Source organism: Urocitellus parryii, chromosome 6 (assembly GCF_045843805.1).
Source record: "Urocitellus parryii isolate mUroPar1 chromosome 6, mUroPar1.hap1, whole genome shotgun sequence".
Taxonomy (NCBI): Eukaryota; Metazoa; Chordata; class Mammalia; order Rodentia; family Sciuridae; genus Urocitellus; species Urocitellus parryii.
Window position 1 is genome coordinate 156,003,041 of NC_135536.1, and position 576,716 is coordinate 156,579,756.

The 576,716-nt window shown below is 41.0% G+C and overlaps 1 protein-coding gene and 1 non-coding gene across 2 annotated transcripts; both read right to left on the reverse strand.

Annotated features, from left to right (window-relative positions):
* Nucleotides 1-26,260: 26,260 nt before the first annotated feature.
* On the reverse strand, nt 26,261-474,401 carry Slc24a3 (solute carrier family 24 member 3). The gene is made up of 16 exons (XM_026400702.2): nt 474,284-474,401; nt 244,925-245,001; nt 172,589-172,663; nt 166,683-166,767; nt 166,218-166,321; nt 92,498-92,572; nt 81,525-81,550; nt 74,800-74,853; nt 65,849-65,982; nt 63,530-63,690; nt 62,602-62,872; nt 53,813-53,979; nt 50,275-50,389; nt 48,303-48,415; nt 30,139-30,204; nt 26,261-26,473 (listed from the first exon to the last, which is right to left on the reverse strand). The coding sequence occupies exons 1-16, from the start codon at nt 474,399-474,401 to the stop codon at nt 26,324-26,326; spliced, it is 1,791 nt and encodes a 596-aa protein (XP_026256487.2). The 3' UTR covers nt 26,261-26,323.
* Nucleotides 458,520-458,591, reverse strand: Trnaa-agc (transfer RNA alanine (anticodon AGC)). The gene has a single exon. It is a non-coding gene; the product is annotated as a tRNA-Ala (tRNA).
* Nucleotides 474,402-576,716: the final 102,315 nt, after the last annotated feature.

Genomic DNA, 576,716 nt, shown 5'->3' on the forward strand with positions numbered 1-576,716 from the left:
TTGGGGTTTTATAAAACCCTTCCATTTCCTAAGTTCTTCTATGTCTTATGGTTAAACTGAGTGTACTTTATTTCTTTATATATTCTCCAGTTGTTTGAAAAGCATACTTCTTATTTGAACATTCTTTTTTTTAAAAAAAATATTTTTTAGGTGTAGATGGACACAATATCTTTATTTTAATTGTTTTTATTATTATGTGGTGCTGGGGATCAAACCCAGTGCCTCACACATGCTAGGCAAGAGCTCTACCACTGAGCCACAACCCTGGCCCCTGAATATTCCCTTTCTTCAACATACAACTTTTGACTATCCACTGGTGCCAGTACTGTTCTATCTTGTAGCATGATATGATGAAACATAAAATCTTTCCGTTTAGTTGCTTATAATCTAAAACAAGGACAGACAATAAACACATGAAAAATTAAGTATGAAAATACATGGGGCATGGTGCATATCATGAAAAAAAATTAAGCAGGATGTTTTGAAGCAGAGTGTCTGAGGGTTTACTTTGGACAGAGAAAATTCCCTGAGAAGGTTGCTTAAGCTGTATGAATCAGAAGGACCCAGACAGATTAATTATCTGGAGAGGAACATTCCAGTCTAGATAGAAGGAACCGTTAGAGTCCCCACCCTAAGGTAAGCATGCAGGAGCAGGAAGAAGACCACTGTGGCTGGAGCTAAGGGGCTTAGGGAGAATTGTGGAAGGTTTCCAGCAGGAAAATGCCTCAATCTGATTTGCATTTTTTGAAACAAATGTGCAGTGCTGGGTATCAACCCAGGGCCTTGGGTCTGCTAGGCAAATGCTCAACCACTGAACTATACTCCTGGCTCTTGATTTGCATTTTGAAATGATCACTATGAGGCCAAGGGAGAAAGAATGGCTGGGTGGAGATTAACAAGGAATGGAAAAAGGAAACAAGTGAGGCAGGCTTGGGGTCACCAGGGAGGGGGGATGGATTAGGCAGACTGTTAGAGATGGAGGCGGGAAGATTAAAGGCATACTCTGAAGTTTTGACCCCCCGGGGCAAGCATCCTTAATCATCTTCCTGGAGTGCATTTGGATGCCATTTAGATCACACTTCAGCTGAAATTAGCCATCAATGAATTTGTTAAGCTTGGAGGGTGACTTAAATTAGCAAATATTTGCTTCCATTATCTGAAAAATATATTGTCTCTTTTGCAATCTTGAGAAAACCAGAAGTTATAAAGAGACAGGTGGCATGTAAAACTCTGTGTGTGTTTATATGTGTGTTTGTGTGTGTGTATGTGTGTGTGTGTACCCCAGACCTTTTCAGAGGACCAGTTGTCAGGGGACACTGGCGAAGTCCTGCAGAGGAGAGGAAAAGAGAAATGACACATACAACTGAGGTTTTTCCTTGAGCACCTGGGTGAATGGTGGCGTCATTTACTGAGATGGAAGAAATTTGGAGGGGAGGAAAAAATAAAGAGTTCTTGTTATCTTTAATTATTTGAAACTGCCTATCATGACTACCAAAATAAAGAAATAGGTGGGTCTGCCCATATACACAGCATGGAATTTATCTTGCTTTCCAACTCTCTTCTCACACCCCAGGAACTGCTTCCTCAGTCTATCTAGTCTTTGTTTATATTTGCTGAACTTTCAGACAGATAGTCGTGTTAGTGGATCATTATTTTTAGAGTACATGACTCATCTTTAAGGAATTATTTTTGTTTGTCTTCACATTTCAACTCAGGCCTAATTATTGTATTTATACAACTAGCTTTCATTATCTTTTCTTTATCATGCACAATGATCTACCATTTCATCAGCTAGATTATCACATCAAATAGTTATTTATTTTATTTTATTATTATTGGGAATGATGTAGGACCTCAGTTTTCTGAACATATGTGCTTCTGAGAAAAATCTTCTTTCTTCACATGCAAATGAGTGTGGCATTCTCATTTTCTGGGGTAGATTATCTGCAGAGATGGCCCTTGACAGTTTCTCCCATCCCGGTGTGTGCATATCTGTCACTTTTCACATAAGAGGCTGGTCCTTCTTCCCTCTCCATGAATCTAGTTTTGTCCTCTGACTTGTTTTGGCCAAATGAATGTGGCCAGAAAGTGATGTTTGTGTGACTTTTGTCTTAGGACTTTAAAGGTCTGGCAGCTCCCATTCTTTTTTATAAACATTTTTTTTTTTTTTTAGTTGTAGATGGACACAATAACTTTATTTGATTGATTTGTTTGTATGTGGTGCTGAGGATGGAACCCAGTGCCTCACATGTACTAGGTAACCACTGAGCCACAACCCCAGGCTCCCATTCTTGCTTTATTCTATTCAATGCCATGAATAGAATCCTGGGATAGGCTACTGAATGGTGGGGCACCATGTGGAGAGAGAGATGGTGATGGTGGGGGTGGGGTGAAGGGGGAGAGAGAGAGAGAGAGAGAGAGAGAGAGAGAGAGAGAGAGAGAGAGAGAGTGAGTTAGTTCTGGACAGCTTCCAGCCATCCAGTTACCCTGGCCAATGACTTGACCATCTTGGATTATCAAGCCCTAGCAGAGCTTCTAACCAACTGCAGCCTCCTCAGTGACTTCAGCTGCCAAAGCATGGTGCAGAAGAACCCCCAGCCAAGTCTAGCCATACTACAAAATGATACAAATAAATAATTATTATGTGAAGCCACTAAATTTCAGAGCTGTTACAAAGCAATAGATAACTGAGACCATTTATTTTCAAAACTCTAAGGACGTTGATTCATTGCTCACATGGGGAGTGTGTCCCCCAGGGGTTCTTTGGTTGGAGGCTCCATCTTCAGTGTAGCAATATGAGGAGGCGATAAAACCTTTAGGAAGTGGGACATGGTAAAAGTTCCTTAGGTTATTGGGGGTGTCTCTTCAAAGGAGATTGTAGGATTCTGGTTCTTTCCTCTTTCCTTAAGTTTCCTGGTCATGTGGCGAGAGGTTCCGCTTCTCTCCCACCATGATGTGCTATATTGCCATAGTCCCAAAGAAAATGAACCTCTCCTTCCCTTCTTGAAATGGAGCATCTAGAACTATGAGCTGAAATAAACTTTCTTGTTTATAATTAATTATCTCAGGTATTTTGTTATAGTGGAAGAAAGCTAATGCACACCACGTGATTGTTCCCTCTCACCAGCACTCCTATCATGGTGCCATCTGCTGTCATGTTGTATAGACAAGAGTGCCCTTGGAGGTCCAAGCAGATATCAGCATATATTTTTGGACACCCCAAATTATGAGCTAAATAAGTCTCTTTTTTCTCTATAATTACCCAGTCTTGTGTACTTTGTTATAATACTGAGAATGGACTAATACAACTACTTTCTAATATTTAATTTCAGTGATAAGTCTAGGTTCAGCCTGATTTGCTTTTCCTCATCACTATTCATATGGCTTTTAAGTTCTTTAAGAATTTTTATTCCTTTTCCTAATTTAAGTGATTCCTCAGGATAGGTTAAAGTATGGGTTTCTTTCCATTTATCTGGTGATCAACACAATAAAACTATTTGGTCTCTAAGTCTTTTTCAGTTCTAAAAAGTTTCCTTTAGTGATATCTTTGATTATTGCTTCTGTTTTAGTTGTCTTGATTCCTTCATCTAGACAAGGGTTAGTAACTACTTGACAAAAGTGGCCCTCTACCTATTTTTGCAAATAAATTTAGTAAATAAATTTTATTGGAACCTAGCCATGTCCACTTATTTACATAATAATGGTGGTACAGTTTCTTTCATGTTTCAACAATAGTTTTAAATAGTTGCAATGAGACCATCTGTATTAAGCATGTCTTATTATTATGTATTATGTCTGATGCTTTGACACCCGGGGACTGATTGGCAGTGGACTTACTAGCCTTCCTAGAGTAGGCTAATATCAAACAGCAAATGATTCTTTCCAGCTGCTTTTCAAATGCAAACCATGCAATTTGAAGCCCATACTTCAGCCATCCTTTGTGGTCTCTCACACTTGGGACACTGTCCACTGTGGGCCCAGACACCAGAAGACTAAGGATGGTAGCTATGCCCCAGAACTCACTGAAATTATTTAAACTAGCCAATCCTCTATCCTCAGCCTGCTTACCCTGCCTTGCCTATCCTTAGAAAACCACAATAAAGGCTCCTGCCCACAGCTTCCCCTCATTGTTTCCACCTCCCAACCAACTGGCACTTCCTGAGTGTAGCTCTCCATGACATGATGTCTCTTGGACTATAACAAAGTATCTTTTCAATGGTAATCATCTCATTTAATGACAATCATCTATTGGTTTCACCGTACACGACTAATAACAAAACTTACTTTAAAAAGTCATCTGACTCTCAAAGGGTCAGATACTACAATGTGGCCCTTTGTGAAAAGTTTGCTGACCCATGTCCTAGGACTTCCATAATCCTTAGGTCATGTAACTTCATTTTCTTTATTTGTCTTGGCTTCACTACCAGGCATTGTTCTTGAGCCTGCTCCAATCTGTCCTCATCTCTATACAGAAATAGCATTTGTGGAAGTCAGTATTGACCTGTATGTTAAACAGCTTTTTGTCACCATGACCAAAATACGTGACAAAACCAATTTAGGGAGCTGGGGATTTGGCTCAAGCGGTAACACGCTCTCCTGGCATGCTCGGGGCGCTGGGTTTGATCCTCAGAACCACATAAAAATAAAATAAAGATGTTGTGTCCACTGAAAAAACTAAAAAATAAATATAAAATAATTCTCTGTCTCATAAAAAAAAACAACTTAGGGAGGAAAGATTCATTTTGGCTCACAGTTTCAGAGATTTCCATCCATGGTTGGAGGGCTCCATTGCTTTGGGGCCGAGGTGAGGCCGAGCATCACGTGGAAGGATGTGGTGGAGGAAAGCTGCTCAGCTCACGGCAGTCAGAAAGCAGAGAGAAACCAAGAGGAAAGGGCCAGGGACAAGACATACTCCTCAGAAACACAACTCTGCCATTCTCCACCTGCATAAAATTTCCACCACCTCCCACTAATCCATTCAAATCCATCAAATGGATGACCCACTGATGAGTTTAGGACCCTCAGGATCCAGTCACTTCCCCCAAAGCCACCTCTGGACATTGCTGTAGTGGAGAGCATGTCTTCAACACTTGAGTTTTGGGGATCATTCTAAATTCAAAAGATAATACTGTTGTGGGGCAGGTCACTCAGAAAACACACCAAGTCCTAGTTTTGTCCAAATTGAAGAGTTTGTATTTAGCCAGCCAGTCAGTGGCTGCTGCCCGCAGGACCCATAACTGTCTCTGCAAGGAACAGCCCCAAGCCTGAGCATTTTAGGATACTTATAAAGGCAAAAACTACATCTGGGTTGATGCAGCTGTAAGCAAGCAGGTAGAGAAGCTGGACTGGGCAGTTAGCGAGACAACGCAGCGGGTACCTTGGTATTTCCCACAGGACTTTCCAGGTTGGCAGAGCAGCAAGCAAGCAGAAGGGAAGTTGGTCAAAATGACCCTAGTTCAGTACACCTTAGAGAATGGTTACTAATGTCTAGACATTCAATCTCTGACAATGTACATCGCCCAAGAAAAATGGAAACCAAAGAGAACGATTCTAAGTGGTATAAGAATTGATATGTTGTGCTGCCAAGTATGCTGTGCTCGGTAACTACTAATGGGTACAGAGGTGGAGCTTTCCCACGGGAGAGGCATTTCTTACATGATGTGGAGTCTCAGGGTAAAATGGATTCTGTTTGGACATTGCCCATAGAGCCTGGCCCATGACAATACCCAGATGTAGCTAGTTCCGAGAATGCTTACTTCCCTATCTTCATTATTTCTCCAGTGTTGCTAAGTGCTGTTTTCTCTTGGCTTCCATGCCCCTGTCATGCTCTATGGATCTGTCCCTACTTCTTGCAATGCTCTTTATTTTGCTTTCCTGGCTCTACCTGTGCCACCAGATTCCAGTTGGCTTCTCCTGTTTTCTTTCCTCCCTGCCTCCATTCACTCCAGTCCTTTCTGCACATTTTCCTTCTCTCTGGGTAATTCATTCTTCCTTTCGCTTTAACCACTACCTCTGCAAATGTTTACGAATCTCTGATGCTGGCCCTGACGTTACGCCCGATCTCCCAACTTCCACACCTACCTTCTTATATATCTTCTATGCATCAAGACATCACAGTTGTTTTCAGTATTATCATGTCAGAATTAGACTCAGGAGTTTTAAATCTCCAAATGGTTTTTCTTCTTTATCTTACCATTATCCTTGATTTTCTGCTTTTTATTTACTCCATACTACCAACACTGCAATCAAATCTCCCTGCTCTCCCCACAAGAGGCAGCCTGAAATTTTCCTTTTTCCCTCCCTCACTCCCAATGCCATCAATTTGGGTCAAGCCATCCCTTCTCAAGTGAACCCCTGCAATAGCTTTCTGGTTGGGATATTGCAGCTACTCCTGCCCCCTACTGGCCATTCTGCACGCATTGGGCAGAATGATGTACTTCAAAGAGAAATTGGCTCCCTTCACCCAAATCTGCTCAAACCTAGGGGTTCTCATTGTTCCGAGAAGAAATCCACAGTGTCTCTCATGGCTCACAGAGTCCTCATGTCTCTGAACCATGCCTGCTTTTAAGTTCCATCACTTGCCACTCTCTCCCAGCCACTTTGCTCTTGGCTTTTCTTTGTGTCCTTGAACACACTGTATTTGATTCTACATCAGTGCTTTTGAGCCAGACATTTTCTCTGCCTGGAACACCCTCTTCATGGCTTTATGCATATATACATCTTCCACAGGGCACAATTCTGAAGACCTTTGTTTTAGTTAGGTTTTTTTTTTTTTTGGTGTGTGTGTGTGTGTGTGTGTGTGTGTGTGCATGCGTGTGTTTGTCTTTTGTGACCCAAAGGCCTGAATAGAACAACATAGAGGAGGGAAAGTTTAGATGGGGCTCACGGCTTCAGAGGCCTCAGTCCATCGATGGCTCACTCCATAGCTTTCGTACCAAGGTGAGGCAAAACATCATGGAAGAAGGGTATGGCAGAGGAAAACAGTTCAGAACATGGCCACCTGGAAGCAGAGAGAGCCCTATTCACCAGGGACAAGATACAGTCCCCAGTGACCTACTTCTTCTAACCACACCCTAATTGCCAAAGGTTATGGTCCAGTTAATTCATATCAGTGGATCAGTCCACTGGCTGGGTTATGCCTCTATTAATCTTGCATTGTCTCACACATGAGCTTTGGGGGACACCACATATTCAAACCACAACAACCTTATATAGCTGAAGATTATTTTTATGTCCTCACAGTTCAGTGATAGTTTGGCCATTTACAAAGTCCTAGATGCGAAGTTGCCATTCTTTATGCCTTGAAAGCATTATTCTGTTGTCTTCTTGGGTTGCATGGTGCTGTTCAAGAAGCCTGAAGTCATTTTAATTCTGGCTGTATTGCAGGTGAGCTTGTGTTTTGGAAAAGACTCAAAGACATGTACAGGAGTTAGGAAGTTTTATAGCACCCAAAATGGAAGGCCTCGGTGTTCCCTGACGGGAGGTTGCTGGCCTAGAGAAGCTGTTGGTGAGCTAACAGGAAGTGGGGCATCCTTTGTGATTGGCTAGGGGTGCATATTTTATTTTCCCTAGTCAGTCCCCAGTTGGAAATGGGGACAAAATTGTGGAAGCTGTCAGTTATTCTTCAAACCCTGGTAGTTTGGGACTAATGGTTATAAAGGTTATTTTTTAGACATGGTGATCTCACTTATTGGACTGACTTACGAGTCCCAGGCTGGCTTCCTGGGCTGGCTCCTGTAGATAATGGCTTGGTTTTCGGAGATGGTTGCTAGAAAACCAAAGGTTGTCGGTTAGAGTTCTATTTTTGCATATGGTCTGGCCACTGCTCATTTGGATGTCCAGCCTTTCAGCTCCCAGAGATCATCTGCTGTTCCCTACCAGGTGGCCCTCTCCATAGCCAGCTCACCATGTGGCGCTTCCCTTCTTCTGGTCAGTAGAACAGCATGGCTCACTCTGAGGCATTTTGGAAAGGATTACACCAGGGCTTACCTTTAGGACACAGATCAAGGGACATTTTTTCCCACTACCCAGGATTCTGCCTATTCCAAAAGGAGAAAGGATGGGCCCCCTAAGGGAAGTCCCAAGCCCTGGAGGACAGCTGTTGGCCACTGCAATTTATTGGCTTTCCACCAGACAACGCCTTTGCTTGGGGTTTCATCTTTAAACCTCTAGAAGGAACTCTGGAAGAAAGACGTTCCCATAGTCACTCTGTGTGCCTGGTGGCCTGGTAGAAAGAACAGCACAGTGTTGCTCGTCCCTGGAGGCCTCTTTCCAACATTCCTCATGGCAAAAGCCTTTTGTGATGTCCTCATATTCTCTCTCTAACACCTGTGGCTGGGCAGTGGCGGTTGATTTCTGAGGGAAAGAGGTCAGCCAACAAGTGTCACAGGGTAACCAGATTGAAAAGCTAGAGAAGAAATGACAAGCTTTCTTACAAACTGTTCTCTGGATGCCAGATCTGGTCCATTCTGTTTCGTGAACACTAATTATCCCCAATTCACTCCCTGGCTCTCTCTGGCTTTCTATTGCTAACGTAAGTGAAAAAAGCTGGTCCTCAATAATCAGCTAGGCCTGCCCGGCCTTCCTTGTCTTTTCTATTGTCTTCAAGTGAGGAGTCCTGCAACTCCTAGCCCAGAGTTTCCCCATGAGAGTACAATCACCAAATCCTGATGCCCGGGCAACACCCCAGACCTTTTAAATTAAAGTCTTGAAACCGGGACACAGGCATAACAAGTTTTATCACTACCCAGGTGATTCTAATATCTATATTTATACGACTCATTATCCTAGAAGCAAATTTTACATCAGTTCCCCGTCTTGGTTGAACATTGGAATCCTTTGAAAAGTTTAACACACACACACACACACACACACACACACACACACAAACACATACACACACACTCTAGAGACTTGATGTCTTTAGTCTGGGCTCTAGCTTGGGCATCAGAAGTTTTTAAAGCTCTCCAAGGATGATAACCACCAACTTCACATCCAGGTAGTGAGATGCTCATGAAAAGTAGACCTCAGTCCTCTGCTCTGTTCAGTAAGGAAAGGGGCAGCTGTCCAATTTTAAATATTATTCAGAGAAGAGGCAGTCAGAACACCAGGATCTGTGCTGCTTTTGTTCTTCAAGTTGAAATCATCAAGAATATTAATTCAAGGATAGATCAGATTCCCCACTTTTAGGAAAATTTTTTTCCAAGCAAGCAAGTTGAAACTTTCCTTTGATACCACATTTTTGCATGTGTTTGCTTTTATAAGCAGCATTAAGAGAATGTTATTCATATCCTCCATCTGGGAAGTCAGTTTGAGTTTGCAGAGCAGTTCCCAAACATCCCTTTGGTTTCAGCAGTGAGATCACTGTGCCCTGGGGTTGCCAAAGAAATCTGCATGGAGAAGCTGACACGTGGGCTGGAGTCTGACGGGTAGGTCTCACTGGGCTGGAAGAAGAGGCTGAGGCTCCAAGAGGGCACAGAGGGCTAATGGTGTGAAGGTAGGGTTGTGCATGGAGTTCTGCACAACAGACAGTGCAACTCAAAGGGTATGAGGGGGTAGGGTTAGTTTTCCAACTACCTCAGTGATAAAGTTTTTTCTCATTCTTTTTTTTTTCCAGAGGTTCTTGGCCAAATGGTTATTTTTAAATTTTTTAAAAATTGATTTAAAAAAAAATGACAGCAGAATGCATTACAATTCTTATTACATATATACAGCGCAATTTTTCTTATCTCTGGTTGTATATAAAGTATATTCACACCAATTTGTGTCTTCATACATGTACTTTGGATAATGATGTCCATCACATTCCACCATCCTTGCTAATCCTCTGTCCCCTCCCTTCCCCTCCTACACCTCTGCCCTATCTAGCCCTCCATGCTCCCCCCCTTACCCCACTATGAGTCAGCCTCCTTATATCAGAGAAAACATTTGGCATTTGTTTTTTTGGGGAGATTGGCTAACTTCATTTATCATTATCTTCTCTAACTCCATCCATTTACCTGCAAATGCCACGATTTTATACTCTTCTATTGCCGAGTAATATTCCATTGTGCATAAATGCCACATTTTAATTTTATCCATTCATCTACTGAAGGGCATCTAGGTTGGTTCCACAGTTTAGCTATTGTGAATTGTGCTGCGATAAACATCGATGTGGCTGTGTCCCTGTAGTATGCTGTTTTTAAGTCCTAGAGTATAGACGGAGGAGAGGGAGAGCTGGGTCAAATGGTATTTCCATTCCCATTTTTCCAAGGAATCTCCATACTGCTTTCCATATTGACTGCACCAACTTGCAGTCCCACCAGCAGTGTATGAGTGTACCTTTTTCCCCACATCCTCACCAACACTTATTGTTGTTTGTCTTCATAATAGCTGCCATTCTGACTGGAGTGAGATGATATCTTAGAGTAGTTTTGATTTGCATTTATCTAATTGCTAGAGAAGATGAACATTTTTTTCATATATTTGTTGGTTGATTGTATATCCTCTTCTGAGAAGTGTCTGTTCAGGTCCTTGGCCCATTTGTTGATTGGTTATTTATTTTTTCGATACTTAGCTTTTTGAGTTCTTTATATACCCTAGAGATGAATGCTTTATCCGAAGGTGCATGTGGTAAAAATTTTCTATCTGTAGACTCTCTCCTCACGTTATTGTTTCCTTTGCTGAGAAGAAGATTTTTAATTTGAATCCATCCTATTTATTGATTCTTGATTTTACTTCTTGTGCTTTAGGAATCTTGGTGAAGATTTGGGTCTATCTTTTCTTCCATTAGCCACAGGGTCTGTTCTAGTGCCTAACTTTTTGATCCACTTTGAGTTGATTCTTGTGCATGGTGAGAGATAGAGGTTTGATTTCATTTTGCTACATATGGATTTCCAGGTTTGCCAGCACCATATGTTGAATAGGCTATCTTTTCTCCAGTGAATGTTTTTGGCACCCTGTCTAGTATAAGATAATTGGTTAGTCTCTGTGTCCTCTATTCTGTACCATTGGTCTACAAGTCTATTTTGGTGCTAATACCATGCTGTTTTTGTTACTATAGCTCTGTTGTATAGTTTAAATTTTCTAATAAGTCTTACACAAACCTTTAATTGAACTCAACTTCTTCAGGTACTTTCTTTGTATATTAGAGGGAAGAACAGCCCCAGAAGACTGGAGGACTTGGAGATCCTTGACTTACATGGTGGGGAACTGTGGCTTCCACAGTATTCACTAGTGGCCTAAGGAAGTGACATCAGAGTGATTTTCATGGGCTCTGCCTTTAAGCCATCTGGAACATCACTTTTCTAGTTGAATGGAAAAAGACTGATCGTATTCCACCATCTTCTGGAGTGTTTCCATAAGTCCTGTGTTTATGGCATGTCAAGTGGAGGGTGGAAATAAGAAGAGCAGCTCACTGTACAAGCTCTGAGTGTTCAGTGGTGTACCTGACCCTGGAGAATGAACACATTTTGCAATTCTTATATTCCAATTCAAGTCTTAGTCCATGCATGAATTGTATCCTCTACTGGAAAATGATGTTATTTATTCAAGTATGAAATAATTTTAAAAAGTCACCTTATATGGGTTTGACCAGATATTACAAGCCCTCAGGAAACTGAAATACCCCTTACCTTGTGCACCCCATCCCCACTAGACAGTGTTCCTAGCACTCCCAGTTCTCAGCCCCATCCCACCAAGCCCATCCTCTGGTATAATCATAGAGGGATCTATTTCCACATCTCGTGTGTGTGTGTGTGTGTGTGTGTGTGTGTGTATGTAGATGACGGGTGGTGCCATTGTATCCCTGGCATCTCCAAGTACTACTTGTAGTGAATTTCTCACCAAAGAACTTTCAGAGGTGGCAAAATTTGACTCCCAAATCATTATCAAAATAAGTCTCAAAATAATTACAATAGTAAAATGTGATCAATCTTGTTATTCCTTGAGTAACAGCAAGCCTGTAAAATTTTTCCAGGTTTTACTAACAGTCATAACGTTTTCAAATACAGAAAGACTGACTTATAAATACTTAGAATACTGGGAAAATTACTTCTCTCACCTCTTTTTAAACCCCTAAAAGGTACATTCAGGAGAAAAAAATGATAAAGGCAAGTAGTGTTACAACAAATGGCAAAACAAATGTAGAAAAATCATATTCATATTTGTGCAAATATGAAAAAATTAGTTTATCTCTTCTAAAAAGATAACTAAATTTTCTTGCTACATCTCCTTTTAAGGTAAAAAAAAACTTATTATGAAGAAAATGATATTTGAGAATGAACTTCTACCTTCATAATTCTTTTAATTTCTTTCTTTTAAGATAGTCCCCTAAAACAGAAGTTAAAAGTATACCATGTAATTTTTCCCCAATTTTATACTTTCATGTACATATGACACTTTGGGAAACATCATGAAATTTTAATTCTGAAAAATGAAGCAGCAAAGCTTTAATTCAAACCAGCACAATATCTCTGCTTCATTCTGACCTCTGAACAAACTCTGCTTAGTTTTCTGTGCCTTCTTTTTCTTCCTTCCTTCCTTCCTTCCTTCCTTCCTTCCTTCCTTCCTTCCTTCCTTCCTTCCTTCCTTCCTTCCTTTCTTTCTTTCTTTCTTTCTTTCTTTCTTTCTTTCTTTCTTTCTTTCTTTCTTTCTTTCTGCAGTTTTGAATAAAATATAGGTACCATGGAGAAGAAGAAAAAAAAGAGCATTTTTTTTACAGGTGAAAAGAAATCAAAGTGCTTGCATTGTGCTCGTTTGAATTAATATCTTAACTATATTTAGGGGAACATTTCAGAAAGAGAAAAGGCTTTTCATGACATTTCCAGGAAACTAGAACAATTTTAGGCTTGGCACAAACCCTTGTGAATACACAGGTGTAAGGAATGATTTTAATTGAAAAACTATAAGGAGTTTCACATGATTATCCAAAACTTGGAAATAAGGCCCAGAAATGGTTAGGACTGGGACTAAGGGAAACTGCTTAGCAGACTCACCCAAGGATTAGTGTGTGAATGAGGGGAACATACCTGTCACTCACTATTTGTTGTTAAAGGTCTAGACATCACGAAGTTACATTAATTTGTGGGTTAATTAAAGTTAATTTGTGGGTCTTATTGGAGAGGGGCAATTGATTTCTACCAGGCAATAAAGATGATAATATCCTGTGAGTTTGGATACACGGGATCTCATTTATCAGTCTCATATCTAGCATTCTTTTGTTGACAGTCTTTGAGGATACCTATAAATCCCCAGATCTTCAGATTGCTTTTGAAACCACTTTTACCATCTACCTGGCTCCCGCATTAATGAATTCATAAATCTTAAACCTACACATATTCTATTTTTGTGCAAGAGTCATTTTGGAAAGATTTGGAATACTATACTTGAAACAATTTTGGAGTTTTAAATTTGTCTTCTTGTTCTGGTGGTGGACTAAAAGAGGTTGTTTAGAAAAGCACCAAGAATGTATTTTCTTGTGCCAGGACCTTGTTAATCCTGAGAAGAGACCACACACCAAAACTCCTTACTGCTTTGGTATTCTATGTGAGTCGTAGGAAATAAAAGTGCCAGAATAATATACCTCATTTGTTTTCATCTTGTAATTTTTGCAAATGTAATTCTGTAATGACAGACCCAGCAGAAGTGAAAGAGGCATTGAATACCACTACCCACTTGTTTTGCTTTATATTTTAATTGGGGGTGCAAAACAGGGAAGGGAGAGTTGGGGTGCAGTAAGGACAGCAGGAAGTCCCTAGGAAAGGAAAACTCAATCTAGAGGAAAATTCAGAGACTGCCTGGGTTTAAGATTCAGAATGGAGCATGCAGAGAGCTGTGATTAAATTCAATTCACAAGCTGCCGAGAACGGATTTCCATTCTCACTCACATGATTGCACTTGGTGATGCCCACACAGCAGATGACAATTACTACTCCCCTGAGCATAGAAATTACCCAGTTGCTGTGCCTGTGGGTCAAGTCATCTGCTCCTCTATTTCCTGACTGTGTTTGTTTCTGGCTTTGAGAGTTGCTTGCTATTCAGCTGGGTCCCAATTATCATATCAAAATTAATAGCCTAAATGTCCTTTGGTGGGACCTGTCCTCAAACATCTTCCAAAAATTGTTGTTACATAAAATCATTCTGTTTCTTGCTCCATTTTCTGCCCATTTTTGTTAAATATGTTAACTTTCCGGGTAAATTTTTTTTTTCAGAGTCTCAAAGGAGAAATCTCTTTTCTTTCAAGTGAGGCAAAGCCTTGCTGAACTTCAGAAAGAAAAACATAGCATCGGTCCCCAAGTCCTCATGGAAACGGGTCAGGCCCATTGTGCTTATGAGTACAACTCAGGGATTTCTAACATTAGCAGGATATCTGACCCCCTATCTGATGTGCGTCCAGGTCTTAAGAAGTGAGTGGGGTGAATTTGAAAATCAGGTGAGATCCACCTTGAGTTAGATCTTGGCCTTTCAGTTGAATTGTATACATCTCCTCCTTTGTCTCTATCAAAATGAAAGCTTACTGGAACTGAAATGTGACTCTTTTGCCTTTTGCATTTCACCGATCCATTCCCAGTTCCAAATGTGCTGCTGTCTATAACTGCGGGTCCACTTTGGCAATTCTGGCAACCTGCTCTGATACTGGACAATGCAGAGAGACCCCATGGAAAAAGACTCTGCTCATGGCTATTTGTGTTCTGTAAAGCAGAATAGACAGCTACTGGCAGCACTTCTGAGACTTGAAATGTTTGTGCAAAACACTGGGGGGGTCTTGTTAAAGTGCAGGTTCTGAGGCAGAAGGACCAGGTGGGACCTACAATATTATGTTTCTAACTAGTTCTCAAGAGTCACTGCAGCCATTGCTGCCCGGGACCACCCTTTGAGAACCAATACTCTTGGGCAGTCCTTCTATTTCAGGGCAGCCTCATAACCTTGGTCTAAGGCAGAAGTGGTAGCTTCTCCACACTCTGGAAGAATCTGTGATCTTTATTGGCCAAATGGGCCCCTTGAAATACTGTCTACTTGCTCTGCCCAATGTTGTAGTCACTAATCAGCTGTGGTTCTTTACATGCAAATTTAAATTAATTAGTGAGAAACAAGATCAACACTTTATTTCATTTGCACGAGCCACATTTCCAGTACTTGACAGTCCCGTGTGCCTAATAACTACTGTATTAGACAGCACAGATATAGAACATTCCATTCCTGCTGGACAACGCAGGAAGTCCTACTGGACAATGATGAACGATAGCAATTCCAAAAATTCTCTCTCTCTATCCACCCACCACCCTACATCAAAGCTGAAGGTCAAGGCCTTCCCATACTGTGTCACAGAGGTGCAGGACTCATGGCCATCCTTTTGGAATCTGGGCAAAGAAAAATATTCCAAGTGATCTGATTATGCTTCCTGAAGTCAGTGGTTCTGAACCAAGGATAGGTGTTAGAAATACCTGGGGGTGGAGGGCTTAAATAAAATCCAAGGTCCTGGTATATCAAGCAACTGAATAATCGGAATCAGAATTGTTGGTTGGTAGGGTAGTTGGACATTATTGTTCCTAAATGCACTCTAGGTGATTCTAACTTGGGACTGAAGTGAAGAATCACTGCTTTAGGTCTGAATGAAGTACCCTGATTTACCTTGACCCATAGAGCAGAGAGGGTTAGGAAATTGTTTTCTGTTCTCATCAAAACAGACTACTCTATTATCTGTGTTTTTTTTTTTTCTGAAGTTGAATTGGGGGGTCTCATAAATGCTAGGCAAGAGCTCCACCCGCCAGCTACATCCCAGCTAAGTGAATTTGGCACACACACTAGGCACACACACACGTCTCTATCGTTCCTCCCTCTACTCTTCCTAGTCTTTACTGATCACTATTTTACTCCTTTTTTTTTCTATGACCTAAAAGTTCCCAGCACAGAGAAATGATAAATATTTGAGGAACTTGAAATGCATTACACATTGGATACATGTATTGAATTATTGTGCTGTATACCATAAATATCTACAAATAGTCTGTGTTGATTAAAAATAAAAAAGGAAAAGAAATATACAACCCTCCAGGGAACTCCATGAACAGCCAGCAGAAGGCTGCTTTAGTCTCCTCATAGTTTTTTTTTTTTCCAGATGAAGAATCTGAGAGTCAAGACCAAAAGCTTTAAATATTTTAAATATTTTAATATTCTGGCAGGGACTAAATAACTGACATCCACTGCAGGTCGGAAAATTAAAATGTTTTTATATCAACACATTTCTTACACCCATTAGTACCGCTGTTATCTTTAGTCGTATTATTCTTACCCACTGGTGACTACCTGGATGTGGGGGAAGCATTCGAGTCTGTCGTGGGATTTTGAATTCTGTATGCTACATGCATGCATTAAGAAAATATGTTTTATAAAAACAGAAAAAACAAAGTTTCCTGACTTCTACCTTACACTTGCAAAACTACATACAGAGAAATGGGGAGGGAATATAGAAAGAACTGTTTAGAAACAAAACTACTGTGGTTTACTACCTGAACTTATGCTGGAGTTTAAATCCCACAAGTCATAATGGTATTAAGAGGGCAGAAACTTTATCTAGGTCTGGTATATAGAGGTGGGGCATTGGCAAGTGATTAGGATTAGATAAGGTCTTTGGGTGGAGCCCCAATAATTGAATCCTGGTGGCTTCATCAGAAGAGGGAGAGAGACCAGACAAAGAGACAGATATATGCATACTCCCTATCTCTCACTGTGTGATCTCTTGTTTTGGGACTCTGCTAGCAAGAATGCCATAACCAAATGGAAGTCCTTAAACTTGCATCTCTGGTACCATCAGGCAAAATTAATGTCTCTCTATATCTCCCTGTAAAGTTAGCCTGCCTCTGGTGTTTTGTTATAGTCATGAAATATGAACTAATACAAACACTAATTACAACAAAGAAAACTTAAGTATTTCTGCTGAATTAGCATTTGTGCAGCATTGACATCATTCAAATGATGGATGATGTAAACATGAGTATCTGAGCAGAATCACAAGTCCATGAATACCTGATACACTCTGAAAAGGCTTCTATTTTGTTTGGAATCACTATGTCCTTTTTTGGGAGCAGTTGGCCATCTGCTACCATAGACATTTTTCTCCTGGCAGGATGGAAACACACTGGGAACTTGGTCCATTTAATGTTATATCTTTTATAAGTTAATATCAATTAAAAATGAAGCCTAAGAAATGCCAAGGGATCCTTGGTCATGATGATTTCCACACATGATATTTGTGGTTAGTTCAATGAATCTCTCACTGCTGTTTGCCAGGCCATCTCGAACATGTTTGATGGTCTATGTTGAGCTAAGGGTGAATTGGGAAACTACCACGTGATCATTTACTAATATACTGTGCAGATTTTACCATCTATGACTCTGATTTTTCTTTGGGGGAAAATTCTCCATTAAGTAAGAGTTGAACAAAACACTGTCATTTTATCCCCAAGGCTGACATTGGCTAGAAAGAAAGGATGCTATGGGTGAATCAATAACTAGCTACTCCCCCAATCTCAAGACCACCACTGTTATTAAAAATTATATTTACAACATCAGCCATTTTTTGGCCTGTTATGGTAACTGACTTTATCATTGTGTTACATCAGATAGTGACTCTGAAGCATAAACAAAGGAAAGCCACACAGACCTTCTGGTGACCATAAGACACACAGAGGATGATTAGAAAGTAAGTAACCTGTAACCCAGAGGATTGCATTGTTTTGCCTACTGTACGTATTATAACTATTAAAAAATGCTCCTGGTCCCTAAACTGACTTCCATGCTTCCCTTCATACTCAAGGGAAGTCAACCACACGAGGTGTTCTTGAACTTCTGTATGTGTTAGAGTGGCTTGTGAAGCTCGTGATGGTGCGTGGCTTCTTCTCCAAGCCATGAGTCTACTGGAAACTTTGGAAGCACGTTGTTGGCTGAGAGCCGCCCATCTTTGGCTTGTCTCCTGTGGATTCTTTTAGCTGCAGAAGTCTCTGCCTCTTCTAGAGCTTCCCATCACCCATAAGATGGCACCCTTTGGAGACTTCACTTTTTTCAGAGGTCCAGAACACACACGTATGATATTAGAAAGGATAAACTTATCCATAGCTGTTGCCAGGCAACAAGCATATAACTTACATCTCCTTTAGAATAAGTGTATTTAGTCCTTAGAAAAATCTGAAAATTCTGCCTGATAATGACACGGGAATGGGACCAAACTTTTTTTTTTTCCTTACAAATGATGTCCAAAATGATGTCTATTAAAAAAAAACCCAATAAAAATAAAGATGAATTTCAGATGAAGCTGAAGGGAAATATACAGAGTAACTTGTGAGCTATCGTATCAAAATTCATACAAGTCTCACTATCTTTACAACATTCTTAACTTCTGGAGGGAAATCACCTTTTCTCTTCTCTTGTTTAAATTGATAGGATGTTTGAGCTTGCAGAGGGACCTCATTGATCATGTGATCTGATGCATTCACATGGAGAATGAGAGGACAGTTCAGGATTCCCATCCCTGACTCCAGAGCCTGCTGACTCCTCTGAATTATTATTTGCTTAAGAAGAAGGTCAATATTATGGCTATTGCAATTTTATTGAGAGTTTGAAAGTTGGAGTAGGAATGTCCCCCTCCCCCCCCCTTTTTTATTCCATGCATTATAGAACCTGAGTGAGCCAAAATAAATCCAGCCCTCCCTGTTGTGGGGTCTCTTGATAGTGTGAGTCCTCTTCATGACAACTCTTGAAAACCTCCCCTCTGTCAGTTCCGAGCCAGCAGAAGGGAGAAGTCAAGTCACACTGTCTGTGACATATGAAAGGTGCCATGTAGGAATTGTCAGGGCAGCGACTAGTGTGAAGCAATGAGAAACAGGAGGAACCCAGCAGCATTAGGGACCTCGTGGCTTCCTGGACCAGGGCTCACAAGCAGTAACTCTCAGAAAAAAAAAAAAAAAGATACATGATTTGGATTTCCCTCATGAAGGCCAGGGGAATGCTTACCACTCACCCTCAAAGGCTGTCTTAGTTCAGACTTTACATATATAAATTATAAAATTTTCTGCATAGCCAGTCAACTCATGTTAAAATACTAAGGGGACGTTATTCCTTTCCTAAGCAAATAAGCAGAGTTGAAATTTGGAATTCTATTAGGTTCCCTTTGAAAATAGCATAAATAGATCTGTTACCATATTCATCCAAGGCACATTAGGGTCCAATCTCTCTGAGTAATTGATTGGCTTCATTTAAAACATATGAGTGTATTTCTTGGCATGTGTTATGGCTTAGGTATGAGGTGTCCCCCAGAAGCTCACGTGTAAGACAGTGCAAGAATTTTCAGAAGTGGAATGATTATATTACAAAAGGTATAACCTAATAAGCAGATTAATATACTAAAATGGATTAACTGGGTGGTAACTGTAGGCAGGTAGGGTGTGGCTGGAGAAAGCAAGTTGCTAAGGGTGTGCCTTTGGGGTTGGTATTTTAACCCTGTGAGCAGAGCTCTACTTCTGCTTCCTGGCCGTCATGTCCTGAGTTGCTTTACACTGCCATATCCTTCCAACCATAATGTTTGGCCTCACCTTGGGTCCAGAGCCATGTGGTCCACGATGGACTGAATCTTGGAAACTCCCCAAATAAACGTTTCCTCCTCTAATTGTTCTTTTCAGTTCTTTTGTTCCCAGTGAAGCCAAGTTTGCCAAAACAGCATGGATCTCAGCATTCTGTGTTTCCCCAAACTTCCCGATTTCTCTGCCAAGAAGTGTTATTAGTGAAAAATTAGTTGACAGATTAACTTTTGGCCTAGAAGTGTAAAGAGGGCCTTAGAAATAGGAAGGAGTGCCTTGAAACCATTGTGTGGTGACATGAGTGGGTCTCAAATGAACAATGCTACCATGGGACGCATCTCTTGATTGGAGATGCCACATTTAGGAAGGTAGGTTCCTTAGACCACCAAGGTATTTAGAGTGATATAGTGCTCATCCTTGCCCAAGCATCAAATGTTCTATTTTAGGAGTGGAAGGCTCCAATCTTCCTCCTTGTCCATTCTGGGTTATGTGTACCAACATTCAAGCCCACTTCCTGGACTCAGACCAAAATATTTAGTGGGCTTGATAAAATTTATCAGGTCATTCTGGAGTGCATTGTATCCTGAGTTTTTGTGGGTTAGTCAAGAGCTCATGCGTGAGTTACAGTCTGGCCATAGGTAAGGACTTGCATGTTTGTGTCTCTCCCCTGAGAGTTTCAATCATTTTACACTTGGGGGCTGACCTTTGGCCATGGTTTGTGCATGATGATTTCTGAACCCCAGGAAGATGTGTGGTTGGGTGTGCTCTTCTAGTTTCTTAGGTAATATCACAATGGGGCACATGTGATTATCTAAAGTATTTGGAGGCCCATTCTGGTGCAAAGCATTTATTTATTTCCCAAGCCATGACATATTGTTGGATTGATTGGCATCAAAATAACACATTTAGATTAGGAAGTCAGAGATCCATGATTATGACGTGCAAATATAGGCTCATTTGCAAAAAAAATTTCTATATTCACTATTAGTTTCTCTTGTCATTTACATTAACTCCTTTTTAACTTGAATTAATTTGGTGGTTTCCTGGCCCCATGTCTGTGTAATGAAGGCTTCACTCAGAGTTTTGGCTTTCTTGCAGGTTCATCTTAAACCATGTTCTTTGATCTGTTTGATTTAAATTTGGAAGTTTATTCTATTTGGAAGCAGAAAGGCTGCAGGATGATAGAAAATGTAAATTATGAAGAAATGGATATATTTATTTTTCTGCTTTTGGCTGTTCATAGATCTTTGTGGAGACAGAAGAAAAAAATAATTTTGAAAGAATGAAATTGTACATTGGGCTAGGGGTGTGGCTCAGGGTAAAGTACTTGCTTAGCAATGCATGAGGCCCTGGGTTTAGTCTCCACACCACCAGAAAAACAAAACAAAAACAAAAATACCCAATAAATTATACGTTTGAGTGTGTGTGTGTGTGTGTGTGTGTGTGTGTGTATGTGTGTTTCACAATCTGTGAACCAATATTGGTGGGGGTTAATGTAGGAAAAACGTGGCTTAGTGGGCAAAATTATTTATATCAGTAATTCTCAAAGATCCAGAATTATTAGTATCTTTGAGTTGGTAAGAAATACAAATATTTTGTGCTCATCCTTCAATCTTTTCTGAGTCAGCAACTCAGGGGAAGGACCCAGAAATCTGAATCTTAAGAAGCCTCTAGGGAATTCTGAAGCCTACAAAAGGTTGAAAATGCAGATTTAGACAAGAAGATAGATAAATACAGGCAAACAGATTTGTTTTCATAGATGAAATTGAGTAGAATATTTAAGCAGCTGAACAATTCCACCTGCTATGATAACAAAATTTTAGATGGTGGAATTGATATATCAGAAATCTATAATCAAAGACATTCTCCTAAGAACAAAGCAGTAGACATGTTGGTGCAACCCATTGGTGGTTAGAGAGATGATTGAAGAGTACAGGTTTAGTATGTTGCTGGAAAAAAAAAAAAAGGATCATCCTCAATCATGGAAAAGAGATGAAATAGCCAACATCTCAAAGAGAAAGATACGAAACAGAATGGAGTTCATCTTTTTTTTCCTGAACTAAAAGAAATATTAGTTTTATACTGAACTGAAATCACCTTCATACGCAAATGCATCTGTTTTTAGCAATGACCCATAAGCATGCTCTGAAGTGGCCAAAAAGCAACCAAAAGGATTCATCACATTTCATTCCAAGTTTTGTGTGCAGTTTTCTGGAATCAGTTATTGAATTTATTATAATAACCAACCAAAAATACATCACCAAATTCAGCTTTTGATAAGTAGGGTAAGTTGGAAGCTATGTAAAGAATAAATTTAAGCAATAGGTACATATGCCTATGCAAATTAATTCAAGTAAAAAAAATTCCTTAAATGACATACATGCCCAAAATTGCAATCTTAAATCTTCCCTTCTTTCCTACCTGTTACAAAAACAAAGACCCAAACTAAAGGAGCATTAACTATGAATAATCACTGTGTCTAAAAATCTCTACAACTTGGCAAGAATGTTTATTAAGTGGAGGCTTAGTAAGAACTTCTTAAATTAATGAGACTACTGGGTGCAATTTATTACAGAAATAAATACCTCAAGTGCAACAGTGGCTTGTTTAAAAAATGTTGGTGGAGTTTTATTACTCTGCCCTGTGTGCCGAAACTAAGCAAAAAGTTCCACGTGGGATCAGTCTTGGGGCATGGCACAATTTATCTTCTACTTACTACAGAACTCCCGTTTTCAGTCCTCAGCTCTTGACTCTCAGAATCTCAGAAGTGCCTACATCTCTGGATGATGAAACCATGAATAAATTTTATTTATTAGAAAATAATTGTTGAATCCATTCCATTCCTGCAGTTGTTTGATAACAGACAGATTTGGGAAATTTTTAAGTGTCCACTGGACTGTTTTCATATAGTTTTGGTATCAGAGAGATGGTATGTGTTTGTTGTACATTGAGAAACCACAGCAGAGATCACCAATAAGACACTAATTAATATGAGTCTTACACCAAAATCCAATATGGAAATGTCCCATCTATTTAAAAATAGTTGGCTGAAATGGGTCAGAATCACGAAATGAGTATTCTATGATAATGGAATAATTATCCCATTTTGAAAAGGGAAGATAAATCTTGAGGGAAATAAATTCATTATGACCAATTTCCCACTTTTACTTTTTTTTGCCAACAATCTGAACATTTGCATGAATAATAAGGTAAAGTTCCAAGGCCATATTTGACTAGAGTTGTAACTGGACGTTGTTCCCGACTTTACAGCACAACTGAAAATTCTCTGAACTTTACGTTGCTATCACTTCCCATTCCCCTTTAAACCTTTATTTAGGCTTTTCCTTGAAGTCTGAGTGTTTAAAATGAATTCAAATTTACTGTTTAGTATACATCTAGCTCCAAATCCAATTTATGGCTTTAAACTTTGAAGCAAAAGGTGTAGGGAAACCTAACAACACCCTCACCCCTGACTAAAGGGGGTCTCTTTAGGGACATTATCAAATTGTGGATATGGAAAAAAGTTCTTTCATTAAACACATCTCAACTCTTCTCAGCTTCCAGCAGAAGCAAGGGATACGGTAACACCAGCAATTCCATATTAATGGGCTGTCAGCACCCTGAAAACCACGTTCTCAATTGATAATTCAAGGTGTTTTTTGTGCATGGTTGGGATCTTGACAGACACAGGCTAAGTTCTCACTTCAGAAAGGAAACACTCATAGTTCCTAGACCAGCAGTTCTTGTGGATGAAGATAAGCACACTGTCTCATTCCATGATTTTCACTTTGGAGAACTGAATAACAACTTCTAAAAATTTCATAGAAAATGTATTTTTTTAACATAAAGCTTCTGATCAAAGTCTTTGCTTAAGATATAGCAAAATATTTACCCATGAAATTATCTAATGCTTTGTAAGCACCGATCAGTGTAATGATACAGAACAGAGAAGTTTATTTTACACTATCCTGAGTTAGGGTTAGGGTATTTGTAAAATATGCAAATATTGTAGTAAAACTTTCTAAGATGTAAATACTCAAGACAAAGGCAAGGACCTTCAATTACCTCTCAGCCAGGAAAAAATATTTTTAAACAGTTAAATAAAGTTGGCGTTGTGAATTAGTAGCTATTTTACTTCTGATTCCTCCAAATAAATTGTGTCAATTTCAGGTGAAAATGTGGCTTGTGTACCAATTTTGGATCTTAGTAATTACTCTTTTTAGAGTCTTAATGTCTTAAGTCTGGCCCAGTGGTGCATGCCTGTAATCCTAGCAACTTGGAAGGTTGAGGGCAGGAGGATCACAAGTTTGAGGCCAGCCTCAGCAATTTAGTGAGGTCCTCAGCTACTTAGTGTGACCTGATCTCAAAATAAAAACAAAAATTAAAAGAAGGGCCCAGGGCAGGGCCTTTTTAAAATTAAAAGAAGACCTCAGTGCTAGAGCACTCCTGGGTTTAATCCCCAGTAACCCTCCCCTCAAAAGTGGCTTATTAGAACTATGTACTAGTGTCTCTCTTGAGGAAGCATCTTTGGAGGATGTCTTACTTTTCATGATTAAAAGCTTATCAAGTCAGAGAGGGTGGGGAACTTGACCACAGCCAAGCACCAACTTCAGGACTGTGATGCTCTTCTTCTCCTGTCCACCTGAAGGAGGAATTCCTAACATAATGTCACATGGATTCTGTGACAGGTGGAGTTCCAGAATTTGATGACAGGACCACAGGTCCAAACTTCCTTCAGTATTTAGAGAGGATGCATGACTTGCCACTTTATTCTTGCAATCGGACAGACAGATAGCCGCCTTCTAAACCCAGAATATACCAACTCAGGATCAGCAGAAGTGCAAACCCCTGGCCATTGCAATGATTGCAGTCATTTTGCTTTCCGTGCGGTGCGTTCTCCTCATCAGAAAAGGGACAACATTCCAGAGGAGAAAGGAATGCGCTTTGCTTGAGGAAGGATACAGAACAGAGAAGTTTATTTTACACTATCCGTCCAAGAAAACAATCGCCATAAACCAGTGCAAAATGTGCAACAGAATCAATAAGTGTGTCTTAGCTCTGAGAGCCCAAATGAGTGATTTCCCCTCCTGTTCCTCGGTTGGGCAGGTGCGCCCGCAGCTAGGGCTGCCCTGGGTTTGCACCGCAGACAGAAAACAATCAACCAATTTGTAGCAGGTTATTTTTTTACAATTCATACCAGAATGTGTACAAGGAACTGGGAAAACCATACCGAATGAATGGATAAGTGATCAGTGCTTAAAGTAAATACAAGGGACAGCACGGGCAAGAATCCACAGTTTCAATAAATACTAGTGTAACAAGCATGGGTGTGTCTCAACTTGGTGGAATTGGTCTGCATAATAATTCAGCATCATACAAAATCTAGCAGGGCTGTTGAGCAGTGTGATTGGCAAAGAAACGTTCACAATAACTTATGCCCTTGAGGGAGTCTGCGTTTAACACATTCTGTGGTTTCCAAGGTGTCAGGTCTCTCTGCTTTCTCCTTCCCTGGCCATCCCTCCAGGACGGGAGGAGTGGAGCCAGGCCAACTTGGCGGTGGCATTCCGTGAGAAAGGACGTTTGCCCAAGAGCCAGCCGTCAGGGTCCAGTGTACTCGATACCAAGTGGCAAATTGGGACTTAATTGACGAGGTCTGTGCAAAATGCGCTTCTCTCCATTTTTTCCAAGAAACCAGTGTCTGTAACTCCTGCATGGAAAGCAGTGGTGGCCTCTGTGTCATTCCCTGTCACCCCAAATAACCCAGCAACAAGAGCACATCTCAAGGACTCACATGTTGGGGACGCTTCTGTCGTTGACTGCCTGGTGCCTGGCGGATGGACAGTGTAACCAGGGCCCCTGTGTCAAAGGCCTCAGGCAGGCTAGAACTATTGCTTGTAAAACTAGAAAGAACCTAGTGAGAAATAGATGGTCTTAGTGAACAGGTGGGAAGCAGTTTTCTTCCTCCAACACCTTGCACCCCCCAGCCCCCAAGTGAAGCCCACAGGACTGAGCGAAGCATCCTTGGGCAGAAAATGTCATACATCTGTTCTCTGTGGCCTTACCCAGCCGTTCCTCGACTAAGCACTAAATCCATGCAGACTTCATTGTGCCTGGGATTCACTCCCAGAAGACACAGCAGTACAACCTGTGGATCATCGACTATCCAGGCCCAGTGAAAGAAGACGCAAGGGATGTCCTCCATCTCTGGAAGAAAAGTAATCAAAGGGGGAGCCACCCCCCCAAAATAAAACAACCCCTCAAGCCCAGTAACCTAGGAATTACCTCCAAACAAAACACCATCCCAGACATTCCTCGTCATCAATGGACCCTCACCTCTATTTCTTCAACAGTCTTAGGTCATAAATTAGGGTAGTCTTCCATCAAATAACTTAAAAAAGGAAGAGGGATTGTAAATAAGTTGTGCCTGGCTTGGGCCAGTTAGCAGCCAGTTTTGTTCTAGAATCTCAGTCACGGTTCAAACATGGAGCTTGAAAATTCACGTGGATGGTAGATGTCTTCAGATGGAAGAGGCAGGGAGGGGCCAGTTGGCAGGTGAGAGGGGGGCCAGGTGGGACGAGGGAGCAAGGAGGTGGGGGAGTGAAGGAGGTGGCGGGGAGAGCCTGGGCCACCAGGACAGGAATGGAGGCCTGTGGACAGCACAGGAGAGACGGACGCCGCGGCCCTTGAGGGCCCGCATGACTCGGGGGTTGCTGCGGCCAGGTCTCGTATTGCACAGAAAAGAAGGATCTGGGCCTCTGTAGGTGGCCAGAGGATCAGTGGTCCCCGCACATGGGTAAGTTCACGAAGGTGAACACGTTGAACTCCGTCATGATGGAGAAGCACAGGAACACGCCATACAGGAAGAGACAGCCGCACCCCAGCTTCTTGTCCAGCTGCCACTTGTTCAGGTGAACCCCAAACACCTGCAACAGAGAGAATGGGTCAGAGGGCACTGGGAAGGGTTATGGGTGGTGGGCCTTGGATAGGGCGCTGAGTCTCTCTGAGCCTGCAAAGTCTATCCCTTTAGATGGTGGGAGATAGGAATGTCAGAATCGAGAAAAGAAGAAATACAGACCAGTTGGGGCAGTGGGGAAAGTAATTTAAAAAGGAAAAATGAGCTGGGCATGGTGGTGCACACCTGTAATCCCAGCTACTCAGGAGGTTAAGGCAGGAAGATCACAAGTTTGAGGCCAGCCTGGGCAACTTAGCCAGACTCTGTCTTGAAACGAAAAGGGCTGGGGACGTTGCTCAGTGGTCAAGTTCTCTTGGGTTCAATCCTCAGTACCCACTCCCCACCCCCCACACAGAATAAAGAAGGAAAACAAACAAACAAACAAAAAGAGCTACTGATAGGGATACAGCTTGGCTGTAGGGCACTTGTGTAGCATCTCCTGTGTGGCCCTCCACTGTCCTGCCCAAACAGGCCTTGGCTTGCGCTAGGGAACACCACTCCTGCAGGCCTCTCAGGGTGGCATTGCCCAGCAGTTCCTCTGATGAGCACAGATCTCCTCTCATTGCTACTCCTGGAGGTGAGGACATAGTCACTGTGGCCTTTATTGCTGCTTCCAAACCATTTTCCTCCTCTCCTCCCTCAAAACACTAAGCTTGGAATCTCAAGTCTTTGGTGACTCCCTGTCCCTCCTTGGTTGCAGTCGACCATGCAACCCTAGGCACTCCATTTGTAGGAGTTTTATGTCTCAGCTCATGGTCACACAACCATTTTTCTCTGTTTTGGCCTTTCTCTCAAGTCTTTGACCTCTGTCTCGCATCAGCCAGTCACCACCTCCACACCCATTTAAAATTAAGTGAAATGAGATAAAAATGCAAACTCCTCAGTTGGGTCAAGTGCTCAATATTCACATAGAATCAGAAACTACTATCCAGAACAGGTTCAGGCCATTTCATTTGAGAAAGTTCTACTGTACAAGGCTGTGGCCTCGACCTTGCTATATTTATCGAGAACAGAAACATCTGTGTTATATTGACTGCGATTTCCTTTCCAGGTTGTTTCCATGTGGTACCCCGACTCCCACAACTCTGCAAGCCTCCCACGACCTATTGTTACCATCATAATTTCACTGGGCTTTGCCTATCTTGATCCTTCCCTCCTCTCCTTACCCTCCTTTTATTCTACTGGCAATTGCTAGAATCACTTCAGAGCACCCATCTGGATTCCTGGCCTCTCTGTGCTGGCTTAGCTAAGCCAAAGCCCTTTGGGGTTCAAGCCATGTTTTCATCTAAGCCATGCTCCATCCACACAGCTGACCACCAGGGCTGGGGGACAATTTTGAATGGCCTCACTTTAAATTTGAGAACACTAACCTTAGGTGGTTCATTAATGTTTCAAAGCAAGCATCCTGTCCTTCCCTACTCCCTCGTTGATTTCTTTTTTCACCTTTGCTCTCTCCTGAAGCCTCCAATGCTCCCTTTTCACCCTCATTTCCATTTCATAGACTCTCATCACTCACAGGCCTCCCCACCTCTCTCCCATTAGTGGAGACTCACTGTCCATGGCCAACTCCATGTGGGCACCAGATCCCTCTCTCATACTACTTAAGAATGTGGTTTCAACAACTCCCCTCTCTTTTATCTACATTTCCATATCTCATCCCCGGATTATGCCAATTGGCATACAAAGATGCTGTTCTCTCTCTCATATTAAAAAGCACCACTTAAAAGATTCCCTTTCCTCTGTACTTTACAATTTATCTCACAGATTATCTGAAAGAGCTGCAAATACCAGCTGTCTCCGACTTCTTCTCCCATTTTCTGTTAGCTTATTCCACTAACCCTCTGCCCATCATGCCAAAAAAACACCCTCATCAAGAACATCCATGGCTTTGCCATTCTAACACTAATGGCTGTACTCAGGGCTCACTGGACACAGTTGATCACTCCCCCCACTTTGAAACTCCTTATCCATTTGGCTTCCAGGATGACACATTCTGCTGGTTTTCTTCCAACCTCTACAACTGCTCCTTCTTTGTTTCTTTACATGTCTCATCTTCATCTTTTTGACCTTGAAGCGTTGCAGAACACCAAGACTTAGATCTTGGGCCTCTTTTCTGTCTACACTCACTCTCTTAGGGAGCTTATCAAATAGCAGGGCTTCGATCTACAGCTACATCTACATTCTGGTATCTCCAGCTTGGATATTTTTGCTGAACTCAGACTCATATTTCCAGTAGTTTTCTTGACCTTTCTTCTTGGAGGTCAAAATAGGCATTTGAAAATTGTTCTTTCTTCTCAAACCCATTTCTTCTTTCAATAACCTAATTTTGACCACACAGGTGGTTGCTAGCTCAGGATCCTGTAGCATGTACAACTATAGCACATCCTAAAGAGAAGCACAGGGTCTACAAACATGCACTCAAACATCAGCTGGCATGCTCCACAATTCACTCAGTGTCAGTAAAGACAAGTCAATTAACTTCTTAGGCCTCAGCCAAAAAATCTGTATAATGGGGCTGATATTAGTGACTACTTCATGGGAGCTCCAAATGGGAAAGTATATGCAAAGCATTAAGCACAGTGTATGGTTATTTTAAATATCAGAACTCCAAGTCATACTAGATCTGAGGAACCTTCTAAACTGTGAAAAGATCAATTATGTAAACTTTCATTTTTGACATAATAGTAAGGCAGTATTTGCTTTGGTAATATTTTTTTTTAAAGAGAGAAAGAGAGAGAGAGAGAGAGAGAGAGAGAGAGAGAGAGAGAGAGAGAGAATTTTAATATTTATTTTTTAGTTCTTGGCGGACACAACATCTTTGTTGGTATGTGGTGCTGAGGATCGAACCCGGGCCTCACGCATGCCAGGCAAGTGCACTACTGCTTGAGCCACATCCCCAGCCCCTGCTTTGGTAATATTTTACCATTAGATTCACGTCCTGAGTTACCTTTCTTACTTCCTGCCTACCCTTATGAATTCCCACTCTCCGGCATATGTCCATTAACAACATGCCAAGTGAAAATCAGTCAATATTTTTTTTGAAACATTAAGGGAAAAAACTTATTGCATTTCAGTGTCTGTAAAAGTGAAAATTCAACAGTATACATGTATGCTAATGGATAGTTCATGTGGGTCAGTTCATGTGTTGGCGTCAATTTGTTCCTACCAAACATGTTAGTAGATTTGGAAATATTCAAGTACACAGAAGACTGTAATGGCCAAGATAGTGGAAAAATATAAAAGCACATTGTCAATAAAACATATTCTTAGTTCCTGAGTTTTAGTCAAACCCATGGATTTATGGAATAGTTTTGTAACCCAGAACAATAAATTAATTGCAATCTACCCTTTGATGACAATCTTATAGAAAAACTGGGAACTCCTCTTTGCTTTTGGTAAAATATTTTGGGCAGGGCCATTCTTCTGAGAGGAAGGCTGGCTCCTTTCAGAAAAAAAAAAAAGAGTCATTCTAGTGGATTGCTAGAATCTACTTCCAGAAGAAATAGCCAGGGGACAGAACATCTGGAGGTCTACTGTTCCCATATACCAAGAGGCCAAGTCCATCTGGTCTCCAAAGAACCTGGAAGAAGGGAAGAATATATGAACTTAAGAATGGAAAGAGATTTGCAAACCTACCGTAACAAAGACGGAAGCCAGGAGCAAACCCACAGAGTAGATCAGCCCCCTGCTATTCAGTCGAATCTGTAAGAAAGGATTAAATTGAGTTAGGCTCCTGAAAAAGGCATCACCTAACCATGAATCCAAATCTTTCCCCTCAAGAACGGCAAAGCAATGTCAGTCATGGCAACCATGCCCTGCACTTGAGATGTGCGCTTTGGTAGAAATGTAGGTTTATCCTTCTCTTGTCCACTCTCAGCATGGTCCTGTCCTTACCTTCAAGAGTGGCACCCCGGCTGGATAACCCCATGACTATTCAAATGACCACTCAAATTCTCCATCTTGTGTTGTATGATTTTTGTTGTCCACAAGACCGTTCTGTCAACCCAATCTCTACAGAGCTATTGCTTTCTCCAACTCATACTACTTTTAGGGTAAATTTTATCACATGATGAAAAATGGGTGATAGGAGAATGTAAATAGGTTTTTTTTTTATCTTTTCTGCATATATTTGTTTGTGTTCTTTTCTTAACTTGATGGAAAGAGGTGAATGAGATGCTATAGTGAGCAACATATAAGAGAAAAAAGTTAGAATAGAGAAGCAGTTTTTTGAATTGTTACAGAATAATGTTGTTTAGTAGAACTTTCCACAATGATGGGAATGTACAGTATCTGTGCTTCCAGTGTGGTAGCCATTAGGCACATGTAGTTGGTCAGTAAAAGAACAAAATGTTTAATCCTAAATTTTTTAAAGAATTAATTTAAATTTCATTTAAAGAGTGTGTGGTTAGTTGCTACAGAATTTGGCAGAGAAAGATAATATTCCAGAAGCAAGGAGAAAGTAGAGTATTGAGGGGCCCTCTTGACCCACAAAGATCATAGAATTACTTCCAAAGTCTTCTGTCCCGAGTCTGCCCTGAAATAGAAGGGGTGCCTGAGAGCAGCGGTTCTCAAAGGCTGGTCCTGGGATAGCAGAAGCATCTCTTGGAAATTTGTTCAAACGCATGATCTCAGTCCTACCCAGGCTTCCTGAGTCAGAAGTTCTGGTGGGAGGGTGGGGCTCGGCCTTCTGTGTTTTAACAGTCCTTCAAAGTGATTCTGATGCCTGGGAAAGCTTAAGAACCACTGATTTGTGGAAAGTAGAAAACCTAAATCCACTTCTTTTGATCTCTGAAGGATTCTTGGGGATGGAACTTTGACATTCACTTTTACAAGTGCTTTTAGAATCTCTTCCATATCTTCAGGTTTGAAGGCTACAGCCCCCTCATCAATGCATATGGTCCTGAAGGAGTGAAAAGCTCAACTGGTTCATAAAAAGGGAGACTGAGACTGATTGATTTGTCTCTTGTTTTCTTTAGAGAACTAAGTGGTGAGTAGGAGTAGGATCAGTTTTGGCCTTCTGACAAGGTTCAAGGTCTGTCGTGTCCTGATTTTAACAGTTCACCACCGGGGTATGTGTTTAGGAACATGTATGTGTCCCCAGAGGCAGGAATGTTGGGTTCATCTTTTGGAGATAGGACCGTCAACCCTAAGTAAGCAATGCTGTGTCACAGAGGGAATGCCTCTTTCCACGGCAACTCGACAGTCTCTGTAAGTCCACCACTTGCTTGAAACCCAGCTGGGAAGTGGTTCACAATCACCAAATGCCTTTCTTAAGAATAAAAAAGGAATCAAGTCATATCTCTGTGGCATGAAAGCAACGGGTTGATCTGGTTAACTGAGTGTAGAAAATGAGAGATTGACTTCATCCCAGTCTGGCTGTCAGCTTAACTTCTTATAGACTTCACCCTGGTTGTGGGCATAGTTTCCTCCCTATATCAGGTGGGTTGGTACAGAGAAGTCAATATCCAGGAGTATATCACCAGTGCATTGTGTTGAAAAAGATTCTATTCCCCAAATATACTCTCCACACGGATTCTCTGGTGATCCCACATGTACATGGGCCCTGGCTGATGTGAGAGGGGAGAGGTGGGCCCAATGTTGGAGCATCATGATGTCCCCTAAAAACTCTCCCAAAGCAGAGGCAGGAACTTCCGGCTGGAGCTGCCCTACGCCTTCTGGTCCACGGGTGGTGCATAAACATTCAGAAACTGTGAATAAAGACTCAGAAATCCTTTGAGCTCTTAATTTTCAATACTACTTGGATTCTTCCTAGAACAGGAGAGAGAGTGTATTCCCAGGCCAGCTTGCCCTCTGAGCTCTGGGGTTGATTCCCTTGTCAGCAACAAGAATTGACTAAAGTGATTTCTTGCCCTTAAGAAACCAAGGGCCAGTGAGAGTAATGATTCAAGCAGGAAAATTCTCTCTAGCTAGCTAAGCATTTTCAAAATGAATCATGTTAAATCAAAGCTTTTGAACTTTAGTCTTCTTATACTCACATACAGTGTCAAAGAACTTGTTGTTGAAATTCTAAATCTGGCTCCAGAGAGGAAAGACAATTCTTTGTTGAGGTTTCTGAAAGTTTTCCACATTCTCACTCCCTCCCCCACTCTGTAGTCTTCCTTTGGTAGTAGACTGCTACATGCACCCAGGTGGTATGTATTTTTGTTGTTGTTGTTTTCATTGTTAATTAGCGACCTGACCTCTTAGAGCTTGTATTTATTCCTCAGTGTCTGTTCCCACACTGCCACACAAACTTTGTAGTCAGGAATTAGGGTTCCCCCAGTTACCATTTGGTTTAACTTGAACATCTCTCAGCCACTGGAGGCTATGGGAGGTTTGGGACAGGGTTTGACAAACTATGATCCTTGGACCAAATCTGGCTCACCACTAGTTTTTGTAAATTAAGTTTTATTGGAGGTAACTTGTTCATATATGTGTTGTCTGTGACTGTGTTCATTCTACAGTATTGAAGATGAGTAGTTTCGGAAGACTATTCGGCCAACAAAGCTTAAAATACTTCCTCTCGGGTCCTTTACAGAAAAAAAATGCCAACCCCTGGTTTAGGGCACAGGATTCAGACACAGCTTCCTGGGTTTTGAATCCCTGCTCAGTCACTCATTTGCTATACAATCGAGAGCAGATCACTTAACTTTCCCCAGGCCTTAGATTTCTGGTGTGTAAACCGGGGATAAGACTGTTCTTACTTTATGGATGTTTGTAAGGATTAACTGAATTAATGAACACAGTAAAGCTCTTGAACAGACCATGGAGTCTATCTAACACATCCTCAATAAGTGTGGGCCTGTATCCCCTACCACTTGGCAAGCTGCCTGGGCCCATTTCCCCAGCACTCCTGGCATCTCCTATAAACTCATCACCTATAGCTCCCAGATCAATGTCTTAACTGGAAGCTACAAATGCAGGATTATATCTGGCTCTACCCTCCACAGACCATGTGCTTAATACACAATTGATGAATAAATAATGAATGACCTTGAGGGATCATGTCAATGGCTTACAAGAAGGTTAATTCCAGTGGGGCAGATGGGACTGGTCAGAGAGAGAGATTGGAAGCAGAGATCCTGGGGGACAATTCCTTGATAATATTCCAGAAGCAATATGATCTCTACCCAGAGTCCTGTCTCCCTTCACTTAATTTCTTATGAGCCTGTATAGATTTTTTAAAAATCCAATATATTATTCCAAAAATGTTCAAGCATTCAGAAAAGTTGAAATAATTATATCATGTAATTTTTTAAAAATAAATTTCAAAATAAGCTGCAGACACAAGTACACTTGATCCCTGAACACTCCTGCCTGCTTCTCATTAAGTGGAGTTCATTTATAGTTCGGGTGTGTTTTTATTCTTACATGCAATCTTCATATAGTGAAAATTTACAGATCATCACTACACCACTGAATGGATTCTAAAAATTGCATATATTCATGTAACTAAAACTCCCACTATGACAAAGAGTGTTTCTGACGCCATAAGTTCTCTTGTTGGCCTCTGCCAGTCTCACCCAAAGGCAGTCCCTACTTCTCTACCACAGGTTGGTTGGGTCTATCCTGGAGCTTCTTACACATGGAAACCTAGAGTGTGTGCTGTTTTACATGAGCATTCGGCACAATTTTTAAGATTCCTTCCTGGTTTTCACTGCATCAATAGCTCATTTATTTTTATTCAGTAACAGTGTAAATATACCATGGCTTGTTCAATTATTCTCCTGTTGATGGACATCTGAGCTGCTTCCAGTTTTGTGTTTTAACAGGTGTCGCTTTTATAATGCAAAATCAACATGAAAAGAGGCCTACAGTGGTTCCTTCTCATCAATACCATGGCTATTGGTAAAGATGAAAAAAATGTAGTTAGAGACTCTGCTAAGGACCTCACAGCACTCTCTCCTGTCCTATCACTGTTCTCTGAGGCTGAGTATGGCACTTTACCAAGTGGAGTAATTCACCATTCCCACACTCTTGCCCCCATATGGGAGCTTCAGTCCAGGTAGGTTGCCTACTCCCCTCCTTCCCACTTTTACTTTGCCCATCCTGCCCCAAGTCCATAGGTCACTTTCAAGGTCACTATTGCACATCTGGTGCAGATCTCCTCCTGCCTGTGCTTGGGGCACATTCTTATCTCTCCAGCTGTCCAAATGCCCTGAGAGCAGATGCCCAGATCTGAATTTTTCCTCATCCTAGCATCTAATTTTCCCCAGCTCCTCACACTGTGTGTTTAAATGAACATCTTCCAGTGATACTGAACATGTGTGTGCATGTATATGTTGGGCAGCAATGAGACTGGGGGCAAGGGGCAAGAGTGGAGATTTCAGCGTAGAGGCAGACCATAGTGAGGGTGGGCTTTAAACTGGTCTTTGTAAGAAAGCACCAGATATTTTTAAATTGAAGCCTAACTTGCATACAGTTAAACATACAGATTTCAAGTGTACTTATAATTAAATGAGTTTTGACAAATGCGTGCATTTATGTAACGCATACCTCAACAAAAATATGAAACATTTCCATCCCCCAGGCATGCTTCCTTGGGGACATGGGTAAGCCAGACAACAGCACCAAACCCTTCTCATTTCTGGATTACCTTGGAAAAAAAAGCCTTTGAGCTCTAGTTCTGCACAGTCAAGCTCAATTATTTCCCTGCTCTCTGCCGGATAGATGCAAGGCACAGTAAATGCAAGTGCATAAAAATTTCATGGCAATGCTGATTGAAGAACATGCAAGGCACATCTCAGGATGTTCAGTCCTGACATTTAACATTGTTTTTATGTCTTGCCTTCAGAAATATGCATTTTCATTTTCCAATTCCCTCTGGGCAGTCCTTGCAGAGGAAACAGAACTCCGGCTACTTCCAAAGTCAATAGGAATGTAGCCCACAATGCATGCGTAGTTTTTGGAACAGATGCACACACAGAGACCCATTCACACCGAGAGTCATGCATTCTTGCTGCTCATAAAACAGTTCTTGAACCCTACTGCACTTAGGGAATCCCAAACCCCCAGCCTTAAAAATTCTGATTCCTCTATACAACAACTTAAGATCTTTCTATGGTCTGAGGTCAGCTCCACCCAACCAATGAATTCTTTTGGAAAAAAAAGAAGCCTCTGGATTTTTTCTAATTTATTTATAATTTGGAACACATGTTGCTTTGCATTTTCTTATTTGGTCAGTGTTAACACTTGCTTGGGTACAGTTTCTAAATAGAAGTTGCTAACCTTGGCTTGACATTGTATAGTATCATTGGGTAGGAATCTCTTTCCCTGAACAATAAATGAGGTAAGAAAGTGAACAAGCCCACAGAAAAGAAGCAAATTAGTGATGGCTGGCCTTCTTAAGTCCTTTCCTTTTCAAGGTGTTCTCATAACACAATGTATACTTACTTCTAGGGACAACTCTATGAAGTAAGTAGGATGGTTTGGTTCTCCCCATTTGAGGATGAGACAACTGAGGCTCAGAGAGATTAAAGCACTTAGTCAATGCTACAAAGTTTGTGAAATGTCAAGTCTGTGCTTAGACTTAGAGTGCAGTCTACAAATCACGGACTCTTCATTGTACCACTCTGCCAGGTATGGGAGAAAAGCCAGGTTTCAGCAGTGAAATCTGGACTTTTCCTACATGTTATTTTGTAAGAGTCCTGAATGAATTGTAAGGACTACAGAAGCCACTTCAGCAGATGCAATTGATATCCCATCTGTCTTAGTTCATTTTCTGTTACTATGACAAAATACCTAAGACCAGGTGATTTGTAAAGAATAGAAGTTTATTTGGTTTATGGTTCTAGAGGCTAGAAAGTCAAAGACCATGGTGGTGGCATCTGTTTGGCATCTAGTGAGGGTCTCTTTGCTGCATCTTAATATGGCAGAGGGCATTGCATGAAGAGCTTGAGTCTCTGACTTTTTCTAAAGCTACTCATGCCAGCATGGAGTCTCCACCCTCATGACCTTTTCTAATCCCAATGTGCTCCTCCAAGTCTCACTTTCAAACACCATTAACATACAACTTTGAGGATTAAGTTTCTAACACATAAAATTTGGAGGGATACATTCAAACCCCTGCACCATCCATACCCCCTACTCCCAGTGTTTACTATTAGGCGTGCCAGCAGTCTGCCAACCTCCAGGATCCTCATCTGTGCCTCAGGGCTTTGTCCTAAACCATGGAAGTACCCAGCAATGAATCTTAAAAAATCCTCTCTGCCAAGGACTCTCAGAAGCAGGAATAGATTAGTAAAGATGAACGTGTACCTTTTTGACCCCTCCAGGTGGGATCATTCAGAGACGGGGTGTGTATCATTTCCTAGAGCTTCCTCTGGGGGATTCAGCTCCAGTTGCCCATGGTAATATGCTTGCTATTGGCTGCCACTTTCTCCCATCTCACTTTCCTACGCTCATATTGGAGTTTTCTGTCCTTTCTGAATAAACTCCTCACCCTGAATCCTTGTCTCAGGATTGAACAGTTTCTGGGATTCACAAGACTGAATCACTTTTCAGTCAGCTCTTCCATTGCAGGATCGGTCACAATCCTTCCTTTCCCCACCTGGAACCCAAGAGTTAAGACAAGGGATTGGGTGGTCTTACTGTAGGTCCCAGGAGCTCTCTTAGAACATTCTCAAGAGGTCTCATTCATCAAGATATCACCAAATAATCTCCATTCGTCTTTCTAGGTTCTGCTGGAACAGTCAGTCGCTGGGCCCAGCAGTGACATTCTGTCATTAGGCTATTTTCTGTGGTATGAACACTCCCATCATGGCCAATTTGAAACCATCAACATGCTATCACCAAAGCTGGGTTAGAAAGGGTTCCACATAATTGAGCTTCTGGACTCCAGTGCCTCACTGTCCCTGGGTTGGGACAGGGATTTTCAGGAGAAGGAAAACTGATTCTAGCAGATAGAATCAGGTTCTAAGTATTGAGAACATGACTGGGGAATCTGTGATGAGAAGGTGAGAAGGAAAAACAGGGAAATATCACAAAAGAATTGGTTCACTGATCCATTCCTCAGGGGCTCTCAGCTAGGAAATGGGAGCACTAGTGGAGTGAGACACAGTTCCTGTCCTCAGCTGGAGAGTTAAGGGGAGACACGTCAGAGGGTAGAGCCCCATACTATTATGGGACTATTACGTTTAGCTGGGGATAGACTTTCTACAAGGAGGTGATGGCTTCCCGGCAGAGCTGGCTTTAGAAGAACCTTGGAAAAGGCCTGACCCATTTTCTCCCAGTTCTCCATAGACCCAGTTCCTTCCAAATTTCCACTTTTCTGGTTGATCAATCTTCAGTTTCCTTTGCTGGATGATTTTTTCCCCCTATCCAACATCAGGATATTGCTTTGAGTTCTCTCTCTGCATTTACTTCCTTTATGAGTTTTATCCTTTAAAAATCAAAATATTGCTGTTGACTCTTAAATTCTTACTTGGAAAGGAGACGTCTCAGAACTTCAGACATTTATTCCACTTCCTACTCAACATCTCCACCTGGATGGCATTCAAACATATCAAACATAATTCACCTTAAATGAAATCCCTGATTCTTCTTCTTAAATGCGTTTCCTATCCTCCCTTGACTAATTTCCATCAATGGCGCCACAAGTCACTTAGTTGCTCAATCAAAGAACCAGAAGTTACCTCTGGTTTTTCTCTTATCCCCTTCATGTATTCATTGGGAAATATTATCAATTTTTCCTTTAGAAAATGTGTCTTTTTTTTTTTGTCTCTATTTCTGTTCCTACACCCTTAACCCACATCACCAGCATCTCTTGTCTTCAGTTTCCTTGCTGGTTTCCTCTCTTCCAGTCTTGCTTTCTTCTAATTCCCTTACAAAGAGCTTTGAATATGATCTTAAAATGTAAAGTGAGATAAAATTCTCAATGAAATTTGGAAAGTCCAAACTTTTCACAATAACCAACACAACCCTGAATGACCAGGTCCCTGTCTCACTTGATTCACCTCCTCATTTACAGATGTTTTACCTCCTCATTTTCAGATGTTTCACCTCCTCATTTACAGATGATGTTTAGGGGCTGATGCTAAGTCAATCACCAAACCTCACTTCTTTTTCTGTGCTCTCTTGCTTTGCTTCCACAGTTCTCTTACTTTACTGAGTCAGAGTGACTTACTGATTTCCTTCTCTCTCCTCTGTAGGAGGATGGTATGTTCGTATACATTCTATAGCTTCAAGGTGGGAAGAATTATTCCCTGGTTCTAACTTTGAGATTGGCTTTGTGATATACTGTGGCCAATGGAAGATTAGAAGAAAACCTGATTATGAGCATGTGTTCAAAATATGTTTTTATAGTTTGGCGTGACCTCTTGGGCATCTCCCTTTTATCATGAGAAAAATGTGATCCAGGAAGCACTGGTCTAAAGAGGATGAGAGACACATGGGGCAGACCCATCTGAAGCTTGGAGCCAACCCAGATCAGCCAAATACTTGTCAATCCACAAATGCATAAATGAGAAATATAAACTAATGCATGTATGCTAACAAGTATTGGGAACTCTTGTTACACAGCATTATGATAGCATTATGATAGCAACAGCTAACTGGTAACAACTATCCTCATCCTATCTTGGTCTTCTCTGAGTTGTTATTCTGTTGGGTAAAAGTCCTCTCAATTCTCTTTACCCACTTGCCCTGATAATCTCAGATTCTCAGAAAAAGTATCAATTTCTCATCAGTGTTTCGGTTCGCTTGGCCCCTGGCACACACTGCCACCTCCCGCACAACAAGTCCTGAGAGAGCACACAAAACACTTTGTTTAGAATTGCTTATATCCTTGCTTAGTGCCTTTCACAGATTGTTATTCCTATCATCTTTGCTTATCATAGCTTTTTGGCACAAAACAGTCATGCAATCAATGCTTGATACAAGAAAGAAGGATCTAGGTAGAAAGGGTTGAGTGAGAACATTTTTGGTTACCTCTTCTTTTTACCTCTGGGGATTCAGAAGTCAGGTAGACTCTTGTTCAGAAAGAGAAAGATATTCTCTTCCCTCCTTTCCTTTTCAGGTTTATTTTACATTTCTAAGTCCTAGCTCAGAAATGTTTCTTCCTGGCTTCCTGGAGCCTGCCTGATGACTTTTTTATTCTGTTAAATCTCAGTGTACAGTCATTCATCACCTTAATTGGACAAGAAGTGCTCATTTTCCAAACTTTAACTTTTTTGAAATATTTCTTATTTTGGGCACTTAGGTAACTAGCTGGCTTCTGAGCAGGCCACAGAGTACTAAGAAATGTCAAAATCTGTAAAAGTGCATCCATTCCTCACTGCCAAATGCTTGAACCTAATGTCAGGCACAAAACAGCTGCCTGGATGGTAATTATCCCATAATTATGACTTGGAAATCCCATCTGGACGAGATGGAAAAATTGTTTCAGAATGGTCGGCAGGTCCCTTGGGAGATTGAGAGAGGCCATCAACCCACACAGGCTGCTTGGTTCTGATGTCAGAGACACTGAAAGATGTCTTGGGGTTACCATCAATGCTAAATGGAAGGAGGTCCCCGAGTGTTCTTTTGGAAATGAAGCTTTTCTCTCGGGTGCAGCTGGGGATGGAAATGAGGGCAGACCAAATACTTACAGCAAATAAACCCCGAGTTTGTTTTTCCATGAACCTGAGCCATTTTTCCAAATGACTTCTGCATCTTGGCATGAGACGACACAGTGATGTCCTCAGTGTTGCTAGGCTTGGGGAATTGGACACTTAATGGCACCAAACAAGGTCAGCGAGAGACCAGAGACTTGTTAAAGGACCCAGAGTGGCTCCTTCAATCCTTAGACAGAAACCCATTACAGAAAAATGAGTGACTAGGGGCTGGGCGGTGACTCAGTGGGAGAGCACTTGCCTAGCACATGTGAGGCACTGGGTTTGATTCTCAGCACCACATGTAAACAAATAAAATAAAGGTCCATTGACAACTAAAAAAATATTAACAAAAAAATGAGTGACTACACTGTGACTGTAGGCCCTACAATGTCGGTGGGATGGGAACCTGGGTAGCAGTTCTCTCCCCTTCTGCTTCCTTTCTCTTTTTAGAAGGTCAAGGAGGCCCTTTAGCTTCAATAAGCGGAGCTTGTCTGGTCTTTGAGCAGGGATTCAAACTTAGGGATGGGTTCAGTCTCAGATTTCACCCAGTGACCGCCCTTGTGCTCCTGGGCACAGGCAGCTGCTGTGGCCCCAGGCCTTTTGGCAGTGGTCGGCTGCCCTCTCCCTTTGATCTTCAGTGCTCGGGAGACAGAAAAAAAAAATCTGTCTTCTCTCTGCCTCTTTCTGGATGTGCGCTTTAACCTCTCTGGAACTTTTCTTTCTTTTTTTTTTAAAAAATATTTATTTAATCTAATTTGTTATACACGATGGCAGAATGAAATTCATTTCGTATTTACACATATAGAGCACGATTTTTCAAGTCACTGATTGTACACAAAGTATTTTCACACCATTCATGTCTTCACACGTGTCCTTAGGGTGATGATGTCTAACTCCTTCCACCGTCTTTCCTACCCCCAGACCTCCTTCCTTCCCCCCCCCCTTTGCCCTATCTAAAGATCCTCCATTCCTCCCATGCCACTCCCCACATCGCCATTATGGGTCAGCACCCTCATATCAAAGCAAACATCAGTGGGCATTGTTTTTCTGATGTGCAGAATGGGAGAGAGCTGCATTGTGCTTAGCTTGCAGCCTGAGCCCTGTGCCCAGCTAGGTGGCTGGTGACTCCTGTCCACTTCACCCCCCACACCCACCCGTGCTCCCACTACCTGGCCTTCCTTTTGTTCTTGGATACAGCTTGCCTCCATGTCTTTTAGTCCCCTTTTTCCAGAATGCTCCCCTTTTCTGCACACACCTGACTCTTCCCACTCTTCCCACAACTCTTCCCTCAGTGGTTCACAACTCCCTACCTGATGATTTCAGAATGGAGCGGATCCCCTCCTCTCTATCCCATGGCCTCATCTCATTGACTTCATAAAGCTTTGGCTCTTCCAGTTAGCACACTTGTGTGTTCCTTCACTCCCATACTCTCTGGCCTATCCCATGTACTCTCCACCGTAAGGGGAAGGGAGTCCACCTTGTTTGGTTTTATATGCCAAGTTTCTGACACACGGCAGGTGCATGATAAACACTGGTTGAAGAAATAATCCTTTGCTTATTTAGCCGTTGTGACAATTAGGTGAGACCATGTGTGCACAGTTTCCCCAGAACACCTGGTGAGTCACAGGTGCTGAATGAATCTTATTGCTCTTTCCTCTGGCCCCTGTTCTCTCCTCAGTTAGCTGATTCCTTCATTATGCTCTGCTCACATGTCTTCTATTCTTGGATGCAGCCTGCCTCGGGTGAAGTGACAAGGAATAAAGGGAAAGTTAGGATAAATAGGTGAATGGATGAATTGATCGATTCATTCATCCAACAAATGCTTGTTGACCATGTTCTGGGTGCCAGGCACTGTGCTAGGCACACAGGAAACAACAACTTCATAAGACGGGTACAGTTTCTGCACTTAGTTCTGCTCCCCCTCATTAGGGGAGGCTCAGACAAAAGGGAAAAAGCAAGTTCTTTGGTGGGAGCTGCTGAAAGACACAGGAGTGATACCTGATGCATGTTTGTAAGATCACAGTTGACGTTTAAGCTGTCACTTGTAGGATGACAATGAGAACAAAAGAACAGGAGCCCTTGGGAGCAGTCCCTGTTACCTAGTCTGTGAGGCAGTCTGATCCAAAGATCCATTTTTTGTAATTCCTGGCCTTTAGGCAAATCAAAAGACCCAGTCCAGTTGGACCAAACACTGTGTTACTGTAATTGTGCTATTTTTACTAGTTGAACAGGTGTAGTCTGTTAAAGAAAAACTTCCAGAAAACTCAACTCTTCCTTTCTCCAGCTGCCTGTTTTTGATGAAAACATTTCACTTTGAAATATATTCTACACTTGACGCACATCCTAAAGGGTAGGAGATGCAGTGTAACTTTTGCTTGATGACTCTGGACTACTACCATGAAGGATTTATTTAACAGGGATGAAACGTGGTGGAGTTTGCAGGAGCTGCTGATGTGGGATTGCTTGCTGCCACAACCGAGGAAATGAAATGTGTTCTCTGTTTCAACAAGTAAAATGTCCTGCTTTGTGCAAGATGGCACTTGATGGAGCAACTTTAGTGCCTGAAGCCCTAAACTTGGATTCTAGTAGCAGGGATGGTATGTGATAAATAACTGTGCCCTGAGGTGGAAAAGCAATGGGCAACAGGCATGTGGAGAAGAGATTATGTGGAGTGTGAAGCTGCATTTGGGCAGAACATAGAAGGATTGGGGTACTTGGCATGTGGGCAAGATTTGAGGTGTTCGGTTCATGGGGATTTGGACCTCATTGAATGCTTCTCAAGCAGAGAGCAAAGTCATGGAGGAAGGTAAGTAAAAAGCAGCCTATTAAAACATAAGATCTGAGGTTAGTTTTATAACTGTCACTTCCCTGATTTTACTCACTGAGCTGGTCTGTCCCTGTTTTTTTTTGTGCATTTATGTTCCAGTCCTGACTCAGAAAAAAACTTTCAAATTGTAAGGTTATCATTACTTATGAAATGCCCAGTTGTAGAATTCATAACTTTAACAAAAATACAATCACAGCTTCCTGACTGTTCCTCAGTTATGAATCTTACTGAAAATAAAATAATCAGAACTTTTTCCTTTGAAATTTTAAAGTTCAAGGTGAAATCTCCTTTTTTAAAATGGCACTGGATGCCAGGTGTGGTGACGCATGACTTTAATCCTAGCAACTTGGGAGGCTGAGAGAAGAGGATCGCAAGTTCAAGGTCAACTTAGTAAGATCTTTAGAAAGACCTTGTCTCAAAATAAAAAATGGAAAAGACTAGGGATGTGACTCAGTGGTAAAGCATCTCTGGGTTCAGTCCCCATCACCCACGCATCCCTTCCAAAGTGGTACCAGAAAACTTGGGAATCTACATTCAGAAGAATAAAGTTGTCTCACTGTATACAAAATGAGATCTTGACTCATTTCATGAGCTATTTACTGAGTATATTACTGATTTTCTGCTTTCAAAAGAGAGGTCTTTTTTTGGATGTTTGTGTTTCTGGAATAAAATGAAGATGTCTTCTAGTTATTGAAACAGAGGCATTTACATGAAAAACCCATGTGACACACCTTTCTCTGGAGTCTTCCAAAATGTCCCCCAAGAGCCTCACAGGTGCGTGTGGCTGTTGATCATAGAATGGCCTGATTTTCCTACATTTTCCTTTCTACTCCAAGGATAGAGGAGATCTTCAACTATAAGACTAGACATGATTCTTGTACAACTCCAGCAGAATGACCAAAGTGACCCAATTATGTCATCTTCAATGGAAAACATAATTTTGGGCCAAATATCTAATGAGGCCTGGATTTTTTGTTTTCATGATATTATCCTGTCACTAGATGTTGGGACCTGGAAAGGTTATGTTTTCTTAGCTGTTGGAATTACTGACATGAGAATAATGTTTGATTTTATATTCTTTAAAGAAGTTAGGGAGAACGTCCGGAAGAGAGGGAAGATGGGCAGACCACTAAGGGAATTATTTATGCTAGATAGTGTGCCTAATTGAGTTGGAACGACAGGCCCGATATACATGTTCAGCCAGGAAGATTTCAAAGTTGGTAAGATAATCTGATTTAATTCTGAGATGAATTCTAGTTTTGCTTTTCAAAGTTTCTAATTTTACCTTCCATGGCTAAGCCAGTAACCCAATAACATAAGAATAAACCCAATGGATGCTGAATATGGGCTGAATATAGGCAGTGTCTCCCAAAGTCCATGTGTTAGAAGCTTGGTTCCCAGGTGGCACAGTTGGGAAGTCCTCTAGATCTAGATCTTTAGGAGGCAGGTCTATATGAGAGGTCCTTAGGTCACTGGGAGTATGCCCTTGAAGGGAATTATGGGAACCCAACCCCTTCTTCTCCATTTTCTGCATCCTGGCTCAAGAGCTGTGTGACTTGGTCCGTCTCATATTCCCATCATGATGTGCTATCCTCACCAGTAACCCAAAGCAGTGGGGTCACTCAATCTTGGACAGAAAACTGCAGAACTTTTTAAGTTAGTTGCCTTAGGTATTTCATTATAGTAATGCAAGGCTAATACCATGGATCTTAAGGACCTTGGAAGGATTCTCATTTCCTGCTCGTACCTGTCCATCTGGCAAAATTTTACTATTAAGGGATTGTTTTTTCTGAATTATTTAAAGTATAGTTTCTTTTCTTCTTTTTTGTTCCTTTTTTTTAGCATTTTCTTCTCGTCCTCAACAGAGGAGACCAGAAGTAGTTGAAATTCAGATAGATATGATTTTTACTTCTACACAACTTTAATGAGCTAAGTGAGAAAATGAAGCAAATAGAAGAATAAATCAACAAACCAGGTGGGTTATAGATGAACTTATTACATTCATATATGTAGTACTCAACTGGGTTAAGGGGCATCTTTATTGGTTTCCTTGCCAAGTAAAATCAGGCAATGACAGAGGGTTACTAAATATTTTCCAATAGTAGTTAGGTCACCTTAACTGCAGGGTTTCTGTTTAGAGCAGGGTAAGCAGGTTTGAGGCCAGAGTTGAACTGCTTGATAAGAAGGAAAGACTGAATGATGGAATCAGTAAACTCCTTGTCCTGGGTTGGAAGTGTCTCTCTAATTCATGAAAAGTTAACTGCAAATGCAGTGGAAGATCTCATCATGGCTTCTGTTGTGTTTGACACATATCATGGCTCAAGAATGTTCCTGCCTTGCACTGTGTGCCATAAGAAGACAGACATAGAAAAGCCTCAGCATTCATCTCATAAAGCTTCCTGTGGTCAGAATATGCCGGAACTGTGTAGCTGCCCCCAACCCTCAGAAATAAAATTTGACAAATTAAATTGTAAAGAATATCATTTTGAAAAACAATAGTCTACATACAATTCCAACTCCTGGAAAATTATCTAAAAAAATAACAAAATGTAGATATAGATTTATGTGCAAAATTTTTACAGATCTCTGAAATCTATTGATGTATAAAGATGCCTGAGACATAGTTATTTATAACAGTGAAAATCTTGATGTAACGTAAATGTCTAAGAACTAAGGCATGATTAAGTAAATTTTTGAATATTTATATGCTGGAATAATAGGTCACCTTTGAAAAAGGAGTTTCTAATCACATTTAAAGGAAAACATGTTTGATTTAATAAGTATAAAAAGCAGTGTACACTATGTCATAATATAATCTCAGTCATTAAATACATTTAGAAAGAGAAAATATGCTGAAATAACAATAGTTATCTCCGGATTTTTCTATGGCTACTTTTTATTTAATGTGGAGCTATATAATCTAATAGGTAGCCTTAAGCTACCTGTTACTACATAAACTTAAAGTAATTAAAATTAAGTAAAATTTTAAAATTCAATTCTTCACTTGCAACAACTACATATCATGTGCTTACAAGTCACATGTAGCTGGTGGCTCCTGCATTGCCAGTATATTTACAGAGCATTTCCATAATTATAGAGAGATACTGGGCAGGTGCTGCTCCAGAGTTTCGTATATATCACACGAGCTATTTTTATAATCAGAAAAAAAGAAGAAAATTGTAAAGGTTTACATTAGCTAGTTGTAGATAGCACTGGCAAAACAGAACCAAAGTCACTTGTATTAAGAAATCAATATATGCCAACCTTAATGAGATAGTTTCAATACAACCAATCAATAATATTGTTTGCAGCTTGAGCACAATAAAGATGAAAGAGGGGTGTTTCACGTGTGACCCAGGAAAAGGATCTCAAAGAGCCAGGACTGGTCAATGTGCCCTGCATGTTTGGGAGAGAGGAGACAGCTCAACCTGAGTATTTTGGTTGAGAGTTCTCACAGCAGAGATAAGCCCTCCAATATGGGTGGACACAGCTCTAAATAAAAGGTTATACAGCAGATTCCTCTTGTTTGGATTTCACTCTCAACCACATGAGTCAAACTAGAGAGATTGCTACTGTTCACTGCCATCTGCATATCCTCCTCTTCTGGGGCACACAGCTAAACTAATGACCTGGATCCCTTCTTGCACCTAGCTGGGTACATATGACTTCTCTGGTCCATGGCATGAAGATAGACAGGACATAAACCACTTCTAATGCTCATCAAAAAATGCAGTGTATAATTTTCCATGCCCTTGCTTTCTCTATGCTTTTTTCTGTGTGGCCATAGAAAGACTCCAAGATGGTAGAACCAAATGATAGAATAAAGCTTCATCTCTTAGTTTCTTCTTGGAAGAGTCCATGGAAGCTGCCAGAAGGGGAACACTAGCAATAAAATTGAATAAGAAATAAAACTTTGTTGAGCTATTTTCGTGCAATTTTGGAGTTATCTGTAAAAGAGTAGCTAGCAATAATATTCTTACAAATGAAATAATAATTTGGCTTTTTATGTGGAAGGTGTCAACACAGCAGAATTAGTTACTTAATCCTTATGTGCCTAGGGGGGTGCCTTGGTCAATCCTTGAGAATGTGTCCCTTGGAATGTTGCTGAATGATGATGTTGTTTTGTACATGGAAGCACTGGAGCATGCTGTACCAAGTTGCCAGAATTGTTTAGCAAGCTTGATGATGTATAGCTGGTGTCTGTGTTGGGGCTTGGAGATTCAGTTATCATAGCTATTCTTATAGCAGAAATGTATCTACATGACCAGTCTCAGATTCCACTGGACTTTCTTGGGTGGAGACATCTGACATGTGACCCTGTAGTTCACGATGAGGGAGAACCGTGAGACTCAGGAGGGGAGGAATTGGAAGCTTGCACCTGACTTCTCTGGGCTTATGATACATTACATTTCCCTGTTGCTTTCACCCCATATCCTTCGCTGTAATACATCATAGCCAGGCCTATAACCTGTTACTGATTCCTGTGAGTGTTCCTGGTAAAACTTTGAATATGAGGCTAGTCATGGGTCCCTCAAAATACATTCCACATAAACGTTTTCTTCAGCAATAGAGAACAAATCACCCCAAATTAGCATGCTTTCTGCCTGGTATTTATGTGTCTTACTATCATCTGACATTGTAGCCGATGCATCAAATTCTTCTGAATTTGGTTGACGTGAGTCAGTTCCTAAGAGCCTGACTGACAACAGTTTCAGTCTTTGCCTGCAGGATTTAGGAGTGTCATTTGGAATCCCGTGACCACCCAATGGAGGACACCCTTTCAGTGACCAACCTGAATGACATGTCTTCAATGCTTCCCTTACATGCATCATATAACATGTGATAAGATGAAGTAAATGCAAATAAACAGAGTAGGGGTTGGTGAATTATGAGCCAGGGATCAAATCTGGCCCACCCACTGGTTTTGCATAGCGGCCCATGACTTAAGAATGCTTTCTACATTTTTTAAATAGTTGAAAAAAAATCAAAACAAATATATAACCAAATAAAATAAAAACTTAAATTCTAGTTTTTGTAAATAAAGTTGCACTGAAACAGCCACAGTTTCTATGGATGCTTTCCTGATACATGGGCAGAGTTAGTAGCTATGACAGAGACTGTCTGGTCCACAAACCTAAAATATTTACTATTTGGCTCTTGGCAGAAAAAATTTGCTAACCTCTGCTTTAGAGACCTGAATGTCACCATAAGCCTGAATTTGCGAGGACTTTGACAAGGAGAATTTTTTTCCTCTCAACATTACTATTTCAACATTTTATTTTTCCCTGAGAAAAAAGTGTCTCAGTGTCCAAGACAACTAAAAAGAGAGTCCATGTAGTTTTGCATTTAAGAAAACCATACCGAGGAAAGAAACCACTTACATAAGATCCGTAATCCACAGCCAGCGTTTGCAGAGCCCAGGGAAGACCCAGGCCAATCAGGATGTCAAACACGTTGCTCCCAATGGAGTTGGACACAGCCATGTCCCCCATCCCTGCAAGGACAAGAGGTTGCTCACGTGAGAGAAGAGATCTCAGGCGTTATGGTTTAGATTTGGAATGTCCCCTAAAAGCTCCTGTGTTAAAAGCATGGTCCCCAATGCCACAAAGTTAAGAAGTGGTGCTTTTTAGGCAACAATTGGATAATGAGGCCTCTGACCTCATCATTAATTCAATTGCTGGGGGATTAATCTATTGAAAGCTTAATGAGCCACTGAGAGGTGAGACCTAGTTAGAGAAAGCAGGTCACTGGAGGTGTGCCCTGGAAGGGTTTATCTTGTCTTTAGCTCCTCTCTCTCTCTCCTTCCTGGTTGCCATGAGCTGAGAAACTTTCTCTTCTGCCATGTTGTTCTGCCTCACCTCAGGCCCAGAGTAATGGAGCCAGCAGACCATGAACTGAGTCCTCTGAAAGTATGAGCCAAAATAAGTATTCCTCCTCTATTTTATCCTTGTCTGGTAATTTGGTTACAGCATCAAAAAGCTGGCTAACACACCAGGAGAGGGCAGGGGCCCCCCATGGGACTCTCCCAAGTCTTTGGTGTGACCGAAAGCCAGTAGTTTTGCTGATTCATGTATTTGGTTCTCCTAGGCCATCACTGATATCAAGACCTGTGCAGATTTTAAAACACAGGGACACATATTCTATCAATCTGTTGACCTTCACTTCAAATGTAATCACTGAGTCAATGTAAGTGATGCAAAAAAATCAAATATGTTTCCAAAAATTCTGGAGGTTTTGAGCCATCCTTCTAGAAAGGAATAAACTCAGCAGTCTACAAAGTGGCTCCTGAACTCACCAACTTACATGTTTTAGTATTATCTCTTAGAGTTCTATACTGTGTTCAGTTATTCTGAATAATTAAGCATTATAAAAATAATGAAATTTGTAGAATTTCATGAGCACTTCTGTGCTATGTTTTGTAATTGCACAATGCATTTGTTAAAATAAATTCCTTCAAGCATAAATCAGGAATGTAAATGCGGGTGGGTGCTGGGAAGGCCATGACCATCAGAAATGCTCTTCTGGAGCAGGGATGCAGCTAAGTGGTTGAGCATTTTCATAATGTGCAGGGTCTGAGGTCCAACCCCAAGCACATTGTGGGGTGGCAAGGGAAGAGTGTCCATCTGGGGAGGTGAACTGTGAGCTTAGTTTTGGAAGAAAGGATCTGTCATATGCTGAAAACTGACCTCATATAATTGTCACTTTGAGGAGGGCTGCATGTGGGTAAGCCTTAGATATGGAGGGGTCTGTCCTTTCTAAGCCCACTTTCTTTATTCTTCAAATGGGAGTACAATTGTCCATACCTCATAAAGTTGTTTAAATTAATAAGACAATGCACATAAAATGCCTTCTTTAGTAGAGGTTAAGTGTTTTTGTTTTTTTTTTTAAAGGTACTGGGGATTGAACCCAGGGGTGCTTTACCACTGAGTCATGTCTCTAGTCCTTTTTATTTTGAGATAGGGTCTTGCTAAGTTGCTGAAGGTCTTGCTAAGTTTCTGAGGCTGGCCTCAAACTTGAGATGTGCCTGCCCCAGTCTCCCAAGTCTCTGGAACTACAGGCATGTGCCACCAGCCTGGCTTTTAGTACTATTTTTATAATAAAAGGACAGTAGTGCAACCAGAATGATCTGTGGATGCTACCCAGGAAAACATCTCTGCCTTCCTCAAGGGAGTAGAACCTTCTGGCTCTTTTTCCTGACCTTTTGGTCTCAGGAAGCCTTTAGGCCAACCTGGCATTGAAGTCTCCCATAACTCCTTCCAGGTGGGATTTGCTGCTCTCTTAATTGGCATGCCTACTCCTGCTCTGAGCTTGGGAGGCCTTCCTTCCTATCCCTGCTGCCCTTGGTGGTCCCACCTTGTCTGGCCACGATGAGGCTGGCCATGCAGTCGGGCACACTGGTTCCGGCAGCCAGGAAGGTGATCCCCATGATGACGTCAGGAATCCCCAGAGTGTAGCCGATAATTGTGACCTGGAAGAAGCAGGAAGAAGCCATTAATTAAGGGCCACCATGAGCCCAACTTGTCCCTGGTTCCTCTGAGCAAGACTCGGAAAGCTGTCCAACCTGGGTGGTCTCTTTGGAGGGCAATGCCCGCCCTCTTTATCAACTCAGGGGGCAATGAATATTATGTAGATGAGACCAGAACTTCAGATCATGAGATGGCGCAATTACAGAATCCAGACTTTCCAATGAAAAGTTGGCCTTTCTTTTACTCCTTTCAGGTGACACAAGCAATTTGAGAGGGAAACCCGAATTTCTGGGAAAGACAATGTTGGGATAGGATATTTGAACTCAAGATGGTCCAGGAAAATCCAGAATGAATGGCTTTTGGGCTGTGGGAGAAATTTAAGTATCCACATCAGTAGTCCAGTGGGAATTCGTGAGAGCTGGAAGGGGCTAAATTTCACCCCTTTGTTGGAAAAGCCATAAGCAGCCTTTCCTTTCCTCACTTCCTTGGCACTTGGTCATAAGGGCATTGTCCTTGACAACACCATTAAGTCCTGGGCCAAGCCATGTTCAAGAATTTTAACTTCTTTAACTCTCACAACAACTCAATGGAGTAAATGTTATGTGGTTCCCATTCTTCAGATGAAGAAACTGAGGCCTCAGGAGTCAGTGCAGAGGGGATAGTGCTGCTGGTAAGTGCAAAGGGGATTCTGACCCAGGAGGTTGACTCCTTTGCACGGGCAGCACTCCTGTTCACACAGGAGGGATTTCACCAAAGGGTCAGAATTTGGTTCAAGCCTGAGAGGTTGTTTCCATTATACAAATGAGCATCTTGTCGTCCTCTAATTTCCTGATGGGGAAACTGAGATGAAAGCAGTAGGTAAGAGAGATGATGAAGGAGCCCAGTGGTGACGGACAGGTAAGTGGAAAACGAGACAAGTTCCCTGTCCTAGGGAAACTACTAAAAAGTTTCAGGATGCCACCTGACCTTCCTTACTTTCTATAAAATTGCAAAAAAAAAAAAAAAAGCAAACCACATGTTGCAAGGAGCGCATTCTTCTCTCAATTCCTCCTGGGCCAGCCACTGAAAGAGACACCTATGTAGGAAACCTGACTTCACTTCAAAGGCCACACTTGCTCCTTCCCTGTCAAAAGGTTTGGGAGATATGGGTTAAATCTGTTGAGAGGCTTGGCTGGCCCCTTTCAAACCAGAGAATGCTCCTCATTTCCGTTCAGTCCTGAATTTATCCTGCGGTGGCCTCGAGGCTCTCTGACTTCCAGTCTCCAGGGAGGAAAGGGAGCTGCTGAAACACACATTTCTGTTTTGTGGCTCTGAGAAACCTTTGTCAAATGCAGTTATGAGCATCCTGGCCAAACCTTGTTTTTCCTTACTAACCCTGTGCTGGGTCCCTGTGGGAATGTGGTCTGGCTCAGCTCGGATTGGCCTTCTGTACTTTTGCTGTTGTGATATTTGTGGTTGAATCTGGAGTTTGGGGGAACCGGCTACCCAGAAGGCCCAGCCCAAGTCTCTCGCTTCCCCTTGTTCCTTTTTCTCGCCCTGAGAGGAAAGAGGGCTTATGAGAACCGTCACTAGAGGGGAGGCAGCAAACAGAGGGAGGGTGGTCCCAGATTAGTCCATGGGCTGGTTAGTGGACCCCCTAGAAAACCACCGAGCACTTTGAGATCATGGACAGCAGCCACTGTGCCCCCAAATCCAGTCAGAGGGGGCGTTCGGTGACTATGTCCAGTGGAAATGTTAACAAACATGGGGTAAGTAGAACTCTCTGGTTATAAGATTTTAGTTAAAAGGATTCTTAGTGACTATGAGGTTGAGGCAAGGGATAGATAGGTATAACTTCATTGTGTCAGACTGTTATGGTTTGGCTGTGAGGTGTCCCCCCCCCCATCTCCTGTACTAATGCAGAAATATTCAGAGATAAAATGACTGGAATGTGAGAGCGTAACTGAATCAGTCCATCCTAGCCTGAATGACTGGGTGGTAACTCTAGGCAGGTGGCTGGAGGAGGTGGTTCACCAGGGGTGAGTGCTGGAACGTTACATCTTCCCTGTGTCTTCTCCCTTCCTCTGTTCTGACCTCTTCCTTCCTCTCTCTCTGCTTCCTGACCTTGCCATGAGCTAAGCAGCTTCCCTCCTCTGGGCCCTTCCACCATAATGTGCTGGGTCACCTTAGGCCCAGGGCAATGGTGTCGGCCATCTATGAACTGAGACCTCTGAAACCAGGAGCCCCAAATAACTCTTCCTCTTCTGAGTGGTTCTTTTCAGGCATTTTGGTGATGACTAAAACCCACACTTACAAATTTGCCTTCAAAATGACCTTTTTGAAACTTGTTTTTACTGTTTGGGTTTAATTCGCCTGAATTTATGTAACACTTTTGTCCAATGCTCAAGCAAGGTTAATTTGGATTTACATATATTTGTCATGGCTTTGATTTCTGTGCAACTCCAATTTTGATCAGTTAGGCTTGCTCTCCCATTTAAAAGTGTAGTCAAAAGTGAGCAATATACATTCTGGATGTTTGGGTTTCTGTCTTTTGAAAGCAGGAATTGAACCCAGGGACACTGAGCCACTGAGCAACATCCTCACTCCTTTTTTATATTTTATTTTGAGACAGGGTCTCACTAAGTTGCTTAGAGCCTCGCTAAGTCGCTGAGGCTGCCTTTGAAATTGTGATCCTCCTGCCTCAGCCTCCTGAGCTGCTGTGATTACAGATGTGTACCTATGTCTGGGTTTCTTAAAAGACTTTGAGGCAGAACTCTTTTGAGTCATAGCCTCATAATGCATGCTAATCACTGAGTCATTATTTTAGCCTCAGAATGACCTTACTATCTGGTTGAAGAAATTAAGATTAGGGTTAATGGGGGAAGGATCAGAGTGAGCATCCATTCCCAATTCTTTCATATTTGCTCCATATGCTTTGCCTGTGACTCTGTTGCTTTTCCACCAAAGTAGATGGGGTATATTTTCCCAGCTCCATTGACACTGGGCTTGGCCAATGGAATATTGGTAGACACATGGTAAGGTAAGTCAGTCTCTAGGGAAGATCTTAGGAGGCATCTAGTGTTTCCATATGCCTTCTAGTATTCCAATGACATACCAAGACAGCAACATTCCCCCAAGTAGCCACGGATTCAAAGAAAATCAACAACTACAGGAGGTAGACACAGATTTAAGCTGCTGGATAAATCATAATTCAGTCCCAGCTAAGATTAATCAAATCACTGTCAAGCCGAAGATGTGTTAAGCAGAATGCACGCTTGTGATTCTAAACCACAGGTTTAGGGGTAGTTTGTTACACAGCTCATTATAGCATTAGCTGGTTGATGCAATTATGGGAATGAAAACCCCAATCCTTATTCATCTTCAGACCAATTTACCTTTCTTTCTAAAGAGACCTAGCAATGTCCTGGTGTCCCTTATAGACTCACCATCCACACCATCATGTAGGAGAAGGCTGCAATCCATAACGTGGAAGAAGCAAATGTCACCATAAACCACTTTTCCCAGCGGGGCTTGTTGCAATTGGGGACAGTGAAGTATAAGACGAAACTCAGTGGCCAGGTAAATGCCCATTTCACTGTTTCCAGTTTTCCAGCTGGAAAAACGAAAAAAAAAAAAAAAGGGAAACACAAATGGGTTAGCTTCTTTGTTCTGCAGTCCCAGTTCTGGCTTTCCCCAGTCCTAACCCTCCTTGTATTGCTCTTTACCTAAAACTTTACCCCAATGGCTTCCCATCACCAGCAATGCCTGACACACAAAGCCGAACAGAATTTAAAAATAGTCACCCACTGGCCACCTGCTAGTTAGATTTTGGAAGTGACAGGGTGAGTCCCATCTGAGTGATACCAGGCTGGCAGGATGGCTCCACACATGAGCCAGGTAGGAAAAGATGAGGAAGGTACTCAGGACGCACAAGGGGTGGAGTGTGTGTAGGGGTGTGCAGTGTGGGCTGGGCAGAGACCACCAGTGTGTGTCTGTTCTCCATGTGGTTTGGTAACTCAATTTTTTCAAATTATGAGGTGTCCGCGGAGACAACACCATCTGGTGGAATCTCTCAGCATTTGTATCCCAAGCTGATGAGGGTTTGTAAATGAATAACTGCTTTTCGGTTCAGTAACTACTTGTTGGTAGGGACAGATGATGGATCTCCCAGAGGTGATCTACTTCTGCCATCTCTGTGCTGCCTGAGCGCTTTGAGTATCCGAGACGCCGGGTGTGCTTATTCAGGTGACTGTAATGCCATGAGTTCCTCGTATAATCTCTCCTTTGATGAATTTGATATCGTCTCAATAAATATATCCATATTACATTCCTGCTGACATATGAATTCAACTCTGGAAGAAATATGTATACATCTACATAAATGCAAGAAAGAAATTTATACCTCTACATAACTCTCTACTTCAGTGGAGATATGGAACATTGCTGTCTTCCAGAAAGTTCTCTGTGCCTGTTTCTAATCAATCCTCACCCTTACCACCAAGATTAGTCTTTCCTGTTCTCAAACTTCAAGATGCATCAAATCATCTAATGTGTTTATGTGTTACCTTCTTTTATTCAACATGTTTTTTTTTTGAGATTCTTTCATGTATCACGAAGTCTTTCTTTTACTTGCTGTGTAGTATTCTATCCTGTAAATATATTACAATTTGATCATCCACTCTCCTGTGGATGCGTATTTGGGTTGTTGCCAGTTTTGGGATATTACAACTAAAGTGGCTAGGAACCTCTTTCTATAAGCCTTTTGATGGGTTCAGTTACCTTTCTCTTGGATGAAGACCTAGGGTGGAAATTGCTGAGTTGTGATGTGGGTATTTACTTTTTAAGAAACTTCCAAACAAAAAGTTTTCCAAAATGATTGAACTACTTTATATTCCCACCAGAGTTAAGGAGTTAATTTTTATGATACTATTTGAACAATGATTAAAATTTATTTATTTATTTATTTGAACTGGGAATTGAACCCAGGGCTTTTCTACCATTGAGCTACATCCCTACATCCCCAGTTCTTTTTATTATTTAATTTTCAGACGGGGTCTCAATAAGTTGCCCAGGCTGGCCTCAAACTTCTGCTCTTCCTTCCTCAGCCTCCCCAGTTGGTGGGGTTATAGGCATGTACTGTTGCAGGTGGCAATAAAAGGTTTAATAAAATTTCTCTTCTCTCTTTTAATTTTTTTACAGTGTTGGAGATTGAAGCCAGAGCCTTGTGTATACTAGGCATGTGCTCGATCATCCACATCCCCAGCCCCATTTCATATTTTTAAACCAACATCCAGGCCTATTTCGCAGTATCTCTCACTAGCCTTTGAATAGTTTCTTACAACTGCGTAGAAAGGTGACCTAACAACGTTGCTGGCATCCCTAGCCTCCCTCTGATGGCCGAGGCAGAACGGCCTCTAGGGGTCAGTGTGCCTCCCTCATCGGACAGCACTACCGTGCAGACTCATTTTTTGGCCTTGGAGCTGAGTTATTATTTAAATCCCCTGGTTTTCTGGTCTCTGACATGTGGACACAGTAACGCCGAGCTCACCATGTTGCTGGGAGAATTAAATCATGTGATTGTGGGTCAGGGGCTGAGACAAGAGAATTTTCAAGTTGCTTTCAAATCCTGAGTCATTCTTGATCCTTTCCTTTCTTTTACCCCATGGCCAGCCCTAGCAACCAGCCCAGGGTATTCCACCATCCCCACAAACTTCCCTTGGGCCAGGTGGCTTACCTGTGGCTTGGCTAAACACCTGGCTTCCTAAGGGAACTTCCTAGTCCAATACCTGTCCATTTGTTTGCCACTTGGAGTCAGAGGGAAAGTTCAGAAAGCAAATCGTTCTAGAAATTTCCCCTGGCTTCAATTACCCACACAGTAAATCTATGCCTCCCTACTGAGGAGTATAAGGCTTTGTCTGATTTGGCCTTTGCCAACAGGTTTCCCTACTTATACGCTCCCCCTCTTTGACTTTCTTTCAGTCTTCAGATACTCCAAGCCCTCTTCTGCCTCAGGGCCTTTGCACTTGTGTTTCCCTTTGCCTGGATCTTCTTGTGGCTGAGTATGCTTTGATGTGCAGGTCACCTTACTACTTAAAACCTGTCCCCAGACCCCTTCAGGTAACCCAAAATAAATAAGACTCTCACCATTCCCCTCCTATTTTCTACCACCCACTTGGAGGATCTCCATCATAGTAAATGTTTCCTATAGGAAATTACCAAATTTATTTGTTTCTTCATGCATTTCCAGATTCCCCAAAAGGACAATACAAACTCTATGAGAAAAGAGTCTTCTCTAACTTGTTAATTGGTTTATTTTGAAAGCCATGAACAGTGGAGAGCATATCACAGGCTCAATGAATATTAATAGTAATGATATTGTTATGAACAACCTAATTAGACAGACCCAAGGAAACTATTTGTTTTGGAGAATCTAAGGGTATCTCATTAACGAGAACAGATTAAAGAAAGGAGGAAAAAAAGTTAAGAAGGGAGAGGTTTATTTTCCCATCAACCCATATGTATCTTGTTAGATTTAAATCTTGGAGATAGTCAAGCAGAAGATGAGATCTCTGAGACCAGGTGCACCTGGATTTTACAAAGACAGAAGAAGTTATGAGAGCTGTCTTGTGAGTGGCTTTCAAATGCTGCAGAATCCAGAATAAAACAAGACCTTTGGATCTCAAATGCAATTGGAAGTTCTGCAGTTTCTTAATCCTGCAATGGAGAGCTAAGGCATTAATGCACAGATAGCTCTTAGGATCCTCTTCTTGGCCTCCCATGTGGCTGGTGCCCTTGCAAGAAAAGAACCTTGGTTTGGTTTGAAATGTAAAGCCAATCAAAGATCACAAAGAAACTGATGAGTACGAAGAGAACTGACCTCATTTAGGTTCCTTAATAGTTTTCAGAAAATAATAATAAAAAAAAAGAACAAAGAAATCCGAGCTTGGAAACTGATATTGGAAACTGATATCAATTAGGTAAAATTGCAAGCAGGATGCGTTAGTGCGAGTGAGTTCTTGAGTTTTTTCCCCCTCAGCTGCTTTCAAATATTTTGACCCACACAAAGAGGATGTTGTCTCTGGAACTCACAGTTTACTGAGAGAAAATGATACAGATGCTTTCTTTACAAGGATAGCTTTTTTGCAATGACAACCTTAAAGGTAGAAATTCTGTACTATCTGAGATATGTCTTGAAGCGTATATAACAAATATGACTCCTTGAGCAAACCAGTGGTGTGGAAAGGTGCTTCTTAAATGCTTTTGAGGAGGAGGGAAGGCCAAACAGGATTGTCCACATTTTAGCTCATCTTAATGTCCATTTATGAATAAGGGGGTAAAAATAGTTTCTTCTCCTCTTTGAATCATCAGTATTTCTGAACATTATTTCATCTTTTGTTCCATTACCCTTTGGTCCAAATAGAGCCCCCAAGGAAGAGATTTCTATGTTCACTTGGCAAATATTAATTGAATGCCCTCTATGTCACTTGGTGCCAGGCACTGCTCCAGGCACTGGGGACAAAGCACCAAATTAGGAAAACAAAATTCCCTTCCACAGAGCTGATGTGCTGGTGTTTATGTGATTTCACGAAAGTCAGCCGGCAGCAGGGAGACGAAGCAAGGAAAGTGAATTATAGTGTTCAGTAAAGAACCTGGCTTTAAGGAGTAAAAGGACTTGTTTCTAACATACACACTTATTCTGACTATAACAGACAATAAAAATTGGGTACTAAAATGGAAAATATAGAAAAAAATCTATATACACATTTCTATCTGCCAATGTAAGACTCTCTTCACAAGGTAAGCCCCTTCACTCAGGAAATAAGAATATGTGGATATGTATAAGTATGTACACATACCATATATAGGTGTATCTGATATATATGAATATTATATGCATAAAGCCTATATATACAGTATGTGTATTTATAAACATATGGCACATTAATACCTGTATCTGTTTCATATATATACTATACAATATATTATATGTAAGCAATATACATGTACATGTTCCATGGATATATGTCAATCATATATTGTATTCTCTGTATGCATATATAATCTATTCATATATGCATTCCTATGTACACATGTATGCATATACATTATACGCATGTCATACACGTTTATATTTACATACTCCCAAATAACTACTTGCTTGTTAATTACGCATATTATAGTCAAGTCTTGGAGAGAAGCCAGCACTGTAGCTGGGTGGCCCATGCCACCTAGAAGGATTACCATGGAAGGAAAAATTTCCTCCTGGAGTAGATGGACCTTTTTTAGTCAAAAGAACTAAGCTCAGGAGATTCCCTGGACTGACTCTCCCCTGCATGTTGATGCCTTCTGCTGGCCTGAGGCATGCTCTGGCCTTCTTACCACTGAGCCACTGCCTGCCTGCCTACCCCAGGGAAGAACCCTTGGGCAGCTCCTTTGTCTTAAAATGGAGAACCGATGTCAAAAGGTAAGGCCCTTCGTTTCAGAGACAGATCCTGGCTCTGATTTAGGATATCCTGTCCTAGGAGAGTCATGAAGTTCACTGTGTCACACTAGGTCCCCAGTTTTTTGCTACTCCAAGTGTGGCCCACAGACCAGCAGTACTGCCACCAACTGAGGGACTCCTTAGAAATCCAGATTCTCCGGCATTGCTCCAGAATACCTGAATTAGGGTCTGCAACTTACCAAGGATGCCCACCAGAGAAGAACTGGTGAGAACCTGGATGCCTGGCGTGAGGTTTCTACGCTCCAGTCACAGGACCATTTGGGGAGTGAAAGGGACACCTGCAGTCAGGTCTCCTAACACACAAGGTACCAGAAACAGGTGGCTGAAGGCCTAAGACCTCTATCATCTGCCACATAATCACAAAGATACAAAAGGGCAGTGAACAGGAGGTCCAAGTGCAGTCATGTGTCACATAATGATGTTTTGGCCAACGATGAACTGCTTACATGGTGGTGATCCATAAGATGATATGATCTAATGCTGAGGGCCATTGCCAAGTAGGAATGACGCATCGAAATTTCCTTGCCAGCATACCCCATGTTGCTTAGAGGACATTCGCTGGGACATTGCACGTATGCTTTAGTAAGGTGACCTTGCTCAAGGACCAGGGCCGATCTGGGTTTAGAGCTCATCATGTTTTAGGGAGTATCCAGTCCTTGGGTTTAGGGAAGTTCCAGTTTAAGGTGTACCCTGCGGGGGAATAGAGCGTATCCTGCTGCCTCACCCAGTTCCTGTTGAGTTCTCCTGAGATTCAGAAAGTATTTGGAAAAAAGCCTCGTGGAGTAGGTGAATTGGGCGGCGGCAGAACTTGGATTTCCCCAGAACGTGTGTAGAGGCCGGTGTGAGTTCGGGAATAAAGAATTGCTGTTTGTATCTACAAGGTGTGTGATGGCTTGTGATTCTGTGCCCAGCCAAGACTGCGGCAATCTAATTATGTCATAGCCATCTTAGTTTGCATAAGTACACTCTTTGATGTTTGCACAATAATGAAACCACCCAAAGATATGGTTCCCAGCATGAATCTCTTTTGTTAGGCGATGCATGATTGTACCTTGAAATGCCATAGGTACATCTGGAATAACTCCAGACAGCACAGAAATATGGAAAATATGATGGGAGGGGGCCTTTGTCCCCCCCAAGTAATGAGGCCCAGGCATGGGAGCCTGACTGTCTCACTTCCCATGGGTATCTCTCACTGTCTGCCAGGAGGGCGCATGTCAGGGTTCTGGGCTTCCCCAATGCCAACATAGTGCTTGGCCACTTACAGATTTTTCATTTGGTGCTAATGATTCTTTAATCAGTGAAAAAATTTAGCAAAATAAGCAATTTTTTTTTTTTTTGAGCTTGATTACAGTCAGTTAGTGATGGCCTCTGGACATTGGGATGTGGTAGGCCGAATTTGTGACTCGAGGCCTCAGCTACTGGACCCTCGTCCTCAGAACTTGTGGGTGGATGAACTATGGTCTGATGACAGTGCTGTGTTCATGTGGCACAGCTGACCTTCCGGTAGAGGGACTAGACCGTGGCCTGATCTAATCACACCTGCCCTCAAAAGCAGAAGGGGAAGCCAGAGCGGTTGGAAATGTGAGGACTGCTGCATGCAGTCGAAGATGGAGGGGCTGTGGAAGGGGGACTCACAGGGCCTCTGGAAGCAGTCAGCAGGCCCAACGTGTAGCCACAGGAACAAAATTCTGCCACTAACACGAACCCATGTGCCTGGGAGTGATCCTCTCCAGGGACTCTGAAAACGCAGCCTGTCCACACCTTGACATGGCCTTGTGAGGCTCTGAGATCCCAGCTGTACTTCTGACCTACAGAACCATGAGCTGACCAAGGGGTGTTGTTTTAAGCAGTAATTTGTTATACACCAATAGGAAGCAAAAATTAAGGCATGCAAGGGGGGAATGAAGTGTTTGCTTACTTACTCTTTAAGATGATTCTGGTCTGGTTGGGAAGAAGGTTGCCAAGAAACAGATCCAAAGGTGGCAAATGGACTAAGAGCCAGTGTATTAGCTCCCGTTATCCATAGGGACTGTTCAAGACCCCAGTGGATGCCTGAAACTCTGGGTAGTGCCACCCCAATGTATACTGTTTTTTTCCTATACATTCATACACCTGTGATAAGGCTCAATTTATAAATTAGGCACAGTGATTATAGCAGTACCTAATAATAAAATATAATATTTATAACAATATACTGCAATAAAATTGCCAGCATCACTGCGCTTGCACTTCATGTAAAATAAGAATGACTTGAACGTAAGCACTGTGATACCAAGACAGTCACAGTGGCTATTAAGTGGCTAATGGGAGGGTAGTGTATACAGCATGGATATATTGGACACAGGGATGATCACGTCCCGGGTGAGATAAAGCAAGATGATGTGAAATTTCATCTTGTTACTCAGAATGGTATTAGATTTCAAACTTATGAAACGCTTGTTTCTTTGACTTTCCAATTTAATATTTTTAGTCTGTGGTTAATCATGGTTGACCACAGTTGACATTGGGTAACTGAAACCACAGAAAGGAAAACCACAGATAAGGGGGGAAACTACTGTATACTTTTTTTTTTCTATTAAGATAACCTACTAAACAAGCAGTAATTTAACTTTGGCTGCATGGTTAGGGAATTTGGCTGGAGGACAAGCATCAAGATGGATATTTTCTAATTAGTTTTGGTAGGCTCTTAACAAAGCTGCTATCTTAGGATCCCTTACTAACAGGACTGGTCTGTTTTACTTTCTGTCCCCTGGCTACAGAGGAACATAGAGCATAGCAAGACCTTGCATCTGAAGACAACACAGGATTCTCACACTTGTCACCCATGTTCTGCCACTAAATGGGTTTTTGATTGGATCAATCAGCTCATCTTCAGAAAGCCCTCATGCAAATCAAAACATCCTGGAGAAGTAGCACACATTAAGCCTCAGACACTTGACAGTGAATGTGAATTGGACTAGTACATTCTTTGCTGAAATAGTCAGAAGCTTCTAGAAGGTTTACCAAAGTAGTGGTATGCTTTGAGTTTGGTCTACCAGTTCTGCTAATAGGTGGGGCATGGGAAAAGGTTGCTGGAATGTTCACGTTCAGGAGTCAGAGAAGGACATAGCCTGGTGAGGTCCTGAAAGCATTTATAGGCTTTGTCTCTCCTGTTTCAGGGTCAGAGAGTCTTTGGCCAGCTCACTGAGTAAGGACACGCATACCAGCTTTTTCCCAGGTCTGCAACTCCTATGACTCCCCCTGTGCAGAAATCTGGTCATGGGAGTGGGGGACCTGATTATGGGTAAGGGACAGGAAGTGAGAACAAAGGGAACTGGGTATGCACACAGCTGACCTTGGTAGGACAGTTCCAACCAACTGTAATGGGATGGGTGGAGGGGATCAAAGGGCCTCTGCCCTGAGCACAGGCTGTTTTGCCAACATTGACCATGTGTCTTTACCGTTTAGCACCAACAGGCCTTGCAGAGTAGCAAAGAGAGAACTTCCACCCACCAAATGCACTTAGTCAAAGAACTCAAATTTCAGCCCCTGATTACGTGCCACTATCTCGCCAGTTCTGAACCATCTAAAACAGAGTCCTGCCCACTCTAGAAACTTCAGATAAATATTTTTATGTTCACATAGAGACTTTCCTTTGAATTGCATAGTAAAAAGATCATCCAAGTCAAGGGTATCCACTCAGTGGTCTCAAAAGAGCTCCCCACCCAGCCTAGAAGCAGGACCTCTTACAGGGGGGATCGAAGGGTGTGTAGGGTCCTTCTTCCTCCTCCTCCTCCTCTTCTTCCTCCTCGTCATTCTCGTTGTTTTCGTTGTCCTCATTCTCATTCTCTGTCTCATTGCCAGCCTCGGCGACACTGTCGTCCCTCCGGGTCCCGTTGGCACCCCTGTCGGGGGCACTGCTGGGCCCTGTTCCGTTCTCCACGGTGTGCTTAATCGGGATTTTAATGGCCACCTCAGACTCCCCATTGGCATAAGCTCTGCTGTTTATCAGTCTTTGTCTCTGGAAAGAAAGTGACACATTTTCCATGGTCAGAGGGATTGCAAGTAACTTACACCCAGAACACAACTGATGGGGTGTTCCTCCAGGCCCCAACGAGGAGATGTTTGCAGAAGACTCTGGAGTATTAAGAGATTCCTCAAAATAATAATCGATTCAGACAACCTCCTTCTCAGAGGAAATATTAACACTGTTTGACTCAGTGGAACTCTGTGCACTGTGGTGTTATCTTTCTTCTCTGGGTTGCCGTATTTCCTTGTGAGAAAGCCACACAACTCCGTTTGGACTAGGGTTATCAATAAGGCTGCTACTACAGAGAAAGGAAAATTAGATCAGAGACTTTGGATGACGTAGCATTTATTTTTGTGTGAATTTACATCAAGGGGCTTTACCAGAATGAAGAATAAAAGAAAAAGGTAGGAAGACAGAGACAGGCAAGTGTTTCTATACAACTGGGAGCTAGATGATGTCTTTCAACAGGTGGGGGAAGAGCGAGGACCAGGATACACTGCTGACCAGAGGGCAGAGATGCTGGGGAAGGGCTGAGGGATATTATTGGGGTAGACCTTGGCTTAATCCCTTCTTTCACATTAGGGAACTTTCCTTCCCTCAGTGTCCCACCCCTGTCCAGTGGTATGTGCGCGGTGCTTCCCCAGATACCTCATTGATCAGCATTCGACTAGCCATGGAGAGCCGAGTCTTGGGGGGAAAGTGGCTTGTGATCATGATTCGAAGGCCCGCCTCAGAGAAAGAAAGCTGGTGCGGGTAGGCTGACAGCAACTCATCCACCATGATCACTGACGCTTTGCGGTGGAAATTGGCTAGGGAAACGACAAGATGAAATAGCACCGAGGCCAGGAGCAGGAAAGAGGCATTCATTAATTCTTCATCCCCTTCTCCACGTTCCTTTCTCCCTCACTTGTTTACTTGTTTGCTCCCATCCATCCTTCCATCCATCCATCCACCCACCTACCTTCCATCCATCCACCCACCTACCTTCCATCCATCCATCCACCCACCTACCTTCCATCCATCCATCCATCCACCCACCTACCTTCCATCCATCCATCCATCCACCCACCTACCTTCCATCCATCCACCCACCTACCTTCCATCCATAATCCATCCATCCACCCATTCATGTACCTTCTACCACCCACCTTCCACCTCTTTCTATCCCTCACCCCTTCCTTCCCCCTCCTCCATCTCATGTATCCAGGGAAGTTTGCAGTAAGTCAAATTTGAAGAAGAGTCAAAATCTCCTTTCCATGGGTCTTATTTTTTTTTTTTAATATTTTTGTTGTAGATGGACACAATACCTTTATTTTGTTTGTTTGTTTATTTATTTATTTATTCTTTTATGAGGTGTTGGAGATCAAACCCAGTGCCTCGCGCATGGTAGGCAAGTGCTCTACCCACTGAGCCATGACCCCAGCTCCTCCATGGGCCTTATTAAAAGCTCATTTGAAATGACTTGAAACAAATCAAGTGTCATTCATCACTATGGTAAGAAAAAAATGATAACATCAGAGAATTCCTTCCTGTCCTCAAAGGATTCTTTTCCTACCATTTAGATGTGGGGTACCAGAAACATCCCAATAACCTTTAGTAATCCTGTCTACCCTTCAAGTCACAGTGACATTTATATTGAGGTATTAAGTGCTGAGTACTGACTTTAGGGCCCAGGGAGGTCATGGTGAGGAACTGTACACCTCCTGCAGCCCAGCCCATGAGCAGAGCTGATTGTGGGGAATGGGCTATGGGGGAGCTGTCTACTGCAGGGAACTGATATTCAGAGTGGGGCAGGTATAGGTCCTGTACAGTGATTTGGTGGGAGGCCTGAAAAAAAAAATTCTTCTGCCGAGGCCCAGCCCCTCTGGCTGAATGAACAACAGGTGCACATGGCTCACGGGGGCCTGCCTCAGCCTCTCGGTGCTGGCTGCTGTTTTCCAGGCTACTAAACCATGAGATGATCTCTGGAAACACTGATTCACTTTAGGTAGCTCTCTGCGGTCCCCTAGGATATTCCTTTTATGGATGTAAACTACCCAGAAGAGAAGAAACTAAATAATATCCTTGCATGGAATGGTACTAAATAACACTTAAGCTTTTATTGTTAAACATTAAAAAATATACTGAATATTTTATTTTTAAAACTTCAATAGTTACCCAGAGTCAGAGATATATTTGAAAATAACCTAATATTTTCTAATTTCTTTTTTTTTTTTTTGCTTTTATTCCTGCCAAGCAACCATATGGGACATATTTCAAGGGATTTAAAAAAAAATAAATGAAAAATGAAATACAGTTCAGGAAAATTAATTGACAATTTTCTGTGTTTCTTCATGAAAAAAAATATTATTTATCAAAGTTCAACACATCTTTTCCCTTCGTATATCAACTGCTTTGTGGGAATAGATTGAATATAAGAATTACTCTGAAAAGAAAAGTTATTTTCCTTTGGCAATTTGGAAACTGAGTTAATGTGACCTGAAAGTGAATCTGAATAGATGTAGTAATGTACTAAGAGCATCAGTCATTTATGGAGCCTGGCACTGAACTCATTTATATACTTGGTCAGCTTTCTTCATTACAAAAATAATTTCCATTTCCCAAAGAAAAGAATGAGGTTCAGAGAGATTAAGTAACTCGCTTCATGGTCACATGGCCCAAATAGGATGGAACCAATACCTCGGAACCTTTGGTCTTCTCTCACTGGCCATCTTGTCCTCATTTCCCTGTATCACCTCCACAGAAAATGTATTCCTTAAGGCTCTCCATGGGGCTTGGTGAGTTGGCTCATGGCCAAGTATGAGACAGTCCTGTGATGCCACCAAAGGTCAGGTGGGAGGACTCAAATTGCTGTTTCCTGTCCTCTCTTGGAACAGTGCTCCCTCAAGGACAGCCAGGATGTGCCCCCTGGGTGTGGCTAGGAGAGAGGGCAGAGGGGCTTCTTGGGCACCTGGACCTGCTGCTTACCTTTCTTAAGTAGCACCACAGTTGCGTCGCAATTGCTGCTGTCGTCAATTTCGGCATTGTTGGCCAACCCATTGACCATGTTCCCAGCACCTTTTGTCCTCCTTTCGAAGCACTGATGTATGCAGGCATTATATCTGAGCAAAAGAGTAAATGGAAGCTGTCCATCAGCCTTGACCGCTCCTCCCATTCCCCAGCGTTCCCTAAGTGTCTCTGAGCTCCCGTGTAGATGCTCCCGTCCAATGCCTCTGGTTACGATTGTTCTTATTTCTTCCCTCATTTCCCCTCAGAATATGAAGCTTGTTTCCCGTCTCAGATGAAAGAAGTACTGCAAGGGAAAGTCAAACCGCCATCCTACAGATCAACCATGGCACTCTGCTTCCTTTACCACCTCTTCAAAGTCAATGGTAAGACCTCTGGGATGGAGCTCCCTTACCCGGTGTGTAATGGGAGGACTGTGATAGGCCCAGAGGGCAGTCAGGGTCCACTTCCCTCTGGCCATGTCCCCAGGGCTTTTGCTTTATGGGAGAAGGTGAGGGGTCCTGCCCCTACTGTCACCTAAAGGCTGGTCTATGTTACAGGTTGGATGGCCATCTGGGCGTCTGTGTTTAGTTTCCTGTGGCCACAGGTTTTATCCTGTGACTCTATTACTATTGTGCAATGAGATATTGGCTTTATGAAAAAATTCAGGGCTATACAATTCTCCAGAATGATGGAGTGAAAACATTGTGCAGCGTTTCTCGCATGCTCCAGCAGACCTGTGTTGGAAGGAAAGAGGTTCACATAAGCTCCCAGGAAGCTTTTGGCAGGTAAATGTTCTGGTCCCTCGATCTTGTGTATTAGAGGATTACCATACAGTAATCCTACAAAGTTCATGAAAACTTATGAGCAAAGTGTATAAGCAAAGTTGGGCAGGGTTTCCAGAGATCTTTGAGTCACTACTGCTCTTTCCCTGTCTCAAAGATCTAAAGGCTCCATGGACTATTGGCCCTGGAACAACCCACTGAGGAGTCTCACCTAGCTTGACCTCTGGCCTCACACAGGAACAGCAGCCAAGTGTAGCAACTCTAAATGGCCAGCTGGCAGACCCCTCAACCTGTCTCCCCTCCTATTCACATCCCTTTTGTTGCTACAGACGGACATGAGGTCCTCTGGGTCACTTGTACCTGGTTCTTCAGTCTGTGCCCCTTGGGAGTGGGTTGCCTATGGGAATCTGATAGTCATCAGGGGCCCTCTGTGGCTGGGCCTCCTCTTCCAGGAGCCCATTCCTGCAGTCCCCAGTGGTTGTTCCTACATTGCATGAGAAGGCCAGAAGACTAGTCACAAGTGATGGATGTTGGCTGTGTAAAGGGAAGTGAACAGGCTGATCCTGGAAGAGGTGGGGCCAGAGTTAGAACATCAGTGTTTAACAATCCTTCACTAAGTCACCAATCCAGATAGTGGGCATCACAAACAGAAGCAACACTGATGTGCCTCCTGATGGAGGAACTCCCCACTGACTTGGAACATAATTTGCCCTGAATTGGATCAAACACTGACATACAGGAAACACAGAGGCCAAATGAACAGATTACACTAAACCACAAGATGTAATTATCAATTTCTAAACCATGGCAATCTCTGCAGATCAGATAACCAAACTTTGTCAAAGAAAAAATCACAAGGAAATGTATGCATGCACACACACAAACACACACACACACACACAAGGGAGAGTTTATGTAGATGAAAAGAGATCTAAAACATGGTACAACCAATTATAATGAGTAGAATTCATTTGGATTCTGATTTAAAAAATGTTTATGATATGAGTATGGACACTCCTGCTTGTTTCCGCGGTCCATATGAGTGATATGATTTTTCCCAACCTTTCACCTTCAGTCTATGAATATCTTTTCCTATCAAATGTGTCTCCTGTAGACAGCATATTGTTGGGTCTTGTTTTTGGATCCATTCCACTAGCCTGTGTCTCTTAATTGGTGAGTTTAAGCCATTAACATTTAGGGTTATTATTGAGATATGGTTTGTTCTTCTATCCATATTTGTTTATTGATGTTACTAAACCTGATTTGTTATCCTCTTTCACTACTTTCCCCCCTTTACTGTCCTACCTCCCATTGTTGGTTTTCAATGTTATTTTCCATTTCCTCTTCCTGTAATGTTTTGCCAAGGATTTTTTGAAGAGAAGGTTTTCTAGCTGCGAATTCTTTTAACTTTTGTTTATTGTGGAAGGTTTTAATTTCATCTTCTAACCTGAAGCTTAATTTCGCCGGATACACGATTCTTGGTTGGAGCCCATTGTCTTTCAGTGTTTGAAATATGTTATTCCAGGATCTTCTAGCTTTCAGAGTCTGTGTTGAGAGATCAGCTGTTATCCTGATTGGTTTACCCCTAAATGTAATCTGCTTTCTTTCTCTTGCAGCTTTTAAAATTCTGGCGAATCGGATTCAAATACATATCAAAAAAATTATACATCATGATCAAGTAGGATTCATCCCTGGGATGCAAGGCTGGTTTAATATACGGAAATCAATAAATGTTATTCACCACATCAATAGACTTAAAAATAAGAACCATATGATCATCTCAATAGATGCAGAAAAAGCATTCGACAAAGTACAGCATCCCTTTATGTTCAAAACGCTAGAAAATTTAGGGATAACAGGATCATACCTCAACATTGTAAAAGCAATCTATGATAAGCCACAGGCCAGCATCATTCTGAATGGAGAAAAACTGAAGGCATTCCCTCTAAGATCTGGTACAAGACAGGGATGCCCTCTCTCACCACTTCTGTTCAACATAGTCCTCGAAACACTGGCCAGAGCAATTAGACAGTCAAAAGAAATTAAAGGCATAAAAATAGGAAAAGAAGAACTTAAATTATCACTATTTGCAGATGATATGATTCTATACCTAGCAGACCCAAAAGGGTCTACAAAGAAGCTATTAGAGCTAATAAATGAATTCAGCAAAGTGGCAGGATATAAGATCAACACGCATAAATCGAAGGCATTCCTGTATATCAGCGACAAATCCTCTGAAACGGAAATGAGGACAACTACTCCATTCACAATATCCCCCAAAAAAATAAAATACTTGGGAATCAACCTAACAAAAGAGGTGAAAGATTTATACAATGAAAATTACAGATCCCTAAAGAAAGACATAGAAGAAGACCTTAGAAGATGGAAAAATATACCCTGCTCATGGATAGGCAGAACTAACATCATCAAAATGGCGATATTACCAAAAGTCCTATATAAGTTCAATGCAATGCCAATCAAAATCCCAACAGCATATCTTGTAGAAATCGATAAAAGAATCATGAAATTCATATGGAATAATAAAAGACCCAGAATAGCAAAAACAATACTAAGCAGGAAGTGTGAATCAGGCGGTATAGCGATACCAGACTTCAAACTATACTACAGAGCAATAGTAACAAAAACAGCATGGTACTGGTACCAAAACAGGCGGGTGGACCAATGGTACAGAATAGAGGACACAGTAACCAATCCACAAAACTACAACTATCTTATTTTTGATAAAGGGGCTAAAAGCATGCAATGGAGGAAGGATAGCATCTTCAACAAATGGTGCTGGGAAAACTGGAAATCCATTTGCACCAAAATGAATCTGAATCCCTATCTCTCACCGTGCACAAAAGTTAACTCAAAATGGATCAAGGAGCTTGATATTAAATCAGAGACACGGCATCTGATAGAACAAAAAGTTGGTTATGATCTACACGCTGTGGGATCGGGCTCCAAATTCCTCAATAGGACACCCATAGCGCTAGAGTTAACAAATAAAATCAACAAATGGGACTTACTCAAACTAAAAAGTTTTTTCTCAGCAAAAGAAACAATAAGAGAGATAAATAGGGAGCCTACATCCTGGGAACAAATCTTTACTCCACACACTTCAGATAGAGCCCTAATAACCAGAATATACAAAGAACTCAAAAAATTAGACAATAAGATAACAAATAACCCAATCAATAAATGGGCCAAGGACCTGAACAGACACTTCTCAGAGGAGGATATACAATCAATCAACAAGTACATGAAAAAATGCTCACCATCGCTAGCAGTCAGAGAAATGCAAATCAAAACTACCCTAAGATACCATCTCACTCCAGTAAGACTGGCAGCCATTAGGAAGTCAAACAACAATAAGTGCTGGAGAGGATGCGGGGAAAAGGGCACTCTTGTTCATTGCTGGTGGGACTGCAAATTGGTGCAGCCAATTTGGAAAGCAGTATGGAGATTTCTCGGAAAGCTGGGAATGGAACCACCATTTGACCCAGCTATTCCCCTTCTCGGTCTATTCCCTAAAGCCCTAACAAAAGCATGCTACAGGGACACTGCTACATCGATGTTCATAGCAGCTCAATTCACGATAGCAAGACTGTGGAACCAGCCTAGATGCCCTTCAATAGATGAATGGATAAAAAAAAATGTGGCATTTATACACTATGGAGTATTACTCTGCATTAAAAAATGACAAAATCATAGAATTTGGAGGGAAATGGATGGCATTAGAGCAGATTATGCTAAGTGAAGCTAGTCAATCTTTAAAAAATAAATACCAAATGACTCCTTTGATATAAGGGGTGTAAACAAGGACAGGGTAGGGACGAAGAGCTTGAGAGGAATATTTACAGTAAACGGGGATGAGAGGTGGGAGGGAAAGGGAGTGAGAAGGGAAATTGCATGGAAATGGAAGGCGATCCTCAGGGTTATACAAAATGTCATATAAGAGGAAAGGAGGGGTAAGTCAAGAGAATACAAATGGAAGAAATGATTTACAGTAGAAGGGGTAGAGAGAGAAAAGGGGAGGGGAGGGGAGGGGAGGGGGGATAGTAGACAATAGGACAGACAGCAGAATACATCAGACACTAGAAAGGCAATATGTCAATCAATGGAAGGGTAACTGATGTGATACAGCAATTTGTATACGGGGTAAAAGCGGGAGTTCATAATCCACTTGAATCAAACCGTGTAATATGATGTATTAAGAACTATGTAATGTTATGAACGACCAATAAAAAAAAAAAAAGTGAAAAAAAAAAAATAAAAAATGTTTATGATATTTATGAGACTAAATGAAAACTGTAAATTATGACATTTATGAGACCATTGGAAATTTGAACACTGATTGGATATTTTATGATATTAAGAAATGAGCACTAATTTTAGGTATGATAATAATACTATGGCTATGTTAAAAAATAAGTCCTTCTAGAAAAATATACTAAAAGTGTTTTTGGACCATGGGGTTTCAAAGTGATGTGGGGTGGGGGCGGGAAACACACAGTGTGGGTAGGGGGTTGTTGGGTCAGTGGTGAGCACATGGAATTTGTCTTACTATTCTGTTGACTTTTGTGTACATTCAATCTTCTCTTTACTGAAAAGATTTCCCCACCTTCTGGATTTGACCAGAATGCCCTACAACAGGGAGATTGACAGGGCTTCTGCCATCTTGACTCAGAAATCATTGTCCCCGTATAAATACTGACTTGCATGAGTATTTTAAAGTATAACTGCATATCATGCATTTATCAAGGTTTGGATAACAGAATAGCAAAACCATACAATGAGGGCTTTCTTGAAAGCAGATATTGGGTTAATAACTGAGCTGCCACATTCCATCCTTATTTAAAAAAAAAACCCTGTGAGGTAGGAACTATTATTCCTGTTTTGCAGAAGGGAAAACTGAGATTCAAAATAACAGAATAGCTAATGACTGAAAAGGGTGAGGCCTGCTGCCAGGACTGCATGTGAAGCACTTGTTCTCACCCACCAGAACATTCTGCCTCATTGGGGAACACATCCCAAAGCGGTGTACAATATGTACTGAAACAATCCTTGCCAAGGCCACGTAGGACACATTTCCCCTTCAGGTTTCTACCTATCTGGCCAATCCAAAATTGCTTTTGGACCTTCAAATAGAATGTATAAAGTCATTTTAAAAAGCCATCTACCCAGGAGGCAGCTTTATTTCTTTTATTACAGTTGCTCTGTTTTATATTTTTAATTGAATGTTTTAAATTTTGTGCTTGCACCCTGAAGCTATTTTATTGCGAAGCATGCAATTTTATAAATCAGATTTTATAAAACCCAATGATTAAAGTCTCTGATTGCAGAGGGGGATGGCTAAAGAGCAGAGTTTTCATTTTAGGAACTCGGGACCAGAATTTATGCAGAAAATTCCACGAGCACGGTAGCTTCCATCGGCTCTTTTATTTGTATCCTGCTGGAATGGAACAGCTGGAACGTTGGCAAAGCTGAAGCCTCAGCAGAAACACACCTCGTTAGCTTCCGCATTTGCTATGATTTGGAGGAGAGGAAAGGATGCGTTTGCTTAAAGGTCTGCATGCCCAGGCAACAGCACATGGGCTTTTATAATGGCTCAGAAAAGGGATCCAGTGCCCTTGGAAGTCATTTGAGCAAAAATTGTTAACTTCCCTTCCCTTATTAGAACCACCATGTACTTGAGGCCCACCTCATTCTGGAAAGTCCCTAGTGAATTCATGATGGGACATACTTTCATCAAAATTCAGATTCAAGCCCAAGGTCAATGTTGGGTATCCAGCAGACATCCTATGGATTCTTCCTAAAATAAATGGCAAATTCCCCTTCTCAAAAGGGAAGAAGAGAATACTTGAGTCTTTGAGAACTCAAACTTAGAGCTTCGAAAAGTTTTCTCTTTTTTTTTTTTAAGAAGGTGTAATGATTAAATAGAGAACACTGAAGGAGTCTGTACGTGTGGTTTGAGGCCTCTCCACTGCGCCATCGATGCCCTGCGTGGTTTTGTTACTTGAGGTAAACAGGAGTAAAATGGTGGTTCCCATCTTTAAAGCCTTCTCCTTTGGAGACTAGAAACTCTGGAAAGCCTTTGGGCCAACTCTGGAAGATGTTTCGTTCTATGGTGTGTGACTTTTGGTTTCTTCTTCCGTTGCCTCCTGGTAACTTCACACAAGGATATGTTGGAGGGAGGTCCTACTCTAGAAATCTCATATTCAGTCAGGAAACTCAGATATTGGGTCCACATTGCCCATTAGACAGTCTTTCTGGCAAAAGTTGGACGCCATATTGAGATGGGGAGCAGAGTACTTACAGACTAACCTGAACACCACCCTGGCTAGTTTCTACATTGAGGTTGCTGTGATGTTTGCCAGTGGCCGTACTGGTTTCTCCTAACAGATCCCTGTCACTGGTGGCCAGAATTAACTTTTGCCAGGCCTTACCAGAAAGAAAAACCTAACAAGTCAGACTGCTGCCTGATGTGTCCAAACTGCAAATTTCTGATAGTTCTCTGTTTTCTTGAACCTTGAGAAGGTGGTCAGTTCTGTAGTTACACACGCTGGGGAATCTAGGAGCTAATTTAGAGTAAAAGAAACAAGCTTCCACAGGGGACTGGCAGCTACAGCTCTGCATTATTTATAAGCTCTTCATCTCAGTGACATGAACATGAGCTAGCAGTTTCAAAACCATGGGGCTTACATGTCACTTAGAGTACAGGAGACATCAGCAATATCCTTCTTGGTAAAAACGAAGACGACTCTGATTCCATGAGGGAAAATAACATATAATATGGTGGTTTCAAAATGTATCAACATGAGTCAGCCTCCTTATATCAGAGAAAAACATTCGGCATTTGGTTTTTTGGGATTGGCTAACTTCACTTAGCATTGTTTTCTCCAACGCCATCCATTTACCTGCAAATGCCATGATTTTATTCTCTTTTATTGCTGAGTAAAATTCCATTGTGTATATGTTCCATATTTTTTAATCCAATCATTCACTGAAGGGCATCTAGGGAAGGGGAGCATGGGAGGAATAGATCAATTCTAGATAGGGCGGAGGGGTGGGAGGGAAAGGAAGTGGGCAGGGGATTAGCAAGGATGGTGGAATGTGATAGACATCATTATCCAAAGTACCTGTATATAGACATGAATTGGTGTCAATATACTTTACATACCAGAGAAATGAAAAATCGTGCTGTATACATGTAATAAAAATTGTAATGCATTTTGATATCATTTATTTTAAAAAATAAAAATATATCAACAAATCTTCTAACACGCTTCCTTTCAATGGGTAAATTAGAGCCCTTGAGTTTGGCCTGCACTGAGTGACTTAGTTCTAGTAAAAAGAATATGGCAAAAGTAATGACATGTGACTTCTGAGATGGGATTATAGAAAGAGTTCTCTCTCTTTATCACTGTGGTATTACTCACTCTGAGTGAAGTCACTCAATAGCTCTAAGGAGAAGCTCACGTGGTGAGGAACCAAGCCCTCTAACCAGCAGCCAGCCTCAGCCCACTAGCCATGTGAGTGGGGGTCATCCCCGAGGCAGGTCTGCCATCAAATCAAGTATACGATGGCAGTCCTAGCCAACATCTCACCTGCAATCTCATGGGAGACTCTGAGATAGAACTCTGCAGTTAAGGAAGTTCTGGATTCCAACTCTTAGAAAACACGTTTATGGTTTTTAGCCACTAGGCATTGGTATAGCAGAAATCGATGACGAATACAACAGGAGTAATGGAAGTCTGCAGATATGTGCTTCATGGTTTCAGTCATCTCCCTGTGACCCTTGTCCCTCCATGCACATAGAAAGATGATTTACCTCTTTTCTTATGCAAGAGACAATCCAAAGCAAGACTGCCAAATCCTCAAGGAGCAAAGTTTCTAGAAAAGTTCTTGAGTGAAACACCCAGGCTTTAATTCTGGCATCACATATAGGTTGGAAGAATTTACTGCTATTATCACCAATGAGAAGCACAGAGGTTCTCAATAGGTTGCAGAAGAGCCCAGTGAGTCTGTGAGAGTGGACACTGAAAACCCAATTGGATACCGGCCCTCTCCCCTACTCCTCTTCTCACATTGTGCTAGAGGTAGGAAACAGTTTTGGAAAGGAAATGAAGGAGGTATTTCACTTACTTCATGATAACAATGTAGATCAGGTACATCAGCACGAGGACCAGAGACTCCCACCTGCACACAAAACAAGAACAGTTAAAGAAGGTGGTCATGGGTAGGCAGCCGTGAAGCCCACCAGTCCACACAGAATACATCTGAGTCTGTCTGAATGGCCAGGGGGGCAATGCAGGTGGTCTCTAGTCTATAGACATTTTTCACACTGTAAGTAGTCTTCAATGATCTTTCTCTTTCTTTTCCACCCAAAGGGAAACAATGCTCCTTCCTCTCTTGTTACTAAAGAGCTCCTGGACAGCTGAACACAGGCCTCCGTGTATAAACCTGTCCATGGCCTAATCATCCACTGAGATTATTCAGACGCATTTACAAAGAGCAAACTGAGACTAGAGGAATAAATAGATGGGGAGGTCGAGGGGTAGTTAATTACGTAGGAGCTAGGAAGAAAGGGTAGGGGCCAGAGAGAAATAGGAGAGGGACACAGAGACACACAGAGACAGAGAGACACATAGAGATAGAGACAGAGAGAGGGAGAGAGAGAGAGAGAGCAAGAAAAAAGCAGGGAGGGGGAGAGAGAGAGTGTGTGTGCATGGGTAGAATGAGTGGGAAGGAAAAAAGTTCAGAGAAAGGAAGAAAAAACTAATGAAATGTTTGAGCTTCTTATAATTTGAATATATATCTTTTATTTCCTTTTGTTTTTTAGTAACTTCCCACCAAAACACTGGGATCTTGTGTTCTGAGCTCCCTTTTGGTTGTCAAGATACATTAGCTAATTCAGGGAGTAATTCTGCCTTCAAGAGAAGGTGACTGGAGAAGGTTCTGAGGGGGAAATTCCAGGTTACGGCTATCCTTCTTTTCAAATTTCATGTTTAGGAGCTGATCGTAGATAAATATTTGGCCACATGTATAAAGGACAGACATACATGTTTTAAAAAAAATATGGCATTTCTGAAAGTGAGGAGTTGGAGAGAGGCCAGATCACTGTTAAACAGGGGACTGGGCACATAAATTGTAAGTATGTCCACCCAGTGAGCTACCACACCTCCACACCCCTGCAAAGATGTACTTGTCTACTGCATTTCTATAGTAGTGATCAGGGTTTGGGAGAAGGCATCAAGGTGTCCAATCTCCTCCACCTTCTGCCTGAATCATTGCCCTCTCTTCTCATCAAAGGGTTGGGGCCACTCCATCTCAGTGTCCCCACTGCCAATCCACATGGCAAATATCTCCAAGTGCCTCTCGTCTAACTCTCACACCGTCAATTCCCTGAAACAAATGTACATGTATGTGTAGTGTAAACTTCATGGGAAAGTTCAACTTCTTTCCCAGCATTCAATTAGAAGAAAGATGGATTTTTAAAAGACTCAATTGGAGGTCACTGAAAAATAAACCAGCTTCCATGAAATGTTATGGACAGGTTGAGTTAACGCCAGCAATTTCTAAAAAGGTATATTTATACTCTTTTGAACTCTTTGAGACTTTTAGAGTTTATTTTTGCTCAGAACAAGTCCTTCTGTTGGTATATTCCAACCAGGTTCCCTCTGGCCATTTTTCAGGGAGGCCTGCTTTCTTTGGCTTTTCAAGTTAACTTTGTGGGCCTCTGGAATCAGGGTTCACAGGAGGCCTCCCCTATGTTGAATGAATGTCTTTGTCTCTTTGAGGTCTCTGTGCCATCCCCCCTTGGCTTTTGTGGTCTGATCAAGTGTCTGATCATCAGTGCTCTTTGGGGTTCCTTTCCCATGTGCCATGAGCATCTCTAAGTGAACCCATGATTACATGTCAGCCACCTGCCTCCCCTCTGGCCTGTGGGAGCCTCAGGTCAGTGCTGAGCTTGATTCTAGGTTATGTGTCCAGCTCTGGAACAGCGTGGCACACACCAGGTGCTGAGGAAACAAGTTAGGTGGACTGGATCCATCTCCAGGTCTCTGAAGTCCCATGGGTCTCCTTCCCCTCCTTCCTACTCTTCTTCCCTGGGATGCTGGGCCTCTTCTCCACCTTCCTCTCCTGACCACAGCTCATTGCTGCTCTCTGAGGATCCAGTTCTGGAGTAGGACCTTGGTTTGTTTCTTCCCATTCCCAGAATTCCATTTGGAAACACTTTCAACGGGTGCCTGATTCTCCTGTGAAAGATCGTTCTTTCTTGGACTGGGTTGCTACTCTCTGTGCACATCCGGAGGGCACTGCTCTGACGTCCTAATCACAATAGCTCAGGAAGAGAGTTTCCAGGTCATGGCCCACGGTTTCTCTCCCAAAGTCACAACTTGAGAATCAAAAGAAGACATAAAACATCATCCCGGGGTCTTCAGACTCCCAGAACACACATTCCAGATTCCTTCTGACGTTGTGAACCTGGCTGAGTGACCATCATGGACTCGTGGATCTTGCTCTGCAAGTTGAGAATACACCCCAATAGGTGGGTCTCGGATGCTTTCTATCTTAAGTGTCTTTGGGATAAGTACCTAACATACATTCTCCTGCCTCTTGCCTTAGAATAGAACCCTACCTGGTTTAGGCAGCAAATGATCTCAAGGAAGGTAAATCCCATCTCTAGTCCCAGAGGATGAATAGTTATTGATCTAAAATTGTAAGTTATTGATCTAAAATTGTAAGTCTAACCCTTTACCCAAATCTGGCCATTTGTTGGTTAAGGCAGACCTAGTTGTAACCAAAGAGATATAAGGTGAAAGGGTACTAAGAACAACACCAAAGCCCCTTCTTCCCCCTTCTTATCTTCAATACAGACTTGATAGCTGGAACCACAGCAGCCATCTTGGGACCATCAGAGAAAGGCTAAGAGAAATGCATAGCCACTGCTCCATTTCCATCTGGGATACTTGATATCTAAGAACAATAAATCAGTATGGCTGGGTTTTCTATTCCTTTCTATTGAAAGCCTTCCTGACTAGTTGCTGACCATGAGTTCTTGGCTGAATGTGACATACTGTACTATGAGACAGGAGTGGCCAGGGAATCTAAACTGCAGATGATAAGAAGACCTTGTACACTTGGTCCTCCTTATCTATGGGTTCCACATCCATGGACAGAACCAACCACAGATGGAAAATATCTGAAAAAAAAAAGCTCTGTATTGAACATACATAAACTTTTTTCTTGTTCTGTAAACACCATAGTATAACAGCTATCTGTACAACATAGACATTGTGCTTAGGTATTGTAAGTAATCTAGGGATGATTTAAAGTATATAGGAGAATGTGTGCAGGTTGTGTGCAAATAATGGGCCATTTTATTTTATTTTTAATTTTAATTTAATTTATTTTTTGGTCCCAGGAATTGAGCCTGGGGTACTTGACCACTGAGCCACATCTCCAGGCCTTTTATTTATTTATTTTTTTAAATTTTGAGACAGGGTCTCACTAAGTTCCTTAGAACCTTGCTGAGTTGCTGAGGCTAGCCTTGAACTTGTGATCCTTCTGCCTTAGCCTCCGGAGATGCTGGGATTACAGGTGTGCACCAATGCGCCGGGCTAATCATGGGACATTTTATGTGAGACTTGAGCATCCACAGATTTTGGTATCCTCAGGGGATCCTGGAACCAATCCCGAAGACTGAATTTGTGCTTGGCAAAGCTCATTTCATCCTAAAGAGTACTCTAGTTTCAAAATAAACACAGCTGAGATTACTTTCCTTTTGAAGATGTGGAATGAATTGATTACCTGCTTTGAAATCTCTAGGACAGGCTGGAATATTCTATATGAAGGAATGGAATTCGCTGTTTGAAGTATCACTGAAATGTTCCTGTGCTTCAGTTGCACAGATTTAAAGAGTCTGAGTTTCAAGAGAGAACTCAGCTCACATGCACCCTGTTTCAGCAGGACAAATGCTTACGACTGGCTGGGTAAGAAGGTGAGAGAAGCGAACAGTGACCAATAGTTTCAAGTTCAATCTATATTTTCTTTCCTTCAGTGAGCCGAAATCCCTGGATGTCCCAAAGCAGTTAAAGGCCAGTGGTGCAAACTTTAATTTCCCAGCCTCGCTCATGTGAAAAATGCTCTCCCGTCAGCCCATGCATGTGATAACGATAATTACGCAACAGGCCGGCGCTCTGGGACTGGGGTTATTTTGGTGCAATGAAAGCACCTCCTGGCTCCATTCTTCCCTGGAAGTTAAAGCTGTGGATGGTTTCTGAGTCCAACATCTTCCAGGCTAGGAAAAAGGCAGATCCAGGGAACAGCCACTCAATTGTCTTTGAATCATTTGTGATTGAATCATGAGGGCTCTGAATTCCTTAGTGGCTCATCTACTGTTAACAGATGACCAGGAGGTAGTGGAAACTGCAGGAGGTAGGACCTTGGGGTCATGTCCTTGGGGACTCCTTCTTGTCCTTGCTCCTTCTTCTCTCTCTCTGCTTCCAGGCCACCATCAAGTGAGTAGCTTTGTTCTGCCACACGTCTCCACCAGGATGTTGCAACTCACCACAAGTCCACAGTTTCTACAGAAAACATTTCTGATGGATGGCTGACTACCACTTTCTTGGCTGAACAGGATATACCACTGCTCAATGAGCTTTAGGTTTGGTGAAGGAATCTATAAACTGTGATGACAGGTCCAAGAAACCTCCGAGTCTACAAGCAAAAATAAATCTTTTCTCCTTTAACTTGTTTCCTCAGGCATTTTGTCACAGCAATGAAATGCTGACGAACACAGCTGGGATCCCCTCACATCACGGGGGGGGGTGTCTTTAGAATGAAGCAGAAATGGACTCCCCCTTACTAGCTCCAAAACACCTGAAACACTGTAAAAGAGGTTTTGAGGATAATGAATGAAACTGGCTTATCACAAAACCTGCTCTTATCTTCCCACCCTGGTTTGTATTCAGCAATGTCATGGAGATGGCAGAAAAAGAGCTCCCCTGAGAATGACAGCGACCGCCCTGGATTGGTCTCTTTTGGTGGTTTTCAGCAGTGGAACAGTCATTGACTTCACCTGCGACCTTAGCTTCCTTTGTCTCAGCGTCACACACTAGCAAAGACTAGCAACAATGAGCAACACCCAGTCACCTACTGTTTGCTAAGTCAGAGCAGCAGCTTGGTTGATCGTGCCATCGGTTTGCACAAGTTTACTCCTGGAAGTTTTCTTGCATTTAACCCCCAAGGACATGGGGAGAGGAAACCACCACCCCATTGGGTGGCCACATCCAAGACGGGAACAGGCTCTTCCTTATCTCTGACCTGGGGGCTCCCAAGCTACTTGATCCCTTTGAGGCTGTTGATTATTAGTGCTCAAAAAAGATACCCTTCTTATTTTTTATGAGTCAATATGGAGATTATGTGTCCGAAAGGTCACCCTTGGAGGTGGCCCCCTCCCTCTTGGACAGAGGAGGGAGAGAGAGAGAGAGAGAGAGAGAGAGAGAGAGAGAGAGAGAGAGAGAGATTGATTTGTCAAAAAGCTCTCTTAATAATACCCTGGTATAATACATGACATTTATCATTAACATGATGATAGGTTCCCTGCCGCCTTCAAACTCTGGAAATCACAGAGATGTCCTTTGACACAGAGATGCCCGCTGGAGCAAAGGGTTAGAACAAAGCCTGAGCGTTTCTTTTGCAGAAAGTGAAGCCCGGTGAAGGCTCTACTTCTTTCCAAAGCTCATTCCTGGCTTTAAGTGATGCCATGAAAGTTTTATAGCTACAGAGTCACTCTTATTCCTAAAAAGTTATTTCACACTCTTCTACTTCTAAAGATTAAATATTTGAAAAAAAATATAACAGGGATGCACAGCACGGGCTATTTCTATTTCCATTTCAAATATATTTGACTTGCTCAGAACTCATTTCAAGAATGGGGATTTGGACAGCTGTCCACAATGCAAATATCCTTCCATAGATTTAACCTGGACAAAGTTTTCTATTTAAAAAAAAAATTGCTGGTTTTCAGAGCTCTGAGATTGTTTTCTTTGAATGTTCGGCAGAACTTTAGTGGGTTAAAGGTCACTGAGGTGCCTGGCTCCTGGCTCCTCAGATATAGATGAGATTTGGAATCTTGAACTTGGTTTGGATACTGAAGGAGTTTGGATCTGGAATGTCCCCCAGAGACCTATAAGTCAGGTTCCTGGTCCTCAGTCTGGCATCAGTGGAAAGTGGTGGAACCTTTAAAAGGTAAGGCTTAGTGGAAGATCTCTGGGTCATTGGGGGTTGTCCTTCAAGAGGATAGTGAGATTTAGCCCTTTCCTCTTTCATTTACTTTGTAACTATAACTAGTTTTGTTCTGTCATGCACTCCTGTCATGTCACAGGCCCCAAAGCAAGAGGGCCAACTGATCATAGACGGAAACTTCCAAAATCTTGAGCCCAAACAAATCCTTTGCTCTTTATATGTTGCTTATCTAAGTTATTTTGTTATAGTACCAGAAATCTGACTAACACAGATATAATTTTAAAGGATCAGCCAAATCTCAACCATAGCTTAGCAAATGGTTGACTATAGAAAGACTCAGCAAAGTCACAACATCCAACATGATTCAATAAAGACACATCTAGCTGTGAAGATTCTGAATGGAAGCCCCCACTCCAGTCCAAGAGAAAAAACAATCTCTGCTTGATGAAAGCCCATTGAAATTCTTTGTTGAGATGGACAGAGGGTTCCCAAGAAATCTAGTTGTTCCAAGTTATCATGGCATTTCCCTTTCTTTTCTAAACCCTAACTCTGGCCTTCAATATATTTGGATCTGTAATATAACAAGAGAAAATTGGAAAAGGAAAAAAGGTACTTACCAAGAAACTTTTTCATCATAAATGAACTGTGAAAAAAATAAAAAAGGATAGATTAGACACACACACACACACACACACACACACACACACACACACACGATGTTTTTAGACTGCACACCATCCACCCTGCTGACACGGTGGTAATCTTGTAATTTCTATCTGACATGGAGTGATGGCAAAAGCAACATACATTGTGGGCTTTAGGTCTGGAAAGGCAGGTAAGAGCAGGGCAGGTCCTTCCAAATGCTAGTCCCTTATGTGCCCCCTGTGAGATTTCTACACATCTCTGGGAACCATGTAGCCCCTTCACAGTTTTTTATGCAAGTACTTGAAATTCTACATACTCAATAATTTTTTTTCTTTTAATAGACCTTTTTGTTCGTTTGTTTTTTAAAAAAACATGTTTCCCCCCAAGACAACTTTATACCACAACCAGAAGTGAGAGATCAGCATCCCTTTTCATCACATTTAGAGATTAACCCTGAAAAAAATCAGTATTTACAGATCCTGGGTAGACACTGTTGGTGGCCATAACGGGTCAGGGGCCTGCCTTTCTGTTAAGGAAAAAGGTTATGGAGGGTCAGAAGGAGTGAAAGACACAAGCGCCAAACCAAGTCTCTCCTCATCTGTTGGGACCGAGAGAGAATACACCACAGGGTTTCATTTACTCATATCCCTAGTTCATACACCATCCAAGATCATTTCCCACTTTGTGGCGAGACTGGTTTGATTTATACAGGGAAACCCAGTCGCAGAGAACATGAGACATTTTCAGGGGGTTCCTCGATTTGTTACTGAATTGGTTCTAGATCTTAGCCCTGGTTCTAATTTGAAGTTGCTTTCATGACACATTTATCTGCCCAAATGACTCCTTGGGGAAATCAAATGGGCACATACATTTTGTCCAAGCAGGAAGCTAATGACATGGTTTGTAGCTCTTTCTTTCCAAACTCCCGTAGAATTTGGCTCCTTTGAGTAAGATCATCTCTAAGTGACCCTCCCTTCAGAGGCAGAAACCGACTGGAGACCCCAAGGAAGATGCCTGCAGGACCACTCGGGTATAAAGGGCCACCATGACACCAGGATGGTAAAGGAAGCCAGCAACGTGGGCCTTGCTTCTGTCCCCAGTGATCGGGATCAGCAGCACTTGTGTTGAGTTGCCGACAACACTGTCGACACAGCTCGCAAGACACCCACAGGTCTTTCCAATGAACTTAAAGGTCCAAAGGGAAGGCTGAAGAGGAAGGAGCTGGGCTTGTTTATAGCTCCTTCTGCCTAATAAGCCACTGGAAAAAAACCGTGTCTTCATCTTTTCTGTTATTCTCATCTTCGTCATCAGAATTCAACAAGTTGACATTTGGAGGAGAATGTCAAACCAGAATGGGACGAAAATGAAAGAAACAAAAGGAAATGACCCCATCATCCAGGTTGGGTCGGGTGGCATCTCTTCCCTGCGAGGCATTCACAGCTGTTCTGTAGAATAACCAGCTTTACAAAAAATTGTCGTCAAGAAATAATGAAACAGATCCTGTCATCTAAGACGGAAAACATTGTCTATTAATTAATTAATTCAATTTAGTCTCAGCAATGGGCTGGAACAATCAATTTGTAGCCACTTAAGAGAATTCAAGATACTGGAAAAGAGTTTATTAGACCAGGCCAATTTAATTTTCTTCTATCAGGGAAGGCAGACAATATCATAGGATATGAAGGCAGTCTTTTCTAAGCCCTTATTCTGGGTGATCTTCTCCACGGGTGGAGGCACAGATCCCACAAAAGGATTAGCTGGTGTGAGCTCACCCTGGTATTCAGAAAAGTATTTTTTTTTTTTGTGTTTTTTTTTCCAGGGCCCAGTCATGGGATCAATATGGCTTTAGCTGTTGATTATTTCAATGATCCTATAAAAAAAAAACTTAGAATGAGCTTAATTATACAAAAAACCCCAAACTGAGAATGGAATGTATGGGGAGCCCAATAATAAGAGAAATAGTGGGTAAAGCCAGTGAGATTGGATAAGATACCCAGGTAGGGACAGAACATCAGGAATCGAAGTCAGGAGGAGGGTTGTGGCCTGTGGAGTTGGGATTGGGATGTGGTTCAGGGAGGCAGACAGAGAAATGCAGGTGATGGAATATTACTACCAATAAATGGTAGAGCTCTAGAAACATCCAAGCCATGGAAACAGTTCTCTCTCTGATCTCTGTCTGGCCCAAAGAAGCCCCATCACTCAGGGCGTGTGACCGCTACAGCAAAAGCCCAGAGGACTCAGCTGCCCTGTGGCTGATGAGAAAACATGGTTCAGGTTCATCCCTCTTCTTAAGTGGATTGTGTAGAGAAATGAGGAGACTCAAAAGAACAAGAAAATGGATAACACGGACTAGAAATCAGACCTGGAAGAAAATCTAAATGGAAACAGGCTTGTTTCTTGTGAGAAGGGAAAAGTGAGTTATGAACTTCTCTAAGCATTCACTGGGGTCAGATGGAGGAGGAAGGTGGCTGGACACCACTTCTTCAAAGGACTGAAAATAAGAAAATGGTCTGGGGTGCATGCAGCGCAGTGGCCCAAGCTTAATATGCTTGAACCAACCTGGGTACACCCCCAGCACCAAAAAAAGATAAAAAGAAAAAAAAAAGAAAAAGAAAAAAAGAAAAGAAATTGGCACTGATCACAGAGGTAAGTTTCCTTTAGGTGATGATATTCCTGGAACATCCTGATGGGACGTTACAATCTCTGTGTCTGAAAACTTTTGAAATGTAAAGAACAGGCATTACTTTGGCTTGAGGCTGTTGATGGATCAGGGTGAGGGAGTGATGGATTTGTTATTCTTTAAAGATTTTCTTATTGAAGTCCCTTGACACATTCCTCTGTTTTTATTGCTTTGGCTAGAAAAGAAAACAGAGAAAATAACCCCCTTATAATAATAGCACTATTCCTATTGTATAAGAAAACCTGCCATCATTTATACTCATCTAAAACAAGAAACAGCTCCTCCAGTTCCAAGTGTCACCATTAGGTGGTGCTCATGCTCCAGTTCACTGAACAGGTCTATTCTGCCAAGGTAGAGAAGTTCAAGCCCGTATTCAAAGCTCCCTTAGAGCTTCCTCCAGGAGAGGAAGCACCTCCAGGTGGGCACACCACTGGAGGGCTTTCAACTACGCTATTGCTTTGATAAGGCAAGGTGGCATTGGAGGGACAGTTCCTGTTTAAAGCTCTTTCTTGGGGACAAATTATCTGTGTCAACCTTAGTACTCATGTGAGTTGCAAGGGAGTGACCTCCCATTGTGGTCTTTGAAATTGACCCAGACTTTTTCCAATTAGTTTTGAATGCAAGCCTTGGGTAAGCATCTCATCTTTCTATGCTCTGCTGGTTGTTTGAATCCAGGCACCGGAATAGCACAGAGACCACACATGGGTAATGCCAACCGATAACTGGGCTCCGTATTTGCTGAACATGGGCTAGGCAGGGACCCTGGCCTCTGACCCACATGCGGTTCATCCAGAGCTATCCTGGGCTTCACTCTAAGGTTTCCATGTGTTCTACATCTGCAAAAGCGAACAAACAGGAATGAATTAAAAAAAAAAAAAAAAAAGCCCTTATTTCTTCCAGGCTTCCCAGAAATGGCTGGGTACCATGGAAACAAGCTTGTCAATCCTTGTGTCTGCTTCTTCCAAGCAAGACAGCCAGGTAAATTCCTAGATATCAGAGAGTTCCAGGGAACTGCCAAGGGAATGGCATGTTCAAAATGGAAGAGTGAGAGGGAAAGACAAATCAGGAATGGGCGAGGTATGGCCAGGAGAGGAGAGGCCCAAGGCAGGCATTGTCTCAACATCACCATGTCAGTCCCTGGGGTTTGCTTAGTGTGAGCTGTAACCATCAAACAGGGGCAACCACGTGGCTGAAGCTACGATTTCATAGCCTATCTTATAATCAAGCTCACCGGTAGAATTTTAAGCAGTGAAAATAATAGGAGAAAATCAACACCATCATGTTTTTTTTTTTTTCCTTGAGAGAGACTGAAACCTTGAAAATCTCTCTTTTCTTGCTATAAAATGGAAATAGGCCCCCTACAGAATCATCCCATTCAATGGTGTGGGGACTCCCAGAGCTGATCTGTACTTGGAGTTTTTATTTCTTCTGTCCTGGGAGCAGGGGGTATGGGTGGTTTAGCTGAGGCCAGGGCAATTATATCGAAGGAGAGTAATCTCATGGAGTACATAGAAAAGCTGACTACTCCGTGCATCGGTGTGCATATGCTTTGAGGTTAAATGGTAAGTCTTACTTCAGAACATCTAGAGGTCTGACTGGATAGTGCTAATGATTGCAGGAAGGCAGGAAATAAAGATAAAACCTAGAAGTAGGGATTGAGAAGAGCTGGTCATCTCATACAAAAACATAAGGGCAGGCTACAGGGAAGAAAAAGGGATGTGAAGATAATTTAGGATATAGGGAAGGCTGATAAAGGATTACATTTGCTGGGCATGACAAAAAAACCAAAAACCAAAACCAAAACCAAAAACAAAAAAACACAAAACAACAACAACAATAACAACAACAAAAAAAAAACCCACAAACTAAAATTTCTAAGTCATTTTCCTTGTAAAAGCTGGGAGACTCTCTTTTTGCATGGTACATTCTCCAAGCCAGCTGACCCATGTCCCTGTTCAAGAGCGAATGCAAGGATAATCCCAGCCCCCTCATTTTTCCAGCATTATTCAAAACAGGTCCTTTCTCCTACGCACAGCAGTGACTGAAAAACAGGTCACCTTTGTATGCTCATCATCAGTTTGTTTCAGGACCTTAAAATTCGACCTCAGTCATTCCCTGTGAGACTCTTATAGCCACCACTGTGGTTCCCACCTGGCCAGGAGGACAACTGAAATGTAATAGGGGGATAATAAGCCTGAGAGATTCCAAGTCTCCAAATTGGAAAGTGAAGCAGCTAATTCCCAGTGAATAAGGGGTCAAAGAGAGAGGGGTGGTGGCCGGAGGGCTAAGGCTAGGGCTAGGGCCCTGGTGCCAGCTGGGCAGTGAAGGACAATCATCAGTGTGACCCATAAGATTTCTTTTCTCCCATAGAAAGATAAGACGATTTCTGGAGTATTTAAAATTATTAGTTGTCTTCACACACACACACAAAATAATCCCAGAAGGTGAAACAGTAAGACTACTCTTCTCTCTCTAAAAAAAGATCACAAAATAAAGGAAGCAGACACTCCTTTCTAACAGGAAGATTGTGAGGTGGGGACAAGCAGGCTTTTAAAGACTGTAAGAAGCAAATTTTATTGGAGGAAAATTTCAAGTTCTGTGTTGGAGCAGTCTAGCTAGACCATCTTAGATACCTGCTCTGGGGAGCCTGAGACGTGATAGCTCTCCACCCTCAGGCAAGTCATTTTACCTCTGGAGCCTTGGCTCTGCCATCTGTAATATGGGACTCATTTATGGAATCGCTAGCCTACATAGTCATGAGCATCCACTGATAAATCTTCTACCAATGTGGTGCTCAGTCCCATTGAGTCAGTGCTTATTGGAAACTGTGGGTGCCTGTGAGAGTGTGGGTACATTTTCCATGGGACAGTTTGCTCACTAGAATTGCACCATCCGATATGGGAGCCACTAGCCACATGTGGCGATATAAACGTAACTTAATTAAAATTCAGTGGATTAAAAATCCAGTTCCTTAGTCTCACTGGCTGTATTTCAACGCCCAGTGGCCACATGTGGTAAGTGGCTACCCTAGTGAACGGCACAGAGTTCTAGACCATTTCCATTACTGCAAAAATTCTGTCGGAAGCTGTTGTGGTTTGCATGACTGTCCCGCAAAGATCTGTGTATTAAAAGCTTGGTCCCTCTGATGGCAATATTTGGAGGCTGAGAAACCTTTGAAAGGTGCAGCCTAGTGTGAGGTCCTTAGGTTAGGAGGGTCATGCCTTTGAAAGAAGTTGCAGGACCCCTCTCTCTTCCTGTTCTCTCTCTTGCTTCTTGGTTTATGATGTGAGCAGTTAGCTTCCCTCCTGCCATAATGTGCCAACCTTGCCAGAGGCCCAAAATAATAGGGCCACTTGGAAATGGACTAGAACCTCCAGGATCATGAACTAAATATACCTTTTTTTTCTTAATAATTGCTTTGAGTATTTGGTTATAGTAACTTGAATCTGACTAATACAAAGCACTGACTACCTCTGGCATTATTGAAGCTGGGATCATTGCAATGAGTCCTCTGGAGATGGAAAAGGAAATGTTAGCTTGGATCAGCCTCACTGCTGTGCCTGTGCCTAGGTGCCCTGAGGAACCACCCCAACTGGGGTCTATGGCTTCCTTGGCCCATCATCTGTAGATAGATAGCACTTGTGAACTGGACTTCAGCCCCAGCCCAAGCTATGGGAAACCTGTTCCACAGGTTTCCCTCCTGTCAATGCTCACAGTCCCTGTCCTCAAGCAGAGATGAAGGGTAAAAATAAAGTATTTCTTTTAGGGCAGCTGTTTAGACTGGTGATGTAATGAATCATTTTGCATTTATGTAAATTACATGATTATGTAAATTACAGTAACATTTCAATATAAGAAAACTGACAGGGCTGCTGGAATTTGGAGAAAGGGCAGGACCAGGAGGCCCGAGATGCCCACGGTCCAAATGATCAGAGAGAGGGGCAGAAGAGAAGCAGCAGGAGAGTCTGCGATGGTGTGCAGACATTTGTTGGACCTGTAGGGTAGATGCACACAGGAATGCACTCCAAAGAACCCATATGCTCCCACGGCTTAAGAGGTGACACTTTTCTTGCAGAGACTGAAGTCATCGGTTAAGCTTCCAGGCACATCCAGCTTTTCCATGGTCTGATGCTTCAGTGTCACAAGGGCTAACGGGCATGCTTGACTGAGGTGGGGGAAGGGCCCATGAGAACTATATAATTTAGTTCTTGAAATCATGATTGCTTTAGAAAATGACAGATTCTTAATTTCTTCTGCAGCCTCTTAAAAACAAGCAAACAAACAAGCAAACTAGAAAATAGCACAGAGGGAAGTTTAGGTGAAACCCAAATACCAAAGTGTACTGACTCTGTGCCTCTACGTGAACTGTTCTTGCTCTGTTAATTGCACAATGCATTTACTTTTCTTACTTTTGTGTTTCTGCTTTCCACCCTGTTTGTGTCCCATCTGCATCTGCTTATATTTCTGCTGATTTAGATTTCAGGTATAGCAATGCTATTTGCACTTTCCTCTGGATTCTGAGTGCCCTGCCCCTTCGTTGCCACCAGCATCTCAGGAGAAGCCTTTCTGCCTGCTGTTTGGATCTCCAGGCTCCATGGTTTGTCCTTGAGGCTCCTCTGTGTGTCTTTGAAAGACCCCCTGATGAGTATGTATATAGAAATGGCATCTGGTCTCATTTAATCCTGATTTACCCTGTGGGTGAATGAGCTCTTTATTTTCCAACCTCAGGGGACCAACAGTTATGCCTTCTGAACATTTCAGAACCATATAATGGGAGAAAGTATTAAAAAAAACTCTAATAGTTACATAAATTGTTTGGGAAGGTTAATAATTATTTTGTGGATAGGAGGAAGGTAGTTTTAAATAAAGGAGTTTTAAGTTCCTATGGAAGAATCTTATAAAGAAATCTGTATTACATAAGGAAAACTGGAAGAAAAATGATTTTATTATCTTGATATTTGGGGAGACCTAGAAAGAGAGTAGTAGGAAACCTTGACAAAAGCTAGAGTGTGTGTGAGCTATGGCCTGAGGTTGGGGCATGGAATCTAGATGTGGGGACACTGTGAAAGTTACTTTGCTGAGTGCTGTGCTTCTTGTAGGGAGACTCTGTTTTGCTTCTTAGGTAAGATTTTGAGTCTCACATGCAAATGACCCTGGGGAGCGTGACTACCAGTTAACAAGATTCAAATAATCCACCCAGAAGAATAGAAGTCAGGAATCCAAGCAAAGGAAAGCTACTTAGACTGCCAGCATTTCTTTTCCTTTGGGAATCTTTAAATTGTTTCTAAAAATCATCATTGCTAGGCCTCAAGTGAATACCGGGGGGAAAGTGTTTGCAGCCATAAAGTTGTGTTTCTCAAAATGCAGTGTAGGGCTGCTATCCTCCTGTCCTCTGGAGGTCAGGAAGATGCTGGTTGTAATGCAGCTTCTTGGATCCTCACCCAGAATCTATGGAATGAAATTCCCTGGGTTTTGCATTTCAAATAAGCATGCCCCTGTTTCAATGCCCACAGAAGGTAGAGGAATACCCGTTAAAGGAAATAGAACCAAGTGAGAACCAAGACCTAGCCTTGAAGACTCAAACCTGATATTTTCCATGGCTTCTTGACCATGAAGAAATGTGATTTTTCCTCAAAATCTAGGTTTGATTCAAAACAACTCTAATTTTAAACAACTGGTCTATAAACACATAGTCCAAATCTTCAGGTGATAGCAAAGACTCATTTTATCTTGCAGTTTGTTTCTGTCTGCAAGAAAAGCAGAGCTGCCCTGGCAGCCTGCTCCTTCAGCTACTCAGTCCTGTGATTTATGTACCACACCTTGAGGGCAGATGGTGGCTTGGCCCAAAGACCAGGATTGGGTGACAGTGTCATCTGCGGCCAGAAGCAGCAGAACCTCTTTACTTCTTCACACATCATTAGCAGCCATTACATTTATTTTATCTTGGACAAGTCAAGATACACTGGACAGAAGACAAGTTATTTCACACAGTCCGTGAGGTGTCTATGCTGAGAGCAGGGAAAGACTGTTGGGAGGGGATATCACTAAGTCTGTGCTTCCAGGACATCTCTTTATGAGCATAGTCATCTCTTTCTGGACTTTAGCAACATAGTTGTGTTCACTTACACTATCTTCTAAATGTGTCTCTTGAAAAAATAAGTTTAAAATTTAAAAATCATCCTGAAATACCCTAGAAGGGCAGAAGGGCACTGTGCAGTGAGCAGCATGGGTTGGTCCACGGAAGCACAAATCTTGCTAGAAAGAGTGTTTGGGAAGTCTGGCTGAGGTGAAGAGACCTCTAGGTGACAGATGATCAAACCTTTTCCACAGATAGCAACTGAGAATAAGAACACAACATTCCCGTGTGTCCTTAGGTCTATGAGCCAGGACTTTAAAAGATGAAGGATGTCATCAGTTCCCACAGAGCATTCCAACCCCTTCTGCTCAATCCTCCCAGTTATTCCTTTTTGAACCTGGGAGCTTGGGAGGATAGGGTTTGCAGCATGTATAACCCAATTTTCAGGGCAGACCTTGTGATGATTTGTAAACCCAAGATTTTCAACATCAGGAACTGAAGAACCTGTCTGGCTTCTCGTGAAAAGTCTCTTATCAAACATCATATTTATCTTATTGACACAGAGAGTTGCAATAACACAGTCTATAGGTAAATGCTTTGTGAAACAGGTGTGCAGATCCCTTAGTGCAGCTATTCCCGTCTTGTAGGTAAGAAAACTGAAACCAGAGCAATTGGTTTCTTCAAGGTCATTAGAGCTAGAAAGGAGGTATATTAGGCAGGGTTCCCCAGACACACAGAACAAATAGGAAATTATATGTGTACATATATACACATACACACCTACATGTGTACATTAGATTAATAATGAGGTATTGGCTCACATTATTAAGGAGGCTGAGAAGTAATCTGCCATCTACAAAAACCAACAATGCAGTTCAGTCCAAACCCAAAGGTCTGACAACCAAAGAGCCAATAGAATAAGTGACAGTTCGAGTCAGGAAGCCCAATAACCAGGAGCACTCATGTCCGGGGCAGAGGAAGTCAAATGATCCATTTTAAGCAGAAAGAGAAAATTCACTCTTCCACTGCCTTTTTGTTCTATTTGAGTCCTCAAGGAATTGAATGCTATCCATCCACGTTGGTAAGAGGGATCTTCTTTACTCAGTCCACTAATTCAAATACTATTCTTTTCTGGAAGCACCTTACAGACAACACCCAGGGGGAAAAAAATTTCACCAGCATCCCTTAGCCCAGTCAAGTTGACATGTATAATTAACCATCACATGCAGGGACCAGAATTAGGAGTCAGATCTCTTAATTCCTATGTCACCGTTCTTTCCAATTTGCCACCATCTTCTCCCGGAGGGCTCAGCTTGGCAAGCTAAGGTATTGGAGTTTTTCCCCATAGGAGCCTCTGATGGTTAATCAAGAAATTGGCATTCACAGGTATTCTTGCTAGACATTTGGATGGCTCTTGAGGATTGACTGGTGGGTAGGAGAGGGTGGGCAGTTATGCTATTGTGTTGCAACCTGACCTGCCATGATCTGTAGCACAGATGCTCTCTCAGTTCAGGCCATGGATGCAGAAAGCATGAACCTAAGTGGGAAATGGGAGTGCAGGCTCAGGAGATTTTTATGAGATGGAAATCCACAGGCCAATTCAGCTGAATGGGTGTAATCTGAATTTGGGGAAAGATCAACTTAATATTTTTGGGTTGGATGGCTAGGATAGGAATGGGGAATGAAATATAGGAGAACGCATCAAAAGTTTAGTGAGAGACATGTTGAGTTTGGTACGTAAAGACTCTAGTAGAGAGTTATTTATCCACACCTGGACTTCAGGGAGAGGTCACGGCTAGGAATGCAGGTGTGGAGGTGTTGGCACAAAGGTGGCCATGGTCAGGGGTGCTGGGGCAGGAAAGGGAGTGTTCTGGGAGAGCTTACAGAATGAGAAGGGGAAGAAATAAGTTCCCCAAATGGGGATCCTGGGGAAGGGAGTCACAAAGAGCCATGAGACAGGTGAGAAGGAAAGGAGAGTCACAGCACTCTCATGGACTCAGATGATGTATGTCAAAACTCCTGTCCTGAGCACCCCATGGCCAATCAGGGGTTCTGGGTGATCAAAGTAACTGGAAGAAACAAAGTCCATCTCCATGCATAGACAGACACTGACTCACTCTCCACCAGTGTCCTTGAGACAAAAGGAAGAGCTACCATCGCCCTGGTGCCGAGAAGTGAGAGCAACTTACCACAATGAGCGCGACCACAGACAGCGTGTAGTAGATGGAGTCCCTCAGCAGACACCAGGAGGAGAGAGCCACAACCTAAAGGAGAAGGGACACAAAGAGAACACCCAACAGTGTATCAGACCGTGCAAGTGAAACAGCGTGACTCCTGCAGGCTCTGACCCATGATAAACCAGAGACAATCTCATACCCACGTCTGCTGTCCGGGACCTGATCAGTTTGCCAATCAATGGGAATTTATTGAGGGTCCTTAGGCGTTTCGGTCTAGATCTTCTGAGAGGCAGATAACCAAGACAGAATTCAACTGCAACAATTGGGTTAGGGGGAAATGGCCAGTGACAGACAATTCGAAGGGACCAAGGGAACTGGGAGCATCATCCACCCCACTGTGACCCAGGTCTGACTCCTGCAAAGAAAAGAAGGAAGACTGGGTGTCCTGGCACCAGGCTGAGAAGGGTGCCACAGAGCCCAGAGTAGGTACTCACTGAAGGACTCTCCTGCCCCAAGGAACAGGTCTGCCTAACGTCCTGAACATCAAGGGCTTGAGAGGTGCCGACTTAACTTGTCAGTGACATATAACGTTTGACACAGGTGCTATTCCTGCATGGAAGGAGCACCTGAGCTGGGCTCAGAAAAGCCCCTTGTACAGTCCCCTCAGAGCCCTCTTGCCTCATTTCTGTTATGTGCTTGGCCCTGCTGGCTGGCCTTAACTGATTTGCCTAGTGGTTCTAGAGAAAATTTTAATCTTAATAGTGGGAGCATGTCCCCATAAAAAGATGCTGGCTTTGTTGAGACCAGATCAGTAGGCACACTGCTAGAGGCTAAGGCAGCAAGGGCTGCAGGAGAAGAAGGTCTCTGGGTTTAATAAGGAGGGCAGTGGGGACAGGACTGGGCATCATGGGGATATAGAGGGAGCTGTGGGCACCAGGTTCTGACCCCTGTTCTAGGGGAAAAGTTCAAAGTCTCTTTTTGAGTAGCACTTAGTATTTTTTCTCTGTTCATAGATAGGTTCCTTTTGGAAGACCCTTATGAAAATATCTGGGAATGTCCACAGAGCCATGCCAGAAGCTGGTCTCTGGGCTGTCACTCAGAGCTCCCTGCATCCCTCCTCCCTAGAACAGCATCTGTCACCCCATGGCCAGAGCACATTTGTTGGGCCACTTTTGCCCTTGGCCTACTAAGTGTAAAAGGACACTGCAAAGGTCAGCACTCTCAGGTGGCCCAATGACAGTCACACAGTGCACCAAAGATAATCGGAAATAGGGATCCCAGGTTCAAGACAGGCTTTTCCTCCTCTGCTGTCCCTCGACTTCTGTGCCATCTAGAAAGCCCAGGCAGAGTCAAACCAGAGAGGGCTTTCTAGTTTCAAATAGCATGAAAGATATGACTTAAATAGAACCATAAATGAATAATGAGGCCCATCTTTTCCCATTAAACATATGCTTCCACTTGTTATACTGACACTTAGCTATTTTCTGTTGCTAATTTTTCCTTGTTAGGTTTTGATTTTGCAGCTCTAAGTTACTAATGACAGTATTGTCCAGAAGAGGACTCACACCTCAGAGATCACTTCAGTGCAAATACAAAGTCCTCCTTACTCTTTCATCTCGCTCTGTGTGTATGGTAAACTCAGAATCTGCAGTCATTTCTCACCCTCCATGGAGCAGATTAAATTGGACTAGATTGTTCATTTGCCACAGGTCATAAAAGGTCTTGAATATTTGTGTATCATAATCATGCCAATGGGCTTTGAACATGAGGCAAATATCAATTTTGAATTTCTTTTAACAAATGCCTTGGTGTTTTGGTTAAAGATGGCAAACTGAGCACATATATTACCATCACTCTTTCTTATTACACTCTAACAAGATAATAGAAAAGGGTGTATTTTAAACAAGTTATAAACTCAAAAGCCACAAAGACTAGAAGAGATGAGCAAAGTGGTAGAGTTTTGGAAGCTGAAAAGCAGAATACTTGACCATTCATTCATCTGGTAGTGGGGAAAGTTCTGGAAGTGGTGTTAAAGATTGCACTGAAAGCAAGACAATTGAAAAGGTTCTTCAAGAATTTAATCTTCAAATGTTTTCCTTCATTTCAAGTAGCCCAACTATTGCCTATCACTCTCTTTAATCGAGAACAAGAGATCCAGCCGTTGAAGAGCAGTAGTTCCAGAAAGCAGAGGGAAGTAAATAATTAGATAGTTAAAGAGCAATTTCCAGAAGTTAAAGACGTCTTAATTTTCAGAGTTCAAAAGGCCCACTGAGTGTCTGGCACAGTGGAAAAAAAAATGAATGCAAGATGCTTAATCATGTATTTTCAGAATACTTAGTATAGATCTTAAAAACTACTAAAAAGGAGAGAAAGGAGAGAAGGAGAGGGTACTAGAGATGTAGTTCAGTGGTAGAATGCTTGCTTAGAATGCGAGGCTCTGGGTTCAATCCCCAGCACTGCCAAAGAAAAAAAGAAAAGAAAGGAAAGGAGTGGGGTGGCGGGGAGAGAGAGAAATTTTATTATAAAGAATCAAAACCAAAGTTAAAAAAATAAAAAAATAAAAAAAAACAGAAGCTAGAAGGAAATGGGGGTGTCTTCAGCATTAAGAAAATGGCTTCAACATGGAACTCTATGCCCAAACAACTTATTAATTAAAGATGTGAAAAGAATAAACAAAACTTCAGTTGTCTTAATAATTTTACCTCTGATGCACTCTTTCTGGAAGAAAAACTACTGGAGGACATACTCCATCAAAATAAGGGAATGAGTCCTTTGTTATATAAAATCAGGTTATAATAGAACATAACACTTAGCAACTAGAATCTATAACAATTATTGAAGGAACATTTCAAAATAATGGTGAAATATTATAGAAGAAAGGTAAAAGGAATTTCCAAATGAAACTTTTGCAGCAGTCTTAGAGAGCAGGTTTAGAAGACTACAGAGGATATAATGCCAAAAGGAGAACATTGATGAAATGTCTGATAATTTTGAATCTACAGAGAAGAGGTTAGAGAGTTCTAGGAACAGAACTTAAAAAAACTGAGAAAACAAAAAAAAACAACAAAATAGGCAATTATAAAACTCACGTAAAACAACAACATTGAATCATATATTAATGGCTCAGTTATGAAGAATGGTAATATAGTCATACTAAATTAAACAGACTACTGTCTATTAAAACTCAAAGCTGTTTGGGATTGATAGGATGTTGGGTAGTAGCATTGGGTGGGGCTAAAAGAGACCTATATCCTTCCCTTTGACACTGCAAAGTTAGTGGGAAATGTTTGCAAGTGAAAAACCAAATATCCGACACCTAAGAATGTTAGAGACTAAACACATACCAGGAAAACCTCAGAAGAGAGAGAAATTGGTGCTGGTGAGACCGGAAGATGTTTGTTTTCCATAACAAGCTTCAAGAATTGGTTGCCTTGTTAAGCCCTGAGCATATATAAATTATAAAATATATATTCACAGAATTATATACAATATAAGTATATGTGATATAATATAAATATATAAAATATAAAAATTAATAACAGGAAAATATAACACAGATTATTCTGTGTTATATACTGCTGCAAGAAATATTTCTTGTACTAGGCTTAGATGTCAAATTTGAGTGTACAGTGCTATATTTTCTCTTATTATAAATAGAATCTTATTCAACGTCTGGACTGTCATCAAATCTCTGCCCTAGATTCAAAGCCCACCCTTAGCAAAACCAATTATTTTTCCTTTATATATGTGATGAGCTGGAGCACAATTAAAGCCGAGGACAATTTCTTTCCACATGCTAGGGGGAATTAAAGAAAGGGACACACCCCAAATCATTCACAATTCTGTAAGATTTATCATAAGGGCTGTGATCGTGAACTGGTGTCCACTGATCTTACCTGACACCACAATTTACCACAACAGCAAATATTAATCTGATATTTCCTGCAACCAGGGAATTTTAAAAGGGTTACCTTAATCAATTCTCACAGCAACCTAATAAGTTCTGGCTTATTCTCATTTACCAGTAAATCTGAGCTTATCAAAGTGGATAGACTTGGTAAGATCATACCAGGAGTATTAGAGAAGACCTGGAGTTTGAACCCAGGAAGCCTCGGTTGTAAGTGCTTGCACACATACACTCTGCTACAGTGTCTCTCTGGGAGCCAGGATGAAAGACAGAGGCCCATTTGTGATCTCCTCTCATGGGGGTTTTCTTCTCTCCATTACTTAAGTCATCAGGCCAAGTACATGAGAGAAAATAACTCAAGGGAGAAAGAGAAGAAGGCTGAAAGATAAAAAAGTAGTGGCCACAGGTAAATTTAAAAATCAGCTCTTAAGGAGATTCAGGGCAAGGGATCAAAGCATAAAGGAGTTGCCATATAGACAATGGCTATAGTTGTGGATACAGCCTAGGTATGGATCTGTTCTAGAAGAGAATCATTTAAATAAATACTGAAATTACTTGTCCATTTGCCTAGTTTCCAAAAACGAAATTCATCTCTTTTTTTTTTAAGTGAATGCTTTTCACTTTTCTACAAATATGAATGGGGTCCACATGGCTGCCTTTGCTTCTCAGGGAAAGAATTTTTTTTAAAATCTTGATATGGAGGCCAGCAACTATCTGACTCAGACCCTGAACACATTTCCTGATTCTCTGGCAGAGAGGAACACGACATCTCTGCATTGAAACGGGAGGCTTTTTACATCTGTTGGCAGGTCTCCCCCAACCCTGAGCAGGTTGATGAGAAGACAGCTCATCATCCACAGCACTTTGCAAAATAAATGCAAGGAAGATAGACAAGTCGTTATGGAGAAGAGACCAGAATAGGGGTCCTGGGAGAAAAACCAACAGTTCTACCCTTGACCTCACTGATCAACAATACAGATGGTGCAGATTACAAAAGGCCATCTGCCGGCAAACTCCTCCATAAATTCAGCCAGAGATTGTTTTCCCCCTATAGCTCTAGGAATCCCTCCCAGCTGGAATTTCATCTTGATATTTCTTTTTCTATTTCTGGCATACATTTCACACATTCTCATTCTCTATTGAATATGCAGTTTCAGTTTCCTTCCTATAATTTCATTTAGTTTCAGAGTGGCATAATGCAGGGGAAAAAAAAAAAACCCTCACACTTCCAAAACAGAGGAAAACACAATATCTTGTCTTCTGGAATTCCTGCTCCTCTAAGAAGGTTAAAAGTGATTGTTTATGATAAAACTATATTTTGTGTATAAGGATATGTATTGTAAATATGTATACATACTTAAACACAGTATCAATAGAAATACATAGTGTGTTTGTATATAATATGATGTAATATTTATGACATTTTTTTCTTGATGAATAATGGAATTTGACATTGCAGGCACATTTTAAAAGGCACAAACACCTTAAATTTGTGAGTGCTTTTTTTTTTTTAAATGAAAACCATTGGAACAGACAAAACACCATAATGGTTTATGACATGAGTGTGCTATCATCTCAGAGCAACATTATTTCACACAAATTTTAGGGAAAAAAAGATTTGAAAAATTTTAATATGAATTTTGTTCCAAGCTTTTGACTGGACACAATTTTTAATAGGCAATTCTCATCTAAGAGAATACAGCCACACAAACTGGAGCTAGGACATGGCTGGGGTGTCCCTGGCCAAAATCTAAAGATACCAGTAGCACTGTAGCTCAGGCAGGTGAGGGGAATCTTGGCACTACCATCTGTCCATTATTCAAATATATTTTAAAAAGATTTCTATGCTGGGGAAAATCACTGAAATCCCAAAGACTCAACTTTCTACAAGTTTACTATTGAAAATGGACAGTAATAACTAGGCCGTGGAAAAAGACAATGCCATGCTTTTGCAAAACATTGTAAAACTGCTGCTTATTAATCTTCACAACTGGGCCCATAAAATGAATCCATATTTTCAGTTTTATCTTTTTCCAAAGAAAACTCATTTGGAGCTCTAGTTTTATGTGAGGAAAATAAATAACAAGTCAACAAATTGCTACTAGTGATATATTTAAATAGAACAGAGGCTGCATCAGGACCGTGCAAACATAGGGTAATTTCTTACATACTCTTCATTGAGTATGCTGAACAGTAACCACAGATGTTTGTAATGACCTGGATACAACCAGGGGCTCAGAAGTGTCTTCTCTATCTTCCTCAGCATTATGAATGATAGTTTTCATGTTCAATGAAAGTTATTGCCTGCAAGATCTTCAAAATATGACAGTTTAGAGCATTCACACACGTACATCAGAAATCAAAAGGAACTGGCTTTGCTGTGGGGGAGAAAATGATGGGCTTGGGGCTACAGAGCTGTTGTCTGCTGTGCCCCTGGAGCCCTTTGCCCACTCAGGGACATCTGCATTCACTGCCAGATGCTGATGTGACCGCGCCTAGCACAGCATTTGGCAGTATTAGGTACTTGATATAAGTTTGTTGGATAAATGTAGTGTGTTTAGGGTAATTTCATTTCACCAGATGTGTGAACTTGGATCCACCCAGAAACAGATCCAAATTTGAATGAAAATAGTTTATTTGAGGAGGTGATTCTAGGAAACGTTGTTGGGGAGAGTGGGGAAAGGAAGCAGTTGGCAGAAGGAAAATAATAAGAAATTTATAGCAGTGGGCAAATGGGCTCAATCCCAGCAGAGACCCCCAGGGAGATCATGTAGAATATGTTTTTCCCCTTGATTCAGCCAAGGGGAAAAAGAGGAAGCTGAGGTATTTATCTACCCACTCCTATTAGTCACTGTTGGAGGATTGCAACCCAGGAGTGTTAATGTCCTGGTAGTTTCTTACCCTAAGGGCAGAAAACTGAGGTTTCCCTGGCTAGGAAGAATTCTCAGACAAAGAAATGAAGTTCTGCAGTTGGAAGTCAGGCTGGTGGGAATGAACTGGTAAGGGTGAGGGATCATGGGTGGGCACTGGCAGAGTCTGATCTAATCAAAACCACAATTTACACAATGTCATGGTTTGAATCTAAGGTGTCCCCCAAAGCTTCTATATTAATGCAGGGATATTTAGAGGTGAAGTGATTGGACTGTGAGAGATGGAACCCAATCAGTTTGTCCTAGTTTGAATGGACTGAGGGGTAACTGTAGGCAGGTGGGGGCATGGCTGGTGCAGGGGTCACTGGGAACATCTTCCCTGGGGTCCCTTCCCCTCTTTCTCTTTGCTTCCTAACCCTGCCCCGAGCAGAGCAGCTTTCCTCCACTGGGCCCTTCCTGTATGAGGCGCTGCCTCACCTGGGTCCAGAGTAATGAATTCAGCTATCTACGGACTCAGACCTCTGAAACTGTGAGCCCCCTGATAAACTTCTTCCTCCTCTAAGTCGTCCTTTTCAGGTGTTTTGGTCACAGTTCTGAAAAACCCAATTAAAACACATAATAATCTGATGATCGAAGTAAGTACACACACACACACACACACGTTTTGTAATCTTTACAATACAATCTTATATAGTTTGGATCTTAGGTGTCCCCCAAAGACCCAAGTATTAAAGGCTTAACCTCCATCTTGTACTATTGGGAGTTGTAGAGATTTTGAGAGCTGGGCCTAGAGGGAGGTCACTGGGGGCATGCCCTTAAAGCAGGCGTTGAGACCTCAGCCCCTCCTCTTTTTTTTTTTTTTTTTTTATTGGTTGTTCAAAACATTACAAAGCTCATGACATATCATCTTCCATACATTTGATTCAAGTGGGTTATGAACTCCCCTTTTTTACCCCAAATACAAGTTGCAGAATCACATCGGTTACACATCTCTTGCTTTCTGATCATGAGGTGAGAAAAGCTTTGTTTCACCATGTACTCTCCGCCATGCTGTACTGCCTCACCATAGGTTCAGAGGAAACAGAATCAATTGACTACGGACTGAAGCCTCTGAAACTGTGAGCCAAAATAAACGTTTCCTCTTTTTAAGTTGATTTTCTCAAGTATTTTCTTACAGCAATGGAAAGCTGATGAACATACAACCTGATCCCTCTGATTCAAAAGCAGGCCACCCTAATTCATGCTGTTTCAAGTCAGAAATAGTATTTCCCTGAGCCAGTAGAGTCTGAAAGTGGGGGGGGGGGCAAGGTTATTCTCAGGATGTTGATTCCTGGAAATGCTTAGTATGTGAAATGCCACTGAGCATTTCATTTCATACTTATAATATAGTCATGGGAACTTTTCTGAGTTTAGGTGATTCCTCAATAAAAATGTTAAACAAAATGAAACAAAAATGCAATTATAATTAATATTATATATTAGTTTTTAATTAAATTTATTAAATTTAATTAAAATGCAATTATAGTTAATATTATATATTAGTTTTTAATTTATTTTATTTGGGGCACTGGGGATTGAACTAAGGACCTAGCTCTTTTTATTTTTTGTTTTGAGACAGTATATTGCCAGCCTGGCTTCAATCTGTCAATCCTCCTGCCTCAGCCTTCCAAGAAGCTGGGATTATAGGTGTGTACCACCATGCCTGCTACATATTAGTTTTAATATCAACTCCTCCATCCTAACTTGGAGTTGTTCTATTAATAATGTTGTCAGATAAAATATAGGAGGTCTAGTGAAATTTGAATTTCAGGTGAACACTAAGCAATTTTTAATATATACATATCTTAAATATCCTATGGAATATATAACATAAATATACCCATTGCTTTTCTGAAATTCAAATTTAAATGGGTGTCCTGAATTATTATTTGCTAATAAGTTGCTACTGATTATATTTTGAATGTTGATTAAGATAACTATTTTGTCTTTCCTTGGATAAGAACACAAGTAGAAGTTTAATGATTTTTGGAATAAGTATTCTTATTCCAAACCTTTTCTACATTACCTATTATTTCAAGCTGTGTATCGAATGTTGCTTTATTCTGGTTGTTTGGCCTGATCAGTTTTAGGTCTTCTTTGCTACTTGTTAATTGAAATATCTCTTAACACGTACATTCCAATTTTGAGGGGTAAGGTATGGTATGAAGGTGTTTCACAGCACCAAGACTTTTGGATTCCTTCAGAAAACTTGAAAGACAAGGCAACCCTGTGTCACTGTGGATCTGATTAGAAGACCCTCTTTAGCACCCTCTTTAGATAGAACATGTGCTCTTCAACTTATCATCAGCCCCCAACTCCATGACTAGGTGCTGTTGTTTTCGGTGACTACTTCATTCACTTATTCTGTAAACCTCAGCCTTGGAGAAGAACATATGTGTAAGCCCTGACCTGAAAGAATTATATTGATTAGTACTGATAGTGCTGAATGCAACCAGTTTTCATTTGTTCAGAATTCAACGTGGTGGGGGTTCTTAAATATTTTCTGTGTCAGGCATCCCTGGATACTCCATGGATCTCTTTTCAGAATAGTATTAAAAGGTATACAATAAATAACATAGAGTTACTACAAGACTGATGAATTGAAATCCAGTTATCTGAGCACTGAAAAATGAGTCTATAGTAATATATGCATTTCTTCATTAACAAGAGCTGATAAGTTTTCTTAATATAAGAAGAGATAGTCATTACAAAGTAGGGATGAATGAGGAGAGAGATTGGGGGTATCTGTAGTAACCATAACACAGCATGATAGTACCTTACATTGCAATTGGAGATGATGTCACAGGGATTGCTTATGCAACTATGATTGGCTGTTTCATGGATAATGACAAGAAATGCTAGACATAAGTGGTTAGTAAGAATAAAGATGTAAATTTTTTTCTTATCCAAGTTCACTGACCTCTTAATCTATTTTTTGGCAATAGAACTTCTGAGATTCTACTCCTTCTTAGTTCCTGGCATTGGGTAATTTAATTGTCCTTTCAACAAGGGGGACAGAAGGGAATGTGGCTTGCAGTCCATTCTGGCTATCCTGATAAGAACTCAGGTGGGGTAAGTTGAAACTAATGGCAAAACCACTCTTTTGGGGCTATCTGTAGATTCTGATTTTGTGTGCTGTTTTGCCCATTATCATAGACCGAAACTTGGCTATATTTTTTATAGTTTTCCAGGAAGAATTAAAGTGGCTCACAATATTCATTCTCTTATCTCAGACTGATAAGTGCAGAATTGAAGTCAGCCCTCAGAGGATTGAACAGATACTCTCCCCAGCTGAACAAATGCCTCCTTCTATGTACCCCAAGTCTGATCTGGAACAGCATTATCAGTATCACCTGGGAGCCTGTTAGAAATGCAACTCTCATGCCCAGCTCCAGACTTGCTGCATCACAATCTGTGTCTTAATAACATGCCCAAATGATGTATGTGCACATTACAGTGTTGCAAGTGCTGGCTTAGAGAACAGAGAAATTCCTGAGTCAGAGTCACATCCATGAAATGGAAAAAACAGAATTGGACACTGGTGGGAGGAAGTGCCCACAACTCCCACTTGGAGCAACAGTAGGGTCTGGACATGATACAGTGGGCATGGGAAGCCATCTAGGAGGCAGAAAGTAACTGTGTGGAGGGGTGGGGTGGGGGAAGGACATAGTTGCAAATGAGAAGCTCCATTTGAATGGGGTAGGAATGAGGGCTTCTTACTTCACCTATTTCTAGAGTCAACCCTGCTTAAGAAGCCAGGACAATCCTCCCTTTTTACTATTATAAAACCATGTCAGAAAAATTCTTGTTCTCTTATAAGGCGTCTCCATTGAAAAGAAATTGAAAGAAATAGAAACAAGAGTGGTGCAGAATTTATTTTAAATTCTCAGCTTCGTAGTTTTTAATTTATCAGCCTACTAGCCAGACAAATGTTAAGGGGTAAATATTTCTCCTTTTATCATTCACAAAACCTAAAATGACAATTGCAAGTATGAGAGGTCATTGCAATATCCTGATCTGTAATACATCATCCTAGGAGCTGGTCTCTAAAATAGGGTGGAGCTTCTTGGCATTCCAAGTGTTGATACTAGGGGAAGTTAATATGTGGTTTCAGAAACAGGACAGCAGAGACCATGTATTTGAGACCAGTTTTTGATTTTAACCCTTATGTCCCATCATTACATTTATGGAACTCTTAAAAAACTGAAGCTGAGCAACAAATATACCACGATAATTTGAAATAAGTATGTTTTTAGAGATCTAGTATTTTAGGAAAACTAAGAGGTGAATGATTAGTGATAATATTAATTATTATTCACTAATAATATTAATGGTGATAAATTATAAAGTAAGCTCTATATTTGATCTCCAACCTATTAGTGTACCTGTGTCAATTTCATGGACATATTCATAGAATTGAAAACTTGGGACTTGGGCTGGGGATGTGGCTCAAGTGGTAGCGCGCTCCTCTGGCATGCGTGCCGCCCGGGTTCGATCCTCAGCACCACATACCAACAAAGATGTTGTGTCCGCCGAGAACTAAAAAAAAATAAATATTAAAAATTCTCTCTCTCTCTCTCTCTCTCTCTCTCTCTCTCTCTCTCTCTCCCCTCTCTCTTTAAAAAAAAAAAACAAACTTGGGACTTATAAATGAATTAAGGTTCTGGAAGTAATATCCTCCCTCAATTTTGCATAGATAATTATGTTAGCATTTGTATTTGGTGTCTATAATATTATGAAATCCAGAAACTGATGTTTTCCATGGTGTTGGAGAACCTGTAATGGAATCTTAGGGCCAGGTGCTTCATTTCCCTCTAGTTGCTCTAAAGATTGATAATGCTGAAAAGAAAGGGGACAGGAAAAAAATAGGAGATCCAGCTGTTTTTCAGTCCACAGGCTTGGATATGGATTTAGAAATTTCCATTTCATACCTGGAAAAATCCAACATTCTCTGGTTTCATCAGTTAACCGAGAACTGGAAGTGTTGATTGAATGCTTTTCCAATTAGGATTTCTATGTACTGTTGGACTAAAAAGGAGACTGTTGCAAATCAAGAGCTAATCTGAATTAAAACAAAGTATGTGTTCAAAGAGAAAATGTGAGGACCACCAACTTCAGCCAAAACCCCTCTGGATATTAGGTAGCAGCTCCCAGTTGTAAGGAAACACCTGTCCCTTCTCAGTTGAGGATATAGGCCATGCTCTTCTCTCAGCAGTGAATAGTGATATTTCTATACTCAAAGATATTTATTGCTTTGTCTTTGTGGTTCATCTAGCCCCAGCTGATTTTCAGATTATCTATTTTAAATAATTTCTATGACCCTTATGAAAATCGAACAGAAGAACATTTCATAATGTGTTCATAGAAGATATTTTATCCCTGTGATAAAGAAATTGAGGACTAAAACATGCTAATACATCAATAGCACATCTAGGCTTGATCTGTATCAAACAATAAAGCAGAGAGCCCAGGGAACTGGGTGGCCAAGGCAACCGATAGTTCAATCCAGCCAATTCAAAACTCTTCCCCTCAAAACCTGAATATATATATATATATATATTTTAGCCAAAAACTTGGGAACAGTTGGCATCTAAGTATTGATGTTAATTTTGCAGTTTGCAAATGTAAATGCAGAGAGTACTGAGGACCTTAGCTGTTTACAGGATCAGACATGTAATCAAATGGCAGGGTGCAAAGGACAAAAATAGGAATATGTGCTCATATTGTGCCCAGGAAGCTAAGATGAGAGAGAGCGGGCTCTGGGTGCAGCCTCTGGCCCTCCTCTCATCCTTCCTACTTTTCTGAGTGTTGCAGCTTGGAGGCCTAAGGTTCTTCCCACCTTAACCCTTAAAGTACTATGTGACCAGGAATAGTACCCTGTTATGCCCTTCAGTTTTATTCTTTCATGATAATATTTACCCACACCATATCCCCAATAGTGTGTGAAAATCCATGCAAAAATGTATGAGAAGATCCTCAGATTTTGGAATGAAAGGAATACTGTGCATGTCTGCATTAGGGACCAAGAACATCTGTAAATGGTGGCTTTCACGGTAGCATCCCATCTCATTCCTAGGAAAGAACTTTCTGAATGATTTGGGACCTTTGAGGACCTGGTGTTAGATTGTTTCCCAGGACCTCATGGCCGAATCCCTTTCAATAATAGCCAATATTTTAAAATAGATTCTTATTTGCCAAACACGGTCCAAAGCACTTTACTTGCTGTTATGGTATAGATGTTAAGTGTCCTCCATTAGCTCATGTATGACACAATGCAAGAACATTCACAGGTGAAATGATTGGGCTATGAGAACCTAAAACCAATCAGTGAATTAATCTCATACCTGGAAAAATCCAGCGTTCTCTGGTATCATCAGTTAACAGAGAACTGGAAGTGTTGATTGAATGCTTTTCCAATTAGGATTTCTATGTACTGTTGGACTGAAAGGAGACTGTTGCAAATCAAGAGCTAATCTGAATTAAAACAAAGTATGTGTTCCTAGAGAAAATGTGAGGACCACCAACTTCAGCCAAAACCCCTCTGGGTATTAGATAGCAGCTCCCAGTTGTAAGGAAACACCGTCCCTCCTCAGGTGGGAATTAACTGAGTGGTAACTGAAGGCAGGTAGGGTGTGGTGGAGAAGGTAGGTCATTGAAGGTATGTTATGTATTTGGTGAGTTGAGCTTAGGCTCTCTCTGCTTCCAGATCATCATGTGAGCCACTTTCCTCTGCTACCCTCTTCCACCATGATGTTCTGCCTCATCTCGAGCCCCAAGGAATGGAGCTGGCTTTCTATGGACTGAGACTTCTGAAACCACGAACCCCAAATAAACTCCTTCCTCTAAAATTGTTTTTGACAGGCATTTTTTGTCACAGCATCAAAAGAGCTAAGAAAAATTCCTTTTTTTTTTCTTGCAGTCTTTTATTATTCCTATGCTACATGTGAGTCAATTAATGTTTACTGAGGTTCACGGTTTGAAAGTGATAGAGCTACATTTTGAACCAGGCCTGTATAAATGCACAGTCCTCGTGGTTAGCCATTTGCTGGTTATTACCCACCTCATCTGACCATAGGATCACTTGGGTCTGTGTGATGACCAGATTCCTGGGCCCACTGCAGGCCTTTCTGGGCTCAGACTTGCTCAGGGAGGCCCTGATTCTCTACCTTGGCCTGGTCTCAGAAGTGCTATAGCTTAACCTTAGTCACCAAGCTGGAGAAGTCTATTTCATCACATGGAACTTTTAAATGGGATAGCAGCATTAGCAATAACATTTAAATAAAATACTTCCCTTTAAATAAAACAAAACAAGATCATATTTCCAAGAGCACACTTGGTTGCATAAGTCATGTACCCTTATCCAAATTATCTCCAATCTTGGGAGACAAACGGTTGGTCATAAATTGAGTTTTCATAAATTTCTTCTTATTTCTCTTTGCTTTTAAATGAAAAGTTCACTGAAGTTTGTAGGTTTTTTATAACACAAACTTTAGAACTTATTTCTATTTTAAAGTAATATGAGTGATTATGGTAAAATAAATCAAGTCGAGCATAAAATGAATAAAAACCTTGCACCTACCCCAATCTTGCTCACCAAAGTAACCATTCTTAACATTTCTGCTTTTAGTTATTTTAGGTGTCAAAAATTAACCACAAATAATTTGCTCCTACCTCTGTATCTTGGTTTCTTCTGAATCCTTGTTACTAGGGAAGATGAAGAAATGATATGCTTGTGCCCGCATGAGTAAGACACTATGACAAGGTGGTGAAGAACAAGGACCCATGGCCAGAATCCCTGAGTGCAAAGCAAATTTAGTCTGCAACGGTCACTTGTTATATGACCTCAGGCAAGCTATCATTTTATGTCTCTGCCTTAATTTCCTCATCTGCAAAATGAGACTAATAACATCATCTCTCTCAAAGCCTGTTCTGAGGATCAAATGCATTGATACATGCAATTGTTTTAGAACACTGCCCAGCACATAATACAACCTTTATAACAAGTGACAGCTATTATCATTGCTACTCTCCTCCCTGTTTCCCTCTCCCTCAGTCCTTTGGAAATTTGAAAGTTAGTTCCTCTAGGTGTATCTTAAAGACCTCATTCCTATACTAAAAATTTTTTTATTGACATATTAAAAAATTAAATAGCTCTTAGGGGTCTGTAACTCAAAAGCAACTGTCCCTTGCCTCACCTCTCAGCAGCATACACTTGTAATGATTTTCATTTGGGGGTCTTTTAGTTTTTAGTTTTAATTTATGTAATGCCAAATTAAAAAATCTTAATGACTCCAGATTTACTCACTTTAGATATCATCTATTGAAATATCACCATGAAAATTTGTTCCCAGGATGTAGGCTCTCTATTTACCTCTTTTATTGTTTCTCTTGCTGAGAAAAAACTTTTTAGTTTAAGTAAGTCCCATTTGTTTATTCTTGTTGTTAACTCTTGGGCTATGGGAGTCCTATTAAGGAATTTGGAGCCCGACCCCACAATATGTAGATCGTAGCCAACTTTTTCTTCTATCAAATGCAGTGTCTCTGGTTTGATATCTAGCTCCTTGATCCATTTTGAGTTAACTTTTGTGGCTGGTGAGAGAAAGGGATTCAATTTCATTTTGTTGCATATGGATTTCCAATTTTCCCAGCACCATTTGTTGAAGATGCTATCCTTAACCCCCCACACATCAGATAGAGCCCTAATATCCAGAATGTACAAAGAACTCAAAAAATTAAATAATAAGATAACAAATAATCCAATCAACAAATGGGCCAAGGACCTGAACAGCAATTTCTCAGAGGAGGACATACAATCAATCAACAAGTACATGAAAAAATGCTCACCATCATTAGCAATCAGAGAAATGCAAATCAAAACCACCCTAAGATACCATCTCACTCCAGTAAGATTGGCAGCCATTATGAAGTCAAACAATAATAAGTGTTGGCGAGGATGTGGGGAAAAGGGTACACTTGTACACTGCTGGTGGGACTGCAAAATTGTGAGGCCAATTTGGAAAACAGTATGGAGATTCCTGGGAAAGCTGGGAATGGATCCACCATTTGACCCAGCTATTGCCCTTCTTGGACTATTCCCTGAGGACCTTAAAAGAGCGCACTATAGGGATACGGCCACATCAATGATTATAGCGGCACAATTCACAATAGCTAGACTGTGGAACCAACCTAGATGCCCTTCAATAGATGAATGGATAAAAAAATGTGGCATCTATATACAATGGAGTATTATGCAGCACTAAGAAATGACAAAATCATAGAATTTGCAGGGAAATGGATGGCATTAGAGCAGATTATGCTAAGTGAAGCTAGCCAAGCCCTAAAAAACAAATGCCAAATGTCTCCTTTGATATAAAGAGAGCAACTAAGAACAAAACAGGAAGGAAGAGCATGAGGAAAAGACTAACAGTAAACAAAGATGAATGGGGGGAGAGAAAGGGAGAGAGAAGGGAAAGGATATGCAAATAGTAGGAGACCTTCAATGATACACAAAAGTATAAGAGGTTATGATGGGCAAGGGGGAGGGGGAAAAAAGGGAGAGAATTGAACAACAGCAGAGGAGGCAGAGAGGGAAGGTGGGAGGGGAGGGGAGGGGGGATAGTAGGGGTTAGGAAAGGTAGCAGATTAAGACAGTCACTAATATGCCATTAGGTAAAAATGTGAGTATGTAACAGATGTGATTCTGCTATCTGTATTTGGGGTAGAAATGGGAGTTCAAAACCCAATGGAGTCAAATGTATGAAAGATGATTTATCAAGAGCTCTGTAATGTTTGGAACAATCAATAAAAAAAAGAAATATCACCATGAAAAATAAAGACTTAGCTAATTTGGATCATTCCCTACATCTCCTTCTGCCTCTAATATTTTGAAGGTTGTCATTATTTAGCTAACAAATATTTTAAAAATTTCTCCTTTATTTTGCATTCCATTAGCCTTTAGGAGTATCTCTTGATTCCATCTTAGGTTGAACAAGGATGTTAGGCACCTCCTCTTCCCATCTTCTACTTGGAAACTTCTCTCACAGACAATCTGATTCTTAACATTGTCAACAATTAAGAACTTTTACCTTCTAGTCTATGACCATCCTTAAGTTACCTGTTTTATCTAAGGGTTGATCCTAAATGTGGAAAAAATAAGTAACAATGGTATTATCACCACTAGTAAGTGGCAATTACTCACTGATGTGCTAAGTACTTGTGCTAGGAATGTAATTTTTTTTCTTGTGAGTACATCACAACCCATTTGCTAATCAAAAGATTATATTCTTACATTAAGATAAAAGAGATTCTGTTATCTGAAACATCCTTAAAGACACCTAATCCATATTGTCGTTTATTTACATATTCATAATATATTTCTTACATAGATCTTTGTTTCAGAGTTGAAAGCACATCTTTTTGCTTTGGTGGAAAACTCAAAACATATGTCTTTTTTTTGCCATATTACTAACATCTGAAGATGCAGGTAAAAGAAAATTTGACTTTCAAACACTTCTGTTTCTCTTCCTGGAAATCTTAGAACTCTCTGAGTTTCTTTTCACGTTTGGACCACTTTATTTCCAGGCCTGCTTGCACAGCGGGCTGTTTGAGATTCCTCTTCATTGGACTTCTTTGTTAATGTTGTCAACTTCTTTCTTAGCTTTTTTTTTTTTCTTCTTCTTAGCTTTGACTTTCATTTTGCTGGAGTATATTCTTGAGTATTTTCTAAGAAAAATTAGTTGGGAACTAAAATTCTGAAGCTTTTTTTTGTTTGTTTGTTGGGAAATATTTTAATTTTATCTCTCATTGGATTGTTAATTTAGCTAACCAAGGAATTCTAGGTCTGAATTCATTGTCCTTCTTACGGTCTAAAGTTCCATTGTCTTCTAACAGTCAGTGTTGCTAATTAAATTCTAAAGTTAGTCTAATGCTGTTGCTTTGTCCATGACCTGTTTCCTCTCTGAAAATGTTAAGAACTTCTTTTTAGCTTTGATGTTTTGAAATTGCCTGCAGATGTTCCTAGCTATGGGTTTATTTTCAGTATTTGTGCTTGGCACTCTTTCAATATACTCATGTTTTCCTTCTGTATGGAGGAAATTTCCTACCATTTAACATTTTTTGACTTGCCCTTCTCCATTTTCTACACTCTCTTTTTCTGGAAGTCTAGTTAGGTTTCATTTGGGGGCTCCCAGATTGATCTGCCATATTTCTTAAGTTTTTTCCATCATATTTTCCTTCATGGTTTTTGCTGTTAATGATGAAGGTTACTAGTCTTCTTTATGTCTCTCAGATCTCTGTTCTGGTCATCATAATATCTATTCTTCTGTTTTGGTACTTTTTATGATTGTTCACAGTTTGGAGTCACACTTAATATTTAAAAAAAAACAAATTATTTCTTACTGATTACTCCCCTGACTTCATTAAAATTAGAAGCCTGTTCTGATTTTCTGGCTTCAAAATCCTAGTGAAGCTCTTTGAGGATACTAATGAAATTTAATAAAAAGTTCATTTCTATTATCAGAATGATCTTTGGATGCTTATACATTTTTATCCTAACTTAGGAAAGGCTCCTCTAATGCCTCTAGTTTTAGGAAACATGCTTTTATATATGAGTTAGTGGCTCAGTGAGGTGGCAACTAGCATGAGTTTTTTTTTTTTTTTTTTGTAGGTGTATAAGGCTATTTACCCAAATTCCTCCAAATGGGAGGGCTGATTACTGGTTCTGTAATGGTTCTGAGTGTGTGTAGGTAGATCAATTTCATTTTAAGGTGTGTGGTCAGCACTGTAGGTAGGCAGGTTCAGATCCTCAAAAACCAAAATTAAGAAGGGGTTTGTAGTTCTTTAGTGTATTTTTTTTTCCTGATCAGAGGTCCCTCTACAATATTGAACAGAGATACCTCAGGCTTTTTGTTTCAGTCATGAACCTCTCTATAAACATATTCATTTGCTTTAAAAATGATTTCTTCTTGTTCTTCCCTGGGAAAGCCATTTGTTAGTTGATGACAATAAAAAAAGACCAACTGATTCACCTGCTCCATGGTACGGTGGATTTCAAATATGATTATGAATTCTTTAATTCTTCTCTCATCAACAGTTGGAGAATCTATGTCCTTTGCTCTTGAATATGTATGAGCTTGGGACGTTCGGACCAACAGAGTTTGACAGACATGGTAGTACACAACTTTTGAGGCTGGGTCCTACAAGGACATGCAATACCTATCTACCTTATTTTCTGGAAAACTCACTCTCAGAAGCCCAAGCTGCCATGAAAGTGATCTGAAACTCTAAGGCTGCCATGAGGCATAAAGGTGCGGCCACATGCAGGTGCTCCAGGTAACAGTCCCAGTGGATCCCAGCCTTCAAGTCATGATGAGTAGAAAAATTGTTCAGATGATTCCTGACCCAGCCATTTACCTCCAGCTATTCTAGGACTTCTAGTACAGACCCTAGACATGTGGAACAGAGATAAGTCATCTTCTTCATGCTCTGTAGAAATCCCTGGATCACAGCCTTAAGTGACTTTTGTGCAGAATTAAGTGACTTTTGTTTTACACTATTAAGTTTAGGATGGATAGCTACACAGCCAGAGATACCCAAGGGCACACAGATTGTCCTTTAATTAATTATCCTGATTACTTCTTCTTTACCATGTCCCTTCCTATTCCATGCTTGAAACTCTGAGAGCTCGAAACTCTAGAATTCCTGTCTCTCTATTCCTCTTGACTCTTTCCTGTATGTTATGGATTAAGGGTTTTCTGGTTCTGAATCAATAAACCACATCTTTTCTGTGTCCTCTAGAAATCCATTAAGATCTCCAGATTAGTCTCTGGGCGATGATGAATTCAGCCCCTTTGTGTATTGTGGCTGTTTTAGATAGGAGAGGTAAATGTTCCTTCTGAGAATCAGCTGTGCAGTACTTCAGAGAAAGGAAGAGAGAGATCTCTGCTCAAAATAGAGTATATTTCACAGCCATCATACAAATTAGATATAGGCTGTGTCTGGGAAACAACACATGTATGAAAAACTAAATATATTTTTTCTAATAATGCACCCTATAAAAATGATGAATTTTCTTATATTTTAGTTGAATGATATTTTATTTATCGACTGACTTTTAAGTAAACATTCTGAAGTATAATTTATAGGTAATGAAGTACACCCACAGAAAATGAATAGCTTAATGAGAACATTTACGTATGTCCATGGAACTACCATCCAAATCATGATAAAGAACATTTCTGACATCCAAAAAAGTGACCCCCACCCACCTTCCAGTTAGTTACCCCTTCTATCCCCACCCACTGTCCTGATTTTTGCAACCATAATCTTGTTCCAGGACTTCGTAGGAATGGGTATACCTATAGTATGTATACTGCTTCTTTTACTTAGTATGTTTTACAACTTTATCTCTGTTGTGGTGTATATCAATATTTCGTTCCTACCATTATGGAGCCATATTCCATTTACTTATCCATTTAACTGTCAATGGAGATTTGAGATGTTAGTGGTCTTGACATATTATGATTAAAGCTTCTATGAACATTTTGATACTCATCTTTTGATGGACACGGGAAGGGTGTTTGAGATTTCTCTATATTTAAAGCTCTTTGTTTCCTCCTTAAAGGGACTAGATTGTCCCTGGCAGAATTTCTAGGGCCAGCTGGGCAACTGAAATCCACAATGAGACTCTCTCAGTTTTTCTATGAACGATAAAAATCCTGGCTCCCAGGAGTTAGAGGGAATAAGCTAACCATATCAAAAATGGTCTATGAAAATCAAAGCCAGAATTGCTGGACTGAAAAAGTTGACTCAGGAATGCCTTGATAATAAGCGTTTCAGAAAGATGGGCAGCCTTCCTTTAAATAGCATATCAACACTACCACAAGCAAAAGACTGAAAATGCCTCCCCTTTGACTGGTAATGTCTCAGTATTTAGGAATGGCCATGCCTATAAAAATAAGCGCTGAGTAGGGAACTTGAAAGGAACTGGAAGGCACAGGAAGCTTTTTTTCACCCTTGTAAACATGTGAACTATTTTATAGCAGATATAGAAAGGGGTGGGAGGGTGTGTTGGAAAACTTCCTTTCAAAACAATAGCAGCAGCAGCAGCAGCAGCAGCAGCCACCTTCACATTTTATTGACAATTTATAAATGCCAGGCACTACCCTAAGGATGATTCTCTGCATGCTTCAATTAATTTAATTCTCATGCATTTTTTAAAAGATGAGAACTTGTTATTGCCTGAATTTAGTCCCCCTCAAAGTGTATACATTTGTAGTCTTAACACTGTTACCTCACAATGTAACTGTATTTGGAGATAGAGTCTTGAAAGAGATAATTAAGTTAAATGAGGTGATTAAGAGTGGGCCCTCATCCGCTATGATGGGTTATTTTTATAAAAAAAGGAAATTAAGACTTAGAAATGTACAAAGGGAAGAGAGGTGAAGATATAGGGAGACAATGACCATTTGCAAACCAAAGAGAAAGACCTTGGAAGAAACAAACCTCCCCAACACCTGGATCTCAGACTTTCGGCCTGTAGAACTATGAGAAAATGAATTTCTGTTGCATACGCCACTCCATTTTTGATATTTTGTTATGGCAGCTCTAGTGACTAATGCGGTGCTACCTAATGTAATCTCTATTTTACTGATGTGGACAACCAAGGATCCAAAACTTTTATGCCCAGGAATAGAGGCAGTGTAATGACTCAAAAGCCCATGCTTAGAAGCATCACATAAAAATACCTTTTATTCTCAAGTAATAAACATAAAGTAGAAGGTGGATCTATTTCATGGGAGCTTACAAATCATTGTGGAGATAAACTTTTGCAGGGAGGCAAAGCCTACATGCCCAGTTTTAATCCAAAGAGCACAAGAAAATGCAGGACCAAAGTGAGCATTTTTCAAGGACAGTCTAAGATGGGTACCCAGAGCCTTTCAACATGCCATATCTGTTGTCAGAGATGTCTGACCTACAGCACAGTTGCTCTTTATTCCTGGCACTGAGCTCTGTGCTGATATACATGGGCTGTCTGATCATCTCCTGAGAAAATGGACTGCTTGATGCGGTTGGCTAAGATGTCCATATCCTAATTCTGGAATGTGAGACTATTTTAGTTTACATGGTAAAAGGGACTTTGTATATGTAGTGAAGTTGAGGATCTTGAGATAAGGAGGATAATCCTGAATTATTCTGATATTTCCAATGTAATCAAATGAGAGGGAGGCATAAAGAGCAGAGGAATTGTAAGGGATATTAGATTCTCCCTTGAAGCTTCCAGAAGGAACACAGTCTGATGGACACTTTGATTTTAGATTTCTAACTTTGAGAACTGTAAGAGAGTTGTTTTGGATTATTTTAAGCCACGAAGTTTGTGGTTATTTGTCATAGAGGCAATAGGACACTAGTACACCTGTGCTGCCATAGAACTCTACCAGGCAGCATGTGAAGTTGAATTCTGCCAACTCCAAGTCCAGCAACAAGGGTATGGTTCTTTTTTTGTCTTGATGTCCACAGGTCAAGGGGGATCCCAAAGCATTGAAATTCAAGCTGTGCATATGGTGTGCAGTGTCTTTTTAAAAAATTTTTTTTTAGTTGTTGATGGACCTTATTTTATTCATTTATTTATATGTGATGCTGAGAATCAAACCCAGTGCCTCACACGTGCTAGGCAAGTGCTCTACCACTGAGCCACAACCCCAACCCATGTGTGCAGTGTCTTGAATGAATCCGATATATCTCTGTGTCTTCCATGTGGTTATTCCCATTTTCCAGAGCAGTCAAGTAGGGGCTTAAAACAGCAAAGGTTTTAAGGTCCTATAGTCTATAGAGGCAAAGTGAGATCCAGAGTCACATTAGCCAGAGTCTGAGGTCCACATTTGTTTCAACCTTTTAAAATTAACTTTTAAAAAGTCATTGAAATTCGTTCCATATGGACAACTATCTTAACCATTTCAAGGGTGCAGTTCATTGACAGTAAATACACTAAGCATATCTGCTGCCATGCCTCTCCAGGTTTCTTATCTCAAAACTTACTGCTATGAATATCATTACTATCACCACCATCCATCTCCATCACTTTTTCATCTTCCCAAACTGAAACTCTGTACCCATGAAACAATAAATTTCCATTTTCCCCTTTCCTCCATTTCGTGGAATCAGCATTTTATTTACTGTCTCGGAATTTGACTACTCAGGTATTTCATATAAGTGGAATCAATATAGTACTTTTTTTTTTTTTTTTGCGTCTGGCTTATTTCATTCAGTATGTCTTCAAGATGCATCTATGTTCAAAGTCCATGGTTTTAAACCTCACATCACTGACTGTCAGGGAAGCTTTAGCATGGGTCAGGGTTGTGGTTGTCTGTATCATCTCAGAACCCACAACCCAAATTCATACAATCTCCGGACTCATTCTTGGCCCTCAAGAATACTATAATGTTGAATTCTGAGATAAAAGCAGAGTTGACGCTTCCTGTATTGACCACAGAGAAGCTTAATAATTAAAACAGAATGAAAGGTAATTGCAAAATTCTTTTTTAACCATAATCTTAACATATTCTCCCTTTACACAAATCCTATGAAGTCACACAGAACTTTCCAATATTCATTTCCTCTGCTCTTTCTGATCATCTAAAATATGATGGAAGGAGGAGGATCCGAGATGGTGGGCTAGAGGGAGGTTGTGTTCTGTATCGATCTGTGACCTGGGATTCAAGTAGTGGGAATACTGCTTCTCTGAGAGTTATTAGAGGACCCTGATGGCTGCTGTGCTGTGCAGGTCCCCAGGCCCCAGTGTCAGTATAGGACCCCCATCTGCTTGCCCACCCAGGACCTCTGGCTGTCATGCCTGAGCAGGACCACAGGCATCAGTGCCTGCAGGATCCCCGGCTGCCCACTCCCGCAGGAATCCCAATCCATTACTTCTATGCAGGACCCAGGCTGCTACCCACGTGCAGCACCTACAGCCTTGGTAGATGGGGGTCATTCCCATGTGGACCCCGATCTACCAAGGTGGGGCTCCCCTGGCCACCTCCATCTTGGGACACTGCAAACACTACCATAGTCCCATACATGCAGTAGTCTGCACCTGGGGACACCTAACAGGGTCTGGAGACCATTGCCAGCCACAACACTGCATGCCACAGAGCTGCATCTCCAAACATGCTGCCCAGTGCTTCCACCCAGTGCCACCCGACCCAACACCCCATCTCTGAAGGCAGCCGCCTCCCTCTTGGGACACCTTTGTCACCCACCATCTTTAGTTGGGGCAACTCCCAGCTTGGGACTCTCATGGGGGACTAGAAGCAATATCAAGGTACCTGTAGTCTCCAACTCCCCCCTCCCCCATAGCCACCAACCCAGCTACAGGGCCAGTCCACAGCTCACAAAGCCCGGTTCTGAACTGCCCAATACAAAACAACTCTCAGGTGTGCAGCCCCCAGAGTGCAACCCACAAGACCTCCAGAGAGAAAGGTTCCTGATTGGGAAGTAGAAAGGGAGAGGGTGAGTGAGATACAGTATAGAGACTAAATTAGAGATCAGGAATTGTGAGGTCTACAGGAAATATAAGGAGATAAGACCAGGCACCCACATCACACAAGTGGGCCCCAAAGGAGATCCTTGAGATGCAGTCTCCCATAGGGACTGGCAAGTGTTATACCTCACTGCCAGTAGCTCTGCCCCCAAGACCAATCCTCCCACCACAATAACCATCACCATCCTGAGGGTGGAGATACCAGCAAACAACAGGCAACCCCACCTATTGGATGAGAAGGGAAGCAGGAAAGATACTGAACTCCAACAAAAACAATCCTTGTGTTTTCCTTTGAGACTTTTCTTTCTATTCTCTCTCTCTCTCTCTCTCTCTCTCTCTCTCTCTCTCTCTCTCTCTCTCTCTTTCTCCTCTCCTCTCCAACTCTCACATCCCCAACATTTGTGAAACTAAGTATTTTTCATGGATAGGCTATGGAGGACTGGGATGTCTGAATGGTATATTACATTTGTGTTGTATACTCTTTTATCTCCTATGTTTACATTTTTAATTTTTCTTTATTTTTATGTCTGTTTTTTTTGTGCTCTCTCTTTTGTCGTCCCACTTACTTGTCTCCTCAATATCACTTTCTCTCTTTTCTCCTGCTACTAGCCAACTTCTTTAGATTCCTCTTTCAAGCTTCCTAAAATCTAATAACTCTATATGCTCACCTCCTACCCTCTTAACATCTCATCCTATACTCCACCCCTGGTTCTCTCATTGTCCACCATCAGAAACTATAGACTCTTTTGCAAACCTACTGGTATAAACAGATAGATAATAATTGAATAAGATCTTCAAAGAAGAACTAATAGCAATGCTTCTCAAATTAATCCATGAATTAGACAGAGAGGGAACACTTGCAAACTCATTATATGAGGCCAATATCACTCTGATTACAAAACCAGAAAAAGAAACATCAAAGAAAGAAAATTTCAGACCAAAATCTCTAATGAACATAGATGCAAAAATTATCAACAAAATTCTGGTAAATCAAATACAAAAACATAGTAAAAAGATAGTGTACCATGATCAAGTGGGGTTTATCCCAGGGATGCAAGTTTGGTTCAACATATAGAAATCAATAAATGTAATTCATCACATCGATAGACTTAAAGATAAGAATCATATGTTCATCTCAATAGACACAGAATAAGCATTAAATAAATACAGTACCCCTTCATGTTCAAAACACTGGAAAAAACAGGGATAATAGTAACATTCTTCAATATTGTAAAAGGTATCTACACTAAGCTCCAGGCCAATATCATTCTAAATGGAAAAAAATTTAAAGTATTCCCTCTAAAAACTGAAACAATACAGGGATGTCTTCTTTCACCTCTTATATTTAACATAGTTCTTGAAACTCTAGCCAGAGCAAATTAGACAGTTGAAAGATAGGAAAAGAAAAACTCAAATTACGACTATTTGCTGATGATGTGATTCTATACCTAGATGATCCAAAAAATTCCACCAGAAAATTTCTATAACTAATAAATGTATTCAACAAAGTAGCAGGATATAAAATCAACACCCATAAGTCAAAGGCATTTCTGTACATTGGTGACAAATCTTCTGAAAGAGAAACTCTGAAAACTAACCCATTTACAATAGCCTCAAAAAAATACTTGGGAATCAACTTATGGAAATAGATGAAAATCTTCTGCAATGAAAACTACAGAATGCTAAAGAAAGAAGATCTTAGAAGATGGAAAGATCTACCTTGTTCTTGGACAGGCAGAATTAATATTGTCATTTTGACAATATTACCAAAAGCAAAATACAGATTTAATGCAATTCCAATCAAAATCCCAATGACATTCCTCATAGAAATAGAAAAAGCAATCAGGAAATTCATCTGGAAAAATAAGGGACCCAGAATAGCCAAAGCAATCCTTATCAAGAAGAATTAAGCAGGTGGCATCACTATACCAGTCTTTAAACTATAATACAGAGCAATAGTAACAAAACCAGCATGGTATTGGCACCAAAATAGATTTGTAGATCAATGGTACAGAATAGAGGACACAGAGACTAACCCACAAAATTACAAATATCTTACATTAGTCAAAGGTGGCAAAAACATGCACTGGAGAAAAGATAGCATCTTCAACAAATGGTGCTGGGAAAACTGGAAATCCATATGCAACAAAATGAAATTAAACCCCTATCTCTCACCATGCACAAAACTCAACTCAAAGTGGATCAATGGCCTAGGAATAAAACCAGAGACTCTGCATCTAATAGAAGAAAAAGTAGGCCCTAAATCCATCATGTGGGATTAGGCCCCAACTTCCTTAATAAGACTCCTCCTATAGCGCGATAATTAAAACCAAGAATCAATAAATGGGATGGAATCAAACTAAAAAGTTTTTTCTCAGCAAAAGAAACAGTCTGAGAGGTGAACAGAGAGCCCATGTCCTGGGAGCAAATCTTTACCTCTCACACATCAGATAGAGCACTAATCTCTAGGGTATATAAAGAACTAAAAAAGCTAAGCACCAAAAAAACAAATAACCCAATCAATAAATGGGCCAAGGACCTGAACAGACACTTCTCATAAGAGGATATACAATCAATCAACAAATATATGAAAAAATGTTCATTATCTCTAGCAATTAGAGAAATGCAAATAAAAACTACTCTAAGATTTCATCTCACTCCTGTCAGAATGGCATCTATCAAGAATACAAACAACAATAAGTGTTGGTGAGGATGTGGGGGAAAAGGCACACTCATACATGGTTGGTGGGAATGCAAATTGGTGCAACCAATATAGAAAGCAGTATGGAGATTCCATGGAAAACTGGGAATGGAACCACCATTTGACCTAATTATCCCACTCCTTTACCTAAAGGACTTAAATACAGCATACTATAGTACTGCAGCCACATTAATGTTTATAGCAGTACAGTTCACAATAGCTGCATTGTGGAACCAACCTAGACGTCCTTTAATAAATGAATGATAAAGAAAATGTGGCATATATACACAATGGAATATTACTCAGGATTAAAAGAGAATAAAATCTTGGCATTTGCAGGTAAATGGATGTAGTTGGAGAATATTATGCTAAGTAAGACAATCCCCTAAAAAAACCCAAATGCCCAATATTTTCTCTGATATGAGGATGCTTATCCATAATGGGGATGGGGGGAACATGGGAAGAATGGAAGAAGTGTAGATAGTGCAAAGGGGAGGGAGGGGGCAGAGGTTAGAAAAGATGGTGGAATGAGATGGATATCATTATCCCAAGTATATGTATGAAGACACAAATTGTGTGACTCTACTTTGTATATAACCAGAGAGAGGAAAATTATGCTCTACATGTGTGCTATGAATTGAAGTGCATTCTGTCATGCATATCAAATTAGAATAATAAATAAATTTAAATAAAAATATGATGCAGGGAGAAGAGGTATTAGCACTCTATAAGCTTAAAAAATAAGAAGAGTTGATATATTTTGGCCTTATTTTAAATAGTCCATGAAGTACATATCCTTAGGGGACTTTGTAAAACAGCACCATATTTTTTGACTTATTAGTCATAATATTTTTATAATAAAATGACTGATATCCATATTCCACATGCATATTGACATGGTCATAGTGATTATGTTCCACATAGTCATAGTGGTTGTTAATGTAATTGGTTTTTATTCCTAAGCAGCTAACATATTCCATCTACGCAATTAGCTCCTCAAGGGCCAGCATCTAAAAACCACGAGGCTATTTCAGAGCATCATCCATGAAAACCCATCTCTGCTTGCTATTCTGGTTTGGAACTTGTTTTCACCCTGGGGGATATCTCTTTGGACAGCCCTAGTACATAGTCAGTCCTTCCCCACTCTGGGTGGGACTGCAAATTAATACAACCACTTTGGAAAGCAATGTGGAGATTCCTTAAAAGATTAGGAATAGAGTCATCATATGACCCAGCTATCTCACTCCTTGGTATTTATTCAAAAGAATAAAAATCAGGACACTATAGTGACATATGCATAACAATGTTTACAGCAATCCACAACAGACAAGTTATGGGACCAGCTTAGGTGCCCATTAACAGACAAATGGAAAAAGAAAAAGAAATGTGATACACACACACACACACACACACAATTCTTATCAGCCATAAAGAAGAATGAAAATATATCATTTGCTGGTAAATCATGCTAAGTGAAAACAAGCCAAACCCAGAACGTCAAGAACTGCATGTTTTTTTTTTCTTGTATATGGAATCCAGAGAGAAAAAAGGAATAAAAAAGATCTTGCAAATGTAGCCTTATTAGAAACTTTCAAAATATTTTTTGTTTAGTGGAGTTTGGCTTATGCCATAGTTATGAAAATAAAGTTAAATAAGAAATTGGGGCTATATATTATTGTGTCAAATGGAAAAGGATGACTGCCGTCCTGTTGTAGAAAAGAGCATCTTTCATCTACAGCATACTTGGGGAGTTAAACTTTGCTATTTTCTGGGTTTCTAATCTAGGATTAATGTCTGGATGCTTTTCATTCTCAAGTGGTCTCAGAATTTATTTAAAAAACAAAGTCAGAATTACCTGGCCAGCATCAGTAACAGGAAACCTGAGGATTCTGGAATTGACTTCAAATTTTCAAGTCTTTTAGGTCATTTGAGCCAAACATGGAGGGACATAATGAGTATTTGGGTGGCTTCTTGGTATAAAACTTACTATTATGAATATTATTATAGAATGAAAATATTTGAAGTCACAGCTGTCTTAATCTTATTTTCCAACTTTGTATAAGGCTTTAGCCTTGGACTGCCTCCTTCACTTCCAGATAACTTTACTACACAAAATGGAACCTCGTGAGAGTATAAAGCAAAGTGGTTTTCCACAGCCTCTGAGATTATTTCTCTCTATTGATCAACAACTTGCACTTAGTTTTTATGCTTCAGTCTTCTAAATTATATAAAGAGTTAATTGTGCACCAATATTACAATATTGCAGACTCTATATTTGTCTATGCTGTTCCCTTTACCAGAGACCTTTCTATTTTTGTAGACTTTCCTGTTGCTCTCTAACATGCTTTTGTTTCATTTTGATGGACTCCCTTTGTCTTTTATTCTTGGACAGGTATAATGATGATGAACTCAGCATCTTCTTCTCTTTTTTTTTTCAAGCTGGGAAAATATTGACTTCTTCATCTTTGAAGGACAGTTTTGCTACAAAGTATTCTAGGTTGGCATTTTTATTTATTTTTCTTTGGTCACCTTGAACATCTCATCCCATTTCTTTTAGACTGGCAAGATCTCTGCAGAAATCCATTAATAGCCTCATGGATGACCCCTTGTTTGTGATGAGCAACTCTTATTGCTTTCAAGATTATTTGGTTTCACTTTGACTGTTTGATTATAATGTGTCTTGATGTAGGTTCTTTTGGGTTAATCACATTGAATTTTTGAACTTCTCAAATTTGTAGTGTTGGACGATCTCCTTCAAATTTTGGAAGTTTCGGGCCATTATTTCTTCAAATCAGCCCTCTGCCCTTTCTCTCTTTGTTTATCTTCAATAAACTCACAATGCCATATATCAGTCCTCTTTATGGTGTCCTATAAATCCCTTAGACTCTTTTCATTTGTCCTTATCCTTTTAATCTTTCCCCCCTCTAATTCAATAAAGTCAAACGACCTGTGTTCCAGTTTTTTTAAAAAAATTTTTCTGCTCAGTCCATCTACTGTTCATCCTTTCTAGGGACTGTTTTCCAAATCATTTTTTCCTTCTCCTTTTTCCTTCTTCCTTCTTCTCCTTTCCCTCTTCCTTCTTCATTTTTACCTTTTTGCTGATATTCACCATCATTTTCTTGATTTCATCTAGTTATTTTTCTTTTAGCTCAATGGTTATTTTAAATTTTTTGCCAAGTAATTGATATATCTCCATTTCTCAGGTGTCCATTTCTGAGATTCATTGTATTCCTTGGACTATGTTTTCCTTTATTTTATTTTATTTTTTTTTGTTTATTGTTATATTTTGTTGAGATACAGGAATTTGAAAAAATAGCCACTTTTCCCATTCTTTCTTTTCGGAGACCATTAAATCATTTCTCCCATTGTTTACCAACTGTCTTAGTCCCACTAGAGATTCTACAGGGCTTTCAAACCATCTCTGGTGCTCCATCTTCTCAGAGTTCTCTGTGGGCAAACCTCCCTGCTAAAGAACTTTGTCACTTTCTACTCAGAATCTTCATACGGTGGTGTCCATCTAATTATACCATAACCTCGGGTGCTGTGGCACATCAAGGGGACACCTCTGTTCTCAGTGGCACCCAGGTATCCAAAGGGTGCTATATTCTTTTCCCTTCAGTGCTCTGAGTCAGGCAACATAGAAACCAGTCCCTTGGACAGCACCCCATATAGTCAGACATTGGGTGTGTTCTGCCCTTCTTTTTCCTTCCCAAGAGAAAAAGCCAGGAGGTAGGAGTTTTCTTCCAATTGAAGCTTTCCCTTCTGACAGTGGGATGGACTACGATTTTTAAGTGCAATGGAATTTCTTCCCTCCCTCAATGTGCCCATTGTTGGCCTTGTGCTCACCTTGGGACTTTTTCTTGTCCAAAGTTTTTTCGGTTCTCACAAAGGCAAGATGGTCCATATGTTGTTGTCAAGTCAGTGTCTCCATGGGGAAAGGAGGACTTAGGGGGTCCTATTTCTCTGCCTGGCTGATGTCATTCTAGTGATTTATCCACGCATCAGTTATACAGGCACTTGAACTTTTGCAGATTGAGAGCATTATCCTTAATTGGCAACTGGTTAAATTTTTCTTTAAAGTTACTTCAAATGTTTTTCTACCTGTGCTAATATGCATGTCCTTATGAAATCCTGGTTGCTTATCATCACCCAGTATTTATACTTGTTCAACAAATGTGACAGCTAAATATTTCACAATCACTCAACTGAACGGTAATCCAGGGAAGACATTATGATGTCCTTTCCTCCACTAACTAATGTAGTGGAACAATTAAAACACGTTGGCCAGGAGTGATTTATTCTTTCCTTCTTTGTTTCTTGCAGCTTATTTTCCTTTACCTATTTTATCACAATCCCCCCTGCCTTCAAAGATATTTACTAGGTTCCATTCTGTTCTCCCCCCTCCCCTTCATCCTCCTCACATCTATCAAGTTAACGCAAGGTTCAGGGAGCCTTTCTGTCCATAGGAAGTGTAAGAAGGCTTGAGATTCTTAAAAACAGAATGGTCAGCCTTGAGACTGTTATGTTAAGTGAAATGATACAAACTCCGAAGGTCAAGGGTCATGTGTTTTCTCTTCTATGTGGGTGCTAGAGAGGAAAAGAAAGGTGAAAGTGTGGCATGAAAAGCAAAAGGACATCAGGAGAAAGAGACCAGGAGGTGGGAGAGGTGGGAGGGGGAAGGGAGGGGAAGTGTTATCATATAACATTATATTGTTATATTAGGCATGTAATGACATTTAACAACAAATCCCACCCTTAGGTACAACTACTAGGCACCATTAAAAATGTGGAGAAAGGAAAAAGAGATGCACAGTTTACATGGGAAAACAACAACAACAAACCAGAATGGTCAAGAGTTTTGTGAGGCTAGTGAATGCTGGAACTAATTAAAGGACTTTTCTCTTTCTCCCAAAACCCCCAACTCTTTCAAGTTCAAGCTACTATAATGATAGCAGGAGAACCCAGGAGATAGAGAAGTTATACATAATGGAGTAATAAAATTTATGGTGTTAAAACGGAGAAGCTGGTGACTGGGAAGGGTTGGCTTTTGTGAAATTATATCACATCTTACAACTCAGGCAGATAACTGTATCCTGGCAGTAGGCACATGCTTGAACAGCAGGGGTCCCCAAATGACTGCCTTCCATTGCATTAGACTTTTCCTAAGTGCCCTTGGTTCTCAGATGGCTCACTGACATGGATCACCTCTGCTTTGGAGAACCAAAGGAGTCTAATCTGCTCGAATGGACTCAACCCCTGGTCAACCTGTGGATCTCCAGTAGGTTGGGAAATTTCTACCAGTTTGTATAACCATGAAGAAAAAACCTTCCATTAGAAGTTGAAGGCATATTGGATATCCAATAAGATAAAGTCTTCTCCAATATCTCTCCCAAGACTTAATATGGGATTTTTTATAATTTTGTTTTTGTTCTATACTGAGGAATTGAACCCAGAGTGTTTTATCACTGAGATACATCCCTGCCCATTTTTTTAAATTTTTAGTCCTGGTTTCACTAATTTGTTTAGCACCTCACTTAGATGCTGAGGCTGGCCTTGGACTTTTGATCCTCCTGCCTCAGCCTCCTGAGTTGCTGAGATTACAGGTATGCACCCACTATGCCCAGCTACTATGGATCTTTTTTATGGATCTTTTTTTAATCAATGGTCATCAGATTCTACGTAACAGTCCATATTCATATAAAAAGGAGGGAGGGATGAACATGTAGGCATATTGCTAGTAAGTGAAATATTCAAAGACTTCTCAGTAGAATGAGTGGACTTAGGCTACAAAAATAATTTTCTTTCCTACTGGTAATTCTTATTTCTGGTGCTTGCTGCATAGAATATTCATGGAATATAGCAAGACTACCAGAGTAATTTTATATAAAAATTTTAGGTTGTGATGTAGACAGAGCACTGACATTGAAGAATACAGATTTATGCGGATGCACTGATTATTTAAGCTTAATGTCTCTTATGTTTCCCTAAAATGATCTACTTAGAATCCAGAATGAAAGACTAAGAAATATTTATTTACTCATAAAATAGGCTTCATAGTTACCGTAAAGATGACTTTGATTCTCTTCAATTCAGCATCCATTTTTGGCTCATCTACTATAAAGTATAAAAACAGATGTTTTTGAAAAAAGCATGGGAATTTCTGTTTTTATATGTAACTTACAGCACAGTTTTTCATCAGGAAAAGTGACATGAAAAATATTCTTGCTGTCCTACATTCTTCTAGAACTTATGCAAGTAGCCTTACTATTCTGAGCCATAATTTTCTCAGTTGAAACATGGAGATAATAATAATAATCCATCTTGCTTTGTACTGATATGTACTTAAGCAAGGTGATTTCAAATCTAACTATGGAGATTGGCATATAATTTTTTTTCATCTGAATTCTGATGGATTTTTATTGGACTTGGTAATTATTACATGTTGAAAGTCAATGTTTCACTAATCTAAGTAACATTAAAATATAATAATTGTTCCTAAAAAATTCATAGATACTCAGCAATGCTATGGTCAGCTACACTAAACTGAAAGAAAACAGTGAAGATGAAGAAAGAAACAATTCAAAAGAAATTTGAACCAGAAGAATGGATTAAAAATGCTTGGAGCAAAGACAGAGTTGCATTCAACTTTTGGTAGGATGAAATGGAAAACTGAGACCGTGTGGAAAAGTTGTACATTTTAAGGAATTACTACTTGCATTCACTTGTGGCCAACTGTTCCTCAATAAATATAACCCTGTAAAGAGAAATGACACAATATATGTTCGTAGTCACTTTGGCTCCCATAAAGAATGAAACTATAGGAACTTGGGTTTAAGGTTATTGTTGCAGCTGTTATTGACAGCTGTTACGAGCAGCTGCAACTCCATTCCTTAGAAATGACAAGTGGTATTGACCAAGGATGCACATACATGGGGACTTCCTTAATAAATTCAGACCCAGTGGATTTACTCAGTGAATTGCTGTTATCATTTCTGATTAATAACAACTGAGTGCCATCATAATATATAATGTCAGCATCCTTTTAATATTGTCTCATTAGGTAAGACAGGACATGTAATGATGGGATAATAAGGAATCACTGAAGAGGATTCCTTCTCTGAATACTAACCACACTTTAGTTTTTCACTCCTCAGGTTGCCTCTGTATAGTAAATTCTGGATGAGGACCAGGCCTTATGATGTTATTTCCCAAAGTGGAATATATATCCTACATTCATATAGGATACATAGATGGATATATGCAGGACTCATCCAGTAGATTACAAAAATAACTCAAGATTATTTGAAGTTTGTCTCATCAAACGATGGATTACATTCTCCTCCCTCAAATCTGACATGGTTGGAGCCATAGGGCACATTAAAGGGGGGGGGGTGCTGGTTTCAAGTTTTGGTCTTAAGAGGCCGTAAGTTTTCACTCTCCTCCTGGGAACTTTTTCACTGTCATTTGAATAAGCCTGGGCAAGCTAGATGGAGAAACTGAGGCACGGCCTTCCTGCTTCAGGCATTTAGGTAAACCTAGCCAGGAGCATTTCAGACTAGAAGGACCATCCCACTGAATTTATTTCCAAATTGTTGTCCCACAGAATTATGAACTATTGTATTGTTAGGGCAGAGGATGAATGCTTGTATGGCATGTGCGAGGTCCTAGGTTTGATCCCCAGCAACCCCCACATCCCCACACACAAATGGTTGCAAATGTTTTAAGTCATGGAATCTTGGGATAGTTTGTTGTATAGCATTAGATGAATGAAGCTATCCAGAACTCATCTGCCGATGTCAGAACTCTTTGAGTGTGAACTCACTCTTTCTGTAAGATCTGGATAAGCTGCCTAACGCAGTAAGTCACGCTGGGTTCATTATTAGATACGATTCTTTACTCAACTGTGGACTCACATCACATTCCAGGTTATTTTATAATTCATGGAGAGTACAGAATGCATATTCTAATGCTTTGGTTTAGGAAATGGTTATGTGACTTACTCAGACCTCTGGGATGAGAGCAGTAGCGATGGCTTACAAGCTCTGAGCCTAGCATTAAGAACCCTGGCACATTTCACTTGTCCTTTTGTGTTTCTGCTGTCACCATGAGAAGACCTTCTCCTGATTAGCTGATGCTAATTCAGCCTGGCCCCAGAACAAAAGATATAAGATAAATAAATGCTTATTATTGTGTGCAACTGAGATTTATGAGATTTTTTTTTTTTTTTTTACACAGCGGTAACAGACAGGCACATACCACTTTATTTTGACCTAGCCAACATATATGAACATTCTTCCTAATTAAGTTAGAGTCTTGTATGCTGTTCTAGGTTGGGGTTCTAAGATGGTGGGTTTAAAGATTTTTTTTTTTGTCTACTCAGCAATCACAGTAGGACTTTGGAAAAATAGCTTTCAGAAGCAAAGGCAAGATCAAAACAAGAAAAGAGTTCAATCGAAACATCTGAGTGAAGGGGACTGGGCAGAAGAGTAGGTGGGAAATAAAACTTTCTCACGGAACTTAGAGGTAGCTAAGCAAAGCAAGTAAGTTCTTGAAGAAAAGAACTCATTTCTTGGAAAAATGACCTAAAAAAATTTCTTGAGGCCTTGGCTCTTGAGGGAGGTCTGTGCCCTGTCACTGGACAAGAGAAGTTGTTGCATTAGTGTAGGAAAAAAAAAGGCTTTTGTAGAGAATAAAGCATGCTCTTCAACCCCATTTCTTTTTTCTGAGTCACAAGAATGTGCCTGGCCACAGGTGTTTGTGCAGTGGGTATGTAGCCCAGCCCACCAAGGGGTATATAGGTGTAGTATTTTTTTTTCCTGGGGACACAGAATTGCTCTTGTTCCCTAGATGTTTGGCTCACATCTAGACAGGTCCATTTTCTACCCACTACTGGAAAAATTTTCAAGATAATATGTGTGATTCAGTTCTAGAAGCTGTTCAAAAGAATTTTCTGTGATGGAAAAAAATGGTCTATAACTGTGCTGTCCGGTAGGTAGGACAGTCACTAGCCACACGTGGGTTATTGGGTTCTGCAACTGGTATGACTGAGAAATGGAAATTTAAATTTTATTTAATTTTAATGAATTTAAATGTAAATGTCCACACGGGACCAGTGGCTACCATTCTGAATAGCTCAATTCCAGAGGGCACATTATGAACCTCTAATAAGTACTACCAATTTAAAAATCTAAAGCTATTGAGAAGTTAAGCCTCTGCAAAAATAGCCCAGGATTGATGGTCTCTATTGTGGCTCTTGCTTCAGAGCTAAGTATGCTAGATACGATCAATCAGCACACAGAGTTTCAAAGTGCCAAGACCACTCATTTGGAGGGAGGGTTGATGGCACGAGATTTGCCACCATCCAGATAAACAATAGCAACACAGTCCTTTGGGACTAGTTTTTCAAGCCTCTCGGTCAGGTTATACAAAGTACAGAGTATGTGGAAGGTACCAGTGGGAACCCACTTCTCTTGCTCCATTAAAGACTCTGAATTCAAGTAACTGCATCTGGTAGCTTTTTGTTGTTTGTTTGAAAAAGAAAGAAAGAAAGAAAGAACCCAAAAGGCACTTAACCACTGAACCCATTTGAACTCATCTTCATGTTCCAGGGCTGGAAAATAATCCATCATGGTTGAAGTGTGGAGTTTAATTTCAGAGACTCTTTTCCCTGCTCTAGCCCAAACCATAGTGTGCTTGGAATGACCTTCTCAAAAGTGTACACAGACTACAAGAATGAGCGTGAAAATGTGTTGCACCATGGTCCCTGGTACCGTTTAGACGTGAGGTGTTCCCCCCACCAAGAGCTCACGTGTGAGACAATGCAAGCAAGCTTAGAGGTGAGAGGATGGGGTACCAGAGGATTAACACAATCAGGGTGTTCGTTCACTGATAGGGATTAACTGGGTGGTAACTACAGGCAGGTAGGGTGTGGCTGGAGGAGGGGGGTCACTGAGGGCATTCTTTTGGGGTACATCTTCTGTCCTTGTGGAGTGGAGTGCTCTCTCTGCTTCCTTGTGGGATGTCTGGAGCCGCTGTATTCCACGACACCTTTGGCCATGAGGTTGTGCCTCACTTTAAGCCCCCAGGGATAGAGCTGGCTCTCAATGAACTGAGACCTCTCAAACGCTGACCCCCAAACAAACTTTTTCTCCTTAAAATTGTTCTTGTTAGATCTCTTGGTCACAGAAGCAAAAGAGCTGAAATTCTGAAACAGAATTTTCATCTTCTAGCTCTTTCTGATCAGAAACCCATCCTCCAAGGTGTGAATGTTGGCTGCCAGTTTGTCAACAAACAGAAGTTACCAGCTCACAAAGAGACACTCGGGGCATCACCCAGCCAGATTCCCTCAGTTTCTCTCTTCTCTGTTCCCTTAAATACATATGGACTTTCAGCTCTTAGCAGGTGATCCCTTAATGGCCCTATAGTCACTCCTCTGGTGAGGCTGCGTCCACTCCTGTCACCACATTGCCTCCTTTTTGGCACATCATCTCAGAACCCTAGTAGAGCTTGCCCCAGGATCCTCTGACCGATCCCCTTCTAGTCTCCTCTTGATTTCCTGAAGATTCATAGCACTGGTATGTTGCAACCATGCACTTAAGTTCCTTTCTTCTTGCTTGCAAGTGCCCAAGAACGGCCTGAGTACAGTTTTCCAGAGTCCATCAATTCCCTTCACCTTGTCTGATATTGTCCCAAGGAGGAGCTCACAGTATTTTTAATGTTTGGTGGGCAAAGTCCCTTGAGAGTGACAAGTCTGCATTGGCAAACAAGAGATTTGGTATTTCTCAACATGATAAGGCCTCAAGGTAACCGTCTTCCACCAGTGAAGAGGAATGTCTCTCAAGGAAAGCAGGTGGCCCATGTAGTTACAGGGAATTTAGAAAGAGAGGAAGACTGTGCTGTGAGACAGCCTTGTCCTCAGCTCAGTCGGGGGTACGGCAGCAGCAGCATCACCCAGGAGCTGGTTAGAGATGCAAAATCTCAAGTCCCATCCCAGACCTTCTGAATCAGAGCCTGGATTTATATATATATATATATATATATATATATATATATATATATATATATATAAAAATATATTAGAACTTATCATTCTTCTGGTTGTATATGGTGTAGAATTACATTGGTCATGTAATCATATATGTAAACAGGAAAGTAACGTCTAATTCATTCCACTATATTATTCCAATCCCCCCTCCCTTTCCTTCATTCCCCTTTGTCTAATCCAAAGTGCTTCCAATCTTCTTACCCCTCTCCTTATTGTGACTTAGCATCTGCATAACAGAGAGAACATTCAGTCTTTGGTTCTTAGGGACTGGTTTATTTCACTTAGCATGATAGTCTCTAGTTTCATCCATTTGTTGGCATTCCACAATTTCATTCTTCTTTATGGCTGAATAATATTCCAACGTGTGTATGTACCACGTTTTTGTTATCCATTCATCTGTTGAAGGGAACCTCGGTTGGTTCCAGAGTTTAGCTATTGTGAATTGAGCCACTGTAAACATTTATTGGCTGCATCACTGTTGTTGGCTGATTTTAAGTCTTTTGGGTATAAACAGAGGACTGGGATAATAGGGTCAAATGGTGGTTCCATTCCAAGTTTTCTGAGGAATCTCCATACTGCTTTCCAGAGTGGTTGCAGCAATTTGCAGCCCCACCTGCAATGTATGAGTGTACCTTCCCCCACACATGCTCATTAACATTTATTGTTATTTGTATTCTTGATAATTGCCATTCTGACTGGAGTGAGACGAAATCCCAGTGTAGTTTTAATTTGCATTTCCCTAACGGCAGAGGCTCCATTTTAACCAGATCCCTAGTTGCCCATGTAAACACTGAAATAGGAAAGAGCTGGTATAAACAGGTACACGCAAGGAGTATGAATCCTACTAGAAATAAACAGCTCACTTGAATATGTTTGGGAACGAGATAATATTCCTAAGGGGACCAAATCCAACACACTCTAAGTCTTTACTAGGTGAATAATAATAAGCAACTGAAATTAAAGCAAACAAATCAAAAAACAATCCTTCTACTCATGCACACAGTCTGAGGAAGTTAGATCTAAAGGCTCAGGGGTACTGTGAGGGGCTGAGAGAGGGTAACCATTGAAGTAAGAAATCTAGGGAAAACGAAACTTCTTCAAATCTATTTACTAGTTTAATAGTATCAACCTCTAAAAATCCAATCAGGCAGTTTGCATGGGTTGTTCCCAAAGAGGAAGGCACAAATCAGAAGATGCCAACCAGGAGCAATCCTTAAGGTCAGGAAGTTCAGTGGTTTTATTTCCTGTTTGCTAGAAACTATGTTACCTTCCAATGGCATGAGTGCTGATTCTGAAAATGAACTCTCAATTGGCCATTCAAGGGAGAGACTTCATGTCAAACCCATCCCAGAAAGAAACAGGCGTCTCAGAACATTTTACTTCTCAGGTGAAAAATTTATTCAGAGTCAGTGATATTTTCATTCTGCAGGAAACTAAGAAGGTATCCTTTAAAAAAAATAGCTTAGGCTTTGCCAACATTCAATCTAGCAAATATAATGAGAGCTGGGAAGCCTCACTACTCATTCTTTCTTCCTCTGTCTTTGCAAAGGAGGCTCAAAACGAGGCCAAAGTTACAGCTTCTTCTAACCCCAACAAATACTTGCTGTCCTTTCTGATCTTGCACCCTCCCTAGGACAGATTTTCATGTCCCATTTCTCAGATAAGGAACAAAATGATTTACCCATCCAGTTGTTCTGCAAACATAGGACAGAAGACTTTATAATGTCCAGATAATGTCCTAGCAGGTGGGACCTTATCTGATTTCTCCATTGATGTGATGAACTTCACATCCTAGTGACATCCAAGGACAGCTGGTGTGGATACTCCAGCTGCTTGTTCCCTGATGAACCTTTGCCTTGTCATCAAACTTTAATGTCAAAGTACTGAGGGTCAGACAATGTCATTTCTTATTCTTCCAGTCTCTCTCTCTCTGAATAATGCCTAATCTCTTACTGTTTTAGGGTTTCCCACTGTTTAGCACCGAATTTGAGATGCTCCCGTGTAATGGTGATCTCTACAAGCTTCCCCCACTCCCGAGGAAGATTGATAGCAAGGTGCTTAAGACTCTGTGATCATTTTCTTTATCCGGGAGGGACAAGAATCATCATTTAATCTTTATTTCTAGCAGGCTGGAATCCACTCTGATAAAGAGATCTGCTTTAGTAAAGGTGACGTGGGAAGGATTTGCTGGATTATTACCTTATTGTGCTGGGAGACTCTCAGGCGAGGCTGACTGATGCTGCATTAATACTGGAGATGGTGGAGTGAGTGGACTAAGGAGAAACGTGGTCCAGTTCCTCTGAAAATGCAAAAAACCTTGGGGGTGGGGAGAAGTCTTGTGATCCATTTGATGAATCCCAGGGACTTTTTTTGTTTGCAGAATAAGATATCCTAAACCCCTGGGCATGCTCCCATCCTCCTTTTCCTTCTTGATCAACTCTCCTCTCCAGCAAGATTTTCCCTGGTTGTCATTTAACTTTTTTCTCACACTTCCTTCCTATAACCAGATTGGCTCCTTTAAGATGATCAACTGTCATTGATCAACAAATAAAAGTTCCTTCTGGCAATGTTGATAACATGAACATAACCTATACCATTAAAAGGTTATAGAGCTCATTATTGCAGATGGCCAACTCAATACACCAAAGGGAGGGTATAGAACCACTTCCTTGATTAAAATCCTCCAGAGGCACCCCACAAATTCTGTCCCCAAGTGACTGGATTTTGTCTGTGTTGATGTTTCGGTGGTGTTAGCTAAAACATGCTACTCCAAACTGTAGTGTTATAAAACAACAATTCTTACACTCACAGATCTTATAGATCCATGGGGACAGCTTGTCTTTGCTCTAATTGTCATCAATTGGGATAACTTGAGGACTGGGGACTGAAATCATGTGACGATTGCTTATCTCCTGTCTGGCTGCTGGGCTGGAAGCATTCAGTTGGGATTGAAACATCTGAGGCTTCTCTGAGCATGGTTCTCTGTCTTTGTGAGGGGTCTCCAATATGGCAGCCTTTGAGTAGCCAAGCTTGCTTCAGGGTGGTTCAGGGCCCCAAAGTTCCACGTTCAGAGAAAGTAAGAAGGAAAGAGGGAAAGTCATACTGCTCCGCATAATCCAACCTGAGAGCTGTGCACTGCTACTTCTGCCTCATTTTGTTTACTGGAAGAGAATCATTGAGTCAATGATAATCAAGTAGAAGTAACTCCATTTTCTTGAGGGGAAGGGTGTAAAAGGATTTGCTGTCATGCTTTCAGCCCCTGCAGGTGAGCAGGAATAGGATGGGTAAATGAGTGGATGCTGGTAGCGACGGTGGGGAAGTGGCTGGGAGTTTGGGTCTGCCTTGGCTCTCACATTGCCACGGTTGGTTTATGAGAAGCAGAACCATCAGCCACTCTCAAACAGTGAAAATAACTAACTGGAAATACTTTCCGAATCTGAGGACGAAACTGGGTATGCCTTGGATCACTGGAGTAAAAGGGATATGTCATGAGGATTTGCTTGGTTTTCTTCTGACACAATGACAATTTCTGACAACTGTTCTTACTCATACTTAATTAACACAGCATTAACTCATTGAATCCTTACAATGACTCCATCAAGTAGGTACTATTACTGTGGCCATTTTTCAGATGAGGAGAAAGAAGGACAAGTGGTTTGCTTAATTAAGATCACCTAGTTAGTACATAATTGTTATGAGAAGAATTATTTCACCCTCGGTATTTATGCGTTGAAGTCTTAATCCCCAGTGTTCCTAGATGTGACTGTATTTGAAGATAGGGCCTTGAAAGAGGTAATTAAGGTGAACTGAGGTCATACAGGTGGGTCCCAATCCAATCTAACTTCTGTCCTTATAGAAAGAGATGAGGGCACAGAGACACACAGAGGGAAGACATACAAAGGCTCATCCAGAAGACAGCTATCTACAAACCAAGGAGAGAGGCCTCGAAGAAGCCAACCCTGGTGACATCTTGAGCTCAGACTTCTAGGCTACCTAAGTGCAAGGAGATAGATTCTGTTTTCAAGCATCACAGTCTGTGTTGTACTTGTTACAGCAGCCTGAGCTGACTAATACAGTGGTGAGGTAGAATGTGGTCAGAGGTGGCTTGCCTCTGCTTCATGTTCTTACCAGTTCCACTTCTTTGGCTGGAATGTGGGGTTCCCATTCATGACCCTCTTCCTCAACTTTTCCCACCATGAATAACAAATGGGTTTTGAAATAGGCAGGCACTCCTCCCTGAACATTTCAAGGTAGATTGCTCGTTGGGAATGCTAGGAGAAGGCAACTCAAAGACAGGATGAAAAATAAAACAAAAAAACAAAGCCCAAAGTGAGATCATTTAAAAGAGGATGATGGGAAATTTAAGACTCCCTGGGATCTGACTTGGAAGTTGAAGATCAAAAATAAAAGTCCCAGGGCCCTCAGAGTCATCTGTTCATTAGCTCACAGCTTCGTAACATGCAGCTCCTCCTGAACTGTGGACCAGAGGCCCCCGCTGGGCCATCTCCATTCTTTCCATTAGATCTCTTTTTTTGCAATTATTGCTGTGATTGGCAGAAAGCATATGGAATGGGTGTGGGCTCTGGGAGTGTGTGGGATGTAGGTGGTTCAGAATTAGGACCGTGGGCACCAGACTTCCCCAGGGACAGACCCTGGCTCCAAGCCTCAGAAAGGGAGCCCTGTCTACTCTTCCCAGCCAATCTCACTTTGCAAAAGCAAAGGTTTCATTATCCTTTGCCTTCCCAGATCCGCACTCAAACAAATGTCTTGGACTGTGTCCCATGTGCCTGTGTGAGAAGAGAGCTTTCTATGTAGGCTGACCTCACTGGAAGACTCAAGACTCTGCTGCTTTGAGACCTGGGGTGCCAACTCTGATCTTCTCTGGATAGTGGTGCAAGACAGTGGGAGGAAGGGCCTAGGCACATGCCCAAGGCTATTACAGTTTTATGAGCTTCTTTCCCAACATTTCATAGCTGCTCTACGGGCATGTTGTTCTTTTAACCACTGCCCAGGGATGTATGCATACAAATGCCCTGGCATGGAGTCCATCAGGCATGCTCTCCATCAAGCATGCTCCATGGATCTGCATAGATCCTCAAACCTCATGAAACTCCAGAGTCTAAATGAAGTGAACCCAAAGAAATTGCTTGAGGGCAATGCTGTGGAGTTGGATTCATTTTTAACTTTGTCTCACAGATTGTAAGCTCTGAAGGGTGGGGCCATTGCCATGTGACTTGGTGTACAGTCCTTAGTGTGGTGTCCAGCACATCCAATGCAAACAAAGCCCTGAGGATAGGACCTTCATCTGTTTTATTCACACCAAGTAGGCACTCAATAGAGAATGGATGAAAGAAAGGTGGGGGACTCAAAGAATTCCCAGGGGGTGGTTTGCTCCTTTCCTCCATTCTGTTTCCCAAACAGGCCCCAAAGGGAGTTGTAAGGTGTCCTGCAGCACCTTGGACAGATTCCAGCTCTTGGCTGAAGATGTCTTTAGGTGGAATGAGATGCTGGAGGAGTCCGTAAGGGTAGGGCTCATCACTGCTTGATCAAAACTCTTAAGTGGCACCTAGGCCTTCCAATGCCATCTGAATAATCAGACACTTCCTGAAATTCATTTTTAAAAAATATGTATCTTTTAGTTATAGTTGGACACAATACCTTTGTTTTATTTATTTTTTTTATGCGGTGCTGAGGATAAAACCCAGGGCCTCACAAGTGCTAGGCTAGCGTTCTACCACTGAGCCACACCCCCAGCCCCTGAAATTCATTTTTTAAGGGATGATTTTGACCACAGAAGTTGTTCTTTCATGGTGCAAGTGCCCACTGTTTGGTAGCCTGAGCATCAATGGGCAGACCAAGGTTATTTGTCTCAGCTGGACAGTGGGATTAAGAACTGGAAGGTCACAGTTTTCTTGCTAAAATGCTTCCAATCCTTCATCCCATTGTATCTAACATACTCTCACCTTTATGGGTACCCATGAATGCTCAGAGGTCCTGGATGACTCTGTCCAGAGGTCGCGAAGCACGTGTGGTTGGCATAAAGGTGTGATATTCCAAACCCTTTCCAAGGAAGCACTTGCTCCCCAGCTGCAGAAGTGTGTTCACCAGGTGGCCTCCACCTGTCAGCCCTTCTGGGCTGGGTCTGCCTTGGGTGCTGAGAGTTGCCTAGCCCAGTCACACCCTCCTTGGGAGAATGACGCCTGGAGAGGTAGCGAGTGGTATCAGGTCCTGGAAGATTAGTCCTAACGTAAGTTGTGTTTGCTCCAGATCTTTGCCAGGTTGGCTGGGGCTTGGGTGAGTCTGAATTACAGCCTGACTTCACCTTCCTCCCCATTCCCTTCCCAGACATTGATCTCTAAAAACATTTTGCATCCCAAACTCTGCCTCTGAACCTACTTCCAGAAAACATACAAAACATTCTCATATAATTCATTCATTTAAAATTTCTGAACTCTGCTCTGAGTTCTTCACTAATAGAATTTTTAAAAAAACTTACCAAAAAACCCCTCCCTAAACTAAACCAAATGACAACAAAATCAATAGGAAAAGGAATTAAATCACTTGGTAAGAAAGATCCCTTATCCCGTAGAGGTCTGCTCAAGGATGACACTAAATACCACATAGTTTGTGAAATTAAAGCTTAAAAGATTATGGCTTAAAAAAAGATTATGGCTTGGATGATGAGTAAACAGAAAAGATTTACTAATCACAGCACACACACACACACACACACACACACACACACACACACACATCCCCAGAAAATTTCAATTTGGATTGTTAAACACTAACCCAGTGGATCATTTGATCTTCTTCGAATGCTCCTTCTAATTTGGCTCATTATTCATTTTCAAGCTTAGTGTTCACAGCAGAGTGATCTAGGCCAGAGATCTATCTGGGAACAGAAGCAAGGCCACAGGAGCTGCAAGTTTGGTGGCATTTCAATCTGCATACACACAGCATTCTTAGGGACCTCAAAATCACAGTTTGCACTTCATCCTTCCTAGAGATTGGACTGCAAATTTGATTAATAAGAGCCTGCTGTGCAATAAACAGCACTTGCTCTCCCTGTGCCCACGGTCCAGATGGGTGACCCAGAATAACAGTGGCAAAGTGGGTAATAGAAGAATAGTATAGGAAAACTGCATTGGACAAGAACATAGTAATAGGTCATTTTCACTGGGTACTTTCTAGATATCTGGAGCCATTTTTTTATATGTATTCCTTCATTTGATTACTGCAATGACCCCATAAGGTAAAGCTATCATTAACCCATCTTAGGGATGAGAAAATTGATGCTCAGAGAATTTAAGTAATTTTCTTAATGTCATACAGGTAACAAGTGGCAGAGAAGCGACTCATTTCCAATAGTTGGACTCCAAATACCACTGTCAGTCACGACTTTTCAAGATGCCACTCCATCTAAAAAATGGAGAATCCAATTTTCTGCCTGGCTGCAGACTCTAATGAGGGTTACCAGATTCAGAAGAATACTGTAGACAGATTGGGTTGGGTAGAAGTACCTTAGATATCAATCTAAATTCTAAGTTTTAGTCTAAGTTCTAAGAAAGTCTGGCTGCCAAGAAGACCTCAAGTCAATCACCCATTGAAAGAGTCCTGGGTCTCCCAGAACAACTTTCTGCACCTGTACCATTAAGCCATGGGCTGAAAACAGTCTTTAGGAAATATTGCCCTGACCCAAACAGAGATGGATTTCACAACATAGCAACCAAATGATTAGTCAATTTCCTGAAGTCGGCAATCTGAGAGGTTCATTCTCCTGCTTGCCACATAGGAAAAGGTGGCCAATGGTGGGCAGTTTAGAGCCACCTACTCAGGTTCTGTTCTCATCAGCACTCATATCTATAATTTAGAGACAGATCAATCTTGATTGGATACTCAACAGATGAAAATTGGCTCCACCCTCTTAATGTTGAACCTGCTTATCAGATCTCAGGGCATTCCCAACTGGGAGGCAGAGCTCTCACCGCATGAGAAAATCAAGATTTAAAGGGGTGTCAACAACCTGCACTGAAACAAACAAACATAGTGCAAGAGAGGTGGATGCAAAAAAAAAAAAAAAAGAATCTCATATCTAAACTATAGAACAGGGTGGTGCATGGGAAGAACACCTGCAGATGGGAGCTGCACAAAAATTCCCAAGAGCTGTGTGTAAAAGCCAACTGCTCCATGGACCAATGCAGCTTCAATTGGATGAGAAGGTGATTCATGTGATGGGGAAAAGGTGGGTTTCTCTCTGCACTCAGCATTGGTCATTATATATGGAGAGAACAATATCCTCCAGGCTGGGCTCCATTCTGGAATACAGACCTAGTTCAAGTGTGAGCATCCTAAGGAGTGGACAGATATCATGAAGCCAAGTTCCACAAAACAAAAACAGTTAAGAGAACCAAGAAAGCCAGGGAAAAGTTCCCACTGCAAGTCTATTTTTTTTTTTTTACCCACTGTAAGTCTAAATGAAGACTGGTGGTTGACCTGCAATCTGGCTTCTATTATTGAAACAATAGGGAATAGCTGTATTCTGTTGGAGCAGAAAAGGCAGAAATGGAACCTATTGCTATATATTCAAGGGAGGGAGAATCCAGCACAATACTGTAAAGAACTCTTTAAAAAATTAAAGGCACTCCGTATCACTGGGTGCCAAGTTATTAAGGGTTGATAGACACTTGATCATGATGTTTGTTTATCCAATAGTCAGTCACCAAATAGATCTAAAGCACACTTTAGGCACTGGGGAGGTAGCCAGAAACAAAACTGATAAACCTGCCTGCCCCTATGAAACAACCATTGGAAGAAGGTATATATACATACATAGCCAATTATACTGCATGTTCTATGATGGTAGATATTACAAAAAAAAAAAGGCAGAGAAAAGGGACTGTGGGTTCTGGGAGGAGACGTGCATGAACTTGGGAGGAGGAAAGCCAAGGCAGATAACCCCAAGATGGAGGGGTGAATGTGAAGATGTCTGGGGCAGGGTATTTCTGAGACAGGGAAGAAGAGTTACAAAGGCTAAAGCTTGTGGCGAATTTGGAGAAGAGGAAGGGGGGCAGTGAGGCTGGAGGAGATCCAGTGAAGGGGTAACTGTGGGCATTCCCTTCCCAGAATGTGACCCCAGGCTCCATTTCTGCCTTCTATATCAATACTGAATACATCTATTGTCTGTTTAATCAATGGCAAAAGCAACATCTCAGATCAAACTCCAGACACCAAGAGGGTATTCAGGCATCAGGACCCTAGAAGCCACCATTTGGCTTTTGCTCTGAGTACCATGGGCCCCTGATGGAGGTATAAACAGAATGGTGATACCTTAGACTCTCAGACGTCACTCTGGATGCTTTGTGGGGCACAGAGCACAAAAGGATGTGGAAAGAAACAGGGAGAGCCAAGGACCTGAACAGACACTTCTCAGAAGATGATATACAATCATCAATAAATGTCTGAAATTAGAGAAAGGCAAATCAAAACTACTCTAAGATATCATCTCACTCCAGTCAGAATGGCAGCTATTATGAAGACAAACAACAATAAGTGTTGGCAAGGCTGTGGGGAAAAAGGCGCACTCATACACTGCTGGTGGGACTGCAAGTTGGTGCAGCCAAAATAGAATGCAATATGGAGTTTTCTTGGAAAACTGGGAATGGAACCATCATTTAACCCAGCTATCTCTCTCCTTGGTCTATATCCAAAGGACTTAAAAACAGCATACTGCAGGGACACAGCCACATCAATGTTTTTAGCAGCACAATCCACAGTAGCTAAACTGTGGAACTAACTAATTGCCCTTCAATAGATGAATGGATAAAAAAGTGGCATTTATACACAAAGAAATTGTACTCAGCAATAAAAAAGAATAAAATCATAGCATTTGCAGGTAAGTGGGTAGAGTTAGAGAAGATAATGCTAAGTTAGCCAATCCCCCCAAAACAAATGCTGAATGTTTTCTCTGATATAAAGGGGCTGATTCATTGAGGGGTAGGGAGGGGGAACATGGGAGGAGTAGACAAACTCTAGATAGGGCAGAGGGGTGGGAGGGAAGGGGAGGGGGCATGAGGTTAGAAATGATGGTGGAATGTGATGATCATTATTATCCAAAGTACATGTATGAAGACACGAATTGGTGTGAATAGACTTAGTATACAACCAGAGATATGAAAAATTGTACTCTATATGTGTAATAAGAATTGTAATGCATTCTGCTGTCATGTATAAATAAAAAAAATTAATTAAAAAAAGAAACAGGGAGACAGTGGAGGGGCCACTGCAGTAATCCTTGGGAGAGATGATGGCAGCTTGGCCAGGGTGGTAGCAGAAGTATGAGAAGTGCTGGAATTCTAGGTGTATTTTGAAGGCAGATCCAGGAGGAATTTCAAATAACTCTGACATAGAATATAGGCTATGCAGTCAACCAAAGATGGCTGTAGGGTTTATCTGAGCCCCTAGAAGGACAGAGGCACCACTTACTCAGCAGACTTAGGGGGAACAGATTTTGGAGAAAAGTCGAATGTCCAATTCTGGATATACATGAGGTGTCAAGCAGAGGACTGGAGATAGGATGCTGGGATCGTAAACATATGGATGGTTTCCTTCCTGGGGAAAGGTGTGGTTAGCAAAAGGACAACTGAAGAGGAATCACCTGCTCCAGTTTGTGAAGGTCATCAGGCTTTTGGAGAAGTTTTGACTTTGACCAAAGGTAGTGCCCTGACCAAGTCTGTTTTCTCATTTTGGTCCATCTATCCAGTGGCCTTACTGATAAAAATGGGCTACTGTGCTAGGGATTACTGACTGAGACACTGGACATCCTAGTGGAGATATTAGATTGATTCCTGTTTTCAAAGAATCTCTCAACAGGTCACAGTCAACCCCTTTCCACTCTCTCTCTTAATTATCACACCAATGACAGATGTGAATTTCACTTTAATGACAGAAAGAGGCAGAGAAATGAGGAAACTTGCAGAGTAGAAAGGCTGGATGAGACTCATCTTTTTCCCCCCCTAAATTTGGTCTACCTATTGAATTTGCAGTCGTGGCCTCTTTAATTAATAAGATTTCCCCACAATTTTCTTTAGGGGATGGAGTCACATTTAGATCTATCAGGGTCTTCTAGCTTCCCCTTCCTCTCAATTTTTTTTTTTTTTTTTTTTTTTGGTGCTAAGGATTGAACCCAGGGCCGTGTGCATGCAAGGAAAGCACTCTATCAACTGAGCTATATCCCTCTCATTCTTGAAAGAGGAATTTGGCATGTAGAATGGAATTTGGATCTAGAATGTCTCCCAGAATTGCATGTGTTAAAAGGTTTGGTCCCCAGAGTGGTACTATTGGAAGATGGTAGAACCTTTGAGATGCGGAGTCTATTGGAAGGTTCTTAGGTGATTGGTGCCATGTTGTGGGACCCTGGACCCTTTTTCTTCCTCCCTTTTGCTTCCTTTCCATGAGGTGAGCAGTTTTACTCTGATGCCCTAACCACAATGGGCTGCCTTGTCACAAGCCCAAAAGAAAAGGGGTCAACTGGTCCTGGCCTGGGACCTCCAAAGCTGTGTGTCAAAACAGACCTTTTCTATTGAAAGCATTTTTTTTTTAAATGCTGGGAATTGAATCAAGGGTTTTGCATGTGCTAGGCAGGCACTCTACCATTAATTAACTTATAATTCTGTTTATAAGTTGATTATCTCAAGCATTTTGTTATAGTTATGGGAAGGTGATTAACACAGCTTTGTACATAAAGCTAGTATCTCCCTATCTGAGCAGAGGAGAATGAATGCTGTGCTCTCTACAGAGTGTTTTCATGTTATGGTGGGAAAAAGACAAGGTAAATACCCTGTCTTAGTCTCCTCTGTATCATCCATTCCATTCACATAGGATGGACTGAGCTTCTAGTGCTTGTGAGTTTTCCTGAGCATTCTCTGCAAGCCAGGTCCTTCTCTGCTTTCACATGGAACAGCCTGGATTTGCTGAAGAGTCATACCTTCAGGAGTCAACTGTCTACCAGAGACTAACAGGAATTGGTATATAACTCTCAGAATCCTTATCTCTCAGGGCGTGTCACCTGCTATCTTCCAAAATTCTTCCATGGGACTGAGTCCCAGGTGTCTGGAGCAGTGATCTGCTTGGTAAATCATTAGCTGCCTTCTTTTCCTCCTTTGTCTCTATCTTCCACCCAGTGTTTCCAAGGATCCAATCCAAAATACATTTTAATGTCAAATCTTTGTCTAAGGACCTTCTTCTAGGGATTACAAAATTGGACATGGAAGGAAGGCTCCAAGATCTGGTGTCCAAATATTCTTGTCACTCCTCTCTGACCATCTCTTTCAGAGGCAGAGCGGGTGTCTGCCTAGAAGCTGTGGTCTAGAGCTGTGCATAGGGTGGAGGGCCTGCCCAGGCCTGCCACTCTGTCTTTAGGCCCAAGAGGGGTGAGCCAGGACCATCTCTCAGGCTTATATTAGCATCAGGGTTCAATACCTTGGGGAAAAGAAATTGTAGCCATGCAATTTCCATGTTTCACTTTGTAAGTAAAATACTTCTTGGTAAAAAAAATAATACAAAAAGAAAAAGAAAGGAGAGAGTAAAGAGGAAGTGAAGGAAGGTAATGGGGAGAGGGAAGAAAGGGAGAAGAAGATAAAAGAGTAAAAAGAAAAGGAAAAAAAGCATAAACTTTCAGAAAAAGACTATTTCATTGATATTGAAGTGACTGACTCGAGCTAGCTCATAAAAAAATAAATTAACATTTTTTTTTACCCAAGTTCCCTGGTATGCAGTTCAAGACTAACATATTGACTCAGTCTACTACTTGATGATTTGTGGTTATGACCAAGAGGAGTGAATGCTTGTTTAATTTGATGGCAAATACTGCAAGATTCCAGTTGCTGTTATTGCTTCCACCTGACTCACAGGAGTACAGAGACCCCCAAACCAAACACTTTTGTTCTCAAGTCTTTTTATCCAGAGAAAGAAATGTCTCCCATTATTTAATCATAATAAGCATGAGGGAAGCTAGCAGAGAAAAGACACCTTTATGTAAACTACCTTAAATGGAGGTAAGCTAGCCAAGTAACAAAGGTTGAATTGATATTTTATTCTACTAAATAAAATGCATGAACTTAATGTTTTCTTAAAAATTGAGATTCTGAGAGCATACGGGCCCTGCTTATAATAATGAACAAGGGAGAAATCAGCATTGATTGTTCCTTGATGTCACATCCTTCATAACATAGTTGGAGGGCGTGAGACAACAACTGTCCCCCCCTCAGGCTTCATACTTTATTTTCCCTGAATCATAAAGAGAATTTGGAGGACCCTGTGCAGTGGTTTCATTAAGTTTTCCAAGTCTCCATCCTAGTCCTTTTGCATTCAAATCCTTCTCTTTGGAGGGAGGGAGGGGTGCGTCATCATCCCTATGTTTTCTTCTTCAACTGTGAGATGGTATGTGGAATGTCTGCCATTCTCCAACGCATCCACTTCATGAAATCCCCCGTCTTTGCCAGATTTTCAGCTTTATTGTGCTGTCAGTTAGCATTTTTGTGGAATGTTACAACTTCCAACAAATGGCCATAAACCAGACAAAGAGGCTGATGTCATGGGTGGAAGAGATGCTATTGTTAAAAAGGGAAGGATTTTTGAAGTGGTCAGTTCATTAGTGAGAACTGTGTATGTTAACAACTTTGTGTGCCTGTGCAACCTGCCAATGGCAGTGACTCAGATAATGAACACCGCCCTTAGATCAATAAGGTCCCCTGATCTGACTTCACTACCCATTATACTCTTTTTTTTTTTGATCCACTTAAAAAAAAATATTATTCTTTTTTTAGAGCCTTATTGTGCTATGGTGCTTCTACAGAAACGACAGAAACAGACCTGAAAAATGGAGCAAGTATTGATAATCTGCAAAGAAAAGTTATGATTATTCACTTAATTATGCTTACTCATAAAAAAGCATGTGTTAACAAGTGGTGAGGTCACCAATGGAACAACTTCAACTCATGCTTTGGAATGCATGGGATCTTAAAGTCTGTATAATGCATTTGGCAGTTCATTACTTACTGACCTATATCTTCACACTTCATGTGGCTTTGAATGTGTATTTAAATCTTATGCTGCTAATGAATATTCATATGTTCATGTCTTTTTCTCTCCACCCTTACTCCCAAATCACTATCATCAAAGGAATAAAATACCATAAGGATCAGTTTGTCTGATAAATTTGGCATCTACTAGAGATTATCATCGCAAACATGAATAAAAAAAAATAAACGGAAAGGTTGCTATGGGAGTTTGGATAAAAGATTATGTCTACCTGGTGAGATCAGAGAAGGCTTCTTGCAGGAAGTGACATTGAATACAGCCTTGAAGAACAAAATTTACTTCCTACTTGCACTTTTAAAATTGAGAGACGGTCTACGGGGAACAGAGATGAAAAAGGGCATTCCAGCTGAGGAGGAACTATGCATATACACAGGCACATGCACAGGGACAGGAAAATGATGTCAGATAAAAATGAGCAGTTCATTTCTGCTGTAAATGTGCATAAATGAAAGGTAGCCAGAAGTAAGAGATGAATATTGGGACATGAACATGGAAGGAGGACCTTTCGGGTGAGAGAAAAAGTCAGAGTGAGTGTGAACTTGGACTCCAGGGAGTAAACAGTGGCACAGGAACTCTGGTAGACCAGTTGGCTGAGACAGAAGGTCTCCACTGGATGGTATAAGCACCTTGGAAGGAAGGGACAGACGTGAGAAATGCTGTGATGGAAGAATTGACGAGATTTGACAACAGGCTTGGTATGGAGAGTTTTCCCTGAGACTGAGGCTCACAGAACAAGTCACAGAAACCACAGGTTGGAAAGATCTGATGACCATCTGTAAACTACATCCTGAGGATGGGAGGAAATTCAAGGCTATGGATGAAGAGTGGAGTTCCCAGAGAAAAAGGCTGACATGAGAGTAGATGAGACAATCCTATCTAAGGGCAGAACTGAGTGCAGCTCTTCAGGGAAGGGCTGTCATTCTCTGGGGTGAGAGCAGAGAGATTTTAGGAGGAAGAAAGCATTTTGTAGAGCAGAGCAGGTGGAGAAGATGCCCGATGGGAAAAGCTCACTGGATCTGTGTCTCATAGGAGATCCTCAGGAAGCCTGAAGAACTGACTTTTATTGGCAACCAGGGCAGGAGAAGGAAGCACCATGTGCTACGGATTCTCCAGGAATATCTTTTAATGGACTCGTATTTCTGGTGGCTTTCTTGAGGATAACCATCTGGACCCACTCATCTGTCTTCTCCATGCCTGTGTGTTTCTTCATTCATTCATCAAGGGGCCTGGGGGACTGCAGAGGTGGATGAACATACAGGTACATCAGGTGTGAAGCAGAGCTTGTTCCCACACTGTCCACCTACACGGTGGGATAGCTGAAGGATGCTGGGCATGAAGGAGAACAATGGGGATCATCAAGTCCCCTTCTGACAGCTACAAGCTGTGTGGGCTTGGAAAATCCACTTCCCCTTTCTGAGAAACAGTTCATTCATCTTCAAAATGACAGATAGGACCATGTGGTTTCTAACATCCTTTTAGGCTCATGTCATTCTTTTATGGCCTGTGACCTTTCCTGACTTTCTTCCTTCTACATCCTCCATCCTACATGTCCCTGTGTCCCTCTGACCTCCCTCCTACACACAAGGGACATGCAAATGCTTTCTATTTATATTTATGGACAGAGAAGAGGTTACTTCCTTGGACTCTAAAAGTTCACTCACCAAAGTTGTCAGATGAATACCATTTGTGAAGCAGATTCAGATTTAGTAAGAGGCCACAGAGCTTTATTGGAGGGTGGTATTCCCTATAATAAATGTGTGCTTCTGCATTTTAACCAAAATATTTTAAAACACCCTGAGCTGTGGAAAAACAAAAAAACCAAAATCAACACCAACTGCTGTTTCCTTTAGGGGCACTGCCTGAGCCAATGTCAACCAGAATCATCCTGGCTATAAAAGAAGCTCATTTAAATGATTTAAGACACGACTTTCCTTTATTGAAAGCTTCCAAGCACTCTGCAAACACTTACTAGAACATGACAAGTTCATGCACATTGGATAATCACATGTCCACGTGGAGCCCAAGCAGGCAGGCCCATTCACCTACACCTTGGGAGAACTTTTGGGAGCAGGATCCTATTGATCACGGAGCTTAGAGAATGCTCCCACAGTTCCATTTCATCTAAAGAGAAATAGGGAGGCTGCTTCGTTTGACCGACATTCTTTTGCTTGGTGGTGGTGAGTCATGGCCAAAGAGCAAGTCCATCTGGGGGTTGTCAGGAGGCCTACGCTGAAGATGTTTCCAGGATTTTAGGAGAGAGTTCCCATTCTGGGAACTCAGGGCTGAGTGTCAGAACTGACTCAGAAGCTGGGCACAACTGTTCAGAGCAAGGAGGACACGTGAGGTGCAGACCCTTTCCTTCAAATCCCACCAAATCTCTTGCTACTGCTTCTAGCCACCATTGAGTGGAAGAGCTGGAACCAAAAGCAGTCTGATAGGTATAATGCTTTTTTTTTTTTTTCTTTTCAAAGGCATTAAATTTACTAGTTTTCTTTTGGTTTAGCAAGTTCAATGGATTGATTTGTGGGGAAAAGTGAAGCTTAGAAACTCAGTGGTTGTGACATGCTGGGGAAGATATTGAAAAATCAGGTCACTAAACAGAGGCTCCACAGGTAGAAGTCAGAAAGCGTACATTGTAAAGAATGTATTTTTTAAAAGAAGGTGGCCTGTGCTATGGCTCTGGATGAACAAATCCGGGGATGATTCTTACATCAGGCTTGTGGTATTGACCTTCATCTCTTAATGGCAGTCAATATAAGTTGCAAAGAATCATGAGAATCAATTGAAGTCAGCTTCAAGAACCCACACATTGTTAGTGTACAGTAGCATCAAGGCTACATTTTATTTTTAAAAAGAAGAAAGGAAAATTACTCTGTGGAGAAAGTTAGTACATGTCCTAATTGGAAACAGAATATTTAGGAAGTGGATTTAAATAATTTTTTAAAAATCACAAGAGAAAGAACTAGAAATAAGCACAACATAAAAACCTCTAAACACCAAATAGTTGCAGGTGAACTGGGTGAGTACAAGCTTTAATTAACTCTGATCAATCAAAAATTTTATATAGCTGGTGCAAATCTCCTCTTTGCTTGGTCATACACCACTGGAAACTATCTAGGGGTGGGCCAAATCCAGGACCATTCTGGGATTGAGATAAAGCCAGTGTGGTCTGTTATTTTTTGCTGATATTATTGGCTTGTTAAAAGTCAGATGCCTCAGGAAGCCATGCAGGGCTGTCACTCATTTGTAGGCAACAGATATGTGTCTGATTCCTGCTATCTGTTTACTGGTAAATCCCTTATATCTTGGAGGCTTCATTTTGTCAAATCCTTACTGTATCAGCGATATATTACTATGTAACAAATCACCTCCAAATTTCACTTCCTGGCTCCAGGCCACTGCTCTTCAGCAATGGCTTCTCATTGTTTCTGCCTCAGGGCCTTTGCATCACAGTTCATGCAGCCTAGGTTTTCCTATGGTTCCTCCCTCATACCAGTCAGGTCTTAGATCCAAAATTCTCTCCTGAGAGGCCTCTCTACTTCCCATCTGTGGTGGTCCCCTTCTAGTCCCTCCCTCTTACTGTGCAGCAGTGTTACCCTATATTACTGTTTTCTGAAATTATTTCATTGACTTCTTTACTTGTTGATTGCCTGTCCATCTCCCCTCTATGAGCATACAAGCATCTGTGGCCTGTCCTCTCTTGATCACTCTCATATCCCTGAGCACCAGAAATGTCCTTTAGTAATTACTCACGGATTGAGTTAGGAAGTTGGACTTGGTACTGTCTGGGGATTGTACAATCTTCTGTTCCCCTTCGTGACATGAAAGCATCAGAAACTCAAATTTTCTTTGGAAATCCTTGCACAGACCTGTGAATGATGGGGCTCAGTGCAGACCCAGAAATAACAAAGATGACAGCCCAGCTGTTTTCCTGTGCACAAGGCTCGGGGTGGACCAGGACACCAGAACAGCTGCTGTAGGCACCCCAGGAATTCATAGCCTCTTTTTGGATTATGTGCATACCTGGTTTCAAGGCTGGCAAAAGCACACTTAGTTCTGAAATGAAAAATGGATTTGGGGGAGTGGTGCGGGAAACTGATGGGAAAATATGTACCCAAATTTTGAAAAGCTACAGGAAACCTTTTCTTTCTTCTGAGGGAGAAAAAGACTTCCTGCTTTCAAACAACTGCCGAGTGATTTGACAATAGCCAGCCCACTGGGTGAACAGGCGTTCAGACTCAAGAAGGATTTAGTCACAGATATGAAGTCATTCTGTACAATTTATGAAGTCTATTGATTCCATCTCTGATGGGGCCCACCTGATACTAGAGTACCCTGAACAAGTAAACAAACTCAGCTATGTCCACTATCAACTCCCGCTCCACATTGATCTCTTCTCTTTGGAAAAGGAGAGAAATGATGGTTTGGGGATGCAAATCTTCAGCATATACCCTCATCCCCTGCTAAGCTGCCTGAAACCATTTCTCCATCAGAAAGAAAAAAGAGGCTTCCTGTTGCTTTCAGGGTTTGGGCACATCATGCTCTGCTGAGTTTATCTGTTCAGTGAGCAGATGCAATGGTGTGGCCAGAAGTGCTCAGACCAAGACCACTCAGAATTTCAGCACAGAACTGGGGACTTGGTGAGTCAGGCCCAACGGTGGCCAAATTAGAGCCAGAAACTTAATTATGCCTAAGGATCCTTTTGCTTCTAATTCACTCTTGGGGCTTTGTTGGATAAACTTCAATTCCTTGACTAGTGTCATGCTGTGCGATTACAGAGCTCGAAAAAGGGAGTGACATTTCCAAAGGGACTAGAATCCTGACTTCTTTTACTAGGACCTACTTTCACATTCTCTGGGTACTTGCCAAGCTTCTCCTGAGAAATCTGTCTGGGTGAACCCTGGTGTGCATGTGGGTAGGCCTACCTTGGTTGGCAGATGCTCCCAAGGGTGGCAGAAAGGAGTCTGTCTGTTTGAAGGGCATGCAAGGTGGCCTTTGATTGCCACATACGCATTTGCTGGCCTATTACCATAGGAAGAGCTGGTATCTACTCTTCCTTCAACCAACTGCATTGGATATACCCACTTTACCACAGAGCAAGGAATAGGGATTTTGTATATGGGAAGAGAAAACTCTTTGGGTATTGATGTATGTGAAAAGGGAGTATCAAGTCAAGCTGTGCTTAGCACGGGGGACTGCTTTAGAGTAAATAGTGGAGAGGAGGCTACAGCTCGAATTCTGGAATTGACCAAACCTGGGTCCGAAGCATGAATTGCACTTTCCCTACCCAGGTGGCAATGAAAATCGGGCATAGCTTCAATTTTATAAAGGAGAGCCCTGGGCAGCTTTCTGGGTAGATGAGAAAGTTGAGGGCTTTTCTAGGGTCATTATCTTATTAGCAATGGGGGTTTGTGTGTGGAGTGGGTGGGCAAAAGCTCTCCCAAGCTGCTCCACTGGTACCAACACCATGGATTTATGTCTCTGTTTTCCTGTCTGTAGATCAGGGCAATGATAGTACTTTTTTCAAGGGGTTCTGGAGAAGAGTAAATAAAATATGTGTAAAGAACACAGTGAAACAGCACTCAGGAGCCCTCCAGTCCATGTTAGAAACAATAACTTAATACTATTACTCATCTGACTATCCAGTTTTGATTAATGAGTAGAAAACAAGAATAAAAGTCACCTTCTTGCAACCACATTCTGATAGACTAATTTAAAGTAAACCTTGTTACCTAAAACCTCCATTAACACATCCATCTAGTGGGAATCGGTCTATGAAACAAAACTCTACATGGAATATGGGCAGGAAATCACACCCCTCTTTCCAGGAGAACCCCAGCAGTTCACACACTCTGACTTGCAGAATGCTGGAATCCACAATCCTAACTTGTCCCACAATGAAAGACATCCTGAAATTCCAGGAACCCTTGAGGGAGTCCTGTTTCAGTGGCTCCTCTGAGAAAAAGGCTGCCTTGAGCCTGGGTCCTCTGTGGAATCACCAGGATGGCATTGGCGACATTTTTGGTTTTGCCAACAGGGCAGGGTGAGAAGGGGGAAAGCTGTGGTTTTAGCCCAAGGAGCGACCTTGGTGGGAACAGGAAGGGAAGGTGCAGGCTCTGGATGTGTCGCCGTTTCTTCCCATTTGTGAGTAATGATCCCCAGATGGAGGGAATCCCGGCTCCTTGACCTCTCACTGGCAGAGGTTTAGGTATTTTCAGGACAGAGCATCGGATCGACGGGCACCAAAAGGACAGGGGATGTCTGAAAGGGCAGCTGCAGAGGCTGAAAATAGAGCTAAGGCTTCTAAGAAAGAGGCCCCTTGGAAAAGAGGGCCTGAATTCCCCAGACGGGCTCTCACTCTGGACAGAAAGACCATGTCAAGGTCTGGGGCAATGATGCAGGCAGAGGGTGGGGCTGTGGGGCTGTCTCTGCGGAAAAACAGCAGCAGAAAGTGCCTTGGTGAGCTACACCATGAGGCACGGGAAAAGGGGGGAGCTACAGAGAAGCAGGCAGGAGCACCTCCCCATGGACCAGGGGAGCCTCGGGAAGGACTGATGCCATGTTCATATTCAAGGTCATGTGCTTGGGCTCTGGGGTCGAGCACACCTGGGTATAGAGCCAGGTCAGCTTTCTTACTCTTTGTGGCAGGATCCTGAATAACTCACCTTTGTCTTTGAAACTTTACTTACTCAGTCATCAAGTTGGGAATACAGGTAGCACCCTTCTCCTTGGTGCTGAGCAGCATAAATGACCCCTTAGTGGGTATTACGGACATTTCCCAGGCAGTGGCGATTGTCTAGGTATTCTGCATACATAGACATCTGAAAAGCACAACTACCCTCTTAGGTAGACATTAGTATTATCTTATCACTTAATAGGTAAAAATGAGGAGACTGAGGCACAGTGAGGTTAAGTAACTTCTGCAATCCATACAGTCAGGATGTAGGGAAGGTGGCTGGGGATGTGGCTCAGTGGTAGAGCACTTGTCTCACACGTTTGAGAAACTGGGTTTGATCCCAGCACCACATAAAAATAAATAAATGAAATTAACCTACAGTGTCCATCTATAACTGGGGGGAGAAAAAGGATTTGGGGAGACCAAGATTTGAATTTGGGCAGTCAGCCTTTAGAACCATATAAAAAAAACTTAGTCTAGTGCTGGCACATTTTAATACAAGATGACTAATATTTACAATCACTCTCTCTGCCCTGGGCCAGAATTGGAGCTGTATATCTTAAATATCTGCTTCCATTAAAACTCAAAGAATCACCCCGTATTAAAATCCATTTTCATTTATGGGAGATGACAGATGTGCAAGATTCTTTTATTTTACTGCCATAGAAATTACATTTTAGATTGATATTCTTGTTTTTTTTTTTAATATGAAATTATAGAGTCGCCTTTTTTTTTTTTTTAAATGGCATTGAAAAACAGTCTCCAAGGCCCTCTTGAGTCTTCATTTGAGTGTAAAGATTCCTATTAGGGGTTCTCCTGTGGTTTAACTGCTGGACAGAATTTATCTGGTCTAGGGAGGGCTGGGTCCCTGGAGGGGGTTTATCTAGACTGAGTTGGCAGGCTCTGGAGCCGAATTCCCAGGCAAGGAGAGGGACGGGAGACAGATCTATCCCTATATAAAAGCGATACATTTTCCACCCTGAATTGGTTTTCAACTTTGTACCAAGAACATTAAGTCCTTCCCTCAGAAGGGATTCTCTCTGCTTTCCACACAGCCCCTGGCCTTCACGGGCAGCATGAGCCAAACCATCCAAGGACTCTGAAGCAAATGTACTTCCAAGAGGAAAACAAACATTTCACCAGGGACAGGCCTGAGCTTTGACTGCCTGGGACATTTAGAAATCATCTGACTGCTCCCCTTTCAGTCTTTCCTCCTAGTCCCTGAAACAAAGTTAATTCTTTGAAGAGAAAGGACAGAGGCCACGGGCAGCAGAAGCGGAATGAATCCCCCCTGGGTTGCTGCTGTTAACAGAGGACAGGAGGAAGGTGGGGCCTCTGCTGCTCCATGCAGGAGAAGGTCACTGCACCATAGCACAGCGGTGTTAGGTGTTGGTCTCAGAAATGGCCTCAGAATCCCTTAAGTCAGAATCCCACAGACATTTCAGTCCCTCCTAAATCCCATAAGCAAGGCACATATAAATGCCCCTCGGAAGGGAGTCCCAGTTTCTAAATCCTGTTTTTCGCTTAGAAATGACAACCTGCATAGCCAGTCTCAGCATTTTCAACAAGAGATTCTAAAACAAAAAGGTTGAAGGACACCACGCACATATCATCTTCTAGACCAGCAAGAAGAGCTGCAGGACAATCCAGGACAAGCCCGTCTTCCCTCTGTGAGATGTGTTCTACAATCTTCTACCACGGGAGGCCCCTGCACCCTGTCTTGTTCTTGGCTTACATGTGCTCCACAGAGATTAAGAACACACATTTTGGAACCAGAATGCCTAGCTTCAGATCCAAACTCTGCTGTTCCTGGATGTGTGGCCTGGGGCAAGCTTCTCAATCTCCCTCTCTGGGTTCTGTTTTCTCATCTGTAAATAATGAGGAAAAATAGTACCTACACCATGGGATTGATACTGCATTACATGAGTTAATATATATGTGATTTTGTATTAACTCAACTGAGATCCCAGTAAAAATGAGCTATGAATCCTAAAACCGTTTTTAATTTAAAATAAAAGTAGATAATAACTGACTGGAGTAGAAAAAAGTAGCAATTTTTTTTTAAAGAGAAAAAAGATGTTATGGGGAGGCGGAACACATGTTTTTAGAAGTTTCAGTAATAAAACCTGGGACAAAAGAGTGGGGAGGGGGGAAAGGGTTTATGGTATAATGACCAAGATCTGAAAATGATGGATGCCAGGGGTGTGATGTTGTCTAACAGCTGCACCTAGCCCTGGAGTCTGTCAGATGCTGGCTACCGCATCAATTACTCTAATACTTATTTTCTATGCCCCAAATGCAGTTATGATTTCATCCGGGAGAAAAAAGTCTCAAACAAATAATGCACACGTGGCTGCATTTCTTTCTCATCTCTGGGGAAGTGGTACATCCACTGCAGGGAAGGGAGGGTAGAACTTAGCCTCACGGACACATACGTGCCAGTGGACACTTGGTTAGGAAAAGACAGCCCTAGGCAATCTCTACCCCATCTTACTTTGCCAGTGAAAGCCAGACACTTGGTCCCATGCGCTCTCCCACTGCCCCAAATGGTCTGCACATATCTGGAAAGGATAATGGCATTTGTATTTTTCTCACTTGGAGATTCAGTCCCAGTTTCCATTTAAATGCAGAGCTGTATTTACCCTACAGAGATCAGCAGCTGGTCCAGGAGGGCATATATGTCTTACTTCACTAATGTCATACAAGAATGGCTTGGAATGAGAAGGGTTGGTCTAGAAAAATGTTCGGTCATATTAGAAAAACAAAGAACACACTGCCTCCACAAACTTTCCTTTCGTTGTCCCCTCCATTTCTCTATTTCAAAATTGCAGACAGAGTCCTTATTACATGATGGATTTACAAGCAGAGATATGGATTGTCAGAAGCTCAAGGAACCTAGATTTAAGAAACCCTGATGGCAGTGCAGCCTAGTACGAGCTGATAACATGTCCACCCTCTAGCTGGACAAAGGGTTGGCGGAGAAAGGAAGTGAAAGAAAGGAGATGACAGAGAAGGTAACACGGGAAGCTATATGTAGTAAATGCTGTGTTTTGCAAGGGTTCATTTCCTGCATTCGCCATATGCAAAATCATGACCACCCAGGGTCCATGAAACTTTGCCAATTTGAAATTCAGAAAGACAGGTTAATCTTGAGGTGGGCAGTGTCATCCAGAGCTTAAGAGTTGCTGTATCCCCGGTCCTAGAAGAAGTCAATCAGGTCTTTCACCAGAAGTGCTACCAACAGGAAGCACTGGAGAGAGTTAGGTGGCTGGGGCTGCCACTGTTAACAGCTGTCCAGCAAAGAGGTGGATGAGTCCTAATCAGGGGATCAAGCTTTTAGTTAAAGCTTTGGTTTCTACAATTAAAATTAAATTAAAAGGAATTTTTTAAATTAAAAAAAATCTCACAATTTACATCTGTGAATACTCCAAGGGACCCTGACACACAATGATTGACTTCAGAATAGTTTGAATGATAAGCTTCCTACTCTCTAAAAACAAACTCTCCTGATTTTTCATAGCTAATTTGTGGTCATTGGTAGAATCAACAAATATTCGTTGACCCACTTACATTGCTCAGTACAAAAATCCTAAAGTATTCTATGCTTTATCTCATTCTGTCATCACCATTTAAATTCATCAGCAAATCCTTTTGGTGTCACCTCCAAAAAATATTAAGTCCAGCAAAGTCCACCTCAAAAAAAAAAAAAATGTCAAGCTAGCACTTGTTAAGATCTTTACTGCTGAAAACTTTACTCAGGTCTTACCATAGGCTTTCTCCCTGGTCTCCTTGCCACCATTTTGCCCCATCGAGTCCTTTCTCCACTGGGTAGCTGGAGTGATTTTCCTGGAGTATTAATCTATGGTTTAAACTCTCTAAGGTGGCTTCCCATTGCACTCAAACCTCACCATGACCTCTGGCCAGACATGATCTGCCAACTTCTCTGAGGTCTCTATTAATCATATTTCCTTTTCTTCACCAGCCTTCAAACTAGCTTCGTCTTTGACCTTCGTGCATACTGAGCTTGATTCTGTCTGAATATGCACTTTTCTTTTTACTTTATTCTCCTAGACCTTCATGTGACATTGCCTTGATGATTTGGGGTTCCTTTGAGTCACTTCCCCTGAATTATCATCACTAAACGCACCTCTCCATCTTTCCCACCAGTCACCTCTTGTCCTGTTGCCCAATGTATTTCCCTCAAGAACTTTTTACTTTTACTATAATTTGATCACTTTTTGGTTCACATGCTCTTTTACCATGATCTTCCACTACCTATAAGCTCTGGGAGCATAGGAATATTTTTTATCTTCTTCCAACCTTATGCCCCATGCCTGCACATAATAGGCAGTGGATCAACATCCACATAGAGCAGCTAATTCTGTTTCATGACTATGATTCAAATTTCCCTCAGTTTCTGCTATTTTAATTCATCTTGTCTTTGCTACCCATGTGGTATGTCATGAAATTCAGTTCAGCATCCTTCTAACCACCCAGCCACCCACGAAATAGTTCCTGAACATATGTGTGCCAGATTTCAGGGCACTGTGAACTCTGATAATTTGTCCATTCTCTTCCAGACCTGTGTCGTGAGTCAGTGAGTGCTTTCAATGGTGGACACTACTCTTAGTGCCATGGCTACATTGGGAATCAGGAAAAGATGGGCTGAGCTCTTGAGGGAGCCCACAGCCTAGCACTTTGATTCTCTCCTGGCAGAAAAGAGATTCTTGACACCTCTGTAGCCACATCATGCATTCCTTCACTGCGGGAGATGGAGGTGGTCATTGAGCTTGCATCTTCCTATTGCCCTTGGGGTTGCTGTTTTCTTACTCTAGCTGGTAACCCTCCCAGATCAGCATTTTACAGTGTTTCCAGGGACAGTAGCTGTCTGGCTGCTCAGATGGTATGTTCACACTGCTTAGAGAGTGAGTCATGTTCAAAGCAGCACTTGAATCAGAGTCTACATTTTAAGTGGTGCCCTTTTCATCATAGAGCAGAATGTAGTAGTATTTTGTCCACTGCATTAGACTATCAGCATTTGTAGAAGTATCTTTCCTGGAAACTCTTTATAAGACAATGCCTTATTTCTCATGCATTCACTGTAAAGCTTATTATGCTTTTTTTCCATAACATTGACCTCTAATTGATACATTTCTCCCCTTTTCACTATGCCTCTCTATAAATATTTCACTATCTTTCTTTCCATCCATCTATCCATCGATCCATCGATCCATCAATCTATCCATCCATCTCTCCATCCCTCCTTCTACATACCTATTCACCTATCTACCTAATTACCTACCAATCAACCATCATTGTTGTATATTTAACATCCTGCAGCCCATTTCTAGAATGGATTTTTTTCCACCATGTTCCTCTAGCCTAGAACAGTGCTTGATACGTGGTTGGCATTCAGTAAAGATTTGTTAATCAAGGAATGAACTTAATGCTTAGAGAAAGACTATTATGAATATTTTCCCCCAAGACACAATCAATAGATTATTACTCTGGATTTAAATTTACAGATGATGAAGAGACAAACCACCTTTCATTAACATCACTGTATAAAAAATGAGCCTATAATTTCCATGTTGGGTAGCCACAAACCTCAGGGTCTAGCTGTAGGTCATGCCATAGACACTTTGACGGTAGCTGCTTGGACTTCAAATATAAAATCTGAGATCTGATATGTTTTGTTATAACTCACATAGTGCCCCATGTAAGTGGGGGTGACAAGAGGTAAGACCAGAAAGTGCTCTGGGACCATGGCCTTTACTGTTCTGCTGCATATATGTGTTCACGACTTGCTAATATTTTGTGGTCCCCTTTATCACGGGAAGCTTCCTAGTGACTTTTTCCCTAGGGTGGAGTTACAAGGCCAGGAGAGGAATTCTTCACTTCCCTTTGTTTGGTATGCAGCCTCTACCTTGTACAGAAGGGGCAGGTGTAGAGGGGAGGGATCTCTGTGCCAAGTGCTGGGTGTGGCTAGGTTCATGTGGAAGCTTTCATGGAGTTCAGGAGGAACATTCATGGCCAAGATGGTGCAAGTCCACCAGAAGAAGATTGGCCAGCATCACACACTCCTCTGAGTTGAGGGTGAAGGAGACAAGTGATGGTTCTCTATTCCCTTTCACCCCAGCACAGCCCTCTGTTTTCTTGGGGAGGGGGCTTTAGGGTTATAGGAAGGCTCTGTGCTGTGAAAGAATAGTAAGGATGGTTGCAGTATGGAAGGGAGGCTAAGGGTGTAAGATCTAAGATCTGTGCTCTAAATTAACCCTTTGAGCCACACCTGAGAGAGAACTTACCATCTGCTCAGCTGGCTGTACCCCTGCAGCCTCCAAACCTCCCAACTCTTCGGTTCTGTGACTGACACATTCCTTAACCTCTCTGAGCCCCAGTTTCCTCTTTTATCCTCATCAGAGAGTTATCTGAGGACCAAACAAGTGAACACAGATAAAGGTGCAAGAACAGTGCTTGATACAAAGTATGCCCCAGAGATGCATCTGTGAAAGGGAAGCATAAGAAAAAGGTAAGCATCTGCCAGCCAGACTGGCTTTTTCCCTCATTCCATTCATCTTTCAACTCCTGTTCAGCTGCTTGTATCAGGAGAGGGACTGACTGCATGCAGTATGTGCTGTGTTTGGTGTTGTTTACTTTGTTCTGTGATTTTTGCAAAGTGATGGACTGGTTTTGGTTCACTTGGGCATAAGCAAACATGGCAGATTCCTGCTATGAGCCCCACTTATCTGATTAGGGGGCAGTGGGAGCATCATTATGTTCTGGAAAGAAATGTCTTTGTGCCCAAAAGATGGACATTCCTTTTGGGCAGATGTTTAGCTGCAGTGGTGGTAAGGTGCTGGGCTCCTTATGTATTGATAGTCTATGGCAACACTATGGATCCTCTTTCCAAGGACATAGGCAGTGACCTGCAATTCACTTCTGGAGCAATGTGAGGCTTAACTACATGAAAGGAATGCTCATCTCCAGCTGCCAGAGACTCCCACTTTCCTCCTTACATTTCTGGAACGATTCATGTTAGATCTTCATTACTGCTACATTCAAGCTTGATGGACACAAGGGAGGTGACTCACCTCTTTGCTTCCTTCCACACTATTAAAGAGTGCTATTTCTGAGCACCTCTCTTGGAAGCCCAAATGTAAACAACAAGACTAATGAAACATTTCTATGACCATGCTAAATCATTTCTAATAGCCTTATTCTCTATTGATCTGGAAATAAAAAGAAATTGGACAGAAAGACTCCATGGAGCAATCGAGTGTAAGGATTTAGAGACCCCCTGGACAGGGAGTAAGAAGAGGACAGAATCCCCAATTAACACACAGGTAAAGATTTGTACAGACTTTTCACCAAAGAAGATGGGAAATAGGCACATGAAAAGACGCTTGATGTGGCTGCGTCACTGTAATAGGCTGATTTTGAGTCCTTTGGGTATAAACCGAGGAGTGGGATAGCTGGGTCAAGTGGTGGTTCCATTCCAAGTTTTCTGAGGAATCTCCATAGTGCTTTCCATAATGGTTACACCAATTTGCAGTCCCACCAGCAATGTATGAGTGTACCTTTTCCCCACATCCTTGCCAACATTTATTGTTGCTTATGTTCTTGATAATTTCCATTCTGCCAATCCCAACAAACCAAAGGCTGGATGTTTTCTCTTATATGCAGATGCCAATTCACAATGGGGAGGGGGTGTCTAGAGAAGAATAGAGTTACTTTGGATTAGGTAGAGGGGAGTAAAGAAAGGGGAGGGGTGGGGAGGTAGAAAGGATAGTAGAATGAATCAAACATTATATGACTACACGGTGTGATTCTACATGATGTACAACCAGAAACAAGAATGAGAAATTATACTCCATTTATGTGGGATGTGTCAAAGTGCATTCCACTGTCATGTATAACTAATTAGAACAAATAGCCAAAAAGAAAATAGAAGATTAAGGACCTAGCTTGTTCTAGAAATATATTAAGTATTCTCATACCCTTTTATAAAGTACAAGGTGCATTATGAGTTGTCTACTTATCATGTCTTACCATTTTGCTTTATAGAGCATTTCAATGACTAAATTCTAAAATGAACACTAACATTAAAAATAAAAAGATGCTTGACATCATGATTTGTCAAGGAAATGCAAATTAAGTGTCCAATGAGGTGCTACTCATTTTCACTAGAATGACTAACATGACAACAAAAGAAGAAAGCAAAACAAATAATACCAAGTGCTGGTGGTGATGCAAAGTAACTAGCATCTCACACATTGTTGGTGGGAATACGAAGTGGCTCAGCCACTTTGTAAAGCCGTTTGGTTGTTTCATACCTACCACACAACCCAGTAACCCCTCTTCCAGGTTATTTGCTCCAAAGAAATGAGAGCCTATGTCCACACAAACAGGTCTGGGTGTATTTTACCATCTGTGTGATACTTGCCCAGGGAAAGTAGCCATTGAAGCAGCATGTAATACTGCACAGGCTTTGCTCAATAGTCATTTATCTCTGTGTAATAACCAGGGACACAAAGCTACGAATTTGGGGGTAGAACTGATCAAAGTCTTATCTTTAAGGAGAAGAAATAAATGGGGGGGGGTGGTTCTTGATTAAACATAAGCCAGTTGGACACCTGATTCTTTCACCAGCATGGTTGGTCAGATTTTTTTGTTTGAGGATGCTAAGTGGAGGCGAGGGGGTGTTGTGGGCAAGGAGACATTCTCTTTTTCTCCCTTTGTGGGATATGTGAATATGAGACCTAAGACGGCTACAACCATTTTCTGCTGTGAAAGAAAACTAGTCTGAAGAAAGGGGACAGAAGACATGAGAGGAAAACAGCAATGGGGCAGGAGCCCGACCACATCATACCTGATAACCATTTTCCTCTGTATTTTTCAAAAGACACTAAGAAATCTCCTTCCTTTAAGAAGCCCAGTAGGAGGTTTTGTTTTGTTATTTGTTTTTGGTTACCTGAAACTGAAAGCCTCAGAGCTAATCTAAATGTAGATCTCAGAATGGATATGATTTTAGGAGATATTTCAAAGAAGTAGAACAAGCCAGAAACAAGTTCTATGAGCCAAAGTCAAAGCCAACCCAGAGATGTGGGATGGAGATGTAGAGGCAGAGCCGGGCAGAGCTGGGCGGGTGACCTTAATGGAACTTTGGGCCTGGGAACAACAGTATGTGTTAAGAAGATCAGGTGTGAGGCCCTGCCAAGACCTGGCCTTGGAAGAAGGGGGTGAGGGGCAGCCAGGGAAAAGAGGCTACCAGGAGGCGGTGAGGAAGGCTGCCTCAGGCAGATGGACAGTTAGAGGACTGAGGCATCAAAAGAAAGCCGTTCGTGCCGTGGGACTGCCTGTCCTCTAGGCCAGGGCATTAGTCAGCTTTCCACCCCAGTGACCAAAATACCTGACAAGAACAACTCAGAAGAAGAAAAGTCTATTTTGGTTGATGGTTTCAGAGGTCCAGGCTGTGGATGACCAACTCCATGACTCTGGGCCTGAGGTGAGGCAGGACATCATGGAGAAAGGGTGTGGTGGAGAAAAGCTGTCCAGTTTATGGCAGCCAGGAAGGTGAGAGAAGGGAAGAGAGAGAGGAGAGAGAAGACAGGGACAAAACAGAATTCCCAAAGGCATGCTTCTAGTGACCTCCTTCCTCTAGCCATGCCCATCTGCCTGCAGTTACCACCCAGGAACAAGGTTAAATTATTAATCCATCAAATGGATTAATCCATCAAATGGATTAATCCCCTGGGATGAGGTTACAGCTCCCAGGACCTCACTGTTTCACCTCTGAACATTCCTACATTGCCACATGTACTTTTCATGGGATATTTCATATCCAACCCACAACAGCCAGCATTGTTCTAAGAACTGGAGCAGAGCTGAGCCTGCAGGTGGAGTTCAAGCAGGCTTAGCAGCTCTTGGGATTCAGCTGGTCTGGCACTGCAGCTGGGGATCTGCCTTCTAACAGGGACCTGCCTGTAGCCATAGGCAGTATGTAGAAGACACCTGGAGCAACTCCATTTTCCTAGGGGATAGAACCAATGGCCACTCTGGCTGGACATGACCCTGACCTTGGTTCACTTCTGTACCACACATTTGGCTTTCTTGTCACTCACAGGACCAAAATATCAGAGCATCATGCTTCCTGGGTACCATCAGCCCCTATTTATAGGTTTGTCAGCTAGTGGTGTGAGCGATTCAGCCTCTTTTTCCTCAGTTCCCAGCCTCTTGGGGAATCTGGAAAATTCCCAGAATTAGGATATGATAGGTGATGAGTTGAAAATGATGGCTGTGACTTGAGGCGTGCAGGGTAAACTGGTGTGGGTCTTCTACTGCGTATAGTCTGAATTTTCCATGTATTTGATGGAAGCAAGAGCCTTGCTGTGGGAGATTCCATATGATTATAAGAGAAGCTTCTAGATTCACCTTGGCTGTGCTGAATACTTCTATCATTGATTCTGGGTCTTCATTCTTTGTATTGCCCCCAGATCCTATACCCTAAACTTCTAAAAAAACCCCACAGAATCTCAGGATAATCATAAGACTATCATAATGAATCTAGAGATTTATTAAGTTTAAGTTTCCCTATACTGAAAGAGAAATGATTCTGCCCTCAGCAGATGTGTCAACTTTAGTCTTAACCACCTCATTGGACTCTTGGTATCCATTTATTGGCCTGTCTATAAGAATAAAGTTACTTTAAAATTCAATGGGTGTATTTCTTAAAACATTTGAGTGCCACTCAATGGGTGTATCATGGGGTATTGAGTGTATTATCTTCACATGCATGGAGCTTAACAAATAAATGGTAGTTGTTATTCTTCACATTAGAGAAAATTCTCTAAATGCAAGATGGTCTGGCCCCAGACTCTTAATGGCCTGGTACTAATGCTTGTGTTTCCTCCAGTAGAATTGAAGATAAAATCCAACAGGTATCTTGTTTTAAAGCCATAGTCTTGAGTTTGCAGTAAACAGTTATGGGTCCACTCCTGTCTCCCCAGCTTACCATTTCAGATCTTTGTAACTGCTGAACTCTAGATTTATTTGCTGAGGGATTTCTCTGGGCCCCCAAATCTCCTCTGTCTGTGCTCAGCAGGCTGGAAGGCTGGGAAATTCGTTCATTAAGAGGAATCCTTAACCAATAACTGATGGGAGTTGGTGGATAATACCCAGCTCCTCCACCCCTTACAAGGAGGTCCCTTAAACAGCGGGGTACCACATTCTTTCCTAATTCTCACAGAAGGATCAAATCCTAGTGGCCGCAGTGATAATTTCCTTTCTAACACACTCTCATTGGTTGCCTTTTCTTCCTTGTCTCCCTTACTCCAGGTCTTTCTGGAGTTTCCTGGGATCACCTTTCAGATGAATTACTTGTACTGAAGCCCTTGTTTAGAATCTCCTTTAGGGGATACCCAAATGAAGGCAGATTTTGATTCAGATAGGAAACCTTTGGGTGCGTCTAAGTTTTGTGTAAATGATCCAGCAGAGATAGGGTGTTATTTGAAGAAAAACAAGCCTCACCAAGATTAGATGGACCTCGCCAAAGAACATCAGGCACATTAGGGGGATGCCAGGAGCTGATGTGGGAGCTCTTTATAATAAACTGGAGCCATCTGCCGACCTATAATAACTGGAATATGAAAGTCCTAATCTGGGATGTAGTTAAACTGTTTACTCTCTGTTTGTGGTTATGTATTTAAAGCTTAACATGCTCGGAATGGTGGATTTAAATTCATAAGCACATTGTTTTACAAAATTGGCATGAAGCCCTTTCAATGCAATATGCAAAATACATTAGTAGGTTGCATCCAGAGCTTTGTGTTTTCTCTTTGTCCTTATTATTTTTTGTTTTTATATAAAGAAAACTGGTAGGACCACAGTCCTGCAAAATGCCTTGTGAGGATGCCAAGAACCACTCTCTAAGCCACTTTCTAAGAAGCAATTTCCTTCCTGTCCCATAAAACTCCCCAAAGCACCTTAGGCGAACACTGAAGCATTGGGTATGTTTGCAAACTGCAAATACAGCAGACATTTAATTACACCGAATTCATCAAAACCCTAATTGAGACAGGAGCTCAAACCTTACAGCTTAATTACTTTAATTTCAGATGGGTAACAGACTTCGTCCTGTACTGCCCTTTATGCCGAAATGCTTAAAGAGAGGCCCACGGGCGCTCACTGGTAATTCTCCCAACCAAATGAAAGTGCAGATCAACATAAATAATAATGCTAAGTGAGACCCATGATTGGATTTATTAATCACTTCAATTCCCAGTTTCCGTCCTTTGCTGTAATATTCCGCTGCACCAGTTTTATTGCCTGGGAGGGTTCCTCAATGTGGGGAGGTGGGCAACTTTCATTGCTTACTAATTTTTTCGGTTCCATCCACTGATCAGACAGCACAGAAGGAAGCACCGGTCCTTTGAGATTCTCCTTCTACCAACATCTCTTCATTTGCATTTAGAAGACCTTCTCCTTGACCTTCCCTTTCCTTCTTACCACACATCCTTGGGAAACCCTGGAGGCCTGTTAGAGAATTCCACCAACAGGTGGTTCAATCATCACAGTGACCTACTGTGGAATTTGGCAGCCAGGACCACCTTTATTGGTATTCTGGCTATTGAAAATGGTACCCAACTTGTGTTGGCTTACTGTGTGGGCCAGGTGCTATTAATATTGAACTTGCTAGATTTCAACCTTATGGCAATGTTGGGAAGAAGATGAATTTATACCCACTCTATAGGTAAGAAAATGGAGGCAGATAGAGCTGAAGTCACTTCTTCAAGGTCTCATAGTGAGTAAATGACAGAGTCAGGAACTCCCAGGCCAGTCTGATCACCCCAGGCCATGGTACTTCCAAAAGATCATTTCGCTTCCTCTAAAAAGTGTTTAGGGATTTCACAAAACCCTAAAAGAGAGAACTGGATGGCTTTGAAAATCTCCAAGTGGGCACAGGATGAGGAAATTCAGAAGAAAGGGCTGGCACCCAGAATCATGGTGTGGGCTGCTTTGAACAATGATTCTGGTTACTTCTCCTCACAAGTGTGTGGGGTTATGAATAAACTGGCAAAGACCTCTGGAGGGATAGAGTGACAGATCCCAGCGTTTGCTGACATGCAGGCAGCCACATGCCTTTGACGCAGGTGTTCCAACCAAGCTGGTGATGAACTGAGTTGCTGAAGAATTATGCACCCACGTGAATTCAAGCCATTTCATAAGTGATTAGTGACACTGACTAGACACCGCCCCGTCATTTGTCTCATTTCTTTACATTATCTCTCCCCCTTTGGGCTTGCTTTTGAATTAAGCTCCAGGTACAAATGACTAACGAACAACACCAATAACGGCCAGGCTAATAATCATACTGCTAATGGTGACATTGCTAATTAAGAGAGTGCTAACAGCAACAGACTCTACTGGTGTGACTATTCATCTCTGCAAGGCAATGAGGTCTCCAAGCAGAGGACAGTCAGGGGAGAGTGACTGGCACTGAAGGCAATGATGGAGACTCATTGTTTTTTTTTTTTTTTTGGTGTTAACCACATAGGTATGAGAATTTAAAAACACTGTAAGATGGGTCCAGAAAAATCTAAGACAACAGATTTTTGAGCAAAAGGATGAGAAAACAGAAAACACTGTCTGGTGAGTTGAGCAGAGCTCAATGATCAAGAACAGGAACAGCTGTCCAGGAGTCCCTTGTTAGAAGGAATTTGTCCACTTGGGGGCCCTGGAGCTAATTCCTGATGAGATCAAAGGGTCCCATTTGCCCATCACTCAGGAGTGACTATACACCAGGCATCCGGGACAGATCCATCCATGTAAAGATGGTGGTGGTAAAAGTGGGCCATATAAAAGAGCAACGGTGTGCTGCAGTATACACGAGGTGGAGACACCGGAGTCAGCGTTAGAGATGGGCAGCCTGGGGTGCCCCAGCTGGCTGCTGAAAAATGGAACAGCCTGGTAAAGAGTATATTGAAAGGTTGGAAGGTGCATTCCTTAGCCTCTTAGGATTAACAAGTTTCTCAATTTTATAAGTGGAGCCTCCTCAATGGAATTCTTGAAGTTGCTTTCTTTTTTTTTTTTTTTCCTAGAAGACACTGAGCCTTGGGTGTTTGGGCAGGGAGTTCAGGATTATAGTTCTTCTGAACAAAGTCCCTGTGGAGTCACAAAATCTGCACACCTTTGGTACTGCTCCAACACACTGTGCCCATCGCCACTCAGGAGCCTCACATTTTGGTTAACTTCTAAGAAATTCCCCAAACGGAACCAGTGTACATAAAGGAAACAGATCCTTATGATTCCCTAGTAGTGGGATAATCTCCTTAGCTAAAAGGGAGGTCTGTGAAGCTCCTCAGAACCTCAAAATCTAGCTAAAGCAGACATGGAAATAAAATGCTCCTCTCTGTCCCTATAAAAAGAAAAGCTGGGTCCTAAACTGTTTTTTGGTCGATGATATTCCAGCCCTCTGTCTCTCCCATTTATTTTATTTTCTCTCAAGCAAAACCAGATCTAAAATTGTTTGAAGTCATTCTAGCTCAGATCAGTAACCCATCAAAATGAGTGGGACACATTCAGATTTGTGACTTGCGTCTTTCAGTCTGGTTAATTATTTATGTGGACTCGGGGATTCTGAATCCCATTCTGCTGGAGACATTTCAATAAGGATGGCTTGACAGTGTCTAGTTCCCACAGGTTCAGCCTCCTAAGGTGTGAGGCCCCTCAATCACCACTGGCCAAGTCTGCTGCTGGGCCTCATTGTGAGTTGGGAGCCCAAAAGGACCATCTTGTGCCTCAACTTTGCCTCCTCTTCTCCAGATGCTTTGTTCCTTCATCATGAGGAGCTGTCCGTCTTACCTGCCCTGCGAAGAGCCCACAGACGCCAATGATGCACAGGATATTGAACACGGCTGAGCCCACGATGGTGCCAACTCCTACGTCACCCTTGGTGATGAAGACCCCTGAAATACAGATCCCATGTCAGCCTGCTTGGGGTGGCCCAGTTGAATTCCAAGGTGGACCTGGGGGCTTTCATAACTGCTAGACTGTTCTCAGGATCTGTAGGAAACAGCCAAGGGTCGGAGGGAGCTTCCTAATCTACAGAGTGGAGACTATCCCACGGGAGCATCGGTCTAGGGTCAGGGACACATTCATGCATGGCCAAAGCATCATTTAAATAAAATAGCTGGGACGTTGATATTCGGCTCGGGGCCCTGGACTCTTCTTTCCTTTTACTGGAAAGAAAACCCTGGCCTAGGTCATTTGTCCCCAGTGCCCCCTCTCCCTTTTTGTCTCAGATAGGAAAGAGCTGAAATCACCTACCTATGACTGACGTGAACAGCTCTGGGGCCGAGCTGCCTGCTGCCATAAATGTGGCCCCTGCCACATCTTCGCTGAGGTGCAGGCGCTACAGAGGAGCAAAGACAAAGCACAGGTGAGTTTGGATTCTACCTGAGAACAGAGGTGACGGTGACTCTGAGGTCCCAGGTCCCGAGAAGGCCAGGACTAGGGTCTCAGTGAAACCTGGGGGCTGAGTTCAGTCCTGCTCAGCCTCCTTCCCATCCTCCCAGAGCTGGATCACTCCTGCTGGACCCCTTGGTGGACCCAAACTCCTCTTAGCATCCTCCTCACAGGAGGGCTCCCAAATCCAAGTGCCCCAGGGGCCATGCCGATGACAGGAAGGCGTGGAGTGGGTGGCGTGGGGTCACAGTGGATGACGGGCTCAAGGCATTGAGGGGCATTCACCTCCAACCTGACAGCAGCATTGCCAGTTCCCTCAGTGTTGCCAGATATTTTGATTTTAAAATAGAGGCCAATAATCCAGATTTATATGCAAAATATCCTGATTTTTTTTTTTTTTGCAATGCTTTGATGATCTTGGGAAAAATAAGGTTCATGGCCACCAGTTTGTGAGCTTTCATTCTGAGGCTTAAAGGAGGCTGCTGGTGTGTGTGTGTGTGTGTGTGTGTGTGTGTGTGTGTGTGTGTGTAGGTCACCTTCCTGCAACTCTCTCCCCAACCTTGATGGGGTCCTCAAACCCTGGGTGTTAGAGCAAGAGTGGGGGCTTGAGATGGGGAAAGGTGATGAGGTATCTGCTCTGCTGAGGTCTATACAACACTCTCCAGGTCACCCTGCCTGTTAAACCAAAAGGTGATTTGCAAGAAGACAAGACAAATACACATTAGAGCATGTTTAGCTTTTCTGCCTTCTCTCATGATCCAGAAAGTAAGCTACTGGCTGGCAGAATGTAGCCAGTTCTGTCCTGGAGTTCCAGCAAAGACATGCCAGTCTGGAATGCCATTCCCAGATACACCAGTGGCTGCATTTCCTTGCTCAGCCATAGAGGGGCAGCATGGCCTTGATGGAGGTTGTGGATCCACTGCTTGCTGGATCCGCAACGGACTGAAGCAGGAGTCCTGGTTAAACAATTTTATCTGGCATCCTAGGTCCCTAGGTCCCTTCGCTCTGGACTCAGTAGCTAAACACAGAGTATTGAGGAGACTCCAACATGGAACCTCAGCACTGAAAGCTGTGCCTGGAGGGATACCTGAATACTCCAGTTGCAATGAGGCAGGAGACTAAGGAAGGCAGCCTGACTCAGAGCCTGGGCTCCCTGGGTGGCTTGCCTTGCCCAGACTCACCATGAGCTACAAGCCTTGCAGTGCTGTGGTTCTTTCCAGGGAGACTCCATGATGGCATTAGCTGTAGCCTTCCAAGCTTGGGTTCATAGCCTATTACTCTCTTGCCTTCCTTCAGTCCATTGTTTGTTTCTTCTTCCACATGCTCTTCTATTTCTCACTCTCTCTTCCCTAATTCACTCTAGTACTGGCAACATCTCACTGGACTCTTAGAATTACCACACAAGGGGTCTTCTTGCCTCTGAACTTCCAAATACCACAACCAAGTCATGGAAAGTCTTCCCCGGCTCCCGTGAGCATGGAATAATTTCTAACACCCGAGCCTGAAATACAGGCTCCCTCTGACCTGATTCAAGCCCCTGTTCTCCCTCTCTTGGTTCAGTGGCTCAGACTCTCTCTGACCATATTTTTTTTCTTAAAATGCTTTGCCAACGAGACCTGCCCTCCAAGCGTAAGCTCTTCCTGGTGTTCCAGGCAGAATCCATCTCTCTCCCTTTTCTCTCTGCACTGTCCAATTATCCACAACTTCACCCAACCCTCTGTGTATCCAGGAAGATTGGCTTTAGGAACCCCTGTGGACACTAAAATTCTTAGCTGCCAAGTTCCTTATATAAATCAGTGCAGCATTTGCATATAGCCTACACACATTCTCCAGCCTACGGTAAATCATCTCTGGGTTACTTAGAATTCCCAAAACAATGTAAATGTTATGTAAATAATTGTTATACTGTATTATTTAGGGAATAATGACAAGAAAAAGTGTCTGTACATGTTCAGCACAGATGCAATATTTTTCTTGAATATTTTTGATCTGAATTTGAATACTTGGATATGAAACCTGAAGACACACTGGGCTGACTTTATCATCCTGGAGCCTGTCTGTGTCCTGTAAGCTCTGGGATGGCAAGGCCCATGCTGGAACTCATCAGTTACCTCCGAAGCCTTAGGCATAGAGCTTGGCCTGGGCAGAGCCCAGTTCAGTGTTTGTAATACATGGGATGGACCATGCCCCATGACCCAAGGGCATCACTCAAGGATCAGATGGTCCCTAGAAACCTCAACCTGGCCCTGAGAGCCTTCTCACCCTCCTCATTCAACATTATCTTCTCTCCATAAGCCTCTGCTTGACCCAAGGATGCCATTGCTGGGGTCCTTCACCTCACTGGACTTTTGCTCACTTTAGTTGTCTTTGAAACACCTCTTTTCCTTCTTTACCTCCTCAGTGCAGCTGAGTCTCTACCCTCCATGGACATTGGATCACTCAACACTCTGGACACCTTCATGTGTCCCATGATGAACCTCCTGGATGTCCAAAATCTAAGGACTGCTAATCCACACAGGGGAAAGGCAGGTGATAAGGGTGACATGAAGCAGGAACTTTGCAGACGCCAAGGCCTGACCCACCACTTGCTTGTGAGATCATCATGCGTATCCTTCTTTTCTTTCCTATTCCTTGTCTCCCTCAACCTCCTGGAGATTTAGAATCTACCCCTCAGCTGTGATTTACTGAATAATATGAATTTCTTGCATAAGTCATATTCACAAAAGCTGCAAACAACATCTTTTTGAGTTTCTCTCCCCACCCTCAGTTTTAGTCTATGGGCAACTACTGACTACACACTACCACATTCCTCAAGGCAGAAGAGGGAGAGCCAAGGTAATACACAGAGGCCTGGCCCAGAAAGCCCTCTAGGCCACTGTGCATGGACCAGCACTGTGGTTCCTAATCTGGCAAGAAAATTTAGCTCCAGAGAGAACTGATCACAGTTCTCTGAGAAGATGTAAACATGGGATCTCTGAAAAGCTGTAACTCTGTCCCTAACCCACCACCATTCACAGACATGATGTTTGTTGAACAAGTAAGGTTGTCTAAAGTCCACAGAGCCACACTCTCTCTCAGGGAGACATGTACCCTCTCTTGTTATATTGATCTTGTTATAATAGACTTAGGCAGTGGGAGCAGGGAGAGCTTGGGAAAGGGGTCCCTTTTCTGTGACCATCCCTCCTGGGTGCCTATGGGCCCTGGAGTTGGAGCCAATATTGACCAAACCATGGCCTGATACAAGCTTATCTCTGCAGTTGAGTGGCAACAAGCATGAAGGCTCCAAGGAGCTCAAGCCACCTTGGGTTCAGATCATGACTCTACCCCTAGCTAGCTGTGAGTCCTGGGGAAAGATACTCAATGTCCCTGAGCTCTGACTTCTTTGTTCCTAACTCACCTGGTAGAGTTTGAGGAATGATTAAAGAGACAATGAGCACATTCACACCATACTCACTTAGTAATTGAGCCAGTTTCCAGCCCATCAAGGATTGAAGAGAAATAATAATTTCCCCTCATTAAACATTTTCTTTCTTTTCTTCCCATCTTAACCTTTTCCTTAAAAAACTCACCCCTGTCCTCTTTTTCTGCCATTTGACAGCTCTTTGATTGCTTCTCCCTATAAGGGCATGTGCATTCTTGCTGGCAAGTTCTATGGATTTCTTCAATTAAGTCGAATCCATGATGACAACTGCATATATACTTACAGATCATAACAGCTTTGCTATTAACAGTAAGAAAGTTGCATGGGAACGAGACAGAGTGATTTTTTCTTTGCATAAAAAATAAACCCTAAACATTGGGAGAGTCAACTCTCAAAGAGTCTTGGGTTCCACATCCACAGATTCAACCAACCTCAGATGGAAAATATTCAGGAAAAATATGGCATTAATATTGCAATTATACTAAACACATGCAGACTTTCCCCCTAGTCATTATTCCCCAAAAAATAAAGTTATGACAACTATTTATGTAGCATCTATGTTATATTGGGTATTTAAGTCATCTAGGGTTGACTTAAAGTACATGGGAGGATGTGTGTAGGTTGTATGCAAATATTATGCCATTTTATATTAAGGATTTGAGCATCCAAGGATTTTGGTATCTGTGGAGATCCTAGAACTAAACTCCCATGGATACTGAGGGACAACTGTACTTCAGTCAAGTGACCCTGTCCCTGGGCTGAATCACTGTACCAAGGACTTCCATACCTGTGCACCCTACATCTCAGACACCACTTCACTTTCCTTATCCTACTGCCACTTCACAGAGGAAACCCACTTCTGCAACCTCTGCAGGGTTACTGTGGAATAATTATTTGCTTATTTATGCACACAAAGAACTCACAAACTTCCAGGGTGTTGAAGAAGCTGTTTAAGTTAATGGTTTTCTAAGTGTATTTTCCAGACCAGCAGCCTTGGCATTACCTGAGAACTTAGTAAAAATACAAATCCTGGCCCTCTTCTCCCTCATCCCCCAAGGCCTACTGAATCAGATGCTGTGGGGAGGAGGAAGAAAAGGAAGGGGGCCCCAAGCCTTGAGGACGAGTGGCATAAAGAAACTGGAGTTCCGGATGGGCAGTGTCTGGGCGGGAGCCTTTCTGAAAACTGAGATTCTGAATCTGAAACAAGTAAAATAAATAAATAAAATGCAAAGCTTTCAGATAAAGGAAAACTGTACTTCAGAACAGAAAATGGGATGAAAGAGGCAAGAGAATGAGAGAGTTCTAGATAGGCTGAATATTTTTTTGATGAAAGGCATTTGACTTGCTATTCAGCCTGGTGTTCACTGTGATGATTTCTATCAGAGATATTTCCCTGAGCTCTGTGCCCAATTCTTTCATCTCAGTGCCTTTCAGGCCAATGCTCAGAGCATCTCTGTACATATGTAAGAGAGGGTGATTGACAGGGCAGGTTCTCACCCTGCAAGGACCCCATGCAGGTCCACCAAAGCAGCAGAAGGAAATGAGGGAAAGGAAGGTGGGGGAGGGGATAGAAAGGAAAAGCAGGATTTAAATGAGGAAAAGAAAATGGGGGCAGGTCAGAACACAAGTATAGCTGACCCTCCAGATCCCAGGGTTCTGAATTTATGAACTCTACCAATGATAGATCAAAAATGCTTGAAAGAAACTGTGTCTGTACTGTACATGTACAGATTTTTGTCTTCTAGTTATTCCCTAAATAACACAGTATAACACTTGTCTACATAGCATTTGTGATTTATTGGTATTTTAACTAATCTAGGGATGATTTAAAGTATATGAGAATGTAAATATGCATTGTAAATACTGTACCATTTTACACAAGGGACTTGAGCCTCCACTGATCATGGTATCCTCAGGGAGTCCTGGGATCCACCCCCATGGACACCAAGAGACAACTGTATCTGTTATGGCCAAATGGAGCAGGAAAGCTGGCCATGTGGGTTAAAGTCCAGCCTTCTACTGGTGTCATGAAGCCCTCAGTGGATCGATGAAGGTTTTGTGCTAGGGGCTGGGGCTGTGGCTCAGTGGAAGAGCACTTGCCTAGCATGTGCAAGGTGCTGGGTTCGATCCTCAGCACCACATACAAATAAATAAATAAAATAAAGATATTGTGTTCAACTACAACTAAAAAATATTTAAAAAAAGATTTTGTGCTATTACTGTTCTTTCTCAAACAAGTGGAGGCCTGGCATCTAAGACTCCCAGTGGGCAAGGAGGCGGGGACATACTCAGACACAGAGCCCTTTCCAGGTCTCAGTCAGACACAGTGAGAATGCAAAGCATGTACCTCACAGATCTTTTCCAAGGAGGGGACGAAGAAGTCATCACACACAATGGCCAGTGCGTAGAACATGTACATGGCCTGGAAGAGAAGAGAAAGAGTTCACATTACAGTCAGGCAGAGCCAGTGGTGAGGGTCCGGCTACCTTCTGCTTCAATCATGTTCTCTGTTATCATGATCTTAACTCAGAGTAAGTCTTTACCATGCCCACAAGAACCTGTGCGACTTGGCCCAGCTTCTCTGACCTCACTGCTGCCACTCTCTTCCTGTCTATGTCCTCATTCTCCAAGCTTGCAATGGATGCCCACTGCAGGGCCTTTGCACCTGCTGTTCTCCTCTGCCCAGAACCCTCTTCCCCTATAAAACCCTATTGACTCATTCCATGATGTCCTTCAAGTCCCTGTTCAAATATCAACCTAACTCTCCTCCTACCATTTCTCTTTACCCCATTACCTTGCCTTCTTTTCTTTTTGATATATCATACATTAATTTTTCAGTTGCCGGTTTTTCTGTCCAAAAGAACAGGAAGAATGAACTTTATTCTATTGTTATGGTTTGAATATGAGGTGCCCCCTAAAAACTCATGTATGAGACAATGAGGACTGTTCGAGGGTAAAATGTTTAAATTGTGAGAGATATAACCTAATAAGTGGATTAATCCACTGATATGGATTAATTGAGTGGAAACTGGACAGGTGGGGTGTAGGTGGAGGAGGTGGGTCATTGGGGGTGTGACTTTGGGATTTTCATTTTGTCCCTGGTGAGCACAGCTCCTTATTGCCATGTTCTGAGCTGCTTTCTTTGCCATGCCCTTCCACCATGATGTTTTGCCTCCCTTTGGGCCCAGAGCTATCGAGTCAACTGACTCTGGACTGAACCTCTGAAACCGTGAGCAAAAATAAACTTATCCTCCTCTAAGTTGTTCTCTTCATGACTTTTGGTCACAGAATGCAAGGCTAACTAAAACCCAATTATTGATATATATCCAGAAGTCAGCACAGGTCTGACTAATAGCAGGTGCTCAATAAATATAGGTGGAATGAAGACATAAATAGATAGACACTTCCAATGGAAGAACAGCCTTCACAAATCTTGGTCATCTATGACCAAGAAGGAAGAATTTTACCTTTGGGCAAGAAATTGCTTCTCCACCTTGTCCAACCCCGTGTTTACTCACTAATTAAGGAAATATTATTTGGATTCCAGTATTGGTTGACCACCCAGCATCCATCTCCCACTCTTTCCTGAGGGGAATCCCGTTTTAATCAAATTTTCACAAGGCTCTATGTGGAAGGTGACTCCATCCTTTTATCCAAGGGTAGAAAATGGTTTCCTAATTGCTGTATAATGATGACGATTGTTGTTTCAGAGGTGGTCACATGACCTAAGCAGGCCCCATCCAATGACAGGAAAGTCTATGTTGTACTTTATAGTACTGCGGGCTATGGACAAGAATCTGGGGCCCTAATTGTCATTGGTAGCCATACTGAATGACTTGGAATGTGGTAGATCCTGACTCAGAAATCACTTAAGCCCTTAAGGACATCCTGAGTCATTGATCACATGGTGTGGAGCCTTCCATGCCTCAGGACTTCATAAATACCATAATCATCACTGAGGTCAGTTTGCAGTTTTCCTCTTACTTGCAGCTCAAAGCATTTAATGGATGTGGCTCAAGTTCTAGAATCCTCAGTAGTGATGTGTCTTTCATTACTGACCACCCTTACCACAGGGCATAGGATGTGACCACAGCTAGCCATCAGAACACCCCATTCCCTGTCTCACAGTGGGGGTGTGTAGGAGGTCTGCTTAAAGGGCCACAAAGGGATTATTAGAGAAGTTGGGGGAGAAGGTCTTTCCTCTCATGAGATACAAACACCCTTTGGATCTGAAACTACTAGACCCAGTTGAAATGTAGAGAGAGGTTATCTGAGAAAGTAGCTCACACAGTAAGAAACCAAATCAAGAGGTACACTACACACTCAGTCTGAAACCAAAGTGGACTTTCTCATTTCATGAGCCAGTAATATGCCTTTTATACTTAAGTTGTCTTGAGTTTCTGTCACTCAAAATTGTCTTTCATGAAACGTTCTGTAGCAACCTGTGTGAAATGATGGCAACCTTTTGACTCTCAGTCATACTCTAATCTAGTCCGCTGGACCTCCTTTGGATAAGCTTATTTTCTTTGCACAAGTGTGTATTTTGGTCTTTTCCATCGGATTTTAAAATAAGCCTTAACATTTGATTCTGTGGAACTATCAGACAAATGCAAAAAGACATATTTGTTCCAAAACAACTGGCTATAATAAATTATCAAAACCTAATGAAATTTACCATAATGAGATGGGTTATATAAACTATTATTCCTTATCCAATGAAATACTATTAAAAGGGATTATGTAAATCCACATTAAGAGATAAGGACATGCATTCACAATACACTGCTAAACAGAAAATTTTATAAAACATTATGCAAAATCTCTTTTTCAAATTGTCAAAGTACACATACACACACACATACACGCAAGTATATTTGCGTACAAGTTTGTAAGGCCATCAATCAAAATAACAGCCAGACCCTCACTTAGTGTGAATCTGTCTACATTTTACAATCACTGTCTATACTTTTTAATTTTTCCATGCTGAATTTTTATTTCTTGTGTGATTTTTCTAGGTGGTAGGAGATTTTAGAGGTAAAAGCTCTGTTTTATACTTCTCTAATCTCTGAGGAGCTGGGAGGCTTGGCATATGGAGAAATCTTAAAAATATCTTTTTATTGATTGATATACTCAATCTGTACAAAATTATTTGCCTGTGGGGTGTTTTGAAGATGTCAATTTAAAAATAATTAATGCTGTGTTTTACAGCCTTGGGGATAAGCTAGATAATACATTCCCGAATTACAATGGCCTCAAACCCTCTTTTGCTGTGTGACTTGGCTGATCCAGTGATACACAGGTTTTAACATTATCCTTGAAAGGACATCCAAATTCAGTAATTGAAATACAGAACTGCACATCTGTGGATTAGCCAAGACCTAAATAAGCTGTCTATCGCTGACATATTCAACTCACTAAATAGCCAACCCTGCTTAGAAGTCCATAAACCATCTCAGCAAGAATATGTCCCCATATTAAGTATCAATCTTGTTTCAGGGCAAGAAGCTCTGTCTAACACAGGGTAATATCAATGCTCAGATCGGGACAAGAAATGAATAGATCTGCCAGGCTTTCAGTGCTTTTAAGGATGCCGGCTAAGGGGCATCAAGATGGTTTCCATGCACAGGCAAGGTGAGGAGGGGACACCCACTGTCAATCAGACACTCTGTAACAAAGAACTTCTGGGGAGTCCAAGGGACCTGCAAGGCATAGGGGCTCTCTTGTCAGCTATTGTATTGAGGATACACCTGCCACTGTGGTTATAGAACCTCTTGCTGTAAAAGTTTGCCATGTCCACCTACGACCCCTCAAAAAGAGGTTCCCGCTGGAAAAGCATGCATAAGCAAACTGAACATAGCAACAAAACAAAGGTACAAGGTTCGAATTCAAGATTCAGGGTACCTACAGGAAGTAGGACATTGGTGGTACTATCAGTGCAACAGGCAAAAATATTTTTAAAAGAGTTAGGCAATTTCAGATTCATTTGACCATTCCTACATTTCCAAAGGACCTAATAATATCATTGATGATAATGATATTAATAAATAATATTTGCCACGGCTTGTTGAGCCAGAAATTCCAGGCATGATCCAGGTACTTTACATAAGGTTATACAATACAGTCCTTTATGAGGCCTATCTTATTTAATTCTTTCAGTTTCTGTGGGAGAAAGGGCCCCATTTCTCAGATGACTCAAGAGAGTTTAACAATTTGCCCTAGGACACATGGCCAGCAAATGGCAGTGATTAGATTTGACCACAGGACTCTCTCAAGCCTCCCCTCACAGCTCAGCTATCCAGCTGTCTCTCCCTACAGAGGTCATTTCTTTCATTTCCCCTCCCTCCCCTCCCTTCCTGTCTTCCTCCTTCTCTCCCTCCCTTCCTTCCTTTCTTTCTGCAATACTAGGGATTGAACCCAGGGCCTCATGTTTGCTAGGCCAGTGCTCTACCATGACGTTGCCCCCCTGGACCTTTTAAAAAAACTTTTACTTTGCATCCAAGTTACCCAAGCTGGTCTTGAACTTATGATTCTCCTTCCTCAGCCTCCTGAGTAGCTGGGATGATGGGCATGTGCCACCGTGCCTGGACTACAAGGCCATTTCTGATTCATGACATTTTGTTTTTCAAAATGTTGGTCAGCTGCCTTCTCCAAACACACAGAGGGAGGAGCAGTTTTAGAATCCCAGCCATCCATTTTGGGGCGCTGTTTGTTAGAGCCACTGATGTTCTTTACTAATGTTATTATTTTTACAAGGTGCACCACAGAATACAAGAGAGCTTTGAAGTCTCAAAAAAGTTTGAGCTGTCCCCATATCCTGGGCAGCACAAATGTGTTGGAGTTCACTGTGGAATGTGAGCCCCCAGCCTGGCTGCAGCCACCAGAACAAGTCAGCGAGTGGGACCTGTTCTGGAAATGACGAGTGAAGGATGTCGAGGGAGAGAGAGAGAGAGTGGTTCTTTTGGAACTTTAGCTGAGGTTTAGGACCACAGGGGCTTCTCTTCCATGGAAACTTGTCGAAACCCTCTGTGTGGAAACCTGTACTTTGACCTTGATCATGTGCAGCCTGGAGCATGAGCCATGGATGATATTTGTGTGTCTGGCCTTCCTTCCCTTCAAGGTCAGCAACGGGGTCCTTTGCATGCATACTCACCCTGTCTCAGGATGGGCTGGTACAGAATGATTTATACGGAATGAATAGATCCCAAGGACAGTGGTCATCATGGAGTAGCTGGTGTCCAAAGAAATGTTACATAGCATTGACAGGGCACAGACAGCTGCTCAAAGAGATGTAGCCTGGGGCCTTGCAGGAAGCCCAGGATAGGTGGAGGATTTCACATCAAGTCCTACACTTGACACCTCCAAGCTGTGAAACTTTGAGCAACTCATCTTATCTCATTGAGATTTCAACGTGAGACTCATCAGGTCATGTTCTCCAGTTAGCTTACAAGGCTCTGGTGAGAAGTATTTGGAAACAAATGGGCAGGGAACTCGGACGAAGCGGAGCGCCTCACACACAGTCACTGTTGCAACAGCAACAGTGCCATGGGGATATGCCCAGGCTAGCCTGCTGCAGAAGAGGAGGCATGTGGAAGAGACCAGTCACTCCAGTTGCCCCAGCTGAGGCTGTCAGAGATCAGTTGATGAGTAGCTCACCCTCCAGCAGGAACCCAGCTGAGACTGGCCCAGCCCAGCCCAAGTTCATCAGCTCAGCAAAACCCAAAGAGAGCCAAGCAGTTGTTTGTTGCTGTGTGCCCTTGAGGTTGTGAGGTCATCTGCTGCACAGCACTACTGTGACAATATGTGGATTGTGTCCTTTGAGACACACATAAGAGGGGAAGCCAAAATAGCCAAAAGAGCTACAGTGAAAACAGCCATCATTAGTATCTCCCAAGAGAGTGGACTTGAAAAATCCCTAAGACACAAGATGACAAATTTGAACTTCCAAGGGCAGCCAGGACTTCAGTTGAAATCATGTTTATGTGTTTAAAGTATGCACCATCCACAGGCCATCAAAGAAAAAGATGATCCTTTTCTGAGGAAGACACACCTTAGGATTTGAAGAGTTACTTGTGTATTAATTCCACAATGAAGGGTGGAGCGTCAACTCAAAGCCAGAGGCACAGGTTGGTGGGAATGACTTGAGGTCCAGTTGCGAGGACCCGAGGTAAGTGGCTCCCCTTAACTCAGAGTGTGAAAACCCTAGGACATGGCAGAAACGGCTGGTTACCTCTTCATTAGCCATTCACTCATTTATCTTGCAAACACAACCCTAATGTTGTTCTGAGTAAAAACATCCTCAGTTTTTTTCACCTTCATTGGGACTAACCATGACCATATGGCACAATTTTGTCCAATGAGAATAAGGCACAAATCACACTAAAGTCATCCTTTCTTCCTGCCTTCGATTTTGATAGGAAGTCTGGAATGGTAACAGCCATTGTATGACCAAGAGACAACAAAAATGAGGGTACATACTAACATGCTAAAGGTAGCCAAGACTCAAAGACACCATTCTCCATCTGAACTAAGGTCTCAAACCATCTCCTTCCATACTTCTTATTATGTGAGCAAAGGAACGGGTTATTTCACTCACTATTAGTATGTACTTGCAGCCATGTGCCTCTCTAACCGATATGGGGCGTAAAAGATCTGGCTGGGCCAGCATAGTGTAGATGGTTGGAGAAATCTTCACAGAAGAGGTAGCTATTGAACTGAGATTTTAAAAGATAAATACTATCTCATCAGGCAATTTCAAAGGTTGATTGGGACTAATAAATCTAGAGAAGTTTGGCTACGGTTACCTAGGGTAACTAGAAATCACTGTGGTCTGTGAGTTAATGGGGGTGAACAGGCAGTAGCTGAACTGTCCATATATAAGTGCTTCTGAATGGTGAAGGCAGATGTGTTTGAGTGGCCCTTTAACCCTGCTGTTTTACGTGGCCTCCGCAGTCAGCCGTTTTCACAGATGATTTCTTTTTACGACATCATCTGCACTCCTGCCTCTGTCTTTCATTTCAACGAAGGTAGTGCCGAGGAAACGATTCCTAGGGAAGATCTGTAGAACTCGGGCCTGAGTGGAAATGGTTCTAAATCTCTCAAGGAGCCTGGGTTTGAATAATCAGATAATAGATGTTTCTTTTCCTCCTCTTTTTTTTTTTTTTCATAGCTTCCAGCGATCACATGATTAGGCTTGGAAAAAATAAAAGTGATCTCTTTGAAAAGCATCTTCTCCCATGACAGTCTCTGCATCTCATGGCCCAAGGAGGCCTCAGGGAAAGGGATCATAGGCCTGCTCCTGGGTTCTGCTACCACTATGGATTTTATTCTTTTGGAAACACGCTGACTGCAGAGAGACAAGTGGTGCCTCACAACCCAGAACAAGGTGTCCCAACGAGCCCTGGGGGAAGAGAATGGCAGGCAAGAAGAATGTAGCCGATTGCCATTGGCATCTCCTCTCTGTACCACCACGTTCTTCAGGTCTTATTGAGTTCCACGGACTTTTCAAAGGTCAGAATCTGCCTCAAGTTCTTTGAAGACTTTGGTTTCATCTCGCAGGATAGTCAGTGAATGTTGGGCAGCTAACTCTGTGTCGGGAGCCCACAACCAATGTCTGGTGGAACTGGTGTACCAGTTCCCCAGCTCCCTCTCTCTCTGGGTGGGGTAGCTCTAGGTGGACTCCCAGGGTTTCCCAACTGGACTACACTTCAAGTGTCCAGAGTGTTGTCCAAGAGCTTCTCCCATGAGCATCCTTCCTTCCCTGTCTCACTTTCTACTCCTGTATTTCTGTCTACCTCTCAAGTAACCACATACATTCACATTGTTGTCTCCGGATCTCTTTCTGGTTGAGGCAAAATTAAAATAAGAAGAAGTGAGTTAAGGAGGATTGTGGAGGTGGGTGAAATACGATTTGAAAACAAGATGGGTCACTCCCAGAAACGACTGTCTTCCTAAAGTCTAGGGGACTCTCTACTAGGCCCCACCCTGGGGTCATTTTATCGGTTGGCATTGTGAAAGTCTTGGGGCCACTGCCAACTGAAAAAGTTGATCTTGCAAGCACTCAAAGTTTAAAGGACGGGGTATATGTGAAGGTACCTGCTCCATTAGCACAAATCCTATAATTGTTTTACTTTAAAGGAGTTTCGAGGTGCCTAGGTGTGGGCTGGGGTGTAGTTTGAGTGGTAGAGTGTTTGCCAGGCTTTCAGGAGACTCTGGTTCTATTCTATCCTCAGCACTGCAAAAAAGGAAAAAAAAAATAAAAATTAAAAAGCGATGCTCAGGTGTGGGACAGCGGTTCGGTGTTCTTGGAGGTCTCCGTATTGGGAGTCATTGTTTTGGAGCCTTGGGAATAGCAGACTTTCCCTCTCCAAGGAGATGATTTAGTAGAGGATGAGGATCCAGGTGCCCCCTTGCTTTCTTGTTTCTTCCCCTTCTCTCCTTTTCTGACTCCAAGTGACACTTTCACACTGTCCACTCCCTGAACTATTGGCTCCTAAGTCCTTAAGGAAGTCATTGAGTCTTTCAGGCTGTTTTCCTTTGATACCTCCTGAAGGAGGCTCTGGGAACAAGGTTTGGGCTCCTGGGCTGAGGCTGAGGCTGAGGCTGAGGCCGACGTGGGCCTGCAGGGAGCACCTGTGGGGCAGGTACACGCTCTCTCCATTTACTCTCACAATCTGCAGGAGAAGATGCTGGGTGCCAAATGGAGACAGAGGCACAGGGAAGTCCAGGAACTTGACGTTCACGACATAGCGAGAGGCAGAGGAAGGATTCCAACCCAGGGGACCCACTCTTCAGTGGGCTCTCCCGACCACCAGGCCACAGGGCACGTCTGAGAGAGGACTGTCTTCCTTCTCTTTGAGGGGAATCTGCTCCTCTCACCTCTGCCAGACTTCCAACCCCTTTCTGTGGAGACCTGCTTTAAGATGGGGGCTCTTAAGTTGGATCCGTAAGCTCCAACTCCCAGGGAGCTCTTAGAATTCAGAACGTTGTTGGTTTGGATAAGGATTAATTACACTTTTGTTCTCATTAGCTAATTTTCTATTATTAATTTTTTAAAAATTTTTGATGTTTCTATTTTATTTAGTGATATATGATAGTAGAGTTTATTTTGACGCATTTATACAAACATGGAGTATGTCTTATTCTAGTTAGGATCCCAGTCCTGTGGATATACGTGATGTGGAGATTCACTGTGGTGTATTCGTATATGTACATAGGAAAGTCATGTCAGGTTCATTCCACTGTCTTTCCTATGCCCACCCCCTGTCCCTTCCCTTCATTCCCCTTTGTCTAATCCCTGAACTTCTGCTCCCTCCCTTTGTTGTGTGTTAGCATCCACATATAAGAGAAAACATTCCACCTTTGGTTTTTTTGAAATTGGCTTATTTCACTTAACATGATAGTTTCCAGATCCATCCATTTACCAGCAAATGTCATATGTCATGAAACCATTGTTTTTTTAATGGCTGAGTAAATGTTCCATTATGTATCTTTACCACATTTTCTTTTTTCAGATTTTTTTATTTATTCTTTTTAGTTACACATGACAGTAGAATGTGTTTTGACATATCATACATACATGTAGTATAACTTCCCATTTTTGTGGTTGTAGATGATATGGAATTACACTGGTCATAAATTCATATAAGAACAAAGGAAAGTCATCTCTGATTCATTCTACTGTCTTTCCCACCCCTCCTCCTTTCTCCCCATACCCCCCTGCCCAATATGGTGAACCTACACTCCTACCTCTCTACCCTCTGTCATGAGTCAGCATCTGCATATCAGAGAGGGCATTGGACTTTGGGTTTTAGTGGTTAGCTTATTTCACTTAGCATGATAGTCTCCAGTTCCATCCATTTACTGGAAAATGCCATAATTTTATTCTTTTTTATGGCTGAGTAATATTCCATTGTGTGTGTATGTATGTATGTATATGTATGTGTGTGTGTGTAATATATATATATATATATATATATATATATATATATATATATCACATTTTCTTTATCCATTCATCTGTTGCAGGGCATTTATGTTGGCTCTATAGCTTAGCTACTGTGAATTGAGCTGCTATAAACATTGAAGTGGTGGTGTATGTGTTATGTATGTTGATTTTAAGTCCTTTGGGTATATGCTGAGAAGTGGGATAACTGAGTCAAATGGTGGTTCCATTCCTAAGGTTAAATGGTGGTTCCATTTCTAGTTTTTTGAGGAATCTCCATACTGCTTTCCAAAGTGGTTACACCAATTTGCAGTCCCACCAGCAATGTATGAGTGTGCCTTTCCCCCTACGTCCTCACCAACATTTGTCGTTCCTGTATTCTTGATACTTGCCATTCTGACTGGGGTGAGATGAAATCTCTGTAGTGTTAATTTGCATATCTCAAATTGCCAGTTCTGACTGACAAATTTGTGCATATTTATGAGGTACAATGTGGTGTGTTTTGTTTGCTTGTTTTTTGCAGTGGTGGAGATGGAATGCAGTGCTGTTAGGCAAGCTTTCTGATATTGAGCTGCATCCCCAGGCTCAATGTAATGTTTGATTCATATTCACGGTGGGTAATTATCACCTCAGGATGATACCTATCATCGTAAACATTTATCATTTCTTTAAATATTCAAAATCCTCTCTTCCAGCTATTTTGAGATGTACAAAGCATTATTGTTAGCTATATTCACCCTACTGAGCCATTGTTCTCCCTAACTTCTAATTCAAATTCAGCATTTCCTTCCTCAATGAATATAGGCAATAAGTCATACTAGGTTTGTCAAGTTCTGGGATTAAGTCCTCCATGGAAATCACGGATCTTTCATATCACACCAGTGGTGTTGCCGAGACCTTGAACTATTATCTACACTCACCTCTACTGCAAAAATAGGTAGTTATATGCTAGATAGTAGATGCTAGATCTTCTATCAAATGAATTAACAAGTGATCGCAAATATTACCGTATCACCGTGTACTTTAATATGTACCTGTTATGGTTTGGATATGAGGTGTCCCCAAAAGCTCATGCATGAGACAGTGCAGGAATTTTTAGAGATGAAATGATCAGAATTATGACCTAATTAATGGATTGATCCATTTGATGGATTGATGATTTGAATGGATCAATGTGTGGTGACTGTAGGGAGGTAGGGTGTGGCTGGAGAAGGCGGGGCTCATATTATCCACGGCTCCTTACACCCAGCTCTGTCTGCTTTCTGTCTGTCCTTAACTGGGCAGCTTTCCTCTGCATGCCCTTCTGCTGGGTTGTTCTGCCTCATTTCAGACCCAGAGCTGTGGAGTCGGCCGACCATGGACTGAACTTCTGAAACCATGAGCCAAAGTACACTTTTCCTCCTCGTGGTTGTTCTCGTTGGGTACATTGGCCACAGTGATGTAACCCTGAATAACACAGAGCCAGAGTGATCCATAAAAAATGGGAACTCCCTAGCATCACTGCTAGAGGATCTAAATAGTGGTTCTGGGCTGTGGTAAAGGGGTCTGCATTTCTAACTAGCACCACATGAAGGTTCTGAATCAGGTGGTCCAAGGGAACACACTCAGAGGGAATCCTCAAGTGTTCCCGTCTATAGGGCCCTAGTAGGACAACTTGAGGTGGTCAAATCCAGGATAGTGGGAGAAGGAGGCTGGTTTGTTTGAATGGGGCCTGCAGGAAATGAAGGGCTTTAAATAAGCCCAATTTAACAAAGGGATTATTTGAAGCAGTACAGTCAGAGTCAGGGGAGCCAACAAAGATTGTTGAGGCACCTAGTCCTTGTAAGAGTGGGAAGCTGTGATCTGTTTGATCTGAAGGTGCAAGGTGTGGGAATGGAGTTGCCACAGCCAGGGTGGCGATCGTGGGGAAAGAACTTCTCAGAAGATCTGGAATCCGAGAGGAAGAAGGGAAGCAGCTGTTGCCAGACCCTGGATAACCAGGAGGGAGTTGGGAAGAAATGCCCAACCTCTCTGCTCCTGTCCTGCTTCTCACTGCTTGTACTGGAAGCCAGAGGATTCATCCTTAGTGACTGAGTACAGAGCAGGGCATTGAAGAGCAGAGAATGGGAAGGGGTACAGCAGAGAAGACCACTAGGAAGCATGAGGAAGGAGGGAAAGGAGAAGGGAGGCACAGAGGGGAGAGGAGGGCCTCTGGAGTGGAAGGGTGAGAAAAGGGACCCAAATCCATTTTAGCTGCGACTCCACGATGTACCCATGAATCTGAAGATGTCCACAATGGGAATATACAGAGCAGAAGTTTACGATGGTTTTGTTCACTTCTGTATCCCCAGGCCTAGAAGACAGCTTGACACAGTTTCTGGAATTTTCTTGAATGAATGAATGAATGAATGAATGAATGAATGAATTTTTAAACCACTGTCAATGGACCAGGCCCTGGGCCTGGTGCGTGGCATGCGTCTGCTCATTTTACCTTATAATCATCCACATGCAGAAATTGGGCCTGTAAATTTTCCACTTTGAAGGTGAGAGAGCTGAGGTTTGAAGAGAATAGCAAAAAGTACACAGTATCTACAGAGTCATCGTTCATCCAAATCTAGTGCAGTAAGACTTCAACGTCTATGTGAACTCCAGGTGCTGAGGAAGGAGAATTCTCTATCTTCCCGGCATCTATCCCATCCATATATTTCCATTGACATTTAGTATGAAAAGGGAGTTGGTTTTCTGATGGTATGAGCCACTATCTGATTGCTCAGAAGCAACGTTTTTGGATTTCCCAGATCAGAATCCATATGCCATGGGAGACTAGTAAAGTAGCAAGGAAGACAGGTCAGAAAAGCAGAAGAACCCAAAGAACAGTATGGTGCCAGGTGACACCCCAGCCTGAGCCCAATTCTGCACAGAACTCTGGCATATAGATCACACCAGAGACTCTGTCTTTCCTTGAGGCACAGGAATTAGTCATTGGCTGTAGACCACCTGAGAAAATGCAAATTCCTAGGAACTTTCCACTCTCAATGGATCTTGGTGAAGTGGCCTCAGTAGCTCAATGTAGCTTTTTAAAGGTCACCAGGGTGATCCAGAGCACAAACAAGAGCTGTGTACAGGCACCCAAACTGGTGAGGAAGATTCATATGGATCTGATGGGGTGCCAACATGTCTGCTAAATATGTAACCAGAACACTTGATATTAAAGCTGGGAATAGAGCTATTGAGGGGAAGAGTTTGGTAAGATTATCTGAAGGAGCTGATTCTTACATTTCATCTGAGAAGATGAACAGTCATTATCCAAGCAAAGAATCCAGGACAGAACTAGCAAGGGAGCAGCATCAATAAAAGCAGGGTGTCTTAAATTAATATGGCTTATGCTGAACACCATGAATCATTCACTGTTGTTGGAGTGTAGATTGTGAGTGAAGAAGCAGAGACAGAGCCGGAGGCATAGTGACATTCAGTTTGGGGAGGGTCTTATATGCCATGCTGAACTACTTAGATGATAAATCTGGATTTTCTGTTCTTAAGTAGGAATCACTGTAGGCTCCACCAGATGAACCTCACGATCATGGTTGTGGTACTGATGATCTGATGTGAAGATGATGGTGATGATGCTGGTGGTGATGATGGTGATGACAGTGACTATGATAGGATGATGATGGTGACGGTGACAATGATGATTTGATGATGCGATAATGACAAAGATAAGGATGGTGGTGGTGACAAAAAATGATATTCGTTCGACATCAGCTGTGGGCCTATAACTACTTTAAAACTTGATCCTTTCGAATATATCATGAAGTAGGCACTGTTGCTGCGTTTCCTTTTCAAACAAGAAGATGGATGCAGAGATAATATACACCCAGAGTCACAGAGCCAATACCTGGCAGAAACTGGACTCCAACCCTATGTGTCTGACTCCAGTCCAAGTCAGAGCTTGTGATTCTAATTCTAATTTCATTTTGCTTATGATACCCACTGGCTTATAGATTTCTCATGACCGCTCAAGTTTTCTTGGATTCTTGCTTGCCTTTCTTTCTCTCCCACTTTTCGATGACACCCACATCCTTCCCTCTAAACCCAGGTGGCATAGTCTAGGAGTTATTAAAATTCCGTGCAAAGACTGATTGACTAGCGGCCTTATTTCTAGCATTGAGATCTTCTTCTTCAGGCTCACTTGAGAAAATGAGGATAATGAATTCTACCCAAGGGAAGTATTCTCCTTATTTTAAAAGTTAACTTTTCTGGAGGATTTGAAATCTTAAAAAAAAAAAAAATGCACACTGCAAGATAGTGGAACTCTTCACTTCAAGTCTAAGAGACCTGTTTCTTGCCCAAGTTTTTTACTAGTAATTTGAGCTAAGCCTTTCCAAGGAAAACCACAATAGGCTAGGAATTTTTGTGCCAGGATTAGCACTAAGCTGCTGCACATTTCCTTTGAAAGATACCAACTAGGTTGAAGTTATCAGGAAATTTGCATTCTTGTCTTCCTGTCATTTTCTTGTTATTCTCTCTGCAGTCACCGTTTTGGGAGCTGGTGGGCACCACAGCTGCCAGATAACATCAAACAGCGGAACTGTAAGCGAATCAAGGGCAAGCAACCAAAACCAGAATAGGCCTGAGACATGAGCACCCAGGGCAGGCACGTAATCTGGCGCCTCTTCAAACCCATACTCTTTAAATATTTACTCAACACTTGTTCAGTGGAGGAAGGAGGACAAAACGAATCTTCTATTAACAAAAAAATGTATATAGAAATAAAGATGCTAAGTAATTCGTTTCCATTGGTGCAAACATAGTCAATATGCTGAAAAATATTCTGCAACCCCTCCCGTTTTTCTGGATTGTTATTCTCTTTTAAGTTTCTTTGGTACTTTTTAAAGACAACTTATTTTGGGTGAACTCAAAGTTTTCATATTTAATATTTGGAGAGCAAAACACATCTTATTTAACCTTGGTCAGTATTTTCCGTTTTTCACTCAACAATTTCAGTTGGATGGGATGAGATGAGAATTTAACAGAACACATGAGATACAGGTAGGTGGGTGGGAGAAAAAGTGGGAAGCGGCTTCTTATTTCTATGTTAAGGGGCTGTTTCCTTCAGGGGAAGAGGGTCAATTTATTTGTCTTCAGCTGTGTAAAGACTTGTGTCATGTGGAAATCCAAGTGTCATCAGCTTTCTAGTTTATTATAGTGATGGTTGAGTGCCCCAGAAGGCTGGCATTCTGAATCCAGCATTGGACACAGAGTTGGAAGTCATGACAACCTTCTCCTTAATTGTGTGTCTTTCTATGTCCTATTAGCAGAACCAAACGAGTTCCATAGGGCATGCTCCTGGAGGAGAATCTGATTTTGCATCAGGGGTGCTGAGCTGCATTTCCTCCCAGAAATGTCTAGCCTGATCCTTCTTGTGAGGGTGGTAAAAGGCTAATAAGCTGGATGGCCATGGGTAGGGGTTCCATCTGGGTCTGTGTTTATAAATGAACAAAGTTCAGAGGCTTGAATGGGATGTCAGCTCTGACTTTCCTATTGCTTAAGATCTGGTACAATTAACTAAGCCAGACCAAAGCTTCCTATTTCAGCACTTCCAACTTCACACTTCAGTGACAATCCATTAAAATAATTACCAGATGATTACTGTGGACTTTTAGCTAGGAGATTCAAAACCTCTCTTGTTAGACAATTAGCTTGGCTAGGCACATGGGCTCCTTCTCCTCTGGCTGATGTAGGCTGGCTTGAAATTCAGGAGTCGTACAGAACTGCGGCACCTTAGTACCACTGACTCCTGGTCTAGGCATGTCCTTACAATCTGTTCACCTGATACGTGTCCTTAAAACGCAACCAGGGCTCAAGAGAATGATGCTCTTGGACTATTCTACTAAAAATCTTCTCTGTTGTTTCAGGAACAATGTGAGGTATTGTTATTAATGAATAGGGCTAATTCTTGCTGCAGTTTGTAGATGCTGACACTAATGTTAGAAGTTGCGGCTGTAAGGCAGCAATCTAGAATTTAATTATGCTTTTAGTTACCTCCCTCAAGGCTCTTAAAAAGCAAGAAGCACAGTTGCAAATAAGAATTCAGGAGCTATCCAAAGGCATGTGTGGTAGAACATACAAACTCACAAGAGAAATAAATCCCTTGAGGTTATAAGTGTTATAAAGAGATTGGAAGACAGTGGTATCCTTGAGATTTTGCACTACTTTTCTGCACTTTATGAAATAGGAGTGGAAGAATTTTGCTAGCTGATTACTGCTGCTCCTCTCCATTGTAAATAAGCCAATGGAGGCAGTAAGGATACCTGCTTATGAAGCCAAATCAGAGAGCAAGGGTCCAAATCTTGGTGAGTGATGCAAGGTATTTAAACCTAAGGCTTTGGTGTTCTCATCTGTAAAATGGGAAAAAATAATACCTTCCTCATATCATTCTGAAACTAGATAATATATGCAAGATTGTTAGCACAATAGCTGTTGTGAATATTCAGTAAGTGCCAGATAATATTGTCATTGGGGGATCATTGCTATTTTAATCAATTGGTTAGAAAAGTGGGACCGACTGGATAGAAATGGTCTTAGGGAGGCATTCATACCTTTTCTTTAGAAAAATCACAAGAAAAGATTAGCAGGCTCATTTCTTTAACAATTTCTGGGAGGCCCTTAGTACAGCTGCATGGGGAATGGTTGACCAAGAGCTTGATTTCCTTTTCTTCCTTTGTCTCCTAAGAGTAGTTGCCCATCCAGAGAAACCCAACCTAAGCCTCACATTCCAACAAACACAAGGTTTAGGATTCCCCAGCAGTCAACAGGGATGGCCAACTCAATGGTACAACCCAACTGGATCCAATGTTGATTACAGCTGAGAGGCAGATGGTGTCTGAATCTGGGTCCATCTGTTTCACATCTGTGGGAAGTTTCCCCAGTGGAGAAGACAGAGCCATGGCCAATTTCTTTGTGTTCCAAGAAAGACTGGACTCTTGCATTCAATAAATTATCTTATTTATTTGTCATGATAAGATTTTTCTCTGATCTACGTAACCACAGAAACATGGTTGACATCCAAGCAGAAATTATTTGATCCAATTCTATTAGTCATATTTATGTCACCTATATTTTGAAGAAAACAAAGTCTACTCATTGAAAAGATCACGGATCCTGTAGGAAATTCCATTGTTGTTAGTGATCAAGTAGGGACTTTAAATCCACTTACATCAGCCAATAAGGAAAGCATTACTTAAATCAAAAATCAAGAAAAGGGATAGAATCAAACTAAAAAGCTTCTTCACAGCAAAGGAAACAATCAAATAAGTAAAGAGAGAGCCTACAGAATGGGAGAAAATCTTTGCTACCTGCACCTCAGATAGAGCAATAATCTCCAGGATATATAAAGAGCTCAAAACATTTAACACCTCCCAAAAAAAAGAAAGAAAGAAAAAGAAAAAGAAACCCAATCAATAAATGGGCATAGGAACTGAGCAGACACTTCACAGAAGAGGAAATACAAATGGTCAACAAATGTATGAAAAATGTTCAACATCACTGTGATTAGAGAAATGGAAATTAAAACTATGCTGAGATTCCATCTCACTCCAGTCAGAATGGCAATTATCAAGAACACTAGCAACAATAAATATTGGCAAGGATTTGGGAAAAAAGGGTTCACTCATACTTTGCTGGTGGGATTGAAGATTGGTGCAACCACTCTGGAAAGCAGGATGGAGGTTTCTCAGAAACCTCCATTGATTTACATTACACCCAAAGGACTTAAAATCAGTGTACAGCAGTGACACAGACACATCAATGTTTATAGCGGCTCAATTCACAACAGCTAAATGATGGAACCAACCTAGATGCCCTTCAACAGATAAACGGAAAACAAAAAATGTGGTATATATACACAATGGAATATTACTCAGCCATAAAGAAGAAAAAAATTATGGCATTTGCCAGTAAATGGATGGAAATGGAGACTATCATGCTAAGTGAAATAAGCTCATCCCCAAACACCAAAGGCTGAATGTTCTCTCTGATATGTGGTTGCTATCTCACAATAAGGATGGGAGCAGGTAGGAAGATTAGCAGAATATTTGGGTTAGATAGAGGGGAATGAAAGGAAGAGATGGGAAATGGGAATAGGGAAGATAGAATGAATACACCTATATGCATATATGAATACACCACCAATGTAATTCCACATCATATACCACCAGAAGGATAGGAAGTCATAGTCCATATACGTATAATATTTTAAAATACATTCTACTGTCGTGTATCACTAATAAAAACAAAAACAATAAAATGAAAGCATTGCTTAATGGGGACTGAAGGTGACGCTTTCCAGGTACATCTCCTCCATGAGTTCACGTCAGATGGGGAAGGGTGCCTTTGTGGCTTCAGTGGGAGAGCTGTTGATGGTGGTTTAACACAAGTGTGTGGCAGGCAGAACACGTGTTCCCCTTGGTCTGTTTCTGACAAGGGACAGTTGAAGACGCACTGGCAGCCTCCTACCCAGGACAACTTCCTGTCTCACCTGTGGCTCCTTGCTTTTCTGCCGGAGGCTTTCATCAGTGCCTCTGCCATCTGCAGAGCAGCCTGAAGGGTGTCCATGTCTTACTAACCCAGAGACAAGGATGAAACAAACAGAGACAGGTGTGGGACCGTGGCTCAGCAGCTCAGCCTCCTCAGCCCTTCCTGGAACAGCCACGGGAAGCTGTGGTCTACGCTGCGCCTCTGGGCGTCCTCAGCGGTGTTGAATCCAGTTGTCCACATGTTATCCAGCTTTTCTATACCCTCTTTGTTGGTTTCTTTCCTTTCCTTTTCTCATTTCCCTTATTCCCTCACTTTCTGATTCTTGGGGATCACGGTCAAGACAACTACTTGCACCTGATGGTGGAAGTAGTGCTGGAGCAGGATTGCATCCATTCTTGACAGACAATTATTAATTTTTTAAATAATTTGGCAAGCCAGTTGATTGGTAGCTTAAAATTGGCCGTGTTGTAGTTACACCCTGGAAACGTACAAATGCTGCCAATCAGATCTCAGGAGAGTCGGTTGTTAAGTATTTATCAGCACACGGAGTCCTCACTAGAGTTAGATTAGTTTGCTTTTGGAAATACCCCAAAGTAGGGGTGTGAGTAGCAAGTGCCCCGCTGAAGCCATGAGCATTCATGACAAAAATATCAAAATTATCCTTGGTTATTATGGATGTTTCTTCATGGGACAAAGGATTAATGATTCTTAGTGAGCCTAACTGCTGTGTGCTTAACAACTGCTGTGCGCCTAACTGCTAGAGGAAAATTTGTAGCCAGATTTAAAGTTAAGTGGGTAGATAGATAAACTAAAAGGAAAAAATGCTAGGAGCTATTGCCTTGAAAGTCATTTCAGGAGAAAACACAGGAGAAAATATTTGTGACCTTGGGTTACACAGAGATTTATTAGATAGAACACAGAAAAGGAAAAACCAAGAAAGAAATAATATTGATAAAATAGATCACATCAAACAAAGCAAAACAACTAAGAAAAAAAAAAGACACCTTTGCTTCTTCAAAGGATGTTGCTCAGAAAATGAAAAAGAAAGACCTCAGACTGCAAGAAAATGGTTGCAAAATCTACATCTTATAAAGATAAAGTACATGTATTCAATATATAAAAATATTTGTAAGTCTTTTTTTGTTTGTTTTGTTTTTGGTAAAACTCTGACTCCTTTTCTTTCTTTCTTTTTCTTTCTTTTTTGGTACTGGGGGATTGAACTCGTACCATTTAACCACTAAGTCACATCTCCAGCACTTTTTTATATTCTATTTAGAGACAGGGTCTCACTGAGTTGCTTAGTGCCTTACTAATTTGCTGAGGCTGGCTTTGAACTCGTGATCCTACTGCCTTAGCCTCCCAAACTGCTGGATTACAGGTGTCTTCTCTATATTGTAAGCGGCTTGTAGCTTTGTTAATATTTGATTTGCATTCAGGACATCCTTTCGATGTATCTATTCTCAAACATACACTATGGTGGACCCATGCTGCTAAGGTAGGTTTTAAACAATTCCCTTTGGAGACTGGAGCTGCTGCTTTTATCAGAAGCCCTGGGATACAAGCAGCTACCATTTCCTCTATTGACAATCAAGAGTTTGATGACTTGCTTTTAGCTACAGGAAAAATTGGCCCTTTATTGAGGCCAGATAATCCCTGTGGTACATCTCCACCAAGGTTTCATAAAAATAAATGTCTTCCCATTCTGTTTGAAAAATAAATAATTAAAAATAAAAACACAACTCAAAAAAGAATATAAAAACCCAATCAAAATGGGCAAAAATATTAGATACTTCCTTTAAGAAGATTAATTAGCAAAAAACTCATGAAAAGATATTCAACATCTTTAGTCATTAGGAAAATGCAAATAAAAAGCACAATGAGGTACTTCTATAAACTCACTAGAATAACTAAAATTAAAAAGACTTATAATATCAAGTGTTTTTTAAAATATTTATTTTTTTTTAGTTTTAGGTGGACACAATATCTTTATTTTATTTTTATGTGGTGCTGAGGATCAAACCCAGCGCCCTGTGCATGCCAGGCGAGCACGCTACCACTTGAGCCGCATCCCCAGCCCTCAAGTGTTTTTGAGACTGTGGAGCAACTGGAACTTTCACAAGTTATGGATTAGAATGTGAAAAAGGTATGGTCATCAAATAAATGAGGTCTTACCCTGTTGCAATTACTTTAAGCCATTATTTCACTTTCTCTAACATTATGTAATTGCTTCTCTTTGTAGCGAACAATGTTTAAGGTACAGCCATGTTCCTAAACAATTCATCAGTTTGGTATAAAATTCAACACATACTTACATACCATCCCAGGTATCTAACCAAGAGAAAGAAAATCATTTGTAGACACTTTTGTATATGAATGTCCATAGCAACTTTATGCCTGGTGTCTACCAACTGGTGAATGGTCAAGCAAACTTCAATGAACTTATAATAAAACATGCCCATATTACCCATTCCTGACATGATTCTGAAATTGCACATTACTGTGATACTCCACTGAAAGTATACGACCTTCATTAAATCATGAGAAAACATAAGATAAACACAAACTGGCCTGGACTCTTAAACATTGTTAAAATTCACTGGAAAAAGAAAAAGGACCAAGGACTTGCCATAGATTAGAAGCAACTAAACAGACACAACAACTACATAACAGAAGGGATCCTGGATTGGAGCAGAAAAGGAGATTAGGGATTAGTGGGAAAACTGATGAAATTTGAATAAGGTCTGTAGATGAGTTCAGAGTATTGTACCAATGTCAGTTTTGGTTTTGATCATTGTACCAAGGTTATGCAAGATGTTAACACTTAAGGGAAATCCAGATCAATGTTGCATGGGAAACTCTTTAGTATTTTAAAGCTTTTCTATGAATGCAAAATTATTTTAAAATAAAAATTTTCTAAAAATAATGAATTTTTATATGCAGCTATACCTCTACCTAGCTGATTTTAAAAAATTAGGGTCTAGGTTTATCAAACTGTGATCCAATGAGACTGATGTTCTTCAAAGGAACTAAAATGAGAAGCTTCAACTGTGTTCCTCTTTAATTCACTAGGCATACACACACACACACACACACACACACACACACACATTCATTCTGTGACTTCATTTAAAAGGAGAAATACTATTTCTAATAATTATTCTTAAATTTCCATAAGATTAAGCTGCAAAACATTCTATTTTGGCCTAACTTTCAGATGCCCATCATTAATAAAATGAAAGTAGATGATAAGTGGTTTTGGAGATAACTTCTGAGCCAGAGGAGATGGCATCAATAGGTAGAAGAGGGACAAGCTGTCAGATGTTTAATAACTGATACTTTAGCAGGGTGGGATTCCCTGATTGATAGTATCTGTCAATTTACACAGTATAAATATTGTCATCTTGGCTGATTTTAAGCTATGGCCAACATGGCCAAGTTGGGCAGAGAGGTCCAGATGGGCTCTTGTGAACCCTTCCAAGCCATTTCCAATATTCCACAGGACAGGCATGAGGACTTACCATGGTTTGGGGATGAGCTAAGACCTTGTATATTGATACTTGGGAGACAGGCTCCTACAAATGTTTGGAGGTGAAAAAGACCTCAAAAGCCATAGAAGAGTCAAGATGTCTCCATCATAGAAGTGCCAAAGAACCAGTGCTCTTATAAGAGTGTAAGCTACTCACTTCTGCACGGCCCAGGAACCCCTAGTCCCACATGGAAGGAGCCCCATAGTTCTGTGGCTTTCGATAAGCCTGGAGGGCCTGAGGTAGCTTATTGGTATCATGTTCATAGGCCCAAGGGGCAGTCACACTGTGAGAGGACTCTACCTCTTAGGTCTTAGGCCACCAGGAATGAAGCAATGTCTTTTTTTTTTTAATGGTTTTTGAGAAGTGTGGGGAATATTTAGCTCCCACAAGTCATCTGCAGACCTAATGATTGCCTGGTTTTGTCTTGTAATTAGACTTATGTTTCCATAACTTTGGGTTTTGAGGTCAATAAGGATATGGCACAGTTTTATCTGTGCATTAAAAGAGAAAATACCACCGAGAGGAAGAACTACATGAAACTAATCAGTTGAAAATCTTGAGCCAAGATACGTGTCATAAGCCTATTATAGAAGTGAGTTAAATCTTAGTTGTTTGAAGAGCCAAGTTGAAACTGCCTTTCACCCCACCTCTCCCTCCCCTTCTTCTCTCTCTCTCCCTTCCTCCCTCCCTTCCTTCTTTTCTTCTTTCTATCACATTGGCCAGTACACACACATGTATCTGTCAATTTATACAGTGTAAATATTATCACCTTGGCTGATTTTAAGCTACGGCCATCATGGCCAAGTTGGGCAGAGTGGTGCTCAATACACACACACACACACACACACACACACACACACAGTGGTTATTAAACAGGCATGCTTTACCACTGAGCTACATTCCCAGTCTTTTTTATATTTTATTTTGAGACAGGGTCTCATGAGATGCTGAGGGTTTCATGGAGGGGCAATCTTCCTGCCTCAGCCTCCAAGTCACTGGGGTTAGTCACTGTGCCCAGCTACAGCAATATTTTTATACTCCAGCTGAAAGCTATGCCTCATTCTCAATTTGTGATCATTATTTAGGGTTTGCCAGAAGAAACCATACACTCATTAAAAAATTTAATTCAATGGTAAATCGTTTCAGCTGACTCTGAATTCTCCACTAGTTTGATGGGGAAGGGAAGAGGACAATTTAATAAGACAGACTAGTTATTAGCAGCCATGAACAATTTTCCCACTAGAATGCTTTGTTAGCAAGAAAGGAATTTTATTTTGGATTCTCCTTAAGTCAAGGATAACAAGTAACAGGCATTTTTTCCCCCCAGCACTGGGAGCAAACTCGAGGCCTTGTGCATGCCAGGCAAGCATCCTACCACTGAACTACACCCCAAGTCCCAACAGGAAATGTTTGATTTCTGTTTCCTGAATATTTGTGCCAGTTCAAAATTCATATGCTGAAACCTAATCACCAATGTGATGGTATCAGGAGATGGAACCTTGGAGTAGATCATAAGGAAGGATCCCTCAAGAATGGGATTAGTGTCCTTATTTAAAAAGCCCTGGAGAGCTGCTATGCTTCTCTCACCATGTGAAAAGACATCTGGATGTTGCCATCTGCAAACCAGAAGGCCTTCACCAGACACCAACCTGCTGGTGTCTTGATCTTGAATTCCCTGGACTCCACAATGGGGAGAAATAAATTTGTATTGTTTATAAGCCACCAATCTAAGCCATTTTATTATAGCAGCCTGAACTGACTTAAGGCTTACAGCACATCTTTTTGCACATCTTTGTGACTACTAGCATTAGATCCTTCTGGCTTGTTGAATCCCTTGGTGTGGTGTATTTGTTATGCAGAGGAAAGGTGCCTTTAAAACCCAGCAGTTCACAATCTCTTCCAGTCATTTATGAGATGGCTTTTTGAGCTTCCTTTTCCCTGGGCTTAAAATAAGGGGACTGGTTTCATGATGTCCTGTCTTATGTTAATCATCTTCATTTTATGAATAAGAAACCAAGTTCCCTTGAAGAGGGACTTGATTTTCCTAGGGGAATGATTAGGTTATTGGTCTCCTTAAATCTCCCTAGACAGGGGTTTCCATAAATTCTGCTTAGAGTAAGTTGGAGATTACCTACTGTCCTTGGTTAGTCATGCAACTATCTTTCTTTTCCTATTGTTGAGAGCTATAAATGAAAGAAGAAATGATATTCTTTTTTAAATTGGCTCTTTTTAGTTATACATGACAATAGAATTCATTTTGACATAATTATAAAAGTATGGAATATAATTTGCTCTAATTCAGTTCCCCTTCCCTTCCAATCCTTCCACTCCTTCTCCCTTTCCTCTACTCCACTGATCTTCCTGCTATTTACTTATAGTTTTTTTTAATTAGTATCTTGTGGATGTACATGATGGTGAGATTCACTGTGGTATATTCCTGTATGTACATAGGAAAGTTAGGTTAGATTCATTCCACTGTCTTTCTCTATCCCATGCCTCTTCTCTTTCCTTCTTTCCCCTTTGTCTACTCCACTGAACTTCTATTCTGATTTTATCCACCTCCCACACCACGTACACCACATACACCTTTATTGTGGGTTAGCTTCCACACACATCAGAGAAAACATTTGACCTTTGACTTTTGGGGACTGGCTTATTTCACTTAGCATGATAGTCTCCAGACCCATCCATTTATTAGTAAAGTCCATAAAGAATATGACCATCCTTGAAGTACACATTTGATAGATTGAAACTGGATGATGGAATTTCTCATCATCAGTATTCCTTGGCTTCAGTTTGTTTTATTGAAGAAATGTCAAATTACCTCCAGGGATCTCCAATCACTGAGCCTCACCAACATTTTGGAACATTTCATGAGTATTTTGTGTTCCTTTGGCAGGTGACTTATTTATTTATGAATAGCAAGTAGCAGGCTCTTCCCATGAGTTTCTGAGCTGAACAATAAACATGGGTTTTCCCAGGGATGCTCATTTTAGGGGGGGATGCATTAATGTTGTGGGTTGCTGAGGCAATGGCTAATTCAAAGTCAGTTTTGTAAAACTGCAAAGAATTTGAAAAAAAAAATCACACTCCTTTACCTAATAGGAACAAACGTATCTGTTTAATTTGAGCATAATTGAGAGCAGCTTTTTAGTGAAATAGAACAGTGCACCTCCAAGTCTTCCTGCTTGGTTTTGTCACTGCAGGCTGGCTGCAGTCCTTGCTCAACTCCTGGTGTTTTCTCCACTGGACTTTCTACTCCTCTTTCCACTTACCCCATCTGCTGTCATCCAGGACATTGAGAAAGTTGACACACATATTCGGAGTTTAGTGAAGTTATTTCAGCTGTGTGTCCTACAGCCTCTGGGGATCCCAACATGCTATTCTGAGTGAGGGAAAAGAAAGGAAGAAAAGAACTTCCCTTTGAGCACCTCCTGCTGAATACAAGGTGTTAGAGGCTTTGCATAGTTTCTGGTTTAGGTTTAGCATCCACTCCACGAAATGGATGTCATCAGCAAGCACAACTTTACAAATGGGGAAATGGAAACTTTCTGAGATTATGTAACTTGCCAAGCCATCAAGAGCCAGGAAGTGAACTCTAAACCCAACGTGATTTCTACTACTACAGTATTCTCTGTTGCCTTTCCTCTCCCCAGACTTTGCTGAAAGCATGTCTCGAGCCAGGCCATCAAACAGAAATAAAATAAAATGTGAGTTGCATATGCAATTTTCTCAATTTGGACTTGCCACCTCACAGGGATTCAGAGACACTGTGGCTGGTGCCCACCACAACTGAACACTGGAGAGGGATATCCCATAGTGTGTTTTGGGGTTATTTCTTTTGGATTGCATTGGATATATTCCTCTTCCTATGCATTTAAGGTCTTCGGCTGCCTCTCTGCCTCTTATGAATGAATGTTCTCCTTTTCTTAAACCCTGCCTACTCCCTTGCCCTGTGTCTTCTGCTGTCCTCAGATCATCCACCCCGCCGCAATACATTCTCTACAACTTCAACCAGAGGGCACACGGCTGGTCTGGCTCTTGAATGCTCCTTTTTTTTTGCTCCCAAATATTTTATATTTCCCATGGCTGAAGACACTCGAAAACAATGTCTCAGATGTTGCTTTTCACTTCACAGCGTCCCAAGGTTTGGAGTCACTGTTTCACGGTGGGCTGATGGGGACAGTGTTAGACCACTAAAATGGTTTTACCAAGCATTAGCTTTACATATCTCACCCAGCCACCACACTGTCAAAGGCATTCTGAGGGAGAAGTAAGGATTTTTCCAATCTGGTCTCCTGCCTCTTGAAATTTATACAGCTATGTTAAAGATAGACCAGTTCTACCCGTTTTTCTTGGGTTGGATCTATCCAGTTAGCCATGAAAATTACCTTACTTCCTTGTGGTGCAGTGAGTCACTTTATATAAAAACTGTGACCAACATACCTTCTTCCCAAGGCTTTTGAGTGTCCTGTTAATACCAGGTGCCACTTACATTCCTCCTATGCTCACACACATACAGAGACGGAAACATGGAGGTGCACACAGCAGTGCCTGCACAGGCTGCCTGGAACCCTATAAATGGCTTGTAATTTAGCAGTTAATAATTCTCTAGACAAGAACAATAAAGGAAGGGAGGAGGGAGTGAGGATGGAAGGGAAGGAGGCAAGGAGGAAGGAAGGAAGAGGAAAGAAATAAAAAGACCTAAGGAAAGAAGAGAGGGAAGGAGGGAGGAAGACAGTAAAGAAGGGAAAAAGGAAGGGCTGGGTGCAGAGGTGTGTGCTGTAATCCCCGTGGCTGGCTCTAGAGGCTGAGGCAGGAGGAGCATGGGTTTGAAGCCAGCCTCAGCCAAGAGAGGCCCTCAGCAACTTAGCGAGATACTATCTCTAAATAAAAAATAAAAAATGGCTCAGAGGTTAAGTTGTGCCCCTGGACTAAATCCTCAGGACCAAAAAAAAAAAAAAAAAAAAAAAAAAAAAAAAAAAGGAGGATCCCTTAGAGAATTGTGGCCCTTGGCGTTTGTCCCCCATGCTGCATTCCTACTGGTCATCATCTATGCATCGGGGTAAGGTGTCCCCTTCTTCTAATGAAGCAAGATGACACAGGTTAGGCTGTCACATAATCCTAGCCGTTCTTGCTCATGGAAACTGACCCTGGAGGTAGTTGGGGAGGGAGCCTTTATGTCAGTGAAACCTTCAGGCCGGGGAGAGTGGAGGCAGCCATGAAATGCCAGACAGGGAACTTGAAGAGACAGAAAGAAGACAAAGAGATCTTTGGAAACGTTTAACCTCCAAGTAAAAAGTAAATGGTAGCAGTTCCACTCAGGTGGTATTTCATAATGAAATCAGATTTGAACCCCTCGCTGGAGCCCTGAGACCCAGCTGGTAAACAGTGTGTTTACATGTTTTCCCCTCTGCTGAAGGCAGAGGCTGGGGAGATCCAGCTCACCTTCCTAAATCTGGCTGAAGCCTCAATGGAGTGGTCCTGACTATTTTTAGGGGGAGGGAAATATTCCCGAAATGGACTAACAGTAAGATTCAGAAAGGGGCGGGGGGGATGATTGTCTAAAGGTAGCTCTTGGAGGGAACTAAAATGTAGGTGAGAGGTAACTAAATTGAAACTGGTTCCCAGGAAGTAACAGAGATGAGGGGTTTCTTACAGAGTCAGCAAAAGCCAACTTTCCAGCTTTTGCTTATATTTTTAATTTTTAAAAAAGCATTGGGCTTTGGAGAGATTCTGATATATTCTGAGTCCCAAGAGAGGATCCAGCTGCTGAGATCATCAGCCTTTTCTTGGTGCTCTGGGAGTAAAGGGAGGGAAGATGAAGGTAATGAAGGAGCCTCTTGAAGTCGGTTCTCAGACTCAGAGGAGGGAGGCGGAGTGTGGGCCACAGGGTGGGCAGTGAGCAGGGTCTTCCTCAGGAGTGCATTAGTCCCCAGGAGCAAGAAAAGCCCAGTCCAGGTGGGCGGCCCCGCCGGCACAGGGCAGTCTGTGCTCTCCAGAGGAGGCTGGGAGGAAAGGCACATGAAGCAGTAAGAGAGACTCATGGCAGGCCACCACAACTCCACCAAGGAATTCTTTTTTCTATGCCCATCACAAAGGCAATGAAAGGTCATGTGGATGGGGAGGGGGAGGCAGGAGTGAGAATTCACTTTAAAATGATACCACTTTCTACCTTAATTTTTGGACACTTCAATATACATGGTGGTGGTATTTTCAGTTTCTTGAATTCTCCTCTAAGCCTCTTGTCATTGATTCTACATCAGACCTTCACCTCCACAGTGGACCTTGTTATTATCAATATCTACTTTCCCCCCAGCCCCCCAATCTCGAATTCATTCACTCCCTCCGGATCCCTACAGCCTGATATTCCATCCTAGACTATTCCATCTGATGTCGCAACTTCAAAAACCCTTCCACCCTAAGTAGAGCCTCCACCTTGATATCATGAGAACCAGAGAGAAGGCTTTGCTATGTGGAAAGATGGAAGGGGCTAGGTACCTGAATGAAGTTTCAAAGGCTCTTGAATGGAGTTCCTTAAATTCTTTCCCTTGAGAACAACGGGCACCTCTAAATTTAAGTCATTATTGGTTGAGTTTTCTATTCCTTGAAATCAAATGCGACTCTCGAAGATCAGAGTCTACCTGCTCTGTGCACTATGTCCTCCTGTCTCCTCCCCATTCTCACTTCCTCTCTGACCTAACTGCCCACTTGGCTCTGTTGGACTTCTCCACTCTCACCCTTAGCCCCATCTGCTCTTAATTATTTCCTCCTTTTATTTTTTTTCAATATGGTTCCCTAATTAGTCACAGCTATTGAGGGAGTTCCTCTCTCAACCAGACACAGGGGTTACTTTTCCTCCCAGGTACAATAAAGGGCCTGGCATACCACGGATAGAAGGGCAGGGATTAAATTTTATGCAGAGATAAAAGGAAATCCTGTTGGCCAATATCCTAATTTCATTGTGACATTGTTTGGAAATGTTTAAATTAAATTCAAATAAAAAGTAGAAATGTATTTTCCATTTTCCTTGTATACACACACACCCCAAACCCAACTCACTCTAATTGTGATTTTGTTGCTACACAAAGCAATAATTTTCCTTTCAGTTTCCAGTCGTCCATTGGTGTCATTTCGTGAACCAAGGAATGAGGCAAAGCTATTGTCGGCCACTCTATCAGAGTCTCCCTTGTTCTCTTTTGTGAGAAGTGTCCAGTTCTATAGGAGGTAATGAGATTTAGCTCAAGAATATTGTGTGTATGGTTTGGTGTTCTCATACATGAGTAGAAAAAAAGTGTTTCCCCTACTTTTAAAAATTTGTTGACTTTTAAAGAGCCAAAAAGAAATATATAAAGTAGAAAAACTAAGCGTAGGAGCCAAAAGGAAATTGCTGTTAATTTGTGGATTTCTATATAGAATAGCATGGAGACAGTAACTTTCAGAACATTTTCGAGACCAAATTTAGTAAATGGTGTCTTGGTAATTCAAAGCTTATATTTGTATTTCTCTCAAACCCACTTTTCCTTAACAAGAAAGACTAGCAATGATTAAGTGTGATTTAAATGACATAAGGTATTTTAAAGAAAATATGTAGAACTTTTAGTTTCAAATGAGTGTCACAATTCAAGCTAGTCATCTTGGAAAGTTATATAGTTTTTCTTGTGTTTTTTCAAAACATATATGGAACTCAGATTCCTCTTCCTCTTCTTCCATCTCCTCCTTTTCCTTCTCATTGTTTGTGGTAGTGGGGATAGAATTCTGGGAATATAACACTGATCTACATTCCCAGCCCTTTATACTTTGAGTCAGGGTCTAAGTTGCCTAGGCTGGCCTTGAACTTGTGAGCCTCCTTCCTCACCCTCCTGAGTAGCTGGGATTATAAGTGGGTACCACCTTGCCCAGCTGGAAATCAGAGTTTGAAATAATCTGTCAGTCAGCTCCTCATCAGTTGGAAATAAGTTTTCAAAAGAGTCAAAGGCTTTGAGGTTGAATCTAGTAACTACATTGAGCAAATAAGTTGTGAATTATACATATGTTGATGTCTTTAAAATCATCTCTATCTTTTGGTCAGAATAGAGGTCTTGGTTCTGCTATGTCAGCTTTTAACCTTGGAAGACAGTAAACTTCATTTAGATAGATTTGCTCTGGATTGTCTTCCTAAAATTCAGTTCAGATAGAAGCCTGTTAAGTTCTCCATCAAAATTTGGTGGTCTCTTTATCATGGTGTAAAAGACCTCACTGAGAGTGTCTACCCAGACACATAAAACATCTTCCAGCATCCTTGTAGTTGGGTGCCACCATGTGACTGGGGTCCAGTCAATCAAATATGAACTGACAGTAGTGATGACATCTGTTCTCAGGCTTGGTCCATGAAGACCTTTCATATCATGCACCTTCACGTTTTAGTACTACTGTTGGCCATTTGTGAAGATTCAGAAAGATTTTAGAAGCCAACAGATGAATGGATAAAGAAAATGTGGTACATATACACAATAGAATGTTACTCAGCCATAAAGAAGAATGAAATTATGGCATTTGCTGGTAAATGGATGAAACTGGAGACTATCATGCTAAGTGAAATAAGCCAATCCCCCAAAACCAAAGTTGGATGCTCTCTGTGGTATATGGATGCCAACTCACAACAAGGTGGGGAGAAGGGGAAGAATGGAAGTTAAGTGAGAGCCTCAGGCACCAAAGGCAGGTGGTGGATGGTGGGCAATGGGCAGGTGAAAGGCAGGCAAATGGCATTTGTAGGTAAATGGATGGAGCTGGAGACTATTATGCTAAGCAAAATAAGTCAAACCCCCAAAATCAAAGGCCAACATTTTCTCTGAGAAGCAGATGCTGATCCATAAGGGCTGGTTAGAGAAGAATGAAGGAACTTTGGACTGGGCAGAGGGGAGTAAGAGGAGGGGGTGTGGGGGCAGGAAGGATGGTGGAATGAGATAGACATTATTACCCTATATACATGTATGATTACACGACTGGTGTGTGACTCTGCACCATGTACACCAGAGGAATGAGAAGCTGTGCTCCATTGTGTACAATGTGTCAATGCATTCTACTGTCATATATAATGAATTAGAACAAATTAAAAAAGAAAAAAAAGAATAAATATAAATAATTGGTCTCTCAAAAAAAGAAGTTCAGTGCATTAGGCAAAGGGGAATAAAGGGAAGAGAAGCAGGGTCAGGAATAGGAAAGATAGTAGAGTGACTCTGACATAACTCTCTTATGTACATATATGAATACACCACAGTGAATCTCAACATCATGTAGATCCATAAAGCTGGGATCCTAATTAGAATAAGATATAAGCCATGTTTGTATAAATAGCTTCTGCTGTTATATGTAATAAAAATAACAGATAAGAATTTTTAAAAAAGAAAATGGCAGAGCCTCCATTGAAATGAATTGATCTCATCATCATGATCTACAACCACTTTAGAATATCCACAATAGAATACACTCAGAGAATATTCTGAGTTAATATTCTATTGTGTATATTCTGAGTGCAGAAGAAATAGTCCTTCAATATGTTTGTGTCATGATACATTTAAGGATTTGTGGAAGATGGAATTCTAAGATGGCCTCCTGATGTGCACACATACCTCATCTTTATTCAAACATTAATCTGTGTGCTGCTAAGAATGGGATTATTTTAAGGAGTTTTGGATGGTAAACATAATTGAAATCTCTAGCCAGTTGACTTTAAGATAAAGAGGTTTTAGTGTGTCGAACCCATTCAGGTGAGCCTTCTACAGAGGCTAAGCTCATCCTGGTGAAAGGGATTCAGAGAAACATTTAATGTGAGGATATTCTCCATCTGTAGAGAGGCCACACCTTGATTTTAGCATTGTGAACCTGCACAGAGAACCCAGTTGTACTTTACCTGACGTCTTTGATAATAAGTGGCTGCCTTTTTAAGCTTCTAAGTTTGTGGTAATTTGTGTACAGCAATAGAAAACGAACACAGGGTCTACTTGTTACTACAATTATCCTACCCTATCTAGTTCCGACATTTAGTCAGTCCTCCTGTATTATCTCATTGTTCAATTAAAACATATTCATAAAGAAATTTTCTGATGAATGACACAGATTTCAAAGGTCATTCTATATAGTGTTAAGGTATGTGTATCATAGTTTGGATATGAGGTGTCTCCCCAAAGCTCCTGTGTTAATGCAAGGATACTCAGATGTCAAATAACTGGATTATAAGGGCTGTAACCTAATCAGTCCATCCTGGATTGAATGGACTAGGTATTAACTGCAGGCAGGTGGAGCACGGCTGGAGGAGGTGGGTCACTGGGGTTATGCCCTGGAAGGTTTCGTCTTCTCTGTAGCCCCTTCCCACCCCTCTCTCTGTCTCATGGCTGCTATAAGCAGAGCAGGGCTCCCCCTGCCTTGTCCTTCTACCCTGATATTATGCCTCATCTCGGGTCCAGAGCAATGGAGTTGACCCACCATGGACTGAATCTCTGAAACCATAAACAAAAATAAACCTTTCCTCCTTCAAATTATTCTTGTATACCCAAAGGACTTAAAAACAGCATACTACAGGGACACAGCCACATCAATGTTTATAGCAGCACAATTCTCAATAGCTAAACTGTGGAGCCAATCTAGATGCCCTTTGGTGGATGAATGGATTAAAAAAATGTGGCATATATACACAATGGAATATTACTCAGCAATAAAAGAGAATAAAATCATGGCATTTGCAGGTAAATGGATGCAGTTGGAGAAGATAGTGCTAAGTGAAGTTAGCCAATCCCCCCCCCCAAAAAAAAAACAAATGCTGAATGTTTTCTCTGATATAAGGAGGTTGACTCATAGTAGGGTAGGAAGGGGGAGCATGAGAGGATTAGATGAATTCTATAGATGGAGCACAGGTGTGGGGGGGAAAGGGTGTGGGCAGGGGATTAGCAACGACAGTGGAATATGATGGACGTAATTATCCAAAGTATATGTATGAGGACTCGAATTGGGTGTCAACATACTTTATATACAAACAAAGATGTGAAACATTGTGGTATATATGTGTAATAAGAATTATAATGCAAAAAAGTACATGTATAAAGGCATGAATTGGCATGAACATACTCTATATACAAAGATATGAAAAATCGTATTCTATACATGTAATAAGAATTGTAATGCATTCCACTGTCGTGTATTTAAAAAAAGTAAAATCAATAAAACCGAAAAAATTTATTCTTGTAGAGTATTTTGATCATACCGAGGAAAAGGTGACTAATACAATGTGGAAACAATGGACTAACAGTGGAGGCCAAGATTTATAATTTGTGACAAGTACAGTCTCTATAAACAGAGGGACCTTTCCAAATATGTAATACCAGATAAAGGATGAGCACCCACAAATCAAGACAGATGCTGGCTGGGTCAGAACTGGGAAAGGCTGGGCATCAGCCTTGCTTATGGGACATCACTTCCTGTGCCAGGTTCATGTTAGCCATGCACTGGGCCTAAAGTATTCTGCATGTACATTCAGAGAAGAAAGGAATGAAGATAGAAGAAGAATGAAGGTAGAAGAAGAATTCTAAAACAACAAAACTTGGCTCAAACATTCACTCTTGATGATCTGAGAGAAAAACCCTGGACTGTACCATGGTTCCTAATACTTGATTATTTTGCTAAAGTCTGCAGTGATATCTACAAAGATGTCCTGATTTCTGGGCTATGCCCAGAGGAGACTGCTCTAATTAGAGAAGGGACAGAGCTACAACCAGGGCTGAGGATTATTAGAAATCATGAATCTTTCTCTTGCTCTAACTCTGGGACACCATCAAAGGAACTGCAGTTTCAGCATCTGCAACTGAGCTGGGCTCTGGGCAGGAGGATGGAGGGGGAGGGAGTTGTTTTTGGCCTGGTCATTCACCCAGCTGCGCTGAGCATGCACAAATCTTCACTGGCAGAAAGAGAGAGGGTAATATGACAAAAGCCATGTAGCTGCAGTTACCTGTGAGATCCTGGGCCATTTAATTTCACCTTCGTGCATTGCATTCATTTTCCAAACAGCTTTATTGAGGTATAATTTACATACCATTAAATTCACCCACTGTGACTGAACAGTTGCGATTTTTTAACAAATGCACACAACCAGGCAATCATCACCACAGTCCAGACCTAGAACACGCCCATCAACCCCCAAAGGTCCCCCATGTCCATTTACAGCCAACCTTCACCCTTTCCTCCAACTTCTGGAAACCAATGAACAACTTTCTGTTGATTAGTTTTCCTTTTCTAGAAATTTCCTTCCACTGGAGTCATACATCATCTTTTTCTTTGTACGTATCTTCTTTTACTTGTGCAATGGTTATGGGGCTTCCATGATGTGTCAGAAACAGTTAGGCCCTGGAGATGGAGTGAGGAGAGAAATTGACCTGGTCCCTACCTTCATGGAGATGAAGACCAGTAGGAAGACAGATACTAATTGAACAATCCCACAAAAGGTGTACAACAATACATTGTGACCATAGTTGTCACAGGGAAGATACAGAGTGCTACCAACTCATATATAGACAGGTGTTCTGACCTGGGTAGTCAGAAGTGGTTGCACAGAGATGACCTCTTAGCTGAACTCTTAGGAACGAGCAGTGGTTAGTCTACCAAAAAGAGAGATCAAATGTCTGAGGAAATGGAAGAAGGCAAGAGATGCTGGACCTTAGTGTGGGGTGTGGTGGATAGATGCTAAGGGAAAGGACTGGCAGATGCCACCTTAGCCTGAGTCCAAGGCTGACACTGAAGTGTGAATGCACCAGAGCTGCCCCATCTAGAGGCCTGGTAGTGGTCTAGATAACAATCCATGGGATAAGAGAACGGAAGAAGATGAAACTGAGTGTCCCTTGCTTCTCATATTGTCACATGGTCACTTGGTGTTCTTGCTAAAATGCAGATTCTGATTCTGTTTGGGGTGAGGCCTGAGATTCTGAATTCTATCCAGCACCCAGGTGACACCCATTCTGGTGGTCCAAGGACCACACTCTGAGAAGACCTGTTGATGGATTCCGCATGGCAGGCATAGATGTTATAGATGGCACCCAGGTTTCTGGGCTCTGCTGCAGAAGGGGAAGCTCCGATTTCAGAGGAAGGAGAAGCTTGAAAGGGACCAGGTTTGGGTGGCAAGACTTGGATTAACTCCACTGGGCAGATGACTTGAGTGTTGTGTTACTATGCCATAGAGAATCAGAGAACCAGCCAGGTATGGCGGTGAATGCCTATACTTCCAGCAACTTGGAAGGCTGAGACAGGAGGATCCAAGTTCAAGACCAGCTTCAGTATCTTAGTGAGACCCTCAGCAACTTAGCAAGCCCCTGTCACAATAAAAAATAAAAAGAACTGGGGATGTAGCTCAGTGGTAAAGCACCCTGGGTTCAATTCCCAGCACCCTCCCATCCCCAAACAAAAAGAGAAGATAGAATCAGAGAACCTCCCCGTTGAAAAGGATGTTAAAACCATTAGCTTGGCATTCCAGAAAATGAAGGCAGAGTTTCCAAGTGGACCACCCATTCTCGACATTCTGTGAAGCTGCCTTGAAGGGGTGGAGGTGAGACCAGGGGTGAGCACTGATGGGATTGGGGAGAGTAGATGTCTCTGGTCCTTCCAACCAGCCCTGCAAAGCAGCTCTGTTTTATATTTTGATAAGATTTGATTCATAATCTATTGCTTTAAAAAAAATGAAAGAAAAAATGATGGGAAGAGGCATAGAAACATTTGAAAGCATCTTACTAATCTGTTCAATTTGTATCGGTGGATACAAAATGAAACTTACCCTGTCCTTTGTCTCCTCCGGGAACCTGAAAAGACACGTGCCATCAAACTGGTCCCTGAATTTGCCCTAGCACTGTAGAAACATCAAAAGATATCCTCTTCTGTGGAACGGGGGGGGGGTGGGGGAATATTCCAGGAGGGGGGAGGGGTTGGTACAGCAGAAGGGCCCAGATCTCCCTGTGCCCCAACCCTGTTTCAGGGGGACCTGCTAACATCACTCCCTCTCTGGGGCCTGGGGAGCAGAGCTGACCTAGTTGTTTGATTCCTTTCAACTCCACATGGGAGAAAAGGTCAGAAAAAAAAAAAAAAAGCAACTGTTTTATCTGGTCTTAATTAAACACGATCTGGTAGAGGGGCGTGGTTCTGCACACATGTGGAAATGAGGCAGCCCACTACAGGGACAGAGCCTTTGAAGAGGAGCCCTGTAACACGCCAGGAGCCGAGCATTCAAATATCCACATGGACACCAGGGATCCCTTTTTTATTTTTTTTTTCCTGAGATAACTTGACACAAACCGCCTGCACAACTCACTATCTGCTGTTTCATAGCTCATTTTATGTCAACTGTCAGCATCTTGATTTAAAAGCTGCTTCCTGTATTTCCCATATATATATTTCCCATTTTTCCTTCTGACCACTTGGAGCCCAGTAAGTAGTGAAAGCAAAACAATAGAGTTGTGATATTTTTAAATCCCATGTGATCTCTCTTCCACCAGATTTTGTTTTTAAAATCATGAACGTGCCCGCACAGCTGTCTTCTTCCTTCATGCTTGAATCTGGTGGTAGGAAGAAGCATCCAGGTCTCCTTTTCCCTTGCCTCTAATCCAAGGTCAGAGTTCAAGTACACAGTACTTCCTCCAGATGAGCTGCATTTGTGTCTTTCTAACTCACATAGGTGCTCAGGTCCATCCTGCTGACTGTGCCATCTTGGATCCAGTGAGGAGAGAAAAAAGTAGCATCGGAATCTTGGCCTTGGGCATCTAAACCTAGTTTTATTTTTTTTCAAGGTTTTTCCCAGGTGGTTATCAGATTCATACTTAATATCAATGTTTGCTATTGTTCTTTGCCAAGAAATGTCCCAAACTGGAGGAACAGATACTACATTTGCAAATCTCTCCTCCCACCATCTGTCAGCTTATCAATTTTAGTCTGCTGCAAGAAGGATGTCATTGGGAAGACTTCTCCTCCCACCTCGAACCACAAATGCTGGAATGAAGGATGGTCCTCTTATGCCTATTTTGCTTTTTTTCTTTCATGCTTCCTGTTGATTCTATTGCTGTGTCACACAAATGGATGGCTAGACTCTTGGAACTGAGACAGAGTGAAAATCACCTGTCTCTTTGCTGGTTGGTCTATTTCTTAACTTCAAAGGATTTTTACAGGCCCAAGTACAAATTGTGCATCTCTCAGGGCCCTTGAAGGTTGGTGTAATGTTGTTAATTTCCCTTGGAATTGTTTTTAGAGCCCGCAGCTTATCCTTTTTCTAACAAAACCACCCTTAAAGGGTCGTTTTGACTTGGGGAAGTGGTCCAAAAACCCTCTGGAGGTAAAATGTGTCACTCAAGTGGGTGGTCAGGCTTCATTATCATGTTTTATTGGTTAGAAATGAAGTGTGACTGCTTCAACATAATGAGCACTTCCTGCTGGGACTCAGAAACAGCAAAACTCTTTATGTGTCCAAGAAGAGTTTCCAAACTGTTCAGGATGATGGCAGTATCACAGGAGTAAAGGTGTGACCTCACAGGGTACTATTTGAAGGGAGGCATATCTCATTCCAATGTGTACATTCTGGAATGTATAAGATCAATCTCATTCTTCACAGCCATCAGTGGTTCCAGAGGCAGGACTGCATTAGGATGTTAAAAGTTTTGTTGATCTCTTTGGACATAGCACATACACTACCTTCAGGAAACCTAGTTTATTTATCAATTCAAACAACATTTACTGGAGGTTGGCCACCCACCAAGCACATTGTCTGGTTCATGCTAGGATATAGGATGCTGCACTTCCTCTTAGCACCTAGGTGAAGGCTTCCCATCCACCCAGCTGGGTGGACCACTCCCTCCCTGTGGTCCTGCTGGGGAAACCTGTCATATGACTTCCCGTGTCCATAGCATCTCTTCTCAGTGGTGAAGTTTCATGAATCTGTGCATACCCAACACTAGCATGGCTGGGCACATCATAGGACTTCAATGCATACTCCCTGAATGAATGCTTCATGGCCCAGGTCCCTTCAGAGGCTCCCTAATCTCTTCCATGATGTGCCATTTCAAAATGAAGTTCATACTCTCTGAAAAAGTTGCCAGTATCCAGAGTTCCCTCTCCTTGTCACATGCTACCGCCAGGGGTAGTGATGCCTACCTGAGGATGAAACAGCTATGGAGTCACATCTCATTATTGTCACTCCCTAGATGGATAATCCTCAAGACCATATTTCATTTCAGAGCTTCTGCTTTTTGCCTGTGTGATGGGCACATGCCTAAGTGCCTTAAATACAAACCCTAGCTTGATCCTTTCTTTGACACTCACGGTAGGTGTCCTTAAAACAATTTGACAGATAAGAAAACCGAACCTGCAGAAGATCAGACTGAACCTCACACACACAGACAGCCCAACTGCGGCTGCTGGTCTTCTGAAGGAGGCTCTGTCCTTCTCTCTCATAGGCTTATGGCCTCAGGGACCTTTTTAAACCTTTCCCTCCCTGTTATGGCTTGGATAGAGGTAGTGTTCCCCAAAGATACATACATAAAGTTTTGGTCCCCAGGATGGTGAGAGGTGACATGGACTTTAAGTGTTATGGCCTTGTGGGAGCTCTTTATGTCACCGGGAGTATGTCCAGAAATGGGGGTATGGGACCCTGATTTCTCTCTGCTTTCTGGTTCATGATGTGTTCTCCCACCATTATATGCCAATCTTACCCATGGCCCATAGGCCTAGGACCATTCAGTGTTGGGCTTGAAACTTCACAACTGTGAAAAAAAAATAGATCTCTCTTCACTTCCTGAGTAGCCTGTATCAGGCATTTTGTTATAGTGATGTGAAGCTGACTAATATACTCTCCTTAGTTCCATCCCCACTCAATGAATGTCTATCTCCTTCAGGCACTGCCTGAGTTTATGCTGAACTCTTACACAATTATAGTAGTAAAGACATCCACTAACACCTATAAACTGGAATGTTTTTCTCACTCTCATTTTGGGTGGCAGCCCTCATTTTAAGGTTACTCTCAGCCCCTGTTTAGTCAGCTTTTGCATTGCTGTGACCAAAATACCAGAAAAGAACAACTTAGTGGAGGGAAAATTCATTTGGAGCTGATGGTTTCAGAAGTCTCAGAAAAAGATGGCCAATTCCATTTTTCTGGGCTCAATATGAGATAGCACATTATGGGTAAAAGACCCAGCAACCCAGCAGAGGAAAGATGCTCAGGAAGGAGAGAGAGAGAGAGAGAGAGAGAGAGAGAGAGAGAGAGAGAGAGAGAGAAAGAAGAAGAAGAAGAAGAAGAAGGAGGAGGAGGAGGAGGAGGAGGAGGAGGAGGAGGAGGAGGAGGGAGGATGAAGAGGAAGGAGGAGGAGGGAGAGGAGGAGGAGGAGGAGGAGGGAGAGGAGGAGGAGGAGGAGGAGGAGGAGGAAGAGGGAGGAGGATGAAGAGGAAGGAGGAGGAGGGAGAGGAGGAGGAGGGAGAGGAGGAGAGGGGAGGAGGAGGAGGGGGAGGAGGAGGAGAGAAGAGAGCAGAAGGGATCACAGGGAAGATGTCACTTTCCAGGGCATGTCCCCAGTGATTTTTTTCCTCTAGCCACACTGTACCCACCTAGAGTTACCACCCAGATAGTCCATTCAAACTGGGATGGACTCATTAGGTTAGAGTTCTTGTGATCTAATCATTTCATGTCTAAATATTCTTGCATTAAAAGGAGATTTTGGGGAACATCTCACATACATACTGTAATAGACCCTAAGCCCTGATTTTACCCAAACTCTAAAGTTCATCTAGCAGCCCTAATGAAACTAACACATCAGGAAATAAAGAAACTTTGCACCTTCAAATATAAAACGTTGTGGGGGCTGGGATTGTGGCTCAGCAGTCGTCTAGCACGTGCGAGGCCCTGGATTCGATCCTCAGCACCACAGAAAAATAAATAAATAAAGGTATTGTGTCCAACTACTTCTAAAAACTAAATATTAAAACATTGTGATTTCACCTGGTGCCTGATTTTCAGTCATCATCCCCAATGGAGCAGCTTTGCCTTCTCAAGAGGAAGTCTCCAAACAGGAGGCTAAGTTTTCAAACTGATGATCATCAGTTAATATTGACATAGTGACCACTCTTTTATAGTCACACCCCTTAACCTTTGGGGAGTACATTCCAACTTTTGGGGAGTACATTCCAAGATGCCTGATACCACAGAGTATCAAACCTTACATATAGTACATTTTTTCCTTAAGAGCATTCACCCTTTCACTTAAAAGAAGAATTTTAGGTCTACTCTGTGGTATATCTGAATTATCACTATGCTTGTGCCTTGGGGACATTGTTAGGTAAAATCAGAGTTACTTGGACACAAGCACTGTGATACTGAGACAATCCATCTGATAACCCAGAAAGCTACTAAGTTTCTAATGGGCGGGTAGCATATACAGCATGGATACAGTGGACAAAAAAATGATGCATGTCTGGGATGGGAGGAAGTGGGATGACTCAAAATTTCATCAAGCTAATCAGAACAGCAAGCTCTTTGTAACTTATTATTTATTTCTGGAATTTTCTAAATAATGTTTTCAGGTCATGGTTGACTTTGAGTACTGAAATCTCAGAAAATAAAATTTGATCAGGGGGCCTATTGTATATACTTTCAGCACCTAATAAATGCATGCAGTCTCCCAGATTCACAGTCTCTAACGTTTCTGAATAGACTGAAGGACGATTTTCACTTGAATCTAAATCTTTCATACATGCTCAGGTGTGTTTCCTTTTCTGGGCATGGCCTTTGAACATGACCCTTATCTCTCCCTTTCTGAATGCCCACTTTCCAACTTGCATTTAGAACTGGTGACCTGAAAACCAGGAGAATATGTGGGACAGGGACATAGAGCTGGATCAGCAGCCATACACCTCTCCCATCTCTACAAAGGTCCCAACTGGGAAGACAGACCTGTTCCTCCACTAAAGTTTTTCTAAATCTCAGGTAAGGTTTTTGTATTTTAATGAAGACATTCAGGAAACAACAAATGAGTTTTTTAGAAATGACTTTGATAAGGAATGAGACCGTGTATAATGATATCACCAGAGGTGGTCCAAGGAGGTCCTGGAGAGGGGGACCTGAACAGAGGATGATGGGGTCCTTAGCACACACTGTGGGAAGGAATTTCTAGACGTGTCAGATATTGAGGCACAAAGATTTATTCAGGAAAGCAAGAAATAAACATTCAAGGGAGAATGTGGGCTATTTGAGAGTGAGAGACACTTTTAGGGTTCTCAAGCTCTTCTTTTAAAGGAAACTTGGTGAAGGGTGGTCATGGGAAGGTGTAGATAGACTGTGTTTGTCTGGCCATTTTCAGGATCTTTAGGTTGACACATCCTCCATTATCTTGTCAATAGCTAATATCGGGAAACATCCTATATTATAGGTGTCATGTCTCCCTTTGCTCAATTCATTCAAAAATATCTGCATTATTAATAATAATAATAATTAACAGTGCACAGGGCAATTTTCATAAGTAGAAAAATGTCTAGTAAGTTTGAGATTCAAGTGAAGATTTAGTTTTCCCAGAAATTTGGGAGTGACCAGCTGGGTGAGAGAACTGACTTTGGTAGTAAAGGTCTGAGGAACTTTAACAGGAGGCCTTCAGACTCAAGGCAGAGACCCCTTGTCCTTTCTCTTGTCTTCTTTCTTCCTATTTTTATTTTTTTCTATGCTACGTCATGGAGATCCTTTCTAGTTCTGGGATGTCAGGGTCTGGCATTCATGGGACAGGGAGGCAGGGGTAAGGCACCCACATTACACTATGTCCCCAAGTCCCCTTCCTTCCTCATCCGAGCTGACTCAGGGGTAGCATTTCCTGGTATTGGTGAATGATGAAATGCAGCTAACCCTATGGGCTTGGGAAAGAGGATAGAGAAGTTATTTCTCTTGGGCACAAACTTTTAAAGCTTTAACTTGGCCATAAAATGGAAGTAGAGAATAAGAAAGGAAGGCAGACCACTAGGACTGGGTGGAGCAGGAGCTCAATTTTCCAGAGCACAAAAAGTGAGTTGGGATGAAGGGTTTTAGGGCAGCTCAACCTACTCTTTATTTTTGTATTAGTGCATTATGATTATACATAATAGTGGGGTTCGTTTTTGACATATTGATAAATGTCATAACATAGTTTGCTTCATTTTAATTCCCAGCACTTCCTCTTTCCCTCCCCTTGATCCTCTTCCTCTACTCTATTTCCAACATATTCTTGAGCGGCAGCTTCCTTGGGGCATGATATGAAGGAGGAGGAGGAGGAGGAGGAGGAGGAGGAGGAGGAGGAGGAGGAGGAGGAGGAGGAGGAGGAGGAGGAAGAGAGAAGAAGAAGAAGAAGAAGAAGAAGAAGAAGAAGAAGAAGAAGAAGAAGAAGAAGAAGAAGAAGAAGAAGAAGAAGAAGAAGAATTCTTTCACATAAAACCTTCTCTTCTATCTGAAAGGCTTATGTTATGGGCAGTAGCCTAAAAGGATATATTTTGTTGGAAATGACTTAAGCAAAATGTGTTCCCTATAAGGGGAGAATAGAGGGGGAAAATGGTGTAAAATAAGAACATGTGAATCATTTGTGTGAGGGGTTCTTAAAACAGCCACCTCCCAAGTCTTCACTCTCTCTGGTTCTTACCCCAAATATTTTTTTGCAGGGATATCTCATAAGAAGCAGGTGCAGGGACCTGGCCGAGAATATTCATTTTAATATTGCTTCAAGGTCTATACATTTCAAATACATTTAAAGTGACATTGTTATTAAAACAGATTTTCTTCTCATTTACACTTGTAATGGATCTTTGGTGACTATAATAAATTAGCCAGGGCTGTCCTATAAAGGCACGGAAGATGGGAGATGCTTTGTTTCACCCAACCCCCCATCCTAGCTTCCCTTTTGATTACTGAAAATAATTTTGGGAACTAAACAATTCTAATGTAAGCTTGTCCATTAATGCAGCACTGACTAAAATGTGGATGCAGAATGTCAGGAAATGGACCTCATCCAATGCAATATTAACTCACGTGTAGCACATGTGATATTTATTCCTTGATGTGGCACTAGCTCTGCCCCTCACATACTTTTTGGAATGTAGGATGCTGAAGAGTTGGCATTACTGGCCTCAGAGAACCTTCGGGGTTTATCTTTGTGTAAAGGAACAGCTCTCTCATTTTTGAGGCAGATTGAAGGTTTAGTTTGCATTTTAAATGGAAGCTTAGGCAGTGATGTCCTGGGAGGACTTCCCTTGTGAGTAGCTTGTGAGTGGTCTTTCCAGGGAGGATCCTGGCTGGGAGATTGCTTGTTGAGTTTCCTTATCTCCCCTTCCTGGCCAAAGGGCTGAATCCTTGAGAAGATAAGTTCTGGAGTCCAATTGCAGATCTGGGCTGAACAGGTTCACTGTGTGACTTGGCTAGGTTATCTGTCCTCTTTGAGCCTTAGTTTTTTAATCTATAAAATGGGAAGGTGATAAGAGCAAACATGTCCACGTTTCCTGCTGTATTTCACTGTTAGGAGGACAGATGTTTACCAGGCAGCCAATATCAGGGAGACAGGCTTCAGACTGGACTGACCACCCCCCCGCCTCAGCACATGGCCTTCAGGTTCACAGCAACAGACAGCCTGGAGCTCACAGCCTTGCACCTGACCACGGGAGGATGTGAAGAACCCCCATACCAGGCTGACCTCCAGCACGGCCTTTCACTCCAGGCTACTGCCCAGAGGTGGGGAAGGCAGGGAGCATTCTCTGCCTTGTGTGTCCATGGCTGCTGGGTCTTCAGCAACTCAGGGATTCTGATTTTGTTTCCTTTTTCACTGGAGTAGGAATATATAAGTGGTGAGATTGAATCAATTTCTACCCAATGAATATACCAATGTAATCACTAACCAGATCAAGAGACAACAGAACATCACCCCCATTCACTCACCCCTATCCACTATCCACTAAAGCTCACCACTATCCTGACTGCTGTCATCAGAATCTTGAATATCCTCCAAGAGCCCATATAGTTAAAGCCTTTTACCCCAGGGTGGTGCTATTGGAAGGTGGTGAATCTTTTGTGGAAGTGGGGCCTAGTGGACACTCTTCCAGTCCTGGGGGAAATGCCCTCAAAGGTGATTGTGAGATCCTGGTCTCTTCCTCTTCTTTCTTTTGCATCTTGGCCATAAGGTAAACAGGCTTTGCCCCATGGTGAGCTCCCAACATGATGTTCTACTTCCCATAGGCCCACATGGACCAAATGATCACAGTCTGAAACCTTCAAAATTGTGAGCCCAGATAAACAGTTTTTTTGTAAGTTGATTTGTTTTAGGTACTTGTTACAGTAACAAAAGGGTCACTAACACACTAATTTCTATCACTACTGATTAGTTTTGTCTGTTTCTGTATTTAGAAATAAGTGGACCATACAGGCAATACCCTTTTGTGTGTGAGATTCAACCACATTGTATGTAATTGTTGCTCATTATTATCTCTGTATAGTGTTTGTATGAACACAGCACAGTTAATTTATCTTTTCCATTACAGATGAACACTTGGATAGTTTTCAGCATTTGATAACTATGAACACTGCTGCCTTGAACATTCTAGTACATTTGATGTACATACATGTGCACTTCTATTGGTACATAGAAATAAGACTGCAGACTTACAGACCATGCATATATTCAGTTTTAGTAGGTACTGCCAAACATTTATACAGAATGATCAATTTATGCTTTCAACAGTAGTAGATGATAATGAACAACTAATAATAAAAAATTGTTGCACCGAAGGGGAAAAAAAAAGTAGTAGATGAGAGTTTTAGTTGCTCTACATCCTGTCAACACTTGGTGTTGCCTGTCTTTTGTTTTAGCCACGCTGCTGGGGGTGTGGTGGTGATGACTAACAGAGTGGAACAACTTTTTATATGATTATGATGACTATCTGAATTTCCTCTTCTATGAAGTTTAAGTCTTTCACCTTTGTCCTTTATGAGGTTGTCTGTCTTTTTCTTATTGATTTCTGATTGATTTGTATGTATTCTGGATAAGCAACCTTTCTGAATAACTGTATATCTACGTCTATGGTAATTTCTCTTACTGATCAGCTTACATGATGACTTGTGGCAAAATAAAAATTATCACATGTGATCAATTCACGATATTTCCAAAAGAACTCTGATGTTTCCATACAGGCTGAAGGATCCTGAGATATGTGTCTAAAGGGAGAGAGACAAAGCCGAATCCTAAGCCCAAGATAACCAAGTCCTTTCTAGTACCCTAAATAAACATGTGATCTGGGTCTAACCTCCTTACTATGCAAATACAACTTCAACATCAACCCCATCCCTATATTCCAAACAAATTAACTCCCCCCAAACCCTCTTATACAGAGATTTGGAAACTCCACTTCTCAAGCTCATTTCATCTTGACTTGGGACTCACAGGAGCTGACCTTGTGATTTGCTTTGGCCAAAAGAGTGTGAAGAGGATTTTGAGCCTCTTATAAGCCTAGGCCTCAACATGTTCTGCAGCTTCTGATTAATCTCTTGGGACCTTCTCCTCCTGCCCTTTGGATAAACCTGGGCTGGCATCTAAAGATGACAGAGATCTCACTGTCCAGCTAATAGCCTGTCATCTACCTAAAGCCAAGCTCTCTGGCTTACCAACTGTTGACTACAGGCACATGAGGAAGACAATCAAACTGGAAGAAAAATTCACCTATGCCCACCATAAGTTGCTGACTCACAAAACCATCATCTAGGTAAATTATTATTGGTTTAAGCTACTAAAATTTGGGGCCAAATGTTACTCGGCAAAAACTAACAACACTACTCCTTTTGAGAGTTAAGATGAATTAATAAGCCCTGAGGAGCCTGGCAAGTTGGCATGCCTGTAATCCCAGTGATTTGAGAGGCTCAGGCAGGTTTACAAGTTCAAGGCCAGCCTCAGCAACTCACCAAGGCTTTAAGCAATTTAGTAAGACCCTGACTCAAAATACAAAGGGCTGACAATGTAGCTCAGTAGTAAAGCCCCTGGGTTCAATCACCCAAAAAGCTCGGGGGGGGGTGACTAGTTATCATTACTCTAAGAAGGCTGCTTATTTATAAAATGCTCTTATAAGGGTACTCTGAAAAATACTCTGAAAAAGAATGGTTACTTTTAAAAATTGTGCTACTAAACTTCCTGAATGGAAAGTCGTGGTCCAATTAGAAACCTTAAAATTCGTGAGATACCTTGTAATTAGAAAATAAACAAACAATAGAATTGTTCAGGAAATGCTGATCTAGGTCTATAAATGAGCTTTGGTTTCCAATCTGTGGACCACAATATGCTAAAGAGCCCTAACTTACAATAAGAGGGTAGGAAATCTCTATGCACAAGTGATGGGAATGGCCAAAGCATTTTTTGGGGGGGGGTGGGGGGGGAATGTAAAAAAGGAATCTCCAGACTCCAAGAGAGATTTAAGATCACTGCTCCTGGTTTTGGATTGCTAGTTGCTTCTGGAGTTGTACCTGGTCAAGCCACTAGAAGGGCACAGGTAGTGACCCAATGCCTCCCTTAGAAAGAACTACAATAAGACAAGTACTGGCTCCAGAGAGTGGATGAACTGCTTGGTAGTAACTGCCAAAATTTTTTATTTACAGAAAACCAGCACTTTGTAAATACCAAGCTGTGCTATTTATGTAGCTGTTTCTCATCAATATACATGGGGATTCTGTAATTATCACTAGTGCTATTCAGAGGCGTCCAGAGCCTCAGACAAGTGAGCTTAACAGTCAGATGAGCCCTATAGACATCATGGCCCTGGGCTCCTGCTCTTTATGTTGACTATGACTTCAGATGAGAGCAAGAGACCTGGGCAGAGCCAAGGCTTGAGCTGGGACCCAAGTCTAACTTAGGAGCTTCTTTCCTTGAAGTGAGAGATTTCTTGGGAGGGTACCTGGTCTCTTGCCCCTTTCCCCCAATTCTCCATTTTAGAGCCAGCAAAACCTTTTCAAGACATAAATATGGTTGGATCAATTCCTTCCTTAATTCAGCTCCCTCAATGGCTTTCAATCTTGTTGTTACTCTAAATGGTCTCTGCTTCAGTTCTTCCCATTGCTCATCTTGAGCCCAACACTTTAGCTATGGTGAGAGAGTCTTGTGAATCTACACATGTCCCATGCTTTCTCTCCCCTCTGTCTTTGCATAGACTGTCTCGATGACTGAGACTTCCCCCCTCCTCCTCTCCATCATTGGGTGCCACTTAGATATTAACTCTTTTAAAGTTGTTATGTCAGATTGTTTTCCAAAGACGGACCTAAAAATATCATGTATCCCATGTGCTCCTCTGCAGTATACCTTGTCATTCCTCTTAATTCCAGGCAGGTCCCGGAACTCTCATCCATTAGAATACAGCAGAAGAGATGCTGGACCAGTTTTAGGGGTAGCCCTTTAGCACCTATCTGCAGCCCCTGCTTTCTGCCTCTTGGAGCTCTGAGCAGCTGTGTAAGCCATCCAGGCTCCTCTGTTAGACAGAGAAGCCATGCCTAGCAGTGCTGGGACACACAGCATGTGAATGAGAAGGCCGTCTTGGATATTTGACCCCAGAGCACATTGGTGTGACCCCAGCTTCGGCTGTCATCTGACAGCATCTGCATGAGGGACAAGAAAGAGCCACCCAGCTGAGCCCAGTGGAGTCATAGATCCACAACTGATAATAAATTATTTCAAGTCAGTAAGTACAGGGGTGCATTTTTTTGTACAGCAATAGATACCTGGAAAGGGGCTTTCTCTGTTTCTTAAGACAGGATCAGGCAGTTTTAAAATTTAGCTGGTATATGTTAGTGTAGTCTCGTTGGTTTTTTATGGTTGATATCTGACTTTCTGCATGGAGAGTGTCTTCTCCTTTCAGTTATTAAACATCAGATAATACTCTAGTCAGGGGTTTGCTAGTGGACTCTTATGGCAGCCTGTGTTGATCCTTATTATATAAGTTAATAGCCTACCTTTTGGCTATGTGGCCAAGGACAAGTTTCCCCACCCATCTACTCTTTTCAGGTCCTCATTTTAGGAGTGGGTGCCATGGTACCTATCTCTGAGGACTGAGGGCTGACTGAGGCACAGAAGACCTAGGATTGTTTGGTGTGATGGCTCTGCAGACAGTGCCTTCTTGCTACCCAAATCACTTTCTTAAATTACCTGTCTTTCTCATTGGATATAAGTGCCACATATGTCATCTACTACTGAGCTCCCCCTACCTGGCATACTGCCTGGTGTCTCAAGGCACTCAGGTACTTGTCAAAGGAAGAAAAGAATGAATGCTTATCTTCAATCCCCTGTTCCTTGTCCTTTCCCATAATAAGAACCCAGGTGGTAGGAGGCTACATCACAGTCACCCCAGGAAAGACAGCAGAGACCATCTACATGTGGGGTCCTCAGTATTGCAGAGACCCCATGAAACACAATGGCTGTGGGCATCAGAGGCCAAGATGGCCTCTAAGGATTTAATGGTTTTGTTGCAGAGAGAGTGTGAGGGCAGATATAAGCAGTTGGACCCTGAAGGGTCCAGATGAGAGGGCTGCAGAGCCTGGCCCATGAGTACCAAGTCCACCTCTGTGTTAAGCTTAAGGCCAGTTGACTCTGGCCTGGGAGCAAGCCCGCCTCTACTCCTTAGGCCCCTGGGTCCCTCTGGAAGCTTATAAGAGCCAGATAAAGTTGTTTCTAGATTCATTTCTAGAGTAAAGGCTGAGGAAACTGATCAAACACCTTTCCCACTGCTCAAGCCAGGAATTCTTTCTGAAGCCATTGTCATGGGAAGGGAGCCTCTCTTCCTGCTGACACTCAGAACCCCATGTCTCGGGGCCAAACCCTAGCTTCCCCGCAATGAGTACAGGGCCCTGGGAAAAAGGCTCAAATTTTCTGTGCTTCAGTTTCCTCCCCTGTAAATGGAAGAACAAACAATATCTGCAGTATAGGAAGCAGACTTGATTTAACCTTTCTGAGCCTTAAATATCTAACTGCAAAATGGGGACAGTAACAGCCACATGGCAGGGTAAGGGACATCCACCCCAGTGCTTGGAAAGCTGTTTATGCCTCCCACTGCTGGCAACTGCTTCCCAGCTTCTATCTTGGGAGATACTAGAATCATTGTCAGTAAAGTCCATGTCTTATCAACCCCTTTTGTCCCCACTATTCACCCCTCATTTACAAAGATCTCAATAAACATGATGTAAGCAATTTGTTTCCTTGGACTAGTTACTGCTTTGAGTCTCAGTTTCCTCCTTTATAAAATGGGGAGGATTAGAGACAGTGGGAGGATTTGAATCCATACTCAAGAATGAGTATGGAAGACATGGGCACTCTCCTCATCCCACAGTGGGCCCAGCCAGTACCATTGCCTCTTCCTCTTAGAAGCCTAGGAGTGAAAAAACTGGACAGAATTGTTACACCTTGTCTATTTCCACAAGCCACATTTCTCTTCTATTCTTCCTTGTAAACCTCTTAGTGGGAGAGATGAATTCCTAATTACCTAGATGATTATGAATTTGATTGTTAGCATGTTTTGGAACTTTTGGGAAATACTCTGATAAACTCAGTAGCCACTATTGGGTCCATTTGTAGCTAAAAATGACATGAAGGATAAGTGGCTTGTCATCCTGGGGACTGAGCAGAGGGGACCCTCTGCTCAGCTCCTATCCTCATACTGTGGATAAGTGCAGAACAATATGACTGCATGGCACATTGCTGGGCATCAGCAACTGGAGCTATGCATTGTCTAGTATCTCGCTCCTTGTCTTTGATATTATTTTGGGGGTAGTGGCTCTTATTTGTGACAGGAGTCCTATTCCTCATATGGAGCAGCTGTAGGCCTCTGTTCTGCCCACTGGTCATGTGACCTGATCTAACCCAGGGCCTTGGAGATGGGCTCACTTACAAAGGATCAGAAGAGCCTCCTCAGCAGAGTGCTTCCACTGTCAAGCTCCAAGATGTTGCCTGGGAGTTTTAGTTGGGCGATGAAAAGCCTCTTGGTGTGTTTTCAGGAATTTCAGCCTCTTTAGATGGGTCTGTGTTTTTGGAGAATCCAGCAGGCGTCACCGTTGTCCATGGACGGTGGTTTCACATCACCTAGGAGCCCTTTCCCCTTCTACTGTATAAATAGTAAATGTTGAAATTAGACAAGACCTTGAGAACATCTTCCTCATTTTAAAGATGAAGAAGCCAAGACCTCAGAGGGCAAATACCTTTCTCAAGATCATAGAACTGGACAGTGGTGGGGACACAATGACCTGCCATCATTGAACTGTCATGGAAATCAACAAGTTTAAGATCCGGACCTCCTCACCCAGCCATGCTTTCTCTCTCCTTTGATGAAAGGGCTCACCATCACCTCTGAACTCCAAAGCATGCAGACAGAGACACTGAGAACTCAGGTGATTTGAAGACATTCAAGGCAGCATGTTGATGCCTAGCAAGTACAATTTCTAGACAGCTCACAATGGAAAACAATGGAAGTCTGTACCCACGTCATACAGTGTAGGACACCCCTTTCTTTCCCTCCTCATGCTGTGTATCTGTTTTAGTCAGCTTTTTCACTGCTATGACTCAGACACCTTAGCTCATAGAAGGCCGGCTCCACCCCTTGAGGTTTGAGGTGAGGCAGAACATCATGGAGGAGGAGTGTGGTGGAGGAAAGCAGCTCACATCATGATCAGAAAGGAGAGAGAGACAGAGAGAGAGCGAGAGCGAGAGAGCGAGAGAGAGAGAGAGAGAGAGAGAGAGCGAGGAGAGAGAGAGAGAGACAAGGGTAAATATATACCCCAAAGCCACACCCCTAATTCCCTCCTCCAGCTACCCCCCACCACTTCAGTTACCACTCAGTTCATCCCTATCAGGGGATTAACTCACTGATTGGATTAAGACTCTCACAACCCAGTCATTTCTCCTTCTTGTATTGTCTCACATGTGAGCTTTTGGGGGACACCTCACATCCAAACCATAACAGTATCCATGCCAACACCATCATTAAATCAAGTCAAGTCAACGTGAATATATTCACAGAGGAGTGGTGTCCTTCCTTTCCAACATGTTTTCTTTTTCAAATGAGGGCCAGCTAGTTTTATAAGGAAGGACACAGTAAATCATCTCTTTAGTCATGCTGAACAATTTCTAGTTTGAACAGATTCCTCCCTGAGCTGACTCGTCTATTTACTATAGGAAGGGAGTCAAGAGGATTCACTTTTTGCCATTTTTGGTATAGAAAAAGTCTGATTCCTTTGCCAGCAGAGCAAAGAGTAGGGCAAACATTCAGGCTCCAGGCGATTGGTAAGAGTTCACGTGCAGGCAGGAATTGGGACGTGCGTAATACCCTGCCCAAGACAGCAGTCTTTGGAGTTCAAATGGAATCAAGAAAGTGGTGGTGCCTACATACCTAAGGTGGGACAAACTTGGAATATTTGAAGAACAGGAGGAAAAGTCCAGGGCTAAAGTGTAATGAGTGGGGGTTGGAAACGAACTTGGAGAGGTAGGCAAGGCCAGATCATGCAGTCCTGATTGTCGCACAGCACATGTTTTTAAAGCACCTCTTGGACTTCTACATGGAACACGGGCATGAAAGAGAGAAGATGAGATCAAGACACAGAACTTGCTGATGGGTGGGGTTCGAGCTAGGGAGATCGGGGTTGATTTCTAGGATTCCAGACTGAGCAATCCAATGCATGATGGTTGACAGGTGGTAACAGTTACTGAAATGTCAAGGCTAAGGAATAAACAGGTTGGCAGAGAGAATGAAAACATTCTGACTCCATGGAAAATGAGGAATTGTAGCCTGTGTTGCCAAGGGAGACACACACACACACACACACACACACACACACACACACACCCCTCACACATGTATGTATATATACATTCATTTATTCAGAGCCACATTTAAGTGATTTAAATGTTAAAAATTATTGCCCATTGTGTTTTACAAAAAGATGAGAGACTACTAGAAATGTGTGTGTGTGTGTGTGTGTGTGTGTGTGTGAGAGAGAGAGAGAGAGAGAGAGAGAGAGAGAGAGAGAGAGAGAGATACATTCAGATCTTAGTATGAGGATCAAATTACCCTCCAGGACCTGCCCTCTATAAGGGAGAGTAATGGGTCTTTCCCAAGCTGACTCTGCAAAACCAAAGCAATGAAGCCAAATAAACTGTGGGCCCACATCCAGGGGAGGATGAGAGGGCCCTGCTCCAGCCAAAACTGCTGGTCCTGTCACAGCTTCAGATTCTGAGAAGCGTTATGCTAACTGCCAAAAATACACCTCTGCCTAATCCCTGTGATCCACACAGCACAGAGGAAAATGCAGTTTTAACAAGCTCAAGAAGGCAAAAAAGAATTCCTGGGGCTTCCACCTTCCTGCTTAAAACAACAGCAATCAGAGTGCTAATGAAATAGCTGACAAGACAGATTCCATGATTATGTTTGGAATCTGCTCATGGTGAGCAGCAGGGATTCCTTCAGTATTATGAGGCTATATCATGAGAATCAGTGAAATACATCCAACCAAAGGCCCAAATGTGAGGGCCACATTTGGACCTAATTTGTATGCATGCCTGGAGATTTCTGGGTAGAAAGGCACATCATCAAGGAATATGTTTGCAAAGAGCTCCTAGGATTCCTAGCATAAATGGTGAAGAGAACCTTAGGCTGCACATTTATGAAAGAGAATGTCAGTGATCATAAACAGATGGACAGAGGGATCCCATGTCTGGTCCCCAGCCTAGAGGAGTGCGAGGGTTGCTGGTAGATAGCTTTTTCTAAATGTACTCTGAAACAGTTCCATGAGATCTCATTCCAAATTCCTCAAAGGAAAGAAGTTGTGCAAATTGAAAAGGCAGTAACTTTGGGGGCCCTTGGGATTCCTCAAAGTGCAAGAATAAGAAAACCCACAAAATTTTAAAAATCTGGGAAAATCTTCCAGAGATTTTTGAATAGGTCAAGAAGCAATGGGAAATGGAGGAGCCGTCGAAAGCTTGGCCTCCTGGAGTCCTCACCGGGTAGTCCTGGAGTCGGGGGCAAACAGGACTGCTGACTTTCTAGTGGTTGCATTCCAGGCCAAATGGGCTTAGGAAATCAAAGCCACATTCCCAAACCTCACCTCCGCCCATTCTTAATTGATGACATGTCTGGGCACCTTTCATATGTGGGACACTGAATTTGGTTGCTAAAATAATACCTTAGTAGTTAGAGGCCAGTGCTTCAGGGAAATAATTTAACTCAACAGAAGTTGAAGAACATTGTGATCCTCATTAACAATGATGTTTGTTTAGATGTTATGTCTTTGTGCAAATGTTCAGAAAGGACTCTGAGTCACTGTTGAATTGTGTGAAATAGACACATCTTTGCAGGGGAAGATGTCCACTGTCAATAGGTCTTTGCAATATCCAGGCAATCTTGGCAGCACTGACATCTTGGAAAGAGTCAAGGTATGCCTTTGATACAGGTGACCTGCATGTACTTGCTTAACTTGGTCTTCTGGCCATGTAAGATGGGGTGTTTTCTGTGTTTAATTGAGTACATGTCTCTCAAGATGATCCCTGCAGAAGTCCATCTGGCAAATAACTCTGACTTACCAGCTCAGTGGACAGACCCTGTACTCAATAGCCAAGATATCAAATGCACTTCATTCATTCATTTACTCAGACACTGCACATTCAGTCAGCAGTTTCTCCAGGCAAAGTGTCATGCTGGGCATTATGGGGACATAAGGATGACTAACGCATGGTCCCAGCTCTCTTAACACCGATCTCACAGAGAAGGGGAAAGGTAAGGCATTTTAAAGGAGAGGAACAAAGGAAAGTGGGAGTTTTAGAGTAGTAGAGATGCCTGCTAGTGCAAAGTCCCATTTTTCCTAATGGGAAGTAAGAGAAAGCTTCAAAAGTAGATGGCATCTAGTCAGACCTTGTAGGATGCCAAAAACAAAGTGACAGGGACCTACCCAGGAGAGGAGGGAAAGAAGTCCCTGGGATTTCTTGGTGGTTAAAGAATCTGTTTTTGCTAAACCACAATATATGATGTACAGAAGAGGAAAACAACTGGAATGCAGAGACACTCTGAAATAACAATGGTGACAATGATAAATAATGACTGAGCTGGTGCTAAGTTCCTGACCCTCCTCTAAACACTTGACAAAGATTTGATTCATTTAATCCTCCCATAGTGAGCCCTATGAAGCAGATACCATCACTATACTTATTTTACAGGAAAAAAAGGCACAGAGAAGAAAAGTAACCTGTGCCTTTAGTTTCCGTAGTAATGTACCTAAAAGTGGTGAGCCTGGGATTTGAACAGAGGCAGTCTGATTCCAAAACTCCACCTGCTCCCTGCCATGCTGTGTTGATGCCCCAATGATGGAGAGAGAGGAGGGGGAGATCTGTGAGCAAAGTGTGATGTGGACATTGCTGTCAGAAGTGGATCTGGTGCCATGGAGCTCAATTTCAACTGGAAGAGAACAGGTGGAACCCAGGAAGATCATCTAGATGGCCACCATCTGGACAAGGGACAGCCATGGATTGACTCAGGGTAGAAGCAATGAATGTCATATGAGAGTTCACGTTTTCTCATGCCTGTTATGTGCCCGGCACCAGACTAAGCATTAGTTATAACGCTTTCTCTTATTTATCCTTATGAGGTGGGTACTAGCCTATCCCCATACACAAATGTAGAAAATGATACAGTATTAAAGGTCACACAGGCAATAATACGTGACATAGTCAGGGCTTATATTCTTGACCTTCACACCCATCCTGCAAAATGGTGTAGAATGAATAGGGCTTGTCACGTCCAGAGTCAGACACAGTGCTCTGAAGGGAATATACACTTTGGGATGAGGCAAGACCCTTGCTATTCATAGCTCAAGGACGAGGACAGGAACATGTGAGCTGAATAGAAGAAAAGCTGTGTGGGAGGGGATGACATCACACACCTGAGGAGAGTGTTGGCAGTTTTCCCACACAGAGTGTCAGAACTGGGTAGCCACAGAATTCCCACAGCTCCCTGGATGAGAGGAATGACATCACCACCCCCTCCTGACCTCCAAGTTGGTTCAGACACTGTGGAAAGCCTCAGGGGACTCTACTAAAACAACTTGCCTGAGGAGTTTCCCTAAGAACCTTTGTGGCCTCTGAGGTGCTCACCATGTGCTCCAAGCCTGTGGAACATGAAGATGCGGAGAACACACTAAAGGAGTTGCTGGCCAGGATCTGCAGGCTGAATTCAACTGTGGACCTAGGTGTATGTTTGTCCTAGGTGGGGTGGCCCCACTAAATGAGATCTAGGACGTGTGGTAGTGGGTGCTGTCAGTGCTTGTCCTTAACCCTGGGCACTCACATTCCTGAGTCCTCTAACACTGCCATGACTGTCGACTTCTAGGACGGCCTTGGAGCCATGACTATGGAACCAAAAGGAAAGGTCAGGACCCCCAAACAGCTCTCAGCCAACAACTGACATGAGTGTCCCAGACTCCTGTACCCACATTAGGATAATGAGAGATAGGTGTTCCCCACGGTCTGCTAGTTCCACAGTGAGATGAAGCTGCCCACAGTGGACGCCTGGCTTCATTGTTGGCCTTCCTTCTCTGCCTCGGTCCCCACTTCCTGGAATCACTGGCTCTGAAAGAAGTGCCTGTTGTGGACCCTGAAAGAGTCTGCTTCCATGGGAGCCGGCCCAAGACAAAAGTTTGGCTTCAGAAGCTCATTTGGTACAAATCCTAGAAGAGTTGGAAATGAGCCTTGGGGACACTTATTTTGGAACACAGTGCCTATCTAGGTTCCTTGGGTACAGAAGCTTCTTTGCTATGCGGGTTTAGTTTTTGTTTGTTTTTTAACTTGAAACCCTTTTCTAGCATCTCTATTATTACCAGAGACATAGGGTAGGACGGGGAGCGGGTAGAAGGCTAGCTAGAATATATAATAATAAAGACATAATAAAACAAATACAGGGAGAATCCAAGATGGCGGGCCAGAGGGAGGCTGCATTCTGTGTCACTCAGTGACTTGGGATTCAAGTAGAGGGAATACCGTTCCTCTGTGAGCATTTAGCTGACAGCTGCTCCCTTGTAGGAATCATGGCCACCAAGCCCACGCAGGTCTCCAGGCCTCAGCGTCAGTGCAGGACTACCAGCCACTCATCCATGTGGGACCCCTGGGTGCCCAAGCAGGACCACCAGCATCAGCACCTGAACAGGACTCCTGGCTGACCACCCAGGCAGGAATCCTGGCAGCAGGTCTCATGCAGGAAACCCAGCCACTGCCCACGTGCAGGAACTCTGGCTGCCACCCCTGTGTGGATCCCCATCTACCAAGGTGGGGCTCCATCTTAGGACACTGCAACTGCTGCCATAGTCCCCAGACACGGTCCAGGGTCTGGAGTCAGCCACTAGCCACCACACTGCACCCCACAGAGCTGCATCTCAGAATACAATGCCCACCCTACTGCCTGGCCCTACCCAACCCGACACCCTAGCCACCTCCATCTTGAGACACCTTTGTCACTATCTTTAGTTGTGGCCACCCCCAGTTTAGAAGACCAGCTGGGGCTTAGGAAGTTGCTTAGAATATCAAGGTACATTTCGTCCCCAACTCCTCCTCCTGCCTGGCAGCCGCTAACCTGGCACAGTGCTTGTGGCAACATGGCCAGTCCATAGCTCACATGACTGGTCCTGAACTGCCCAATACAAAACAGCTCTCCATGACAGATGAGCCCCTACAGAGCACAGCCCACAAGACCTCTGCCGAGAGAGGTTCCTGCTTGAGAGGTAAAAAGGGAGGAAGAAAGGGAGATAGTTTAGAGACTAAATTAGAGACCAGGAATTGTGAGGTTTACAGGAAACTTAAGGAGATAAAACCAGGTGCCCACATCACAAGAGTGGGCCCCAAAGGGGATCCTTGGGATGTAGTCTCCTATTGGGGACAGCAAGTTCTATACCCCACCTCCAGGAGCTCTGCCCCCAAGACCAACCCTCCCACCCTAATAACCTTCAGCATCCTGAGGGTGGAGATACCAGCAAACAACAGACAGCCCCACCTATTGGATAAGAAGGGAAGCAGGAAAGATACTGAACTCCAACAAAAGCAATCCTTGTTTCTTGCTTCAAGATTATGATTTCTCTCTCTCTCTGTTCTTCCATCCTCATATCCCCAATATTTGTGAAACCAAGAACTTTCATGAATTAGGTTACTGAGGACTGAGATGTCTATATATTACAGTTGTGTTGTATATTCTTTTATCCTACTATTTTTACAATTTTTATTTTTCTTAATATTTATGTTTGTTTGTTTATGGCACTCTATTGCTATTATCTTCCCGCTTACTTGTCTGTCTCCTCCAAATCACTTTCTCTCTCTTCTCCTCCTACTAACCAACTTCTTTTTATTTATTTATTTATTTTATTAGTTGCTCATGACAATACAATGAAATTGACATATCATACATTTGAATCAATAGGGTATAATTTCTCATTTTTCCAAGTGTATAGGTTGCAGAATCACATTGGTTATATAGACACGTATATACATTCAGCAATATTAGTGTCTATTTTATTATATTCCTTCTTCATGCTTTCTAAGATCTAATAACTCTATATCCTCACCTCCTACCCCCTCAACATCTCATCCTACACCTCACCCCAGGTTCTTCGTCCACCATCAGAAAATGTAGACCCTTTTGCAAACCTACAGTAGATAGTAATTGAACTCACCATTTCTGTATATTGTGACAAAACCACAAATGTCTTATAGCAGCTATTTGCTTTAAGGTTGTATATTGTTTGTATTGGGGACTGTTAATATTGTTCTTCTCCTTAAAGGAGAGATACTGGAACCCAGCAGGAACACTATAAGCCTATAGGATGAGAACTGTAACACCTCAGATCCACCATACTAGAAGGGAAGACACATAAATTACATGAAAAAAAAAACAAGAGATGAAAGTGCCCCAAATAAACCAAGATAATACATTATTAGAATCCATGGCTAGCACAACAGAAGAAATGACAAAGAAGTAGTTCAGGATGTACATAATTAAAATGTTCTGTGAATTAAAGGATGATATAAGAGAACAAATACAGGCAACAAAAGATCATTTCAATAAAGAGCTACATAAGCAAATACAGGAAGCAAAAGATTACTTCAATAAGGAGATAGAGGTTCTGAAAAAATAAAACAAACAGAAATCCTTGAAATGAATGAAACAATAAGCCATATTAAAAACTCAATAGAAAGCACCACCAACAGATTAGATCACTTGGAAGACAGAACCTCAGACAATGAAGACAAAACATATAATCTTGAAAAGAATGTTGACCACACAATGAAGATGGTAAGAAACCATGAGTAGAACATTCAAGAATTACGGGATAACATAAAAAGACCAAATATAAGAATTATTGGAATAGAGGAAAGCATGGAGTTATAAACCAAAGGAATGAACAATCTATTCAAGAAATAATATCAGAAAATTTTCCAAATATGAAGAATGAATTAGAAAATCAAATATAAGAGGCTTATAGGACACCAAATGTACACAATCACAACAGAGCTACACCAAGGCATATTATAATGAAAATGCCTAGCATACAGAACAAGGAGAGAATTTTAAAAGCCACAAGAGAAAGGAATCAGGTTACATAAAGGGGGGAAATCAATTAGGATCTCTGCAGATTTCTCAACCCAGACCCTGAAAGCTTGAAGATCCTGGAATAACATATATCAAGCTCTGAAAGAAAATGGATGCCAACCAAGAATCTTATATCCAGAAAAATTAAGCTTTAGATTTGATGATGAGATAAAAACCTTGCATGAGAAATAAAAGTTAAAAGAATTTAACACTAGAAAGTCTGCACTATAGAACATCTTGGCAAAATATTCCATGAAGAGGAAATGAAAAACAGCAAAGATAATCATCATCAAAGGGAGTTATTACACTAAGGGAAAAACCAATCAAAGGAGAAACCAAGTCAAGTTAAATACCAAAAATAAACAAAAATGACCAGGAAAACAATTCATGTCTCAATAATAACCCTGAATGTTAATGGCCTACAATCACAAATCAAAAGACACAGACTGGCAGATTGAATTGAAAAAAAAAAAAAAGACCCAACAATATGCTGCCTTCAAGAAATTCACCTCACAGGAAAAGACATCCACAGACTGAAGGTGAAAGAAAACAACATACCACTCACATGGACTATGGAAAAAAGCAGGGGTTTCCATCCTCATATCAAATAAAGTAGACTTTAAGCCAAGGTAAATCAAAAGGGATAAAGAAGGACATTTCATACTACTCAAGGGAACCATACACCAACAAGACATAACAATTATAAATATTTATGCCCTAAATAACGGAGCATCTACATTCATCAAACTCTTCTCAAGTTAAAAAGTCAAATAGACCACAACACAATAATTCTGGGTGACTTTTAACACATCTCTTTCGCCACTGGATAGATCTTCCAAATAAAAGCTAAATAAAGAAACTGTAGAACTCAAAAATATAATCAATAACTTAGACTTAACAGACATATATAGAATATTTAATCCAACAACAAGTGAATACACTTTCTTCTAAGAAGCACATGTATCCTTCTCTAAAATAGACTATATATTATGCCACGAAGCAACTCTTAGTATATAGAAAACAGAAGTGATACTACCTTGCATTCTATCAGATCATAATGAAATGAAATTATAAATCAATGATAAAATAAACTCCAACACCTGGAGACTAAATAATATGCTATTGAATGAATAATGGGTTGCAAAAGACATCAAGGAGGATATCAAAAAATTCTTAGACAGAAATGAGAACACTAATAAAACATATCAGAATCTCTGGGAAACTATGGCAGTACTAAGAGGAAAGCTCATTGCAAGAAGTTCGTTTCTTAAAAGAAGAAAAAGACAACAAATAAATGACCTAATATTACATATCAAAGCCCTAGAAAAAGAAGAACAAATCAGCACCAAAAGCAGTAGAAGACAGGAAATGCTTAAAATCAGAGCTGAAATAAATGAAATCAAAACAAAAAGAAACAATTGAAAAAATTGACAAAACAAAAAGTTGGTTCTTTGAAAAAGTAAACAACACTGATAAACCCATAGCCATGCTAATAAAGAGAAGGAGAGAAAACTCAAATTACTAACACCTTTCCGAAAAAGCAAATATCATGACAGACACTACAGAAATACAGAAGATAATTAGAAATTATTTTGAAAATTTGTACTCCAGTAACAGAAAATATTAAAGGTATCAATAAATTTCTAGAGTCATATGACTTGCTCAAACTGAATCAGGATGATATACACAGGTTAAACATCAATTTCAAGCAATGAAACAGAAAACACCATCAGAAGCCTACCAACCAAGAAAAGCCCAGGACCAGATGGGTACACAGTTGAGTTATACAAGAGCTTCAAGGAAGAACTAATACCAATACTCATCAAATTATATCATGAAATAGAAAAAGAGGATACACTTCCAAACTCATTCTATGAGGCCAATATCACCCTGATTCCAAAACTAGACAAAGACACACCAAAGAAAGAAAACTTCAGACCAATATCTCTAATGAATATAGATGCAAACATTCTCAATAATATTCTGGAAAATCAAATACAAAAACATATCAAAAGGACAGTACACCACAATGAAGTGGGGTTCATCCCAGGGATGCAATATACAGAAATCAATAAATATAATTCATCACATCAATAGACTTAAAGATAAGAATCATATGATCATCTTAATAGATGAAGAAACAGCACTGGACAAAATATAGCACCCCTTCATGTTCAAAACATGTAGAAAAATTAGGGATAACAGGAACATATCTCAATATTATAAAGGCTATCTATGCTAAGCTCCAGGCTAACATCATTCTAAATGGAGAAAAATAGAAAGCATTCCCCCTAGAAACTGAAACAAGACAGGGATGCCCTCTTTCACCTCTTCTATTTAACACAGTTCTTGAAATTCTAGCGAGAGCAAATTAGACAGATGAAAGAAATTAAAGGGATATGAATAGGAAAAGAAGAACTCAAACTATCACTACTTGCTAATGATGTGATACTATACTATGTAAATCAATGGAAGTGTAACTGATGTGATTCTGCAAGCTGTATACGGGGTAAAATGGGAGTTCATAACCCACCTGAATCAAAATGTGAAATATGATATATCAAGAACTATGTAATGTTTTGAACAACCAACAATAAAAAAAAGAAGATCCAAAAAATTCTACCAGAAAATTTCTAAAATAAATAGCCTCAAAAAATACTTGGGAATCAACTTACGGAAAGGGATGAAAGACCTCTACAATGAAAACTACAGAATGCTAAAGAAAGAAGTTAAAGAAGACCTTAGAAGATGGAAAGAGCTACCTTGTTCTTAGATAGGCAGAATTAATATTGTCAAAATAACCATACTACCAGAAGCACTATGAAGATTTAATGCAATTTCAACCAAAATCCCAATGGCATTCCTCATAGAAATAGAAAAAGCAATCATGAAATTCATCTGGAAAAATAAAAGACCCAGAATAACCAGAGCAATTCTTAGCAAGAAGAGTGAAGCAGGTGACATCTCTACACCAGTCCTTAAACCATATTACAGAGCAATAGTAACAAAAATGGCATGGTATTGGCACCAAAATAGATATATAGACCAATGGTACAGGACAGAGGACACAGAGACAAACTCACATAAATACAGTTACCTCATACTAGGCAAAGGTGCCAAAAACATTTATTGGAGAAAAGATAGCCTCTTCAACAAATGATGCCGGGAAAACTGGAAACCCATAGGCAGAAAAATGAAGTTAAGCTCCTATCTCTTACCATGAACAGAACTCAACTCAAAGTAGATCAAAGACCTAGGAATTAAACCAGAGACCCTGTGCCTAAAAGAACAAAAAGTGGGCCGAAATCTTCATCATGTTGGATTAGGCCCCAACTTCCTTAAAAAGACACCTAGAGTGCAAGAAATAAAATAAAAAATCTGTAAATGGGATGGATTCAAATTAAAAAGTTCCTTCTAAGCCAAAGAAACAATCAGTGAAGGTGATTAGAGGGTCTACAGAATGGGAGCAAATTTTTACTACACATCAGATACAGTACTAATCTCTAGGATACATAAAGAACTAAAAAAATCAAAACCCCCCAAATAAATAACCCAATCAATAAATGGACCAAGGAACTGAAGAGACACTTCTGAGAAGAAGTTATTCAATCAATCAACATACATATTAAAAAATGTTCAATATCTCTAGCAATTAGAGAAATGCAAATCAAAGCTCACTCCAGTCAGAATGGCAGCTATCGAGAATATAACAATAGGTGTTGGCGAGGATGTGGGGGGAAAGGCACCCTCATACATTGCTGGTGGGACTGCAAATTGATGTAACCAATTTGGAAGGTAGTATGGAGATTTCTTGGAAAACTTGCAGTGGAACCACCATTTGACCCAGCTATCCTACTCCTTGGTTTAATACCAAAGGACTTAAAAACAGCATACTTCAGGGATGCAGCCATATCAATATATATAGCAGCACAATTAACAATTGCTAAACTGTGGAACCAACCTAGATGCCCTTCAGTAGATGAATGGATAACGAAAATGTGGTATATATACAAATGGAATACTACTCAGCATTAAAAGAGAATAAATTCATGGCATTTGCAGGTAAATGGATGGATTTGGAAAATACTATGCTCAGTAAGCAATCACCCAAAACCAAATGCTGAATGTTTTCTCTGATATGTGGATGCTGATCCATAATGGGGATAGAGGGAGCATGAGAGAAACAGAGGAACTATAAATAGAGCAAATGGGAGGGAGAGAAAAGGAGGGGGCATGGGGGTAAGAAAGACAGTGGAAGGAGATGGTCATCATTACCTTAAGTACATGTATAAAGACACAAATGGTGTGACTCTACTTTGTGTACAATCAGAGATGTGAAAAATTGTGCTCTATATGGGTACTATGAAGTGAAATGCATTCTGCTGTCATGTATAACAAATTGGAATAAATAAATAAATTAGAAGAAAATAAGATATATGTAGAACAAATAAAAATGTTTATCATAAAACAAAGAAACATAAGTCTTAATACTGAGGTTTTCCAGAGAACGAAATCAGCGGGAAATTATTTACTGACAAAGAGCAAAAGCCACTGAGCAACATAGGATGATTACTGATAAATTAGAGTATCAATTTGATTATTTTATCCAGAATGATTTGTTGAATATCTTCTAAAGACTAGTTCTTTAAACTATGACATATGATAAACCCAAATAGCAGCTCCTCATTCTTGACTTAGCTTTTGAGCTTATATTTTTCAGCAGGAAAAAAAAATCCTGTAAATTTCAAGGACTCTATAGATAACTATTATATGTCATCTGTGACCATTTTGGCAATGCCATTTCAAAGGATCAGATGAAATTTATTTACTATATAAAAATAAGATTAAATACTGGAGTGGGGAACAGATGGACCAAGTAGTAAGTAGACCAAAAATATGAAAAAGTGTATACAGCAGGCTGTAAGTATGTGGTTTCTATATGTAAATGTGTACTATCCAAGGAATATGCATGTTCTCTCTACTACAGGCAGAAGATGAACTAAAACAAAAAAAAATTATCTCTTTACCATTTGAGGCCTTCATAAAATTAAAATTGAAACTGTCTACTTCAAAGTCCATTCTCCAGTCTGCCTTTTGTCTTGCTTTGGGTTCAGGGCATGAACCAAAGTGATGACAGATCAACTCACTCCAGACTCTTTCCTCTGGATGTCTGGAAGGGGTTGGAGTCTCAGAATTCTGCCTCTCCTGCAGGCTCATGGATTGGGGGAGGGGGATAAGAAGGTAAGAAGGGTAGATAAAGCCTGGTGAGCCAGTGCTCCAGAAGCAGAACTTGATACCAAAATTCAAGTGCACGTTATGGAGGGGCCAAGTTATTCAGGGACCAAAAGGCAGTTAATCAATCTGTGTTGCTAAGAAAGTTCCTGGGATGGACACTAGATCTCACTTCTGCAAGGGGACTGTGGAAGACAAGGTGGCTCATGTGCTTCAGTTAGTGTAACCAAAGCACAAGGGGACTGAGCTATTTATCCACCACCAAATCCCTCTCCGTTTAAGGGCTTTTCCTGGCATTTAGAGGCTATATGCATGCTGGAAGAATGGAATTTGGGGACCCAGAAAATCCCATATTTGCAAGGGTGTACTAGAAGTTGAAAGTTGGGGAGGCACACACAATCAGCAAGTGCTATGTGAGTACAGATGGAGAACATGATCTTTTCAGTGTCAGACACTCTGCCAGGGGCTTCACACCTCTGCTTTCAGGTATCCTACAAAGCAACATGAAAGGTGGGTACTGTATTGGTCTCCAATGACAGATGAGGAAACAGACTTAGCAAAGCAAAACAAGGGCCCATGGCTACAAGCTAGTAAGTAGAAAATCCAGGACTGAAACTCAGGTGGATTTAATTGAAAATGTGTGCTTTAAACCATTATGCTTTCTATCCAGCTTTACATCAACCCACCACCAAGCTGCCTGTGGGGAGCAGAAGGGACCTACTTAAGATCTATCGAAACATAATAACTTACTGTCTTTGTGCTAATCCTCTCTGGACACCACTTTTAGCCTTGTGTTGACACTGACAAATTAAGGACATGCTCAGCACTTTTCCAAGAGTAAACAGCAAATTCCACAAGCTGTTCTAATCATTTTTTCTCTTCCAGGGTGAAATCCCTTAACTAAACACGTCTGCCCACAGAGTGAATTGTTGCTGGGACCTTTCTAACTAGATTCTAACTAGACTATTCAGGTCCCTTAAATTTCAAAAAACTCCCTTGGTTAAATTTACTCCTAAGTATTTGATCGAATGGATTGTTCTCTTAATTTCATTTTCAGATGGTTCACAGTTTCTGTGTAGAAATGCTGCTGTTTTTTTTTTTTTTTTGCAGGTTGATTTTGTAACCTGCAACTCTGTTGAATTCATTTATAGTTCTAAATTATTTTTTTTAAGTAGAGTTTTCAATATATAAGATCATGCCATCAGCAGATAGTTTTACTTCTTCCTTTCTTGGTTTATAGTTAATAATGATGCAGTATACATCTAAAATTGCTGGGAGTGAATTTTTTTTTTGCAGTGTTGGGGATTGAACCCAGGGCCTTGAGCATGCTAGTCAAGGGCTCTTGCTGAGCTATACCCAGGCCCCAAAGAATGGAACTTAAATGTTCTCCACACACCGAAATTATGTGAATGTGAGGTGATAGATATATTAATCAGCTTGATTTGGTTATTCTACAATGTATACATGTATCAGAACATCACACTGTATCCCTGAAATGCATATAATTATCATTCATTAATTAAAAATCCCAGCAGCAGGCAGCACCCTGCTTTCAACCTTGGACTTGATGGAAATGCCAGTTGCAGAGAGGCCTTCATGGTACCCTGTCCTATTGCTCACAAGGATGGCAGCTACATTTGAATGGATCTGGCTCTGGTCCCATGACAAGAGGTGCTTGGAAGCACAGGTAAGCTGCCTTTTGTAGGCTGTGGGGGCCAGAGTGAAGATGAGGACCAGAAAACCTAACATTTATTGGGTATCTACCACATGCTCCACTTTACAGATCGGTAAACTGAGGTCAGAAGAAATTCTGGAACTTGTTCCAAAGCACTGAACTTGTTGCAATATACAAGTTTTCTAACTCCTACTCTTAAGTGTCCTTTCTCCTTCTCCAGCATGTTATACCCTGTCCTTGTTTCAAGTGGCCTGGCACTGCCTTCTATGCATCCTGCTTGTTGGAATGGCCAAGCGTAGGTGATTCATTTAGAGGACTAAGTAAAGGAACAGAAACTTTGCTGGCAAGTTTTCTTACTGGCCATCTCTGGTTGTTGATTTCCAGTGGACACCATAATTTAAATGAGGCAAGGTGCTGGATTAGCATTCATTCCTAGCTCTGTGTGTGTGTGTGTGTGTGTGTGTGTGTGTGTGTGTGTGTGTTGCTGGAGATCAAACCCAGGGTCTTGTGTGTGTTAGACAAGTGCTCTACCTCTAAGCTACCTCCCTGAGTCCCATCCCCAGGCCTTCTAAGAAGAGTAACCCCTAAATCCATGTGGCTATATAAACTTATACTAATTAAAACAAAATAAAACAAAAACCCAGTTCCTCAGTCATACTAGCCATACTTCAAAGGGTCAACAGCCATCTCTGTTCAGTGACTAGTGTATTAGAAAGCACAGATAGAGAACAATTCCATCTTCACAAAAGGTTCTGTTGGATAGTGATATCTGTGTAAGGGGAAATTTGAGTCCCAAAGTCCAAAGACTAAAGGATAGCCTTGGAAAGACAAGAATAACCCCCGGGGATGAGGTGGGATGTGGTTTTTGATATAGGAAGTGCCTGCAGAGGCTGAAGCTGGGGACAGGTCTTCACCACCTCCTACTGGAATCCTGGCCTTTCTGGCCCCTAGAACTAGCTACTACATCAACTAATTCATTTTCTGGCTCTTCACAAAAGCAGTCTGGGCCCAGGGGATCCCCTCTATTGAAACCATATCCTCTAGATATTAAAATTAAATAGGAGAAATAACTGCAAATATCATCTGATTGTTGAGGTCCCCTCCAGAGCAAAGCTCCCCATCTCCACCACCAGGACCAAAAGGGGAAACATTAGTTTGAGTAAAGAAGCCCCTCCAGTCGCCTGGGATATGGGTTCACCCAGCCTCCAGCGTCTTCAAAAATACATCCCAGTTAGTCTCCATTTTTGCTGTGGGTGGGAACGGTTAGACTTTGGAGCTGAGACTCTCCCTTTCAGAACTGCTCCAACCTTCCAAGGCCAATGTGTGATTCAGTCTTCTTGACAAGTTAAGACCTGATTCAGGGGAGGCCAACTCATGTGGGCAGGTGACTAAGGCCAGGCAAACATGAATATGAGCTGGGCCAGTGTAAGACTTCTGTGAAAGAAGAAAGTGAGCATGCAGGGCAGGTGTACAGAAGACCTTACCAGGGACAGTCAAGGCCAGAACAGGAGCAGAACCACTGTGCTTCTTCAGAGAGAACAAAGATGGTGCACAGAAGGGAGGCAGGCCAGCTGAGCCTCCTGTTAAGTAAAACTGAAGGACTAGGGAACAGATCTGTAAACCAGAGGGAGGATACTATTTAAATAGCCTCCCCCATTCCTTCATTCCGGGATCACATTCCATTGCTTTTATCCCAGGGGCTTCCTCCCGTGCCAAAAGGTTTTCTCTGCAGTTCTGGGAAGCAGGAAGGTCATAATGGAATCCCAAGACAGAAATCAGTTAATGCTTAAACTTAAAAGCTAATATGAGAATAAGAGAGAGAATTTAGATGTAAGAACACAAAATGAGTTTCCCCAATTCCCAGACCAGATAAACTCCTTGGGATGGGGAAACAAGAAAGAATCATGGATAGGAGTTGTGGGGAGCCAAGGGAAACCACCAACTTGGGATCAACTCCTGGACATCATGATATGGGGTGGGCTAAAAGGAATTATATCAATGGTCTTCCTTACCATTTTTGGAGGAAAATGGCCAAATTCCTGGCTTTGTGCCCAGTATAGGAATCTTGCCTGGACTTCCAGAATGTTCCACCTTATATGGAGCCTACCTCCTTTATTACATGAAAGCCCCTAATGGGCATTGGACACTGGAGTGGGTGAAGCTGGAGATGTGGGGAGGGGTTCTTTAACACTGAACGTGTTAAGAATGTGTTAAGGCAGAGGGCCAGACAGCAACTACCCAAACAGCTCAGTGGAAGAAAAATTCTGTTCTGCATAAACTCCCAAGTATCCTGTTAGATTTTTTTGGAGCACAGCTAAGCTTTAGAACATAAAGATGCACACAGAACATTCTCATTGATATTTCTTTTCTTTTTCTTTTTCTTTTCTTGGTGGTGCTAAGGGTCAAACCCAGGGCCATGCATACAGTAGGCAAGTGCTCTACCACTCAGTGGCACCCCAAGCCCTCTCATTCATATTTCTTTCCTGGGCACAACCCTTAACATGTATGCATTGCTGCACTAGTTAGCATCCTGTCTCTTAAATAGACTCATTTAACAAGACTTTGTCTAATAAAGTCTAGAAAATCATCTTCAGGTATGTGATCCTTTATACCACTGTACACACAAGTGCATAGAAATACCTGCCTGCCAGAATAGAGGATTTACTTTAAAAGGAGTGGGGGGGGAAGGCTCAGACTCAGGAAGAACAGTTTTAAAAGTCGATAAGGTGCATAGAACATATTTATCCCTGCTGTGGAGTTTGATCTATTAAAGATAGTAAACTGTCCATACTCAACTTGAAAAAGAATTTCAAACATTAATGATCTAAAGCAGCTTTTACTAGAAGGGAAAATGTGTAGCTTGGCCGATAACTTCAAAGATCTAGCTATCATCTGTGATATGGAGGATAATTATAAAAATTTTGCAAGATATCTATAAAATAAAACATAGTTTTAAATAAAAATTATTCAGAGGCTTCTTCCTCTGTTTGGGGAAGGCTCAGTGAGTTTATGAAGGGGGCAGATTTCCTTTTAGACAGGAAGGAAGTCCTACTTTTAATGTCTCAATGTTATGAAAGATGGGATATAAAGCAAATGCTAGGACAAGTGTGTTTTCTTAGGGATCTTCGTTGTTGATAAAATTGTAAAGATCATGGATTTCCCCATTTGTGAGGAATCCATATGTCCATAAATGAAGAACAGTTGGAAGGAAGAAACCTTTTTTCTTTTTTTTTTTTTAAGTGCAATCTCAGGGCTTAGGGATTCTTAAATCCACGAAAGCAGAAAGCTTCAAGAGGAAATAAATTAAAGCTATAGTGTTCAGCAAGTTGAGCCAGAAATGGCTGTTTTTTGAGTTTCATAAATCAGACACAAAGAGAGAATTATTTACATGGAAGGAAAAATGGAAGTGAACTCACACATTTGTGATTTAAAAGACGATTCTGCGGTCCTTCAGAGCCATCTGGTCTCAACTGCAGTTAAAGGACATAGGCCTTACTCGAAAAGCAAACTCTTGGGCCCAAACAGAATGGGGAGTTTGAGTTCTGGTGCAAGTGCTAACTTTGGTCAGGTTTCATAGGAGAACTGGAAAGCACCTAGCACTCTCTTGAGCCCAGTGATTACAGCCAGTTAACCCCATGAAAAGACAGCCCAGTGGCTCTTCTCTGGGGCAGCCTGGGATAATAGGACAAGCCTGTGGGGACCATCTAGCAGAAGGTCATCTCTCTCAAACCTGGATGAAGTAACTTGCTCTACAGGGGCCTAGAGAGCACCGGATGATGTTGAGCCCCCATACTCATTTCTCATCAGACCTGGATATTCCTCAGGGTACGAAGCATCTGGAAACCCCTATCCAAATTGTCCAGTCTTTTCTATGGCTTTTTGCAACTGACAGGGAGGAAGACCACTCTGGTCACCTCTGTATATAGCTGACCTTATTCAATCCTATCCTGAGGCAAGAGGGTATGCCTGAGGACTGGTCAGATCAGGAATCTGCTTCCTAGCACTTCCAATGCAGCAGCTAATTCACCTCGTGGTGTTTCACATGTGAGGTTCCACCATTCTCCACCCTCTTGCTTTCTCGTCCACCATCCACATCCTTGGTTTCTGCTCCCTCTAAGCCCCCTGAAGTCTCAAATCTCTATATCCTCAAAAACAGAATTCCCATTCTCCCTTCTGCCTGGAAACGTCTCTCTTCAGTGTTCTTTGGAATCTGCCTGCTCACCCTTTAAGAATAGTGAGCAGGCAGATCCTGGGTACCTTCTGTAAGCTCCTGCAGTATAGACCATGGCCAGCACTTAGTGCATGGTAGGTCCTGACCATAAGGGGTTTTCTTCAGAAGACACTGGATTCCTAAAGGGTGAGGCTGTGCGGCTGTCTTAGCTATTTAAAAGGGCTCATCCCAGCACTACCATACTGCAGGGGATCAGGAAGCGCTTTGTAGATGTGCATGTTCAGGAAGTCTGTATTTAGCTTCTGGCAGTTTTGACTCATGCATTCATCTGTTTCCTGCTGGCCACTGAAATGCCAACTGTTTGCCCTTGCAGCAATCCTTGTTAACTCCAATGATATTCATGTAACAATTCCTGAGCATCCTAAATAACCAAGGTGGATGAAAGGGATAAAAAGAATCATTCATTCCTGTGACAAACAAATAGTAACTGCAACTTTTGTTGTTCAATGTGACAAATACAGTATAAAGGGGCTTCTCTTGTGAGGCTTATGTCTAGGGTTGGGTGGAGTGGATATCCCCCTAAAGTGGGCTGGATAATGTTAGAGGTGGTCCATCATTTTGGGGATGCATCAGTAGGCCCACCTTAACATTTACCTCTGTCATGTAGAAGAGGAACCCTCTGTTCTGCCCTGCACCTCATACATGTATGTGGAACCCCAGGCAGCAAGTTCAAGGTTGCTTCACTTGGGTCTCTTGCCTTAAATTGGTGGATCTTGGGAGAAGGCCTGCAAAGACCTTGGCAACAAGCTCAGGTTGTCTGGGTAGAGAATTTTAGGGTTTTGTGCACTTGGAATGGGGTTCTGAAGGGATAGGCACCAACACTGGCCCATAGAGTCCTTGAACTGTGGATGCTAAAGTTCAGGGACTGGCATGGGGGCGAATAACATCATTAAACATCAAGGATGACAAAGTCCTTTGCAGGCTGATGTCCACTCTTGTAAGGATGCATCTAAGGGCAATATTACCCACCATTGCACATTTCTGCTTTCATGCCGGTCTAGAAATGCACTCCCCCAAAAGACAGTAAAGGCCTTACTGGGTATCCTGGGCTCATGAAGAGCAAAGGAAAAATTTACCCTTGACCCTTAGTTGGGGAGGTGGAGGTGGAGAAAGGGCACTGCCAGCTGCAGGCCACAGCCCCACTTTGGGCTGAGAATGGAAATCTCATGTCTCAGATGTTGAGGTGGCAGGGTGCTAATGGCTACTGGAAAATTCTGATCCTACTTAGCGCCTGGGCCTTCTCAGGCTCATGACAGGGGAGCCTCTGTGGTGCCAAAGCTGGCATCTGTATTAATTGCTTGATGCACAAGACTCTCTGGAAGGGCAGGGAAGGCTGGGAGGGCTCCAAATTTCTTATTCATTTGGTATTTTTAGAGGACAAACTTGTTAAAAGGAGACATGCCTTCCTCCCTGCTCTAGGTGCAGTGGGGGTGGGGAAAGAGTTGAAGTGTTTATTGCTTCCATCAAGAAAGGATTAGGTTCAGGGTGGCTCATGGATCCAGACCTCTCTTGTCAGAAGTCACACACAAAGCATAGATAGTAGAAGTGGGCTTCGAACCCATGTCTAACCGGACTCCAGAGCCCAGGGTATGCCTACCAACCATCTCCCCATGTGTATTGAAAACTAAGTTCTCTGTCTTCTCCTTTGGGTCATGGTCGTCTGGGAGTGCAATGAGTATGTCAGAAATGATGCCATGTCAGATTTGACTTTCAAAGTCAAATCACAAAAGGCCACAAAGTAACCTCTTCTCTCTGAGCTGCCAGCTGACACATGGAAGTCTGACCCCCAGAGCCTGCCATGCTGGAGAAGTCACATGAAGGAGTTCTGGTGCATGGTCCCAGATGAGCCAGTCCTTTAGCCAGTCCTAGACTAGGCACCAGACATGGCAGCGGAGAAGTCTCTTGGAAGGGAATCCTCTAGAACCAGTGGCTCCAGCCCCATCCAAGGTCCCAGATTACACTGAGCAGCATTCTCCTCATGCCCTTTCAGAATGATTGACACCAAGAACTCATGAGCAAAACAAAATAGTGACTGGATGTGTCACTAAATTGGGGGAATTTATTTCATAGCAGGAATAACCAGAATGGAATTAAGAGCATTGCAAGAGAGACTGAACACCATAGAAATGGAAAACAATCATGTATCTAGACCGGACTTTGTTTGGAGCTTTCTGATTCTGCAGCCACTCCTTAGACAAATCTTCACATGCACGTGTGCGCGCGTGCACACACACACACACACACACACACACACACAAATCCTGCCCAAACTCTCCAAATGAGGACAAGGTAATGAAAGCCGTTAGATCCAATAGGTCTGTTGAGAAAGATGCTGAAATAATGATAAACATACAAATCCAGAAGGGAAAAACAAGTTATTTTTGATCACCTACTATTTTCCAGATGCTGTTCTAGTTATAATCATGTTTAATTCACGAATTTAGCAAATTTTTTATCCCCACTATGTGTCAACAAAATGGATGTGGGAATGAGACCAAGTACAAAACAAAGTCCCTCTTCTCATAGTGCTTATATGTGAGATCAACAGACAAAAAGCAAACAACTATCTAATGGCAGGTCACATGGAGAAAAATAAGGCATGGTAAGCAGAAATACTGAGGTACATTAGACAGGCTGATTAGGAAAGGGCTCCCCAGGAGGATGGTGTGTGAGCAGGGAGAGAATCAAGGTAACATGGGAGAGCAAGTCTGTTTGACTTCAGAGTCCACACTTGGGCACTAACCTGAAGGAATAAATATAGACAGGTGTCTTTCAGCATATAAACCTGGGATCTTTGAAAGATGTTGCATTTAGACATGGCTCAGTACAGGACTCAGAGGCCTCCCACCAGGAGGGAGGGAGACTCCTGTATAGGCACCTCAGCTGCCCACCTACCTCCTGCCCTCCGAACCCTCAGGCAGAGGCAAAAGATGGGTACTTACACAGAGCACATGGAGGACCACCGCTCCTTGTCTTCTGTCCTCGTTAGTGAAGATGTCATTGGGGAATTCATGCAGGGCTAAAGAAGAGAGAGAAAAAACCAGCTCAGTACAGATGCCAACATTTTCAGGGCTGGAGGGTTGGAACATTGTTACCAACTCTGGTTTTAGAGTCCTAGTGTTAATATGGGGTTCATGATCTTGAATGAGAAAAAACCTTGCATCTTTAAGTTTACAAAACTTTATAGAATTTAGTGTTTTCTTCAAATAAGAAGAGGAGTAACAAACCACAGTAGCATTAGAAAAACCAGAGGCCTGAATCCTAGTAGAAATTTTCATATTACCATTGTTCCTTGGTATTCATGAGAACCTCAGGGGGATACCAAAATCTATGTATCCTCAAATCCTTTATATTAAATGGCATAGTATTTGCATAGAACCTGCACACATTCTCTCATATACTAAATCATACCTAATACATTGTAAATGCTATGCAAATAGTTGCCACACTGTGTTGTTTATGGAATAATGACAAGGAACAAAAGTCTGTACATGTTCAATACAACATACAATTTGAAAAATATATTTTCAATGATTGGTTGAATCCATGGATGTAGAACCCATGGATATGGAGGGCCAACTGTATTATTTATTATATCCATGTAGCTCTTGCTCATCATTTCAGTGCTATGGTGGTCTGTAGATTACCGCTTATGACTTAAAGTTTAACAAGGAAGCATGTGAACTACTGTCTTGCAAATTTGTTTTCTAATATTTTGACAATTTCATCTCAACATGATCAGGTTCCATTTGTAACTGTATGTACTTTATTGCATGCAATAAAAAACATTTTTTTTTCTGAGCAGGGCTTGTAGGCTTCACTAAGTGACCAAAGAGGTCTGTGGCATGGGCAGGTTAAAGGTCCTGTTCTAAGTTGTCCATTTTCCTCTGTTCTTCCTCTCCTTGCCATGGCTTAAGACTGTGGGCTGTGACTATTAAAACTCCCAGCCTGCTCTGTCAGTCTGCTCCTCTTTCAGACTTGACTCATATTGACCATGGAACTGGGATATCCATCACAGGGTTGGCCAGGCCCCTCCTTGCTCCCAAACCTCCTGTGCCATGGCATCTAAGCCTGAGTATGTGAATTGGTGGCTCCAAGTGGGTTCTGACCATTTCCAACTGGAGATTTCTTCCCCCCCTTCTCCATGCTTTGCAAGTGTCCATTCATTAACTACTCACTGAGCATTTACTGTGCTTGTTGTTGGAGTTGGGCAATGAGCACTGGGTTGTTCTCATATCTCACCAGATAGGATCATGTGCCATTCCCTGAATATACCTTGTACTTTCTTCTTTCTGTATCTTTATTTGTCTATTGATACACACAAGCATCAGCCCTCACTCCTAACTGTGCTCCCTGTCATAAAATCCAATCAACCTTCATGGCCAAGTTCTCACATCACCACTCCTTTACGAAATTTCCTGTCATCCCTCCAATAGGAAGTCATTGTTCCCTCTTTGGATGATGTGTCAGGCCAGGTGCTGCAAGAAGCAGCACATGCCACACCCTGACTTCAGCTCCACCTTCAGCAAACACCCCCAGCCAATGGAAGGAATCTTTCCTTCAGAGCTCAGTGATGTCCTTGGTCTTTCTCTGGCACTCAAAGAAACCATCACCAGTGTATGGGGAAGATGCATGAGATGACTTTGACTCCACAGTGCATTGTGAATGAAGGAGATGATAAGACCAGGGAGGGAGAAATGTCAAAAGTAGTGGTGCTGAAGGGTGTGTAGATGACTATGGGACCCCAACCCTGCTGGGGACCCCAGAATATTACAGACCACATGCCACAGGATTGTGGCTCATTGGCCAGGGGTTTGTCTGAGACACAAGATATTTGGGGCAGAGTGAACCCCTAGATCAAGATTATCTAATGTACAACAAGGAGGCCGGAGATAAGAATACTGATTTTATACTTGAAATTTGCCAAGAAAGATATATCTTAAATCTTTTCAACACCCTCTCCTCTTTCTCTCTCTTTCACATACACAACAAGTATGTAGAAGTGATGGATATGTTAATTATCTTGGAATATAGTGATCATTTCATAATTTACAGTCCCCAAATTACCATGGTTTATAATTTTTCAGTTTTACAATGGTGCAAAAGCTTTACCTATCCAGTAGAAACCATACTTTGACTTTTGAATTTTGATCTTTTCCCAGACTAGTGATATACAGTACAATGCTCTCTGGTGATGTCTAACTGAGGGTTAATATCAGTATATTTAAGGCAGGCTAGTGTACGCTATGATGCTTGGTATATTAGGTATATAAAGCATAAAGCATAGTTTCAATTAAGAATATTTTCAGGGTTTGATGAGTTTTTGGAATGTAACTCCATTATAAGTTCAAGAGCATTTTGTATATCAAAAGACCATAAACACATATAATTTTCATCATCAATGTTAACTCAATAAGGCCATTTTAACAAAAAGCAAGGCTCACCTGTGTCTAGTTAATCACACGAGCTAGTTTTGTCTGATCTTTGAGATGTTGAAAGGGGGAGGATAAGGAACAAAAGGCATGCTGTGATCACCCCAAGTTTTCCTAAGTGAAAGCTGTTCTAAATATGTGCTGTACAGAATTCTCCAGGTCAATGGATAGGGAAAATGAGAGGAAGCCTGGAGGACTTCACCTTAGCAACCGCACAAAACTACATCTGAAAATGACTACAAGGGGATGAGGGTCCACAGAAAAAGTTGAAGTTCATGTGCAAGGATCCCAGACATTTTATTGCAATGTCCAAGTCGAATCCCTTTTCTCTGCAGGTCTACTGCTCTGGCCCCTTGCCAGGTTGAGCAGAGCTGGAGAAAGCTCTCCAGCCCTCCCTGAGGAGGAAGCCCTCTAGTTCCTAAAACCTCCCTGCTCATGAAAGTGTCCACAAGGGGCTTCTTTGGAGCCTTTTAATCATCTTTCTTTCCCCCGCTTCTTCCTCTCTGTCTACTCACAGAATCTCTTACATTCTTGAGATGCCACTCAAGCTTTATCCTTTAACTTTCACTTTGAACCCCCCTTAGGTAAATGAGTTTTAGCACCAATAACCACCTGGTGGTTCCCACATTTCCTCTCCCTCTCCCAAAAGTCCAGACTGGATCATAAACTATGAGAAATGTTCTTTTATTCCCATTTTTTTCAAAATCAGTAGACTAGAAGAGGAAAAGCCCTTTCAGAGCAGCTATGTTCCACTCCTTTGGGACTGGTGCCTCCCATCCAGACTTTTCCAGTAAGGCGACTGGCTTCCATGCTTCCTGGCTTTGCCTAGAGTTTGCATCCCAATTTTTGGTCCTGAAGAGGTGACACCCAATGTCCACAATTTTGCAGCTTTTTCCTGAGGCTTTTTATATAAATTCTCAGTAATATCGGGAGCCAAGTTTAAGCCTAGGTTGGCTGGTGATGAACCTAACATGTTTGAGAAAATGACCCTGGGCAGGGAAGCCATTGGACTGATATCAAAACTAGGCAAAAATGACAGCAGTGCACATTTATTGAGCACCTGCTCCTGGAAGGCACTGAGTCTTGTACTGTGCCTCCACTATCCGTTTCCACCCCCACAGAATTATGTTATTCCTATTTTTCACATGAGGATTTCAAAAGACAAGAAGATTATGTAGCACACTTGAAGCTCCATAGCTAGAAGCCTGCAGAGAAGGGCCAGAAAATCCAGGGCAGTGACTGCCCCTAACGTAGTCATCCCATCCCCTTGCACCAACTTGTAATCACACTCTACCCAGTGACCTCTTCTTTTTCATGACTTCCTCCAAAAAGAGGATCTGAGCTGATCTAAATTCTGCTGCCACACCACCAGAGAGAAACAGATAGGCTGATTTTTCTTTGCATTTCTCAGTTGTCATTGCCCCAGGATTTTTTCAGCACTGGCTCATTCCAGGATTCAGATGTAACCACTCTTATTGTCTTCCCACCCTGCGAGCTGAAGGTGGATAATAGGATACCAAGTTAATTGATTGATCACAATTGCTATCACATAGATAAAAAGCCAGTTGTCTTCCCTGGGAGAGTGCCAACCCAACAAATAACATATGACAACTGCCTAGGTGAGGTCCCTAATCATTTGGGGAACAGAGAAGGATACAGAGGTGAGGATTGAGGTATGTTTTGTCACAAATATGTGGCAGCCAGCTATTGCTCTACTTCCTGCCTAGTTGGCTTCCCACTTGAGGAGTAAAGTAGCTTTAAGCAATAACAGTCCAAGGGCAGTATATGAAGAGAGCTAAGTCAACACATGAGCATTGACCGATGCTGTGAGACAGGAGGCCGAGGGCATGAGCCTGCAGCCACAGTGTGTCCACACCATCAACAGCTCCACCCTCCCTCCTCACTGCCACCTCATCCATGCAGTAACCCAGGCAGTGTAGTGGTTCTACCCAGAAATCCATGTCAGGAAATAAGAAAGCTGATTTTGAATCCAGGCATTTTGATTTGAAATCCCCTTGATACTCCACAAACAACAAGTGGATTAAATAAAAGTTGACTGAAGACATGGATTCCACTGGCTTTGCCTTTTTGTAGGAGAAGGGATCTCTATGCCCAGCCAACACATGGGTAACCTTGGGACTCTTAGGCAAGACCAGGATGCACCTTGGAGGGGGCAGGACCCAAAGGACCTAATGCTGGCTCTGAAATGTCTACTGAAGAGCCATCCAAGGTCCTGGCCAAGCAGGAGGGAGCTGAGACCATAGAAATGTAATCAGGATCCTCCTTATCTTGATATTCAGGGACCCTCCTTTCTCTCTATTCCAGGAATTAAGCATCTTGGTAGGAACCTGATCTTATTGTGCCTTCCAGATCTTGATCTGATCCATCACTAGGTGAGTGCTACTGGCCCTGGTGAAAGACAACTTCCCCAACAGAAGTGATGGCTGGTCATGAAAAAATGTATAAAAGTTCTCTATGAGGTGATGCCAGCCACTTCCCGGGTGCAGCTCACACCAGAGTCTATTAGTGGAGCAGTTGGCACCATGTGGCTTCCTTGCAAATTTTATGTGGTTGGTCCATGGCTGAGATAAAGGTAGGGAATGTGCAGTGGCGAAAGGCAGAGAAGAGCTAAAGCAATCATCTTGAAGCAATCATTCTGCTTCAAGAATGACAAGAATTCCTATTTGATAGTTAACAACAAGGTAGAAAGAATGACCAGGTTAAATATTCCCCTGGAAAGCTTCACCTGATATAGATCATACATACCCTGACTACTTTTTCATTATAGTCCCCTCTAAGCAAGTATACATCAGGATGATGATGAAATTGTAACAATAGGTTCAAAGTACTTGTGTGCAACTTGCAAAGAATATGGTCCTCTCTCATCCCAGTTTGACTTTTGTGCCCTCAATTGGGAATCTGCAGATGTACAGCTCAATTCTATCACTTCCCACAAGTAGGGCCTTTGGTGACATGTCACTGCATCTCTCTGGGCCTCAAATTATCCACTGACCATATGCTCTCTGGGCCTCAAATTATCCACTGACCATCCTCCTCACTGCTCCAAGTAGTACTACATGGGATGATGTAGTATACACAACAAGCACCTAAAAAGTGTGGGATGAAGAACTCTGAAGATAGCAGTTCCTGAGGTGTAGGGATGGAGTAAGCCAGTTTTGTCCAGCTGGCTCCATGGTTCAGGAAAAAGTTGGTAGCATCAGCTGAGATTGCTTTTAAGAGACCAGGCAAATTCTGGGGTACAGATGACACACTTTGGTACCTTGCACATGCACATGGGAAATGATGTATTTTAATTAGCTGCAGCTATCTGAAAGGCATATATGAAGACAGGGTGGCACACTGGATTGGAAGGCTCTGCCAGTGCTTCTTGAACTTGGTTCCTTTGTCTACAAAACAGGAGGTTAAACAGTGTGGGGCCTCCAGTGCCTCCTGCAGAGCTAATGGCTGGTGTTGATGTCATCCTGCTTAAGTGTGTTTCCTCATCTCTTAGAGCTGGAATAAGAGTGTTCACTGACATTTCCATTGGGTTGTATTTTGCATAAGCACCTGCAGTGGGGAATAAGAGCCCTGTCCAGATGACCCCCAATACTATGCAGAGCCCCATTTCCAACTGTAGATGGGTGTGTCGATGTCATTCTTGTGGAGTTTTTATGAAGTTTGTAGACAAGGTATATGAAATACCTACCATTCATGTTTCCTGGAGTTAGCTGTCATTATTCCTAATTATAACAATAACAAAATCCTGATCTGGCACATTCCTCTCTGGTCTTGGTGTTGAAATCCACCTATTGCCAATTTTTGCCTGGCTTGCATTGGTATCTTTTTCCACAGGATGGTGTTTAGTCCATAGGAGTTGTGTGAATATATGTGCTTCCTATTGGAACCACACAGCCTATGTGGCATGCTGGGAACGGTTACGTATGCAGGGAAAATGGAGCAACCTTGTTCAGCTGAGATTTCCCCCAAATACCTTCAAAGTCTGCAAAGTCTATTTCTGTTCCTCTTTTTCTCCTCCCCAATTTTCCTTCCAGTATATCCTGCCAAACCTGGGGGCCAGCAACAGCATCAGTGCTGTTCCCATGGAAACCGCAAAGCCCTGAATGGAGTGAATCCCCCTTTCCAAGGCAACAGCAATCAGTGTCCCTGCTTCCCTTCTGTCTCCTGGCTGTGTTCATGAGGCCTGAGTTTGCAGAGTCTAAACAGAGGTTTGCAGAGAGATGAAAAGTGTTCATGTCATGTTAGACATATTAATCACATATTGATCAAGGAGCAGCCCAGGGTAGGGATGAACACATCTGAAAGAGACTAGATCCTTCAACATGTCTAAGCAGAAGGGATCTAGGATGCTGTAGCCATCACAACATCAGGCCCTCATCTCAGCATCTTTCTTAGGGGAAAAATACCTAATACAACTTGATGGACTGATCTTCTAAGATTGCTCCCAAAAGTGGGGGTCTTAATGTTGTCCGACTCTTCCCTGCAGCAATGGGTTACTTCACCCTATTGTTTGAGACACTTTCATTTGTCAGTGCTCCTCCCACCCCACCCCTCCTCACCCCTGTAAAACCTGCTGCTCCTACTTTCCCTGGCTGGAACATTCTGAACTCTGCCAGGTATCTTATTTGCCTGGTCTCCCACAGAGCCTTCTGACTCTATTTGTGCCCCTATTGTACTGTGCAAGCACCCATCAAATGATTTCACAATCCCATTGCTTACCCATATGTATTTTAGATCCAGGGACACTATGAGCTCCTGAGGACAGGAACACTGTCATTTCTTTCTCTATTGCCAGCATCTACCAGGCAGGGATCCATGAAAGTGACATAAATGTCAAGCGAATACAAATGTAAATGAACACAGAGGGCCTTTTTTTCAAGAGGTGGTTTTTGTATAAACACAAGACAAAATTAGCTGATAAATGATGCTGGGAGGCTCATTTCAGTAGAACTTCCTATAACTTGATCCCAACTCCAGTGTCCATTAGCATTGCTCACAAATATCCCATTTATTTTTGTTCCAGAGACTTGGAAGAAATACTTTCTACAACTCATCAAAGGTTAGGTGGGACCATGAAGCTAATTTTGTTAGTGAAATGTGACCAAAATGAAATGGATCACATCTGGCTTTGAAAGCTAGTGTCTATATCACCATCTTGTATTTTATTTTCTCAATATTCTTGAAACATAAATCAGGAGGAATCTCCTATCAGCCTGGGACCTTGAGTGACATAGCAGAATCCTCACTCCCTTGATACATTTTATACATGCAGCATGAATAAAATGCATCATTTTATTCTTTGCAGCCACTGAGATTTGGGGGCTGTTTGTTATACAGCATATCCTAGCCTGTACTGTGTAATGGTATAATGTGGTCCTTGGCATCCCTACAGTCTTTGGCACATTAGAACTTACCTTGTACCAAATTTTGGTTGTTTCTGCCTCTCCACTAGACAGAAGGAGGGGGATTAAGGTTATAGGATGTTTATTCTTCCCTGTCTTCCCAGTGCCTAGCAAAATGTGCATTTCAGAAATTAACAGATTTTTCATCACTGAGATCCCTTTAGGAATATTAGCCATAAAAAAAAACTTGAGTAAAAGTATATATAGGTTGAGCAATCCTTATTCAAAATGTTTAGATCAGAAAAGTTTCAGATTTTGGATTATTTTTGGACTTTGGCAAGTTTGCCTCCACATAATGAGATATTTTAGGATTGGGATCCAAGTCTAAACACAAAGTTAATTTATGTTTCATGTGTACCTTAGACACATAGCCTGAATGTAATTTCATCCAGCATTTGAAATAATTTTGTGCATAAAGCAAAGTTACATAGTATGGAGATTTCCACTTGTGGTGTCATGACAGCATTTAGAAAGTTTCAGGTTTAGGAACATTTCTGATTTTGGATTAGGGTTGTTCAACCTGCATATGCACAATTTAATTGGTTAGTTTCTGGAACTGTTTTAGAGATATCCCTGCATATTCTTACACTCAGAGAGGTTAAGCAAGCCTTTGAAATGCAAGAAAGAGAGAATTAGGCAAAGGGAGGATGCTGGGGTTCCAGGGAACTGCTGCTCTGAGATATTTTTGTTTTTGTTTTTCATGTGTGGTTACAGGGATTGAACCCAGGGGGTGTTCGGCTATATCTCTATACTTTTTTATTTTGAAACAGGGTCTCACTAAGTTGCCTAGACTGTTCTCCAATTTATAATCCTCCTGCCTCAGCCTCCTGAGTCACTGGGATTGCAGGCATGTACTACTATATATGACTGAGATCATCTTTTGCATTTGTATCTGGTTCTAAGGATCATGTCTTAATTATTTTTTTAAAAAATATAAATAAATCAATACAGTGCCAAAATTATACATATTTAATCAGTCCTTACCATTGCTGATTACCACACTCAACCTAGTATGGAAAGACAAAGAATGCATAGTCCTTGTCATTGAGGAATTAACAGTTGGAGGAAAGTTAAATTGGGGGCAACTCTGTAAAATCATTCCAGTAATTTCAGTACCCTAAATTTAAGGGCAGAACTAACTTTTATCAAGCATACAACTATATATTTCTCACTTCTTCATTGCTTCAACTTGATAAAAAAAGTACTACCCCCAATTTACAAATAAGTAATCTGAGACCCAAAGAAGTTAAATAACTAACCCAAGTCCACAAAGATGTTAATGGAGGAGATCAAGGTGGGATTTGACTTTTTAGTATATTTATTTCACTATACAAAAAGGTCAAACTGACCATTTTTCTTTGACTTTTAGCATAAGTTCTTCCCTTAAAAAAACAGACAAGTTTCAAATTCAATTGGACTGATGAATGAGTGGAAGCAAGATCATGAAAAGTATCTCTGTGAAGGAGGATCAACCACAGGTACTGGTAGAGAAGAGCCACAACACAGAGTTCTTAAAAAATCAATCAAAAACCTACTGCCAATCCAATTTGTCAAGGAAAGGTGGATCAGTCAGTGCTCATGATGTGACATTTGTTTACTACTGGCCACCAGATTTTTGAAGAGCATAAAGACCTGGATTTGAATTCTTCCTTCACTCCTCTGTGGCATTGAAAAAATACCTTAACTTTTTTGAGTCCTAGTTTCAGAATATGCAAAATGGGAGAATAAAACGATATCAGATTTTATGGTGATTATGAGATTTAATTTTGAAGAAGCTTATGAAATATGCAGAACCTAGAATTGGGTAAGAAATTATCAAATGTTAGCTCTTTCTGACTTTAATAAATATTGGAGAGGGAGAAATATGGACAAGGTGTGTTTCTTGTCTTTCCCACAGTGCTGGGGCCCCACCACTTTCATATTAGGCATCCACCAGCACTTACATTTTTTTTTTTTGCCTAATTTTTTTTTCAAACCTAAGAAAGAATGCATTGCCCAGATATTGCAGTCTGGATATGCTGAAGAGCTCACACCCCTCTTTCCCCCAGAAGAAGGCTTCAATCAAAGTCTGATGGAAGGTGGTTGTACAAATACCCCAGCTCCCTGACTACTTGGATGAGATCACTCCGACATGTGTTCTACACTGTTCCCCACAGAATGAAGTTGCTCACAGTGATAACTGGCTTTATAACATGCTCTGATTGTCTGCCTTCCCTTCCCTGTTTCATGATCTCACTTCTTCATGCCTCTACCTAGGATCATCTCCCAAACTACTTGTACTTGAGTCTGCCTCAGGATCTACTTCTTGAAAACCCATATTGAAACAAAGGGAACTAGGAATTTTTGCATTTCTACACCTTTCCATTTCAACAAAAGTTAATTTTTTCAGCAAAGGATTCATTCATATCCTGGTGAATTTCCCCTCCAAACATAGCATAGTCTCATTGGGCAATTTTCCGTGAATTTACTTCCATGCATTAATATAGAAGAGATTCGTCTTGAAATCTAGATAGCATTATGGAATCTCCTCACTCCTGAATGAGGAATTTGGGAAGCCGCCTTTGCTGCTTTTTTCATGGTGCTGAAGTTGATCCAACACCCATGAGAAGATCCTTGTTTTCTACAATAATGTTCTTTCTTTTGCTCATGTCTCCATTGGCAGGAGATTTTAAACAATCATTCCACGAGCTTTTCTCCTGGAAGGGAACAAGCATTCTTTGGAACTAAAGAAACTTGATCATGAGTTACGTAGACGTTTGGCCTGGCAGAGCACTGACATGTAATTTGATGAACTAGAAACATATTTTTATCAATAATTAAAAAAATAAAAAAACCTCACAGATCAGTGCTGCTAATCTCTCTGAGCCACAGCTACTGTAGAAAATCCTGTGATCTCAGGAGTAAGATACCATTTGCAGGTTACAAACATGGCAGCAGACAGGAAGGCTATTTTCAGCCTACAACTTGGATGTGTTGCTTGTGGAATTATCAAGGCTGTGTCAGTAATGAATCCTCATTAAAGAAAATAAAATATCTATGGTAAATATTCCTACGGTTTTCAGAACTTTACGCCCATTTTGGGCCTCCTTTGTCCCTCAAACTGTCCTTTGGTGGCAGTGTCAGAGAGAATGTTTGAATGGATGACTTTAGGGTCGGATCAGGGTGCTGCATCTTTCATGTTCTTATATCTGCTTATTGATTCAGGGAAATCCGGAGCAACAAGCTGAGGTACATAGGAATGCACTTATTCTTTAAGGGGACATACAATGGTTAAAAAGCCTGCCCATTCCCTCATTACCCTTGGAAAGGATGAGACTGCACAAATAATGTTTCTTTGAAAAAAAAATGTGCTTAAATTAGTTCTTTTTGAATGCAGTCATTCCCTAGAGGAATCTATGTTCAACATTTTTATTTCTTTAAGGCATTTATTTTATAAAAGATGAGGGGACCAAGCTAAATGGCTGTATGTTTCAAAATCAGTGATTTTTTAAAAATGTTAAATCACCGAATCTCAAAATTAAAACTAACCTTTAGTATTCTATTGCTCTATAGATGGGAGGGTAATGATAGAAAGATCTTTCCCTCTACCTCTTTTTAAAACCTGTTATTCTTTCCCCATTTTATTCTTTGATTGTCAATTTGGGGGATGGGAAATAGGTCTTATCTCCTGTGTTCATTAAGCAACTGTAATGACAGTTGACTCTATATTGCAAGAGCATCTTGATCTATTAACAATGTTTGCTATGGTTTATAAGATTAGGAATGGAGATGTATGTTCCTTATTTCTCTGCACTGAAGCTTTGCTGACAAAGTCTACAATGCAGGAATGGCACTCCTTTGTCCTACTACTAGTGATCTCTACCATCATTTTCTTTCAACTCTATTTCAGATAGAATATAATCCACTTAAAAGGAGAAGAAAATATTAGAAGTGTTCCAATACAATCCTCCAAATATACCAAATACATTAAAGCAGATATGTTAGATTACTGTGATAAAATATTAGGTTGGGATCTAGTCTATAAGAATAAAATTACATATTCTAAGAAAAGTCATAGCTAGTTGTAAGAAGACAAAAATTGGTTAATTTAGATGGCAAAATACAAGCTGTGCTATTCCTCAACTTTTAACTTGGCCACACCTAAACCCTTCCTTGAGGGGAAAATACAGATATTACCTGCAATAAATCCTTTGTCTTTTTATGTTACTCTGTATTGGACATCTTTCAATCATTTGCCTATAGTTTTAGATCAAAGCACCAAAGAATCTTCCAATTACACCTGTAATTCTTTTAAGGGTTGAAAATGAACTCAAGACTTTTTTATTATATAACTAATTTCCAAATATCATGAATCCATCTTTTAGAAAAAAATCTGTCACTGCATATAAATAGATATTAAGAGAGAGTCATGATTATTTCAAACAAGAAAGTAATTCCCTTATTTATTTTTCCCACTGATGATGATGACAGATAAGGTGAAATGAATGAAACAGATAAGGTGCCTTTTGCTATGACAATGTACTCTGGTCTCCAACTAGGCTTTTAGGGTATAGAAAAAGAGTATCATCTGATAATAAGGGAGATATCTTAGGTCACTCTGCTATTTTATAGTTATTAGAGAAGAGTGGTCACAGTTTGTAGTAGGCAAGAACCCAGTCAGAGGATTTAGAATCTACTTGATGTGAGTCCAGTAATTTTTGATTATGTAGTTTACCTCATGAATGATGCTTTGAGGAGACTCTGGATTCTGTTGTCTTCCTATGAAGAGTGCTGAATTTTGTTCTAAAAAGAAATTGAATTACTGCAGGGTTGTCTTTTGTGGTGGCTTCAGACTTTACTCTGATAAACTTTTTTTGATTGTGCCTTTAGTCTTGGGAAGTTGTCTTTGTAGAATTTTAATGAAAAGGCTAAACTATTAAATCAGGCCCACTTAACTTTGGGAACTTGAACTCATAACTTTTTTGTCACCTCAGTCATTAAGTCTTTCAACTGTTGTTTTCCATGAGCTGCTTGGAGTCTTCCCCAAGGGTTCCCAGTCCAGAGGTCAGTCAGTATTTGAGGGGAGTTTATAAGTATATTTCAAGGCTTTTCCTCTGTTTCCCTTTCCTTTCTGATATTTCCTCCAATCTTTAATTAATTCAGGAGCTTCAAACTCTAATCTCTGATGCCTTAACTCAGTAAGACTGCTGCTGCTTTTTGTTGAGCTCGATCCTCCACACCCTGCGCACACTGTGGAGTTTCCCAAGGGGAAAAGCCAAAGATGTCCCTCTCCCTCAGTGTGGATTTCCTTCTTTCAGTTAATATTTCCTCTGGTCTTTGCTCATCTTATTCATTTTCCAGAATTTTTAAAATTTTGTCCTGAGTTACAATTGTTCCTGTGGGAATGTTGTTATGGCTTAGATATGTAACATCTCCCCAAAGATTCATGTGTTGAAGATTTTGTCCCCAATATTCAGAGGGGGGATTTGGGGACATGGTTGGATCATGAGGTCTCTGATCTCACCAACTAGTCAACTGATGGGTTCATTATTGGGTAGACTATTGTGAGGTTGTAGATACATAAAAGTTGGGACCTAGTTGAAATAGTTGAAGGGAATAGGCCTTTGGGGGTATGCTTTTGGGGACTATATCTTGTCCCTTTGGTCTTTTTCTTTCTCTGTTTCCTGGCTGTCATGAGGTGAGCAGCTTTGCTCTATCATACCCTCCTTGCCATGATGTTTTGCTTCATCACGAGCCCATAGCAAGAGAGTCAGCTGACCTTGGATTGAAACCATGAGCCAAAAGAAATATTTTCTACTTCAAGTAGAATTTCTCAGGTATTTTTTCATTGCAATAAAAATAGGACTAGCACACATGTTAACCCACTATAATTTACTTCGCCAGAACTGGAAGCCCAAAGTCAGATTATATTCTTCATTGTAACATGCTGTACATAAATTCACAGTACTAAATTCACATAGAGATTCCCCAAACTTGCTATCGGCCACATCACGTCCTCCATAGAACTAATGGAGCCTGGCCAAAACTATATGGCTCAGTGGTAAATAAGGACCTAGGGAAAATACATTTTTGCTGGGATAGGTTGGCAAGATATGATGAAGGCCTCCGAGGTAAACTAATTTCATACTAACTTGTATGAATAAACTAAGGATTAGAGAGAAGGAGCTTTCAGCACAGCAGGAAGTTACAAGAAGAGATCCTACAGCATTTCAAAGCCCTCAGCTATAAATATTTCAAGGTCAAGTCATTCCAAACAAGCATCTGTGGCAGTTCTGATGTCTCTGACAGGTGAAACCCCAAGGCTCAGAGGCCAGAATACACACTCAAAGGCAAAAATGACATTGGAAACCAGTTACAGTCAAGGCAGTGAAATTGTGTTCTTCTTTCTTTTGGAATCTGGAGGATCTCTTACGTGTTTCCCGTATGTGTCAGAGTTTTGACGTCTCACGTAAAGTTGGCAAATTGAAATTCACAGCAATAGAAAGTAGGTGTTTAATATATGATTTTCAAGTCCAGACAGATTTGTGAAGCTTTACAAGAAGGAATTAAAGAAAGGCAGGGAACAACATTTTTGACCAAGTCTGGCCGTTACATAAAGCATATAAAAGTATTAATGCTTAATTTTTTAAAAGCATAAAAGGAAACTTCTGCCTCATTCTTGAGTTAGTTGAGACCAAGATTTAGAAAAAAAAAAAAAAAACACAATTTGTGTTCAAGGGAAGAGAAAAAAAAGTAACATGGAGTAGGAGGAGAAAAATTTCACATTATTCCTAAATCAGAGAATACCTCTCCCCTGGCAAGGAAATGACCTGTGGTCCCCCTAAGAACTCAGGAGTTTGGGTTGTCAGCTATCTTTGTGTCCTATGTAATCACAGTTCATTGTAGAGTTGGCTGTAGTTTAAAACAGACTAAAAGAAACCCTTAAGATTACCAACATAATTATTTTGAGACAAAATAATGCAGAGGCAGTAACAGCAACAAAATCCCTGTGATGTAATGACCTTGATCATGACCTCACCGAGGCCAAATACAGATGTGTATATTGAACCAGGACAGATCTCAGGCCCACTTGAGCAAAAGGCCCATCAAAGAAATAAATCTCTCCGAGCCCTCCCATCCAAGAATGTCCTTAAATAAGTTGGATTAGAGCTCATCACCTGGCCAGCTCTTTCATTTGAGTTCAGATAGTGGGTGGAGTGAAATGACATAGCAGACTTTTAAAGAGAGGGAAAAATTTCATATCATTACTTCCTTTTAATCTTTTCTCATAACCATTAAATTTCAGAGCATTTCATGTAGATCTATGAGAAAGTCTATTTAAATAATTATTTTTAAAAATAATCCTTTTAATGTTTAAGCTACTTTTTAATACAAATGACATTATAGTTGATGAGAGAGCCTAATGTTTAAATTTTCTTGTATAGCTCAAATAAATCTGATCAGACCACCAAACCTAGCTGCATAAAAATCGCTGATCTCCTAGGTAACGCTCAACTGAGGAGAGAGAGGCAAAAGGGCTGCCTTTATCTGATGGGTGGAAGCAGAAATTCCCGTGGATATGTATCCATGACCAAGAAAGCAGGGTCCAGCCTCCAGGATCCATAGATCGGAGGGCTGGTGAGAGCAGCGTTGTCTGTCTTGGAACCTGTGGCACAGGAACAAATCAAGTCGCTCATTCTCTGCAATTTCAGGGAAAGGTCTCTTTCCAAGGATATAGGGTTCCTTTGAGAAAGATTCAAAGATCTGGCTCCTTTATGATCACAATCACATCCTGTAATCAGCTTTTCAGGGACACAGATGTGTACACATTTCCCCATCAATTTAATTCAAGAGTTCAGGATATAGTTGCTACATCTGCCATGTCCTTCTAAATCTGGAAGAGGATAATAAGGGAGCACAGAACACAGTCTTGTCTTCTTGGAGTTTACAGAGTAGTTAGGGAAGCCAGATTCAAGCATACATGCATATATGCACACATGAACATAAATTAAAGTCTATGTCCCAAATCATTCATGCATATATATACACACATGTATATGCGCACATGTATGTACATACATGAGCTGCACACATGATCTTGTGTGTGTTTATACAGGTGTTGCATGTATGCATATCTCTGTGTATGTTCAATGAACTGAATGCTTTTCCCCATGATATGTTGAAATTCCAATCTCCAATTTAATACTATTAGGAGGTGGGGTTGTAAGGAGGTAATATCATGAGTGGTATTAGTGACCTTATGACAGTTACAAAGAGCCTGCTTCCCCTTTCTGCCTTCTACCACCAAGTGAGGATACAAGGAGAAGGTAGAGATCTATAACCCAAAAGATGAGCCTTCACCAAAATGTGAGCATGCTGGCACCCCAACCTTAGCCTTCTAGTCTCCAAAATTGTGAGAAATAAATTTCTGTTGTTTATAAATCACCCAATATGATACTTCATTGTAGCAATTAGTTTGACTAAGAAAGTATGTATGTATATTATGCATATCTATTGCTGCATCATAATCATCTCCAAACAGAGGTTTAAGACAACACTAACATATTATATGTGACACATTTCTGGGGGTTGACTGGATTTCATTAGATGTTCCTTATTCAGCCACTCACATAGTTACAATCATAAAGTGATTGGGTCTGAAAGCATGTGAAGACCCAGACTCTCATTGACTATCTGGTACCTGGCCTGGGGAAACACAAACATTGAGGGCTAGAACCTCTGGGGCTCCTTGGCCTCTCTATCTGTATGTGTTCTTTCCACGTGATCTCTTTAGCACGAGGATTTCCAACACAGTGGCTCAGAATTGCACATCATGTATCAAGACAAAGTCAAGAGGAAGTCCTAAGACTTTGTATGATCTAACCTGGGAAGTCATGCAAAGCATTTCCACCGTCTTCTCTTCATCATAGAAGTTACTAGGTTCTGGATGGTCTTAAAGGGAAGGAGAGTGGACTCAACTTTTAGATTTTGGTTGGGAGGGAAAAGTTTCTGGAAGACTGTGTGGTCCTGGAGTTATTGCTATGGTCTCAATACTTCCATATGAACTGATACCGTCATTTGTAACTTTATTTATAGCAAATCTGTACCTATTAATATTGATCAGACAATGAGTAGGATGTAAGAACAGGAAGAAAGGATGACCAGGAACCAGTGCAGTGCGGAAGGACCTCATGGGGCTAGTCAGGTTTGAGTGGAGCCTTGTGGAAGGGATGGGTTTATACAGCACAAAGGAAGCTGTCTATGGGAAGAAGAAAGCACTGTGGAAGGTTTGGATGCAGGAAGTAGGGCCATCCCGGATTCTAATGTGGCAGGTGCTCTTTAATGTGCTTCTTCTTGAACAATCAAGCTCTTCAGTGCAAACAGAAATATCTATGGATATTCTATCTATGGTCATTGTTCCCATTACATGATCTTTCTTGATTCTCACAGCAACCCCGAGAGCTCTGTGTTTCATAGGGTAGGAAACTGAGACCATGTTCATAATACAGTCTTGGGTTTAGGTCTTCTAATTCAAGTGACCTTTATTCCATACCATAGTAACCTCTTCGAAATTGACATTAGACATGGAGTAGTTCACAACTCTCCCTGGCTCCAAGAAATAAGCATGTACTTATGCAAACTCTAGCTTTGTTTTGTTTTCAAAAAGGAAAAAGACTTCATCTAGAATCTGTTAAAACTTGTGGAAGGGCATTAAATTTCATGGTGCATTAGAACCTAGAATTAGCTCAACCCTAGAATTGGCCAATTCCTTATTAGCCTTTCATCAGACCTTTGGAGTATGTAGAGTCTAGAATTTTGCTTCTTGCTATAGGTTTTATGTTGAATACTTTTTAACTCATCCAAGGGCTTCCTATTCAGATGATATGGTCCTAGTCCCTTCTACCCCAAAAGGGACTGGTTGGGAGTTCTTGTCTTATTTAAGCGCTGACAGTGTCCTCTTGTGGCTTGATATTTGTCTTAGGCTAAGAATGAACGAATAGTTGTCTCAGATTCTCCTGTTCAAACTCCCTGTTCAAAAACATGTGGGCACATGCAATAATCCTGTGTCCTGGGCCCAATGTTATCATTTACACATTCTTGTGGTCACGGGATGCCAGTGCCCTCATATTTGCTTGGGCAAGGCAGAAAAAAGTTTGTATCAGGGCCTGCAAAGATTCCAAATTACAATACAGCAAGGCTTAGCCACTGGAGACCTGGACTGGTGTGTTTATTGCTCCTGAAACTCCCCCTGAATGTTGCTAGAACTGAAAGGAAGCAGAGGAAGTTGATGTTTTATCTCCCTGAAGATGTATTTACCATTTTGCTCACTTCAGGTCCCAACAGCCTGCACCTGGGACTCCCCTGAGTTGAGGATCTCATCTGTGAGGCTCTGCTTAACACTACACCCCCCCCCGACTTCCTACCCTTGGCGGTTCCACGTTCCACTCCCTACCAGCTTTTCCAGGAGAAAAAGCTCCACCTCACTTTCCCATGAACATTTATGTCAGGCTAACTAAGGAACCGCAGAGACATGATTTCTTCTATCCAGGAAATCTGTGCTAAATCACTGCATCCATCCAACCTCATGAGTGCTGGCTGGTGGGCAGGTAGTGAAGAACCAGGTGTCCTCTGCTCTCCTGGGGCATGGGTACAGCATGGCATACTCTTCGTTCAAATGAGAGGACCCCAAATGAGATACACACATGACTCTGCAGGCCCTCAGTTCCTCAGGGTGTCTGTCAATGTGTACTCAGTGGAAGAGCATTCTTTCTGTGGAGCCTCCTGCATGCATGCCTGTGGGTCCTTGCTGCACGGAGATGGGTTGGCTGGTATTTAGAGTAGACTGAAGCTAGATTGGACTTGCTCTGGGAAGTTGTCAGTGAGAATTGGGGAGGGTTGGGGATGAGACAGAGAGTAGAGAAGCCACAGAAACAACCAGCCATGGCCAAAGTTTCCATTCCCTGTGCCAGCTGAGAGGAGCCAGGGCTGTCCCAGAGGAACGTCTGACTTGTCTGAACTGACAGGCGGCTATGGGACCATCTTCACAGTGTTTTCACTGGTCTTGAACATGTTCCAGACATTTCTGTGTTTGCTCATCACATCATTTCTTTTTATCTTGTTTTTTTTTTTTTTTTTTTTTTTTTTTTTTTTTACTGGGAAGCTCAGATCCAAATAGCCCAAAGAGCAAACTTTGTGGTTCTATCTCAATCTGTTTGAAATAGTTATATACTCAGGTGACAAGAGAATGCCCAGCCCCAATCTGGAGCATAACAGAGGATTTATTTAGATATTAGAACCACATGGGATGAAAGAAAATGGCAACTTAAGTTTGGCAATGGAAAAGATTGTAATTTTTGTTGACCATTTCCAAACAACAGAAAGACTCGTGGCAGAGGAAAGGTGGGAAGCCTGCGTGAATAATCAAGGGCAAGACTAGTCACATCCAAAAGAGAAGAGTCGTCAAAATATCTTTCCCACAAAAGGTATGGACCACCCACATTTTGGCCAGCCTTGCCTTTTCTGGGGAAAAATGTCCTGCCATAAAATGAATGGAATCAGTTCTTTTTATGCCCTCCTATTTTAATAAGCTGAGCTGAATAGCTGAGCAGCTACGTCCATGGCTGGCAATACAGGGGAATTACCAACCAAGTTAACTATGTGTACACCCTCCTTCTATCTCTCTATAAAACACGTCTAAGACCTGCTAAGGTATATGGCTAGAAAAGGCGACTACTTTCATAAACAGATGAATGACACTTCCTTGTAAAGTTGGCAAGAACTTGTACAACCAGTCCAATAGAATACATGTAAGACAGTAATATGACCTTCTACCTCTGTAGTAGAATCTCTCAGTGTTGGCGTGGAAGCCAACATTGAATTGATGCCCTCACCACCCAATGCTGTGTTGTCTGCTAAAGGCCCCTAGTGCATTCTTCTCTAGATAAGTGCCCTCACCAATGTGTGCTACCCCAAACAGAAATTTTTGGGAGATTAAGTCCTTGTACTCAGAGCCTGGTGCGTCCAATAAGTGACCGACATAAGGGTGCACAGGTCAGTCCCTACCTCAAAGAGAGGCAGCTCCATGGTGCCTTCCATGCTCCATGGTCTCTGGGTTCACTTGGAACTAGTCTGCAGCTCAGATCACATATTTGCAGGCTCCTCCTACCTGTTTCCATCTCTCATGCCACTTCTCCAGAGAATTCTCTATCAATATATCACTTGCACAAAATCTCTGCCTTAGGGACCCATCCTGAGACACTCTCTTTGATTGGTTCTTGTTCTAAGTCTCTAAGGGAATGGAGCATCTCTTGAAATGAAAAATGCCCATCAGCTTCTGGAATTGAGTTCCTCGGGATAACCATAGCAAGCTTTGCCTCTTTTAATCCCTCCAAGTCACTACAACACAGAGCTGGAAGAGGAGTTCTAGTTCTTTCTCTTCCAAGCGAAACTTCTGGCCTGTGAAAAGCTGCCACACAGGCTGTGCACCTGGAAACTGACAGCAGAAAACCAAATTCAAATTTGGCATCAAGAAACAAATGTGCTCTTTTGTTCCCCATAAACATCCATGGAATAGTTAAAATTGGGTAGGATTTCCATGCTCCCAATCTCCCTTTGAAGTTTGAAGAGAATTTGGTGGGAAGGTTTCAGATTCTAATTATGAGTTTCTTTCCAAGATAATTCCATCACTTCAAAGGTAATGGCTTTGGATGGAACCAGGCATCCTTCTTGAGATGCTCCCAAAGATTTGAGTTCACAAAGCTTTCCTTGGTTGATTTTATACCTCCTGTAGATTGAGGCCTCTTACTGTAGGGGTACTTCTCTGATGAAGGACTCCAAACTTGACTTCCGGAAGGAGATTTTGCTCTCCTTTATTGCAAGAACTAAAAATGTTTAAAAGCTTTTCCATGGGCAGGACTGACTAGGAGTAGGCAGACTACAGATGGGTAACCTTAGGGTGTAAATATTTGCAAAACATAGACGGCATCTCTGCTGGTCACATGCAACCCTGGTGACTGAGGCTGAAACAACACAGAGATGCTCATCAAAAGGAAACTCACCTTTGGCACAGATCTTCATACTTCAGGCCCTAGAGAGCCTGCTAGATTCTACCCAGGAGGGGCATGAGCTATTTTAACTTGGAATGTAGCAAGCTAGGCCAAGGGCGCCAGAGCCAAGAGATACAGTGTACAGCAAGCACACCCTAGAGAGAGCATTTCCTTCCACACTAGGCCTCCAAAGAGCCAAGAGACAGGCAGCAGAGTGGTTTGTCTGCAGCACACACCTAGAAAGTTAGGCTTCTTGTAGTGTTTTCCAGGATGTGATGGGCTAAGCCATTCTCTACCTGGAGAAGGGAGCAGTAGATGAGCTCACAGTTGGCCTGAGAGGTTTGTCCCTGACCTATACTTAACTGTACCCTGAATTCAGATTCCTGGTCCTCCATCTCCAGTGTTCTCATGTTCTTATCTGACCCTTTCCTAAGAAAGTACCCAGATTCTCTTCCTTTACCCCTCTACTCATCCACTAATATTTAACCAGCAGTTCTCATTTACAGATTATTCTATTCACCATCCTCAAACAGGTTCTCAGAGTGCAGAAGATTGTCAGTAAATGCTGATCAAAGGAGAAGATGCCTGATTATTATATAATATGGTTTAGTACTTGATATATTCACTCAATAAAAATTTTGCAGTACCTACTCTTTGCCAGGTGCCATGTTCATCTCTAAGTAAATAAGCAATGCTTATCCTGTTTTCTTTCTATACATAATGCCTTGTATGCATCTTTCAGGGTACGTATGCTAGTCCAGGTTTCCTGGGCTGCAGTTTCCCCCAACAGAGATGTCAGAGGTGGTGATCTGAGATGATGTTCCTCATGTGACCAGCTCAGGAGAATGGGACAGTCATTGAGATGGCCAACAAAGAAATGCCTCACACTTGAAAGGCTTCCCCATTCAGTTGGTCACCTGATCAGATTATGCTGATTCCTGTCACCATGGCAAAGAGGCCAGAGCCAATAATTTAATTCAGAGAGCTACCCCTGCCAGTCCCACAAGCAACCTCATGGTCCAGAAAGAATTCTATGCCCTTAGTCAGACATCACCTGTCAGAAATATAAGACATTATTGGGGGGGGACAGAAATATAATACTTTTTCTTAAGAGCTTCCTACATGATAGAGCTTTTTGGGCTCCAATTCTAATGGTAGAATATGGTTGGAGAGCTTTAAAGAATGGGAATTACAGATGTTTGAAATGCCTCCATGGTCCTCAATGTGTTTCCAGAGTTATGAGAGATGATATTAGGTCATGCAACAACAAACTTTAAAAAAATAATAGTTATATAAAGGTATTTTAATTTTATTATAACAATATTCGTGTTGGTCTATGGAAGAGAGGGAATAAAATCACCTTAAAAATAAACACTACTGGGGCTGGGGATGTGGCTCAAGCAGTAGCGCACTCGCCTGGCATGCATGCAGCCTGGGTTCGATCCTCAGCACCACATACCAACAAGGATGTTGTGTCCGCTGAGAACTAAAAAGTAAATATTAAAATTCTCTCTCTCTCTCTCTCTCTCTCTCTCTCTCTCTCTCTCTCTCTCTTTCTCTTTAAAAAATAAAAATAAACACCACTTTTAAAAGTACATTTAAAAATTATAAAATATATAACTTCCCAGGGTGTATATGAATGTGATGAACATGTAAAAACATGGGATGCAGGAACTAAAGAACAGATTCGGCCTTAGTATTAAAGGCCTGATGGTCTCTAGGGCTGGGATCCTACTATTGTATTAACTTCCCCAAATCCTCTACTTTAACAAAGGGACAGAAAAGTGACCATAAGACCTCTTATACATAAGCATGGACTATATCCTAGGGCCAGGCCATGCATACATTGTCCCAATCAGTCCTTCCAACACCCTGGCAGATAAGTAGAACAGCAGCGCCAAGTCCATGTTTTAACCATTGTACAGATGTGGAAAGATGATACAGAAAAGCAAATAGCTTGCCCAAGGCCACACAACTCCTAATGGGCGAAGCCAGATCACAAACCCACGCTCTTAACCACAATGTTGTCCTGATTACCATAAAGCAGTCATCTGGCCCAGATGGTAAGGAAGGCTATGCTCAACCTTATCAGGACCAAAAGGCTCTTCCTATGTACATTCAAAGTCATCTGCTCTCTCAATTGGCTCTTTCAGATCTGATGCACAGTAGGCAAGATGGGGATCATCCCAGGTTCCTTGTTTTTATCTGCATTCCTTCCCTTCAATGTGCTTCCACCTTCCAAAAGCTGGTACCTGCTCTTCCTCTTTAAAGGACAGCCCTTGGGTACCTCGAGAAGAGTTGGGGCCTTAATGTCACCTGCTCAGGCCCCTACATTAATAACCAGTGGAGGAAGGTATATGTAATCCCACCTCCTTGACTCAGCTTTAGGTTATCTTAGGGGTCAATTTATACTCGAGAGTCCTCAGTAGAGTTGGAACAAAGCTGTCCTGGGCAGAACTTTTACAAAAGGTCATGACTCTGCTTTAGTTCCTCTTTTCCTTCCACTCTCTTACCAGCCTATCCTTAGTAAATGACTTGTACAGAAATCTTCATCCTTAGCCCACTTCTGGACAGCCCATCCATATCCATCATGTGTCCAACATGCGAGTAGGGTGGAGAAGAGGTGTTTAAGTGTGCCCAGAACATAGCAGCAGTCCTTGGGACTGATGGCCTAGAAAGGACAGAGCCAGGATGACAAGAAGCCCAGCTCTCATCAGGCTGCCTTTGTCCATCAACAACAAGGAATGGTCATTTGGGTTCTGAGGTTGTTACTGTGGTAAGGGGCATGGATGACAGATGGCACCTCTGTTCAAACAACTTGGGAAGATGACCAACCATACAAGTATGTGCTCGGGAAGGAAGCAATCAAGGAGACTATCTTTGAATATAGGTTAGTCATGGACTAAAGAACTAACTAATGCACGGGAAAATACAAAGGCCAGAGGAAATCAAAGAAGAAACACACATGCAAAGAGAGGGAAGACTTAAAAGCCTTCTCCTTCCCTGGACGCTTGTTCAATCAGGTAAAGAACTTGTCAAAGTCAATGGGTGCCAGTAACCCTGGAATCCAGATTCAAGGATGGCAAAGACCCTTCCTCACCTAGCAATGGCAGGGCCAAGTTCATACGTTTTAAATGATTATTGCCATAACTAAGTTACTGATGCATGGAAAAGGGGGGAAAGAGCAAAAGTGAGTTTTATTAATGTTTCATGTTTTAAAATATGAATAGACTACTTTCTGCTCTCTGATTTGATAAACACATGATACAGACATGCATTGAAATACCACAATATATTCCATAAGTTTATACAATGATTACCTGTTAATCAAAAACTTTTTAAAAATATTTAAGGAGATGACACATTAATTACCCTGATTTGATCATTACACACTGCATACATGTACACATTTTACAAATTACACAATAATAAATTTATACAATTAAAATAGAAATAGTAATAATTTATAAAACTATTTTAAAAAATTAAAACCTGGAAAATAGAAATTACAGGGGCAAGAAGGAAAAAAAATCATTTGCCCAAAAAGTAAGATCTACAAAGGCATATTTTCAAAATCCTTGAAGAAAGGCAGGGAACAGAGGGAGAGATCAACTCCCAAGTGGAGAGCTCTCTTGCTGTTTTGTGCAAAGAGCACACAGAATCCTGTGACCTTTAGGAAAGCGGGTCTGGGATGGGGAATAACCAAACTGAGGAACAATGTTTATTTTTAACATTGTGTCTTTGGTAAAATCTTCATCCTAACCTACCCAATCTTAATAGGTCCAATTGTATTGATCACCAAGTCATAATTATTATCTTTTAGCAGATGAACAGGTCAGACATTTCCAGGGGTTCAAAAAAATATAGACTTAAAGCTGCTTCTTAAGGTAATTATAACATAATAATATGAGAGTCCTCTGGGCATCTATCTGCCCCCAAAGCCAGCTGATTTGGTAACAAGGAGGCCACAGGACTCCTGGGCTCTTACCTGCCTTCCTCTCAGGCTTTGTAGGTAGAGTACGGGATAGGAGACATTTTTCAAATGCTTGATTTCTCACAGGTCTCAGAGAGTTTCTGTTTGGAGGAATTTAACCAGGACACACCTTCTCAATTCCCAAAGGACCCTGAGCCGTCCATCTAAGAAGTGCTACCCCTAGGCTCAAGATTGGTTTCCATGTTCCTATTGTCCAAAGTGACAGATGGGAGGACAGGTGGTCTTTGGGGTCAGTTTGGGTGAACTGGCAATAATAGTTCATATGGCCAGTCTGGGTTCTAACAATGGGTAGGAAGAAGGGCTTCTGCAGTCTCTGAGAGTATTTGGAACTTTGGGAAGTTTACAAATATGGATATAGGTAAGCAATTCAGGATATCTCTCTGTCTCTGTCTCTCTTTTACTCTCTCTCTCTAGGACATGAAATTTCTCTATTTCGAAGGTCATTATCTCCCCAGACTTCTGTTCCCCCAAAGCCCCCACAATTTAGTGCTGGATTCAGAAAGGAAACAGGGCCACATTCAAGTCTGTTTTTCAGCATGGTAAAGGGAATAGTACATTCCAGAGAGAGGCACTTACCAGATGTTAACATATGAGCCATCAATTAAACATATGGGCCACTCACCATGAAGTATACTCTGTGCTAACCTTTTTCAAAACAATGTGAATTTTCTTCCACATTCCGAAGATAGTTTGAGATCCACCGACCCTCGGGGCCACTACAAAGCTCAATAGCAGTTAAAATTCCACTGATGTGTACTTCAGTGCCTCTGAGTTGTAACTTCTGGCTGACGGTATCCTGAAACAATCCAAAGGCCCTTGGGCTCATTTGAAACAACAAATTTGGAACCAACCATGAGAGAGAAAGAGGGAGAGAAATATGTCAATGTTGAGAATAATATCTACCAAATTGCAGGTGTTTGGAATATGTCAATTATAAATTGAGAACAAAGGATACAAAAGATGTCTGAGACACTACTATGATGCTTATCTAATTTTCTTGAGTCATGTGCTGTTTTATGCAGCCATGGTAATTAAAATAACATAATATTAAATTAAATTAAATACTTCTCGTTAAAATCCGTTGCTTTAATCTAGGATTATAAAATGTGAAAAGGAGAAAGCACTGGGAAAAGGAAAACCTTATCTAGGCAATAGTTTTCCTAGAGGTTGGATCTGAAGTATCCTCTAAAGGCTGATGTTTCAAGGCTCGGTTGCCAATCTGGCACTATTGGGAGGAGTCAGAGCCTTTAGGAGGTGGAGTCTAATGGAAGGAAATGAGGTCATTGGGGTATGTCCTTGAAAAGGATATTGGGACCCTGACCCCTTCCTTTCTCTTTGCCATGAGGTTGAGTATCTTTGCTCCATCATGCACTCCCTGCCATGCTGCTCGGCCTCACCACAGGACCAGAAAACAGTGGAGCTCACCAACCATGGACTGACACTTCTGGAACAATGAGCCAGAATAAACCTTTCCTCCTTTTAAATTGTTTTACTCAGGTATTTTGTCACAGTGACAGAAAGCCAATTAAAACAGGATCAGTCATACGGAGAAGGAGACCTGTGTGCTTAATAGTCCATGTGACTTGGATTGAGTCTAGATTTTCTCTATATTATCATGATGATGCCCTTTTGTCTCAGGAAATTATAGGCAGCAGTTTAGAACATATGGATTGCATTAGGCCATGTACTGTCCCCAGAGATTTTAAGGACAACTTATCCCTTTCTGGAGTACTGTAAAGGAGGAAAAGCAACTAGAAAGTGCCCAGGTTTGTGCTCTTGGATTGACTTCAGTAAGCACAGCTTGAAAAAATTGTTTCTGCCCATTGTAACAAGGCTGACATGCCATTTGATCAATTTCCCAACTGGTCTTCTCCATGGAGAATTCTGAAATGAGAATTCTGGGAAGAGAGCTTTTCCTGGTGGCAACTGTAAAGAATTCCAGGGCATCTCCTCTCCAGAACTAGGCTGGATAGGGCTGAGCTGCCATTCTTATCTTCTCAATTATTCACAGAAGAGGGCAATTCCTTAGATCTTCCTCTTGTCATGAAGGAGGAGAACGGAGTCCTGCACATGGAGTTTCCCAGGGAAGATCATCCTGCTTTTGTTTTAGTTTGCAATATAAAGGATCCCTTCCTAACTTCTCAGCCCAGTCCTTAAGGTGTTCTAGTCGGGAAGGAAGAGTTTCGATCCTCAGAGGTGAGCAGGGAAGTGACAGGAAGCGAAGTCCAAGTTGGTGCTTCAAAGCACCTACCCTCTGGCCTCTGTCTTGCCCAGATGAGCAAAGACCTGAGGTCCCATGATTAGAGCTATGGGACACATGCTAGAGTAAATAATAGGAGTCACATTACTCAGGGTATGCTAATTCTCCTATGGCTTAGCATAAGAAAGTCTCTCTTGAATTTTCTAATTGGCCTTTGGAGATGGCTGTATTTTGTAAGTTATGTTTGGGATGTTGTATCACAAATATGCATAGACAATTATCCTTATTCTGCCGAAATTTGGAAAAGGAAACACCCCACACATTTAGTCCCATCAGGAAAACAAAACAAAACAAAACAAAAAACCGAAGCAAAATTCTACAGGGAATTTGACAAAAAATTTGAAGCACAAGCTACCCACAAAGAATATCATTCTAAGAAGCCTCAGAATAAAGTTTCATGACCTTCAAATGACATCAGTATTTTAGAGATCAGCAAATATTTCAAGAATTGAGTAATTATTGCATACACTGTAAATTCACTGGGCAGGTGGTGTGGTATACAAACCTTTTTCTTCACTTTCTCAATCCATAGCACCTGACTAGGTGTTGGGCTGTATCTGACTCAAAATTGAATTTCTTGATGTGTTCCAATACTAATGCTATTGTGCAACAAATTGGGATTAGTTGTCCAGAGAGCTTTAGCTCTGCTAAATATGTATAAGTTTGGTGACCGTAGGTAAAATATATGTATCCTATGAGCTTTAGTTTCCTCATCTGCCAAACCAGGTAAAACATATATGGCTTTGGAAATTATCAAGTGCTATTGTTGTTGTTGTTGTTATTATTATTATTATTATTCAGAACCACTGATTCTGATTCAAGGAAAGTCAATTAAATATGGTTGACGTGCACTGAGGAAAAGGAGTAATATATATGAAAACAATGAACTATGAAAATAAAAAGAGAGAACAAGTCGGTAGTGAGAAAACAGATATTCATCCTGTGCTCTTAGAAGGAAACAGAGATTCCCCGTGATTCCCCGGGCCATCAGCCTTTGAATACCTCACTATTCCTTGCAGGGCATTAATTCAAGTCAGAAGGAATCTAGCATCACCTATATACAGAGCACTTGGTTTTGCAAGAGATATAAGGGAAGTTTATAGGAAATAATTACAGCTCCATATTTACCTAACATAACCTTTAAACTCTACTAAGAAAAAGATATTTTTATTATCGCTCCCATTTTATAGATTTTAGCATTCAAATAACTTTGTTTAAGGAATTGGACTCACCACTGAAATCTGGGTTTGGGGCATTTTGGATTTGTTTGGTTGTGCAGTGCTGGACCTTGAATCCAGGGCCTCACACATGCTAGGCAAATGCTCTACCACTGAGCCACATTCCCAGATCTTCTCTGGGACCTTTCAAGGGAGGTGTGAAGCCCAGCTTTGAGGGACCTTAGTGTCAGAACCTCTACCCATCATACAAAGTGGCAAAGAGGCAAGATTCTAACATCAAAAAGAACCTGACTATGTAAACACGTGAGTCTCTGTGATGAGAGTGCTGGCGTATTTCAATCTCCAGGCTCCCAATGCAGTGGCACATCTTTATTGGTTCTGCAGGGTCTAGGGTCCCTGACAGACAGTGAAACTCAGGTTTCCTTTTCTACTTCATCCACAACATGAGCTTCACCTCATCTCTGAGATAGTTCTGGGCCCCCTGATGAAGCCACTGGATGGTGCAAGAATAAAAAGGAGATAAGAACAACTTATGTGAAGTGGCTGTCAGTGCAGTTGACGGAGCTACAGGGAGAGGGAGATAAATTAATTGTAAAAATGTGTTCCTGAAGGGGAGCTTGCAGGTGTAGCCTGGGACCACAGCCCCTATGTAAAGGGCTGAGGTCCTGAGCCCAGGCCATTCACATGGTAACAATGTTCTTTCCTGAGTTCATCTGGCCAACAGTCAGATACTTTCTTTTGGAATTTTTAACTGAGTTTTTTAAAAAAACTTACATTCAAAATAAAAATCTACCACTTTTGGTGTATAGTTCTATGAGTTTTAACAAATTCATTCAAACCTCATCATGATCAAGATGAAAAATAGTTCAATCACCCTCCAAATTCTGTCAACTCATACAAGGTAAAGTCTGATCTGTATTTTCTATTCTTATAACTTGGAACCTAAGTTACAGGTTCCTAGCCTAAGATATAGGTTCCTATAAGACATGCTAAGTCCAGTGATGGAGAGAGGGATGGAGGTGAGTGAACCTGGGGCAGCACCTTGAGATGAAGCATCAACTCCTTCTTGCTCTCCACCTCCCACTTCCAACACCCACACCCACTACACTGCAACCCTCCCTCACTAGCCTAACTAGACCCCTTACAGGTAGCAAAGCCCATAGATTTGAGTTTGTTAAGCAAGAGAATGGAAGACAAGGAGTATTTGTCCCAGCTGGAGGGGTGCTCTGTCTCCTGGAAGGGACTCCCTCTACCCTAGAGTGGGGGAGGGGCCCTCTCTCCTAGAGAGATTTTTCTCTTTTGGGGCAGTTGCTTTCTTCCTCTGTCTTTCGAGACTCTAGCAATGTCTGGAAGATAGTTGTGGCAGACATCTCTAGAAGTCGGTGAAGCTTGGTGGTTTGGCTTTCCAGAGCTGTGGCTCAGAAGGCCCTCTGTGTAGCTGAGAGGTTGGGGACTTTCACATGACAATCAACTCCAAAAAAAACTGCATGTGTATTTGGGTAGATACACTAGGTATGCATATTTTATTGAGAATATGTAATGCAGGCTTTTGGAAAGTGATCCTCAAAGGGTTAACGAGGGAATGAAGGCTCCCAGCCGCCCACATACAAGCAGATTACTGGGTCTCCTAAGGGCCCTGGCGTGTGTATCTTCATGCATATCAAGCACTCAGGCCTAAATACAGCCTCCTTTCTCTTTGCACAAATGGAAGCTAATTAAACACAGTGGTCTGCATGCTGCTCCTCTCGCTTGACATATCTTGGAAATCTCCCCACATGGGCTCCTGAATCCAACAGCCTTATCCAAGTGACTGGGTGTAAGAATGACTCACTTAACTACTACCCGAGTGATAGAAATCTAGCCTGCTGGTACTCACTTGCTCTATAGCAGCAGGCTGTGACCAATTCTTTGTGTACCTAGACAAGAATATCTAGAGGACAACTCTCAGCAGTGCAGCTGATGACGCACATTTTTTTTTTTAATTTCATAGAAATAAAGTTGAGTATCCCTTATCCAAAATGCTTAGAGTCAGAAGTGTTTCAGATTTCATTTTTCTTGGATTTTGGAATATTTGCAGATATATATCTTGGAGATGGGGCCCAAAGTCTAAACATTTCTGTTTCATATACACCATATATGTGTGGCCTGAAGGTGATTTTTTACAACATTTTTCATATGACTGAGTTTTGTCTGTGATCTGTCACATGAGAACAGATGTACAATTTTTCCACTCTGGCATGGCCATATAGGTGCTCAAAAAGTTTGGGATTTTAGATTTGGGATTTTTTGAATTAGGGATGTTTCACCTGTGCTACCCCAAGGATTTATCCCAATCTTAGGAATGCATGAGATTATCTGACCCCTAGTTTTTTTTTGCCAACACACACATTGAATCATGTCACTTGATAATCTCTGCCACTGATACAGTGGTGTCCATTGTGGCTTTAATTTCCTCCATCCTTTGTAACTGATGACTCTGAGTACATTTTAGTAATTTTTAGGTTTATTTTTAAAGTTTGTGTTTTTCTTTTTAATTGCAGTATAATACATATAACCTAAATTTTGTCATCTTTTTAAGGGGGGGCAGTTACTGGGGATTGAACTCGTGGATGCTTGACCACTGAGCCACATCCCCAGCCCTATTTTGTATTTTATTTAGAGACAGGGTCTCACTGAGTTGCTTAGCACCTGGCTTTTGCTGAGGCTGGCTTTGAATTTGCAATCCTCCTGTCTCAGCCTCCCGAACCGCTGGGATTACAGGCATGTGCCACCATGCCCAGCCAAATTTTGTCATCTTAATCATCACTTTTTAGTGTATAGTTCAGTAGTGTTAAGTCTATTCATATTCCAGAACTTTTCATTTTGGAAAAGGGAAACTGTACCCATGAAACAATGACTCCCCGTTCTCTTCTTCCCTCAGCCCCTGGCAACCACTTTTCATCTTTGAATTTCAATATAAAAACCTCTACAAGTGGAATTATATAGTATCTATCTTTTTGTAACTGGCTATTTCACTTAGCATAATATCTTCAAGATTCTGACATGCATTGCATATTTCAGAAATTCTCTCCTTTTTCAGGCTAAATAATACTCCTTGGATGGACATACCACATGTTTATCCATTCATCTGTAGAAGGCACTTGGTTTGCTTCCAGCTCTGGACTAGTGTGAGAAAATACTACAATAAACAAGGCAAGCAAATATCTCTTTAAGACCCTGCATTCAATTATTTTGTATCTGTACCCAAAAGTGAAACTGGGGCCATAGGGTAATGTTATCTTGCTTTTTCAGGATGCTTTAGTGCCACTGTATTTTCAGTTAAACCCTAAACACATTTTCAGGAAGCCTCACTCTTGAATACTTAAGTCTATTTTAGAAATTATCCTTGGCTCCCTCAGCTCCCTAAGATAGCAGCCCTACCAGTGTGGACCTCATCTAGCCTCAAAGTTTGGAGAGGCTGGTTTATGAGCAAGGCAGCCTTTTGCTAAGCTCCTAATCCAATAGTTACATAATCTCAGTCCCAGGGGCACTTGGTTGAGCCTTTCCTTCTCACAACTGTAGTGACTCTAGTGTCCACAGCAAAGAAGCCAGTTTGTTTGGGCACTGGGAACATCATTGAACCTCAGGGCAAGAAAAACCACTCTTCGGCTGATAAAAATGCCATCTCCTCTAATGGTCTTGCCAAATACTCTAAATCCTAAATTTAGGTCTCACTAAAACATACACGCAACTACTTCACAGCCCCACAAGCCACTGGAACATGACAGTCCAATTCTGTGTCCAATGTCCTAGGCTGACTGTTGCCAAAATTTATTTTTCAATTGCAAAAGAACTTTTTATTTTTTGGTCTCTTTCCTCACTGTTTTGGAAAGCCAACCTCAGCCAAAAATCTGCCAAGGAGCTATTGTTTGTTAAATGTCAGCCTCTGCGGGGTGGGTAGGAAGAGAATCACCAGTGACAAAGTACAGCTCGTTGCCTTCCAGAGTCCATGGTCAGTGGGAACAATCCGATCAATGAATCAGAACTGATCATGAGCCCTGATTTGCCTGTTTTCAGCAGTAATTAATTGCAAGGAACAATCTAGTCTTTAGTAGGTTATTTGCTGCCGCAGAGCCTACTACATGCCTGTGGTGGAGACAGAAGGTATATTGACACGTGAGCTCAGCCAGAAGCCTGTGCTGGCTACTTGATGGTGCTGGGAGGAAAGACCACAGCCAGACTGTGGTGCACGTCTGGCTCGACACTGTGGCCATCTGCTAAGTTTGTCTTTATATTGAACCATAAACCTCACAATTGAATTTCTAGTACATTGTGGAAGTGTAGGAGTAGTAAATGGCCACCCGAGGGGAGGGTCAGGGCTAGGGGTGGGGCAGGAGGTCTGTTTGAACATGTGGAACTTGAATATCCTGTGGCTTCCCAGAGGAGTTGCTCACTAAGTCGGCTGCCCAAGGGTATGTATAGAGAGCTCAAAGGGGAACCCTGAGGGCAGAAGCCCACAAGGGAGAACCTAGTACCCACTCCAGAAAAGAAGATGAGTGTGAGAAGTTCACCCAGGGGTGTTCACGGGGCAGGAGAGGCTGGCTTACCTTCCCTGAGTTCCCCAGGGAGTGCCCTTGCACACTCCCTCAGCTGTCCCACCAATATCTCACCCCACAGCCAACCTCAGACTCTCCGATCAGGCTTCTGTCCTATTTCCTTTCTATTTTTTTTCCAGTACTAGGGATGGAACCCAAGGGGGATTTACAACTGAGCCACATCCCCTTTTGATTTTTGATTTTGAGACCAGGTCTCACTAAGTTTCTCAGGCTGGTCTCACATTTGCAGTTCTCACTCAGCCTTCCGAATTGCTGGGATTACAGGTGAGTACCACCACACCTTGTTTTTCTATAAAATGGTAGGCTCACCATTTCTCCAGGCACTGAATTTAGAAATCGCCATCCTTCTGGATTTTTCTGATCCTCAATGTCCCATAGCTGAGATCTGGATTTCTCTCCTCTGACTCTTCCTCTCCGTTCCTATAGATTCTCCTCTGACTGATAAGATGGGATTTTAGTTAGGTCTTCAGCCAGGACTCCTGCAGTTCTTCTTTCTGGAAAAGTTTTGTAGCCGGTACATTGACAATGCTCTGCTTCCTAGGGAGACTTGGCACTGATCAGCAAGGCCACTCATTCATCCATTCGGTCAACAAGGGTTGATTGACACCAGAGCCTGGGCTGTGTTTCAGGGATGCAGATGCACTTGAGACAACTTTTGCCTTTAAAATCTCTCGGTTTGCAGTTCTGTGTCATATAGAGTAATCTCCTCTTATGCTTAGAGGATATGTTCCAAAGTCCCCAGTGGATCTTGAAATCATGGGTGGTAATGAACCCTAAATATGTTATGCTTTTCCTATACATATCTACCTGTGGTAAAGTTCAATTTATAAATTAGTCACAGTAGAAATTAATAAGAACTAGTGATAATATCGAATACTTAAAATAATATACTATGATAAAGCTAGAAGATTGGACTCTCTCTCCCTCAAAATACTGTACTTTCACCTTTTCACTTAAAGAAAGTGCTTTTACACGTTTTCTTTGGCATATCTGAATTATCAGCTTTACTATTCTTGTGCTTTCAGATTATTATTAACTAAGAGTTACTTGAACACAAATGCCATGACAATGCAACAGTTGATCTATGATGGCCACTTAGTAACTAACAGGAGGGTAGCGCATACAATATGGATATGCTGGAGAAGTTCATGGTTCATATCCCATTAGGACAGAGTAGAATGGCACAACATTTCATCATAATACTCAAATGTAGTACAGTTTTATTTGAATTATTTTATTTCTGGAATGTACCATTTAACCTGTGGTAACAAAACCATAAAAAGCAAAACCACTGAGATGGGAGACTATTATAATGTTATCACAGGTTTGCATGGACTAGTGAACCTGCAGTTATCTATTGAACACAAAGGACTGTGCATGGTTCTTTTGGAGTATAAAAGCTCTTGGATCTGAGCGGCTTGGGAGGCTGAGTAGGAGGATCACAAGTTCAAGGTGGGCCTCATCAATTTAGTGAGGCCCTAAGTAGCTCAGCAAGACCCAGTCTCTAAGTAAAAATGTATTTAAAAAATGGCTGGAGATGTGGCCCAGAGGTTAAGTGCACCCGACTTCAATCCCAGTACCAAACAAACAAACAAACAAACAAAAACTCTTGGATGGCTTGCTATCTGAATATAGCCATTGTTCGTGGTTCCAGCCTGTGATTGCTAAAAAGTCCACCCTCACCCCAGCCATGAGGGGCATGGTCACCTTTGGGACACACTGTAGCTCTCTGAGCTGGACTAGTTAAGCCTTGACAGATCTAGGGCTGTGATGCTCTCCTTCTCCTTTTAAAAAAGATCTTTGAGGTTAAAATCCAGAAAACACCCCTCTCCGAAAGAAGAGGATGTACTTGAACCCCAAGAATATTCACTACGTCAAAACCCAAAACAATAAAACAACCACCACCACAAAAACTACAGCATAAAGATTCATGCTGAGAACAACAGCAGCAAAACATTTTGTCAGCTGATTTACAGACCCGAATGAGGTCAGAAGGCCACTTCTGAAATAAAAATAGAGCCCTAAAGAGGCATCAGTTGTTCTGGGAAATCGATAAGACCCTGAGCTTGCACTTCATTTCTCTCAGGGGGAAGAGGGAGGGGTGAGCCATTTATCAATTTCAAGAAGGCTGGGAAGGGACCAGAAGCAGGGATACAAGGTCACCCCTCCTCCTCCAGGCTCCTGATTCTGATGGACAATCTCTGCATTCAGATCACTAAATGAAATCCCTAGAAATAATCAAGAAGACAGATGGCAATAAACGCGAATGATGGAGGACTCCTTGCTGGCAGCATGGATGGGATTCCTGAAGGCCTCCCAAGGGGGGGAAATTAATGTCCAGGAACCTGTGCATTCTATTTCTCTATAGGGTTGCCTACCCTCCAGGATAGGTTGTCCCTTGTGAAAATGACAACCAATTCTTTCATTCATTTTCAAAACCTACAAGCCCCCAAAATTACTGCCTCAGATCCTTTTTTTGCATCAATTCTAAGCAGTTTGATACCATACAGATAGGTAATACATAGAGTTGATGCTGATAACCCTTGATTACAGTAGGGTTCCATTGCAATAAACCCATCATAAGTTGAAAATGCATTTAACACACCTTAACTTCCCGACATCAGAGCGTTTCCTTCCTTCCCTGAAGCAACTGTCTCTAAGCATTTACCTTGCTCTCTTCAACAACATACTGTAAATTTCTACATATTTTGAGTGCTAGTTCTTTCTCTATATGCTTTTGCAAAAAAAAAAAAAAAATTCCCCCACTCTGGGGTTTGGGTTTTTTATTCTTAGTGGTGTTTTTTTTTTTTCACAGAGCAAGCTTTCAATTTGAATGGGTTCCAACTTATCAATTTTTTTCTTCATTAATCACATTTCAGTGTTGTAGCTAAGAAGCTATTGTCAAGGTCACTTAGGTTTTCTCCCCTGTCAACTTCTAGGAGCTTTATATTTTCTGTATTTTCACATTTCAGTCTGCATTGTACATTGCTAGGCAGGAAAAAGCAATAAAGTCATTTGCTAAGTAAGATCATCAGGGTTTCTCTTACTCCTGTCTTTAATCAATTAAGTCCTAGATTTGCACCTGAGGCAAGTTCAGACTTATTATGTTTTAATCACCAACATTTTGGATTAATATCAATTGCTCATCAAAATGAACCTCTGGGTGCATTTACATAACCAGCTGTAAGGAAGAGTCTGGGTGTGGATCACTTAGGTCTGACAGCGCCATAGGAGATAAGTGGTGAGGAAATCGAACTTGATTTTCCCCCCAAGTAATTTGTCAATTTTCCTACACACTTTACTAAACAATCCTTCCCTATGCCTTGGTTGAGTTTGTTTCCTTTGTCATAGACTAGGATTGGATTCTAATATCAATTTCAGGCTCTGTATCTCTCTTCTATCTGATTTAGTGCTGTAGTTTTAATAAAATGCAAAACACCTTTCAGTATAGAGTAGGAAAAAATGTTCCTTCTTTGCTCATGAGAATGTGTTTAGGTCTTTAGGTAAATCCAAAAATAAATCTTCTGGATTTTTAAATTAAATCAGGGAAATGATTTAAAAGTAACTTTACATTTTCCACCAGAGAAAATCTATTTATTAAAATATTTTAATGCATTTAGATACATGTTAAAGTTTTCTTTTTGAAGATTGTGCATGGTTAAAGTCAATTTTAGTTATTTTATTCTTCCTTTATTGTTATTATCCAAATAAAAAATTTCTTGTAACTAGTCACTTATAGTATTTGGCAGAGTTATGCTTTCTGCATATTTATCTTCTCTTTGATCATTTAAAGCTTAATTATTATTAATTTTAAGTGATTACCAACAGATTATTACTGTTTTCTAGGTATATAATCATATTATCTACAAATAACAATTATTCTTCTATTTACAATAGCTATGTCTCAGGACTTTTAATATGTTAAAGAAATGAAGATGATAATGATGGCCATTTTGGGTCTCTGATGTGATTTTTATGTGGATAGATGGGAAGTTGTTGGTCCAAGGTTACAAAATTTCAGAAAGACAGGAGAAATGTGTTCAGAAGCTCTATTATATAGCATAGTGACCACAGTTAATAATAAAATGTTGTAATATATACAACATATTAAACAATGTATAATTTTTATATATTCTACTTTCTATAATTAATATAATATGATATATATTTGAAAACTGCCAAGATGATTTGCTGAGAGTAGATTTTAAATGTTCTCACCACAAATACACACCCACAAAACCAAGTATGTGAGGTAATGGATGTGTTAATGAGCTTCATTTAATCATTCCACAATATATACATATTTCAAAGCATCCCAGTGTACCCCATAAACACTGTATATGAAAAAATGAAAAGGTAGGTCAGGTATTGTGGTTCAGTGGTAGAGTGCTTACCTAGCATGTGTGAAGCACTGGGTTTGATCCTCAGCACCACATAAAAATAAATAAGTAAAATAAAGGTATTGTGTCCACCTACAACTAAAAAAAAAATGAAATGGTAAAAATATTTCTAAAGCATTTTTGTTCCTGTAAGTTTTTCTCTAGACACCTGTCTCTATGGTGCATGACAGAGGTAGATATTCTAGTATTAAACAATCTTGTATCATGGGAATAAACTCCTACCTGCTCATGAGAGATGATGATTTTAAGGTATTGATAAATGTATGTAGTTAGTACGTAACAATTTTGACTCTTCAATATCTTCCTTTTTGGGGTGTTCTGTCAGATTAAAACCTGAGCTATGGTGTCTTGCACTGGGAAATGAAAGCTGCCCTCCACCATCCTCTGGATGCCTGTCCCAGGGTCAAGAGACAGCTTCCTGGGGACTTGGGGATCTTCTTGATGACCTGACACTAGGTAACACAGGCATTGTACTGCTTATTGTCCTGCTTCAGACCAGGGACTCTGGAGACCACCCTAGGAATTTTAGAGGCAGCAGATAGCCAAATCTGCCCTGGCTTCAAAAAGCAAAGGTAGACTCAAATCACCGCTGCGGTTGTTGATGAGCTTTACCAAGAGAGCTCCCTCCCGGCCAGTGTTGAGTAAGACAAGTAGAAAATTTCCTCAGACAGTTTAATTAAGTTGAGTGACTTTCTCTGTTCTGGAAAATAAACCAAACCATTTTCTCTATTAGCAAAAATGACAATTCAGCATCCAGACAGATTGCTGAATTAATAAAAGTTCATTAGAAAATCCATCTTTTAATTAGAAGCTGCTGCAGACCAAACCACTGAATTAAAGACTGATCCAATTGTAAAGGACAGGACAAGGTCATTAGAGGGAAGGCCCGCACCAGTGCCTCCTACACCACGTTGGAGGAGCATTTACCAGAGCTCTTTATCAGCACCTGCAAAGGACCCACCAGACCTTCGTGGTAAGTAACAGCACTCCTCTGGGAGTCTGGTTAGAGCCATACACGTAGATCATCCCAAGACTCAGTGAGTAAAAGATGGTATGGAATCCTAACTGCTGGGGTTCAGGTCCCAGCTCCCAAACTCATCAGCTACATGACATGGATGAATGATTTACCCACGTGACCTTGGAAACTAAATGATAATAGTACTGATGCAGGTTATGGGTAGTGTAGGATAAAAGAGAAAGATGGAAAGAACTGAACAGAGATCCAGAAAATATTAAGGGAAAGCCAGAAGTCATTGCTTTTGCTATTACTTATTAGTACTGCTACTAATTATCGTTACTATTGTTACTTACTTTTGGCAGTCAGCATGGTCGATTGTGAATTGAGAATCTAAAGCTCTGACCTTAATAAATGTCATAAGCTCTACCCCCAGTGTTCTTACCTTTTAAGATCTAGTCTGTTCTTCAGGATTCTAAGGAACAAGTGTTTACAAATACTGAAGAGTCACAAAGATATAAGCTCAATGTTTTGCCAAGTGTATAACTATAGCAGTAATCTCTCCTTACTCAAAGTTTCACACTCTGAAGTTTCAGTTACCTTCAGTCAACTGCAGTCAGAAAATAAGTAGAAAATTTCAGAAATAAACAATTCATAAGTTTTAAATGGCACATTGTTTGGAGAAACATGATGATATATTACACCATCCAACTCCATCCTTCCCAAGGACATGGATAATTCTTTGTTCAATGTATCCACGCTGTATATGCTACCTGACCATTAGTCACTTAGTAGTTGTCTTTGTTATCAGATTAACTATTGCAGTACTTCTATTCACAGTTTGGTACTAACCATGGTTTTAGGCATCCACTGGGCATCTCAGAACATATACCCTGCAGTAAGTGAGGGTACTGTTATATGACTAAAACCTTAATCCAACAAATCTCAGGAGCAATATCTTTGTATTTAAAAGTGGCACAGCAAGGTTTCTGGGGATTATAAAAGTGAGGAGAGAGGCTAGGGATATAGCTCAATTGGTAGAGTGCTTGCTTCACATGCACAAGGCCTTGGGTTCAATCCTCAGTGCCACCAAAAAAAAAAAAAAAAAAAAAAAAGGAGGAGAGGAGGCAAGAAGGACTAACTCTAGGACCAGAGGCAGTAGGGGTTCCTGTTTCAGTCTTGACCAGTGTCTCCCAACGCCTATCCTGTGACCACAGTGCACAGTGGCCAGTGGACATTCTGTCCAGTGGGTTAAAGATTGGTTATTCCCTTCTCAGCCTCCCTGTGGGGTTCTTATGAGCAGCTCCCATTGCCACTGGCACCAGTGCTCTACAGACATATGAGGAACTAACAGGTGAACCCAGTTGGGGGTCCAGGAAGTCTGGACAGTACGTGCGCACGGGTCACACACCATGCATTCCCATGGATGTAAAAATGATTGGAAAGGGGTGGTAAGCTGTGTTCATACCCACTCACCATAACTTGCTCTGGTATTTCAGGCAAGAGAAAAGGGAACTTCCAGCCACAATCTCTTTCCTCTAGTAGAAAATTCTATAGCCCTTGGGTGAGCCAGTGTTAGAGGTCTTGGTTTCCCCCAGTTAGTAGAGACCAAGACCAACTTTCTGAGAGCCCCTCAGCATAGCAATTCATATTGTCTTGGAGGATTGTCTCCTACAAACCTGGCGAAGTAAGTTTGTGAAACACCTAAACTCATTAACAGACGCAGGGCAGACTAGCCTTGTGGCTGGAGATGGAGGCCACGCACTTGGGCTTCTGGCTTGGTTTCCTTGCTGTGTGAAGCTGAGGTGGCCTCCCTGTTGCAGATGCTTTTGAGCAAAGTCCATGTTCCCTGCTGTTATGCAGAAGCAAGCCCAATTCCTCTGGAATGTAAAGGTGGGCAGGATACAGACTAAATCTTCACCAACTTTAAATTTGCCTTCAGTTTTAAAGCCTATCATTGGACCCACAGAGCTAACCACCTAATATTTATTATGTGCATAACACAGGGACCCAAGGCAGGTGATATAAGTTTTGAGTCATGGATACAACTAAGAATTTCTACAGGGAAAATTCGTGTGCACTGACCTAAATTGCTAAATAGTCCTCAAACAAGGGCACCTGGCTAGTTTGAGAGACTTTTTGGGGTTTCAGTGGGAGATGCATGTGGGTGGACACCTTCTTAACTCAGACATGGATATTATTTTCCATGGGAATAATGTTAGACTTGAAGAATTGAGGTTAGCAAGGTGACCTCTTGCTCAGATGGGCATGTGACAACATTCATTTTGTTTGTCAATACTCATTAACTCATGGTGTCCTTTATCAATGTAAGCAAACGAAGGCTTGCTAGATTTTTCTCATATTGAAGAGAGACCTAGGGCTAGTGCAGACATGAAAAAATCAGAGGTGACTAGCCTAAGAATGAATTTAGGAAACCAAGTACATGTATTCTCTTGTTGTACAATTTAGCAAATTTAGTAAACTGAGGTAGAGTCACAATCAAGGAGCTGGATGGATCCTCAGGTCCACTGATGTCCCTGGATGAAAGTACCATGCAACATGGATCGGGGGCTCTCAGCAGTGGAGTGCTCCCTGCTCAGCGGTGAGGTTGCTGTAATTTTCCCAACGTCATGAGTTAGCCAGGACAGCTGGAGTCCTCAGTTGGGGACCTGTTATTTGCTAAGAAGCTTCTCAGCACTAAGTAAAACTGGTTCCAAGCCCAAATGTGAGAAAACTTAAGCCATCCAGATAATTTTAATTTCCATCAAAGCTCCCTACAGTTGCTACCAAAACATCTCTCCTCCTTCTTCAAGTTCCAGCTCCTTTGAAGTTCATGCTATTCAGCTCTCTTGAACCCCTTCTCATCCTCCTCACATCCTGCTACCAGGTGCATATTCTTCATCCAGGGGCTCAGTCTCTACATCTTTCTCTCTGCTCTTGTCATAATCATGGTGACATCAACACCCCCGGGGATGACCATCAGGAGCCCTGACTTATTACATCCCATAATCATGTTCTCTGTCCCTCTTAAGCTTTGACTCTTGCTATCATGAATAATGTGACATCCCACATCTGAGTTTGAAGCATCTTGCTGTCTGACCCTCTCCCCATCTGTCCAGGCCATCTGTCATCCTAGAACCTCTAGGTCCTTTTTCACTATCCATCATCCTCTCCCTTTCTTCCCTGCCTATTAGATTCCATTGTCTATCCTTCCAATTACTTCTTTTCAAATACCCTTCCTTCCTTGCCTGGCTCATTTTGTACAATACTCAAGTGGCCAATCCTCAGACTGTGATTAAACCTAACTGTTCCTCTACTCTGGGTCACATCTGGGTAAGGTGTATGACGAGACAAGACCTTACACTTAAGCTAGCGAGACTAAATTTAAACAGAGCATCCATGTGCAAAAACTCACCAGCAGTCTGGATGATTAGATTATGCTTTCTCAATAAGTTTTCTCCCTGATTTTTGGGATGACCATTTCATACTTTCTTCTCTCTCCTCAAATATGTCCTCTCTATCAATTCATTATTTTGCCTTGCATTTTGAGAAAAAAAATAGGGTGATGAATCTTGCTTCTTCCTCTACCAAATCTCTCAGCCCCTTGGAATCTACACCCACATTCTCCCTCACCTGCTGTTAAAATGAAAACATTCCTGCTGTTTTAGAAGTGAACAATGAACTTGAATTCTAGGCTCCCATCTCCTCTTGGATATTTGACCACTTTACTCCTATAGTAGTTCTTTCTTTTCCTGCCACATCTATATCCCTCTTTCTATTCCATGACTTCCTTCAGTAGACAAAAATGCTACAGAATCTCCTTCCAAAATGATCTTATCTCGCAAACAAATCCTTCCCTTGGTTGATATTAGATGTCTGGTTACTGTCCCATTTCTATGCTCAGTTTTCAAACTTGCAAAAGTGTAACTCCACTTTTCCAGTACAGTTACTCTTTGACTCATTTGATCCATTTTCCACTTCAAAGCTTCCCTCTAAAGTTGCTTGTGTCAAGGTCACTATAGGCTCCAGGGTGCCAATCATCCCTGAGAATGTTTCTCTGACCTCACATTGCTGGTAGCCATTGCCTTCTTCTTGAAACTCTCTTACCTTGGTTTCTAGGATGTGCCCCACTTGGCCACTCCATCTTGGTTACCTTTGATGGTTCCTCTGCTCCTGGATTCTAAATGATGAAGGCTCAAAGGATTCATTCTGCAACGGAGCTATCTTTCCAGGTCAGCTCACAGCCTCCCACTCCAGTTATAAGTTTCTGCTTCCAAAGTAAGTATCTCAAAAACTGAACTCCAGCTAGAATTCTGTGCATATCTGCACTTCCATCATTCCATACCTAGATCATTTAGATATATTTCTCCCAAACCTGTCCCTTCTGTCTCTACTCAGGTCTAGTCCCAAGATTGTTGAGACAACCTGAGCTTGCTAGATGGTCCTCAAATAGGGATATGTGGCTACTTTGAAAGCATCTCAAGTCTCAGGAAATGTACAATCCACAGTCTTGGAGTCACACATTCAGGAGTTTTTCTTGTTCTTTTTTCTTTCTGTTATTCTGTCCACATTATTGGCAAGTTCTCTCTTTCACTCACAAAGATGGGTTGCAAATCTGCTCTCATTTCCCCTTCCATCAACACCACCACCTCTTCCCTGGACCACTGAAATGGCCTCTTAATTGATATCCTGGCTTTCACCTTTGTCCCTCTACAATCCATTTTCCCATCTGGCAGCCAGTGTGACCTTTCAAAACACAATCAGCTCACATCACTTGTGTGCTTAAAAACATGTCAAACCATCCTGCTTGTTTCTCTCGCCACAATTATCACAGCCTACAATTACCTCAATTATTTGTTTTCATATCTATTGACTGTCTTTCCCTCAACTAGAATGTAAGCTCAGAGGTCAGGGGCCCTGTCTTCTTCCCCACTGTGCCCAGCACAAGGCCTGACACACAGTGGACAATCCATATTGTATTATTGAATAAATTAATAAATTAACGCTTCTTGAGTAAGAGGTTTTATCACCTGATTTCAGCCTCAGGAAGGGTTCTCATTGTCAGCAGAATATCTGCATGCTCAAAAGACAAGATACGCTTTAAATGGGCACTGGTCCTACCAAAAGCCAGGGCACCAGGAGAACTGCATCTCAGCAGACCTTTTATGGCCCTCAGTAACTGAAAGCCCCTAAATATAGGCCTCCCATTAAAGATTCATGAGCTCCTGCCGTGATTTATCAGAGCCATGGAAATCAGAGACTTCCATCATAGTGGGCACTTTGACATTTGCTCCTAATCAGTGAATGCACATATTTTATTACCTTTTGAGGGAAGTATGGCCAAAAAAATAAACCAGAGAAATAAGAGGCTTCCCTTAGAGCAGAGATTATGCTTTGCTGTCAAATCTGAACACCAAACACCCATGAGGCACTTCTACTGCACAATCAGCTAGAAAAAAAAGAGACGGCTCGGACTCAACCCCTTTTCCAGTGTTGTTTCAGGCAACTTAATTGCTCATTGTTCTTTATTCTTCACTGTATTTTACTTAATCACCACTTAGGGGAAGTCTGTAGCATTCTTTCTTGGGGTGACTGGACTATTTGGTCAAAGGGACTGTCACAGGGAATAAGTAGAAAAGGAATCGACATGAAATAATGACTTCATTTGACATTTTTGCAGAAATTCTCTTCTGATTTATCATTTGGGGCCCTTGTATTTAAGAAAAGCCAAACTTCTGGGCTCTGGAGGGAGCTCAGTGGGTAGAGTGCTTGCCTAGCATGCACAAGGCCCTGGGTTCAATCCCAAGTACCACCAAAAAAAAAAAAAAAAAAAAAGAAAAAGTCAAACATCTATATCTGTACTTTCTCTAATCAACAAGGTAAATTTTAATTAAGGATTATACATAGCCGACTTCTAAAAGAAGCTTCTGAAGCTTACAAGGAAATCACATATGAAATAAGATAGCCAGAGGGATCATGGGGAGAGACCACCTAAAGAGTGATGGTCCACCACAGGGACACAGTAGAAGCTCCTGCATGGCTTTAAAAGATGCCAGTTCTTAGGCTGCACACAGAGACTAATTGTCCTGAGATGGAGCCTGGGCTTCACTGTGTTATTTTTAAAGCTTGCCATTACTATAATGTGCTTCCAGTGGCAGAAGCACCAGACCAGAGGAAGTGGATCTAGATTCTATTACATCCCAGAGATGAACCGCTGAGTACAACTTGGCTGCAACTTTGTACTTTCTACATTTTCTGTCATCTGTGACAAAGGGGAAATATGCTAAGCCACACCAATTTCATTTGTGCTAAGAAGAGACCTCAAGTTGGTCTGCAGAGATAAGATTTCCTGCTTTCCTGGAAGACCCCAGACTGGTGCATGAATTTATCACAGTCAGTAATACAACTGGCACGTCATTGACTCAGGTTTTCACAGGAAGTGTCTTAGCTAAATGTCATTGCTGATTGGCTGGATTGCAGTAAACAAAGGTACATTCTAGCAAGCCATTCGACGACAAAGAACCTAAATAATAATAGTTTCTTGTGTTTCTGTGTTTTACTGGGGAAATGTATTCCCAAGTCCTCAGGGGAGAACTTGTTCCAAATGGGAAGTTTCTCTCAGAGGACTGGGTTTTATGTATGCTGTCACATTCAGAAACTCTCCAATCTTCCAGTTTCCTACTAGGGTGAAATCCTGGGAGAAAAGGAACAGGAGAGACTTGGCTTTCCATTTCCAGGAAATGTGCCCTTGCTCACTCCAATATGGTAGCCACTGGTCACACTTGGCTATCTAAATTTTAAGTGAGCTCAATTTAAGTGAAATTTAAAAATTAGGCCCTCAGTTGCACTAGCCATATTTCAAGTGCTGAACAACCACGGATGGTGAATGCTACCGTATTGGTCATCAAGTTATAGAACATTTTCATCACTACAGAAGTTTCTAGTGGACAGCGCTGCTCAAGACCTGCAGTATTCCATCAAAGAACACTGGAGAAACATTGACAGGGGGCAGTAGAAGTAAAGAAAGATCAAATACCTAGGTATAATCTATGAGTTCCTGAAGGAAGAGGAACATCATGCACTTGTGGGCCTTAGTTTCTTAACCTGCATAATGGCCATATTCCTATTTTTCTTGGCTTTAGTATATTTGAATGTTTGCTAAAAAGAAAGCTTTAAATCCCAGAGACAAATGTACCATGTATATAGAATGCATATGACTTTATTTTATTATTTTATTTTTTATTAGCTACACGTGACAGTACAATGATCTTGACAATTCATACATTGAATCAAATGAGGTATAATTTTATTAATTCAAACAGGATGAAGTACTAACAAATAGCTCCCCCAAACCAGGCCCAAGAGTAAAGATGGCACAGAGGAAATGAGTAAGCACACATAGAGCTCTCCGTTTGATGCTCTCAGTGAGATGGAATTTTGCATGGTCATTCCTTTCCCAGTTGACTTCAATTATTTTTTTGGACCCGTCTTTGTGAGTGCATGCTTGAGTGGCCAGTGGATGTGAGCTTGCATGCACGTTTGCACATGTGTGTTTGCATATGTATACACGTGTATCCTTACATATGCACACGTTAGAGTGTGTGCATGTGTGTGCAGATGTGTATTTGAGCTGGGGGCCTCAGGAGCCCAGGAGAAGGCAAATGAGTCACAAACAAGCCACAGAGCCAGAGCTGTGGGGCAGGAGGGTCAAAGCCAGATGCTAGCTAATCCATCTCTGAGATGACACAGGAAAGCCCACCTCCCTCTGCCAGCCATGGTCAGCCAGGAAACTAAGCAGACCCTGACAGCCCCTGTGATGAAAAACCTTTCATGACAGTTTTTTTTACAGGTTCTATTGACCTTTCTACAGGTCAATAAAAACCATTAACTTCCCAGAGGCCTCTGTGACAGTGCAGCAAGATTTTATTCTCAGTGTTAAGCAAGTCTAGAGTGGGTGTTCAGGGCTGGGGACACTGTGAACATCCTTCTGTTTTCAACAGGGCTTTGAGAGTGGGTAGAAAGGGAGCCAGGGATGCTTCTCTCCCCCTGATGGGGTGTCTCCCAGCAGTCTTGGAGGAGTCGTTGTATAGGTGGCAAGAAAAATATAGTCTGGGCTGTGCTCTCTCCCATAAGACCTCCACGCAACCTTCAGGAGACTTTACACCCCTTCCTCATCCCTTTCTCAGCCCTATTCCCATTTTCTGGCCATCTCTGCAAGGTGAGTTTTCTCCTGAATTTCTCAATCTAAGTGTGTGGCACGGGAGAGGCCTCCTGCTTGCATGTGCTAGCTCTTCAACAAGGTGGTCAGTGTCATTTAGATGGGCTCCCCCCACCCCGTGTGCCTGGCTGAGCCCACCAAGGTGCCCAGCATGATTGATGGTCTACCTTTCCAATTCTACCTGCCCCCCTGCACCCCCCCCGCCCCCGCTGTGACCACTTCATTCATGCTCTGCGTTCACCTGGGGTTGGGGAGCTGTCTTAGAATGGGTCATGGAAAAGACACAAAAAGATCTCTTTTACCTTGATATTTGATAATAGAAAACCACAATGATGAGGAGGGACTCTGGGAGTCTTTCTCCACAAAATTATGTGAATATACACCCGTGACATTATTTTACCGAGATTGAAAGGTTAATTGATAGACGATGGTGGGCACCTGCATCCTGGCAAAGAGGAGAGTTATCCCTGTGCACACTAACTCACCTGAGGAATACTCGCATTGCCAGACCCAGCAAATACACTCCCAAGAATGTGTTTTTGTAAAGAAAAATGGATGTACAGGGAGGCACTTGTGTTTATGATATACAAAACTGGGCTTCACTTAAGCGTCTCAGAAGAGAAGCCTAAGTAGAGATGGAGCATTAAGGTAAATGCCATGTAGTTATTAAAATAAAGGATGTTTTTCTTTATATTAATGAAGAAAGAATGCTAAATGAACAGAGAAACTCAGATATCAGCCCTTGGAAAACCAGAAAGAGGTCCATTGCAGAGAAAGGGCCCATTGTCTTCTCACCATTCAGAAGTGGTAGTATAAGGACTTGAACCAGCAAGTCCCTCAAATTAACATTAGGATGCTTTAAACAGAATCACAACTCTGTTCACTGACATTTTCTTTTTTTTTTTTTCCGTTTACCTTCAAGGCAATGGCCAGAGGTATTTGCTTGAAAATAACAAGAAGAACTTTTTCAGGGAAATGGACACTGCTAAGAGTCTTTGGCCTATAGAATTTTTTTCCACACTGATTTTAGGGAATGCTTGGGTGTCTAGTAGGAATCTAGACACTAGGTAGGGAACAGAAAAGCTCAAAACAGGTAGGAGGTGGACTGGTCTGTGGATTAACTGAGAGGAGCAATCAGCGGGAAGCTGCAGGAATGACAGTGAGGGGGCTGCCTGAGGACTGGTAACTCTGCACTTCACAACCAATGGCTGTCATTCAGAGCAGATGAGGTGGGGCTGCTGTGATTCACAACTACGGAAGCTTAGTGGGTCAGCACAGCACATGTGGATTTCATATTCCTAAAGTGTGCAGGCCTCACATGGGTTGGCAGGAGTGAAGTCCTCACCAAAATCACGTTGGGTGCTTTACATCACGACCCTTCCTTTCACCATTGTCCAGGCAGGAGAGGAGGATGTGCTGCATCAACCATTAGCTCTAAAGCTTCCACGTGGAAAAACAAACCTTGATTTTGCTCACCCTTGGTCAAAAACACATCACATCTGACTGCTAGGGAATGAGAATGTCGTCTTGCCATGTGCCTGGAGGAGGGGGGAACCATCATGAGACCCTGTGAAAGCATTCAGCCAACCACAGAGGCAATGCACTACCGTGGAGAATGAGGCTGCCTGAAAGATATGGTAATTATGAACAGGAGAAAACCACTGGTGAGCTGAGTCAGACTGCAAGGGAGCGTGGGGCACAGGGGCCAGGTGACAGGACAGGGACTGTAGGCAAAAGAACGAAGATAAAACATCTCTCCTTCCATTAGGGCCCTTTGAATGTAGTGATCCTAATGTGTTTGGGGACAGTAAATCACCCACATTAAGAAGTCAAAGAAGCCAGATGAATGCTCTGAGAAGACAAAACATATCCTGGAGCCTCTAATGTACCCTGGGCCTTTGGCTACAGGACACAAAAAGCAAAAAGTGGCCATAGCTCCTCCTATCCCCATAGTCAGGTGTGGGGGCGGTGGGCAGGGTTCATGTCTTCTCTTCCATGCTGGCTTTGCTCCTGTTCTGGCCTCAGCAAAGTTGAGTTATAGATGCTTCAAGTGCATCTATTGAAATTCTAGTTCACTGGGGAAATGGTTATTTCCTGGTCCTCAATCACAATTATCACAGGGGGTCATTCCTTCATCCACGGGTGCTCTAGGCTTGGGTGGGGAGATCAGCTACAGCCAGAGTTCAGGAGAAATTCCTACTAAGCCCTTTGGTTTGGATTTTTTTTTCTTCTTCTCTGGAGCTGCATTACTGCCAGGAAAGCACTGAATAGGAACACTCAAGGAAAGAGACTCAGGAGGAGCTTCCAATTCTGCACAAAATAAGGTAAGTGCCCCTGTTCCCTGGGGGAAGCCAACAAGGGAATTTTGGGCATCTCAGTGGGAACTGCTGGAGGAAAAGAAATTTGAAAATCCCAAGTTGCAATCTTCCTTCCAAAAGTGTACTTTTTCGTCTTCTTTTAAAAAATTATTTAAAAAGTAGAGGGAGAATGGAAACAGAAGTTTTCTGTTTCCAAACAGCTGCCAGTTTTCCAAGTCAATAAACAGCAAACCACAGATAAAACTCTACTTTCTCTCCACTGCCTGCATGCTTTGGAGGGGAGCACCTCATAATGTGACTTCTTGCCCTTGGGAACGTTCTTGGCCCTGTGGAGGAGAGAGCTAGGTCAGACTCCAGACAGGGAAGAGGCAGAGATGGATAAGACACCTTTCCTAAGTCAGAGTCAGACCAGGTAACCAGAAAACAGAATCTCAAATTAGGACCTGAGAAGAAGCAACACATTTGAATTAAATTTCTAAACCTCCAGAGACAGTCAATCCAGCACATACCTTTTCTAAGCAAGGAAATGTTGCCAATGAAGTAGAAAGACTGGCTGGGGGGCTTAGGGTGTCCCCTCCAGGCTGAGATGCTTAATCTGCCCTCACCACTTCCCTAACTCTGGTCTCATTCGTTTCCTGGTAGAATCCTTGACCATATCCAAGACCTTTTTCATTTGGGTGGAAAGAAACCCAAACGCACTGTTCCAGATGAATTTCCAAGTGATAATCAACTCATGGACACCTTGCATCACTTAACATGAGGCCTACATTCAGAGAAATTTGGCATTAGGTGCTTTCATTGTTGTAGGATCATCACACAGAAAAATTATATGGTACAGCCAGCTACACAACTGGGCTATATGGTGCAGCCTATTGCTCCTGGGACCAAGATGAACAAACCAACAAGAGTTTAAATCAAAAACAAGAGAATAATGATGCAGTCTAGAGGTGCATCAGGCTGCTGTCAGCATAGCACTATTGTAGAAAGAATATATTCTAAAATCACAATGAAAATTATACTGTAACAAACATGCAAACCAGTAAGAATGTTGTTTATTATTGTTATTAAATATTATGTGTGGCACACAATTGTATGTACTATAGTTTTATATCACAGTGGGTTTGGGTACACTAGCATCCCCACAAACACACGAGTAACGTATTGTGCTACAACATTTTGACAGCTACGATGTCATTAGATGGCAGGAATTTTTCAGCTCCATTGTCATTTTAAGGACCACCATTGTGTATATAGTCAATCACAGACTGAAATTCTCTGTTATGCATGACTGTCTGTTACCCATGACTGTTGATGGGACTAAGAACAAGTAGGCACCTCTCTGAGGCTTGTCTCAGTGAGGACTTAGGTCTCACAGTGTCCTCTAGGCTCCTCTCCATGACGGGGGCCTCCTCCCAAGTCTAGGCTGTGTTCAGTTCTCAAGGGTCCCTTACTTGAGCATCAGCCCCTAGGAATCTGTGAGAAATGCCCACTCCAGACTCACTGAATCAGAAACTCTTGAGATGGGGGCCCAGAAACCCAAGTTTAACAATGCTTCCAGGGGACTTAGAGGGATTCTCAAGTTTGAGAATGAGTTTCAGTGATTAAGATTCAAAACATTATAGTCAGGATGCCTGAATTAAAATTGTGAGTCATCCATATAATATTTGTTTAACTTAATACTTTACCTAACCTCTTGGGAGTGAATGGAGAAAAATACTGTTACTTTACTCTTCAGGCTGCTGCTAATCATAAATGAGACACAGTAGGCAAAGTACTTACAAATATCTGGAGAGCAGTAAATGATCAATCCATGCATATTATATACATACTATATAGAATACATGTATATGTATGTATATGCTCACCCACAGTTGGCCATCCTTAGAGCCAGGGATTCCACATCCATGGATTCAACAAACTGAACTGAAAATATTCAGGGAAAACCAAACTGAAATTGTACTGAACATGTGCAGACTTCTTTCCTTGTCATTATTCCTAAACAATACTGTATAGCAATGATTACAGAGCATTTATATTCAATTAGGTGTTCTAGTTATCTAAAGATGACTTAAATTACAGAAAGGATGTATACAGATGATAAGCAAATACTACATTATTTCACAGAAGGGTCTTGAGCATTCGTGGATTTGGGTATCCTTAGGGGGCCTGAAGGAAACCAATCAGAGGGATGACTCTGTGTGTGTGTGTGTATGTGTGTGTGTATGTGTGTGTGTGTGTGTGTGTTTTCTTTTGCTGTTATTATTCAAGTTGAGGAAATTAGAGGCAAATCTCTACTGAGACACAGTAATAAAGTAAAAAAAAAAAAGAACTCAAAGTGGAGGATAACTGGCTTATGCAGGACCATTTAGAAAGCACAAAATGAACTCAAGACTTAGCATCCCAAGATCCTCCCTGGAGACTTATTTGGTTTCTTAAGGCAACATACATAGTGAGCTGAAGACGGCATCTGGAAGGGGAAAGATGCTGAGGCAAGCATGTTCACTGGTCTCTTCTCTTCCTCCTTTGGGACCTATGAACCTTAGAAGTCGTCTGAGAAGACATCCCCTATTCCTTCCATAGACTGAGAAATGAACTCTTAACCTTAAAAACAAAATGTAGTCTCTTCCGAGACATATCTACATTGGGAAATTTTATACTCTCCACCCCCCTACACCTGCTGGGACATCCCAGAAAGACTAGGGCTGAAGGAGGCCTGGTCATTTGTGAGCTGACTCCTGCTCCTCCTCTTTTTTCTTTTGGATAATTTAATTTTACTGGATCATTAGAGGCTTGCTGAGAGGAGAGAGAAAGTAGGTGAAGGAACAAGGGGATGCCTACAGTAGGAAACTCTGCAATCTCTCCTTCCACACTGCTGACCTGCTGAAGAGAACATAATTATCTGCAATAAGCACCCTGGAGGGGAAAACATCAAAATAAAACAGGGTGTGCTGAGCACGCTCCAGCAGCCGTGCTTCTGTTGAGCCGCGTGGTTAAGGCACAGCGAGTCAGGGGACTGCTTGGGTTCAAGTCACGGCCCAGTGCTAACTCACTCTGGTATCATGAGAACATCATGCATTGCACACCACAGAGCACTCAGAAGAAAACATGCTAGAAGCACTTGTCTTAAAATACTACACCATCCAGGCAGCTGAAGGGGCCTGACTGTCAGAGAGTCCTGCTCTCATCTGGTGAGGCCACAGGGATCATTCAGATGAACCTGAGTCTCTGTCTACAGATGACTTAGGGAACAGGAAAGAGGCATCTCCCATCATACAGGAAAAGGTTTCTGTTTTATTTGCCTCTAGAGCAACTGAAATCAAACAACAATCCCCAAATTCCCTGGATCAGAATTTTCCATTCAGGTCTAGAAGTAGGGCCAGGTGCATGGGAACAGCTAGGGCACACAATTTAAGGAGGTACCCACTCTTGAACCGTGACTGCCTTGTATCTGGACCACCCAGCGGGGAGAGCCTCCCAAGGACACCTAGGTGACTTCTTTTTGTGCCCTCAATAGTTATTTGTGCCTTGGTCTTACCCTAGTCCTGGAACTACTTATTTTATATTGAGACCTTGGCTTTCCATGGATCAGAAGGACCAGTGCCACCTAGAACCCTGTTAGGTGTGCAGAAGCTCAGGTTCCAGATCTACGGGGTAATCTGAATATTAACAAGACACTCAGGCTATTCATAGCAAAACAAAAGAAAGAAAGAAAGAAAAGAAAAGGATGTTTGAAGTGGTGGAACTGAGGAAGAGGCAGAAATCTCAGGCTCTTCTGGAACTTGGCATCTTAGCTTTGGACATGCAAAGGGGGATAGGTGAGCGATATTCATGAGAGGAAGATACCTCAAGAGTTTCCCCTAGTCTCTCCCCTTGGCCACCTGCAGATCACAAATCTATGTTCAGCTTCCAGAGAGATATCACATTGATGATATTAAAAGAAATATTTATTGACCATTTATTAAATATTTAGCAAAGCACTGTACTTGGACAGAGGAATAGACACCCTCTAAGGCTCCGTCTATTTAATATTGCATTATGTCAATAGAGTCTGTGCAATAAAAATCAATAAACATTTATGTGGTGTCTCATATGCCTCAGAACTTAAAAGAAAAATGTGTCAGGCAGGTGCTCAAGTTCCAACTCCCTTCACAACTGGAAGAGAAAAGAATGGCAATGAGCCAGTTATTAATACAAGGGGCAAGAGACCACAAGAAATCCATATATATTGGATAGCTTTATCTGTAAAGATTTAGATAGAGGTGTGGGGGACTGAGTGGAGACAAGAAGATACTGGTGAGTACAATAAATTTTTTCAAGACATTCATGGATATGCTAAATATCTCTATAAAAGGTCACAAATATATTTTCCATTAAAAGCAACTCAACTCAGTGGTAGAGACTTGTCTAGCATGGGTAAGGACTGGGATCAATCCTCAGCAGCACAATAAAAGAAAAGAAGATCAACTGAATAAATCATGTTAATCATCCAATTCAGGTCTAATACATTGCACACATCAGTCTTGCAGTATCCAATAAGTAGGTGCTAATACCTAAGTCCTCCAGGATTTCAGGACTTTAGAATATGCAAGGCTTCCTCTAGAAGGGAGAAGTGAGTTCTGAAGAAACCTGACTACTACACTCCCATTTGAACAACCCTAATGGGCCAAGGTAAGTGTGTTAACTAGTCCTAAGTTCTCAAGTGTCCAAAAATAACAATTCTTAAATTCACCCAGGTAAGTGACTTGAAGAAGTTCACCCTAGAAAAGTGCACTAAATTTTTGCATTGACCACACAGAATTAAATATCATTTTTATTTCAAATATGAATCATCATAGGATATAAATTAACAACAAAATGAGACTATTCAGTGAGCTGTGAAAAACGGTCTGGAATATGTATATAAAATAGAATATTCTTCAGCCTTAAAAAAGAAAGAAATCCTGTTACACACTGCAGGCTGGATGAATCTGAAGACATTCTTCAAAAGAAATAAGCCAGTCACATAAAGATAAATACCATATGATTTTACTTATCTGAGATACCAAGAGTAAGGAAATGCCCACAGACAGAAAGTAGAATGGTGGTTACCAGGGTCTGAAGAAAGGGGGAATGAAAGAATTAGGGTTTCATGAGTATGGAGTTTAATTTGCAATGATAAAAAAAAAGGTCTGGGGCTGGGGATGTGGCTCAAGCGGTAACACGCTCGCCTAGCACGTGTGGGGCGCTGGGTTCGATCCTCAGCACCACATAAAAATAAAATAAAGATGTTGTAGCCACTGAAAACTGAAAAATAAATATTAAAAAATGTTCTCTCTCTCTCTTCTCTCTTTAAAAAAAAGTTCTGGAGATGGATGGAGGTGATGGTTGCATGACAGTGTGAATGAACTTAATTTCACTGAATTGTAATCTTAAAAATGGTTAAGATGAGCTAGGTGTGGTGCTGCATGCCTACAACCCCAGTGATTGGGGAGGTTGAGGCAGAGGATTGCAAATTTGAGGCTGGCCTCAGCAACCTAGTGAGACTCTGCCTCAAAATAAAAAATGAAAGTGGCTCAATGGTAAAGCATCTCTGTGTTCAATCCCCAGGACTGTCAAAAAAGAAAAGGGTTAGGATGACAAATTTTGTCTGTATTTTTAAACAATTAAAAAAAAAAACCAGGGCTGAGGGTATAGCTTAGTGGAAAAGCACTTGCTTAGCATGTGCGAGGACCTGGGTTTGATCCCCAGCACCACTAAATAAATAGGTAGGTAGGTAGGTAGGTAGGTGGATAGAATGAATAACCAGCTTTACTGAAATTTGAAAAAAAAAATCTAGATGAGTTACCAATCATCAAATATGTCTAGAATTGGATAAAATATTTTAAAAATCTTTCTTCATGTGTGGTATTGGAGATTGAACCAAGGGGTACTTTACAACTCAGCTACATCGCCAACTCTTTTAATTTTTTATTTAGAGACAGGGTCTTGATAAGTTGCTTAAGGCCTTGCTAAATCGCTGAGGCTGAGGCTTGTTCCTAACTTGCAATTCTCCAGCCTCAGCCTCCCCAGTCTCAGGGATTACAGGCCTGTACCACCGTGCCCAATTTAAAAATCACTTGTGCATATCTATCCTTGGACTTGGGGTTGAAAGTTGCCTCTGACTTTATTCAAGTGGAATCTGGGAGAATACGCAAACATGAATACGCATGTGTGCATAATGTGTACATGTGTGTGTGTGTGTGTGTGTGTGTGTGTGTGTGTACCTGTGAGGAAGAAAGAAGGAAGGGAGATGGAGAGAAAGACAAAGGCTTGAAGCCCCCTTTTGCAGGCCATAGGATTAACAAACCCAGATTTGCAAAGCACTGTAGCTCCCTCCACCTAGCCTTGCCAATCCAGGAATGCAGAAGTCGTGGATGGAAAGACGTTATGTAACTGCAGAGTAAGTAGAACCTGGAATTTAGGAGGAAAAATCTGGGGAAACAATGCATCCATGTCCTCCCTGCCTCCATGCTCTTCGATTCACCTGGGGCCACCTAATGCCAAGCCCTTGCCACCTCTGAGCCTTAGAACTGGAGCTGCCACTCTCAATTACCATGGGCTGGAGGTAATTCCTGCAGGAGCCATGCATGGTTCTTCCTCTAGGGACTGCTCAGTTTTGGCAGCTGACTTCCTTGTCCTCCAGATGGGTCACATAGCAGGCCAGAATCTCAGGTCCAGAGGATGGCAGTCGTCAAAAGGGCATTATCTGGAACTATCTGGTTCTATGGAGATGCTCAGGGTTTTCCTGGCTTCACAAGTAGCCCACAGATTCAGTTTTAGGGCAGAACATTAGAGAGCTGCCCCCATTATACCACTTCTCAAATATGCACACTTATTAACACCTCTGCGGCTAAAAAGCAGCACTGTCTTGTCTTTTCCATTGGAGTTCTTCTAGTCAGTAGAATAAACCATCTAAGTTGTAAAAATACATATTCTCTTTCAAAGAATTTAATAAAGCATTTTCATACTGAGTTCTTTAAATAAAGGAAGCCACACATATTTTTTTTTAGTATGAATTTGTACCATGCAAAAAAAAAAAAAAGTTGCTTGAAAACAGCCCAGTCTAATTTCTTCATTTAAAAAATTAAGGCCCAGGGAGGTAAAGTAACTTGCCCTTGGTCACACAGAAAATTAGGCACAGAGCTGAAACCAGAACCCCATCCTCTGCATACTTTCCTCTACCACGACTAGACTCTGGTAATAAAATGTGAGGCTCCACAGTTGATGGGCCTGGGGTTATTGCATTCGGGTTTCCCATTACATCCCAGGCCACATGTTGGTAAGCACTACATTATTCATTTTTTCTTGGTTCAGGCATTTTTCTGGATGCCCTCTGCAGTGTTTCTTTTTATAGCCTCGGAGAGTTCATGGAGGAGTCATATCTGGCACATGTCTCCTCTTATTTTAATCCCAAGAGAATTCTCAGACTTTAAGCTTCCAAGACGTTAACAGGGAGGTTCTGGACAAAGTCACAGTATCGTCTTTTATCTCCACAAACACAACATGCCTGCCAGATTGAGGCCTGGGAGGATTATGTACCCAGGTTATGGCTGGTGTGTTGTCTTAACTCCTGGGTCAAAGCTGCCCCAAGACGTGAACACATCAGCCACAGTCCAAACCAGGTCCCTGCCAGCCTGTCCTGCCCAAGGATCAGAGGTTGAAATTCCTAGGTTGTTACAGGATTTCTGAGCCACTGCTGGCTGCAAAGGACAGTGCTGGAGAGAGTCCATCACTGAAATGCTGGCCATCTCAAGAAATGTGGCAGCATTTGAAGAACAGGATGAATGCCTGCTCCCGGAAGGAATGATTCAAGGCCATTCTCTTTGCCATACTTCAAAGTCTACCTGAGTCCCAAATGACTTTGTCTAAAGGATCTTCCTTTCAAGACCAAGAAAAAGATTTATAGATACAGACAGGGAAAAAGAGAAGAATGCAAGATTCATAGAGGAGATTTCACTGCCTGGCTGCCTAGAGAATTTCCTGGGTAGGGTGTACACACTTTAGCTTGCCCTATAAGCTATAAATCCCTAGCTCACTCACCTATATAAAAACAAACATCAAGTGGAATTCCTTGTACATATGGCTGCCTCATACACACCACTTAAATAACCCATTAGATATTATGGTAGCACTTGTAATTTTAGTAGTTCTAATTATTTAGCCTCTATCATCATGTGGATTCCCCCAGAAGTCAACACTAAGATAAGAAGTGTATTTGGTGGGTCGGGGGGGTGATCACAGGAAACACCTATTAAGAATAGGAGGTGACATGGGAAGGCAGAAAGACAAGGCATATGCATGACTTTGTCACTGTCACTTCATTGGGAAACCAGGGCTTAATCCCTCTGGGAAGTCTCTGAGAAGGATGATGTTGAATCACCTTGGAATTGTTCCATGATGGGGGGAGGAAGCTGATTGCTCCTTGGGCATTAATTCCTGGGTGTTTTCAGGTTGCTGCAGGCACAGGCTGAACTCACTTCCATGGCCAGAGAACACCAGGAAGGACAGAGATGCAACAATCTGTCAGTTATGTGCAATCATGGGAAGTACCTACAAGTGACTTTGGGGGTGGGCTGAGAGGACATGGGCATGACACTGGTAGCACCTGCCACTATCTCTCATCCCATTCTCTATTAGAATTCTGCCCCTACCTAATTATACTCACGAGAAACAAACTTCATAAAATCAGCCAATGCACTGACAACCCCACAGTATTCCAGGACCTATGGAAAATATCACAGAACCAAAGACTCTTACAGTTGCCATGTACCTTCTGTAGCTGATACCTTGGGCTGCCTACCCAACACTCAACTCTCCCTCCGTCCATTCTAACAGGATCCTGATTTTGCATAGGTAATCTGTTCTGCCAACAATGGTGTCTCCACTCTCCCTGCAAATGCTTGACCTGGGAAGAGACACAAAATATCAGGGTAGGTCTTCAAGGAGAAGGGCAAGAGACACGGAGGGAAAGAAGGAGGGAGAGAGCTCTGAAAGTGAAACTTTCAAAGTGATATTCCCTAGATCCTGTTCTTATTGATAAATTAATAATTAATTCCCAATTCTGCAACGGATTGAAAGAAATTGACTCAGGTGCATTAAAACAAGTTGAAAAACACAATCTAGAGCTTATATATCCTTTATCATCATTAAGAATGAAAAAAGAAGGGGCTGAGGTTGCAGTTCAGTGGCAGAGTGCTTTCCTAGCATCTGCGAGGCACTAGGTTCAATCCTTAGCACCACATACAAATAAAAATAAAGGCAGTCTGCCCATCTACAACTACAAAAAAAAAAAAAAAGAGAGAGAGAGAATACAACAGACACTAGTATTGCTGTATGTATAAACGTGGCTGTATAACCAATGTGATCCTGCAATCTGTACATGTGGAAAAATGAGAATTCATAGCCCATTTGAATCAAATGTATGATATGTCAAAATCATTGTATTGTCTCGAGCAACTAATAAAAAATAAAAATTAAAAAAAGAATGAAAATAGATTGTCCTATGAAAATAGATGGTGAACTATTTGTTCTATAAATAGAACACTGGGACAATATAGTATCTTTTACACTTATGAGCCATCCTATAAATAGAACCTTGGGCATAAATGGTATCTGGGATGCCAGGACAAATGGATTGATAGATCTAGAAGAAACAAAAGATAGTGCAATTTATTCAGAGTTCACCCACCATGTGCTTGTGCAGTTGGTTTGGGAAACTTGCACGCGGGGCTTTTCATTAATCCCGTTTAAATTTTCTCCTGTTCATGAAGGCTGTAGAGATGACATAAAATCTCAGTTCTTCATTACACTTCCTGGTTACTCTTACAACCCCTTGGCCTTTTGCAAATGTGATAATTATGCCTTTTATGTCTTCTCTGGGATTTTTACAGCTTGACTTTTCTAATTCTCTATTATTTGTAAAAATGTTGAGCTTGTTGAGGTCAAGCCCAGACATGTTATTATAGAGGTCCCCACACCCAACCCAAGGCCATAAATCACATTTTTGAAGCAGTTTTTAAAGAACTACTAACATACCAACTGCATCCCATCTAGAGCATGGTCATCTGTTTGGCCAGCAATGATCCCATAACAGATCCTGCAAATAGACGCTCAATCTATCCACCTAATTGTTCTGAGTTAACCACCTGAAACCCTATTGCAAAACAGGAAATAAATGATGACCAATGAAAAAGATGCCCTTAATGAACCTTGAGTCCATTATGGACCAGAGAGTTATAGGTTGGGATCACAGTTGTGTCTTCCCCAATACTACTCTGTTCCCAGGTGAATTCCATAGATGGTCAGGAAATGAGCAAGCCCAGCTTCTCAGCCTTTCTCCACAGGGTGCCATAAATATCCAGTTACATGAGACCCACCTCTAAATCACAGGTTTTAAGCATGCTTCTCAACCCCCTGCACTTGGTCTCCTGAACTGAGGTGGTCCCATCCCGGGGCTGGCTGGATGGCTGCAAGAAACAATTCATTAAAATTTGGAGACAGCAGCTTGTAAAATGGAAAAATGGCCCTCTCGGTGGTGTTAGCGATCTGTTACACAGATAAATACTTGTGGTAAATGAAACCTTTGGTTATATATTTACTGTACTTTTTTTTTTTAAAAAGCAAACCTGGAAACACCCTGAGCCCTCAAGAGTCCTCTTCTGCATGTTTATGTCTTGAGGTACCCATTATTCTATCGGTGGGCACTGTGTGCAAATGGCCTGTCAGGGAGCCAGCTCAGATGGGGGTGAGGGCATACAGGAGCCCTGCAAACAGGGAAGTGGGTGGGGCACACGTGGGGCCGAGCATGTGGCAATGGCAATAAAGAAGCCTGGGAGCATTTAGAGCCACCGTGGCAGATATGCCTCTATCATCCCCGAACCCTGACCACCTCTGTCCCTAGGCCCCAGCTCCATCCACAAGCTCCCTACAAGTCTCCTTGGATACTTGGCAGCTTTTTCATTTGGGGCCAGAAGTCAAGGATCTCTAGAACTTGGAGAGGCCCCCAAAGGACTCCAGTGGTTAACAGGATGTTCCTTGTGTCCACCAATATATCCTCCTCTCCCAAGGGCCAGATCAGGGCATGTGGTGAAACAGATCCATCCCTCAGGGATGCTCTGTGGAAGGGCAGAACACAAGGCTCCCCATAGGCTTCTCACAAGAAGATCAACCGCTTTCCTCTGGCTCTTTCCCAACCCCACTCAGCCCCTTGACCTTCCACAGTGAAGTCCCAAAGTTTTCCCTCACTGTTGACATTCTCCCTTGGCTCTAAGATCCTTCTCCTTATCACCCCCACCCCCACCACACACACACACACACACACACACACACACACTCCCTTCAAACCTCTGCACTGGCTACCTACCTACATTCCATTTTTAAAAAAAAAATTCTTCACAGATGAGTCTGATAATTAGGATGGAACTACGGCTGGGAACCTGATGGCTAGATAGTAGGAGATAGTAGGTTTCCATGTGGACATTTGATCAATGGTACCCCCTTCCCCCCACCCCTAGGAAAATCTAACCCTATTCTTTAAAAAGCCTACCACCTCTTCCCCTTGGTTCTCCAATGTTGGTCTGTTGTTCTGAAATAGCACCGGTGAACTTGTAGGATAAGCCTCAAGTGTCCTATCTTTCATAAGCAATGCTTCCCAGGAGTGCAGCTGGGCTTCTTTCGAATTATGTTCTTGTGCTATAATGAGATGTGGTCTGGGCTTCTGAAAATAACCGCAAGAGAGAATTCTGTCTTATAACGTGCGGACAGACTGAAGCATGCCCAGAAAAGCAACTCAGGATGGGGAGCAAGGCGTTTGGTAAACATATTTTGTCTTTCATTTTATTGGGGCCGAAAGACCTTTTGAGTCCTGCTAGGGGGAATAAAACCAGGAACATGGTTGATCGCCCTTTGGGGAACCTGAGATGCCAATGGCGTGACAAGGACCATGTGGTCTACTCCTGAGACGGGAGTATAGGGAAAAAAGGAAAAAGAAAACAGCACCAGAAAAGGATGGAGTCAATAAGAAACCAGTTGAAGGTTATTTATCAGCTGCTAAAAATGTAACCTCCCTGGTGGCCTCGAGAATCTCACAGACGAACATGCTTTTGCAGCCAACATCAAAATGTCTCTACAACGGGGAGCTGCTGGCCAATCTTTCATTTGCTCTTGCAAAAGCAAATTAGTTCAAGTAACAGAACCCTTGAGTTTGCAACAGTCACCTCTCCACTGTGTCACACAACAGAGCTGTCATCAGCAATGGAGGCGATAAAGAGCTGCCTCTGTTCGGATGATGATAGAGGGTCAACAGGACTAAAGAGCAGATCAAGTGGACAATCATGGACTAGATACCTTGCTGGATGCCAAACCCTCTTAAAGAAAGCCACCCTCACCCTGAGACACACTGTGTTCAATGAGGCAAGGGTATCCAAGCATGGTTGTGTAGGATGTGCAATGCTCAAGGGACCCTAAGTGGAGAGGCAGCTGGATGCTAACACCCCATCATAAACTCCTCTTGCCAAACCACATTGGTGAAAGGGGTATGTTTTCAAAGAAATTTTCTTATTCCTTCAACGTTTTTGTAAATTGCATTGAAGTATAACATGCAAACAAGAGAAATACATAAGTCACAAGTCACAGGCTTGATAAATGTTCACTAACTAAACATACCCATGGATTCAGAACTGAGTCAAGAAATGGAACACTAGCAGATCCCCAGAAGTTTCCTTGCAATGGGCAGCTTTCAAAAACTCTGAACCAGGGAGTCAGTCATCTGTCCATGAAGTCAATATTTGCAATGTTGTGATCACTCGAACACTTTTTGAAGTCTGAATAAAAGCATGCTATAGGCCAGTGGTGTCCAGAGAGAGATTTCCACTGTCCTCAAGAACTTAGCATATGGTGAGAGATGACCAACCACATGATGCAGAATATGACCAGAGGGAGGGCCTCCTCTGTCTGAATCCCTGAATCCCTCCCTTCTGCCACCTTCTCCTCAAAGTAAATATCACATCATGTCAGCAACAGAGCTGGAGACATAGGAATAGAAGGAGAACCTCAGTGGCCATGGGGGCAGAAAGAAGCTATAACAAGGGTGAGGGATGCAACCCCATCCTGTCTGAGACTTTCTGAGTTTAAGTGTTGACTGTAGGCTGTTGTCTGAATGTTGGAAGCAAGTTCAGTTTACAGCTTAGTGGAAGGGATTGCCATAATGCTCTCTGAAACTTCTGGAAACTTACTGTCATAATGCCCTCTGAAACTTCTCACCTAATTTCTTATGGGCCTAGAGAAAGGTTCATGCTATGACCACATTAATCTATAGAGACCCAGCTCTTCTGAACCACTATGTTCTCTTTTTTTTCTTTTTTTTTTTAAAGAGAGAGTGAGAGAGGAGAGAGAGAGAGAGAATTTTTAATATTTATTTTTTAGTTCTCGGCGGACACAACATCTTTGTTGGTATGTGGTGCTGAGGATCGAACCCGGGCCGCACGCATGCCAGACGAGCGCGCTACCACCTGAGCCACATTCCCAGCCCCCACTATGTTCTCACCTGACACCTGTGATTGCTACTCCATGTTGGTTCTTTTTAAAGTGACACAACTTCTGCCCCCTTCTCTCTTATAAATTCCTTTAGGTCTGGACCCCACAGCTCTATTCTTTGGGAAGATATTGGAGATTCTCAATAAATACTGAATAAATGAGTGGAAGACAAAAGGTGTTTAATTTCCCCCTTATTATCCATTTAATGTGATTTTTTTTTTCTAAAAAGTTTCAAGATAGCGGTTTTGGAAAGAGTGCTCAACCTAATTGGCAGCCCTTCAAGGGCTGAACAGGGGGAAGGTGGGGATCAATCATATCAGAGCATCTACATTAGTCAGGTATTCCTCCTTGTGCTCCCCACTAACTCTAAGTTGTGCGGTTTAGTACAACATTTGTAAACATAACTGACCAAGAGGAAGTTTTTGTTCATCTCATCTGTCAGGCATGTTCTGGTCACTAGCATGTTCAAGCTCAGGTACAAAGGTGGGAGACTTCAGTGCAAGAGACATGGACCTGGGCCTCCCCCTGGCTGAGCACCACAGCTGGGAAGACCTGAGAACTTTCATTTTTCTGCCCAAAGCCAAGAAATCTTCTCATTTCCCTACTCAAGGCTCCATCTTAGGACATCAGCAGTTTGACCTTTCTGAAATGATATGTGGAACCCTAGAGACTGGAGCAGAGAGGCCCCCAAACCCAGGGGCCTTTATTTCACATATCTCTTGATCAGAGCCCCCTTGCCTATATCTGCAGCAGCTCTCAGCTTGTCTGCCTCTGAGCTTTCTCCAAAGCCTAGCACAGCTGCTCAGTCTCTGAACATACAGAGAGCAGGCCATCAGCCACCGGGGGCTAGGGATGGAGAACTCCCTGCAGCCATCTCTGAAGAGACATAATGCCAGGTGGCATTCTATTCATGCTATTATCATACAGTACCACCTGTCCCAAGCAGTAACACATTCAATATGGCACCTTTGATTGGCATTTCTCCTTTCCTGCCTCACTCTCACTAATCATTCACTTCTTTTTCCTGCCATCACTTTCCTAAGAAACTACTTAAACTCTTGTGTCTTGGACTCTGTTTCAGGGTCCAAATTGGCAGGGTTCCTAAATGTGTCTAACCCAGGGCTGCACTCCCAAGAGGTGCTGAGTAACTATTGCTTAGTTGTACTTTTCCTGCCCAGGAAGTATGGTTTCCCTCCTTATGAGTAGAAGAAGAAAAAAGTGACCAAAAGGCCTGCTCTCTCTCAAATACTAATAATCTACAGAATACTGACTGGGTACTAGGACTATGCTGAATTTCTCTGCACAGTGCTCTGATTTATATGTTCCAAACAAAACTACATGTTGGACTTAATCCCCAATACAACAGTGTTGGAAAGTGGTGCTTTACAGGAGATGTCTAGGTCACATGTGCTCCACCCTCATGAATGGACGAATGTTGATTATTAAAGGACTTGAGGCTGTAATCTCCACCCCCATTATTTTTCTTACCCTCTTGCCCATCTGTCTAAGATGTCTCAAGTGCAGTAGCAGGGCTTTTCTGAGGTTATAGTGGGTGGGGAGCAAATAGACCATCTACCTATGGCTATGGGTTCCCGGAGCAGCTCACCTCCTTCCAAAGTTGTGCTCAATTCCCTCAAAAATACCTCCAGCAAAATTTGCCCAGCACCATCTTAAATACTTCCACTGATGGTAAACCTGACATTCTCTCATCTCCGAATTTTTTAATGGCAAACAATGGTTTTGCTTGTACTGAACAGAATGTTGTCTCCCAGAACTCTACCTGTTCAGGTACTAGATCCACTGCTCAGGGCTCTGAAAACATAGTCTTCTTTCCTTCTAGTATATGGGATGGCTACCTGAAATGCCCATTCTCCAAGCCAAATAGCACCAGACACCCATCCCTCCCTCCAGGACAGGGATTAGACACCAAGCCTGCCCCTATCATTGAGCTCACCTCCTGCCTACATCTTTTAATAAGTGTGACATTGAGAATGACCTTGTTCATTCAAAAGATGTCTATCTAGCAGGGAAGAGAGAAAGACTTAACTAATTTCCTGAATTTAGGAAATCCTTTCTCTAGAAAGATATGAAATCTAGACAAGACTAATGTACATTTGAATTTCATGTGCCCCATATCAACCCTGTGACTTTGATCTCCCTGAGCTTCAGATTATCTATCTGTGAAGTGAGGATGATGAGAATGCTTACCTCAGATGGTAGTTGTAATGATGAAATGAGATAATGAATGCAAATGCACACAAATGCCCAGTACAGAGCCTTTCACATAGAAAGCACTTGGCAAACTTTAACTACCCCTCAATACATTAAATGCAGACTCAAAAAAGCTCATAGTCACTTATAAGTGTGATGCATACATATATGTCACATCTCTATCCTGTTTCTTCCAAAAGAGTTTCCTCAAACCAACAGCCCCAAATTATTTTTATATCCACCAAATCTCATCTTTTAAGATAAACCTCCTTATTACAGGCTTTTGTCAAACTTTTGTGACCCCATTTCTGGTCTCATACAATGAAGGGCGAGTTGGCTATGATTCCACTAAAACCTATGTCCTGTGCGTCTGAGGCACACACCTGACTTATAGTGTTTGGCCATGCAGCCGAGTCCTGGTCAATAACACAGGGGCAGAAATGATAATCACTCCTTTTGGGTTTGATTCCTCCAAATTTCCCATGTGATCCTCCACCCTCCCTCTTTTCCTATCTGCCAGGCAGGAGGGAATGCCTGAGGTCCCAGCAGATGGTAAGCTGGGGATGTAAGGCTTCTGGGTGCCTGAGTCACTGTGTGGATGGGTACCTGATGAATACTGGGTAGGACTTGGCAAGAATGAGAAATAAACTTCTATGGTATTAAGCTACTGAAATTTGGGGTCTTATCATTACATCAGCTAAGTGATTCAACAAGATACTTCCTGCTTGTCCTTCAAGCTTTGTTGGGATGCTTAAGATGGGTCTGTACTCTTTCAGTGCCCTAACACAAGTCATGCAGGAGATGTTGAGAATTACAGAGAACCTGAGGCTTGTCCAAGATGGCATTTACAGGTGGCAGATATGAGTTGAAGCTGACAATGATACAGCAGGTGTATGCAGAGGGATTTTAGCAAAGGTTCTGCTTACTTGTTCACTTGGCTGCCATGTGCAATTTATAGAGCTGCGTGACCTCACCAAAAAGTCACTCTAACCCAGAGAATTCCATGGACTTGTCCAAAGTCCCACAGCAGGCTAGTTGCAAAGCTGAGTTTTCTCTGCTTTTAGCAAATGACTTTTCCCTGTAGTCAGACATTCCAACAGAATGAATCAAGGTCACTTAAAGAACACTCTCCCTTCCTGATGTTTACTGCCCAAATGGCTCATCCTAGTCACCTGAACTCTGCAAATAAGAGTAACTCTCTTTTGCAGAGCAATTTCCAGGAACACTTACTTCCATTGAAACATCCAAAAGACATGTCCCTTGGCAACAGGCTTCAGCCAGTGACTAGATCCAAGATCTGTCTAAATGCAGTTTGTGGACAGAGAATTAACATCTTTTTCCTGATTGCTAGGAAACAGAAATTCAGTAATTATATTATACCTAACGAGAGACCTGGATTTCCAGACTTTTACATGTCTTTTAATCTGTAAATATTAGCTTTCCCATTGAAGCAGCTTGCTTTCAACCTCTTGTACTTTTCAAAGTTTAATTAAAAGGCTCCCAGAACTCATTATATTCTGCCCTCTAAATGTTGGCTCAAAATAAGATTTTTTTTCCATCACAGAGTTTTCCTTCCTGAATAATTTTAAGGGGTTCTGAAGCCACACTCTCTGAAGCTCAGGATCCTAGGCAGGTGAGTCAGAGTCCCAGTGCTGACAAACGTCACTTGTAATTGCTGAACCCTTGGCACCTACACCTGGACAATGGGGATAAAGATAACCACATCCTCCTCACAGGACTCTTGCAAGGATTGAGTAAGATCCCACAGCCTAGAATACAGTGTGTAATCAGCAAGGGTAATGCTCCCCTCTTTTCTTTACATGTACCTACTAAGTGAGTTAAAACTCAGAAGAGGAATTTTTTATAGAAGGTTTCAACAGATGCTGTTGGTGGACTGCCCACATTACCTCACCTTGACCAACCCAGTGCCTGTTGGCTTAATTTCTGCCTGCTGGCACCTGTGGCTCTCTGCCTGAGGGGTCTTTCTGGCTTTAGAACTAACTTTGGCTTCATTCAGAAATAAGAGGGGTTCAATGTACGTGGGCGTTGCCCTTAACCCATGGTTGATGGATGTTGTGGATGAATATACTGCTTCCTCATTTCTCATGTGTGTTTCCTCATTTCTCATGTATGTCTGAGTTCCCAGAAGGATTAAGCAATGACAAGTCCCTCAACAATGTGACTTTCCTCAGCATTCTTTCCTGCCTTGTCTCAGATTCCCACTCCTTGACCTGCACTGCCAAATAAACTATTCACCCTTGAATCCTTAATCTTGGGTCTGTTTCTAGGAGATGTCAAGCAAAGAGAGATACATAAATCCATATCCATGCATTCTGGAATATATATACAATATATATATATATATATATATATATATATATATATAAATTCTGCTTCGACGACTTTTCACTGTAATGACTGCACTCCTTTCTAGTTTCCTGATATTCACAATGTTGATGCAGGAATATTAACAGTTTGGATCTGGACTTTCCTCCAAACGCTCATGTGTCCCCAAACACAGTAATATCCACAAGTAGGGCTCTGGGGGATGTTATTGAATCGTGGAGGGCTCTGATTTCATCAATGGGCTAATTAACTGATAGAGTCATAATTTAATGGTATTCAAATAGAAATAAGAATACCATTTATTAGAAGGAGATGGAAATTGCAGGAGATGGGCCTTGTTGGAGGAAGCAGATCATGGGGGGCATGCCCTGGAATGTCATATTTGTCCCCAGTCCTTTCTTCCCAACTCTGTTTCCTGGATGCCATGAGGTGAGCATCTTTGCTCTGCCGTGCCATTCCACCATGTTGTTTCTGCCTTTGAGCCTATCAACCAACCATGAACTGAGAATATTGAAATTGTAGGCCAGAATCAAAATAAATCTTCCCTCTTAGTTATTTCTCTTGGGTGTTTTGATGGAAAATTGACTAACACAAGGAGTAATCAAGGTGTGACTTAAGTCAGTACAAATAATTGGTCTGGAAAGAAACACACTGCCTTCATGATAGTCTCTGTATCTGGGTAAGAGAGGTGGTGGGCTGTGTGATGAGAACTGGTGATGGCAAGAAGTTGATGTTCATACTAGGTACACTGTTAGACTGGCTTTTATTATAAAGAGACAAAGCAAATTTAACATCATTGACAACACCAATTGTGGCTGATGCTTATACGAGTATGTTAAATTATCTTTGTACTTTCCTATAGTTTAAAAGTGTTTTAAATTAAATAGAAATAAGAATACCATTTATTAAGACTTGTGGATACAACAAAAGCAGTGCTTAGGTATAAATTTACACCACTGAAATGCAGGTATTAAAAAAGAAGAAATCACTAATCTAAGTCTCCATAAATGGAAACTAAAAATATAAAGTAAAAGCAAATTAAATACAAAGTAAGATGAGGAAAAGAAATAATAAATATTAGAGCAAAAATCAACAACATCAAAAATAGAAAAACCATAAAAAAGATTGATGAAACCGACAGGTGTTTTTTAAAAAAGATCAATAAAATTAATAAAACACTTGCCAGTTTAGAAGGAAAATGAGAGAAAACACAAACTTAATTAATCAAAAATAAAAGAGAAGCCATTACTACTGATGTCATGGACATAAAATAGATAATAAAAATATATTACAACAATCCCATGCCCATAAATTTGAAAACCTAGATGAAATGAACCAATTCCTTGAAAGATAATATCTACCAAAACTCAAAGAGAAATATATAATCTGAATAAGCCAATATAATTAAAGAAATTAAATCAGTAAAGAGAAATTAATAACCCTTTAAAAGAGGATCAGGTCCAGATGAATTCATTAGTGAATTATACCAAACATTTGAAGAAGAAATTATATCAATTCTTTATAATCTTTCCCTAAAAATGAATGCAGAGAGAATATTTCTGACTCATTCAATGAGGGTAGCATTATCTTAATATCACAAACAAGTTTCAGGAAAGAAAAATTACAGACTAATAACTTGCATGAACATAGAAGCAAAATATCCTCAACAAAATATTATCACATTAAATTCAATAAAGTATAAAATATTATAAATCCAAGTGGCACTTGTTCTAAGTATTTAAACTCACTCAATATTTGAAATCAATTATTGCAATTCATCACATCAACAGGCTAAAGAAGAAATATCATATGATTATATTAATAGATGCAGAAAACCCACTTGATAAGAATGACAGCCTTTCATGTTAAAAATTCTAAGCAAATTAGAAACTTGATTGAGATGTCTACAAATGCCTACAGCTAATATCATACTCATTAGTGAGAAATAAGATGCTTTATTAACTTGTCAGCACCCTAGCCTTCTCCATATAACAAGATGAACCTGCTCTGTGGCTAAAGAAAGCCCTCGGACAAGGAAGAGTGGATGCCAAAAGAATTTGGGTAGACCACCTACTATTTCTAATCACACTGGGGTCTTAGCAGTGGACATAATGGTGAGAAACTTCATGCTTTTCCCTGAGACTAGAAATACAAAAGGATGTTTCTTCGCACCATCATACTAGTAGTCCTAGCAATGCAATAGAAGAAAAATAAATAAAAGTCATGTAAATTGGAAAGGAAGGGGAAAAAAACCCCCACCATTTTCTCCACAAATCGCATGACTATCTATGTAGAAAATTTCAGGAATCAACAACAATAAAAAATCTCCTATAACTCATGAGTGATTATAGCAAAGTTATTAGACACAAGATTAATATACAAATGTTAATTGTTTTCCTATATACACTGACAATGAACAATTTGAATTTGAAACATTTATATTATCACCAGAAAAAAATAAAAAAATAAATCTAGGTATAAATCTAAGGAACTATGTGTAAGATATATATTTAAAAATGCAAAACTGATGAAAGAAATCAGAGAAGAGTTTAGAAACAAGGAGAGATATTCCATGTTCATGGATTGGAAGACTCAATATTGTTAAGATATCAGTGCTTCCAGATTTAGTCTATGGCTTCAATATAATCCTATTGAAAATCACAGCAAGATAATTTGTATATATAAACAAAATGATTGCATGGTAAGGCAAAAAGGCCCAGAATGTCCAACATAATACTGGACAAGAAAAAAAAGGCATTAAAAAACTGACATTACCTGACTTTAATACTTACTACAAAGCTATAGTAATCACAGAAGTGTGGTACTGATGAAAATAGATTAATGGAACTGAATAGGGACTTATAAATATACTCACACAGATACAGTCAATTCATCTTTGACAAGGTATCAAACACAATTTAATGGAGAAAGGGCAGACTTTACAATAAATGGTTCTGGGAAAAAATAGACTGCCACATTAAAAAAAAAGAACACAGACATTGATATTACACCTTCAAAAATTAACTCTAAATGGATCACAGATTAGCTGTAAAAGTGAAAAAACTATAAATCTCTAAAACATAAGAGAATTTAGGTGACATTGGGTTTGGTGATTACTTTTCAGACACAATATATAAGACAAGGAATTAAAAAATATAAATTGAATATCATTAAAATTAAAATCTGTCCTCTGAAAGACACTTCTCAGAGAAGGAAAAGAAAAACTAAGGACTGGAAGAAAACATTTGCAAATTGCATATATGATAAAGGCCTAGCAAGTGAAATTAAAGAACTCTAAAATCCAAGTGCAAAAACAAACTAATTAAAGTGGTCAAAAGATCTGAAAAGACACCTTAGTAAAGAAGATGCACAGGTGGCATATAAGCATATGAAAAGATGATACATCATGTGTCATTAGGAAAATGCAAATTAAAACAATAATGATAACTACACACCTATTAGAATGGCTCAAATCCAAACCACTGACAGCCCCAAATGCCACTGAGGATGCACAGCAGCAGGATTCCCATGCATTGCTGGTGGGAACGCAAAATAGTACAGCTTTTGCAATTAATTACAAAATAAAACATACACTTAATAGATGGTCCAGCAATTGTGCTCTGTGGTATTTACCCTAATGAGTTGAAAACTTTTATCCACACAAAAACCTACACAAGAATGTTCACAGCAGCTTATTCTTAATTGCCAAAACTTGGGAGCAAACAAGGTGTCCTTCAGTAGATAAGTGGGTAAATGAATCATGTTATACTCAGACAATGAAATATTATTCTGTGATGAAAAGACATAAACTACTAAAAAATGATATGGAGGAAACTAAAGTACATATTACCAAGTGCAAGAAGTCAATCTGAAAAGGCTACAGCCATCCTACTGTATGATTCCAACCATATGACATTCTGGAAAAAAGTAAAACTATGGAGAAAGAAAAAAAGATCAGTGGTTTCCAGGAGTTAGTTTGAGGTGGGGAAAGATAAATAAGCCAAGCACAGAAGATTTTTATGGCAGTGAAATTATTGTGTAGGATATAGTAATGTTGGATACAGGATATTATGCATTTGGCAAAACCCATAGAAGGAATGAAACCTAATGTAAACTATGGAGTTTAGTTAATAATAATATATCATTATTTGTTCATCAGTTGTAATAAATGTACTACAGTAATGTAAGATGTTAATAATAGTGGAAACTGGGATGGGAGGGTGATGGAGTATATGGAAACCTACATTTTCCACTCACTTTTCTATAAACCTAAAACTGCTCTGAAAATAGTTGATTAGTATAAAATGTCTCGTATAAACATTTAATTATGTTTATTAATAAGTGGGTACATGTGAGTGTGCATGTGCACATGAACGCATATGTGTCTTAGCTGCTTTTTGCTCCTTTGTTTTTGGAAGCACAATGTCCCTTAAAGAGTGGGAAATCCAGATCAGGCGGTGCTGGTCTTGGGGTTCCAGCTTGGTGGTTGTGCTTGGTGTTGGGGTTCCAGCAATCATTACTTCTAGCCCTTAGATGGGATGCCAGTGTCCAGGAAGACGAGGTAACTTAACCAAGGTCACAGAGTCTACAGTAATTACAGCTTGAATTAGATACAGACTCCTACTGTGTGAGGAGGTCAATCCATTTCTGGCTTCTTAAGACAGCTAGAAGGCTAAAGGCTTCCAGCTGAGACTTCAAAACCAGCCCTGCCCAGCTGTGATTCCACAGCCTTGCATAAAATGTAGCTGCAGGTATGTGATGTGAATCCCAGTGATTGTGGAATCTCTGCAGCCAGCCTGCTTCCCACTCAGAGAGCAAATAGCTTTTCTCTCAACCCGTCCATCTAAACCCCCATCAGTCAACCATCACAATGAGGAAAGCACAGTCTATTGCATCCAAACGCAGCTTGAGGCTGCCACTGTCCTGGTGCACATTCAACACCCTCCACCAAAGTCTATCTTCCATTCATTCTTGAAGACGCCCACTGGAGCCCTGGACACCACCCCCACTGTCCTCCTTCCTCTGAGGACATTGTATCTTGAGCCGTGAGGGATCTCTTGTTCTTGAAATTCTCCTCATGCTTCAAAGAGTAACTCATTGAGGCCTCTCTTCCAGGAACTATTTCTGGATTTTTCAGAGTAAACAAATCTTTTCTCATTAGAAAATATGGAAATGGCAGTTGTGACTGCCATCTCTCTCTTACCTCATTGTTCAGAAGCCAGATTAATACGGCCAAAGCAGTTCTCCCCTCATGAGGAAACTCAAAGGGGCTGGATTATTATTTTCCCAATAGCTCTGCAGAGTATGTCTTTAAAGACACTAACCAAAGTCAGAGACCTCATATGCCTTGTCCCCCCCGCCCCTCTCTGCCTGCCTTCACAGCTCCTTCTGTGATTACTGACTGGAGCTTTCCTATCTGAACAAACAGCACACAGCCCTAACACTATAACTAGGTGCCCAGCAGACACTGTGGAGATGTACAGCAAAACGGAACTAGCAGGATTACAGAGAGTATGAGGTATGGATTTGCTCTTAAATTTACATTTGGTATCTCTGAGCTTTGAAATAAATTTACCCATTTCTTTGAAGAAAATGTGAACTCTAGAGTGTTTATCAATGCCCAAGAATTCTCAGGTCACTATATATTGGCAAAGACAAATTATCAATTAGGTCTAATTATTTCTATCAGATTTGAAAGAGTGAAATATAATCAGACTGTAGGAGTATGTAGGAAAAAAAAAGTCCCTTGATCCAATCAGAAATCTAGTCACTAACATCCCCCACTCTTCTCAAAACTAGCTAAATGCAAAACAATGATGCTTTTCGATGGTGGCTGAATTCAACCCAGTTCTCCTCTCTGATCTCAGGCAGGATTACCCAGGTCCATGTGGAGAGAGCAGGTCTCTGCCAAATCAAACACTGATTAGAGAGGCATTCCATTCCTATTCATTCAAAGTCTTCCCAATATGTAGATCAAATTCACCAAGCATTCACCAAGCATTCTGACTTTATGTAGACACAATTTATGGAGAAATAAAAAGAAAGAATGTAAGATATTTGGAAGTCCTTGGAAGAAAATAAGTTTGTTTTTGATGAATTCAGGGTATTACTAGTAATCATTTTTGTGGGTCCCTAAGGAGTCACTTATGTATGCCAAAAAATTTGTATAAAACATACACATTTACAAGTGTGTGTCACAAATATATCTCTCGAGTTAGAAGAACCCAACCAAATCCACCTGTTTTTTATTTTGTTGTTTTTTTTTTTTTTTTGCAGGGAGGGGTGCGGAATATTCTTTCAATGTAGAATTTTTGTTTGAGTATGTGCTTTTCTTTTCTTACAGGAGAAAAATAATTTAAACCAGCATAAAATGCAAAGAAAAAATTCGATGCCGTGTTCCTCATATAAGACCTCCAAGGTAAAAGGACATAGATAAGGACCAGTGAAGCTTGATCCTCAGACTCGGGATGGCTGCCTAGTGACATCGCACACTTTGCTCCACAAGAGATGAAGGTTATCAATATGACAGCAGACACTGTGCATGGGGGTGTCAAGCCTGGGTGGGAGGTGGGGGCAGAAACAAGGCAAGTGGAGATGGGCATACAGGTGAATGGGAAAATCTGTGTAGTCAAAGGGTGCCAATTTGGAGACAATAAGACTTATTTTCTGGAAGTCCACTTTGCATTTCAGAAAGTCACAATGAAAGGACATCTTCACCCTAACCATGTACTCCTCTGAGCATGATTTAAAGAGCTTCTGGAAGCCATAAATTGAAGGCTACAAATCACTCTGTGGAGATAGAGGATGCAGAGATCAGTGAATGGCTTTCTGTCTACACTATTTGCCAGGTGGAGATGCAGATATAGAGATCAGTAAATGGCTTGCTGTCTACATTGCCTGCCATGTGGGGATGCAGGGTGCAGAGGTCAATGAGTAGTATGCTGTGTACACTACCCACTATCTCCCAAACAGGCAATGGGTCAGGGGAGCCAAGGTTGAAGATCTCCAAGACCACCTTTTTATAGGACTTAAAAATAGTGTCTGCACAAACTAGGTCTCCCTGAAATAAAGATCTTTTAAAAGTTCAATTTCCTGGAATAGTGAAGAGCCACTATGACATGCTGGAAGGCCAACACCTTCCTTTTGCAGCTAAGTGCAGACTGCCTAGACACTGGGGACTTGTCAAACTCAACTGACCTCTTTCAAGAACACAGGGCCACTGAGTTCAACCTTGAAGCAAGGAGAGCCCTGGGCATGCTGATACTGAAGCTTTCCAAGGAAAACCACTGTGTTCTCCATTAGCTCACTTGGAAGTCAGACTGGTACACAGAATATTGTCCAGAAATATAGCTGGCCCCTGTTTTGGCCTCATTCCCAGGCCTCACCTTTGTGGTAAAGTGACAGTGGGGAAGCTTCTGAAATTGTGCCGTGGGAAGCAAGTGTGGACAACCACGGTGCCTCAAATACCTATGGGAGGAAGGTGGAGGAGAATGGAGACAGGACCAGAAGGCAGAGGTGAAACGCAGTGGCTCACATGGCATCTCTATCAGCCGTTTTAAAAACCACCTCCCCACAGACTTGAGGTTCTGCTAGAGAACAGTCATGCTGTGACGACCCTGCCGCGGACATGAGGGTGAACGTGGCTAAGTGAACTCTCACCTCACATGGGGTGGGAAACCCAGCACCTCACCACCACTCCCTGGGGTTCTTGAGGGCAGTAAGTTGGTCCCGTGGCTTCTCGTTCTTTCTTCTGATGTCCACCGGTTCTTAGGCCCCTGTGTCTTTTGTCTCCATATCTCCTCCCCTCCCCACACTGGCAGAGACCATTTGCTTTAGATCTCTACCTAACACACAAGGCCTCCCTGTTATTCCTCCAATAGTTACTGAGTGCCTACTGATTGCCAGGTAGTGGGTAAGCACTGAAGGTCTACAGGGAACCCAACAGACATAGACCAGTGGGAAGACAGGCAGGGAACAAGTTCATGAACAACTCAACACATGACTAAAACTTATTTATTGTAAATGCTTTAAAGGAAAAGGGGTTCTGTGAACAAGAAGAAGAGATAGGGACCTTGCCTAGATCAGGGCTCAAAAAGGAACTCCCTTTGGAGATAACATTTGCCATGGAATCGGCAGGATGCAAAAGACTGAGTTACCTTACAAAGGAGACATCCTATTTGATGACCCTGTGGTGAAAAGTCTCAGCTTCTACACGCCCCCTGATCACCTGTCACACTTACATACCCTTTAACCCCTCTTCTTCCTTACGTAGGTCTCCAATAGCATATTGCAAAACTTCCTGCTGATGTGGGCAGAACACTAACTACACTCTCAGTTTGCTTCGCTCTGAGGAACGCTATTTTTCTATATCTATGATTCACACAGTTATTCTCCCCACCCATCTATTCATTTGGTCTTTTGGAGCTCCGCCTCACTTAATCCTCTTCAAGCCTTATCAGCCAAATGATGGCTCTACTCCCTGATATGAACTCACTCCCACAGCTGCAGTCAAGGTGGAAAACATGGTCTCTGCTGGACCAAAAATGATCCATTGTGATGGATCCAGGAAAGGGAATATTCCAAGTGCCAAATGCAATCAGTCAGAGACCTTTCTTCGGGTCCTTTTCTCCCTAGAGATGGCTTCCCAGTGATCCATGACAGATGTATTAGGACTAGGTGTAGTGGTGAACATAGTAGACCCAGCTACCTAAGGAAAGTTGTAGGAGAGACTAAGATTCATATGAGGGGAGATGCAGTTGTCGACCTCCCAGGGTCCTTTGCTCTGGTGTTGTCTACCAGCCACACAGCTCTTGGCAGCATCCTCTCAGAAGAGGGGTAGGAGGGTAATTAGGGAGGGGAGACATCCCCAGGAGAGGCTCCTGTAAGTACTGAAGCCTATAAATCTATATGAGCCCACTCGACCTTTATTTTTTTCTTGTGGTACTGGGGATGGAACCCAGACCGTGAACATCTAGACAAGCATTCTGCACTGAGCTGCCTCCCCAGCCCGTCACACTAGAACTTTTAGATGGATAGAGCAGGAGTTCTTTCACAAACCATGTGTGAAGTCCAAGAGACACAAATCAGAGAGTCATACTAAATAGTACCCAGGTCATGAACTGAAATTCTGCTTCGGTTTTTTTGTTTGGCTTTGAGAAAGGAAATCAGGAGACTATTCCCAACCTTTGTAGAATCATATGTCAAACAGAAGATAAACTGGTGGCTCAGTATAGATCCATCTCTGCTGCTTCCTCTCCTCAGCCAAGCACTGGACCTATCATCTGGGCAAATATAAGCACTGGTGTATAAGAAATAGTATTAATAGTCTTAACCTTATGGGTTATTGATGAGTTGATAAACTGTCAAGTTCTGAGAACAATATCTGAATCCTAATAAATGCTCGGTATATATTCACTGTTACTATCTCTATGATTTGTATTTGAACTCAGGAAGATCTCAAACAAGACTCCTTACTAAGCACAAGTCAGTTTTGGAAGGAAACACATGTTAACAGGTCATTTGCTTCAGAGTTTCAAGTGATAAAGCTGCAGACCCAAGATACCAGGAAGTAAATGTTTGAGTCATCATTTCCTTCATTCTTGGAACCAGCAATGAGTGTCTGCTCCAATGTGAAGTTTAGCCAAAACAGCAGGACAAAACTTTTCTTTATAACCATTGACAAAGATAAAGAAAGCTATCATAGACTCTTACTAGACAGAGGAAAAACCACAATCACTTTCAGAATCTGGATCCACATGTCAATGCCTGCCAATGTCTTTACCTGGGGAAATAGCTCAATTTGACCATGAGAACTTTAAGCACTTACTAATTGCCCTGAAACACCCCCAAATGCCTCATACATAACTATAAATACACATTTAGTCAAGTAGATCGTTTTGTATTCCAAACATTTTTTTAGGGGGAAGATGAATTTCTCCTAAAAATATTTCTCCTTGCAACTGCATTTATTACTATAGTATAGACTACTAATAATGATAATAAATGTCTTCTTTATTAAAATGCTTTTGTATGCTGTTTGGTGTAGAAAAGTTTTTTTAAAATACTAAAAATACATGTATAAGATGGTAGATGTTTGCATGAGCGCTACCATTTGCCACCCTAGCACTACGGGTTGGGTGGTATGAGTGCTGTTATTCTCATTTTACTGGGGATGAACCTGGAGTTCTGGAAAGTTCAGTAAGTTTTTCAAATTTGTCCAATTGATAAGTGGCTCACCCAGGACTGACTTGAGCAGGTGTGTTTTCATTGCTTTGACCAAAACACCTGTCAAGAGCAACTTAGAGGAGGAAAGGTTTATTTTGGCTCATGGTTTCAGTTCATGATCAGTCGACTCCATTGTGTTGGGCTTGCTGAGGAAGAATATGATGGCAGAAGTGTGTGGCAGAAGGAAGCTACTTAGCTCATGGAAGCCAGGAAGTAGAATGAAAGAGAGAGTGGAAAGGATCAGGGACAGAATATAGTCCCCAAAGACACATCTCCAGTAATCTACTTCCTCTAACTATACCCCACCTGCCTACATTTTCTACCACCTCCCAGTAATCCATTCATCCATCAATGGATTAATCCACTGGTGGGGTTAGATTCCCCCATAATCCAATCACTTTCCAAAGCCCCACCTCTGATCATTGCTGCAATGGGAACCAAACCTTCAACACACAAGCTTTTGGGGGGCATTCCAGATCTCAAATATAACAGCAAGCCTGACTTCTGTCTCCATTGTAGGCTATCCTCAATTAAAGAGGACAACATTTTGCAATTATTTTGACAAAATACAAAGCTGGAGTTACTGGATAGATTGATTAAAAAATTCCTATTGCAAGATGTGCACAGTACCCTATGTAGCAGGAACACTGTTGCCAAGATAACTCTCGGGAAGCTGAGGATGTGGCTCAGTGGTAGAGTGTTTGCCTAGCATGCACAAGACACTTGGGAGATAAATGAAGGGTAATTCCTGGTTATCAAGTAGGTAACAAAAATAGGAGATGGCATGGCTGTTTGATGCCAGTAAGAAGAAAGGGGGTCTTTCCCTATAGATATGCTGTCAGCATCTTTCTTTTCCTGAATACATAATTTCCTAATTAGTCATTAGATTAGCCCCATTTTTTCCATAGGGAAAAAGAAAAAAAGAATTCTATCTGTAAATGTCTTTTGGTAAAACTGTAAAATCCCTTTAGTCTATAATTAGCCAAGAAATGAATAACCACCCAGAGACACCTGCTTAGCCCATTACAGACATGTGGAAGAAAAGAAAAAATGGTAGATACCATACTATTCTAAGGCATTATGGACAGCTAACTTTTGCCTTTTTTTTTTTTTAGTGAGCTAAAATCTATTTATTTATTTATTTATTTATTTATTTATTGGTGGTACTGAGGATTGAACCCAGTGCCTCACACATGCCAAGCAAGTGCTCTACCACTGAGCCATAACCCCAGCCCACTTTTACCTCTTTTTGAAGTAATGGACAAGTACTCCCCAAAAGGTCATTTGTCATAGTGCTAACAGTAGAGATCAGGGTTCTATAGCATTTGGCATCTTATCCTATAATTAAAACATTATTCCTGCAGTGTAAACTTTCTTGGGCTGAGTCATCTGAAAAATGTTTTCTAATTTTTTTTTCCTACCAATGTTCTTTCTCTCTTGCACCTTGCTCAACTGTCTACTTCATTTTACAAAACTTTCTTCATGGCTCTCACAATGGAATAACTAGAAGTGGCAGATGGACTCCGAGTTCATGGACTTCCACGTGAGAATAAGGTTGTATGATTCCTTGGTTTTACTATCTATAAAAATTTCGCATTTATGGGTGTTTCTGTGAATGCAAGTGTAACCCTGAATCCTTACTCAACTTGTTTGATAAAATTCTGGAGTTTGAGTAGAGGTATATTCTGGAGTTTGGGGAGGTATATTCATCATGACTTTGATTTTGTATATTCTGATCCTTTGACATGCCCCTTCCAGGGTCAGCCAATTTCTAGAGAGCAAAATCTTACCTGAGTATAATTTTCAAATATAATACAACCAATCCAGAGACCACAACCTAACCACCTTCTTTATTGGGCTCTCACACTCCACTCTGGGAGTCCTTGGCATCCCACAGCCAAGTGCCAAAAACCTAGGCACAGTCCCAGAATCCATGAAAATTATCCAAACTAGCCAATCCTAAACCTGCTTACTCTGCCTCACTTGTTCCTTCCGTGGAAACCACAAAAAGGCTCTTTTTTTTAAAAATATTTTTTTAGTTGTAGGTGACACGATACATTTTATTTATTTATTTGTTTGTTTATTTATTTATTTATATGTGGTGCTGAGGATCGAACCAAGGGCCTCACACAAATAGGGGAGTGCTCTACCATGGAGCCACAACCCCAGTCCCCACAATAAAGTCCACTACTTGCCCTCCAACTGGTATCCCTGGTGCCCTCCACAGCATGGCTGCTTCTTTTGGGAACTGTAACGAACTACTTATTCAGTAGCGGTCACCTCCTAATTTGTTCCCTTACCATACCTCAAGTTGTCCTGAGTACCTTATATTTCAAAACAAAATGGGAATCTCTACTGAGTCACTCTCACCAAACTCCTCAGCCTGGCCTCCACAAGGTAGCAGAAAAAGTTTGGACCTTTATCTTCCTTTTCAAAGAGGAAAATCAACCACTGCAATTGAAAAAAGAATCAAAAGAATCAAAGACATGAAGATGCAAGTTTAATAGTCTGCATAATGGAGAAAATTTTACCTAATTTGACCTAAGTTTAGTCACTGCCTGATTCAAATGAAAAAATCTTGGTACATTTCCCCTGTGGAACATTCATTAAAACCATTGCAAGTATGATTTCTGAGGATCTGGATTTTGTAAGCTCATTAGTTTGTAGAACAGCTCTCTGTGATTTGACCCACTTTCAATCCCCAAACTCTGAAAATAAAATATAAATGTTTTATGCACAAGGATCTGGTCATCTATCATTAGTCTACTAATGAAATATGGGCAATATTGTCCTACATAGAGCTTGAAATGTCCTGAATACTGCAATGCAGAGAAAGGGCATATTCCATCGAATCTTAAATTGAGAAAATTTCCTGGAGAGATAGCTATTCATCCTGAATAAAACATCTATATCTCAATTGGAATTACCTGAAGAATGAAACCATACTCTAATGCTACATAAGATGCAAACAATGACAACCACCCCTTCCACGGAGAGTTCCTCTGAAGTGCTAAACATCCACATGGACTTATACTTTTCACAATTTGTTGCACTAGTTTTTTTTTTTTTTAAACCCACTTTGGTAAACACATGCTAAATAATGCATCTGGTTTCTAAGAACTGGCAAAGCATTCCCCTTCCTCGCCAAGGCCACACAACTGAGCCAATCTCTGCAGGGTAACTTTTAGTATGCTTTGTACCCAGTGGAGGGAGAGCCTAATCTCCTGACCAAAGACTCCCTTCCATTGCTTCCCCTCCCCTGAAGTCTACCTCTTTTTGAAATAGGCAAGATGGTGGTAGAGACAGACTTTAACTTGGAATTCTCCATAGGGTCCTCTGCCTCTACTTGAATTAGTGTGGATCAAAGGCCAACTGCAAGAGAATCATAGAAAAAGAGAAACCAACTGGACACTTTCAAAATATTCAGCCACTTTTTTTCTAATCTTTGATGATAGATTGGGCTTTTAAAATTTGAACTCCAGAAATTTCCTTTATTTATTATAAGATTACATGCAAATATCTGTTAGATTTCGTAAAATCAATGAAAGGTGACTACCTACCCTTCTCAGGATTCCTGCCTTGCAGTGTGGTTTTGCTAAATGTTGTGTTTGTATAGACATCTCTGGCATTCCCTTGGCCTCAGTGCACATACCTTCAGTAGCTGCTCTTCTCCTTCCCATGACCTGATCAGTGATTTTTATGGATCTCAACCAGATGCTAGGGAAGGAGTGATCCAGGTAGCTAGGAAAGCTGGGACTGCAAAGTCTGGCCCTTCAGAGTCACTCATCTTAAAAAACAAAACAAACAAACAACAGAAAACGATTCTACAACTCTTTGCAACATTTAGAGCTCCACTCACAAACCTGAGCTAAATGAACCTGATCACAGCTGAACCCTAACATTTCTCAGAGCTGATAACAGCTGTGCCTATATGCTGCCCGGTTGGATGTGGAGAGAAATATGCTTGAATTCAGACAGAGAAAACATCTTGTTAGCAAATGATTGTCTGACTGAATTGACCTTTTATTTTTAGGTAGATCTATTCCTTGAAAGAATTGCTGATTTTCTGTTTCAGCTTAGAATGAAACTGACTGAGGCTACTGCTTCTGACAAGGGCTAAGTGTTCAATCTACCTCCTTCTCTAGTAGCTCAGCAGAAGTTTCGAGGGCAGAAGGGAGGGGAGGCTCTGGCCACTCACTGGGCAGGTGACACACACCTCACCTACTGATCAAAAGGTCACTGGATCCATAGCTCCACGGTCAGAGTACTCCCAGTCAGTGACTTAATATGATGGGAATGCCTAGGGCTCGGTGGTTCCCTGATGGTCTGACTGGACATCTCCAAGATTTCACTGCCCTCCAAAGAGATGCTCCAGACAACATTGCTTCCCTCTGCCTCACCTTCAATCAAGGTCAGATAGCACATGGTCCATTACCTCTCCCAGCCTACCTCAGATCCCCTGCCATCTTTAGAAGCACTTCCCTAAAAATATCTTTCATGTTTCATTCTGTCTTGGCAACTGCTTCTCAGAGAACCCAGACTTGTAACATGGATGACCTTGGATGTCAGATGGGGGCTGGACCAAGGGCACAGCCAAAGTTGTCACCAGACTGCTCAGTGTTCCTTTCCACTGACCCACCAGACTGTCAAAACCTTTACCAGTTTAAGAAAGGCCTCCTTGGGGATCAGATCTGATCCTAAGGCTGGAGGTGCTCTTTTTACCCCCAGCAGAGATACCTGACTGCATCAGGATCCTGAGGACATCTGGAGAGTGGAGGGCATGACCCTATGGAGACTCTGCCACTGATCAGGGTCAAAAACAACCTCAAAGGGCAACACTTGAATCAGAAGGAATGGAGCAGGGTGTGACTGTGCATGTGTGTGTGTATGTGTGTGCGCGCGCGCAGAGTGGCTGGGTGTGTGTGTGCCTCTGACCATGTGCACAGGTCTGGGTGCATATGTCTGCATGTGTATGCATGTTTGTATGTGCACTTGTGTGGGTGTATGATTGCACATGGGTATACATGTATATACATGTTCCTGCCTAGGTGTACACATGCATATGTGTGAATGTGGATGTTCACCTGTATGTTCATCTGTATGTGCATGTGTGTATGTGTGTGTGTGTGCGTGTGTGTGTGTGTGCGTGCACACACGTGTGTGGTCACCACCTGGGGCAGGGGCATCTCAAGGGAAAAGGGCTGCTAACATGAATCAGCTGCATTTTTATGCACTATTTTCCCCATTAATGCTCTCCCTGAAGGCTACAGAAATCCTACAGCATGGGTTCTGGTTTTAATTTCCACACAAATAAATCAGGAAAATGGCCTTTCCCTCCCTCCTTTGCATCCTTCTCTCCTAACTCTCCTTCTTTTCTGTTTTCCTTCTTTGGTATCAGCGTCCTAGGACTGTATGGAGACTGCACCTGGCTGAGCACTGAGCCAAGGGAAAAGTCTTTTTTCATTGTTTACCTTCTCTTCTCTAATCCTCTTTGCTGTCCTCAGTGAGACCCAAATGGAACCATGGTGCTTTTGCCTAGCTCTCTTTTGTCAAACCAGTTTTGGCAGACGTAATGGTTCCAGGGACTCCAACTCCAATTCTGGGCTTTCCCCTGCCAGAGCCGAGTCTTAGCGCAAAGAAAACCACAGGGTTAGTGTGGGGTCAGAGATGGGGAAGAGAGACCAAACAGAACACCTCCCTCCCTGACCCCTCATCCCCCTCTGCATCTACAGAATGCCTCCCTGCCTTCACTCGACTCCATCATAGCCCCAACCCCTACCCCCTTCTCTCAGCTGTGCACACAGGCTTTTCTGCTGAAGCTTGGGATTAAAAATGGGAGATTTATTGTGAGGAATTTCCCCCTGCTTTAGTGTGACATAACTTGAAATCAAATGAGGAGCTTGTAATCAGCCACCCTGAACATGGCTTTTATGGGTCAGTCCGAAATAAAGATTGAATCACTTGGACTGTGCTCACTGAGGAATGAAGATTTATGACCCTCACAGATGAACCCTACATAGAGTCTCAGGTCCAGGGCATTATTTATTTAGCAGATCAGCAGGGCTTCGACGACAGTCCTCTAAGAACCTCATTGTCAAGTAGAGGGAGGGAGCATCATATTAAAATGGCACAGTATATTCAAGTCCAGTTCCCATTCTCTTCTCTTTCCTGGGCTGAACTAGATTCAAGAAAGAATAGTACCTAGTCAATATGGGCAAAATAATAATAGGGATGATGCATGAATTACCTTTGCATCTACTTAAATGGCACTCCACAAGTATCTTTTTTGACTTTTTTTTAAAATTGTTTTTTATAGTTGTACATGGACAGCATGCTGCCACTGAGCCTACAGGCCCAGTCTCTCCACAGGTTTTTTTTTTTTTTTTTTTAGCCTAGAGTTTTTACCATAAAAATGAAAGTCAGCATTGTTCTGGGGGAAAAAAAACTGTTTGGATAATCCATAACCAAGGCCAGCATCATTCTAAATGGAGAAAAATTGAAAGCATTCCCTCTAAAAACTGGCACAAGACAAGGATGTCCTCTTTCACCACTTTTATTCAACATCATCCTTGAAACTCTAGCCAGAGCAATTAAACAAAAGAAAGAAATGAAAGGGACACAAATAGGTAAAGAAGAACTCAAACTATCACTATTTGCTGATGATATAATTCCATACCTACAAGGCCCAAAAAATTCCACCAGAAAACTTCTAGAACTAATATATGAATTCAGCAAAGTAGCAGGATATAAAATCAACACCCATAAATTAAAGGCATTCCTATACATCAGCAATGAATCCACTAAAAGAGAAATTAGGAAAACCACTCCATTCACAATAGTCTCAAAATAAGTAAGTAAGTAAGTAAATAAATAAATAAATAAAATACCTAGGAATCAATCTACCAAAAGAGGTGAAAGACCTATATAATGAAAACTGCAGAACACTAAAGAAAGAAATTGAAGAAAACTTCAGAAGATGGAAAGATCGTCAATGCTCCTGAACAGGCAGAATTAATATTGTCAAAATGGCCATACAACCAAGAGTGTTATACAGATTTAATGCAATTATAGGGATAGAAAAAGAAGTTATGAAATTTATTTGGAAAAATAAGAGACCCAGAATAGCCAAAGCAATCCTTAGCAAGAATAGTGAAGCAGGAGGCATCACAATACCAGATCCTAAACTATACTTCAGAGCTATTATAACAAAAATGGCATGGTATTAGCACCAAAATAGACTTGTAGACCAATGGCACAGAATAGAAGACACAGAGACAAACCCTCATAAATATGGTTATTTCATACTAGAGATAAGAGTGCCAAAAACATTCACTGGAGAAAAGATAGCCTATTCAACAAATGGTGCTGGCCTAACTGGAAATCCATATGTAGTAAAATGAAATTAAACCTCTATCTCTCACCCTGCACAAACATAAACTCAAAGTAGATCAAAGACTTAGGCACTAGAACAGAGACCCTATGCTTAAAATAGGCCCAAATTTTCACCATGTCAACTTAGCATCTGACTTTCTTAACAAGACTCCTAAAGTGTAAGAAGTAAAATCAAGAATCAATAAATGGGATGGATTCAAATTAAAAGCTTCTTCTTAGCAAAAGGAAACAATTAATAATGTAAAGAGAGAGCCTATAGATTGGGAGAAAATCTTCACCACACGCACCTCTGATAGAGCATTAATCTCTAGGATATATAGAGAACTCAAATACTTAACACCAAAAAAAAAAAAAAACAAATAACTCAATCAATAAATTGGCTAAGGAACTGAACACTTCACAGAATAAGAAATACAGTTGATCAACAAATATATGAAAAAGTGCTCAACATCTCTAGCAATTAGAGAAATGCAAATAAAAAAACTATTCTAAGATTTCATCTCACTCTTGTCAGAATGGCAGTCATCAAGAATACAGGCAACAATAAATGATGGAGAGGATGTGGTAAAAAAGGTACACTCATACATTACTGGTGGAACTGCAAATTGGTGCAACCACTCTGAAAAGCAGTATGGAGATTCCTCAGAAAATTGGGAATGGAACCACCATTTGATCCAGCTATCCCACTTCTAGGTTTATACCCAAAGGACTTAAAATAGTGATGCACCCACATCAATGTTTATAGCAGCTCAATTCACAAGTGCATTAATGCATTCTACGGTTCTGTCTAACTTATTAAAACAAATGAAATTATTAAAAAAAGAAATAGCTAAGTCATGTGTACTAGACACAGTGTAAGAAGGCAAGAAAGTATTTTTAAAATATTGCACTAAAATAAATAAAGCCCAAAGAGAACTGTCGTTTTAATGCTGTTGAACTGATGTCTGAATGAACTTTTCAATTATTTGTGTAATTCAAACATAGGGAACATGGCAACACTAGACTGCCGATGAGTTACTGCAGATCAGCTATTTTGTTATGTGTGTAGACAGCAGAATTTTGGGGAAGGCTTTTAAAAATGTAGAATTATCCAATGATATTAAAATCATGCATGAATACACAGGCCCTCACCTTTAGCCAAACATAAACAGCCCTGTGCAAATAAAGACTATCCCCTGATAGAAGATAAAGGGCCTCTTTCCAGGGAAACTTTGTAGGTCCCACAGGAGCACATTAGTGAACTAATTCCCACTGCTTTCGCTTCTTCCCAGCCTCCAGCAAATACTTTAATTTTCTAAGAGAGATCTTTATCCTCCCTGGGTCACTCCAGGACAGGTCTGTAGAAGGACAGGGCCTTTAACCGCACCACAGAATGTGGTCTCTTGAGATTCCCAGGGAAAATCTCACTCCTCATACTGGGGTCAAGGTTGTATCCACCTGCTGCTGAGGGGACACTATAGAATGTGTGGCAATTGCGAGCCTGGAAAATATAAAATCAATTCATTTTTTTAGCAATATTGAGTTGTATTTTTACATGATATTCTCAATATATTTTTCTTTAGCCTCCAGATGCTGCTTCAGATGAAATACCACTACATTTAAAGCAACGAGTGTGCTTGTTCAGCTGAGAAAAGTGAAATGAACACACTGTTTTCCCTGTGTGTCTAGGGTTTGGGGACACTCTGCAGCCTATGTATCGATCTCATCCATGGTTCTGGATTTTACTGCCTTCATGCAAGGGGCTCACTGCTGCCAGCCCCAGCCTGCCTGGTGTTCCAGGCTTCCTGGGCATCATGATTTCCAATCTTCATGTGTTCAGACGAAACTCATTTCAATATATACAGTCCCCCCCACACACATGTGTACACACATGGCACATAGGTTCATGCACACATGTGTAGGCACAGAGGTACACGTGTACACTGAACACATGCAGATGCACACACAAGCACACATGTGTGTACACACAGACATATGCACAGTACATTCCCAAACTCACATGGATACACACACACACACACACACACACACAAACACACATCTTCCTCCACATGTTTCCTTAGTGTGGACCCCAAACTGCCTCCTTACCTTTGCCTAAACACCTGGCCTGTCTTTGCATTCCCTGGTTCTTCTCTTCTTTTTATCTTTGCCCAAACACCTGAGAATCTTTTTATCCCTTTGTCTTTCTATTCTTTTCATCATCTCGCAGCCCACGTCCAGTCCAGGGTCAGATCCCCACCTCCCTTGCCAGTCCTACTGTCACAGTTCTGGTGCTTGGACATCTTCAGTAATCTCCTAACCCATCCTCTTATCTCTGACCTCATTTATTCCTTTCTCCAACAGAACCTATGAAAACTCAAAATGGTACAACCTGTATGGAAGGGAATATGACAACATCTCATAGAATTCCATGTGCAATTGCCCTTCCATGCAGCAATTCCATTCTCAGGAGCTTACCCAGAAGATACATGTGCATACATTGAAATAATTCACCACAGCATGATTGGTAATAGCAAAAAATGAAAACAACCCAAGAACCCTCACTTAGGAGACTAGTTGGGAAAACAATTTTATACAGTATTGACTTTTGAAACCTAAGTATTTTCTGTTTCCAAAAAATCAAAGATGACAAAACAATCCCTAGAGTTGTATACAAACAAGCAAACCTAATTGTACACATCTACAACATAACTACGCATACAAATAATAAATTCAACTATTTTTTTCCCCTTGGCAGTACTGGAGATTAAAACAAGAAGTTCTCTACCACTGAGCAACATCCCAAGCTCTTTTTAATTTTTTATTTTAACATAAGAGTTTTGCTAAATTGCCTGGGCAGACCTTCAATTAGCTATCCTCATGCTTCGGCCTCCCAAATAGCTGGGATTCTATGCATGTGACACCACACCTGGAAAATCCAAATTATTCTTAATACAGTACTCTGAGAGTACACCCATAGTACAGGAAGGAAGATAACTCAAAGACATCTTACATTTTTTTATCTCAGGAGATGCTGTTGTTGGTGTAACTTGTACAGCAACCTGGAAAGACTTTGTGAATACTGTAGAATAGAACTAATATGTTCATGTATTTTGGAACAAATGTGGGGATATGGAATAGGGGGAAATGTGGAGAAGAACCTTGAACTTATTATTGCTATAAGTTGTAAGTTTAAAAAATATATATATATATATATATATATATATATATATATACATTTCTAGCAATTGGCACTCAAAGGAACTAAAATAAGGACATTTCTGCAGCCATAAGGTACAGCTGGCACCCAGATGTTTGTCCCTAGTGATTATTACACATTAAAAGAAATTAGGGACCCTTGGAGAAGGAAAAGTAGTTAACTCCAAGTATGAGGCAGGACAATACAAAGGAAGGCAGAAAGTCTAGTATGCTTAAGGTCAGAAAAGGACCCTTTAGGGACACACAAGATGGCTTGAAGGGGCTCCCACGGACCCAATTTGGGCAATTTGAGCACCAACGTGCATAATGACATTCATGAATTATAATATGATGAATAAAATATGAACTCCATGAGTTTATAATGGTGATTTTTTTAAAAGGGGAGCAGTGGGAGTTTTTCATTAGAGAAGAATGCTAAGCATTATAAATGGAGACTGAAAGAATTATAAACCCACCCTTAATTAGAGAGGATCAAATGTATCTTTACATTTGGAGAGACTGTGATGACACAACCACATGAGCATCTTAGCATGACAATATAAGGACAAGCTGGCATCATGAGTCCCTTGATGTCATACTCTGGGAAGGACGTGGCTGATTCAAGATGGCACTCTACTCATGCCAAAGTGTTTAACCTTAATGTAATTAGGAGGGAATACTTAACACAAATCCATGCTGAGGGACATTCTACCAAGTGAGGGTTTGCACTCTTATCAAGTATTAATGTCAAGAAAGACAAAACAATCAAAAAGTGCATAAAGATATTAAATATAAATTTCTATATTAAAAGAGATGAAAGAGCCAATGTCCTCAAATATCATATATCTTCCTTGATTAGACTAGATTAAAAACAGGAGACCTAGAAAGTTCATTTGGAGTTAGTTCAGGACACTTAAACATAGAATGGATGTCAGATAATAGAGCCAGTATATTATCAAATGTTCAATTCTGTAGGGTGGTGATAATGGCATTGCAGTGACCTGGGATAATGTTCCTTCTCTTGGAGACCAATGCTCAAGTGTTTAGGCTCGAGGACTATAACCTACTTCCACAGATTCTGAAAAAAATATACAGAGAGGGAGAGAAGGCCAATGTGGCACTTGGTGTAACAAGTGGGGAATCCATGAGTCAGATATATAGTTATTTTTTGTAGTATTCTTGCAACTTTTCTGCAGATTCAAAAGTTTCCACATAAAATGTTGAAGTGTGTGGGAGTAAATTTTAGGCTTTTTAACTCAAAAAATGGCTTTAGGTGTTTGGTCTCTGCTCACTTTCTCAGCTCCTCCTCTTCTCCCTCATGCTTCACCCCTTTATACTACAGCCACATCTGTTTGCTGTTTCTTGATCACATTATGGCTTTCTTGCTCTGCCATGGCTCCTCCTTCCTTTTCATACAATAACTTATTTTCTTCTAAATTACTCTCAGACAAGATTTCTTAAGGGGAAATAATTTTTCTGCATATCCCTCCTCTCCCTCCAGGCTTAGATGCCTCCATTATATTGTCAATGGATTGTAGTCTGAAATGGACTGCTGATGTACCTGGCATCCTGCATTAATTAGTAGGCTCCCCAGGTAGCACTGACTTAAAATAGTGATTGTACTATCAGGACCTACCACCCCCAAAAGTTTACAGAACCAACCTACTATAGAAGATAGACAGGCATGTCTCTCGATAGGCTGCCCTCTCTAAACAGCAGGTTTCCTACTTCTCTTAATGCCTGCCTTGGCTCAAGTTCTGGATGATACTGCGTTATTAATAAAAATAAATGGGGTTCTAGAGGACCCAAATCATTCAGTGCCCATACCAAAACAGAAATTGAATCCCTGGAAGCCAAAAAAAAAAACAATCTTGCAAACCCTCCTACTGCTTAGCCCCATTAAGAACACCTCTGGGGACACCTGTTTAGCTCATTTTTTGCATCCTGTGAAGTATGTAAGTGGCCCAGCTACATTTCCTTCCACCCTAATTATCACAAATCTCTTTTAGACCTAGGAGCCCTTTATCACTTGGCATTCATCCTAGCAATTGGGTGGTACTTTTCTGATTGGGTTGAGTATGCTGAGTAGAAAAATCTGGAGAAAGAGAATTCTCACCTCCTGAGTTTGACTCCTTACATATCTCCTTCACGTGGTATATGGCTGCAGGAAAAAAAAAAAGAATATTCCCTGATCTGCTAAAGAAGCTTCTTTGCGGCCCACAAAGAAGCTGTGACCCGTCCAGCTGGATGTGGGACAAAAGATGTGTAGGTGTCTGCCCTGTGGGTGCCAGATATACCTATCATATGAGTTTGCTCAAGCCACACGAATATACCCATTTTTAAAAAAGTGGAAATCGAAGCTTGGGGAGTTAAATAGTTGGTAAGCAGGATTTTATGCCCAGGGGGTGGTAAAGATAAGTAGCTCCAACCCTATCATTCAATCGTAGCTTTAATCTTATCAATCAATCAATGAATCAATAATAAATTACATTTATGTGTCACTGTCATTCTACCAGAAGTCTATAGGCAAAAGGGCTCATTCACATATCCCTCTGTTGGGTCTCATTTTTCCCTCTACTCAGTGGGTGGGGTTTTATAAAGAAGTGTAAAATCCCTTCCTGATTGCTTATATAATTGCCTGCAATAGGGACTTCCTCCTTAAGCTCTTAGAACTTTCTTAGAAGATGTGGCTGCTCATTAGAAAAACCTGGGGACATTTTTTAAGTTCCCTGTGCCAGAACTCAACACAGACCAGCAAACCAATTACTTTTCCTATTCTGGGGAAGGGACATAAACATCAGCATTTTTAAAGTTCCTGAGGGGACCTTAACATGCCCTCAGGGTTCATAACTACTGTCAGCTTTTTCACCAAAGCTGCCACACCCTGGGCAGAATTAGTCCTGTTCAAGAGCTGGATGCAAAAGTTGCTGAATTCCAGATCAGAAGCCAAGTCCCTGCTGGCACACTGAGCACAGAGGCCCCCATTTCCTTTGGAGTGCACAGTCCTGGACACCGAAATGTCTACTCTCTTGATATAATACCTGTGTCACCGCCTGGTCTACCTAGGCAAGTCCAGTCAGGATCAGTCTGTCCTTTCCCTAACTCCCAGATCCGAATTTTATAAAAGATCTCAAATTTTAGTGCAGCAGTTACATGCCCAGCACTGGTTGGCTTGAGTCGGCTCTGAGCTTTAACACTTGCTAGCTCAATGTAAGAGAACTTGACCCACCTGCAGATCACCTGCAGACAGCTTGACCCTGTGTGCATGTGATCTCTGTCTAGAGAGCAGTCGTGACCCTCAACCCACGGGGGCAATAGACTCCTGCTTTCCTGACCCTGAATATGGCATCCTAAGTCTTGTTCCTCAGTCTTCCAGAGGTCCCCGATCAGACGGAGCCCCAGCTGCCCACTGTGGTCACTTCCTTTCTGATCCTGGACACAGGATGTGTTTATTGCCTCTCCAGTCTCATTTCCTCCCTTCTTCACCTTGCTTCTGGGGATCATCTCCTAAACCCAAACCCTGGTTCAGGGTCAGCTATCGGAAGAAATCAAACTAAGTACCCTGAGACCTGCAATCAACTGGCCCTGGGTGGCTTTATCCTCTGTACTGGGAAGTAAAGAGCAGGGAGCTGCCCTGGGAAAAGGCCGGAAAGGTCAGCTGTGGGGAAGTTTCAACCTAGGGGGCTACACCCTCCTTTTCTGACTTCTTCACATCCCTCCACCTGAAGCATCCTGTTGGGCAGAAAATCCTATCTCTCTGATAGATGGACAGCTGGGTTCAACCTCTAACATTCCTTCCGGGCAGAGATTCAAGAACTTTCTCTTGGAGGCACCAAGTCACTCATTAAATGTTAAATTATTTGCCAAAGACTATGCCAGAGCCCTCATCCCTGCACTCCATGTAAACTGAGCCTCAGCATGAAATAGTCTCTTCTCTCTTAAATAGCTAGGAACACAAGCAACTAGCTTTTTATTGCCTCGTTTGTGCCAATAGGAGAAGGAATTTGGCAATAGGACCTCACAGGTGGTGGTGTGTACTTGCATCGGGAGGCACAAAATGTCCACTTGTCCCTCTTTGTGATGTTAGCAACAACCAATGGTCCTGGCCCAGATCCTCTGTTTCACTGGGGGATGCAACATGGCTAAGTTCTCATTTTTTTCATTCCTTCTTTGTTTCTTAACTGAATTTCTCGTATAAAGAGAAACCTCCCATCCACTGTTTGGTTACCTCAGCTACAAGTTTTACAAGGAAGACAAAATAAATGCTTGATTCTTTCGGGTTATTTTCCAGCTTTCAAAATGATGAGTTGGATCCTTAGCATCTTCCAAAGGTGGCCAACGAGTCTTTCTGTTTTGAAGAATCATTACGGACTTGTGGTTTGAAACACATCTGGCGCACTGCAAGTCATTATTCTAAGTGGTGCTGAGATGATCACACCTTTGGCCAGTGGGAATCTCTTCAAATTGGCTCCTGAGTCCCACTGACATGAACCAGACTTTGATGACTGTTTTCTTATTGGGTTTGACATAATGTTCCATCTTGAATACTTCCTGTCCCAGCCCTGCAATCAATCATTTTTCCAAGGATCTCTAGTTCTTTTAAGGGGGAAAGGTATTTAGGTAAGGGTTTTAAGACACTCAACGAACTCTTTCAAAGTAGATAACTCAATATTGGTGAGTTGAAATTTTTCTTGTCTTTTATTCTGTGATGATTTCTTCTCCCTTTTCATTTTCTGTTCTCTGTTTTGTTTCTGTAACTCTGACTTATCTAAGTTGTAGAATTCATCGACCAGTCCTCTAATTTTCTACCGATTCTATTCCATCCAATTGAAGTTTGATTCTACTTTCTGGGAGATTTTGACTTTCTGTTGCTATTATTTTATGGAGCTTTTTGTTTTTGCTACTCTATTTTTTATTTCCAAGAGCTCTATTGTATCCTCTGAATGTTCCTTTTTTATAGCATGCTGTTCCTGTTCCACAGTGCAATAACTTCTTTTATACCCAAGGCTATCGCTTATCGTTTTCTTCGTGTTTTGTACGTGCACCACGCTGCCTATTTCCTTCAAAGGCCTTTTTGTCCTGCTTTTTCACTTTGATTTCTGGCTTTCCTCTTCAAATGTCTAATAATCCTGTTTTGTTCATTTGTATTGGAAGGACCGGCTGAAGTGATGATTGGAAGGTCTGTTTCTGCGGAGAAAGAGACTGTCTTTTAATGGACTTGATTGTAGAGTGATACAACAGCTGTCTAGCAATCTCTCAGAAGACTCTCAATGTCAGTATTATGTAGGTCATTTTTTTTCTGAGAGGATCAGTTTTCCCCCTGAGGCCTCCTCTACTCTTCCAATTTCCTGCCTGGAAAGTATAGGTCTGGCTTCCACTTTGGGATATCACACAGGGGTCTCATCATTGAGTATGGAGATTTTCACTCTCACCTTTGTAGTATGAAACCTCATCCAGCACCCTCACCCTGGCTTCTACAGGAGTCAGAAGGTATCTGCTTCAACTCAGAGCACGCACCTTCAGAATTCTGCTGGATTGGGGTAGCGGCTGGTTTCCTGTTTGTGTGGCACAGCAAGAGAGAATATCTAGAAGTTTATGTAAGGGTTCCTAATTTAAAAATCCATTGATTCTTCTGGTTTTGTCCTTTCTCCAAGTCTGCACCTTTGGGGGTATCTAGAACCTTGATTTCTAAGATTCTCAAGGTTCTTCAGTGTGAATCAGTTTGGATCTAGTTTTTTTTCTCCCCCTTCCTCTCCTGCAGAAGCAGGAATTCCCCATCTGGTTCACTATTCGGGTGTCACACTTCCATTCTGTTGACATTTATGAAACAGATGACCTCTCTCCTCTGATCACTGTTATTCCATTCTCCTTATACTTATGGGTTGTTGTATTTTAATTATATTATTATTATTATTATTATGTTCATGGATTTTGTGAGGAAACAAAGATAATCATATATAATACAATGTATTTAACCCCAAATTGTCTCCAATCTATGTTCTATTTTTATTGCTTCAGGAACTCCTTATAATATGCAAATATAATCATGTTATTTCCTTTAGGCCATCCCTTAGTGTCTTCAGGATAATATACAGATTTTTAATATTTAAAGTCTTTCAAGGATCTAATCCCCCCCCCCATCTATCCCTCCAGTCCAATACACATAAAATGACTTGAAATTCCCCAAACATCATTTCTTTCTGGCCATATTCCTTTGTGTATGCTATCTCTCCAGTCTGTGTCATCTTTCCCATATCTCTGAATTTCTCTAATTCTTGATTATCCTGAAAAATGAAACCTAGCTCTTACTTGCCGCAGAAAGTATTCCAGTATTATGCCTGCTTGTTATAGATTACAGCTGTGTGTTCCCACATTAACCTATGCACACTTTGCTGTAGATCTCACAGAATCTTGTTGTATCTTTATGTGTCCCCATAAACTGGAAGCTCCTTCATAAACCCCTTATGTCCATATTGTAAGCACTTAGCAAAGAGCCCACGAAGTAGCAGATGCTCAATATTAATGAAATGACTTTGCAAGGGAACAAGTGAAGGTTCTTGGTTCCAAACCTAGTGTTTCTACTCCACTCTCCTACTTAAGTTAAAAGTTCTCTTTAGGGTACTGTTACAATTCCATCTTTGCTTTGAATCTCTCTGTACTATTAGTTTGCTCTAACCAAGGAGATATCACAGCACCAAATTAGGAGCACTAATGAAGAATCAGGTAGGATAGGACATGCCCTTAAACGTGTCCTTGAGCTGGTCTATTTTCCTGACCTCAGTTTCCTTATCTGTGAGAGAGAAGGCTCTTATCACTCACAGGTCTTCATTTTAAGCAAAAGAACCTCCTCTGCTTGATCTAAGTAGGATAATTTATTTAAGGAATATTAGGTAACTAACAAAATTGCCACAATGACTGGCAAAGCAGACTTAGAAACACACAAAAGCATATGTAAGTTCAGTATTCAAAACCATAATCAAACTCATACCACTGAACCTGGTAGTAGCCTACTGCCACCCCTACATCAATGTCACCCCTTGCAGAGTGGACATGACTCGCTACCTTCTATAACTGGAGACTGGGAGAAGCTGCGCCAGAACCAGCCCTTCTACTTTTCCCCTGTCCTTACATCAGATTCCAAGTGCAAGTGAGTGTGTCTGTCTGACTGGCCAAGGGCAGGTGTCCCCATCCTTAGGCCCTGAGAGCTTAGCACTGAGCCTTTCACATACTATGGATATATGTGACTATGTCTTCCACCAAAGTGAGAGTAGTAAAACAATACCCAGGCTTATCAAAAATGGCCATATTCAGATGCTGGTAAGCAATACAATAAAAACCTGCTACAGAGTCAGAATTGTTTTTTTTTTTTCCCAAAAGCTAATATAACAAAGCCTTGAGAACTCAAGAAGGGGCTCAGGGGATATAAGATGAGTTCACAGATAACTGGTACTTGCAATGGGATCATATGGGAATCTTAAAGCTTCAAAACAACTGTCAGGGGTTGCTTCTAAGGCAGGGTCACATTGACTAGAGATTCAAGGAAGTCACATTCTAGCCCAGTCTATTTGTGGGAAGAATGAATGAGTTTGTAAATAAAGAGGTTTCAAGTGTCATCTCTTTATATACCTTATATTCATGGTCTATTGGATTTGTTCATTCATTCATTTTCAGCATTTACTGAGTACCTATTACGGGCCCTGCAGTGTTTTGGCCTCAGTTGTCAGGATCTCATGCTAAGAGATGTTCAAGGAAGGTCTCTAAGTACTCAGAGAAGAGTTTCCAACATTTCCAAAATGAATAAGGTAATAATACCTTCTGAAATTCACATCTTCATGCAATTTGAACTTAAAATCAGCATACTACAGTGACACAGCCACATCAATATTTATAGCAGCTCAATTCACAATGCCTAGACTATGGAACCAACCTAGGTGCCCTTCAACAGATGAATGGATAAAGAAAATGTGGTATATACACATAATGGAATATTACCCAGCCTCAAAGAAGAGTGAAATTATGGAATTTGCAGGTAAATGGATGGAGCTGGAGAATATCATGCTAAGTGAAATAAGCCAAACCTCCCCAAATCAAAAGGCCAAATATTTTCTCTGATAAGCAGATGCTGATCCATAATGGAGGGGATGAGAATGAAGGGACTTTGGATTGTACAGAGGGATGGTGGAGAGTGGAGGGGTATGGGAATGGGAAGGACAGCAGAATGAGATGGATATTATTGCCCTATACACATCTATGATTACACTACCAGTGTGACTCTGCACCATATTTGGCCAGGGGTAAAAGTTGAGCTCCATTTGTATACAATGTGTCTGAATGCATTCTACTGTCATGTATAAATAATTAGAACAAATTAAAAATTAAAAAAAAAAACCAGAAAAGAACCCACTAACAAACCGGCTTACATTCCTGGAGCCCAGAAGTAAACAGGTTCATGGTCTTCCTACAGAAGCTGTAAGAGAGAATCCTTTCTCACCTCTCTCAGCTTCCTTCCTTGGCTTGGGGAAGCATCTCTCCACCTCTCCCTTCATTTTCACATGACTTTCTCCTCTGTGTGGTCAGGTACCCCTCCCCCCAGCCTCTTTCCTCTTCTTCTTGTTCTTCTTTTTTATTCTTTTTAGTTATACATGACACCAGAGTCAATCTTGACATATTTATACAAACATGGATTGCTATATAAGGTGAGATTAGGAAGTGCATCTTTGGAAGGACATTTTCCCCAACTGTTTACAAATGTGATAAAGTTCTTATAAATCTCTTTAGAGAAATGCTTAATGGAGATTTTAGCTGAACTTGAGCATTATTCAAGTCACACAGGGTGTCACAACACTTCTTTCCTGGAGGATGACTTCCGCTAATGTCACTTTCTGCAATTGGAGGTGAAGGAGTATCAGTCCCCATACCTGTGCCATTTTACCTAATCCTCAGGGTAAACTTTAGAGGCCTATGTCCCCATAAGGCAGAGTATTTGCTAACAGAGATTTCCTACCATGGAATCTGGGTTCTGCCACTTGAGCAAACAATGTGGTTATTTATGTTGTTGTTGTGTTTTGGTTTTGTGGGTCAATTTTTCACAGGAGTCCACAGAACTCTCTCCTCTGTGGGGTAGAGCTAGATGACATGAGTCAATGTGTATAAAGCACCCATCCCAGCCACTGGCACTTCATAAATATGCATGTTATTGAGTGTATTTACAAAGGGGAAACTGAGGCTCAAAGGGTTTAAATATCACTGCTGAACTGAACAGTTAATATGCAGGAGAGACATAGTTTAAAGCCAATCTGTATGACCTGCCAACCCTTGCTTAGCTACCATAACACACACTCTTTTGCATCTAGAAAGAAAAGTACAGAATATTCAGGCCAACACAACCTTGGCAGGTTTTCATTTTAATTTTAGACATTATTTTGTAAGAAATCAGGCTTATTGTACACTTTAGTTTTTTTTTTCTCCTAGAATTGGAATATGATAGGAAAATTTACTTGATGGAGCAGATTCCCAGAAATGCATGCAGATTTTTAATAACAACTCACCCAGAGAGAAGGCATAAATACCTGAAGAGGGTTCCAGATTGATTAAGGTACAACTGATAAACAAAAGCTTATAGAAATTTAGACATACATTTTGGTAAGCTCAGAGTTAGTTTTGAAAGCTGTTTTATTCCAAGATTTTTTTATTTTTTATTTTTTAGCTTTAGTCAGATGTAATACTTTTATTTATTTATTTTTATAAGGTGCTGAGGATGGAACCAGGGCCTCACATGTGCTGGACGAGCACTCTACCGCTGAGCCACAACCCCAGCCCCAAGATTTTTTTCTTAAGTAGAAATTAGACTACCTGTTTTAATTTTCTTTGGGAAAAATAAATGATATGTCTATGACTGAAGCATTTGTTTCCACATCAACTTTTATGTAGAATTGTGTGAGCCGGGACCTAAGGGATGCAATAAAGTTCTGCCCCACTTTGTAAAGGGAGGCAGAATTCCTTGCTAGGTGGCTTTTGCCATCCCAGCCACATTGTGAACAGCACAGTCAAGGGACATGCATCTACACAGTTCTGAAATAACATGCTAGGCATAAAAGGCTGCAGGCCTAAGGTTCATATTCTACAATGATTAATCAAGGACAAGCAGGGTGTGTCACTATTAAAACGTGCACATGTATGAATATATACACATGCACACACTACACACTCTCAATACCACTAGGCTCCCTATACCACTGATGCTGGACAACACATCAAAACCAAATCTATCTAAACCTTTATCTTACATTTGTCAATATAATGAAGTCAATATCTATATTCAAAATAAAAAGATTTTGAAGTAGTTCCTAACTAGAAGTACATATTATAAGGCTATAAGAATAAATATAAATTAAAACAAGTATACAGAGAGATAAGGCAATTCTCAATCAAAAGGTAAGATAATTATTTATTTTAGTGAAACATTATTTTGGTCTTACGTGTTTAGCAGTCAACGTAGAGAGAGAAAACTGATATGATGTGTTATGTAATTTATGGGTTATTTGTCCATGGATTGAGTGCATGTTGTAAGATAATGCTAAACAACATACCCTGGATGAAGGGTATCTATGGGGGATTATTATTCCTTTTCCACTTTAAGAGAATAATATCCTTTCTGGAAAAATCTGGCTCGGGGAGCACATTTTAAAAGTAAATAGTCATTTCCTATAATCTCATTGCCCTGAGATAACTGATGTGAGGATTTGTAATAGTTTTTCTAATTTCTTTATATTTTAAAAAAGCATAGATGAAATCATACATAGTGGTATTTTCCTTTTATATTATAATTTTTTAAATCTTAAGAGTTTAAAATAATAAATGAAGACATATTTACTGAGCCATTTTCATACTTTGGTACACTTTGGCCCATTGAAATAAACTATATGTCTGCTATGAATGTCCTGATATGCAAATGAGGTCCCACAGCTCTATGACCTTAAGATACATTTCTAGAGATTGAATTCTTGGGTCCAAGGGCATCTGCATATTATAAGTTTCTTGATGCAGATAGGTTGTTTTCTAAAATGTCTGTTCTTCCTAGTGAGCATGACATTTTATTTCATTGCACCCTTTCTTAGACCATAAATTTAGAATCTTTGTTAATTTGATAAGGAGAAATGATAACTGATTTCTATTTAAATTTGCATTTTACTCAAAACCAATGAGTCTAGACTTTCTGTCCCATGTTGATTTGCCATTTGCATTTCCCCTTTAGAGATATGTTTGTCATTTATTTGGGTATCTATTTGGGGTTTTAATGTTTTTCTTATGGATTTCTATGAATTCTTTACATATTAGGAACAGTCTTCTTTTTATTCTGTTCTGTTTGTTTCAAATAGTTTTTGGCTTGATGATTGCCCATTAATTTTGTTCAAAAGGGAAATTTTAAAATGTTATGAAGTCAAACCTATTGATGGCCTCCATTATTCTTTCTTCTGATGCATTTACACCACGCAATTCCAGCACAGAGCTTTACTAGAAGGTTCCTCTTCTATGGAACTCAAGTAGCTCATCATGGAAACTTTTGTTTTTCCTTTTGCTCAATTGCTTCAGAACAGGATGTTGAAAATCAAAATGTAATCATCAGCGCTACAGTTTAGATATTGAGTGTCCCCCAAAAGTCAATGTGCTAATGGCTTGGCCCCTGGGTGGAGGAAGCTTTGAGATGTGGGGCCTATTGGGAGGTTTGTAAGTCATTGTGGGCCTGCCCTTGAAGGGGACTGTGGGACCTCAGCCCCCTCTTTGCTCTCTGATTTCAGTGGGTGTCAATCAGTTATGGACTAGCACCTCCAAAACTGTGAGTTAAGAAAAAAAAAAAACCCTTTTTTCTTTATAAGTTAATTATCTCAGGAATTGGCTATACTTATGGAAAGCTGACCAACTGAGTCTGTACTGCAAAGATGAGGCTGAGGATTAAGTAAAAGGTGATTTCTGGGTGTCTTTGAGAAGAACTAAAACAAGCAACCAGAGGAGCCAATCAATGTAACTAGAACACTCAACTGAGGCATCTTTCCAGATGGGCTCCTTTAAAGAACTGGGAACACTGATGGCAGCTCACAGGGCTCAATGAAACTTAGCAATTGTCTTTATCAAGAGGAGTTGGAATTTTTTTTCTAATTTTTCAGTCTTTTCTCCAATCCCTCTGCTTTTTTCCACTGTTGTAGAGACCAAGAATCCCAATGTCTGGTACCATTTATTTATGTACATAATAAATATTCATTGCATCTTGGTTTGGCCCAAGAAACTACATGAAGCATCATAGACCATAGAATTACCCATGTTCTCATCTTTCCTTTTTTTTTTTTATTTCTGTTTTCAGAAAAAAGTTCTAACATCAACATATGATTTTCTATAAATCCAGGGCAATTGTGGGAGAATCCTAGCCCTGGCCTTAGACTTCTGGGTTTGCCTTTTCTCAACCACTTAGGACAGAAGGCAAAAAGGGCTGAACATTATCTTAGGCATCAACAGATCATGGGAAAATCCCACTGGCCACTAATCAAAGCATTCACACCAAGATGGTGTGGCACCAGAGTCTGAACAATCTTCCCCAATGAAATGGCCATTTCTAGTTCTGATTATCATTATCACATTTATTCTGAAAATATGGCAGTGTGTTCAATAGAGATATATTGAAGAGAAGGAATCCTACAATACAACACCAACTGGGCTAGCTGCTGGAAGTTTAGTGGCTGGAAGCCAATCAGGTAATGATTTGCAAGATGTTCAGTTGTTACTTCACATATGGAGAATAATAGGGAATCCAGATCTTGAGAAAAACAGTCCTTTTCCACCTTAGTTGCAAGATATGAGGTCAAAGTGGCATCCAAACAAAGCATCCTGTACTCTTCTGTGAGAGGTCCTAAAAAAATCCATCAGAACAGGTCATTGGCTTTGGATCTTAGTGCTCCTCTTCCTCTTCTTACTCTTGTGCAATTTGACATTTCACCCATGAGGGAAGCTGAACAGTTGTAGCCTTCACTACTTCCCCATACCTGCTCCATAGGAATGCTGTCTCTAGGAAATTTGGGCTCTTTCTTGCAACCCAATCCAGTTTTTTCCTCTTCCTCATCTGAGTCACTTAGATCACTTCCTCTCCTTGAATAATTTCAGTGAGGCTTCATTTCATTAGCATTGTTTTTAATTCTCTATTTATTCATTTGCTTTATTATTTATTTATTTTTAGTACTGAGGATTGGACCCAGATTCCCACACAGACTGGGCAAGAGCTGTAATGCCCAGCCACATCTCCAGCCCTAGATTTAATTTCATAAGGCTTGAAACAAAAGATGCATTGGATGAACATTGACAAAATGGCATGAGATGAATTCACAGTCAAATGCAATAAATTCCTGGAGTTACTGGGGTTTGAAATTTGCCTTGTGCTATACTCAATAATATTGTAGTTTAATATCTTGAAAAGGTCTCTTTAGTTTGTTACATAAGACATAGCTGACACACTGTAAACGAACACAATATACAGTGAAGAATGCATGCAGGGTGAGGTGGGAGCCACATGGGAGACTCTCCTAAGCTCACACTGTGAACTTCTTCTACCATGACAGGTCCTGAAATGAACACAAAGCTCTCTAAAAATGTAGGAAACAAAACTTGATGAGTTTAAAAGTGGCAAGGCAAATTCAATGTCCCCAGGCCCAAAGCTATAGAGTACAGCTGCTGGAGAATGGCTGCATTGAAGGCTGCTAACATAGAACACTTGGCTTTTTGCTTCTCAAAAGCATAACCCACAATTATTCAAATAGACCAAAAGGTGGCCAAATCTTTGAAGGGAGACGCTCTCTGAGTGATACCCTGTTTCTCTATTTGTTTTCCTTAAATCACTCCCACATCAAGCCTGCTCAACCCACTCATGCATTAAAACAGGACTGTTCTAACTGCCAGAGCCTTCAACCGCCTGAGAAATTCAACTCACTTCTTGCTGCTGTGGCACTTAAAAGATCTGGATCCTAGAATTGGAAGGAAGGGTCATCAATCTCCCTGGCCAAGGATATTTGTAGAAACATCACCCACCTGCACTCCCTTTCTCTATCATATGTGGAACCACTGATTTAGTCAAATTTGATGTGAACTAGTTTCTATTTTAAAGACAATGACTTGCAAGGGAAAATGTTCAACAAATATTTGTAGAAAGAATGAGTGAATTTGTAAATGAAGAGGTTTCCACTGTCACCTCTTGATCCACCTGAAATTCATGATTTATTGGATTTATCCATTCACTTATTTTTATCATTTTCTGAGTATCCATTATGGGCCCAGGCAATGTTCTTGGTATTGGAGCAAAACTGGATACGGTTTAGCCTTCTTGGAATCCAGAGTCCTACCTGATGGAAACACATTTACTTTGCAACCTGCTTGGGATGAAGTGGCATGCTTTCTACAGTGCCATCATTTTATCATTTTTATGATCTGAAACATACTTATCATCAGAGGAAGTTTCTCTTCCTCTGACCATCTTTCTTTCAGTGAAATAGCCTTAGTCTCACTTGGCAGCTGAGAACAGTGTTTCTCCAAATGTGATCTGAAATACACAGCATCATGACCGCTTCCTTTTTTCTCTTATCTTTGGGGGGTGCGTGTCACAAGGACACAGCAGGTCAGTTTCTTCAAGGACACTGTCTAATGCCTTTTTGTCAAGGGGAGAGTCCATTTCTTCTCTTCTGGGTACCACTTCTTGTGCTTCTTTGCAGTTATTTTCCCTAGTCCTCTAGTAAGACATTTGATAAGCTCTCCTGGATTCTTGTAAAGGCTTTGTTACACACTTCATTTCAATGCTTTTCTAACAAATATCCCTAGTCTCGATGCAGTTACTTATTCCATAATTGACTAATGGTACAATAAATTTCATCTTAATTCTGACATTCAAAAAAGTATCTACATATTTTTCAGGTTACAGATGTAATGCATATATCATTAAAAATTTGGAAGAAGAAAAAAGGCAAATAAAATAAAAATTTTAAAATTTTTTTAAAAAATAGAGGAGTCAGGCCTGGGGCTGGAGTTCAGTGGCAGAGCACTTACCTAGCATGAGTGAGGCACTGGGTTCAATCATTAGCACTGCATACAAAAATAAGCAAATAAAATAAAGGCATGCTGTCCATTTACAGCTACAATTTTTTTTTTAAATGGAAGAGTCAGAAAAGTAAAAGAAAAAAATAAATCAAGATAACCAGGATCCTACTACCTAAAGGCATCCACTGTTAATATTTTGGACAACTCTTTCAGAATATTTTATGAGCATATATATGTTTTATATGTGTTACTCTCTATAGTTTGATATTTTTTAAAAAATCAACACAGTGTCATAGCATTTACCTGTCATTCTTTGCAACCACGATTTATTCAATGATGGCATAATATTTTATACTACAGATTTACCATAATAATTTATTGCATCAAATTCCCACTTGTTACTTGGGTTGCTTTCCTTCTCTTGCTATACTTCTGTAAGGAATTTATCTCCCTCTGCCCCTTCTTGAAATGAACATTTGAATTTAACTGTGCTGCAATCTTTCAGACTCACGGGCTCACCCATGAAGGTGCTCTGAACCTTTTCAGTTAATTAGTCTAATCAGACACAGAATGCCCTCTTTGTTCTTAGAGTATGCATCTTGCCCAAAAGCTGTACACTCTCACCCTCGATGAATCAGGTATATCCTGTTTCCAGATCCTTCCAATATCTGTACTCACATCTTTGCTTCCTTAACTCCACTGAGCCTGGACCTGCTAATTTTCTAGATTATTTCTACCTCCCCTGTCCTCAAACAGAAGCCCCTGCCTGGCTTTGCACCTGTTGTACGTCTTCTTAGAAAGGCCTACTCTGCTCCCTAGTCTTTCATAAAGCATATTCTTACCATTCAGGTCCTGACCTGTGGGTCACTTTCTCAGAGAGGTCTACCTGGATGGACAATTCAAAGAAGCCTTAAGGTCCCTTCTCCACCAGTTATTTGTAATATCATCACCCACAATCATTGAGCTCTGTATCTAATACTCCCTGAAAATATGTTGTTGTTGTTGTTGTTGTTTTGTAACATTTCTTGCCTTAGCCAAACCCACTTTCTCACATTCATGTCTGTCTCCAGCCCATTCAGCAGGAGCTCAAAAAATGTTCCCTGAATGAATGAATGTGTGCACAAGCTTTTTATTACCATAATGAAATACATGAACCAGGCCACTGATGAAGAAAAACAGGTTTTCGTAGTTCACAGGTGGGAGTTCAAGGCACAGACTCTGGCTCAGGCAACGAGCCCCTGACCAATGGTGGATGGTGGAGCACATGGAAAACTGGGGAGCTGGGAGACCTGGATGGTTTCAGTCTTGATCCTTTCATAACAACTGTCTCAGTAGACTTCAAGGGGTCACAGGATAACCACACTCCAAGAGAACACCCCCAATGACCATAGGACCTTCCACTACCCCCTACAGCATCTTTCAATACCTATATCCTGGGGACCAAGCTTTTAATCATATAAACCTTTGGGCAGATTCTATTTAACCATATCCAAATCATATATATATATATATAATATGTACATATATGTCTATATATACATATTATGTATATATATGTGTATATACACACACACACACACACGCACACATATATCAGGGACTGAACCCAAGGATACTTAACCACTGAGCCACACCCCCAGCCCTTTTTAGTTTGAGACAGGGTCTCGCTAAATTGCTTAGAGCCTCCCTAAATTGCTGCAGCTGGCTTCTAACCTGCAATCTTCTTGCCTCACCCTCCCAAGCCACTGGGATTACAGGCATGTCGCCCTGCACCCAGCTACCCAGATGATTTCCTAAATCTTGAAAACACTCATAACCCTTTGGCCAGTATTTTGCTTCTAGAAATATCTCCTTATGACATAGATAAAAGTGGATCCATTTTTTATCTATGGATAAATGGTGGATCCATCAATTGGACACAAGGATGATCATCTAAACACCGTATTAAGAATTGAAAGCAACCCTAATAAAGAAAAATATAAAAATTATTACAACATTAACCTCATATAAAAAGCAAAATATAATGCTTTAAAAAACATGATTGTAAAAAAATTTTTAAGGACATGATATTGGTAAGAAATATTCCAAAATTTTAATAGCATATCTGAGTGATAAAATTATTACCTTTTTCTTTATACTTTCAGTGTTATGCAAATTTTCTCCAGTGAGCATACATTTCTTGAACCATTAGACAAAAGAAACTTCTCCAATTTCTGGAGTATTTGTGCTCAATATTTCACTTCTACTTTTTTTTTTTAAGTATTGACATTGGCCTTCTTTTTAATTCTTAGGAGTGGTTTTAAAGCTGTAGGATTTTTTTTAAGTGTTACAGAATGAATGATCAAAGGAAGAATCAGATTTACAGATTTATTCCTATATGTAAACCTGGAACTCTTGGAAGCCTTCATCCTTGATATATTCCAACCCCTACTAAAGTAATAAGTATGATCGTATTTCACTGAGTGTTCTGCCAAGTTTTTGTTGTTGTTGTTGTTTTTTGGGTTTTTTTTTTTTTTTTGTGGCTAGGGTGCAGACACCATGATAGAAACACACCATCGCCATTCGATCTTTGCTAAAGGAAGATTCTGCAATCAATATGGTGAAGAAAGGGGAAATATATAACATGAAACAAGAGGACAAACTGGCACATAGGAATGATAGCTACCATTACGGTTGTTGTTCTTCTTTAGTATTTTTTTTTTTTGTCTTCCTATGCCTGATATTAATCAAAAGTAAAAACCCCTAAAACAGACACTTCTGTGATTCATTTATTCTCCTTGAAGAGCTTTCTCTGCTGCATCTTTCCTGCCGTTCTCTTCTAAAACCGGGGAAACTTTATTGTTATTTTCCCTTCTCGGTTTCTGACATGAAAGGCAGCTCTGCCCTGCCAGGTGGCCTCCCGAGACCTGGACCAGCTGGAGCAGGCGCCATCACAGCACAGCCTGCCCCTTCCTCAACTCCCAGGAGGGAGACAGAAATGAGGACACAGTGTTGGGACACAGAGAAACTAAAAAATGACAAATTCTTTCTATCTGAAGGAGGTTTCCAACTGTCCCCCAATTTCCCATCTCCATTGTTTTAATTGATCATTCCAAAAAAACTTCAGCTATGTCTTTGCCTGGGACCTTCTTAGGGGGCTAATGTACCCCCAGCATGATTACTCCCTCCACCCAAGGAGTCTTTGAAAGGAATGCTGGTCCTTGGGAATTCGTTTTCCCTGGATCAGCACATCCAATGTGCCCCCACTTTCCTATTCGGTTTCCAGAAATAGAACCTCTGGTAATTGTCAATAAGTATCCTCCTCAGGACAAGCTCAAGGGTTGGTAAAAAATGCCTGGTTCACTATCTTGTCAGAGATCAACAGAAAAGAGTACCACAATTGACTAGTGATGTCTGTTTGCAATGGGTCCTGGAGGAGGGCCTGTGAGTACCACATATCTGCCAAATGTCATCGCTTCCTGGATCCATCTCTCTAACTGAGGCTTGTGTTTGCATTTTTGCAACAGTACTTTGTAACAGAGGTGGGAGATTTCCATTGCATACAATAGAGAAAGCAAACAGAAAACCTCACCCATGCATTGGGATACAAGGGTTATGGCCCTGTCTTATTCCAGTCGGGGAGCTGACCTACCACTAAGGGCATGGAGGAAGCCACCCACCCTGCTGCATTCCCAGACCCTCAAATTTCATCATTTCCCCTTCTATGCTACTTTTCCTTCTATGCTACTTTTCCCTCTTTTGGCTACACTCCTGTACCTCATTCCTATTCTTTTCACTGCATTTATGGCCGTATTCTAATGAGACACTGGGTATCTTTATCCTCACTAGACTAGACTATAAATTTCTTGAAGGTAGGAATCACATCCTATATGTTCAAAATCAAATGGCACAGAATGAATTCTCCATACGCATGTTTTGATTGAATTGGACTGAATCTCGGGATGGAGGTTGAACAGTCAATTATTTTAGACTCTGCCTGGATATTAAAGGAAAAAAGAGGCAGAAAGGCTGTAAAATTGAACTGCAAGCCTCTCAAATTCTAAATCAACTTTGTTAATGTAATTTCACAATTGTCCTCACATGTAAGAACAAGGATACTTATGTGAAATTTCAAAGAAAATGGAATTTTCCAGATGGGATATAATTTGTTACCAATGGTCAAATAGGTTCTCTCTCTCTCTCTCTCTCTCTCTCTCTCTCTCTCTTACACACACACACACACACACACACACACACACACACACACAAATAAAATACATTTAAGAACACTAATACTAGACATTCTTCTAAAAATGGAATACTTTGTACTGGGCACCCCAACATTAGTGAACTCAGTTAAGCCTCTTAGACTGAATTGTAAGGACTTTTCAAAGCAATCAAATAAGAAAGGAAGGACAGGCACAAGATTTCAGCAAGTTCCATGAGGCAATTCAAAATCAGACTTTCAGAGGTTCCTTTTTGAAATTCCATTTGCTGACAGAGTATTTATTAATACAATCCTTCAGCACAGGAAATCGTTCACTGAACAAACATGAATTCATTTCCAAATGCATGTGTTAAAACCATTTCATTATTTTACCCAAAGTTCCCTCTACAAAAAGTAATTTAAAAAAAAAAACACCTTCATTTTCTACTTTCCAGTGTGTGCAATCCCATTAGCCTGGGCAGCTAAATCTTTTGATTGTTTTCCTTAGTAGAAATAAAATTAAAATTCTTCAAATATTTCCTCTGGGTTTGTGATTTTGTTTTAAACTGACTGGAAACAAAGCTGGTGCCAGATGTTCTACTGGGAATTAGGTGATTTATCTCAGGATGGTTTTCAATGAAAATGTAGAGGAAACACCAACTGTGAAAGTACATACAGCTGAAACTATGCTTCTATCATGGTGATCAAGTCTCAGTTGCTACTCTGCCTTTTTTAGTTTCGGTGATATTTCCACACACATATCACACAGGGTACTAATAACATTTTGATTATTTTGCCTGTTCCTTGCCTCAAAAAGAACAGGGGTTGGAGGAAACAAGGATGCCACTAATAGAAGAAGGCTTACTAAAATTTTGTTTTCTCAAACATGGATCTTTTTCTCCTAAATATTAAGTTTTACTTTACAGGAGAAATGGGAAGAGGGAATTAAGATTGACTTGCTAGCGGCACTTAAGGTGCCTGGTTTTCTTAGAGTCTATTGGAAGAAGAACTGAAGCAGAAGTCCCAAGGCCTGCACTTAGTTATACCAACAACTAGCACCCGACTCAGGCCACTGTGCAGAGAGGATGCTAGGAATGGTCTCTGCAGAGACATGATAACCAGGGGTGGAGAAATGCACTGGACCTTGGATTTAAGACTTCAGGAAAGCTGGAGGCTGGTAAGGGGGACAAAGTTGATTTCTGACTTTCAGTAAGAGCTCACCTTGTGGGCAGAGGATCCTGGACACACTGAGAGTGGTCACTGAGGAAGGATATCTTTGGGGTATGTCATACTGTCTGCTTTTTCTGTTCTAAATACTCTAAGAAGAGGGAAGAAACTAAGGGAGATTTTAAAAATAAAACCATTTCACCACTAATAGGCTTGGAAGAAACTAGAAGTACAAGACCATCTGTCTTGCATGGGCACCCAATGAAAGATCTGCCATTCAACTGGGGAAGAGCCAGGCTCCTGTGGAAAAGCCCCTTCATTTCTTTGGCCATGTCAAAGTTCTTGAGAGGAGCAGCATGCAGTGCAAGAGGGTAGGCTCAGACTAGGATCAGAACACCCCTGACTGGTCCCCTTGGTCCATGAAATCTTGTGTCAAAGTTTGCATGGAACTGAATTAAAACTCATGCTCAAATCATTGACATATAGGTTCTTATTAACAAAAGCACAAGAAGGAGGTTGATGGAAGGGCAGAGAAAGAACTGGGATAAAATGGGGAAACCCTTGAGGTGACTTCTATCCTGGTAATACCTACCAAAGCTCTGCTTACCAGGAACTTATGTTCAGTGCCATTCACTAACCGTTTACTTTTCTACTCTCACCAACAGGATCATAGCAATGGATAAGGAATTTTTTGCCCACATTGCTGTTATAACCTAAGGATTTTCATAACTAGAGAGGCCATTGGCTTATCCAGCTCAATATTTCATTGTGTGAAAATAAGTTCACAGAAATTGAGCTCCATGAGGGAATATGGCCTGTTTTGTTAACTGATATAGTCCCAGCTCCCAGGGCAGTACTTGACATGTAGAGCAGGTGCTAAAAATATTTGCTGGCAATTCACAATGGCAAGTTATGGAACCAGCCTATGGTGCTTGTCAGATCAATGGATAAAGAAAATGTGCTATATATACGTACCCAGTGGAGTTTTACGTAGCTGTAAAGAATAACAAAGTTATGTCATTTGCAGTTAAGTGGATGGAACTGGAGAACATCATGTTACCTGAAATAAGCCAGTCTCAGAAAGTCAAGGGTCCTATATTTTCTCTCATAAGTGGAAGCTAGAGAGAAAAAAGGGGGAGGAATTTTTCAGAAATTGTAAGGGAGACTAATAAAGGATGGAAATCGGGGAGCAGGGAGAGAAAGGGCAATGAAATGGACCAAATTATGTTACATGCATATCTGAATATATCACAGTGAATCCCACTAATCTGTGTAAGTACAATGCACCAATAAGACAAATATGTGCTGGAAAGAACTGAATTCTCAAAGAGGTGTCAAGGAATCACTAGCAGTGGGTACAGAATTTTTTCGTTGCAGTAAAGCAGAGGTGCCTACAACCATGGTGCCAACTCCCTTTTGCTCTTAGCGAGCTATATGTGACCTCAATAATCAAGTCCCACACTTGCCTTGAGCTTTGTGTTTCTTGCCCATGAAATAGAAAGAGTTGGTTCCAGCAGTGTTTTCTAATAGTGTCCTGTCCAGCCCAGAGCCTAGCAGAGGCACATCTGTGCAGGAGGTCCACAAGAAACCCAAGCTTATCTGCTTTCATCCATTGGATGAGGAGGGGCACCCAAAATATTTTGCTTGACTAAAGGATTCCACTTGCCAATAAGATAAGGTTAGAAAAATCATTGGGGTCTATTATCCCTACTGGAGAGAAGTATAATCCCTTAAATTCATCCCAGCTACACTGGCATTCTTATGGATCCTGGACTATCCCAAAGTCCTTCATTCCCCTGGCCACCACACACAGTTCCCTTGACCTGTTGTGCCCCTTTCTACCCTGTATCTCTGCTAGACTCACTTCTACTCAAAAGTGACTTCCTCAGGAAGGCCACCCTGCCACCTTCAGATGGCTTGGAGCCTTTGTTATTGGTTCCCACAGCCCTTTGCCCTTCTCATTGATAGTGCTTTTTATAGCCATAATTAAATAAATCAATGATGACGTCTGTTCCTTTTATTAAATTATCATCTCCATGAGGATAAGGACACAGACTGTGTCTGTACCACCTGGTTCCCACAGCTGAATTCTTGTTTTATTTGACAATTATTTCCTGTAGGAGGGAAGGAAGGAAGGAAGGAATGACAAATTTACCATAAATTAAGATGTACCTGAGGGCTACGTAAGATGCCTCATCAGAGTTCATAAATATGAGGACATCTCATGTACTTTAACACGTTAAATAAATCTATGGTTCCAGAGGTCATATTTCTCTTTAAAAAGTAGAGAGAAAACCCTGGTCCTTTCCCCAACCTTCTGATTCACTCTCTATCTTATGTGTTATCTCAAGATGGCAGGCCAGTGACAGCTCCATAATAGCTAAAATGACCCTGGGATGCATGTTCCAGACCTGAGTTGTCTAACACAAGCACCTCCAGTCACGTGTGCTAATTATACTACAGTGGTTAAAATTAAATAAAATTAAAAACTTGGTTCTTCAATCTCACTAGTCTCTTTTTGAGTGTGCAAGAGTTGTCTCTAGTAGCTATTGTCCTTGACACTGCAATTTCCACCAGTTCAGAAAGGTCTTCTGGACACTGTTCTGGACCCAGTTAAGCTCCACACATTCTGCATTTCTGTGTTGTCTTGGGCCACATTGTTCCTTATCCGGGTTTTGCCTTTCTTCCTCACAGTGTAACTGCAACTTGCTATGGGACCTAGTATTTACTGCTGATTTTTTTTTTGAGAGAAAAAAACGTGATATCTTAAAAAATTTCATCTGTCAAAAAAAAAATGGAGTAACCGATGTGATTCTGCAATCTGTATTTGGAGTAAAAATGGGAGTTCATAACCCACTTGATTCTAATGTATGAAATATGATATGTCAAGAGCTTTGTAATGTTGTGAACAACCAATAAAAAAATGGATTTCTCTGATCTTTTATTCTGCCCAATAGAGTTTAAATGTCCTGTTTGTTTTCATTATTCTCATGTTCTTTGCAACAACTGCCCTCAAGATGGCCCTGTTAATATTGCCCTTACATAGCTGGACTGTCTTATTTTACTTGTCTTGGAGGATATGTCCTCAATTCCAAGATGTCCTGACTATATGGAGTCCCAGTGAATCTTTGGTTGGTTTCTTGTCACTTCTGCACTTGAGAGATTCTGGTTCATTTGCTTCCAAAGCAAACTTTTGGCTGTTGAACCACAGCTTCAGTGTCTGCATTTGTCTCTCACTAACATTCACATAATGATTGGGGAAATGGCTGAAGAGAGAGAAATCTAAGCAAATCTGCTTTCCTGGATGGAACTCTCTTCATTTGCTGGCTTATTCCTACTGAGATCATCATGGATTTGATTACTTTGTGATCATTTCCCTCAAGGCTTCTCATTTCTAGATTAGAGTTTTAGAGCGGTAATTCTTTCTTTCCTCTCTTAAAACATTACATTAAAATGGGATCTCTGCCCTTTCTAAGGTTTGGAAATTGTCCCCACATAGCCCTGATTATAGTTTGGGTTCTTTCACAAGCCAACAAGAATTAAGCTGAAGAAACACCAGTTCAAGGAAAGGGAATGAGAAAAGTTCAGTGAAGACGGTCAATTAAAAGGTGTGTTATAAAAACCAGCTACCACCCCACACAACTGGAGCTCAGTCCTACTGGGGAATTCAAAGATGTGGTGTAAAGCACGTGCTTCTGAGGCTAGGAAGCTGGGGTATTTATATACCAGTCCCATAGTCACCCAGCACGAGCAACACCTAGACAATGGGTATTATGTCTCCACACTTTCAGACATCTCCTGGACAGGAAAATATGCTTTGCCAGCCAAAGAAAGTCCTTCTATGAAGAAGTACAGCATTATATGCATGGCGATATCACACTGAATTCCATTAATACATGTTATTTGTTTTTGAAGCACAGATACTGAAGCCAGAACTTGGGCAGCCCTGCCCTGGAGTGGTAAGGCTGAGGAGTTCTGGGCAGAATCCTGACAGCAGCTGCCACAGCCCCGAAACAAGGTAATAATCAATCTCTACTATAAGATCTTTTAGGAAAAGTCACTGAACCTTTGTCATCCACCTGGAGAAGGGTCTACAGCAGACGATGCCCAAGATTCTGTAACCTGTGTAGATACTATAAGACTCTGAATTACTTTCCAATAGCTATCTAGGTGGATGCCCCAGATCATCTCCCAGCCTGCCAGCATGCCATCAGATGTGACAAGCATTTTGACCTACCCATGTTTCATGGGTTCCTTGGCCACTTCAGGGCAGTTTTCTATGTAACTTGTTCTTGCTCTCCACAAATATCCCGACAACGGTAGAGGCTGATATCATTCTTGGCAGCACCATCCCACCTCTGTGGATGGGCTCTTCAGTCAACCATCTGACCTCAGGAACGTTCCTGACCTTCCAGGCACTGTCTCACAATTCTTTTGACAATCTCAGGAAGAGCAACTGAAACCACTGTCCCTTTCAGTCCCCGGCTTCCTTCCTGCACTAGGAAGGACACTTACTGTGTACCAGTTTGTTCTAAGCACTTTCCATCAATCAGCTCATACACTCCCACAAAAGCCTTATGACACATGAGGGAAAGTTAAGAAAATCAAGGCACAGAGATTTAAATATGGACTCTAGATTCAGCTTCTGGCCAAGATGGAGTAACAGTCTAGGTTCACCATTCTATCTGAAATAAATAGAAAAATGGGCAAAATATATGAAGCAATAGTTTTCTAGCAATTGATACCAGGAACTGAAGAGCAGTGATCCTCCAAAGATGAGAAATGAAGGACACAGTCCTAGGAATGCCCCAGCCTAATAGGAAACTCTTACCAATTTCTAGGCCACTGCAACAGGGGAAATGCAGAGGGAGGTTGGTGGACTTCTTATGTCAAGAAGATGGAGCTAAGAGACTGAGAAGACCAAGACAGCTAGAATTCTCAGGGTAGGGTACTAAGGAAAGGAGAGCTTGTCGGGGACGGAACTCTGGGGGCTGCAGAGGATCCCACTGAAACACATGGCCAAGTACTGATCAGACCAGTCGTGAGAAAACTACTTGAGCCAGGGAAAGAACAACTTAAAAGGATTAGAGATCACAGTGCCCAGCACCTACACAGGGCTGGGTCTATCTAGTGTCTAAAGGTTCATGGGACAATACACAGAGTACCACTGTCTTGCCTCAGTAGTGGATCTCACCTCAGTGGAGTCTTGTCTTAGTAAGTGGGGAATTATTAGTCCTACTGAGCATTGTGTTTTTTTGCAGCCTAACAAGTAAAATACTCAAGATCCAAAGGATCAAACTGTTTCTAAGTAACTTAACTGAATCCCCCAACAAAACACAAGAATATTTGTAGGAAGACAAAAATATCTAGAATCTAACAAGGTATTCACAATCAAAAATTAGCGATTTGGTACAAAGGAGCAGAAAAATGGGACCCATAATGAGGTGTTTATCAGTCAAAACTAACCAAGAATAGATACAAATAATAGAATGAGAAGATAAGGAAGTTAGAACAATTGTTTAACTGTGTTTCATGAGTTCCAAAAGCTCTACGGAGACAACAAAGATATAAACAGGATTCAAAATGAACTTTTCAAAATAAAAATCACAAGATTTTAGATGGAAATATATTGGATGAGACAATGGCAAGTTAGGCATTTCATAAGAAAAGATTAGTGATCTTGAAGATGCAGTAACAGAAACAATCCAAAAGGTATTTCAACGCCCTTGTCCCAATAATAGATGAAAAGTAAATAGAATATCAACAAGTATAATTAATGTTATCTATCAACTTGACCCCTTTGATATTTATGGAACACTCCATCCAAAAAGAACAGAAAGCATGATCTATTCAAGTACATGTAAAGCCTTTATCAAAACAGACCATATTCTAGACCACAGAACTGGTCTCGGTTAATGTTTTATTTGTTTGTTTGGTTAGTTTTGGTACCAGGGATTGAAATCCAGGGTGCTTAACCACTGAGCCATATCCCAGCCCATTTTTATTTTTTATTTTGAGACAGGGTCTTGCTAAATTGCTTAGGTCCTCACTGAGTTGCTGAGACTGGCTTTGAACTCATAATCCTCCTGCTGGGATTATAGGCATATGCCACTGTGACTGGCTGGTCTCAATTAATTTAATTCCAAGATGGAATTAAATTTGAAATCAATCACTGAAAGACATCAGAAAAATCTCCCCATGTTTAGAAATAAAATAATATATTTCTAAATCATTCATATATCAAAAAAGATAGCTAAAAGGGATTAAGAAGTATTTTGAGTTGAAATGAAATAAAAATACACCATATTGAACTTTGTGGAATATAGACAAGTAATGGGAAGTATGTAGAATTATATATGTTGAAAAGGCAAAAATTTAAAATCTTTGAAACCCAATAACCTCTGCTTCCACCTTATGAAAGAAATAAAAGATCAAAGTAACTCAATAGTAAGTAGAAGATTGAAAATAATAAAGATGGGGTACAGGGAAACAAGTAAATAGAGAACATCAATGAAATCAAAGGCTACATGAGATGGTCAACATACTGATAGCTATCCAGACTGATAAGAAATAAGAGAAGTGACATCAATACATCTCTCTCTCTCTCTCTCTCTCTCTCTCTCTCTCTCTCTCTCTCTCTGTCACACACACACACACACACACACAAGGATTTTATATTTTTTTTCTAAAGGGTACTAAGTAGATATTGAACAAAGTGAAACCAATAAATTTGGCAACTCAGATTAAATGAACAAGTTTCTTAACTAACTGCCAAAGGTCATTTAAGAAGAGAAGACAAAACTTTCAACCTTTGACTTTCTGAGTCTGGCTTATTTCACTTAGCATGATAGTCTCCAGTCTCATTCATTTACCAGCAAAAGCTAGTCCAAAATCAGGGAGGAAGAGTCAGGGGTGATTCTCTTAAACAGAAGAAAGTTCAGTGTACTAGATGAAGGAGATTAAGGGGTAGGGAGAACAGATGGGATAAGGGAAGAACAGTGGAATGAATCTGACCTAACTTTTCTATGTACATACACGAACATACCAGAGTGAACCTTACCATCTTGCCATTATGCATATCCATAAACCCCTAAAAAAAACAAAACAAAACAAAAACCCTAAAAAAGAATAACAGTGAGATCAATAGAGTAGAGGGAAGGAACAAGGGGAGGGCAAAGGGAATTAGAGCAAATTATATCCCAGGCTTTTACAATTATGTGAAAATAAATTCTAATGTCATGTGTAAGGAAAAAGGAAAAGAAGAAAGAAATAATTTGAATAACTATTTTTTAAAATTGAATTTTTAGTCAAAAAATAAGTAAATAAACCCTAGGACCAGATGACTTCATTGATAAATTCTACCAAATACTTAAGAAATTAATAATCCCAATCCCACATAAACTCTTACAGCCCCCATATAATTTATTTTGTGACACCAACATACTTGTCATAATGTATGGAGATATAAATACATTACAAGAAAAGATAATCATATGCAAATTTAAAAGAAAGGCAATTTTAATACCATTATTTCTTTGGAAAATGAAAAAAACTATAATAGGATATATTGAAAATTCAAGAAAAAAATATAGAAGAAATGCATGTATAAACAATAAATGAAGGAATACAAAAAGCTATCTTCTATTTGGAAGAGTTAACATTTTTAAATAAATAAAAAGATATCTTCTTTTAAAAAGCAAAAAAACAGAACAATAAAAAATCCTTCAAGAGTATAGATGTAAAAATTCTAAATAAATTTTAGCAAATTGAATCCAACATTGTATGAAGACTAGGAACATAGTATGACCAAATGAGATCTACCTGACCAAATGAGATCTATCTTAGGAATCCAAGCTGATTTGACATTAAAACTCAGTTGATGTATTTCACCATATTAACAAACTATAAATTAATAAAATTATACAATCATCTTAACAAATTCATATAAGGCTCTTGACAGAACCCAGAATTTAAAAATATATATATAAGTGAATACCAGAAAGATCAGAGGAGTAGAGGGAAGGAGTAGGGAGAGGAAGGAGAACCAGGGACTGAATCAGAACAAATTATATCCCATGCTTTTATAATTATGCTAAAATAAATCCTCTTTTCATGTATAACTAAAAAGAACCAATAAAAAAATCACCACCACACCCAAATTCTTAACATAGGAATGGAGGGTAACTTCTTTATTTGATACAGGGAATATTCAAAAAAATCTCATCAAATTAAATAGTGAATGATTGAGTCCTTTTCTCCAAATAAGGGGTGAGACAAAGGTGTCTACCCTCCCCTGTTCAGTTCAAAACTACAGGCATTCTAATCAGTGCAGTAAGGGAAGAAAAAATAAAATAAAAGACATTCATATTGGAAAGAAAAAATAAAACTGTCTTTATTTTCAGATGGAGTTCTTTGTATAAAACTTAATACAGTAAATACAAAACTATTAGAAGTAGCACATGAAGTTTTCAAGGATGCAGAATACAAAATCAATGCACAAAAATCTTTTTTTATTGTGTTTTAAATGCTATCAGTGAACAAACAAAACTTGAAATTATAACAAAATATCAAACTAAAAAGTGTTTAAAAGCAACACATTTTTAGCATCAAAAATGTGATAAATCTGGCAAAAATGTGCAAGATCTGTACACTGAAAATTATAAGACATCACTGAGGGAAATTAAGCAAATGAAGAGATAATGTTGTGATCATGTGTTAGAAGACTCAGTGTTGTTAAGATGCCAATTCTCTCCAACTCAATTTATATACTCAACACAATTCACATCAAAATTCCAACAGACTTCTTTCTGAAGATGAAAGAGAAGGGGAAAATGTCACGTTGATTTAAATTAAGCAATGAAGACATATCAAGCTTAACCATGAGCCAAAGTAAATGATCACTACTGGAATAAGAGAGAAGGTGCCAATTCTTGATGTAAGTAATAAGCAAAAATTTAAGAAAAAGAACACAAGATAGAAGAAAGATGTTTAGTATACCTGTAATTTAATGTTAGGTAACATTATTCTAAAGTAATGCTTAAAGAAAATGGCATTGATTTTTCTCCATAGATGAAACTCTCCCTTGCTCAGGTTGGAAAAAAAGCAACCAAGTTTCTTACTTCCTGCTCGCATCTCACTCCCTACTGGAAACTCACTTCCTCCTGTTGCTCTAGATCCTCCAAGAGCAAAGCTTATAATGTAATATTCTCTCCTTTTTTTTATTCTCACAAGACTATGTCAAGAATTAACAGCCCTTTCAACATCACAATGATAGTTCCACATTATGTTCTTTCCTGGAAGCTTCCAATTTATATAATAAATGTAAAGGGTCTTCTATTTGGGCCAGATTTTGTCAAACTTGAGAATCTTTACCTTCTTTCCCTTATCTGTTGAATTACCCCTAAAACTAAAACACACACACACACACACACACACACACACACACACACAAATACTGCAGCACAATCTTTCCCTTTATAACCACTTACATTTTGGAAAAGGCTAACCTTTTTAAGACAAAAAGAAAAAAAAAAGAGAGATAAGGAAAAATAAAACCAGCCCTCCTTCCTTCGAAGACAACAAATGTCTGTTGTTGAGTAAGTTGTTTTTAGGATTTGTTTTCCTTCATAGTTTGAAAACACTGTACAAACTCCTGGGCTTGGGTCTTGTGTTCTTTCCAACTGCTATGCCTTCCAAGTATCTTGATTGGAGGGCTGGGCCTTCAAGATACGCCATCTCACAAGATTATTTCATTCCTTTGGCAATAATCTGACTGGTTATGATGAAAACAAATCATTCACATTTTGAGAGAAGAACAACATATGGCTTGCAGAAGAAATTTTGCTAATGAGAAAAAGATAATGTATGATTTGAGAGTTCCAAATCTGTATGTTAAAAATACACAAGGCATAGAATGAGGAAAAATTTAGAAAGTGGATAGGATATATGCTTAAATTGAGACTGAAAGAATTCTATTGAGTTTGGATTGAAACGCACACAGATAGGCAAACGCATTTATCAAAGTCTCTACTTCCTGCTCATGTTTTATGACATACAATATTTAGTGATGTTCATGATCACTTTGTCTTTTACCCTTCTGGCCAAGTTCTCTTCTAAATGCAACCTCACCTATATATTCACACAGGTCCCATGTAGATATCCTAAAGAGGAATTCAGTTCTGTTGAAGGGGAGGAAAATGCAAAAGAACATCCATGTACAAGGTTGGCAAGTGAAAGTGATAAAATCTGCATGCCCCCAACAATTTTTTTGGGTGCTAATTACCATGATTTGACATGATTACATATTTTTAGACACTCTATGATCCTGGTGAAGGAAAAGTGTCAGTGAAAATTATATTCCATCAGCTTAAACCTTTCTAAGTGTCAGGAAAGTAATTCAAGCCACAATGTGAGCAAAGTTAAAAAAGGATGTTTATCCCGATTATTTCTTATTTCAACCAAAGAGTTTGAACAACACACATCTAATTATAATTGTCATTAAACCACTGCAAGTTCTAGACTTGCTTTGTCCAATATAGTAGCCACTGGTGAAATGTGGCTACTGAATTCTCAAAATGTAGGTAGTCTAAATTAAGATGTGTTATAAGTGTAAAATAGACAGTAGATTTTAAAGACTTGGTATAAAAAGATAATTTTAATACCTTATTAATAATTTACCTATGAGTTTCATGTTGGAATGATAGTATTTCAATAATAAAATGGATAAAATGAAACAGATTATTCAAGTAAATTTCATCTCTTTTTTATTTTACTTGAGATAAATACTAAAAATTTTAAAACTACATAATATGTCTTGCAAGGTAGCACTATGAGATAGTGCTATTCTAGATGATAAAGCTGAATAAACTCTGACCTCACCACTTAGTTTATTTTAAAATGCATAGATTAAAAAAGCAACAGGAGGCAGGAGGGGAGGGAAAGAGGAGGAATGAAACTGAACAAATTATGCTGTGCACAAGTATGGATATATCACAATGAATTTCATTTTTATGTATAAATATAATGCACGAATTATGTGCATATATCTATTTGTGTATGTATGTATATATATTCATACATATATGTTTATTATGTGGGGGAGAGGGTTGAGGCAAGAAACTTGGGACTTTAGGTTCCTAGCTACTACCCAGAAAAGTTTTCCTTCCTAACAATCCCCTCAAAGTGGGTTTTCTGTTTGGTTTTAATAATGAGAATGAGAATAGGCTGAAACATGACTCTAAGAGATCAGCAGGAATCAGTTGGCACTGCAGAAATCACACCATAACCCCTGAAGATGAGAATGTACAGCTCTGAAAAAGGAAAATACTAATATCCTGACTCCTAGAGGACTGAACTTCTAACATGTGTGAGAATTGACTCAGTTGTGTGCTCTTTCTCTTGCTTTTTAAAAATATTTTTATTGGTACATTACAAACATTCATGATGGTGGAGTTCATTGTGACATATTCATTTTGCTCATAACATAACTTGCTCCATTTCATTCCTGGTACTTTTCCTTTCCTACCCCTGCTCTTGATCCTCTTCCCTTTCCTTTATTCTACTGGAGGTAATACAAACAAACATACCTACATATATGTATACACACATAAGTGGAGCATTATACTTATCCATATATACAAATTGGGGACTTTAGGTTCCAAGCTTCAGGGGTTATTGTATGCCTTCTGCTGATCTCTTAGAGTCATTTGCAGCCAATATATCATTCTCATTATTAAAAAAAAAACAAACAGAAAACCCACTTCGGGGGATTATTAGGAAGAAGAACTTTTCTGATGGGTAGCAGCTAGGAATGTAAAGTCCCCAATTTGTGTGTGTATCTATACACACAAGGCTCAAGCCTTACTACAACCTATTCCACACCAATGCTTCAAACATCCTTGGACTTCTTCACTTTTCCCCAAGCACACCACAACCTCTCATAGTTCCATGCCTTTATCATGTTCTTTGTCTTTCTAGAATGTTCTGGTGCCCTTTCTCTGCCTGTAAAACTTATACTTTAAAACCCAACTCAGACACATCCTCCTCTGCAAAGTTATCTTCTACTGCAGTTCTCTGACATTTTTAGCCTTTAATAACTAGGTTACAACAAGGGTTCACTATAATTATTAGATTCTATCTGCTCATATAAGCAGAGACCACCTTGTATATTTGTGTCTCTACAACACTGTCAAGCCAACAAAATCAATTTTGACTTGGTAAGTATGTCTGTGTGTATGTGTATTACTACGAGCATCTTTGCAAACACACACATGTAGGAAAGAAAAATCCATAAACCTAATAGTTATACACCAAAACCTTAGTATTGGTCAATTCTGGTGGTGAGATTAGGTAGGTGAATCATGAGTGGTATTTTAAAATTATGGTAAAATGCCCATAACAAAATTTACCAACTTAACCATTTCTAAGAGTCTTATTCAGTAGTATTAAATGTCTGCACATTGTTGTGCAATGCATTCCAGAATTTTCATCTCTCAAAACAGATCAAAAAATAACTATTCATTATCCCTCCCCCTAGTCCTTCACAACCACCAATTCCATCTCTAAGAGTTTAACTACACTAGATTCCTCATACAAGTAAAACCACATACCATTTTTCTTTTAATGACTGACTTATTCCTAGCATTTGTCCATGCAGCATGTGTCAGATGGAGGGATGGGGAGTACTGTGGATTGAACTGATGGGCACTCAATCACTGAGCTACATCCCAGCCCTTTTGGGTATTTTATTTAGAGACAGGTTTCACAGAATTGTGTAGGGCCCAAGTTGCTGAGGTTGGCTTTGAACTCAGGATCTTCCTGCCTCAGCCTCCTGAGCTGCTCGCCTTCCTTCTTAAGGATGCACACTACAACACTGTAGGCACACACCACATCTTGTTTATCTATTCATCCATCATTGGACATTGGGGTTACTTCCACATTTTGGCTACTGTGAAAAATGCTGCTATGAATGTGGGTATACAGATATCCATTTGATATCCCTGCATTCAATTCTTTGGGTATCTATCTAGAAGTGGAATTGTTGGGTCATATGGCAATTCTATTTTCAACAATGGTTACATCATTTTACATCCCCTCCCTAGAACAAATTGGTTCTAGTGTTCTGATTGCTCCGCAGGCTTACCAACACTCTTTACTTTTTTTTAAAATAGCACCATCCTATTGGGTATAAGGAGGTATCTCTTTATGGTGACTTGAATGTTGTTGTTCTTATGTTTTAATTGGGGCATTATAATTATACCTAATAGTGGGGTTTATTATGACATATTCATATATGTATATAAAATGATTTTCTCCAATTCATTATACTTCTTCTTTTGGAGAAATGTCTATTCAAGTCATTTACATATATATATATATATATATATATATATATATATATATATATATATTTAATTAGTTAGTTGTAGGTAGACACAAAGACACAATACCTTTATTTATCTATTTATTTACTTGTGGTGCTAATGATCAAACCCAGTGCCTCACACAGGCTAAGCAAGAGCTCTATCACTTGAGCCACAACCCCTTCCCTCCCTATTTTTAATTTGGGTTACTTTGGTTCATTTGGTTCATTTTTGAGTTGTAGGAGTTCTTTATATATTTTGGATATGGACTACCTATCAGATATATGATTTACTACTTTTTTTCCTGTTCTATTTTCACTCTGATTATAGTGTCCTTTGATTCATGGAGTTTTAAAATTTTGATGTAGTCCAATTTATTTTTATTTTTGTTGCTCTTATTTTTTTTGCCACAATTGATAAATTCCTGCTAAGTCTAGAGTCATGAAGCTTTTCTCTGATATATTCTTCTAATAGGTTTTGCTGCTTTAGATTTTATAACTAGGTTTTTGATTCATTTTGAATTATGTTTTATATATTGTATAAACTATGGGCCCAAGTACCTATCAAGTTTCCCACTGCTGATTGAAAATATTGTCATCTTTCCATTGAATGTACTGGTACTCTTTTTGAAAATCATTTGGCCATATATGAAAGGTTTTATATCTGAACTCTCTGTTTTATTCCATTGATCTATAAGTTTGTCTTTATATCCCTACTACATTGTGGTGGTTGTTTGTTGTTGTTTGTGTGTGTGTGTGTGTGTGTGTGTTTGTGTATGTGTGATTGTTTTCTCACTTTTCTTTCTCTTCCTTTCTTCCTTCCTTCCTTCCTTCCTTCCAGACTGAGCCTCACTAAATTGCTCAGGTTAGCCTCTACCTCATGATTCTCCTGCCTCAGTCTCTGGAGTAGCTGAGGTTACAGGCCTCTCCACATTGCTTTGATCACTGTAGCTTTGATAAAAAGTTTGAAAATCCAGAAAGTGTGAGACCTCCAAGTTTGTTGTTTCTCACAATTATTCATTCTATTTGGAATCCCTTAAAAGTTCATAGGAATTTTAGGGTAGTTTATCTTTCTATTTCTTAAAAAAATTATGATTCTGATACAGATTGCATGAAATCTGTAGCTTGCATTGATTAGTATGGCCACCTTAATTTTAAATTTCAGATTTATGAACACAAGATGTTTTTTCATATGTTTCTGTCTTTTTAAATTTCTCTCAGCAACACTTTGTGGTTTTAAATATACAAGTGTTTTGCTTCCTCAGCCAAACTTATTTCTAAGTATTTCATTCTTTTTGTAATGTTGTAAATGCAATTGTTTTCTTAGTTTCCTTTTCAGATTATTCATTGTTGGTTTATAGAAATTCAATTGTTTTTTCCAAGTTGATTCTACATTTGGCAACTTTGCTGAAATTGTTAGCTCTAACAAATGTTTTGGTGTAATCTTTTGAGTTTTCTATATGTAAGTTTCATTATACATTTCTCATAATTTTCTGCAGGAATCATGAACCATTTTTATAATCAGATGAAACATTGTTTAACAAATAATAATTCATTGGACAGATCATAATTGAACAACTTCAATGAAAAATCTATTCGTATCTTGAATAAAACTAGATGTATAGATAAGAGATAAACAAGTGGGGTATATTTTGCTTCTGGCCAAACAGATGGGTTGGATAGGAAAAGATCTTTCTCCTTTTTTTTATTGGTTGTTCAAAACATTACAAAGCTCTTGACATATCATCTTTCATACATTTGATTCAAGTGGGTTATGAACTCCCATTTTTCCCCCAAATACAAGTTGCAGAATCACATCGGTTACACATCCACATTTTTACATAATGCCATATTAGTGACTGTTGTATTCTGCTACCTTTCCTATCCTCTACTATCCCCCCTCCCCTCCCCTCCCATCTTCCCTCTCTACCCCATCTGCTGTTATTCAATTATCTCCCTTGTTTGTTTTTTTCCCCTTTCCCCTCACAAACTCTTATATGTAATTTTGTGTAACAATGGGGGTCTCCTTCCATTTCCATACAATTTCCCTTCTCTCTCCCTTTCCCTCCCACCACTAGTCTCTGTTTAATGTTAATCTTTTCCTCATGCTCTTCTTCCCTGCTCTGTTCTTAGTTGCTCTCCTTATATCAAAGAAGACATTTGGCATTTGTTTTTTAGGGATTGGCTAGCTTCACTTAGCATAATCTGCTCTAATGCCATCCATTTCCCTGCAAATTCCATGATTTTGTCATTTTTTAGTGCTGTGTAATACTCCATTGTGTATAAATGCCACATTTTTTTATCCATTCATCTATTGAAGGGCATCTAGGTTGATTCCACAGTCTAGCTATTGTGAATTGTGCTGCTATGATCATTGATGTGGCAGTATCCCTATAGTATGCTCTTTTAAGGTCTTTAGGGAATAGTCCGAGAAGGGCAATAGCTGGGTCAAATGGTGGTTCCATTCCCAGCTTTCCCAGGAATCTCCATACTGCTTTCCATATTGGCTGCACCAATTTGCAGTCCCACCAGCAATGTACAAGTGTACCTTTTTCCCCACATCCTCGACAGCACTTATTGTTTGACTTCATAATGGCTGCCAATCTTACTGGAGTGAGATGGTATCTTAGGGTGGTTTTGATTTGATTTTCTCTGACTGCTAGAGATGGTGAGCATTTTTTCATGTACTTATTGATTGATTGTATGTCCTCCTCTGAGAAGTGTCTGTTCAGGTCCTTGGCCCATTTGTTGATTTGATTATTTGTTATCTTATTGTTTAATTTTTTGAGTTCTTTGTATACTCTGGATATTAGGACTCTATCTGAAGTGTGAGGAGTAAAAATTTGTTCCCAGGATGTAGGCTCCCTATTTACCTCTCTTATTGTTTCTCTTGCTGAGAAAAAACTTTTTAGTTTAAGTAAGTCCCATTTGTTTATTCTTGTTATTGTAAGTTCTTCTCTTCTTGACAGGGAGAGTGTACACAATTATTGTCACTGGATCACACGTCATCATGATGATTTTTTTCTTTTGTAAAGACTTAAAAACATGTTTTTGGTAGTATGCCCATTTTGACAATATTAATTCTGCCTGTACAAGAGCATAGGAGATCTTTCCATCTTCTTTTTAAAAAAAAATAAATGACAGCAGAATGCACTACAATTCTTATTTCACTTACACAGCACAGTTTTTCATACCTCTGGTTGTATATAAAGTATGTTGACACCAATTCATGTCTTCATACATGTACTTTGGATGATGATGTCTATCACATTCCACCATCCTTGCTAATTCCCTGGCTCCCTTCCACCCCTCTGCCCTATCTAGGTGAATTCTAGATGTTTCCATCTTCTAAGGTCTTCTTTAATTTCTTTCTTTAGTGTTCTGTAGTTTTCATTGTAGAGGTCTTTTATTATTAGACTTATTCCCATGTTTTTTAGGCTATTTTGAATGGGGTAGTTTTCCTAATTTCTCTTTCAGTAGATTCATCACTGATGTATAGGAATGCATTTGATTTATGGGTGTTGATTTTATATCCTACTGCTTTGCTGAATTCATTTATTTAGAAGTTTTCTGGTAGAATTTTTTTTGGATCTTCTAAACATAGAATCATGTCATTGGCAAATAGTGAAAGTTTGAGTTCTTCTTTTCCTATTTTACTCCTTTAACATCTTTTGTCTGTCTCATTACTCTGGCTAGAGTTTCCAGGACTATGTTGAATACTATCAAAAGCATTATACAGACTTAATGCAATTCCTATTAAAATCCCAATGAGATACTTCATGGAACTAGAAAAAGCAACCATGAAATTCATTCATAAAATTAAGAGACTCAGAACAGCCAAAGCTATCCTTAGCAAGAAGAGTGAAGCAGGAGGCATCACAATACCAGACCTTAAACTATATTACAGAGCCATAGTAACAAAAACAGCATGGTACTTGCACCAAAACAGACATGTAAATCAATGGAACAGAATTGAAGACAGAGCTAAACCCACATAAATACAATTATCTCATACCAGACAAAGGTGCCAAAAATATTCATTGGAGAAAAGATAGCCTCTTCAACAAATGGTGCTGGGAAAACTGGAAACCCATATGTAGCAAAATGAAATTAAACTCCTCTCTCTCACCCTGCACAAAAATCAACTCAAAGTAGATCAAGGACTTAGGAACTGGAACTGAGACCCTGTGCCTAATAAAAGAAAAAGTAGGCCCAAAGCTTCACCATGTTGGCTTAGGAATTATATTCCTTAACAATATTCCTAAAGCACAAGAAGTAAAATCAAGAATCAATAAATAGGATAGAAATCAAACTAAAAAGCATCTTCACAAAAAAGAAAACAATCAATAATATGAAGAGAGAGACTACAAAATGGGAGAAAATCTTTACCACATGCACCTCAGATAAAGCATTAAAAACACTTAACACTGAAAAAAATAACCCAATCAATAAATGGGTTAAGAAACTGAACACATACTTCAAAGAAGAAGAAAACAATTGATCAACAAATATATGAAAAAAGCATTCAAAATCTGTAGCAATCAGAGAAATGCAAAGAAAACTACTCTAGGATTCCATCTCACTCTAGTCAAAATGGCAATTATCAAGAATACAAGCAACAATAAATATTGGCAAGGTATGGGGGGAAAGGTACATTCATACATTGTCGGTGGGACTGCAAACTGGTGCAACCATTGTGGAAAGCAGTATAGAGATTCCTCAGAAAACTAAGAATGGAACCACCATTTGACTCAGCTATCCCACTCTTTGGAATATATCCAAAAGATTTAAAATCAGCATACTACAGTGATGCAGCCACATCAATATTTATAGCAGCTCTTCTCACAATAGTTTTAACTATGGAACTAACCTAGATGCCCTTCATTAGATGAATGGATAAAAAAAAATGGGGTGTATCTGATTTACATAATGGAATACTATTCAGCCTTAAGAAAGAGTGAAATCATGGCATTTGTCAGTAAATGGATAAAGCTGGAGGATATTCATGCTAAGCAAAATAAGCCAATTCCAAAAACCAAAGGCCGAATGCTAATTCACAATAAGGTGGGGTGGCTAGGAAAGAATAGAGGTACTTTGGATCAGGCAGAGAGGAGGGAAAGAAGAGAGGGGGCATGGGGGAAAGAAGAATAGTGGAATCAAGCATTATCACCCTTTGTATGACTACAGGACCTCCATGATTCTACCTCATGTACAACAGAAGAATGAGAAGTGATACTCCATTTATGTATCATGTTTCAAAAATGCATTCTAATGTCATGTCTAACTAATTTGAACAAATAAATAAATAAATGAAAAGATTTGCCCGAGTCACACTCTGGCACACGTGGTAAAGATGTACCCATATCTGTCATTTGAAATGAAGATACGTTACATCTCTGTGTCTGAGGCCCATGGTTGAGACACTTCACTCTTGCTTAAGAGTATCATCCAGCGAGAGTGAAAGGAGGTCCCTTTCCCTGGCAGGCAGAGACGATCAATTTCAAATAACGCACACCACCATCTTCTACAAGATCATGGCCCAGGGTGCCGAGATGACATCTTGATTTTTTTTATTTGACTCTAGTGAGAAAGTGTTCTTGGTCAGCACCATCCCCACCAAAGAGGTAAAAGAGCCCAAAAGAGTTTCATAGTCAAAATGGAAATATCCAGGTAGAGTTCTGGTAATTTTGTTGGAGCATGTCTCATGGATACCAAGTCCTCTCTGAAACTTTGTATACCGAGAGAGTTTCCTACATCCTGTACTCATAAGGAGGAGCGAGAGAAACACGAGTCTCCAGACGCTTTGGGACACTTACAAGAGACCAAGGCATTGGAGGATACTGTGTCCCTTGGTGATCACCCTTCTCTCCACCCATAACCCCAGGCGATTAGAAGGCCCAAAGCAACGCTGTTGACTTTTTATCCCAGAAGAACCACAGCCTGGCATCAGGGAACTAGTACAATAAGGATTTCAATTCCTCTCCTGACCTGTAGATATTAAAAGTCTCCAATATCCTTTCAGTTTTAAACATTTATTTTGCATCTACTATGTGTTGGGGCCAGAGAGAGAGAGAGAAATGATGAAATTCAGCCTTGGACTAATTGAGTTAAATTTCTCAAAGGAAGATGAACCATTAATGAAGAGTGGCTAGTGTCCAGAATATTTGTTGACTTCTGTGCTAGACTTGGCGGTACCACCACAGGCCAGCGGACACACGTTTATGTGGCAGGGACAGAAATTAAGTTCTTGGGGTGTCTCTCCACAGAGGCTCAGACACACGTATCAAGAGGCAAGAGGAGTGATTCTTTTTAGCTAAGGAAGAAACCTCGGCATTTTTTTTTTTTTTTTTTTTTTTTAGAAACGCCTCCAGATATGAAGCCTGCATAAGTTCTCTTACTGGTCAGCTAAGACCTTTTCTAAAAATGGAAGTCAGTTAGTTCCTTCTTGCAGCAAAGCCAGACATTCAGTGCTCTGGGCCCACGGTTCTCCCACTGGAAAGTACCTCAGAACCTCCTGGCGGCTGTTTATAGCACCACTGCAGGGCCCCACCCCAGAGGTTCAGGTTCAGGAAGCTAGGGACACACCCTAGAAATCTGCATTTCCAACAAGTTCCCAAGTGATGCTGTTGCTGTTGGATGGGAACCCCACTTTGAGAAGCAGCAGTTTAGACTTTGTATTTATGCATCTAAGGGAAAAACTGGGCTGCAGAATCCTCTACCTTAGAGATCTAAGAAGCCCCTCCTTCAAAGCAGACACTCCTCTCCATTCCTTGGAGACACAACCTGGACTCATTCACCTGCGGTCACTCAATCCTTTGGTCAGTCACTAAGGAGATCTCCTGGGATGGTAAATCTTGGTTGTCCAGTTGACTGAATTGAGAGACTCCTGTAAAACTGGTAAAGCGCATTTCTGGGTGTGACTGTGAGGGTGTTTCCAGAGAAGATTGGCATGTGGGACAGCGAACTGAGTAGAGGGTATCCCTATCCAGCATACAGGGGGCCCCAGTGGAATGAAAACCAAGAAGGGACAAATTCACACAGGCAGCCTCCCTCGGTCCTTCTTGAGTGCGTTGGGGGTTTTTGTTGTAGGTGTTGGCAGACTCAGACTCTAAACACCGAGATTCTGTGAACACTGGACTTGAGTTTCTTCAGCCTTTGAACGTGGACTTGTACCCGTGTTCTCTAAAGGGCTTCTGGGGCTTCTGTCTTAAATTGGGGCTGTAACATGGGTCGCTCTTGTTCTGAGGTTTCCAGCTCCTGGGACTGAGCAGCTGCTTCCCGGGCTCTCTAGCCACAGATGGCCACTGGAGAACTCTTGAGCTTCTGCTGGTGTGAGTCAATCTAATAAGTTCCCTCACAATCATGCACATTCTATTGGTTCTATTCTTCTGGAGAACCCTGATGAATACACCACAATGACCCGGAGCTTTTTGGGGAGACTTGTGGCACATAAAAAGAACAGAAAATACATTTGGTGTCCCACCTAAGGAGCCCGTGATTTCAGTGGTCAGGTAAAGAGATCATCCCTCTGATCAGTTAAATAACAGGGTCAAAGAGCTTGGAGATATTCACCAGGTAAACAGCAATGATAAGATTCCATAGGCACATCTGGGACTCATCTTGTCCCTCAGGCTTTTGCAAGTCTTATGAGGGTAGATTTTTCTCTCTTGTAAAGAGAGGAGGCCATCCACTGATGTCTAACCTTAGTGATGATGAATGTCCCTTAGTTACAAGACTGAACACAGGGAACGGATACCCTTGGGAATCTCGTTGGCCATCTTCTTCCTCAACTGAAGGAACTCATCAAGCTTTGGAGACTCCTACTTTGCTCACACTCCTCAGCCTAATTTTAAAGATATTTTTCCAACTAACATATGAATGGAGAAACAGGCAATCACAGGGCAAGTGTGGTAACTGACAGTGGTTAGGATCTAGGTGGTGGCAATATGCATGCTAATGATGTGCAATCAATATGACTGGAAATCCTCCATAAAATAGCGAGGAGGGGAGAATAAAAGGCTTTAGTTAAGGAACAGTGTCAGAGGAACTTGGGGACAGGAACACCAATAAGATCTCAGACAGAAAAGAATATCTAAGACAAATCATAGTTAAAGTTAGTATTTTACATTAATTAAAAATTTTTTAAAAGTATTAGAGAGTATATGCTATATTTCAGAGACTGTCTTTGGACAGAAAGTCAGCAATAAACAAAATAAATTCCTAGTTTGTCCTAGAGCCTATGGCAGGGGATGCAGAAAAATTAATAAGTATCTGAGATAAATGAGGGGAGTGACATTAAAAACATAGTAGGATAAAAACTTCTGTCAATCATCTTCTTGCAGAAACTTCAGTTTGAACAATAATCCATGTAAGAAAATAACTTTCACAAGAGCTAAGGAATCCAGGTGAAAGAACAGAGCATCAGGGTGTAGCATAGAAATAAGAAAAGACATGGTGACGAGGGTAAGAAGGACAGGTCCACATCACCCACATGGCCACTCTCCCAAGCCCAGGAAGTGGGGAGAGAGATTTTCAGCATGGGGAAAGAAGAATGTACTGAGCACCTGACTTTGCTGAGGATGCCAGTGTCAGTCCTCAAACCCCAGACTATAGGATGGCCTTGTACACCCCAGGGTCAGACCTGTCCTAGTACCAGGCTACCCCATGACCCGAGGCTTCAAGTCACTCTGGTACCAAACCAACTCCAATTTACAGATCCACCCCACTGCCTGGCTGGCCCCAGGAGCACCAGGTTCCAGGTCTATCCAGTGTAAGACTTTTCCCTACAACGGCAGACCTTAGGCCAGTCTCTTCAGAGCCAGCCTCCAGGCCTCTCCAAATTCCACACAGGACCATGTAGTCCCAGGTACCAGACCAACACTTGCAGGTGCAGCATTCATGCAAGCCCCCACAGACTGTAGGCTCCAGGCCCATCCAGCACAAGGCCAGTCCCTATAACTCCAGTATCCAGGCTGGGCTCCAGGATCTTTTGAAGATCCATGGTCCAGTAAACACAGAATGAAGACATCACCTAGTTACTAGGGAAGCTCTTGCAGACCCAGTCTCTAGGCCTCCCCAGTGCTAGGTCATTTCGTATAGCCCCAAACTCCTGGATACTCCCAGGGACCAAGCTAGCCCCTGTGAAGCCAAGTACCAGGACTCAATAGAAAGCCTGTCCATAGAAGTTACTAGATAGCCTGCCCAGAATCTCTAAACCAGATGACTGATGAAGGCTTTTTCCCTCCCAAAGCCAGTCTATAAAGTCAGGAATAGAAGTAATATACTTCAGCAGCAGAATTAATCAAGCAAAAGAAAAAATAATCAGTGAACTTCAAGACAGATCATTTGAAATACGCAGAAAATAGAAAGAAAACGAGTCCAGAAAGCCTATGCGAATTCTGAGACATTATCAAGTAAACCAATATATTGATTATATAAGTTGTAGAGAGCAGAGAAATATAAAGAGGCAGAAAATTTATTTAAAGAAACAATGACAGGAAACTTCCAAAATCTGGAAAGAGAAATGATCACCTAGATCCATCAATTACAAATAATCCCAATTAGATTAAACATAGAGAGATCTTCATCAAGACACATTATAACCAATCTCTCAAAAGCTGAAGATTAAAGGATAATTTTGAGAGCAAGAGAAAAGTAAATTGCCACAAACAAGGGAGCTTCCAAAAGATTGCCAGCAAATTTCTCAGTAAAGAACCTTGCAGCCCAGGAAAACAGACTAGGATATGTTTACAATCTGTGTCATGGAAAGTCCTTAAAGACAAAAGAACTGTCAACCATGAATACTCTATCTGTTAAGTGTTTCTTCAGAAATGAAGGCAATAAGGACTTTTTCCCCAGACAAGCAAAGTGGGTAGGAATTCATCATTACTAGACCTGCCTTATAAGAAATGCTCAAGGGAATCCTTCGAGTGGAAACAAAAGGACACCAACAACGTGAAAACATAGGAAAGTACAAAACTTAAAGGCAAAGTTAAAAGGCAAAATTAAAACCAAATTTAAGGCAATTTATAGTTGAATTCAGAATATCCAAACATGTAATAACAGTGCCTAGATCAGTTTTAACTCTAGCAGAAAAGTTAAAAGACGACAGTATTGATATAAACTACAGCTACACTAATTTGTAATGACAATATTTTTAGCTAAAAAAGATGTAGACTACAAAATCAGTAATATAAAATGTAGTGGTTTTTGTATGGGGGTAATGGTAAATTATCAGATTGAAGTAGACCGAGGTTATTATAAGATGTTTTATGTATGCCTCATGGAAACCATAAAGCAAAACCTGCATTAGATATACAAAAGAAAAAGGAATCAGAGCCTATCGATACAAATTCAGTGAATCACAAATAAAGACAGCAAGATAGTAAAAACAGATCTAAGGCACCACAAAACAGCAATCTGTTAATGAAATGGTGGTAGTAAATTCTGACCTATTATACTTTAACCGGAAATGTATTGAATTATCCAATCAAATGTCATAAAAAGAATAAAGACATTTTTAAAAATCCAACTATGTGCTGTCTATAAGAAACTAATTTTGGTTTTAAGGACACAAATAAGCTGAATGTGAAGGGATGAAAAAAATATACCTCATGAAAATAGTAATAAAATGTGAGCTGAAGTGGCTATACTTACACCAATTTAAATAGATGTTAAGTCAAAAACTCACAAAAGACAAAGATGGTGTTTATGTAATGACAAAGTGTTGAACTCATCAACAGAATAAACAACTATTATAAAACTATGTGCACCCAACATTGAAGCATCTAAATATATAAAGCAAATATTAATAAAACTAAGGAGACTATTACCACACAGTAATAGCATGGGACTTCAATATTCCACTTTCAACCACGGATAGATCATCAAGACAGAAAATCAATAAGGAAACAGCAGACTTGAACAACACCATAGATCAAATGGACCTAACAGACCTATACAGAACATTCCGCCAACCGAAGCAGAGGACACATTCTTTTCAAGCACACACAGAATGTTCTCAAGGACAGATCATATGTTAGGCCACAAAACAAGTCTTAACAAATTCAAGAAGACTGAACTCATATCAAGTATCTTTTCCAACCACAATGAAACGAGAAATGCAAAACAAGAAAAAATTGGAAAATACACAAAAATGTGGAAATTAAACAACACACTTCTGAACAACCAATGGGTCAAAGAAGAAATCAAAAGGGAAATCCAAAAATATCTTGAGACAAATTAAAATGGAAACATAACATACCAAAAATTATATGGCATGCAGCAAAAGCAGTTCTATGAGAGAAGTCTACTGTGATGAATGCCTACATAAGGAAAAAGAAAGTTCTAAAATAAACGACCTAAATTTACACCTCAAGGAACTAGAAAAAGAAGAACACACTAAGGCCAGCTCCAGCAAAAGAAAGAAATAATAACGATCTCAACAGAAATAATGAAATGGGGACTTAGAAAAGATTAATGAAGAGTTGGTTTTTAGAAAAGATAAACCAAATTGACAGATCTAAGGTAGACTAGGAAAACAGAATTAACAAAATTATAAGTGAGATAGGAGACATTACAATGGATGACTACACAAATAGTAAATATAAGGGATCACTATGAACAATCAGACATCCACACATTGTATAACATAGAAGAAATGGAAAAATTCCTAGAAACATAGAACTTGTGAAGACCAAACCATGAACAAATAGAAAATCTACATAGGCCAACAATAAGTAAGGAGATTGAATCAGTAATTGAAAGAAATCTCCTAACAAACAAACAAAAAAGCCCAGAACCAGATGGTTTCATGCCTGAATGCTAACAAACATGCAAAGAATGAATACCAACCCTTAAACTTAGAAAAAATAGAACTAAAGATAATACTTCAAAACTTTTTTTATTAGTTCTGTATCACCTTGATACCAAAACCAGACAAAAAATCTTCAAGAAAACTAGTCCAATATCTCTGATGAATATAGATGTAATCATCAATAAAATACTAGCAAACTGAAATTGACAAGACTTCAATACATATACAATATATAATCTTATACATCATGACCAAGTGGGATTTATGCTTAGGATGCAAAGTTGGATTAACATGCAACTCAATTAATGTGATATATACCATATTAACAGAATGAATGAAAAAAACCCATGTGATCATCTCTATAGATTCAGAAGAAGCATTTAACAAAATGAAAATCCTCTCATGATAAAAGAATAGAAAGAAATTTCCTCAACCTAATAAGGGCCACTTAACAGAAACCCACTGCTAACATACTAATCAATGGAGAAAAATTCAAAGCTTTTCCTCTGGTACAAGCAACTCTCAACACTTTTATTCATGTAATAATAGAAATCCTAGCCAGAACATTAAGCAAGAAATACAGATGAAAGATATCTAAATTTAAAAGAAAAAAAATTATCTCTGTTTATAGATGACATGATTTTATATGCCAAAACCCTAAATACTCCACCAAAAATTATTAGAATGAATAAGTCAATTCAGTAAAGTTGCAGGATACAAAACCAACACACAAACTATCTGGAAAAATGTCAGGAAAACAATTCATTTGTAATAATATCCAAGGAAATACTCAGGAATAAATTTAGGTTGGGAGGGAGGAAATCTCTATATTGAAAACAACACAACATTGATGAAATTAAGAGACAAGTAGATGGTAAGAGCCCACGTTCATGAATTATATAATTAATTTTGTTGAAACGTTCACACTAGTCAATACAATCAAGGAGTCAAAACAACTCCTATCAGAATGTGAATGAAATTTTTTTTTTAGAGAAACAGGAAGAAAATCCTAAAGTTCATATGGGACCACAAAAGACCCCCCAAACCAATCGTGAACAATAAGAGAAAAACTGGAGGCATCACAATCTCAGATTTTAGGATATACTACACAAGCCAGTAATAAAGAGAATGTGTCATTAGCATAAAAACAGACATAGAGACCATTAGCCCAGAAGAGAGAGCCCAGAAATAAACCCACACATTTACAGTTAATTGATCTTCAACAAAGCTGTCAAGAATACACCATGGAAAAAGGAGAGTCTCTTCAATAAATGGTGCTGGGAAAACCAGATATTCACATGGAATCAGAGTGTTTCTCATGCCTATTGTAAAAATCAACTAACAATGGAGTAAAGTCTTTTAAATACATGTTGTGAAACTGAAAAACTACTAAAAGAAAACATTGAAAAAAACAATTCTTGATATTGGTCTGGGCAGTGATTTTTTTGGATATGGCCCTAAAAGCCCAGGCAACAAAAATAAAAATAAATAAATGAGATTGCATCCACTAAAAATCTTCTGCACAGAAAAGGAATCAATCAACACTGTGAAGAAGCAGCTCACAGAGGAGAAATATTAGCAGATCGTATATCTGGTAAGGGGTTAATACCTAAAATATAGAAGGAACTTAAACAACCAATAGCAAGAAAACCAACAGTGCCCTTGCTCATTTTTAAAGCTAATTTAAAAATGCACAAGGGTCTGCATTAACATTTCTCTAAAGAAGACAAATGACTAACAAGCATATAAAAATGCTCAATCATCACAGAAATTTGAATTAAAATTACAATAAGATATCATCTTATACCTGTTGGAATGACTAATACCAAAAAAAAAGGTAAGTGTCGACAAAGGATGTAGAGAAAAGGGAATCCTTGTATTCCATTGGTGGAAATGCATATTAGTATAGCCATTATGGGAAACAGTATAGAGGTCCCTAAAACAATTAAAAGTAGAAGTACCACATGATCCCAAAATCCTTGTGCCTTGAGCCAACCATTGGAAGTGAGGGAACTCCAGCTATGGATTAGGATAGCATACCAAGCCCAGGGAACCCTTTAGATCTGACCAGTAAGGAAGAAAAATGAAGATGAAGCACTATATAAGTTTAAAGAGCTAAGTTCATAAGAATCAATGACTGATACCTAGAAAGAGCTTTCAGCTCTGAGAAGTGCAAGAAGGTGCTGGATAAAACAAGTCAAAATGTCAACAGTTGGTACTGAAGTTATAGCTCAGCGGTAGAGCACACTGGCAAGTGTGAGGCACTGGGTTCGATCCTCAACACCACATAAAAATAAATAAAATAAATGAAGATATTGTGTCTGTCTTTAAAAAAAATTTCGATAGTTCAGGTTTCTTACAGAGGACTCAACAGGGGTACAGGAAAGTCATGCAAATATTCCAAGTTTCACCCTAACAAAGCCCCTAAACTCAGTAGGTCAAGCAAAACAGGCACATGAAAACCTAAAGCCAAACACTGAGCACCTGCACATGCACAGGAACTGATACATGTGCATGACATGCACAAAGTGAAGCCACTTCACAGGATAAGTGGTCGATTTTTGGCCTAGAGAAAAGGGGAAAAAAAACCCATGTATTGAAAAATGTTAAGGGAAAGCACATGGTTCTCCTATTTTTTTTTCCTGACAACTACTACTTTCAAAAAGCCACATGATTTCTCTTCCTGAAATAGAGGGTTAAATTCAAGACCTGTGATGGAATAGCAGCTGTCTGAGGTGATATCTATGGAAAACGAACTGGATTAGCCAAGCAGCATCCAGAGAATTATGTACATCATCATGATTACCTCCTTTTATAGCCTTGCCCCTTGGGAGGGTGTTGATCAGGGCTGCCAGAGAGGATAAATCAATTCATTGCAATTAGACTTGGTGACTTTAACCACTTGCACTTTGAGAATCAGGCTGGAATCACTTTGAAAAGAGATCATCTCTCTCTTCTCCTCTCTATTTAAACAGAAGCCTCTGTCAGAAACGGATGGAAAATATGTTTTGGCAGCTGAGTCGGTGGCAATTGTACAGAGTTGAATGCTCGTAATTTTGCAGGCTTTGCCATAGAGACGTGGGGCAGCCAGACTCCAGTGAATACATTGGAGCATTTGAGCAGACGGCAGCTCTGTCACCTAGCCTGGCTACAGCCAGCCTTGTGCTTGAATCCTCCTCAGGCCCTGATATGCCATGTTTGTTCCACAAATCAATTTCTAGGTGGGAGAAGAGAAGCAGGCAAGGGAGAGAAGCTGTAATTAAAACTCCACTCCCCTTTCCCATAGAGGCCGTGAGAGAGGGAGAGAGATGCTTGTAACACTTAGGGCTTGAGCAGCTCCCAAATTAGGAAGAATACGTAGATTCTCATCGCAAGTCTTTCCGGCTGCCAGGCCCCCAACACAAAGACAACAGTCTTGCTAGGTTGTTTTCTAAAAAGAAGAGGAAGTTGATGAATTCTAATCATCATGACTCTCACAATTTAAAAAAAAATCCTTTTAAGACAATTTTCTTCTTCCTCCAATGACAATAAATTAGACTAATTCCTATATGACTTCAATTGATTATCAGAAGCCACAGTAATCAAGTCTCTAGACCTTTCCACACCTTCAGGTCACGCCTCGTACAACACTGTCCTGGGGAGGCCTCTGGAGTTTGTGTTTCTATCCACAGGTAAAAAGTGTCATTTTCTCTCCTATTTTCTTCAGACCCTGGAATACTGTTTGATCAGCCAAATTCACGGCACTCATTCACATGGATCGAATCACACAAACTGCTGACATGTTTACCAAGACGTTGACATGATAAAGAACGCTGCCTGGTCCCCCAGCTGAGAACTGACACATGGCAGACATCCACATAAATCTCGAAATGGATGTTGGTGGCAGGAAACACCGTCTATGGAATGCAATGCAGACACTGGCAATGCCACTCGAGCGGCTCACTTTCAGGCAAAGGTGTATTTCCTTTGGTTTCTGACTTCACCATGTCAACCTCCAGTACTTAGTTCTGTGTTCCATGTTTAACAGGCCACCCGCCTCTCCAGTCACCCGGTGGCTAGACAAATACAGATTTTTTTGCCAACCTTGAAAATTATTAGAAAGGAGACACAATAATACTATGATTTACTGATACTCTCAAGACATTACTTGTGGGTACCTTTGCCTACTACAGGAATGGCAGCAGCACTAACCTGCACTGGAGCAGTGAGGGGAGAAGGAGGGGGAATTGGAAACTTGAGGGCAAAGAAAGAAAACTGAAAGGGATGCCAATCCCTCTATCAGAGCTGCTCATCTCCTCCACCTGGAAGAGGGGCCCACCTCTGCTAATAAAGGGTAGGGGCTATTAGAAACAAGAGGTTGTGGGCACTTCCTACCCCAGGGCCTTGTCACCTGCTGTTCCATCTTTGCAGGCATCTGCATAGTTCATTCTCTCTAGTAAGGTCTTGGCTCTATAGCACCTCCTCAGAGAGGATTTCCATTTTCTCCATCGTTTTCCACTCCTTCATCTGCTTTATTTTTCTTTTCGACTCCCATCATCATTTTCCAGACAACACATCTGTTTATTTAGTGTTTATTTACTATCCTTCTCCACCAACCAGAGGGTAAACTCCACAGTGACTTAGTTTTGCTGACTATTATGTCCTCAGCACCGGTAGTGAGGCACGGTATAGTAGGTGTTCAATAAACATTTGTTGAAAGAATGAATTGAAGGAATGAATGAATGGTTTTTGAAAAAGGCCAGAGAGCAATGCAGGAGTTCCTGTTGGTAACAGAGATATTTTGGTTAATAGTAGTCATTGTAATGAGAGCCAACGTTTATGCAGGACACTGTGGTAAGCAGTTCAATACTTTTCACTTTGCCTCTGCCCTAGTCTCTTGATCATCAGGTGTCCATTTATCTTAGCCTGGCTATTTATCATGAGGAGATAGAAATCATTCTCCCATGTCCTATCGTTTAAGACAAACTTCCCAGGAAAACCTTTTCCATTTTATTCTGATGGCAAAAGAAAACCAAGTTTAAAACAGGAACTGGGGCTGGGGATGTGGCTCAAGTGGTAGCGTGCTCTCCTGGCATGCGCGGGGTGCTGGGTTTGATCCTCAGCACCACATAAAAATAAAGAAGTTGTGTCCATCAAAAACTGAAAAATAAATATTAAAAATTCTCTCTCTCTCAAAAAAAAAAAAAAAAAAAAAAACCAGGAACTTAAACTTCATGGCCAAAGTTCTATGGGTAGAATCATTTCAGACATCAGTTTATCTCTGAGCACTATAACTACATCCTTCCAGAACATGTCATTGCACCTCCTTTTAAATATACCCTTTGTCCAGTCCTGCTTAGATACTATCAAAGACTAAATCAGCTCAAAGCCCCAAAACTCAGAGGAAAGGAGGCTGCGGTTGTAGCTTAGTGGTGGAGGCCTCGACTAGTGGGTATGAGGCCCTGGGTTCAGTCCTCAGCACCACATAAAATAAATAAAATAAATAAAGGTACTATGACCATCTACAACTTAAAATTTTTTTCTAATTACAACTAAAAACATAAAAAAGAAGAAAAGAAAAGGACAAGAAACCAGAAGAAAGTCATCACTGGGGGAGTGAGATTTGGCTGTTCAGGTCCATACCAGAGAGATCTTTCCAGAATGCAAATCCACTCTGATTGAAGCTCTGCAGCAGCTTCCTGCTGTTCTTGGAATCAAGGTCAGCCTCCTTAACACAGCCCACAGCACATGCATTACAAGGTCTTTGGCAGTGTTTCCAGCCTTGCCTTGCTGGAGAAAGGAACATTCTCCTACTCTGCATCTTTTTCTTTTTGCTGTTTTTGTTTGTTCGTTTGTTTAAGGTGGTACTGGGGATCAAATCTAGAACCTCCTCCATGCTGAGCGTATGCCCTATCACTGAGCTACACCACTAGCTGCCCCTACAGCCTTCTTTTAATTCTTCTAACATACCCTGCCTCTTTGCACCCCATGACCTTTGCACAGGCTCCCCTAACCTTCACCTGGTCAACAGTCTTCCTGTAGATTCCAGCGCGAGTGTCATTTCCTTCTTTATAAAACCTTTCATGTTCCCCAGACCCACTGTGTAATCTCACAGTCCTACAACTCTTACAACACTCTCCTAAATTTGCAAGTGTATATTTGAACATTATTTCATGCTTGCCTGCTTCCCCTACTAAGCTGCAACTTCTCTGTGGGCAAGAATTGGGTTTGTTTCACTCACTGTTGACTCCCCACCACCAAAGTACAGTACTCGGCATACAGCAATGTGCTCCAGGAAGATGAGTTGAGGGACCAGTGGATGAATGCATGTAGGCACCAACCATGAAGAATACTCCCCAGCCTGAATCTCTGTCTCAGGTTTATTATTAGCCGTTCTGTACGAATACTCACAAAATAAATGCTTTGTAAATATTTTATACAACTATGAAAAATCATATTCTCTCTCAGTCCCAAATCCATCACTGAAGCTATAAGGAAAAAGTCCCACTAAGATGTGTGTGTCCATGTTGTTCCATCGTAAGATGCAAAGACCTGAAGGGAAGAGAAGAGGCCTTTAGAGAGATTTAAATCTTTGACACTATGATTCAGTAGAAAAGTAAGTGGCTTTTTTTGTGTGTGTATGAAGCATCTGACAGTCCCTGACCAACTTTCTACAGACTAAAAGTAATAGGGTGTTTTAGTGTGAGCCCCCTGCTCCTCCACCCCAGGGCCTACCCACATGTCTCCCCCCAACACAAATAACAACACATCTCAGCTCAGATTCGCCACCAAGCTAATGAGCACCCTCTCCTTTCCAAAGAAATTTTTAAAAATGACACTCTACTGATGGTGGGATCAAACACCAAATCCAGTGGAATCATGACTGCCTTATCGCCAATTATTTTCCCACCTGCTCTTCTATCCCAAACAGGCCAACCCACCCCATGTCTAGAGAGAAGGCAGAAACCCATGTTGGTGTGTCATGGGGCAGCACCAGTCCTAATGCAGTGCCAGGTTTGCAAGGGGGCTCTGAACACATGCAATTGACTAAATGGGCCAATGCTAACCCAGGAGCCACAGGACAGAGGATTGGATAAGTCATACTCGCACTCTGGGGAACACACTCCTACCACTCGTGATTCATCGACTTGTTTCTGAAATCCTCTTGGTTAGGCAGTAATTTTCCATTTCTAGCAATTATTCCTCAACTGCTCACAGTCGCTGAACCTGGGGTCATTAAGAAACAGCCTAATATGAAACTGAGGCACTGCCTGGAGTTTTTAAGTCTCTGATGAGGTAGACTCTTGGAGACTATAATTAGCTCTCTGCAATTAATTTCTTTTCTTTTTTTTTCTTTTGGAAAGCAGAAGTCTACTTCTCAGGCTTTAGGTGATACTGATCATGCTTAACTCTTCTCATTAAAAAAAAAAAAGAAAGAAAGAAAAGAAAAGCTATTGATTCCTCTTCCCCAAGAACTAACTCTTTAATTCCACTATGAAATGAGAAAGTATTGGAAGAAAATAAATACTTGCAAAATGAAAAAAGACGGAGTTTGGGGACCTGAGTCTCTCATGACCAAACCCTCCAGAGACTTCCTGCTGGGTCATGAGCATCAGTTTTGGGTGGAAGGTCAAGGAGAGAAGGGAGGTTTAAACCTGATTAAAGAAAATAACAATACAGAGTATCTTCAACTAAATGACTCATTTAGCCCCAAATTCAAACCTAAATTTTTACACTGGCTCAATTTGTTTCCTCATGTACTTAACAAATGTTGCCAAACATGTTGACCAAGTTTAACCAGATCACATTTACTTTTATCACAATGAATTAGCTTAGTTTTATTTTCCATTCAGAGATAATTTACAGCCAACAGCTCAGAGTTTAAGACAGGAGTCTTGCTTTGGCCACTGATAGCTTCCAGGACTGATTTATTTCTCCTCTCTTAACAACAGTGACCCAGAAAACTTAAAAAAAAAAAAAAAAACCCTCCATGCAGGCCAAGCTGTCATCATTGGTTCACGCCACTGCATGCCCAGCAAACTCCACGGGATGCACAACTCAGGCAGACTGTGACCCCACTCAAGGGCCGTCCCTGGCTCTAGAAGTTTCTTCCCAGGCAGCACACTGCACCAGATCTGAAGTGAAGAGTTTCAGAAAGAAATGATTCTTTAGACTGACAGACTTTCTGGAAAAGGGCAGAGAGAAAATCCTTTAGGCTTGTGACCAGTGGGCCTGTGTACCAGCTACTCAGTTGTCATTGTGACGTAAAAGCAGTAAGAGAGACACAGAAATAAATGGGCATGGCTGTGTCCCAATACAATTTTACATACAAAATGTAGTGGTGTTCAGCCCAAGGGCCATAGTTTATTGTGATGATGATGATGATGATGATGATGATGATGATGATTTTACAATGAAAGGCTTTATTGTGTTCCAGGGAAGGCTGCACTACAAACAGGAGATTTATCCTTACCTCTCTTTGAGATGGACTGACCAAGTTCAAAATCAATGTAAAGACAAAGCATTGGAAGGTCTTTTCATATTTCTTTCATTGAGGTACGCTTACAGGCAAGAAAATGCAAAGAATATTTCAAATTGACATTCATCGAAATTTTTAAAATATTTACATCCAAATCATTTTCAGTACAAGAATGAAAAAAAAAAGAAACCATTCCCATTGCCCTATTAAGTTCCCTTTGTGCAACTGCAGATATGACATCTATCATCATAGCTCGTTTAAATTCTTCTAGAACTCACCAAAATGGAATCATGCAGAAAGGATTTGGAGATCTAGCATCTTTCACTTAATTTACTGCATTTGCAATCTAGCCAGGCATTATTGCATCCCATCATGAGTCCATTTCTTTGCTACATGCTGATCCATTCATGCATATGCAATGATTTATTCCTTCCACTCTTTGACAAGGGTCCATTGCCTCTGGCCCATAGAATCAAATTCATTTTGACTCAAAAAGAGAAGAAACACCTCCAGAAGTGCCTACGCTAGCACTCGAGCTTGTCACATTTTCTGTGTGGATCAAAGCTAATCCCCCACCAAACCCATACAAACCAAATGGCCACCTTGGCTGGGAGGAAAAGCAGGGAAATGTGCACATTGCCACTAATAAATAATCCCCGCTTCACCAGAATCCCAAGTAGGCAGCCCTGGCAAGTTCTCTAGAAACCATGAATGTGTCTCTCCCAAGCTTTTCAACTGCCATGTGATGGACAGGCCTGTGGCATTTCCTCTGCTCACACTGGACTGTGAGGCTGGACTGCATAATTAACACCCATGGTTATTTTTCAATGCCTGCACCTGGCACTCTTAATTTAATTATCTCTCCATGTCTACAATTCACTGCACACTGGTGACTGCTCCACCTGGCCATCCTTGCCCTGAATCTCCACTTGCCTGCAGGAGTTTTCATCCAGAAATAATTAGGAACACAGGGTCCTCTGTCTCATGGCCAACTCAGCCGTGAACACTCCTGGACCAAGAGGGAAGTTTTATCTCAAACAAATGAAGTCAGCTCGCAGCAGTGTTAAAGGAGCAGAGTTGACATCCAAGCATTTCTGCTGTGCTGGGAGCTACCAAGAAAAGTGGCAATGACCTTTCAGCAAACTTGGAACACTCTGGTTCTGGGACGATTCTTTCCCTTGGCTTGCTCATGGTTAGAGGGAAATAATGAATTGGAATCAGCCTCCTAGCAAGGCTAAAGCGATAGCCTGCCACAATTATCCATGCTGAGAACACACAGGGAGAGCAGGGCAAAGGGTGATCTGAAGATGACTCTGAAGTCTTATTTTGTAGGATAATTCCAATCAATAATTTTATCCATCCTTCCTATTACTATCATTCACTAGAATGACCGGCATGTGGCAATCCTGAATGCAGGTAGAACTCCCTTTGTCTTCTCACTTTTTGCATTCTTGCTAATATGGCATCTAGCACCTAAAAGGTTATTCCCAAATTAGCAGTTTTGTTAATAATAAATACAATTATAAGCAAAATAAGAAAATTATAGGAAATAGTAGTTGGACTAACCCATGCATTCCCAGAGGGATCCTTATTTTCCTCTTCTACCCTCATTATTTTCTTCTAATGTGTACTCGAACATGCACACACATACACTTGCACACTCACATTCATGCACCTACACTGGTGTACATACTTGCCAATTTGTGCATTCACATGCACACAGTTCTATAGTCACACATACACACTCATAATGAGTCAAAATGATTAGACTTTGATAATCAGTTTTAAATAAGAAAGGCTGTGCTGAACATCTTCTCTTTATCTCAATCTCTTGCCAGACAGACATTCGAGAGTCTTCTAAACAGGTACAGGAATACTAAAGAACTGTCCTCATTTTAAAAGTCCCACCTTTCACTCACAGGGCCAATTTCAGATCACCCATAGGAAGTGAAAAACAAATTTGTCAGGAGATGTTGCTGTGCTTTTCTCAGCTCTTCTGACTTTCAATGGTGTCTAAAGGAGTTGTGGAATCCCACCCTGTGAATGCCTCAGTAATGCCCCTACCACCCGATACATACCCCATTAGCCAGAGGCCCAGATGACGGAGGGCCAGGAAAGCCCAGCTTCCTGGTTTGACAGATGGTTTCATTTGCAAGCCCCAGCATGGAGGTGGCCGCAACACACTTCCCATGATTTACAACATCTGTCATGGAGTTTGATAGGGTGCTTCCTCCCCCTCACATACAATAAGGCCATGTGCACACTAAATGCAGTAACTTCATGAACTCTGTAACCCAACCAGGCCCAATCTGTCTTCCCAGGCCAGAGGCTCTGACACTAGAGTTTTCTCCTGGGTCTCTGCCTGCTGTGTCTCCATTTCAGGCAACTTCTCTTTATGGTTAAGAAACACAGTGCTGATCTGGGAGGTCATCAAGGGAATGCTCATCAAGATGGTAAGTTTTCTTTATGCTCAGAATAAAAGGAAAAAAAGAAAATATATCAAGCTTTACTACACACTGCATCAGAATGTTAAGACAGGTTGCTCTTAACCTCAGAACACAGGTTAAATCCTCCCTGAGAAGCCTGGTGAATCTTTCTACCCAGAAGGAAAAAACCAGGATTTGGTGCCCAAGAATCTAAGCTCTAGATTAGGTTCTCCCAGAACCAGGCTCTGAGACCAGGATTTCAGTATAAGTAATTAATTTGTGAGGTGAAGGGGCACCAGCAGAGGGGTAAGGTGGTCAGATTGGGAAAGGAAGGTATCCAGTAAAGCGTGTGGCCTCTAGTTATTTACCACAGTGGGAAAAAAAAAAGAGCTTAATCCCAGTGGGAACTCTGGGAGATATGGAAAAAGTGCATAGAAAACGTGCCTCAGCATTAGATCTCACCCCAGGATAAGGGAGCTGGGGCATTTATATACCAGCTCTCATCTGCTCTAATATGGGCTGCCCCAGGAAGTGTTCATTCCTCTGACTTTTGGTCTACCACTTAGGTGGTCAGAGAAAGTCCTCAAGCAAAGGAATGCTGGTGCCTTGGTGGCTACAGAAGGAAAAGGGGAAGATCATGGTAGCGCCTGGTTGCTATGTCCAGTGACTGAGTGTGATTTAAGAAAAAACCCTTAACTTCTGTGACCCACACTTAAGCTCCCTATCCAGAAAATGATGCCAACAGACCTATCCCACATTCTTGTGGTAAGAATTAAGTTCTACGATGCTGTGAATGGACTGTGAAAATTGTAAAGCCCTGTAAGTTTATTATTAACTGCCCCAAGCCTACAGGGATGGCTAGGAACCCACCATGGATATAAGCTCTAGGGGAGATGAGAAAGATGCAGGCTTTTTCTCCCATGTCTTATAGCGAAGGGCAGAGGGGAGGTGCATTCAATAGTCAAGATTCCACTTGACTGAGCATGTAGTGTGCAGGTACTCTGCTAATTTTCAGGGGCATGAATTCAGACTGCTTCATCAGCATCCCAGCTCAGAGAAAACATGTGTCACTTTAATAGGGTTATGGTCACTCTTGCATGACCAGAAAGAAAAGGCAACTTGAGCAGCAGAAGGATCAACCTCTCTCTCTCTCTCTCTCTCTCTCTCCCTCCCTCCCTCCCCCCCTCCCTCCATCCCTCCATCCATCCCTCCATACTTTAAGGTGACATTTTAATTCTATCTTGGGGTCAAGTAAGCAGAGACACAGGGGGACGTTTCCCAGTTTTCAGGCATGACATTCCTTGCTGTCCTCTCAGAGTGCAAAATAGATCATTACTCTCTATGCTTTTCCAGTCTGAGGCTCCTTCTTCACCAAGGCTTCAAGCCAAAATGTTTGACATCAAAGCAACCATGCTACTTTACAAAATGATAGTGTGAAAAACTGACGCCAATGGATAGGTGATAACCACATGGATAAGGAAAACCCAAAGAATCTGAGATCGACCCTACCAGGGATCTTGAATTTATGGATAAACATCCTCCTCCCACCCCTCCAACCTTGCAGAGTTTCATAATGTCTTGACTTAAAAATGGGTCACTATCTCAGCAGATACCTCCAAATCCCAAAGCCCACTCACTTCAGCACCTGAACGAACAGGTGCTCAAGTTCTTCTTCCGCCTACTCTCCCCTCTTACTTATATCACTTTGGACAACGTTTTCTTAAACTAGGATCCAGGGACTGGGGTGTATCAAAGTGGGCTTGAATTCCTTCAAATACTGTGCAAAATCTAAATACAAATTTGAAGCCACTATAATCACACATTCCACAGGCTCAGAGTACCTCAAGCATTAGGAACCACCATTCCAGACAAAAACAGCTGGAAAAGGCATGGAGATGGTGAAGATCTGTTCTAAGGAGGATTCAGGTGGCACATGGACTTGGAGAAGGAGGGAAACTAGACAAGGCATGGAGAAAGGGGGCAGATTCTCTTTTGTTCTTCCCAGGTGTCCCTGGCTAGAGCCTGAAAGTGGTTTTATGTAGGTATGAAATTCATTTACTGTTACTATATTTAATATATCTATCTTTAAAATTAAAAAGAATATTTTACACTCCATGAATAATGCATCCATGTTTGTTTTAGCATAGGAAACAATTGTCCTACCCCAACTATTTCCAGTAAAAACTGATAGCCCACAAGTCAGTATGAGTTTGTTGGCTTCATGCCCCCAATGAAGGGTAGGCAGATAATCCTGGAGACCAGAGGTTTGAAAAGTTCTCATGGGATTTCACCTCACTCCAGTCAGAATGGCAATTATCAAGAAATGTTGTTGAGGATGAAGAGCAAAGGGTACACTCACACATTGTTGGTAGGACTGCAAATTCATGGAACCATTCTAGAAAGCAGTATGGAGATTCCTCAGAAAACTAGGAACAGAAACACCACTGGACCCAGCTATCCCACTCCTCAGTATATATCCAAAGGATTTAAATAATGACACAGCCACATCAATGTTTATAGCAGCTCAGTTCACAATGGCTGAGCTAACGGAGCCAACCTAGGTGCCATTCAACAGATAAATAGATCAATAAAACTGTGGTATACATAATGGAATACTGCTCAGCCATTAAGAAGAATGACTTTATGATATCTGCCAGTAAGTGGATGGATTGGAGACCATCATACTAAATGAAATAAGCCAATCCCCCAAACCAAAGGTCAAATGTTTTCACTTTTGTGGATGCTAACGCACAATAAGGGAGGCAGGGGGAATAGAATTTTGGTAGATTAGACAAAGGAAAAGGAAGAGTAGAGAGGGGGAAATAAAAAAAAAAAAAAGGAAAGTTCTCCTGGTATTCAGGGAAATGCAAACATTTAGCATTTGGGGCAGCTAAGTGACCTCTCAAAGCTGGTAGCAGACCCAGTCCATGTCCTCTGTCTAGGCCCTTAGCTTTTGTACTCATTCTCCTGGGCTTTCTTTTCTGGTTTTCAGTTTCGGAGGTCATATTGCAGTTGTTCTTCCAATGATGAAACAAGGTCAAGAAATTTGGAATGATTTTTCAAAGTCATGGGTAGTACTAGACACGAGAATAAGGACAGAGAGTCCCGACCAGGACTATTCCCACTGGGGCCTGTCCCCTTCTTCTCTGAAAAATGGAAGTCTTTCCTTCTTTCCTTCCTTCCTACCTTCCTTCCTTCCGTCCTTCCTTCCTTCCTTCCTTCCTTCCTTCCTTCCCCCCTCCCTCCCTTGCCCACTCCCTCCCTTCCTGTCTCATTACTCTGATTTTCTGAACTTTTGACACCATAAACCAATATGGCACATTGTTCCTTACGGACAACCAGGGCCCCATCCCACTTTCCAAGCAGGTTACAGATGAGTTTGCCCAGCTCCGAGTTCCACCTTTGCAGAGCAGGTGAGACTGGGGCTGATGCCGGCCAGCAGGTCTGCCAAAGGAGAAATTAGGTTGTACAAGTCAGATTCCCTCTGAGGAACTGAACACTAACCACCACCCAAAACCAGACCTGAAAAAGTATCCCTGTGAAAAGACACCATGAGGCAAGGGCAGGAAGCCAACCTCCAGGTCTCCTGAGTAAAGCCACTGCCAGGATCTCCCTTTATCAAAAGAGAAGCAGAATAAATAGGCAAAGCAAAAGGCTCTCTCTCAATCCCAATCTCTCTCTCTCTCTCTCTCTCTCTCTCTCTCTCTCTCTCTCTCTACCACCCCCGCCCTCTTTTTGGTAACCAAGTTACCAAAAAGTGTCCTCCCCCTGTAATTCATTTCCCTTGTGGTCCCATCCAGCCCCAGGCTACCACAGGAAATGGTGAATCAGAAGAACTTTCCGTAGACAGGTCCAAATATTTGCCCTCTGATGCCATCTGATTAAATCTTTAATTCTGTCCTCCACAGAGAAAGACAGAGTTTGCTGGTTGTTCCTGTGCCTTTTGATCCACTGTGCTAAGCAGGTGGAGGGAAAGTCCCACGTTCACTTGAGGTTTTCTGGTTTCTCCCTGGGAATCCTTCCTTCCTGCCTTGTCACTCTCCACAAGTGAGGTGGCCCGTGGGGTTCAGACAAAGCAAAGCGCCCAGGAGGATTCGGTTTTTAGTGAATACACAGGAAGCTACTCTAAGGCTTGGTTCATCTGACTGCTTATGGATGTGTTCTTGTTTTGTTTGATTGTTGGCCCATTGTCAGAAAAAACAATTGAGCCCACCTCCAGATACCACTGATGAGGCAAGCTCAGGGCTTGTAGTCCCTCACAAGCCTTTGTTTTTCTTGTTTTTCAGTTTTCTCTTTGTCCTCTGAGAGCATCCCCCACCCTCAGAAGGTTGACATGACCAAATCAGATGTGGCACTGAGTAAGTGTCGGTGGGTTGTGGACATTGCTGCCCTTCTCCTGGGCCTCGCAACACTTCCCTTGTCTGTAAAGCTTCCTTTCTGTTCTCCTTAGGTTCCCACTCCTGCCTTCTCTCAACTTTTATACCTCCTTCCCATATCCTAGGTAAATACAACTCTAGCCCATGGGGAAGAGACACATGGAGTTTGGACTTTGCTCAACTTTATAAGGCTCAGGGCTCCCACTTTAAGATGGGAGTAGAGAGCTGGCTCTGGGGTCCTACTCCACAAAGGCAGAGAAATATGTCACTAAAAAGCATTGGCAGCCAAAGGCTTTCACCCACAAGAAAGGGATGAGGGCTGTTGCTGGGGCATCTTCTCTAAATTTGGGTTATAGCTGGTGGGCTTTGTTACTGATGGTAAGTACCAAGGAGATTTACATCCTCTCAGGAACTAACAAAAGAGGCATCCCTTTCCCCTCCAATGTCTTTCTGGGTCTGTCCAGCTTACTGTGCTTCTACTCCATGGTCATGTTGGCAGTCCTATCCATAATGCTGTTTTTCTGCTTGGCACTGTCAGTCAATTCCATGTGATCCTACCTTGGAAAGGCAGCATGTCACACACTGTTGGTAGGCTTCCCATCCTCCTCAGTCTTTGCCAATTCAGAGCTTGCCATTTCCCAACACTAGCACCTCTGCTTTCCCCAGGTCCCAGTAGCCTTCAACCAACAAATACCGACAGTTGGTATATATGAATCCTTGCTCCCTACACCCACAGGTGAGAAAACATTGAGATGCACATTTTATACCATTTTCCAAAATTCCCAGCAGAGCAAATCTCAGCCTAGTTGTTCCCAAGCTTTCTTCTCTTCCTTGGTTCACCTCCCTGATGGATGGCCTATATTCAGTCCTTGCTCAGAATCTGCTTCTGGAAAAACTCTCACTGAGACAGGTAAGAGTCCTGGAAAAGAGTTCTAGTGAGTTGATATCTCTAAGCCTTCATTTCATCATCTGAAAATAAGGGTTAAAATAGTGCCTGTCTGATTCAGGTACCTGTGGAAGAATGGAAAGCAGCACTGTGTCCTACCAGGCTGTGGCCAGCCCAGTGCTGTCCCAACATGAGTGCTGTTTCTCTTCTTGAGCTACTGGAGCCATGGTGAAATCCTGACCCTCAACTCTTATCCTTGCTTCAGAGGCCCAATATCTTCTTGCAAAATCCTAATCCTCTGGCTGGGCTAGGCTGGCAGGAAATTTACTCCATCTGATTGGGAGGTGGAGGGATCACAGAGTCCTGACGCTTCCAGGCACAGGAGAGCAATTTAAAAAGCAACAAATAAATTCTCCAACCTTTGCCAAACAAGGCAGGTTATTGGCTGGGATCCCTTAAGAGGAAACTTCAATCAACAGGTTGTCCAATTCCTCTCCACGGAACCACGGAACCTACCACTCTTCAGATGGCCTGTGGGTAGTGGGAGCATTTCTCAAGGTGGAAAAATGTTTCCTAAGAGATTGTGAGTGCCTGGAAAATTCTGACCTGGGGCCACCTTCTGGTCCTCCCAGGAAACACAAATGTCTGCCGGTCTGCCAGATCTCAAATAAGATGAAATGTATACTGTCAACGATATCAGCTATCAAACATTTGGCAAACACTTATGATGTTCCATTTGATGCTAAATGTTCTGAGGGAAATAATATATGACCAGAAAATAGAAAATGATAAAAAAAATTAACATTACTCTGATTAGGGACTGATCTGGAATTTCCAAGTAGCCATTGTGGAAAGATTTATACCCACTACAATGGCTTTACACACTAAGCAACTTTGGGAATTTTTAAAAAGTCTTTGTTCTTTTTTATTTAGCTTTTTTATTGAGGCACAATTTACTTATGAGATAATACATAGTTTTCCAGCATTGAGTCCAGTGAGTTTTGACAAATGTGGATCCCCTGGGAATCCATGATGCATAAAGCCAAAGAGCATTTCCATCACTCCAGATAGCTCTTTTGGGTCCCCTCCCATTAATCCAGATATTATGTCTCTGCATGCCTGAACAGGTTAGCGTATTTCCTAAGAACAAGGACGTTCTTTTACATGACTACCGAAAATTGTCAGAAGATGGATTTATAAGGATAACATTGATATCTTTCTAATCTATAGATCTGAATTCATTTTTCCCATTATCTCACAAATGTTTTTTATAGGAAAAGAAAAATACAGCAGTCAACCAAGAGTCACATGCTGCACTTAACTATACTGGCTCCTTAAATGTTCCTATCTCCTTTAATCTTGCTTTTTCTTTGATGCCCTTGACATTTTAGAAGGGTACAAGCAAGTTATTTGGGTTGCTTAACAATTTCTTATAATTATATTCAGTTTTTGCACTTTAGACAGGACAATCCCAGAAGTGCTTCAATGGCTCTCTCAGGGCACAATGCCTGCCCTTCATCAGGTGGCACAATGCTATCTGTCCCTTGATTGGTGACTCAACCTGAAAACATGCACATAAGGTGGAATCAGCCAGGTTTCTCCCTGTGAAGTTGCTGTTTTTTGTCCTTCATAATTAGTAAGTGTCTTATGGGATATACTTTGAGATTATGTAAATATCCTGTTTATCAAGCATTTATCTGCTAGATTTAGGATTCTTTTGCATTTCCTGCTTCAAACAATTACAGTTGAGCACTGCTTTATGATGGGGATATGTTCTTAGCAATGCTGGGGGTATAGTTCAGTGGCCTGCACTAGGCCATCAATTTGATAACTAGCACCAAAACATAATTTTTAAATTTTAATAAAAATACATCCTTAAGCAAGGTGTTGTTGCACAGACATCACAGAGTCTTGGAAACCTAGATGGTACAGCATGACAGCAGTATACACTTAGGCTATACAGTGTATTCTGTGTGTCTACACCCAGTATATTTGCATAGACACATGTGCACGCACACACACACACACACACGGAACAGGCTATTGCTTCTAGGACCAAGATGAACAAAACAACATAAGCTTAAATCTAGCACAAGAGGGGAAAAAATGCAATCACAATACTTAGTAAATGAGATGTATGAGGCTGCTGCTGGTATACTGTGGCATACTATTTTACAGTGAACATTTTTAATAAATACAAGGTGTATACACTAAAATAACAATGAAAACTATAGTACAGTAAATATGTAAATCAATACCACAGTCATTCATGATCACTATCAAGTGTTACAGACTGTACATAATTATACTTCTGGGTGACTGGCATCCCAGAAGGTTTGTGTACACCAGCATCACCCCAAAATCATGAGTAAAGCATTACACTGTGATATGTTGACAGTGACCGTGTTACCAGGTGATAGAAGTTTTCTAGCTCTATTATAATCTTAGGAAATCACTATCATAAATTCAGCCCCTCACTGACAGGGACATTATGTGGCTGCTATAACTTAGATTTTGAAAGTCCCTGAAAGGTCCAGGCACTAAAGGTTTAGTCTCCAGGGTGGTACTACTGGGAGGTGGTAGAATATTTAAGAGATTAGGGCCAGAGGGAGGTCCTTATGCAAATGAGGTTGTGCCCTTGAGGGAGACTGTGGGGCTGCAGGTCTCTTCCTCCTTTGCTCCTGGCTGTGGGGTGAGCAGTTTGCTCTGACACCTGGGCCTGTTCTTGATTATCCAGCACACCCACCAGAGGCCTAATAGCAAGGAGCCAGCCTGATCATGGACTGGAACCTCCAATACTGTGAGTCACAACCACCTGATTTCTGTATAATCACCTGAGGTATTTTGTTAAAGTGACTGAAAGCAGACAGAGACACATGTTTTAGGACAACGGTTACAAATGGTAATTTTTCTAATTCCATCATTTCTCCTACTCAGAAAGATCCTCCCATCCTCTTATTCATTCACTCAAATGTGGACTCACAGATTCTGATTTTACTCTATGAATTACAACCTATTACTTCTTCTGATCTTCAAATTGTCTCAGACTTGACCAGTGAAAGCTCCTTCATGCTAGCTCCTAGGCCCTTTGGATATGTCAAGATTCAAAAATTTCTCCTGGATGTTGAGGAACCATAGACCTTTTTTTATTGTTATTATTGGTTCAGTCTAGATCAAACTCTTCTTCAATGCTTCTCTGCATATTGGGGCCAAGAGTTGTTATGGTTGTCTGTCCCAGGAAGAGAGGTGAAGTCAATGGGCCTGGGACTGCAAGAAGAAATGGGGATAGTGCTCACTGAGCAACCAGGAAGGAGGACCAACACCTGGACCTCAGCTGAATGCAGTAGCCACCGCTGGAGGTACCTACCAATGGTGTAGACAGAGGGCACACAGCAGGCTATGAAGCCAGAGCCAGGTGGAGATGCTATGACTAGTTTGGAGACACCAGCCACCGGCATGTGCCTTTGAGGGCTCTGAAGGGGAGCTAACATCAAGGGAAGTAAAATAAGTAAGATGAAGCTGATGGAGGTATATGCAAGCAGCATATCAGATTCCCAGGATAATCTTCCAACCCCTATTTGCTGACTTTTTTAAAAAAAATTGTTCTTTTTAATCATACATGACAGTAGAATGTATTTTGGCAAGTTATATATACACAGAGTGTAACTTATTCCAACTAGGGTCCTATTCTTGTGGTTGTATGTGATTTGCTCTTTTGGATTCTGTGGTCCATTTTCACTCCGTCAGCACCTAGCCTATCTTAAAGTACCAACATTTATTATCCTCAATTACTGGACCAACCTTGGTGGAGTCACCAGCCATAGGGTTCTCAAGTTCAAGGAACCTAACAGCTCTCTAACATAAGTTTTGTCCCACTGCCTGCCACCAAATGTGGACATACATATACTCACATCTCTATTCTTTAAAATCAATACTTTGAAAATTTCTACTGCCCCCAATTACAAGAGTGCATATTTTACCTTTCCAACTCTATCATAGCATGTTCTTTGGTACGTTGCTCCTTTAACTTTCATGGCATGAAACGCAGTCTTTTATTCATCAGACATCCAGAGATAACAGCTGGCCCACTAAAGCACATTCCAAAATCGAACCATTTTCTTCAGATAAACATGACAAAACACCAATGCCAAAACAGTACCAGGCACAGGGCTACCTGTGACCTTGTAGCCTTCATCTGGGATGTTTCAAAAGCCTCCCCATCAGTGCTCTCATGAATCTGGACAAATAGGAAAGGTCGTTTGATTATCATTCCTACCTTCTTCTCCTTTCCTGAAAGGGATGTGGCTCAGGAAGATGATAAGATTGAAAATGCGAGATTGGGAGCCTGGGCTTCTAATTAGACAAGTGTTTACTCCACCTTTCCTAGGTAAGAAAAGTCCTTAGACACCGACAGAGTTTTCTGCCATTTGTCCCTAGTAGACAGAGAAGGTTTTTTTTTTTTTTTTTTTTTTTTTTTTTTTTTTTTAAAAAAAAAGAGCAGGGCTTTCTCTTTAAACTTTTGCTTTCATCCCAAGTCTATATATTAACAATGATGGCTCTGTTGCACCGCAGTGAAAATTTCAAGCCTCCATTATCTCTATTTCTTTATAAAACAATTGTCTTTTCTTCTTTTAGATTCCAGATTTAGGATCGGGAAAGAATTCTTCTTGAAGGAATCAATCTGCTCCTTGTAACCACTGTTCAGAGGAACCATCAGGCATCTCCACTTCCTTTCCCCTGGCTCTGTTCCATCCAACATGATAGCCACTAATTACATGTGGCCATTTAAATTTAAGTGTGAACTAAATCAAATTTAATAAAATTTAAGATGCAGTTCATCAGTTAGGCTAGCCACATGTCACATGTGTAGTAGACACAGTGGCAAGAAACTGTCATATTAAACAGCACAGAGAATATTCATGTCATTGAAAGAAGTGCCACTGGATCGTGGACCTGGCCAACTGTTACACCTATTTCTAAGTAGAGAGAAGTTGGGGTTGTGTCACTCAAGGGCTTTCCAAAATGCTGACACCATGTATGCCCATGAATGGTGGTGAGATGCAAGACATGTGCAACTAGGAGACAGAATTGTTCACATAAGATGTGAATAAAAGTATCATTAGAAAAATCTTAGCATTTTTATGGATCTATAACATATAATTTAAGTAATAACTATGTGATTTTCTGTATAGCAATTTCCCTTCCAAATATATTCCACTCTTTGTTTCACAGCAAGGTGAAACCCTCCCCGCCTCCATATGGAGTCCAATTGCTAGTCCCCATGTTTTCCTCAAATTTTAACAAAGTAAATTTGATTCTGTCAAAGGTCAGTCTGTAGCCAAAGAGTCCCATTTATTCTTATTCAGGGTCTCATGAAGAGAAAAGTATAGTTTGGGGAGGCCCATTCAGGGAATGATGCATTAGATTACTACAGTGGTTTTAGGGAACAGAAAAAAAAAATCTTAGGATAAGCTCTAGTTATTATGGATAGAAAAGAAGATGGAAAAAGAGAGTCCAGACTCACAAATATACGAATGAACCCATTATGTGGAAAAATGCAAGAAAAGGCAATTCTCCAGAGGCCTCCCTTCAGTGTGAATGCAATTCACTCTGGAGATAATTCTCAGCTTACCTATGTCATGGCAGGCACTATTTAAAGATTGTTTTTTAAAATAGTCATAAAATCAGCATTCACTTCTATAAGGACAGGAAAACTTTTAGGGAAAATTAGATATTCACTGAGAAGCCTTGATAAATGTTTGGCCTTTAGAGAAGTTAATCAGCATTGAAAATCAGGATGCTTGGCAATGGAGGGGGAAAACAGGATCCCACTCCCACCTTAACCTCCACCAGTGCCACCACCTAAAATTAAAAAGAAAAGAAAAGAAAAAGACTTTGTCAATTGTATTATAATAGCCTGAAAATGTAAGAAAAGATTATGGGGCAAGTTAATCATGAGGGGTGGGCAGGTAGAAGGAGGGATTTCCTGTTCCAAGGAAGTCCCTGCCAAGCCCAGAGGAGGTTAGCAAAGAGAGAGTTATTTTTAAGACTTGCAAAGTTTGAATTGGCTTAAATGTGGTCCATGCCTGAAGGCAGGGAGAAAAACCAGATAATAAATAATACCTGGACCCACTGTCAGGGAAAAGTCAGAAACAAAAAAAATAATAATATTCACAGGACAGTGTCCTGCACTGGAAAACAGGATGTGTTTGCTCTTAGATGTGTCAATTACGGAGCCTCAGTGAGGGACTGTGGGGAACAGGACTGAGGGTGGCTCTATTAATGTTCTACATTGACAACAGTTACTAATAATAGCCTTTGGACCATTGACATTTGCTCCCTCTTACATAACGTGAATAAAAGTATCATTAGAAAAACTTCACCGTTTGTATTGATCTATAACATGTAATTTAAGTAATAACTATGTGCTTTTCTACATGGCAATTTTTTTACAAAAATTTAAATCCCTAAATGCCCTGTACCAGCCAGATCAATGCCTCAAGTATTCCTAAATACACTTCCCATATAGAAACCTCACTAAAGCCGACAGAATAACTGTAAAATGTGAAAGGGACTAAAGAAATGCCCCACTATGGGATCCCCATCCTCAGCCATTTTCCATTTTCTGAGAAAGCTATAGTGATTCCACTACAGTTGGGCATCTGGCACTAGGAGGGCTAAGCAGGCCCACCTGGATGGCTTGTAAAAACTCAGACTCCCAGGCTCAGCCCCATTCAGTAGGTCTGTGTTGGGCCCGAGAATTTGCATTTCCTAGAAGCTACCAAGGGAAGTTGATGCTGCTGATCCCTGGATCACTTTTTGAGAGTACTGCCTTCATACTTAGGTCCTAGTGTTCCCAGAAACTGACTTGCAGGAAAGTCAAGCTGAAGTGGTCAGTAGAGAAATAGCCTTCTCCTTGTTTGTCTTTAGTGTCAAGTGCAGGGTCTCTTGGGAAAGCATCTGTCAACACTCAGCCCAGCTGTGTGGTTCCATGGAGGAGCCATGTTGAGGGCATTATTCTCTTTTTTTAATTTTTAAATTTTTTTTTGAGATTTTATATCCATTTAATTTAATCTTATATTTACAACCAATTTGCAAGGTAATTATCAGCTCTGTTTTATTCAAGTTGATATAGGTGAATGCTTAGGTATTTAATACATTCCATGTTATCTGAATACAGATCTCATTCCAGAATTCTACATTCAGAGAGCATTATTCTCAATAGACTGACAGCCACACTCTGTGGTCTACAGGGAGGCTGCCCAATGCAGCTCTGGATGAACTTATTGGACTTTTCTTTTCATTTCTTCTGCTGCTCCTCCATATATTCACCCCTGAAGTGATTGACCTGGAAGATTTGGGGCCCTCAGAAGACAGCATTGCTCAAAGAAAACCTGGAGTCTGGGTGGGTTTCCCAACCCTGTCCTGGAAATTCTAAGGCAACACGTGGTTTAAAAGTTAACTGCTCCTCCGGAAGCCTAGAGCTGTGTATGGATACCAATGGAAGCTGCAGAACATCAGAGTTCTGTTCCCCATCAGGTTTTGGCCACCAATTGTTCAAAAGTGTACATCACTACTGGCCAGAGGTGAAACCTTTACTGCATTTGCAATTCCCACCAAATGACCTGGTTGGACCCTCTCTGAAGATAGCAATCATTCACTCTCAAGCCCACCACCTTACAAAGAATCTGCCCCCTCCCCGAAAAAAGCTTCATTTACTCTAGAGAAAATGGCATCTTTGCAACTGGACCCATTGGCCCCTCTCAAGTTGCAAACTGACCCTCAAGTTGTTTTCATTCTCCAGGAACTATTTTTCCTGGCATACATGTAACACACAAAGAAAAAAATCCATTGCTTTTTTTTAAAACATCCAATACAAAATAAGTGATTGTTAAGGCTCCAAACAGTCTGTTGTAGTTCTCTAGCATGCTCTAAAAACAATAAGCCACATGAGAGTATGTGTTCTTTGGCTACGGTTTTCCTCCTAGGGTTGGTCCGAGTGTACTTTGTTCCTTCCATGGTCTCCATCATGCCATAGAGCACCCTGAATGGGCATCCCCAGCCAGACACATGCTGGGCTCCAGGGCTCTCCCTTTCAGCTTGGAAGAGCACTCAGAGAGCTGACATTATTCTCAAGTGGACATTTCTTTTGTTTTTCCTTTACGATGCAAATAAGGCTATTTGCCAATTATGGATGATGAACCTAAGAAAACACATAAACCTTCAATTAAACTGCAATATCTGGATAGGCATGGTGACACACCAAATCCACTGACTCAGAAGAATGTCAAGTTAGAGGCCAGCCTGGTAAACCTAGTGAGACCCTCTCTCAAAATAAAACATAAAAGTGGCTAGGGATGGAGCTCAGTAGTATAGCACCCATGTGTTCAATCCCTAGTGCCAAAAAAAGAAAAAAAGAAAAGAAAAGAAAACTCAAATGTTTGGCATATATCTACCCCGTATGGTGGTGTCTGAGGCAGATTTCACTGAACATCAAACACTGGCCAGCTACTCTAGGAAATGATGCAACAATATATTAGTTCTCCCACATAGTACCATCATGGTGATATGATATAAGGGTCTAAGTCTGATTGAGAACCTACTATGTGTGAGGCTCTTTAAAGTGCTTCCCCTAAATGTTTTCCTTTATTTCTTACAAGAAGCCTGTATTTTAGGGATCATCATTTGCACTTGTTGCAGAAAAGCACTGAGCCGAAACAAATCAAGTGTCTTCATGGTCATGCACCCAGTAAGTGGTCCAACTCTAAGTCAAATTCAGAGGACTCTAACTTAAAAGCCCTTTCTCTAAACCCCTGAAATGATACATGTAAAAAATGTCCTGGATATGATGAAGCCAAGTGAAAGGTAAGGTGATACGATCAACCACTAACTAGAAATGCTAATTAAAATGACATCCGCTGCATGCGTGTTGTCAGGGAATGCAAGGTTTCAGTTAAATGGGATTTTCCAGGTATCTAAAGCTTACCCCTAATTAAGAATCAATTCTTTTTTAATGCAGAGACTTTTTTTAATGGAAAGTTTCCAAAAGTAATTATGTTCTTTCTTTGCTGTCTTAAATACACATGGACTAGAATTTAAGGTTTCTAAAAATAACCCAGGAAATTAATGAGTTTCAGACTTGAAAGTGAGATACAATTGGGTGAAGTTCTCAGAGTCTGTGATGTGGGTAGAGCAGCTCTGAACCATAGGACAACCTTACTTTTTCCTGGCCTACTTTATTTTCTGAAATTTTTTTTAGGAAACTTTTCAAACATGCAAAAATGTTGAAAAAACATTACCTTCCTCCTAGATTCTGCCATGATACTGTAAAATACTTGTTTTGTCACATATCTATCCATCTACCCATCCATCAACCTATCATTTTTTAAAATGCATTTAAAAATACATTTAAGACATCTGTATACAATTCTCCCTGAATATTTCAATACACTTGTGTTATCAATATCTGTTTATGATTAATATTTTTTGGTTGAGATACAATTTTAAAACTTACAATAAAATGCATGAATCTGGAGCGAACATTCACTGAGTTTTAACAAATGAACATACCTGAGTAATTCAAACCCGTATCAAGATGCAAGCCCTCACCATGGCCTAGAAAGCTCCAGAGGCCTCTTCCTAGTTAATTGTACCCTCACTGCCTAAAGAGCTTCACTCACTGTAGTCAACTGTCACCTTGAATGTGTCAGAATATTGTCTAATCTGTGACAGCATCTTATCTGCAATAATCTGGATAGGAGCATGAAAGTAATTCCAAAGCCACTTTGAGAAAAGTGATTGGGCCCCAGGGTGACTTTTACCCTTAAGGAGAACTTGGAATCATCTGACATCATCAGCGGCTTGATTTCCATATAAATGGAGTGCTACTGGATAGTTATAAAGCTTGTCCAGATATATCTCTGCAAGTAAAATATAGAGCTTATATGCAAACAGAACAGAATTTCTAAAAGAGTATTTCAAAAGGATTCAGAGAAGCTGAACTTGGAATGAAGATAATGGGTCCCTCACTACATCATATGCTGTGATGTCAACCCAATGCATGTTGAGATTTTGACAATCACAGGTTGAGACATCAAGACATTTGCATGTTGCTATGTTGTGACATTCCTGGGTCCCAAAGCAATAACATCCACATGCTAAGATACTGAGACATGTGCATTTTTGAATCATTGACATATTCACAGGTTCAAATGCTGATGTTGTGACATCTACATGATAACATGCTGAGACAGTCACATGGTGAGCTCTTGAGACATTTGCATGTTGATATTTTGAGATATTTACGGGTCCAGGTGTTGAGGTGTTCAGATTTAGATATTGAGAATTTTATACACTGATATGTAGAGACATTGACAGGATCAGTCAAGACATTCACACATTGAGATGTTAAGACTTTCTCATTCATATATCTGACTTCAAACATCAGATGATTTCAGCCAGACCCATGATACGGGGACTGACTCCTCCTTAGCAATAACTGTCAAATGCTTCCACACCCCTTTATCTGTAAAAGTCAGTGTTGATACTGCTTCAGAGTTCTGAGGAGAGTTTCCATCTATGCCTAGAACTTCCTGCATCTTTCTACCTGAGGATGTTCTCTGGCCCCCAGAGAGTGTTTGGCTTCCATATAGGAAGTTTGGGAATGATGGAGAGTTTGCATCCTGGTAGTCCCCCTCAACTCCAACTTTGTCACTTCTCAGTGGTTCCATGTTGAGGGTTCTACATTTTCTTCCACACAATGGGTATGAAATACAGGTCAGATGTGTGTGGCCAATCCCAGAATTCAGGCAAGACCTTTCCCTTTGCAGCCACCTTCTAGGGTCACACACCCACCTCCCTGCTCCTTCATCACCTTCTTCACCGGCAAGGCCCCTGGTTCAGATTGTTGATAGAAAAACAATAAATAAAACTGTGACACTGGAATTTTAAGCAATGAAAATAATAAGCTTCATGCAAATGATAAGACATTTGGAGCAGGAAGGAGAATATCCCTGGCAATGCATACGAGAGCTACAGGGGAAATTCGCCAGAGTTGGAGCTACAATGATGGTAACTGAACTGGAAAGCAATAGGTGATAAGTGATGATTGAAAAGTGCAGGAGTTTTTATCTACCAAAACTCAACATCAAAATAATTAGCATGGCAAATTGGCAAAATCAAGGCTTAAAAGAGGTAGCCAAGACTTGCTCCCAGCCCAGATCTCTTTGGCAGGCCTGCTAGAATGTCTGTGTGCAGCTTTGCCTATCATTTGAAGTGTGAGGCAGCTCCTTCTCTGCTAGGGACTCTCTCCCAAAGGCATGGGCTGAACATGCACCCAAAGAGCAGAACATGTGCAGAAGACAAGAGCAGGATATTTATTTACCTCCAAGCTCAGGATAGCATAGGACTCTTTTTTTTTTAATGTACTGGGGATTGAACCCATGAGTGCACTTAACCTCTTAGCCACATCCCCAGCCCTTTTTAATTTTTTTTTTTTAATTTTGAGACAGGGTCTCACTAAAATGCTTAGGACCTTGCTATTTTGCTGAGGCTGGCTTTGAACTTGCAATCCTCCTCCCTCAGCCTCAGGAGCTGCTGGAATTAGAAGTGTGCCTTGCCGCACCCAGCAGTACAGGGCTTTTCAAACAACACTCAGCACAAACCCTAAAGGAAAAGAAAAGACGTATTTGTCTATATGAAAGCTTAAAATGTATGTGTATCAAAAAACTGCTATTCAAAACAGAAGAGAAAAGCCATGGACAAATCGCAACAGAAAATTAATATCCAGAATACAGAAAGCTCTCTTATGGTTAATGAGAAACAATAGGCAAAGTATATGAATAAGTCAACCACAGAAGAGACCGTGCAAGTATCCAATGAATCTGTAAACTGAAACTGAATTTGATGGGTGTATTTGTTTCCTAGGCTGCTGGAATAAATTACCACAAATTGGGTAACTTAAGACAGCAGGAATCTATCCAATCACTATTTTGGAGGCCAGAAGTCCAAAATCAGGGTATCTGCAAGGCTGTGAGTCCTCCAGAAGTTCTAAGGGAGAATTGCCTTTTGCAGTGTCCAGTGGCCGCCAGCATTTCTTGGCTTGTGGCCACATCACTCCAATCTCTGCCTCTCTTGTCTTACTTCTTTATGTGTGTGCCTAGTCTCCCTCAGCCTTTCTTACAAAGACACCTCTGATGACACTTAGGTCCCATCGATGCCCTCTGGCAGGGTATCTTGAGGTCATTTCCCTGGTCTGCATTGTTGATAGGAAAATACTAAATAAAACCCATAACTGGAATTTTAAGCATCCAGACAATATAGGATAATCTCTTCATCTCAAAATCCTTATCACATCTGCAAAATAATTTACCATATATATAATTACCATATAATACAAAGTAATATTTACAGGTTCCAGGGATTAGAATCTAATATCTTTGGTGGGGGAGTACAATTTATTTCACTATAACCAATAACCAGGGGAATGCAAATTAAAACCAGATTGAGATACCATTTCACATCATCAGACTACAGATATTAGAAAGCATGGATGACAATGTAGAGCAATAAGAACTCACATCACTTGCTGGTTAGAGCATAAATTGGTCAATATAAAAATGTTGTAAAGCAATATAGAGCAATGAGGTAAGATCCACAAAAAATAAGGATGTGTATACCTCATTACCTGGCCATTCCCCTACAAGAGAAATTTATCTGACCCAGAGACACCCATAAAAATGGTCTGTAGAGCACCATCATGTTGAAAAAGTAGAAACAACCCAAATGTTTATCAGTATGAGAATAGCAAACCTAACTGCTACAGTCATAAAATACACAGCCTTAAAAGCAAGGGAACTAGAGTCCCCCACATTTGGCACAGATAAATCTTATGAATATAACATTGAGGGACCAAATATATGTTGCAGAAGGATGCACACAGTGCCATTCCATGTTACCAACCTTAAAAACACACACTGATATCTTTTAAGTATAGAAATCACAGACACCCAGTTCTAGATGGAGATTGCGCTGAAAAGTCTACAGGGGATTTCAAAATATATTTGCAAATGTTTTATGTGTTAGGTGGTTGATGAGTACATGGATATATTATCCATTATATGCTTTTATGCCTGAAATATTGTTAATTTTTTTTTTAATTTAGAAGGCTGTTAGTAAGAAGAGTGATAGATGGTTCACCTTATTGGGAATTCCCTAGCAGATGGGAGAGTTTCTTCCTTAACCCTGGAGGTTTTTAACCTGGGACATACAGACAGACAGACCCTCAAGGTATCTATGAATAAAATTTATCGAGTCTGTCTTGTGGGATGAACAAAATACACATGCTGGAGTTATTGTTTTGTTTTGGTGGGGGTTTTTGTTTGCTTGTTTGTTTTTTTACTATCTTCGAATTATAGTGCAGCACTTCCCCCAATGTGAATGTCCCTATATATAGCAAATAGTACTAGTGACTGCTATGACTTTATCACCAATAGCATTTAGATATTTTACAGCATATTACAGTGTGGCAGACATCCCAAAATAGTCTTTATGCTCATCAGCAATTCCAAATGACAGTTGACCACCAGATCTTGCTATTAAACATACTAATAAAGAAGCCTATAGATTACTCACAGCTAAGCTGCTTATTCACTTTCCTGGTAACTGTATTTCAACATTTTATGGCTCTATGTATTTTATCATGTGTATTTAAAACAATTTTCCACCAGACTTCCAAGGGGTTCCGAACTCTGGAAAGAAAAGAGGTTTTGAATTTCCACGGGGTTGAGTCAGTGGCTACTGAAGGTCTCTAGGGGGTCCCCACAGGTTCAGGTCAGACAGGCCAGAGATAAGAACCAAATCTTGATTACAGGAGGAAAAGGAAGTTGTACTTGTTTATCTTCCCCAGTGCACAATGCAGAGCCCAGGAATTAAGATGAACTCTTCTCAAATGTGTCATCTTGCTTATCCGATCTTCTCTCTGTCTCACTGTATTGGATTTTAATCAGGACTTATCTTGTGAAGTATTGTGAACTCAGACATAAATTTGAGACAAGAACTGAACAAGTGGATCAGGTCTCCAAGGGAGCCTCGGAACAGAACAGAAACTGAAGTGAATGAAGGCTGAGCTTGTAATTCGGCGATTAGAACCACATGTGGCTTCCTCCCTTGGGGTTTGAATGATGTCCTGACTTTGCCCAACCTAGGGTGTGGCATACAGGCCCTGGAAGTCTGACCGGGGTCATAGGATGCCAAGACAGAAAAAAGAACATAATTGCTTCCGGCAGAAAGCAGCCTTATCCACAACTTCCGCATAACCAACCGCCCACCGAGAGCTGGCATTTCTGCCCTACTTAGAAAAATAGAGAGTTTCTGTACCTTTCTGAAGGACAAGAAGTGACCTATCTGAGAAGTGATGCTCGCAAGAACCTGGCACACAGTAAACTAATAAGAATTTTTTTCATGACCTCAATGTATCTATGTAGTTTAGCAAAATTAAAACAATTTATGTAGTTACATTTGTTAAAGCATCCTTGTGCATTATTTTCAGTATCATCATTAGCTACATGCATGATGCAAATATTTCTTTTATGAGAAAAGAAACCAAAGTACCAAAAGATAAAATAGCTATTTTTCAATTCACCATTTATTTGCCATATTCTATGTGCTAAAAATGCTTCTACGAAGCTTTTCGAAAATCAGCTCTATTGATGTATCATTTATGTACAATAAATTGCAGCCATTTAAAGTGTGTAATTCCATCACCCCCAGAAGTTTCCTTATATAGGTCTCTTTATAATTCATTCCTCCTACACATTGCCCCCATGTGACCATCAATCTGCTTTCCTCTCCTATAACTTAGTTTGCATTTTCTAGAATTTATAGAAATAGAATCATACAGTGTGTATTCTTTTATATGTGGCTTCTTTAATTCAACATGATGTTTTTCAGGTCCTTGTTTGTTTCAGTGGTTCAATCCTTGATTGCTGAGTAGTAGTCCATTCCATGGATATTCCCTTATTTGTTTGGGGTCTCTAACAGGTGATGGACATCTAGGTTTTTCAAGCTGAGGCTACGATGAATAAAACTTCTATGCACATTCAAGTGTATATCTCTTTTTTCCTATTCTCTTTCTTTCTGAAGCAGGATCTTGCTATGTTGCTCAGGCTGGTCCTGAACTTCTGAACTCAAGCAATCTTCCTGATGTCTCAGTCTCCTGAGTCTTGGTACAACAGGTGTGCATCACCACGTCCAGCTCACGGACATTATTTTTTTTTTATTCCTTGGGTAGGTACCTACAGGCAGAATGGCTGAATCACATAAGTATATGCATATCGTATTAGAAACTTTGTTTTCCAAAGTGGCTGCACCATTTTACATTTTCATCACCCTTATATTAGAGTTCTAATTGTTCCACATCCTTATCAACACTCAGTATTATCAACTTTTAAATTTGATCCATTTTAGTGAGTGTACAATAGTATCTCATGGTAGTTTGTATTTTCATTTCCCAATAACTAATAATCTTGAGCATCTTTACTGAGCTTATCAGCTCCTGTATTTTTATTAGTTTGGTTAATGTGATAAAGGACCCGGCTTATGTCTATTGCTTCCTCTTCATCCACTCTCTGTTCAATCCTGTTCAACCAGTTTTTAAAATACAAACAATTTATAGGCAAGGATCATGTCTTATATTTCTGGCATAGTATCTGACATATAGTAGGTATTCAATTAAATTCTGCTGGGAAAAAAATGAGAAAATACCAGTTAATTCTAGGGTAAAATCTAATGACATTCTTGGGACCTACTAAAGAGTGCTAAGCTGTAGGTTTCTCAATGCTGAATGGTCTAAAACTACTAATATCTTTAATTGCTATGATTAAACTCTCTATCTTCATATCAAATTTCTAACTTCCCCCTGCCTGTAATGACCTACTTTCCAAACTGGTGATTAGAATCTACTGTGGGCTCATTTAGGAAGATAACAAAGAAGTTTACTTTGACTTCTGTCTTTGAAACTGTAAACAAAAGCCTGACTGAGAACCTTCAGGCATTTAAAAGATAAACGTAGGAAGGGCAGCAGAATACAACAGACACTAGTATGGCAGTATGTAAAAACGTGGATGTGGAACCGATGTGAATCTGCAATATGTATACGGGGTAAAAATGGGAGTTCATAATCTGCTTGAATCAAATGTATGAAATATGATATGTCAAGAGCTTTGTAATGTTTTTTAATTAATTAATTTTTTGTACTATTAGTTGTTCAAAACATTACAAAGCTCTTGACATATCATATTTCATACATTTGATTCAAGCAGATTATGAACTCCCATTTTGTTTGTTTTGAACAACTAATAATAAAAAAAAAGATTTAAAAAAAACAAAAAAAATAAATTTATTGAGAAGTTTAAAAAGCTAAAAAAAATAAAAATAATAAAAATAAAAGATAAATGTATAAGAGATTCCTATACAATGCCTCTTTCCCACTGAATGCTGAGAATCACATGGTGAATAGGAGTCCTAGCTCAGGAAGCAATTCAGCGACCAAGTTCCATGAAGACTCAGGGCTTTGGAGAAACCATGAAAGAGGGATCCGGATCTAAATCATACTCTGCTGCTTATTGCTTTTCAGAACTTAGGAAGCTCCTGAATCCTACTGAGGCTCAGATTCTTCATTTTAAAATCAGAGAAACCTGCTGGGGACACAGTTCAGTGGTAGAGCACTTCTCTAGCATGAATAAAGCTCTTAGGGTTCAATTCCCAGAACTCAAAAAAGGGGGCAGATAATAATGTGTATATAAAATATAATATATAAAATAAATATATAAAAATAATATGTTTTGTTTTAAGAATTAAATCAGAAGATGTAGAAGTTCTCCATACATCTATTCATTGCAGTCTTAATAAGTACTAGATTCCTTTATTCTGAGTAAGCCTCAGGTGGTTGGCACAATTAATGCTGGCTTAGGTCTCTTTTAGTGTCCTATACCATCTCCAGCTGCTGTCAGAGCTGGGCTAAAACTTAAACTCTCTGTGCAGAATTGCCCTTCATCAACAAAGCTCTGTGGAAGGCTGTATCCCTGTGAAAGCATCCCCAGTAGCATCCACTGACTTACCATGGAAGTAGAGGAGTTGGGACCCTTGAGTCAAAAAGGCTGATTCTGAGTGACTTAAGCTACGGAACTATCCTTGTCTGAAATAGATGAGACCAAGGCTGAGCCTGCCCCGCTTGACACATTATCTTCTTTTTTATGGCCGTGCCCAGTCCTACACTGCTTCTCTCCCTCAATAAAACACATGCTCATGGATCTCTGCTTCAGGCTCCACATTTAGAAATCCTACTTATGATACCTAAGAACTTTTGTGGCACAACTGCCTCAAACCTATCACCTAGAGGAAACTCAGATAACTGAGTAATCCAACAAGAGGCGTTTCCTGAAACGGTTAAAGGTATACATAAGGGACCTGCACAAAGCCAACCCTCCAGCCTGCCATGTCAATTGTATAAAAGACATTTATAAACATTCTCTCCAAGAAAGGAATTTAGGGGAGGCTGGGATTGGTAAATATGAACACTCTGGTTTGTCTCTCATATGCGGTTGATGTGAATCTTAATCACTTAGGTTACACAACAAACACTGAAGACGTTCTCCAAGTTGATTCTCAAGTTTGCAATGAAGATTAGAGCAGGAAAGAGTCAGAGGAACTTCATAGGGATAAGGTATATTTCTTCAGACATCCAGACTTAGAGAAGTAGCAGCTAAGCCCTACAGGTTGGCCATGATATTGATTAACCAATTAAAAAGGAATAGAAAAAGGAAATATGATAATGAGCTTTCACTTTAAAAAAATTGGGCAAGAGGAGGAAATAATTCCCCCATTTGAGTATCAGAGCAACTGTGGGGGTATTGTCAGAGTAGCAGTGACAATCAAAGGCTGACAAAACCTGCCAACGCCAGGTTTCTAGGAAAGACTCACAGAAGAGGTGTGAATATGGGGAAATATCTCTCTTCTTCCCCTTTCCAAGCAATTCTATGGAGGCTAGTCCTGAACCTGGGCTATTGATGACCACCAGAGAGATGGCCAAATGCCAAAGGATTCAAGGCAGAATAATGTCAGTGATTAAAGGGATGTGGGGACTTGATCATGAGAAAAGTGACTGGCATTAATATATATATATATATATATATATATATATATATATATATATATATATGTGTGTGTGTGTGTAATAGATATAAGTGTGTGTGTATATATATATGTGTGTGTGTGTGTATATGTGTGTGTGTGTGTATATATGTGTGTGTGTGTGTGTGTGTATATATATATATATATATATAAAATGCATAAGAGGAGATAAAAGGTAAGAATCCCATCCATACATATTGTTAAAGATCTAAATTAAACTTCCACTGGAGCTTGGACAAAGACAAGTAGGAAACCAAGCTGTGGTTCTTTTTCTTGGTGTTTTCTCAAGCTGATGAGAAACTTAGAAGTCTGTACCCTCAAATGACTGACAACGCATGGCACTCGAAGAAAAGTTGTCCAAGAACGCTCCTTTCTTCTGAAGTAATCATTCAAGCCTATTTTTTCCAACAAAGGACAAATGAGAGGAATAGCAGATCAGGTATCTGCCTAAATCAATCTCCCCAATCTAATCCTTTACATTAGATCACAACAGTTCCATTTCCTATGCTAATATCCATCAATTGGCAATGTCTCCCTAGAGCTTAAGAATGAGAAAGGTTCTGTGATTGATTACTGATGTCTGGTAAGTGCAGTGAAGGGAGATAACAACACATATGCCGTCTGTCCTTCATAATTAAAAGCTTTTAAGGAGTTCAAATGCTAGACGGTTAAATCAAGCAATGTGTATATGTATTAAAAATATGCCTTAACATTTTCTAAACACAAAAAATAATAGCAAAAAGAGAAGCAGACAGAAAAGGTAAGAGAAGAATTAAAAGAGAACAAGAGAGCCAAGAATTAAGGAAAGAAAAGTAGGAGCCAATTCAGATAGAAATAAATCTGTAAAAGTAATTTTTCAAGGAAGCTTATTTCTTGCACCAAATTCTATTTGAAACAAATGTTTTTTTTTTAACTGACTACAGAACAAAATGAAATTTCACATTAAAAGATATTTCCAATTTTTCATTTATAAACTCCCCGGCTATGAATTCATTCCTTATAAATAGCAGAATTGGTTACTCTCAGTAATCCCTGGCTTAAGGTAGAGCTACTGCAGCCAAGAACTTCTCAGCATCGGTCTTTCCAGAACTCCTGGAGACCTCCAACTGGGCTCATGTTCTCCAGACCTGTTCCTCACCCTGCTGGGTCCCTAGTTGAACATGCCATTTACAAGGATCAGTCTTGTGATATGAATGAGACAATAATTCCAGCTAAGAGCTTAGAGACATATGCTTCACAGGTGGCAAACTGTATGAACAAAACACCAACCAGAGAAAACCAAAGGCTGACAAAACCAAAGAGGCCAGAATCAGAAATGATGATTACTTGATAGTTATTCAATCTAAATTGAGATTCCTCCGAAGCAGAACTTAAATATTTAAAGCAAGTAGGTACTGGGAGGCAAAGAGGAAGGGGTGACAGAGGAAAGGGTTCAACAAACGGTAAGTTTTCAAGACATTTACTCTGTGGACAAATGAAGTTTCAGTGCTAGGAACTCTGGAGCAAATATATAAAGCAGGTACCTTAGAGCCATCCCATCCAACATGTAAGATATGTCAGGTATTTACATACTGATCCTCATCAGCCCTTGGTTGAAGACTGTTCCCAGGGGTGTTCACTGCCCTAGGACTTTGGATCTGCTTTGAAGGACAGTCCTCACAGGTGATGCAAAACTTCCAAAGCACTCAGGCAAAGAGATTCAGACTCAGGCAGTGGTGGTTGGCTTGGACAATGCACACTGAAGTAATAAGGATTAAAGAATACAAGCTAGGCAAGGTCAATCCAATCCCTTTAGCCTGCAGAATAAGACAGTGTAAATAAATGTTGGTCTAAGGCACCAGATACAGAACTGATCCAAGGAGAGAGACAGTCAGAGGAGGCAGAGACTGTACAAAGTCTTCCACTGGCTTGTTGCTATAGTCATTTTGGAAAGAATTCTTAGAGAAGTGACATTGGAAACTACTTCTTGGAGAGAAAGGGTCTCTTACCACTCATGAAATGGTATTTCTCAGCAAGACACTAAAACAGATGTAAGTTGCCAGAGCACTTGTCCTTAGGAAGCTGAGTAATGCAAACAGATTTAGTTCATATAAAGCAAGATGTACTAGGCATCACTTGGAAGTGACACCTACAATATTAGAGCAATCATCAATTGGGTGACCGTGGAGGCCTTCTCTGAGGAGAAGATATTTGAGAAAGTTGTCACATAATGGAGATTTTGACCAGAACAAATGGACAGGAGGGGAGACCGTTCCAAGAGTAGAGAACTGAAAGGACACCTAGCACAGAGGTAGGACTGAGACTCAGGAGCTCACAACACAGCAAATTGCTGGTATGTAAAACTTATGCACTCCTGGGCATGTCTTGGGCAGTGAAGGAGAAAAGGTGACATAGGTGGGCTGGTGTCCTAACAAAACACTAAGTATCAAACAGAGAAGTACTTCTTTCATGGAGACGTCCAAGACTCAGCATTATTCCAGACTTACTAAAAAATAACCCTATCAACATAATGGAGGTTTACAGGCATTAATGGCTGGGACATAGGTGGTGACCACACTAATACCAAAGAGGAGATTAAAAGGGTAGCCAGCAAGAGAGAGAATATTTTCTATCTGCCCTGTCCAACATCAGAACTTTCTGCAGATATATATACATATTTTTTCCATATCTGCATTATCCAATTCAGTGACCATTCACCTTCTGCTACCGAAAAATCACTCTTGCAGGAAGGACTGTGATTGCAAGTGTGGGATAGTCTATCAGAGGTGCTAAAATGAGAGAGTATGGAAATTTCCAATCATCTGGAAATTCCCAATCCTCCTTGAAGAAAGCGAATCATCCTCCAGAGGCCCATCTGAGGTGTGAAATGCCTTTTGCCAGCCCATAAAGAATGCCTGGAGCGCCACAATGTGAAACTGAAACCCCACATCAGGGAGCCCTTGGCTTCTAGCAGAGCCTGAACAGATGTCTTGGGGGAAGCAAGGTCAATTACCACCTTGTTGTGACTTGCCAGAGGAGCTGTCTGTCACTGATTGGCAGCCCAGCCACAGAACGCAAGCCAAAGATGGTGCAACTCTTGATTGAATCAAAGGGAAAAGTTGAGTTCAGCTCCAGGAGAGGTTTGGAGGTGGGAACTGAGCTCCACATGCTGTATTATGTGAACATTGTACAGACACCATTTCCTTTCACCTTCACTACCACCCCCAGGGACAGGTCTTATCACCCTCACTTCACAGATGCAAAGTCTGACTTTCTTATCATTTATCCATTGCATGTTAGAGACAGGCTGAGATAAGTGCAGACATGGCTGGGCTCCAAGTCCATGGTCTTCACTACACCATGCATGTCCCTATACATAGTATTTTTTGTTTCTACCTCACCCTTTCACCTTTCACACTGGACTTGCTTTTTAATGGGCAAGGCTCTGATTGTTATTATTTACAAAACTAATTTTTATGAAACCTAATCCATATTCTGTTTATTATATTGTATTCTCTTGTTACTAGACTTCATTTTTTAGAGTGCTTTTAGGTTCATAGATAAATTGAACAGAAGGTACAGAGGTCCCAAATGCTCTTCTTACCCTGTTTTCTCCTATTATTAACATCTGACATTGGTAGAGTGTTTGTAATAATTGGTTGGCTGGTGTGGATTGTTTACTAAAGTCCATATGTGTTCACTCTTACGTATTCTGTGGGTTTTGACAAACACATAATGTCATCTATCCACCATCACAGTATCATACAGAATACTTTCACCACCCTGCACACTCTCTGTACTCCAGTCGTGTATCCCTCCCTCTCTTCCTTTTGATCTTTTTGCTCTTTCTATATTTTTCCTTTTTCTACAATGTCATATACTTGGATTGCACAGCATATAACCTCCTCATATTGGCTTATTTGACTTAGAAATATGTGTCCTAGTTTCTTCCATGTCTTTTTGTGACTAGAAGTCTCATTTCTTTTAATCACTGAATAATAGTCCATTGTAGGAATGTGCCAGTATGTTTATCCATACACCTATGAAAAGATATCTTGGTTGCTTTTAGTTTTAGAACTCTCTGTCCTTTTCCATTCTTTCACCAACTTGGCTCTATCTTGATCACTGTCACTTTGTATTAAGAATTGAAGTCAGTTTATGTCCTCTGACTTTGTTCTTCATTATTGAACAGCCTATACCGGGTCTTTTGCCTCTGCAAGTAAACTTCAGAATCACTTTGTTAATGGCCACAAAATAACTCACTGGGTTTTTGACTGGAATTTCACTGAATCTGTATATCAAGTCAGGAAGAACTAACATAACAATATTGAGTCTTCCAATTCATAAACACGGGAACATGTCTCCATTTCTTGAGTGCTTCTTTGATTTCTTTCCTCAAAGTTTTATAGTTATCCTCATAGATCTTGAAGACATTTTGTTAGATTTATACTATTTCCTTATTTATATATTTTGGTGCTAATGTAAATGGCATTATGCTTTTAATTTCAAATTCCAATTGTTCGTTACTGATATAAAGGAAAGCCATAAACTCTTGAATCCTTTTATACGGTAACACTGTTATAATCACACATCAGTTCCAGGAGTATTTTTTTTAACAATTCTTTGGGATTTTTCATGGGCAATCTTATCACCTGAAAAAAAAAAAGTTTTATTTCTTATAAGTACGCACACCTTTTATTTCCCTTTGTTGTCTTGTCTCACTCATTACAGTTCTATTAGGTTGCTGACTAGAAGTGAGGAGAATGAATCTCCTTGCATTATTCCTGGTCTTAGGAGGAAGGCAGCTAGTTTCCATCACTTTACTGTTAAATTCTCCCTGTGACACAGATAAGTGGGTGCTCTACCCTTGTCCCCTTGTCTAAGGGTTTTCTCGGGCCTTAGGGTAGGCTCAGCCCCTAGCATGGAAAATCCCAGGATGTTTGAGAAACTATTTCCCCCAGGATCAATTCTCAACTCATGGTGGATACAAGTTAATGGATAAAATGTTCCCCAGTATCCTCAGCCCTGACGAGGGAGAAACTTGCAGTGTATGTTCTGCAGGGTTCCAAAGAAGTGACCATTTACTATTATCTCCTTGGTTGACTTCCATCCTTGCCTGTCCCACTTTGCATTCCCCTTTCAGTGCTTCTTGGATTACTTCTTAAATAAATTAGTGGAACTCAAATTCTAGCCTCAGAGTCTTTTTCTCGGGAAACCCAATCTGAGAGCAAGCCATGTACTCAGGCAAATTCTGATTCCACTCTCTGCAGGTGTAAAAATGAGGATTCAGAATGCTTGCAAGTACTCTTCAGAGATGCAAACTGTGTTTCCACTAGAAACCCAGCCAAGGCATATATCTCAACCATATCATTAAACTTCAAAAATAATATGGTAGCCAAAGGCTAAGTTAAGAAGAGTTTTTAAAAAAAGCAAAAAAAAAAGTTTTTAAAAATGAGGTTAGCAATAGAGTTTGCTATGACTCCACATTTTCACTGCTTTCTCCATTGGTGACCATTGCCCTGATAATTCACTGAAGGAGGAAGTGTCCACAGATGCTCGTATTTTCACTAACCCAGAAACCAACACTCAGAAGGGAAGTCTTCGGTGATTCTTTCCAGGCTCTGAGATCAGAGCTGACTATCAAGAATGTAGAAAAATGGAGGTCCAAAATACTTACAGATCAGTATTGGCTACAGGTGAGGTCCACAGGAAGTTAGACTCAAGGAGTTTAGAAAATGTAGCCTGGACCAGACTCCATATGCACCAACATTTCCACCAAGCATACCACACCTGTAAATTCACATGCCACTCCTTTTTTCCTTTATGTTTCATATCCATCACCTGGCCCCTTGTCCTTTCTCCATTATCTAGCTTCACGGAACGTATACACCATTGTTTCCCAACACTCCACAGTCCTTCCTTCTGCACCAGCCCAAACTCATTTGAAATCCTGAACCCAGCAGAATTGCTCTCGGGTGCTATCCCTGCCATGGCAATGTTCTGTATTTTTCACCCTGCCTGCACAATTTCAGAAAATCCCATAGAGCCCCTGCCTTCAATGAAATCTTACTTTCTGCTCGCCATTTCTCTTCCTCCTTGGACTCCCAGAGAAATAATCCTGCACACTTCTACTGGGTCCAACACAATGTCTGCCATAATGAATATGAGTGACAACTAAACCACACCATTGATGGCATTTTCTAAACACTCCCTGTTCTCCAAGTGATAAGTCTAATCACTTCATGTATGTTAATAATTTGATCTTTCCCCATACCTTGGTTCTAATATTATCCATATTTTGCAGAAGGTACTGAGAGTGGATAAGGGTGAAATGACTTTTCCGTGGTCACACAGTTAGAATGATAGAACCAAGGCTCAAACTCAGGTTGTGTGGGTCAAGCACCCTGCTCTCAACCACTGTATTACATTGTCTTGATAACTAACTCATCACCCATTTGAATGTAGTCTGGCCTAACCTGCCACCAGTTCCAGAGCAGACCATCAGCTTTCATTCCTCCACAAATGCTACTCCCATTTTTCAGGATCTCCCTTCTGCCTTTTCAAATTCTAAATATCCATCAAAACTAATCTCAAATGTTACCTCTTCTGTGAAGCCATATTAATCAGGCAGAATTAGCATTTCCTTTAAACATAACAGATACAAAAATGAAAGTAAAAATAACTTCCTTCTGCTACCAAAAACATATTCTTAACACTTAGGATGTGTATTTCTGTACTACTCTAAAACAGTTATCATAAATGGGTTCCCATGTCATTCAATAGACAACAGCCTAACTTATGATTGCCCAACATTCCAATGTATGATTATTATAATTAAAAATGATCTTAAGCATCAGATCTGTCCAAAGATTAATATGGCCAACTCAGCAAAAATTTGTCATGACAGGTATCCAGGGCCAAATTTTTGGAACACTGGCAGAGTATAGATCCCATGGCCCTATTCCAATTTCCCATAGTGCTTGGGCAAGATGCAAAGGCTGATTTATTAATGGATCTTCTCTGGCCAATGGCCCAATCATGTTTGTCACTGCCAATGTTTTTTGACATGGATTTTAAGCTCTAGGAGAACAGAAAGCTAATCAGCTAATCAGCTTAACTCGCTGTATAGGGTATTACATTATAAAATTATTTAAAGGCTGGCAAAAGAAAATCAGATCCATGCATGGCAATCCATACTTATCTGTTCTTGTAAATTCAAATCAAAATTGGTACCACACCTTAAGTCTTCATACCAACTTCATGATGACTAACAATAATAACAGCAAGAATAATAAACAATACTTTATAAAATTTTAAAATGCTTTGGACACTCACCATCTCATTTATTCTTCAAAAACATTCCCAGAAGCCAGGCATAGTGGCACATGCCTGTAATCTCAGTGGCTGAGGCTAAGACAGGAGAATTGAAAGTTCAAAGCCAGCCTCAGCAACTGTGAGGCACTAAGCAACTCAGTGAGACCCTGTCTCTAAATAAAATACAAAATAGGGGTAGGGATTTGACTCTGTAGTCAAGTGCTTCTGAGTTCAATCCCTGGTACCAAAAAAAAAAAAATTACCAGAGTAAATATTGTTAGAGATGAGAAAACAGAAGCCCAAGCCCAGATAGCCTAATAAATTTATCAATGCAACTAAGGGGTGGAGCTAAAATCAGACCTCTGGTTTCCAAGGCCAAAGGTTGTGCTCATCTATATCATGTCATGCTGTCATTTCCCACACATAACATGAACCACTCTAGGATAGAGGGGAAAGGGTTCCCTAATGTAAGCAAGATGACATATGAATCTATAGGATGCAGAATTAGGAGCATCCCAGAGTTATGTACGGCTTTCCAGAGAACAGCACTCCATTCATTGTACAGAACACCCTACATGGGAACTTGACTCCCTTTGTCCCAAGCTGTGCCTGTGGAGTGAGATGTGTTCTTACTCTTGTTGGACACATTTCCCAAGAACAAGCATAGGTCCTGGCAATGAAGAGCTTTGTTTGTTACCTCATGATGATGACTCTATAGGAAGCATCTAATTCAGAACATAGAACTCTCAGAGATGTGGCCAGTGAATTGCAGTTAGATGCACTCAGGGTCAGAACACAGATAATGAAAAGCATGTAACAACTTACATTGGACCCATTTTTTTTATTTGTTGCTCAAGACAATACAATGATGTGGACTCTTCAATCCTAGACCTACCAGTCACAGGGATTAGATGGGTGGCCACACCCTCTTATAAGCTTCCGTTTCTTCATTTTCAGATCATAGAACTTGGTCAGATGATATCAAAAAGGCTGTTTTCTGTGGATATAGGGAAAGGGAAACCACTCCCATTGGGAACATTTCTACATAATTCTGTTAAGTTCTAAATCAAGGTTCATAGGTGGCTGGGAGGTATTCTCACAGTAACTGAATGAGGGAGTATTTACTCTAAGCCCTGAGTCCTTTCATGTATACCCTACACCTGCCTTTCAAATCTTTGACATGATCAAACAATCATGTTCCCTGGGTGTTTCAGCACAGGGAAGACAGTAAAACCCTTAATTGCCTAGAATCTCACTAGAACACACTCTGCAGGTAATAGACTGGACTCAGTTCCCAAATGAGTATGATCCCAACATGACCCCCAAACCTCTTGTAAAATACACATTCCTAGACTCCACTCCTAGGAATTCTGATCTGGTATGCCTGGGCAGGACTTGAACCTGTCTTCAAGGAACGACTTCCCAGGTGATTGTCATAAACCTGATTATCTTTGATAAGATAACTTCTCAAGGTTGCCATCAACCTAAAATATTTCATTGGTTTGGCCTATTGAGGGGGATCAGAACCTGAGAAATCTGAAAAAATGCCCTTATGGCCAGGCATGGTGGAGTACATCTATAATCCCAGTGGCTCAGAAGGCTGAGACAGGAGAATTGCTAATTCAAAGCCAGCCTCACTCAGCAGCAGCGAGGTGCTAAGCAACTCAGTGAGACCTTGTCTCTAAATAAAATACAAAATAGGACTGGGGATGTGGCTCAGTAGTCGAGTGCCCCTGAGTTCAATCCTCATTACTGACCCCCCTCCAAAAAAAAATCCCCTTGCCTAAACAATCTCTGAAATCAATTAATTAATCCGATCTCTCTGGAGGTCCAGGCATTGGTACTTTCAGAAATTGCCAAGTGATCCCAGCCAGGTTCTGGTGTACTCATCCTGCTATTCAGTGGGAAGAACCCAGAGCCCACAGTCAAGGATCTGGAACCAGACCTCTGGTCATCATTCACCTTGGACAAGTCATTTTATCCCCAGAATCTCAGTTCCTCACACAAGAAGTCTAGGAAGACCTACTTCATTCTGTGTGGCAAACATTCAGTGTGGTCTGCACATAAACTACCCTGGGAAATCGTATCACTCCCTCAAAGAGGCATATGATACAACTATACTTCTTAGATTATTGTTTTTGTTATAAACAGAAAAATCTTAGATGACAAGATAAAAGGCAGAAATCTAGAGCCTGCCATGTTATTTCTGGATGCACTTGAGATATGCAAGAATCTCATTGCCAAGTGATTCCCAGCCTGTCTTGGGGAGACCTGGAAATGCCTGGTTCCCAAACCCTGTCAGTCACTGCTCTTTCCCCCATTCCAGCCTTCCCACTGCACAGGACCCGGGGATGGCATGAACAGGGGCCACGCAGAGAGAATACCCAGGCCCTTTATCAAGATGCCACCTGTAGAATTTTCTAGTGATGCTGTAACAAGGTACCACAGACTAGCTGGCTCAATCAACAGAAACCTATTGTCTCACCAATCTGGAGGCAGATATCCAAGATCAAGGTGTAGGCAGCACTGGTTCCCTCTGAAGGTGGGCAGGGAGACTCTGTTTCATGCCTCTCCCTAGATCCTCGTGGTTTGCTGCCAATCTTTGGCATCCCTTGGCTTGTAGCCACATCACCCAAATATCTGCCTTCCTTGTCACATGGCATTCTTCCTGTGTGCCCATCTGTGTCTAAATGTCCACTTTTTTATTGGGATGCCTGCCATGCTGGGTTAATATGAGCATAATAATTTCATCTTAACTTAATTACCTCTGTAAAGATCCCATTCCTAAGTGGGGTTAGGAGGCCAATATATCTTTTGGGGGGAAACACAATTCAAACCCATAACACTGTCCCAAACCTAAAGACCTGAGCCCAACTTTGGTTCATCCTCCTGCCCAAAGCCTCAATGACAGAAGACAGACTGTGGGACATCTGCAGGGTTGCAAGACTCCAGTTACAAGGTCACTTCATCCAGCATCTCTTGCCTCACAAACCATCAGAAGAGTACTTAGAAGAGTATAGATTATAGATAACTCACTTAATTTTCTTCTGCAATTCCTCCACCTCTCTCTCTCTCTTCTCTTTCCTGTGCCCAATGACTGTTGCATGATTTATCAAACATTTAAGAAAGTGCTACTATCTCAGGGTTGCATACAAGTGGCTCAGCTCTTGGTCAGAATCTGACGGAATCTGTTTTCATCTTAGCTTGGGCCCCATACCTCCCAGCTGGTTTCTGGTCCTCAACTCTGTCTTGGCAAACCTCCCAGTCCTGGGTTAAGAACACAGTTCTACCCAGCAGGTAGACCAGGGTGGGATCTTTCTAACACACCAGGTGGGAAGCAAAGTGAAATATGACTCCAAGAATTATTTAACAATTTCTGGTTCTTCTAACACTGTCAAACTATAGGCTTAGTTTTCCTAACCTGCTCCTTTCAACTTTTCCTACTGACACAGGAAACATCAGAACTTCTGAATAGCTCAATAAGTGAAATGATACTTTGTTCTTTTATAAATTGTTATATAGATTCAGTGATAGCTTATGAATAAATATCCTCATGGGTTCTTCATTGAGTGTATTTATTTGCACACTCTCTTCGGAACAAACACCCACACAGATCCCGAGTGAATGGAAAAAATAAATAAACAAACAGATACCTGGAGACAAATATTAACTACCCTCTTCCAAAATGTGGCTCCCATCAGAATGAGGACTGAACTCAATTATCCGATCTGAAGCTACGGCCCAATGAATTCCCCATGGGAATACAACAGAGAGGGTATAATATGAAGCTCTGGAAGCATTCAAATTAATTACAAACAGAGTCGGGTTTGTTGGGAGCTTCATGTTCAAGAATGCCTTTCCACATTCAGCCAGTTTATAGCTCTTTTGAAGCTTGGCAAATATCCCTTTGCTGAAGGGAAGCTGTCCCCTTCAAAATATAGAAAGTCCCTGTGTGAATCAAAAAAAAAAAAAATGACATCTCCGGGGTGACCCATAGATATTTCCACTAAAACTGGGCCTTCCAGACCTGGCCTTAAAAAGGCAGTTGAGAACTCTTTAAAGAGGCAAAGCCAGGCTTGTATCTCAGGTTCAATCATGGTCAAGGGGCTCACCACGGTGTAGATGGACCCGTAAAATAATGGTGATGTTAACAGCTATGATTGAGTGAGTGCTCATTTCATACACTGAAATACAGGGCCACACCCCCGTGAACCCATGCAATCTTTACATGATTGCTTCCTCTGTCCTGATGAGAACCTGAAGCTCTCAAAGTCAGCATCTTGTCCAAGGTCACACCTGAAAGAGACAGACTTCTATGTCTTATTTGACACCAGAACTCAAACTCTGAATCTCCTCGTGCTTTTCAAAAGTTAGTCCCAAGAACTGGCTGAAATCAAATAGCCGATGCGATCCAGCCATCAGGTCAGCCAGGAGGGCCTGATCCCCAAGACCAGGACAATACACCGTCTAGTCACAATGTCCACTTCTCATGAGGCTTCAGTGGCCATGTGCAGCTACAGCCATAGAGGTCTTCACAAGTCTGAGAGGTAAGGGGCTCGTGAGCTCCTCCATAAAGGAATCCAAGGACTATGCAGCTGATGAAAATGTCAGAGAAAGAACTCCGACAGGCAGCTAGCCGACAGGCCCTGAGGTTTGCTGACCCTGTTATATGACAGACAAACTGTGGGAGGCGGGACCCAAATCAGCATTCTGTCACATCAGAGGTTCCACTAGCTAAAGTCATGGTAAGAAGGATGACAGGACACTCCAGGATTGGTGGTGCACACCCATAAACTCAGTGACTCAGGAAGCATAGGCAGGAGGATCACAAGTTTGAGGCCAGTCTCAATAACTTAGCAAGAGACCCTGTCTCAAAATAAAAATTCAAAAGGGGTAAGGATGCAGCTCAGTGGTAAAATTTCCTTGGGTTCAATCTTCACTACTGCCAAAAAAAAAAAAAAAAAACAAGACAGGGAAGAACTTGGGTTCACTATGTGGAATATACTAAAAACAAAAAAGCTTCCTTTCATAGCTTCATTCCTTTAAAAGGTAAAGATGTAATGTTGTAATATTCATTGCCTCTATAAAGCGAAAAAGCTTAGTTGGAAATATTTGGACACTTAACTTTAGTGTTTCATGCCGTTCAAAGACATATGGTATGTATGGCTCCTCAATTTATTTTTTTATCACCTTAGCGACAGAGCCAATGTGATAGATATTTGCAAAAATTTCTCCAGATCTTCATTCATCACTTTGCAATCAAGTTTTTCTGCTCCTCTCATCATTTTATGGGATTCTCTCTTGAATTCAGGCTGTCGTTATGACTCAATTTGACCATGAGGATCAGCTCTGTCATTTCTAAGCCTGGGCTTCAAGTTGTTTTGTGCATTTCCACTCCTTGGCAACACTGTGAACAAGTCTCAGCTAGCTACCAGGCCGGAGAGACAAGTCCCAGTTAACCTCCAACCAACCTCAAGACATGCAAGGTCATCCTAGTACAGCCATTCCCCTGCTGACCACCAGCTGATCACAGACATGTGGACAAGCTTATGGGACACCAGCTGACCCTGTCTTAGCAGCAGGACTATTCAGTCAACCCATGGACACAGGAGCCACAATAAATATTTATTATTATAAGTAAATGAGTTTAAGGATGGTTTGTTACACAGCTATAGCTAACTAATATGATAGGGTTCCCAATGCATAAATGGAGTCTTTCCTCAAGATATTCACATGGAAGATAAGAGCTTGTTCTAAGCAAGTGCCAATTCTCTTGGTTCATCACTTTATTTGGGAAAATATTCTGCTGTATGAACTATCATTGATGGACTTTTAAGATGTATGAGAAATTAGGATAAGCACTTTTTTCCCTAATTTTCTTGCTTAATACTCAAAGCAACTTCATTCTAACAGCCACACACAAGAATTGAGATTTAATATTCTCATATGAAGGATAAGGAAACAGAGACTTAAGAGAAGTAGATTAGACTAAGGTCACACAGTAAGTGGTAGATCCAAAATATGAATCCAAGGCCAACTTAGCCAAAGCTCATGCTGGGTTAAAAAGTTTCCACCATGGTCATACAGCAAGTCCATGTGCCCTTTAATAATAAAAGTCTCATGAGTAATAAGCCTCACCAGTTTCTCCCAGACCAGCAGAGGATAAGCACAGGCTAATCTAGCTTTGCTCTCTGCCAAGAGGAAGGAGAGCATTTCTCTCTATACAAAAATCAAAAGAAGAATCTAGGGCCAGCATTAGAAAGCTTAGTCTATGCATAAAGAAAATGTGTATATATACACAATAGAATATTACTCGGCCACAAAGAAGAATGAAATTACGTAAGTGGATGGAACTGGAGACTATCATACTAAGTGAAATAAGCCAATCCCACAAAGACCAAATGTTCCCTCTGATATGTGGATGCTGACTTACAATAGGCAGGGGTGTGGGGGAGTGAAGGTTCATTGGACAGGGGGTAGAGGGGGAAAGGGATGGGGAGTGGAAATGGGAAAGTCAGTAGAATGAATCAGACATAACTTTCTTATGTTCATATATGAACACATGGCCAGTGTATCTCTACATCATGGATAATCCCCCAAATGGGAAGTTACCCTCCATATATGTATGAGAAATCAAACTACATTCTACTGTCATGTATAACTAAAAAGAACAAATTTTTTAAAAGAACCAAAAAAAAAAAAAAGAAAACTTATTCTATAAAGGGCCAGAGAGTACATATTATAGGTTTTGGAGGGTACACAGTCTTTTTTGTGCTTTTATTAGTGCATTATGAACCCAACATTTAGTTGGGTTCATTTTGACATGCATGTATGGAATTTAATTCACTCCATTTCAGTCCACAATTCCCCTCTTTCTCTCCCCTCTTCTTTTCCCCTATTCAGGATGTACAGTCTTGAAGGCGGTGTTCTACCACAAAACCAGACATAGATAATACATAAATAAATGGGTGTGTCTGTGTGTCATAAAATTTTAATTACAAAAACAGGCATAGTTTTCCAGCCCTTGCCTATGGGAGAGAGCCAGGGAAGAAAAAGTATACTGTAATGTTAGTGCTGATACTCCCTGGAGTTAGGAAATAATAATAAATAGTCTATTAAAAGTGTTTTACACATAAACAATATCTGAATCATCCATTTTTTTAATAAGATGTCAGAGATGACTAAATGTTTCTTATTGAACAAATTCACGTTGATGGACTTGCACTATTCTCCAAGAGTGTTGTGTTAAGAAAGACCTAGAGGCTACATCTTGGGTCCGGCACAAAGTGCACTGTGATCGATTAGCAATGTCTGCCTTGGGTAAGAAAAAGAAGAACAATGACATGAGAGAAGCCAAATATTTCACACCTTTTTCATTCATATTCAATATTGTCCCTGCAAATTAACTGGTGATGACACAGGCTATTCTTCAGAAACAGGTGTGAACAATCCTCTGAATGTCCTTAATGTAGCGATCTGATTGACATCTTCATCTTAAAATTTTCAGTAATGAGATCAAACCAAATGAGTTTGAACTCCTTGCAACATTAAGCCAGTGGCCTTTACCTGGGTCTAGTTAAGCACTCGGGCAGTCTAACATACATGGATTTCCCCATCACTTAAGAAACATTCCAGCAATCACTCATCTCTGTGTGCAGAGCTAGAATGAATGGACAAAGATCTTTCCTACTGTGGTCATTAAAAAAAATGCTGAATTTCATTAATTCACTATTCACTTCCACTGAAAAAATGAAGTCCTGTCAACTAAGAGAAGCTGGAAACCCATCCAGATGAAGAGCAAAAGACTCAAGGTTTAAGAGGCAGTGAAAATACATCCCTAAATGTCATTCACTCTATTTTAGTTCTCTTAATATTACATTGGAGACCCTAAGATATTGAGAGATTTGTTTTTTAATATTCCATTTAGACTCCTGCTATCCATGATGATAGCCACTAATCCTATATAACCATTTAATTAAAATTAAGTAAAATTTTAATTTCAATTTCTCGGTCATATTAGTCCTATTTCAAGCTGTACTATCATTACATGGTGCAAACAAAGACCATGTCCCTCATCACAGAAACTTCTAGACCGTGCTGGTGTCGATGACAACAATGATGCCATAGTGCTCTGTTTGTATCTCATGGGCACTGCCTGTGCTCAGCAGTTTATTTGCCATTAACACCCTAACTTTCTACCTGAGTGCTTGTTTCCAGACTAGTAGGGCACACTCAGTCAATACCTGGGGAAGGCCCATTCAGCAGATGCCAACCCCTAGGAACAGTACTGACAAATGACAGGAGGGAATCAGTGGACAAGCATACCAGATGCTATGCTCCCTGACCTGCGTGACTCTGAGGGATGATCTAGAGCTCTCAGGACCTCGAGGAACAGTGAAGTCCAGTTGCCCACAGCCATCACCTGCACTCCCGGCCCTAAGTTGACTTGGGTGGTCTCCCAAAGGAACCCAGGTAAGACAATTAACCACATCAGTAGTTGACAAATCCTAAGATCACCACATTTATCTTGGCACTGAATCTTGGTGGTTGAAAACTGATTTAACAAGTGGAAAAGAAGATCATTTATGGAATCTGAGTGAGATCTCCAAAAACAGGGTTTTGGGTTTTTTTTTTTTAGCCATTTATTTTTGCCTTGCATTGATATTTCTCAGCTTGATCATTTGCTCAATCACCAAACCTACTTTTCAAGAATCTTAGCAGTTTTCAAAAATCAGACCACTCTCCAATGACATCTGACCCCCATTGAGAACACTGAAAAGAACACACCCCTGGCTCTGAAAGCTATTCCCACAGCCTGGCTGTCAGGATCTTTTGGTCACTAACAAGTCATTAGCATAAGTGAACCAGAGCCATGGAGACAAGGACTACCCATTTGTAAATTTTATTTCCTTTTCAAATGCAACTGTTTCATGGTCAAACCTGCCCTAATTGTTCTCATTTTGCTATCTTCTTTTTCCCACAATTTTGTTCAGATATAATTCATATCCAGTCCAATTCAATCAAGGTTGTGGCTCAGTGGTAGAGCTCTTGCCTAGCACATGGGAGGTCCTAGGTTCAATCCTCAGCACCACATAAAAAAATAAATAAATAAAATAAAGGTATCATGTCCAACTACAACTAAAATAAAATATTTTTAAAAAGAAAGTATGAAACTTGACATTTTTTAAGTGTATTCACAGGGTTGTACAATCGGTAACCTATTATACAGATTCCTCTCACCATAAGTGGTAACAGGCAGTGTGATCTCACAAAATCTTCTGACTAAGAACCTTGTGGCTGCATCCCAAAATCAAAGTCACTTGCACTAGAGGATCATTTAACACCACCAAGAGGACAGACAGAAGCATAAGCAATAGTTATATTAATGGTGCTCCCTTCCATTTTTAAAAACCACCAGGTTCAATCATGTTCACTTATTTACACTTCAAAAAAATGTGCAAGACTGGACTCATCAGTAATACAACTTTTTCAATAAAATTCAAATTCCTATACAAAAATATATACTTTTTAAAAATTCCATTTCTGCCTAGTTGTCTGATCCTTAGAGATGCCACAAGCCACTTGGATGAAAAATTTCCCTCCCTTTTTTTACAACAGACTAAACGCCCCTCCTTTCCCTGACACCCCAACATCAATCTGTTGGAGCCATTGAAGCCCCATCCAAGGTGCTTCACAGCCCCTCAGTTGAGTATCCTGGTAGTAGTGGAGGGAGGAGTTAGAGCAGGTAAACATTAAACCAGGTATGCATTAAAAGAACACCCTGCTCTCCTTCACCCACAAGAGATCTTACTGGAACTATGAGTATCACTGTTGAAGGTCTTCCGAAGGACACCCATTGTCTTACTGTATATTCCTCACCTTTCCCCGGGAATGTGGGTGCACACACCCACATGCAGACATGGCCTGAAATTTGAAAAGTTAGACAAGAGCTGCCCATTCTTTAAAAATCCCTCACAGTTTGGGAGGATTTCTGTCATAGTCTCTGCCTCCACAAAACACCCACCAATGAGCTATAGGGACTAGCCACTAGTCCCTTCAGCTCACTGAAGGAAAAAACCTTAGTTCACCTGACCCTAACTAGGAAGAGCAAAAACTGGAAGGCTATTTAGCTAGTTCTGGCTCTCTAGACTTCAGAAAGTTCCAGTAAAGGTGGCACAGGGTAGGAGCAGAGGTGGGACTCCATTAACAGGTGAGGAAGCCACAGATTTTATTTCCTTTAAAATGTCCCATGCTTCATCAGTAAGTGCATGGGACCAATGTCACCTTCTATTTTAGGGGTTCCAGTGATTCCCCAAATGCTTCTCTGAAACATTGAGGTAGTTTCCTCCGTGGGTAATCAGGCCTCTTCAGGCATGTTCTGGGTTTCTATTTATTCTTCTTAACATTCAGGCCTGAAAGTAGCTCAACAGGGAAAAATAAAAGTGTCAGAAAGAGAGGGGGAGAAAGAAGGAGGGTGAGAGAGATGCATTTTTGTCATTTTTGGCATATGTCAAAGTCATGTTGGAAAAAGAAATCTGGTCAATTTTTAGAGTTGCTGAAAGGCACTGAGTGACTGCATAAAGATATGCTTTGGTATGAAAGAAATCCAAAAAGAGAAGGTGTGCTTAAGTAATTTGTACTCTACAGACATTAGCACCAAGAGGATGCGGGTGGGGAGGAGACACAAGTGAGTGGTATCTGGATCTTCTCTTGGTTCCTGGATGAAGGTGGTGTCCTTGAACAGCTATAGTAGTGGTCCACTGGCTTCTTTTCCTGCTCAGTGTCACCCTATGATTCACACTCTACATGGTAACCAGAGTGATCTTTGAGAACATGGATTCATTACTGTTAATTCCATTCCTTCAACCTTCCATTGGCTCCCTCTCCTAATCAGAGTAAGATCCAAATTCTTTACAAGACCATAAGATGATCCAGGAGCCCTTCCCAAGCTTCCAATTCTCCCTCTCCACAGAAACCCCATCATAATGGCCTTCTCCATTCCTCAAGAACTTCTGTCTCTGTCCTGGCTCCGGGCCTCTGCAGGGGCTGATCCCTCAGGCTATGAGGTCCACTCCTGGTTGATACAGGACCAATCAGTCCCTTCTCTCAATCAGGTTCTTCTTTCTAGGGTTCCCCATCTAAATCACCTTTCCCATGATCCCCACCAACACTCTTACCTTGGACCCCTTTTCTGTACCACTGATCACAATCTGATGTTTTCTAGTTGTGTGTGTGTGTGTGTGTGTGTGTGTGTGTGTGTGTTTTTAATCTCATTTACCCCCAGAATAGAAGCTTCATGAGTAGGGAGGTTTATGTGTGAAGCATGGAAGATGAGAGCTGACCCCGACCTGATTGATTCATTCACCCATCCCTGTAGGAACTGAGCAATCAATAAACAAAGGGGACTTCATTATTGTTTTTGATATTTTTATAAGTAATTTCTAATTTATAGTTAAACCGAAATGACACTATGTGAAACTCCCATAAACTTTTTATGAGTCTGGACTTATCTGTCAATATCCTGTCCCAACTACTTTACCATTCTATGTATCTATATGTATATTCTCTCATTATCTATTGTCTCTCTCCTTCTATTGTATTACATATATTCTTTCTATCTATATCATTTCTTCTGAACTCTTCTAGGTAGTATGCATCATGATCCTTCATCCTTAACTCAGTTTTTATTTCCAAAGAATAAGGATATTCCCTCATATAACCACTGCACATTCATCACTTTCAGTAAGTTTATCATTGGTATATAATTCTTTTATATAATCTACCATACTTTTTCAGATTTTGTCAATGAATCCAAAAACATCCACTGGAGCATTTTTGCTCCAGTACAGGATCCAGTCAAGGTCTGACATCCATCAGTCTCTTCTCTCTGGTCTCCTCTGATCTGCAGCAGTTTTTCAGCCTTTCTGTCTTGGATGACACTGACTTATTTGAAGGACACAATCCTTCTTTCCATAGGATGTTCTCTATTGGGGGTTTATCCACTACTGCTGTGTAATTACATTGAGGTTGCACATTCCTGACCAGAATACTAAGAAAATATGCATCCTTCAATCTTGGGGCATCACACCTTGGAAGACACCATGATCACTTGGTCTCATTGGTGATATCAACTTTAAGTAATTTCCCATCAAAGTACTGTTAGATTCCTCCACTATATAGTTACTATTTTTCCTTTTTGTATTTACAAGCAATCTGTGAGGAGGAACTTTAAGACCCTGCAAATATCCTTTGCTCATCAATTTTTTCCCCTAGATTTTGCATGCATTGGTGATTTTACCTAACCTAATCCTTATTGTGACCCTGCAGATTTAAGAGTCTCTAAGCCCAGCACTCCTCTACATTTAGTGACCATTACTCAGTATTCCACTGTAAGCAAAACTCACCCTGGTATCCCATGTGCTTCTATCTATTTATTATAGGTATAGAATCACGGGTGGGATTTTTTTTCTTTGAAGTTTATACTTCATGTCTATTCTTAAATATTTTGATGCTCAAATCTTCCCAGATTTGGCTAGTGGGAATCTCTTAGAGCTGGCTCTTGTATGAAAGGGATTATTTTAAAGTACATCCAAAAGATTCTGGTTGCTTAAAAGGTGCCCTCTGCTTCCTGTTAAGGGGAAAATAAGCATTTCTCTCACTTTGAGGCTCTGGACAGTTGGGGGCCATCTAATTGGCCAACCCACAGCTCTACAGTGATCCAAACTGCCACCCTGGGCACAAAGAGAAACCAGCCTTGTGGAATTTTATCATGTTCAGACCCAGAGCCTGAAAAGATGCTCCTTGGCCCAGCACTGCCTGAGGAAACCTTAGACCAAAGAGATACAAACTAGCCCTCCATTTCTGCAACTAACTAAAAGGAATCCTTGTTAAGGCAAAACTATGTTTCAGAAGACAGCATTAGCTCAAGAATCATGTTACAGTGAACATAGTATGAGATGGTATATGATATATAAAGAATCCTTTTCAATTAAAGTCATGTTTAGAGACTCTAGATGACTAAAACACTGGTTCTAACTAGCTCAATGGGTGTCCAATAACATGACAGACTTGACACGTGTCAGATCACAGAGCATCCCTGCCTGCTGCCAAGGTCAAAACCTTGGCCTTGAAATAGCATAGGTAAGAGGATAGCACTCACTAAGTATTAATTAGAACAATGAAGCAAACACCAAACCCAGGACCAATGAACATTTTTTCAAACCAAAACTAACTGCCCTGGATTACTTAGCTAAAATTATCTTCAGGGGGTATACTTTCCAGAAGGGGAGAATTACACATGTTCCCCCTCCCACCAAAAATGATTCCTCAATGCATCCCACTGCCCTGTTAGCTAAGTAACAATTGTGATGGCAGAATATACAAAGTAGCCTTCATGGCTATTTAATAGAATACAGCAATCAAGTATTACAACGGTAAAGAACATAATAACCTTACTTGTTGAGCACACAAAAGTCATTTCTATGTGCCCAATGAGCTGATGAACTGAAATGTGAACAGAGGTCAGCTTGCTGTACATTATGTACTTGCTGTACAATAAATGATGGTCTGCATGTACTGACAGGAAGAAGGCACATTTGTGTAATAAATAAGTGGAATACAAGATTAAGATCAGTTAATCTAAATAGAAAACAAACCATAACATCAATAAATTCAGGGGAATGAAAACTACTCCTTTAGCATCAACATGTTATGTTTTTCTAAGAAGTAAAAACTCCTTTTATCCCACTTTTCCTCTGAGCTACTGCATTATTTTATGTCACTCTTTCATAGTAAAACTTCTGACAGAAGTTACCCATCTGATCTACCTCCAATTCTTTTCCCATCCTTTTATGAACACTTCAATCAGGATTTTGCTTCTATCAGCACCAAGACTGTTCTTATCCATGTCACCAGTGGCCTTGGAGCCACCTGATGTGTTGGAAGTCATACTCTTCCGCTCATTCCCTCCTCCCTGGACACCCATCTTCCAGGACCACATCCCCTGCTCTTTCCAGTCTCTTCTGCTAGCTCCCTCAGGGACTGGGCTCAGTCCTTGGTTCCCCTCTGTCCACACTCACTTCAACAGAGGCTCTCCTCCACCTCAGGGCTGTCCCTCTATTTTAGTCTCCAGTTCCTATGTCCAGCCTTGACCTGTTGCCCTACATCCAGATGCACATTTCTCAGAACCATCTCTTCTCATTATTTCCATGTGGATGTCTAGAACACATCTTAATAATTAACATTTCCAAAAAGTCCCCCTGATCGCCCCACAAAGCTTGCTTCACTAGCCTTCTTGATCGTTCTTGCACCTGCTCAGGTCAAGAATCCTGGATTCCTCTATGGATCTCTCACCCACATCCATTCTTTCAGGATGTTGTCATTGCCTTCAAATCATACCCAGAATCTGGTGCCTCCCCACACTCTCCCTGTTACCACCCTGTTGTGAGCCCAACCATTCTAATAATCTAAACTTATCACTTGTCCCCCTACAAAAACCTAAACCTGGTCATGTTACTTCTTGGAGCAAGAGGTAGCCCTCTATTCCATAGTGAAAGCAGGAGACCTTCATTGGCTCAAAGGCCCTAAGGGACCTAGTTCTCACATCCACCTTGACATCTTTCCCATCTCTCTTCTCCCTCATTGCATTCCAGCAACTTTGACATTGTGCTATCCCATGGACACAGTAAGCATGCTTCTTTCAACACCGGGACTTTGCCCTTGTGTCCTCTCTGCTTGAATGCTCTTCCTCAGCAATCTCCATAGTTCCCTCTCTCCTCCTTCAGAGATTGATGAAATGTTACCTTCTCAAAGAGTACCATCTTGGTTTAAAATTGCAACCCACCCCACACTTCCCCAAATCCTCTTCCCCCTCCCCTTTTTCATTTTTTCTACCATCCTTCATATTCGCTTAGGTAAGTTTACTGGCTATTATTTATCTTTTCTACTACCCTAAGTCTGGATGGAAACCATGTGGAGTAGGGACTCTGGCTTTTATGTTCTTTGTCTTTACGTCCAAGAACACATAATGGGTGACGCACGGTGGATGACCCATAAACAGATATTGAATGAATGAACATGGTTCTACACAACCTTGTAGAAAAATGGACAAAACATGAGGACACACACCTAAAATGTGGTAAACTGAGAATGTTGTAGAGGGACCTGAGGCTGGGGAGCAGAACAGTCCAAATAAGTAATATCCTAAAGCTATTTTGATGATAGGGAGCATAGGCCAAGGAAATAAATCATGACAGAAGCAGAACAATAAGTGCCAAAATGAGCTTCCCCTGGCGAAAAGGTACCGAAGACCTTTTCTAAAAAGTCCAAAGAAGTACCATTGAGGTAAACACCAGGATCCTGCAGAGCAGCTGGACATGGCACACACCGCTTTTCTTGTCTGTTCTGGCAAAAGTGTGCAGATGACCAATCAGGTGGTGCACATCCATGTCATCTTGTATGTTCCACCCACTGGCATGTTTAGGTCTTTCTTTTAGTGACCTGTTTGGGAAAAGTGGCTGTAGCTGTCTGCTTCTCCACTGCTCTCCCTGCCTGCTGATCCATGGAGTGAGAACAGATATGGAGTCAACAGCAACCCTCTCAATTGCTAGGGAAGCTCAAGGTATTTCTAATCAACCAACTCCAGCAGTTGTGAGAGGAGAGAACGTTAGAAATTCTCTTCCCATTGTGTGAAACACAACAGAGCAAAACGATCCAAGGCTTGGTAGCTAAATATTAATGAGATATTAAAAAAAATAAAATTAAAGAAATAAAGAAACATTAGTCAAAATAAATGTAGGGAACAGTAAGCCTCCATAAAAGGAGTGGGCTGTGTCTCTTTCCTGGCTCGGTCTTGTTCTAATGAATCTCTAAACAGTACTTAATTACTGGCAGGATTTATTTTTCCTGGCTTTCCAAAGAATCCATTTCTATAAAACAAAGGAAACAAGCTTTGTTTTGTATAAAAAAGGGAAAAATGAATGTGCTGGAAATTCTCCCTTTGCCCCTCCTGACCCAGGCTCCCCTTCCCCCTGCCCGTGCTCTGTGGCCCCAGAGGTCCAACCTGACTTCCTGGCCTTCTGACTTCCATATAAATGTCAAGAAATTAAAGGGTGGGGGGAGACAGCAGTCAGGGCACTTATTTCCCTAGTTCTTTCCCAGTCCAAGGATGCTCTCAAGTTTGCAATATCCATAGCTCACAGTTTGGAGGTCCATCTTCCTTTGTTCCTATAGCCATAAGGAAACTAGGAATGGCTTCTTGCTGTGGTCACTCTGGTGCTTCATCATCTCCCCTTGGCTCCTTCATCCTGCACATCCTGGTAAAGATCCCCTTTGTGAACCTATGCCCCATTACCCCTTCTGAGCATCCCATTCACTGCTTCCCAGATCCTAGCTAGAAAAGAATTCATATGCCAGAAGGAACAATATATTCAGAAGGAAATACACCCCTTGACCTGGTAGCTGTCTCCTCTCTCATGGGGGGTAATTGGAATGGTACAAGAGCTGGAGGAGACCATGGTTGACTCATGAGAATGAGCTGGGGGTGCTTACCCAAGTCAGCACTTCAGGTTGAGAGCTGGATTCCTTCTCTTTATGGGGTGACCCCACTCTGATCTAAAGGCCACCTAAGATATTTTAGGAATGCAAGAGAATGACAAGCATGAATAAGAATGAGATGGTGTCATCTCCTATGTGTGTGTGTATATATATATATATAAAGCTCTACCTCCCATGTACCTTTGCAAGCTGTCATAACAGAAAAGCTGTGCTTCTCCAATGTCAACTTCCAGGGTGAAGACTGAAAACTGAAGATACCATGAGAATTAACTCACCGGAAAAAAAAAAAAAAGTTTGAGACATTTCCTGGCATGGTATGTGTCACAATATTAATCCAAATACCAGACTGTGTTAAATTCTTTGGGAAAAAAATAAGATAATTGATTCTTCCTATTTCTAGCTGCATAATTGGTGGTATTCTATAGATACAACCTAAGGAAATCTCATCATGGAATCAACAACTTGATTTTCTCTGATTCTACAGATGGGTAAAGATGTCAAAGCATCACAGTGTAGCATCCAGAGAGGGCACTGAACAGTGCGGCCATGGCCATAGCGCATGGTGAACCCCAAGGCTGGATGGAAACCTGGGAATATGAGATCGTGACACTTCTTGGTGTGAATCTCAGAGAGTCATTTTCATAAAAGCAGAATATTTCATTCATTAATTAGAGCAGTGAACATGCCTCAGGATAAATGCAAAAGGTTTTATAACTTAGACAGGAAAATATGTTTGTGGCCCAATCAACCTGCAGGTGAGAAAAAATATTAAAGTTAAAAAATGCTTGCAAATTGACAAAGGTAGACTTTTAACACCAAGAAAAGCACCATTCTGGCTAATGTCTCCTACTCTAATGAAGGGAAAGGACAGTCAAATTTGCCCTCCGACATCCATTTATAACTTATCATCTACCACCATGGACAGCCTGGAGTTCTCAAATGACTGAAATAAGAGGAATTGTATAATGGCATAGGAAGACCTTTTTCTTTTATTCTGAAGTGTTTCAAGGCCAGATCATTGTGGTCACCAGAAAGCACCATAATCATGCCCAGGGTCTTCTGAGCCCTTATTATGCACCAGGTGTTGTGCTAGGAGCTCTCTCTGTGGCCTCATTCGCCTCTGAACAACCTGACAAGGCAGGTACTAATCTTGTCTATACAGATTAGAAAGCAAATATTCTGAATTTTAGACTTTTTGGAAATACTAATGATGGAGGTGGTGATGATTACATTAATTAAATAGTTTGAAAATCTATCATTTTTTTTTCTTCTTACAACCATGCAGGGGAAGGGAGAAATTTTCTAACTGGGGCTAATTCTTCTGCCATCTTGGGAAACGAGGCACTAGCTGTTCATTTCCTTTGTGGAGAAGTCTGGTTTCCAGAACCTCTGACGGATGGTTCACAAAATGAACAAATGGTACCAAAGTGTCCCTTAGGCCTGAACCTCCCATGTTAGCTTTCTGGCTACCCTACTGGATAGGATATTCATGTTGAGTACGTTGATGGTAAAGTCATCAAAGACAGCAGGCTGAAGACACGCTGGCCTCATGGTGGACAGATGTCTGCATGAGCAGGGCTACCTTTGCTCAGCTCCACAGGGCCTGATTCCAAAAGACAAGATAATCTTTGACAAAAACAATAGCCCAAGTTGAAAGCTCTGAATCCTTAGGAAAATTCTAGAACATTTTCAAGTTGCAACATCCAAAAGCTTCCGTGTCACAGAGCTGCTTGCACTTTAACACCAGTTAGCACATTTACAGTTAAACTTTGCTCCAGTTCATTCTGTTTAAAATGCTCTATTCTGGATACTTTAAAAGCTTAAAGAATAAAGAAGATTGTGTTTATCCTTAACAGAAAATTTATTCATCCCAAAATGGGCTCCTTTCTGCCCAGTGTCTTTGTGTCTCTCTGTCTTTTGTCATCTTTAACTGACAAGGAGAGTTAATCCCAAAGAAGCACAGAGAAAAGTTTAAGAAAAGTCCCTGGGTTTGCTGCATTCCATGAGCTCATGGCTGCTGGCCCAGGTCCGGCATGTGGATGGCATCTTCCGAGTATGCCAAGTAGACACAAAGAAAACCAGATTATTAAGAATGATATTCAATAGTCAAAACAAAAATTCTACATTCTAACTGAATTTCACTACACAGGTAGGGAGAAATCCCAGGTCTTTGAAAATCAAAAACACCCAGTAGGAAAGGATAAGCTGAAGGACAGATTGGAGATTCTATTAGGAACATGGAAGCTTGTGTGGGCTTTCATGGCCAAAACTGGGAATTTGTGGGCTGGGGTTTTAGCTCAGTGGTAAAGTGCTTGCCTCGCACGCATGAGGCCCTGGGTTCAATCCTCAGCACCACATTAAACAAATAAATAAATAAAAATAAAGGATATTGTGTCCATCTATAATTTTAAAAAATGTTTAAAAAAAACCTGGGAATTTGAACTAAAAAAAAATAATGATGATGATGATAATGAATAACAAGAAAGGAAGGAAAGAAGAAAGAAAGGCACATATACATACAATACACACATAGACATATATACACATGTAAAACATGAGTACTCACACATGTGTGTATATAGTAATAATATATGTGCAATGTAACACACACACACACACACACACACACACACACACACATATATATATATATATATATATATATATATATAAAACACATAATAAAGGGAGAGTTCAAGCAAATATGATCAAACTCTGCATAAGACATTGACACAGAGGCAGAAATGTACAGTATGAAAAGGTCAGCCCACTCAAAGCAGAATGACCATAGCATGAACCAAGTGAGGGACAACATCTGTCCCAGACAAATGAGCAGATGTCCAAACCCAAAAGCTTGAGAATAGAGGTCCAGCAGCATTCTCCTAAATGAGGTACAAATAATCTGTTAAGTTCCACTCAACCATCCCCTCATGTTAATTTCATAACTAGACTTTATGATGTTAGTAAATTACCATATTTTGATTGAAACAAAAACACATGCACACCATTTCTCCAAATGACAAAGCCTGGTTTGTCTGTGCCCAACAGAAAACAAAGCCACAGAATGGCTGCTGTGTAGGACACAGGGCATCGAGGTTCCTCAGCCCAGCTTTTTATTTAAGCATGTTGGGCTCCAGGTGCAGCCTTGGAATGCCAGCAAATTTAAGCAAACATAATTACAGGTGAGATAGCTGTATGGGCCCAGCTTTTCCAATCCACACTGCAGCTGTCCAAGAAGGAGGCAGGCCCAGAATCTCTCTCCTGGGAGTTTGTAGGAGGAAGTTTTGGCAATCTCCCCACAGTACAAGGAGGAGCCACTGACCTTTGACAAACCCAGAATACAAATTTCTTAAGTGTGAGTAACCTGCAACCCCATGGAGTCAACAGGGAATAGGTCAGCTGGTATACACCACTATGGACTTACCACTTGTTTAAATACCAAGCCTTCTGTAGCAGTTAGGAAATAGCTGCCCTGCAAACCCCTCCAGATCTCCTCCTGTGTTTCTCTGGCCCCCAGAACCCGCCCCCCACACTACCACCTTCCTATGACCCATTGACTACAGGTGCCAATATCTTGCTCCATCCAACCTAGAACAGCTCCAACTTGTCAGTGTTTCTATGCTATCATCATTGACTATTTTAAACAGCCCGCTGCCTTCCAGACTCCTGCACGTATCACAGAACCACATGTCGGAGATACCAGTTAAGGGCATCCAAAATCATCTACCAAGGAATGAGAGGATACTGTGCCAAGGCAGAACTGCCTGTGCTTGTGTTGGGGTGAGTGGCATGGAGCTGACAAGGTAGGAATAAAACCACACTGCTTTGAGCCACACCCGAGTTCCAAGGGCAGGGCCTACAAACAGCAAGAGGCCTGAGGCACTGGTTTATTTATAAGGCAATTCTGCTGGAAAATGTTTTCTTGAGATACACTTTTAAAATAGCATGTGCACACATATTTATAGAGCAAAGAATTAAGCCTGCCCATCCCTACTGGGGTCTCCCACAACATGCTCAAGGGACAGTAGAACCCATGGTTCTTTGAGATTCACTTTGGTCTTCTATTTCTACTTCCCTAAAGGAAGCTGAACCTCATCCTTGAAAACTAACTGTACCATCCAGGGCAGGAAGAAGCAAAGATATTTGGCAAACACATCAATAGGCTAAAAGAAGTAGATGCTCTGGTGCATGGTGTGGAGGGACCTCTTACATCTCCAAGTCTAGGAGCCTTCTAGAACTGCCCTCTGAGAATTGGAAAATGCTGGGGGGGGGAGTAGGGGAGGAGGGAATGAACTATATGGAAGGAAAATGTCTCGAAAGTAGAAAAAAAAACAAAACAGGAAACCACCATTCAGTTGAGGCACCTATTCTTTATGGAACTAGACAAAATAGCTCTCTGTCCTAGCAGGTGTGTTCCTATCCTGTGAATAGCTCAGAGAGGGGCTCTGAAAAGTGAATTCCCACCTGTCAGCCTCTCTCCCAGACCTGAAGAGTATCCCTGCATCTCTGCATCATCATTTTCCACCAGAGCTAAGTGTCTTGGGTGCCCACAGTGATTCCCTCCCCACACCTACATTTCCACCTGTGAACACTGCAAGAGACCTGAGCCAAAGGGAGCTAGGGGCCTCTAAATGCACAGAAACATATAATGTCTCTCACTCTTGATTTCATACCTGATAGTAACAGCAGCTCATCTCTGGAAAAAAAAGTATAAGGGAAGTTAATTTGGCTTTTCTGGAAAAATTATGAGCATCCACACCAGAGATGAGGACAGAACATGGTTCCTTGGGCAGCAGCACCAGTGTTTCTCCAGACTCTGGTTTTGTCCGGAACCCATTTCCTTATCACGGCTTATTACTTTTTCACTATGTCTATCTGCAAAAGTTATGCGAGGATATGTCTTAGATTCAAATTCCACTGAATACTGAGACAAAGGTTCAGTGCAAGTAATTTATTTGGAAAGTGAAGACAGAGGAAAAGGAGATGGGAGAAACTTGACCCATAAAACATGTGGTATCAAGTAGGCAAATGGAGCTTAATCCTACTGGGCAATTCTAGGAGACAGTATAGACTGAGGAATGACTGTCAAAGTATAGGCATCAATTTCCATCTTCCTTTGGCTGAGAGCTGCTCCAGGGGTCATAAGTCACTGACTCTTCTACCCTGCCGTGCAGAGAGCAAAGTGACTCTGGTCTCCAGAGACAGCCTTTTGGCAATGGAGTCCAGAAGCAAACAGCTGGAATCGAGCCAGCGTCCACTAAGGTTGTAAGAGCAAGGAGCCACTGTCAGGGCACTGGTGGCATCCAGAATGCAGTTATTACAACAACCAAAGGCTGGGTCTGAGGTCACCTTGTATGCAAAAGGATTTACACTTCTCAGGAGCAGGGTGTCCCATAAGCACAAGGTGTATTTACTCCGAAAAGCAATTCAATTTTCCTGACAAGTAGGAGAGAACTGGCAGAGACCCAAAATGCACCCACCAAAGGTGTATATACCTGTCTACATCAACTTGAAGGAAAGGCATCCAGTGTGGGATCATCTGTGTCAACTATCTTAAAGAGAAGACTCAAGCCGAGTCGGGTGGGTGGCTGGAGGCCTGATCTATTTGACCATTTGGGGTCACAGGGGTGAGGGGGGTGCCCAGGAAGGGATGGCCTAGGGACGTGCTGGCATCTGCTTTGCCCCTAGGGCTCTTTTCCCTTTTACCTCTTTTCTGTGAATGCTGCAGGTCACAGGGGAGTCATCATGGGAAGCAGAGTGGAAATGAAAGCACCGCTTAGCAATAGAGGAGAAACAGAAACAAGAGGATCCTGATACCCGTGAAGAAGCTCCTCTGCCCAGATACCTGGTAGCTCACTCAAAGACTATTATTTTTTTCTTCAACATTTGCAAAGAGTTGGGAACACTTGAAGTCTGCCTCCTCCACAAAGACCTGGACATTTTTCTTATTTGTCCCCCACATCCCTTCTGGAATATTCATCTCAGCACAGGTGACCTCTCCCTTACCCCTTTGGCCAATCTGACCTCCACCCCGCCCCCTCCTAGGGTGGTGGAGGGGAAATCAGAATGACAAGTTTCTGATTTACTGCTGATTTACGACTCCCCTTGTCGAGCTTTATCCCAGATTTTTTGAACTGCTAGACATTTTCAGAATTGGATTTTTTTTATTTGACTGATTTATGAGCCATAGCTCAGATTAAACAGAGAACCCCTGCCCTGTCAAATGGGCCATTGCACCTGCTGTCATGTGAGGTGCGGTGCTGATCTTTAAACAGCCCGGGGCATCCAAAGTGGCAGCAGAGAAAGTCCTTCCTTGCTTTCAGTGTAAATCCCAGAGACCTGCTTATCTTCTCGGTTGCTCCTGAGCTTCATCCACTCCTCCCTCGCCAGCTATACAGTAAGCACATAGGGGTAGGAATGGTGGCCTCGCCTTCCCCAACATCCCTCTTGCACCAGTGCTTTCCAAGCCTTCTTGTGCCTGAGTCAATAAATAACTGAACTCTGATTATAGAGCTATGATTCTCTAGCAGGCCAGTGACCTTTGGCTCCACTGAGATCATAAAAATCACCAGCTTGGGGGTTCCTGGGAACACCCCAAGCACACAGGAGCAACGTTCCCAGTAATCCCCATGACCACAGCCATGAAGGAGAGGCATCTGAACTTTGCAGGAAGAATCTATAGCCCTAAGAGTTCAAGGATCTACCTCAAATTGTATGGCTCGATTAGGATGGAACTATGATCCCGTTTCAGCTTAAATCTAGTCTCTTGCCAGAGCATCCCATCCCCTTCTTATTCAGTGCTGGATGGAAATCCCTCAAACATAAACCTCTTCCTATGTCCCTGATCTGAGTGGGGGGCATATTTGAGGTCCTAAGAGTATCATGCTCTGGAAAATCTGCCCTGAGGCCACAGCAGCCTGATACACGACACTGCCTCCTTCTTATTTCTGTTTAGAGGACTCACAGCCTGGTGGAAAGAAGGAGAGCAGGTCTGTCTGGCCCAGAGGAATCCAACCTATTTTGGGTGAACAGCAGAAACAGGTATGAACATGAGACTAAGTGGGCCTAGGGATAGAAACATAAAGGACCCTTTCTTTGCAGAAACAACAAAACAAAGAAGTTGACCTCCTAGAACTGGGACAGGACAAGGGTGTCCCAGAAGCTGGTGACTTCTTGATGGCTAGCACATCAGCTCAGGGACCCACGAGATGAAAGCAAGTTTCCTCTTCAGAACCTTTATGTGATGTGGCCTTCATCAAAATGTCAAAACATGCAGTTTATGTTTTTAGGTGACAGGGTGATCTTTGCAGTCCTATACAATGCAAACACCATGTATTAATCTCACGTCTGACACATCAGGCCTCCTGCCCAGTCAGTAACCCATGTCCAGACGTACAGGCAGGCTGAGGCCTGGGAGACACCAAGGTGTGTCACGACAAGCCTTTGCTGCCTTTCCTCCTGGAAGACGGTGAGAACTGGCTGCTTCACTGGTGAGGCTGGCATTCCAGGCTGCCTGAACCTCCCATGGCAACTGCATTCAGCTGTGGCCAAAGAAAACCTCACGGCTGAGCGACAACTCTCAAGAGTCTAGAACATCAGAGAAGAGGTTTATGAGAGGATCAGGCAACAACTGCACCTTTAATCCAACCTGCCTCAAAAAATATTGGCCCAAGGAAGAACGCCTCTCTGCGGGTTTGGAAACTTACAGCTAAGCCACAGATAAAATTGGGGACAGAGAATTTCCAAAGGCCAAAAGCTTTTTCGTCCATCAATAGTACCAGACTCTGCACATGTGCGCTGCATAAATGACCAGAGTGATCTGTCTTAAATATATCAGTGCTTACAGCACAAGAATCCCTTCCTGCATCCCAACACCTGAAATGCTACAGTGCAGCCCACATATAAGGTGTTGCCTTTATGCTTTGAAACACCATCTCCTGGCGGGGTCAGGTAATACAACAAACTTCTTAAGCAGTAAAGGGACTAAACTGGCACTTTTCTGGCTTTTTAAGGTTCAAGCACAAGAGAAACTAGCCCCATGTCTCTGTGATCCACAGGACCTCCTCTGAAAGCAGTGGCTATGACAGTCTACCTGGAATTAGCAACAATAACAGCAGCCACAGCAGATTTCATGTCTCAGATTCTTGGTTAAATCTCAAAATCTGACTTACTAAGCCAACGAAGAAAACTAGGAGAGACAAAGTCGGAACGTGGAGTTGAAATGGACCACTGACTGGGGTCCAAATTAGCTCTGGTTTTGGTTCCTTGGCCATATTCATGTCACTCAGGTATAGAGCTCAAGGCAAACAGGGGAAGAGCCAGTCACCCCATCTGCTGCTCTTCCTTAGAAGGCTCTGATTTAATTCCACCTCTGAGTAAAGGGGCAACACCTGAAATATTCTGTTTCACTTGTCCCCCTTTTGTAGGAAGAAGGGGCCAGAGAAAAGGTCAAGAAAATGGGAAAGAACAAATAAAAATATGGGAGGAACATTTCCTGTGCCTTCTTCTCTTGTTGGTCCTGACACTGCTGGTTGCACAAAGTACAGTAAAGAGGGGACACTGCATGAGAGTGACCTACACGTATGAGAGCTATGAGCCCAGGGAATCAAAGTGGCCATGCCATGCCACGGTCACCAGTGACTACCAATATTAATACCAATTCTGCTGCCACAGCATACAGTGCAGCTGGCCCGTGGAGCCCTGAACTTTTGAACACCCACATAGGCACATGGTAGTTCCCTCGTCTCATTTAAGGGCTAAAATAAAACTCACCCAAGACCCCCCTCCTCCTCCACACATATCAACATACAGACTGGATAAAAAGTATGCAGAAACAAAACAAAATGAAAAAAAAACCATCTGGGGCAGCCATTTAGCAAGTAGCAAAATGATCAATGTTTAAATGATTCATTCATGGGATCATTATGTTTTCATGATGCAAACATGTACTTGTGAATGAATAAAGGAGGTTATGAAGAATCCCACCTCCTAGCCCACCCTATTCACAATGGTGAGTGTCCTAGTGTGGCATAACTGAAGCTGACGAGATGCAAATGAAGAAAAATTTTAATTTTTTTACTCTGTATAGTTCAGTATTGTTTGGGTTTTCTAGGACAAGTATGTATTCTTAAATGACTCTTTCAATTTAAAAAATCAAACATATAAATATAAAAGCTATATATATGTTTAAGCTGTTCCATATTACTGGAGCTTTGGAAAGTTTCCTAGGCCCACTGACAATGCCTGGCACAGTTAAAAGACCCTTCATACAAGAGAAATGAGGCCCTTCACTAAAGGAAGAATGGAGCCCCATGTCTTATCCTCCTAAAGAACACTTCCAAGACTGGTATAACAGAGGGACATCCCCTGCCACTCAAAAATAACATCATCACATTAATAGATCAATCAAGTACCCTTCTGGCTCACATGGCAATTTTCCATTCCAAGGGCTACCTGCATTCACTACTCCAATGTTGGAAACAATGAATTAGAACAAGAGCAGGAAATGGGCACTCAGTTACTCATTACTCATGACAGAGGAACAAGAGAATGCACTGGGGGAAAAAGATCCCAATGCTATAGACTGAATACAGACAGCCATGTTCTCAGACGGGCCAAGAATGACATCAGGAGTCAGTAAGGTATTTCTTTTATGTGTAACCCTTCTGAAAGATGGATTTTAATGAGTGCAGGAAGCAAGTGCTGCAAAACGAATTCTTTGCTGATCAGAGGTAGGAGAGTCACATACTGTTGTTGCTAAAATATAATGGGCTTTACTGGTTTCCTAACTTCCACCTCCACAAACAGGACCTCCCAGGAGGGACCTCGTTTCATCCTTTTCCTTTGGATAAACTTGTTGACTTCGACACCACCTCCTCCTGGAAGCTTTCTTTTTATTTTTTAACCCCCTACCTTATATCCATTCTCCTCTGAGCCCCGTCAAGCCACAGGTGCACACATTTAGTAGGGCATTTGTAACTCTGAGTGAAAGTAACTAGATTTCTCTCCCCACTATCTTCAGCATGTGTGTCCTGAGGGCTTGAAACTGTGTTCTTCCTATCTTTAAGTCTCCTCACCTCCAGGAAAATGCCTGGCCCAGCACAAAAGCTCTGGGAGTGTAGGACTGTTGAGTGACTCCAATGATGGAGTTTACCCCCTCATCCTGATTTTCCCACACAACCCTGGAATGACTCCCCAATATGGTGAGTACCTACAAGTGGACCCTGGTGGCCCAAAGTCCCCAAGACAAGTCTAGGGTTCTCTTGCAGTCCTTGACTTGAATCTGTGGTTTAACTTCATGTCCAAGCTACTCACTTATCTAAACTCAAGTCTGTACACACAAATGAGCAATGAAAAACCAATCAAAATTATGCTTCTGCATTGAAGGAAGGAAAGGAGGGGGAAGAAAGAAAGGAGGAAAAGAAGAATGAAAGAAGGAAGGAGGGTTGGTTCTGTAGAGGGAAAGAAAAAACAGAAAACCTGCAGGAAAGCAAAGCAACTTAGAATGAGCTCAAAAAGGCATTTTCTCAGATTTAAAGCACCTGACTGTCCTTGGAAGTTGTCTTTGACCTTTTCCCCAGAAAAGCTGAATGTGGCTAAAGAAACAGGTAGTGCAAGAAGAGGGGAGCATGCCTATACACAACATCTGGAAACTATGACTCCAGAGCAAGTTATGTAACTGTAAGCAGAAAGCAGCACCAGGCTCTGTTTATACTCTTGCTGCCTGAGTGATTGCAACACAGACAACGGCTGCCCCTAGCAAGGGCTTCACCGGTTGCAGACATCCCCGAGGAAGAACAGTGGCCCAAGTAGTAAGTTTCCTCCCCAGGTGGCCACAGGTCAGTCGTGGAGCAATCCTGACCTTCCAGAGTACAGGCTTGGACAGAGAAGAGAGAGTTCTTATGAAATCCCTGACCTGAAGTCTCTCCTCTTCACAAGCTCTCCTGCAGAACCTTATTGATTTTTATTTCATACACCATATTTAACAAAGAAAGAGAGAACTAATATTTACTGAACACACAGGAGCCCAGCACTTCTCAAAGTCTACTGTGCACAGGGTCACCTGGGAACTTTTGAAATTCACTTTCAGCTTATTTGGGTCCAGGTGCAACCTAAGCTTCTTTTGTGGGCAATAAAGCTCCTGGCCATGCCAATGCCTCTGGCCTTCAGGCCACACTCTCAGTAGCAAGAGTCTAGAATAGGGAGAAAGGAGATCAGATGGGGCACTGTGAAAGTAAGATGTTGAAAGTGAGTGATGAAGCCAAGCATGGTGGTGCATGCCTGTAATCCCAGCGGCTTGGGAGGTTGAGACAGGAGTATCACAAGTTCAAAGCCAGCCTCAGCTATTCAGTGAGGCCCTGAGCAATTCAGCAAGACCCTGTCTCTAAATAAAATATGAAAAATAGATTGGGATGTGGCTCAGTGGTTAAATACCTGGGTTCAAACTGTAGTACTAAAAGAAAAAAAGAAAGAAAAAAGGAAAGGAAAGACAAATGAATTATGAGACATCAAGACACCTAGATAAGGTAGCCAAGAGGTGGAACCAGCCCTATCAACAAACAGGCCTGGTGCCTCCAGGTCTACTGCCAATGTCAAGCTCGGCTCTGCTCAAAACAAAATGCAAAATGCATTACAAAATAAAAGCCTCTTTAGTTTCTGCTAGAGACTCTCCCTTCTGTGCAGGATCAGGTAGGGTGGACAGTTGTACCAGAGTGAACGTGATGTTCTGCCACCCTGTTCTTGCCCGGTGATCCAGAATTGCCCCAAGGGCACACTGTGCATGGGGTACAGGCAGTAAGTCCTGCTCTCCTAGGAAGATTAGGGAGTTCCTTGTCTTCATGTGATGATTCTTCATCTGCCTGTGATTGACTAAGAAAGAAAAAATAACAGAGAACCCGCTAAAAATGTTCAGTTATCCTTTTGAAGACCACTTGGACCCTGAAGGCCCCATAAAGCTAAAGGCCTTGACTATCTGCAGTTGGCATATTGTTTTCTCTCCCAAATAAAGGAAAAGAAAGGGAAACTCTAGGCCATGGATTTCTAAAGCTCAAAGGGTGCGGAAACCACTTGGGCAGTTTTTTTGTAGATTCTGATTCAGTTGCTTGGGGTGGGCTGGGGTCCATATATGTGCTTTTGTCGTTTGTTTGTTTGTTTGTTGTTGTTGTTGTTAGTGGAGATTGAACCTGGTGCTTTACTGCTGAGCTACATCCCCAACCCTTTTTAATTTTTTTTTTTTATTCTGACACAGGAACTCCCTAAACTGCTAAGGCTGGCATCCAACTAGCCATCCTCCTGTCTCAGCCTCCTGAGTTATTGGGATTAAAGCGCTCTCAGGTGAAGCTGATACTATTCTGCTAATTCCTGGACCACAATCAGTATCTAGGAGGCTAGAGAACATGCTAGGGATGTGCTAGCTATCTCCTTAGCCCCTTAATACACATTGCTAATTTTATTTAATAGCCACACTAGTAAATAAACACCTGACAGATGCAGAAGCCCCTATATTCAGAGAGGTTAGGAAACCTGATCGAGTTCTGCAGCTAGAAGGCAGGAGAGTCCAGATTTCAAGTCTGGTCTCCTCTTTTTCCCATGATCTCTTCTATCAGGGCTGATGTTTAGAAGTTCAGAGGGTATGAAATTTTTGAAGGCAAGACAGGAAGTAGCAGAAGTGCCAGTAGGCTCAATGACAAAAAAAAAAAAAAAAAAAAAAAAAAAAAAAAAAAAAAAAAAAAAAAACAGAAGCCCCAGTATGGATTATAAAATGGTACAATAACACGTGCCCTCAAACGAAACCATGGCTTCAGTTTATCAGGAGAGAAGTCAAATCCACATTCAGTGTACTGTGACTCAGAAGGCAAGAATGTTCAGAATTAACTTTTATAAAGATATCAATCAAACGCTTATCACTTTTTCAAATGGCCAGGCACTTGAAGAGATGTTTCATTTCGTTCATTCAGCCACATTCAACAAACACTTTTTGAGTTCCTAGACGTGCAAGGAACTGCACTATCAGCAGCAGCCACTTAGGTGGAAACGATTTCTCCACGGTGCCAGATAAATGAGGTACTTAAGTCATAATGCAGGCTCCTTAACAATGAAATAAAGCCCCAACTGCAACCCTGCTTAATATTTCTCCATCCTGAGTTGCAAATGACACAGCTGATTCAGACACTTTAATAAAAAATAAATAATAAAAAATAGCCCGATAAAGGTTCACGGAGTGCATCAAGTATGAAATCTATCTTAATAAGCCTCAGCCAGATACACGGCAAATCAACAGGGAATTTGGCACTATTGGGCTGACAGTCCTCACCCTCAGAAGCCAGTTCTTCATCCACAGATCTGCCCTCCACTGTCCCTATTTCTCATGCCATCTCTGTGGACCCATGGATGCCAGGGTCTCATGTCCTCTCTCAATGATAATAATTCTGGTCAGGCACAGTAGCGCATGCCTATAATCCCAGTGGCTCAGGAGGCTGAAGCAGGAGGATCGCAAGTTCAAGGATGCCCTCAGCAACTTAGTGAGGCCCTCAGCAATTTAGCAAGACCCTGTCTCTAAATAAAAAATAAAAAGGGCTGGGGATGTGGCTTAGTGGTTGAGTGCCCCTGGGTTCAATTCCCAGTATATAAATAAATAAATAAACTGCTGTTCATTTATTCATTCATTCACCAAACAGCTCACTGCAGCCCACTCTGTAGGATGGTACGGGGAAACAGAAGGAAACATACTAGGCAAAGACCCTAACCTCAGGGAGTCTCCCAACCTGAATATTCCTTTGCAAAAGGCTTTACACATAAGGCGTCTTCTTTTCTTAAATTTTATCTTTCCTCATCTACACAAGCTCTTCAACTATATTAAGAGAGATTTTTATGTCTTCTCTTAAAAACTAAAACCATTCCCCTTTAGCAGGAGATTAAAAGATCATCTCATTTATCCATGCATTTCACATCCAAAAACCTAATTTCAAATGAGAATGTCAATTGAGCATTTCACATGCACCCAGTACTATTAAGTACTAGGCAAAATTACAAATATCCAATTTATTCTTCATAATAACATATCCTCATTTTAAAATATTTCAATTATAAAGTAATCTTTTATTTGGGGATATTATGATTATATATAATTAGTGGGGTTCATTTTGAAATACCCATTAAAAAACAAAATTTTCCTTCATTTCCATCCCTAGAACTTCTTCTTCCCCTCCCCTCCTTCCTCTCCCTGATCCCCTTTCTCTATTCATTGGTCTTCCCTCCATTTATTTTTTTATTTCTTAATTGGTGAATTATAGTTATATATAAAAATGGATGCACCATGATGTACTCATACCTGCACCAAGCATAATTTGGTCAACTTCATTCCCCAGGGCTTCCCCTTTCCCTCCCTCCTTCCCTTTTGGTCCTCACTTCTGGCGATCTTGCAAAAACAGAAGGCAGATCATATCCTTATTATGAGAGAGTAGACTAACGTTCCCACCTAACTGGCTAAGAGAGAGGCTATGACCAAAAGCCAAGCTTCAGAATCCCCAATCCGTGTGTTTCTATACCGAACTGCCTTTTAAGTTTTTCTCAACCACTCTAAACCCCTGCCCCACTTCAATCAAAATCCTCAACAGGGCCAAGAACAATTGAAGCCTGAAGAAGACTCAGAATGTCTCAAAGCCTTAGAGAAGACTCAGATCTCATTCAGACAAAGGGTCAGTGAAGGGTCATCAGGCAGCACCTCCACCAGAAAAAAACATGAGATAATTTTTGTTCCCACAAGTCAGCCTAGTCCAACATCTGAGGTGGACACAATCAAGCAAGGCCAAGTAAAGAAGTCCAAGCACTCCAAGCCATGCCTTGGCGTCCATCCTTAACCTGTGATGACGCTTGCAACAAATCCTTTACCCTCTGGTGGTCAGGTACCTCAGTTACAAATAATGTAGCTCCTCAGAAAATGGTGAATGCTAAGAAGGCATTCAAGGATGTGAGAAACTGGAAGAAGATTCCATAAATCATGCCATGGTTTAGATCTTGAATGTTTCCCCAAATGCCCGTGTGTTGAAAGCTTGGACTCCAACCTCTGGTATTACTGGAAGATAGAGGAATCTTCAGGAGGTGAGGCCTAATATAAGGAAGTGAGGTCACTGGGGGCATGCCCTTAAAAGGGATATTGAGACCTGAACCCTCTTTTTCCTCTCTCTTTGCTTCTTGGTCCCCACGAAGGAGGCAACTTCCTCTGCCACGTACTCCCCACCATGACGTACAGTGCCACCACAGGCCCAAAGGTATAACAGAGCCAAGTGACCATGGACTGAAACATCTGAAACAGGAGCCAAAAAAAATCTTTTTTCCTTTTAAGCTAATTGTCTCAGGTACTTTGTCATACTAATGGAAAGCTGAATGACACAAACAGCTATTAGAACTGCAAAGAAAACATTTCCTCATGAAAGAGTCAATACTAAAGATCTCCTGAGAAAATTAGGGGAACACCAGAGAAGATGGGTAACAATGTCAAGGAAACTAACTCTAAGGGGAATATATATATATATATATATATATATATATATATATATATATATATATATATATATAAACTGAACAATAAGAAAGGTGATGTTTAAGAGACACCAACCTTATGAGGCCCATGGGACCATCCATCCCCAGGTCTATGATAGCTCATGACAATATTGGTCCTCCATGGGGAGCTGCTAACAACCCACATGGGTCTTATACGAACAAATATTCCAAGCAGCCAACAGGAAGAATTAAATTTAGAAGCACAACTGTCACTTTGCATTTAAGAAGGAAAGGAAAAAAAATAACCCATCAGGTCTCAAAACTCAGACAGAGCCAAAATATCCTGGTCCAAGTTTTCAGGGTGTTGATTATTTAAGCAGTCAGGCTTTGAGGATGCCTAGGAATAAACTCTTCATCACTACTGCCCTCTCTTTCACAATATCATCCTTTCCAAAAACACTTTTTCTCTGCTTTTGTTGGTAATGAGCATTTCCTCATATGCTTTCTTCCCCTCTGAAAAATGTTTCGCCATTGACTTTCAGTTGAGGAATTTTCATATTCATATTCTTTAAAGAAAAAAAAAGCATAAGAGTAGATGGTTCAGAACCTTGCTGTGTTCTTGCCTTGCTGACTACCTGTCTCACCCTGGAGGCATGGAGTCACCTGGACCACTCAGGGGCAACTGGATGATGTTAAACAGTGAAAGACAACAGGTAGGGGGCTCATACAGAATGAATGGGATTTTTCTCTATTATGTCCCCAAGAATCTATGGCAGCAGTTGGGCACTCTGGTCCTCCCCTCAATGTCTTTAAAGATGAGGACTCTGAGAAATCTGAAGAATGGGAGAATAAAATTACCATAACAGTCCCTGATTGAGCCCCGACTCTACTCTTTGTGCAGGCTACCACTTAAATAATTACCCTAATGATGGCTAACAATCACTGTGTATTAATGATGTAACAGGTATGTGGAAGTGTGCGACCTCCTTACAAGCTCATGTTAAAGGAGATGGACCCAGGACTTGTGGCTCAGGGGACACACAATCAGCTCATCCAGTCAGGGGACAGTGGGCCTTCTTTATGAAAAAAAGCCAACAAAATTATGAATAGTAAATGAGATAGAAGGACTTGGAGGACCCTTGCAAGTAAGAAACCCCTAGACTCCTGCCTCTCAGTCAATGTATCAGCATCCTCTGCTTCCAAAGATGAGGAAATTGAAACTCAGGAAATGACACCAATTGCCCCCAGGCCTCTCAAAGAGAAGTAGCAGAACCAGGTGGCTTAAGGACCTTCCCATACTTTGAGAAGGGAAAAGGAGGTCTTGGTTCTCACAAAAACTAAACTATCTTTTGATACATTTGTAAAATTTGGTTTGATGTTACTTGAAGCCATGAAATTTAAAGAAAAATTAGGAAGAAGAAATGATAAGTCTTTTATGATGCTGATTAGTTTTTAAACTGCTCTATGAGGAAATTATATTCAGTTGAAATGAAGAAAGGGATGTTAACCCAAGATATCGATGGTCCCATCTCCCAGGCGTTTATCAGCTTTGCATCTTTTGAGCTGGAAGATAAGGCTCCCCCTAGCCTCTTGAGGCTTTTATGAAATTCAAGCCGCTTCTTGGTGGATTTAACTTGTATCTTGTCTGCCCCTCAGGAAACCACCCATAACCGAATGATCAGTAGCCACCAGGTAAGAGACTTACTGGGTGACAGTGCTGTCCATACTTAAAGGTGACAACAGAGATAGCAAGACCAGCATCAGGTATAATTCCCCTATCATGCACAAGTCTCTTCTCTTCCTTGAGACACATGAGGGTGATCTTCTTTTGTATAAAACATTTATATAAAACTCAATTCTAAAAGTAGTCATTTCCCTTCCTGCAGGTTTTAAAAGATAAAACTAACCAACATTTCCTGTAACTTGTCTCCTTTCCTGAAGGGAGACAATTATGGAATCATGAGAAAGACCACTGGCCTGACACAGAAGTTAGAGGATCATTCTCTAGCTGTCTGAACTATTAGAATTGTGACACCTTAGGTCATTTACCTGCTGGCTCCAAATTTCCCTGCTTGAAAAGTTAGATGATGATTATACTAATCACCCACAGCAGGGCACTGAAAACTCACATGTTTATTACTGAGGAATAGGTAAATAAATGGCAATCACATTATACAATGGAATATTACATAAATGTTAAAATGAATTAAACACATCATCTCAAAAATATGTGAGGTTAAAAAAATGCATACAATTACCTCCAGGATCTGTGTATATGATGTATAAGAACCAGATGAATTTCATGTTTAGGCTGAGGACCCATCCCCAACATATCTCACTATGTATCTCACTCCTCCCTAAGCTGAACTGCAGGGAAGAAACTTGAGTGGATAATTATTTCGACAAGTACCAGTCTTTTGCTCTGCTGGTGATAAGCCCAGTGTGGGTTGGGGCTGTAAGGGGAAATACAAGGAGTGCTTAGGCATGGACGGGTTTTAACTTCCACTCTGCTCTGTCCTCCTGGGGTGCTCCTGGAACATCTGACTCATGGCCTATGACCAGAAGTAAGGAAACACTGCAGGTAGAGCTAAGAACCAAGCTAGAGCCAGCCCCAGCTCCAACAAGAGACCTGACAAGCGATTCCTTTACCTTATTCCTGCAAAGAACCTATGGAATTAAGTCCTCACATAGGATTGTTGAGTTTGCATCTGGAAACACTGCATCTCACAGCTGAACCTGGATTGAATCAGCTCCAGTTTCTTCACATATGGTTCAAACGTAATAACAGGGAGGTTGATTTTTAAGAGCTGAAGAGGAGAGGAATGTTTGGCCCATCAACAGTGATGGTGATGGGGGTGTCTCTAAACCATGTCACAGAAAGAAGCAGCCAAATAACTGAAGAGAGGGGAGCCTAAACAAGGAAGAAATTAAGAGCTGACCTCAAAGGTATGCCATGTGGAAAAGAAATAGGATATATTTTAAAAATTCAAAGTGACTAAAAGAAAACTGGCCGACTTCCACAAGGAAGACATTTTTAATAACCTCATGGCCCAGGAATACAAAGTCTCTAAAAGGAGGAGGAGAGGGGTCTCCCCATCACTGAAGATATCCAAGGACATGACAGAAGAACACTTCATGGTGACCCTACAAAGGAATTCAGGCATTACATGGCTTGATGGCCTACATAAATTTTTTTAATATGCATTTTTTTAGTTGTAGGTGGACACAATACCTTTATTTTATTTTTATGTGATGCTGAGGATCAAACCCAGTGCCTCACACATGCCAGGCGAGCACTCTGCCACTGAGCCACAGCCACAGCCACAGCCCCCTCCACGTGAATTTTTAAAACCTTTGAGTGTTGAGAGTTTATAACCCTAACTTACACTAAATGGAAATAAAATAACTTCAAAGGTATACTGTTCCTGCCCTACTTGGTGATGGCTTGTTCATCTCTTAAAAGTGGCTTCTATTTCTGCAATGTCTTTTCAGATTTTCAAAGTTCTTCCACATGCATTTCAACATTCCCCCCCCCCAAAAGCCAGTAAATGAATGGCAGATCCATTCCTGGACTGAGCAGGGAGAGATGCAGGGGAGGAAGGGATAGAAAAGATCCTGGATGCCCGCCAGGACTCTAGCATGGAAGGGATGCAAGAGCCACTGTCCCCTGAAGCTGGCTACTTCCTGAAGACAGAGGCTCAGTTATGGAGGTCATAGCCCAATAGCAGGTTAGGGGTCCAGCATAGGCCCAAAGTCCAGAGCATGGAACAGCTCAGAAGACTGTTTCCCAAGTTGCTGGCCCTGCTGTGGTGTTGTCTGCAGGGAGAAAGGTAGCAGCTACTTGCAGCCAGGACTTGCATCCCCAACCAGGAAAGGTCAAAACAGCTGGAAACCTCACTTCTGCCTCTAGGCCACAAAACTCCACAGCAAACAGGAGGCTTAGCTTCAGAGATACCCCTTTTTGTCTCTTCTCCTGACAATGACTTTCTAGGAAGCAAGAAGCATGTCAGTCACTGCACCAGAGGAAGGAAGTGCGTGATGGACAGTGGAGAGCCTTCTCTGGCCCCTGAGTCTCTTCAGCTGTTTGACAATGACTATCTGTGTATTCAGTCACTATGGCGACATAACAAACCAACCCAAGTTGGCAACATGAAATAGCAACAATCCTTTTTTTGTTATTAGCTCTCTTGGCTCTGAAAGGGCCTGGGGTTATTTGTGCAGTTCTCACTCAGGGTCTTTGATGCCATTGTAGTCAGGTGGTGGTGGAGGCCGGGGCCATCCAGAAGGCATCTTCACTCATATGATTAGGTGTGGAGCTGGCTGTCAGCTAGGTCCTGAGCTGGGGCCACTGACTGGAGCACTGACACGTGGCTTTCCCTGAGGCCTGGGCTTCCTCCCAGCATGGCAGCCAGGTTCCAAGCATAACCATTTCAAGAGAGAGCTGGGTCAAGCTGTATTGTCTTTTGTGACTCAGCCTTGGAAGACACACAACTTCTGTCACATTCTGTCTATTAGAAGTGAATCATGAAGGCCAGCCATATTCAAGGAGAAGGGAACGAGAGCCACTTCATGTTGAGAAAAAGATCATAGCACTTGGGAGCATGAGGATGGCTTAGAACACCAAGAGGTACAACCCTTTCTATAGAAATTCCACTCCACCACCTCCAGGGATCTCCACATCACATTCCTGCACGGGAATTCCCTCCCACTGGGCCAAGCTTTGGGCTCAAGAGAATCACTATGCTAGACATGTCTTACATTTGGTGGGCTCTAAAGATACAAAATCTTGGAGGAACTGAACATATAAACTCACTTTGAAGGTTGATTTAGTATAAAATACAAATTCCATTTCACACAAGGGAGAGCCCACTAAGGACATAAACCGTTACCTAAAGGCATGATTCTATTTGCTTTTAACTCTGGAGTCAGAAAAGCCTATGTATACCTCTAAAATCACACATATGCCAGGGTCTACACATCTGTGGTGACACTACCTCCCCACTTCTATTCAGGGCTCTAATGGAGTTTTCTGAGTTTTTTTTAAATCTCAGACCCAGGCTCCAGAAACACTTCTAGAAATAACTCTTTTACTTTCATGGATTATAATATAAAAAGTTCTGCCCTAGTGAGGGGGCCCCTTGGGAGCAAAGTCCTTATTTTCTTGCAGAAGAAACAGAAAGAGAGTTATGATTTTCATATTGATTCCCCTTTTTGCTATTTGAACATATTTGAGCTTCCCTGGGGTCCTTGGAAGTTCAATGGCATGGACAGAGGTGGCAAAAGATGAATAAAGAAGTGTTCACCGAAGCCCCTCTCTCCGACAAATCTAAGCCTGCTGCTTGTGGTGAGGTGGCTTGTCAAGCTGTCAGCACTTCTATAAATATGTTATGAGGTAGTGAAAACTAATGGGCTGAATCTTAGCACCTGCACTTAGCAAGATGAACACATGTACATGCAGAGGAAGGGGAAGAATTGCTAAGTGGTCTTCTGAGTGAGGGTGAGTCTTCTAACTTATTCAGAAATGTAGGGAAGGGAGGAGCTTGCAGGCTGCAGGTGCCTGACTCACCTCCCCTCAGTTCTCTGGAACACACTGGTTCAACTTCAAATCACTAGCTCCTGTACTCCTTTACCTGATGGTTGTCTCTGGTCATGGGCACTGTGCTCTACTTGCATGAGGGCAGGCTAGATATGCCAGGGCTTTGACACCCCTTGGAGCAGCCTCCAACAAATGATTGATGGAAACTTGCCTAAAAATATCCCAGCTCCCTTGCCTCTTGGTGGGAGAACTCTGAAGTGTGTGTTCTCCACTATATCTGGGGGTTCCCTTGGCAAATCAAGCCCATTTGCCCACAGTGGCAATCAGGTAACCATGTATTGGGCACTGCATTTTTTTTCTTTCCATTCTCACTTCTCCATGCCCTACAGGTGTTTCCTGGGATCACCTCCTAAATAATCAAAACACACTCCAATCCTTGTTTTGGCATTTGCTTCTAGGGGAACTCAAACTAAGTCAATGTACTTGATGGATACAGCAATATATTCATGGTCACCAAGGATGTACCACCATTATAAATATGATTCATGCATCTTAAACTATCTATTCAAAATCACCTCGTCAGGAAATAAGATTTTTTTTTAAAAAAAAGAATCACAAAGAAACCAATTAGGTTCCAACAAAGGGTTCTTCTGGGTCAGAGTGTATTTGGGAAAATAAGAATCTTAATCTTTCCAAAAACCCTAACACATACAATTCCCTGTACTTCAATGCAGGAGGCCTGGTTTCCTTATCTAACCAGGCATCCATTTCCCAATAAAGGTGCTTGAAGAAAGAATGATTTTTCACTCTCTGATGCTGAGATTGTAATGAGGAATTGGCCAGGCTCCAGAACTGAGCCTGTGGACATCCTGACCTCTAGAAGTAGCTTCCACAACAGAATAACATGGCTGTTTATTCAACAGAACAGACCTTAGCCACCTCCTCCACTCTTCTCCATCTACACTTTTTAAAAATATTTTGTAGTTGTAGATGGACACAATACCTTTATTTATTTGTTTATTTTTAGGTGGTGCTGGGGATTGAACCCAGGGCCTCACACATGCTAGGCAAGCGCTCTACCACTGAGCCACAACCCCAGCCCCTCCCTCTACTTTTGATAGCTGAACGTGCAGCATTATACCTGGAGAGATGGGACTGATTATAAGTCCTAAGGACCAGGAAGACCTCGTTCTCCCTGTCCTCCCACCCTTCCCTTCCTTGTCACACAAGGTTTCTGAATCAAGTTCATGATTGTATGTTGGAGGGAAGTGACGGGGAGACTACAAGGTTTAGGGATAACTTAGGCCCTTGCTAAGTTGCCTTCTGTGGTCAACCAAAGTTCTGACTAAATTTCCAGACACCAGAAAAGTCTCTTCGAAAGTTGGCCTAAAATAAGCATCTAAGAAAAGTGGCCAAAGTCTACAAACAAGGCATTTCCTAGGGGAAAAAAAAAAATACCGAACACATTACCATTTATCTGGGAATTTTATTCTAGTGTATGTGTTATCTGTATTATAAATGTGTATGTGTATGTCCATACACACAAAAACACATATGAATCTCAAAAACAGTGTGCTAAGAAGGCTTACACCAAACAGCACATATTGCATGATTCATGCACATGAAGTTCTAGAATAAGTATCAGAAATCAATTGAGTGGCTGTGTGGAGGTTAGCTGGGCTGGAGATTTTCTGAGAAAAGGTACATGAGAACTTCCTGGGATGATGATACCCTTTATCTCAATAGGAGTTGGGTGCACAGGTATAAGTTATATGTTGGAACTTACTGATGCTCACTTAAGACTTGTGCATTTCATTGTATATAAATGGAACACAAAAAGATGAAGGGTAAATAAATAATAAGCCTTTAGTTAATGATATGCATACTAAAGTACATGATAGGGAATGCATTGATTTTTGCAAAGTTCTTTGAAGTCCACTAAAATAGAATGGATTAGTGGATGGATACAGGTTTGGATACATGTATAAACATGATAAAGCCAACATAGATAAATGCAAAGTACGGAGCCTAGGTGCTGGGTCTATAGGCATTCACTGTAAAATTCTTTCTGTTTTCTAATGTGTGTTTGCAAGTGTTCATACTAAAATGTTGGAGTGAGTAAAAGAAAGAAAGACCTAAAGGCAAGAATGTTGAGACAGAATGGGGAGAGAGAAGGATGCAAATTTTCAAATGAACAGCATGAAATTGGGGCATTGTTAGGACAATAATTTGAGATTATTATAATGGTAACTACTGAGAGACTCTGCTCCCCTAAGAACCACTAAGCAGAGCTACCAGGAACCTTAAAAGAAATGTTCTTTTCTGAGCCATGAACCCGAAATGATTCTGCAAAGAGACCAATATCCTGCATGAAACCAATGGATAAAAAACAGCCAAGAGAGGGAGAAGAACAGCTGTGCTACTATTTCCTTTTTAAAAATTCAGTATTAAATAATTTAATAATAGTTGACTCAGGATGTGGTTAACATAGAGCAGGTAGTGGAGAAATGTGGAAGAACAACATGCATGCACCATGGGTCACCTCTTTTGGGGATAACCTGACTGAAATTATATTTGAAGGCCAGACTCACATCTGAACAATCACAATGGAGAAAGAGTGCTAATAACTAATGTTTAGGTTCCCTCTGAGCTCATATATTGAAATAAGAAGTAGAAATAGAATTAATGTCTATATAAAAGAGACTGCAGAGAGTTGCCTTGTCCTTTCCACCATGTGAAGTTGAAGAGAGAAGGTGCCATCTAAGAACGAGAAAGAGACACCAACTCTGCTGATGCCTCCTTGTTCTGGGACTTTCTAGACTCCAGACTGTAAGCAATAAATTTTGTGCTGTCTGGAAGCCACCCACTCTGTACTATTTTGTTATAGCAGCCAGAATGGACCATGACAAACCAGAAGAGAGTCAGGCATAGGACAAGTCCCACTTCTTTTCCACCTGCTCACTGCCCTTCAATTCCTCTTCTTGATCTACTGGTTTCCATTCTGTACATCCAACTTTGCATACCTGGTCTAAAGCCCCCCAAATCCCCATCATCAATAATTTTTGTATGGATTTGTCCTGGGAAAATCAATAAGATTTGAGCATAAATGAGTTCCTGTCCCCAATTAAAAAAATGCATTGAGAGACTTATTTTGAAACTCACAGACCATTCTTGTAACCGGCACATTAGCTCTGATAATTAAGATTATTTCTACTTTCCACCTGAATGTTTATAAGATTAGAACTTGAAAGAATTGTTCTATTGCCCTCCTAAAGTGTAAAACTCCCATTGCCTAAAAATTAGAATCAATAGCATGAATAATAATCACATTCACCAAAACATCAGTGAGACACCGTTTGTGAGGTTCCTTAGGAGTCACACAAAGTGTGTGCTCAGGCAATAGGCGGTCACTCAAGGCTGAGCATTGGCTGTGTGCAAAAACACTTCACACACTTTATTTCGCCAACTCTGTGCCAGGAATTATCCCCACTACCCAGGGGAGGAAGCCAAGGCTCTGGGAGCTTAAACGTCTGGTCTAGGGTCCCACACTCTGTGCATGAGTGTCAAGGTTAACCTCCCCCACACACACACACACACCAGATTATGGGACCCAGGCCTGTGTCCCAAACTCTACCCAGGGATACTTTACAACTATGAAATGTGGGCACCCTTCATTTTCAGGGTCCCTCATGACCCTAAGGCAGGGTAGGTACTCTGAGCAAAATTTTAGCAACTTCTAATGAATCCACCATGCTCTCTGGATCCTAGTCCTTTGCTCCCTCCAGAGTAGTCTGTCCCAGCAGTCTGCAGCCTATCACCTTTCCTTTCCTGATCCCAACAGTGTGGCCCTGGGTGGGCCCTCAGATCCCCTTACAGGCCCAGGGTTGGGGAGCCCAGGCTGAGTTCATGGAACAAAGGCCTTGACAGGGATGGATAAGACACTGGGCTGGGTCCAAATCCATTTTGTTCTCAGTCAGTTTCTAAAAAGGGCCACTAATCTTTTTGTTCAATTAAAGAAATTTCAGCCAAACAAATGGGATAGCATCAGAAACCACAGAGATGCCCATATGATAACCCAGGTGTGTTCTTATTTAGATGTACTCTCTGAAGTGGACTATGTGCCCTATTGTGGGCCTAACTAAAGTCCACAGTTTTGTAGGGCATATAAAGTGGAAGGGTGGGCATTGGTTACTGGCCATGGGCAGTTTATGTCCAAGCTCACTCAGTGGGTAGCTCAGACCCACCCTCCTTGCAGACCTCGGCCAGGCTGCTCCCACTATTCAATGGAGCCTGTAGAAACTGCAGGGAGTCTTTGGGGGATTAGCTTGGCCTCACTGGGCCTTGTCCACCCCAGTAGCCTATATCTACCCAGACCTAGAGCATCATACTCAAGGTCAGAGTGTGGCAGGGAGAGCTGGTCAGTGTCCTAAGATCCTGCCCCGAGTCCCACAGGCACTTCAGTGCTATACTTAGCCAGCCCAGGTTTCTGAGCAGGTTAGGGAGGCAAGTATTCAGACAACCCAGGGATAGAGGCAAGATAAGATCTATAGATAGGAACACTGCTTCCAACTTGAACATACAGGTATTTTAAAATCTAGCCAGAGTGAAACTCTACCTGATGTTTCTAAGGAAGCGTAGAAACAAAATTTATGGTTGCCCAAGATGGAGTATAAAAATGAATATTTATACAGTACAAAAGAAACCTTCAATGAATAAGGAGCCTACAACAGAATAGATTTGGTGTCTTACATTTGGCAAGTGCTTGCCTATTGTTTGTATTTGCTTGTAGAGGGTTGGGAGAAGAAGGGTTGGGAGAAGAAGGGTTGGAAGAACTGGTTTGAAGTGCCAGTTCTCTTTCTCTCAGCTAGACAGACATAGTCAATACATACAGGTGGGTCTAAGTCTGTGGTTCACAGCCAAGCTGTTCATTACATCACCCAGTATCCTACAGTATTTAGGATTTTATAACAGAATAACATAAACTGGATTGCTCCTCAACAACATAAATTTATTGCTTATAGTTCTGGAGACGAGCAGATTCACTGTTTGGAAAGGATCCATTTTCTGGTCCAGAGATGAAGACTTATTAATGTGTTCTCCTATGATGAAAAGAGAAAGAGAGAGCGCAGGCCTCCTTTTATATTTAAGGGCATTAATCCCATTCATGAGGGTGCCCCATGAATGACCGAATAACCTCTCAAAGGCTCCACTTCCTAATACTTTCACCTTGGAAGTGAGGATTTCAACATATGAATTTTGTGAGGATATAAACATTCATACCATAGCACTAGTTTCTAGGAAACCTAGAAACATCTGAAGCCTGGTTCTCAGTCCAAGAGACTCAATTTTCTTGGCTTAGGGAGAAGCCTAGGTTTAGAATATTCCCAGGTGACTCCAATGAGCTGAGCACAGTAGTCTCATCTAACAACCCTGGAGAGCACCTAACAAGCTTGTCAGGGGCTTGTGAAAACTGGAATGTCTGAACCTTCTGAGAGGCTCTGTTCCAGCAAGCCTCAGACTGACAAGCCCCAGGGACACAGATGCTGGAGGACCTAGGGCTTCTGAGAACACTTGACAAAGGCAGAGCCACCCCCTACTGGCAATCCAGATTTACATATGCAAATCAAGACTGACTTCACACACCAATAAGGCAAAAGGAAGAGAGCCTAACCTTGTGGCCAGGGGCAAAAGAATACCCTGGTCCTTGCTCTAGCACCAACTAGTGGTGGACTCTGGAAAGTCCCCCTTCACATCTGGACCTCAGCCCTGGCTTGATCTGCAAATTGAGATTATCTGGGAAACAAGATAATTTTGAGTGATGATTGCCATTCTGACTGGAGTGAAATGAAATCTTACGGTAGTTTTGATTTGCATTTCTCTAATTGCTAGAGATGAAGAACATTTTTTTCATATATTTGCTGATCAATTGTATTTCTTCTTCTGTGAAGTGTCTGTTCAGTTCCTTAGCCCATTTATTGACTGGGTTATTTATATTTTGGGTGTTAAGTTTTTTGAATTCTATGTGTAACCTGGAGATTAGTGTTCTATCTGAGGTGCTTGTAGTAAAGATTTTTCCCATTCTGTAGGCTCTCTCATCATGAGAGAAGAATGTTTTTAGTTTTAATCCATCTCATTTATTGATTCTTGATTTTACTTCTTATGCTTTAGGAGTCTTGTTCAGGAATCCAACATGATGAAGATTTGGGTTTACTCTTTCTTCTTTTAGGTACAGGTCTCTGTTCTAGCATCTAAGTCTTTGATTCACTTTGAGTTGCTTTTTGTGCAGGGTGAGAGATAGAGATTTAATTTCATTTTGCTACATATAGATTTCCAGTTTTCCCAGCACCATTTGTTGAACAGGCTCTCTTTTTTCCACTGTATGTTTTTGGCCTCTTTGTCTAGTATGAGATAACCATATTTTTGTGGGTTTGTCTCTGTATCTTCTATTCTGTACCATTGGTCTACATGTCTATTTTGGTACAAAACCATTCCATTTTTGTTACTATTGCTCTGTAACATAGTTTAACATCTGGTATTGTGATGCCTCCTGCTTTACTCTTCTTGCTGAGGATTGCTTTGGCTATTCTGGGTTTCTTATTTTTTCAAATAAATTTCATGATTGCTTTTTCTATTTCTATGAAGAATGTCATTGGGATTTTAATAGGAATTGCATTAAGTCTGTGTAACAGTTTTGGTAGTATGGCCATTTTGACTATATTGATTCTGCCTACCCAAGAGCATGGGAAATCTTTTCATCTTTTAAGATCTTCTTCAATTTCTTTCTTTAGTGTTCTGTAGTTTTCATTACAGAGATCTTTCACCTCTTTTATTAGATTTATTCTCAAGTAATTTATTTTATTTTATTTTTGTGGCTATTGTGAATGGGGTGGTTTTCCTAATTTCTCTTGCAGTGGATTTATCGCTTATATATAGAAATGCATTCTATAGAAATGTCCCCTAGTTCCCCTGGGCATGTCACTGTTCCAGGAATGATTGAGGAGAGGAGATCCAGGTGAAGAGTGAACCCTCAGAGGGCTGGAGACATGGCCTAGCATTTATTTACTCTTTAAACAGAAAGGAGACATGCTCCCAAGTGGTTGTAGGCAATGTGGATCCAAGGGATGTATTGTGGCCAAGACTTCCTCTTGGTTGGATTCCATGGTCTGTATTCCCAGCCACCACAATCCAAAATCCATTGCCTCTACACTCAGGTCAGTATGTTGCTCACTGCTCTGGGGGTGCCTGCAAGGCAACCTCTGAGGAAATTGTCCATGGGTGGTATGGCTCGGTAAGCCTGCTTTGAAGCTTCACTCTGACCCAAGACAAAAACAATTCCATGGAGTGATGAGTATTGGACAGATGGTCTGGACACCAGATACTTTGGAATTGAGGGTGGGTAGTCCAGATCAGTGATTCCAAAGCATTTTTAGGGGGGTGGAAATTTGCTTTTCAATGACATTTTTAACATCTCCAACACATGGACAGAGAAATGTTGACGACTTTTTATTGTGTTGGGTAGAAGAGGCAGAAAGGGGAAGGTAACTGACCACAGACTCCACCCCCACAGGGTGACGTTAAAAGTCCTTAACATGGTCTAGACACTATCTGGGGGAAGGGTCAGGGACAGCAGAGAGCACTTGGTGAGGTCATTCCTGCCTCAGCCTCCCTCCAGGCCACATGAGGCACAGGTCCCAGGGCCTAGGGCTGAGGTCAACAGTAAGCACTTCTGTGAAGGGCTAGAGAGTAAATATTTAAGGCTTTGCAGTCCTGTGGTGTGTGGGGCAACTACTCAACTGTGCATTCATAGACAAAAGGAGCCGCAGACATAAATGGATGTGTGTGGCTGTGTTCCAACAGAACTTTATTTACAAAAATGGTCAACAGGCCCAATTTGGCTAAGAGCTCCTGTTTGTTGAGCATTGGCTTCAAGGAAAATGATTTGGAAGTCACTACAGGCAATAATCCCTATGCTTCTTTTCACATTTATGACCCTGGATTTTCAATTCTTTAATTCAATTTGCCTTGTTCTCAAACTTCTAGGCATCAGAATATAGTCATTCCTGACCTTGAGTTATTTGTTCCAAGGGCCAAACAGTTCCAGGGAGCTAATAAACATGAAATGCTTTGAAAAAAAAATCTTAAAGTATTTTGCAAATAGGTCCACAAGAGCACACTTTATCGTCCTTTACCTGTGTTTCAAGAAAATTCCAGGAACCACTCACCAGATTAGGCTCCCTGGGCTACTTACAGAGTGGAGTTTTTTAAAAAAATGACTCAATAAAAAAAGTCCTAACGGGATATCAAAGCTAGAAGAAATGAATAGTGACTGAACCTTTTCTCCCAGAGCTTGAGACTTTTAAACTCTTCACTAGCATGAACTAGAAAATCCTCTACTCTCTATTTTATCCTGTTTATCTACATTTTTGCCTTTTAGGTCAGAAAATATCATTAGTCAGAGAGTCATAGTGAATACCTCTCTTTGTCTTCTGTGCACAGTTCAACCTATAAAATTTTGCATTGTTGCTGAACTACCCTAAATAACTTAGTCTTAAAATAATCTTGTTCTGCATGTGTCGGCAGGGTGGTAAAATCCCAGTAAATGATCCCCATCAGTCTACCTTCTATTGCATTTCTGGTTACAAGAGATAAAGTATTATAATTGATTAAGGACATACTGATTGAGGACCCAGTGCCTTCACAAAGCTTACTTCATTTAGTGATTACTACAACCCTGTGAAGAAGGCATCTTCTCTACATTTTATAGAAGATTAAAATGAGGCATAAAAAAAATTAGGAAATTTACCTGATATCACATAGGTTGGAAGTGATGGAATTTGGATTTAGGATTTAATCCAGAACTCAAAACTCTTTCCACATAATTGCCAAAGACTTCATCTACATAATAACATGCATCATTTCCACACCCCCCCATCCCTGCAAGGTGCTTTTTGTTTCCCAAGGAAAAGTTACAATTTACAAATGGACATAACTGGGAAAATTTCTACCCAACATCAAATCGTCTCAAGTAAAAACAGAATCAAATTGCATCACTTTGACCAGGTGAGAATCATGGTGATTAAGCCAAGAGCTAAAACTGGGCTTAGAAGACCTAAGTTTGTGTGCTACGATTTGTCTTTTTTTTTTTTTTTTTTTTTTCCTGGAACCAGGAATCGAGTCCAGGGCCATTTTTTCCACTGAGCCACACCCCCAGCCCTTTATTTATTATTATTATTTTTAAATTATTTTGAGACAGTGTCTCATTAAATTGCTCAGTCTGACCTCAAACTTGCATTCCTCCTGCCTTAGCCTCTGGGGTCCCTGGGATTACTACCAAGACTGGTGGGTTATGAGTTTTCTCTATGGAAGTACACTGCCTTTGTAATAACATAAGCATACAGGAAAGTTGGGAAGTTTGTTTAAAATGATGGGGGAAATTAATGTAGTAGAGACTAGCTTGCTTATTACCAAAACAGTTTCCTCTTCTTTCTACATCCTGCTAATATACATATCTCAGCCTCCCTTGCAGTTAGAAGTTGTCATGTAACTGAGCTCCAGCCAATGGGATGAGAGCAGAACCCAGTATCTAGACCACAAAACCCTTCTGTGCATAATCCTCCATGTTCTTTCCCTCCATGCAAAGAAATACAATGTCTTGAAGCCAAGTTTGAGGATGGGGAGCCAGAAGATGAAAGGCTCTGGAGTTCATGGACCACTTCTTGCAACAGAGCCAACCACAGACCAGAACTCTGCATGAGAAAAAGAGAAACTTCTCTCATGTTAAACCCCCAAATCGGTTACGGCAGCTACTATTGCCCCATCTAAACTAATTGAATAAAAAGTTTGATACAAATTAAAAAAAAGATCACATTAGTTTCTAATTTGTTCCACTTAAGAATGCCAATAACTTCTATTGGAATCATTAAGAAAATTACAACTGCAGAGACAACTTAGTGAAAGTTATATGAGCTGGTAAAATAATGTATAGATTTTTAAGACTTTAAACTTAGTTCTTTCCTGGATTCAAACCCAGCGATATTCACAATGAGGTCATTTCAATTTGTCATTCCTAATATTTAGGATGTATTTGGTAAAACAAAAAAGGATTGAAATTAATTTCATCTATTTCTTTGTAATTTTTCCAAGTATTTTCTGGAAAATCTAAACTTCCATTTGTAATCCACAGTATGATTCTATTGAGTAGAAACGTTCTATTCTAGATTGCGTGAACATCCAATTTTGCATTCACTTATTCATATGTACTGTGTATCTACTGAGTAGGAGCTAGATGGCCCTGCTTTGCTTCTGAGAAGTTCTGTGATTGCTCTTGGGCAGGTTGTTTATCCCTCCTAGATCTTGATCTTTTTTTATATTAAAGATGACAAAAGATAAATATTTCATACTTTGTAGATTGCTCATAGTCAGCTGGGTCAAACCAGCTGACCCTCATGTTATGGTTTAAGCCCCCTAAATGGTTGGCATCCTGATACTTAACATTGTTCATGGCCAGAACCTTGAACAGATTTGTCCTGCTTGCCCATCTATGTTTTTGGGTTCTTCTTTATGGACCATACTTACTCCTTAAACCCACCTTTATAATGCTTCTCTCATAAGGACTTCTAGCTTTCCTCCTCTATTGCAATTCACATTTATCTCTGAGGTAATGTGGTTTCTGGCCATTCTCATAAACAACTGATCTGGCAAACACTTCACAACCCTCACCTTAACTTGCAACACAAATGTCTTCCTCACCTTACAAGACCTTAGAGCCAACAAAGTAAGAGAGTCAGAGTGCAATGACTGCTAACCAAAGGCTTTCTCAGTGACCTCACAATGAAGCCCACACCAAAGGCCATCTTTTAAAATAGTTTCTTTCTTCCAAAGCTTATTTGAAAGAGGCACTTTGAGGAGAAGCTCATTTCCTTGAAATATCAAAGAACTTCAAACCAAAAGATGATAGATTTTTCTGGAGACATGTTGCAAAGTGAATACATAAATTCCTGCAGAGTATATGCAGAAATATTATGAAGAATTCATTCCTGCTGCAGTTTGTCCACCACCCTCAATATTACATTTAGCTAACTTAATTTTCCGTGGATCAAATTTATTCAAAGTTAAATTTCTCTTAATAGGTCATCTGAGTAAACAATTTCAAGTGTTATTTGCCAAAAAAACAATATGTTTCCAGGCTTCAGATGAAATCGGCAGTGTCAGGCTAAGAAAACAACCTTAAAAATTCACAGAGAGCTGGAACAATTACAGAAAAAAAAAAAAATGAAGCCTGGAGGTCAGTCTTTGTCATGCAATTCTGGAGGTAAAAAAAAAATAAAATTACAAATTTCCACTAAAACCAAGACTTTGAAGAGCAGACAAATGGTGTTTAAAACACACACACACACACACACACACACACACACACACGTATCAATGTGTCTTTAAATGCTGCCACACTAGTCAGTGAGTCAATATTGTCATTCTGAATAGGCCTCCTGCACCCTGGGCTTCATTTTATCTGAAAACTGGATGCTCTGTACTCTTGGCTTTCAAGGAGAGGAGCAAATGAATTAGAAGACAGGCTGAGGTCTAGCATAGAATTTTGCAAAAGCAAAATAAGTTATTAAGAGAAGTGGAGGTCAGTCGGACAAAGTGGTACATGCCTGTAATCCCCAGTAGGAGGGGGATCGCGAGTTCAAAGCCAGCCTCAACAACATAGCGAGGCCCTAAGCAACTCAGCAAGACCCTGTCTCTAAATACATAAAATGTAAAAAAGGGTTGGGATGTGGCTCAGTGGTTAAGCGCCCCATTTTTGGGTACGGGGTCAGTCCCCAGTACCAAAACAACCAACCAAAAACAGTGGATGATGTCGTGGAATAAGTAGAAGTTTTTGGTCAATTTCTATTCATGAAATGTCTCAGAATTTTTGGATTTGTGCAATGGAAGGAATAAAGTATCTGAAGATCTATTTCATGGGTGAATAAATGGACATCTGAGAAGCAAACCAGCCTGATATCCTCAATAGGAAATAGAGTCACAAAAGAGGTGATTCTATCTCTAGTCCCTGAATCTACAGCCTTTCCTCTGATGGCATCTAAAGGCAAGCCTACCAAGAATCTGAAAAATCTGTGATATCACAGGTAGCAGATGAATATGAACAGGCATTAAATTAACTCTTGAAATGTGTCCTTAATACCATGACTCACATAGCCACAGCCACGGACACACTGGCACCTCAAATGCTCAAGTTCCTGTGGAAATAATCACCCCTATGAACACAGAGGGAACCCTGATCCATGGTCTCTGTTCAGTACCAGGTTGCTGCTGACATCACCACAAATAGGAAGGGAGGGAGTCCAGGAACCACAGGGCTCCTTCCTACCCCTACATTAAGACTTTTCAGAGCAGAAACCACCGTAATCAACCAGCACACATCATATTCATTGCATTCAGGGTCTCTTAAGAGGAGATGAATACAGCAGACCCCCTTATCCACAGTTTCGTTTTCCTTGGTTTCAGTGACCCACAGTTTCAGTTACCTGAAATATCAAATAGAAAATATTAAATAGAAAATTCCAGAAGTTAACAATCAGCTCTCAAGCAAAGTTGGAAAGAATAAAAGATAGATCCTCCTTGTGCCCAACCCCCAAACCCTACATAATCTATATTATGTCCCAAAATATTAAAGGTCCCAAATATCAAATAGAAAATTCCAGAAGTTAATAATTCATTATTTTTACATAGATTTTATTACGGTATATTGTTATATTTGTTCTATTTTTTTATTGTTGTTAATATCTTACCATGCCTGTTATCCTAAGTATGTATATATGAGAAGAAAAACAGTGTATATAGGGTTCTATGCCATTGGCGGTTTCCACTGGGGGGGGTCTCGAATACTCCCTATGGATAGGGGTTTATTGCCCTATTAAAAATGTAATTCTAAATCAGAGCTGTGCATGCCTGGAATCCTCATGGCTCTGGAGGCTGAGACAAGAGGATCGTGAGTTCAAAGCCAGCCTCAGCAATTTAGTGAGGCCCTAAGCAGCTCAGTGAGACAGTGAGACCCTGTTTCTAAATAACATACAAAATAGGGCTGGGGCTGTGGCTCAGTGGTCAAGTACACCTGAGTTCAATCCCTGGTACTCCACTTCACCCCCCCCACCACCAAAAAAAAAAAAAAAAGAATATTAAGTCAGGACCTGACAAGCACTTTGGTTATCAACATTTTTTCATGAAATATCTGCTCAGTTAAAACTGAGAAACAGACCTCCCACAGCATTCTGGGAAGGGCACTGAGGCAACTGGGTGTGTTACCTTGGTGCGCACATGTGTATGTATGTGTGCAGCAGGTTTTGATCACATTGTTATTAAACACAGAGATGATGAGCAGAGGTGGTGGTGCTCATTACCATGTGTGGGATATTCAAAGTTTCTCTGTGTGAGAAGAGAGTCCTTGAGCCTCACTTTCCAGCTAACTAGCTGCTCAGACTTGGACCACCTAAAATTGTGGATTACTGACAAAACTAGATAGTTGCATCTGCCTATTCTTATAGAAATCAACTAGAGAACGTGGCTCTAAAAATCCTGCACTGTGGCCCACCCATAATATGGAAATGTGTACCCCTCAGCAGACAGTGGGAAGTTCGTAAGTCAACTACTACAGAGCAATAAAACACACAGCATTAAGCCGTACATACTTCATTACTTCATTACCAGTTCTCACAGCAGTCATGAAAGGTTGGAATGATTATTACAATTTCACAGAGAAGCAGACAAGCTTAGATAACCTCATTATGTTGCCAAAGCCCAGAGCTTTTAATCTGGGATTCAAACCCAGGTGAGCATGACTCCAATACCCAGGTTAGATAGATAGGGGCTTTCAGATATACACATCACCTTAGCCTTGAGATATTTACAAAAGAGCTGGAAGGACAGGACATGTGTCCAAATACAACAGGAAGCTCTAGACCAGCCTATCCAATAGTCCTTTCTGTGCTGATGGAAATGTTTAAAACCTGTGCTGTCCGGTTATGGCAGCCGCATGTGGCTATTAGATGTTTGACATATGGCTAGGACAATTGAGAATCTGAATTTCTTATTTTATTTAATTTGAATTCATTTATATTTAAATCATCATTGAATGTCCACATTGGTTGGCACAGTTAGAGATGTTTCATTCCAATAGCATTCAGAAAAACGACGGGTCCCCACTGTTCAAACAGGCTTTGTGATGGATTACATGCTCTGACAAGTTAGGGTTTGAACAGGACTCTTCCTGTTTCCGGCATGCTCTTCTTCCCTATAGAATTAAGTTCACAATCAAGGGCCCCCAAAATGAAGCCCAGTCCCTTTAGTCTACAGATAAGGAAATAAAAAAATGTCTATTCTGGTTCCATATCATTTTTGGACCTGCTATACATAACGTGACAGCTATCTTTTATTGCCTCCCATTCCCCTCCTAAAGCCATTCGTTTCCTCTCCTTCCCTGTGCCCTCCCTGCCATCTCCAGAAGGGGTTGAGTCTGTGCTCTTTATATCAACCAGGACACATTCCTTGCTACCCACAAAGCTGGTCCTTCCCTCTCTTGGAATGGCTTTCAATGCACTTGAGGTTTCTACACCTGCCACTCTGAGAAAGCCATTTCTTAGTACAGTGAGCAAGGCACTCAGAGACAGCCTCCCCACCTACCCCCCAAAACACAACCCCAACAATAGGGAACAGAAGCCCTCCATCCCCACTGGCTCTGCACATGTCTAAATCCAACCCAGGAGGCTTGTCACTCTATCTTGTCTTCTCTATTCTTTCCATACCAAAGGTGACAACTGGATTCCCTAACACTGTGTTTCCTGTCTTTTGACATTTCACTCAGCATCGGCTCTTAGTTGAGAAAGATGTGGTCATGGTTTGGATATGAGCTATCCTCCAAAAATCTCCTGTGTTGATGGTCAGAGGTAAAATGATTAGCTCATGAGAACTGTGACCTAATCAGTTTATTACTCCATTTGAAGATTTAATCATTTGAATGGACTAATTACATGCTGGGGCACACTGGGAGGAAGTTAAGTGACTAGGGGCATCCTTTGGGGTTTATATTTTGTTTCCTGATCCTCCCCTTGTCTCCCTGCCTCCCAGCTACCATGAGCTGAGCGATTTTTCTCCCACACCCTTCTGCCATGATGTTCTGCCTCACCTTAGGCCCAAAGTGATGGCATCAGTTGACCTTGGGCTGAACCTCTGAAACCATCACTCCATCATAACCTTTTTTCTTTTCCAAATTGGTCTTGTTGGGAATTTGGGTCACAACAAAGTAAAGCTGACTAACATAGATGTTGAAAAAAAAATGTTTGACTACAGGATCAGATCAGCTAACAGAGTCCCTGGCCCAGAAACTGCACTGTTCCTGTCATGGCCTTTAGGACAGCCCTTGGTAAGGGGCTATGTTTCTTAGAATCTATATGGCTCTATTCTCTCAGCTGGAGCACTCGAGCCCATCATGGACATCTTCATTTCTAGCTAATACGCTTCACTAACCTTCAAAAATGTTCCTTGTGAGCATTTAATAACCACAGTAACCTTTGAATTCTCCAACTTGAGGAATATAGATTATGTAGGATTTGGGGGCTGGGTACAAGAAGGATCTATCTTTTATTCTTTGCAACTTTGCTTGAGGGCTGGTGGTTAAGATTCTCAGTATGGTAGTAAAGGGTACTTCTACCTACCTTCCCCAAACAGAATAACTACACAACTTCCTGAAACACTTTCTATACTCAAACGTAGGTAGTTTTTTGTGGATGCATTGATGACTGTTTTATCCATTCATGATGACGCTAAAATCAGACAGGTTTTTGGATGTGGGATCAACATGTTGTTAAGCTCATGGGCCCTTGGAAAGAGCACACATGAGTCCCAAGTGCACACTAGGAAAGGAAGGGAAGCCCCAGAGAGCTTGGAAGTCTATGTTAGGGTCATAAAATATGGCTACAGACCTAATCCTTCCCACAGCTGGTTTTTGTATAGCCTGTGGGCTAAGAATGATTTAAAAATTTTTTTTAAGCAATGTTAAAAAAAAACAACTTTTTTAGAGACTGTATTACAGACACTATTTTACTGCCTGGTTCTTTCCAGAACAAGTTTTCTGACCCCTGTTCTAAACTTTTAGCAACTTCATCCACCCAGAGGTGTACTTTTCAGTTTCCTGAGGACTGATAAACTGAGTCCCAATAATCCCTAGTTCCCATTGATCCTCTTTGAATTTACTTTTTTTTTCAGGTCAGTAATACTAGAGGTAAAATGTTCCATGAATCTTTCCAAGAATAGGCACAATACATATCAAATAGAACAAAAGATAGATGCATAAATGCATATTTACTTCTTCCAAGAAGATCAACGTCATGTGTCTTTCCTGTGACAAAACCAAGGCTCCCGATTAAAGACCAGTCAGAAAGGATCCCAGGAATCAAAGCAAAGAGAGCCGCAAAGCATCCTCACTCATCCTTCTCCTGTCACGTCCTCTCACTTGCTAGTGTCAGACTCCATTTGATATCAGTATGAAATCAGGACACCACTGACTTTGACTTACCTTCTTCTTAACTCCACTAGGAAAAGAAGACAGAGCTGGAAACATACCTTTATAATCCCTTCGTTTCTCACCTTTGAGTTTCTTAGACAGCTACCCTAAATGTCCTTCAAGTGTCTCAGTATTTGAAATCAAAGGCAAAATATGTCATCCAGCCTCTCCTCAGCCATAACCAAAGAAAATGGCAGCCACCACTGAGTGCATAGACATTGCTGTTACCTGGTTCAGTGCAGTTCTTGCTGCTTCGGAATCCTGTATCTTCAGAAGTCAGAGTATCATTCACCTGCATTAGCTTCCTTCCTACCATCCATTTTCTGTCTTCCCCTATGAGGTCCATGAGGTCAAGCTCTAGAGAAAAAAAAAAGACAACAACCACACATTAACTAACAGCTGTTTCAGCCTTTACCAATGCTGGATGTGCAGTGCCTTTATTAGCCATCATTTTCTCAGCCCTGCCTAGATCCTCCTCAAGCCATCCTGCCTTTACCCACCCAAGGGCTTTCACTGGATTCTATTGGGCCCAACAGAGGCAACTCTCAGCCAATGATACCTAGAATTTGTTGTATAAATACCTAACTGCTTGAATGGGATGACTTTATGGTGTGAATTCTAAACTGGGTTCCTAAGTTTTCCCCAATCATTGATAATTGATAAGCTCCAATTATCAACAGTATAATTCTCTTGATAAAGCTCATTTCGTTAGTGATTGTCTCTCCCCTGTCTCGAAATTTCCTGCACCCAATGTTTAACAATCAATTCTCGAATTGGAAAAGCATTCCAGAAATGTAGCCATTGGTCTGTTTCCAAGCTATCAATATTCCCATTAAGGCCAATTTTAAGTTACCTACATGACATCCCTGAGAATGGAATTGGGAAGAGATGAGTGCAGTCATTTCCATTATGTCAGCAAAGCTGGCTTCAGCCTACCAACCACTGGCAGTTCTTTACTCAGAATTACCTTCTGAATAAACCATCTGCCACTGAACATGAGCTCAGGATCTGTCTCTTGGGGTTACCCAAATTAGGTTACCATTTCACCATCTCCATGTTGTTAAGCTCATGGGCCCTTGGAAAGAGCACACATGAGTCCCAAGTGCACACTAGGAAAGGAAGGGAAGCCCCAAAGAGCTTGGAAGTCTATTTCAGGGTCATAAAATATGGCTACAAACCTAATAGTCCAGTGAGCACCACAAGGTAAGTTTTTTTAAAAAAAGAAATTAAGGAAAAAGCAGAGCACAGAATATACATGTTAGAGGCTCAGCATGTGACAGAGTTCAGGTCTCTGGCTAAGATGACCATGTGGATGGTGGGGGAAAGAACAGAGATCAAAGGGCACATACAAGGAAAGAACACAGTCTATTCTGTTTAGGACATGTTGAGTATCTTCAGGGTATCAAAAGGTAAGTATATGACCTGTGGGTAGAGATTCCTCAGGTGAGAAAACTAATGTACAGAAGGCCCCAAGAGAATAATGAGCAAATAGGGAAGAACATGAGACATATGTCTGGGTGGGATCTCTATATGTTCCATGTGAAGATAGCGATCCCGGGGTGACTACTGAGAAGGAATGGAAGAAGAATTCTTGGGAAATCTAACATTCCTCCAGGGGGCAAATAGAGTCAAAGAATCAAGCAAAGGCTCAGGACGGGAAGGGATAGAGCAAGGGAACATGGTATCATGGAAGGGAGGCAGAAAGAGAATTCAAGAAAAGAATAGTGAATGGATGGAGCTGGAGAATATCATGCTAAGAGAAATAAGCCAATCCCAAAATACCAAAGGCCAAATGTCTTCTCTGATATGCAAATACTAATTCACAATAAGGGTTGGGGGTAGGGAAAAATAGAGGTACTCTGGACTAGGTAAAGGGGAGTGAAGGGTGGGTAGGGGGTATGAGGGTAGAAAGGATAGTAGAATGAATGAGACAATATGACCCTGTGTACATATATGATTACTCGACCATTCTACAGTGGGATTCTACATCATGTGCCACCAGACGAATGAGAAGTTATACTCCATTTATGTATGATGTATCAAAATGCATTCTACTGTTATGTTTACTATTTAACTTTTAAAAAACTTTTAAAAAATGCTCAGATAAATAAATAAATGAGAGCTAATAGCACCTATTAAAAAAGAAAAGAAAAGAGAGTAGTCGGTGGTCCTAACTATCACAGACAAATTTTAAAAGACAAAGGCAAAGAAATGGCAATTTGAACTAGGCATAACGGGTCATTGGGAGACGGAGGCAACCAATTCAGATGGCTCTTTCTAACAACTTGGCACTAAAGGAAGAAATTATATGAGCCCATGACTGACTCTTGGATGTCTAGAACAGCTATGGTCAGAAAATGGATATAAATACAAGAGAGGGCCTAATGTATGGTTCCCAGGTCCTTCCTACAAGGTCACAGGGTTCACCCAGCCACGCTGACATGGCATTCTGAAATGGTCAAGGAAGAGCCAAAAGTCCTCCTGCTCCCTTCTCTATTCCGATAGTGGTTCAGTTCCCATGTGATTCCACCTTCACCATTAAATTTGATCCTCACGGTACCACTCGGGAAAGAAAGGGGAAACATGAACATGGTTTCTCCAACACCTAATCAGTACTGGCTCAGAGTTGGTGCTCAGTAGGTACAAGTTGAAATTATCATTCCCATTGTACCTATGCATAAAGAGAGACTCGAGGAAATTTCTGGAAATGCCAATGTTTGTGGGTACCTCACCTAAGCCAAAAGAACACATAGAATATCATATACTGAGGTCTTTCTCAGTCAAACACAGCCCTACTCCCTGAGGTAAAATTATCAAGATGCCTAATTATAACTTATATGTATTGGTCAGGACATCCCCAGATTTTTTTTTTCTCAAAACAAAAGAGGGGCCAGGCACACTGATGCATGCTTATAATGCCAGTGGTTTGGGAGGCTGAGGCAGGAGGATCACACATTCAAAGCCAGCCTCAGAAAAAGCAAGGTACTAAGCAACTCAGAGAGACCTTGTCTCTAAATAAGATACAAAAAGAGCTGGGGATGGTGCTCAGCAGTTGATTGACCCTGAGTTCAATCCCCAGTACCAAAAAAAGGTGGGGGGTGAAATACTAATAACTTTTAGACTGAAATACAAAAACCTACATTGCAGCCACATATATCACCTTATCCAAAATTGTCAAAACACCACCAAATGAATAATTCAAAGTTTTCTAAGCATTTGTGCCATTTGGTTAAATGGAATGGTTAACTCTTACACTTGAGAATAAAAAGAGGAAAAAAAATTTCAAGAATTCATGAAGAAACAACGAGGTCAGAGGATTTAAACCCCAACAAGCAGTCCTTGATGTGAATGTAATATTATATCATCAAAAAAATGACCTAAAAGTGTGGATAAAGGCATTTCCTTCATCTCAGGCTGGGTTTCCTCAGAAGCAACCCCTCAGGGGAAGATTATATGGGAGGTGATTCCAGGAAGAACCTATAAGGAAATAGGGAAGTGGGGCAGAGAAGGTATGTTTTAAGCCAGTTGCCAAAATGAGTAAGGAGACCTTGACCCTTGTTGAAAGCTCTTGGCAGCCAGGGTATACATGCATCTCAGACACCAAGATGTGAGGGAGCACCTACTCCTGGTCTGCCATTAGTTAAAGACTGTTCCAGAGGACATTAATTCTCCATAATTTTCAACCGACCACATGCATATCTAAAGTGAGCTCTGGTGCCCAGCAAGGATCCTGGACAATGAGATGCAAGTTCTAGAAGCTGTAATTTGCCAATATGCACAGAAGAAGCCAGTGCATGGGATATGGACAGGGCACCCTGTAGCTGCCAGCCCACGTGGTATCTAGAGAGTCGTAATGTGGCTGGCTGGCTGGCCATTTACTGTTGTCATAATCCGGATCAGAGAAAAGCATTCTATGGAACTGCAATTCTAAGGTTCAGGAAGACCCCAAAGGTCTGCAAAGAAATAAATGTATCCCTTCCAATAACTTCCAAAGTTCTTTTTTATGCCAAGTTTCCATGGTTCTGTAATTCTAAGAGAAAAGCTGATACCAATTAAGAGATGTAAAAGTAAAGCCAGCTATTGTAGCAGAAAATGAGAGGATTTTTTTACATAATGATTCAATATCTTCAGGAATTAGAGACTATGAAGGCAGCACCTCTGGATTCCAAAACCTACAAACTTTTATCTCAACAAAAATATACTTGACCACTGACCACTGATATAATAATGCAGAGACTACAGTCTGAGAAAATATGATGAAAACATTGCATTTCATTCATTTTCCTTCCAAGTGAGAACCAAGTTTGACGGCATTATAACCCAGTGAGTTTACTTGTCCTCACAAAACTCCCAGTGAAGGAGAAAACGGCAATTGATTCTGTGGCCAACTTACCTTCAGGGTAAATAAGGCAAAGCAGATGTGATTTGCCTAAGATCAGAGTCAACCCATGGGCCGCTTCAACCACCTTTAATAGCTTTCCTGTCTTCCACTTATTGAGTGTCTGTTATATACCAAGGGCTTTCTATTCTTCAACACGTTTCATCTTCACACAAATCCTACATGGAAATATTAGCTCCATGTTTGCAAATAAGGAAAGTGAGGCACTCTGAACTTGTCCAAGATTAAGGAAGCAACAGAACAAAGATCTAAACCCAACTTAACTGATTCCAAATTTTTGGGAGTCCCCTGGATGGGATGAAATTCATTGTGGTTGCACTGTCTAGATAATAGTAAGGTAGATGGATAGTGTAGTCCAGTGAACACCGTCTCACCGTTCCCAGAAACTATTAGGAATAACAGTGAGGCATGACCATCACCCCTGGGAAGCATCACGAAAAACAACAACAACAAAAAAGACCTTACTAAAACCCCACTCTATGCCTGATGCTCAGCTCAGTGTAGATTTCCTGGGGACTAAGCTGGTCCCACTGGCCATGCCATGGAGGGTTGCATTCTTGTATTTAGGGAGGAGGAGCAGAGGGTGGTCAGTAGGGAAGCTGTGGAGGGTGGGGAGGGCAAAGGGGATACCCAGAGTGCCCACACTCCCACTCCTGCTTTCACTGCTCTCTGCTTGCTCACCTACCCCAGCTTCCTTGCACTTCTCTGCTGCAGCAAAGAGGCTGCTCCGCAAAGCTACACTTGAGCAATGTCAACAAAAACACTTGGCCACTGTCCACCGCATTCTTGGCTCCTCATCTGCCAGGCCCTGGAAGTTGCATGTTGGCCTAATTAGTCGGGGGAAGGGGTGAGTGTCGGAGGTGAAGAGGGGAGGCTCCCATGACACATGTCACCAACAGAGGCAGTGTGTATGACTGTGGGCTCCAAAAAGGGAGGACAGGAGTGAAACTGGAAATGGTGTGGGGTGCTGCTGGGAGGGAGGAAGCCCAGTTCTCAATCCGAGCCTCAAGCTGCATGCACTGAGGAAGGAAAGAAAGGGGAGGCTGCATGCCAAGTTTCCATTACAGAGCTGTGTGCTCACCCTCTTGTGCGCTCTCTCTCTCTCTCTCTCTCTCTCTCTCTCTCTCTCTCTCTCTCTCTCTCTCTCTCACTCTGCTTGCTTTCTCCATCTCTCTGTGTCTCTCTCCCCCTCCTCCTTCTCATGACTGGAACCTAGAGAGCCCAAGGATTTCTGACACCAAGAATGGGTCTCCTTGGGTCCTCCCTGACAAACAGCCCCAGCTCACAGCCTTCATCCCAAGGCTAATACAGTCTCCTGTGAGCAACTTTATCCCACGGGGCTTCTAGCCCTAACTGAGTGCTGACCCCAGACCCAGCAGGGAGGTAGGGCTGCCTGCTTTCTGCTGAGGGGATTAACTCCTTCAGACACCTGGGGAAGCAGCACAGAGGGACTATGCTGCATAATCAGCAAAAGCATCTTTTATGAGCCAAGTATGCTTCCTGTACCATCTCATCACCTCCTCTTATAGAGTGCTGCCCATTTTTTTTTGCTGCTGTTGTTGGAGTTAAATTATCAAGCTGGGGACCAAACCTACATCTGACTGCAAAGTCCAGGTATGCACTTACTACCTTCTCTGGGAGTTCTGGGAGCCTGGAGAAGTAGTCTTATAGTATCAAGGCTTTATAACCTTATGTCTGTCTCTTTGAGAGGACATACTAACTTTCCCCTCCCTGTGAACTGAAACGCTGAACTGCTTTTTGTAAACTAGAATGGAGAGGGCCACCATTCTCAGATATCCAGAGAACCATGCAACAGCCCCTGCCCCCATTTTCAGATGCAGTAACTGAGTCTTGGAATGCCTGCTTAATGCATCCACCTAGAAAGAAGTTAATGGGCACAAGAAACCCAGCGATGGCAGTCGCCACTGACTTTGGCTCTCTGGGCTGGCTCAGTGCTCCTCAACCAAGGCTATAAATACCCCACCCAGCAGTTTACACAGCTGCATCTACTCTATGCACCCAGGTCTTCACCCCAGAGTTGGAGGTCAGGTTTACATAAGCCAGCTGCCAGCGGACTGCCTTCTGCAGACTCTAGTGAGCACCACCACTCTCCCAGTGACCCCCTTCCTTTCCCTACACCTTGAGTCTCAGGAGGCTTTGCCTGGTGATTCTCACCCTCTGTGAGTGAAGAGAGGGCAGTGGAGTCCTGGTTTAATTCATGTGCATATTTTTGTATGGATTTTTTTTTTTTTTTTGAGACAGTGTCTCACTGTGTTGCCAGCTTCAAACTTGCAAACCTCCTGCCCCAGCTTCCCAAGCTGGACTGACAGTTGGCTTCACATGGATTTTTGAGGGAGGATCACGGGTGAGGTACCAGAAATTGAGCTCAGGGGCACTCGGCCACTGAGTCACTTCCCCAGCCCTACTTTGTATTTTTTATTTAGAGATACGGTCTCACTGAGTTGCTTAGCGCCTCGCCATTGCTGAAGCTGGCTTTGAACTCCTCTTGTCTCAGCCTTCAGAGCTGCTGGGATTACAGGTATACGCCACCATGCCCGGCTTCCACGTGGATTTTTTAAACAAAATCTTCCCTTTGCGCAGGGGCCATGCTAATCTTCTCTGTATTGTGATTCTGCAATCTGCATTTGGGGTAAAAATTGGGAGTTCATAACCCACTTAAATCTAATGTATGAAATATGATATGTCAAGAGCTTTGTAATGTTGTGAACAACCAATAAAAAAAAAAATCTTCCCTTTGCATTTGTTTGTGGTCCTTAGAAAGGAATACAAATTGTTGAAAGGTTGCAGCTCACCAAAGTGAGCTCTCCAAAACCACCAGGAGGAAGAAGCTGGGAGCTAAATAAACTCTGCAACTGGGTTCCCTCAACTCCCTCAACTTCCTGAAATTGTCCCCAAAGACAGGAGAGATCCAGAAAGGGAGTCTGGAAGAAGAACTCAGTTGCAGAGAGGTCATGGATTCCATTTAAACTTCTCTCCTTCTAGCTGTTTCCACACTATGTCTGGTGGGCAAAGAGTCTCTGAGAAATAGGCAGGCTGGGTCAAATCCTCCCTCCAGTGTCTCCAACTCAACCATGGCACTCACAGACAGCAGCAATCGTACTTGATTTAAACTTCTTCCCAGAACCTCCACTCCAAGAGGAAACATATAGAGACTGAACCCAGTTGGGAATCTCAGTGCCTCAAAGGAGACCTCTCTTTCTCTCAGAGGGGAAGGGGGAGCAGTAACCAACCCCAGTCACCTGCTGAATTGAAACAGGGCATTTCACTTGGTGCCCTGTCCTCTGCACCTGGCAGCATTCAGAACCTCCTGGGGCCTGAGTGGGAATCTGCATCTAACAAGACCCACAGGAGACCCCTGGGCATACTGGGGTCTGAGTTGCTATTCCGAACATGATCAGCAAAAAGACTACAGAGCATGCAAGGACCTGGCATTGTTGCTAGGCCAAGGACACAGGGAAAGCAGAAAGAAGGGAAGGCAAGGACCTAACCAAGCTGCCAGGGCTCCGGGGCTTCCCTGTGAAATGGGTGATATTCAGTGATGTTCTGCATCTGTGGTGACTGGCCCTATTACCAGTCTCCATGCAAACTTACCCAAGAAAATGCAAAGACAGTGGCCAGCTTCCTCACTACATCCCACCCAAATCTCCTGTCCACCTCACACTGATCCCTCCACTGTCTCCCTCTATTGCCTACACTGACCCTGACAGTCTGTGTATGGGAAAGGGTGAGGTGGCTGATCCCCTAGCAAGGATGGCCTTGGGAACAAGGGACAACCCAAAACACTCAAAGGCCTGAGCCAAGAGTCCAAACTGCCCCAAATGCATGTTCTTCAGTGGATATTGGAAATACCAAGAAGGGTTGTTTGTGAGACTGAGACGATGGCAGGGGAGTCCATACAGCCTCCTACTCCTCACTGCTTACACCGGGAAGCCCTTCTCCCAGGCTGTCTTCGAGGACCCCCCAGGAACCTGCTCACCATTTTCTGCCTGTCTTTATTCAATCATTCATCCCCAGCCTCTGGCTTTGTTTTCTTATCACTGGGTCTCTAGCCCCATCTGCCCCCCAAAAGCTGGCCTGAAACTTAGCAGATGCATCATAGCCATCATGTCCTCATGTTTCATTAAGGCCACCACCTGGGGAAGACTGGGGGGTAGTCAACAACCCCCCAAGAAAAGAAGGAAGCATTGAGTGCCCAGGGAAGGGCATTCCCTGGGCATTGAGTGTCCAGGGAAGATCCCAGATAGGCCAACAGCACCCCCTCAGGATCATGTCCTTTGACTTGGGGGTTAAGTCATAGGCACAGGGATTTTAGAGGCAAATCTGAACCAGAATCCGGATTTTCTGGGATCTTAGCCTTGCTACTCAGAGGACCAGCATATCCATATCACCTGGGAGCTTGTGAGAAATGCAGAACCCTGCATCAGACCCTGTACTTTCATAAAGTGACTCATGTGCACACTGGAGTTAAAGACGGATCGTCCAAGTCCCCACTGTTTGATCTCTCAGTCTCTCAAGTCCAAAATCAGAGTTCCCCTCAACATCTCCAGGAATTTAAAAAGCCCTTCAGGAAGACCACATAAGCCCCCACTAAAGGTGGGCTTTAGCATCCACATGGGGTCTGGACACCCAGAGACACTTCCTCCCTTATATGCCTCAATAGTACCCTTTTATAACTGCCTTGAGAGCCTTGAGAAGCATCAGGTCCCAGCAGCCTGGTTTCAGAGCATTCACTTTTCACAGCAGCCCCATCTTTCTTTATTGAACTACTAACTAAAGCAAATGGGGCTGTTCAAACAACCTGCAGGGCTGACCCCCAGGAGTGTACCCTTCCCAGAGCCTGCCTTCCTCTTTATGATCTGTACACACCTCAGGGGTCCAAGCTTAGCCCTGAGAACTGACTTGCTTCTCTGTCTCCCTTTTCTCTGCTCATCGCTACTCCTGAAGGCTCTCTGATGTCTTTTGATGACTTCCCACAATCTGCACCAACCCCAAGGCTCAGGTCTCCTCATGAATCTCTCTCCTGACTAGCCTCACTTGAAGAGGACCCCCTTCCCCCCCCCTCTCTCTCTCTCACACACACACACACACACACACACACACACACACAATGTCTATAGGGTTTTCTTGCAATGGATTAAATGTTTGTATCCCCCACTCATTTATGTGTTGAAATCCTAACCCCCTATGTGATGATAATAGGAAGGTGATTAGGTTATACAGCTGGGTGTAGTCACTGAAACCCATGGATGGGATTAATGCCCTTATAAAGGGATCCCAAGAAGTTTTTTAACCTTTTTTATACCACATGAGGGAGGACACAATAAGACAGCAGTGTGCAACCCAGAAAAGGGCCCCCACCAGAACCTGATCATGCTGTGCCCCCGATCTCAGACTTCCATCCTCCAGAACTGTAAGAAATAAATTTTTCTTGTTTAAGCCACCAAGTCTATGGTATTCCTCTATACCTGGCTAAGACATTTATCAAACACTAATGCATGTATATGCGCATAACCTTGTTTAAATGCAGATTCTGAGTCAGAAGACCTGGGATGGGCTCTGTGATTCTGTAGTTCTTACAAGTTCCCAGTGGACACCAGCACTGCTTATCCAGAAACCACTCTGAGCAGTGAGACATAATAATATCTTTAAATAAATGCATGTATGCATGCATGAAAGGGTCTGACTTGGTACATGCAAATGTGTGCCCCAGCTGGGCTGAATTTCAGGAAGAAAATTGCAAGTTTCTGGGCAATGCATTCTGCAGTAGCCCCAAGAACTCTCAAGAACCTCCAGGTGGGTGGGACTGAGCAACTCCAATGGAATACATGCCTTTGGAAGTGAAATGGTAGGAATTAAAGTGAAGAAGTGATGTTTTCATCAGTTTTGTGACCCGTCTAACAGGAAAGAGAGGATGAAGGTGTTAGAGACATTCATCTCTTAGTGCAGTCATTTTGCAGAACTATAGTTAGCCCCCAACAAAAGCAGGAACCTACTGGGTATTAAAGATTATTATATAGGACTCAGAAACAAATACTAAAAGCAAATCATGTGCTCTCTATACTTCATGAGGGGTAAACAGATATAAACCACATATTTCCCAGGTAGCAGGGGCATGGTACAGTTTTACCGTACCCATTCCTGTTATCCTGAATGATCTAAGGACAAGAAACTAATTCATCTCATCCTGTGTTGATATCTGTAAAACTGGTATTATAACAAAAGCAGTGTTCAAGAAGGGGAAAGGGTGGACTAGAGTTGTGGCTCAGTGATAGAGCGCTTGCCTTGCATGTGTGAGGCCCTGGGTTCAATCCTCAGCACCACATATAAATAAACAAATAAAATAAAGGTATTGTGTCCATCTACCACTAAAAAATATTTTTAAAAAAAGAAAAGGGAAAGGGGAGAAGAAAGAGGAGGTTGATGGTAACAGATGGACCCACATTTTGATAAGGGAAATGTGGATTCCTAACTCTGAAATGGAAATCATCTTTCAGATAGAGGCTTCCAGTTAAAATTCTACTTTTCACACTCCCTGGGCTTTTCTTTGACCATCTGGCCTGATTCTAACCTGACCGGGAACTTTGGGATATTAAATAGAGAAACATCTGTTTAAGCCACCAAGTCTATGGTATTCTGCTATACATGGCTAAGATATTTCTCAAACATTAATGTTCATGCATGCACATAACCTAGGGAGTGGCTACCAATCCTCTTCTAAATTCTTGAAATGCTCCCCAAGAACATTCTAAAAAGCAGAACTCCAAATACCATGGTGATCAGTCCAAATCTGTGCTGTCCAAAAAGAACTCTCCATTGGATGGTCAGGTGCCTGCGCTGTCCAATATGGCAGCCATCAGCCACATGTGGCTATTATTCATTTTAAATATGACTATGCAACTAGTAATGACATCTTTAAAATTTAATTTTAATTACTGTAAATTTAAATAGCTACATGTGACCAGTGGTTACACTAAGGGTTGGCCTTACCCCATAAGCAGGATGTACTTTACCTTGGAAGCAAGGTAAAGAACTAAGGTGGAATCTCAATTCTGTCAGCACACTGCAGGGGCAAGGCAAGGCAAAGAAAACTGCGAGGGCATTTAGACAGAGATAATCAACATTCTAATAAGACAAAGAAGAAGATAGGGCTGACTAACTTTTTATTTGGGGCTTCCTTTTTGTTGTTGTTATTGTTGTTTGTTTTTTGCCTGGGATGAAGAATCATCCATTAACAGTAAGTCATGACATTAACAATAAGTCAATCTCACTATTCGAAGAAAATGGAAAGAATCATCAGTACTAAAAAGGAGCCTTATAAGATTTGGATCTGGAATGTACCCCAAAGGCTCATGTGTAGACAAGTGATTTTGTTCTGTGACACAGAAGCATCCCTCAATCAAGATCTGAAGAAAAACCAACACAAGTTAATCAAGAAAAGCATCTGAAGTCTACATAGGAAGGTAGCTGGGCTTATGGTAATAGGGAATCAGTATCTCGGGCATTTGGCAACTAGGGATTCTGGCCCCAGATCTGTCACTAGCTTTAGACTATTGGAGAAACTGAATCACTATATTTCAAATATTGCATCTGAAATTGAAAGGCATGAATGAGGTAACCTCTAAAGTTTCTCAAGTTTGGAATTTAAGGATTCATACATGAATGTGTGTGACTGTGTGTGTGTGCCCTGGGGTGTGTATGTGTGTTAAATCTTGGGTACGGTCATCTCATGAAGGCTAACTGGGAACCCTTTTCCAGTCTTCAGAGCTATATACTCCAGGGAGATTGTCCACATGTCCTTTTTAAGAGTGGAAAAAAAAATATTAAAACCTTCATATCAATATCACATGCCTCTCTGAAAATAAGAAAAACACATTTATTTAATATTTAAAATAAGGGTAAATATTAATATATAACAATATGGGTAAAATATTGACAATAAAATATGCAGTGGCACCTGTAAAGTTCATGTGCCAGCATATTCCAAATAATGTAACAGAAGGGCACCTGTTACCCATCACATGGTGGGAGCTGAAAGAAGATCAGACTTGGTATCCTTCCTAGCTTTTAGAATACACTATAGCATAATGTGCTTTATATGGATTCACTGGAAATGATTCATCAATGTTATCTGAAATAGCAAAATCTTTACAATAATTTGAAATGAGATGAGAACATGATCTTGAATTTTTATACCATACAGATAGACGTGTGCTGCTTATTTATTGGCAAAGAATTTTTTAAAATGTTGACCTTAAAAAGAAATTACACAACTATTATTAGTATGTTAACCTTTTCTGAGAATACACATAGCCACTAGGTAAGTATGCACCTAGTGGACATTTTCAGAGAATATACACTTGTGCCCAACCACCCCACCCATATAATGTCCTTCAAGACAAGTAGTTGCTTTACTATAGAAATCTGTTCTATAGAAAGATCATCTTGAAAACAAATATCAAGTATTTCTGAGCCCTTCCTGCAGTGCTAAAAGTCAGTAGACTCTAAATACATTTTTATGTTCCTCCTTAAAACTTGGAAGTAGAATTATGAAATCTTATGAGAAACACTCCAAAACGAGAAGTGCCAATGAGTTCTGAGCACGTTTATTAACCATATGTAAATACAACATCTTTTGAAAAGTTGCAGGATCTATCAACAGAAATCAGAAAGATGAGAAGTCACTGCATAACTGGTAAGCTAAATAGAAAAATTAATATCTTGATTTATAGATCTACCTATGATCTTTTCTATGATTAGTATCTGTGTATCTTAATGAATTATCTACTTCAGATAAGACAGCTATTAAGCTTCAATATTTTTAAAAAATGAACCTTAAATTGAAATAAACAGGACTTCAAATAGAATTTCCCAAAGTATGGAATAATTTAAAAAATGGTTTCATAAACTGGTGATATGGCTCAGTAGTAGAGAGCTTGCCTACCATGCTTGAGGCTCTGAATTCAATCCCTAGTACTGAAAAAATTAAATATATTTAATCAGATACTTAAGAAAGTAGTACTCATAAACAATAACATTAATATTATTATACTTTAGTAAAATCAAAATAATTTGTTCTCTGAAAAACAAACTATTATTCTTATTTTATTTTTTTGTACCAGGGAGTGCTCAGGGTCACTCAACCACTGAGCCACATGCCCAGCCGAATTTTGTATTTTATTTAGAGACAGGGTCTCACTGAGTTGCTAAGTACCTCGCCATTGCTGAGGCTGGCTTTGAACTCAAGATCCTCCTACCTCAGTCTCCCAAACCACTGAGATACTAATATTCTTATATGGCTTTTCTTATCTTTATTTTCTTCCACTTAAGTTTATGTTTCAAAATATGAAAAACTTTGGGGTGAACTAGGTTTTATTTATGGGGCCTGAGGCCTATGTAATACTGGGGTACCTCTTTAAAATACAAAAGTTAAATATAAAATTTGGAGCAAGGCTTAATAAAATGCATGAATACACATATTTATACATAGTATAATATACTGTTAAAAATACATAATTCTAAATAAATTCACATTCTTCAGAATAGTCTGGAGATCATAGCCTCAGATGGTACCTTCCACACCAGCAGGACCATATGCCACACCCAGGCTCCAATGCCCATGCCTATATTTTTCACACACTTAACACTTGTAATACCTACAAATTTGCCAAATTTGAGAACGCGCATTTCTCTTTAAAATTCACCTGTTTACAAAACTTAACCACACTGTATCTCATGGCTCTTCAAAATCACTGTCATTTCCCATCATTTGTGTTTGGATAAACAGTCCAATTTATTTCTGAGAGTAAGTATAAAATTTGTCTGTGTTTCCTTTTTGGCTAGCCTTGTCTCTGCCATCCGAGAAGAGGGCAAGAAGCAAGACTTCTCCTCATTCTGGGCTTTTCTTAATTCATACCAACGAGCTGAAACATCATGAAGAGTCAGGCAGAGGGAAGAGAAATGGGAAGCAATTTCTTCTTCCAATCCCAACAGGCCACCTTTCTTCAAATGTACCAAGTATCAAGGCTCTCTGGGGGATGGGGAGAAGGAAGAGCAATGGCAGGAAAGAGGAGATACAATGTGAGCAATGAAAGAACATTTCATCTGCTCACAAAGAAGAAGAAACTTGTCTTCAAACAATTATTACACTACAGTTATCCACATATGTTTCCTTTCCTTTTCCTTTTTTTAAAATTTTATTTTATTTTGGTACTAGGGATTAAACCCAGAGGTATGTAACCACTGAGCCACAACCCTAGCCCTGTTTTATATTTTATTTAGAGACAGGGTCTCACAGAGTTACTTAGCACTTTGCTAAATTGCTGAGGCCGGCTTTGAAGGCACAATTCTCCTGCCTCAGCCTCCTGAACCGCTGGGATTACAGGCCATGTTTCTTATTTCTTCCATTAGACAATCAGCTTGACATTGCGTGTCTCTCTCTCTCTCTCTCTCTCTCTCATTGGCCCTCAGTACTCACACAGCACAAGGACTGAATAAATCTTTATTGAGATATTTAGGTGTTAACCACACTGGGAGCTTGATGCCTGTGCTTCCCCATCCCTAGCATTCCTTCAACATCCCTTCTCCCTTAATTGGAATCAACCTCAGACTTTCATTTGGGAGCAACCTTCCACCACTCCCCGTCCATCTGCTCTAAGATGAAGCCTGTCTCAGTGGCATAGCCACCTGCTATGATTTTAATGTTGAATGGCCCCCAAAGGCCCACAGTTAAAGGCTTAGTCTCAGCTTCCTGCTATTGGGAGGTGGTGGAACCTTTAGGTGGTGGAGTCTAGCAGGAGGTTTTAGATATTAAGGGTGTAGCCTAAAGAGGGTGCTGGTCTTTTTCTCACACTCTTTTATTTATTTCCCAGCCACTATGAGGTGGGCAGCTTTGCTTCACCATGTGTTCCCACCATAATGTGCTGCCATACTACAAGGTTCGGAGCAATGTGAACAAATATGGACTGAAACCTCCAAAACTGTGAACCCAAAATAAACCTTTTCTCTTTATTACTTGAAAAGCTCAGGTATTTGTTATAGTAGCAGAAAGCTGACTAACATACCAAAGGGTCACATCTCACAGGCCATGATGACTGGTTCTGGGAAACACTCATAACTGAAAGATCTATGGGAATGGCAGAGTTCTCAGGAGATAGACACCCACTTTCCCCCAGTGGGCTTGAACCTGGACTTAGGAGAGACTGGAAGCTTAGAATCCAACAATGCTGCCATCATACAAAAGTAAATATAGCCAGGCCAAGAGGCAAACAGTCAAGAGCTTGATGACATCACACATCAGCCTTGAATACTTGAGGTTAGACTGATCTAGCTTTTCAACTGCACATTGCAATGGCTTCCCTCTGTAGCCTGAGCCAGACAGGGTTGGAGAGACTCCATATTGATTCATGATTCCCCCTTTTTTAATCTCATCCCACATAAAATCTGGTGAAATCCAAGTCAGAAAGTAAAAGTCTTCCCCAAATCTTTGTTCCTTCATCCTGTATTCATTCATTCTACTAATCAGAGAATTATTTTCTCAGCTTAAATGCCCCTCATTCTTCCATGAGCATGGAGCCTCCCAAATGGCTTCTATGAATCAAAGTAAGAGTAACTGGGAAATTGTGTAGGAATTCATATCTGAGTATGGGGGCACAAAGGGTTCGAGTACAAGGTGCAGTGGCTGAGGGTGAATTACTGATGGTGGATCGACATAGTCTATGAACAGCCCCCAAAATATCAGCTAGCCTGAGCCAACTGACAGGCATATGGTAGCTCAGTCAAATAAACAAAAGACTCAAATGTCATTCTGATATTGCAGTAATGCTTTAGATTGCAAAACAATCTTGCAATCCATGTTGGCAGGTGCCCTGGTCGTATTCCCCAAAAGCTGAGTTTGAGACAAAGACTTGGGTGCAAGTAGTTCATTCTGAGGGAAAACTCAGGAAGAGGAGTGAGGGAGAGTGGAAAGCAACACAGGGAAAGGGGAAAGAAGCATATAGAATGGGCATAATGGAGGCTCTTCCCACCAGCAACAAGGGTGAAATCCCACTGGAAGCTCAGAGATGCATTCAGAATACTTCCCCATATTGCCCACCTGAACATCGAGGGATGTACCTTTTGTCCTCACAGTTTAAAGGTGCTCAGGAGCATGAACTCCCCAAATTCCAGAGAGCACTTTGAACAGGTCAAGCCCAGTTCCACCCCAATGGGAGCAGGAAACAGAAAGACACATGCTCCTCCATGCTGGAGGTGGTGCTTACCACCCTTATCACGGAGTCTGATCTCAAAATGAACTGCCCAGGGACACTGGCTGGAACCCGAGGAGGGCTGAGAGGAGATCTCAAGGGACACCAAACTGTGTCAGCTGCTGAAGGTCACTTTGGCCTCATCTTGGAAATATCTCTTAAAGTCATAGACACATCGATTTTCTAATGTTTTCCCTTTGGGTTCTCTCCTCTCACCATGGAACTTGACCTCAGAAGTAAAATATCCTCCTGAATAATGAGAAATACAAGAATGAGCCAAGGACTGGCAGTTTTCATTTAAACACAAAGTCACTTCATTCTTCTCACTTTTTCCTACTCTTTGGCCCATGGCTTGCACCTTTCCAAGTTGGAAATTGAAACTAACAAGAGGAGAATAATAAGGCTGAGTGGAAAGAAAGATAGGATCCATGTCCTCTCAGTTTCAATCTGAACCTGAGGTTCCCCCAAGAAGAAAGGGAAGCTTGGGAGAGAGGACACGCACGACTCAGTGGGACAGGGAACAGGACTCACCTGGACACACGTGCCCTGGGCAATGAGCAGAACTGTTTTTCACCATTCAGCCAGAAAGCAATGCCTCCCTTGTGCTAATTTCTATTAATTAGGGATATACTTAAGAAATCAGACCTTGTTTATTTTCCAGAGTTCTGACAAGTAGCACTGATGTCTAATGCAATCTTCCATGACTTCCCCCTTGAAAATACTCATTGAAAATGATAATCAATACTCAGTCTTTAGTATCTTCGGCATGCACCTGACCAAGGGCTCCCTGCCCACCCTCTGTAGTCTACTCCTTTCAGGCCTGCCTGCTCCCTTCTCCCCAGCCCGTGGTCTCTCTCCCAAATCCACACTTGGACTGACCATTCTCTTGGACTGCTAAGAGATACCCTGTCCATCATGGTTGCTATCAGACAAGGTCCGTGAGTCCTTTGACAGAGAGCCAGAAAGGAAGAAAAAGGTGTGTGGGGCCGGGGGGAGGGGGGGAACTTTTCCACTGTTTCTAAAAGTAGAGAAAAGAAAAGGAATGACAAAAGAACACAAAACACACACACACACACACACACACACACACTGCTAAGAGAGTTGGTGGAGCAAGGGATTCTGGGAATGAAGTGGCATGTCCATCTCTTCTGAAATCACGTAAGGTTGCTCCATGGCAGAAAGAGGAGTGGGTGGTGAAAGGTCAGAAGGGTCACAGACATGAAGGGTAGGGTTCGTAAATGTCTCCATGGCTGATATTACTGATGTTGTCCTTTATTCAAGATGTTTTCCACCCATTTCTTTGACCCCTTGTACCACCAGGACTGATGGAGAAGTGATGGCTTGAGCCCAGCTCAGTGCTGGGGGGGCCACCAAAGTTTTAACATAACTGGAAGAATCTGCAGAGAGCATCTCTCTAACATAATTAGTTCAGGACTTATCCTAGTCAGGGCTGTGAAAAATAAAGTTTGCTGGAAGATTCAAGGAAAAGAGGGCTTTCACTCTTCAGAGAGAAATTCTGACATCATCTGTTCCCCTTTGCGTGTGAAGAGGAAATGCTTGGAACCTCTGCAGCGATTTTGCCGCCATGGAGGAAAGTGGCTTTGGGATGAACTAACATAGGAAGGGAAGGAAAGAAGAGAACAAAACTGGGTTCTCGAGGTGACTGCTGATCAACGGCTCACCCCAGCCCCGATGCCCACACTACCTGCAGAAACATCTGCAGAGAAGTCTCCCGGGAAGTTCAGCATTTTGAATTGTTTTCTATTTTGATAGCACGAAGCAGCATGACTGGTGTGTCATGTTAAGCTTTTCTGTTAAGAAGACACAAGCTTTACCCTGACAAGCATCATACTTTGGTTCAGAGCACGGCTCTGCAACTTCCCAACCTATGCATCTTCATAGGAACTTCTTTCAAGAAACTGGCCCTACATGTATGTGAACTCTTCTATGCATCAGCCTCCCTGGAGATGAAGATTTTTAATAAAGGTGGCAAATGCTCATCCAAAAATCTTCTCTCCTCCTTCTCAGGATCCATCCCCCATCAGGTCCAATTGTGTTCATCTTCAGGGTCGGGGAGAGCACCCACGTGTGTTCTCACCTTGTCCCCATCAGGAGACTGAGCAGGAGAGCAGGAGAGGAGGATGGAAGAGAATTAGGTATCCCCAAAATAACTCCCCTTCTCTCTGAGAAGACCTCTTGCCTCAGAGAAGTTCCACGATGCCAGCACGGCACTGTGAACGGTGTCATCTGATTTACGTGGCAGCCTGAAATGTGCTGGGCCTCGTGAGGGGCTGGGGGTGCATCCGAGGTGCTGTGGAAAGTCTTTCCTCACTTCCTGCCTCCCAGGCCACCCTGATTCGATTTCCAATTAGAAACACATTGGATCTGTGACTCAAGTTGAGGCATCCTCTCTGATGACAGGCTGTCTTGTCTCCTGCTGGATGACAAACCGGAAGCCACTGAGTCAGTCAGAGGAGCATGTCTGTCCACGCCAGAGACCAGTAGCTAACAGGAGGGCAGAGCTCCAGCAGCCATGTCCTAGTCTGAAAAATGACACCTTCAGCACTAATGTCCCACCAGACATCTCCAAAGGGCCACAGAGGAGAAGGATGGTCTCCTAACTTCACTCTTTCTTGGAAAGCCATAAACTAGAAATTTAGCAATTGCAGAGGCAAATGGAACAGTTCTTTTCCTAAGGATGCACAGATTGTGAACTGAGAAAAAATTTTAAACCCCCGATTCTTTGTGTTCAGTTTGGGTTTATTTACACTCGTGGTAATTACAGCTTTTGCTCCTAATACTATCTCTAAACATAATACTGTTTTAGTAAGCTTTTTTACTGCTAGGACTAAAAGAGCTAACCAGAACAACTGTAGAGGATAAAAGGTTTATTCAGGGGTTCACGGTTTCAGAGGTCTTAGCCCATAGAGGGCCGACTCCATTCCTTAAGACTCAAGGTGAGGCAGGACATCATGGTGGAAGAGTGTAGCAGAGGGAAGCAGCTTACATGATGATAAGGAAGCAGAGAGAGAGGTCTCCACTTGCCAGTACATATATGTACCCCTCCACCAACACCGTACCACTTTAGTTGCCACTCAGTTAATCCTTATCAGGGGGTTAACTCACTGATTAGGTTAAGCCTCTCACCACCCAATCATTTCTCCTCTGAACCTTCTTGCACTGCCTGACACATGAGCTTCTGGGGGACACCCCACATCCAAACCATAACAAATACCAATAGAGCTTCATCAATATCAACCCTCTCGTGAGTTTATGTGCTGGGCATTGTGCAAAGGTATATGTTACTTGCATTTGTAATATTTGCCCTTCTGACTCTGCCTACCGAATGCTAGAAATGGTTAGGGGGTACCTTCATTGCCTCTCAGTTCCTCACTTTTTTTTTCAGTACTAGGGATTGAATCCAGAAAGAGTCTTGAGCTTGCTAGGCAAGCCCTCTACCACTGAGTTCTATCTCCAGCCCTCAATCCCCCACTTAGTGTGCTCACAGCCTTGTGAGTTGGGTGTTGTTATCCCTACTCCCCAAATAAAAAAGAAGTAGCTCAGAATCTATTCCAGCAACTTTCCAAAGTCACCAAGTGTCAAGACTCTACGTTGAACTGGACTACAGGTAGCACTGAATCCAACATCAGCCTTATGATCATCCTGGCAGATCGTAATCATCTCAAGTTCTTGAGCTTTTGAACAGTACATCCTGGCCCAGCACCCTCACCTTTGGGCTCCCACCAGGGACCATTCTTTGATCTTTTGCTGCTTTACACTAAGGATACCTGGACCTCAGATTCACTAAAGTGATCTTCCCCTTCAATGTCCATGTCTGAAATATTGGAGGAATAGAGCTAGATTTAAAATACATACATATATATATGATTAAGTCAGATGTGGTGGTATGCTTCCCCATCATCCCAGCTACTTGGGAGGAAGAGAAAGGAGGATCCCAAGTTCAAAGCCAGCCTGAGCAACTTGGCAAAACTCTGTCTCAAAATAAAATTTTAAAAGAGTTGGGTATTAAATAGAGGCAGGAGCTGGGGATATAGCTCAGTGGTTGAGTGCTTGTCTAGCATGAGCAAGCCCTGAAATCAAACTCCAGTACCACAAATAAATAAATAAATAAATAGGGGCAGGAACTTCACCATAGCAAGAAAAAATAAGCTGTACACATATCAAAATGTTAATGGAGTCATCTCAGTGGTGGGTATCTCAGTGTTCATTGTGCAGTTTTTTTTCACTGTTTCTGTAGATTTGAACATTTTCATCTGGAGATGGAAGTGGGGTTGCAAAAGCCTCAGGGCTATGTTAATATTAATATCACCCCCATGTAATATATTAAAAAAGATCACTGTGAGGGCAAGGGCTGTGGCCAAGCTCAATCAGTGTGTACCAAAGGGAAAACAAAAAACAAAAAAATACTCCAGATGTGACCACACCACACCTGGCTGTGCTGTCACACCACCTTGGCTGGCTGCAAAACATGAGGAGGCACTGCCACCATCATCTGCTTCCAACACTGTGTCTACTATTCTTTAATGGCCTCTGAGTGACAAACAGAGCAGAGACTGTGGCCAAGCACACTGCTAGCATCCATCATTGAAGAGATGTCCTGGTGGCATCAGGCAGATGCACGCAGCCCGAACCAGAACCACATGTGCCAGAGCCTTCACCCCGAGACATCTGCATGTCAGAGGCAGGACACCCCAGCACCTCACAGTCTCTCTCAAGCTGCACACTCATTCCAGTTCCTCTTCCAGAACTACAGAGGGGCTTAGAGAACTTCTGCTCAGTAGCAAAGCCATATCAGCAAAATGTCCACTCGTGGGAGGTCCATGAATTAACTTAGCTCAGAGGCAAATGATCTCTGAGCAGCTCTATTTTCAATCATTCCTCAGGATGTCACTAGTACTAAAAATCTTACCTGACTCTTATTTAATTGTGAAACAGGGCCTATCCTGCACTAATATTAAAATGGAAATCTTCCAGTGAAATGGCTCATTCCTCTAGTGAATTGTTGCCAGAACAAGATAGAGCCTCAATGCAATTCACTCAGTGTTCTGCACACCACTCCGATTTAGTTTGGAAGATGGGCCTTATTCAATACTTATCACCCCCATGCAACTGACATGCCTGCTTATTCTTCTCTGGAGATCTCTGACAAGCTTGTGCTTAGTGGAAAAATCTATAGGAGGTTGAATGCTCATTCCTATCTGCCTTATTGTTACTGTTTCTATTGTTATTCCTCTGTGTTCTAATTATTGAAATAAGATACCCAGGACCTAAAGAAGATGGATTTTGCCTTGTTCCAAGGAAAAGTCTTAAAAGTGGCTTTTAACAAAAGCCTTCTCTTCCCCATGCCTTTGCCCAGACTTTGAAATGGACAAGAAGAACCCATGAAGCAGGAAGCAACCTTGGAGCTTGCACAGGCCCCCAAAGCCTGTGAATGCTGTCACCAGCTGCTTCAGTGAAAATCAGTACAAAGAGAGGTAAAACTGTATAGGAACCACGCTGCAAACAGGAACACACCCAAGCGCAGATGCCCAGGGATGCAGAGGTGGACCAGGACTTCTGATTCCAGGCTCTGACTCTGACCAACTTTTAAGGAGCAGGTGGAAAGAGCAGAGGGGAGCGAGACTCATCCTCACAATGGAAATATAAACTGTATCCAGGAGTTCAGTTTTGTCTGGTTTGTATGCACATTGACACTCTCCAGATCTTGCAGAAGTCACTTGTCTCTACAGAGGGATCTACCTTAGACTTCTGAATTTCCCTACAGCACTCAGGACAGCAAACAGAATAGGCATTCAAGAAATCACTCCTATGGAGGGCCTCAAATAAAAACATGCTTCCTGAGATTGCCCTCAGACCTCCTTGCAGGTGTGATTAAGGGCTAAGATTTGTGTTTTGACTCAGACCTCTGGGGGAGTAAAAGATGATCCCCTTTCCAGCGGGACCATGCAGGATGGGAAGAATCCAGGCACACATGGAGCACTTTTGGCACCGGGAGTTGGTTGCCTAGTCCTCTCAGCCTCCTGCTCAGCAGTGGTAGCTCCCAGTCAACCTTCCAAGAAGAAGAGCCATGGAGTCAGGAAGCTGTGGCTCAATCCCAGACTGTCACTTTTTTAAAACAGTCCTGTCCATAGTTATAGATGGTTCCAGGTGGCTCACAAGGGTAACAGAAAGTGACAATTCAGCTCTCGGGCTCACCTTTTATGACTCTGTGACTTCTTCCAGGATTTCTCTTTAAAAAGCTATTTTGCAAATGACGTTTAAAGAAGAAAATCCCAAATAACATTTTTCTTTTTCAAGTTGGGCTTTAGCCATGATACCAGATGAGTCATCAGAAGTCCAAACCTGGGGCTCTTTTCCTGGGCAAATATAAGTTTGGAGCTAGGATGGTCCTTAGAGAGGGTGCAGTGCAGCGGTCCAACAGAAATATGATGCGAGCCATGCAAGCATTGCAGATTTTCTAGCAGACATGTTTTAAAAAGTAATGCCAAACAGGTGAACTTAACTTTCATAATATATTCTACTTAACCTGATATACCCAAAGTGTTATCGTTTCAACATGTCATGATTACAAAAACTGCTTCATCAGCTTTGCTGAAATATAACTTACCTGCCATAAAATTGACTTGTGTGAGAGTGTATAATTAAGTGGTTTTTAATATATTTGCAGGGTTGTGTAACTATCATCAAATGTTAGAATATCTTCATCCCTGCAGAATGAAATTATGGTATTTGCTGATAAACGGGTGGAACTGGAAAACATCCTGGTAAGTGAAAGAAGCCAGCCAGATTCAGAAAGCCAAGGGTTGAATGTTTTCCCTCATAAGTGAGAGGAAAAATAAGGGGGAAAGGGCGGGGGGGGCATCCCATGAAACTAGAAGAAAGATCAGTGCGGTAGAGGGAGAGGGTTGAGGGGGAGGGAGGAGGAACAGGAAAAGGGAGGAATGGTGGAATGAATCTGACAGATCTTTCCTAGATACATATATGAAGACCCCACAGTGAATTTCACCTTTGTGTATATCTGTAATGCATCATTTTAAAGAATTATAATTAAAGAGAAGAAAGACCAGTAGAGTAGAGGAAAAGGATTGGGGTTGAGGGGGAGAGGAAGTCCTGGGGACTGAATTGAAACAAATTAAATTCCATGTTTGTGTAATTATGTCAAAGTGAGCCCCAATATTATGCACAACTTAATGCATGAATAAACAATCCTTTAAAATGAATATTTTCATCATTGCAAAAAGCCACTTTGTAGCCATCTGTACCCATTCTCCATTACCCCCTTGCCCAGCCCCAGGCAACCACTAACCTGCTTTCTGTCTCCACAGATCTGCCTACAGACATGTCTCATATAAAGGGAATCATACCACATGTGGCCTTTGATGAATGGCTTATTTAACTTTGCATAATGGTTTCAAGGTCTGTCCACCCTGTGGCATGTGTCGGCACATCATTCCATTCCATCTAGTTGTCAACTACTATTCCATGGTGTGGATAAAAGGTTATCAGTGAACAATTTCACATTCTCTCTTTAGAACTAATCCTTCAAAACCCACTGGGCCTTTTACACTCACAACACCTCTCACCTGGACCAGATACGTTCCAAGGGCTCTGTGGCCAAGTGTGGCTCATCACACTCATAATAGATGGCACAGGTGTAGCCTCTCTTTCTCTCTCCTTAGGAGACTAAGTAAAAGCCCTGAAAGGATAACTACTTGCCCAAGGTCACATGCCAGTCAGTGGCTACATCTGACCTTGAACCCAAGTGTTCTTGGGCCCATGCTATGGCACCATGCTTCCTCCTGGCTCACATTCTGGGCCACACAGGATAAAGATGTCACCCAGCTAAAAAGACATGACATGTAAGGGGAATCATGCAACCTGCAAGTCCACTCTATTCCCTCTACTCCCTCAACAACTCTGAATCTTGTTGGCCATCATTCTGTTTCCAAGTAGGGCCCAGGCCCAGTGGGAAATGGGGTAGAAAACTTAGCCATGATCACCTCAAACAGAACCTCCCGATCTCATAGACAGCTGACTGCAGCAGCAGCCCCTATAGACAGGCAGCAAAGGTTGAAGTGCTGGGTCCCCAGGAGTAAGACACTCAACACCCTGAGACCACTGCTTTATAGGGCAGCCATGGAGATGAGACGCAGACACACCTTGGGGGTGGAGCAATGAGGGTCAGTGAACTTGTAACCCTGGTAAACAGTATTGTCCCATGGAGCCCCACCCAGTGAATTGAAAGCACTTACTACCTCTGGGAAAAGGCAGATGCATCCTTTCTCACATACACAGTTCAAGAGTGATTAATAAAAATAGTTATCAATTGTATGGCTGTTAAGATGTACTGGAGAGACTTCTAAGAGGTTTACGTACAGTAGCTTTGGTTCTCATGACCCCATGTGGGAGGTATTATTGTCATCATTATGTCTATTTAAAGAGGAAAAAAGTCTGGCACAGAGAGGTTAAGTAGCTTTCTCAAGGTCACAGAGCTAGTAAAGGTTACAGCCAGCACTTATCACAGACAGTAATGGTGCCAGGATTCAGATTCCTGACAACCAATGCTGCCCTTGATGAGCCTGGAAAGTTCAGAGGACCCAGTCCTTCCCTGTGAATTTTCCTGCCCCTTTCCAGAACCCAAAGACTTCCCATCCCACGCCACGTGTCCTCCAGAATTTTGCCTTCCAGCTCCAAAGAACATTTGTGGCCACCCCCCCAAATAGAGGCATGAGTCAGAAAGACAAAAAAAAATTCCTTACTTTTGCTTATGAATTATTATTACTTGTCATCACGCTTGTTGTAGGAGCCACAAGGGTCTGGATTTATTACATTGGAAGCGAAGCTGCTGGGTTTGTTAATGAGGAATGACAGACTCTACAACATTTAGATTCAACACTTTTGCCCCCCCCCCAAAACCATATCCCCAATTTGGCTGCCTAAAATTATTTCCCAGAAATCCTAGCCCAAGACAGCGAGCAAGCAACCTGGATTGCAGGGGGACGTGGTTTTCCTGCAGGTGAACCCTGGGTGCCGGCTTTGCTCGCTGAAGATCAAGGAGGTTCTTGGGACTCTGTCACTTAAGAGTTATCACATTAGGAGGGGATGACATCAGGCTGCCTAGGAAATGTCATCCCACAGGAACATGATGGGATGGTACCCTCTAGCAGCCACAATCTGGCTGGAGATGGGTACAGACAGTTTTAATTTGTTCCTATGATGTTATAAAAGTTCCCCAATTTCATACAAAAAGCTAGATTTCCAGGTTGTCTTGAAAAACCAGAAAACCTGGAAACATGAGCTATAGTTCATTCCATGTCGACACCAAGGGGAGGATCTCTCTGACTCTCACCACAGTCCCCAGCACTCCCTACCACCTTCCTCTGACATGGACAGGGAGGATGCACAGTAGACCCAGCCACATTCAGACCACACTGCAAGATGTGGTCAGCCTGCAGTCCTCCGCTCTGTGACACCTTCCCTCTCTCTATCCAAGCCCCTTTTCTTCTCTTCCTGAAAAATGGTAGCTCTTCTTTTCCTCTCACATTTGAATTCCTGGTTTCTCCATCCAACTCTAGGGCTCTTGGAGGACAGGGCCAGTTCGTAGGCTTCTTTGGGCTCCTTCCCTGGCAGCCTGGGTTGGACCTGTAGTAAGTTTTCAAGGAGGGGATACAGCATGAAAAGAAGAGCCTTAGGGTGACCCCATGGAGCTCCTTGATGATCAACATGGGCCGGGACCTCAGAAGGCCGTGGAAGGTACACAGATGTGATTCCTACGGGCAGAGATGCAGATGACTCAAAATTAACAAGCATGAAACAATCAGGGAAGAGGAGGATGCCAGACTACATGGAGAGGGTACAGGAAAAGTCAGAGGATGCCGCTGGACGGCTCAGAGGAGCTCAGGCCCTGAGGGGAGCAGTGGGGCTGTGCCAAGGTGACGCCTGGCGAGGAACTCATTAGCATGTGCGTGCCTTCGTCAGACCCCGGAGTCCAGAGCGATTGCGTGCCTCGACTGATGTGAAAACGCCCTGTAAACAACGCACTCCTGCATCCAAGAGCGGCAGGTCACTCACACTCAGCATGTGGGGTCACTGGTTGAAATTTCCCGAACATGCACTGAACACTGGGCCATCTCAACAAGTCCCCAGGGCATGTGATAGGTCTGGCCCCTCCTCCACCTACCCCTATAGCAACAGGCAGGCATGGCCAGAAGCCACCAGGGCCAGGGCCTGATGCCTTCTATAAATGGTACCATCCCATCTGTGGCCTGGGGGCACAGGAGGAGCAGCACTATTGCCTAATCCTGTGGGAAGACCAAGCATCCAAGAATTGCTCCACATGCTGCCACATGACCTTGCTTCTCTCCAAGAGTCAAAGTACGCATTGCATAATTATATAAATCTAAATGCACACATAGCTCCGACCATGAGACTGCAGATCACGTAAGCCTTTAGAAAGGAGTATACAGTCACAAACATATTAATTCTAAATATAGCTTGACCCCTTCCCCTATATTGGGGACTATAGGAGGATCCAAAGAAGGTTACCATGGGAATGCCATCACAAAAAAAAAAAAAAAAAGTTGTTTAATAAATCCATGGAGCTGTTATCTCTCTAATTTATACCATCAAGGACCCAATATCACATACAAATGAATGTACCAAGACAACTCAAGGAAAATTCTAAGAGGATTCTGAAAAGTGTGGCGCTCCCCACCACCACCTCATGCCAACGAGACAGTTTTTGAAGCTTAAAGAAAAGCTGTAGGAAGGGAAAAGAGAAGAGCTTTGAGTATCCGCTTATTGGAAAAGATGAAACTGAACCACTCCGTCAGCTAGCTAATTTCAACAGATGACAGCGATGATTAAAATCAGCTGTCGGGGTTAATTAGCGCCTATTACTGTAAGTGTATCGTTACCCTGTCATCACCACAGCCTTTTCTTCTTGCTCCAAGCTTTGGTGGCAATGATTCTGCTACCAGTAACTATTGGGATCCCCACCCCCATCGCTGAGGGTCTTTCCAGTACAAAGGTCATATGAGTCCATCCTGCCTCCTATCTGCCTTTCTATTGTGGAAACATTGTTGGGCTCCATTTCAAAGCTAGTTATTTTGGCCCCAACACCTCTTTGGTCTTCAATCCATGGTTGTCTGGGGTAACATTTGCTCTGGCAGACATGGCCCACTGTGTCCAGAGGAGCAATGCTCCGCTGAGATGGTTGTAAAAGATAACAAGGAGTGTATTAGGAGCTATGCACAGCACTCTTGTCATTTTTGATGGAATCGACTACCACCATAAATTTCAAATCCACAGGGTTACAACCACTGAGAATGTAGCATGGCCACAGACTGAAGCCATTCACAGTATGTACAGACCGTGGCATTAAGTTTTCAGAACGTACAGAACCTGGGTGACTTTCTAAAGCAAGGAAAGTCGACTCAGCTCACTCTCTGCCCACCATATGAGAAAATCACCCCATAGAGCCAGGCACATTGGATAGATGCTTGAAAAGTCCCCTCAGCAACCCTCTATGTATCCTCATGACCTTTTGCAGTGTCCTGACCCCCAACTCCGGGGCCTGCATCTCCCAGCTGCTCCCAAGGAGCTATCTCTAGCATCCATGAAAGTGAGGAGTAGAGAATACTTAATCTGCGGCAGGTGAGGAATGTGAACAACCCTCAGCCTTCAGGGAACTGGATTTGATGGATAAACATCCCAGCTTCCTTGTTCCCACGTGGGGTGATTCTAAAGCCTGCTTCTACAGTCTCTAGAGACCCCCACTGGGGGTCAGGCCCAGTGGCCCACTGTAGGACTCCACTGAAGAGTGGACCTTTCCTCTGCCCTTCCCCCATTTTGTCTCTCCTCATTCCCTGTTTGTTTCCTGGGTCTCCTTCTCCATACCTAAGTCCTTGTCTGAATGTCTGTTTTAGGGAAACCAAACCAAGACATTGGCTAAGCAAACAGGATTGAAAATTGCGAATTCTTGTTTTTCTTCCCCGTCTGTGGTTGATTCCACAGGGAACACTTTAGCGCTCTCTCTTACTACTCCTAATATAGAAATAGTGGGCATAAGAAAATGCCAGGAGGAGAGAGGATGGCCCTCAACAGTGAGTGGCCACACTGGTCTAAAAGCTGCCCACCAGCAGCTATACCATTGGCTCCCTAAGCTAATCATTCCTAAATTCTCTTTGCTTACTTTATCTTTCATTTAGAAATTGAGATGGATTTTCTCCTCTGAGCACCATCTCAACATCCTCATGGGTAGCATACAATAGCACAAGGCAGGCATGATAAATAGGCTATCAATTATTGATGTCTGTAATGATACCAGGATAGGAGAGCTGTGGCCAGTATGACAGACATTTGTGATCTTTTCTATACGGACCAGCGTAAAGATATGGGGATCAGACAAATTAAAAAATTAAAATTCAGTTCTAACACATAACAGTTGTCAGGTCTTAAGCATCTTAATTTTCCTGTCTAGGTCTTAGTTTCAACTACATAAGTACAGATAATGGTTCCTAGCCTATAAGGCTATTGGGAGGATCAGATATGATGATATCTCAAAGCTCCTGGCACACTCCTCACTCAATAAATGTTTGCTTCCCTTCAAACTGGAAGTCGGGGAGCTCTTTTATAAAAAGTGTTTTGGATTTCTTCAGCAAATACATTATTTGCCAAAACGACTGAAATGTATTTAATGGCAAAGAATGGCAAAGGGATTTTTCTTTTAATTTTTAAAGCTTGAAGATCATGAACTTCTCCCTCTGGCCCCACCCCTCTTCTGGTTGAAATAGTTTTTCAGTGGAATTTAACCCTCCAGGCAAAGACATCTGATTCTAAGTAAACTATAACACACCCCATAGAGCATGATAGCCATAATTCCCAGGTCAATTAAAAACACCAAAGAAAGGAGGTGCTGAGAAATGGGAAGGCTTTGATGAAATATGCGTTGAATAATTAACCAGCAACGCTGCAAGTTTAGATCCTACTCATTAGTTGATTGTTCTCCTTAGAAAAGAGACTGTCACTGTCCCACTTGGCAGGACCCAATGGGGACTGTATCCCAGTCTGAGGAACCTGATGCTCCTAACACCATGTGTATCCCAGCAATGAAGATAGTGGTAAATTGTGCAAGTGAAAAGTCACTTTAAAATCTTGTGCAAATGGTATAAGCGGTGGTTTGGAAAATATGCTGGAAAGTTAGCTTCCAAAAACCAAAAATGAGAGCAATTTCAGGCATTTTCAATTGCCAGCAAACATGCCAGAGCCTAGTACTGGGCCCAGCCCAGAAAGGATTCTGGGCACATGGCTGTCGAATGACTTAATGACTGCTGATCCCTGCACATCTCTCCTTCACACTTGGTATGCCTGCAAGACAGCATTTGAGGGATGCAATTGGGAAAGGTGTCCTCTCAGATCAGACAAGGAACAAGAGACTGATTCAAGAGATAGCAGTGTCTCTCCCCAAGGGACAATCTCCTGAGCATGCAGAGTATAAGAAGTTCTCACTTTGCACAGTTCTGATAGACAAGTGCCCTAATAACGCAGCTCAAATTTGATTTACGCTGTATGGTCACTCTGATTGCTAATAGTATAAACTTTGCTCTAACTCTAACCATGAAAATCACATGCACACCATGATCAGTGACTAACGCATTGATTTTTGCCAAGTTAGTCATAATGGGTCACTGTCAGGTACTCAGTCCACCAACAAGACAGCAAATTGTGGGGTTGTTTCCTCCACCTCCCAGGGGTTAAACCCATGTGACACTTCAGAAGATGGATCATCAAAAGAAGAAATGGAGCCAGGCATGGTGGCACAGGCCTGTAATTACGGCAGCTCAGGAGGCTGAGGCAGAAGGATCACAAGTTCAAAGCCAGTCTCAGCAACTTAGCAAGGCCCTAAGCAATTTAGCAAGACCCTGTCTCAAAATACAAAAAAAAAAAAAAGTTCTGGTATGTGGCTGAGTGGTTTAGCATTCCTGGGTTCAATCCCTGGTACAAACAAAAGGAGAAGGAGGAGGAGGAGGAGGAGGAGGAGGAAGAGGAGGAGGAGGAGGAGGAGGAGGAGGAGGAATAATGATGCAATGAGATGAAAGTGAAGCAAGGAAATGAAGTGCTACCACTGAAAGTGAGATGTGAGAAGAAGTAAAAGGAGTTACAGACAAAATAGCTGAGCATGAGAAAACAGGTGGCCCGGCTGTGACTGTGGGACTAGATCTGCAAGACACGGGACACAAATCAGAACAGGGTCATGGGGAAAAGGAAGGATGCCCAGAGGGAACTCCTGGAGTTACTTCACGATACTGAAAGCACAAAAGACAAAATAACAAAGGGGCCTGCAGCCAAACTACTCTGGGTGTTTTGTTTTGTTTTTTTCTTTAACCATAAATAAAACATTTTGATTCTCAGCATTTCTAACACTTTATGTATACTAACAAAATATTATTTTTATTATTTTCTGTCTTATAATACATTTATAACCAGTAATAAGAGAGTTTTCAATAATCTGACAAAAAAAACTGAAGTTCATAAAATCGTCAAAATTTTTCATATGGACACTAAGATCACTTTGCAAGGTTTCAATTTGCATGGTCCATTTTGACGATTCTGTACCACCTTGATGTGATGAAAAGGAAGCTGGGCTGGGCACATATAACCAACTCTCTCTGAGAGTAGAAGCCCATAAGGAAGACAAATAGCAAAACTTTGCTTAGAGGTTGGCTCTGACTTCTGGCTCCAATAAATCAGCATGATGCCAGCAATGTGGTATGTCTCTGTCTGTCTCCGTCTCTCTGTCTTTCTCTGTCTCTCTCTCTATATCTATCTATCTATCTCTACTTCTATCTCTATTTCTATCTCTCTATCTCTCCCACTCCCTGCCTCTGATTTCTGGAGCTGTGCCATACTCTGGAAGAAAAATGGACCGCCAAATAAGAAACAAAAGGATCCAGTGTTAGGTTTTATAAATTTTGCCCCCGTACCAGTCTATCCTTTGAAGCGTGGTTTGCTCAACTGCTGTCAACCACCTACAGGACAAGAGACACTTACCATCTCTGTTTACAAAGGAGAAAACTGGAACAGAGAGAAAATGGGCACCAATCCCAAACCACACAACTAGGAAAGAGAAGACCTAGAACCCTGCCATCCAATGGCAATAAAACATCAACAAATGAAACCTCATGGGTAACTTTAAATTGTCTCATGTTCACATTTTAAAATTTTTCTAAAAGAAATTGTCATAATTTTAATTAACCCAAGATATCAAAAGATCATTATTGTAACATGTACTTAACAGAATTTTTTAATGAAATATTCACCGTCTTCAAAGTTTGATGGGCACTGGACACGTACAGCACGTCTCAGTGCCACAGTTCCAGAGCTTCGTCGGCTACGTGGGACTGTTGGCTACTGAACTGCACAGAACTGGGAACTCTCTTCTGCCAGGAATGAAAATGTCAATGGCTACAAGCCTCATATTTTTAGCCACAAAATTATTACCTCAGGATAATACCCTTCCCTCCTAAAGAGTGTTCTGAGAAAGTCATAGATCACTAGAAAGTGCTGAAATGTGAAAACATTTCAGAAATTGGATTTAGATTTTTTTCTCTTTAATTTTTTTCTTAGTCAGAAAGATATTCAGCAAAGCAACCAAGGAAGAAACTTTGGTGAGTTTGGGCCAGAGTCTGGGCATCAACTATGGCAGCAATGGTTTCTGGACCTAGACAGGAAGGTTAACTGAGGTTGACCAAGGAAAGGCCCCAGTGTGACAGATGGTGACCAAGGGGGTTGCTGGCCTTGCATTCCAAATGATACATGGTTTTCTATTTATATACAACTAAAGTGTAGATATGGAGTCAATTTTGGTTTCATCTCAAAGAAATTTATTATAAATTGTGATCATCTGTATACTCTCTTTTTTATTTAGAATATCATATTTAAAAATAAACTTATTTTTGTGTTAAGATAATTTACCCTCAATATTTACTGACTTACTACATTGACTACAACCTCGGATAAAATACTGATTACAAGGAATGATAATGATCACTCTTGCTAATTCCTAACTTTAAAAGAAATGCTTTTAATGTTTAATTAATAATTATATTTATTTTCAGGTTTTGATAACTACTATCTACTCCCTATTAGACCTGCTTGTCACAGAGACAGAGATAGACAGAGAGATAAAAGTAGAGATAGAGATAGAAGTGGAGAGGAAAAAAAGATAATGAATAGGTTTGAATCTTTTAAATGTTTTTATCATGTTAAAATAATCACATTTATTTTTTCTTTATCTGTTCATGATATGAATTACATTATTAATTTAAATAAATATATTTTAAGCTACTTATTGAAGTTGTTAATATTACATATTCCTTAAATTTTTAATTTCTTCTCTGGTCATGTTATCAAATTGCACCTTTCTAGAAAATGTCAGTTTTATCTGGGTTTCCTAACACATTGGCAAAAAGTTGATCACTCTTTTTAATCTCTACTGTATCTAGGTTCCAATTTTTTGCCTAATATTATGCTTTTTCACCAACTCAATTACCAAGGGGTCTGTGTATTTTATTGTTCTTCATAAAGAACTAAATTTGGTTTTGATATTTTTATGGATTATAGCTCTATTTTCTATTTCATTGATTGTACTCCTACATACATTATTCCCTCTCTTCTAATTTCTTTGGATTCATCTTTTGGTTCTCTAACTTCTTACACTGAATAATTAGCTCATTTATTTTTAGTCTTCCTTTATCATAATATAATACAGTCATGTGCTGCACAGTGACATTTCAGTCAACAGACTACGTATACAACTGTGGTCCCATAAGATTACGAAAGAATGAAAAAATTCCTCTTACCTAGTTGCCAGTGTTCTAGTTATCCTAAAGCCAGAGCACAGCACATCACTAACCTTTTGGTGGTGATGCTATAATTCTACTGCACTGCCAGTCATAGAAAAGTATAGCACATACAATTACATACACACAGAACAATGGGCAATGAAAAGAAACCCTGCTACTGGTTTATGTATTTACTATACTATCTTTTCCCCATTATTTTAGAATGTACTTCTTCTACTCATTAACAAAAAGAAAACTGTAAACAGCCTCAGATAGTCCCCTCATGAGGGATTCCATAAGAAAGATTGTCATCAAAGGAGATGACAGCTCCATGTCATCTGACCCTGGAGACCCTCCAGTGAGACCAGATGTGGAGGTGGAAGACAGTGATATTGTTGATCCTGACTCTGCGTGAGCCTAGGCTGATGTGTGTGTTTGTGTCTTAGTTTTTAACAAAAATGTTTAAAACATAAAGAGGAAATAGAGAAAAGCTTATAGAATAAGGATATTTTAAAAGTATGTTTGCATAGCCATATAATGTGATTGTGGCTTAAGCTAAGCATTATCACAAAAGAATCAAAATTTTTAAGAAGTAGAAAGTGTATAAAGTAAAATGGCGACAGTAATGAAGGTTAATTTATTATTTAAAAGAGAAAATTATTTATAAATTTATAGCCTTCATGCACTGTGTCATTTAAGTCTACAGTATTGTACAATGATGTCCCAGTTCTTCATGGTCCCTCAGGACTCACTCAGTGACTGACCCAGAGCAAGCTTCCAATCCTACAAGCTCCACTGACAGCAAGTGCAGTGTACAGGTGCACTCTTTTCTATGATTTGTACCTTACTTTTACGTGGATGTTTAGATGCACAAATATTAAACCATGGTGTTACAATTGCCTACACTATTCAGTACAGTGATGTGCTCTATGAATAGCTGAGGAGTAGTAGGGCATACTACCCAGGTTTATGTAAGTATACTCAATGATACTATAATACCAATGTCACCTGACGACTCATTTCTCAGAAGGTGTCCCCATCACTAAGTGGTGCATGACTGCAGGATAAATATAATATGGCAAAACAGAACACTGCACAGGACACAAACTATACATGGCCCTCTGTGGTCAAAGAATGTAAGCTGGTGTGACACTTACTCTATGATATTTGCCCTTGAAACTATTTTATAGGATAGTAATATCCAATCTAGTGTTGTCTTTTTTAAAGATTTTTTTAGTTATCAATAGACTTTTATTTTATTTATTGATATGTGGTGCTGAGAATTAAACCCAGTGCCTCACACATGCTAGGTAAGATTCAGCCACTGAGCCCCAGCCCCAGCCCCAGTGGTGTCTTATTTATTTATTTGTTTGTTTGTTTTGTTGTTTATTTATTTATTTATTTGATTTTTGAGTACTGGGGATTGAACTCAGGGCCTTGCACTTGCTAAGCAAGCACTCTACCACCGGACTACAGCCCCAGCCCCTTTTTGCTGTTTTGGTTTGTTTGGGTTTTTTATTTGGGAGGCTTTTTGTTTGTTTTTGAGAGAGAAGCTCTCAATAAATTGCACGAACTGGTCTTAAATTTGCAATCCTCTGGCCTCAGCCTTTTGAGTAGTTGGAAATACAGGTATGCACCACCACACTCAAATCAAAGGTCTTTTGGGCCAGACATGGTGGTGCAGGCCTGTAATCCCAGTGGCTCCGAAGTCTGAGGCATGAGGATCACAAGTTCAAAGCCAGCCTCCGCAAATAAGTGAGGCCCTGAGCAAGTGAGCAAGACCTTGTCTCGAAATAAAAAATAAAAAGTGCTGGGGATGGCTTTGTTGTTAAGTGCCCATGGGTTCCCTTGGAACCCTTGGAATGCCCCTCAAAAAAAAAAAAAAAAAGTCTTTCCATTAGTATTCACCTACTACATCTTTTTGCACTATTTTACTTCCAACTGTTTGAATCTTTATGTTGTAAATGTAACTATCCCTTTTAAACAACATATAAACTAAATTTGTTTTATATAATCCAACCTGACAATATATAATAAATTTAGATCATGTATATTTAGTATTCACCTACTGAAATTTATTTCTCTATTCTCATTTGGTATTTTTTATTCATCCTGGTTTTTCTCTTCTTCTATTTCTTCTTTTCATTGCTTTTTTTTTTTTTGGCACTGGGGATTAAACTTGACCACTGAGCCACATCACAAGTCCATTTTTGTATTTTATTTAGAGACAGGGTTTCACTGAGTTACTTAGCACCTCACCATTGCTGAGGCTGGCTTTGAACTCACAATCCTCCTGTCTCAGCCTCCCAAGCTACTGGAATTACAGGGAAGCATCACCGCACCCGGCTCATTGATCTTTTATTCCCCTTCTTTGAAGTGACTAGATTCTGTTCACCAATTTTTTCCTCATTGGGTCTGGAAATCATATACCTTATTCTTATTATTTTTGGTATTTCCTCATAAGTTTATATATATATATATATATTACACATTTGACTTAATAAAAAAGCTGTCAATCCTGCCTTCTCAATGCCTCCTATTCCTGCTTCTCAATTTCTTCTCATCCTATTGTTCCACCATGATCCTGGCCTTCGACCCTTCAACAGTGGTTCATCATAATAATTTCTGTGTTCATCTTAATTCAATCAGTATTCTCCCCCCAAAAAATATAAGGACTTAAAATGTTTTAATTTTGATTACCTATCTAAATTGATCATACTTATGCAATTATAGTTGCTTTGTAATCTAAGTGTTTCAATGTATATGTATATACACACACACATAAATATATATCGTATACACAATTACTTATATGCATGTGCACGTGCTATTCTATGAAACTCTTTAGAATTTAATTCTACTGAGAATTTCAGAGAAAAATTTCAAGTCTTCTTCTAGGAATCCCAGGGCGACTGCCAGTTTGGGTCACATTATTATGTTGATTTCTTGGCACAGGGTTTCTCCTGCCATGAAAGTAGTATCAAAAAGAACTCCAAACCCACTTGGAGCAGGTCCATGGCAAGGTGTTTTTGGAGAAGACTCCCCTGCCCCAGCTCAAAAGGGACAAACTTCCTAGCATTTTCTTTTGTGGTTGACAGAATTACTGAAGGGTCCTCCATTTACTAATATTTCATGGCAGTGTCGTCGATTTAATCCCCCAACCCACTTACACCCCCAGCCCTGCCTTCTGCCTAACATGGTCACTAAAAGTACATCTCTTATTTACTGAGATAGGCAAATGCTACCAGAAAAACAAAGCAGTCAGTGCCAGCATGCTCCTTGGACATCTTCTTTGTCTTTATTCACAATGCCAAGAATATGTCCTACTTCCTGTTAGTTCATCTCAGCTCTAATATTATCCAGTATTTCCTCCTGTTTTGGATCAGGGGGATGTCTACTGGACATGTCTTCTTCCTCTTGAAAACCTTTCAGAGACTCCCTTTGCTCTGAGGATAGACACCTGATAACTTCTTACCACTTAACATTGTCTGCTGCTGCCTTCTCCCACCCGGCTCACCCAGTCTCTCTCTGCCCCTCACTCACTTCCTTCTAGTACACAGGTCTTCCACCTTCAGTGTCTCCAGTGCATGATGCCTCCAGCTACCCTGTGGACTTGCAAAAGCTGGCCTTTGTCTGGAGAACTCTCCCCCTCCACTTCATTTCCACTCCTACTCATTCCTCAGATACTCTCAGTGATTGTTTCCTCAGAAATCTTGTCTGGATCTCCAGACTAATTTAGGGTTCCCCAATACATGCTCTTGCAGCACATTCCTTCTAGCACTTATTTTGGTTATGATTATATACTTAATAGCATAAGTATCTAATTGATGTCTGTCTTCTCAGTAGTCTCTCAGCATTGCATCTCGAGCAGCTGGGTCAGCTTCTGGCTTATGGTATCTACTTACAAGGCATTAAAAGAATACTGACTGAATTGAGATGAACACAGAATTTACTGCAATGAAGGCCAGGATTATGGTGCAATAATGGGATGAGAGGAAAGATTAGACAGGAGGATCTGAGAAGGAAGGATTTGGTAAATAAATGTGGTAATATGTTCAAAAAGTAGCTACATTTCATGGTAAGAAATTGTATTACTGACATTGTAGCCACAGTGAATATGAAGGGTAAGAATATTCAGGTACAGAAGTCTAATGGTCATTAGAAATGCTGAAAAGATGCTCAGGAGCAGAGTGGGGGTCAAGGTCATCTGAACCAAGGTGGAAGCCAATCCTAATGAGGATTCAGGGTGAGGAGGAACACAGATCCTTGGGCAGCATTCTAGAGACAAGGGGATGGGAGTCAAAGGGTGCCAGGGAGAGAATAAGAACAACCTCAGCAATGAAAATCAGACTATAAAGAGTCAAAGAAAGCAAGGAATGGGTTTCCAACAAGACAGGTGGGTCTACAAAGCCAAAGTTGCACAAAATTAAGAAAAACTGAGCTGAGGGTATAGCTCAGTGGTAGAGCACTTGGCTAGCATGTGTGAGGCACTGGGTTCCATTCTTAGCACCACATGTAAATAAATAAAAATAAAGTTCTATCAACAACTAATTTTTTTTAAAAAAAAATCCAAAAATAAATTTCACAACAAGTGAAATGTTCTACTCTGTAAGTTAATTACTGCAATGATCCCCTAAGTCCTCTCAGTGTTCATGAAAAACTGTATGTCTTTTCAGAATAAAATCCAGACAAGATAAAAAGATCTAGGATTTAGGGTTCTTCTGAATTGTGAAAAATGTCATCTTTGATCCAATTACTCTAAATTTTTTTTCAGAGATTAAAAAATAATGCATGAAGAAGTTCCCAGTTATTTTTTCAGGAATTATGTTCTGAAAGTATCCAGATGTTTCTGAAAAATATCCTTTTCCATCACCTCCCACTGCTCACTCTACAACAGATAAGCTATGGAACCTTTTGTGGTATGTAAGCCATTCTTAAGCCATTCTTTTCTGGTTCATAGATTCACTCTTCCATTTTTAGTTATAAATCATATATATATGTGTGTAATAAATCATACTTTCTACTCATTAATACAAGTCCTAGGAAATACACAGAGTAAGTTCAGTAATTCTCTTCAAAAGTAACTCCTTCTGTTACGTTAAGAGTAATAGACATATTTTAACATAACAGAAATAAAACACTCCAAAATGGAACAAAAAATTTAATTATATTACCTCCATATTAAAAGGAAAAGAGAAAGGCAGTGTCTGAACACATTTAATATTCAAAATACTTGATTTTACAAAGTTAGGGCACAGGGAAAAAAATTCATGTTTCAATACAAAATCATGTATTCTCTACAGCACATCCTTCCAGATTGTCTGATTCTAACTTTTCATTGCCCTTGAGCTATTTTACAACACTGTAAATTGATAGTGATGCAAAATAATTACCTATACATGCAAATTTTGTAAAGCAGTTTCCATTGACTTTTCTCCCCTACTGTGGGAGAAAACAATTTTGTCTCCGTGTGTACATTCACTTCAATATTCCTGATCTATAAACGTGTCTGTTCTTTGGAGTGAGTGTCTGTTGACATGTTTGCAACATCTTACCAGCTTCCTCATTTGTAATGAATTAAATGAAATCTTTAGTGCATGTTTATTTTATATCTGGAGGCAGATCTTGACCTGCCATTTCTGAAAATTATCATTTAACAAGGAGTGAGAGAACTTGCCCCATGAATTCAGAGACAACTGAATTCAGAATTCAGTTGACAATCAGCTGGTACTTTTGAGGTACCATCGTCCTGTGTAGAAAATGTTGGCTGCAATCCCAGCTGCTTCAGGCAGAGTTTTGAGAAAAGAATTGCTTCTCGCCACATCCCAAACCTCAACTGTCCGGTATCAATCTATATGGGACATCTCTAACACCGTACAAGCAAAACTGACCTCACCTCACACCTCTCTGTTGATTCAGTGAATGAATAAATAAATCAGCGAAAGAAGATGAAACAGTGACAAAAAGTGGAGTTTTTATTTACTCCCATTAGGGCCCAGACAGAGACAGACTCCAGATTACACCAACACCTATCCCTCCAAGTTGTAAATTAATCTTCCTCTTGGATCCAAGTTTCAGAATGCCCATTCACAATCCTGCACTTTACCTCACTCCTCCACCTTTTCCAGGAAATTCTTTTGAGTTACTATTCTCAAAACTAAAAACTTACTATTGAGGCAGGAATCTATGGTGGGGATCTGATAGCACTGAGGCCCAGAGAGATATGTTGAAGTCAATCACTTTTTTCCAAAGCACCAGGTCAGGGACCTTGAAGGTATGACTGGGTCCATCAAAGGGAGCCATTCAGACTTGCTGCCTGGTGGGATCAAGTTCACTTATTATTCAGCATTTCTACAGCTCTTAACATTCATTTCTCAGAACCCCTTTTGCCAGAGAGACAAAGGGCAGCCATTTTGCAGTAAAATGACCCCCATTGTCCGGGGCTGCTGATTCACTATTCATCACAATTGCCCTCAATGTTGGCTAAGTGTGCCAAAGCTCCTGAAGTGAAGTCAGAGCCACCAGCCTGGGAGGAGCATCTCCCACTCAGCCAAGGAGGGACAGAGCTGAAAACTTCACTATCCATCGACAGGCACTAATGACAGACTTATTCAAGTGTTAGTTATCAATCATCCTTTCCTACTCATCAATGCTGGCTTTAAGAAATATCCCTGGACATCCTCAATAAGAAATTTTACTTTTTTTCATAATTCAGACCTGGATACTTATCCCAGCCTGTGTGAAAGAGAGATGATTTTCCTAATCAGCAGGACCACCTCAAAAAAGGAGAAATGGAGTGGACAGAAAAGGCAGGCCATCCTTAGGAAAAAAAGTCCCAGGCCTGAGAGCGCAGGTAGAAGTGATAGCTCAGAGCCATGGAAACCTGAGAGAGCATTCCAACCCTGCTTGGTGTTTGCACCAACCCTGGTGTCTCAGCATATGTGGGCTAAGCAGGAACACTTGCCTTAGTAGAAATGCCATCCATCACTAATCTCTGACAGGACTCAAGCAGGGACATTTCCCCAGACATCTGTCCTAGGCCTCACAGCCACATCTGTGCAGCTCCACTTTATAACTTGTGTGGTCCTCTTGCATACAGATAGTTTACTTTCCCAAAATCTACTGTCCAGGCCCAGCAGGGCCTCAGACCCATCCTAATGACATGATACAAATTGGCTGGTCCACAGCAGTCCTGTTCACAAAGGCAGAGCTGAGGGAGTGGAGGCCTCTAGCAGGCTGTTCCCCCTGGGCATGAGGCTCCCAGATGGTGCCCACTAGACACTCTTACATCCAGGCCTCACCTTTACTCTCAGCTGCCCCCATTTCCAGAGAAGCTGCTTCCCCAGAATGGCCACAAATCTGCCCTCTGTCCCATGCCACAGGCAGTCAAGGGCTAGTGAGTGACAGGCTAAGGACTATAAGAGATGACTCTTTGCTCCCATATAGAATAGACACTGTGATGACAATGTGCTCCGGAGCTCCCAATAGAATCACAAAGATTCCAGCAGAGAGGTCAATTCCCAGCTAAGTCTTCATCCTGGGCCTTTTCTGCTTCCTTCCCTCAATAATTCACCTCCCCAAGAATCAGATTCTACCAGCCAGAAACAGTGGGTGACTCAGAGCAGGAGGCTTATAGTACACATGGAGCTTGGTCCATTCTGGAGAGAGTTTTCCTGTCTCTAGAGCTCCCAGGAACCTGGAATTGGAAAACACTGGAAAGAGAAGTTTCCTTTTACAGTTCAAATGCAAATTTCAGAACCACCTCTCTGTCTAGTGATAGGACAATGTGATACTGAAGGGCTGCATATAATTCAATGAAACCAGAATCTCAGACCCATCCCAGTTAAGGGTGCAATGGCTATCAGAAATACCGATACAAAATGATACAAAATCAGGAAGTCACACCTGAGTATTAAAGAGTAGCCAGAAGCCCGTCTGGCCTACTATGAATTTCAGGACAAAAGGAAGAGATAGATGCTTTATTAATATCAATATGGATTTATTGTTCCACAGAAATTTACAAGATATTGAAAGTTTAGAATACACCAAGAGAAGGGACATGGGAAACCATCCTTTTCACATCTTGTTAAAATGATCTTGTTAGGCCCTTGGACTTGGGCAGCCAGGAAGAAGATGAAAGAGATGCAGGTCATCCCCAAATCATGCTTTTCCACCAATGATCATGACATCTCACATAGTCCAAAGAGTGACCTGAAAACCAAGAGGGTATCTTCCCAGCCCTGGGCTTTGCAATGGTCAAGGAGAGGGGTCTGTCCCTGACCAAAGGTAGAAAGGGCTCTTGATTGTGACATAAAACCTCACACAGTCCCTGTGGCCACTTACCTTTGCTTTAGGTACCACCCCCCAACCAGGATACCTCCTTTGAATCCAAAGGTCTAGAGTTTGTGCCAAGGCTGTCTGGACGGTTCCCTGTCTGTATCCAGGTGGTTTCCCCCATTAACGCCACCTCTGTATCCACTCCCTAGAGGAACCATTATTGGGAGAGAGGCCAGCAGAGTCCCTCAAGCCAGCAGCCATAAGTCCCCAAGTCTGGCTGGGAGCCAGGGTTCTGCAGAGACACCTAGGTAATGGACCCCACATGGACAAATAGTCATATGGGTGTGGATGTAGCCTCCACTTCCAGAGAAACTCCTCCCACTAAGTTGAGGCAGCTGCTACACTGTACTATGGAGGGGTGAGGAGGACAGCCAAATGGGATGGAACAGGACAGGTTTTCAGTCCCTCCACTACAAGTTGCATGATCTCAGACCTCTCGCCCACCAGGCAGGGAGAGATCAAAGCAACAGTGCTGTGGCTATCTGCTAATACGAAGAGATGTGCAGATGTCAGACCATGGCTTCTCTGCCACCCCCAGCTTGACTGAATGGAATAGAGAAGGGAAGGGTCAACTGATGAGGGACATCATCCTCTAGTGAGGTGACCAGTGTCTTCCCAATAGCACGCTGTCTCTCTTGTGTGCAGTAGGCCCTCAGGTCAGGGGCAAACTCCCACCTCATCTCAAAGCCCACCAAACGGAGACAGCCTCACAGGTGTCACGGAGTCGTTGGCAGTGGGATCCCCAGTCTCAGAAGATAGGGTCTAGAAAAGCATGGCTACTGAGAAAATTCACTGCCTTGTCATTTTGAACTGAGGGTGTCTGGCCTGTCTCTCCCTATACTGCTTAATATGGGCTCAGCACAGGAGAGAGGCCAGCATTTGCAGGCCTGGCCCCAGACACAATAATTTTGGAAGGACTCATTCTTATTCTTTTTCTTTCTTTCTTTCTTTTAAGTAAGCATTTCTCTGAAGAGCTCTGGTTATTGAGATCACACTTTCTCCAGTATAATTAACACTTTTCTCTACACTGTGATTCCCCTGTCTGTATCACTACCTCAGGAACTAGTCCTCCTACACACAAGGTGTGTGTGTGTGTGTGTGTGTATGTTTAGGAAAGGAAGAGGGAGGAGAAGAATGGGGTGGCCAATAATAGTAAAATCATTGCTGTTTTGTTTGGGCCTCCAGAGGGCAAGGTGTGTGCCTTGGATGCATCCCTGTCTGGCCAGTGGGAACCCAACATTAAACAAGGGTGAGGAACTAGAAAACCCCAATGCTGGGGGATTGCCCCCTGCCAAAACTTTGGATTCTCTCTTGACTCTGTTTGCCTATCCAACACATCTTGGAATTTCAAACCCAATTATGCCCCTTACTTGAAAATCCAAGTTACAAATTAGATAGATATATACACTTTGGAAAATTATTAGGATCTGCTAGGCTGCTACAGTTCTGCTCTGGGGTAGATGGAAATGCATACACGTGACCGCAGAAGGGGCATGTACAAGAATGTTCTGAGCAGCATGGATATGGATGAATCTCACATTCAGGTTACACATACACACACACACACACACACACAATATATATATATATATATATATATATATATATATATATATATATTATTTTATTCATCACAGGATGAATTTCAAACTTATGCTCGTAGAAGGGGAAACAGTAGCCATTCTTAGCAGGTGTTTAGTTTGTGAAGTTCATCAAGGTATACACGTATGCTAGTTATATATATAACTTCAAAAGCAGTTTTAAAGAAAGTAACAAAATGAATCATGTTCTTTCTGCACTGAAACCATCCTTGTCACTTCCTATTTGGGTTGAAAATAGAAAAGGCAGCAGGAAAATGTTACAGCAGCTCAGGCTCTTATAAAATCTACTGAAAGTAAAATCAACGGAAGCAAGATGCAAGCCCAGGCTTAAATCAGAAGGCAAAGCGGAGGTTGGGAGGGATTTGAGGATGAGGAGGCAAAACCAAGAGTCCGTCCCATGTGAAAGCTATACATCTCTCTTGTCCAATTTTTCTCTCATTGGGGCAAATTACAACCCATCTGAATTCAGCCACATGTTAATGCTCATGTAGTCAACCCTTTGATTACAATGCATGTGTTGGCACATGACCAGAGACCAAGTGCAGTTGTCCCCCCGGGATTCATGGGGGATTGGTTCCAGGACCCCTTGCAGACAAAAGTCCATGCTGTGCAAGTCCCTTATATAAAATCACACCATCTTTGCATATAACCTAGACACATCCTGCCATATACTTTAAGTTATCTCTGGATTGCTTAAAATACCTAATACAATGTACCTCTATGTAAAGTAGTTGTAATACTGTATTGTTTGGGGAATAATGACAGTAATATAGTCTGCACATGTTCAGTACAGACATAATTTTTTTTTTGCTGAATATTTTCGATCACAGTTGAATGAACAGATGCAGACTGATAGGCCAGGTGTACTATGTAAGAACATATGAGAGATCAAGTTTGTGCCCCCAATTCAGGCCTGGATCTGCTGAATTGGGGGCACAAATCACATCTCAGAGAGACTGATGCCAGGCTGAGAAGACATGCAACATGAACAGATGTTGACCCCAGAGAGCACAGTTTCCTGTAATTTTACAGCGACCCCAGACCAGGCTTCTCAAAACGTAATTCTCATGAAATCCCTTTTCAGGATGACTTGCAGATGTCAGAGAGGATAAAGGCAGGCAGCTGAGACAAGAGAGGAGTAGATGGTGCTGCTGGCTAGCCTAATCCAGACCCTGGCTACTCTCTCCATCCACCACCACACCTTGAACAGAGCCTGCCTGCCCAGCAGCAGCAGACATTCAGGGTCTCCGTCTCCCATCAGCCCTTTTCACGGCAGCAAGAACTTCACTTTGGGAGGTAAAAGAAAATGAATGAACATCTGCAGCTTCTGAAACTGCAGGGGAAATGAATGAACATCTGCAGTCTCTTCGCTTAACATTTAAAGAATTCTCAGGAAAAGTGACACAGGGACAATGGAACAACTGCCCTCTGTTTTTGAGAACTGAGCTCATAAAAAGTCAACATACTTTTGCCATCATTTCTCCTCATCCACATTTCAGACCAAGTGCTATATAATGAATACAAAAGTTAATTGCAGGATTTAGAAGGATCTGGAGCCTAGGAAGCTTTACTGTACAGGGGAGAACAGGAAAATTACCAGATCAAGTCCTTTAAAAAAATTATGTTTATAAGTGTGCAGGCACTAAGCTATCTGCTATCCCTGCTATGATTTGGATATGAGTTGTCCCCCAAGGGTATATGTGCTGGAGGCTTGGTCAATAGTGCAGCAATGCTGGGAGATGGTGGGACCTTTATGAGGTGGGACCATAGTGGGAAGTAGTTTGGTAATCGAAAGCACAGCCCCCAGAAGGGATTAATGTAGTTCCTTAAAGGCTCTGCTGGAGTGGATTATTATCAAAAGAGCAAGACTGCCCCTCTCCATTCTCAGGCTTCTTTTCTTGATATCTGTTCTCTCCTTACCATGATCTTATGCAGCCTAGAGGGCCTCACCAGAGCTAGTACTATGCTACTTAGACTTTCAGCCTCCAAAGCTTTAAGTTTAAAAACAATATTTTTCTTTATACATTACCCAGTCTCAAGTATTTCCTCATAGCAACAGAAAACAGACCTCAAGGGTCACTCCTCCCTCCTCTCCACAAATGCATCCTTGGTCTGTCTCTGGGTCGTCTGTCACAGACAATTACCTTTCAATATGTCCTAGATGTTCATTTTAGGTTTTTTCTTATATATAAAAAAAATGTGAGGTTGCGAATAGAAGTGTACAACAAAAACATGAACTGGTCTATCAACCCCTAGGAAAAGATGGAGAAGCATCTCCTTGGAGATGCTTCTCCAAGGAGCTCCCCCTCAGTCATTTTGTGGCATTAACCACCTCAATCATTATCAATACCTACATTCACTCTCAAAATCACAACACTCTCCTTTATCATAGTATATACCTGTTTTTTCCTCTCCATGAGGAAACAAAAGGATTTTTTTTTCTGTAACACTCCATTTATACCATGCACAATACTGATGGCAAATACCCATACTGGTTTGGATTCTGAACTAACCAACAGAGTCTGGTTCCTAGATCAACTTCTTCAGTATATGGAGCCCCCGAAATAACTTGTATTTGTTAAGAGTGAGCAGCTATAAAAAGAAAGACAAAACACCTGGTGGTGTTTCATATGAGGTCAATTGTGCAATGCTTTCTCCATCTGCAGATGGAAATCCATCCATTTAACAGCTAATTTTCAAACTACTTTCCCCTGAAAAGTAACTTGCTATAGACTGCAGGGATGTGGAAGCATCTGAGATCCACAACCTCTATAAAGAGATTTCAATATGAGAAAGTCAATAACTAATCTGGTGATCACATCACTTGATGTTACCCAGAGAAACTGCCTTCACATATATGCACTAAGAACTATATACAAGAATGTTCAATGCCAGCACCATCTGTGATTGGAATAATAATAAAAACAGTTCAAATGTCCAACATGATAGAAGAGCTAAAAAGCAAAACAATCTCTGCTATATCTATATGCATGAAGCAGAAGCCAGTGAGAAAAACAGAAACCACAGTAGGTATTTCAAACAGAAGGAATTTAATACAGGAAATCGGTTTTGTAAGGGACAGCAAAGTCAAAGGGGATGGTGAAGCATGCCAGAGATTAGCAAAGGGAGGAAACTATCGGTATCTCTAGGGTGAGAGGGGCAAAGGCTATTACAAGAGATCAGGAGTCAGACCATGAAGGGTGAGACTGTCCAGTATAACAGAGTCACAACCACTTCCAGGGATGTTGCCTGAAGTAGAGTAGCAGGGGAAGGGAAGGGGATGAGAAGCAGACACCCTTCTTTCTTGCTCTCACTTCTCCTGTACTTCCTGTTGACTAGTCCTTCCTAGAAACCAGAAGTCAAGGTAGCTGGGGAATATGGCTCCATGGGATAAGAGCAGGCAGGAGAAGGGTGAAGGACATATCTGAGAGTGTCCTTCATATCCTGAAAAATGATTCTAACATCAAAAATGAGGAAGTAGATTGATCTTTGGAAAAAGAAGACACAGAATGAGTCTGCTACCATCCAAGCACAATGAAATACCACGTTTACTATAGATAAATAAAAAATGTATATGAACTAGGGCTCACACCCCGTTGATTAGGATGTGGCTTCTAGATAGGGATGTAGCTATTGGGGATAGGGCCAGGGATGCTCAAAGAGAACATAAAGCATTATCTGTGATGTCTTCAATCTTCACAGGCAGGAAGTAAGTCATAAGTTACTTTATGAGTAAGTTCTGAGTTTCTAACATACAGCATCAATATTATAGTTTATAATACTGTATTGTTTACATGACATTGGATAAAAGAGTAGGTTTAAAGTGTCTTCACAACAAACACACATGCACACACACACACACATGCAGGAACACACCCCCCAACAAATGGTAAATATAGGGAGTGAAGGATGTGTGTTCATTAATATGACTGTGACAATCAGTATGCGATGCATACATATATCAAATCATCCCATTGTACATCCTGAATGTATACAACCTACATTTGTCAATTATTTTAAAATAAGAAAATTAGAAAGTGAGTGTCCAAGCCACCTCTGATACGTGTTGCATCCCAACTCTGCCAGTCAGAGCAAGTGCCACCCCTCCATGTCAATTTCTAGGGTGATTCACGGGTGGCCTGAGAGCCTCTTTCTTGCCAAGCCTATCTTTCTACTCAACTCTATTCTTCCATGACAGGGACTATGTCTTATTTATCTCTACATGGTACCAACTGAGAGTGGCTCTCCCATAAAAGTCTACCTACCTATATCAAATTAAGTGAAGAATAAGTTTCACAAAAGAAAAAAATGATCAGTAACTAGAGTAAGGGGTCAAGGACACAGAAGCTGAATTACTCCATGAAAGAGCGACTGGATGAAATGACTGAGAGCCTGCCAGTCTGCAAGCACCTCACACATGTGGAAAGGATGAGTGAAACTGTTTCTTCACTTGGTTTGTCACCCAGCATACATTCTGTCAAGTTCATTTACACTCCCTACGTATCTCGCCCCTAAGGTCTGGGGAGTGAGCTCTGCATCTCTGAGGCAGGCTACAGCTGAATGATGAATACCCAAGCTGTGAACAGACATTCAGCTGGAGAATACACCTGACAAGCACAGCACCACTTCAGGGAGCCCAGAACAGCCCGTGGGATGTGATGGATGGTCAGGGAGGAGGGTACTTGGGGCATGAGAATCCAGATATGTCAGGGTTCAGAAGATGCAGGTACTAGGGACAAGGTCTGGACCTCAGGGAAGATGAGGTGAGAGCATAGACATGAGACAGCTGTGAGAGACACTGTGAAGGAGAAAGAACAAAGATCCAGCTTCCTAGATTGTTATGGTTGGGATGTGAGGTGTCTCCCAAAGCTCACGTGGGAGACACTGCAAGAAGGTTCAGAGGAGAAATGATTGGGTGGTGAGAGTCTTAACCCAATCAGTGAATTAATCACCTGATGGGATTAATTGAGTGGTCACTGAAGACAGGTGGGGTGTGGCTGGAGGAGGTGGGGCACTAGGGGCATGGATTTGGGGTATATATTTGTATCTGGTGAATGGAGTCTCTCTCTCTCTCTGCTTCTTATCACCATGTGAGCTATTTCCCTCCTCCACACTCTTCCTTCATGATGTTTAGCCTTACCTGGAGGCCCTGGGAAATGGAGCTGGCTGTATATGAATCGAGACCCCTGAAACTGTGAGCCGCCAAATAAACTTTTCCTCCTCTAATATTGTTCTGGTTGGGTCTTGTAGTGGCAGCGGTGAAGAAGCTAAAACATGCTAGTATAAGAAAGATATGGAAGTCCAGGATGCTCAGGTACTAAACCTGGGTGTCCAAACAGGAAAAGACCTCATTTAGGAAGTGTTCCCATGAGTTTTTCTTTAAAAGTATTCATACTGGGAGATAAAGGCACAACTCCTGATTGAAAATAAATGTTTCCACTGCACCTTCTAAAGACCCAGAGCCATAGCCAAGTCTTGTACAAAGTGGAGGCAGAGTCAGGAAGACAAGCGAATGGCACCTTTATGCACATGTGAGATTGGGCAGCTCTTGCTCTGAGTGGCTGCAGCTCCAGGCAGGGTATCTGCCTTAGATCACACCTGAGCTAGACAACCTGGGCAGAACAGGGCTTGTGCTACCACATTAAATGACCCAGATGGAGCATGGTTCGGGTGTAAGATACCAGAGGATGTAATAAATAAGTATTCATGGGTAGAGAGTAGCTCAAGAGTGGGAACATGAACTTTACAGCAGTATTTTATCTAAGTGTGAGCAAGTTTACAATGAGGAAATGACTGGTGGCCCTACACCATCACACCATATTCTAGCTAAACAGAGAATCTTCACAACACCCTTTACTGGGGATGGATGATTGTGTGTGTGTGTGTGTGTGTGTGTGTGTTGCAAGGGTACGCGCACATGCTAACAAACATCTGTAATTATCCAGTCATTATAAACTCTTGCATAAATGATTGATAATGAGAACCTTTGGACCTCTTCTGAGCTCAGGCTAAGCTCTCCCAAGAAGAGCTCCCGGTGAGCCTGCTGCTTGCTTAGGCCTCAGGACCATCCTCAGTGCTGGCAGGCAGAACGCTGGTGCCCATCATCGCTGCAGGGGTGGGAATCAACGCCCAGGGCCGAACATCAAAATAAATACTGCATGACAGAAATGGCAGACAAATCAGGGATGTTGTTCCTCTTCCCAGTTCCTTCAGAAATACCCTCCATCCACTGCCTTGTTTCTCTGGAGCCTGTCTGTGCCTCAGGATGCTCCTAGGCACCTGCTGCAGCTCCCTCTGGGGTCAGAAAAGATGCCATTCCTGGGAGACTTAGGGGAGTTAATCCTTCCATCCCAGAAGGAAAGGAGACCCATTCTCCTTTCTACCCCCAGAGGATCTACATTTTCTTTCAGAATCACTGGGCCCTGAAGAAAGCACGGTTGCCTCACAGACACAGAAGGGGCTCCATCTGAGCTGTTAGGTCTGTGAGGTCACTCTGAAGCACAGTCCCTGTGTCAATCAGCTTTGTGTTACTGTGACGAAATCATAAGTGTAGACCGAATGGTTTATGGATAGTTGAGAGAAATAGCGTACAAAGAGGAAAGGCTGATTTTGCACCACAGTTTCAGAGCTTTCAGTTCATGATCACCTGTCCCTATTTCTTTGAGCCTGTGGTGGCATGGGACACCATGGCAGAAGCACATGGCAGAGGAGGTCTGTTCACCCCATGGCAGCATGGAAGTGGAAGAGCAGGAGGGAAGGGGCTAGAGTCCCAATATACCCTTCAAAGGGCATGTCCCCCTTTTCCTAACTTTCTCCCACTAGGTTCCACCTATTAAAGGTTCCATCCCAATAGTGCCATGAGCTGAGGACCCAGCCTCTGGGTGACACTGAAGCTTGAAACTCTAACAATCACTCAAGGAGCCAACCGTATGCTCAAGTGAGCTCATTGTTCACATGCAGAGAGCAAAACCCAGCACCTGTTTACTGCCCAGGGTTACAGCAGTGCGTCTCTAACCTCTCTTTCCTATGCAATAAGACCCCTGGTTAAACAAAGGTTACTGGGTCTCCTTGTTAGAAATCCAGGAGGTTAGGATGAGACCCAAGATTTTTGCATTGCTAACAAGCTCCCAGGGGATCCTACAGGTGCTGATGCTGCTGATCCCAGTATCTCACTTTAAAACACACTGACTTATACTATGAGAAAAATTTATGACATGCAGAAGAAATCCATCGAACTGTGCAATTGCAATGGCTCTGTGAAACCAATAGAAAATCACATTTACAAGAGTAATTCTCATGAAATAAAAATGAGTAATGATTCAGAGCATGCTTGGGAGCAAAACTATATTGCTCTGGCTGTAAATTAGCCTTAGGAGGAAGCATATTTCCCACATCTTTCAGGGGGCTGGTGATTTAAAATTAATGATCAAATTAGAGCGATTTAGTGTTACTGATGTAAAGTCAGTTTAGCATAAATGCTCACATTTTATAGATGAGGAAACTGAGACCAAAGAGAACATGCAGAAGGTAGCTGCAGAAGTAGAAGTAGAGGCCCTGTCTCCAGACTCACTGTCCAGTATTCCTTCTGTCCTGGACAATGTCCCTGACCCTGTGAGTCAAATTTCCCCATCCACAAATGTTTTCAGGGCAGAAATCAGAAAGATTCAAGAGCATCATGAAGTTTTACTGTCCTTTGTAGCAGAACAATACAGATCAGTCCTGCACAATATCAACATAAAAGATTCCATTCCTGGTGTCTCCTAAAGTAAACCCTCACACCAAGCTGACACTCTGAATGTTCATCAGCGAACAGCATCAGACAAGTATGCTTCCTGTCTCCCCTTCCTCGTCCTCTCCTGTCTACCTGGCTATCCAGAGGACTTGAAAAACACTGGAAAGCAAACCCCAGGGTGAAAAAGCCATTAAGGAACCCTTGATGCCAGAAGTCCACAGGAGCAGCCCAGCCTACCAGGACAAGATGTGTCCATTTATGGTTTTCTTGGCTCGAAATTGAAAGATGATGCTCTTTTCCATCTTAGGCAAAACAACTGTGCAGATCTTCCTTGGAGTGGACATCCTTCTCCTCCACAGCTTAGATGTGTCATTTTAATTCAATGAACGCTGCTTGTGCAACCATTGGAAGCCTGGGGGAGATCCCCCTCCTCCACCCCAGACTTCTCACTGCATTTGCAATTGAGTCAAGGGTTAAAATTTTGCTTTTCCTTCTTATTTTATTATCAGAGGAACAGTCAGCATGTAGAAAAACCAAAGCAACCGTCAAGAAGAGAAGATAAGGAAAACAAAATGTGTATTTAAAAAGGGAAGGTCATCATATGATGCATTTGACTGAGGAACCTCAGCCTGATACAAATAACCCTCTTGATTCTTTCTCCAGCGAGCTCTCCTTGGCCTTCACTGTCCCTTTTGTGCTCTGCTTTCACCTTCACTGTAGCTGTGGTCCTGGGGATTTCTGTCAAGGAAAAATTTTAGGTAGAAGCACAAGCTGAGGGTGAAGAGGCAAGGTGGGATACTTGATGACAGTTGAAAAATGTCTTCTTAAATAAGCTTAAAAATTTTTAAAGACATTCAAGCTGGAGCTGGAGCTCAGTGGCACAGTCCAGTGCTGGCCTAGCATGTACCTGGCCCTGGGTTCCAACCCCAGGACATGGGAGGGGGAGCCCTTTAACCCAAAGGCAGGTGGTCTAGTGCACAGGGCTCTACAAAAATATGCAGATGCTCCTCTCCACAGGCAGCATCAGGGACTTGATCAGATAGCGCAGGTTTACTGAATTATTGCAAACATAAAAACATAGTAATAGCTGAAGAGTTGAAGTGATTCATAACAGAGTCATGTGCAAAGGTATCCAATTAATAGAAATACCTGAAAGTACCTGTAATATTTTACAATATCCAACAATAAATAGTTATGACCTGTGTATTCAATAAAATGCTTACCAGCCTATGAAATGGAGATGATAAAAAAAAACTACAGTTACCTTTATTTAAAATGATATGTCATGAAAATGCAACATGGAACATCCTATCTGTAAGCAAATAGTGCAACACATTATTATTTATTTTATGACAACTATCTCTCTGATCATTTAGAGTGTAAGGATTATTTACTACTGATGTGAAAACACTTTTGCATATGACCAAACATTAAAAGGGGAATGAAAATCTATATTTTGAATACAATGGGTAATAACTCAGTCTCTTCCTTCTATTTCTGTTCTTACTTACAAAGTTTGCAGTTTTATATCAAGGATGTAAATTAGTTGGTACAATGCCACTGGGGCCAAAAGCAAATAGTTATTGAGCTTCTCCTCTACACTGGACCCTGAGAATACAGATACACATGCACAAGATCAAGTTCCTGCTCTTAGGGAGTTGGCATTCTAGATGGGAAAGGGTAATAACCAAATGATCAAATAAATGATGACACAAAAATGCTAATATAAATACCCCATGTGGTATGCCCACAGTCAGTCACTTCAGATTTACCGACTGTTCCTCATTCAAAGGAAAATAGCCCCCAAAGACCTTGAAAATTCTCTGCAACATAATGATACTATTGTTCTAAGAAAAATGTACTATAAAAAGTAGAAGTAAATTTCAGAAAGAATCTATTTGGGTTTTTTATTATTATTTCTTACATACAATAGAGAAGTATATTACATTCATAATTTTTTGCATTACAATTCTTAATATATCTTTATACCACAATTTATCAAATCTCCAGATAATTATCATGCTAATAAACTACAACAATTAATTAATTGTATATAAGGTATGTTATTTGTGATCTTAATGTTACGCAAAGAAACATGAGCTACAAGAAAGAAAATTCAATAATGAGACAGCAAGACTAGACTGCCATGGCAGAAATGTAAGCACAGAACATAACTGGGAATAAGAGAGAGCAGAACCAAGAACCCAGAGTGCTGAAAAGCAAATCATTGAGAAGAAAAATAATGCAGAGACTCTTACAGATGAAGAGGAAAAGACAAGAAGAGGAAAATGATGAATGAAAAGATGACTGACATGAAAGACGAAAAAAACCGCTCTCTAAACTACAAACATTTTGTTCCAAGAAAAACAACACAAACAAATGAAAACCCACAGGTAGAGGTCAAATTCTCCAGATAAAATTAAATAAAATTAGAACTCGGTATTTTAAAATGCATACATAGAACTATGTTGACAACTAAAAAAAATCAGTCTCATAAATAATTGTAAAAAAACAAAAGCTAAAATTACAAGACCACTTGTAAAGTACCAGCAATAACTACACGACATTTTAAACCTGTAGTGTGAGTCTAAAGGCACCCTCAAAATCAGGTGCATCATTGTGTTAGGTTCTCATCACTGTGACTAAATTACTGAAAGGCTTATTTTCAGGTTTCAGTCCATGGTTGTTGGCTGGCTCTATTGCCTTGGGCCTGAGGTAAGGCAGAACATGAAGGCAGAAGGGCTTGGAGGAGGAGAGCTGCTTAGCCCATGGCATCCAGGAAGCGGAGAGGTGGTGGGGAAGAGGGGCCAAGTTTAAGATTAGAGTCCCTAAGAACACACCCTTAATGACCTACTTTCTCCAACATGCCTTGCCTACCCATAGTTTCCACCTTCTCCTAGGAGTCCAAATTATTAAAACATCAAATGGATTAATCCATTGATGAGGTTCCAGCACTCATGATTCAAACACTTTCAAGAAACCCCACCTCCAGATATTGCTGTATTGGGAACCAAGATTTCAAAACATGACCTTCTGGGCAACATTCTAGATCCAAACCATCACAATCATTAATCAGAAAAGAATAAAAATAAATAAGGCAATTAAGTCAAAGAAATTAAGAGAAGAATGTACAGAAATTTTAAAGCTGTAATCCATAACTCACAAAAGGTAGAAAAAGCAAAATTGATAAATGTAATATATGGACCTTCAAAAATTAATAAGATAAACCAAATACAGACAGGTTTGACCAAGGGAAAAGAAAGTGAAACATATATATTAGTACTGAGAAAAGGTTACATAATCACAATTACAGAACAATGTAAGTAATGCATGATTTTGTTCATTTTAAATTCTTAATGAAATTGACACTTCTCTTGAAAAATATAAATGGCCCAAAGAAAATAATTACACATAAAATTATCAATAAAAGAAATTGAAGTTTTTTCACAATTACCTACAACAAAGACTATGGGGAAAGCGGTATTACACATGGATAATTTCTGTACTTCATAACATTTTCTAGAACATAGAAAAACATGGAAATTATCAATTCATTTACATAGCTATTTTAATCCTGACACCAAATCCTGGTGACGAAGCTATATATAAACTTAGCTCATGCATATATGTGAAAAATTTTCATAGAAAATGCCAACAAACAAAATCCAACATCACATTAAAAGAAAAGGTTTTACTTTAGGAGTAACTTACAATGTATATCTATTTATATTGTATTATACTAAACACTTCAGTGAGTGTTAACAAAGCATTTGGCCACATTCAACATCCTTGACTTATTTTAAAAAGTAGAAATAAAAGGAAATGTAGAAATAAAAGGAAATTGTAGAAATAAAAGGAAATTGCTATATCAAAATGAAAAATAACTAAATAACCAACAGCTAATAGTAAAAAACTATTCAGCCACAGTTACGAATCCAAAAATTCCCTAATAGCAAATTATTAAAAAATTAAATGATATTGGTTTGTACAATACATTTATGATTACTTAGTAACTTTAACCTTTTAAAAATAAAATATAAATAAGAAATATTTTTAAAGAATATATAAAAATAACAGTGCAATGACAACAAGGTAGCAACAATAAATACCAGAATAAATTTTACAAATAAATGCAGGACAGAGAAAGAGAAATAATCATGAATCTTAACAGATTTATTTAAAACCTTAATCTAATGGAGAACCACAGATGAAGAATCAGCTCTGTAACATGCTATTTTTCCACAAACTATTTATAGACTCATCCAAACCTAGTGGGAGTTGAGGGGAAATTGAACAGAAACTCTAAAGTTCACCTGGAAAGATAAATGAGTGATAATAACAAGTGATTTTTTTTTTCAAAACAAGAGAAAAGGAGTCTTGCCCTACCAGATAATTATCATGCTAATAAACTACAACAATTAATTAATGAGTGAACAGAACCAAATAAATGTCACAAAGACTGCCACTGGCACAGAGAGAGTAGAAACTGGAATAGAGATGACACAGTGAATGTGTGGGTAAAGATTATTCCACAAACAATGTGAGAATTAACTGTCAAATCTGTTCATCCATTTCCATCTTCATCACACACTAAAGTAATTTTTTAAATTTATTTATTTGTTCTAATCAGTTATATACGACTGCAGAATGGTCTTCAATTCATTGTCCACAAAAGGAGAACAATTTTTGGCTTATCTGGTTCACACTAAAGGAACTTCTAAGTAAATGAGTTACATCTTTAAAAATATTAAACCATACAAATAGGGGAGAAAGGTAAAAGACTATGTGGAATAAGTACATGATTGAGATCCGCAGTCTAAGAATAAAACAATAAAAAAATACAAGGGCAGATACAGTTTTTTAACTCGATAAAAAATAAAATTCAGATACCAAAAATTTGTTTGAGTTTGATAAAAAGATTTCCTTAAAATATATTTAAAGTTCTCATAAATTATTATGAAAGACATTATTATCCCATTAGGAAAAAATGGAAACTGTACATGAGCAAACCTCTTTCCCAAGGAAAGAAACATAAGTGGTCAATAAACATTTATGAAAATATTTAACCATACTGATAAAGGTGGAAGGCAAAGTAAAGCAATGAGATACCATCTTTCTGCAATCAAACTGCATTAAAAATATGCAGAAGCTGGGGATTAGCTTAGTGGTAGTGTACTTGCTTCGCATGCATGAGGCAATATATTCAATCCCCAGCACACATACAAAAAAGTAAAATAATTATCATATTCACTTCTGGCAAGAGACCATTCAATTGAGCACTCTCAAATATAACTGCTGGGATTTCAAATTTGCTCAAATTCCTGGAAGGTGAAACTACAGTATGCATTAACTTTTACAATGGACATGCCCTTTGACACTGAAATAACACTTCTAAGAATCCAGCCTCAAGAAACTGTCAGAGACTGGCAATTCTTCTATACAAGAACCTCATCATAATGAGGACTTGAAAAATACCTCAATATCTCACATGGAGGCCTGACTAAAGAAGTTATGAAATAATCAAGAACACGATATAATAGTTAAGTCCATGGGATGTGGATAGTTAAATCCACGGGATGTGGAATTCAAATTCTATGTGGTCCTGTAGAAACCTTATGACTTTAAGAAATTTGCTTGAACTCTGTGTCTTATTTTTCTTTGCATATAAAATAGAGATAATATGGTATATATCCTACAGGGGTACATACATAGGTTCACAGGAGATTAAAGCCAAGGTAGGTAACACATGCAGGCTAAATGCTCAATAAACATCTCTCAAAGTAATGTTAAATAAATTGTGATTTTATTACAATTAATCAGGCATTAAAAATTATTATTATTAAAGTTTAATGCCATAAAGAAACGTCTAATGCAAGCTAACAAGCATGATCCACTGATTCTTTACATTCTCTTCCAGGAAATAGAAATAGAGGGAATACTTCCTAATTAAGACACTACAAGAGCATTTTTTCATATATTTGTTGATTGGTTGTTTATCTTCTTCTGAGAAGTGTCTGTTCAGGTCCTTGGCCCATTTGTTGATTGGGTTATTTGTTTTTTCAGTGCTTAGCTTTTTGAGTTCTTTATATACCCTAGAGTTTAGGGCTCTATCTGATGTGTGAGGGGTAAAACTTTGCTCCCAAGATGTAGGCTCTCTGTTCACCTCACAGATTGTTTCTTTTGCTGAGAACAAACTTTTTAGTTTGAGTCCATCCCATTTATTGATTCTTGGTTTTAATTCACTATCAGAGTCTTATTAAGGAAGTTGGGGCCTAATCCCACATGATGAAGATTAAGGTCTACTTTTTCTTCTATTAGACTCAGAGTCTTTGGTTTAATTCCTAGGTCCTTGATCCATTTTGAGTTAAGTTTTGTGCATGATGAGAGATAGGGGTTTAATTTCATTTTGTTGCACATGGATTCCCAGTTTTCCCAGCACCATTTATTGAAGATGCTGTCTTATCTTGAGTGCATGATTTTGGCACCTTTGTCTAATATAAGATAATTGTGATTTTTGTAGGTTAGTCTCTGTGTCCTCTATTCTGTACCATTGGTCTACCAGTCTGTTTTGGTGCCAATACCATGTTATTTTTGTTATTATTGCTCTGTAGTATAGTTTAAGGTCTGGTATAGGGATGTTTCACTCTTTCTGCTAAGGATTGCTTTAACTATTCTGGGTCTCCTATTTTTTCCAGATGAATTTCATGATTGCTTTTTCTATTTCTATATTCCATGTGTGTATGATATGTCAAAATACATTCTATTGTCATGCATAACTAAACAGAACAAATAAAAAAATAAACACATGGTTAAAAATAGACAATAAATCTAACAAAAAAAAGACACTACAAGAAAAGAAAATGGCAGACTAATATCTTATGAGATTACAGATGCAAAAGTCCTCAATAAAATACAATCAAATCAAATCCAAGAAATATAAAATGAAAAACACACTCCGATCATTTGTAGTTTATCCAGGGTATGGAAAGATGATTCCATATTCAAAAACCATGTTAATTGTCTGAAGAAGAAAAACCACATGAGCATATCATTGACACAGGAAAAACATTTGACAAACTTTAATAACTATCACCAATATTCAAAAATCTCAGCAAATTAAGAATAGATATAAACTTCCTCAACCTAATAAAGAATATCTATGCAAAACATACAGAAAGCATCATAACTATTGAAGGACTAAATGTCTCTCCCCTAATCAGGAGCAAGGCATGAATGACTATTGAAATTCAACATTGTACTGAAAGTCCTAGTCACTACAAAAAGGTAAGAAAAAAAATTACAATTCTAAATCTAAATATTTAAAGCACCTGTATACATAATTACCAAAATTAAAAACAACAAATATTTTTCAACAGATAAGTGACTATTTGACCTTCCAGTATAATGGCAAACTCCTCAAACTGAAAAAAAAAAAAAGAATGAACTATTGATTCAGGAAATGACTTAGATGAATAGGAGAGACCCAATACTGAGTAAAAGAAACAAGTCTTAAAACATTATAGACTAGGATATAAAAATGGTTTTATAACATTTTTTAAAAAAACGATAGAGAACAAACAGATCAGGTTCAGGGAGGACAAACAGATCAGATCAGGTGTGACTACACAGGGACAGTTCAAGGAAGATTTGGGAGGTGATATATTGTTTTATATATTTTTTAATTTAAAAATTAAATTTTTAACTTAAAATTTTAAAGTAAGATCTATGATATTATATACACTGTAGTATAAATTTTGATAGATATAAGGGAGGAAACTGACCATGATGTTTGGAAAACACTAGATTTGACCTGAATTCATGCCTACATTTATTAAAAGTAGGTGTAATGAGTTTACTTTCTGCATACAGCCCCAAACACATCTGTGAATTTAAACCATCAAACTGGAACCCTGTTCAGGAGGTCCTAAGCCATCATTTTATCAAAACCTAGGTTGTTAAGGTCCTAGGAAGTTTTTTTTTCTTTGGAATTGATGTTCACATCAGCCTAGAATTATAACAGCAGGTATTGGGGAAAAATAAGTTGAAAACTTGTAAGCTCAAAGACCCCTGACAAGAAAAAATAATGTCTACTCATTATCAAAACAGCCAATCATTCTAATGATTACATGAGGTGACTATCCAGGTAGAGGAAGATGAGCCAATGATGTAAGCTATGTCCTAAAGCAAGCTGGAAGTGCTGTAACATCCAGTACTTCTGCTTAAACAACACTCTTTTTTTTATTTGTTCATTTTAGATATACATGACAGTAGGGTGTATTTGGACATATTATACACACATGGAGTATAATTTATTCTAATTCCCATTCTTGTGACTGTACATGATGTGGAATTTCACTCAGTCATGTATTCATATATGAACCTAGGAAAGGGTATGTCCCTTTCCTCTGTAGGCCCTAAGTGAGCCTCCACCTCCAATACTCCAGGAAACAAATGGTGGTGAAAGTAACATTGCCATGCACATGACTCCGGGGCCTGAATGAACAAACTACCAGAACAAACTGCTTCCATGGAGCATTCATTCAGAAACATCATGCAAATGACAGAAAAAGAAAATCATCCATCACAAAGAAACCGGTAACAGAACACACGTGGCCTTTATCAGGCACTCAGCTGGGGTTACATATCTGAGAGTGATTAAAACTATAATTGAAAAAGCTTTCCATGCCCTCATTTTATGAGTGCAGATTGGCTAGACACTTCTTTCTCTGGCCCAACTTATAAACAATTTTTTGTGCAGCAGGTAATAACCTCCAGAGTGGTATTTCCCTTAATTCTTAGATTCATAATTTTTTCAATTAACTTTATTATTGAAATAGGTGGTGTAAGTTATGGGACTGCACCTTTTGTAGTGAAAAGTACATGGGGTTTGGTCACATGAGAGTAACATGAGGGATCCTTGTTCAGTGTCTTGACTATGGTGGTAGATACACAAATCTATATAGGCAATAAAATTATATGGAACCTAATGCACACACATGAATAAGTATCTGAATTAGATGGGTACATGGTATCAATATCACTGTCCTGGGGATGATATTATGCTATAATTTTCAAAATGTTACAAGTGGAGGAAACCAGGAAAATATATAATAGATGTATGGGTATTAATTCTTAAATATGCATATGAATCTCCCAACAAAAAATTTCAATTTAAAAAAGGATATGCTAAAGACTAAGCCTTCCTCTTGCCCCTATTAGTCCTCCCAAGAGTTAGTCTTTCTTTTTTTTTAACCAAGATTGAACCCAGTAGCACTCAACCACTGAGCCACATCCCAAGCCCTTTTTTTTTTTCTTTTATTTTGGAGACAATCTCACTAAGTTACTAAGGCTGGCTTTGAACTTGTGATTCTCCTGCCTCAGCCTCCTGAGCCAGTAGTTAAAAGAGAAGAGGAAGGTAAGGTAGAAGAGAGGAAGGCAGGCAGGCAAGCTGACTTAAATAACTTGGAATAGTCTTTCAATGTCTCCAAATAAATTACTCAGCCCTTTCAAACTCACACTCATAGTTGGGAAGGAAAGAGAATTTTTTTAAGGTTTTTTTTTTAGTTATACATGGACACATTATCTTTATTTTGTTTATTTATTTTTATGTGGTGCTGAGGATCGAATCCAGTGTCTCACACATGCAAGGCTTTACCACTGAGCAAATCTCCCCCAACACCAGCTTTCTCTCTTCCTCTCTCCTCTTCCCAGAAGTAACAGGTCTTTCCCTTTAAGACAGAATATTGAGAGAGAGAGAGAGAGAGAGAGAGAGAGAGAGAGAGAGAGAGAGAGAGATACTTCTCTGGGAAATATGACCAACCCCTGATAAAGATGATAAACTAGAGACATGGAGCTTTGCCCAATGAAATGACCCAGTGAGATCGCCTTACAGGGACACTCACACTCAACAAGACCCTCCTTTGCTGATTCCAATCATCTTTGCAAAGGCTCCATCAAAGGATGTGTAGCTAGCAGATGCCCAAGATCCCCCTGACGTTTGAAGAAAGCGTGTAATATAAAAAAACAGAACAAAACCACAAGATTAGCAACTTGGAGAATCAGAGTCTAGAGAGGGAAAAAACAGCTTCAGAGACTATGTATACTCTTAGAGATAAAAGAGATGATACCATATTAATGAAGTGGAACGGATGCTATTTAAATTAACTTGCAAAAGGAAAAAAAGGGATCTTGAAAATTAAAAATATGATAGCAGAAATTAAGAGCTCGGTGTCAGAGTTGGGAGACATAGTTAAGAAAATCTATAGATATTAGAGCAAAAGGATGAAAGAAATGGATGAAGAAATAAGAAAATTAGAAGCTCAATCCAGGAAGTCAAACATCCAAATAATAAATGATCAAGAAAGAGGGACAGAACTGAGGATGGAGAAAAGGGGAAGTTCCCAGACTTGAGTGACATTTACTTCCTGGTTATCAGAATCTGGTGAAAGATCCAGGAAATAAAGGAAGACAGATCTCCCCCACTCATATAATTGTGACAAGACTGACATAAGGAGCAAATAGCATATTAAGAGGGTGACTCTACATTGTGCACAACCAGAAATATGAAAAAATATGCTATATATGTGTAATATGAATTGAAATGCATTCTGCTGTCATATATAACAAATTAGAATTTTTTAAAAAATCAAATAACATACATGCTCTTAAGAGGGGAAAAACACATTTCAAAACCAAAAACTAGGACAGCAACAGACTTCTCAAATGCATCTGGAAGGTGGAAGACATCCATGAAATGCCTTCAAATTCCCAAGGAAAATGTGTTCAGCCTAATTTTTTGACACAGCCTAACTACTGAGTAAGCGTGGCAGTAGAACGAATATATTTTCAAACACATGAAGTCTCTCTAGCCTTGACTTTCCACACTCCCTATTGTAAAAGACATCTGGAATGTGTGGTCCCCAAAAATGCACACCACAAATGCAGGAATAAGCATATTTATATATATACTTAAATATATATATATTTATTTATTTCTAGGAAGCAGGGCTTTTAACATAAGGGACAGCTGAAAGAAATGTGCAGGATGGAGCTGAAGGAGGATGGCAAGAGGACAGCTGGACAACAAGCTTAACCAACAACCTGTCCATACTAGAACAGCCCAGGACAACCTGGGAAATACTTATTCCAAAAGAAAACTTTTTTGAGTAATAGTTTTAATTAATGATATTCTTTGTACTTATTAAGAGGAAACTGGAAGGGCTGGGAATGTAGCTCAGAGTGTTCACTAGTGCGTACAAGGCCCCAGGTTCCATCCCCTGCCCTGCAATAAATACATAAATAAATAAGGGAGATTGATCAAGGCCAGTGGAGAAAAGTTTGGATTTCAAAAACTAAGCAGACAAAGATTAATTTACATTCAGCACAGGAAAACTAAGCACAGTGTACTTCCCAGCTCAGTTACAAAGAACATTTATTTCCATGGCTGTGATAAGGTAAATACTGAACATTAATCTAATCCAGTGGTGCTCAGCATTGATTTCATGTTGGTACCAACTGGATCACTTAAAAAAAAAAAAATCCCAATGCCCAGCTTGCAAAAGCATTACATCAGAATCTCTAGGGGATCAGACTTGGATATGAGTAAGGTTCAAAGTTACCCAGGTAATTATCACTTGCAGGGAATACTGACAACCATAGATCTCACCAAAGATACAATTTCCACCCTCTTGTATACTATCCGCAAATTCTCCTCTGTGGCTGCCACTGCTTACAAGCTTGATCTTCAACTCTCATCTCTAGATGTTCTACCAGCTTGCAAAGTCAAAATATCCAAACTTCATTGTTTCACATTCTGTCTGGAAAATGGCACTACTGACTTCCTGACAATTTGTCAATCTGTGACACCTCCTTTCACTCCTTACCCACACTGCTTCTCACCCACTTTGTTCTTTCCTGTCCTCTTCAGGTTTAAATTCCGGTGGCAGCCCAGCTCACTAAAGTGAAAACGACTTTTGTTAACATCAAACAATGTAGAAATACCCAGGGGAAAATGAAGAGAAATGTTGCGAATGTTGCAAAAGGGAAATTCCCCAAACTAGGTCACAGATGAACTGACTTTATTTGTTCACTCTCTCTTAGGAAGAAAGAGCTATTGACAAGAAAGGAATAATTGCTAAATTTCATGATTTAAATAAGCAACTTACACCAGTTTGGAAAGCTCCAGAAATGGCGTAGGCTTTCCCTTATTCCTTCCAGTTCTCCTTCTAGGCCTCAAACTCCTGAGTTCAAAGGGTCACGGCTGACCTGCTCCATGGTACACAGGAGAATATAGGTTAAATTTCTACCCACATTTCAGAAATTCACATATGACCATTCTAATCCTGTAGTCATGCTTACAGTTTAAAGAAAACCTAGCCCCACAGCCTCCCTGAGGTATTTAACCACACTTTAATTGTTTGCTAGGAAGAAAACCTATGCCTTTCTAGGCACTCATCCCTCGTATATCATTTCAGACCGAAACTAGAAGCACAAGGTTGATTTAAAACCTGTGTTAAAATGGTCTTTCAAGACCCTAGTCCACATTCTTCTCAGTCTTGCTAGCTTACCATTTTTTTTTTTTTTTTGGTACCTGGGATTGAACTTAGGGATACTCAAACACTGAGCCACAACCCCAGCCATGTTTTTGTTTGTTTGTTTTTGTATTTTATTTAGAGACAGGGTCTCACTGAGTTGCTAAACTCCTCAACCATTGCTGAGACTGGCTGTGAACTTGCAAGCCTTTTGTCTCTGCCTTCCAAGCCTCTGAGTTGTCCTGACATCTATCTTATCCTCAATTTACTGAGCCCTTCTAGAATGGTGAGTAAATTGACACGTTTTATAACAATCGATTCTATACATTAATCTCTTTAAATGGCTTCATGTAAGGTTGTTGCCTAAAATCTCATCACCTTATTGCAGTCCCCCATGGTGTCTGGGGTACCAATTTATTCCCTCATTTAAAGTAAAAGAGAGAAGAAGTTTTACCAACACTCCATATTATCACATTTTATTTTTGCCTATCTAATAACTGAAAACTAGTATTTCATTATTTTTAACTTCAGATTTCCCTGTTGATGTTTAAGATTACAATGTTTTACTTATGTCAATTGCCCATTTGCAACTGCATTTTTATAAACTGCCTGCCTGTATTTACTGTCTGCTTTTCTATGAGTTTGCTTTTTTATTTCCCATTCTTAATCAGTCCAGTTCCTTTTATTTCCAAGCTCTAGTTTCTACTGACCACCATGACCTTCCCCATGCCACAGTGTATTTCTTATTTGTATCTCTCATAATTCTTGAAAATTAGTTGTTCAATGCCTCTCTTTTCACTAAACCAGGAGAATGACACTCTGGGTGCCCATCTCTGACACCACAACTAGCAAAAGGCCTTCCATGGGTACAGCGAATGAGCCAACGAAAGTCCCTATGTTTGAGACCCTTGGGGATCCAGGCAGACACTCCCTCAAAGTGTTCTACTGAAGAGAGTTGTTTAAAAGGACAGCTTACAAGGGTGGGGGAAAGGGGCAGTGGTGCCAAGGAGGGATGTGATGTCCCCAGAAGCAGCAACAGTGAAAAGCTTAGCCACCCCTGAAGCAGAAAGAGAAATAAGATGAAAACAGGCAGAACCCTAAGAGACCCATGGCCCCCCATCACCACTTGGCTCATAGAAAACCTCCTCCACTTTAGTCCTTAACACTTCACATTCTCAAATCCTATAGGATAAAACCCTGTTTTAAACTATTGCAAACAACAAATAAAAATAATTGCCCAATAAACTGTAGAAACAGAAAGCAGGAATAGGCCAGGAATAAAAAATCTCAAATTACCTTCCTGGCAGCACAACCCATTGCTTTGCAACTCTATGTACATTTTCTGAACTCTCCATACCTCAGTTTCCCCATTATGAAAACTATATACTATTAATACCCCCATGTCAGGATGGGTGGTTCTTGTGCTCAAGGAAAAGAAATCTCCTTACAGAAAAAGAGACTTTGCCAAGATCCTGTCCTATCTGCCAACTTCCACCAGGCCTTGGAATTCTCAGCAAATAGCTGGTTTTGCAATTCTTTTGGCTTTGCCAACCCTCCAGGGTAAAAAAAATCTTCCCACAAGGATTCAAGGCTTGCAAGTAGAGGAAATCTTTGAGAAAAATCTGGGTTGATGAGCAGCTAAGAAAAGCCAGGAGGAAAGAGACACATCTATATATGTTTGTGCAGAAAATAGAAAAGGTTGAAAAGCAATGTGTTTCTAAAATACTGCTTCTATGAAACCAACCTTCTGTTACTCTCCTTGGTTGACTGAAAAAGGCAGGGTGATTCCCCATCTCCTAGTCACATCCTCCTCAGCCAAGGCTGGAAAGTGAAGCAGCATGAAGTTTTGACACAGGTAGGCTTCAGTTCAAATCCTGCCATTTAACCCATTTACCCAACTGACAGCAGGCAGAAATACCTCTTTCTTTCTTTCTTTCTTTCTTTCTTTCTTTCTTTCTTTCTTTCTTTCTTTCTTTCTTTCTTTTTTTTTGGCATGGATTGAACATAGGACCTCATGCATGCTAGGGAAGTAAGATAGATTCCCAGTTCTTTTTGTTGTTGTTGTTGTTGTTGTTTGTTTTTTTAAATTTTGAGTCAGAGTCATGCCAAGTAGTCCAGGATGACCTCCATCTTACAATCCTCCTGCCTTCCTGCCTCAGCCTCCTGAGTAGCTGGGATTATAGGCGTGTGCCACCATGCCTGGCAGCACACCACCTTTCTTCAGGTTAGTACTACCCCAGGAAAAATGGGGGATCAGACATCTAATTTGCAGGATCAGGGTCAGAATTATAAATTATGAAATTAAAGTGTGCACTGGCTAATAGGCTTCTAGCATAAGGTAGCAAGTTTTTATCATAAGCACTACAGTCTAGAAATTAAGAGTACTGAAATTTAACAAACTTTTAAAAACATATTTTCCTTTTTATTTAACAAATATCTTTGAGCTATGATGGAGCAGAGTGATAAAAGTGAGGATAGTTCACAGGGTCCCTGACCTGGAGCTCAGAATCTATTGAAGAAGAATGTTACTCAAATCATGACCAAATAGATACATAATTGCCAACTGGGATAAATGCTAAGAAGAAAAATACAATGTATTTAGAGAACACAATGGGGGACCTAGTGTTGTCCAAGAAGGCCCTATGGCCGGAAGTGAAGGAATAACTGGTTGTAGTGATGAACTCAGCAGTCCCCACACAGCAAACCAGCACGTGCAAGAGATCTGAGGCTTCACCTCTTGTGAAGCAAAAGAAAAGCCAGAGTGGTAAAGTAAGGAGAGGAAAGGTGAGAGGAGGAGCGATGAAGCTGGAGAGTCTGGCAGCTCTCTTTTTAAGTCCTCTAAGGAATGAGAAGCCACAAAGTCAAAGAGGCAGAGACTGGCTCTCAGATCTGCAATGTAAATTTGTAGCCCAAATCTCCACTGCCACCCATTCTTCAAATGTTACCTCTGGCCCCCACACCAGGTAGTAGTTTCATGATCAGGAGATATTTCAAAAATAATGTGCATGCAAACATGTGTCTGTGCATGTGCATATACATAAATGTATGCATGTATATGTTCTAGTCACCATTGTCCACCTTGGGAAATATCTACAGTTGCTCCTAAGTTACGACTCTTTCAAATCTCTAGACATTCCAAAGACACGCACAACTATATCTCCCACCACACATGTTCTTCTTACAGTATGACCCTATACTTTTCCTTTCAGTGAGTGGTAGTTCTATGTCCCCACTCTTTGAACCTATGCTGACATCTGTCACTGACTTGATCAAAAGAAAATAGTGGAAGTGGCAATATGTGGCTTTTGAGGCTAGATATTAAAATGCCATGTACTTCTCCCTTGTTCTCCTGGGATACTCACTATTGGAACCAAGCTGCCATGCTCTGAGGAAGTTCAAACTAAGCCACATGGAGAGGCCACGTGTAGGTCTGGGCCAATAGCCACATCAACCCCCAGACGTGGGCGTGAGGCTGCCTTGGATGATTCCAGATCCAGCTGTCAAGTCGCCCAGCCTTGCAATCTTTCCAGCTGAGGCCCCTGACATAATGGAGCAGAAAAAAGCTATCCACACTCTGTCTCTTCCAAATTCCTGATCCAAAGTATCCATGAAAAAAAAAAAAAAAAAAAACAACTGGCTATTTTATATTACTAAGTTTGGGGGTGATTTGTTACACAGCAATAGTAACTGGCACAGAAAAACTCAGTATATCTGTAAAAATATAGACCTGTACATTTGCATGTATTATATGTATGTGTGTGTGTGTGTGTGTGTACATATATTTTTCTTAATCACTATTCACTCACTGAAAACCTTCTAGAGAGGATGTCTACAGTGAGCACTAAGTTGGAACCCCTTCTACAAAAAGATGGCTTATCAAAGAAAAATGAAACCCTTTTAAACCACTCAAAATATAAAGTAATCCATCTTTATTGCAAAGATATAAAAAAATTCTTGTACGCAAATTTAACACCTCACTTCAATTGGCTTTGAAAAGAGATCAAAAATGAGGTCTTCGTCCACAGCAACTAAATAGGGCACCTGAGACTTGTCTTTCTCCACTGCTGAAGGCTCACATGTCTGAAAAGGGTGCAGATTAAATAGAGCAATGCATATAAGGTATACTTAGTATAGTGCTTGACACTTAAGAGTCCACCAAATTCTAGTTATTGTTGCTTTAGTTGTTGTTAGAATTATGATTTTTATTGATCCCAGCACTAACCTTTTCTGATTTAAATTAAACAACCCTCATGTTCCATCTCCACAGGGGGGAAACAAAACAGTATAGATTCTTTTCTATACTGCAGGTAACCAAATACCGAATCTACTGAAAACCTTTTCAGTCTATAACTAAAACTTTTCGGTATATAACCAAATCTGACTTTGGTTAGAAGACAAGAAAGGGATCTCAGATCCATATGATTAGAAATGTTATGTAACATTACATAAAATAAGTATTACACATCTCTATTTGGTTTGGGAAAATAACTTTCCTTATTATAAGGGAGAAGGAGATCAATATGTGTTAGAAAACAAGCTACTGAAATGTTATCTTGAATAATCACTATATGGCTTTCAATGTAAATGAATAAAAATATTACCTTTGATCATTATAAAAGTACCCCCCTAGGGGATTTTATAAGTATTACAAGCTACACACACATTGTGGGAACAGATACCAGGGAACAGAGGTGAGAACAGAGTCAGTCACTTCAGGTTGGTTTTTCCTCTACTCCTCATTGCTGTGTGACTTTAAGCCAATCACTCATCCTCTCTAAATCACAGAGACTTTAAAATAAGACTAAATTCCAAACTTTTCATCCACACCAAAATAGTTCATATTGGGCTATTAAGAACAGCAGCCCCCATGCTTTCAGAGTAAGAGTCACTTTCCAAACATTTATGTGTGCACAATGATGATTTCACAAGCAGAAATATCATTTCCAGAGTCACATGCATTAATTAATCTGTTACAGATTATCTCAAAAAGCACTGTGTCTTGCTGTAAATGCTGCTGTGCATCACATACTGAAATCATCAACGTCAAATGGAAGGAAAGTAATTGGAGATAGAATCACAACTAGCAGTGCACAGAGGCTGGCCCACATCCTTCTGAACACTCTTGGCTTTTCCCAATTAGAGGCTCTAGTGGTAGGGTGGGGAGTTTTCCTAAACTGGACATTGATGGGAGGGGGTTAAGAGAATACTAATGGTTAAGAAAAGAAAGGGGGAAAGGTAAAAACCAGGGAAAGGGAACATGCTATGGAACTAAATGAGTTGGTAGCACCTAAGCAGAAATTTCACTTCAGGGGAAGCCATTTCAAAAATGACAGTCTGGTCACTAGGTTTTAAGTTTGCAGAGGGTTTGACTTCCTTTTGCCTCTAGATAGCCTGGTTTCCTGCCTGGGAGTGGGTGAAGCATACCCCTGCTATTGATCTACTTAACTGTATAGGGTCACAGTCTCCATCCAGAAAAAAAAAAAATGCCTTTTATATCCTGAAAAGTGGTGAGAACCCTGTGACTAATGGAGCCCCAACATGGAAAAAAAAAATGGCCGGCATATAACTGACTTGGTAGGGCCCTTGTCAGAGAGGTCATGGACTATCCACTGGCTTTTAACTCATAAAAACTGGGTGAGAGTCAGCAGGCTGATGCCTGGCAGGTCTGGATCTGCCCTTGGAGAGAAGTCCTGCTTCCCTCATGTAGGCTCAGCCCCTTCCTGATGTCAGAACCCATGGCTGATGATTTGGGATTCAGAAAGCTGTGGAGTCTTGAGGCTTCGCTGGAAACCAAAACCGCCTCTCTCCAATTACCATATATGATGAAGTCTGAGAGTTCTGGTAAGACCTGAAGGACCCGTCTGGTTTTACCATGAAGCAGGACACAGCCAATTTGAGGGAGATCCCTTTTCTGATTGATGGCATCTTTAAAAATGTTACCATCACTACCAAAATGCTTTTTCTGCACCTCACACCACCTTGTAGCAGAGCTAAGTCTGTCTTAACACCACAGCACATATTTGTAACTCCTTTTTCTTGCAACCATTTATGTGGCTGTTTTTTCCACAAACCCCACCACCTGAAGGTCTGGGATATAAAACCATTTTACAACAGCTATTCTTCCAAGTCTTTCCCTCATTCTTGTTCTTAGACAGCTGCACCCCTGAGTCCGAATTTGTTTTTAGTGGACAACTGTTCTGAGCACATTTCTCCACCAAGCTCCATCTCAGCTCCAGAAAGGCCAAGGACAAAGATAAAACCAAAGTTGTGTGTGAAGGAGCAGACCCAGGGCACAGCATGGAAAAGGAGTGGACAGAATGATGAGTGGTCCGGCCGAAATCATTTCTTCCAGAGCAGCAAATCCGCAAAAGGGAGTATGGAGAAGGAATCCATGTCTTCCCGGTGATGGGTCAGTGCAAGAGCATAAGACCATTCCTGAAACCTGGTTGGATGGCTAACACTTTTTTCCTAGCCGAAGTTGCGGGCACCTGTTCAGGAAAGGCGGTGAGGAGTCTTCTAAGCTGGCCGGTCTGCCCGTGCTATATGGAGAACTATATGTTAAGCAGTCTAACCGGCCCCCTTCAAGCCTCCACCAAGCCCGAGTGTACAGGTGGTTACCGGCACAGGTACTGAATCTTACCAGAACAACTTTATTACTGGCCCTGGGAGGCTTTTTTAGAGAAAGAATCCCCACCACCGCCACCACGAGTCCCTCCAGCTCGCAGGAAAGAGGCGCACACAGGCAAAAGGCACAGGTAAAGGTTCCCAGTGCAGCCAGGCTCCCACGCTTGCCGGCCGCTTCTCCACTGAGGCGGTCTTGGCGCTGGGTGACCTCTGCTGTCAAGCCCCTGAGCGGGGTATAGCGGGGTATAGCCCAGCACCCCCGCGCGTCAACCCAGCCCGCTCGCCCCCCACGGCTCTGGCCCGGCCGTGCAGCCCTGCCGACCGCAGCAGCCCGGCACCCAGCCCCGGCAGCCCCAGCCGCCGGAGCCGCAGCGCCCACTCGGGGCAAGCAGCGATCACTCACCCTTCTGCTCTCGCAGGCTCGACAGCGACCAGAGCAGCAGCGCCACCGAGGCCAAGAAGCAGAGCTGGCTCAGCAGAAGGTCCCTCCGGCGGCGGCGGCGGCGGCGGCGCGCGCGGTCCTCGTCGCCCGGCGGCTGCATCCTCGGGCTGCCGAGCGGCGGCCCCGGCAGGCGGCGGCCGCTCCTATCGCAGGCGGGCGCGGCGGGGACAGAGGCTGTAGGCAACCCTGCGCGCAACAGCAGCGCTTCCTCGCTGCGCTCCCACCCGGCCGCCGCCTCCTCCTCTCCCTCCTCCTGGCCGCAGCCGGTCTCCTCGTCGTCGCCCTCGTCGTCGCTATCGCTCAGTCCCTCCTCCCCCCCTTCCTCCTCCTCCTCGCCGCTCGCCCGCTCCGCCGCCTCCCGGCGCTCGGGGTCCCTCTCCTCATCGCGCGCCATGGCTCCCACGCTCCGCGCCCGCGCTCGGCCTGGGGCGGCGGCGCGGCGGGGGCGGCGGGGGCGGCCGGGAGGCGGGGGCGGCGGCGGCTGAGGAGGAGGAGCGGGGAAGGACCGGCGGGAGGAGGGCCGGCAGCTGGCCAACTCGGCCGGCTGGCGAGGCCACCCCGGACAGACTCCGGCCTCGCGGGCTGCAGAAGCGCGTCCCGGGGCTGCCCTCCTACTCCATGGTTCGCGCCGGGGGGACCCAGGGCTGAGCTGGGGCTGGACCACGCCGAGTGGACCCAGCGAGCTGGGAGCGCGGACGAGTGTGGGTTCCCTCAGCCTGCAACCACGCTGCTGGTGGGCCCGGGTCGGCGGCAGGGGGGCGCGCGGGCAAGGGGCTGTGCCAGAGATGCAGCTCGGAGCTGGCCAGCACGACGGGGAGGGGGCGCGGGGAGGAAACTGGGCTGGGGATCGAGCCCGGTGCTCAATCCTTCAGCCCTCGGGTGCCAAAGGAAAGCGGGTGGTGTAGGGGAGCCCCTCTCCGAAGCACAAGAGCAGGCATCAGAGAGAAATCCACAAAGAAGGATTCCTCTAAAACTTTAGGAGAAACCGAGGGTCTCGTCAGCCCCTTCCCACCGACCGCCCTGAGTAGGGGATACACTATTGCGCTTAGCTTGCCCACACCCGGCCACGGATCTCGCCTCCTCCCGCGGGCCTCCCGGGTTCCCCTCTGCCCCCTTGTGGGGATCCCCCTGCGCGTCAGACTCAGGTCCTGGAATAGGCCTTCCCAGAGGCTTGTGGCTCACTAGGGGTGTCCTGGCTCCCCCCTCTGGCCCAGGCTTACACTTCTCTCCCTTTAATGTGCTGGACCAAGCCCAGTGCTGGGGCTGCGGGAAGGGGAACCGCTGGCAAGGTCCCTGACAAATCTGCCCTGAAGGTCCTGGTCATCCTGAAGAGGAGGCTCCTGGCCTTCTGAGGGGACATCAGCCTCGGACGTTAGAGCCCTAGTTCCCCTGCTTCCAGTCTTCCTGATCCTACCTACTGGAGGTGTTGATTGCCTTAGAGACTAGAGGGCCCCATAGCACTACAGAAGGTGCCCATTTGGAGAGGATACCTAGTAATGCCAGGAACAGCCCACTCTGCCTACTTGGGTTTCTTTGGCTTCCTCCCAGGTGCCTCCCTGAGGTGGCTATAGGGTCCTGAGAAGGAGATGTCTTTGTGGGGAAATGAAAACAAAAGGTCTTGTTCAAAAAGAATCACCAGGAAACCAGGTGGACTGAATAGAATCGGAAATCAGGGAATCTAGCCTCCAGGCTTTAGGGAGGTGGGGAAGAAGGAGGAAGCCACCGTGCAGGTTTTCTCTTGCAAATGTGTCCCCACTGTGGTTGATCTTTTATCTCACAGCCTCTCAGATGGCCCCTTACACATCCAAAAACAGCAGGGACACAGCAAAGACTAAGTGGATAGTCCTGGGTGACTTTATTTCCATAGAATGGCCATTTCACCCAGCAAGAGTAGAAAACTTTTGCTTTCTGTGTGTATCATTTATTTACTCTGGTTCAGCTTGGCATAGTCTCAGACATGCAGAGCACCTTCCCTGCAATGCCCTTCATGGTTGTCCCTTTGCTTGGGTTACCAGGTACTAAAGAGGACTTAAAAATATGTGAGTTCATCCAGACTGGAGTGTGTGTCTTGTGTTATTGCCATCAAGTGTTTGGAGACATGGAAAAGAAAGTTTAGGAGCCCCGAAGAGTCCAGCTATCTAGGAAAGACACTCAAATCGTGTTTTCTAATGAAAACTCTCAAAAGGTAAGAGAAAGAATCTGGAACTAATTGGGTTAGGAAATGAATATGGGCTCTTAGTGAAAATGCCATAGGCAAAAAGAATTGTGTAATCTGGGAATGGGTGGGGTGATAGGAAAGGAGCAAGAGGGAAAAGAATTGAAACCTGTAACTGGCAATTCCCTGGAAGAGAGAAAACACTCATGTGAACCAGGTGAATCAGAGAAATGATTTTTTTTTTCTTTTGTAACAGGACTTGGGAAGCGGTGAATTGAACCCAGGGACACTTAACTACTGAGCTACATCGCCAGCCCTTTTTATTTTTGATTTTGAGATAGGACCTCTCTAAGTTGCTTAGGGTCTCACTAAGTTGCTTGAAGCTAGCTTTGAACTTGTGATCCTCCTGCCTCAGCCTCCCAAGCTGATATTCATTTTGACAGATAACAGAGCAAAGGGAGGTAGTAAAGTAAAAGCAGAGAGAAAGATCCCAAAACAGCCAACCACCACCCAGGGAAGACAAATGAGGGATTGGGGTCCTCTGTGTGAGAGAACCCTAGACCTGGTGGGCTCCTGACTTCACTAGGTGACGCCTTCTCTGGAGGAATTTGCCTGCAATCAGGGAAGTCCTTTGTACCCACCCAACCCCCTCTATCAGCCAAGTGTGGAGTGGAGCAGGATCTTGAGTTCCCTATCAGCCCTGGGGAAGAAAGGAGAAAGCCTTAATGGGGGTGGGGGGCTCCTCTACCAAGGAAAACAGTAATTTTTGCAGTACCTGCACCTCCCAGTCTTTAGAATATCCCCAGGAGACCAAATTTTGGAAGGAGCAGGAGTCAGAATGAAGAATGTGCTTAATGATCTCTCAGAATCAGTATCCTCATTGGACTTGAGGTGACTTTGGCCTTTTATTCCTGGATCTGTTTGCTTTTGATCTCCTATTTTGTGTAGACAACCTTAAGAAGAAAATTTCAGTCTCTGATACTCCTGTCTGAGAAGGACTTTGATTGGAAAAAGCAGCATCACCCGCAGAGGTGCAAGGATCCTCCCAAGAATGACAGGTGTGTTCACAAAGCTCCTTCCCCACTCTGGGCTGGGTGCTGGGCTCACCACAAGCTTCCTCCACACCTTCCATCAGCATTTTGGTTTTATGTCTAACAGAGACTTTGGACCTGATGTGGGGCATAGAAGTGATTCATTTTTCTCAAAGGCTTTATAACAAAAAAAGAAACGCCCCCCTCCACCACCACCACATTTGCTGACTGTCAGCCCAGGCCAAACTTTCCCTCAGTCAGTGATTGGGGCCTTATCTGTGCATAGATAAGATGCATCTCTAACCAGCCATCCCTCACCCACAGTTCCCAGACCTGACAGAGCAGTTTCCACAACAAAGCAAGGTTGTGTCTCCATAACACCAATCTTGCCAGTTGTGTCAAACAGAAAAGCCTCCTGTTTAGAATGGGGAAGAAAGAGGGAGAGAAAAACCATAGAAGTTGCTCAGGAAAGAAAGACCACCCTCCAAGGCACAATACAGATATATTCACTTTCTTTGAGCATATTGAGACCAATATTGGTAGATGGGGGAATCAAAGGAAGAAGGGTCCATGGAATATTCAGATACACTTGACCTCAGATACACTTGAGTGTCCAGGCTTCCTATCACTGCATAATTCAAATGTAGCTTAGCTGCATATTCAAATGTAGGTTATGGTGGAACACACCTATAATCTCAGTGATTCATGAGGCTGAGGCAGGAGGATCCCAAGTTTGAGGACAGTCTGGGCATCTTAGTAAGACCCTGTCTCAAAATAAAAAAATAAAAAGAACCTGGTATGTAACTCAGTAGTAGAGTTCCCCTGGGTTCAATCCCCAGGGATGCGGGGGGGGGGGGCAGGTAAAACTGCTTCTTCAGATCCTCCCTGAGCTGGTAGCACTACAAAGGACAAAAAAAAAAAAAAATCATCCCTCTTGTGTGGTGAGTCAATGCTCCACATCATGTCTTTTGAAAGCATCATGTCTACAAGGCAGGCTCCCATTATTTTAGGTGTTCAGTTTACGACTGGAATTCAAAGAAACCACTTATTTCATAATCATCTCCAATTTTTTTCCCTGCCCAGTTATATGGATTTGATGATTTTTTTTTTTTACTTATGGCATGGATATGAGTGTAATTTTTTCCTAGTGAAACATTTCTGTATTCAGAGCTTTTAAAGCAATTGTTGAGGTATAATCTACATATATCAAAATGAACACACAGCTTAAGCCTTTAGCTCAACAAGTTAATGTATGTATATAAGCTTACCGAATAAATTCCAAATCAGGGCTTAGAATATTTCTGCCCCACCCCATTTCTCCCATGTCTCCCATGTCTCCCATGTCTCCCATGTCTCCCATGTCTCCCTTGTTTCAGTCCCCTGCCAGGCAAGAATCCCCCACTGCCTCCAAGATAAAACCCCTCTCCCCAACCCTCTCAGCCTAGGTCATTGTTGCCTGTCCTTGAACTTCGGGTAAATGGAGAATTCTTTGGCTCAGATTTTTTTCCGTGAGATCTGTCCAGTGTGCACAGCTGTGACTTGTTCTCTTACTTGCTTTATAAGTGTACAGTTTTTCTTTTCTTTCTTTTTTTTTCCCCCTTACCTGAGGCTTCAGTTCCCTTCCAAGTTTAGTGTAAGCCAAGAATAATCAAACCACTGCATCTGGATCAGAGACAAATGATCTCCCAGATTGGCCAGTTTTGTAGGGAACTTCAACTGAAATTCAAACAGTCATCCACCGCTTCTCAAACCGGTTTCCCTACATAAGGAGGAGCCCGAGGGTGTCTACAGGAGGACAGGTTAAACTGAAAAACTTGAAGGGTCCACTTTTAAAGATAAGCATACAAGAATTCCTAAGAAGTGTATAAAAGTTTGAGGCAGGTTTTAGTGGGAAAAGTCAGTCTGACTGCAGAATCCACTTTAATTCAAGCCCATTCCCTGTACATCTTTTCCATTCCCTTTTTTCTTCTGAAGGAGAAGCAGAACAGTAGAGATAATGCACCTAATCCTCCACAGTCATGGAGCATCATCCTTGTAATCTAGAGTTAGTGGACATAAAAACTACAAGGTAGCTTGTCAGAAGTACCCATCCCCAACCCCATCCTGAGCAAATAGGACTTGGGGAACAGGGCAAGGTATACTATTTAACAGTGACCAGGAATTCTTCCTTATTAAAGGTTGAGATCGGCTGTTCTTGAGAAAGGCAGTTTGGCATGTATTTCTAGTGGATCCTGGGGGGGCAAATCTAAAAATGAATAGTATATTAACCAGCTCCTACTTGTCCATATTTTAATTGACTTATTTTGTTTTTTGGAAGAAATAAAGACAGAAGGTATGCAAACACACCTTCTAGGTTTGTCTGCATCCTTGGTTCACAAGTTCTATTTTAAAAAACGATGACTCCTATAAAATATAATTTAGAATCATGAAAACAATAGAGATTAAAATGTTAAACCCTCAGAGGAAAAAATAATTAAGTATTCACAATTTGAGCAATTTGTTCATTCTATCAAGATTATTCAGAAAGAAAACATGCAGATGCCTTTAATTTTATTTTGTTCATGTAAACATGGACAGACAGGATGCTGAGTGTGTCAGAGGAGCTCAGGGAGGGCCTTGGAGCTTATTTTTGCTAACAAGAAAATATTAGGCTTAGAGATTCAATGTTTTAAATCAAGAAAATAGATCTGAAAAAAAGAAAAGAAAATAGATCTGTAAATTTAAATTTTATTTTTTAATTTCAAAACCTCTTCCTGATAGGCCATAATATATAGCGAAAGTATTAAAAAAAAAGAAGAAGCTACAATATGAATTATGTGATCCTGTTTTTATAAAACTCAGAAAGATAATCTATGTTTATATATGTATACATACACATGTATATTTATGCATACATATATACCTATACTCACATACATTCATATACCTGTATATATGATTGACCTCTCTCCCCAAATATATGAATGATCCTGATAAAATGAATAAATGGCTGAAATTCTAAATACTTACTTTTTATCTCTGAGGATTTAAATTTTTACACACACACACACACACACACACACACACACTTAGGAGGTTAGCAATGGTTAATCCTAGAGGTGAGATTATAGGATTGGGGGTAGGGAGTAATGAACAAAGAGGGATTTTCACTTTTTATTACTAAATAGTAGTAATAGTTTTTGAAATTATTTTATCCCACAATATGTACTGTTCTTTAGTTTTAAAAGTCAAAATTAAAAGAATTTGCTCATGTGTAAGCAGTTAAGTGGAGTTGACTTAAATTAGAGGAAGTGGCATTGTTTGACTTTGACAGGACAGAGAAGGAGCTGGGTCTAGGTCTGCAGGCCTGCCTTCCAATGTGAGCATCTCCCAGCATTTGGTCCTAGGGCTTCTTTCTGAGGGATCCTAGAAAGCCCAGGCACTGGCTAGAGCAGAAAATTGGACTTCTGGTTCTAATCTGGTCACAGATCTAAAGTGTAGTCCATTTCCCTTAGTGACAATCCTTCCTCGGTAGGACATTTTGCAGAAATGAAAGTTTCTGAAAATACGCAGTTTTCAAAGGAAAGAGATGACAAAATCAGTTGCCTCTTTGCACCAGCCTGTGTTATCTGGATAAGGATAACCACAGCAAACCCATGAATCTGACTGCAGAATCCGCTTTAATTCAAGCCCAGCTCAGCTGTCAACTCTAACAACCTAAAAGTTGTAAACGCACGACCTATCACTAAGTCCTCATCACTAGAGACCCGAAGTCAGTGGTACGGCTCCACGTTGTGCAGTGTTGTCTTGATTTCCTTAACTCATTTCACCCCGGCTGCCAGGATTAGAGGATGACTTAGTCTAGAAGGGGTTCACAGGAAAACGCTGTGGTTATGCGCCCCCTGGTGGCAGTGGTAAACATCCTCTTGGGGGATTTCTGTATGCTTAAAAGGTCAACACCTTCCTGTCCTGATTGGTTCACCTACTCTTAGATTGAGCCCCGGATCTCCTTTCTTTCCACAATTCATCTCAGGTTATATTAAGATGTAATTGAGGGCTGGGGTTGTAGCTCAGTGAAGAGCACTTGCCTAGCATGTGTGAGGCACTGGGTTCAATTCTCAGCACCAGAAACAAAGATTCATTAACAACTAAAAAATATTTTTTAAAAAAGAAAGAAAGATGTTATTGAATAACTGGTGTGTCATATGTAGCAATTCCTGTCTCCAGAATTTGTTTTGTTGGTGAGATTTTCTCGAAATTTATTATCAAGCCATACAGCCTTCATTTAGATACTGAAATATTTCATTTGTTTAAAATTAAGTCATTTTCTTTGAAGACTTACACCTGTGGTGGACAGGAATCATCTATAGCACTTCCTTTCCATTCAGTTAAGTCCTTACTACATGAAATGTTGTCCCAGGATTAAGAGAGACCAGCAGTTAGTGGCATCACCTGAGAGCTTATTAGAAATGCAGAATTGCAGGCTTGCCACAGACCTGCTAAATCAGAATCCTCATTTTTATAAAAGATTCCTATGCATATGAAAGTTGATAAGCATGCATTTGGTTGATGCTTCCTCATAGATTAGTCCACTAATCAGGACTGCATATCTGTTTTGTTTCATATTGTGTTGCTGTAACAAAATGCCCGAGACTGAGTAAAGAAGATTATTCATTCACAATGGCAGAGGGTCCAAACAACATGGTGGCCAGAATCCTGGTGAGCTCCCCCTGGCTGCGTCACAACATTGCTGAAGTAGCAGAAAAGGAACTGGCTGTATGCAGAAGAAGCCAAGTTCATGGGATGGCCTCCTTAATAACAAACTTGTCTCACAACTAATCTAGTCCCATAAAAGCTAATGCTCCCAAGAGAAATCATCAATCCATTCATGAGGGTGGTGCCCCCATAGCTTAATTATCTCCCACCAGGCTTTACATCTTAAAAGTTTTACTACCTCAACACCACTGCACTGGGGACAGTTTTCTGCATATGAACCTTTGGGGGACACACTCAACCCATAATACAAGCCAGAGTAATAACTACCCCTATTTATAGCTAATGATAACACTCAAGATTACATAAACCATTTTACTTTTCCATGTCTTGTTTGCATTTAAACACCTCTTAAATATGGAAAATGTAACAAAACTGAATTTTCAATGTTTAAGCATTTAATCTATAAGCAATAAATTCTGAAGTCCCTAAGGAATAAGAATTTCAGCTACAGCATCTTTTAGCAAGGCACTCTATTCCACATTATATTCAAAAGAAAACTTTCTACATCAAATTCCACATATATTGTAAACTATGTTAGTTCGACAACATGTGTATAATGCATTTCAAACACAAAATAGAGCATACCCTAAACTTTGAAAAAAGTATCACCAAAATTTGAGGATACAATCCTGCCTTGGCATAATTCCTTTTAAGTTTTTCAAAGTGTTCACCTACTTAGTATGCATTAGCCTGGTAGTCATTAAAATATCATGTCCAAGAAATATCAAAATTTTTAATACAATGAGAAAACTTATTAAAGGAATGAAAAAAGTCCTTTGAGATGTTAAAAATTAGGTGCAGTCATTTTCATTGAACTTTTATTTTGAGCTAATTTTAGACTTATGGGAAGTTGCAAAATAGTACTGAGATTTGCTGCCAGCCCCTCATCAATCTTCTCTTAATGGTATCACTTTGGGTATTTATATTACAACAATCAGAGCTATGAAATTATTATAGGTGCAATACTACTAACTAATTTGCAGACCTAATTTAAATGTCATAATTTTTTCTTCTAATACTCTTTTTTTCTCTTCAAGTATCCAATTAAGAATTCTACATTGCTTTAAATTATTTTTGCTCCTCTGTTTTCTAAAATCTAGGACAATTCTTCAATCTTTCCTGTCTCTTTCACGACTGACACTTTTGAAGCATACTGAGAGTCTATTGCATGGAAGGGCCCTTAATTGAGGTTTTCTGATATTCTTATGATTTTTATGAAGTTATGCATTTTTTAATTATTATTCTTATTTGTTCGACTTAGTTGTACATGACATCAGAATGCATTTCAATTCATCATACACAGATGGAGCACAACATTTCAATTCTCTGGTTATACACGGTGTAGAAATGTGCTGTTTGTGCAATCATACATTTTCTTAGGGTAATGATGTCCATCTTGTTCCATCATCTTTCCAACCCCCTTAACCCCTCCCCACCATCCCCTTTGCCCAATCCAAAATTCCTCCATTCTTCCCATGTGCTCCCCACCCATCATAGATCAACATCCACTAATCAGAGAAAACATTTTGGTCTTTAGATTTGGAGGATTGGCTTTGAAGTTATGCATTTTTTTTTTTGCAGTGAAATGACACCATGTTTTTCTCTGTGCAACCTTTCAAGGGATTCATGGTGTCAGTACTATTTCTTACAATGGGTGATGATAAACTGAATTACTTGGAATTAATATTTTGGGTAGATACTTAGTAACTACACACGTCTTGTTTCTCCTCAAAATTCCACAGTCATTTTAGCATCTATTGATGGATCTTTCTGCAACAATGATTACCGTAGGACTTAAATGTCTTGTGAAAAGTTACATGCCATTTTCCTGAAGCAGTGAATGACTACTGTAGAAGAGTAAAGTGTGTGTAAGTAGACTGGAAATTTGAAGAGGAAAGGAGGCAATGTTCCAACAAAAAAACAATGACCAATGGGGAGAGGAGAGCAGATGGCACCCTATAAGTTATATTTCCATCCTATCTTGGTGTTCCAGAGAAGTGCTTCTGTAAGAAGCAGCAGGCAACTTCCAGACCTCCTAGCACCCAACTTTAAGACCTTATTATCTCCCATGGATAAGATTTCCCATGCAAGGATCTGAATCTACCAGCCAATGACTCAGGATTCTAAGACTTGAAGTCATATCTTTAAAAGACCCAGGGTGCTGTTCAGAGTGGAACAAAACCATACACCTATCTGTATACCAATCTTATCTGCAAGTAAAGTATATAAATCAAGATGAGGCAGTTGTCTATAATAAAATAGACTGGATTTTAATTTATAAACCACGCACATTTTATTAGCATTAGTAAATTCCTTTGATAGACACACAGCGTTTGTCTTTGGTTACTGGAGGTGTTTACATAAAGAACTCTTTGGTCAGATCTATTGAGAATTATGCTGTGGGTGGTCTGCAGCTTCAAAATGTCATGGTTCACAGGTGTTTTGTGCATTACACTCTCTTTGTATTTAAGAGAAACTTCAGAGGCACTGAAATTACATTAGGATCTCCTTGTTCACACAGCAAACCCCTTTAATTCCCTACCAAGCAACAATCCATGGTTTCCAGAGCACTGGTAAATATTCCACCAAATGCAGAGCTAGAAGGAACCAAGACCTAATTCTGGATTTTCCACAGATGTGCAAGATGAGAAAATGTCACATCTTCCAGATGCCTTCATTTTATTAATACCAGTTTTGTACATGTATGAAGACTTGAATTGGGTGTGAACATACTTTGTGTACAGAGACATGAAAAACTGTGCTCTATATGTGTAATAAGGATTATAATGCATTCCACTGCTGTCGTGAATTTATAAAAAATAAAATAAAATAAATAAAAGATAAAAAAGAATACCAATTTCTTTTCTCTAAGGTAAAGAATCACCACATCATCATTCACGGTGATTCACAGCTATCAGGAAATTTCAACTTTCTGAAAAAGATAAGTTATTCTCATCGTGGTCATAGGAACAAAAGCTTTGCTCTTTATGAATTTCTCATTTATAACCATATGTGTGATGTGATTACTGAGATGTTCTATATACTTCAAAATCTGACCTAGGCAGCGTTTCACCTGCTATTCAAAGTTCCATGAGCTTCTGCTGATGGTAAAGTATGTCCAAAAATCCTCCCCTTTTTAATAGCAATGAAAACATTAGGGACAATATTTTAGAAATTATCAGGATTTCTCTAGGGAATCCACATTTTCAGTACCCCAGAAATCAATTAAAGAATTTCATCAATGTGGGGAGCATTTATTCAAAGAACAAATGGCTGAAAACCAGTAAGAGCAGTGGGCTTTGTGGCATTTTCGCTTGCCCTATTCTCACTCCCACTTCCCAGCTCCATTGGTAGCCTTGACAACCAACAGCTCACATCTACAGAGCCAAGCCAGAAGCCTAGCAGCCCCTGGAAGAGGCAGATCGTCATTACTGGACATGTCTGATGGATCCCTGAAAGATTCTTCTTTACCTAACCTGACACAGAGCTCAGCCAATGCAAATAGCCTCTCGCCCCCCGTGAGAATTTGTTGGAAATAATCAGCAACAATTGTTTAACATCATGCCTGAGGCAGTGAATAACAGATGGCGCAAACAGTAACCTAACCAAAAATTTGAAACTAATAACTAGAGAAAGAGATGTCCACTGGGAGCTTTGAAAACACCAAAATTTATGGGAATAGAGAAAGTCACATTCACATGTAGGGCTGTGTATATGGCCAGGGCTGTGCATGTGTTAAAGGAGACCCAGAAAAGATCCTAAACTCCCACCTCTGAATGAGGCTGTTTGCAAAGAGGAAGAAAAAACTGGGAGCCATGATTACTCTGGAAAGTGTAGCGGCACACCGATTTCCTGTGAGGAACCCTTCAGCTTCAGAAAGGCAAGGGCATTGATTACTATCATGAAAACATACAAGAGTACAAAACTAACTGGTAGAGGTAAATTCACAGTCAAATTCATAATGCTACCTGACAATTAGTGGTAAGTAAATCCTTTGAATCTTTACTGTGAAAGTTAAAAGTCAAATAGTCAATAACAGCCATAGCCAAATAAGTTGTTAAGGAATCCACAATATGAAAAGTGTAATTTGTGACAACAAAAATATAAATTGTAGGGGGGAGGGTAAAAGTCTAGAGTATATTTGTATGTGACTGAAGTTAGCTTGTTATCAGCTTAACATAGTCTTAATGTAAACCTGTTGGCAACCACAAAGCAAAATCTTAACAGATATGTGAATGAAAAAAAAAAAAGAAATCAAACTTAGCACCACAGAAAATCACCAAATCACAAAGGCAAGCAATAAAAGAGGAGTCAAGGAACAACGGATTTATAAAACATCCAGAAAGCAACTAACAAAATGGCAGGAGTAAATCCTTACTTGTCAATAAACCTAAATGTAAATGGATCGAACTCTTCAATCAAATGATAGAAAGTCGCTGAACACATAATATGAAAGACCATCTAAAGGCTGCCTATAGTTGAAACGCTTGAGCTTTCAGAACACACAAAGGCTGATACTGAAGGGATAGAAGAAGATATTCTATACAAACAGTAACAAAAGACAGCAGGGATGTCTATACTTAACATCAGATACAATATACTTCAAGTCAAACACTTGTAGAAGAGATAAAGAAGGTTATCATCTATGGATTAAAGGGTCAATTCATCAAGAGGACACCACAATTGTAAATATAGATATACTCAACATCAGAGCTCCTAAATATGTAAAACAAATGCCCATGGACATGAAGGAAGAAACAAATAGCAATACAATAATAGTAGGGGACTTCAGTGCCCACTTTGAGCAACAGATAGATCATCAAGACAGAAAATCAATAAAAAAATTACTGAACTTGAACTGCACTTTAGACTGAATAAATCTAACGAACATATATAGAACATCCCCTCCAAGACCAGCGGAATACACATCCCTTTCAAGCCTGCATGTAATATTCTCCGGGCCACAAAACAAGTCTAAACAAATTAAAGAATATTGAAATTACATCAAGTGTTATTCTTAACCCAAAATAATTTTAAACTTGGAGTCAATAACAGCAGGAGTCTTAGAAAATTTACAAATATGTGGAAATTTAACAACATACTCCTGAGCAATCAATGGGTCAAAAAAGATCAAAAAGGGGAATTAAAAAAATATCTTGAAACAAATGACAATGGAAACTCGATGTATTAAAACCCATAGATATGGCAAAAGTAGCTCCAAGAGGGAATTTTATCTCAATTAATGCCTACATTAACTCAGAAGAAAGTTTCCAAATAAATAACCTAACATTATGCCTCACAAAACTAAGGGAAAAAAACTAAACCCAAAGTTAGTAGAAGAAAGGAAATAATAAAGATCAGAACTGAAATAAATTAAACAGGGAACAGAAAATCCATTTTAAAAAGTCAATAAAACCAAGAAATTGTTCTTCAAAAAATAAATACAATCAACAAACCCTTAGCTGGACTTAGGTAAGGTGTAATATTTCTGCTGTCTCAAAAATGAAGCATATAATGGAATAATATTAGGAACAACATACATGCGTATGTCACCATGTATCTATCTATCTATATATCTACATCATTTTGTGCATAAGTAAAATGCATGACATTATAATACAACAGACAAGAGTGAGGAATTAGGGATATTTTGTTATTATAAGGTACTTGCTCTGCCTGTGAAATGAGACCCTGATATTTGAAAGTAGACTTGGACTTAGTTGTAAATGTACATTGCAAACTGTAAGGCAACCACTAGAAAAGGAAAGGAAAGGATAGGAAATTAAATCATATAAAATGCTCAATTGTGACCACAAAAGGCAGAAAAATAGTAGAAGACAAATGCAGGAATAAAGAGCAAAAGCAATGAGTGGAAAATAATAACAATATGATAGGATAGATTTTAACCCAACTATATCAATAATCACTTCAAATGTTGATGTCTAAAGATACTGACTGAATGTCAGAGATCTTCAGAGTGGATTAAAAAGAAAGACCCAATTATGTGTTGTATACCAGAAACCCAAGACACATATAGATTAATAGTCAAGGGATAGAGATGTATATATCATGATAACACCAATCAAGAGAAAGCTGGGGAAAATATACACAGTATATATGAGTATTATTTACACATACCAATGTATGGGAAGTTTTCAGGGATAGAGAGGTGTATTGCACAATGATGAAGAGGTCAGTTACAACCTTTAACATATATGCACCTAATGTGGATGGATGCACCTTACATATCCATAATGCATGTGGATGGGAAGACTCCTCACTGTTAAGGTGTCAGTTCTCCCCAGCTTGATCTATGGTTTCAAATGAATCCCAATGTAAATCCCAAGAAGTTATTTTGTAGCTTTGTATCTTACAAAGGAACAGATTCTCAAACTTATCAAAGCAAAAGACTCAGGACAACCAAGACCATATCAAAGGACAACAAAGTTGGGGGATTGACAATATCTCACTTTAAGACAATATAATCCTACAAAAATTGAGACTGTGGTATTGGCAAAAGAATCATCAACTATATCAATACAGTGAGACCAGAAATAGATCTACATAAATATAATGCATCCATCTTTGACAAAACAGCAAAGGCAAGTAGATGGAGAAATAAAAGTCTTTTCAGTAAATGGGATTGGAACAAATGAACATCCACTCTTAAATAAGTGAAACCAGACCCAAATCCTATGTTTCTCACAAAAGTTAACTTGAACCCCATCTTAACTATTTTAGTCCACTTTCTGCTGCTATACCCAAATGCCACAGACTGGGAAAAATATAAACAATTCAAGTTTATTTGGTTCACAGTTCTGGAAGAGATGCCAACAGCATCTCACTGCCATCTATAGAGGACCTCCATGCTGTGCCATCTCATGGCAGAAGACAAGTAAGCATGTGGGAGAGAGAAATTAGGCCAAACATCGTTTTTTCAGGACCCCACTCCCACAATAACTAACCCCACTCCCACAACAACAGCTTTAATACATTAATGAGGTCAGAGTCCACATGACCAAATCACTTTTTAAAGATCTCATCTCAGGACTGTTACAATAGGAAGGAGACATTCAAAGACTAGTAGTTACCTAAATATTAAATACAAAACTAAAAAAATCCCCAGAAGATAGCACAGATGAAAAGCCTAGGTAACCCCAGGAATGTTAGTGATTTTTTGTATAAAATACCAAAGGCATGATCCATAAAAGAGATAATTAATAAATTGAACTTTATTAAACTTACAAGCTTCTACTCTGCAAATGACAAAAGAAGAAAAGAATGATACAAGAAAACACAGATGGGGAGGACATATCTGACAACAAACTGTTGTCCAAAATACACGACCAATTCTTAAAATTCAAGGAGAGCTAGCTAAATTATGTTGTTGTATTGTGTATTGTGTGAATGTATAATATTTAACAACAATTAACATCAGTATGTACAACTATCATGCATCAATAAAAATATGAAGAAAAGAATAAAATAAAATAAGAGTTTATTTTCTCAATAAGAAAATAAACTAACAGATTTTAAAATGAACAATGAACCTGAAAAGACACTTCACCAAATAAGATATACACATGGGAAACGTGCAAATGAAAATGTGCTCAACTTCATTTGCCATTAGGGAATTGAAAATTAAAATGACGTTCAATATATATATATATATATATATATATATATATATATATATATTAGAACAACTAAAATCTAAAAATCTTACAATTATAAATACTAACACAGATATGGAGCCACAAGAACTCCCCTTCATTTGGTGGTGGGAATGCAAAGTGGTACAGCCACTTTGGAAGTCAGTTTAGCAGTTTTATACAAAACTAAACGTGGTCTTACCATATGATCCCACAATTGCACAAACTGATATTTACCCACGTGAGTTAAAAACTTATATCCACACAAAACTTGCACATGAAGATTTTATAGAAGCTTTTATTCATAATTGTCAAAACTTGGAAACAGCTAAGGTATCTCTCAGTACTGGCCACCTATGGACAAACTGACACATCCAGATGAGGAAAGAAATGAGTGATCTAGTTATGAGAAGACACCTTAAGTATAAATTCCTAAGTGAAAGAAGAAGATCTGGAAAAGCTACTTATTGTGTGATGCCAACTGTACAACATGGAGACAGTAAAAGAAATAGAGGTTGCCATGAGTCGAGGGGGGTGGGGATGAATAGGTGGAGCACAGAAGATTGAGGGTGGGTGGGCAGTATTTTGTTTGACACTATAATTGTGGATACAAATCATTATACTATTCTGGTGCAAAGCTTTGATGGTGGATGGGGCTGCATGTGGGTGGGTACAGGTGTTATATTGGAACTCTGAATATGTTCTCAGTTTTGCTGTGGATCTGTAACTGCTCTAAAATATAAGCTTATTTTTTTAAAAAAAAAATCACAATGTAATCAGTGGGTTCTAAAATAGCCAAAACAAACTTGAAAAAGAACAAACTTGGAGAACTCACACTTCCTAATTTCAAAACTTACTAAAAAGTTACAGTGATCAATACTGTGAGATATTGACACAATGCCAGACATATAAATCAATGCAATATAATTGAGAGTCCAGAAACAAATCCACACATTTACAGTGAATTAATTTTTGATGAGGGTGTCTAAGAAAATTCAGTGGGGAAAAGAATATCTTTTGCAACAAATGGGATAGCTATAAATGTACCTAGAAGAGAATGAATTTGAAACTAAACCTCACAGCATATACAAGAATTAATTCAAAATAAATTGAAGAATCAAATACCAAAATGTAAGAGCTAAAAATGATAAAATTCTTGGGAAAAAAGGTCATAATTCTTTCGGAGATTTCTCTGATATGACACTAAATGCACAGCAATACACAAAAAATGATTAATTGAACTTCATCAAAGTGAAAAATAAGCGTATTTCCAAGGACACTGTCAAGAAAATGAGAAGACAACCTGTAGACTGGGAAAAAGCTATATAACAAATAAGAGACTAGTGACCATTATAAATAAAAAGAATTCTTGTACTTCAACAAAAGACAACCCCCCGAATGGATACATTTTAATAGAGTTCTTCCAAAGAATAGTCTCATTGCCAATAAATATAAGCAAAAATGCTTACTTTCATTAACTGTTAGGGAAATGCAAATCAAACCCACAATGTGATACAATTTCACTCCCACAAGTATTTCTCTAATTAAAATATAGACAATAGCAAGTGATGGTGAAGTGTGGGAAAAAATGGAATCCTCTCATAATACTGGTGGTAATGTTAAATGGTGTGAATGCTTTTGGAAAAGCTCAGCCGTTCCTCAAAATGTTATCATAAAGTTATCATGTGACTCAAATTTCAATCCTAGGTAGATATAAAATATTATACATGAATGCTCATAGAATCACTATTTATAATAACCAAAAAAAAATGTAGAACTAACTTAATCATAGATGAGCTGACAAAAAAGATGTGGTATATCCAAAAGTAATGAAATATTAATACTCGCTGCAACACACATGAACATTGAAAACATTATCCTAAGTGAAAGAAGCCAGAAACAAAAGGCCACATATTGTGCGATCCAATTTACATGAAATGTCCAGGAAATGCAGATCTGTACAGACAGAGAGATTTATAGTTGCCTGAGGCTTGGAGATGAAGCAAATGGGAAGTGAATGCTAGTAAGTCAGAAGTTTCTTTTTGAAGTCTAGAACTCGGAAGTGATGATGTCCTTGTATACTAGAAATCACTGAATTGTACATTTACTAAGGTGGATTTTAGGATATGCAAATTTTACCTCAATTTAAAATTGAATAAAAATATATAGTGCAGAGGAGGAAAGAAGTTCTGAGGATAAGATCAGGATCCATCAATGATGACATCATGACAGTTCTTTAAGTTTTTTCCTACAAGACCACCTCATAAATGAAACCCCTTCCTAATAACAATCTTCCAATATCTGGGTAACTACATCTCAGAGGACTGCAGTCCCAGGTAGCCCCTCCTCAAGTGGAGAGCACTGTGGGGATGGAGCTACCACCCATTATGGTGACCAGCCTGCCTTTGGATTAACTAGTCTGACTGGTTTTTCCACTCCAAGAATCAAATTGTTCTTACTAAAATGGAAATCAACATTTCCTACTAAAAATGAAAGGAAATAGCCAACTTGTTTTTAGTCTTGAAGATATAACATGAAAATACATTTATTTGCCTAAGAGAATTGTAGCCTCTGGGATAGGAATCCCATGTGTTTCTTCTTTGCTAGCAGAGCAATAAAACTTCTTTTTTCCTTTTTCTCAAAACAATGTCCTCATTATTGGTTTGGTATCTGGGACCAGGACCAAACTTTCTGTAACACACTGGCATCTCAGATGGGACCTGAGATCAAGATTGGCTCTCTGTGCAGCCCCACTTGCATGCTGAGGAAGCAAGGTAGTGGCAAACTTGTTGAGAGTCAGCTGCAGGAGAGTTAGGAGATGGGTGAGTTTACCTCTGGTCAAACCACAGGAGCTATTCCTGTGAGTAAAGGGAGGGACTGAGGGACTATTCCCGCAGCTGAGGAAGCCCCTTTGGCTTCAGGGAGCTCCTTTTCTCCCTGAACAATACAGATTGCTCTATCTTGGTCCACTTTAAGGAAAAGGAAACTGAATACTGTGAAGTTATGACATCCTTAGCCATCTGGTGAGTCCCATGGTGTGCACATCAGGATTCTACACATCAGTTCCCTCTTTGTGAGGACATCATTAGCGCAGCTGGGGTAGGCGTCACCATTAAGCAGGACTTGGGAACCTAATGATTTTACTCCCTTCTGGTCTGTTTTAGATTCTCATCCCTTTGTTGGCCTTGAGTTCAGGAATTCCTTCTGGTTGTCTGTCTGTGTTTTTGATTGTATCTATTATTGCCCCTTTTAAGACATAGGCAATGATGTGTTGATCTAATAGGGCAGTCTCTTGGGAAATATCTTGGCTGAAAGGGTATAAGCCTGTCTAAGAAAATCGTGTTGTTTTACTATAATGATCTGGCCTTTGAGTGGCTTTCTGAAATATTACACAATCTTGCTGTTGGAGTTGGTCTGTCAGAGGTGAAGTAAAAGAAATTCTTTATGTGCAGGTTTGTCTGTTTTAAAGCTTCCCTTCTATCAGCCGTGGTTTGGAGATATTCTTTGCTTCTCTGTCTCTGGGTTTTTTGTTTTGTTTTGTTTTGTTATTGTTGTTTTCTTTTTTTGTTTTTTTTTTTTTTATCTCATTACTGGCCCTTTAAGACATGGGCAATGCTCCACTGATCTTATAGGTAGTCTCTTGGGAAAGATCTTGGCTAAATGGGCCACCTGTAGTTATGAGACTGTCTAAAAGAAAGCAGTTTTACTGTAACACAATCTGGCCTTTGAATGGCTATTCTGGGTTGCTACACAATTTTGCAGTTGGAGTTGATCCGTCAGAGGTAAAATAAGTGAAAGAAATTCTGTATGTACATTTATGCAGTTGCAGTTGGGGTCTAAACAGTCAGGAACTAAGATGAGAATGCAAAAAGGTATTGTCTCTGCTGTTTAAGGACAGGACATCAGAAGAAAGGGTTAAAAAAAAAGATTTAAATTCTTTCAACCCAGCACTGGCAGGCCAAGCACTGTTTCCTAGACTGGCCCCAGATCATCTTGCTCTGGGTCAGCCCCAGGCTGGGAAAATAAAAATCTCAGATGAGCTGCCTGCCCTGTAGAAAAATGGATAAAGAGGAGCTGGCCTTGGCCCTGCCTTCCAGCCCCTTTTGCCCATAGTGGGTGGAGGTTGCTAGCCACTAAGGATGAGGCAGTAGGTTCCAGAACTGTTTATGACCGGGGGACAGGAATGGTCTTCCCTTTTAAGATCTGACTGAATACTCATCTGACCAGGGGATATCCATCACTGGGACAGAGCAATTCTTGCTGTGACAGTATCCCATCAAACTAAATGCGTGGGGAGACTGGCAAAATAAACAACAATCACCCAGCAAAGAAAAAAAAAAAAAAGAAAAGAAAAGAAAGCCAACCTGTGTATTGTTGGTAGTCTCTGCAAAAGGAATTTTAAGAAAGCCCAAAGAAAAGGATGGAAAGGACCTTCTCCATTAAAGCTTGTGGGTACAATCAACAGTGGGGAACTCATATAAAGTTGATGGTGTTGTGATAATAATAATAAGGGATATAGGTCAGGCTCAAAAACATCCTGTGTTCCAACTCCTTGAATGCAACCTGGGAGAAAAAAAAATTAAGGCACAATTTTTTGGTTTGTTTTTGTTTTGTTTTGATTTGTTTTCTGTGTCAGATAGTCTGATCCCTCTCCTAGAATTAGATTTGTTATGTAAATTAAATGCACAGATAACATTCATAAGGATTGTTTCAGAATATGAATTTAAGAAAGTATCTGAAACTAGAAAAGAGATATAAGAAATTTGTTGGTATGGAAATATATTTTAGTACAGAAAATTAGAATGTAAAAGAAATGTTCCTGGATTAGAAAGTATTTTGTATGGTAAAGTAAGATTCTTGGGCTAAAGCTCAAGATGAAAGAAAAGACAAAACTGAGGATGTAAACAGGTTTAGGCTGTCTAAGTAAATTGCAGAAGGTTTGTGGAAGGTAAATCTCAAGAAGTTTGTATTTGACTATATTGGCTCTAATTAGCACAATGAGTCAAGGTTATTGAAATTTTAATGTATTGATATGCAGCAAAGTCTGAAACATTGATCTGCTCTTATCTATTGAGATAATTTTCTTCTGGTCTGTTAGGTTTTATTATATAGGGGAACTAAGTCTTAAAAGAATTAGGATTTGTACTTATTTAAAAGTCTTTAAAATGATCACTTAATAACTGGTTAAATAAACAACTGTTATCTTCAGTTAATACAATGTTTTTGATACCCTAAATATATGTGACTAGAAATATGTATACACCTGAGAGCTATGTTTGTCTGAGCCTTGTTTAAGTATCATGTAAAATTTCATAAAAGGAAAGTTTATGTAGGTTTACCAGCAAGGTAACCAATGTGCTGTCTTTTACACATTGTATCTGACATAGAAGGGCCACAATGTCATTCAAAATTTTGGCTTATATCTGTTTGCTTTAACTAGGACTATTTCTGATTATTAACACTGTTTTCTTTATAAATGTATAAGAGATTTAAGTTTTTTTTTTTTAATTTTTTTCTAGTACTGCTAACCCATGCAGACTTGTGATTACTGTTACCTTATACATGGATTCTAAATTTTACTTTAAAAGTTAAACTTAGTTAATATAAGGGCATCTGTGTAATTGTGATGCTAATAATTATTGGCTTTTTTGTTTATTAGATATATTCATGTTCTTCAAGTCTACAAGCATTTTAAAATGTAAAGTTTAGGAGAGCATTTTACCAAGTTGGTGTTCTTCAAATGAAAATTGTCTGTAGCAATAGTCTCTTTCAGATTTATATAGAAATAACAAACTTGGTTGATATTTATTTTATTCAATATTTTGTAACTGAATAATGATAATGTTATCAAGAAATTATATACAAAATTTTGTGTTACTCTTTACACTTGATGGGAATTTAAATGTATTTTTAGGAAGTAATAGGAAAAGCCTGAATTGTTCGAAGGTTGACAATGTTGAATATGAAAACATTCTGCCTCTTTTCCCACAAAAAGGAAGTTAAAAACTCTCTTAGCTTTGCTGCTTGATTGGTATTTCAGATGTAATGCTGTATTATGTTAGCAGATATTCAGATAGGCTCAGGAAATAATACATGAGAATTTTGTACAATAATATGTTCTTTAAAAACAGACAAAGATAAGCTTCAGAAATAAAACACTTAAGATTCGTCAAGAGTTAAGGCTCTACCTCTTGTCCTTCTCCATGGTAGGATGGCTCCTAAGTAGGCTAGAATGAAACTTATTTAAAGTGTTTGAGTTCCAAAGACATATTTTCTATTGTTGTTGTAAAGAGTGCTATGATCTCAAAATAAACAGGGGATATAATAAAATCTTAAGTAAAGGTTTGAGTAAATTGTAAAAGATATTTAGGTTTGTAAATGAGTTTTAAAAAGAAAAACTTGTATTAATTGAGTTGATAGATATATGGGTCTTTGTAGGGGCTAAATAGTTACCAAAGAAACATAGTGTTCATTTTATATTTTCCTTATAAAATGTTGTAACTGTTGCCTGTTAGTGTTTTGCAGAACTACTACTCCTAACCAAACAACCTGAGCTAATTTAAGACATTGAGTCATCACCTACAGGAAGGTTAGGACATAATGCTGACTTCCAATACTAATACTGACCTCAATTAAATGGAAGGTGTAACTGTAAAATCATAGACATAGAAGTTATATCCACTTACTTCCAACTTAAAACTGATGAGGGAGGCCTGGTAGGTGTTTAAAATCAAAACTTGAAGACCAAAGTCAAGGAAGTAAAAATGACCAAGAAAAAGGCAGTCAATATTTTACCCTTGCCCTATAAGGACAGTGAGGACCTAGGGAATGATAGAACCTATCCAAGGGCCCTGCAACTCCAGTGAGTCACAGGACTGCCCAATCAGGGGGATCAAGAGAACCCTAGAGAACAGTAAGTCCACCCATGCACATTTTGCAAAGATGAGGATCATTCGAGACAAATGTCCCTGATGCTTCAAAAGGAAGCCATGAATGGTCTGAAAGACTCTGTCCCATTTGGGCAGATAGCACCCCTGGTAGAGAAAAGCTAAAGGATCCAGGAGTCTTATCACACATTCTCAAGGGTAAGCTCTGAGTAACCTCAGCTGACTCAAGAGTAGATAAGAACAGGTCAATTTTGACCAACTTGAGCTTAAACACCTGAAGGAGAGTATAACCAAAGCACAATCATACATGGACATTTAAAAGGAAAGGCAATGCTTTTTTAAATGTAACTTACAACGTACACTTATGTCAGCCCTACCAAAAGAAAATAAATCTGAAGGCTATAAAGAAAGCATTCTTGTGTGGAAGAATAATAATAACAAAGCACTCTAGAGTCACAAGTTTGTCCTGAGTTAATTTGAACCTGATCTCATAGACCTACAAACCTTCCTAATCTCCTACCTAAGTAAAATCAATCTATTTTTCACTGGTGTGATATTCTAGCCCCAATATTTATCCCTCAGATTGGTCTTAAGATGCAATTTGGCACACACAAGGCCTAACTAACCTTATCAAGAGATCCCTAAATGGCACAGCTGAAGGGCTCCCTCCACTAAGCATAGAGGTAATGCTAATGAGAAAGCTATTTTATAGAAATAAGATGACATTAGATATTTTAACTACTGCTCTAGGGAACACCTGTGCCATTATAAAAACTAAATGTTGTGTATGTTTCCAACAACTCTGCTAGCCTTTCTAAAGCCTTCAATGGCCTCTGCTCACAAATCAATGACATGTTGAATCCTACCTTTGGTTTTAATGAGTTATTATCTTCATGGTTTTCAGAGCCAGGCTGAAAAACTATTTGCTTTTGTGTTATTGTTCACAGAACGTAATGCTTTGCTGTCTTTGTTTACTGTTGTCCTACTGTGACCCCTGTCCTTTGTATGCCTTGTCCAGCCACTGCCAACCTCAACATGGACCTCTGTCCTGCCCTGATGCTGAACACCCTTAACTGTCCATGCCCCACATGATAGAGAACAAGGACTTTGAGTCATTTCCCCCCAACTCTTAGGAAGCAGCTTGGGGGATGTCGTTGCCCATTTTTCCATAGAAATGGAATGTAGAAATTGACAGTGGGAAATATGACAGTGGTCCACTTTATGCTTTGACTATAGCCCTTGCTGCTCTGCCACTGTGATAATTTTAGAAAGGACATGTTTCTTTCTCTTCCTCTCTTCCTCCGCCTCCCTAATCTCCACAGAAACCAGATTGCTTTTCTTCCCTGTCCTATGCAGAGTTATCTGTCCTTGAATTTTGAGACAGGATCTCACTAAATTGCTTAGGGTCTTGCCAAGCTATAGAGGCTGCCAACAAACTTGTAATCCTCCTGCCTCAGCCTCCAAGTCCTTAGGCACCTGGCTCATGAACACATACCCAGCACAGGAACCAAAGTAATTCAGAATCCCAGGATGACACCAAAAGACCTAATCTCCCAAATTTAATAAGCAAATTACAACTCTGGATAGATAACACCTGGAATGTAGCATTTGAATCACCTCCTTTTAAAAAATCCTGCTCCCCCTGATGGGGGGAATCACAACCTCAGAGACAGGAGTTCCCTGTGTTTCTCCTTAGCTAGCAAAGCAATAAAAATTTATTTTTCTTTTTACTCAAAAATAATTAAATCAGAAAAAAAGAAAGAAAATGCATTTATTTGCCTATATGTAGGTCTTTATCACATTCCATATGTATACCTATCTATTTGTACACATATGTAAGTATAGTTATATGAGAAACAATACAGTGGTGCAATTGCAGAGCAGTCAGGAGTTGGCCTGCCTTGTATTGAATCCCAGCCTCACCACATACTAGCTGTGTGCATCTGGGCCTGTCCTCAACCTCTTATAGCCTCCAGTTTCTCATCTGTAAAATGGGATAATAATAGAAACTCTTCATACAGTTTTAAAGATTCAATAAAAGATGTAAAACATTGGGATATAGTCTAACATTTAAAGAGTGGTATAAGAGAGCTGAAATTTATTGTTCCATGTGAAAGTTTTCAGTTATATTTGTAATAATGTACCAATTATTTCTTTCCATTTTAAAAAGTTAATTTTTTTCCATTTTATTATGCTTTATTAGTGCATTATAATTGTACAAAATAATGGATTCATTGTGACATATTCATACATGCGTATAACATGATTCCTTCCTTTTCATTCCCCAGGACTTTCCTTTTCTGTTCCCTCTACCTCCCCCTGATTCCCTTCGACTCCTCTGATCGTCTCCCTTCTATTTATTTATTTTTCTTAAAATTAGAATCCACCAATTCTAAAAATAAAATAGTGATCCATGCTGGTTATTAAGTTGTAGATTTTTCAAAGGAATTCAGTTTATTCACTTACTAGCTGTGTGACCCTGGGAAGGTTGCTTAACCTTTCTTCAACTCCATTCGTTCACGTATAAGATGAGAAGAATATTAGCATTTACTTCCTTGAGTTGCTGTGAAGAGAATTAGGCCAATGCATGAAAAATACTTAAAACATATCTTCCACATAGGTACTCAGTGAATATCGGTCATTACTAATGATATTTATATCATGTTTTATTTTTATAACAAGATAAGGAGTGTTTTTTCAAAATGAACGCTGTTATATAGCGTCATCAGTTTTCTGGGAGCCCCTCATCATCCCTTGATACTAAAGTCATTCTTTACTGAGGTGTGCCTTCTGTCATCCATCTGGTCAGTTTTCCATCCTTGGCGGTGAACTTGACACTTTCTGGCTGGTCTTCATTTGTCAACAGTCTTTGTTTGCCAAAATCCCTTTCCTTGACCCCTTAAAATCCTGCATCTCTGCTTATGTTTAGAGTTTTGCTTGGCAATTGAATCGTACAGAATGTACATCAAATTGTTGGGAGTTTACAAAAATGAGTCAATTAGCCCAAATTCAGACTCAGAAGTTAGTTGGATACACAAAGGTACATGGTAATTTTCAATGGTGGGGGATGTTGAAGGGGAAACATAATTTTTTTTTTATCAGTCATTTCACTCATGGGTATTTTCAGGTTGAGATCATTTCTGCTGTCCTAGCCAATTCACAAAGCAGAGTATGAACACACAGATAGCCAGGGCTCCTTTTACCTCCTCGCTTGTCTTCTTGGCCCTCAAGGTAATATTAGATGGGAGGGGCACAACATAACACATCTGGCCAAATTTAGTATGAGAATGCAAAAAAACAGTATTTGGCTGAAATCGGAGCAGGAAACAAAAATCGCCATAATTAGGATGAACTTCTGCCATACAAAAGTAAACCTGAAATGCGATCAGGAAGAAATTTGGATTTCGTTATAATGCTACTAATTAGAATGTTGAATTGGTCACATTTTACCTTTGGTATTATGCTGATAGAACATCACCTCCCTGTACTATGCATCAGTGATATGAAAAAACTGTTGCTTATTGCTAACTGAAAAGTAAAAATTTTAAAATAAATAAATAAATAAAATCACCTATCTCTAGCAGTATATGTGATATCACCACAGTTATTAGGTTTTTCTTGTCCTTTCAACTCCTGAATTTAAAGGTTTCATCAATGGTAATAAAAATTTTACTGAAACAATCTAACAATCTGCCTTAAGAATATACATTTTTAATATTTTCAAAGGCAGATTTAAGGTGGTGACTATATATGGATACCGATAAAGATACAAACATAGATGTCAGTGTTACTTTTTTACATGCACTTACTACATCACAAAATTACTAGAGAAAAATGTGTCCTTCAGCATAAATGGAGAAACATGGTTACAGTGATATTTTTTACTTTCAAGACAACAAAATTGTCTTTGACTTTCCATTAGCATCTTCCATTTCAGTAGGTTGTTTGACCTAGAATAACATGAAAACCACTATGACAGGTATCATGTTAAAATAAACAACTTGCACTTTTAAGATATATCATCTTGGTAATTTTTCAGCAGTTTCTAGCAAGTTAACTATTTTCTCTGTAGGTAACCATTGTTAGTGATACCTTCTAGGTTAGTTTTGCATAAAGCAAGATGCAAAACACTTTTATGTTTTGCCTTTTTAATTTTATTTTATTTTTGTCCAAGCAGCCATTTAAGCATGTAATACCTGTTCTGAATCTACTCTAAATGTCTTAGGCCAGCATTCTGCCAGCAGGTGCAAAATCTCTTCTATTTCATAGTCTGTCTATTGCTTAAGGAGAATGATGAACATGGCTCACAATTTGTCTCCAGTAATTTTCTCTCATTACCCTCAGCTTTATTACTTTTTGAACATACAAATGGAAGATGTGCATAAAACTTGGCATGTTTGTGAACTTCTCATTCACTCTTAGCCTTCATAATGGATGTTTCATTGTCAAATGTGTAGATCCTATACTGAATTTTCATTCTGAGTGTTTCTTAAGCAAATTAATATGTACTTAGCTACAAAGAAATAAAAAAGCCCCTTAGTAAGCCACATTATTTATCACAAGGAGAAAGGATCTCTGGTTATTTTGCATATACAAATGCCTGATTCAAGATTTAGAAGAAAGACATTATATTATTAACCTTTTTGAATATGGAGGTACAATTTAGTAGCATATTTTTGTTATACATTTCTAGAAGGAATTTTGCATATAGGATCCATAGCTTCATTTAAAACTTTGGAGAACACTTGTAATCTAAAGCAAATATTCTGACTTTTTATTTAAAACATCAACTTCTATTAACTCAAAACTATAAATTCTGTCATTATGAATTTTTATTAGTAAGGACAAAATAATTGCTCCTACACAATTTCCAAAGTATGTCTTTGTTTTTTATTATATTTACACTGAAGTTGTTTTATCACAAAGGTTTTGGATTTTTTTCTTTCCTGTGGATTTTTTTATGTGAAAAAGTGGAAGATCTGCTTTAAATTTTTCTTCATAAGATATGAAGAAGTCCTATATAAGACTTTTCTTTAAAAGGACTTACAGATTAAATGGCATTAAATATCTAAAAATTATTACAGTTCTTAAAGTGTTACTTTAATTCTATGGAGGCTCATAGACTAAAATGTTATTGCTAATCACAATTATCTTTTATTAGACAAAGACACCAAAAACATGCATTGAAGAAAAGATAGCCTCTTCAACAAATGGTGCTGGGAAAACTGGAAATCCATATGCAACAAAATGAAGTTAAACCCTATCTTTCACCATGTACAAAACTTAATTCAAAGTGGATCAGGACCTAGTAATTAAACCAGAGACTCTCCATCTAATAGAAGAAAAAGTAGGCCCTCATCTTCATCATGTGGGATTAGGTCCCAACTTCCTTAATAAGACTCCTATAGCACAAGAATTAAAACCAATAATCAATAAATGGGATGAACTCAAACTAAAAAGTTTCTTCTTAGCAAAAGAAATAATCTGTGAGGTGAATAGAGAGCCTACATCTTGGGAGCAAATTTTTATCCCTCATACATCAGATATAGCACTAATCTCTAATGTATACAAAAACTCAAAAAGCTAAACACTAAAAAAAAAATAACCCAATCAATAAATGGGCCAAGGACATGAGCAGACACTTCTCAGAAAATGATATTCAATCAATCAACAAATGTATGAAAAAATGTTCATCTCTAGCAATTAGAGAAGTTCAAATCAAAACTACTCTAAAAAACCATCTCACTCCAGTCAGAATGGCAGCTATTATGAAGACAAACAACAATAAGTGTTGGTGAGGATGTAGGGAAAAAGGCACACTCATACATTGTGGGTGGGACAGCAAATTGGTGCAGCCAATATGGGAAGCAGTATGGAGATTCCTTGGAAAACTGGGAATGGAACCACCATTTGACCCAGCTATCCCTCTCCTCGGTCCATACCCTAAGGACTTAAAAACAGCATACTACAGGGACACAGCCACATCAATGTTTATAGAAGCACAATTCACAATAGCTAAACTGTAGAACCAACCTAAATGTCCTTCAGTAGATGAAAGGATTAAAAATGTGGCATATGTATACAAAAGAGTATTACTCAGCAATAAAAAAGAATAAAATCATGGCATTTGCAGGTAAATGGATGCAGTTGGAGAAGATAATGCTAAGTGAAGTTAGCCAATCCCAAAAAAACAAATAGCGAATGTTTTCTCTGAAATAAGGTGACTGACTTATAGTTGGGTAGGGAGAGGGAGTATAGGAGTAATTGAACTCTAAATAGAGCAGATGGGTGGGAAGGGAAGGGAAGGGGCAGGGGGTTAGAAATGATGGAGGAATGTGATGGACATCATTATCCAAAAGTACATGTATGAAGACATGAATTTGTGTGAACATACTTTATATACAAACATATGAAAAATTGTTCTATATGTGTAATAAGAATTGTGATGCATTCCTCTGTCAGGTACTTAAAAAATAAAACCAATTAAAAAAAGATTTGCAAATACATTAGCAACAACTGATAATTACTGTATGTGAAAGCATATGCATTTCCAGCAAACCATTACCAGAACTTTCTTCTGTGTTGTTTTTCTTATTTATACAAAAGAGAAGACCTCAGCCAATTTATTTAATTTGTTTGTTACAGTGTTCTGATGGCTGTGGATAAAGAACAATAAAGAAAGCAATTTTAAAAAATGTTATTGCTGTCCCTGTTTTACCCTACATTACTGTTATGGGCTGAACTTTGCTTCATATTCATCTCCAGTTCATAAGTTGAGCCCTAATGCCGATGTGACTGTATTTGCAGATAGGAGGTGATTGATGGTAGATATGATCTAAAAGGTAGGGTCCTAATCTAACAAGACTGGGGTCATTGTAAGAAAAGGAAGAGACACCAGAGTGCACACACAAATGAAAGGCCACTTGAGGACACAATGAGAAACTGGCTCTTGAAATCCAGGAAAAGAGAAACCAGCAAAATCCAACCCTGCTGGGGCTTTGTTCTTGAACTTTTAGTCCCTAGAATAGTGAAAAAGGAGCTTCTACTGTTGAATCCACTCATCTGTGGTATTCTGTTACCACAGCTCAAGTAGCAATTATTATTTGAATTTTCATAATCATTCATTTGCTCAGAAAGGATTAGATGTTCGATCTCTAGTGAAGTTATTTAACAAATAGCCTCTCTTTTAAAATTAATCATAATAGTGGTCAATCTCTTTCCCTGGTAAAATATTTGAAAATGCTATTTACTCTTATAGAGTAAATACTACTTATGTATAAGTCTAATGATCTAATCATAATTAATCAGTACAATCCTTTTCTTTGCAATAATAAATATGCATTTATATTTCAATTAATAAAATTTAAACATTTAAAGTTTTTTTAATTCAAAGTTATATATAGAATTCTAATATATGTTTGGAAATGAGTATCCAGACATTAAAGAAATATGAAGAACGTGCTTCATTCCTATCATTGGCATGTTTCTGGTTAGGTATAAGGGTAACTTATGTGACCACAGGATCATTAATATAAGGTTGAAAATAGAGTGGTGGAATAGGTGAATTAGACTATTTGCATTTCCTAAGACTGAGACCTGGCAAAGTCAAATAACAGGAACACAATATTGAGGCCAAAACTAAACTTTGATACATCTGTAAATTTGGTGCCCACATTTCCTCTCAGACCCAATCAAACTCACAATACCTATATGAGCACTTGAGACTCAGAACTTGTTTAAGAAAGTAATGTCATTCAAAAAGTACTTAAAATTTATGATCTGAAAATGTTTCCAGTTTTACTGGCTTGTCTGTAATCAAATGCAGACAGTACCTGAACTTTCTGTACCAGATAAGAGGTATGGATGAATTCCTTCCCTCCCCCAAGAGTTTATTCTCCACAACTTTCACTCACAGTGTACCCGCCCCTCAAACTAAAGCTGCCAGTCTGAGTGCCTTGGACACTTAGAGGGAGCTCATCATTTTAGTGATATAATCAGATCATTTCGCTGAAATTAAATAACTTATCACTGAGGAAATGCCCTTTCCTGAAAGAGCACATACTGGTAAGTATGTCATGAAGATTATGCATTTTTTTGGTAAGTTGTACTATCTTTTTCATTTTTAGTTGAAAATGTTTGTAAATTCATCTTCAGGCTTCTCTTTTGACTAATGTATTATTTAGAGGTATGTTTTTTCAATTAATTTTTTATTTGTTTTAATTAGTTATACATAAAGTAGAGTGCATTTATGCACTTTGATATATCATACATAAATGGGATATAATTTCTCATTTTCTGAGTGTACAAGTTGCAGAATCATATTGGTCATGTAGGCACATATATACATAAAGTAATGATGTCTGTTTCATTCTACTTAGAGGTATGTTTTTAATAGCCAAATATTTCAGAATTTCTCAGCCATCTTTGCTGTAATTGATTTTCAGTTTCAATCCATTATGGTCTTAGAATATATTAGATATGATTTCTACTCTTTTAAATTTGTTAAGTGTAATTAATGATTCAGAATATGGTCAGTCTTGGTGAAGGTGTCATGTGAGCTTGAGAAAATGTATATTCTGCTCTTGTTGGATGGAGTATCCTATACATATCAAGTTGATTGACAGTGCTATTCAGATCAACTGTATCCTTTCTGATTTTCTGCCTGTTCCATCCATCAGTTACTGAATGATGAATATTCAGTTCATCAACTACAATAGTAATTTTATCTATTTATCCTTGGATTCTGTTACTGTTCATTTTATGTTTTTTTTTTTGATGTTCTGTTCATAGGTGCATACCCACAAAGATTGTATGTGTAGGGTAATTCACCCCTTTATCATTTTGAAATAACTTTCTTTATCTTTGTATTGTTTCTTGTCCTAAAGTCATCTTTGAATGGAATTAATGTAGTTCCTTTGATTTTCTTGATTAGTGTTAGCATGGTATATCTCTTTACTTTTAACCTATTTTAATCTTTATATTTAAAGAGGGCTTCTGGTAGACAATACATACTTGAGCATAATTTTTAAATCTAGTCTGATAACTTTTGTCTTTTAACTAGTAAGTTTAGCACATTCACATGTATTAATTGTTAATAGAATTAGATTAATATCTACCATATTTGTAATTGCTTTCTTTTTCTTTCCCCTCTTTCTCTGCCTTCTCTGGTTGTAAATGAGTATTTTGTATGAATCAGTTTTCTTATGTCATGGCTATATTTGGTTTAGCAATTTTAGTGCTTGCATTAGAATTGTAACATATATTTACAACTTATCTAAATCCACCATCAAATAGCACAGTACCACTTCACACATCATACTGCTTCCTACTCTATATTTCCAGTTCTTTTATCCCATCATTTATGATGTCATTATTCACTGCATATATC

Coding starts and splice junctions, on each gene's coding strand:
- Slc24a3 (XM_026400702.2), bottom strand. CDS start 474,401: ATGGACCTCATAGGGGAAGACAGAAAATGGATGGTAGGAAGGAAGCTA. Junction 166,322..166,682: donor GCTGTTCACGTCAGTCATAG/GTAGGTGATTTC, acceptor TCTGTATTTCAG/GGGTCTTCATCACCAAGGGT. Junction 92,573..166,217: donor GTGGGCTCTTCGCAGGGCAG/GTAAGACGGACA, acceptor CTTCTCCTTTAG/GTTGTGGCTCTCTCCTCCTG.